This window comes from Bombina bombina, chromosome 12, assembly GCF_027579735.1.
Source record: "Bombina bombina isolate aBomBom1 chromosome 12, aBomBom1.pri, whole genome shotgun sequence".
NCBI classification, from domain to species: Eukaryota; Metazoa; Chordata; class Amphibia; order Anura; family Bombinatoridae; genus Bombina; species Bombina bombina.
This window is the reverse complement of record NC_069510.1, coordinates 57,810,076-58,375,392: the sequence shown is the minus strand read 5'-3', so window position 1 is coordinate 58,375,392 and position 565,317 is coordinate 57,810,076. Positions and strand designations below refer to the sequence as shown.

At 41.5% G+C, this 565,317-nt stretch overlaps 3 protein-coding genes across 3 annotated transcripts; 2 read left to right on the top strand and 1 right to left on the bottom strand.

The window, feature by feature from the left end:
* The first annotated feature begins 81,321 nt into the window (after positions 1-81,321).
* On the top strand, positions 81,322-419,360 carry LOC128642875 (histone deacetylase 6). The gene is made up of 30 exons (XM_053695741.1): positions 81,322-81,382; positions 81,486-81,578; positions 132,892-132,996; positions 188,793-188,909; positions 188,994-189,079; positions 195,881-195,965; positions 197,793-197,833; positions 202,490-202,586; positions 223,357-223,454; positions 224,727-224,831; positions 224,907-224,975; positions 254,471-254,597; positions 255,636-255,701; positions 256,168-256,227; positions 257,388-257,477; positions 264,198-264,304; positions 264,387-264,454; positions 308,699-308,987; positions 309,234-309,362; positions 309,597-309,765; positions 312,365-312,507; positions 344,018-344,086; positions 344,165-344,357; positions 344,436-344,585; positions 354,179-354,353; positions 354,430-355,409; positions 362,133-362,246; positions 373,296-373,442; positions 373,520-373,648; positions 418,907-419,360. The coding sequence occupies exons 3-30, from the start codon at positions 132,904-132,906 to the stop codon at positions 418,970-418,972; spliced, it is 4,062 nt and encodes a 1,353-aa protein (XP_053551716.1). The 5' UTR covers positions 81,322-81,382; positions 81,486-81,578; positions 132,892-132,903; the 3' UTR covers positions 418,973-419,360.
* A 3,019-nt stretch (positions 419,361-422,379) lies between these two features.
* On the top strand, positions 422,380-423,170 carry LOC128642934 (LHFPL tetraspan subfamily member 3 protein-like). The gene is made up of 2 exons (XM_053695826.1): positions 422,380-422,758; positions 422,843-423,170. Exons 1-2 carry the CDS (start codon positions 422,380-422,382, stop codon positions 423,106-423,108), a joined length of 645 nt encoding a protein of 214 aa, XP_053551801.1. The 3' UTR covers positions 423,109-423,170.
* Positions 423,171-476,361: 53,191 nt separating this feature from the next.
* Positions 476,362-546,767, bottom strand: LOC128642667 (uncharacterized). The gene is made up of 3 exons (XM_053695449.1): positions 546,648-546,767; positions 506,542-507,137; positions 476,362-476,653 (listed from the first exon to the last, which is right to left on the bottom strand). Exons 1-3 carry the CDS (start codon positions 546,714-546,716, stop codon positions 476,362-476,364), a joined length of 957 nt encoding a protein of 318 aa, XP_053551424.1. The 5' UTR covers positions 546,717-546,767.
* Between the last annotated feature and the right edge of the window lie 18,550 nt (positions 546,768-565,317).

The following is a 565,317-nucleotide window of genomic DNA, read 5'->3' as shown; positions in this document are numbered from 1 at the left end:
GACTCAAAAATTTAAATATAAAAAGACTGTGCACATTTTGTTAATGGAAGTAAATTGGAAAGTTATCTAAAATTGCTACTCTATCTGAATAATGAAAGTTTAATTTTGATTGAGTGTCCCTTTAACACTTGTTATACCTGCCATTTTTATACATACCCTTTATATATATCCTGCGATCAGATTTGTTACACCCAGGGGCTCTATTTTTTGGGTTAACCCTCCTGGGTTATTATTTATCATTTTAAAACATTTGATTTTTTAACTTAAAAAGTACCTTTGTGACTTCCGGTGGGCGGGCACGGCGAGAGGACGCAGGTTTGCTGAGCTCCGTGTATCTATGCTCGCAGACCTGTGTTTTTAGTCACCTAAAGTGCCAAAAAGCTGTAATCCTTGGCAGGACACTCAACAGACACCTGCCCGGACAAGACACAGAGAGGGGCGCCTTCGATCCGCTCCCCCGCCGGCAGCCGTACATACAAATAACTGAAGCACGATCGCGGCGGCGATCAGAGAGGCCAGACCTCCCGCACCATCGGAAGGGAGTAGGTGAGAAGCCGAACAGGCTGGGGCTTTACGGAGGAGGGCTAAATTCCGGTCTCTTAGAAATCAAAGACGGACAAGGTAATCTGCCCCAACACCCAGAGAGCTGCGTAATAAACTGACGGCGGCCATCTTGGATATCGGCCCTGCTATAACAGTGTTCAGAAACAGCATACACAGAAAAATAGTGAACTGCTTCTTACTTGGGAGCTCATTAGCCTTACTACCTCCCCTCTCCTCCCAGGCTTAGAAGGAGAGTAATCATTTTACAAGGAGACCTGTCTATCACTGGGTGGTTAGCGGCACAGAGCCCAAGAAGGCTGTTAGCGCCACACAGATAGAACCCACGTGGAGGGAAATAAACTTGCAGCACAACAGTGTCCGACTTGTGGGTGAAGCGGACAACTTGGGAGCAGCACACCTCAACCCAAGACTGACCATCGACAGCTCAATTGTTAATTCTACTCAGGAGACACCAATAGATATGACACACTAAACCGGAGCCAATGTACCCCCCTCCCCAAGCACAAACCTCCAGAAACAGAAAAGAAACTAATCCTCCTAGTCCTATGGAAAAAAGCCTAATCCTCCTACTAAGTTACAACTACAGTAGAACCTTTGCTGTGAACTGCCTGTATGCAAAAGTACTATACCCCATACAATAAAAAGACTGACAACATGGCAGGTAGACAGAAGCAAATGGAGAGACGCCAGAGAACCCAAACTGAGAACCAAGACCAGACTCAGTCACTGCTAGAAACATCCATTACCTCGACGCAAGACACACACCCTATTGTTTCTCAATTGTCTGCGCTCTTCTTGCCTAAAATAGAACAATTGCAAACAGGAATGGATAGCCTGTCCACAGACCTCAGAGCCTTCTCCACACGCCTAACCGCTGTGGAACAGAAAACAGCAGAGGGTGAAGAAAGACACAGGGACACGACCTCCTCCATCACTACTCTCCAAAGACACAATAAACTGCTCCAGGCCAAGGTAGAGGACTTGGAGAACCGTTCAAGACGGAACAATTTAAGAATAGTTGGAGTCTCAGAATCTGTCCCCTCGGGGGCCCTAATGAACTTTGTAGAAACCATTCTCCCAGGTATACTCAAACTCCCATCTACAAGCATACCTTGCATAGCAGAAAGAGCACACAGAGTGGGAGCTCCTCAGCAGGAAGGTGCGCCTAGACAGATAATGGTGCGCTACCTAAATTTCAAAGATAAAACGCTAATACTCAGAGCGTACAGACAAAAGACGCCTATTGAGTTTGAAGGGAGGAAAATCTTCATCTTCCAAGATTATTCCGCAGATGTCTCAAAGAAAAGGAGAGAATTCACGCCTTACTGCAGAGACCTCATAGCTCAAGGGGAAACCATAGCACTTCTCTACCCAGCCAGACTGCGACTTCAAACGCCACAGGGCCCAAAGATATTTGACTCTCCAAAACACCTTCAGCTGTTTCTGGATCAAATCAAGAGGCGAGCAGATCGGCCAAGGCAGGCCCAGCAAGAAGACGAAGAAGACACATGAAGTAGGAGAAAACCACACAAGATTTAGAATCCTCAACTCAGGACTTTTTAACTTACCAGAACTATCTGGAGGGACATAATGCACAGAAATTGGTGCTACAAGCTGCATATATATCCTTTTCCATAATGGGGAGGGGGGGAGGGCTTTTGGGATTTTGTGAAGTTTGACAGTTGAAAAGTTTACAAGTTTAGTTACTGTTTGAAATTTAAACGAATCAAGATTTGCTGATATCTATTGCCAACTGTAGACAGAGGGAAAATTATATATCTTTGTTTATACTTACTGTACTAATTTATAATTTATAATTTATAACTTATTATTTACCTCTGCAGAGAGCTGATCAGTAGTAACGCTGCTTTAAGTCATCTTGATATCCACATACGCTCTCCCCTGGGCAGTTGGCGGTAAGTAAGAGAGACAGACTTACTCTATTTTCCTCCTACCATACTCTCACATAACCATCACACACACCCCTTCAAGTTTCCCCATGAAACTAATTTCCTGGAACGTGGGGGGCATTACGTCCCCCATCAAAAGAAAAACCATTCTAAAATATTTGAGGAACCAACATGCAGACATAGCGATTTTGGAAGAAACTCACTTGACTAACGCAGAACATCAGAAACTAAGACAGGGATGGGTGGGAGAAGTTATCCACACCACGTATGAAGGGAAAAGAGCCAGAGGAGTAGCTATACTCTTTAGAAAAAATCTAGACTACACCATAGTTAAACAACTGACAGACCCCGAAGGTAGATACGTGTTAACAAAACTTAAACTCAATCATAAATACATTATCATAGGGGGAGTCTATGGCCCACACACTGATAAAAAGGACTTCTGGAGAAATTTCAGCACTGTTACTACAAAGTTTGCTGACTCCCCGATGATTCTGGGGGGAGACTATAATATAGCCCCTCAAACCCCAGCAGACAGATTCAGAGATCCAAATTCAGCAACAAGACATAACACAACCTATAGAAACGCGAGGAGAGATACCCTGATTCTGTCCAAACTCAAATACTCTTTAGCATTGACGGACATATGGCGAGATCAGCACCCGGAAGACAGAAACTACACTTGCACCACCCCAGCCAAAGACACCCTTTCCAGAATTGATCTATTCCTAACAACACATACCTTGGGACAACAGATCACTAACTCTACCATAGATGTTGCGACCATATCAGACCATGCCCCCATTAGCCTTAAAATCAATCTCACGCCAACTAGAGAGGGACCCCGTAGGTGGTTCTTTCCCACTTACTTATATGGGGACATAAACTTCAAGAGATTTCTAGAGGGAGAATGGAAAACTTACGTGACTCTAAATTCCGTGCACCGACATGACACCCTACTACTCTGGGAGGCGGGAAAAGCGGTGATGAGGGGTCTTATATCCTCTTACACAATCAGAAGGTCCAAACGCCTGAAACAAAAGAGCGAAAACCTACTGAGAAGGGTGATCAGTGCTAGAAATAAATACTTACGAAACCCAAACCTGACGACGAAACAACATTACACTGATGCAAAAACACTCAGAGACCTATCATTACACCAGAACACTGTCAGGGAGATGACAGCAACTCAAGCAAACTTTTACAGACATGGAAATAAGACAGGGAAGCTCCTAGCTAGACTCACTAAATTTGCTAAACCTAATAAATATATAGGGGCCATCAAAGTAGGAAACGCTACTCACACTACCACACCGCAGATACAAACTGCCTTCACGAACTATTATAAAACCCTATATAAAGAGGAGCCAATAGACAGAACACAGAAAACATCCTTCTGGGAAACCATTCACAACCCTACCATCTCAGAAGAACATCTAACTCTCCTCAACGCACCCATCTCAGAGACAGAAATAGTGAAGGCCATAAATACTCTGCCCCTTGACAAAACCCCGGGTCCGGATGGACTACCAGGGGAGTTTTACAAACTAGTCAAGGAAGAGGTGGTGGTAACACTCACCACTCTCTACAATAAAATCATGAAAGGTGAGGAAGGGATCTCTACCCGCTTCACTGAAGCTAACATCTGTGTGATTCCCAAGGAAGGCAGAGACAATTTACTTACCCAATCCTACCGCCCAATATCCCTGTTAAATCAGGACTATAAACTGCTAACCAAAATCCTGGCGGATAGACTCGCAATAGCCCTACCCACACTGATACACCGAGACCAGACGGGGTTTGTGAAGGGTAGATCCTCGGTATTAAACATTCGCAAGCTCCAATTTATATTGACACACTTCTGGAATCAGGCCGGAGAAGGTGGAGGCACAGGCATAGATGCCTGTGCTCTGCTTATAGACGCGGAGAAGGCCTTTGACATGGTCCTTTGGGATCATCTTTTTAACACCTTAGATAAATTCGGTATCAAGGGCCCTTTTGCATCCACGATCGAATCCCTATACGCGAATCCCCACGCCTCAGTTTTGATTAATGGCATTCCCTCACCTCCATTCCAACTGGGCAGGGGAACAAGACAAGGCTGCCCGCTGTCACCCCTCCTCTTTGACATCGCCATCGAACCCCTAGCCATCAAGATTAGGGCAGAGACAGAGGGACTGTGGGTGGGTAAAGTCCAATGCCATTTGTCTCTCTTTGCAGACGACATGATCCTATACCTACAAAATCCAAAAACAAACATCCCCCACGTCATGCAAATCATACACCAGTTTAGTCAGGTCTCAGGCTACAAAATAAACGCTGACAAGTCGGAGCTTGTCTGGCTACTCCCAGAGACACCCTGCGCCACTCTACCATACAACTTCAAACAAGTTACCCACTCCTTCAAATACCTAGGAGTCAAGCTATCTCACAACCCTGGAGAGTGGTACCATCTAAATTACCGCCCCCTGATAAAAGACCTCCAAGAGACAATGCTCAGATGGAGTAATCTGCCGGTAGCACTACCAGGTAGGATCGCCCTCGTTAAAATGATCATATTCCCGAAACTCCTGTATTTATTTCAGATGATACCTCACCACATCCATAAAGCAGACACACAAATATTAAACAAAGCGATGTTCTCTTTTATATGGGCAGGGAAAAAACATAAAATAAACTCTTCTAGACTGATGGCAGAGATCACTTCAGGGGGCTTAGCAGTCCCCAACATCGATGCATACTGTGAGGCAGCCCAGGTTAAATATGTACTGGACTGGTTGACAGAAAAAGGACACTTCACACTGCCAGAACTTGAAAAGCAAGCCGCGGCTCCATGGTCCCTGCAGGCGCTCCCACATATGACATCGACACGCACACTCAAGTCAATTAAAAATTACCCACTAATATCCCAGCCCCTCTCTGCTTGGTGGAGATTCTGCAAGAGATCCCGATTTGACCCTACCCACACAAAATACCTCCCTTTGAGAGGCAACCCAGGATTCCCCGCAGGGATTGATTCCCCGGTGTTCTCCACATGGGAAACTAAGGGGTTGACTGCCGTGTCCCAATTGATAAATGGGTTAGACATGAAGGTCAAGCCTTTTCAGGAACTGCAAACCCAATTTGACCTGCCCCGCACACACCATTTCGCATACCTGCAAGCAAGACACTATATCCAAGACTTACTAAGATGCACAGAACTCGCTGACCAAAACTCAGATGTAAACAGACTGCTACACATGACAATGCAAGGTAACACGTCTATCGCCCCAACTTACAGATTGCACATGAAACTGACGAATGTAGCTACGATCACGCATATCAGTGACACATGGACACGCACCCTAGACACTGAAATCACACCAGATGTAATACAGCGCAGCATACAATATACAAGAGGAGCAACTCTATCAGCGACCACTAGAGAATCACACACCAGACTGTTACAAGCAGCATACATATCACCCAAGACATTCAAAAAATGGAGGCCAGAAACAGAAGGTCACTGTAAGAAATGCAAAGCAGCAGATGCGGACCTGCCTCACTTGGTGTGGCAGTGCCCTATGATACGGAAATTTTGGGGCATGACAGCATATTGGATAAAGTCCACGTTTCACACTGAACTGATCATCTCCCCCAGACTGATAGTATTCCTGGAGATCCCAGCCTCTACACCCAACTCTCTTAAAAAACTGATCATAAATATTATCCTACAAGCTAGGAAACTCATATTTAAAAATTGGTTGAATCCAGGGACCCCTACACTATCACAACTCAAAACAAACATTCACAAACAGCTTACATATGAAGCAGCAGACACCCTTAGAGATGTACAGTTGAGAACCAGATCTTTTATGAAAAAATGGGAACCCTACATACACACTCTACATACTACAGTGCAAACACAGCTTTTATTCCCCCTTAGAAACACCGAAATCCTACTAGAACAACACCTGAAAGGCAAATGGGGTTTTCTATATGAACAGAAACATGAAAGATGAGTTAGTGGACATCTACCCACATATAATGAAGTCTGTCTTCTTGCTACTGCCCAGGGGAGAACCAGAGACCTAACAATGAGAGACGGTCAAGATCCCAACGGGATCAGTGTAGAGAGAGAATCGAATTCAGCTCTGATAGCTACTGTTATGATTATCCTTGTCCTTATCTAGATATTATTGTATGCTGTATTATTTGGAGGACTGGGGTGGGAGATGAGGGAGGGATGGGAGGAGACTGAGAGAGGAAAAAGGAAAAGAGGGATTTACCATGGACTATTGCTGCAAAACGACCAACTTTTGGGACACAGTTTGTAAATTTTCCTTTTTGCTTTAAAAGAAAAACTCGGGAAGTACCAGCAAAGAGACTGTACGCAAAAATATCACTCGCAACAATATAGACCCAGTTTTGTAATGTAAAACATCCAATTGTAACATGTTTTTGTTTCCCAATGCTCTGTGACCCATGAGAGAGACATCTCTACATGGTAACCCTTGTTATGATAAATAAAAGTTTAAAAAAAAAAAAAGTACCTTTGTTTTTCCTGGCGGCACATGTGTTTGCGGGTGGGCGTGCATGGGTAGGTGTGCACGGGTGCGCATGTTTGCTAGTTTTGACGTTTTTGTTACTTTTAAATTGCTGTTTGTTTGGGCACCTCAAGCTGTATTCCCCGGAGGGAGTATTGTATACTCATTCCCTAAGACCTCATTTCTGGGCCTCTGCTGCAATCTCGGGAGCGGGTGGGACTGCTACGCTACGGGGGGAAAAATTAGAGCGGCAGTAAGAGGAAAGGTGCGAGGGGGAAGGAGGGAGAGTGAGGGCTCCTATGATAGAAAGGGGTGGAAAGGGTGGGAAAGCGATCTGGGAGGGGCAGTAAGGTAATGAGGGGGGCAGCTACACTACAGAAAAAAAAATCATTTGTTTTAGAAAAAAACAAGAAAAAAAAGTAATAAGTATTGCAAACTGGGTACTGGCAGACAGCTGCCAGTACCCAAGATGGTGGCTAATAGGTAGAGGGGGAGGTTAGAGAGCTGTTTGGGGGGGAATCATACACTGCAGAAAATATATTTACATTTTTTTTTAAAAGCCCTTTATTTTTATACTTAAGATGGGGGTTACCATTGGGGGGTGGGGGAGGGAAGAGAGCTGTTTGAGAGGGGTCAGGGAGGGATCAGGGGGGTGAGATGTGTCAGGTGGGAGGGTAATCTATACACTAAAGTTAAAATTAGCCCTACAAGCTACCTAATTAACCCCTTCACTGCTGGGCATAATACAAGTGTGCTGCACAGCTGCAATTAGCAGCCTTCTAATTACCAAAAAGCAATGCCATATATGTCTGCTATTTCTGAACAAAGGGGATCCCAGAGAAGCATTTAAAACCATTTGTGCCATGATTGCACAAGCTGTTTGTAGTTAAAGGGATAGTCTAGACAAAAATAAACTTTCACGATTCAGATAATAATTTTCTTCATTCTCTTGGTATCTTTATTTTAAAAAGCTGTAAAGTAAGCGTATGAGCCAGCCCATTTTTGGTTCAGAACCTGGGTAGCACTTGCTGATTGGTGTCTAAATGTAGCCACCAAACAGCAAGTGCTACCCAGGTGCTAAACCAAAAATGGGCTGGCTCCTAAGCTTACATGCAAATAAAGATACCAAAAGAACAAAGAAAAATTGATAATAGGAGTAAATTAGAAAGTTGCTTAAAATTGCTTCTCTATCTGAATCACAAAGGTTTAATTTTGACTAGACTATTCCTTTAAGTTTATTGAATCAGTCTGAGTTATCCGCTCCTTTTTATTTATGTGATACCAGTCTTAGGGCCAGATTATGAGTGGAGCGCTAACAGTTATGCGCAAGCGATAAGGGGTTTATCGCGGGTGTTTGCTCAAGAGGTTTTTCGCTCGTATTACAAGTTGAAAGTAAACGCAATCGCTTGAGAGCAATTATGATTTACACTAGAATGACTTCTGTGTCTTCAGAGCTCTGGTCAACTGTTTTGCGAAACAAAGAAATGTCACAAAACACATAAAAAATGCAATACATGGTACAGTTACCCTCATAATAACACCATCTTATAAAAAATATTGCACAAAAATGTTATAAGGGCTCAAAGACATGAGGTCCCAGGTGAGGTCCCGGAGAAAAAAAGGCAGACAAAGGGCTTTAACATTGAGATACATAAATATACATCTCTACCAATTGATGATAAGAAAAGTTTTTCTAACTGTTGAACTAATGTACAGGCTATACACCTGGATTAAGTTTGATACAAACTGTGACTTTTTGGAGACAAGCTTTTTGTGTGTTTAGGAGTCTTTGATATCTGTAAAAAATACAGGTAGCCCTCAGTTTACGAGCCATGAGGGATTTTTTTTTAATTCTCTCTTTGGCAGAGACCAGTTGCTAATTTCAGCAGTCCACATCACAGGGGAGTTCAATTAGGAAGCTGATTTTCTCAGCTGTCAGTTCCTTTATCTAGGGGAATGGTCTCTTCATCTGGAACTGTTCAATCAGATTCTATATCTGTGGATCTTCCGGGAGTAGATCTGATGGCCTCTCAGTTGAACAACAAACTTCCCAGGTACTTTGAAAGGTCAAGTGATCTTCAGGTGGAGTTTGTTGAAGCTTTGATAGCTCCATGATCCTTTCAGGTGGCCTATGTGTTTCCTCCTCTGGTACTTCTTCCCAGAGTAGTTCCCATGATCAGGCAGGATAATTCATCAGTAATTCTGATTGATCCAGCCTAATCACGCACTGTTTGGTTTTCGGATCTAGTTCGGATGTCCCGTTGCCCTCCCTGGTCCTTTCCTCTAAGGCCAGATCTTCTTTTTGCCATGGCCCATTTTTCCATTAGGATCTGAAATCGCTTAACTTAATCGCATGGAGATTGAACGGTTAGTTCTTAGGCATATGGCTTTCTCTGAGTCTGTAATTGAAACCCTGATTAAGGCTCGAAAGTCAGTTACCAGGAAAATGTCATGTTCTTGTTCATGGTTTTTCTTGGCATTCTTTTATGATTCCTAGAATTTTGCAATATGGTTTGGATAAAGGTTTATTAACCAGTTCTTTGAAAGGTCAGATTTCTGCTCTCTCTGTTATGTTTCACAAGAAAATTGCTAATCTTCCTGATATTCATTGTTTTGTTCAGGTTATGGTGCCTATTAAGCCTATTAAACAAATTTCTGCAGGCTCCTTCATTTGAGCCTATGCATACGGTGGACAGTAAGTTCCTTTCATGGAAAGTCTTGTTTCTTCTGGCTATTTTCTTTGCCAGAAGAGTTTCTGCTCTTTCTTGTGATTCTCCTTATTTGATTTTTCATCAAGATAAGGCAGTTTTAACAACCAAATTTGATTTTCTTACTAAAGTTGAGTCTTCGGATAAACTAAGCAGGGAAATTGTAGTCTCTTCTTTGTGTCCTAATCCTAAGAATTCTTAAGAGAGGCTTCTTCACAATATGGATGAGGTTAGAGCCTTGAAGTATTATGTTGATTTCAAGTTTGTTCACTTTTTTGGTTCTAAGCAAGGTCAGAAAGCGTCTGCTGTATCTTTGACTTTTTGGTTTAAGCTTACAATTTGTGAATCTTACTTGAAGGTGGGTCAGACCGCTCCTAATCAGATTACTGCTCATTCTACTAGATCAGTAGCTACTTCTTGGGCTTTCAAAAATCAAGCTTCTGTTTGCAAGGCAGCTATTTGTTCTTCATTGCATACTTTCACAAAATTCTACCATTTTGATGTTTTCCCTTCTTCTGAGGTAGCTTTTGGTAGAAAGGCCCTTCATGCTGTTGTTTCTGTGTAACTTGCCTGTTGGTTGTTTTTAAGTGAATAATCAAAAATTAATTAATATATGTACTTTCTTTTAGGGTTGTGGAATTAGTTTCCTTATGGAAAAAAAGATTTTTCTTATTCTACTTTTTTTATTACTTGTGGACTCTACACAGCTTTTGTATTGGTTCCCAGGAGTAATGAATCGTGGACCCTTACCACCTTTATGAAAAAAAACATAATTTATCCTTCCCTGATAAATTACTTGATTAATTAATTTCTTTCATGGTGGTAAGAGTCCATGAGACCCCACCCTGTTTTTTGGGTAATGATTTTCTATGTTATGGCACATCTTTTTTCCTGTGTCGTATATTTGTTGCTCTTTATTTCTATTCCTAATTTATTTGCTTGGCTATATGTCAGACCAACTACCATAGAGGTAGGAGGTGTTATATAGAATTTTTGGGGTTTGGAAATCTTTGCCTCCTCCTAGTGGCAAGGAAGGTAATTAATTAAATTATGTTATATATATATATATATATATATATATATATATATATATATATATATATATATATATATATGTGTATATATATATATATAAATATATATGATCTCCCGATGTAGCTGCTAAAGTGTTACGCCTAGATTTAGAGTTTTGTCGGTAAAGACCCGCGTAGCTAACGCAACTTTTTTTCCCAACGCAACGTATTTAGAGTAGTCTGAGGGGCTGCGTTAGGCTCCAAAAAGGGTGCGTTGAGCCGTTGCTTACGGTAGCGGTAAGCTGGAAAAACGTGCTCATGCACGATTCCCCCATAGGAAACAATGGGGCAGTTTGGAATGAAAAAAAAACTAACACCTGCAAAAAAGCAGCGTTAAGCTCCCAACGCAGCCCCATTGTTTCTTATGGGGAAACACTCTCTCTAAGTCTGCACCTAACACCCTAACATGAACCCCGAGTCTAAACACCCCTAACCTTACACTTATTAACCCCTAATCTGCCGCCCCCGCTATCGCTGACACCTGCATTACACAATTAACCCCTAATCTGCCGCTCCGGACACCGCCGCCACCTACATTATACCTATGTACCCCTAATCTGCTGCCCCTAAAATCGCCGACCCCTATATTATATTTATTAACCCCTAATCTGCCCCCCCCCATGTCGCCGCTACCTTACCTACACTTATTAACCCCTAATCTGCCGACTGGACCTCGCCGCTACTCTAATAAAGTTATTAACCCCTAAACCGCAACACTCCCGCCTCGCAAACCCTATAATAAATAGTATTAACTAGGGTTGCACCGATACCATTTTTTTTAGACCGAGTACAAGTACCTATACTTGTTTTCAAATACTCGCCGATACCAATTACTGATACTTTTTTTTTAATGTCATGTGACAGTTTACCAAGCACAATACAGACTAATTATTTAAGATTCCTTCTTTATAATTATGAAGGACTGTAGCTCAAAAGACATTATGAAATAATAAAACAGGTTTTATTTGTCACATAGTTCACAGAACATGTTTAGAAATAAAAATATTACAATAAAATATATTAACAACAACAATAAATAACAAATATAAAATTGCAACCAACCAAAAGTGCCATACAGTAAAAAAATAGAACAGAATACTGTTTAATCATGGTGAACAACACTATGGGCTAAATTACATTTGACTGGTAAGCTTTACCAATGCTCTCATTACACGTCCTACTCCATTAAAAGCTATGGAGTTGGAAATGTGAACAGAGCATTGGTAAAGCTTACCAATCAAATGTAATCTAAATCTAGTCCTATAAGTAGAGTAGAGTACTCGTCCTGCAATTATATAAGCTAAGATGTTCCTCAGAGTACAGTATGTTTTGAGCATAATTGTACAAGATGAGAACTAGCAGTATAAAAGGCAATCTAGCAATTAAAATAATTTTTCAAAAGTTAGTGGCAAGTTCTTTTTAAGGAACAGAACAGAAGCATCTCTGCATGTTCAGCTATAAGTCTGTTTTTGCTATCAGTAAGGAGGTTCAACTTTCCACACCACTGCATGGGGCAGAAATATATTTTTGGGCCATTTTAGCCAGAGCTGGAAATCTCAATTTATTAACTGCCCAGTACTTCAGGGGTTTGTCTGAACGCAGTACAGTGATCTCTCCTACAATAATACAAATAAGAGCAATTTGTATTGGCAGAACAGTAGTAAACAATTTTTAGTTTAGTCTCCACTCCAGCTTTAAATGAAATGGAAACATGCAGTTTGAAAAAAACACCACAAGATAGCATATGGGTAGTAAGTGGAGGTATCGGTTTAAGTATCGGTGCATTTGCACGAGTACAAGTACTCATGCAAGTACTTGGTATCGGTACCGATACCGATACTAGTATCGGTATCGGTGCAACCCTAGTATTAACCCCTAATCTGCCCCCCCCCCCCCATGTCGCCGCCACCTAACTTCAAGTATTAACCCCTAATCTGCCGACCGGACCTCGCCGCTACTCTAATAAATGTATTAACCCCTAAAGCTAAGTCTAACCCTAACCCTAACACCCCCCTAAGTTAAATATAATTTCTTCTGTTAAGTGTGATCAGTCCACGGGTCATCATTACTTCTGGGATATTACTCCTCCCCAACAGGAAGTGCAAGAGGATTCACCCAGCAGAGCTGCATATAGCTCCTCCCCTCTACGTCACTCCCAGTCATTCTCTTGCACCCAACGACTAGATAGGATGTGTGAGAGGACTATGGTGATTATACTTAGTTTTATATCTTCAATCAAAAGTTTGTTATTTTAAAATAGCACCGGAGTGTGTTATTACCTCTCTGGCAGAGTTTGAAGAAGAATCTACCAGAGTTTTGCTATGATTTTAGCCGGAGTAGTTAAGATCATATTGCTGTTCTCGGCCATCTGAGGAGTGAGGTAAACTTCAGATCAGGGGACAGCGGGCAGATGAATCTGCATAGAGGTATGTAGCAGTTTTTATTTTCTGACAATGGAATTGATGAGAAAATCCTGCCATACCGATATAATGTCATGTATGTATACTTTACACTTCAGTATTCTGGGGAATGGTACTTCACTAGAATTACACTGTAAGAAATACATAAAGCTGTTTAATAACTAGAGATTATGTTTAACGTTTTTGCTGGAATGTAAAATCGTTTTCATTTGCTGAGGTACTGTGTGAATAAATGTTTGGGCACTATTTTTCCACTTGGCAGTTGCTTAATCTGTTTTTCTGACAGTTTCTGTTCTCCCTCACTGCTGTGTGTGAGGGGGAGGGGCCGTTTTTTGGCGCTTTTTCTATGCATCAAATATTTCAGTCAGCAACTCATTGTATTCCCTGCATGATCCGGTTCATCTCTACAGAGCTCAGGGGTCTTCAAAACTTATTTTGAGGGAGGTAATTTCTCTCAGCAGAGCTGTGAGAATTATAGTTTGACTGAGATAAAAAACGTTTATTCTGTAATTTGTTTCCTGCTTTCAGAATTTGTTATCTTTGCTAATGGGATTAAACCTTTGCTAAAGTTGTGTTGTTTACAAGGATTGAGGCTATAACTGTTTCAATTTATTAATTTTCAACTGTCATAGATCTTCTGTGCTTCTTAAAGGCACAGTACATTTTAATATTATTCTAATTGAATTGTATTTCCAAGTTGCAAGTTTATTTGCTAGTGTGTTAAACATGTCTGATTCAGAGGATGATACCTGTGTCATTTGTTGCAATGCCAAAGTGGAGCCCAATAGAAATTTATGTACTAACTGTATTGATGCTACTTTAAATAAAAGTCAATCTGTACAAATTGAACAAATTTCACCAAACAACGAGGGGAGAGTTATGCCGACTAACTCGCCTCACGTGTCAGTACCTACATCTCCCGCTCAGAGGGAGGTGCGTGATATTGTAGCGCCGAGTACATCTGGGCGGCCATTACAAATCACATTACAGGATATGGCTACTGTTATGACTGAGGTTTTGGCTAAATTACCAGAACTAAGAGGTAAGCGTGATCACTCTGGGGTGAGAACAGAGTGCGCTGATAATATTAGGGCCATGTCAGACACTGCGTCACAGGTGGCAGAACATGAGGACGGAGAACTTCATTCTGTGGGTGACGGTTCTGATCCAAACAGACTGGATTCAGATATTTCAAATTTTAAATTTAAACTGGAAAACCTCCGTGTATTACTAGGGGAGGTGTTAGCGGCTCTGAATGATTGTAACACAGTTGCAATACCAGAGAAAATGTGTAGGTTGGATAAATATTTTGCGGTACCGACGAGTACTGAGGTTTTTCCTATACCTAAGAGACTTACTGAAATTGTTACTAAGGAGTGGGATAGACCCGGTGTGCCGTTCTCACCCCCTCCGATATTTAGAAAAATGTTTCCAATAGACGCCACCACAAGGGACTTATGGCAAACGGTCCCTAAGGTGGAGGGAGCAGTTTCTACCTTAGCTAAGCGTACCACTATCCCGGTGGAGGATAGCTGTGCTTTTTCAGATCCAATGGATAAAAAGTTAGAGGGTTACCTTAAGAAAATGTTTGTTCAACAAGGTTTTATATTGCAACCCCTTGCATGCATTGCGCCGATCACGGCTGCAGCGGCATTCTGGATTGAGTCTCTGGAAGAGAACATTGGTTCAGCTACTCTGGACGACATTACGGACAGGCTTAGAGTCTTTAAACTAGCTAATTCATTCATTTCGGAGGCCGTAGTACATCTTACTAAACTTACGGCGAAGAATTCAGGATTCGCCATTCAGACACGCAGGGCGCTGTGGCTAAAATCCTGGTCAGCTGATGTTACTTCTAAGTCTAAATTGCTTAATATACCTTTCAAAGGGCAGACCTTATTCGGGCCCGGGTTGAAAGAGATTATCGCTGACATTACAGGAGGTAAAGGCCATGCCCTGCCTCAGGACAAAGCCAAAGCCAAGACTAGACAGTCTAATTTTCGTTCCTTTCGTAATTTCAAAGCAGGAGCAGCATCAACTTCCTCTGCACCAAAACAGGAAGGAGCTGTTGCTCGCTACAGACAAGGCTGGAAACCTAACCAGTCCTGGAACAAGGGCAAGCAGACTAGGAAACCTGCTGCTGCCCCTAAAACAGCATGAATTGAGGGCCCCCGATCCGGGATCGGATCTAGTGGGGGGCAGACTTTCTCTCTTCGCCCAGGCTTGGGCAAGAGATGTTCAGGATCCCTGGGCGCTAGAGATAATATCTCAGGGATACCTTCTGGACTTCAAATACTCTCCTCCAAGAGAGAGATTTCATCTGTCAAGATTGTCAACAATCCAGACAAAGAAAGAGGCGTTTCTACGCTGCGTACAAGAGCTCTTGTTAATGGGAGTAATCCATCCTGTTCCACGATCGGAACAGGAACAGGGGTTTTACTCAAATCTGTTTGTGGTTCCCAAAAAAGAGGGAACTTTCAGACCAATCCTGGACTTAAAGATCCTAAACAAATTCCTAAGAGTTCCATCGTTCAAGATGGAGACTATTCGGACAATTTTACCTATGATCCAAGAGGGTCAATACATGACCACTGTAGATTTAAAAGATGCTTACCTTCACATACCGATTCACAAAGATCATTATCGGTACCTAAGGTTTGCCTTCCTAGACAGGCATTACCAGTTTGTGGCTCTTCCATTCGGATTGGCTACAGCTCCAAGAATCTTCACAAAGGTTCTGGGTGCTCTTCTGGCGGTACTAAGACCGCGGGGAATCTCGGTAGCTCCATACCTAGACGACATTCTGATACAAGCTTCAAGCTTTCAAACTGCCAAGTCTCATACAGAGTTAGTGCTGGCATTTCTAAGGTCACATGGATGGAAGGTGAACGAAAAGAAAAGTTCACTCGTTCCACTCACAAGAGTTCCCTTCCTGGGGACTCTTATAGATTCTGTAGAAATGAAGATTTACCTGACAGAGGACAGGCTAACAAGACTTCAAAGTGCTTGCCGCACCCTTCATTCCATTCAACACCCGTCAGTGGCTCAATGCATGGAGGTAATCGGCTTAATGGTAGCGGCAATGGACATAGTACCCTTTGCACGCTTACACCTCAGACCACTGCAACTGTGCATGCTAAGTCAGTGGAATGGGGATTACTCAGACTTATCCCCTTCTCTGAATCTGGATCAAGAGACCAGAAATTCTCTTCTATGGTGGCTTTCTCGGCCACATCTGTCCAGGGGGATGCCATTCAGCAGACCAGACTGGACAATTGTAACAACAGACGCCAGCCTTCTAGGTTGGGGTGCCGTCTGGAATTCTCTGAAGGCTCAGGGACAATGGAGTCAGGAGGAGAGTCTCCTGCCAATAAACATTCTGGAATTGAGAGCAGTTCTCAATGCCCTCCTGGCTTGGCCCCAGTTGACAACTCGGGGGTTCATCAGGTTTCAGTCGGACAACATCACGACTGTAGCTTACATCAACCATCAGGGAGGGACAAGAAGCTCCCTAGCTATGATTGAAGTATCAAAGATAATTTGCTGGGCAGAGTCTCACTCTTGCCACCTGTCAGCAATCCACATCCCGGGAGTGGAGAACTGGGAGGCGGATTTCTTAAGTCGTCAGACTTTTCATCCGGGGGAGTGGGAACTTCATCCGGAGGTCTTTGCCCAAATACTTCGACGTTGGGGCAAACCAGAGATAGATCTCATGGCGTCTCGACAGAACGCCAAGCTTCCTCGTTACGGGTCCAGATCCAGGGATCCAGGAGCAGTCCTGATAGATGCTCTGACAGCACCTTGGGACTTCAGGATGGCTTACGTGTTTCCACCCTTCCCGTTGCTTCCTCGATTGATTGCCAGAATCAAACAAGAGAGAGCATCAGTGATTTGGTATGCAGACCTGGTGGACATGTCATCCTGTCCACCTTGGTCTCTACCTCTGAAACAGGACCTTCTGATACAGGGTCCCTTCAAACATCAAAATCTAACTTCTCTGAAGCTGACTGCTTGGAAATTGAACGCTTGATTTTATCAAGACGTGGATTTTCTGAGTCAGTTATTGATACCTTAATACAGGCTAGGAAACCTGTTACCAGAAAGATTTACCATAAGATATGGCGTAAATACCTATATTGGTGTGAATCCAAAGGTTACTCTTGGAGTAAGGTTAGGATTCCTAGGATATTGTCTTTTCTACAAGAAGGTTTAGAAAAGGGTTTATCTGCTAGTTCATTAAAGGGACAGATCTCAGCTCTGTCCATTCTGTTACACAAACGTCTGTCAGAAGTTCCTGACGTCCAGGCTTTTTGTCAGGCTTTGGCCAGAATTAAGCCTGTGTTTAAAACTGTTGCTCCACCATGGAGTTTAAACCTTGTTCTTAATGTTTTACAGGGCGTTCCGTTTGAACCCCTTCATTCCATTGATATAAAGTTGTTATCTTGGAAAGTTCTATTTTTAATGGCTATTTCCTCGGCTCGAAGAGTCTCTGAATTATCAGCCTTACATTGTGATTCTCCTTATTTGATTTTTCATTCGGATAAGGTAGTCCTGCGTACTAAACCTGGGTTCTTACCTAAGGTAGTTACTAACAGGAATATCAATCAAGAGATTGTTGTTCCTTCTTTATGCCCAAATCCTTCTTCAAAGAAGGAACATCTACTGCACAACCTGGATGTAGTCCGTGCTCTAAAATTTTACTTACAGGCAACTAAGGAATTTCGACAAACGTCTTCTCTGTTTGTCATTTACTCTGGGCAGAGGAGAGGTCAAAAAGCTTCCGCTACCTCTCTTTCTTTTTGGCTTCGTAGCATAATTCGTTTAGCTTATGAGACTGCTGGACAGCAGCCTCCTGAAAGAATTACAGCTCATTCTACTAGAGCTGTGGCTTCCACTTGGGCCTTCAAGAATGAGGCCTCTGTTGAACAGATTTGCAAGGCTGCAACTTGGTCTTCGCTTCATACTTTTTCCAAATTTTACAAATTTGACACTTTTGCTTCATCAGAGGCTATTTTTGGGAGAAAGGTTCTTCAGGCAGTGGTTCCTTCTGTATAAAGAGCCTGCCTATCCCTCCCGTCATCCGTGTACTTTTGCTTTGGTATTGGTATCCCAGAAGTAATGATGACCCGTGGACTGATCACACTTAACAGAAGAAAACATAATTTATGCTTACCTGATAAATTCCTTTCTTCTGTAGTGTGATCAGTCCACGGCCCGCCCTGTTTTTAAGGCAGGTAAATATTTTTTAATTTATACTCCAGTCACCACTTCACCCTTGGCTTTTCCTTTCTCGTTGGTCCTTGGTCGAATGACTGGGAGTGACGTAGAGGGGAGGAGCTATATGCAGCTCTGCTGGGTGAATCCTCTTGCACTTCCTGTTGGGGAGGAGTAATATCCCAGAAGTAATGATGACCCGTGGACTGATCACACTACAGAAGAAAGGAATTTATCAGGTAAGCATAAATTATGTTTTTAATCTAACGAAATAAATTAAATCTTATTAACTAAAGTATTCCTATTTAAAACTAAATACTTACCTGTAAAATAAACCCTAATATAGCTACAATATAATGAATAATTATATTGTAGCTATTTTAGGATTTATTGTTATTTTACAGGCAACTTTGTATTTATTTTAAATAGGTACAATAGCTATTAAATAGTTATTAACTATTTAATAGCTACCTAGTTAAAATAATTACAAAATTACCTGTAAAATAAATCCTAACCTAAGTTACAATTAAACTTAACACTACACTATCAATAAATTAATTAAATAAATTACCTACAATTACATACAATTAAATAAACTAAATTAAATTACAAAAAATAAAAAAGATTACAAGAATATAGATAGAATATGCCGCTTGAATGAAGATGTCTGCCGGTCCGGATGTCCTCTTCTGCCCGGATAGGATGAAGACTTCTGCCGCTCCGGATGTCCTCTTTTGGTCCATCGGTGCCCGGCTGGGTGAACACGACTCAAGGTAGGGAGATCTTCAGGGGGGTAGTGTTAGGTTTATTTAAGGGGGGGTTTGGGTTAGAGTAGGGGTATGTGGTGGGGGGGGTTGTATTTTTTTTTTACAGGCAAAAGAGCTGATTACTTAGGGGCATGCCCCACAAAAAGCCCTTTTAAGGGCTGGTAAAAGAGCTGGTTACTTTTAAATTTAGAATAGGGTAGGGACCTTTATTATTTTGGGGGGATTTTTTATTTTATTAGTGGGCTTAGAGTAGGTGTAATTAGCCTAATATTCTTGTAATCTTTTTTTATTTTTTGTAATTTAGTTTAGTTTATTTAATTGTATGTAATTGTAGGTAATTTATTTAATTAATTTATTGATAGTGTAGTGTTAAGTTTAATTGTAACTTAGGATTTATTTTACAGGTAATTTTGTAATTATTTTAACTAGGTAGCTATTAAATAGTTAATAACTATTTAATAGCTATTGTACCTAGTTAAAATAAATACAAAGTTGCCTGTAAAATAAATATAAATCCTAAAATAGCTACAATATAATTATTCGTTATATTGTAGCTATATTAGGGTTTATTTTACAGGTAAGTATTTAGTTTTAAATAGGAATACTTTAGTTAATAAGATTTAATTTATTTAGTTAGATTAAAATTATATTTAATTTAGGGGGGTGTTAGGGTTAGGGTTAGACTTAGCTTTAGGGGTTAATACATTTATTAGAGTAGCGGCGAGGTCCGGTCGGCAGATTAGGGGTTAATACTTGAAGTTAGGTGGTGGCGATGTTAGGGAGGGCAGATTAGGGGTTAATACTATTTATTATAGGGTTTGCGAGGCGGGAGTGCGGCGGTTTAGGGGTTAATACATTTATTATAGTGGCGGCAAGGTCCGGTCGGCAGATTAGGTTATAATAAGTGTAGTTAGGTAGCGGCGACGTTGGGGGGGCAGATTAGGGGTTAATAAATATTATGTAGGTGTCGGCGATGTTAGGGGCAGCAGATTAGGGGTTCATAGGGATAATGTAGGTGGCGGCAGTGTGCGGTCGGCAGATTAGGGGTTAAAAATATTTATTATAGTGGCGGCGATGTGGGGGGACCTCGGTTTAGGGGTACATAGGTAGTTTATGGGTGTTAGTGTACTTTAGAGCACAGTAGTTAAGAGCTTTATAAACTGGCGTTAGCCCATAAAGCTCTTAACTACTGACTTTTTTTTGCGGCTGGAGTCTTGTCGGTAGAGGCTCTACCGCTCACTTCAGCCAAGAAGATCCCATTGAAAAGATAGGATACGCAATTGGCGTAAGGGGATCTGCGGTATGGAAAAGTCGCGGCTTGAAAGTGAGCGTTAGACCCTTTCCTGCCTGACTCTAAATACCAGCGGGCGGCCAAAAGCAGCGTTAGGACCCCTTAATGCTGCTTTTGACGGCTAACGCAGAACTCTAAATCTAGGCATTAATTTTTTTGGCCTGTGTGCTAAAAACATTTTTTTTTTTAAAGAAATGTGTTCCTGTGTTTTTCCCTTAGATAAGCCAGTGTACTCATAAGTAGTTTGTAAGATCCACAAAAGAGAACTTTATGGCCTAGGGTGAGTTTATCGCCCCAACCTTTTAGCACAGAGAATGATGTAACAAAGTTCCTCTATCCAGGCACTAACCTGAGGTCATTGACAGGATAACCAGCCTTCCAAATAAATATAATTGTATAAGTCATAATGCCTCAGGACCATAAAGAATGCAAAATATATGGTGTTTGGTATCAAAATACCCCTCATGATATCACAAAGGGATTGCCTATCTGTGTATATGAACTAGATATACATAAAAGAAGATATAAGAGAGGGTGGATATTTCCCTGGCCCCTCAGGTTTGGTCAAGCAATTTCATATCAGATGAAAGGGTATAAAATTTTGTTTCTAATAATACAAGTTGTTAATTCTACATGGGAGCCTGTGTACCTACCAAGACAGTGACCATCTTTACTTGCCAATCTCCCTGGCACAGACATCTAAAATGGGTACAGTATTAGGTTCTGTTATTTCTCCTTTTTATTTTAAAAAAAGGTTTGCTTGTGTGTAATTCTATTTGTTATCATCTTTTTATTAATAATGCACTGTGCTTCATTTTTTGCATAATAAATATTCCTTTATTAAGTTGTTGCCTTTGTCTAATATTTGAACCACGTTACTGAAAGAGACTGATAGTATTAATACTGTGTTTTTAGATTATTTTTTTACTAAATTGTATTCTAGGATTTAATTTGTTAGTCTGGGTTTTCCTTAAGATTTCCCATATAATAAATCGTAAATGGTGGCAGTTTAGAGATAGTTTAGTGTGGGTGCCATTAAAGGGGAGTTTTGGGCATTTTTTCTAGGTCTAGAACAGACTAGAGATTGTTTGTTAAAGGGACAGTCTACTCCAGAATTGTTATTGTTTAAAAAGATAGATAATCCCTTTATTACCCATTCCCCAGTTTTTCATAACCAACACTGTTATATTAATAAACTTTCAACCTCTGTAATTACCTTGTATCTAAGCCTCTGCAGATTGCCCCTTATCTCAGTGCTTTTGACAGACATGCATTCTAGCCACTCAGTGCTGACTCCTAAATAGATAGATTTGAGCCTACCTAGGTTAAGCTTTCAAAAAAGAATATAAAAAGAACAAAGCAAATTTGATGATAAAGTTGTTTAAACTTGCATGCCCTATCTGAATCATGAAAGTTTAACTTTGACTAGACTGTTACTTTGACACTTGCACCATTGAACTAAGTCACAGGCTTTTGAAAGCAAGAATGGGTAAAAAAAAACACAAAAAAAGAATACACAAATAGCACTCTAGAATCACCAAACACTTGGTGTTGTATCTTTAACCCCTTGAGTGCTAATGACGGTTCTGAGCCATCACAGAGTTTGCCACTCTGGTGCTAATGACGGCTCAGAGCCGTCACTAGCACTCTCCCACCTTGAGGGAGATCTGGGGGCTCCCACCCGCTCCTACCCCGGGGATCGGGCCTGCATTGTGACAGGCATCGCCGGGGCTTCACGTTATGCATGGTGACGTCACACGCAATAACGTGATGACGTCACTGCGCAACTTTATTTATACTTAACAATGTTAAAGGGACACTGAACCCAAATTTTTTTTCTGTAATTCAGAAAGAGCATGCAATTTTAAGCAACTTTCTAATTTACTCCTATTATCAATTTTTCTTTGTTCTCTTGCTATCTTTATTTGAAAAAGAAGGCATCTATGCTTTTTTTGGGTTCAGTACTCTGGACAGCAATTTTTTATTGGTGGATGAATTTATCCACCAATCAGCAAGGACAACCCAGGTTGTTCACCAAAAATGGGCCGGCATCTAAACTTACATTCTTGCATTTTAAATAAAGATACCAAGAGAATGAAGAAAATTTGATAATAGGAGTAAATTAGAAAGTTGTTTAAAATTTCATGCTCAATCTGAATCATGAAACAAAAAATGTGGGTACAGTGTCCCTTTAAGTATAGGAGCAGGGGGCATGCTGCTTAGAAGCCTGTATCTCAGGCATCTAAGCAGCTACAGACCCCCAAGACCATTGGAAAAGTAATCGCCTAACCTTTCCAACAGTGTAAGTCTTGGGGATCTGGAAAAAAAATGTTGTTCAAAAAATAAAAAACCCTTAAAAAATCTTAGCACCCAGGTGGGAAAGTGCTTAGCACTCAAAGGGAATGCTATTTTGTGCTAATAACAGATTAACCCTGATTGTGGAGAGAGGGATAAAGATCCTCTTTAAAATTTAACTTTTAATATATTTGCTTAAAATATAAAGGGAAAAACAATTAAAGACACACACTTTAAATTAAATTTGCTTATTGGTGACTCCGATTATATGTCATAGCGAAAAAGAAAATATTGATTAGTTGGAATGTGACTGTGAGTATCAGTGTGTAACATTTAATACCCTTGGGTTACCACATTTTCTATACCACCATAGATGAATAAATGTGATATCTTGCTCTTAGGCAGAATATTTGTGTGTTAGATGTGGCTGTAGTTGTATCGTTATAACACTTAATTCAGTGAGTTTGTGATAAAGAAGTTACACCAATTGCGATTTTAGTTTTAGCACAGATTTGCAGCTATGTAAATATGCATTAGCAATATGCTGTCTACACACTTGAGTAAATCCTGCGTATACTTGAATTAGCTTATTTGTAACTCAGATTATATATCATGGCGAAAAAAGAAAATATAGTTAAGTTGGTATGTGACTGTATCGATGTATAACGTAGAATACCTTAGGCTCATTCAGTGAAGGTTACCACATTTTCAATACCAGCATACATTAATAAATGTGATATCTTGCTCTTAGGCAGAGTATTTAAGGGTTAAATGTGGCTATGGGTGTATCGTTATAGCACTTAGTTCAGTGAGCTTGTGATAGAGATGTTACAGTTGTCTTATTTTCAGTTTTAGCATAAATTAGCAGCTATGTAAATATGCATTAGTAATTATTATTATTTATTTATAAAGCGCCAACAGATTCAGCAGCGCTGTCCATGGGAAACAAAGATAAAAGTACAGTACGAAACAATATAAAAGACACCAAAGTTTAACAAATACAGGGGGAATTGAAGGAATATGCATCCTTCTAGTGTGAAGCGTGATAAAATTGTAAACAAGGTTTAATTACAGGACTAGTGGTTGTAAGTAGCAATAATAGGAGAACCTAATGTGCTCCCCTCCTATTGGCTAAAGTAAAATAGTGGACGTATTGCTTACAACTGGAGTAGGCTGATGATTATTACAGCATTTGTAATACAGTATCACTTCTACCGGAATAGTGCTTATGTAAAGCAGCGTGTGCGCAATCAATGAAGCGTTTATTATGTTAATACAAAAAACAAAATTAAAAATCTGGACCTGGTCTAATCCTCTGAGCCACTTAAGAGAAACCGTGATCTCTCCACATGGTAGCAGTGGTAATAGAACAAAAATTAAAGTTAAGTGGCGCTAATAAAAGCTGAGGAAATAATAGTTTGTATTATTTATTATTATATAAGGTAGAATAAAATACAATAATTAAGTTAAAAGGATTTATTAACCCTAAATATACAATCTTAGCAATAAAAAATAATAAAACAAATAATACAAATAATAAACATTGTGGCCACAACTTAAATAATATATATATAGCAGTCTTGAATGGCATATATAGCAGTCCTATATGACTGTCAATATAGCTTTACCGGTATTAAATAGTTAATTACAATATCTGATCTAAAAGAGTATTATATACTACACAAGTATGCTTTAAAATATGCCTTTTAGTACATATTGCAAATATGCTTAACTGGAGCTTTTTGTAAGTATTTTAGATTTGTATAGGTTGAACTTGATGGTCTTCAGTCTTTTTTCAACCTTATCTACTATGTTACTATGTGAATATAAAACAGTAACAAATATAGTAGTATTATCTAAAATATATCCTAGTAGTGCAAATCATATATCTGGCAGAAAAACGCTAGATATAAAGTTCATCAGGTATAAGTGAAACAATGTATATGATTCTCCGTGTAACACCTTTGTTATGTCCCAATGTATTAAACCAAGGGAAATATTGAAGTGAGTTAGTGATTCAGAGACTTTTGTCCCTATTAGCTTCCAAAAGATTTGAGAGAGAAAAAAAGTGTCTCTGTGTTATTGAAAAAGGCTAACTCTTAACCATATAAAATTGGTGCCAAGTGAGAAAGTTCTATGTTACGCATAATATCCCATATTATCGTAGGTTGAATGATATCTGACCGGTCAAATATGTTTTTTTTCGGATCTCTGTTTTGGTTCTGCTGTGTGGCAGACTTACCTGGCTGTGTTTCCTCGCTAACGGCGTTCTCCGTGTATGGCGGGATACTCACAGCGTCTTCACTGCCTCGATCTCACAGCTCAGTCATCTGACTCGGTGTAGCCTACCAAAGAGCCACATCCACGTCTTCTTCTTTGTATAATAACTTCGTAGTTTTCTCCTCCGCTGATGTTAGATCAAGGTATCCACTTAATCTTGTAAGTGTTGTAAAGCTCCACAAATCAACTTCTACGCGTTTCGGCACCAGAGTGCCTTTATCAAGATGATTTTTATGGAGTTGCTTCGTCCTCTTTATACAGTTCCCAACACCTGTATGTAAGTAATATCCAATAAAGGAACACAAAATACAGATATTATAATATGTTTGTATCACTGCTAGTAATGAGTACCCAATTTCTTTAAGGCAATCTGATACAGCAGTGAGTTAATCTAGAATGATTGTGTCATAAGAACCAAAACTAATGTGGTTCTGATAGAGTTTATTAAAAAAAAGAAATGGCAATTATATGTGGAATTCAGAGTATCAAATATCAGGAATGAAAGGTAATTTAACTTAGCTATCCTTTTTTGAAAAACAACTGAGATGAACAATTATAAGCAGATATATTGTTAGATTATCACAGAATATTATAAGTATAAAGGCTTAGTAGTCTTATTAAACAGTTCCACAATACATCGATAAAGCAGAGATGTTGAAATGCTTTCAGTTTCCCAGAAATGTATTAGGCAAAGATAGTTGTTAATGTCTCAATTTGATACCTTATTCCCCAGCAGAGAGTTATCCCTTTTACCTGTCAGCACACTGGTATTGAGCTGTGCTGTGAGACACTGGTTTGTGTTTAACAGGAAGTTCCGGTTTTAGTCCAGAGGCCTTCTGGGAAATGTAGTTCAATACTGCATGGAAGGCAATAAACAAAGTAAAATGTAAATACTTGCTGTTTAAGGATTAGGAGTAAAGTACAGCTTGCCAGGTCAAAATACTCAATCTCCAGTAAGTTGAAGGAAGGTAAGTGAGGAATCCTGTCCTGAAGTGGAGCTGGTAATGACACAGCTTAGTCGTGCAGAGATGAGAGATTCAGCTTACTGAACTTGGAAAAGAGGCTTGGCACTCAGGTGTTCGTAGAAACAAATTAGAATAACTAAGCAATGATGCTTAGTTGTTCTTGCTATTTAAAGGGGAATTACCCAATTAACAGGTAGAATGAATTAAAGGCACAGTATCCCTTACAGGACCCCCCACTCAAGGACGGTGTTCCACAGCGGTTGGACGAGGTCTGTCGGGGTGACGGCGATGAAAAGAAGAGATCAACCTGGGAGCATTGATATTAGAAGCAGGTTCCCAAGAATCCTCATCGGAAGAGAAATTCTTCCACCGAATAAGATATTGTAAGGTACCCTGACGCAATCTGGAGTCCAGAATGGATTGAACTTCGAACTCATCTGGGTCGAGGAGGAGTGGAGGAGGAGGTAGTAAAATGGTGGTATCCCTCTGCTCCATATAAGGCTTTAGAAGTGACACATGTACAGTTGGGTGAATACGAAGGCTATCAGGAAGTTCGAGAGTGACAGCATTTTGATTAACTATACCTTTAATGCGATATGGACCGATTAAAAGACTTGCCAATTTTTTACTGGGTAATTGTAGCTTCAGGTTTTTTGTGGACAACCAAACCTTCTCTCCGATGGAGTAATTTGGAGGGGATCTTCTGCGTAAATCATAAAACTTTTTTTGTGCAGCTTGCGAGTCCTCAATATTCCGGTGAATGAAGTTGAAATTATCAACTAGTGAATTGTGTAAGTCATCCACCAGAGGAAAATTTAAGTCGTCATTTGAGTCCAGTAGAAAGGTGGGATGATATCCATAGTTAGCAAAAAATGGTGTGAGTTTTGTTGATGAATTAATAGAGTTATTGTAAGCGAACTCAGCGGTAGATATGAAGTCAACCCAATTGTTTTGATGGAAGGAACAAAAGCATCTTATGTATTGTTCCAACCACTGATTCACGCATTCTGCCTGGCCATTTGTTTGTGGATGGAATGAGGTAGAAAATCTATGATCTATTTGAGTGAGATCACATAATTTTGACCAAAACCTAGAGGTGAACTGTGTATCTGTTGTGAGGATAGAAGGTATTCCGTGAAGTTTTACTATGTTGTCTAGGAACAATTGAGATGTTTCAGCGGATGTTGGCAATTTGTGGAAAGGTAGGAAATGGGCCATTTTTGTGAAAATGTCTACTACCACAAAAATCGTAGTTTGATTTTTTGATGGAGGTAAGTCAACGATAAAGTCCATCGATAGATGTTGCCATGGTTTGGTGGGTATAGGGAGTGACATGAGTAACCCATACGGAGGTTTTCTCTCTGGTTTGGATGTGTTGCATATAATGCAAGTTTGAATGTGTTGTTGAACGCTCTTTCTCATCTTTGGCCACCAAAAAGACCTTTTGAGTAACTCTAGAGTACGTTGGATTCCAGGGTGTCCCGAAAGGGGAGTATCGTGATGGATCTGTAGAAGTTTTGTTCTCAGTGAAACAGGTACATAGATCCTCCCTTTGTGATAGTAAATCCCAGACTTGATTTGATGTGTTGAGTGATCTTGTTCGGTCTCTTGACTGGTATGCCTTTTTAGTTCTGACATAAAGGTGTCAGTGAGACCAATGAAATGGTGTTTAGGAATAATCTCCGTTGGATAGTTTTGGGGTTCAGGTTTCTGAGGTAACCTTGAAAGCGCGTCCGCCTTCCCATTTCTATTCGCTGGTCTATAAATAATGTTAAAAGAGAATCTAGAAAAGTAGAGGCTCCAACGAACTTGTCTTGCGGATAATGTTTTGTTTGATTGTAAATATTGGAGGTTTTTATGGTCAGTGTAAATCTTGATAGGGTGTATTGTTCCTTCTAAAAGATGTCTCCAGTATTCAAGAGCCTGTTTTATAGCAAGAAGTTCTTTGTCTCCGATCGGATAATTCCTCTCTGCTGGTGTCATAACTTTGGAATAATAAGAGATGGGGTGTAAGGGACTAATGAGATCCTTTTGTTGGGATAATACAGCCCCAATTGCGAAGTCAGAGGAATCGACTTCTAAGATGTAGTAGAATGAAGGATTTGGAAATGTCAGAATAGGTGCTGTAGTAAAAAGGCTTTTTAAGGTGTTAAACGCTACATCAGCTTCTGAAGTCCATTGAAATGGAATAGATATACTAGTCAACTTTGTTAGAGGTTTAGCAACTTTTGAGAAATCTCTAATAAACTTCCTATAATAATTTGAGAAACCCAGGAATCTCTGAAGGTCTTTCCTGGTCTTAGGTATTTCCCAATTGGAAACAGCCTCAACCTTTTCTTGTTGCATTTCAATGCCTGTTGGGGATAAATTATATCCCAGGAAAGTTACTTTGTCAGTATGGAACAAACATTTTTCAGGTTTCGCATATAGTTTGTGTAATCTTAATCGTCGGAGTACTTCTGTTACATGATCTACGTGATCAGTATAATTCTCTGAATATATTAAAATGTCGTCCAAGTATATAACAACACTAGTATCCAAGAGATAGTGAAAAATATCATTAATAAAGTGCTGAAATGTGACAGGGGCGTTACACAACCCAAATGGCATAACGAGGTATTCATATAAGCCATATCGGGTTCTAAAAGCAGTTAGCCACTCATGCCCTTCTTTAATCCTGATGAGGTTGTAGGCTCCTCTTAAATCCAATTTGGTGTATATGGTGGCTTCTGACAGACGCTCAATGAGCTCTGGTATAAGCGGTAGCGGATAGCGATTTTTGATCGTTACTTTATTTAATTGTCGGTAATCGATGATAGGTCTGATAGATGAATCCTTATTGCGCACGAAGAAAATGCCAGCTCCTGCTGGGGAAGTAGAAGGTCTAATAAACCCTTTCCTGAGGTTTTCTTCCAGGTAAGCCTTGAGATGCTCAAGTTCCGGCTGACTGAGTGGATAAAGGTGTCCATATGGGATGGCTGCTCCGGGCTGTAAATCGATGGGACAGTCGTACTGTCTATGTGGTGGTAGGTTTTCAGCTTCAGTCTTGCTAAAAACATCCTTGAAGTTAGAATACTCCGTAGGAATTGGAGATTCTGATGACTCAATATTTAGACAAGTTTGGTTATTGGTGCAGTGTTCAATACAGAATTGTGAGTTAAACTTAATATGTGCAGGTAACCATTGTATAAGTGTATTGTGTTGTTGCAACCAGTTAATTCCTAATACTACAGGATAGTTTGGAGAGGGTAAAACATCAAATGAAATGAATTCGCTATGACCAAATGAGGACATGTGAATGGGTATGGTTTGATGTGTAACAGGACCTGTAGTTATGTGTGAACCATCAATCACACGGACACAGATAGGTTTTGTTTTGCGAATAAGGGGGATTTTATTAGATTTAACAATTTGCAAATCAATAAAGTTGCCGTAGGCTCCTGAATCTATAATCCCGTCAATCGTCAGATGTCTTTGATCCCACTGTAGAGAGAGGGATAGAGTGAAATAAGCTGGGTTATGTACAGTCAATATTGTAGTACAAGTATAACCAGACTTACTGCGTTTATTCTTTTGGAGGATAGGACAATCATGGACGGTATGTTGTGGGTTGGCACAGTACATACATAAGGATTTAATCCTACGTCGAAGTCTTTCTTCAGGTGTGAGCAGTCCTCGTGCTATACCTATCTCCATAGGTTGTTCAGCCGCTTTTGAGGTTGTAGGTAGGTCACGTGAGCTTTGTCCTGAATAAACTTTCGGACGAATATCAGAGTTAAATCGTTCAGCACGTCTTTCACGTAGTCTGCGATCTAACAGTGTGGCTGTTCTCATTAATGCTTCTAGAGATTTAGGTAATTCGACTCTGGCAAGCTCATCCTTGAGACTATCAGCAAGACCAAGTCTGAACTGGTTGCGAAGTGCAACTTGGCTCCATTGGGAGTCAGATGCATATAGCTTAAAGTCAGCGACATAGTCCTCGACTGGCCTCTTACCCTGTTTAAGATTCCTCATGGAGGATTCTGCAGTTAATTGTACATCTTTATCTTGATATAGGTTATCAAGAGCTTCAAAATATTCTTCTAGTGAACCCAATAGTGGATCTTCTGTCTCACATAGATTATCCGCCCAAGAGCGGGGTTCACCTTTCATGAATGAAATAATACTCAGAACCTTAACCCTCTCAGTTGGGTATGTTCTGGGTTTTAATTGAAACAAGAGTTGACAGGAATTTTTGAACTGTCTATAGAGTTTACGGTTTCCAGAAAAGGGTTCTGGTAACATAACCTGGGGTTCTGGGGTATTCTCCTGTTGTGTTGATCTAAGACTTATAGAATCCCTTAAAATAGCTTTTAAAGATTGATTCTCAATTTGCACATCATGGACTGCTTGTGCAAGTTGATCAACTTTCTGTGATAGGTTATAAACGATTTGTGGGATATCTGTTGGTTCCAGTTCCATCTTTTAGGCTTAGTTATTATGTAAGGAATATCCAATAAAGGAACACAAAATACAGATATTATAATATGTTTGTATCACTGCTAGTAATGAGTACCCAATTTCTTTAAGGCAATCTGATACAGCAGTGAGTTAATCTAGAATGATTGTGTCATAAGAACCAAAACTAATGTGGTTCTGATAGAGTTTATTAAAAAAAAGAAATGGCAATTATATGTGGAATTCAGAGTATCAAATATCAGAAATGAAAGGTAATTTAACTTAGCTATCCTTTTGTGAAAAACAACTGAGGTGAACAATTATAAGCAGATATATTGTTAGATTATCACAGAATATTATAAGTATAAAGGCTTAGTAGTCTTATTAAACAGTTCCACAATACATCGATAAAGCAGAGATGTTGAAATGCTTTCAGTTTCCCAGAAATGTATTAGGCAAAGATAGTTGTTAATGTCTCAATTTGATACCTTATTCCCCAGCAGAGAGTTATCCCTTTTACCTGTCAGCACACTGGTATTGAGCTGTGCTGTGAGACACTGGTTTGTGTTTAACAGGAAGTTCCGGTTTTAGTCCAGAGGCCTTCTGGGAAATGTAGTTCAATACTGCATGGAAGGCAATAAACAAAGTAAAATGTAAATACTTGCTGTTTAAGGATTAGGAGTAAAGTACTGCTTGCCAGGTCGAAATACTCAATCTCCAGTAAGTTGAAGGAAGGTAAGTGAGGAATCCTGTCCTGAAGTGGAGCTGGTAATGACACAGCTTAGTCGTGCAGAGATGAGAGATTCAGCTTACTGAACTTGGAAAAGAGGCTTGGCACTCAGGTGTTCGTAGAAACGAATTAGAATAACTAAGCAATGATGCTTAGTTGTTCTTGCTATTTAAAGGGGAATTACCCAATTAACAGGTAGAATGAATTAAAGGCACAGTATCCCTTACACTGTATGTGTTACCCGTATGTTGTATTCACTTTAATTGCCAATCTGGATTTTTTATTATTATGTAGAAGTGACAACATAACGTCTTGGCAAATAATTTTCTACAGTGATGTAATATATCCACATACATCTATTAAATTTCATATTTGCTAGAAATCTAAATATAGTGGTGTTACATGCAGTTATAATCACTTTTCCTAAATAGATACACTTTTACCTTTAAGATTTATATACTAGAATCTAATGGAAGATTCCATACAATTGTCCATAATTAATCCATTTAGGAATATAGTTATATCATTAATGAAATTAATTTAGCTCCCTTAACTGGTAGAACATATAGAATTTTTATATCTATAAAATTCTAAATAAGTAACAAGTGTAAAATAAATATGTATCCATCTGCAAAAACCTTATAAAACGTGTGTACTCTAAATAAACATTAATGTACACTAACTATTTGAATCTTTCGTATAGGAAAAGTGATTATAACTGTATGTAACACCACTATATTTAGATTTCTAGCAAATATGAAATTTAATAGATGTATGTGGATATATTACATCACTGTAGAAAATTATTTGCCAAGACGTTATGTTGTCACTTCTACATAATAAAAAAAAATCCAGATTGGCAATTGAAGTGAATACAACTTTAAGAACTGTTCAAACATACGGGTAACACATACATAAAGAGGACGAAGCAACTCCATAAAAATCAGCTTGATAAAGGCACTCTGGTGCCGAAACGCGTAGAAGTTGATTTGTGGAGCTTTACAACACTGAGCTGTGAGATCGAGGCAGTGAAGACGCTGTGAGTATCCCGCAATACACGGAGAACGCCGTTAGCGAGGAAACACAGCCAGGTAAGTCTGCCACACAGCAGAACCAAAACTGACAAGTCTGAAACAGAGATCAGAAAAAAAACATATTTGACCGGTCAGATATCATTCAACCTACGATAATATGGGATATTATGCGTAACATAGAACTTTCTCACTTGGCACCAATTTTATATGGTTAAGAGTTAGCCTTTTTCAATAACACAGAGACACTTTTTTTTTCTCTCTCAATTCTTTTGGAAGCTAATAGGGACAAAAGTCTCTGAATCACTAACTCACTTCAATATTTCCCTTGGTTTAATACATTGGGACATAACAAAGGTGTTACACGGAGAATAAGATACATTGTTTCACTTATACCTGATGAACTTTATATCTAGCGTTTTTCTGCCAGATATATGATTTGCACTACTAGGATATATTTTAGATAAATTTGTCACTGTTTTATATTCACATATTTTCAATATGTACTAAAAGGCATATTTTAAAGCATACTTGTGTAGTATCTAATACTCTTTTAGATCAGATATTGTAATGAACTATTTAATACCGGTAAAGCTATATTGACAGTCATATAGGACTGCTATATATGCCATTCAAGACTGCTATATATATTATTTAAGTTGTGGCCACAACGTTTATTATTTGTATTATTTGTTTTATTATTTTTTTATTGCTAAGATTGTATATTTAGGGTTAATAAATCCTTTTAACTTAATTATTGTATTTTATTCTACCTTATATAAATTTTTATACAAACTATTATATCCTCAGCTTTTATTAGCGCCACTTAACTTTAATTTTTGTTTATTATGTTAATACTTGTGACAGTTCATGGAGTTTTATTTATGTTTTTTCAAATGTTGCTTTTGATATGGCTATATATGATACTCATGGTAGTGTAGTTGGAATTGCTTTAACAATGAGATTATTGTGGTTGTAGAAGTGCCTGCCTGAATTATATCTAGCCTGTCCTGTTGCCTTAGACAACTAAATAGACAAGCTTGTACTTTGCAACTTTTGTTGCCTTTATCGATTGATTGCCAACTTTGTAGCAAATAAGCAAGGGTGATTGAAATTAGCAAAAACTGTCACTGAACTTAGGCAAGTACTATTGGTATCTGACGGTATCTGACTTCACTAAATGATGTGAATCAGTCAGTACTATTGGTATCTGACTTCACTAAATGATGTGAATCAGTCAGTACTATTGGTATCTGACTTCACTAAATGATGTGAATCAGTTATTACTATTGGTATCTGACTTCACTAAATTATGTGAATCAGTGAGTGCTATTGGTATCTGACTTCACTAAATGATGTGAATCAGTTATTACTATTGGTATCTGACTTCACTAAATGATGTGAATCAGTCAGTACTATTGGTATCTGACTTCACTAAATGATGTGAATCAGTCAATATTATTGGTATCTGACTTCACTAAATGATGTGAATCAGTTATTACTATTGGTATCTGACTTCACTAAATGATGTGAATCAGTCAGTACTATTGGTATCTGACTTCACTAAATGATGTGAATCAGTCAGTACTATTGGTATCTGACTTCACTAAATGATGTGAATCAGTCAGTATTATTGGTATCTGACTTCACTAAATGATGTGAATCAGTCAGTACTATTGGTCTCTGACTTCACTAAATTATGTGAATCAGTCAGTACTATTGGTATCTGACTTCACTAAATGATGTGAATCAGTCAGTACTATTGGTATCTGACTTCACTAAATTATGTGAATCAGTCAGTACTATTGGTATCTGACTTCCCTAAATGATGTGAATCAGTCAGTACTATTGGTATCTGACTTCACTAAATGATGTGAATCAGTCAGTACTATTGGTATCTGACCACTAAATTATGTGAATTAGTCAGTACTATTGGTATCTGACTTCACTAAATTATGTGAATCACTCAGTATTATTGGTATCTGACTTCACTAAATGATGTGAATCAGTCAGTACTATGGGTATCTGACTTCACTAAATTATGTGAATCAGTCATTACTATTGATATCTGACTTCACTAAATTATGTGAATCAGTCAGTACTATTGGTATCTGACTTCACTAAATTATGTGAATCAGTCAGTACTCTTGGTATATGACTTCACTAAATTATGTGAATCAGTTTCTGATCGGTTTGCACAGTTTATGCCTATAGTTACTAATGTTTTAGCGTAAATATACTCACAGTGAACATCCGGTTAAGTTCTATATTTTAACTTTCTTCTAGTTAGTATCTGAGTCAGCTTATAATATGAGCATTATTGGTATCGTAGCATTAGCAGTAATCTTAAAAGTGGCTATTAAAAACAGGAGTTCCCAATGCCTCCTCAACAGATCCCTAACATGTTTCACCATGTGAATGGCTTTCTGAAGAAGATCCAGAACGACATCTTTATCCTTAAACTTCTGAACTTTGTCCTGAATTATAATTTTTTAACCTTTGATCACAAATTCTACCTTCAAATTCGAGGCACAGCGATGGTTACATCCTGTGCACCCACCTATGCAAACCTCTTTTTAGGCTGCTGGAAACAAGATATAATTTTCTTTGATTCTAACACAGAATATATGAAATATATACGGTTATGGCTACGGTATATAGATGATGTGCTTTTCCTTTGGGAAGGTTTGAAAGAAAAACTAGACCAGTTCCTGAATCATCTTAACAACAACGAGTTGAATATAAAGCTAACATATGAGGCAGATCTAAATACAATAACATTCTTAGATCTTACAATTAACAAAAATAAAGGAGAACTCATCACAGATGTCTTCAGAAAAAAAGCCACTAAAAGCCTCTTACAAAGATCAAGTGCCCATGCTCCCAATACCATCAAATCATCACCAACTGGAGAATATCTACGTATGAGGCACAACTGCTCAACAGAACAGAATTAAAAACAAAGGGCCAAAGAACTGCAGGAAAGACTAATAGCAAGAGGTTACAGCAAAAGATCCATCAAAAAAACAGAATTTAGAGCTAGATTGACACCTAGGCAGGAACTCCTAGTTAATAAACCCAAAAAGACAGAAAACCAGATCACGTTTATCACTACATATAACCCAACTCCAGAGAAATTCTGGAAATTTTGAATGCGAACTGGCATATACTAAAATCTGAACCAATATTATCAATAATTCTGGGAGAAAAAGTCCAAGTGGATTACAGAAGAGCCAAAAATGTAAAAGGCATGGTAAGCCCAAGTCATTTTAAGGGCCAAAAACTAGAAGTACATTAACCCCTGGCTCAGTAAAATGTGGAACATGCAGTAAATGCAGCTCCATGGTAAAAATGAAAAGCATCACTGACAGATTTGGTAAATGCCATAAAATTAATGCTCATATAAACTGCCATACAGAAGGAGTAATCCATGCTCTAAAATGCAATTGTGAGAAAACAAGCAAAGTACATATTAACTATGATAGTTTAGATAACACTAGGAACATTTTATCCACAATAATACGGAGTAACATCTTAGGGTTCTAACATTGACGGAAACCTGAACTGTTAACTATACTGTTCCATAACTCAGCATTGAGATATATTTCCATTCTCTACTACTGTCCCTCTTTACACTACCTCAATATGTTTAATCATTGAAATTGAATAGAGTTTTGTATGTGAATTGGTTAAATAAGTGTCAATATCATAAGACACATCAATTAAATACTGAACCAGAACAATACAAAAATGTAAAAATACTAACAACTGAATTCGGGTAAAAAATCAATACGTTACAAGGATGACGTCACACTAGGAGGCAGGGCTTAAATCCAGACGTCATAAATAGAGGCCAAGTTTGCGCCGCCCATGTTACCTTTTCAGAAAGCTGTTCACTCGGCAAAACATGTTAGGGATCTGTTGAGGAGGCATTAGGAACTCCTGTTTTTAATAGTCACTTATAAGATTACTGCTAATGCTATGATACCAGTAATGCTCATATTATAAGCTGACTCCCATCAACGATCAGTTTTGTATACTGAACATTTCCACTATTATTTCGATCTTAAGAGATCTCTGTTTGCCATGTTTTTATATGTGTTTTAAAACTACACTATTATAGTATTACTATTGCTTTTATAATTGTATCCTTTTTTTAAAAGTGAAACTTTTTTATAAGTGTATCTTATTTTTATTTGTTGTGTGGCTGCATATGTATCTTTGTATCTAAAATTGTGAATTAAATACATTTTAACCTTTATGGGAGGATACATGTATTGACTACCCAGGTTGTCACAGATCACAGTCAAATTTAGTTTTGTAGAACTTCACTCATTATATATATTTCACTCATTTATATCACAAAATTTGTCCTTTTGCACATTGCTAGAGTTCATTATTTGAACATCTAAATCAGTCTTATTTGCAAGACTTTATTTATCACAAGACTTTATTTTTCATAAATGTAGTGTTTTAACACAAGTTTTTACACTGGATTTTTTTCACTAAATAGATCTCTATTATAAGATTATTATCGCTAAGGTTTTTTTATACCATTATTGACTTTTATTATTAGTCACTTTTATCCCCTCTCACCTTCAGCATTTTTTGCGCAATCAACTATCATTTTTTCACTATTGTACACTCCCACCATGTACTGGTTGGATAAATATCACTTTTAACAGCTATACAGTTCCAGAATGATCACTTCACTTGGCACTTACTAGATAAATATACACAACTGTGTATGTTTATTGTGGGCTACAACTCCCACCATACACTACTACTTAGGTAAATGTCACTTCCAGTTCCTAGTATATCCAGTTCCAGAGCGCTCACTCTGTTCAAGTGGCCCTCATTGGAGAAGCATACTTGGCCATTGGCCCCCCGATACAGTGAGCTTGAGACCCCTGGTCTAAAGCAACAGGCAGGCTAGATATAATTCGAGCAAGCACTTGTACAACCGCAATACTCTCATTGTTAAAGCAATTCTAACTACACTACCATACGATACCATGAGTATCATTACAGCGCTAAGTTAAAGGGATGGTACATTTTATCATGTATCTAATGTTGCAAATGCTGTATTACATATTTCAGTATTAAACCACATTTACCTTTTAATAAAATATTATTTACTTTTTTATATATATATATATTTTCTATCATCTAATTTTTTACTGTCAATCATTTTGCTGGCTCCGCCCCTCAAAGTATTCCTTCTCCACTATGCCCTCAGTACACCACACTATTAGTAAAGCGTTCATTTCATCTGAACTCTTTTTATTATGCTGTGTGTGAGTGTTCATCTGTGCATGCACAGTCCTATCTCCGCTACTCTTTACTGACTAGAGGTTGCCATGATTAGTTGAACAACATTTTTTTAAAATAAATTCTATATGTTTCAAATGTTTTTATTATCAATATAAAGTTGTTTTTTCCTTTCAATTTTTTTTTCTGTTTTTCTCCTCATGATTGTATTGACGTGAACAGCAGTCCCGCCCGCTGTGCACTTCACTTTTTGTAAAGCGTTAATTTTCTACTGAATTTGAATAGCCAATAGAATTTCACTTGCTCTCATCCTATTGGCTGATTTAAACAGCCAATAGTATTTGAGTAGCTCTCATCCTATTGGATGATTTGAATTGGACTAATCAAATCAGCCAATAGGAATTCAAGGGACGCCATCTTTAATCGCGTACCTTGAATTCACTATTCAGTGTACAGCGGAGATTGTACAAAGAGGATCCTCCACGCTCCATGGCTCCGCGGTCGACGGTCTGCAGTTCCAGGGTTGCCGGTCTTCAGTGCCGCGGTCTTCAGTCTTCAGCTCCGCTCCGCGCAGGATGTTCCTGAAAGAAGAAGAGGTTGCTCTTGGAAGAAGACTTCACCACCTGGAACAGGACCTTCTCTGCCGGACTTTTAGATTAGGAATGGGCAGTAAAAGAGCTAAATGCCCTTTTAAGGGCAATGCCCAAACAAATGCCCTTTTCAGGGAAATCGTTAGTTTAGGTTTTTTAGTGTTAGGTTCTTTTATTTTGGGGGGTGGGGGGTGTATACTGTTAGGTGGGACTTTGTGTTTTTTTTTGTAAAAGAGCTGATTATCTTGGGGCAATGCCCTGCAAAAAAGCCCTTTTAAGGGCTACTGGTAGTTTATTCTTAGAGTAGGGGGTGTTTTTATTTTAGGGGGCTTTTTTATTTTCATAGGGATTAGGGATTAATTTTGTTCAATTTGGTAATTAGATGTTTTTATTTTTTGTAAACTTAGTTATTTTTTTTGTAACTTTAGAATGTATTAGTTTAGGTAATTTGGGTTAATTTGGTTCATTTAAGGGGGTGTTAGGTTAGAGAAGAAATTTTGTATTTATTTAGGACAGTAGTTTGTCCAAATAGAGTGTGGCTATATCTGTAGTTTATTATATAGAAAATATTTTTGATATATTTAAGACAGTAGTCTATTATAATTATAGTATTGCTACACCTGTAGCTTAAATATTTATATAAAAGAAGAGTTACAAAAAAGGTTGTTTCTACATCTGTAGTTTAAAAAAATAATTAGACTGCCCTCTGGGCAGGCTTATCGACTAGTAATCTATAAGATAATAGATGAATAAAAAAAAAAATGTAATAGAAGTATTAAAAAAAAAGAAGAGATTTTTAGAAAAATTATGGCATGAATTTTTTTTTTTTAAGGTTATATTGAAGAGTTTACCATCCCTTTAATATATAGCCATATCAAAGGCAACATTTAAAAAAAACTTAAATAAAACTCTATGAACTGTCACAAGTATTTACATAATAAACGCTTCATTGATTGCGCACACACTGCTGTACATAAGCACTATTCTGGTAGAAGTGATACTGTATTACAAATGCTGTAATCATCATCAGCCTACTCCAGTTGTAAGCAATACATCCACTATTTTACTTTAGCCAATAGGATGGGAGCACATTAGGTTCTCCTATTTTTGCTACTTACAACCACTAGTCCTGTAATTAAACCTTGTTGACAATTTTATCACGCTTCACACTAGAAGGATGCATATTCCTTCAATTCCCCCTGTATTTGTTAAACTTTGATGTCTTTTATATTGTATCGTACTATACTTTTATCTTTGTATCCCATGGACAGTGCTCCGACGAGGAGCGGCTCCATCTTGAAGACCTCCGGCGCGGAGCATCCTTCCAGCATGACGGACTAACGACAAATGACGGTTCCTTTAAATGACGTCATCCAAGATGGCGTCCCTCGAATTCCGATTGGCTGAAGTTCAATCCGATTGGCTGATTGGATCAGCCAATAGAATGCGAGGTCAATTCTATTGGCTGATCCAATCAGCCAATCGGATTGAACTTCAATCCGATTGGCTGATTAAATCAACCAATCAGATTTTTCCTACCTTAATTCCGATTGGCTGATAAAATCCTATCAGCCAATCTGAATTCGAGGGACGTCATCTTGGATGACGTCATTTAAAGGAACCGTCATTCGCCGTTAGTCCGTCGTGCTGGAAGGATGCTCCGTGCCGGAGGTCTTCAAGATGGAGCCGCTCCTCGTCGGATGGATGAAGATAGAAGATGCCGCTTGGATGAAGACGTCTGCCGGTCCGGATGTCCTCTTCTGCCTGGATAGGATGAAGACTTCTGCCGGTCTGGATGTCCTCTTCTGCCCCATCAGATGAAGACTTCGGCCTGGCTGGGTGAAGATGGCTCAAGGTAGGGTGATCTTCAATGGGGTAGTGTTAGGTTTTTTTAAGAGGGGATCGGGTGGGTTTTAGAGTAGGGGTGTGTGGGTGGTGGGTTGTAATGTTGGGGGGGGATTGTTCTTTTTGTACAGGTAAAAGAGCTGATTACTTTGGGGCAATGCCCCGCAAAAGGCCCTTTTAAGGGCTATTTGTAATTTAGTATAGGGTAGGGCATTTTATTATTTTGGGGGGCTTTTTTATTTTATTAGGGGCCTTAGATTAGGTATAATTAGTTTAAACTTCTTGTAATTTTTTTACTTTTTTGTAATTTAGTCTTTTTTTTTGTACTATAGTTTAGTTTATTTAATTGTATTTAATTTTAGCTAATTGTAGTTAAAGGACCAGTAAACACAGCAGATTTGCATATTCAACAAATGCAAGATAACAAGACAATACAATAGCACTTAGTCTGAATTTCAAATGAGTAGTAGATTTTATTCTAACAAGTTTCAAAGTTATGTATATTTCCACTCCCCCTGTACCATGTGATAGCAATCAGCCAATCACAAATGCATATACGTATAGTCTGAGTTCTTGCACATGCTCAGTTGGAGCTGGTGACTCAAAAAAAGTGTAAATATAAAAGACTGTGCACATTTTTTTAATGGAAGTAAATTGGAAAGTTGTTTAAAATTACATGCTCTATCTGAATAATGAAAATTTAATAAAACCTGAGTGTCCCTTTAATTAATTTAATGATAGTGTAGTGTTAGGTGTAATTGTAACTTAGGTTAGGATTTATTTTACAGGTAATTTTGTAATTATTTTAACTAGGTAGCTATTAAATAGTTATTAACTATTTAATAGCTATTGCACCTAGTTAAAATAAATACAAAGTTGCCTGTAAAATTAAAATAAATCCTAAAATAGCTACAATGTAATTATTAATTATATTGTAGCTATCTTAGGGTTTATTTTATAGGTAAGTGTTTAGTTTTAAATAGGAATACTTTAGTTAATAATAGTAATATTATTTAGATTTATTTAAATAATAATTAAGTTAGGGGGTGTTAGGGTTAGACTTAGGTTTAGGGGTTAATCACTTTATTATAGTGGCGGCGACAGATTAGGGGTTAATAGATTTAATAGGCTATGTGGGCTATGGCGGTTTAGGGGTTAATACTTTAATAGGTGTATTGCATTGTGAGCTATGGCGGTTTAGGGGCTAATACTTTAATAGGTGTATTGCGCTGTGGGCTATGGCGGTTTAGGGGTTAATACTAGAATAGGTTTATTGCGGTGTGGGCTATGGCCGTTTAGGGGTTAATACATTTATTATTAGGAGTGAGAGGGGGGATTGCGGATATAGGGGTATACGTGTGGGGCTTATTTTTGGGAGGCGTATTAGACAGTTACGGGAGATTTAAAATTTTAGTTACTTTTATTAAGCGCCGTCAGTTTCTAAAGTGCCGTAAGTCACTGGCAACTCCAGAAATTTGTACTTACGCTTATTTCTGGACATCGCTAGTTTATCAGACTTACGGCACTTAGGAAATGCCGGCAAAATATATGTAATGTGCGAGGTGAAATTACAGGCGGCGCGGGTTTCCACGTTTGCGCCGAAACCTGCGCCATATATCGGATCGCGCCCAAGATAGCTGTAACATCTCTATCACAAGCTCACTGAACTAAGTGCTATAACGATACACCCATAGCCACATTTAACCTATAAATACTCTGCCTAAGAGCAAGATATCACATTTATTAATGTATTCTGGTATTGAAAATGTGGTAACATTCACTGAATGAGCCTAAGGTATTATACGTTATACATCGATACAGTCACATACCAACTTAACTATATTTTCTTTTTTCGCCATGATATATAATCTGAGTTACAAATAAGCGAATTCAAGTATGCGCATATTTACATAGCTGCAAATCTGTGCTAAAATTAAAATCGCAATTGGTGTAACTTCTTTATCACAAACTCACTGAATTAAGTGTTATAACGATACAACTACAGCCACATCTAACCCACAAATATTCTGCCTAAGAGCAAGATATCACATTTATTCATCTATGCTGGTATAGAAAATGTGGTAACTCTCACAAAATGAGCCAAGGGTATTAAATGTCAGCCAAAGGCTGTGGCGGACATTTTCCAAAGTACAGACCTTAGTGAAGGACACTAAGGTACATTTGAAATTGAAAACATTATTTTATAGTGTTTGGTGTAATTATACTGATGCAGATACCACTGATCCTATAACCAGCCCTCCTCTGGCTATACCCATGTGCCAGTGTCACTACTGTATCATTATATAGCGCTGGGTGTTATTATACTGATGCAGATACCACTGATCCTATAACAAGCCCTCCTCTGGCTATACCCATGTGCCAGTGTCACTAGTGTGTCTTTGTATAGAGCTGGGTGTTATTATACTGATGCAGATACCACTGATTCTATAACCAGCCCTCCTCTGGCTATACCCATGTGCCAGTGTCACTAGTGTGTCTTTGTATAGAGCTGGGTGTTATTATACTGATGTAGATACCACTGATTCTATAACAAGCCCTCCTCTGGCTATACCCATGTGCCAGTGTCACTACTGTGTCTTTGTATAGAGCTGGGTGTTATTATGCAGATGCACATCCAGTATTTCACTCAGGCTTTATTTATTCCATAACTTATCACCCAATATCGCTAGCAGTCTCTTGACAAGCCACTAACTTTATTGACACCACATATTTTTTTTTTATTCCTATTATTCAATCAGAAAGAAAATATATACTAAGGTTGTGGCGGACACTGCAAGGGCTAGTCACGGACACCAGTGTCCATGTACGGACACCTTGCCTATCCCTGTGTTATACACTGATACTCACAGTCACATTCCAACTAATCAATATTTTCTTTTTCGCTATGACATATAATAGGAGTCACCAATAAGCGAATTTAAGCATACGCAGGATCTTAAATAAGTGTGTGTCTTCAATTGTTTTTTCCCTTTATATTTTAAGCAAATAAATTAAAAGTTAAATTTTAATGAGGATCTTTATCCCTCTCTCCACATTAGGGTTTATCTGTTATTATTTTTTTTTATTTTTTTTTCAAAAGCTTTAATGAAAATAAAATGGTGCAATACAATGAAATCCAGCTAAACATAAATCGGAAATAAAAATTGATAAACAGAAGAAATCAAAATGAAACAAGGCTATGAATGGATTGTCACTCATGTTAATTACAGACATAATGTATATTCAGGGGAAATCCTATGGGGGCACATTCTTCAGCTCACTTTTTCCCTTGTCCCATATGTATCTCTTCACTACTGATAAATATGTGATCTAAACATCAGTTTAGCTTAAATATTATTTACCCCTCTCGTGGTGCAGTTTGTGGGTATTGTTTAGTATTCAAGTTATGAGTTATCAACTGGATAGTGTAGTGATATTAAGCTAGTTCTAGTGTAGCTATATATTCTTCCCAATAGAATACCATATGGTGGTAAAAATCTAATCGATTTGTTTTCTGGAAGTGATATCAATCTAGAGACATTTTGTCTCCATTCTGAAATTGTTGGGATTTGTGGTGTTTTCCAAAGTCTAGGGATCAGCTGTTTGGCTCCACTGATCATTATGTAAAGTAATGCTAATCTATAGTGGCATTTAAACTTTGGCGGCTTATTGAATATAAATATCATTGGATCTAGATCTATGTTCTGTGCTACTATCAGTGATATTTCTTTTACCACCTCTTCCCAGTATTTGACAATGTGTGGGCAACTCCACCAAACATGTTAGTGAACCCTCTTGCCCAAATCCCCTCCAGCATGATTTACTAGTTTTTGGGAACATTTTGCTTAACCTCCCTGGGTATAAATATCATCTGGTTAGTAGTTTCATGTTAGTTTCTGTAATGCTCATGGAAGAGGGTGATATTCCCATTTGTTTAAATATGATTTGCCAATCTTTAGAATGTATAGTTATTTTGAGCTCCTTTACCCAAGTTTTGGTATATTTTGGTAGGGGTTTAGAGTGGAGTTCTATCAATATTCTATAAGACAAGGACAAACCTTTTTTAGAGGGTCATGGGGTGTAATAAATCAGTACTAGGTAGGTGTGGATCACAACTGCAGAGTTATAAGAAAATAAATGATATGTATCACTTTGGCAAATGGACTATTGATCAGCATAGACCAAGCTGCTTGCAGTGAAATTTATTCTCTGTTAATTAATTTGCTGAGCAAAGATAAGCGTGGCAAAAATAAAGAGAGTCAAAGTTGCTGTTAAATGCCACAGCAACACATTAAACTTGAATAAAGGCTTGAGGCAAAATTATATATAGGACAATAGTTCTTGTTAGTTGAAAATATAAAAGTTCGTTTAGCACAATGTAAAGAAACAAAAGTAGCGTTGAGCCGGAGTCCAATTAAGCTGTCACTGTTGCTCTTATTATACAAGCTGGTGTGAATAAGTCTTTACTTAAAGCGTCCGTTTAATCACTGTGTAGTGTCTGCTTAAGTTAAGGCTGTCCAGATATCTTTGTCAGAGTTGTGGTTAGTGAAGCGTGAGTGTTAAGTATTGTCCAGCATAAACGTGTGCACAGCAGAGTTAACTTGATGCAGCGCTTACCCCCAGAGAGCCGTTTGTGTGAAACTGTAACAGAGCTGCTTCCTAGACGTCCTGCTGTTAGATCCGAGGGACGCAGTATGAGGAGAGGTTGTGCTCAGTTGCGGCTAATGGGGGGTGGAGTCTGGAATGCGAGTATCGCTTCAGAGGATCAGCGTTTGTGGAAATCACACGGAGAATGAAACAAACAGATTGCAGTGAGAGGTAGGCCGGTTGTATCTTAGGAGCTAGGATGCCAAAGTCTTTTAAGTAGAAGGTATTGAACAGCTGCAAGCGTGGTAACAGAGCTTGATAGGTGAGAATTCCCAAGTAGCAAACTGGCTCAGGTTTAGGTATGAACTGAGAAAGCTTGGAAACGAGAACAGCTTATTAGAATAGTCACAGACTTCAGAAGTCGTCTAGGAAATGTAATAATTAAGCACCTGTCTGCAGTCATGTGATGCTTTAAGTACAGGTAGGCCTGAAGTCAGGTGACAGAGGAAAAGGTAAAGGTAAAACAAGGAGTGGAATCCTTACATGGGGAGTGGTAGATAGTTTCAAAGGGTAATAGTGGTCTAATCAATTCTTGTTTGTTTGTGTACAACTTTTTTGTTGTGGGTGGAAGTTTATCTGTGATCTCTGATTCTGGTAGTAATTTCCCGTTATTTAGTAGTGCGCCAACTGGAATATGTGAGTAAATGGTTGCTATAGCTGCGTCAGGTATTGTCTGCAGTGTTGGTATGTCCGGGTTGGTGAGGAGGGGTGTTAACAGAGAAAGTAGGCTAGATAATCTCTGTTTCCCTTTGAGCAGTTTGTCCCATGTTTTAAGTGTTTCTAGAGTGATGTTCGGGGACAGTGGAGAAAGTTGTTGTTTTGTTTTATTAATCCAGCATGAGCTGCTGAGACTCTTGCATTCTGTTAAGATGTGTTCCAGCCCAACCCATTCTTTATTCTTTACAATCTATGTGTTTGCTCCAGTCTATTATTCGTGTCAGGTGGGTTGCTATCCTAAAGTAGGAGAGATTTGGTATCCCTAAGCCACTGTTTTCTCTATCCCTAAACATAATATATTTTGCTAGTCTAGGTTGTTTATTGTGCCATAGAACGCAGAAAAGAGGTTTTGAAGAGATGTAATATATGTCTCTGATAATTGGATGGGTAATGTCTGGAAGAGATAGAGAATTGTTGGCAGTATAGACATTTTAAGGGCATGGATGCGTCCGAGCCACGAAAGGGGTTTTGGACTCCAATTCCGTAAATCCATCTGGAGGTCTTTGAATTGTTTTTGATAGTTGAATATAAATCATTCTTGTGGGGTTCTTGCTATCTGGATCCCTAGGTACTTAAGTAATTTCTGCTGTATGGAGAAGTGATATGTGTTTTTAATCTATTGTATTTCTGTGTCTGGTATTGCTATGCTTAAGATATCTGATTTGGTAGTGTTTATTTTATCATATGATAGGGAACCATATAGGTCACATTCAGTTTTAAAGGGACAGTCTAGTCCAAAATAAACTTTCATGATTCAGATAGGGCATGTAATTTTAAATAATTTTCCAATTTACTTTTATCACCAATTTTGCTTTGTTCTCTTGGAATTCTTAGTTGAAAGCCTAACCTATGGAGGGTCATATGCTAATTTCTTAGACCTTGAAGGCCACCTCTTTTCAGAATGTATTTTAACAGTTTTTCATCACTAGAGGGTGTTAGTTCATGTTTTTCATATAGATAACACTGCGCTCATGCATGTGAAGTTATCTGGGAGCAGGCACTGATTGGCTAAACTGCAAGTCTGTCAAAAGAACTGAAATAAAGGGGCAGTTTGCAGAGGCTTAGATATAAGATAATCACAGAGGTTAAAAGTGATATCATACGCTCTTGTATCCGAGAAGAAATTGCTGAAATTAAGCAGGACCTCCATACCATTGGCAATAGGGTGGAATCTTTAGAGGAATATACAGACAATCTGCAAGAGGAAACAAATACTGTTCAAGATTCAACCATGCATCACACAACCATAATGGCCGAATTATACAACAAAATTGAAGACCTTGAAAATCGAATTTGTAGGAAGAATCTCAGTATTCAGGGTTTACAGGAGTCTGTTCTCCACAAGGACCTCCCGACATATCTACCATCCCTATTTGCCCATCTAAGGAGTACCGCAATATCCACAGATATCCCTTGGGTTAGGGCCCACAGAGCGCTAAGGCCAAGACCCCCAGATACAGCACCCCCGAGGGACATTATAACGAAATTTAAGGAATTCACTGAAAAATAAGAAATTCTAAACCTTTCACGTAAACACCAGCCAGTGAAATTTAGGGGGGTGGTGCTCCAATTTTTCCAGGACTTGTCTCAACGGACGCTGCAAAGGAGAAGAGAACTGGCACCCCTTACGTCCCCCATACGCTAAAAAAGAATTCTATACAGATTGGGATTCCCCTTCCATTTGTATGTTCTACATGGAAACAGGAAAATATCATGCAGATCCACAACTGACATGGGAGACTTCTGCTCAGCACTGGACATAGAGCTTCTGAAGATGCCCGATTCCGAGGACCCCCAACAGCCACCAAAGAAAAAGACAGCCCAAATGGATTCTAATAGATGGCAGCGAGTTAATCCCAAACTGGGGAGGGGATTACCCACCAGGCGGTCTACTTCTCCAGTAAAATACATTGTACAGTAAAACTTCCCACCAACTCTGTAGACCTATCCAGAGTGGTGAAAAACTGTTAAAATGCATTCTGAAAAGAGGTGGCCTTCAAGGTCTAAGAAATTAGCATATGAACCTCCTAGGTTAAGCTTTCAACTAAGAATATGAAGAGAACAAAGCAAATTTGGTGATAAAAGTAAATTGGAAAATTGTTCAAAATTACATGCTCTATCTGAATCATGAAAGTTTATTTTGGACTAGACTGTCCCTTTAAGTTCACATTTGGCTGTCTTTTGGTGGTATTTTGTAATGTTCTGAGGCAAGGTTTCTGGAGCCGGTATTCAGAGCTCCGGTGTTATGCAGCCATCTTAACTGCGGCCAGCTCCGCCCCCCAGGGTTTATCTGTTATTAACACAAAATAACATTCCTTAAATATACAAAACACAGCGTTTGGTGGCTCTAGACGAGTGCTATTTGTGTATTCTTTTTTTTTGTATTTTTTTACCCATTCTTGCTTTTAGATTTAATGAAAATACACAGCACCATCACTCCTTACAGCTTATTCCTCTAAATGGAAACTGCTAGATTGAGTTATTTAGAGTTTGTTTGCATGCCAAGTAGTGCCATTGGGTTCCCCTTCATTGATATAAGTCACAGGCTTGCCTGGAGTGGCTAGACTGTGACAGATTGGTTAAGGTGGAAAGGGTCTGTTAACCCTTTCTGTGCCAAACAAGTGACTGGTGCAGGGTTGGTTAACCCTGGTCGTCAAAATTATATATATATATATATATATATATATATATATATATATATATATACTGTATATATATAGTGCTGTGCAAAGGTCTTAGGCCACCATTAGATTTGTTGTTTTAGCGAAGTTTAAATGACCATCCATATTTATTTTTCGTTCTCTTTATTAAGATACAAACAGAAAATACAGGAAATATGTACACAAAATATATAAAAAAAACAATTTTCAGAACAAAATGGCTTCTTCAGTCAAAAGTCCATATTTAGTGTGACCTCCTATATTGATCTCTTTTAGGGAGACTGTCCTTAAGTTTTATGAAGTAATCTTCTGGTATATTATACTAGGCTTCTTTCAGCACTTGGGGGCATATGAAGCAGTGGTCTAAAGACTGCTGCTTCATAACTTGTCCGCCTGCTCTGAGGCGGCAGACAGAAATCAACCCGATCGAATACGATCGGGTTGATTGACACCTAGCGGCTGATTGGCCGCAAATCTGCAGGGGGCAGCTGGTGCAATGATAAATGTCGACAGCTTATGCTGTCGGCATTTATTGATGTGCAGCGGACATGATACACTATATCGGATCATGTCCACTCGCACCATAGTAAATAGGCCCCTTAGTATGAATCAAAAGATACAAAACAATAAGGAGCGCCCTATTCAGATTTTTTTTTGTTTTTAATTATAAAGTATTAAAAAGTGATAAAAGGATATATATGAATGAAGATTGATTCGAGATACGTGTCTTCCCAGGGTAGTAATGTCCCTTTTAAAGTACAAAGCTGTAGAGCAGTTGAAGCCCCTTAGAATGCAAGGTACTGGAAACCGAGTAGAGCTGTATAAAAACAAAAGAGGAAAAGGGCGCACACTCCTCTAAGCGTAGTAGGTTAAATATACGTGGAAATTTATTGATATGCCAACGAATGCAAACTCACACATTAGAACCTCAAACAATTATGAGGTATGATAAAACACACATATATATTTATATATATATACACATATGGAATCTCACGGCTCAACTGCAGTGTCCTAGGGGTCTCTCCACAAGTCAATTCTTCCAAGAAACGCCGCCACTTACAACAAACAGCCGCTCGAAAAGTTCAGCCGGCTTAGAGATCAGCTGCAGGTTAGTGACGTATAGACGGTGGGCGTGGCCTAATGTGTTTCGTGGGGGAATTCCCTACTTCATCAGAGGCTGCCCACTAAGTGTCAATACCGTCCTTAAAATGTTAGGGAAAAGTCTCGCATGATCGTGCTCCTCCTATGATTTATTTGATATCGGTAAGGCTCTACTTGATGGGTTAAGATGAAATACATGGAACTCATTCTTAAAACTGTTAAAAACAATACAAAACTCAAAATTTATTTTTGTATTGTTTTTAACGGTTTTAAGAATGAGTTCCATGTATTTCATCTTAACCTATCAAGCAGAGCCTTACCGGTATCAAAAATCATAGGAGGAGCATGATCCTTGGCTGTGCGCCCTTTCAAATGGCATGTGTGCAAGTGAAAAGGGTTTGTGCGTGCACACGAGTAGGGAAGAAGAGTTTTCCTTGTATGTGTAATGTATGTTATTTTAAATATAGTGGCATTAACATAGTAACTCAAGTGGGTTTTTATAATTAAATAAATGGAGCCAAATTTCAGTGCAGACATTTAGCCTCTCCTCCCTGTACTCACATGATCAAATAATATAATAACATTTCTAACCCCAGAGCCAGAACTTTTTTTCAATTTCTGCAAAGTTTTTTTATAGTGAAAATTTTTCTGCAGGTAATTTAAAATAAAATAACATTTAAATTAGGTACACTAAAGCAGTGATTTGCAACCTTTTTTTTGCCGTGGCACACTTTTTTACATTAAAAAAATCCTGTGGCACACCACCATCCCAAAATTTTACAAAATCACACATTGTAGCCTAATACAGGATATATATACAGTATATATATATTTATATATATATATATATACACACACTGTACTGTGCTGTCATGCCATGCCTCTTTCTAACTATACATGACATATTAACATTCATTCACAAACAATCATAATGATTGTCAGTCTGCCGCGGCACACCTGAGGATCTCTCACGGCACACTAGTGTTGAAAAACACTGCACTAAAGCACCAGCTCAATTGCAATGTGTTGATTAACTAGAGAATAAGGCATCAACCAATGTGCTGCTTTCTAGCGCTGCTCAGTATTTGACTGCTCTCTTTAAACAGCTCTTCACTCTGGCTGCACAGTGTTGAGGAAAACGTACACAGTGCAGCCAGAGCACAGTGCTGCCTGAAGTGAACAACCTGGGCCTAGATTTGGAGTTCGGCGGTAGCCGTCAAAACCAGCGTTAGAGGCTCCTAACGCTGGTTTTGGCCGCCCGCTGGTATTTGGAGTCAGTGATTAAAGGGTCTAACGCTCACTTTTCAGCCGCGACTTTTCCATACCGCAGATCCCCCTACGCCATTTGCGTATCCTATCTTTTCAATGGGATCTTTCTAACGCCGGTATTTAGAGTCGTTTCTGAAGTGAGCGTTAGAGCTCTAACGACAAAATTCCAGCCGCCTGAAAATAGCAGGAGTTAAGAGCTTTCTGGCTAACGCCGGTTCATAAAGCTCTTAACTACTGTACCCTAAAGTACACTAACACCCATAAACTACCTATGTACCCCTAAACCGAGCTCCCCCCACATCGCCGCCACTCGATTAAAATTTTTAACCCCTAATCTGCCGACCGCCACCTACGTTATACTTATGTACCCCTAATCTGCTGCCCCTAACCCCGCCGACCCCTGTATTACATTTATTAACCCCTAACCTGCCCCCCACAACGTCGCCGCCAGCTACTTAAAATAATTAACCCCTAATCTTCCGACCGCAAAGCGCCGCCACCTACGTTATCCCTATGTACCCCTAATCTGCTACCCCTAACACCGCCGACCCCTATATTATATTTATTAACCCCTAATCTGCCCCCCTCAACGTCGCCGACACCTGCCTACACTTATTAACCCCTAATCTGCCGAGCGGACCTGAGCGCTACTATAATAAAGTTATTAACCCCTAACCCGCCTCACTAACCCTATCATAAATAGTATTAACCCCTAATCTGCCCTCCCTAACATCGCCGACACCTAACTTCAATTATTAACCCCTAATGTGACGACCGGAGCTCACCGCTATTCTAATAAATTGATTAACCCCTAAAGCTAAGTCTAACCCTAACACTAACACCCCCCTAACTTAAATATAATTTACATCTAACGAAATAAATTAACTCTTATTAAATAAATGATTCCTATTTAAAGCTAAATACTTACCTGTAAAATAAATCCTAATATAGCTACAATATAAATTATAATTATATTGTAGCTATTTTAGGATTAATATTTATTTTACAGGCAACTTGGTATTTATTTTAACCAGGTACAATAGCTATTAAATAGTTAAGAACTATTTAATAGCTACCTAGTTAAAATAATAACAAATTTACCTGTAAAATAAATCCTAACCTAAGATATAATTAAACCTAACACTACCCTATCAATAAATTAATTAAATAAACTACCTACAATTACCTACAATTAACCTAACACTACACTATCAATAAATTAATTAAACACAATTGCTACAAATAAATACAATTAAATAAACTAGCTAAAGTACAAAAAATAAAAAAGAACTAAGTTACAAAAAATAATAAAATATTTACAAACATAAGAAAAATATTACAACAATTTTAAACTAATTACACCTACTCTAAGCCCCCTAATAAAATAACAAAGACCCCCAAAATAAAAAATTCCCTACCCTATTCTAAATTAAAAAAGTTACAAGCTCTTTTACCTTACCAGCCCTGAACAGGGCCCTTTGCGGGGCATGCCCCAAGGATTTCAGCTCTTTTGCCTGTAAAAAAAAACATACCATACCCCCCCCAACATTACAACCCACCACCCACATACCCCTAATCTAACCCAAACTCCCCTTAAATAAACCTAACACTAAGCCCCTGAAGATCTTCCTACCTTGTCTTCACCATACCAGGTTCACCGATCCGTCCTGGCTCCAACATCTTCATCCAACCCAAGCGGGGGTTGGCGATCCATCATCCGGTGCTGAAGAGGTCCAGAAGAGGCTCCAAAGTCTTCCTCCTATCTGGCAAGAAGAGGACATCCGGACCGGCAAACATCTTCTCCAAGCGGCATCTTCAATCTTCTTCCATCCGGTGCGGAGCGGGTCCATCTTGAAGCAGGCGACGCGGATCCATCCTCTTCTTCCGTTGTCTCCCGACGAATGACGGTTCCTTTACGGGACGTCATCCAAGATGGCGTCCCTCGAATTCCGATTGGCTGATAGGATTCTATCAGCCAATCGGAATTAAGGTAGGAATTTTCTGATTGGCTGATGGAATCAGCCAATCAGAATCAAGTTCAATCCGATTGGCTGATCCAATCAGCCAATCAGATTGAGCTCGCATTCTATTGGCTGTTCCGATCAGCCAATAGAATGCAAGCTCAATCTGATTGGCTGATTGGATCAGCCAATCGGATTGAACTTGATTCTGATTGGCTGATTCCATCAGCCAATCAGAAAATTCCTACCTTAATTCCGATTGGCTGATAGAATCCTATCAGCCAATCGGAATTCGAGGGACGCCATCTTGGATGACGTCCCTTAAAGGAACCGTCATTCGTCGGGAGACAACGGAAGAAGAGGATGGATCTGCATCGCCTGCTTCAAGATGGACCCGCTCCGCACCGGATGGAAGAAGATTGAAGATGCCGCTTGGAGAAGATGTTTGCCGGTCCGGATGTCCTCTTCTTGCCGGATAGGAGGAAGACTTTGGAGCCTCTTCTGGACCTCTTCAGCACCGGATGATGGATCGCCAACCCCCGCTTGGGTTGGATGAAGATGTTGGAGCCAGGACGGATCGGTGAACCTGGTATGGTGAAGACAAGGTAGGAAGATCTTCAGGGGCTTAGTGTTAGGTTTATTTAAGGGGGGTTTGGGTTAGATTAGGGGTATGTGGGTGGTGGGTTGTAATGTTGGGGGGGGGTATTGTATTTATTCTTTTACAGGCAAAAGAGCTGAAATTCTTGGGGCATGCCCCGCAAAGGGCCCTGTTCAGGGCTGGTAAGGTAAAAGAGCTTGTAACTTTTTTAATTTAGAATAGGGTAGGGAATTTTTTATTTTTGGGGGCTTTGTTATTTTATTAGGGGGCTTAGAGTAGGTGTAATTAGTTTAAAATTGTTGTAATATTTTTCTTATGTTTGTAAATATTTTTTTATTTTTTGTAACTTAGTTCTTTTTTATTTTTTGTACTTTAGCTAGTTTATTTAATTGTATTTATTTGTAGCAATTGTGTTTAATTAATTTATTGATAGTGTAGTGTTAGGTTAATTGTAGGTAATTGTAGGTAGTTTATTTAATTAATTTATTGATAGGGTAGTGTTAGGTTTAATTATATCTTAGGTTAGGATTTATTTTACAGGTAAATTTGTTATTATTTTAACTAGGTAACTATTAAATAGTTCTTAACTATTTAATAGCTATTGTACCTGGTTAAAATAATTACAAAGTTGCCTGTAAAATAAATATTAATCCTAAAATAGCTACAATATAATTATAATTTATATTGTAGCTATATTAGGATTTATTTTACAGGTAAGTATTTAGCTTTAAATAGGAATAAGTTATTTAATAAGAGTTAATTTATTTTGTTAGATGTAAATTATATTTAACTTAGGGGGGTGTTAGTATTAGGGTTAGACTTAGCTTTAGGGGTTAATACATTTATTATAGTAGCGGTGAGGTCCGCTCGGCAGATTAGGGGTTAATAATTGAAGGTAGGTGTCGGTGATGTTAGGGAGGGCAGATTAGGGGTTAATACTATTTATGATAGGGTTAGTGAGGCGGATTAGGGGTTAATAACTTTATTATAGTGGCGCTCAGGTCCGCTCGGCAGATTAGGGGTTAATAAGTGTAGGCAGGTGTCGGCGACGTTGAGGGGGGCAGATTAGGGGTTAATAAATAGAATATAGGGGTCGGCGATGTTAGGGCAGCAGATTAGGGGTACATAGGGATAACGTAGGTTGCGGCGGTTTACGGAGCGGCAGATTAGGGGTTAAAAAAAATATGCAGGTGTCAGCGATAGCGGGGGCGGCAGATTAGGGGTTAATAAGTGTAAGGTTAGGGGTGTTTAGACTCGGGGTACATGTTAGAGTGTTAGGTGCAGACGTAGGAAGTGTTTCCCCATAGGAAACAATGGGGCTGCGTTAGGAGCTGAACGCTGCTTTTTTGCAGGTGTTAGGTTTTTTTTCAGCTCAAACAGCCCCATTGTTTCCTATGGGAGAATCGTGCACGAGCACGTTTTTGAGGCCGGCCGCGTCCGTAAGCAACTCTGGTATCGAGAGTTGCATTTGCGGTAAAAATGCTCTACGCTCCTTTTTTGGAGCCTAACGCAGCATTTGTTTAAACTCTCGATACCAGAGTTAAATTTATGGTGCGGCCAGAAAAAAGCCTGCGGAGCGTTAACAGCCCTTTTACCGCCGAACTCCAAATCTAGGCCCTGGTGTTTAACACCACCGTAAAGCGCTAACATTTCCTGAATGTGTGCCATTACTTATGCAAACATGCTGCATTTTCTGCGATGACATCTCAGATCACAGCATGTTCTGCCTTGGGATTTCTAACTATCTGGCAAATGGACAAATCAAGTGCTGGTGATTATTGCTTTGTTAGGGATTGGATCAAGGGAACAGAGCTATGGCCTAGCACCTGCCAAAGTCTATAAGCTTTGAGATCTATCTGTCCCTAGTTCTCATTTATGATAAAATTTCTTTAGCTTAAAGGGACATTCTGGTCAAAATTGAAATGCACATAGATGAATATACATCCATTAATAAAAATGCTTCTAGTAAAGGTTATCACGGTTTTAGTGTTAACATTTTCCTCTGCAAGTGCATGTGAAGCATAGCTAGATAATCTCAGTGCACCAGCATTTAAAATACTGCGGCTTCTCAGAGCACGACTGGGGCTTGCATCATGTCCGCAATTAACAAATTGAGTCATTACCAGATGGTAGAATCATCTTAGGCTCTCTGAGTAAGTGCTGTGTTTAAAATGCTGGGGCACATGCATACTTAAATACACTTTTGAAACAGCTATTATTATTATACTTTATTTATTAAGCGCCAACATATTCTGCAGCGCTGTCCATGGATACAATTCACTTAAAGGGACACTGAACCCAATTTTTTTCTTTCGCGATTTAGATAGAGCAGGTAATTTTAAGCAACTTTCTAATTTACTCCTATTATCAATTTTTCTTCATTCTCTTGCTATATTTATTTGAAAAAGAAGGCATCTAGACTTTTTTGGGGGTTCAGAACTCTGGACAGCAGTTTTTGATTGGTGGATGAATTTATCCACCAATCTGCAAGGACAACCTAGGTTGTTCACCAAAAATGGTCCGGCATCTAAACTTACATTCTTGCATTTCAAATAAAGATACCAAGAGAATGAAGAAAAATTGATAATAGGCGTAAATTAGAAAGTTGCTTAAAATGTCATGCTCTATCTGAATCACAAAAGAAAAAAATTGGGTACAGTGTCCCTTTAAATAAAAAAATACAAAACTTGTAAGATACAGGACAAAATTTACAAACACATACAGGAGGGATTGAGGGCCCTATTCCCGTGGGCATTTACAATCTAGAAATAGCTTTAATTAGAAGCATTTTTACTAATACATATATATTACAAAAATATTTATATTCAAAACTGAAATGCATCCATGTGGATTCCAATTTTGGCTGGAATATCTCTAAGTTTAGAACACTTGTGTGTGTGTGTGGCGGGGGGTTAACCAAACGTATTGCTTTTAAACTTTGTGCACTTAGGAAGAAGAAACTATTTTATGGAGGAGGGTCTCTGTAGAGATATGGATGAATTTGACACACTTTGCATTGTTTAGAAAAGAATAATTTTATGTCTACCTAATGTATGTATCTGGGCCATAGAGCTATATCTAGCCTACTTCCTGTGTAATATTTCTTTACTTACGTTTATTCATTAACTCATATTTCTATCTATAGGCTGACACACTTACATTTTTAATTCATTCTTAAAATGTATAGTCTGGAGATATGGAGTTTATGTACAGTACAGATGACATTATATATCAGTATCAGCATGTGGATATATATCAGCTAGCCCATATAAAACATCTACTTTAATTTTAGTTTTTATATTAGAGGAAGAAAGAGCTAATTTTAGAAATACTGCCAGCTTATATAAATCGCTCTCTGCTGGAATGTTGTCAGAGAACACCTCAAGTTTACTTAAAGGGATACTAACCCCAATTTTTTTATTTCATGATTCAGATAAAGCATGCAATTTTAAGCAACTTTCTAATTTACTCCTATTATCAATTTTTCTTTGTTCTCATGTTATCTTGATTTGAAAAAGCAGTAATGAAAGGTTAGGAGCCGGACCATTTTTAGTTCAGCACCTGGGTAGCACTTGCTGATTTGTTTGCTACATTTAGCCACAAATCAGCAAGTGCTACCCAGGTGCTGAACAAAAAAATGGTGTGGCTCTAAAGCTTACAGTACTGCTTTTTCAAATGAAGATAGCATGAGAACAAAGAGAAATTGATAATAGGAGTAAATTAGAAAGGTGCTTTAAATCTTGTGCTCTATCTGAATCATGAAACAAAATGGGTTTAGTATCCCTTTAAAGGGACAGTCAAGTCCAAAAAAACTGTCATGATTTAAATAGGGCATGCAATTTTAAACAACTTCCCAATTTACTTTTATCACCAATTTTGCTTTGTTCTCTTGGTATTCTTAGTTGAAAGCTAAAACTAGGAGGTTCATATGCTAATTTCTTAGACCTTGCAGACTGCCTCTAATCTGAATACATTTTGACCACTAGAGGGCATTAGTTCACATGTTTCATATAGATAACATTGAGCTCATGCACGTAAAGTGACCTAGGACTGAGCACTGATTGGCTAAACTGCATGTCTGTCGAACTGAAATAAGGGGGCAGTCAGCAGAGGCTTAGATACAAGATAATTACAGAGGTAAAACGTGTATTATTATAACTGTGTTGGTTATGCAAAACTGGGGAACGGGTAAAAAAAAGGGATAATGTTTCTTTTTAAACAACAAAAATTCTGGTGTTGACTGTCCCTTTAAAGGGAAATGAAACCTAATTTTTTTTCTTTTATGGTTCAGACAGGACATGCATTTTAAATCACTTTTCAATATACTTCTATGATCAGCTTTGCATCATTCTCTTGGTATCTTTAATTGAAGGAGCAGTAATGCAGTGCAGGGAGCTAGCTGAGCACATTGGTAAGCCAATGACAATGTACAACCACCAATCAGCAGTTAGATCCCAGCTACTGAGGCTATCTAGGTATCCTTTTCAGCAAAGGATACCAAGAAAACTAAGCAAATTACATAAAGTACATTGGAAATTGTATGCTCTATCGGAATCATGAAAGAAACATGTTTGGTTTCTTCTCCTTTTAACTCTCATCATCTGTAACGTCTCACTTTAGGCTAATTCCACAATTTTGGTGACCAGTGTTTCCTCTAAGACCAGTTTTGTGAGTGGCCCAGCAGTGAAACAGTGAATAAGGGAACCACACCTTGCAGTCTGAATTGTGTAGTGTTTGCTAATTGCTCTAATTAACTGTTTTACTGCTGCGCTGCTCACAAAACTGGCCTTAGAGGGAAAACTGCCGGTCACTTCCTGATAGTTCTGTATTTAGGCGTAGGAAAAGGGTTAATCCCTCAGGCTGAAATGCATTTGGAAGCACTTTTCTGACACTTACAGGGTTAAAATGTTAAAAATAGTTTGTATCCTCAGTAAGCATATCCTCTGCTACATTTATAAGTAGAGAATATTGTCATAGTCCCATTATGCCCATAGCATCATTCCAGTGTTATAATTTCATACACAATATTGTCATTAAAGGGACACTAAACACATTTTTTTTTCTTTAATAATTCAGATAGACCATGCAATTTGAAGCAACTTTCTATTTTACTCCTATTATCAATTGTTCTTTGTTCTCTTGCTATTTTTAGTTAAAAGGCAGGAATGTAAAGCTTAAGAGCCGGCCCATTTTTGGTTGAGAACCTGGGTTACACTTGTTTATTAGTTTGCTAAATGTAGCCACCAATAAGTAAGCGCTAACCAGGGTGCTAAGCTTTAAATTCCTGCTTTTTAAATAAAGATAGCAAGAGAACAAAGAAAAATTGATAGTAGGAGTAAATTAAAAAGTTGCTTAAAATGACATGCTCTATCGGAATCATGAAAGAAAAAATTTGGTTTAGGGTCCCTTTAAAGGGACACTGAACCCATTTTTTTTCTTTTGTAATTCAGAAAGAGCATGCAATTTTAAGCAACTTTCTAATTTACTCCTATTATCAATTGTTCTTCGTTCTCTTGCTATCATTATTTGAAAAAGAAGGCATCTAAGCTTTTTTTTGGTTTCAGTACTCTGGACAGCACTTTTTTATTGGTGGATGAATTTATCCACCAATCAGCAAGGACAACCCAGGTTGTTCACCAAAAATGGGCCGGCATCTAAACTTACATTCTTGCATTTCAAATAAAGATACCAAGAGAATGAAGAAAATTTGATAATAGGAGTAAATTAGAAAGTTGCTTAAAATTTCATGCTCAATCTGAATCACGAAAGAAAAATTTTGGGTACAGTGTCCCTTTAAGGAAACGATTTTTTACCAATTTGCTGGTTAAAACAAGTTTCAGGGTCTCCTCCATAGCAACAGGTCACATTCATGTAGTTACAGGGATTGTACAGATCTGGGCAGACAAGCAAATACAAGCCCCTCCCAACTGTATGCCCTTACATCTCTATCAGTATAAAGTAAAGTCAAAATTTAAAAATGCACGATTCATAGCAGTGTGGTCAACTCAATTCTTTTTTTTTTTTTTTAAATTCTGTTTATTCAAAGAGATCAGGAACAGATACAAAGTTTCATAAGTTTCATAAGTTTACAAAGTACAAATCATATGTGACAAATGCAAGTTATCACTCAGTAAGAAGAACAAAGTCTTTACTAAAGTCTCGTGTCATTATCCTCATGCACATTATCATTTCTTAAAGTAACTGAATTGCTATCTGTATTCTGCCGTTCTCTTCACTCTTTGTTCGTTTTAAAATTTTATAACAACATATCTAACTATAACAATACCCAAAAGTGATTCAAATGTATTCAGGGGTCTGGTGGGCGTTACCCGAAGTTAGGGGAAAAAAAAAAGGGCTTCCTCGCCCCCCCCATCCCCCGCAAACCATTTGAATTTTACTTATCCCTCCTACAGGATCTGCGAGATTAGGATCTCGCCTCCTCCTCCATCCACCACCGGCGCCTCTCTATCATATAATGCTGTCCATTCTCCCCTTAAGGAGGCCGCAAGAAGAATTTCTGTCTGTGAGAACGGTCCGAGTATTTGTCTCTGTATTGTGGGATTTTGTATTTTCAGAAAGGGCCCCCATTTTGTCAGAAAAGGTCTTAGTCTGTGCGTAGTGTCAAGTTTAACGTCAAATTGTTCTATAAACAGCTGTTTGTGGAGTTTACGTTTGAACTGTCCTATGGTAGGTGGTTTCCTGCTCACCCACAAGCATAGTATACAGTTTCTGTATATCAGTATTACCAATGTCAATATGGCGTGGTATTTATGTTAAAATTGTTTTTATTGAGATAACATCAACATACACAACAAGTGTCTTATACAGTTGATTACATATTCGGTACATCAAGTGTTGGTATGCACTAGTTAGTACATACCGTGTTCAGATTATAATTTTATCTGCGTTATCTATCATAAGCAATACATTCTCAAAACCAATACATCACACCTGATGTTTTTCCTCGTGAGAGACTATTAACACATGTCTCATTTTTTGTTACTAAAAGAAATACAAAAAAACAAAAAAACATTTAACAAACTGTAATTGAACAAACAAATCAAACCATTGGTCGTTTAAAATCAATCAATTGTATATCACTGCAACTTTCTGCAAAGTAATCCTCTAGTGTTTTTTCCTCTTTCAGTAGTGGAGGGGGGCCTACGTTAACCTGTTTAGTTTCCCTACCTATTGTATTTCCTGTATTAGTTAACACTTTTCTCACCTCTGTGTTGGTTTCTTTTTGAGATGCTATTTCTTTCTGTGTTCACGGTGTGGAGTTGAATTGGCTAGATTGGATGTGTTATCCAATAAAACCAGATTTTATGAAACACATCAACCGTTCCTAATAGCATTGCTGCCATTTCATGTAAGGAGTATGTCATTTTAAATCTTTCTAGTATCTCATTCCATGTTGGTACTCCCTCCTTCCAGTACCTGGCAATGCTCGTGACTGTGCATAATATTCTAATGAAGGTATTGATATGTTTGTTGAAGTTTGGCAAAGGGGCATTTAACAATCCCTGAGAAACAGTTAACGAGATTCGCTCCTCTAGAAGAAAGCTAGTTGAGAGCTTAGCCCAAATGTGAGCTACTCTGGGGCATTCCCACCACATGTGCATGTAGGTTCCAATTGAGTTGCATCCCCTATAGCAATTTCTACTTCTGCTTTCTGTGTAATGTGAAGTTTTAATTGGCGTCAAATACCATCGAAAGATGGTCTTGAGGCTATTTTCTCGCAGGTCAGCACTAATTAGCCCCCTGCACGAGGAGTGGAATATGTCTTGCCATTCTGGCCCTTCCAATGTTATGTTTGTGTCTGTTTCCCATTTAAGCATTATAGGTGATTTAGTGCTGTCCTCTGAGTTTTGTATTGCCAAATATAATTGTGAGATGGCTTGTTTAGGTCTTTCCCTTGTGGTGCACAGTCTCTCCAGTGTGGTACTGGGTTGTGTGGCGATGTTTGGTATGAATTTGTTCAGGGCTGACATTATTTGTAAGTATAAGTACCATTTGAGGGGAAAAGGTGCTAGTCTATCTTGTATCTGAGTAAAAGTCAGTGGTTTCTTATTTATTAGCAGGTCTCCCACTCTGTAAAGTCCCTTGTTCTCCCATTTGTCTAGTTGTTTTCGGTATTCGGTTGGGATAAGATATTTGATAGGCATCTTGGAGGAAAACTCTGGTAACCCTCCCTTTCTATGTGCCATCGCCTTCCAGTGATCCAGTGAAAGTGTAGTAATAGGGGAGCATTTTTTGATCTGGTGCTGGGGCAGCAATCTATCCCAGATCAGATCGCCTGGGGAGTCAAGATTTCCTATCTCTGCCTCTATCTCCTTCCACACTAAATCTCTTACTGGAGAGCCCAACAGAGCATTTTGGGCCAGTCTAGCTGCCTCATAGTAATTTAGAAGATTTGGGGCCCCTACACCCCCCAGCTGCCTATGTTTGGTTAAAATTGTATGGGGAATTCTTGCCTGCTTCTTGCCATTGATAAAAAGGTTAAATTCTGATTGTAAAATTTTTAGATCAGGTTTTTGGATTGGGATGGGCAAAGTCCTAAACAGATATAGAATCCTTGGTAAGCAATTCATCTTTATGGCGGATATTCTGCCGTACCAAGAAAAGTTTAATAGTCTCCATTTTGCGATGTCAGAACGCAGTTCTTTGAACAGGGGAAGGTAATTAACCTTATACAAATCTGTGTATTGTGTCGTTAGCTTGATTCCCAGATATTTAATATGTGATCTAACCCAAGAGAATGAGAAATTTAGTTCAATTAGTTTTTTTGTGTGGGCTGGTAAAGCTATGGCCATTGCCTCACTTTTGTCCATGTTTATTTTATAGCCTAACACTAGAGAGAACCGTTGTAGAATATCATATAGGCCTGTAAGAGATGTCAGGGGTCTGGTCAGTGTTAGCAAGACATCGTCCGCGAATAGAGAAATCTTGTAGTCTGTATTTTTAACCTGAAGTCCAGTTATTTCGGGTGAATGTCTGATATTGGCTGCCAGCGGCTCCATGCATAAGGCAAACAATAAGGGAGAGAGCGGGCAGCCTTGTCTCGTACCATTTTTTATATGTATTAGTTTGGAGTGGTGACCCATGGCCTTTACTGTGGCAGTAGGTTTGGAGTATATACAGCGTAGGGCTTCCACAAAGGAACCTTTGAATCCCATTTTGTCCAGGACTGTGAACATATATGTCCAATCTACTCTGTCAAACGCCTTCTCCGCATCCAATGATAGGATCAGAGAAGGCGTTTTCATCCTGTCAAGCTGGGCTATGGTTGCTATAATTCGTCTAACGTTATCAGGGGCTTCCCTACCTGCCACAAACCCAACCTGATCCGGGTGTATTATACTCGGTAGGATATTCTTTAATCTGTTCGCTAAGATTTTAGTAAAGATTTTTAGATCCTGGTTTATAAGGGAGATGGGTCTGTAGCTAGCGCACTTCTGTGGGTCTTTACCTGGCTTGGGTATAACAACTATCTTGGCTCCTAGTAGGTCACATGGGATCTCATGCCCTTGCATGATATAATTCGAGAATTTGACTAAATGTGGTGTTAGGGAGGATTTAAATAATTTGTAATATTCTCCAGGTAGCCCGTCAGGACCTGGAGCTTTCCCTGGTTTTAGATCCTTAATGGCCCTGAGCACTTCATTTGCGGTTATCGCTTGGTTTAAACTCTCTCTGTCTGTTTCCTGTATAGAGGGCAAGTGAGCACTATCTAGAAATTTTGTTAATATGGATTCTGTGGTAGGGGATTGGGTGACATGAGTCCCCTCGTACAGTGTGCCGTAGTATTGGGCGAAGCAGTCTACAATTTCTTGTGGGTGGGTGGATATATTGCCTTCTTGTGTTTGGATCTGTGCTATAGAGGCAATTCTCGTCCGTTCACGAATCCTATTTGCTAGGTATCTATCTGGCTTGTTTGCATATATATAGTAATTGGTCTTAAGCCAAAAGGCTGCTTTGACTGCTTGATCATTTAGAATAGATGCCAATTCTGTTCGTTTACCTTGGAGCAGTTTCAATGTGGTCGTAGATAGTGTAAGTTTATGTTGTCTCTCTAAAGTGTCTATCTCTTTCTGTAAGTCTACTCTCCGTGTATGTCGTTTCTTGAGAAAGCTGGATTTTTCTTTTATAAGTAGTCCCCTCAGATAAGTCTTGTGTGCCGCCCATGTCATGATAGGGTTGGTCGTCGTCCCCGTGTTAATGTCCCAGTATTCTAACATACTACGTTCCACTGCAGCGTGGACCATGGGGTCTTTTAAACAGATGGGGTCGTATGTCCATGATCTGGTTCTATTCGGAACTCGGATATTACCTAGTGTGAGCTGCACTATAGAGTGGTCTGACCACACACATGGATGAATGTTTGATTTTATGAGGATGGATTGTAAAAACTGGCTAACAAATATGTAGTCCAGCTTACTGTATGTTTTGTGTGCCGCGGAATAAAAGGTAGAGTCATTTGTGTATCCATATAGTGTTTTCCAAGAGTCTATCAACAGGCCTGTAGTTAAATAATCTTGTATTGTCTTGATCATCTTGCGTTGTTTGTGTTGTTTATTGGTAAGTGGGGTGTTGCATTGTTTGGATTGTAATGTAAGGTCCACATTGAAGTCTCCCGCAAAAATTGTCCTAGTTTGGGACCACCCTGTCATAAGATGTGTGATATGTCTGAAGAAAGTGTCTTGTTTGTCATTAGGTGCGTAAATATTACAGAATAAAATGTCAGTCTCTTGAATTTGGCCTTTCACAATGAGGAATCTGCCCTCCTTGTCTTCAATTGTTTCCTGATGTGTAAAGGGTAGGGAAGAATGTATTAGTATAGACACCCCCCGTTTTTTAGAGTCAGATGTAGAGTGATAATGGTGTCGGAAATCTTTGGTCCAGTATCTAGGTATTTGAGATTTTAAAAAATGTGTTTCCTGGAGAAAGATTACATTTGCCTTCAGGGATTTATATTGTGTAATTGCCATCCTTCGCTTAATGTCTGAGTTCAGACCTCTAACATTATGTGAGAGTAAGTTAATAGTCCAAGATTCCATCTATCTCAGTGTCTGGGTATGTGCTAATGTGTCTAAAGTTCTTTTTGAATAACAAACAGGTGGAAGAGAGGACATTGTAATAGTAAAATCTATCTATTTGCAGATGTGTTATACAAGAAAATATATTGCTCCTCACCTCAATACTCCTTCCCTCTTCTCTGGATAACTTCAGGGAGGTTAAGTCGTTGCAGTGATATTGTGACCAAATGAATGTAACAGTTGTGTGACATGGGCTTTCCCATGTCAAACAGGTAACGATAACTAATAATAACAAAAAACAAAAAAAGATTTTAAAACAACAATAAAACCTGATAACATTAATGTGTAGGATATACACCGCATCTGTGTCCATACAGTTATTGCACAATGGGGTAGGTGTGCATTATTGAGCAGTGTACATCATAAAAAAAAAATAAACATTGCTAGTATAAGAGTATACAAGTTAATTTTGGCTAGTTGTAGGTTAATCATTTACTATGAAAACAAATTAAACCGTCCTTGGAGGGTCTTACCTCGACATTTGTGGCAGTATGCTTTCGAAAGGATTAATATTCTAGCTTCTGCCTCGATTCTTTCTCTTTTTGATCAGAGTCCTTGAGGCAGGGCTTAATGAGTTTACCTGTAAAAAAATGTTAATCAATTATATGTCTTAAATGATTGGAGAGTCTCCAGTTAAGCTGTCTTCTCAGCTTCTTTTAAGGCAGAGGGTCTTTAGTATTTGTGCAGGTTCAGGAATCCTTCAGGTTTTCTGCTTCTTTTTTGCTACCTTGGTCCACCTGTCTCTGGTGGGAAATGTTTGACGGGTAGATTGATGAGCTGTGTCTTGTTCTTGGGATGATGTCGGTAGATCTGGGCATTCGAGTTTCAGCAGTTTGCAAATAGTTGGTATCTCTGCCGGGTCTTTAAGTGACACAGTTTTTCCTTTGTGTAGAATGTTGAGAGAAAAAGGGAATCCCCATCTATAGGGTATTTGGGTTTTGCGTAAAAGCTGTGTAAGGGGTCGCATAGTACTACGCCTTTGAAGTGTTCTCAGGCACAAGTCTTGGTAAAATTGAATAACCGAGCCTTTAAACTTGAAGGTGGGGTTTTGTCTTGCAGCTGTTAGAATTTCTTCTTTGTTGCGGAACCGCAGCATCTTAATTATAATGTCTCTTGGTGGGTCCCCTTTTTTGGGTCTTGCTCTTAAGGCTCTGTGTGCTCTTTCCGTTTCAAATTTGCCGTCTTCCTTGTTGTCTGTGATAGCTTGAAATAGCTGTAGGAGAAATTCAGGGAGTTCTGATGTTGTTATTGTTTCGGGAACCCTTTTAGTCTAAGATTACACCTGCGGCTCCTGTTCTCCATGTCCTCCAGTTTATCTTGCATTTCTTCTATATCTTGTTGCTGAGAGGACATGTGTTGGGAGAGGGTATTTATATCCTCAGTGGTGGTTTCCTCTTTTTCTTCCAAAGATTCAATTCTAGTACCTAAGTCCAGAATATCTTGTTTGATATCTGTCAGGCTATTGGTGACCGTGGTCTGCAGTGTGTCCATTTTCTCCCACATCTTATTGAAAATATTATTGATGTCCTGTTTAGACATTAGATTTTTAAGGTCTGCTTTAGTCGCTGGAGTTTGATCCATTTTGGTGTGTTGAGAATCAGTGTCAGAATCCATTTCTTCCCCTATCGTTAATTCTTCTGCTTCTTGACCTTTGTCTCCTTTGGATGACTTAAAAAAGGGATGTTGTGCAGACATCTTTGCTCCTACTCCTGTTTTATTTTGTTTTCTGGCAGACATGTCTGTGTCAGTGCTATGGAAGCTTGATTGTTTGCAACCAAATCAAGCTGGCTGTTTTCTTCTAGCTACTGTTTGCAAAAGTAGAGCAATAAAGTGTATTTACAGCAGTTAACAGAGATATGATATGATTCTCAAGCTTTATATCAGCATTTGTAGTTAGCGCCCTTTTTACAGTATAGGGATTCCCATATCTAGCAACTCTCCAGCTATTAACTTTTACAGGTATTTTTACATCATTGGTGTATAATTATATTATGTTGCCTTCCTGCCTTCCAGGCTCATGTCTCCGCTGCAATTGTAATAATGGAGTCACCTTTTTTAGGGCATATTCTGATTAGCAGCTATGTCATTCCCTAGATCTCCAAAACGTTATGTAAGGTGAGGCAACTATGGTCGTTTCAATCCCTTATTTAGAGATAGAGCTTTTTGGATATGTGTGAGACAGGTTGTGCGAACTTATTTATATACCTTGCTTATCTAGGCCAGAGTTAGTATTCACCTCATAATCACTGCTGCGCTTGTAACTGCGTCAGCGTTGTGTAAAGATGGCCACTTCCATCACCATGTAGCTCCTCCCTCCTCCTCCCCGGGGAATGTGAGACATATGTCAGGCCGTTTCAACTTGCTCACCCGGTCTGATGATACAAGCGGTGAGTTGCTGCAGGAGTCTTTTCTCTTTATCTTTAGTGCCGTATTGTTCAGCTGACCCTCCGTACGGCTCTCCTTCTAGACCGCGGGCATGTCCCTCTCTGAGCCAGACAGAGACGCGCTGCTCCGTTTAACTCCGCTCAATTTTGTATGTTGTAGGTTCACCTTATTCCCTGTATCGCCAGAGAGTTGTCCCTCAGCTTTCAGCCAAATTGCTTCATATTCCGGTTATTTGCTACTCTTTCTTTGCTCAGCATGCACGGAGCTCGGTGAATTAAGCAGCCATCACCGTGCTCCTCCAGGCTCCGCCCCCCATGGTGTGGTATTTATGAGGGATGTCGTTCCATCTAAAAAAACAGATTTGATCTATATGTAGGTTAACGGAGATGCCTGTTGTGCATTTCAGCCAGTGCTGAATTCTGGCCCAAAACTGTCTCACTAAAGGGCAGAGGAAGAAGTAGTGTGGAACACCTGGTGCCGCAGCTCCACACTTGCCACACTTGTTTGGCAAATGCGGGTTCCGTATAGAGATTCTGTTGCGAGTAATGTAATCAAAATGTATCATTCTCACCTATGCCTCACGGAGAAGCATATTTAGCGTCACTTTTTTAGTTAATTCCAGGCTTTTTGAATGTCTACGGTAGTGATATCTCCTACTCCCCTCACCATCCATTTATCCACAGTCAGCTTCTGACAATCAGTCACCAACTTGTGCATCAAAGTCCTATATATGTTAGAGATTGAGAAGTTCCCGACTTTGAAGGACGTCTGTGATATAGAAAACACTGAGGCATCCCAGAAGTTTGGATCCTTTTGTGTGATATCGTCAATGTAATGGCGAACCTGAAGGTAAGCATAGAATTGTTTATTGGGAATGCCATATCTCGCACTTAGTGTCAGGGTTCCTGCCTTCTTCCTCCTGTTAGTTACACCCCTTTCTTCCTGATTGGCTGCAAGTCCTTTAAGACAGGTGTTCACCAATTACCCTGTGCTTAGTATTGTTGTTCATTCCTTGAGCCAGCATAGCAAGCTCATTCGCAAGCTGCTTTCAACTCTTATAAGATACTTTCTACAATCAAGGTTGCCAAATCTACTCAGCAAGCAATTTCCCTCCAGCAACTTGAATCTTTTGCTTCACCTAATTCCACTCATTCTCACTGGGGTAAAGTACTACGTTTTGTTACAGCACCTGGGAATCTTACCGTTTGTTGCAGCTCCTCTCTCTCCAGCTATTGCAAGTTGCCTGTCAGTTTCACACAGCTCCGCTGCTCCGTGACGTCACTTCCGGTCTCTCCGGCTTCAGCTCCACACATCACACCGGAGCTCTGGAACAAGACGCCTAGTACAGTCCCTCTGTGTCTCAGGTACCACCGCTTAACAAAGCACTTGTCTGACATTACTGTCCTGTATGTTTGAACTGCCTAAAACCATTTTTACCTGCTTCTCATTATTTTGATGCGTTATTGTCTCTGGACTTTCTACTTTGCTGCAACGTTTTTTGTGTTTTGGTGTTGTGTGTTTGCTTTGCAGGAGATTTTGGCCTTGATCTATTTCCACCTGGCATTATCTCCTTCCTTCACAATAACCTTAACTCTCTACAGCTCATACTGTGTGAGTTTGCCACGTAATCTGTAAACCCTAATTATAATCATTTGGTTGCATGAATCCTTTCTAGTAATAAAGGCTTTTAAGCAATCAGGTGTGACATATCAATATTTTCTCTAGGATCTGCAGTTGTGTTCCAAAGCCAAAGCTTGTCGATTCGTTATATAATACTAAGCCCCTACATAATGGAACCAGCAGACCTACGCCAGATTGTATACAACTTAACACAAAAAGTTGATCAATTGGCCCAGGGTTTACATGACATGCAAATTGAGAATGCTTCCTTAAGGAACATTATAAAAGAGTCTGTAGCATTAAAAGCTACTCTGTCTGAAGCAATACCGGAGCCACAGATTTCCCTCCCAGATTTGTTCTCTGGTAATCGAAAGACTTACAGGCAGTTTAAAAACGCCTGCTACCTTCTCTTCACTATGAGACCGAAAACCTACCCCACTGAGAGAGTGAAGGTCATGACAACAATCTCATTTCTCAGGGGGGACCCAAGAACTTGGGCTGATAAATTCCTAGAGACCCAGGATCCTATATTGGGCTCATTAGAGGATTTCATTGCTGCGATGGATGAAATGTACCAGGACACTGATATACAGCTTACTGCTGAGACTTGTTTGAGGAATCTCAAACAGGGAAAGAGACCAGTCGAAGAGTATATCACAGACTTTAAACAGTTCGCCACTGATTCCCTTTGGAATCCTGTTGCTCTCAGAAACCAATTCCGTCTGGGACTTTCTGAGCAGTTAAAAGATGAATTTGCCCGGATTGAATTGCCAAAAACACTTGACCTTTTCATGAAAATGGCTACACAGATCGACCGTCGCTTACGCGAAAGAAAAGCGGAGAAGTACGCCTCTGATTCCAAACCTAAGTCTACCTATGTTTCCACAACCCCCACCTCTACTACAAGTTCTAAGCTACAAGCTGAGCCTATGGAGATAGGTTTCCTGAGAGGACCTCTTTCTCAAGAGGAAAAACAACGTAGAAGGCTTAAAAACCTTTGCATGTACTGTGCAAGCAGCACACATAGTGTGCAGGATTGTTCACTTTTGTCCAAAAACAAGAAAAGTAAGTCCAGTTATCTGTTATCTTCTCTACAACAAGTTGTAAAACCTTCTTACTGCACTTTATCTCTCTCCCTACAGCTGGAACAAAGTCTTCTGAAGATTGATGATGCCATTATTGATTCAGGGGCTTCTGCAAATTATATGGATTATGCTTTCTGTGAAAAGAACAAAATCCCTCTGATCCAAAAGAAGATTCCTATACCCATCAAAGTTATAGATGGCTCCTTTATGTTTTCTGGCCCCATAACACATGAGACTGTTCCTTTGCTAATTAACATTTCTGGACATATAGAGAAATTGTCTTTTGATGTGTTGCCCTCTCCACATTTTTCTTTGGTTTTGGGTTTGAAGTGGTTGCAACTACATAACCCTACTATTCTTTGGTTTCCTTTTCAAATAAAGTTTGATTCTGTTTATTGCAATGACACATGTTTCCCTGTTTCCTTTGTATTACATTCTTCTTGTCATACTGACAGTTTACCTGTGCAGTACCAAGATTTTACCGACGTTTTCAGTAAAACTGTGGCTGAAAACCTGCCCCCTCACAGGGCTTATGATTGCCCTATCGACCTACAACCAGGCGCTCGGATTCCTTATGGACACCTGTATCCATTAAGTAATCCTGAACTAGAGTTCCTTAAACAATACTTGGACGAAAACCTTAAGAAAGGTTTCATTAGGCCCTCCTCATCCCCAGCTGGGGCAGGGTTTTTCTTTGTGCGTAATAAAGACTCTACTCTTAGACCGATTATTGACTACCGTGAACTTAATAAGTGCACTATAAAAAATCGTTATCCTCTACCTCTGATTCCAGAGATGATTGAAAGACTCTCTGAGGCGACGATTTTCACCAAACTGGATCTAAGAGGGGCATATAATCTTATCAGGATCAAACAGGGGCATGAGTGGCTGACGGCATTCAGGACCAGATATGGTCTGTTTGAATACCTCGTAATGCTGTTCGGCCTCTGCAATGCCCCTGCCACTTTCCAATTCTTCATCAATGATGTGTTCCGTGATCTGCTGGACGTGTGTTTAGTAATTTATCTCGATGATATACTTATATACTCTAAGACTTCACAAGAACATGTGAAACACGTCCGTCAAGTCCTCTCCAGACTCAGAGCACACAAACTCTACGCAAAACTTGAGAAATGTACTTTCCATACAAACCAGGTTTCCTTTCTGGGTTATGAAATTTCTCCTTCTGGAATTCAAATGCAAAAAGAAAAAGTTGAAGCTGTTGTCCTTTGGCCAAGACCTGCTACTAGAAAAGAGTTACAGCGCTTCCTAGGTTTCTCCAATTACTATAGGAAGTTTATCAAAGACTTCTCCAAAATCGTGAAACCTTTGACAGTCTTGACCGGTTCCTCAACATCATTTTCCTGGAATCCTGAAGCCGAAACAGCCTTCCAATACCTCAAATCTAGGTTCACTACAGCACCTATTCTACAATTTCCCAATCCTCTATATCAATATACGTTGGAGGTGGATTCCTCCGATTTTGCGATTGGTGCTGTGCTTTCCCAACAAAAAAGTTTGTCACAACCGTTACATCCTATATCTTATTTCTCTAAAGTTATGTCTCCTGCAGAAAGAAATTATGCTATCGGCGACAAAGAATTGCTAGCCATTCGCCGCTCTCTAGAACATTGGAGACATCTCCTAGAAGGCACTACCATACCAATTAACATTTACACAGATCACAAAAACCTTCAATATCTTCAATCCAACAAAACCCTCTCTGCCAGACAGGTTCGTTGGAGCCTGTATTTTGACCGTTTCAACTTCAATATTATTTATCGACCAGCACACAAAAATGCTAAAGCTGATGCCTTATCCCGGTTACCTGACAAACCAAACGAACCCCCTTTGAGAAAGGAGATTCTTCCCCCGGAATGTTTTATTGGACTCACCTCTACTATGCTCACTGAACTAAAAGATTACTGCAAAGAACAACCAATACCACCTCTACCAAACCTCCGAAAATCCTCTGGAATATACTACCATGGCGAAAAGATTTTTTTACCACCTCAATTGAGATCCCCCCTGATTAAGTCTTGTCATGACTCACCCTTAGCTGGTCACCCAGGGCTACGTCGGACTCTGGATTTAATTGGTAGAACCTTCTGGTGGCCAGATATGAAGGCTAATGTACACGAATATATAACCACTTGTAGAACTTGTGCTACCTCTAAACCTGAACGAAAACCACCCTATGGCTTGCTCATGCCTTTACCAGTCCCTGCTAAACCTTGGCATCACGTCTCCATGGACTTCATAGTCGACTTACCACCATCCAAGTCTCAAACGACTATTCTGGTTGTTATAGATCTCTTTACAAAGATGGCCCACTTTGTGCCCTTCCACAAACTTCCTACCTCTTCTGAAACAGCTACACTCTTTATCAATCATATCATTAAATTACACGGCATACCTCCTATTCTCACAACCGACAGAGGCACTCAATTCACCTCTAAGTTTTGGTCTAAACTCTGTGAATTGACTCAGATCAACCACCGGTTCACTACTGCATTTCACCCCCAAACGAATGGGCAAGCGGAGAGGTTGAACCAGTGGCTCGAACATTATCTGAGATGTTACTGCTCCTACCATCAGAATGACTGGGTCAATTACCTTTCCATGGCCGAATTTGCTTACAATAACTCAATCAATTCTTCTACCAAGATGACACCGTTTTTTGCTAACTACGCCTATCACCCAGATTTTACCCTTTCTTCTATTGTTTCCCTGGATTCTCCTTCACTCGATGAGTTACATGGTTCTCTCCAACAAAATTTTGATGTGCTCCAACAGAACATCCTCAAAGCTCAAGAGTCTCAGAAACACTACTATGATCTTAGGAGACGAAAACCTCCTCAGTACTCCATAGGAGATCTTGTTTGGCTCTCCACGAAGAATCTGAGACTACAAATTCCATCCAAGAAGATGGCCACTCTCTTTATCGGGCCTTTCCCTGTTCAAAAGGTCATCAACGACAATGCTATTAGACTGCAACTTCCACCTAGTCTCAAGATTCATCCGACATTTCATGTGTCGTTGTTGAAGCCTTACATCCGCACTAGGAATGATCAAGTCCTACTGCCGCCTGTTCCTGCTACTATAGCGGAGGATGAGTATGAGGTTGATTCCATCATCAACTCCAGATATTCGAATGGTGTTTTGCAATATCTTGTCCGATGGAAGAACTACTCATCTGATGACGATACTTGGGAACCGCTTTCTAATCTCAATTCCCCCCGACTCCTGTCTTTGTTTCATCGACGCCATCCTGACCGACCAGGACCTGTCGCTGTGGGACAGCTCCCTTGATGTGGGGGTACTGTCAGGGTTCCTGCCTTCTTCCTCCTGTTAGTTACACCCTTTTCTTCCTGATTGGCTGCAAGTCCTTTAAGACAGGTGTTCACCAATTACCCTGTGCTTAGTATTGTTGTTCATTCCTTGAGCCAGCATAGCAAGCTCATTCGCAAGCTGCTTTCAACTCTTATAAGATACTTTCTACAATCAAGGTTGCCAAATCTACTCAGCAAGCAATTTCCCTCCAGCAACTTGAATCTTTTGCTTCACCTAATTCCACTCATTCTCACTGGGGTAAAGTACTACGTTTTGTTACAGCACCTGGGAATCTTACCGTTTGTTGCAGCTCCTCTCTCTCCAGCTATTGCAAGTTGCCTGTCAGTTTCACACAGCTCCGCTGCTCCGTGACGTCACTTCCGGTCTCTCCGGCTTCAGCTCCACACATCACACCGGAGCTCTGGAACAAGACGCCTAGTACAGTCCCTCTGTGTCTCAGGTACCACCGCTTAACAAAGCACTTGTCTGACATTACTGTCCTGTATGTTTGAACTGCCTAAAACCATTTTTACCTGCTTCTCATTATTTTGATGCGTTATTGTCTCTGGACTTTCTACTTTGCTGCAACGTTTTTTGTGTTTTGGTGTTGTGTGTTTGCTTTGCAGGAGATTTTGGCCTTGATCTATTTCCACCTGGCATTATCTCCTTCCTTCACAATAACCTTAACTCTCTACAGCTCATACTGTGTGAGTTTGCCACGTAATCTGTAAACCCTAATTATAATCATTTGGTTGCATGAATCCTTTCTAGTAATAAAGGCTTTTAAGCAATCAGGTGTGACATATCAATATTTTCTCTAGGATCTGCAGTTGTGTTCCAAAGCCAAAGCTTGTCGATTCGTTATACTTAGGTCACTAAACGTCCGAACTGTGCATGACAGAGGGTCCAGTAAGTCTCCCACGGTACTTATTCCCTTTTCTCTCCATTGACGAAAAGGTAATGTATCTGTGCCTGCTGGGAAGTCTAAATTACCCACTATATGCGCCAGGCGGCTAGTGGACCTTTGTAAAGAACGGAAGATTTGATATGTGAAGGTGTCTCACTTGTCTTCAAGTATGGCAGGTATGATAGATCCAAGGGTCTCAGTGCCGCATTTTCTAAATCGAGATCACAGAAATGGGAAGTGCCCAGCTGCCAGTCCAGGACTAGCCTAATCAATGCCGCCCAGTTGTACATTTTGATGCTTGGGAGGCCGAGGCCACCATGGTTGTATGGTTGTTGCAAGAATTTCACTGCAATTCGAGGTTTGCCTCCCTGCCATACAAATGTTTTGATCGCCATATTCAAAGATCTCAGATCTCTTCTGTGTAATAAAAAGGGTAACATTAGCATTGGGTAAAGTAATCTTGGAAGTGTGACCATTTTTATAAGGCTGATTCGCCTCATGATGGACAAGGGCAGGGAGCTCCACTGCTGAAGTTGTCTACACACATCAGCGCATAGGCTCAAAAGATTAGAGTCATACATGCTTTGAGGGTTCCTATCTAGGTGGATACCTAAATATGTGAGTTTGTTCCCCACTGCCATGAAGGGGTAAGTCCTTTTACTATTGGGATGCTTATTCAGCCACAGTATCTCTGATTTCCCTCCATTGACCTTGTAGCCTGAGAAGGCTCCAAAGTCCTGAATAATGTTGAGAATTTTGGGAATATGTTTAGCAGGATCTTCCACAAATAACATCATATCATCGGCGTATAGGGCCAGATGTTGAGGCTTGCCGTGTACCGCAATGCCTGGGAAAGTTTGTCTAAGCCTAATGGCCAGTGGCTCCAGTGCCAGATCAAAGAGCAATGGAGACAGGGGACAACCCTGCCTCGTGCCCCTCTGTAGGACAAAGTCAGGTGAGAACAGGCCATTGGCAAGAACCCTGGCTATCGGTCGTGAGTATATGTTTCGGATAATCTGTGCAAACGGTCCAGTAATATTGAAACACATCAAGGTATTGCCCAAGTGGTCCCACTCCACTCTGTCGAAGGCCTTCTCCGCATCCAAGGATAGCAGGAAGACCCCCGACATATCCTCTCTGTGCTGTCCCTCACCTCTCCTCCAGCAGAAGTCGATGACCTGCAGAACCCGACGCAGATTGACCGCCGATGAACGCTTATATACAAATCCAGTCTTATCTGGGTGAAGAAGAGATGGCAAAAGTATCTTCAAACGTCCCGCTAACACTGCCATTAGAATCTTATAGTCAACGTTCAGCAGTAAGATGGGTCTGTAAGATTCCGGTAAAGAATGGTCTTTCCCAACTTTGGGAATGAGCGTTATATGGCTGCGGAGAAGGTCGAGGATGGTACGAGCCCATCCTGGAAGTATCTGTTGTACAGCTTCGATAACGTTTTGGATATATTAGGCCTCAATAAATGGTAGAATTCAGCAGGCAAACCATCATGGCCCGGTGCTTTACCCAGTGCCATGTTCATTATGGCCTTGTCCAACTCCTCATTCGTGATAGGAGAATTCAGTTGGTCTACTTGTTCACTGCTAAGCCGAGGCAGATTCAAGGAGGACCAAAATGCGTCACTGACAGCTGCCGGACATGTCGGTTGTTTAGTATATAGTGCAGTGTAATAATCTGCAAATCCCTTGATGATATCTATGGGAGTAGTATGCATCTGCCCTCCATGCTTTAAGGAGACAACGTCTCTTTTTGCTGTCCGGGATTTAATTATGGAGGCCAGCAGTTTCCGAATCTGTGAAATTTAGAGGCCGTTTTAATTAGACCCGACGCTGCCTGTTGAGATATGAATGCATCCAGATCGCTTTCTTTAGTAACAATGTAAGCGTTGTATAGCTCTCTAGTTTTAGTAGTACAGTATTCCCTGTATGCTACCACCAGGTTCTTTTCCAACTACACATATTTAAACTGAGTCTTACGGCGCAGATCTGCCAGATAAGAGATTATGTTGCCCGCTAGGACCACCTTGGCTGTTTCCCACAACAGTTGGGGATTCCCTGCATGGGACAGGTTATCCGTGTAAAAGTCATTCCAGGACTGAGCCAGGAATTGTTTGAAATGTGCCGAAGTGCTGAGATAGCTAGGGAATCTCAAAGTGTTTCTGTTGGCGGGGTGTCTGTTAGGGCGTAGCGTGAGTTCCACTGGTGCATGATCAGTGCATGATGATGTCATGAATCCTGACCTGCTGGATCAGCGAAATAATCGGATCAGAGATCATAAAGAGGTCTATCCTGGACAATGAAGCCTTAGATATGCAAGAGTAATCTCTAGCCTCTGGATGGCGCAACCGCCATATATCACATATCCCAAGTTCCTTTTCCAGGTTGCTGAAAATCTTTTTCTCAAACCGTCCCTTGTATTTAGGCCTATTGGCCTCTGCGGAGAACCCTGGAGTCCGCAGCCTATCACACATTGGGTCGGGTGCCAGATTAAATTCTCCCCCCAGTATAATCTTGGTGCCTAGGTGTTGTGTAAGGACTCTGGTGAGTTGGGTCCAAAATATGGTGCTCTTCTGATTGGGGGCGTACAAGTTACACAAGGTGTAGAGATGAGAGCCCAATTTGATCTGAACAATGAGGTAACAACCCTTAGGGTCTTTGTGCGTTTTAACAATGTCTATAGCCAGTTTTTTACCAAAGAGGATAATCAAGCCTCTGCTAGAGCTAGTGTGTGATACATAGACAACACTGCCCACCCAGTCTGCTTTCAGTTTCTCGTGTTCAGAGTCTGTCAGGTGCGTCTCCTGTAAAAGGGCAACATCAGTATGTAGTTTACGTAGGTGTGTGAGTATGGCCTTTCTTTTAATTGGTGAATGGATTCCTCCAACATTCCAGGTAATAAATTTAGTTATCATTTATTTAATCTTCCAGAACCAGTGAGCATAGTGCCCGCGGAGCGGAGGGGAGGAGGGGGAAGCGAGGAAGGGAGAGAGAAAAAAAAAAGGGGGACCAACATTAGTCCCACCAGTGGGGAGGGTCCCCTGCATGCATCCAGCCATTGGAGGGTTATCTCTATTCATATTTTGTAAAATTGAAAAAAAAAAGCTTAAGATGTTGATGCTGTGCATCAATTGTCCAATGGTCTTTGGTAAGGACATGAGACCTCATGTACTCCCACTGGTCTTCAGGGCGAAATTCCCCGGAGATAACTTTGTCCAAGAAAATTACATATCTATTAAGATGGCAAAAAAAAAAAGAAAAAAAAAACTACAGACATCTGAGATTGTAGTCCACCATTCCCCAAAGTGAAAAAAAATGTTATGAGCAGCAGCAAGTGATACAGACAAATTTTTTTTTAACATAGATATATATAAGATGAAATACATATCAGCGAGGTGTCCAGGTCGTCCCATTCTCCGGCCAGGTAAATAACCTTAGGGCACATGCGCGTCTATGAAACTACACCTTGTGTCATGGGTTACACGACGACCTGGGGCCCCACTTGAGCAAAAAAAACATCCCCCCTGCAAGGTCAGCAGGAAGAGCAGAAACAAAATTGTAATTAAGAGTTGTTTAAAAGTATTTGCAAATACTACCCTCAATCATTTCAACATTGTCAAATAACAGGAGCCTAGCAGATTCCAAATGGCTAAGCTAGATACCATCTTGATTCTGGTTCTCAACAGTTTTTTAAACAGGGCAATGAGCCCGACTTTTATAAGTGCATGATTAACCAACTTACCCCCCCTATGCCAATCACTGATTGCAGAATATTGCCGTGGGTGATGCATCAGATTATTATCAGAGGGTATAGCCCTCTCACCTTGTACAGTTTCTGTACATATCTGACTGACACCCAGTGCAATACACCAAGCAGCAACTGCAAGATAGCAGGTATTAATAACAAAACCCATCAGTATTTCACACAATGTTCTTAACTCTAATTAACTGTGTCACCTCTCAGTCAGGGTCAACTTGCATTGCTTCTCTGCGAGAGTTACCAGACTGTTCCCGAGTCTCCCCCAGAAAGGCTTGCGCCTCCGAGGGAGAGTCAAAGAACTTGGGGCAGTTGTCTGTTAGTAATTTCAGCCTTGCCGGGTATAGTAGGTATACCTTTCGGCCTTCCCTAATTCAGGGATGAGCATATCGCAGAAAACTCTCTCCTTTTCTTCATCAGTTCCGCAGAGTAGTCCTGAAAGAGCAGGAGTTTAGAATTTTCAAACATCAGGGAGGCAAAGTCTACGATACGCTCAGAGTACCTGCACCTTTACTTGAAAATGCAAAAATGTAATCATTACTTGCCTAGGAGGCTGCCCTTCTCTGGGATTCTGTCTTTCTGGGCCCACTCTATGCGCCCTTTCAACACTGCCCCTCAAAGTACCTGTTGCTATGCCTAGCAGAGATGATAGGTCATGCTCAATAAAGTGTATTATTTCAGATGGTTTAACAGATTCAGGTAAACCCACAAGGTGGACATTATTTCGCCTGGATCTATTTTCTAGATCTTCTAGGCGCTGATATAAAATTTGGTTCTGGTGTGTTCGGTCCTCAACCTTTCTTGTGTGTGAAACAAAGTTCTCTAGCTCTGAGATACTTTCCTCCACCTCATTAAAGCAAGCTGTTATCTGCTTAACCTCGCCTGCTAATGTATCTACACCTCTCTGAATGCTGTCCATCTTTGGCATAAAAAGCGAAATAAGCTGCTGTGCTATGGCATGGAATTCAGTGGTTTCAGGTATGGTGTCATTATTTTTCGGTGTGAGAGCAGATGTATTATCTGCAGTATTTTTCTGTCTTTTCTCACCTGTCTTACCCCTACCAGACATTTTAGAGGGTTCTAGAAATTTATCGATATAAGGTGTAAACGTATTTTTCCACGTGTCTGTGAGAAGGCGTTGAGTAGTTTAAGGGGGTGTGCTATCAAATTTGCCTGGTCCCAGCCAGTGGGAGAGCTGTTAAAGTTAGGCTCCCTGGGGAATAAAGATCGCAAGTGTCTAAATAAAATGCTATTGCTTCACATGTATCAATGAGCACCTCTATGAGACACCTCTTCAGTCCCCGATCCCCAGGAGAGCTATAGCATTAATATTATGACACAGGTGGTATTCAGGCCTATGCAGACCGTCCCTTGTACAAGTACCATCCACCCCAATCACTTCCAAGTCTACTTATAACAATATATTACCTTGCCCACAGTTATGTTCAAAATCAGCACATACAGATAAATGCGTTTCACAAAATGATTTCTATAGGAAGTTAGGGAACAATTCTACTATGTATGGTGGTGACACCCTATTTATGATTCATTTGCAGGTTATCAGTCACACAAAAGATATTGTAAAAGAGCATGGGGGGCAAAATAAGTGAAGCTCTTTAGTGTACGTGGTTTTAATTAAAAGAGCCTTATTCTGCACAGTTCCTCAGTGTCCATATGCTGTCGCTGTCCCTGGAGCCACCACAGCCCATAAACAGATTCTGCTCGGTCAGCAGAGGCCAAACAAAGGGCTCATGGCAGGTTCCCACAACTCTGTAATCCGCTGCTCTGATTATGGGAAGTGTCTGATTAAAAGCTATAGTCAGGCAGCGGCCTGGGTGAAAAAGAGTTTAGTTTCCCTCCAGTGGGTCTAGGTTGTCTGAGTGTGAGGAAAGTGCTGTTTAATTCAAGCAGGCTGTGTCTTACCAGTTTTGTTGGGGCCCGTGTAGGTGCTGGGGAGAGAATCTATGACTGCAATCTGCCTGTGTTATGTGTCTCCAGCTCCGTTCATTATAGCAGTTATGGCAGCTGCCAACCAAAATGGTGCCGTAGGCTTCACGGCTCCACTCTTTGCCGTTATTGCAGTAGGTCTTGGGGCTACTGCACACAAGTAAAGCTGGCCTGTGATAACACATTGAGTTCCCACACAAGCTATAATCCCTGGGTCTCACACACGTAGCCCTGCTAATTATGCGTGTGCTCACCTTCAGTCCAGGTCTCCAGACTCCGGTGTTGCAGCAAGATGTCCCAAAATGGGGGCGAGGGCGGCCCAAAGCTTATAGTTGTTACCAGTGAGGCCTCGATCCAGCCACAAAGATGGGTGCTGAAGAAATGAAGCGCCTAAGATTTCGCGCCCTTTCCTCTCCCCCACGGTGTCCAGAATGTGCATCACCGGCCCCAGCGGGTATTTCTCCTCGACTCAAACAACAGGGGCCACTGCTTACAAATAGTATAAGTCTCCAGGTGGCACGCTGAGTCTTTTCAGCTTCTGTCCCTGCCGCACAGTGTGATCTGCTCCACGTGGCTCTGAGGGGTATATGTATGGTCACTTCCGTCTTGAGCCGCCTATGCGATGCCTCTAGGTTACTCCAGACGGTAAGTAGGATGCCCAGCTATGGTCTGATTACTGTGAGCGAGCGCCTCACACACTGTTAGATTCCGGTTGCGGGAAAACAGTAAGGGGGAGGCCAAGACGGGAAAACAGTAAGGGGGAGGCCAAGATGGCCGCCGGAGGTTCAGCTCTATCACTCCGCACCTTCAGTGCCAAAATCAGGGCTTCGTCGGGGAATAAAGTTGTTGCAATTCTGCTCTTAAATTGCCCAGACACGATCCCTGTCAAGGGCTAAGGAGCACAGGTGTCAGTTTTTGATTTAAATAATTATAACTCGCGAGGGAGTCACGGAGCTCTGCAGCGATGCTGCTTCTGTATCGCCCGCGCACCGGAAGTCCCCCGCCAACTCCATTCTTAATGCACCATCAACAGTCCTGGTTTTATGATTATAGCTGCTAGTTAAACACTGCACAAGTGTCGATGCTTTATTTCCAGCAAAAATAATTGTAACACCAGGACTGTTTTCCAGTTTACTTTTATCATCAAATGTGCTTTGTTCTCTTTGGTATTCTTTGTTGAAGGCTATACCGAGGTAGGCTCATATGCTAATTTCTAAGACTTTGAAGGCCGTCTCTTATCTCAGTGCATTTTGACAGTTTTTACAGCTAGACAGCACTAGTTCATGTTTGCCACATAGATAACATTGTGCTCATGACGTTGGAGTTAACCATGAGTCAGCACTGATTGGCTAAAATGCAAGTCTGCAGAGGCTTAGATACAAGGTAATCAGAGGTAAAAAGTGTATTAATATAACAGTGTTGCTTATGCAAAAATGGGGAATGGGTAATAAAAGGATTATCTATCTTTTTTAAACAATAACAATTTTCAAGTACAATGTCCATTTAAATAGAGTGGATAGTTAGAACATGGGATTTAACACAACTGTCTAATTTACAGGTCTTTAACCATAATGCAGCAATGTTTGCAACAATGTTTATAGCAATGCTACACATTGTAGCAAATGCTGCTGCCATAGACTACTAAAAGACAAGTGCACACTCCTAAGCTATCCGCCTACATGAATTTACACTAAACAAAAGATACCAAGAGAACAACTTAATTTGGACAACAGAAATTGGAAAGTTGTTAAAAAAAAAATGCATGCTCCATCTGAATTATTATGAAGTTTTTTTTTTTTTACTTTGCTGTCTCTGTTATATAAGCGCATTACTATTTTGAATACTGTGATTTATATCTAGATATGCTCCAGGAACTAGCATTTTAAAATGTGCGCCTACTCAAGAGTTAATGGTGAGCTGCATTTTGATACAAAACAATGCTTGCTTTTTGAGCAGACACCCTGTTTAGAATGCGGGTGACATAAGCATGTCTAAATATGCTTCGCGTGCATGTGCACAATAAAAGCTTTCACTCAAAACAGATTTTACTTGACACATTTTCCTAATATACTGCACACCCTTCCTGTTATTCTATCACTGAAGCTCGCAGAGTGAGTTTTAGTGAATCAGATGAACAGAATAGCATTGACAGTATTGGTGAAGCCAGTGTCCCTCTATGTATCGCTAATCGCTAGCAGATTTGGGGATAGTTTTATGCTTAACATCAGCGCCATCTTGTGGCAGGTCGGTCGAATTACTAGCTTTGTGTGCCTGTTCCCTTGCTATATTTATACACTGTCTGAGAGGACTCGTGCTGCGCTTGTAAATCCGCCCTTCCCCGGTATCACGGGTCCTTAAATTACAGCGAGTAAGTGAAGCACCGGTCTGCAACTTTATCTCCACACTGAGCCCTCCTTCTAACAGCCCGGGTCCGGGACTTGTCACGTTTCTCCTCCTCTTTCCTATCACAGGGCCCGGCCTCTTTCTCCAGAGCTCAGCCTCTTACTGGGCCGCTTCCTGTCTCCGAGTTCCGAGCACTTTCGGCTTCCTCTTCTGCATGACCAGTAAGTCAAAGTTGTATGTTTGAGAAATTGGATAGATAGGAGCTCTGTGGGTTATTGCTGTAGACGGGCGGGGATAATTACATGTAACACAGGCGATAGAACAGTAGGGGAAAGTAATGTGGAAATGACTTGAAAAGTAAAAGGGAATTACTGGAAGAGACAGAGAACAGTCTGTGTAACCAGAAAGAGGAAAGGTGGGCAGTACACGTATTAGGAGTGAGGAGGGGTTGGCAGGAGCAGTTAGAGGAATGAGCAGGTGTGGCCAGGAGCAGTTAAAGGAATGAGCAGGTGTGGCCAGGAGCAGTTAGAGGAATGAGCAGGTGTGGCCAGGAGCAGTTAAAGGAATGAGCAGGTGTGGCCAGGAGCAGTTAGAGGAATGAGCAGGTGTGGCCAGGAGCAGTTAGAGGAAAGAGCAGGTGTGGCCAGGAGCAGTTAGAGGAATGAGCAGGTGTGGCCAGGAGCAGTTAGAGGAATGAGCAGGGGTGGCCAGGAGCAGTTAGAGGAATGAGCAGGGGTAGCCAGGGGCAGATAAAGGAATAAGCAGGTGTGATCAGGAGCAGTTAGAGGAATGAGAAGCTTGAGGAATAAACAAAAAGTGGGAAGTAGCAACTGACAAATTTGGAACTTGGACAGGATAACTATGAGAAAATTTAAAGGAATGAAGAGGGGTGGGCATAACTAACATAATGCATCAGAAAGGGGAGGACAGAAGCAGAGTGAGGAATGAGAAGCTGGTGGACTCAATACATATCACAAATGAGGTGTAAATCAGTGTCAGAATGTGAAGATGGGGATGCCAGGTATAGCATTATGAACGAGGAGGGTCTACAGACTCACTATTAAAAAAATCAGGATGGACTGCCTGGCTTAGCATGAGGAATAATTAAAGGGACATTAAACCCACATTTTTTCTTTCATGATTTAGAAAGAGAATGCAATTTTAAACATCTTTCTAATTTACTTCTGGTATCTAATTTGTTTTATTCTCTTGATATTCTTTGCTGAAAAGCATATCTAGATATGCTCAGTAGCTGCTGATTGGTTGCTGCACATAGAAGTCTTGTGTGATTGGCTCACCCATGTGCATTGCTTTTTCTTCAACTAAGGATATCTAAAAAAATGAAGCAAAATAAATAATAGAAGTAAATTGTAATGTTGTTTAAATTTGTATTCTCTATCTGAATCATGAAAGAAAGATTTTGGGTTTAGTGGCCCTTTAAGAGCTACAGGCTTAGCATGAGGAATGAAAAGGAGTTGCCAAGCCAAGCATGAGGAGGTTCTACAGGCTCAAAATGAGGAATAAAGAGAGCCTACAGGCTCAGCATTAGACATGAAGAGAGGTTGCCAGACCCAGCATGAGGAATAAGGAAGGTTATAGACCCAGCATGAGGATTATTTATGTAAGGCCTACAAACTCAGCATGAGAAAAGAGGAGGGGGTGCCAGCCTCAGCAGAAGAAGTAAGAAGGATTTGTCAGGACCAGTATAAGGAATGAGAAGGATTTGTGAGGACCAGTATAAGGAACAAGAAGGATTTGTCAGGACCAGTATAAGGAATGAGAAGGATTTGTCAGGACCAGTATAAGGAATGAGAAGGATTTGTCAGGACCAGTTTAAGGAATGGGAAGGATTTGTCAAGACTAGTATAAGGAATGAGAAGGATTTGTCAGGACTAGTATAAGGAATGAGGATTTGTCAGGACCAATATAAGGAATGAGAAGGATTTGTCAGGACCAGTATAAGGAATGAGAAGGATTTGTCAGGACCAGTATAAGGAATGGGAAGGATTTGTCAGGACCAGTATAAGGAATGGGAAGGATTTGTCAGGACTAGTATAAGGAATGGGAAGGATTTGTCGGGACCAGTATAAGGAATGAGAAGGATTTGTCAGGACCAGTATAAGGAATGAGGATTTGTCAGGATCAGTATAAGGAATGAGAAGGATTTGTCAGGACCAGTATATAGAATGAGGATTTGTCAGGACCAGTATAAGGAATGAGAAGGATTTGTCGGGACCAGTATAAGGAATGAGAAGGATTTGTCAGGAACAGTATAAGGAATGAGAAGGATTTGTCAGGACCTGTATAAGGAATTAGAAGGATTTGTCAGGACCTGTATAAGGAATTAGAAGGATTTGTCAGGAACAGTATAAGGAATGAGGAACATTTGTCAGGATCAGAATAAGGAATGAGAAGGATTTCTCAGGACCAGTATAAGGAATGAGAAGGATTTGTCAGGACCAGTATAAGGAATGAGAAGGATTTGTCAGGACCTGTATAAGGAATTAGAAGGATTTGTCAGGACCTGTATAAGGAATTAGAAGGATTTGTCAGGACCAGTATAAGGAATGAGGATTTCTCAGGACCAGTATAAGGAATGAGAAGGATTTGTCAGGACCAGTATAAGGAATGAGGATTTGTCGGGATCAGTATAAGGAATGAGGATTTGTCAGGATCAGTATAAGGAATGAGGAGCATTTATCAGGAACAGTATAAGGAATGAGGATTTGTCAGGATCAATATAAGGAATGAGGAACATTTGTCAGGATCAGAATAAGGAATGAGAAGGATTTGTCAGGACTAGTATAAGGAATGAGGATTTGTCGGGATCAGTATAAGGAATGAGGATTTGTCAGGATCAGTATAAGGAATGAGGAGCATGTGTCGGGATCAGTATAAGGAATGAGAATGATTTCTCAGGACCAGTATAAGAGAAAAGATCAAAGTGAGGGGAGCTAAATTGTGATATCAATTTTTATGATAGGGTTAAATAAATGATTACTGTCTCAATAGATATAGAAAAAGAAAGAAAAATTATGTATCTTATACTAATACAAATATTTGTTTTATAGAATGGTGTATACAATAAGGAATAAAATCACATTAAAACATTGGTATAGAGCTCTAATACCATATAAGTTGTATCGTTAATACAGATAATAGTGGTACAGTATTTTATGACAAATAGACTTTATCTTTTTTTAAAATATAATAGGTTTCATTTAAAAAATGAAAAATAGTAATACAACACAGGATAAAAGCATTTCTCTGAGTGGACATTTTACTCTCAATGTAAGCGTTCAATATGACCAATGTATTTTGGGAAAGTCTCGTATTTCACTTTAGTACCTTTAGAACAAAAGGACGTATATATTGCTCCGTTAGTTTGGAGGGTATTTAAGTATGTAATTAAAGTCACACTTTTTGGTTTTATCTTGCTAAAGTTGGGCTGGGCGTGTAAAGGTACTCACATTTAGGAGAGGTTTCCGGATTTGTCAATCTCTCAGGTTAGCTGACAGATGCCGAGATATGAGGTATCTGATTGGTTAAGAGCGCTCAGCCTTTATGTTAAATGAAAAATGATAAAAGGAAGGAAAAAGAATATCGCTTTGATGTTAGCGATATTTCAATATGAAGAAGTCTCTTTGAGAAAGTTTCAGTGTGGATTTTGTATGTGGATATTTTGTAGTAGATGAACTGAAACAATCTTTTTTTTTTTTTTCCTCCAAATTTTAAAATGATATACTGTAGTATTTTTCTTTGGCTGGAGCAATCTCACAGCCTGTGTGTGGGAGGAAATATCCGATGGTTACAATGTCCCTTTGGAGAGACTGAAACTATATACCTCTTTGAGGTTTGCTGGAGTTTCAGTTTTTGATGAACAATGTATCCGTCGATCGCTGAGACTGTTTACCCTTATAGATGATTGGAGCTTTTTTTTCTCCCGTAGGGTTTGCAGGAGTCTCTGGGTCTTTGATTTCAGATGCGGGATCTTCGCTGGATGTTTTCCAGCATTAGGTGTAGTCTGTGATACAGCAATTTACTGTGCAAATCCTGAAGCTTTGGAAGTGCTGAAAACTTTGTACCTTAGTAAGGTCTGCAGGCGTTTCAGATTGCCGTAATTACAGGTGAAGTCTGTTGCGCTAACTGGATCTGAGCGCTTTTAGGTTACAATGGCGTGTTACCAACTAAGAGCTTCTGAAAGGTTGGCTTGTATTAGTTCCCAAAATATTTTGTCCGCTGGGTTTTTGGTACACACTCAGGAGGGCAAATCTACGCGTTTCAGGACCAGTATAAGGAATGAGGATTTGTCAGGATCAGTATAAGGAATGAGGATTTGTCAAGATCAGTATAAGGAATGAGGAGCATTTGCCAGGACCAGTATAAGGAATGAGAAGGATTTGTCAGGACCAGTATAAGGAACAAGGATTTGTCAGGACCAGTATAAGGAATGAGGATTTGTCAGGATCAGTATAAGGAATGAGGATTTGTCAGGATCAGTATAAAGAACGAGGAGCATTTGTCAGGACCAGTATAAGGAATGAGAATGATTTGTCAGGACCAGTATAAGGAACGAGGATTTGTCAGGACCAGTATAAGGAATGAGGATTTGTCAGGATCAGTATAAAGAACGAGGAGCATTTGCCAGGACCAGTATAAGGAATGAGAAGGATTTGTCAGGACCAGTATAAGGAATGAGGATTTGTCAGGACCAGTATAAGGAATGAGGATTTGTCAGGACCAGTATAAGGAATGAGGATTTGTCAGGATCAGTATAAAGAACGAGGAGCATTTGCCAGGACCAGTATAAGGAATGAGAAGGATTTGTCAGGACCAGTATAAGGAATGAGGATTTGTCAGGACCAGTATAAGGAATGAGGATTTGTCAGGACCTACTGGTCCTGACAAATCCTTCTCATTCCTTATACTGGTCCTGGCAAATGCTCCTTGTTCTTTATACTTAAAGAACAAGGAGCATTTGCCAGGACCAGTATAAGGAATGAGAAGGATTTGTCAGGACCAGTATAAGGAATGAGAAGGATTTGTCAGGACCAGTATAAGGAATGAGAAGGATTTGTCAGGACCAGTATAAGGAATGAGGATTTGTCAGGACCAGTATGAGGAATGAGGATTTGTCAGGACCAGTATAAGGAATGAGGATTTGTCAGGATCAGTATAAGGAATGAGGATTTGTCAGGATCAGTATAAAGAACGAGGAGCATTTGTCAGGACCAGTATAAGGAACGAGGAGCATTTGTCAGGATCAGTATAAGGAACGAGGAGCATTTTGCCAGGACCAGTATAAAGAATGCGGAGGGGTGGGCAGGAGGAATATGATTAATAAAGAGGTTGTGGAAAGTCGCAGTAAATTGAATTATGCGGGTGCTTTATAAACAAATGCTGATATTACCCAGTACTATGACAGATATACAGGGAGTGCAGAATTATTAGGCAAATGAGTATTTTGACCACATCATCCTCTTTATGCATGTTGTCTTACTCCAAGCTGTATAGGCTCGAAAGCCTACTACCAATTAAGCATATTAGGTGATGTGCATCTCTGTAATGAGAAGGGGTGTGGTCTAATGACATCAACACCCTATATCAGGTGTGCATAATTATTAGGCAACTTCCTTTCCTTTGGCAAAATGGGTCAAAAGAAGGACTTGACAGGCTCAGAAAAGTAAAAAATAGTGAGATATCTTGCAGAGGGATGCAGCACTCTTAAAATTGCAAAGCTTCTGAAGCGCGATCATCGAACAATCAAGCGTTTCATTCAAAATAGTCAACAGGGTCGCAAGAAGCGTGTGGAAAAACCAAAGCGCAAAATAACTGCCCATGAACTGAGAAAAGTCAAGCGTGCAGCTGCCAAGATGCCACTTGCCACCAGTTTGGCCATATTTCAGAGCTGCAACATCACTGGAGTGCCCAAAAGCACAAGGTGTGCAATACTCAGAGACATGGCCAAGGTAAGAAAGGCTGAAAGACGACCACCACTGAACAAGACACACAAGCTGAAACGTCAAGACTGGGCCAAGAAATATCTCAAGACTGATTTTTCTAAGGTTTTATGGACTGATGAAATGAGAGTGAGTCTTGATGGGCCAGATGGATGGGACCGTGGCTGGATTGGTAAAGGGCAGAGAGCTCCAGTCCGACTCAGACGCCAGCAAGGTGGAGATGGAGTACTGGTTTGGGCTGGTATCATCAAAGATGAGCTTGTGGGGCCTTTTCGGGTTGAGGATGGAGTCAAGCTCAACTCCCAGTCCTACTGCCAGTTTCTGGAAGACACCTTCTTCAAGCAGTGGTACAGGAAGAAGTCTGCATCCTTCAAGAAAAACATGATTTTCATGCAGGACAATGCTCCATCACACGCGTCCAAGTACTCCACAGCGTGGCTGGCAAGAAAGGGTATAAAAGAAGAAAATCTAATGACATGGCCTCCTTGTTCACCTGATCTGAATCCCAATTGAGAACCTGTGGTCCATCATCAAATGTGAGATTTACAAGGAGGGAAAACAGTACACCTCTCTGAACAGTGTCTGGGAGGCTGTGGTTGCTGATGCACGCAATGTTGATGGTGAACAGATCAAAACACTGACAGAATCCATGGATGGCAGGCTTTTGAGTGTCCTTGCAAAGAAAGGTGGCTATATTGGTCACTGATTTGTTTTTGTTTTGTTTTTGAATGTCAGAAATGTATATTTGTGAATGTTGAGATGTTATATTGGTTTCACTGGTAAAAATAAATAATTGAAATGGGTATATATTTGTTTTTTGTTAAGTTGCCTAATAATTATGCACAGTAATAGTCACCTGCACACACAGATATCCCCCTAAAATAGCTATAACTAAAAACAAACTAAAAACTACTTCCAAAACTATTCAGCTTTGATATTAATGAGTTTTTTGGGTTCATTGAGAACATGGTTGTTGTTCAATAATAAAATTAATCCTCAAAAATACAACTTGCCTAATAATTCTGCACTCCCTGTAAAATAGCAACATGCAATAAATGATATTGTCATTAACAATGTGGGGTAGAGGGTGCTGCCTGGCACTTGCTGCTCGCCGTAAGCCACCTTTACATGAGATGATTGACAGGAAATGGACTTGTGAGCTTACATCCTAAAGAAATTAAAGCTAGAAGCAAGTCACAGAGCGAGGCATGGAGTTCAACTGAATAGATGCAGTGTGAGAAAAGTCTTGCAGACTGGTATGAGGAAGTAATTAGGGATAGATGAGAAGTAGGTCATGGGCAGAGGGGAGAGAGCAGGTAGGGTATTTTTTTTGCAGATAAGGGTGCAGTGTTAGAACTTTTTATGTTAGAATCAATCATTTATTCATAAAGGGACAGTCTACTTAGAATTACCAATTCCCTAGTTTTGCAAAACCAACACAGTTATATTAATATACTTTTTTCCACTGTGATTACCTTGTATCTAAACCTCTGCAGACTGCCCCCTTTTGACAGACTTGCATTTTAGCCAATCAGTGCTGACTCATGCATAACTCCACGAGAGTGAGCACACTGTTATCTACATGGCACACATGAGCTAGCACTGTCCAGCTGGGAAAAGCTAATAAGAAATAAGTATGAGGTCCGCCTTCAAAGGCTTGGAAATCATCATATGATCCTACCAACAAAGCCTTCAACAAAGAATAACAAAAGAACAAAGTCAATTTGATGATAAAAGTAAATTGGAAAGTTGTTTAAAATTGCATTGCCCTACCTGAATCATGAAAGTTTAATTTTGACTAGACTGTCTCGCAGAGACGTGCAGCAGTGCTTGAGGAAGAGGAGTCTGGCAGAGAAACTCATGTTGGGGACAAGCAGTAGCTTGGAAGGCACAAGAGAGTAAATTTGTAATAGTCAAAGCAGAATATGATTAGTGAATGGAATAGACTGTGATTTGTTGTGTCTTGGACGATGAAGTGATTTCATTTTTTTCAATGGTGTCTTGGGGACTCTAAACCAGGGTACTGGGGCCTAATTTTAAGGCACAAGTGGCTCCTGGGTTTGTCGAGCCCTACTTTAAACCTGGAACTCATTGTCAAACATCTCAACGTATAATGGCCCTTTCACCTCTGGAAGGTGCAACCTCTTTTTCATTTTTACTAACATTTGTAAAAATCTAAACTCCTGCTATTTAGGATATTCAGAACTTTGACAAGTGTATCAAACGCTGCTGCGAGACAAGTTAGGCCATGGTTAATGGTTATCTGTGAATAAACTGAGAGACTCATATGCACATGAACAAGTAGATCATTAACAGCCAAATTTAGAAAATACTTAGCTTGTCTGACAACTCAGCACTTTACATAATATCAGAAAGACATAAAACAGATTATTAATGAAACCCACATTTTCATTCATGATTCAGATAGAGAATACAATTGTAAACAACTTTCCAATTTACTTCTATTATTTAATTTGCTTCCTTCTCTTGTTAACCTTTGCTGAAAGGTTTATCCAGGAGAGCTCAGGAGCATCAAAGAACCTAGGTTCTAGCTGCTGATTGTTGGCTGCATATATATATATATATATATATATATATATATATATATATATATATATATATATATATATATATATATATATACAGGGAGTGCAGAATTATTAGGCAAATGAGTATTTTGACCACATCATCCTCTTTATGCATGTTGTCTTACTCCAAGCTGTATAGGCTCGAAAGCCTACTACCAATTAAGCATATTAGGTGATGTGCATCTCTGTAATGAGAAGGGGTGTGGTCTAATGACATCAACACCCTATATCAGGTGTGCATAATTATTAGGCAACTTCCTTTCCTTTGGCAAAATGGGTCAAAAGAAGGACTTGACAGGCTCAGAAAAGTCAAAAATAGTGAGATATCTTGCAGAGGGATGCAGCACTCTTAAAATAGCAAAGCTTCTGAAGCGTGATCATCGAACAATCAAGCGTTTCATTCAAAATAGTCAACAGGGTGGCAAGAAGCGTGTGGAAAAACCAAGACGCAAAATAACTGCCCATGAACTGAGAAAAGTCAAGCGTGCAGCTGCCAAGATGCCACTTGCCACCAGTTTGGCCATATTTCAGAGCTGCAACATCACTGGAGTGCCCAAAAGCACAAGGTGTGCAATACTCAGAGACATGGCCAAGGTAAGAAAGGCTGAAAGACGACCACCACTGAACAAGACACACAAGCTGAAACGTCAAGACTGGGCCAAGAAATATCTCAAGACTGATTTTTCTAAGGTTTTATGGACTGATGAAATGAGAGTGAGTCTTGATGGGCCAGATGGATGGGCCCGTGGCTGGATTGGTAAAGGGCAGAGAGCTCCAATCCGACTCAGACGCCAGCAAGGTGGAGGTGGAGTACTGGTTTGGGCTGGTATCATCAAAGATGAGCTTGTGGGGCCTTTTCGGGTTGAGGGTGGAGTCAAGCTCAACTCCCAGTCCTACTGCCAGTTTCTGGAAGACACCTTCTTCAAGCAGTGGTACAGGAAGAAGTCTGCATCCTTCAAGAAAAACATGATTTTCATGCAGGACAATGCTCCATCACACGCGTCCAAGTACTCCACAGCGTGGCTGGCAAGAAAAGGTATAAAAGAAGAAAATCTAATGACATGGCCTCCTTGTTCACCTGATCTGAACCCCATTGAGAACCTGTGGTCCATCATCAAATGTGAGATTTACAAGGAGGGAAAACAGTACACCTCTCTGAACAGTGTCTGGGAGGCTGTGGTTGCTGCTGCACGCAATGTTGATGGTGAACAGATCAAAACACTGACAGAATCCATGGATGGCAGGCTTTTGAGTGTCCTTGCAAAGAAAGGTGGCTATATTGGTCACTGATTTGTTTTTGTTTGGTTTTTGAATGTCAGAAATGTATATTTGTGAATGTTGAGATGTTATATTGGTTTCACTGGTAAAAATAAATAATTGAAATGGGTATATATTTGTTTTTTGTTAAGTTGCCTAATAATTATGCACAGTAATAGTCACCTGCACACACAGATATCCCCCTAAAATAGCTATACCTAAAAACAAACTAAAAACTACTTCCAAAACTATTCAGCTTTGATATTAATGAGTTTTTTGGGTTCATTGAGAACATGGTTGTTGTTCAATAATAAAATTAATCCTCAAAAATACAACTTGCCTAATAATTCTGCACTCCCTATATATATATATATATATATATATATATATATATATATATATATATATATATATATATATATATATATATATATATACTACAGTCCAGTTAGTTTAACTTCAGTAGTAGGGAAATTAATGGAAAGCCTCTTAAAAGAAAGAATTATGACTTACATAAAGACAAACAATTTAGAGGACCAAAATCAGCATGGTTTTACTTCAGGGAGATCATGTCAGACTAATCTAATTGACTTCTTTGATTATGTAACAAAAGTATTAGACAAGGGAGGAGCAGTTGATGTAGCATATCTAGATTTCAGCAAAGCATTTGACACCGTCCCACACTTTAAACTTATTCACGAACTATATCTCCTTGGTCTAGATTCAAAAATTGTGAACTGGGTGGAATGCTGGCTTAAGGACAGAAAACAAAGTGTCTTAGTAAATGGAGTTCATTCAGCAGAGGGGGCTGTTACTAGTGGTGTTCCTCAGGGGTCAGTTCTGGGGCCTGTTTTGTTTAACATATTTATCTGCGATATCAGCAAAGGGCTACAGGGGAAAGTATGTCTCTTTGCAAATGATACAAAAATTTGCAACAGAGTGGATGTTCCAGGGGGGGTAGACAAAATGAGAAGTGATATACAACAATTGGAGGATTGGACAAATGACTGGGATCTAAAGTTTAACACAGCAAAGTGTAAAATAATGCATTTAGGGAAGAAAAATCCAAATGTTAATTACAGACTCAATGACACTTTACTGACTGTTACAGACGAGGAACAGGACTTGGGAATTATTATTTCAGATGATTTAAAACTTAGTAAACAATGTAGTAATGCAGCGAGTAAGGCTAGCAGAATGCTTGGATGTATTGGTAGAGGTATTTGCAGCAGAAATAGTAAGGTTCTTATGCCACTTTATAGATCATTAGTTAGGCCTCATCTTGAGTATTGTGTGCAGTTCTGGAGGCCATATCTTCAGAAGGATATTAACAAACTTGAATCTGTGCAAAGGAGGGCTACCAAAATGGTACATGGTCTAAAAAATAAAACTTACCAGGATAGGCTCAATGACCTAAATATGTATAGCTTAGAGGAGAGAAGGGAAAGAGGTGATATGATAGCAACTTTCAAGTACATTAAAGGGTTTAGTAAAACTGAGGCTGTGGGTATTTTACATAAAATGGAAAATTCAAGAACAAGGGGTCATGAGCTCAAGCTAAAGGGTAGTAGATTCAGGAGTAATTTGAGGAAGCACTTCTTTACAGAAAGAGTGATTGATTTATGGAATACACTTCCTCAAGAGGTAGTAGCAACAAACACTGTGGGGGATTTTAAAAATGCATGGGACAAGCATAGGGCTATCCTACGAACTAGATAAGTTTATACTGTTAGGTAAGGTCGGGCAGACTTGCTGGGCCTATGGCTCTTATCTGCCGTCAATATCTATGTTTCTATGTTTCTATATATATATACCGATTGTCATTGGCTCACTTATATGTTTAGTTAGAAACCCGTAGTGCATTGCTGCTCCTTCAACAAAGCATACCAAGAGAATGAAGCATATTAGATAATAGAAGTAAATTAGAAGTTGTATTCTCTATCTGAATCATGAACATTTTGTGTTTCAAGTACCTTTAAATGGCCCTGACCATCTGGTGTTAAAGAGATATTGAAGTCTATATTATTTATATTATAGCAATTTAAAGTGAAGGTCAATTTCAATGAATTAGTGCCCGGTTTTTAATAATCCTATTAAAAAACAAGGGCACTTTAATTCATCAGAATTTACATTTCACTCCTTTTCTTCAAAAACTTACCTTTTAATCCTGACAGCCACTGCAGCGCTTTCTCCGCCTGTCGCAAGCCCTCTTTGCGGCTCCAAAATCCGGCTTCTTCCAATCACGGTGTTGCAACAGGCCATGATCCCCCCGGGGGTAAAGCCATGATTGGAGGAAATCGGATTCGTCATTTCTGATGTAAGAAGAGGCTTCCCGATCGCCAGGGGATTCGCTGGAGCGGCTTTCAGGATCAAAAGGTACGTTTTTGAAGAAAAGGAGTGAAATGTCAATTTTTTATGAATTAAAGTGCTTTTTAATAGGTTTATTAAAAACCGGGCTCTAATTCATCGAAATTGACCTTCACTTTAAGGATCACTAAATACAGTGGAATTGAAAAATTCACAATAAAAAGACAATGCAATACCACTTAATTTGAATTTGAAATAAGCAATAAAATTATTTCTGGCAAATTTCAAAGATAATCCAATTTCCCTCCCATCTGTATCATGTAACAGCCATCATCAAATCTCTAAATTCATATACTGTAACTGTACATATATACTGTAACTGTACATATATACTGTGAATTTGTGCACATGCTCAGAAGGAGTGGGAGCCTCAGAACGTGTGCATATAAAAATAATGTGCTCACTTTGAAATCCATCATTAGCTTAAGGAAGACTATGTATGTAGCGATTCAATGTGAGTGAGATACCCCTGACAAAAAAAAGAGCATTCAATTACTAAAGAGAAAAGTAAGTTAATAAAAATGGGTTCTTTCGCCTTGGGGTAGATGTGGTGCTACTATTAGCACTATAACAATATATGTCAGGGTTTTTCCCCTGTTTTGCTTGCCATGTGCTGCTGGCAGTCATTTTACTCACCTCTCTTGCTGACTCTGGTGCATACTGTGTGATGCTGCTCAATTCCTGCACTTCCTTTTATGGCCAGACTGGTGTACATCATCCGTGTGAGACAGGATGCAGTCTCAGAATTGTTATGTCATTATTATATAAAGGGCCTCTGTTCAGTATGCTTTGCCCTTGCATTTTCTCAGACCTGTTTGTGAGAGCTCCTGTGTATAACCTGGCTGTCTGACGTCCCTCCTGTTTCCTGATCCCTGGCTTGTTCCTGACTCTGCTGTTCTCCTTGTTCCTGATTCCGGCTCGTCTGACTACTCGCTTTGGCTCCTGACTCGGCTCGTCTGACTACCAGCTCTGGTTTTGATTCCTGGCTTGTTATTTGACTCGTGGACATTTTATTATTTTTTGCTATTAATAAAGGTGTGATTATTTTTGCACTTCTCGACTCAGTCTGATTCCTGGCATCCTGACATTACGCAAGGGCCATGAATCCTGATGGTGCTAATAATCCACCTTTACCTGCCATAATTTCCAGGATGGATGAACAGGATCACTGCTTGGATCAATTTGAACTAGCCCTGCAAACCCTGCTGACTCGCACTGCGCACTTGGACCAAAGTGTCCCGCAAGTTATGGCTGCTCCTGTTTCCGCTGCTGCACCTAATCCTACCAGGAGCATGTCCGGTTCTGCACCTCTACCTCAGCGTTATGGAGGCAATCCTAATCAGTGCAGAGGATTTTTGAACCAGGTGGGCATTTACTTTGAGATGTTACCTCAGGCGTTTCCCTCTGACAGAGCTAAGGTGGGATTTCTCATCTTGTTACTCTCTGACACAGCTCTTGCCTGGGCTAATCCCTTGTGGGAGACTAATGAACCTGTGATTTCAAATTACCCTGAATTTGTGGCCTCCTTTCGAAGGGTATTTGTTGTTCCAGCTCGCTCCTCCTCTGCTGCTAAACAAAATATGTGGATCCACCTAACAGTAAATAAATATAAATGAATATAAAATATGCTAAAATCACTGGTATTGGGCCATCTGAAAACAGGTGTGGACAATATGTGTTAAACACTTGTATGCAGTTGGGAAACTGGTTGGTATTTAGCCAAACAATGTTTGAGACCCCAGCGGGTAAGAATACTACACGTGCTAGCAGTACAAATTCAAAAAAACAAAAATATGTGAAAAAATTCCAAAATGAAAAAAGAAAAATGTGTAAAATATAAAAATAAATCCAATAAAATCCTGGTGATATCCTACGCTTAGTGAAAGTTCCAAAACCAATGGATTGTGGGTTGAAAAAATCCAAACTAAAAATCACAACCAAATGTAAACCATAAAGGACAAACTTGTTTCTTGGTGGTGAAAAGTGTCGTGGTGTAGCAAACTTGTTTCCTGATGGTGAGAAAGATTTGATGTGATGGTGATCCTGTTGGTCCTAATAGTCCCTTTCCCTTCCTCTGTAATACTGTCCTATAAAAACAAAATAACATGTGCAAAACGTCCAAAAAACTGTTAGGAAATAGGAAAAGAGCTTACCAGCTATGTGTCAACGCGTTTCGGCCCAGCTTGGGGGCCTTTATCAAGACTGGTATTGTATAGTGACTGGCAGCTTTATATACCCTCTCAAATAAATCTAATTGGGGCGTGTTGAAAAACCGGAAGTGAAAAACCGGAAGTACTCAAACTTTCATTTCGATATTACTTCTTATTTAGAATATGTACATTCATTTCGAAAAAATACTCATTTGGATGTATTTTATAGATTCATTAGTGTATGTCAGTGACAAAAAAGGCAGCTTATAAACTCATTTCTCTTTAGGTCTGGATTCGGCATAAGTGGCCTGTGATTGTTTCACATCATTTGGGTAGCTGGGATATGATTGGCCCTTGCTGTGTGTCTAGTAAATAAACCTCAGCTGATCGCAAGATGAGCCGAGCTGAATTTAAAAACTTCTAAATGAAAACCCAAAGATCGGGCTGCATAAATAAAAACCAGATGATGTCCTAATCTGACTCGTTTTTTGTGTAGATGAAAAAATATTTTATTTGTCCGTTTTTATCTGGGTCTGGTATCAGCTTGCATGGCCTGTTATTTAGAAAGACTAGAATCTGATTGGCTCATAACGCCTGGCTTGTGGACAAAACAAAACACAGCTGATCGTTGAATGTATCGGGCTGCGTTTAGAATGAAAATACGGGAGTGAAAGTGGATATGTGCTGCACTTTCCGTATGGGTCTATGGTCCTATGTTTTTAGTTTAGAGTATCAGAGATTGTTCATCGCTCGGAATTCATCTCCATAGACTTATCTTAGTCCGGTCTGATCACGGCTTAGTTTACTATAGCCTATATTTCATCGAAAGAACTTGGGAGCACTAGCTGTTCATAGTCCTTACACATATCAGCTAATCGTAGTCTAAGATGAGCTGTGAATCAGCTCAGGATGTGTCTCCCTACTGATTTGTCAGAACTGGGTTATATGTTAGAATTCAAGATCGGATTTGTTCAGTCTATATGTGAATACTATAGACATCTATAGCTATACGAATAGCGGAGACAGATGTGAGTTATGAATGTTGGGTCAAATGTAATGTTGATTACTGTAACCAATGATTGGTTGGAGGAACTCGTGGGGGCTGGCTTACTATTGGTTACATAGTCAATATACACAACAGCTTATCGTGATCAAAGACGAGCTGTTACCTGGTTATGCGTCAGCTTAACATGTATCTCCCTGCTGGTCTATCTAATTGGGTATATTTGTAACACTTCCTAATCAGAGTGGACTCTGTAAACATCTATAGTCATACAGGGGGCAAATGCTGATTAAAATAGAATGGATGTATTAAGTGAACATCTATAGTCATACAGGGGACAGATACTGGTTGAAATACAATGGATAAATTGAGTTGGGCATGTGAACTCAGTAGGGGAACAATGATTGAATCAAATCTGTATAAATCAAATATGATACATTAAAATTAGTTGTTTGGTAAAGATGTTCTCTACAATGTGACCAATGTTTGGTAAAGATGTTCTCTACAATGTGTCTGTTGCTACTGAATTCAGTTATTATTGGGACATTGAGTATCTCACTTTCATCATTTTGTTGTTTGTGACTTTTATATTTCAGGATTTCTTTCCTCTCTATTTTTCTCACTTCTTCCAAATTTCGATCTAAAAGGTCTTCACCATATCCCCTTTCGATGAATTTATTTCTAAGTTGTTTAGCTTGTTCCTCCCACTTCCCTAGATCAGAACAGTTTTTCCAGATCCTTAAGAACTGTCCTTTTGGGATGTTGTCTTTCCATCTTTGGTGGTGGCAGCTCAAATTATGAATATAATTGTTGCTGTCAACCTCTTTGAAGAATGTTGACGTCGCCCATTTACTGCCTTCCATTTCGATCCTCAAGTCTAGGAAGTTAATTCCTTTAAGGCTCCATTCGTGTGTAAATTTCAAGTTGTAGCTGTTCTTATTCATCACCTCTATCGTATATTCGAGATCTTCAATTGTTTCTCTCCATATAATGAGAATATCATCTATATATCTCTGAATATACCAACACACAGTTGTACACTAAATCTCTTATTGTAATACACTCAGATGGTCATACGCTTTTACCAAATCCTCAGATGGTCACACGCTTTGACCAAAGTGCACACTCCACCTACTTCTGTTCCTACTTTAAGACATCAGACGATCTGTAGTTATTTCACCAGTCTTTATATATATATATATATATATATATATATAATGTCCACAGAATATGTTTTTAAGATATTATAGATATCCCAGATTTGAATATATCCTCCTGTGTCCCTGCCCCCCCAATTTGCATTTATATGGATTTCCATACGCTTAGAGCTGTACAGATGTAGATCCTGTACAGATGCAGATTCTAGTATTATCCTCCCTAGATTCCACATGTCGAGAACAACTAATTTCAGTGTATCATATTTGGTTTATACAGATTTGATTCAATCATTGTTCCCCTACTGAGTTCACATGCCCAACTTAATTTATCCATTGTATTTTAACCAGTATCTGTCCCCTGTATGACTATAGATATTCACTTAATACATCCATTGTATTTTAATCAGCATCTGCCCCCTGTATGACTATAGATGTTTACAGAGTCGACTCCGATTAGGAAGTGCTACATATAACCCAATTAGAAAGACCAGCAGGGAGATGCATGTTAAGCAGACACATAACCAGGTAACAGCTCATCTTTGATCACGATAAGCTGTTGTTTATATTGACTATGTAACCAATAGTAAGCCAGCCCCCACGAATTCCTCCAACCAATCATTGGTTACAGTAATCAACAACATTACATTTGACCCAACATTCATAACTCACATCTGTCTCCGCTATTCGTATAGCTATAGATGTCTATAGTATTCACATATAGACTGAACAAATCCGATCTTGAATTATAACATATAACCCAGTTCTGACAGATCAGTAGGGAGACACATCCTGAGCTGATTCACAGCTCATCTTAGACTACGATCAGCTGTTATGTGTAAGGACTATGAACAGCTAGTGCTCCCAAGTTCTTTCGATGAAATATAGGCTATAGCAGTGATTTGCAACCTTTTTTTTGCCATGGCACACTTTTTTACATTAAAAATTCCTGCGGCACACCACCATCCCAAAATTTTACAAAATCACACATTGTAGCCTAATACAGGATATATATACAGTGTGTGTGTGTATATATATATATATATATATATATATATATATATATATATATATATACACACACACTGTACTGTGCTGTCATGCCATGCCTACAAACTATACATGACATATTGACATTCATTCACAAACAATCATAATCATTGTCTGTGAATGAATGTCAATGTCATGGTTGTAAATGATGCCTGATGAGCCTGTCACATACCTCCCAACATTTCAAAATTTGAGAGGGATACCCCTGCACTGTTAGTCTGCTGCCGCACACCTGAGGATCTCTCACGGCACACTAGTGTGTCACTGCACACTGGTTGAAAAACACTGGGCTATAGTAAACTAAGCCGTGATCAGACCGGACTAAGATAAGTCTATGGAGATGAATTCCGAGCGATGAACAATCTCTGATACTCTAAACTAAAAACATAGAACCATAGACCCACACGGAAAGTGCAGCACATATCCACTTTCACTCCCGTATTTTCATTCTAAACGCAGCCCGATACATTCAGCGATCAGCTGTGTTTTGTTTTGTCCACAAGCCAGGCGTTATGAGCCAATCAGATTCTAGTCTTTCTAAATAACAGGCCATGCAAGCTGATACCAGACCCAGATAAAAACGGAGAAATAAAATATTTTTTCATCTACACAAAAAACGAGTCAGATTAAGACATCATCTGGTTTTTATTTATGCAGCCCGATCTTCGGGTTTTCATTTAGAAGTTTTTAAATTCAGCTCGGCTCATCTTGCGATCAGCTGAGGTTTATTTACTAGACACACAGCAAGGGCCAATCATATCTCAGCTACCCAAATGATGTGAACCAATCACAGGCCACTTATGCCGAATCCAGACCTAAAGAGAAATGAGTTTATGAGCTGCCTTTTTTGTCACTGACATACACTAATAAATCTATAAAATACATCCAAATGAGTATTTTTTCGAAAGGAATGTACATATTCTAAATAAGAAGTTATATCGAAATGACAGTTTTAGTACTTCCGGTTTTTCAACACGCCCCAATAAGATTTATTTGAGAGGGTATATAAAGCTGCCAGTCACTATACAATACCAGTCTTGATAAAGGCCCACAAGCTGGGCCGAAATGCGTTGACACATAGCTGGTAAGCTCTTTTCCTATCTCCTAACAGTTTTTTGGACGTTTTGCACATGTTATTTTGTTTTTTTAGGACAGTATTACAGAGGAAGCGAAAGGGACTATTAGGACCAACAGGATCACATCACATCTTTCTCACCATCAGGAAACAAGTTTGCTACACCACGACACTTTTCACCACCAAGAAACAAGTTTGTCCTTTATGGTTTACATTTGGTTGTGATTTTTAGTTTGGATTTTTTCAACCCACAATCCATTGGTTTTGGAACTTTCACTAAGCTTAGGATTTCACCAGGATTTTATTGGATTTATTTTTATATTTTACACTTTGCACATTTTTCTTTTTTCATTTTTCTTTTTTCATTTTGGTATTTTTTCACATATTTTTGTTTTTTTTTGAATTTGCACTGCTAGCACGTGTAGTATTCTTCCGTACGCTTGCCGCAGAGGTAGGTTGGAACAATGAAGCCCTTGTTGCCGCCTTCTTTCATGGGCTCTCTGATGCGATTAAAGACGAAGTTGCTGCCAGAGATTTACCAGAAGATCTCGAGGCATTGGTGTCTTTCTTTTTTTTTTTTATCCTAATTGACATCAGACTAAGTGAGATGCCCTCTTTCAAGGAGCGATTGCCAAGCCTCCTGTTCCGTTGTCTCCTACGTGTTCGTTCCCACCCATGCCTCCCTCTCCTCCCATGCCTCCTGGTCCCGAGTCACCAGGTACTGCTGAGCCGATGCAGTTGGGATTCATGCGTCTCTCCGCGGTGGAGAGGGCCTTTAGGAGGAGGGAGGGGCTCTGCCTCTATTGTGGCTTACAGGGCCACATTTTGAAGTCTTGTCCTACACTGCCGGGAAACGCTCACACCTAAGGTCCTGTCGGGGGCAGACCTTGGGTGGTTTACCCTCGTCCCTGGAACCGCTAAAGGAGAAACCTTTGGTCACGGTTGTCCCTTCCTGGGTGGACTCCTCCATAATCACCCAGGCTCTTGTTGACTCCGGTGCTGCAGGCTATTTCATTGACAGTGCTTTTGTATCAAAGCACTCCATTCCTGTTTTGCCTCCGTCCGTTCCTCTTGCTATTGAGGCCATTGATGGCAGGCCCCTTCAGCCCGCACTTGTTACTCGCGAAACTGCTCCGTTATCCATGGCTGTTGGGGCTCTCCATTTTGAAACCCTCCAGTTCCAGGTGATAAACTCTCCGCATTTTACGGTTGTTCTGGGTTATCCCTGGCTCCAAAAGCACAATCCCAGTCTTGACTGGCGCAGGTCCGAAATTTTGTCGTGGTCTCCGCAATGTATTTCCACTTGTCTTCGGAAACCAGTCAAAGTCTTGTGCACTTCTTCGGTATCTCAATTGCCAGAGGAGTACCGAGAGTTCCTAGACGTTTTTAACAAGGTGCGTGCCGGTATGTTGTCTCCTCACCGGTCTTACGATTGTGCCATAGACCTGCAACCCGGAGCCATTCCTCCTCGGGGCCGGGTTTACCCTCTGTCTGTTGTGGAGAATTGTGCTATGGAGGAGTATGTTGCCGATGCTCTGTCGCGGGGATCATCCGCAAATCCTGCTCTCGTGCAGGGGCTGGCTTCTTCTTTGTGAAGAAAAAGGGTGGCGAGTTAAGACCATGCATCGATTATAGGGGTCTTAATCATCTTACCATTAAGAATGCTTACCCTATTCCGCTCATTACGGAACTCTTTGACCGCCTCAAGGGAGCTACGGTCTTTACTAAACTTGATTTGAGAGGAGCGTACAATCTCGTTAGGATCAAGGAGGGCCACAAATGGAAAACAGCATTTAACAACAGGAGCGGGTATTATTAGTATCTTGTAATGCCCTTTGGCCTATGTAATGCTCCTGCTGTTTTCCAGGAATGTATTAATGATGTCCTACCAAATATGTTGCAACAGTGTGTTGTGGTGTACTTGGACAACATCCTCATACACTCACCCACACTTGAGGCTCATCGTTCTGATGTTACACGGGTTCATTAGAGACTACGTGAGAACGGTCTGTTTTGTAAACTTGAGAAATGTGAGTTCCATCAGACTCAAGTAACCTTCCTAGGTTATGTTATCTCCGTTGCAGGGTTCTCTATGGATCCTGACAAGTTATCTGCAGTTCTGCAGTGGCCTCGCCCAGTTGGTCTTCGGTCTATTCAACGTTTGTTGGGGTTCGCCAATTACTATAGAAAGTTTATTAAAAACTTTTCTTCCTTGGTCAAACCTATCACAGACATGACCCGTAAAGAGAATGATCCACTCCATTGGTCACCTACTGCCATTAAGACATTTGATAGTCTTAAGACTGCCTTTGCTGCCGCTCCAGTTCTGTCTCATCCTAACCCTGTCCTGCCTTTTCGTTCTTGAGGTCGATGCGTCTGAGACTGGAGTAGGTGCCCTCTTGTCTCAACGTCCTACGCCTGACGGTGCCTTGCATCCATGTTGTTTCTTCTCTAAGATATTGTCTCCAGCGGAGTGCAATTATGGAATTGGCGACAGGGAATTACTGGCCATAATTTTGGCACTTAAGGAACGGAGGCATCTTTTCGAGGGTACTAGCGTGCCAGTGCTCATTCTTACTGACCACAAGAATTTAACTTATCTATCTGAGGCAAAACGTTTGTCGCCCCGACAGGCCAGATGGGCGCTATTTTTGTCTTGGTTTAATTATGTGGTCTCCTACCTGCCTGGTAGTAAGAAAGTTATGGCTGATGTCCTCTCTCTACAATTTTCCCCTCTGTCCAAGGAGGAGTCTGTATCTACTCCAGTTATACCTCCTGACCATATTTTGGCTACCATACGTACTAATTTGACTTCTCCCTTGGGGGAGGAGATACTGGCTGCACAAACCAATGCACCTCCTGAGAAACCTAGTGGTAAGTGTTTTGTTCCTGAGAATCTTCGAACTAAACTTTTGCACACTTACCACTATCCTAAAGCCGCAGGTCACCCAGGCAAGAACCAAATGATTTGGTCTGTCACTCGACAATTCTGGTTGCCAGGTGTTCATTCTGATTTTGCTGCGTATGTTGCCTCCTGCTCAGTTTGTGCACAGAATTAGACTCCTCAACGTCTTCCTGTGGGTGTTCTTCAACCTATTGCTAATGGTGAGCGTCCTTGGGCACATCTTTCCATGGACTTCATTGTCAAGCTCCCTGTTTCCAATAGCAATACTGTTATCCTTATGGTGGTTGACTGTTTTTCTAAAATGTCACATTGCATTCCCTTGAAGAAGTTGCCTACCGCTCAGGAGCTTGCTTCAATTTTTGCCCGGGAGGTCTTCCGTTTACAAGGGTTACCCAAGGAGATAGTGTCGGACCGGGGTAGCCAGTGTGTCTCTAGATTTTGGCGTTCCTTTTGTGCTCAAATGGGGATCGAGCTTTCCTTCTCCTCGGCATATCACCCTCAATCCAATGGGGCTGTGGAACATTCTAATCAAGCTCTGAAACAGTTCCTACGTTGCTATGTCTCAGATCACCACAATAATTGGTCTGAACTGTTACCTTGGGCAGAGTTTGCTCCTAATAGTGCTATTAATTCTTCCTCCAAGTTATCCCTGTTCATGGTGAATTATGGGTTTCAACCATCCTTGTTGCCCGATTCATTCATGTCTCAAGGTATTCCGGCTTTGGAGGAGCATCTCCGGCAACTCCGTTCCACGTGGGTGCAGATTAAGGATTGCCTTCATCGTTCTATGCAGCACCAAAAGTTCCAGGCTGATCGTAGACGTCTGCCTGCGCCTTCCTACCAGGTTGGTGACAGGGTTTGGCTGTCCTCCCACAACTTGAACCGTGTGCCTTCCAATAAACTGGCTCCCCATTATGTTGGTCCTTTTCGAATACTCCGACAGGTCAATCCCGAGGCCTACGCTTTTGACCTTCCTCCTGCAAAGCGCATCTCCAATGTTTTTCATGTCTCCCTCTTGAAACCATTGGTTTGTAATCGGTTTACCACTGTGTTGCCTCGTCCCATCTTTGTTGACAACCATGAGGAGTATGAGGTCAGCAGCATTATTGACTCTCGTATATCCAGGGGCCGTGTACAGTATTTGGTTCACTGGAGGGGCTACGGTCCGGAGGAGTGTTCATGGGTTCCCTCCTCTGATGTTCATGCTCCCGCCCTCCTCCGTGCCTTCCATGCCCGTTTCCCCAATAAGCCTTTTGTCCTCCCACGGGGGAGGGGTCATTGAGGGGAGGGTACTGTCAGGGTTTTTTCCCTGTTTTGGTTGCCATGTGCTGCTGGCAGCCATTTTACGCACCTCTCTTGCTGACTCTGGTGCATACTGTGTGATGCTGCTCTTTTCCTGCACTTCTTTTTATGGCCAGACTGGTGTACATCATCCGTGTGAGACAGGATGCAGTCTCAGAATTGTGATGTCATCACTTATTATTTAAAGGGCCTCTGTTTAGTATGCTTTGCCCTTGCGTTGTCTCAGACCTGTTTGTGAGAGCTCCTGTGTATAACCTGGCTGTCTGACATCCCTCCTGGTTCCTAATCCCTGGCTTGTTCCTGACTCTGCTGTTCTCCTTGTTCCTGTTTCTGGCTCGTCTGACTACTCGCTTTGGCTCCTGACTTGGCTCGTCTGACTACCAGCTCTGGTTTTGATTCCTGGCTTGTTATTTGACTTGTGGACTTTTTATTATTTTTTGCTATTAATAAAGGTGTGATTATTTTTGCACTTCTCGTCTCAGTCTGATTCCTGGCACCCTGACAATATATAAGTAAGCTTTTCAAAAAGACAATTTTTTATCTATCTATCTATCTATCTATCTATCTATCTATCTATCTATCTATCTATCTATCCTGGATTTCCAGCCGGTCCAGCCTCAAAGCTACAACGCAAGAACACCCTGCCAGAGAAATGCATAGGGCGTGTGATGCACCTCTTATTGGCCACATGACTGTCAAAAGGTAGAAAAAAAGGAGCTGACCTTGAGGCAGCCAGGGCACTGATAACAGGGAAAGGAGAAAATGCAAGTTTTGAAGTGAAAAAATACTGTGCTACATGCACTTAAAGGGATATTCCGGTCAAAATTTAAATGCACATAGATGAATTACATCTTTGAATAGAAACATATTTGTAATATAAACGTATTGGCAAAAATGCTTCTAGTAAAAGTTATCACTGTTTTAGTGTTCACATTTTTGTCTGCATGTGCATGTGAAGCAGAGCTAGATATTCTCAGTGCACCAGCATTTTAAATACTGCAGCTGTTCAGAGTGTCAATGGGGCTTCTATCATGTCAGCAATTAACAAATTGAGTCATTAACAGAGGGTACAAGCACTTTAGGCTCTCTGAGCAAGTGCTGTGTTTAAAATGCTGGTGCACGGTGCATACTTAAATACACTTTTGAAACGGCTATAGCTTTTATTAGAAGTTTTTTTGCTAATTCTTGTATATTGCAAAAAATGTTTCTATTCAAAACTGAAACGCACCCATGTATATTCCAATTTTGGCTGGAATGTCCCTTTGAGCGCTAATAACGGCTCTGAGCCGTCGCAGAGTTTCCCACTCTGGTGCTAACAACGGCTCAGAGCCGTCACTAGCACTCTCCCACCTTGAGGGAGATCTGGGGGCTCCCATCCGCTCCTACCTCAGCGATCGTGCCTGTATAGTGACAAGCATCGCTGGGGCTTCCCGTTTTGCGTGGTTACGTCATGCGCAATGATGTGATGACGTCACTGCGCAACTTTATTAACAAAATGACAATGTTAAGTATAGGAAAAGGGGGCATGCTGCTTTGAAGCCTGTATCTCAGGCATCTAAGCAGCTACAGACCTCCAAGACCCACCGTTGGAAAGGTTATCGCCTAAGCTTTCCAACAGTGTAAGTCTTGGTGAAAAAAATAAAAAAAACTCCTTAAAACAGCTTAGCACCCAGGTGGTATAGTGCTTAGCACTAAAAGGGTTACTATAAGCTTTCATGTAAATACATGTAACACAGTTTGATTTACCATCACTTAAAAGATACAAACTGTAGTTGGCACAACTAGAGTAGCACGTGTACCACTCACCATGTGGTTTACTTCTGTGGCTACAGCTCTAGTCAAATCTAATTTCCTATTTTAGTCCTTTAAAATTGCTGGTTACTGAAGTTCTGCATCTTTACACTGGACACCACCATCTTGGAATTAAAGTATTCTTGTACCCAGTGATATTGTTGTGTTCTTGACGAGCCATATTGGACACTGATACAGAGCAGGGGCTGTACATTATTTTGCAGTAGCTTCATTTCTCTATTATTTTTGAGGGCCTTTTATACAATTGCAATTAAACCTTTTAACTGTGTAAAAAAATATATCAACCTTCAAAAATGTAACTCTTCTGTTTTCTATTGTGTGAGCTAATTCAAAGTGCAAGGTACGGCTGTTAAAAAGCCAACACCACTGATATATAAGCTCATTAACTCAGTGAGCCTTGTTCTGGGAGGTTTGGTACATTCCGTTTCTCTAAGTATAGAGTTAGAGAACTAAGAGAGTGAGAGCAAATAAGGGATTGGAGTAACCAAGGGTAAATATAAATCTTTTATATTTTTAAGATAAATCTTTAAAGTAAGAACGTGTGAGAATCTCACTCAGTGTACAGCCGTATGTTTGCATCACTGGAGCAGCCACTTCAGGGATTATATGTTTGTGGCAAGTGTGAGTATATTGTCTCTTTAGAAGCTTCTTCCCTGCTATAGCTTTTTTGAGGGCTTATTAGATATTTTTAACCATAGCAGGAGAGAAGCAGGGAGAGCAATGAAACTATTGAAGAATATGATTAAATAAAGTAAGGTTATTTGGGACTTACACAAGAGTTGAACAAAAAAAGAGCCTTTTATCAGGTGTGAGTAATCCATACTAAGCAACTCGCTCAGTTTTAATAGCAGTCCTGAAAGCAAAATAAAGCCTCTAAATAACTATGCGCCTGCGAATGCACTGATGGATAGGGAGCATGTTTGATGTAAGATTACGAATGTTCATTAAAATATTTCTCTTATTTGCATATAACCAGATAAGCAAATTGATTGGTCATGGGGTGGGTTGATATATTGCTTTTATCAGGGCATCTCAGGATCGTCACGCACAACGGTTATGATAGAAGTAAAAATAAATAAAAATAATTTTACGTTATTTATGTTTATTCATCTACTTCTATTGTTAATACTATGTTATTGCTGCTAAGTAACCCCCTCCCCTGAGTAAACAGGCCCTTTAAATAGAACAGTTTGCTGTCTTCCAAGGGCTCGTGGTAGCACGCATAATGTGGAGCGTATCCCATGTGCGTATTAGTGGAGCGTATCGGACGCATAATGTGGAGCGTATTGGTAGATTGTAAGTGGGATCTGGGTCTGATCCGGCAGTCATGGTGCATATTGGCATTAATGAAGGAATCAGCAGGAGATGGAGAGTCCTAAAAAATTACTTCAGGGAGTTAGGTAGCCAGCTTAAAGCAAGGACCTCCAAGGTAATATTTTCTGAGATATTACCAGTACCAAGTGCTAACTCAGTAAGGCAGAAGGAGCTATGAGCAGTAAATTCCTGTTTAAAAACATGGTGTAAAAATGAGGGGTTTGACTTTTTAGAGCACTGGGCTGATTTTTCACTAGGGTACAAATTGTACAGTAAGGATGGATTGCACCGGAATGACATGGGTGCAGGTGCGTTGGGGAGAGGATGGTAGCACGTTTAGAGAATCTTTTAAACTAAGCAAAGGGAGGAAGGTCAGTCCAAACATGATATAACTGACAGATCAGTCTGTGAATATGTCACACCTATAACGGAAGGGATGACTTAGAAAATGTCACATTAGAAAGTTTGGAGGAAAGTGCACCAAGTAGCAGCAGAAAGCACATGAAAATTAAATGTATGACAGCAAATGCAAGAAGCATGATGGGTAAAATGGGGGAGCTGGAGCTCTTAGTTGCAGAAGACATAGTTGCCTCTAGTTGCATTTAAAGGGGCATTAAACCTACAAAATAATGTTATTTTTATATATATATATATATATAACATTAGCTTAGCGCCAAATTTATACAACAAAGTATTGCAGAGATATTTTATTAGGAAGTTAAATTTCCTCCTGGCTCTACTGAGCAGGTCTGTTGTTTTTCCCAAGCTTATCGGTCCTGCGAGCGGGAGCGAGCTACATTCAGTTTACTGCCCCTTTAACTTAGAGGGTACGGGGCTGATTTATCAAGGGCCAAATGGTCCCTGATGAAGGGCAGCGGTCTTAAGATCGCTGCACCTTAACTGGTCCGCCGCCTCTGAGGCTGCGAACATCAATCCGCCTGATCTCATACGATCGGGTTGATGGACATCCCCTGCTAGCGGTCGATTGGCCTCAAATCTGCTGGGGGCGGCATTGCACAAGCAGTTCACCAGAATCAGATCATGTCGGACAGACATTTGTTAAATCGGCCCCTTATACTTTATTTAGGAGGGACAGGAGTAATAAAATGTGTTGAGGAATCTGCATGTATATTAAACCTGACCTTAAACCTACAAAAAGGGAAGATATTTATGATGATACAGGTGACAATGTAGAGACCCTGTGGGTTGAAATAAAGAGTGGGGGAAAATTCCTAAAAAAATGTATTACTAGGAACATGCTACTGTGACATGGAGGAAACGCAACTACTAATGCAAATAGGAAAGACTGCTAATGACAGTGCTGTAATTATGGGAGATTTTAACTACCCTGATATAAACTGGGCCAATGAAACTAGTAATTCAGCTAAGGGGGACAGATTTTTAAATGTTCTCAGGGATAACTTCTTGTCACAATTAATAGAGGAGCCAACTAGGAGTAACGCTATATTGGATTTAGTGCTATCAAACAATACAGATATAGGGGACGAACGAACAAGCTTGATGCCCCCTGTTTCCGCCCGAGCCTTTAGGCTCCCCGGAAACAGCAGTGAGGACATCTATCTGCCCGATCCTATACAATCGGGCTGATTGACACCCCCTACTAGCGGCTGATTGGCCGAGAATCTGCATGGGGCGGCATTGCATAAGCAGTTCATAAGAACTGTTTGTGCAATGATAAATGCCGATAGCGTATGCTGTCAGCATTTATCGATGTGTGGCAGACATGATCGCTACATCGGATCATGTCCGCTTGCACATTAATAAATAGGCCCCATAATATCAAACATAGAAGTCAAAGAACATTCGGGTAACAGTGAACATAACATAGTCACTTTCCATAAGCAGCGTCATAAGGGTTCAAGTAAAACTTTTAATTTCAAGAAGGCAAAATTCAACGATTTAAGAAAATTTTTAAATAACATAAATTAGGACAAAGTATTCTCTAATAAAAATACAGAGGATACATTGATAACATTTAAAACTTTGTTAAACATACATATCAATACCACATGGTTATAAAAGTAAAAGAAATAAATCTGAGCCAATGTGGCTAAATAAAAATGTGTTAAAGGGAAGAAAGCATAATTCTGTCATTATATAAAGCCCTGGTAAGACCTCACCTTGAGTTTGGAGTGCAGTTCTGGGGACCGATTGCTAAAAAAGATATTGCAGAACTAGAAAAAGTTCAGAGAAGGGCCACAAAGCTAATAAGGGGATTGGAGAAATTAACCTATGAGGAGAGGCTAGCCAAACTGGGTCTGTTCTCTTTAGAAAAAAGGCGCTTGAGAGGTGACATGATTACTTTATATAAATATATTCAAGGCCCATATACAGAGATGGCAGAAGCTTTGTTTATTCCAAGAAAATTGTTTCTGACAAGAGGTCATAATTTAAGGTTGGAGGAAAGGAGATTTAATCTCCTGCAACGGAAACGTTTTTTCACTGTAAGAGCAATAAAATTGTGGAACTCATTACCAAAGGAGGTAGTGAATGCCAATACCATTGATACATTTAAAAATAGTCTGGATAAATTTCTGTATATAAACAAAATTCATGGATATGATTGCTAGTATTAAATGGGTCACATTTTAATGGGGTTATTTAAGCTTAACTGGAGCTTTTTGTAAGTATTTTAGATTTGTATAGGTTGAACTCGATGGACTTCAGTCTTTTTTCAACCTTATCTACTATGTTACTATGTAAACCCAAATATTTTCTTTCATGATTCATATAGAGCATGCAATTTTAAGCAACTTTCTAATTTACTGCTATTATCAATTTTTCTTAATTCTCTTGCTATCTTTATTTGAAAAAGCAGGAATAAAATCTTTGGAGCCGGCCCATTTTAGGTTGAGAACCTGGGTTGGGCTTGCTGATTGGATGGCTAAATGTAGGCACCAATCAGCAAGCCCTATCCAGGGTACTGACATATTGCGGATCATGTCCGCTGCACGTTGATAAATGCCAACAGCATACGCTCTCGGCATTTATCATTGCACCAGCAGTTCTTGTGAACTGCTGGTGCAATGCCGCCCCCTGCAGATTTGCGGCCAATTGGCTGCTAGCAAGGGGTGTCAATCAACCCGATCGTATTGGATCAGATTGATTTTTGGCGATGTCTGTCCACGGCCTCAGAGCAGACGGACAGGTTATAGAGCAACAGTCTTTAGACCGCTGCTTCATAACTTGTGTTTCTTGCAAGCCTGAAGGCTCGCTGGAAACACGGGGCGTAAATATGCCCCTAAGAGTTCAAATCAGCATTGTTTTATGAGAAATAGATCATGTCAAACGAATCTAATTCGATTCTACAAGGAAGTAAAAATATAGATAAACGGGAATCAGTTGATATACTTGGATTTTGCAAAGGCGTTTGATACAGTGCCACATGAGAGATTAATGTACAAAATTAAGGGACTGGGAATAGCTAAAGTATTAGCTGATGGATAAATAACTGGATACAAGTTATATGATTGTATTTGTCGGCCAAATAGTGGTATGAAAATATACTAAAATCAGCCTAGATCAATACCTTGGGTTGTCTTCTATAAAAAACAACAACAGAGTGATAGTAAAAATGCTAAAAATTCTCAGTTTTTCTCTGAAATTCTTCGTAGTGAAGGGGTTAAACCTTAGATGAGTTCAAGATTCATGTGAGCTCATTACCGTTAGTAGGAGTCACTTCACTTTTTGCTGGTTTTACTAAATCCCAGTAATGCATTGCTGCCCCTGAGTCTAAATTTAGATTTAAAGTTGCGCTGTCAGACTTTTCAATTTACTTCTCTTGGTATCCTTTGTTAAAGATTTTTTTTTTTTTTAATATATTTTTTATTTTATATTTTTTATTGAGGTATTGATTCAGCATACAAACGAGGGATTGAAGCAATATACAATAGAATTTTGAAATAGCTTATGGCAAGTTACATCATATGGGTTACATATTAGGGTTGCATATGTAATAAACATGAATTGCTATCTATATGGCATAAGACAAATAGTACATACAATTGCTGCAAGAAGAAAATAAAAAGAGAAACAATTCAGTAACATGCCAATGAAAAATATTAAACCTTCAAATCTTTCTAAGAGGCCACCCTTGGACCTCAAATCAACTGGAATACATAACGGTAACTGAAGGTTGCATCAATTTTAGGAGACCACTTGTGGGTCTCTTCATCTAGCCCTCGGTTTTTAGTTTTAATATAGGATCAGTAGTGAAGCCTTCAAACTGACACAATGGGTCTCTATTGAACCCTAATCTTAACCCTTTGGCTGCTAAGCCATTTTCCACCTGGGTGCTAATATTTTATTTCACTTTTTTTATTTTTGAAATTTTTGAAAATATTTTTTTTTTTTTACAGACCCCCAAGACGTACACTGAAAGGTTAGGCGATTACCTTCCCAACAATGGGTCTTAGGGGTCTGTAGCTGCTTAGATGCCTGAGATACAGGATTCTTAGCAGCATGCCCCCTCCTCCTATACTTAACATTGTTAAGTATAAATAAAGTTGTGCGGTGACGTCATCACTTAATTGTGCGTGACGTCACCGCGCATCACGTGAAGCCCCGGCAATGCCTGTCACTCTACAGGCACGATCGCCGGGGTAGGAGCAGTAAGGAGCCCCCAGATCTCCCTCAAGGTGGGAGAGTGCTCATGACGGCTCTGAGCCGTCATTAGCATCAGAGTGAGAAACTCTGTGACGGCTCAGAGCCGTCATTAGCACTCAAAGGGTTAAACTTCGTAGCTTCAAAGAAAGCAGTTGAAGAATATCTAACGATTATAGACTCGGCTGAAAAGTAATGTTGATCAGTCCTGCTGAACTAGGTAGAAACCGCATATGTAGTCCTCCTAATCTAGGAGGCTCATTATATGGAGGGGGGGTGGAGGAGATTTAAAGGGACATGAAAACCACATTTTTTTCTTTCATGATTTAGAAAGATAATGCAATTTTAAACATCTTTCTAATTTACTTTTACTATCTAATTTGTTTTATTCTCTTGATATTCTTTGCTGAAAAGCATATCTAGATATGCTTAGTAGCTGCTGATTGGTTGCTGCACATAGAAGCCTCATGTGCATTGCTTTTTCTTCAAATAAGGATATCTAAAAAATGAAGCAAAATAAATAATAGAAGCAAATTGTAATGCTGTTTAAATTTATATGTTCTATCTGAATCATGAAAGAAAGATTTAGGGTTTAGTGGCCCTTTTAAGTGCGTTGGGTAGCAGGTACTAAAAAAAAATTGTGCTCTTATACGTCTAGAGTAGAGAGGAATTACTAGAGAGGATGTACTGAAAGATGCTGACCAGACAATGTATCAGGTGTTACAGTATATAAAAAAATTACAGTCAGTCTACGCAACAAGATTACATGCTACAGAATACCGGTAATTTAAGGTACAGTATCACTAAGGCATATCAAAACAGAAGGACAATGGTACTTTAAAATGTTATGTTTTATGTACAATATAATCTTAGTACTCAATGTCCACCTCAGAATTTTTGTGAATTACATCTTTGAAACAAAATGGTATAGAGCCTAAACTCCTGAGATGATGTATAGTGCTGTGGTTAAGTGTGAGGTCTGTTGCTATAACCCTGTTGTGTATTTTAATATAACTGGTCCAAAGGACCTAGTTCTACCTGTGTGCATGAGATACCCCAAATATCACTGTACATAAGTATGCATGCATAGTCTCTACTAGGCTACCCCGGCCGTAGACAGCCCAGCTGTATAGACAAAGTTAAATGCGGTATCCTGAACCTGGCTCCAGTTGTTGCATACAGAAGAGTTACTGACATAACAGGCTTTGTCTACATTGAATATTGCAATATGACAGGTCTTAAAAAAAAAGAAAAAGAAAAAGACATACCATACCTACACACAATAAGCAATTAGAAACCATTATGAAAGTAATAACTTGGATAGTAATAATAGACACTTAACCGCTAACTCATATGTAAGTAATAGTGATCCACTAACACCAAACAGTAATCTAGTCTTAACCGGTAGCCATTATGTAAGTAGTAGTGAATCGCTAATCATGAAACAATATTCAAACAGTACAATGAAGCTGAATTAAAACATACAAATTAAACAATAGATCCTCTGGAGCTCTCCATATCAAGTTTCTAAGGAAAAAACAGATCCCCAGCAAAAACAACTTCCACACTAGCTGTATATTAATGGCATTCCTCATATACTGTGTGGAGTTACATAGCTGTAGCCATAAAAGGGACAATAAAATGCACACATTATCAAGGGACCTCCACAGCAAACACATAAACTGGAAACCCAATGCAGGAAACATATAACTCATCAATAGAAATATATATATGCTCAGTAAAAACAGTTAAATGTCCGAGCAACCTTGGGGCTAAAGGGGTTGTACCGTCTGCTTGGTACCTATCAGGCATAATCATGTAGCTGTGCAAGGGGGACTCAGATCTATAGTTTTTCATAAAAGGACAGCCAAAAAAGCTGAAATGACAAAGTTCTCAGATTTAAGCTTCTATCTGATTCCAATTGGCTAATTAAGGTGTAGCAAAATAGACTTTAAACGCATATATTGTCAGAATTAGGCATAGGACCATCATTATATAGAAAACAGTTATTCTGTGTCAAAATGATTATTAGTAGCAATACAGGGGCCATAGGGGTTTATCTTATGTGAATAAACACAGGAAATAAGATACCAGCAGTTAGCCCTATAAGAACAAGTTAGGGCTGCAACTAACGATTATTTTCATAATGATGATCTAAATCCATACTTATAAGATGTGATTATGGGTAGTCAATCTAGATTCCCAGGAGAGAGAGTCCTAAGGGAGAGAAGAGTATTATTCTGCAAGACCACATCAGTTTGCCGTGTAGATCAAGCTGTGACTAAACTTTGACTCCCCTCTAGTGGTAGTAATTGGTAATTACATCTTCCATTGTGAAATGTAATTATTAATCTAAACTCTACTATGTGGTATGTGTATGAGTATCTCAGGTAATATACGGCCAGAAGACACATGGAACAACATATGTTTACTGCAAATCTAAATATCCCTCCAGTATCTCTATTGCTTGATGTGGCAGTTTTATTAACTATAGTATAAAAATCACGTATACAGGCGGCTAAACCAAAATATGGCTGCAAAATAAAATGGACATCCATTATTCACATCCAGGCCAACTATAACAATTGAACCCAGTATTTTCCTGTAAACAAATATTAACTATAGTAAGGCAGAGGAATTGTTCTACATGGTTATTACTATGTCCTGTAATAAACGTAGCTGTATAACCATCTGGCAAGATGTAAACACAGCTGTCCCAAAATGTATACTCATGGCAGAGGCCCAGCCGGGAGAGTGTTCTCTAGCCAATACCGGACTTATAAAGATGTGATGCAGTCATTTTCAGCTCTAATTTCTGAGCCGAAGTGGCCATAGGCTTACCATAATTTTTAGAGGTGAAACTGGGACCACCTGGTGTGGTGCCCGTGGGGGTGTGGCCAAGGGGGCGTGGCTATTACCGGTCCTTTTAAAGTAGTAGCTTTTATATGCGTAATGTTTTGTGGATACTCTACCCTTCCTCAGTCAAACAAGTGAATCACACAGTTTAAATAGACCATAACACCACCCCCTAGTGAAAAAGGCACCATTACGTTGTCATGGCAACCCATACACAACATGAGCAAATAAATCATTCATCTAAATCTCAGATTCTAAATAATGCCAAACATCAAGCATAATTACCAATTTCATAAAATAATGAAAAGCGTATACATCACACAATTTAATATCTGCAGTGTAATATGTGCTTTATGTGTCTAATTAAGGAACAGAGTCAAATACTTATAAGGAATAAATGCAACATTGAATGAAATAAGTAAAAAAGAAACACGTACCTGCTAAACCTGTTTAAGAGGCTACTCTATACCATAATGCAGGAAGATTACAGCAAAAATGCTATTCTGCATGAAGTAAAGCAAGATCCACGCCAATCCTGCCTGTATGCACTTCCTGTTCATACTCATATGATTCCCCTAAAGGTGTATCACTGGTGATGTCACCAGGGGTCGAAGGGGGGGTGTTAAATTCTTAGAAAATAAACCAAGTAGCCCTACAAAATTAAAAAACCCTATGCTGCTCACTCAGCCTGTATTACTAAATGTAAACTTTGAAGGACACAGATTCTAAGCTAAGCAGGGCTGTATGTAACAAATTACCAGCATCCAACTATGCTAGAGAGTCATAGTCCAGTCATTTTGAATAATGTGTCTGGGTTTCAGGTGGTCTTAAACCCGGATACATGATTTGAAACCCAGAGGTGGCAACCCTACTGGGACAGAATGAACAACTGGGTGGGACACTGGGACAGCGCCTCCAAACCGGGACAATCCCAGTAAAAGTGGGACTTCTGGTAAGCCTACCCAGTCACATTTAGCACCAAATAGGGATTCAGCTTGTTGATCAGAGCGATCAAGAAATTCTCCTCAACTGCTCCCAACCAGTAAAAGGTATCGGTCCTGGAATCAGAGGCGTAGTTGCGTGTCTCCTCTTTATCTTCCGTGATGTCCTGACATTGAAGAGGGGTCACTACAGGAACTGTCTCAATGTACCCAATGTAGTTAGCATCTGTGGCCGGCAGCCATTCTCCACAATCTTCCGCCCTAGCAAGGTGGCACTGTGGAGCGGCCAAGAAAAAGGTATGTGCTGGGTGGACCACACGATCGTCTGTCTCTGGTTGTTCATCTGTACAGCTGTGTCCAGAGTGCAATGTTAGGGATGGCTTTGTCTCCAACTCGGAGGTGATTGCAAGTGACACCAGAGGCAAATGGAGTATTGCCCTGAGTTCATTTTCTAGTTGAAGAAAGTGTGGCATAGTTATTTCCCATGCTTCCCCTACCTCCATGACGTTCAGACCGTAGGTCCTGATGCTACATGTAAGGACTACCACTTAATAAATCTCAGCTCGTCCTCAGCATCTGCATTCTCCCATTATAGATGTGGTTTGCAGTATCAGTCCCTTGAAAGTTGTTTCATGCAGTCAATGCCGACATGCACCTTGGTTGCCGCGTGGATCCAAACATGGCCGCTCTTAAAGAGGCTAAGTGGTAAGCTTGAAGTCAGGAATGCAGAGTCTGGACGTCCGGAGGGAGTACCACTCTTTTATTTTGGCTATCTAGGTCTCCAGATCTCTCTTCGGGTTATCAGATTTGAAAAAATTCAGGAGTCTGAACGGCCATAAAGCTTGTTTTCTGTATAATATATTCAGAGCTGTTGTGGTGTGCGACCGCTCAGATCCAGAGCTAGCTCCGCCCCCCTTTGTTAAAGATTTAAATCTAGGTATACTGATAGGATCTTAGGAACTTGCATGTGTCTTTAAAATTCTATGGCAATAGTGTTTGCAACTATGTATAACATTGCTATAAACACTGCTGCCAGAAAGCTAAACACGTGCACACTGCTGAGCTCACTTAGGATTACTCTTTAACAAAGGATACCAAGTGAACTAGGCAAAATTTGTAACAGAAGTAAATTGTAAATTTGTTTAATCTCTTAAAGGGACACTGAACCCAATTTTTTTCTTTTGTAATTCAGAAAGAGCATGCAATTTTAAGCAACTTTCTAATTTACTCCTATTATCAATTTTTCTTCGTGCTCTTGCTATCATTATTTGAAAAAGAAGGCATCTAAGCTTTTTTTTGGTTTCAGTACTCTGGACAGCACTTTTTTATTGGTGGATGAATTTATCCACCAATCAGCAAGGACAACCCAGGTTGTTCACCAAAAATGGGCTGGCATCTAAACTTACATTCTTGCATTTCAAATAAAGATACCAAGAGAATGAAGAAAATTTGATAATAGGAGTAAATTAGAAAGTTGCTTAAAATTTCATGCTCAATCTGAATCACAAAAGAAAAATTTTGGGTACAGTGTCCCTTTAACGTACCCAGTAAGTCCCTGGTCATTCTTTGGTGCCTGTTTTTTCAATAGCGCAGTTTCACTGCCAGCGGATGCCTGCCGGTGGAAGGGAGACTTTAATAGCGCTATTATAGGCAGAAAAACCCTTAACGATCAGCGACGTACAGGGTAGGTTATGGTCATTAAGGGGTTAATGCATTTCTATTCCTGTGTGTGTAGGCTATTTTTACCACAGTGATCACCTGGCTATAAAAACCTTTATAGGGGCTTTATTTTCAAGGGCTTCTGGGCTTTAAAACAATGGGATATGGGGTTCTCTAGGCCTTAGAGGCCCCTTTCATAGAAAATGCGTTTTTGTATTTACTTATTTATTGTAAAAAAAGTATAACCCCTAAAACATACATCATTTGAAAGGTCAGGCAAATCCAACGGTGTACACAAAACGAGATAAGCGCTCAACCTGTGAACGAACAATAGCATAATAGCTTGTTCTATGGCTGGTTATCACCCCAGAAGCAGACTCTTTTTGCTCATCATGTGCCTTTCACAGAGAAGAACTTTCCTTTGTTTATCAGTCGAATCCTGACAGTACAGTCCATCCCCGAAATTCCTACAGTGTGCCTTGGGAGCTTGCAGGAGTTAAGGGAGCCGAGATTGAGGTATTATATATATATATATATTACACACCACCAATCCAGCTTCCTTCTTCTGCTTTACTGTCCCTGCCACTTCTGGGTCTAAATGATTTAACCACGCCCCCACACATAGCAACATCACGTACATTACTGAATTCCCCCAACTGAGGCCTGACCCTACTCAATCCTCTTAGTAAGTCACCTAACACTGCAGTGGGGCTGCATCAGTTCTGGAAAGCACCCCCCTTCCGGATGACGACCACGTGCACAGTTAAGAGGTTAGAATATCATACAGTATCTAATCCATTTAAATTTAATTGTGACTTTACTGCCCCTTAAAATAAAACCAATTTAAAGTAACTCTGCAGTATTGTTTTTGTACTTCTGGCTGATAAGGTCAACATCTTCTGCTTTACTGGTGGATACTGGCATGAGTCTGCAAGTGAGACAAGCACATTTATTGCGGACAAGAACATGATTTTTTTTTAAATTCGCTTTAACATGAACTTGCTACCACAGTTTCTGCACAAGAAAGGCAAAACTGAATAAGGCTAATTAGGAAAGTGTTTAAAAATCAGACCTAAGTCCTCATTTATTTTTCCTCTCTGACCATCTTTTAAGATAATTCACCCCCCACATTTGTCACCATTTTGTCATTTTTAATATAATAGTGTTTTCCTATAATTCTAGAAATTCAGAAACCCTCGTAATCCGCATTAATAAATGAGGAGCATCTGTTCTCTTCCAATTTTGGGTAGTTAAGAAATTTACACTTTCGTCATTTATATAAAGCTATTTTAGTTACGATTTGTACTTTTTTTTTTCTTAGGGGATTATTTAGTAGCTAAATAAGCGGGTCTAAGACACATTGTATCTCAAATATGTTTTCTACCTTTGTGATAACTTCTCTCCAGAAATCTTGAATAGTCGAACACCACCACCGCATATGGGCCATACCTCTTCCGACATGACCACATCGCCAAGCATGTGGTCTTTTTATTGTGAAAGGGGCTATGTCATCTTTGTGGTGTTCGATACCATCTATGCATCTTTAGATTCATTTCTATCAATATCTTTAGATTCATTTCTAGTAATTATGAAGATGTAAAGGACTTCAACCTAACTTGGAAGATCATATGCCCTGTATGTGGTAATCTGAGAACACCTAGACCCCTTCCCCAACTTTCCAAATAAGGTGGGATTATATCCTGCAGAGGTACATACTAATATATATTACATGGCTAATGGCTAATTGGTGGGATCCTAATGCATAGATGTTGAAATAAGTCAATGGTCTAGCTTGATTTACTAATAAGTTAGTAAAGCACTAACTGGAAGAGTGTGCCTACTAATATATTAATGCACTCCAACCCAAGTACATTTAGTCTATAAAACTATTATATTATTGGGCATTCTCATACATATAAGTGTAGTCCCATTGCACTCTACTCTAGAATATTTATAGCTTGAGCTTGTTGTGTAATAAAAATATAGACTTGTCTGTAAGTAAACCATTGTTTTAAGCAGTCATATCCCTGATTAACTTGTTCTATCTCTATTAACAAATATACTGGTAAATCCATTTTCTACCAATGACGTAAGTGGTGAGGGCTTAGATGATATGAAAGGAAAATGTATTGACATTTTTCCCCAGACTTGTAGGAACATTTTAAATCACTTCTTGTAGATAAAACAAAGAAAAACAAGTTGTTGATGATCTCCCTTTAATATGTGAAGGCAAGAGAAATGATGTGAAGGGAGGAAGCTAATCGTATTGGGGTAGGGTGCTGACAAAGCGAACAAGGTCTTAGTTCCTGTGATTTAGATAACGTTTTGGCACATGCTCTGTTCCTCAGGATTATACCCAATGCCAGCCTGTCTTTTCTAGTCAGGAGTACAACGCAGATATATGAGGAGCAGGGAAACGTTGAATTGTTTAGGAAAGGAAAACAAGTTTTTCAAAAATTATACATTTTTAAATGTCCTCTTTTTGATGAAACAAAGAAAAAAGTTCCCTTTAATTCTTATATAGCCAGTCCAATTAAAAACTAATTAATGACCATTGACGCACTTTAAACATACTCTGGTTAATTCAGTTTTATTTTAAAGTATGTTATATTTGCTGATTTTATTACCATTCTGCTGTACTCTTGGGTAACCATAGCAACGGCACAATTTAGAGCTGTAAAACGCACAGCATGTATGACACCATCCTCTAGGGACTCTGCACCAAAGAGACAGCAACAAATTAATATCTAGGGTGTACTCCTGATTCATTAGTCTAGTCCCTACTCAGATTGCTGTATTATTGCCCATATCTCATTATTTTCTCATTTTCTTGCTGCGTTTGGCTTTCCTTGAACTAGTTTCTAGGCGCGACTTGTTGCTACCCAGTAGCCGGAGGTGGTTGCAGTTTAGAATGTATAGCTTCCTTTAATCTGTGCTAGTAATGAGTTCATTAATTTGCAGTTTAATTCTGTAACTATCAAATATTAATGTGACAAGTTGAAGGGATATGTGGCTTTTACGAAACGTGTTTTTACTTTAGCTGACACCAACTAATGAACCAGTACAATGCTACCTATCAGTATTTCTATTTATTACATAGTAATGCTTTTAGACACATATTCCCTCATGGCCAATTATTTTTTTGCAGAAGATAATTTTATTTTAGCTCACAGTATGTGTGCAGCAGATGTTATGCCTCTCCTGTATAGCCATACAAGATTGATTGTACGTCTCTGTTATTGAGAAGATACCGCACTGCAATGCCGAAGACTTCATTTATTTTTTAAGATCTAATTTAATTGTGTTCAGGGTCACAATTTTTCTTTTCAGCAGAGCTATATTTCTCTGGTATTACTGTACAGACCTTCTAGCTATAGTGTAATATAAATGTGTGTTGTGTCCCTGTAATCATTTTAGATAAAAAAGCAAACAAACACGTTGATTAAACAGTTATTTAGTGAGATAGATAATCTATTTTTCTATGCTTTACTCGAAAACATTTTTTGCCTACATTAAAGGGACATAAAAAAATGCAATCATATAAAAGAGAAACATTACAACATTATTTGTGAAGAGCTGTTTAAAGGGATAGTTAAATCCAGATTAAACTTTCATGATTCAGATAGAACGTGCAATAACACAAATAAATCTAGTTTACTTCTGTTATCAAATTTGCTTCATTCTCTTGATATCCCTCATTGAAGAGTAAACCTAGATAGGCTCTGGAGCGTGCATGTGTCTTTAGTACTGTATGGGAGCAGTGTTTAACACAATGTATGCTACAATCATTTTTGCATTCATGGAGTGCTGCAATCAACAATGCAATAAACTTACTTTTAAACAAGCAGTAGTCTTTTACTGAAACATGTCAACGTTTCCTTTAATTTCCCTGTCCTCTGGCAGTTGTCAGCCAATCAGACTCTCTTATGCATCTGAACTGTAAACTTGCTTAAGACACTCCTCCAAGAATGAGCAGCTGTCTTTTTATATTTGTCTATTTGTACCAGGTCTTTTACAGACAAATGCTTTTGTCAGACTCCCACAACTAAACAGCTTCTCCAAGGGATAACTCCCTGCTCTACCCTCTAAAACTCTATGCTCCCTCCTGTAAAACTCCCTCCTCTACCCTCTAAAACTCTATGCTCCCTCCTGTAAAACTCCCTCCTCTACCCTCTAAAACTTCATAGTCTCTCCTGTAAAACTCCCTCCTCTACCCTGTAAAACTCCCTCCTCTACCCTCTAAAACTTCATACTCTCTCCTGTAAAACTCCCTCCTCTACCCTCTAAAACTCCATACTCTCTCCTGTAAAATTCCCTCCTCTACGCTCTAAAACTCCATACTCTCTCCTGTAAAACTCCCTCCTATACCCTCTAAAACTCCATACTCTCTACTGTAAAACTTCATACTCTTTCCTGTAAAACTCCTGTAAAACTCCCTCCTCTACCCTCTAAAACTCCATACTCTCTCCTGTAAAGCTCCCTCCTCTACCCTCTAAAACTCCATACTCTCTCCTGTAAAACTCCTTTCTCTACCCTCTAAAACTCCATACTCTCTCCTGTAAAACTCCATACTCTCTCCTGTAAAACTCCATACTCTCTCCTGTAAAACTCCATACTCTCTCCTGTAAAACTTCATACTCTACCCTCTAAAACTCCATACTCTCTCCTGTAAAACTTCATACTCTACCCTCTAAAACTCCATACTCTCTCCTGTAAAACTCCATACTCTCTCCTGTAAAACTCCCTCCTCTACCCTCTAAAACTTCATACTCTCTCCTGTAAAACTCCCTCCTCTACCCTGTAAAACTCCATCCATCCCCCTCACTCCTGTAAAGAAGCCTCCTTTATGCTTACTTGCTGCCTCCTTCTTCCTCCCTGCTGTCCACCATATACCTATACCTAGGTTTACTCTTCAACAAAGGATACCAAGGGTACAAAGTACATTTGATAATATACGCAAATTGTAAAGTTGTTTTAAATGGCATGTGAATTATGAAAGTTTATATTTTACTTTATTGGCCCAGTGAGGAATATTATGAAAATCAGCCAATAATCATGACCAATATGTGTTCTTAAATGTTTATGTAAAATATGTCAACATATATGCTGTAAGTGTTCTCCATGGAAAATGTTGCCAAATGGGGGGTATTATGAAGTATCAGGGTGGGGGCAGTGTAGTGCCGTGCAATATTATTACATTTTCTGTTTTTTATATATGTGACATATAGGGACAGTAAGGGCTAGATTTTGAGTGGAGCGCTAAATTATTAGCGCTCCAATGAGTAATACCAGCGCACGCTAATGTGCACTGGTATTATAGCTCAATGCGTATGCAAGCTCACGTTCACATTGCTAGGAAGAATTGTGCTCATGCACGCTTGCATAGGATCCAATGGCCGCCTTGTTCAGATGCCGTCAGGGAAGGGGTAAGTAGTGCAGCGATGGCAGCATTATATTTAAAAAAATATATATGTATATGATTATATACATATATATTTATGTGTTAATATGTGTGTATATATACACATACTAACACATAAATATACAGTAGCTCACAAAAGTGAGTACACCCCTCACATTTTTGTAAATATTTTATTATATCATTTCATGTGACAACACTGAAGAAATGACGCTTTGCTATCAAGTAAAGTAGTGAGTGTACAGCCTGTATAACAACAGTCACCCCCTCTACCACCCTCTCTATCCAGCCACTAAGAATGAAGTTTGTTCTTTACTATCTTCCTCACGCCTCACCACCTGCCCGCTTGACCCTATCCCTTCACATCTAATACCCTCTCTGTCTTCCACCCTCACTCCTGCTCTTACTTACATCTTCCACCTATCTCTCTCTATCGGTTCATTCCCATCTTCTTTCAAATATGGAAACCCTAATTCTCTTGAAAACTACCGCCCCATATCACTGCAACATCAAAACTCCTGGAAAAACTAGTTTACAACTGCCAAACCCACTTCCTGTCCTCTAACTCGTTGGTTGATCCCCTGCAATCTGGCTTCCACCCCAAACACTCAACTGAGACTGCCCTTACCAAGGTTACTAACGATCTTCTTTCTGCTAAAAGTAATGGCCACTACTCTATACTTGTCTTACTTGACCTGTCAACTGCCTTCAACACATTTGACCACCCCCTCCTCCTACAGCTCTCTTGGCCTTTAAGACACTGTTCTTTCTTGGATCCACTCTTATCTTTTTCAAAGGTCCTTTTATGTGCCATTTGCTGGTGACTCCTCCTCTCCAATGCCTCTGTATGTTAAAGTACCTCAAGGGTCTGTTCTGGGTCCTCTACTCTTCTCTATTTACACTTCTTCACTGGGTAAACTTATCAACAGTTATGGCTTCACATATCACCTCTATGCTGATGGCACCCAGATCCACCTTCCCACCCCTGCTAACTCTCCCTCTTTTCTTTTTTCATGTCAGTGACTGCTTATTTAAGATTTCTTCCTGGTTGTCCTCTCACCACCTAAAGACTAACATGTCCAAGACTGAGCTCCTTCTAATCCGCCCTCTAGCTCTACGCCGACCTCTGACTTTTTTCTATTCCTGTCGATGGCATTTCCATTGACTCAAATTTATCCTTCATCCCCCACATCTAATCGCTTTCTTCTTCCTGCAGCAACCACCTATGCAATATTTCAAAGATTCTCTCTTTTCTGAGCGCTAACACCACAAAGCAAATAATCAACTCCCTTGTAATTTCCCGACTTGACTACCGCAATAACCTACTTACTGACCTTCCTCTTTCCCACCTCTCCCCCATTCAATCCATCCTAAATGCCTCTGCCAGGCTAATTCACCTTTCCCGTCGCTCTGTATCTGCTGCACCTCTCTGCGAGTCCCTTCATTGGCTCCCCATTCACAGCAGAATTCATTTCAAAATTCTCACCCTTACATAGAAAGCTCTCACCAGTGCCTCTCCCCACTACCTATCCTCTCTAATCAACAAGTATACTCCAGCCCGCCCACTAAGATCAAACAATGACCTGCTCCTTGCATCTTTGACTATCACCTCTTCCCATGCTAGACTGCAGGACTTCTGTTGTGCAGCACCTACCCTCTGAAAACGCTCTCCCTAGTGCTGTCAGATTTTCCCCGAATCTTTCTTCTTTTAAATGCGCCCTGAAGACATTTTTGTTCAGGGAGGCCTACCACCCAACTCAGTGATAAATGAATTCCACTTACCTAATATTTCCCCAATCTTACTCTATACTAACATCATTCTCACCCTTGCAGTCTTCACCTCCTGTTTCTCAACCTCCTACCCTTTTAGATTGCAAATTCTCATGGGAATAGGACCCTCAATTCCTCCTGTATTTGTTTGTCAAATTTTGTCTTGTTCCATATAAGTTTTATATCATTGCTTTATTTAAATAAATTTTACCCATGGACAGCGCTGCAGAATATGTTGGCCTTTCATAAATAAATATAATAATAATAATAATATTGGATCTCTTGTTAATTTTCTGAGCGCTAATTGCTACCACAAGCTTGCGGTAGCAATAACCAGCGACTTGTAATGGCTGGTTAATTATTGCGTGCCCGCAAACAGGTACATTTGCCCGTTTGCGGGGTAGCATTCATTTAGTGCTCCACTTGTAATCTGACCCTTAAAGGGACATGAAACCCAATTTTTTTTCTTTCATGATTCAGATAGAGAATACAATTTTTAACAACTTTCTAATTTACTTCTATTATGTAATTAGTTTCATTCTCTTGATATCATTTGTTTGAGGAGCAGAAATGCACTAAAGGTTTCTAAGTGAACTCATGGGTGCGCCCAAGCTTTGCTAGATAAAGCTTTCAGCAAAGGATAACAAGAGAAGGAAGCAAGTTAAATAATAGAAGTAAATTGGAAAGTTGTTTAAAATTGTATTCTCTATCTGAATCATGAAAGAAAAATATTGGGTTTCATGTCCCTTTAATGTTTAAAACGATTGCGCCATTCTACTTAATGTATAGCTTTATCCAGCCCTGCAGAGGACACTGGCTGTTATTTTTTCTGGATGGTAGGGCATTTTTCTAATACCTATTTTAATCAATGATTTTTTTTGTATAGTGTTTCTATAATTTTAATTATTGCAAAATGAGAATACATTGGCCTCTAGATCATATTCTCAGCGAATGCTGCAAAGTAATCATGGCCGCGATCATCTTGTCACAAACATCTGCCTTGGAATACACAGCACTTCTGCCAACTCTGTCCTTGAAATTTAATCATATCACCTCTTAACCCTTTGGCTGCTAAGTCATTTCCCACCTGGGTGCTAATATTTTTTTTATTATTATTATTTTTGCAATTTTTGAAAACTTTTTTTTTTTTTACTTTTTAATTTTTTTTTACAGACCCCCAATACTTACACTGTTGGAAAGGTTAGGCGATTACCTTTCCAACAATGGGTCTTGTGGGTCTGTAGCTGCTTAGATGCCTGAGATACAGGCTTCTAAGCAGCATGCCCCCTCCTCCAATACTTAAAGGGACACTGTACCCAAATTTTTTCTTTTGTGATTCAGATAGAGCATGCAATTTTAAGCAACTTTCTAATTTACTTCTATTATCAATTTTTCTTCGTTTTCTTGATATCTTTATTTGAAAAATAAGGCATCTAAGCTGAGGAGCCAGCAAATTTGTGGTTCAGAACCATGGACAGCAATTGTTTATTGGTGCTGCCCAATCAGCAAGGACAACCCAGGTTGTTCACCAAAAGGCATCTAAACTTAAATTCTTGCTTTTTAAATAAACATACCAAGAGAATGAAGAAAATTTGATAATAGGAGTACATTAGAAAGTTGCTTCAAATTGCATGCTCTCTCTGAATCACAAAAGAAAAATTTGGGTACAGTGTCCCTTTAACATTGTGAAGTATAAATAAAGTTGCGCGATGACGTCATCACGTAATTGCGCGTGACATCACTGCGCATCACGTGAAGCCCCGGCGATGCCTGTCACTCTACAGGCACGATCGCCGGGGTAGGAGCAGCAAGGAGCCCCCAGATCTCCCTCAAGGTGGGAGAGTGCTCATGGCGGCTCTGAGCCGTCATTAGCACCAGAGTGAGAAACTCTGTGATGGCTCAGAGCCGTCATTAGCACCCAAAGGGTTAAAGGGACATAAAACACAATTTTTTTTCTTTCATGATTCAGATAGAACATACAATTTTAAACAACTTTCCAATATATTTCAGTTATCATTTTTTTGTTTGTTTTCTAGTTATCCTATGTTGAAAAGCAGTAAAGTAAGCTTATGAGTGTGCACTTAACTGAAGCTCTATATGGCAGCAGTTTTGCAGCAATGTTATGCATTAGCAGGAGCACTAGATGGCAGCACTATTTCCTGTCATGTAATGCTTTAGGCATGTGCACGCTACCTACCTAGGTATCCCTTTAACAAAGAATAACATGAGAACAAAGCAAATTTGATAGTAGAAGTAAATTGGAAACTTTTTGAAAATTGTATTCTCTATCTGAATAATTTAAACATTTTTGGGGTTTAATATCCCTTTAAGTACCTTCTATAGGAAAAAAAAACTCAATTTGGCTCTCTTGATAGTTTAAATCCTCCATTCTCTTAACTTTTTCTTATTCTGCAAATTGGTCCCCAGAACTGCACTCTATAATAAAGGTGAGGTCTTATAAGGGACTTATACAGCAACAGAATTAGGTTTTCTTCCTTTGGATCTGTCTCTTGCCTTACATTTCATTCTCATTTGTATCTTGTATTCTATAATTATGCCTAAATCCTTTTCCTCCTCTTTTTTGCTAGACCCATTTAAATAATCGTAAGCCTTCATAGTTTTACTTCCAAAATGTAGAACCTTAAACATTTACCAATATTAGATCTCATTTGTCATTTAAGAGCCCTGTACTCAGATATATATAAATCCCCCTGCAAAGCAATTACATCCTGCACTGACCTAATCACCTTACACAACTTTCTTTCATATTCAAAAGTAGAGCTGTTGCTATTTAATCCTTCCACCAAGTCATTGATGAAAGTATTAAAAAGGAAAGGGCTCACGCACAGATCCTTGGGGAACCCCACTAATTCCCTTGTCCAATCTGAGTATGATCCATTTAGTACAACATGTTGCTCCCTTTCTTTTATCCAGTTATTTATCCATGAGCTAACAGTTAAAGCTATTTCCAGTTCCTTAATTGTGTACAATAATCTGTGGCACTGTATCAAAAGCCTTTGCACAATCCAAGTAAACCACATCAATTCTTTAATCTTTATATTTTGATTACCTCCTAATAGAATCTAATTAGATTTGTTTAACATAATTTATTACTTAACTTTCCTGAATATAATCTTGAATGTAATCCTGTTCCAGTATCTTCCCCACTACTGTCAGGCTTACTGGTCTGTAACTTCCTGGATAAGCCCTGCTTCCCTTCTAAAAAGTGTCACAATATCAGCTTTACGCCAGTCCTGGGGTATTATGCCTGAGGAAAAATTAAGAGCAGAGGTTTGACTATGATAGTGTTAAGTTCCCTTAGATTCCTTGGGTGTATTTCATCTGGACCTGGAGCTTTATTTATCTTGATATTACGCAGTTTTTTCCCTGATGACCCAGTTAATGGTATGAACTTGTATGTTCTAGTTTGTTTCAGTGTCTCTCCCATTGTGTGTACTGAAGAAAATAAATGGTTTAGCACTTCAGCCTTCTCCCTGTCACTGTTAATCATGCCACCCTTCTCACATTTTAATGTACCTATATTTTCCTTCTTAGATTTTTTTTGCCATTTATAATTAAGTATATATACTTAAAAAATCTTTTTTGGGTTTGTCTTAACATTTTACAATAATTCTTTCATTTTCAAATATGGCTAATTTGATTGTTTGCATGCTTTGTTACATTCCTTATATGTTTGGGATGTTGAGTCTGTACTCAAGGTATGCTCATATGCTAATTTCTAAGCCCTTGAAGGCCGCTTTTTATCGGAATGCATTTGGCAGTTTTTCACCGCTAGAGGGTGTTATTTCATGTGTGTCATATAAATAACATTGTGCTCACGCCCGTGGAGTTATTTAAATTGATATTCCAGCCAAAATTGGAATCCACATGGATACATTCCAGTTTTGAATATAAGCATTTTTTGTAATATACATGTATTACCAAAAGTGCTTCTAATAAAAGCTATAGCTGTTTCAAAAGTGTATTTAAGTATGCACCAGCATTTTAAACACATCACTTGCTCAGAGAACCTAAGGTGCTTGTACCATCTGGTAATGAATACATTTGTTACTTTTTGACATGATTACAAGCCCCACTGACACTCTGATCAGCTGCAGTGTTAAAAGTGAGAATATCTAGCCGTGCTTCACATACACGTGCAGACATAAATGCTAACACTAAAACAGCAATATCTTTTACTAGAAGCATTTTTGCCTATACATGTATATTGCAAATATATATTTATTTATAGATGTAATTCATCTATGTGCATTTAAATTTTGACTGGAATGGCCCTTTAACACCTTAGTGACCAGACCATTTTTTAATTTTCTTACCCTTAAGGACCGGGGCTATTTGTACATTTCTGCTTTGTTTGTGTTTAGCTGTAATTTTCCTCTTACTCATTTACTGTACCCACGCATATTATATACAGTTTTTTCTCTCCATTAAATGGACTCTCTAAAGATACCATTATTTTAATCATATCATATAATTTACTATAATTTTTTTTATAAAATATGAGGATAAAATGGAAAAAACAAAACACACTTTTTCTAACTTTGACCCCCAAAATCTGTTACACATCTACAACCACCAAAAAAACACCCATGCTAAATAGTTTCTAAATCGTTCACTTTTCACAAACTTTAGCGTTCTCACTGAAATTATTTACAAACCGCTTGTGCAATTATAGCACAAATGTTTGTAAATGCTTCTCTGGGATCCCCTTTGTTCAGAAATAGCAGACATATATGGCTTAGGCATTGCTTTTTGGTACTTAGAAGGCCGCTAAATGCTGCTGCGCACCACACTTTTATAATGCCCAGCAGTGCATGGGTTAATTAGGTAGCTTATAGGATTAATTTTAGCTTTAGTGTAGAGATCAGCCTCCCACCTGACACATCGCACCCCCTGATCCCTCCCTGACCCCTTCTCAAACAGCTCAGTTCCCTCTTTCACCTCACAATTGTCACCGCCATTTTAAAGTAAATGTAAATTTTGATGCTAAAGTTTCCGGTTTTTAAAAATTTGATTAAAAACAGGGGCACTTTAATTCATCAAAATTTACATTTCACTCCTGTTGTGAAAAAAAACTTACCTTTTAATCTTGACAGCAGCTCCAGCTTCCTCCACCCGTCGCAAAGCCTCTTCCTGGGTCTAAAATGAGGAATCTGGCTTCCACCAATCACGGCATTGAATCAGACACTGATTCCCCCGGGGGGAAGCTGTGATTGGAGGAAGACCTATCCATCATTTCTGACATCAGAAATGGCTTGCGACGACCGGAAGAAGCTGGAGCAGCTGTCAAGTTTAAAAGGTAAGTATTTCTTCACAACAGGAGTGAAATGTTAATTTTGATGAATTAAAGTGCCCCTGTTTTTAATCAAATTTTTAAAAACCGGGCACTTTAGCATCAAAATTTACATTCACTTTAAGTACTAGCAGAAAGTCTGCCAGTATAAAAATAAAGGTGATTTTTTAAGATTTTATCTTAAGTGTAGGATCCCCCAACCTCCCTGATCCCCCCCCAAACAGCTCTCTAAGCTAATCAAAGGGTGCTTCAACAAAGTATTAGTTTAAGGGTGTGCACACTTATGCAACCATATTATTTTATTTTTTTTTATTTTTACTTCCCTCCACCTAAAAGTTTCAGTTTGTTTTTCAATCAAATTGTACAGTTTATAGGTCACATTAAAGGTGTAAAAAGTTCTGAAATGATTTATTTTTATCTAATTTTTTTTACATCACAGAAACTTGACATTTTAACAGGGGTGTGTAGACTTTTTATATCCACTGTGTATGTATGTATGTATGTGTGTATATATATATATATATATATATATATATATATATATATATATATATATATATATATATCTATATATATATACAGGGAGTGCAGAATTATTAGGCAAGTTGTATTTTTGAGGATTAATTTTATTATTGAACAACAACCATGTTCTCAATGAACCCAAAAAACTCATTAATATCAAAGCTGAATATTTTTGGAAGTAGTTTTTAGTTTGTTTTTAGTTTTAGCTATTTTAGGGGGATATCTGTGTGTGCAGGTGACTATTACTGTGCATAATTATTAGGCAACTTAACAAAAAACAAATATATACCCATTTCAATTATTTATTTTTACCCGTGAAACCAATATAACATCTCAACATTCACAAATATACATTTCTGACATTCAAAAACAAAACAAAAACAAATCAGTGACCAATATAGCCACCTTTCTTTGCAAGGACACTCAAAAGCCTGCCATCCATGGATTCTGTCAGTGTTTTGATCTGTTCACCATCAACATTGCGTGCAGCAGCAACCACAGCCTCCCAGACACTGTTCAGAGAGGTGTACTGTTTTCCCTCCTTGTAAATCTCACATTTGATGATGGACCACAGGTTCTCAATGGGGTTCAGATCAGGTGAACAAGGAGGCCATGTCATTAGATTTTCTTCTTTTATACCCTTTCTTGCCAGCCACGCTGTGGAGTACTTGGACGCGTGTGATGGAGCATTGTCCTGCATGAAAATCATGTTTTTCTTGAAGGATGCAGACTTCTTCCTGTACCACTGCTTGAAGAAGGTGTCTTCCAGAAACTGGCAGTAGGACTGGGAGTTGAGCTTGACTCCATCCTCAACCCGAAAAGGCCCCACAAGCTCATCTTTGATGATACCAGCCCAAACCAGTACTCCACCTCCACCTTGCTGGCGTCTGAGTCGGACTGGAGCTCTCTGCCCTTTACCAATCCAGCCACGGGCCCATCCATCTGGCCCATCAAGACTCACTCTCATTTCATCAGTCCATAAAACCTTAGAAAAATCAGTCTTGAGATATTTCTTGGCCCAGTCTTGACGTTTCAGCTTGTGTGTCTTGTTCAGTGGTGGTCATCTTTCAGCCTTTCTTACCTTGGCCATGTCTCTGAGTATTGCACACCTTGTGCTTTTGGGCACTCCAGTGATGTTGCAGCTCTGAAATATGGCCAAACTGGTGGCAAGTGGCATCTTGGCAGCTGCACGCTTGACTTTTCTCAGTTCATGGGCAGTTATTTTGCGCCTTGGTTTTTCCACACGCTTCTTGCGACCCTGTTGACTATTTTGAATAAAACGCTTGATTGTTTGATGATCACGCTTCAGAAGCTTTGCCATTTTAAGAGTGCTGCATCCCTCTGCAAGATATCTCACTATTTTTTACTTTTCTTAGCCTGTCAAGTCCTTCTTTTGACCCATTTTGCCAAAGGAAAGGAAGTTGCCTAATAATTATGCACACCTGATATAGGGTGTTGATGTCATTAGACCACACCCCTTCTCATTACAGAGATGCACATCACCTAATATGCTTAATTGGTAGTAGGCTTTTGAGCCTATACAGCTTGGAGTAAGACAACATGCATAAAGAGGATGATGTGGTCCAAATACTCATTTGCCTAATAATTCTGCACTCCCTGTATATATATATATGTATATAGTATGGCAACAATTCACTGTATTTGTGCGCTCCTCCCAAAGGTCCGGTATGTAGATGTAGACCCGGCACAATGGAGAGTGGGTGGGGGACACACCCCCTGTAGGATCCAGAGTTTTGTCCTTTTTATCAATTTGGAATAAAGTCGTTTATTTTTATATTTTGTTGCCTGGAGAATCATTATTTTTCTACCCTGTTGCTCTCAGCACTACTGAGCGACTATCCAGCATTTCAGAGCGCTACTTGAATTTTTTGTATTCGATATATATGTATGTATATATATATATATATATATATATATATATAAATATAAATAAGAATTTACTGTAACTGAAGAACATTATAATGTAAAATATTAATAGCTCCTTTTTTCTTCTTCATTGAAGTCTATGTAGAGAATATGGTAACACGGTCGCAATATCACAAAGTCCTTTGGTTAGCATGCGTCAGGTTTCACTTGCTTTTTACTTTCAGCTTGTAATACATGCACTACCTGACGCGTGCAAAAACGTACTTCTAGGGAAGTTTATGCTTGAGCGAAAGTGCTAAATAGCGTGCCACTTGTAATCTGGCCTTTAGAGTTGACAGTATAAAGTGTTGGAGGCAGCCAGGCATTCAAATAACCCCTTGATTAACATAATGTATTCTGGACAACCAAGGGGTTAAATTACTGCTGCAAGTGATTTATAGTTCCTAGATTTACAATGTACAGTATGTATGTTGTTAGTATTATTTTTCTAATACTCTCTCTGTTGTTTTTACAGGCGGAATTGTCTTAACCAAGTGTCCAGTGTGTACTTCATGCTCACAAGTTTTGCTAACCTTTGTACAATCTTATGTTCTCTTTCTCTTCCAGGTCACGCAGACAATGGCGTCTCCACAGCAAAGTAAACCGAATAATCCTAGAGGTGCCAGAGGAAGCTCCCGTTCCCCAGTGCTTCCACCTAGCACAGCCCCCACAGTACGTGTGACTTTGTTACAAACATGGGTTTCTGTGTATAAAAATCTATAAATCATTTGTCAATTGTTTTTATGTCTAAATTCCCATTTATACTGCAAAATGCATAGAGCAACCATTTTATAAAATATGAGTAGTATCTGTTATATAAATATGTAATGCAAAGACCAGTTGCAAAAGTCATTAGACTTCAAAGACCAGACAAACTGAAAAGTTTGTTGATTCGGTTGGTGGAAAATTAATTAGTTCTTTGAAAACCTTTTATGAAAAATCTCAAGAAAAAAATGGGATGTTCACCCCTGGTGCGTATGGGATGTTCACCCCTGGTGCGTATGGGATGTTCACCCCTGGTGCGTATGGGATGTCCACCCCTGGTGCGTATGGGATGTCCAACCCTGGTGCGTATGGGATGTTCACCCCTGGTGCGTATGGGATGTTCACCCCTGGTGCGTATGGGATGTTCACCCCTGGTGCGTATGGGATGTTCACCCCTTGTGCGCATGGGATGTCCACCCCTGGTGCGCATGGGATGTCCAACCCTGGTGCGTATGTTCACCCCTGGTGCGTATGTTCACCCCTGGTGCGTATGGGATGTTCACCCCTGGTGCGTATGGGATGTCCACTAATGGCGCGCATGGGATGTCCACTACTGGCGCGCATTAGATGTCCACCCCTGGCGCGCATGGGATGTCCACCCCTGGCGCGCATGGGATGTCCACCCCTGACGCGCATGGGATGTTCAGCTACCAAGAGAACAATAGAAATTTGATGATAAAAGTAAATTGGATAGTTGTTTAAAATTGCATGCCCCATCTTTATCGAATCATAAAAGTTTCTACTAGACTGTCCCTTTTAAGTGTTTGTATGTAAACACATAGGCCTAGATTTAGAGTTTGGCGGTAGCCGTGAAAACCAGCGTTAGAGGCTCCTAACGCTGGTTTTAGGCTACCGCCGGTATTTGGAGTCACTGAAAAAAGGGTCTAACGCTCACTTTTCAGCCGCGACTTTTCCATACCGCAGATCCCCTTACGTAAATTGCGTATTCTATCTTTCTTCTGTTAAGTGTGATCAGTCCACGGGTCATCATTACTTCTGGGATATTACTCCTCCCCAACAGGAAGTGCAAGAGGATTCACCCAGCAGAGCTGCATATAGCTCCTCCCCTCTACGTCACCCCCAGTCATTCTCTTGCACCCAACGACTAGATAGGATGTGTGAGAGGACTATGGTGATTTTATTTAGTTTTATTTCTTCAATCAAAAGTTTGTTATTTTTTAATAGCACCGGAGTGTGTTATTCCTTCTCTGGTAGAGTTTGAAGAAGAATCTACCAGAGTTTTTACTATGATTTTAGCCGGAGTTGTTAAGATCATATTGCTGTTTCTCGGCCATCTGAGGAGAGGTAAACTTCAGATCAGGGGACAGCGGGCAGTCTAATCTGCAAAGAGGTATGTAGCAGTTTTTATTTTCTGACAATGGAATTGATGAGAAAATCCTGCCATACCGACATAATATCATGTATGTATATCTTACATTGTGTATTTAAGACTTTAGCCTAATTGCAAAGCAACAGGCTTTTTAATAACTCTTAATTTATGTTAAACGTTTTTGCTGGAATGTAAAATCGTTTTCATTTTCTGAGGTACTGGGTGAATAAAATGTTTGGGCACTATTTTTCCACTTGGCAGTTGCTTAATCTAATTATGACAGTTGCTGATCTCTCTCACTGTTGTGTGTGAGGGGGAGGGACCTTGTTTTGGCGCTTTTTGCTACGCATCAAAAATTTCAGTCAGAAGCTCATTGCTTTTTCCTGCATGTTCCGGTTTATCTCTACAGAACTCAGGGGTCTTCAAAACTTGTTTGAGGGAAGTAATCTAACAGAGCTGTGAGATTGTAGTTGACTGTGATAAAAAAACGTTTATTCTTTAACTTTTTTATGCCATCAGGGTTAGTTATTCTTTGCTAATGGGAACAAGCCTTTGCTAAATTGTGTTTGTTTTACAAAGTTTATTGATTTCAACTGTTATATATCTTTCACTGCTTCTTAAGCACTGTACGTTTTTTCATTGTATTTTACTTGATTATTATTTCCAAGTTGCAAGTTTATTGCTAGTGTGTTAAACATGTCTGATTCAGAGGATGAGACCTGTACTATTTGTAATAACGCCAAAGTGGAGCCCAATAGAAATTTATGTACTAACTGTATTGATGCTACTTTAAATAAAAGTCAATCTGTACAAATTGAACAAATTTCACCAAACAACGAGGGGAGAGTTATGCCGACTAACTCACCTCACGTGACAGTACCTGCATCTCCCGCTCGGGAGGTGCGTGATATGGTGGCGCCCAGCACATCTGGGCGGCCATTACAAATAACATTACAAGATATGGCTACTGTTATGACTGAGGTTTTGGCTAAATTACCAGAACTAAGAGGCAAGCGTGATCACTCTGGGGTGAGAACAGAGTGCGCTGATAATGCTAGGGCCATGTCAGATACTGCGTCACAACTTGCAGAACATGAGGACGGAGAGCTTCATTCTGCGGCTGACGTTTCTGATCCAAACAGATTGGATTCAGATATTTCAAATTTTAAATTTAAGCTGGAAAACCTCTGCGTATTACTAGGGGAGGTGTTAGCGGCCCTGAATGATTGTAACACAGTTGCAATACCAGAGAAATTGTGTAGGTTGGATAAATATTTTGCTGTACCAACAAGTACTGACGTTTTTCCTATACCTAAGAGACTAACTGAAATTATTACTAAGGAGTGGGATAGACCTGGTGTGCCGTTCTCACCCCCTCCGATATTTAGAAAGATGTTTCCAATAGACACCACCACACGGGACTTATGGCAAACGGTCCCTAAGGTGGAGGGAGCAGTTTCTACTTTAGCTAAACGTACCACTATCCCGGTAGAGGATAGCTGTGCCTTTTCAGATCCAATGGATAAAAAATTAGAGGGTTACCTTAAGAAAATGTTTGTTCAACAAGGTTTTATATTGCAACCCCTTGCATGCATTGCGCCGATCTCGGCTGCAGCAGCATTCTGGATTGAGTCTCTAGAAGAGAACCTTAGTTCAGCTACGCTGGACGACATTTCAGACAGGCTTAGAATACTTAAGCTAGCTAATTCATTTATTTCGGAAGCCGTAGTACATTTAACTAAGCTTACGGCTAAGAATTCCGGATTCGCCATCCAGGCGCGCAGAGCACTGTGGCTAAAATCCTGGTCAGCTGATGTAACTTCTAAGTCTAAATTGCTTAATATACCTTTCAAGGGGCAGACCTTATTTGGGCCTGGTTTGAAAGAAATTATCGCTGACATTACAGGAGGTAAGGGCCACGCCCTACCTCAAGACAAAGCCAAACCTAAGGCTAGACAGTCTAATTTTCGTTCCTTTCGGAATTTCAAAGCAGGAGCAGCATCAACTTCCACTGCTCCAAAACAAGAAGGATCTGGTGCTCGCTACAGACAAGGCTGGAGACCTAACCAGTCCTGGAACAAGGGCAAGCAGGCCAGGAAACCTGCTGCTGCCACTAAAACAGCATGAATTGAGGGCCCCCGATCCGGCATCGGATCTAGTGGGGGGCAGACTTTCTCTCTTTGCCCAGGCTTGGGCAAGAGATGTCCAGGATCCCTGGGCGCTAGAGATAATATCTCAGGGATACCTTCTGGACTTCAAATACTCTCCTCCAAGAGAGAGATTTCATCTGTCAAGGTTGTCAACAAACCAAACAAAGAAAGAAGCGTTTCTACGCTGCATACAAGAACTATTGTTAATGGGAGTAATCCATCCAGTTCCACGATCGGAACAGGGACAAGGGTTTTACTCAAATCTGTTTGTGGTTCCCAAAAAAGAGGGAACTTTCAGACCAATCCTGGATTTAAAGATCCTAAACAAATTCCTAAGAGTTCCATCTTTCAAAATGGAGACTATTCGAACAATTTTACCCATGATCCAAGAAGGTCAGTACATGACCACAGTGGATTTAAAGGATGCTTATCTTCACATACCGATTCACAAAGATCATTACCGGTATCTAAGGTTTGCCTTTCTAGACAGGCATTACCAGTTTGTAGCTCTTCCATTCGGATTGGCTACAGCTCCAAGAATCTTCACAAAGGTTCTAGGTGCTCTTCTAGCGGTACTAAGACCGCGGGGAATTTCGGTAGCCCCGTACCTAGACGACATTCTGATACAAGCTTCAAGCTTTCAAACTGCCAAGTCTCATACAGTTAGTACTGGCTTTTCTAAGGTCACATGGATGGAAGGTGAACGAAAAGAAAAGTTCACTCGTTCCACTCACAAGAGTTCCCTTCCTGGGGACTCTTATAGATTCTGTAGAAATGAAGATTTACCTGACAGAGGACAGGTTAACAAGACTTCAAAGTGCTTGCCGCACCCTTCATTCCATTCAACACCCGTCGGTGGCTCAATGCATGGAGGTGATCGGCTTAATGGTAGCGGCAATGGACATAGTGCCATTTGCTCGCTTACACCTCAGACCACTGCAACTATGCATGCTAAGTCAGTGGAATGGGGATTACTCAGACTTGTCCCCTTCTCTGAATCTGGATCAAGAGACCAGAAATTCTCTTCTATGGTGGCTTTCTCGGCCACATCTGTCCAGGGGGATGCCATTCAGCAGACCAGACTGGACAATTGTAACAACAGACGCCAGCCTTCTAGGTTGGGGTGCCGTCTGGAATTCTCTGAAGGCTCAGGGACAATGGAGTCAGGAGGAGAGTCTCCTGCCAATAAACATTCTGGAATTGAGAGCAGTTCTTAATGCCCTCCTGGCTTGGCCCCAGTTGACAACTCGGGGGTTCATCAGGTTTCAGTCGGACAACATCACGACTGTAGCTTACATCAACCATCAGGGAGGGACAAGAAGCTCCCTAGCAATGATGAAAGTATCAAAGATAATTCGCTGGGCAGAGTCTCACTCTTGCCACCTGTCAGCAATCCACATCCCGGGAGTGGAGAATTGGGAGGCGGATTTCTTAAGTCGTCAGACTTTTCATCCGGGGGAGTGGGAACTTCATCCGGAGGTCTTTGCCCAAATACTTCGACGTTGGGGCAAACCAGAGATAGATCTCATGGCGTCTCGACAGAACGCCAAGCTTCCTCGTTACGGGTCCAGATCCAGGGATCCAGGAGCAGTCCTAATAGATGCCCTGACAGCACCTTGGGACTTCAGGATGGCTTATGTTTTTCCACCCTTCCCGATGCTTCCTCGATTGATTGCCAGAATCAAACAGGAGAGAGCTTCAGTGATTCTAATAGCACCTGCATGGCCACGCAGGACTTGGTATGCAGACCTGGTGGACATGTCATCCTGTCCACCTTGGTCTCTACCTCTGAGACAGGACCTCCTGATACAGGGTCCTTTCAAACATCAAAATCTAACTTCTCTGAAGCTGACTGCTTGGAAATTGAACGTTTGATTTTATCAAGACGTGGGTTTTCTGAGTCAGTTATTGACACCTTAATACAGGCTAGGAAGCCTGTTACCAGAAAGATTTACCATAAAATATGGCGTAAATACCTATATTGGTGTGAATCCAAAGGTTACTCTTGGAGTAAGGTTAGGATTCCTAGGATATTGTCTTTTCTACAAGAAGGTTTAGAAAAGGGTTTATCTGCTAGTTCATTAAAGGGACAGATCTCAGCTCTGTCTATTCTATTACACAAACGTCTGTCAGAAGTGCCAGACGTTCAGGCTTTTTGTCAGGCTTTGGCGAGGATTAAGCCTGTGTTTAAAACTGTTGCTCCGCCATGGAGTTTAAACCTTGTTCTTAACGTTTTACAGGGCGTTCCGTTTGAACCCCTCCATTCCATTGATATAAAGTTGTTATCTTGGAAAGTTCTATTTTTAATGGCTATTTCCTCGGCTCGAAGAGTCTCTGAGTTATCAGCCTTACATTGTGATTCTCCTTATTTGATTTTTCATTCGGATAAGGTAGTTCTGCGTACTAAACCTGGGTTCTTACCTAAGGTAGTCACTAACAGGAATATCAATCAAGAGATTGTTGTTCCTTCTTTGTGTCCAAATCCTTCTTCGAAGAAGGAACGTCTACTACACAATCTGGACGTAGTTCGTGCCCTAAAATTTTACTTACAGGCAACTGAGGAATTTCGACAAACGTCTTCTCTGTTTGTCGTGTACTCTGGTCAGAGAAGAGGTCAAAAGGCTTCTGCTACCTCTCTTTCCTTTTGGCTTCGTAGTATAATACGTTTAGCTTATGAGACTGCTGGACAGCAGCCTCCTGAAAGAATTACAGCCCATTCTACTAGAGCTGTGGCTTCCACTTGGGCCTTCAAGAATGAGGCCTCTGTTGAACAGATTTGCAAGGCTGCAACTTGGTCTTCGCTCCATACTTTTTCCAAATTTTACAAATTTGACACTTTTGCTTCCTCGGAGGCTATTTTTGGGAGAAAGGTTCTTCAGGCAGTGGTTCATTCTGTATAAAGAGCCTGCCTATCCCTCCCGTCATCCGTGTACTTTTGCTTTGGTATTGGTATCCCAGAAGTAATGATGACCCGTGGACTGATCACACTTAACAGAAGAAAACATAATTTATGCTTACCTGATAAATTCCTTTCTTCTGTAGTGTGATCAGTCCACGGCCCGCCCTGTTTTTTATGGCAGGTAATTATTTTTTAAATTATACTCCAGTCACCACTACACCCTTGGTTTCCCCTTTCTCGTTGGTCCTTGGTCGAATGACTGGGGGTGACGTAGAGGGGAGGAGCTATATGCAGCTCTGCTGGGTGAATCCTCTTGCACTTCCTGTTGGGGAGGAGTAATATCCCAGAAGTAATGATGACCCGTGGACTGATCACACTACAGAAGAAAGGAATTTATCAGGTAAGCATAAATTATGTTTTTCAATGGGATCTTTCTAACTCCGGTATTTAGAGTCGTGGCTGAAGTGAGCGTTAGTAATCTAACGACAAAACTCCAGCCGCAGAAAAAAGTCAGGAGTTAAGAGCTTTTTGGGCTAACGCCGGTTCATAAAGCTCTTAACTACTGTGCCCTAAAGTACACTAACACCCATAAACTACCTATGTACCCCTAAACCGAGGTCCCCCCACATCGCCGCCTCTCGATTAATTTTTTTTAACCCCTAATCTGCCGACCGCCACCTACGTTATACTTATGTACCCCTAATCTGCTGCCCCTAACACCGCCGACCCCTGTATTATATTTATTAACCCCTAACCTGCCCCCCACAACGTCGCCGCCAACTACTTACAATAATTAACCCCTAATCTGCCGACCGCAAAGCGCCGCCACCTACATTATAGCTATGTACCCCTAATCTGCTGCCCCTAACACCGCCGACCCCTATATTATATTTATTAACCCCTAATCTGCCCCCCTCAACGTCGCCTCCACCTGCCTACACTTATTAACCCCTAATCTGCCGACCGGAGCTCACCGCTACTATAATAAATGTATTAACCCCTAAAGCTAAGTCTAACCCTAACACTAACACCCCCCTAAGTTAAATATAATTTTTATCTAACGAAATTAATTAACTCTTATTAAATAAATTATTCCTATTTAAAGCTAAATACTTACCTGTAAAATAAACCCTAATATAGCTACAATATAAATTATAATTACATTGTAGCTATTTTAGGATTAATATTTATTTTACAGGCAACTTTGTAATTATTTTAACCAGGTACAATAGCTATTAAATAGTTAATAACTATTTAATAGTTACCTAGTTAAAATAATAACAAAATCACCTGTAAAATAAGTCCTAACCTAAGTTCTAATTAAACCTAACACTACACTATCAATAAATTAATTAAATAAAATACCTACAATTGCCTACAATTAAACCTAACACTACACTAGCAATACATTAATTAAATACAATAGCTACAAATAACTAAAATGAAATAAACTAACTAAAGTACAAAAAATAAAAAAGAACTAAGTTACAAAAAATAAAAAAATATTTACAAACATAAGAAAAATATTACAACAATTTTAAACTAATTACACCTACTGTAAGCCCCCTAATAAAATAACAAAGATCCCCAAAATAAAAAATGCCCTACCCTATTCTAAATTAATAAAGTTAAATGCTCTTTTACCTTACCAGCCCTGAACAGGGCCCTTTGCGGGGCATGCCCCAAGAAGTTCAGCTCTTTTGCCTGTAAAAAAAAACATACAATACCCCCCCCAACATTACAACCCACCACCCACATACCCCTAATTTAACCCAAACCCCCCTTAAATAAACCTAACACTAAGCCCCTGAAGATCTTCCTACCTTGTCTTCACCTCACCAGGTATCACTGATCCGTCCTGGCTCCAAAATCTTCATCCAACCCAAGCGGGGGCTGGCGATCCATCATCCGGTGGCTGAAGAGGTCCAGAAGAGGCTCCAAAGTCTTCATCCTATCCGGGAAAAAGAGTAGATCCGGACCGGCAACCATCATCTTCCAAGCGGCATCTTCTATCTTCATCCGATGAGGACCGGCTCCATCCTGAAGACCTCCAGCGCGGATCCGTCCTCTTTTTCCGACGACTTCCCGACGAATGACGGTTCCTTTAAGGGACGTCATCCAAGATGGCGTCCCTCGAATTCCGAAATTAAGGTAGGAATCAGCCAATCAGTATCAAGTTCAATCCGATTGGCTGATCCAATCAGCCAATCAGATTGAGCTTGCATTCTATTGGCTGTTCCGATCAGCCAATAGAATGCGAGCTCAATCTGATTGGCTGATTGGATCAGCCAATCGGATTGAACTTGATTCTGATTGGCTGATTCCATCAGCCAATCAGAATATTCCTACCTTAATTCCGATTGGCTGATAGAATCCTATCAGCCAATCGGAATTCGAGGGACGCCATCTTGGATGATGTCATTTAAAGGAACCGTCATTCGTCGGGAAGTCGTCGGGCAGGATGGATGTTCCGCGTCGGAGGTCTTCAGGATGGAGCCGGTCGTCATCGGATGAAGATAGAAGATGCCGCTTGGATCAAGATGGTTGCTGGTCTGGATCGCCTCTTCTTCCCGGATAGGATGAAGACTTTGGAGCCTCTTCTGGACCTCTTCAGCCACCGGATGATGGATCGCCAGCCCCCGCTTGGGTTGGATGAAGATTTTGGAGCCAGGACGGATCGGTGATACCTGGTGAGGTGAAGACAAGGTAGGAAGATCTTCAGGGGCTTAGTGTTAGGTTTATTTAAGGGGGGTTTGGGTTAGATTAGGGGTATGTGGGTGGTGGGTTGTAATGTTGGGGGGGGGGTATTGTATGTTTTTTTTTACAGGCAAAAGAGCTGAACTTCTTGGGGCATGCCCCGCAAAGGGCCCTGTTCAGGGCTGGTAAGGTAAAAGAGCTTTTAACTTTATTAATTTAGAATAGGGTAGGGCATTTTTTATTTTGGGGGTCTTTGTTATTTTATTGGGGGGCTTAGAGTAGGTGTAATTAGTTTAAAATTGTAAGATTTTTCTTATGTTTGTAAATATTTTTTTATTTTTTGTAACTTAGTTCTTTTTTATTTTTTGTACCTTAGTTAGTTTATTTCATTGTAGTTATTTGTAGGTATTTTATTTAATTAATGTATTGATAGTTTAGTGTTAGGTTTAATTGTAGATAATTGTAGGTATTTTATTTAATTAATTTATTGATAGTGTAGTGTTAGGTTTAATTAGAACTTAGGTTAGGATTTATTTTACAGGTGATTTTGTTATTATTTTAACTAGGTAACTATTAAATAGTTCTTAACTATTTAATAGCTATTGTACCTGGTTAAAATAATTACAAAGTTGCCTGTAAAATAAATATTAATCCTAAAATAGCTACAATATAATTATAATTTATATTGTAGCTATATTAGGATTTATTTTACAGGTAAGTATTTAGCTTTAAATAGGAATAAGTTATTTAATAAGAGTTAATTAATTTCGTTAGATTTAAATTATATTTAAGTTAGGGGGGTGTTAGTGTTAGGGTTAGACTTAGCTTTAGGGGTTAATACATTTATTATAGTAGCGGTGAGCTCCGGTCGGCAGATTAGGGGTTAATAAGTGTAGGTAGGTGGCGGCGACGTTGGGGGCGGAAGATTAGGGGTTAATAAATATAATATAGGGGTCGGCGGTGTTAGGGGCAGCAGATTAGGGGTACATAAGGATAATGTAAGTAGCAGCGGTTTACGGAGCGGCAGATTAGGGGTTAATAATAATATGCAGGGGTCAGCGATAGCGGGGGCGGCAGATTAGGGGTTAATAAGTGTAAGGATAGGGGTGTTTAGACTCGGGGTACATGTTAGAGTGTTAGGTGCAGACGTAGGAAGTGTTTCCCCATAGGAAACAATGGGGCTGCGTTAGGAGCTGAACGCGGCTTTTTTGCAGGTGTTAGGTTTTTTTTCAGCTCAAACAGCCCCATTGTTTCCTATGGGGGAATCGTGCACGAGCACGTTTTTGAGGCTGGCCGCGTCCGTAAGCAACTCTGGTATCGAGAGTTGAAGCTGCGTTAAATATGCTCTACGCTCCTTTTTTGGAGCCTAACGCAGCCTTTATGTGGACTCTCAATACCAGAGTTATTTTTATGGTGCGGCCAGAAAAAAGCCGGCGTTAGCTACGCGGATCGTTACCGACAAAACTCTAAATCTAGCCGATAGATTTGTTGGGTCAATAAGGATTAAACACACCCATAAATCTATTACCCCTTCCTACTCCCTTATCCAAAACCTTTTTTCCCACTTTTAACCTTTTTGTTTTACATTTATTATGCCTTAATTCACCTTCATTCATTTAGTTTAACATATAACAATTTAATGTGGGTTTGAATTTATAAATGAAGTGATAACAGTTAATTCCTTTTTTTTAATTATTTTTGAGAGAGTGGTATTTTGGATTGCACATTATAGGGTTATTATATATATATATATATATATATATATATATATATATATATATATATATATATATATACATATATATATATACATATATATATATATATATATATATATATATATATATATATATATATATATATATATATATATATATATACATACATATATATATATACATATATATTTCTTTCATGTAATTAGCAAGAGTCCATGAGCTAGTGACGTATGGGATATACATTCCTACCAGAGGGGCAAAGTTTCCCAAACCTTAAAATGCCTATAAATACACCCCTCACCACACCCACAATTCAGTTTTACAAACTTTGCCTCCTATGGAGGTGGTGAAGTAAGTTTGTGCTAGATTCTACGTTGATATGCGCTCCGCAGCAAGTTGGGGCCCGGTTTTCCTCTCAGTGTGCAGTGAATGTCAGAGGGATGTGAGGAGAGTATTGCCTATTTGAATGCAGTGATCTCCTTCTACGGGGTCTATTTCATAAGGTTCTCTGTTTTCGGTCGTAGAGATTCATCTCTTACCTCCCTTTTCAGATCGACGATATACTCTTATATATACCATTACCTCTACTGATTCTCGTTTCAGTACTGGTTTGGCTTTCTACTACTTGTAGATGAGTGTCCTGGGGTAAGTAAGTCTTATTTTCTGTGACACTCTAAGCTATGGTTGGGCACTTTTGTATAAAGTTCTAAATATATGTATTCAAACATTTATTTGCCTTGACTCAGGATGTTCAACATTTCTTTTTTTCAGACAGTCAGTTTCATATTTGGGATAATGCATTTGAATCAATCATTTTTTCTTACCTTAAAAAATTTGACTTTTTCCCTGTGGGCTGTTAGGCTCGCGGGGGCTGAAAATGCTTCATTTTATTGCGTCATTCTTGGCGCGGACTTTTTTGGCGCAAAAAATCTTTTCTGTTTCCGGCGTCATACGTGTCGCCGGAAGTTGCGTCATTTTTTTGACGTTCTTTTGCGCCAAAAATGTCGGCGTTCCTGATGTGGCGTCATTTTTGGCGCCAAAAGTATTTAGGCGCCAAATAATGTGGGCGTCTTATTTGGCGCTAAAAAAATATGGGCGTCGCTTTTGTCTCCACATTATTTAAGTCTCATTATTTATTGCTTCTGGTTGCTAGAAGCTTGTTCACTGGCATTTTTTTCTCATTTCTGAAACTGTCATTTAAGGAATTTGATCAATTTTGCTTTATATGTTGTTTTTTCTATTACATATTGCAAGATGTTCCACGTTGCAACTGAGTCAGAAGATACTTCAGGAAAATCACTGCCCGGTGCTGGAGCTACCAAGCTCAGTGTATCTGCTATAAATTTTTGGTATCTGTTTCTCCAGCTGTTGTTTGTATTGCATGTCATGACAAACTTATTAATGCAGATAAAATTTCCTTTAGTACTGTTACATTACCTGTTGCTGTTCCGTCAACATCTAATTTTCAGAGTGTTCCTGATAACATAAGAGATTTTATTTTTTAAATCAATTAAGAAGGCTATGTCTGTTATTTCTCCTTCTAGTTTATATAAAAGTCTTTTAAAACTTCTCTTTTTTCAGATGAATTTTTAAATGAATATCATAATTCTGATACTGATAAATGGTTCTTCTGGTTCAGAGGTTTCTGTCTCAGAGGTTGATGCTGATAAATCTTTGTATTTGTTCAAGATGGAATTTATTCGTTCTTTATTTAAAGAAGTATTAAGTGCATTAGAAATAGAGGATTCTGGTCCTCTTGATACTAAATCTAAACGTTTAAATAAGGTTTTTAAATCTCCTGTAGTTATTCCAGAAGTGTTTAATCTCCCTGATGCTATTTCTGAAGTAATTTCCAGGGAATGGAATAATTTCGGTAATTCTTTTACTCCTTCTAAACGTTTAAGCAATTATATCCTGTGCCATCTGACAGATTAGAGTTTTTTGGGACAAAATCCCTAAGGTTATGGGGCTGTCTCTACTCCTGCTAAATATACTACTATTCCTACGGCAGATAGTACTTCATTTAAGGATCCTTTAGATAGGAAAATTGAATCCTTTCTAAGAAAAGCTTACTTATGTTCAGGTAATCTTCTTAGACCTGCTATATTTTTAGCGGATGTTGCTGCAGCTTCAACTTTTTGGTTAGAAGCTTTAGCGCAACAAGTAACAGATCATAATTTTATAGCATTATTATTATTCTATAACATGCTAATAATTTTATTGGTGATACCATCTTTTGATATCATTAGAGTTGATGTCAGGTATATGTCTCTAGCTATTTTAGCTAGAAAAGCTTTATGGATTAAACTTGGAATGCTGATATGTCTTCTAAGTCAACTTTGCTTTCCCTTTCTTTCCAGGGTAATAAATTATTATCTCAACTGTTTCTGGAAGGAAGGGAACTTTTTTTCCAAAGGATAAAAAATCTAAGGTAAATTTAGGTCTAATAATCATTTTCGTTCCTTTCCTCACAACAAGGAACAAAAGCCTGATCCTTCATCCTCAGGAGCGGTATCAGTTTGGAATCTATTTCCAGTTTGGAATATATCCAAGCCTTATAGAAACCTATAGCCAGCTCCTAAGTACCCATGAAGGTGCGGCCCTTATTCCAGCTCAGCTGGTATGGGGCAGATTACGTTTTCTTCAAAGAAATTTGGATCAATTCCGTTCTCAATCTCTGGTTTCAGAACATTGTTTCAGAAAGGTACAGAATTGGCTTCAAGTTAAGGCCTCCTGCTAAGAGATTTTTTTCTTTCCCGTGTCCCAGTTAACACAGCAAAGGCTCAGCATTTCTGAAATGTGTTTCAGATCTAGAGTTGGCTGGAGTAATTATGCCAGTTCCAGTTCTGGAACAGGGGCTGGGGTTTTATTTTATCTCTTCATTGTACCAAAGAAGGTCAATTCCTTCAGACCAGTTCCGGATCTATCAATATTGAATCGTTATGTAAGGATACCAACATTCAAGATGGTAACTGTAGGACTATCCTGCCTTTTGTTTAGCAAGGGCATTATATGTCTACAATAGATTTACAGGATGCGTATCTGCATATTCCGATTCATCCAGATCACTTTTAGTGTCTGAGATTCTCTTTTTAGACAAGCATTACCAGTTTTGTGGCTCTACCGTTTGGCCTAGCCTCAGTTCCAAGAATTTTTTTCAAAGGTTCTCGGTGCCCTTCTTTCTGTAATCAGAGAACAGGGTTTTGGTATTTCCTTTTTTGGACGATATCTTGGTACTTGCTCAGTCTTCTCATTTTCGAAGAATCTCATACGAATCGACTTGTGTTGTTTCTTCAAGTTCATGGTTGGAGGCTCAATTTACCAATCAGTTCATTGATTCCTCAGACAAGGGTAACCTTTTTAGGTTTCTAGATAGATTCAGTGTCAATGACTCTGTCCTTGTCAGACAAGAGAAGTTTAACATTGATCAGCTTGTCAAAACCTTCAGTCACAATCATTCCCTTTGGTAGCCTTATGCATGGAAATTTTAGGTCTTAGGACTGCCGCATCAGATGCGATCTCCTTTGCTCGTTTTCACATGCGACCTCTTCAGCTCTGTATGCTGAACCAATGGTGCAGGGATTACACAAAGATATCTCAATTAATATCTTTAAAACCGATTGTACGACACTCTCTAACGTGGTGGACAGATCACCATCGTTTAATTCAGGGGGCTTCTTTTGTGCTTCCGACCTGGACTGTAATTTCAACAGATGCAAGTCTCACAGGTTGGGGAGCTGTGTGGGGATCTCTGACGGCACAAGGAGTTTGGGAATCTCAGGAGGTGAGATTACCGATCAATATTTTGGAACTCTGTGCAATTTTCAGAGCTCTTCAGTCTTGGCCTCTTCTAAAGAGAGAATCGTTCATTTGTTTTCAGACAGACAATGTCACAACTGTGGCATACATCAATCATCAACTGTGGCATACATCAATCATCAAGGAGGGACTCACAGTCCTCTGGCTATGAAAGTAGTATCTAGAATTTTGGTTTGGGCGGAATCCAGCTCCTGTCTAATCTCTGCGGTTCATATCCCAGGTATAGACAATTGGGAAGCGGATTATCTCAGTCGCCAAACGTTGCATCCGGGCGAATGGTCTCTTCACCCAGAGGTATTTCTTCAGATTGTTCAAATGTGGGAGCTTCCAGAGATAGATCTGATGGCGTCTCATCTAAACAAGAAACTTCCCAGGTATCTGTCCAGATCCCGGGATCCTCAGGCGGAAGCAGTGGATGCATTATCACTTCCTTGGAAGTATCATCCTGCCTATATCTTTCCGCCTCTAGTTCTTCTTCCAAGAGTAATCTCCAAGATTCTGAAGGAATGCTCGTTTGTTCTGCTGGTAGCTCCGGCATGGCCTCACAGGTTTTGGTATGCGGATCTTGTCCGGATGGCCTCTTGCCATCCGTGGACTCTTCCGCTACGACCAGACCTTCTGTCGCAAGGTCCTTTTTTCCATCAGGATCTCAAATCCTTAAATTTAAAGGTATGGAGATTGAACGCTTGATTCTTGGTCAAAGAGGTTTCTCTGACTCTGTGATTAATACTATGTTACAGGCTCGTAAATCTGTATCCAGAGAGATATATTATAGAGTCTGGAAGACTTATATTTCTTGGTGTCTTTCTCATCATTTTTCTTGGCATTCTTTTAGAATTCCGAGAATTTTACAGTTTCTTCAGGATGGTTTAGATAAAGGTTTATCCGCAAGTTCTTTGAAAGGACAAATCTCTGCTCTTTCTGTTCTTTTTCACAGAAAGATTGCTAATCTTCCTGATATTCATTGTTTTGTACAAGCTTTGGTTCGTATAAAACCTGTCATTAAGTCAATTTCTCCTCCTTGGAGTTTGAATTTGGTTCTGGGGGCTCTTCAAGCTCCTCCGTTTGAACCTATGCATTCTTTGGACATTAACTTACTTTCTTGGAAAGTTTTGTTCCTTTTGGCGATCTCTTCTGCCAGAAGAGTCTCTGAACTATCTGCTCTTTCTTGTGAGTCTCCTTTTCTGATTTTTCATCAGGATAAGGCGGTGTTGCGAACTTCTTTTGAATTTTTACCTAAAGTTGTGAATTCAAACAACATTAGTAGAGAAATTGTGGTTCCTTCATTATGTCCTAATCCTAAGAATTCTAAGGAGAAATCGTTGCATTCTTTGGATGTTGTTAGAGCTTTAAAATATTATGTTGAAGCTACTAAGTCTTTCCGAAAGACTTCTAGTTTATTTGTTATCTTTTCCGGTTCTAGAAAAGGCCAGAAAGCTTCTGCCATTTCTTTGGCATCTTGGTTGAAATCTTTAATTCATCTTGCCTATGTTGAGTCGGGTAAAACTCCGCCTCAAAGGATTACAGCTCATTCTACTAGGTCAGTTTCTACTTCCTGGGCGTTTAGGAATGAGGCTTCGGTTGATCAGATTTGCAAAGCAGCAACTTGGTCCTCTTTGCATACTTTTACTAAATTCTACCATTTTGATGTATTTTCTTCTTCTGAAGCAGTTTTTGGTAGAAAAGTACTTCAGGCAGCGGTTTCAGTTTGAATCTTCTGCTTATGTTTTTCATTAAACTTTATTTTGGGTGTGGATTATTTTCAGCAGGAATTGGCTGTCTTTATTTTATCCCTCCCTCTCTAGTGACTCTTGCGTGGAAAGATCCACATCTTGGGTAATCATTATCCCATACGTCACTAGCTCATGGACTCTTGCTAATTACATGAAAGAAAACATAATTTATGTAAGAACTTACCTGATAAATTCATTTCTTTCATATTAGCAAGAGTCCATGAGGCCCGCCCTTTTTTTGTGGTGGTTTTGATTTTTTTGTATAAAGCACAATTATTCCAATTCCTTATTTTATATGCTTTCGCACTTTTTTCTTATCACCCCACTTCTTGGCTATTCGTTAAACTGAATTGTGGGTGTGGTGAGGGGTGTATTTATAGGCATTTTAAGGTTTGGGAAACTTTGCCCCTCCTGGTAGGAATGTATATCCCATACGTCACTAGCTCATGGACTCTTGCTAATATGAAAGAAATGAATTTATCAGGTAAGTTCTTACATAAATTATGTTATATATATATATACATATATATATATATATATATATATATATATATATATATATATATATATATATACAGTATATATGTGTGTGTATATATATATATATATATATATATATAAGTATAGAGTGCATAAAAATATTTCCTTCCATAAGGCAGGGAGAGTCCACAACTTCATTTCTTACTGTTGGGAAATACAACACCTGGCCACCAGGAGGAGGCAAAGACACCCCAGCCAAAGGCTTAAATATCCCTTCCACTTCCCCTATCAATGGACCAGTTCATAGCTCTTTCGTTTGGCCTAGCTACTGCTCCAAGGATATTTACAAAGGTTCTCAGGGCTCTTCTAGCCGTTGCGAGAACACAAGGTATTGCAGTAGCGCCTTACCTTGACGATATCTTGGTAAAGGCACCATATTTTCGTCTAGCACCGGTATATTTCCCTCATCTCTGAAACATGCACTGGTCACACCTATCCTCAGTGCTGCGGAATCTGTTGGCGCTCTACAAATAACCGATAATAAATAAATAAAATAAATAAAAAAAAACTTCCCTTGATCCAACCTCCCCATCCAACTACCGCCCTATTTCCCTCCTTCCTCTTGCCTCAAAGCTTCTTGAAAAAAAACTAGTATATGCATGCCTACCCCATTTCCTTACATTAAACTCCCTCCTTGACCCACTGCAATCTGGATTTCGTCCCCATCACTCCACAGAGACAGCAATCATTAAGGTTACCAACAACCTACTTACAGCAAAATCAAAAGGCCACTTCTCTCTGCTTATCCTCCTTGATCTGTCCGCAGCCTTTGATACCCTTGTTGACCACCCTCTTTTGCTCCAAACCCTCCAATCCTTCGGCATCTGTGACACAGCCCTCTCGTGGCTCTCTTCCTACCTGTCAAACCGTACCTTTAGTGTAGCCTTCTCTGGGGCCTCCTCTGCCCCGTCATCACTTTCTGTCGGGGTACCGCAAGGCTCTGTCCTCGGTCCCTTACTCCTCTCAATCTACATGTCATCATTTGGTTCCCTAATAAAGTCCCACGGTTTCCAATATCATTTGTATGCCGACAACACCCAAATCTACAGACCTATCTCCTTCCTTGCTAACCTGTGTCACAAACTGTCTTTCTCACATCTCTTCCTGGATGTCCTCTCACTACCTCAAGCTAAATCTCTCCAAAACTAAGCTCCTTATTTTCCCCCCTTCTTCCAAAATCTCCACCCCCAATCTCTCTATAACTGTCGACAACTCCATCATTGCCCCTACCCCACATGCTCGATGTCTTGGGGTCACATTTGACTCAGATCTTTCTTTCACTCCTCACATTCAGTCCTTGGCTAAAGCCTGCCGCTCCCACCTTAAAAACATCTCTAAAATTAGACATTTCCTTACACAAGACACAACTAAGATTTTAATCCACTCTCTCATCCTTTCCCACCTTGATTACTGCAATTCTGTCCTCTCTGGTCTCCCCAGCTGCCGCCTAGTTCCTTTACAATCCATAATGAATGCCTCTGCCAGGCTCCTCTTCCTTACACGTCACTCTTCATCTGCTGCACCTCTCTGCCAATCCCTTCTCTAGCTTCCTCTTGCCTCTAGGATTAAACACAAAATTCTCACTCTGACATACAAAGCCCTCAACTGCACTGATCCCCCCTATATATCTGACTTTGTCTCCAGATACTCTCCCTCCCGTCCCCTTTGCTCTGCTCATGACCTCCTACTCTCCTCCTCTCTTGTTACCTCATCACACTCCCGTTTACAGGACTTCTCTAGACTGGCTCCCATCTTGTTGAACTCTCTGCCTCCCTCCAAAAGACTCTCCCCTAGTTTTGAAAGCTTCAAGCGCTCCCTAAAGACTCTACTATTCAGGGATGCATACAACCTACACTAACCTTTCTTTATACCAGTTCCTCTCCTCCATTGCTATCCCCTGAACCCCCTTAGCATGTATGCCTAAAAGTCCAGTTGTTTGCAGATCACTTTCTTAAGAGCTGACTACAACAGTGCAACTTTTGGCAGGGCCCTCTACTCATTTGAACCCTATAATTGTTTTGTTGTACTCTGCCTTTGTTTATAGCACTGCGAAATCTGTTGGCGCTTGACAAATAACCGATGATAATAATAATAATAATAGCGGAAGAATATTTGGAGTCCCCTCTCAGTCTTCTTCGATCACATGGATGGAAGATAAACTTGGAAAAGAGTTATCTTACTCCAAGTACAAGGGTGAATTTCCTGGGAATTATAATAGACTCCATATCAATGAGAATATTCCTCCCAGATCAGAGACGTTGCAAGCTAACTTATGCATGTCTTGCACTCCAGGCCTCGTCGAGACCTTCAGTGGCTCAGTGTATAGTCTGACTAATGGAGGCATATTTATCAAGCTCCGTATGGAGCTTGATGCCCCTTGTTTCCGGCGAGCCTTCAGGCTTGCCGGAAACAGAAGTTATGAAGCAGCGGTCTAAAGACCGCTGCTCCATAATTTGTCCGTCTGCTCTGAGGCCACGGACAGAAATCAACCCGATCGAATACTATCGGGTTGATTGACACCTCCTGCTAGCGGCTGATTGGGCGCAAATCTGTAGGGGCGGCATTAGCAATGATAAATGCTGACGTGTGGCGGACATAATACGCTACTTCGTATCATGTCCGCTCGCACATTGATAAATATGCCCCATGGTGTCCTGCATGGACATCATTCCTTTTGCCAGATTCCATCTCAGACCCTTACGACTATGCATGCTGAGGCAATGGAACGGTGACCATTCTGATCTGTCTCAACATATTGTGCTGGACAGCCTGTCGAGAAACTCGCTATTCTGGTGGCTCTGTCCAGATAATCTGTCCCAAGGCACGTGCTTTTTAAGACCGCCCTGGGAGATTGTGACTACGGACACAAGCCTTTCCGGCTAGGGAGCCGTTTGGGGTGCCAAGAAGGCACAAGGTCTGTGGACTCAGGAGGAGTCCTCCCTTCCGATCAATATTTTGGAACTCTGGGCAATCTTCAAGGCCTTGAAGGCTTGGCCCCCTCTGGGTTCGTCCCAGTTTATCAAATTCCAATCAGACAATATAACCTTGGTTGCCTATATCAACCATCAAGGGCGAATGAGGAGTTCCTTGGCGATGAGAGAAGTATCTCAGATACTAGAGTGGGCGGAGACTCATAAATTTACGCTGTCAGCGATCCACATTCTGGGTGTGGACAAAGGCAGTCCTTTCACCCAGGGGAATGGTATCTTCTCCCCGAGGTGTTTGCAGAGATATGCAGTGAGTGGGGGACGCCGGAAATAAAACTCATGGCATCCCGCCTCAATACCAAGCTACCCAGGTAAGGGTCAAGAGATCCTCAGGCGGAATTGATAGATGCCCTATCAGTACCATGGAGGTTCAGTCTCATATCTTTTTCCTTCATTACCGCTTCTCCCTCATGTGGTGGCTTGCATCAAGCAGGAGTGAGCATCTGTGATTCTGATTGCTCCGTCGTGGCCGCAAAGGACGTGGTTTGTGGATATGGTGGGGATGTCCTCAGTGGAGGTTACCTTGTTGCAGAGATCTGCTGATACAGGGTCCTTTCATTTATCAAAATCTATATTCTCTGAGGCTGACTGCGTGGAGATTGAATGCTTAGTCTTAGCCAAAAGAGGGTTCTCTGAGAGTGTTATCGACACTCTGGTTCAAGCTTGTAAGCCAGTTACTAGTCGTATGTACCATAAAGTTTGGAGGACTTACTTGTACTGGTGTGAAGAGTGTGGCTTTTCCTGGCATAAGGTTAAGGTTGCCAGAATTTTAGTTTTTCTCCAGGATGGACTGGAGAAGAGCCTATTTGCTAGTTCCCTAAAGGGACAGATATCGGCCCTGTCGGTGTTACTGCACAAAAGATTGGCTGATCTTCCGGATGTGCAGTCCTTTGTTAAGGCTCTGGCTAGGATCAGACCCGTGTTTAAATTTGGGGCTCCGCCTTAGAGCCTCAATCTTGTTCTTAGTGTTTTGCAGCAGTCTCCATTTGAGCCTATGCATACTGTTGACATTAAATTGTTATCTTGGAAGCTTTGGGAACGTTTGCTTCATAATCTAGATGTGGTTCGTGCCTTGAAGTTCTATCTTCAGGCTACTAAGGAATTCAGACAATCTTCCTCTTTGTTTGTCATCCTTACGGGGAGCGTAAGGGGCAGAAGGCTACTACAACTTCTCTATCTTTCTCGTTGAGGAGTGTCATCCGCTTAGCTTATGAGACAGCGGGACGACAGCCTCCTGAGAGGATAACGGCTCATTCCACTAGAGCAGTGGCTCCCTCTTGGGCTTTTAAGAACAAAGCTTCAATGGATCAGATTTGTAAGGCGGCTACCTCGTCGTCCTTACACACTTTTTCAAAATTTTACAAGTTTGATATGTTTTCTTTGGCTGAAGCAGCTTTCGGGAGAAAAGTTTTGCAGGCTGTGGTGCCCACAGAATAGGGTCTGCCTCTTTTTTTCTGTTCCCTCCCGTTGTTCATTCAGTGTCCTCTGGAGCTTGGGTATAGTTTTCCCAACAGTAAAGAATTAAGTCTTGAACTCTCCCTGCCTTATGGAAGGAAAACATAATTTATGCTTACCAGATAAATTCCTTTCCTTCCTGGCAGAGAGAGTCCATGACACCTCCCGTAATTTATTTTTTTGATGGGTGGCTCCCTTTTTACATTAATTCTTCTGGCACCTTTAATACCCTGATGTTTCTCCTACTTTTCCTTGTTCCCTAGGCAGAATGATATTTAAGCCTTTTGCTGGGGTGTCTTTGCCTCCTCCTGGTGGCCAGATGTTGTATTTCCCAACAGTAAGGAATGAAGTTGTGAACTCTCCCTGCCAGGAAGGAAATAGATAATCCCTTTATTACCCATTCCCCAGTTTTGCATAACAAACACAGTTAGATTAATGTACTTTTTAACTCTGTGATTACCTTGTATCTAGGAATCTTCTGCCAGGCCCCTGATCACATGACTTTTTATTTATTATCTATTGACTTGCATTTTAGCCAATTAGTGCTGTGTTGTGCTGACTCTTAAATAACTCCCCGAGCGTGAACACAATGTTATCAATATTGCCCACAAGAAGTAGCAGTCTACAAATAAAAAAATCATGTGATAAAAAGCTGTCTGTAGTGGCTTAGAAACAGGCAGAACTTTAGAGGTTTAAATGTTATAAAGTATATTAATGTAACACCCTTTCCTGACCTTCCCTGAAGTAGGTGATAGTGTAATGCTGTGTACCTGTTTTTATATATGAGACCTAAGCCTCCGCAGAGTGGGAGTAGGGGGGGGGGGTTGAAATCAGGTATAGAAGGGATGCCTGTATGACGCAGTGCCTCCACCTATAGGGGACACCCTAGAGTAATAAGGTGTGGGGTCCTATAAGATTTTAGTACGGAAACATGTAATAACCACACAAAAATCTTGAAATAAAATGTTGCTTTGATTATTATAACATTATTCACAATAACTTCTTAAGACATCAGTATACCTATTTACTCAGAAGTCCTTCATGAGCTCATAAAATAATAAACATAACTGTTGTTGCAAAATACTTTGAGGTGGCACTGTACAATGCAGTTTCCTATACTTAATAGAGTTTAGCTGAAGTAATAATCAGTTGCTGCTTGTGAACGAAGTTAGAGAGCCCTGCTTGTGATCGATGCAATGCTCAAAAGCTTCTCAGAAATACTGAATAACAGTCTCTACCTTGTTACTGAATTTCAGCTATCCACTTGTCTCATAATGCAAAGCCAGTCACTTTTTTCTTTCCTAAGACATGGAGAGTCCACAGCGTCATTCCAATTACTAGTGGGATATTCACTCCTGGCCAGCAGGAGACTGCTACTTTTTGTGGGCAATATTGATAACATTGTGTTCATGCCCGGGGAGTTATTTAAGAGTCAGCACAACACAGCACTAATTAGCTAAAATGCAAGTCAATAGATAATAAATAAAAAATCATGTGATCAGGGGCCTGTCAGAAGATTCTTAGATACAAGGTAATTACAGAGGTAAAAAGTACATTAATATAACTGTGTTGGTTATGCAAAACTGGGGAATGTGTAATAAAGGGATTATCTATCTTTTAAAACAATAAAAATTATATTGTAGACTGTCCCTTTAACCAAAAACATAATTTATGCTTACCAGATAAATTCCTTTCCTTCCTGGCAGGGAGAGTCCACGACTTCATTCCTTACTGTTGGGAAATACAACACCTGGCCACCAGGAGGAGGCAAAGAGCACCCCAGCAAAGCTGTTAGGTGTCACTTCCCTTACACATAACCCCCCAGTCATTCTCTTTGCCTCTGTCAATGGAGGACATGAAGTTGGTGTCTGAAGATTTTATTCCTTTTTTGGGTACTTTTCCCTACAAGCAAGGATTTGGGTTTAGCTGTGTTCACATTAATCTCTTGAGTAAGAGTAGTGATGGCTTTTAAGCAGTTAGAAAGTGGCGACGTGGTCCTTGCTTTGTTTTCTAACATATTTGCTGCCCTCAGTATAGCAAGCCAGAGTTGGTTACTCTGTTCTTTCTTTTTCTACAGGTCTCTGTAAAGAGTATGTGTTCTTTCACGCCTTGTGTGCTGTCTTCCTGTCCGACTGCTAGATCTGCAGGTAAGTGCTTTTGTCTTCTAGGTACTAGAGACTTGCACTATTGAATTTTTTTTTTTTTTTAATCAATATTTTATTTGGTTTTCAAGTAAAGTAAACAAATACAACAACTGTACGACTAAAGCATACGAATTCTTCAGAGACACAAATATATGATAAGAAACAAATACATCATAACAAAAACAGTGGTATCGAAGAAAATGTGTCTAACAATCATGCTCTCCTACTTTCTCCTATAAGAGGGACTTTCAAAGTTGTTCACATTAATCTGATATGGATGGGAGAGGGGGGGGAGGAGGGGAGGGGGACACAGGAAAAGGAGGAAGGGGAACAGGGCCAAGAGTGGAAGTCAGGGCCCTAGTAATGTCTTCAGGCTTAACGGATTAGGTGCGGGACAGCGGACGCTTCCAATAGGAAAGAGAGAGGTTATCCTAGGTCTCAAAAACTGGGAAGCCACAGTGTGTCAAATCTATTCTTCCATTCTGACCAAATTAATTGAAAGAAGTCAGCTCTACCCATAGTGTAAAAAATGTTTTTCTCCATAGAGTAGATATAGGCCATAGTTAAAATAATGTCAGACCATGCAGGGGGACTAGCTCTCTTCCATGCTCTGGCAATGTTAAGTTTGACAGCCGAAAAAAGGTATATACATAGTGAGGCATAGTGTTTGGTCAATTTGCAAGTACCCATATGGAATAAGGCTATTTCTGGAGCTCTGGGGAGGGAGATACCCATGTTCGCAAGTGTGGTAAAACATTTATCCCAGAGGGGCCCCAATTTGGAACAGTTCCACCAAATGTGGGTCATGTCACCTACCCTTGCGCAGTCTCTCCAGCAAAGAGGAGATGCCCCAGGGAAGATTGCAGCGAGCCGAGCTGGAACATAGTACCATTGTGTGAGCAATTTAATGTAATTCTCGTACATAGTAACGCAATGAAGGGCTTTTTTTGTTAGGAGTAATGTACCATGCCATTCTTTGGCAGGTGCAGTAAACTCAAGCTTCTGTTCCCACTTACGGATATGCATTGCTTTGTCTACCGAGCCGCTCCTTCCATAATGGAGTAATGAAGAGATAAGGGTTTTCCCAGTCTAAGTCCCTGCTGCCATCTAGACTCCCAGATGGTTAACTGACTGGAGAGTGACGGCTTAAATCCCCAACTCGTCAAGAGGCTGATGACCCTGACATATTCAAATTGCATGCACGGTGGGATGGGCAAGGAGCTCTCTAATTGATTGAAAGGGACAAATGTATCTCGAGAGGACGACGACCAGAGATCAGCCACTCTCGAGACGCCCAGTCTTAACCAGACGGTTGGGTGTGAGTCAGGAAGGCCAGACAGAATACCAGACATGGCAGTGATAGGGGATGGATGAGGGGCCACTTGAGTGTAATGTCTCAGATGCTCCCAAATCGCTAAGCATTCGCGAACCAGCTGGTTCTCTATTGCGAGAGATCTCCTGCAATGCGGAGGAGTCCAAATCAAATTCCTTAGGGTAAGGTCGAAAGGCAGGGATGCCTGTTCGATCGACCTCCATTTACTATCAGATTCTTTTACCCCCCACTGGGAAATGTGCGTGAGCATGGCAGCCTCGTAGTGCCTGGATATAGATGGAGAGGCTACTCCACCATGCATTCTGGGGTACTGTAAGAGTTTATGGGCAACTCGAGGAGGTTTATTCTGCCAGATATATTTGGTGCAAGCACTTTGAAACTGGGTGAGGCGGGATCTAGGCACCCTGACGGGTAAGCACCTCATAACGTATGTTAATTTGGGGAGATAGCTCATTTTAAGGGCTGCTATGCGGCCCAGCCAGGGGATGCATCTGAAGTTCCACTGCTTAGTCAAAGCGTGCAACTCAGCCAAAAGGGGCTTGTAGTTATCAGCTATTAATTGGGGAACTGAATTGGACAACTTGACCCCTAAGTGGGAGATATATGTATTATTAATAACAAAATGATATTTGTCTTGTAGGATCGTAGAAATGTTCTCTGGGACACCATACGTATAGATTTCTGATTTGTTTTGATTTAATTTATAGTAGGAGAGGGCACTAAAAGTGTCTAGAAGAGATAAGAGCCTAGGAATCTCTCGTAGGGGGTTGGAAGAGAATATAGTGGTGTCATCGGCAAACAAAGCCACCTTATGTACCGTACCATGGACAGTAACTCCTGCAATATCTCTATCCGCTCTAATTGCAGCAGCTAGGGGTTCAATGGCGGGTGTGAAAAGGATGGGAGAGATTGGGCAACCTTGCCGGGTGCCGTTTGATATAGCAAAAGGGGCGGAGTGAAACCCCAATCCCCTGACCGAGGCCGTAGGGGCCGAATAAAGAGTGCGCACAGCTTGTATGATGTGTGTCGGGAAGTGGAAGGTCTCCAGTACCCCCCACAAGTATTCCCACCGAACCCTGTCGAACACTTTCTCAGCATCTAGAGAAAGCACCGCCATTGGTCCATTAAGTCTTTTAGCTTCAAAGAGAATATTGAGGAGTCTCCTAGTGTTGTTGAGACCCTCTCTTCCCGGGATAAAGCCCACTTGATCAGGATTAATGAGGACGGGGAAAAAGTTTTGCGAGTCTATTGGCCAGAATCTTTGAATAAATTTTAACGCCGGTGTTAATCAGCGAGATGGGTCTGTAACTAGTACAGAGGGCTGGATCCTTGTTAGGTTTGAGGATTGTGATGATGGAGGCCTCAAGGAACTCCTTCCGAAATTTACCCTTATTCATAGCCAAATTAAAAAATCTGGTTAAGATGGGTGCAATCTCCTTAATAATAGTGGGTTGCTGCTGCGCTACTTTCTCCTATGTACTTCGTTTTTCTCCCCCCTATCTCTATATCAATGTCTGAGAATGTTATATTGTACTAGACGTTCTAGGTTGCCCTCAGATACTCTTCCCATAAAAATACTATAGAGTGATAGTCTTCAATTCGATTAGTTTGCTGGTAATGATATGTTTCCAGTGATAACACCTTAGACACCTGCTCTCTCCATTCTTGTACCTTGGGTACCCTTGTACTTTTCCAGAGCCTAGGTATCAATTGCCTAGCGCTATTTAACATAATATAGAGCAATGTGGCTCTCAATTTACATTTTATTTTAGGTACCTTATTTAGTAATAATACAAACGTGCTACATTCCAGTTGGATTGTTATTGCCTTCCCTATTTCTAATTGTATAGCGGTACAGTATGGTGTTATTAAGGGGCACCCCCACCAGATATGTGATAGGTTTCCCTCTTGTTCACATCCCCTCCAGCATAGCTTGCTAGTGCTTGGGTAAATTCCAGCCAATCTTTTGGGGGTTAAGTACCATCTGGTAAGCAATTTTATATTAGTTTCTGTGGCATTCATGGAGGATGGGGCTTTTCCCATTTGCTGGAAAACTGTCTGCCACTCACTTGGTGTTAAGGCCATCTGTAGTTCCCTCTCCCATATTTTAGTATATGCAGGCAGTTGTTTTGAGTGCATCGCTACTAGTAGTTTATATGAATGTGATAACCCTTTCTTCGATGTGCCCGAAGAGTAGCAAATTGACTCGAATGGGGTGAGTGGTCTGAGGAAGTCTATTTTTTTCTTGCTGTGACCTATATAATGTGATAGTTGTAAATATTCATACCAGTTCTGGTCTTTGAGTATATTTTTATCTGATAGTTCTGTCCTGGTCAGTAGTCTACCATTTCCTAGGCTTGAGTGTATTGGCACACAGCAATGTATGTTCATGGTTTTATCCCCTATCTTGTTATGCCCTATCGGGGATTCAATGTTTGTGAACCACCAAGCTTCCTCTGTGGTTTATTGAGCCAGCAAAGGCTGCCCAGGCTAATTGTGTTAGTTATGTTGTGTTCTAGCTTTATCCATTCCTTGTTGTCTGAGTGTTTACACCAGTCTATAATTCTAGTTAACATGGACGCTTGCTTATAACACATTAGATTGGGCACTCCCAGGCCCCCGTTACATCTATCCCTATATAGGATTTTCTTTGAGACCCTCTGCATTTTGTTCTGCCAGATAAATGAGTTTAGATGAGCTTGGATTCTATTCAGGTATATTTTCGGTAACGTGATAGGCACAGTTTGAAAAATATATAATATTCGTGGTAAAAATGACATCTTAAAGGCATGTATTCTGCCGAGCCAAGAGAGGTATTTATTCTTCCACCCATTAATCTCCACCTGAAGCTCTTTTAGCAGTTTCATATAATTTAATGTGTAGAGTTCCTCTTTGGTTTTTGCAACTTGTATACCTAAGTATGTCAAGGAATTTTTCTGGATAGAGAATTGGAAATGGTTACTAATGTATTGTAGCAGGGCGTCAGATACTGCCACCCCCAGGACCTCAGATTTAGTCGTGTTGATTTTAAAATATGAGTGGGAGCTATATAAGTCGAATTCCAGTTGTAATGCTTTAAGGGATGATATTGGGTTAGTCAATGTCAATAAAATATCATCTGCATAAAGTGATAATTTATAATGTGTGTCTTGGATTTTGAGACCCTCTATAGCAGGGTTTTGACGTATTTTGGAAGCCAATACCTCCATAGCCAATACAAATAATAGGGGGGATAGGGGGCATCCCTGCCTGGTTCCATTTCTAATATTAATGACATTTGAGAGGGAATCGTTTAACCTGACCCTAGCTGAGGGGCTATCATATAATGCAAAAATCTTATCAAGCATATGCGGTCCTATTCCGAATCTAATAAGAGTTTGTCGCAGGAACACCCAATTCAGCCTGTCAAAGGCTTTCTCCGCGTCAATACCCAGAAATATCGTAGGTATCTTTTCTTTGTGTACATATTCCATAAGGTCAATGGTTTTCACCGTATTATCTTGTGCCTCGCGGCATGGTACAAAGCCGGCTTGGTTTAAATGTATCAGCTCAGTCAGGTATCTGTTAAGTCTCGTGGCTAGAATCTTTGCGTATACCTTCACGCCTACATTTAGTAAAGATATAGGCCGAAAGTTTGAAGGGGTGATAGCTGGCTTCCCAGGTTTGGGTAGCACGGTAATGTGTGCCTCCAGCATAGTGGGTGGGAATGTAGCGTCAGGTGATATTTGATTAAAGATCTTCTGTAAATGCGGCAACAGAATAGGGGAGAATTTTTTATAGTATTGTACTGAATAGCCATCTGTGCCTGGGCTTTTCCTTGAGTTTAGGTTTTTAATGGCCAACGCTATCTCTCCTGCCGTTATTGGGCTTTCTAGGTCTTTGGTTTGGTCTGCTGATAGTTGGGGCAATTGGCATTCTTCTAAGTAGGATTGCATGTCAGGTATTGTGATGTTATGTGTTTCCTCATTCTCTATATTATATAGCTTCGAATAGTATGCCTCAAATTGAGATAAGATGCCTGGTGTGGTTTTTACTTTTTGGTTATTGGATGTGTTAATTTCATTTATATATGTCTTAAGCTTTTTGAGTTTTAAAGCTCTCGCTAGCAATTTCCCACTCCTGTTGCTTTCATAGTGGTACCATTGTTTAAGTTTTAATGTCATCAAATTATATTCTTTAGCTAATAGATCTCTCAGGGCTTCTCTGGCTTTTAGTAATTCTCCCAGTAGTTTTTCATTTTGTGGGTCCTGTTTATGTTTAAATTCTATTTGGGATAGTGTGTTCGATAGGTCTTTATAGTGTTGTCTAGATGTTTGTTTCATATGTGATTTGTATTTAATGAACTCTCCCCTCATGAAGCATTTATGTGCTTCCCATACCATGAATGGGTTGCTATCTGCCTGTGTGTTTATTGTGAAGTATTCTTTCATTGAGCTAGTCAGTTTTTCTACGTACATGGGGATGTTTAGTAGGGAATCATCTAGCCTCCAGTTAAAGGGTTGGGTTGGTGTATTGGGCCAATTGAGTTGGGTTATCACTGCAGAGTGGTCTGACCATGTTGTATGTGAGATCCTTGAGTTGCATATAGTCGTTAGACCTTTTTGATTAGTCAGGATGTAGTCTATTCGACTGTAAGTGGTGTGGTGATGAGAAAAAAGTGTAATCTTTTTTTGGAGGGGTTTACAAACCTCCAAACGTCATATCAATTGTGATCTCTCATCAATTTCCCCAAGTATTTGGTCATATAGTTTGAGGTTCTTTTTATAGCGTGTGAACTATCCATGTAGGGGTCTATTGTAGTATTCAGGTCCCAGCCTATGAATGTCACTCCTCTCGAGAAGTCAATTATTTTATTAAAGGTCTTTTTAAGGAATGGGAGTTGTCGCACATTAGGTGCATATATGTTTATGAGGGTTACTGGGCTTCCAAAAAGGAGCCCAAATACTCCAAGGAATCTACCTTCTGTATCTGATGTGGTCTGTATATGTTTAAAGGGAGTATCTTTGTGTATTAGAATGCTAACCCCACATCTCTTAGTTTCTGCAGAGCTGTGATAGTGCTGAGTGTTACGTGTCCCGAAATACCTAGGTTCATTCCTTTTCCTAAAATGGGTCTCTTGAAGGAATATTATATCCCCTTTCTTCTTATACATATCTAATAGAGCTATTGACCTCTTCTGCTGGGAATTTAGTCCCTTTGCGTTTTGGGAGATGATATTAATCGGTTTACTCATGTTAATCTTCCTGAGGTATAGGCTATATTAAGACCAGTGTAGCTGTTGTATCCCTTATGGGTAGTACTAAGTTCTGACTATATTTGGTAGCACAGCAGCTAGAGCACAAATCAAGGTCAAAAAAGGAAAAAACAAAAAAAAGGATGCTCAAATAACAATAAAAACAATTTAAAAACAATAACAATAGCTTCTTTCGTCTTGTGTCTGTTGCAGAAAACTAGTTAAATGCAATCTACACCTTACTAAAAGTTGTGGTGCTTATTGTATTACCTATATACCTATATATCTAGCAATAGATCTTATATTTAACTGTTATTCAACAAAGAGGTGTAAACCAACAGTAAACATGTATCATTAATAGCATACATTATTATTAAGTATATATATATTTATGGAGCCGGTAACGTGACTTTAATTGTAACATATTTTCAACTTTTATACCTAGTACTTTTATGAACAGTTAAGATAGTATCTATCAGGTATAGCCAATAGCCACACCAGAGAGTTCATATTCATTTTAAAATTCAAAGTCTGTGTGTGTATTCATATTTTACCCATCCAGACGTATATCGGCACATTCATCCTTCGTCTGAGGTGGCCTCTCTGGGAGTTTGAGCCATTCTTTTTGTTTGCGTTGGTTGGAGTCTCACAGGGGAACTATTCTCGTTGGAATAGGGCTCTTTATGCCCTTTGTTGATATCTTTAGGGCGTTTCTTCCTTTGCGGCAACGGTTGCGGATCTCTGCTTTCTGGATCCGTAGGGGGATCTAGAGCGGCACAAAAGTCTGGGACCTCCAAAGTCTTGGTACAGGAGAGTTTCCTGTTTCCGTGCAGGACATATAAATGGAATGGGAAGCCCCATCTATATAATATTTTTTGCTCCTTAGCAAGGTTGTTAATGGCGCTAATTCCTTCCTTCTTTGCAATGTCCGCTGTGACAGATCGGTGTAGAATTGGAGAACGGTACCCCTGAATTTAACAGGTTGGTTTCTATGGGACAGATTGAGAATTTCTTCTTTCTCCATAAATTGTTTGAACTTTATTATTATGTCTCTAGGTGGAGCTTTATCTGATGGTCTGGGCCTCAGGGCCCTGTGCGCTCTGTCCCAATTTATTTCCCTGGACGATGTTTCTCCTCTCAGGTTGGCGAACAGTGCTAGAAGGTAAGTGGGTAGGTCCTTTGGTAGTACCAACTCTGGGACACCTCTGATGCGTAGATTTTTCCTACGTCCCCTATTCTCAAGATCTTCTAATGTATCATGAAGACTCTCTATTAGGTCTGCTTGTGTAGTTGAGGTTTCCTGTAGTTGATTCACTTCTTCCTGTATATTATTTGTGTAATCTTCAAGGGTATCTACCCGAAACCCTATGGTGTGCATTTCCTGCTTCAATTCCGCCATCTCTTCTCTCATACATGTCCGGACTATCTCTGCTATGTCTTGTTTTGAGGCCAGTGAGGACAAAACAGATGTAGGTATCTGTGAGAGGGTTTCTGGCGTTTTCTGGGCCCTGATAGGCAATTGTGAGGTTGGTGATATCTCTCCTATTTTGCTTGCTCCATAGAAGTGGAGTGCTGACTTGCAGGGTTAAAAAAGGATTCCACACTGGGGCCTTTCATATGTGTAAGCTTTGCAGCTTTTAAAGGTTTCATTAATCTCTTAGACGCCATTTTGGGGCCCTCCTTCAACAAATTCTGTGGGGGTTTTTTATGCCTTTATTAGGATTAGTATTTCTGTTTAGTATTAATGCGTAGGCAGTCTATGTTTCTAAGCTTGAAGCTTTAACGTGTGCCCCCTTCGCCCATATACCTGTTGCTGACTGTAGGGTGTTTGATCAAACTATGGGCTTATCTCCAAAAGCAGTGTCCTCTCCTCAGTTGTACTTTGTGGTTTATTCTGTAAATAGTCACTTGAGGTAGATTGGAGCTTCTTTTATTATTATTTTTTTATTTTATTTATTTTTTGTAAACTGTCCCTGCTGTTAAGCGTGGGTTAGTGTGATCCCCGCTGTTTTACTTTTGCTATTAGGCCTAGTTTCCTGCTGCTGCTGATGTTATGGGCTTGCTATCACTGCAGCAACTGGCCCCCGCAATCAAGAGTTTTTTTTCAAGTGTCCGGTAAGTGTGGGGCCACTACCTCTCCTGCCTGACCTGCCCGGATCCTATACTGGCTTTTTTTTTTTATCGCACTTATGTGCGCACCGTGTTCTGGCCGCCGTTCTGTATGCTGATCGCCCGCTCTCGCGGCACTGATTAGACTCACCCGGTGCTTCCGGTTCAGACCCCGGACCCCTCCGTGTCTATAGGGCAGGTTATTAGTGGCTACAGCCGCAGCTTTGATACAGGGTTCCGATCCGCTCTCCTGCCGCTTCTGCTGATGGCGGCCTCTCTGTATTCGCCGGGATAATAGAGATTCTACCTTGGAGTGTCCCCGGTGTAGGCTCAGTGCTCCACAGTTGCTGTTCTCTGGCTCCAATTTAATTAACTTGTAAGCTCATATGCTATTTTTTTACTTAATTGTGCATGTTGGTTTACGGAGCTAAGGAGTTATGCTGCCATTTTAGCAGCGGCCAGCTCCGCCCTCGGATTTTAGGTTTTTAATAACATGTTTGACCTCTTGATAGGTAATCGGAACGTCTATGCTTTCTATATTGGACTCATCAAGGGTGGGTAATTTTAAGGAACACAATATATTTAGAACGTTTCAGCACTTACAGGCTTAGTGTTGCACGCCACCCAAGGACCACTGCCTAGGTCCCAAGTTCATGAATCAAAGGAAAAGCAGGCAGGTGACAGCAAATATTATTACCATTTATTGAGGAGGTAAAAAAGGGCAACGTTTCGGGATCAGTCTCCCTTATTTGCTGTCACCTGCCTGCTTTTCCTTTAATTTTAAGGAACGTAAGAATGGGCTTATAGCTTCTGACGGGGTCGACCGAACCGCTGCGTTTTTTTGAATGTTATAAAGAGCAGAGTAATACTCATTGAACTGCTGACCTATAAGGGATGGGAGTCGAAAAAACTGAGAACCTTGCCTAATCTCATGGATGCGAGATGCACTGGTACGGTGTCTCAGTTTGTTGGCGAGAAGTGTATCCGCTTTATTGCCCTTAGAATACATAAGTTGCTTCAACCTAAGTAGGTTAGTCTGAGTCTTAACATATTCCAAGTGGCATATGTGCCTTCTGAGGTCTCTGACCTCTGACTCAGCTTTTGAGTTGTCCGAGGTGCGCCTTTGCCACTCGAGCCCCCTTAGTCTACAGTGGACCTGGGATAGGGAGAGACCCGCTTGCTTCCTCAAGTGTACTTGTTTTCGAATAAAGAGACCTCTCATGGTGGCCTTAAAGGCCCCTGACACCACATCATCGTGAATCTCAGGAGTGTCATTAATGTGGAGAGTAAAGTTTATTTCCTTTCTAATTTCCTCTCTGAAGGGAATGTCTGATAGAATAGTATGGGTTAGCCTCCAGTTATGTCTGGTTCTGACAGTATTCTTGGACTCGAGATCCATTATGACCAGGTCATGGTCTGACCATGGACAAGTACAAATCTTAGAAGAGTGTACAAGGTCTAAGGTGTCGGGATGGCAAAAAAAATAGTCTAGTCTGGAAAATGTAAAATGGGGGTTAGAAAAATGGGTGAAATCCCTGTCTAGGGGGTGTAAGCATCTCCAAATATCAAAAAAATTGAACTGGGACATAAGTTCCCGGAATCTACGGCTTATTATGTCATGACCAGTGAGTCCCCTCCTAGGCGATCTCGTCTTTCTATCCAGTCTGCTGTCACACACCATGTTTAAATCGCCTGCCAAAATCACCCTACCCTGTCTAGTCTGCTCCACTTTACGTAGAATTTTCTTTAAATATCTAGGTTGGAGGGTATTGAGCAAGCAGACGGAAACTAATGTGTAGGTGACGTGGTCGAGGTTACACAAAAGGATAAGGAATCTCGCCTGTGGATCCCTAATCACCTTGAGGGGCTCATAGGCCACTCTTTTATGAACTAGAATTGCTACACCTCTAGCCTTCTTGGAGTAAGAAGCAGCCTCTACAACGGGAAAGTCTCTGAATATTGGCCCAGGGGGGGATTCCGCAAGCAAATTTGTTTCCTGGAGGAAAGCCACATCCGCCTTATGGAAGCGTACATTTCTAGAGAGTAGGCTCTGTTTACCAAAGGTGTTTAGGCCCCTAACATTGTGTGTTATGAACCTAAGGGAGGTAATTTGTGGACCTAAGTTCAATTAGGAGCTAAGGATGGAGGAGAGTCAGCGAAGGGGGGGTTGGGTACAAGGGAAAGGGTCAAGGGAGGGAACTGGCGTAATTAGTCCACCTATGTAGGACCCAAACGTGGGTTCCAAAATCTGGGGGGGAGCTAAGCCGAACTAGCAAAAGGGGACTAGTGGGTGTACAGCCCCGCTCTCTAGAGGTATATGAGGTAAATAATAACCCTGCTAGATCATTGAGCATACTATATTAAGTACACCAAATAGATATAGACATTTACTGTATACGGCAGTCCAGCTGGGATCTAAAAAAACTATATTATACACAACATATTAAACAGAAACATTTTCAAACGGGTACATTATACCAAGATGAACCAATGGACAAATAATTGGATACAACATAAAAATATCAGGTAGGCAAGGCTTGAGGCCTCAAAGTGTGGTCAGGGGGGTTGGGTTTTTGGCGCTTAGGCCTCTGCTCCTTTAGTGACCATACTGGGGCCGTAACCCGCAGCTTAGAGTGTGCAGCCGCCTGGGGTTCTGCTTCAGCTTGAAGGCCCCAATTAGCTAACAGAGTAGTGCCCAAGGTAGGAGAAGAAACTACATAAGTCTGATTGTCCTTTGTCACTATTAGTTTAGTGGGGAACCCCCATCTATATTTAATGTTAGCATTTCTAAGTTGGGTGGTGATAGGAGCATAAAGTCTACGTTGCTGCAGCGTGTGCAATGAAAGATCCGGGAGAAGCTGAATACCTTTAAAGTTGTCAGGCAAGGCAGGTTTGCTGAATGACGCCTGCATCAAACGATCTTTGAAGGTAAAATTGTGGAAGCAGACCACCACATCTCTTGGCTTGTCAGATGACATCGACCTCGGCCTGAGCGCCCTGTGGGCTCGTTCCATGGCATGTTTGTTGCCCTCCAGGGGGCCTACTAAAGCAGTTAAAAGAGATGTGATGAATTCTTGTAAGTCTCCAGGCGTTACAGACTCGGGGGTGCCTCTAAACCGGACATTGTTCCTCCTGGCTCTATCCTCCACATCGGCCAGGTTCAAGCTGGGAGATCTGTTCTGCCAAATTCTCGGCGTATGATAAAAGATTTGAGTGATCTGTAGCTAGGTCGTCATGCTGCCTCTCCAGGGTGTCTACTCTGTCGCCAATTTCGGCTATATCTTTCCGGAGTTCTGCTGAACTATGCTGGATCTCAGCTGTGATGGATTTAGTCTGAGCCGCAAGCATCTTCTGTAAAGTGCTTTCCGTAATGTAGTGGTTTAGATGGGCCCCTGATTGGGAACCTGATTGAGAACCCTCATCCTGCGACTCAGGGTCACTTGCTTCCTTTCTCAGAGGGTGCGGTTCCTTGTGGGTTTGGGAGAAATGATCAAGTACCGTCTTCTTAATTGCAGCTGGAGTTCTGGGGTTCCTTCTAGAGGAATGCGGCATGTTTAATACCTTTAGGAAGCTCTGTCAAATTTATGGGGTGACCCACCCTGACCACTTGGGAACCTGAAAAGAACTGTTAGACCAACAAAGCTGACATCCAAATTATTACAACATCTAAGGCAGATTAATTTAATAAAATAAGGAAAGAGAGAGCGGGGCCATATACAACTTGTCTGTACTGGCTACATCTAGAACATAGTGGCCTATTGCTGAGCAATCGGCTCAGAGGTATTTGACTTGCGGATCAACCTACTCATGAAAATGAGGAAAAGGAAACGCTGGGTCTTTCAGTGAGTATAAATAGTTTATTAGGAGCAGGCTTCCATACAAGACATCAGGTAAGCTCCTATCTCAAGATAGATCAACCTACTCAGTTGGATGGGACCCAAGGACCCCCACGCACCTCAGGGAGGGGGATACGACCAATAGGAAGGGAAAAGGGGCAGAGATAGTGACCAGCCCAGACAAGCTGGGCCGGAAAGGAGGAGGCACAGGGGGGACCCAGGGGAGCCAGTCACCCACCACAGGACACACAATTGATACCACCTAAAGAATAGGCCTACTCAGGTGTACAAAATATGAGTTAGTATAATGCAGATGCAGGTTAGTAGATTGTGTGTAAGGGGCATAACAGCAATAACTACAAGCTAGGACACAACTTTAGACTTCCAGAGAAGTGCAAACCTCCAAAGTGTGGTATCTTAGAAAATAATATAGGTAGGTCACGGTAAGGCGACTTTACAGAGGGCAAACATAGCATAGGATATATGGAGTGGTGGCACACAGCTTAATATTGTCAACCTGCAAAGGAAAAATGTTAAGATAAGCAGAATAATAACACTACACTTGGGTAAGGTGGCCCAAGAACACTTTTGCTGACGCAGCAGCTCCTATATTGCAGTAATAAGTGATAAGTCCCGGATTATGCAAGAGCTTAGCTAGATGTGGGTAGCTGTCCTGAGAATAAATAGCAAAAGTATAAGTAAATGTAAGGCAAATCTTCCAAATGCTGAGTAATTCTGTCTCTGCCACCCAACTTAGAAAATGTTTCCTCTTTTCCCAGAGACTCGGTTGGCAAGCTTATATTGTAGGATATGGAAAATCCACCTTGTCTTAGGGATTGTGACCCAAATGTGGAGCCAGAGCAAGCCTGTATCTATTGGGGTAGTCCTCAGTAATACTGATGGTCTTAAAAGAACAAAACAAAAAAAAAAAATCATCCAGGATATGAGGCTTGGTTGGTGAGCAGTGGGCCAGTAGATTTGCCTCTAATTACCATGTATACAGGCCCCTGGTGTGGTCACATACTTTGGGGGGGAAGGGGGCACATTCAGATCAGGATAAACATAAAGTGAGGTCTTACCCCTGTGTGGCTAGGCCTCAGGCGCTCTGGTAAAGTAGCAGGCCTCACTTCTAGGTTAGGCCCCAGGACCCCTCTGACCTGACAGAGAGAACACCCACGTGGCCTCTGGAGTGCACCCAGAGAGGATGTGGCCCGTGGAGTGAGATGTAGGCCCGAACCGGCCTAAGGAGTGAGCAGATGACTGGCCTCCTGGATGAGGTGGATGAACCCAGTGCCGACCGCTCACAGATGCAGTGTCTTCCTGTATGCCACCGGGCCTGGGGGAGGAAGAAGCATGATGCCGTAAAGTAAAAATGGCGGTCGTTTAAGGGCTTCCCTCACAGGCTGAACCGTACCCCACGGCTTACCCCCGACCTCACTCTTCTAACAGATTGGGATCCGGACCGCTAATTCTAAAGGTCCGCTTCAGAGATGGCCCTCATGCAGCCCCCCCGCTGGCAGGGGTGTAGAGAGAACGCTGCGTACCTTGTTGATAGCGGCTTTTCGCGCCGCTCCTGCAACTCGAGAGTCGCACCAGCTCTGTCACTCCAGGCGTAGCAGGTGAGTAAGGACAATCACAGGGGAGCTCCCCCAAGGCCCGGCAAACAGGAACAGTTAGAACACGGCCGTAGGCCGGATGCAGAGAGAGCTGGCCCGTAGCCGGATTGCGGCAGTGTGGCCCGATGTCGGCCTTTGGTAGTAGCTAGTATCTTCCTCCAAGCAAGAAGAGATATGTCCGGCCCCGACTCTCCGGTGTCTTAGAAAAGCCCCTGGTGTACGTTGGTGCGATAGTGCCTGCTGGCTCAGAGTAAGTGTTCCCTTATGGTATGGACACCAGTTGGTCAGTGTCAGTCTGTAGGGATGGTCTGGATAGGAAGACCCTGGATAAATTGATAAAAAAAACTTCTGTTTTCCACTAAATGTTTGCAGAGCTCTTCACCTCTGCGACCGTTCGGCTTGGTAGTTAGCTCCGCCCCCTGCACTATTGAATTTAATCCTGCATTAATTGTTATGGGACATTTATAATCCTTTAGGGAGGATTCATTTGGGGCAGTATGCAGGCACTATTTGTATGTGAGGAGACTAGGAGTTAACAACTTCCATTAGTTTTATGGGATGGCTAATGACCCTATGGCTATGTGTATTTATCGTAAAGGTCTTTTTTTGAAGGAATGTGTAAATGGCTACTTTTCGTTTTTTTTGGCTTCAAAGTAGAATCGTGGGCTTTTTCTTTAATGTGCAGTTTCTTTTGATGCCGCTCACGTGACCTCCCGCTCTTCCGCTTGTAGCTTTGAGCGGAGCAGCGTAATTTTTGTGAGTTTCTCTAAAAGTTGTGGCTGTGGGGTTATCGTCTGGCCGATTTGAGAGTCTTAAATTTGTGCAGCTTCTGCAGGTTACGTTAGGCCACCTTAGCTTCTGAAGTGTAGAGGTGTATTTCATTTTCAATTTGTTTAACTCTTTAAAGGACTATCCTTCTTAAAGCATATTCCAGTGAGGGCCAGCACTCCTGTAATAAAGTGCACGAGAAGACAGGGGTAAAACTGCCAAACCCCACATATAATCTGTAGTATGTGAAATGTCCACAGCACTATAAATTTTCAAAAGGCTTTATTCAGACATAAAAACAGCAACGTTTCGTGACCATATGTCACTTAATCATGCTATCACATGATAGCATGATTAAGTGACATATGGTCACGAAACGTTGCTGTTTTTATGTCTGAATAAAGCCTTTTGAAAATTTATAGTGCTGTGGACATTTCACATACTACAGATTATCCTTCTTAAAGCGACATTCCTTACTTTTTGGGTACTTTATCAGCTACGGATAATGAACAGGTGTCTGTTTCTTTTGATAAATACATATTATGTTTGGAGACTCAAATTGTCTTGCCTATGCAATTTTGTTCCACATGTTTAGAAAAGACCTTAAAATGTAAAGATAAATTACTTGTTTCCCAGCCTAATGTCTCTCAGGATGATGCTGTTCAGGCAATGCCACATCTTTCTCCCCAAACGTCCCAAGCCTCAATGTCTTCACATACAGTGCCCTGCAGTTCCTCTCAGACTCCTGGAGGAGTGTATTTGCCAATAGATTTTGCTGAACAGATATCTTCTGCGGTATCTGTAGCTTTATCTGCTTTTCCCATGATGGGGAAGCGCAAGAGGAAATCAAAACTTTTTTCTGACAGTAAGGTGTTTGTTCCATCTGCTGCTGTGAAGGTTCCCTCCCCCCATAAGTCTGATGAGGAGGATACCTCCACGTGTCCACATACATCATCACCCATCTGACGCCCTGTCAGAGACGAGTATCCAAGTGGATATTTAATATAATATATTATATTATTATAATATTATTATATATAATATATAATATATGGATATATAGTGTATCAAAATACCATTTATATATATATATATAATTCATTAAAATTATGGTGGAGATAAAAATCTGAGATTAAAATCCTCCATGTCTCAAAAGTAAATAAAAATTTGCTTAGGAAATTAGCACATCCAGGCAAGTTACAATATAAAAATAAATTTCATGTCGGGCTAGCACACGTGAGAAAACGCAATCAGGTTTGCGTGCGAGTAAGGATGTTAGTTTTTTCCCATCACTTTTCACGCTTCATTGAAGTCTGGGGGAAAACATTATAAAGTGGTCACGGTATTCACACTTTTGGCTTTTTGTGCACATTAGGTTAGTGCTCGTGCGAAAATGTTTTACTTTTAACTTGTAACATGCATGCTACCCGACGTGCGCAAAAAGCTTACTTCTAGCGAAATTAACACATGAGCGCAAACTATCGTTACACTCATAATCTAAACCTGTGTGTTATTCATGGCATAAGGTGCAATATAGCACATTGTATCTTATGACTTGCATTCCACTTGCAATATAGGCCTAAATTATTTGACAGTCTATACTTAGTAAATAGAAACAATTATACGCTGTATAGAATGTTTATCTTCTTAAATGGAAAGAGTCCACAGCTGCATTCATTACTTTTGGGAAATACTCCTCCCACTCCCCTCATCCCCAAGTAGTCCTGTCAGTCTCTCAGTGAGGGCTTGGATGAAAGTTAGAGTCCGGAGATGCAGGGAGATTCTTTCTGCGAAACCATCCTGACTCATATTAACAGCTCCTCAAGCAATCAGCGTTGTCGAACTTCGCTTTGCTGCCTGCTTTCTTCTCTCAAGTCCATGGCGGAGGCGATGCTACTATCCGTCACACTTGAAAGGCCGTGTTCCTGTTCTGGTAAGATTGTTTCATTTTACTTTATTCATCAATGTACTGTAATGTGAATGTTTCCCGAGAGGCTACCACCTTGTGGGTCTAACTTATCATAAGGGTCTCAGTGAGTCTCTTGTAGTATCTTGGAATCAAGGGTTAATATCTCCTGAGGGGGTTATTGAACAGGGGGGTTTATAATCATGTTTGTTATGTGATTCAACCTGCTTATGTGTGATGTTTATGGGCTTGTGGTTTGGAACATTGAGGCCTTTGGAAGTGCTTTTTTTGGACTGTACGGTTCATCTTGTGTTCGGGCGTGGTTACGTTCCATTTTCCACTTCCGCATTCCCGACCGTGTGGCAAAAGAGAATTTCTAGTCCGCAGGGGTCTGGTCATAAGAGGTGTTGAGTGCCCCAGCCATTGGTGGTGTCAGGTGCTGTTTTTGTTTTTACTTCTTCAGTCCATATTAATATATCCTCTATCCAGTTATGGAGGATTCTGATGCTGAGACTGTGCTAATTTCTGATTCAGTTACGGAGGATTCCGATACTGAGACTATTTTGATTTCAGATTCAGATTCTGTGTCCGGTGACAAATCCGGATTGGCCTAGTTAACACATGTCAACCAGTTTTGTTCATTATGCCAAATGAGAGCGCCTTGTTCCTCGGGCTCGGGGAATCAAGGGACTGCTGAGCCATCCGCCTCTGGTGGCCCCGTCCTCCGAGAGGCGAGTTCCCTACCAAATCATACTTCTACACATGCAGGTAACCCAGTTTATGATTCCTCCATGCGGGGTGGTGTGTTTCCCCCGGAGGTTGCAGCATGTTTTCGCTTCCACATAATGTTGGCGACTGTTCGTCTGCAGAGTCCAGACGTTTGAGAATGTGCTTGTGCCCTATTGTCCCGGGCCTTCCGCCTTGGAGAGGGCCTTTACAGTTCCCCACGGTTATAACTGTCCCTGAGTGTTGTGCCTTTCATTATAGGATTGAGCACCTTCGCGTATTGCTCAGACATGTTTTCCAGTTATTGAATGACCCTATCGTTACCAGATATGGGGATTTTCAGTCTGCTAATTGGAATGGTGCACCTCATTAGACATGTGGGGATGAGGTAATCTCCTGATTGTCATTTTTTTTAGATCTTTCCCAGTTTTTGAAAGCTAGGGCTCCGTTTGCTGGTCCTGCGGGTAGGCCTGTGTCTTTTTGGGTGTTAACCTCCGGGTTGCCTTATATTTTATTTGTTTTTGTTTCCTTCGGGAACCTTCTGGGATTGATACCCTTTATTACTTCTTCGGAAGATTGTTTTGGACATGTTAGTCCTATGTTAAGAATGTCTGTTTCTTTTTTTTTTTTTTCCCCTATGAGGTAGAATTTATGCAGATTGTGGGTTAGGGCCTTAAGCGCTGGCTGGTCCTGTAGGGTTCGTTAGGTCTTGCAGCTGTGCAGACACATGGCGCTGTTCTGCTTGACTAGTTTGGTAGAAGCGCCGAGTGCTCCGGTTATCTTTGTTTTTCATGTTCAACTAAGCATTCGAGAGGACCTGTGGGTTTGTGAGGTGGGAAGGATTGTTTCAGTCCTTACAGCCTTCAGTCATAGATGACCGGGCAGGTGAGTGTTCCGCTGCGTCACTCTATCGGACATCTGATTCCTTCAGAACCTAGAGCTCCCCCAGGTGGTGGAGACATGGAGGGCTCAGCGCCCCTTTTCCGCAGTTGAGCGGTTTGGCCTTCCGTTTAAGGCCTCTGGATTTGTCCTTTTGGGCTCGATCCAACAGCTTGTACAGGATAGCTGTTTAGCATGCGGAAGGTTTGCAGTTTACAACCTGTTGCAGCTCTTGATACCTTGCAGGTGTACGCGTATGCTTTTTATAGTATAGCTAGATGCAGCTCCTACTCTTGGACGTGTACTGTCTGTCTGATTTATAAGAGACCTTTGGGTCTTCGTCTTTTGTCTCTGGGCAAGTTGGATCTCCTTTTCGGGATCTGTGTTTCCGGATGATGGTTGCTCCCTGTGGGGACTTGGTTTAGCTTGGGGTTTCCCAGAGCTGGGAAGGCTTAGTGCCTTTATCTTCCTTGTGTCCTCTGCTTACACGGAGGTAATGGGGAGTCTAGCCCTGCTAGTAGGGTTTTTTTACTTTGAGGTCTCCCTTGGTCGTTCTGAGGCTCTGAGAAGTCTCTTTATATGACTTCTAGCCTTGCTTCTTGGAACGTTGGGCTTAGCTAGGGGTGGTTCCTTCCTTTGGTCGGGGCTCTCGAGTTCTTCTCGCTATCTGGATTCTCTGGATATGCATCTATTTCCCTTGTGTCTGGCCTTTTGGCTAGTCTGGGGTTTAGTTCTAGGGTAAGGTTTGCCTGAACTATTAGCTACCCTGACCTACCTTTCTCCCTGAGACTTCCGGTTGCTGAGGCTTGTCCTTTTTCCTGACCCAGTCTTGGGTTGTTTTGGAATCTTGGATCTCAGGGCTGGTCGGGATGTTCTACGGTAGTGGCTATGTCCTTATCCCATCTGCCTGACCTGGTCATGGTTGGCCAGGTTTTCAGAGTATTTATTACTCTTTGCAACAGTGTATCCCTTGTCATCTAGTGGGTAGCTGTGTGGCTTGCGCCTCAAGGCTTGTTGGTTTATTCCCAGCTGCTGGCACTGGAGGTCCAATTTCTGGTGTGCTTTAGGCTTGCATTCTCCTGGTCAGCTTGCCAGTTGTCAGGGTTTTTCCCTTTTGTGTTTGCCATGTGCTGCTGGCAGCCATTTTACTCACCTCTCTTCCTGACTTGGTGCATTGTGGGGGATGCTGCTCACTTCCTGCACTTCCATTTATTGCCAGACTGGTGTGCATCATCCATGTGAGACAGGATGCAGTCTCAGAATTGTGATGTCATCACTTATTATTTAAAGGGCCTCTGTTCAGTATGCTTTGCCTTTGCGTTGTCTCAGACCTGTTTGTGAGAGTTCCTGTGTATTACCTGGCTGCCTGACGTCCTTCCTGGTTCCTGATCCCTGGCTTGTTCCTGACTCTGCTGTTTTCCTTGTTCCTGATTCCGGCTCGTCTGACTATTCGCTTTGGCTCCTGACTCGGCTCGTCTGACCACCAGCTCTGGTTTTGACTCCTGGCTTGTTATTTGACTTGTGGACTTTTTATTATTTTTTGCTATTAATAAAGGTGTGATTATTTTTGCACTTCTTGTCTGTCTGATTCCTGGCACCCTGACATTACACAAAGGCCATGAATCTTGATGGTGCTAATAATCCACCTTTACCTGCCATCATTTCCAGAATTAATGTACAGGATCAGCCATTTGGATCAATTTGCACTAGCCCTGCTGACTCGCACTGCACATTTGGACCAAAGTGTCCCGCAAGTAATGGCTGCTCCTGTTTCCGCTGCTGCACCTATGCCTACCAGGAGCATGTCCGGTTCTGCACCTCTACCTCAGAGATATTGAGGCGATCCTATTCAGTGCAGAGGGTTTTTGAACCAGGTGGGCATTTACTTTGAGATGTTATCTCAGGCGTTTCCCTCTGACAGAGCTAAGGTGGGATTTCTCATCTCGTTACTCTCTGACACAGCTCTTGCCTGGGCTAATCCCTTGTGGGAGACTAATAAACCTGTGATTTCAAATTACCCTGAATTTGTGGCCTCCTTTCAAAGGGTATTTGATGTTCCGGCTCGCTCCTTCTCTGCTGCTAAACGACTCATGTCCATTCAGCAAGGTACAAGATCTGTTGCTCAGTATGCTATTGAGTTCCGTACGCTTGCCGCAGAGGTAGGTTGGAACAATGAAGCCCTTGTTGCCGCCTTCTTTCATGGGCTCTCTGATGCGATTAAAGACGAAGTTGCTGCCAGAGATTTACCAGAGGATCTCGAGGCATTGATGTCTTTTTTGATCCTAATTGACATCAGACTCAGAGAGAGGCCCTATTTCAAGGAGAGCTTGTGGAAGCCTCCTATTCTGTTGTCTCCTACGTGTTCGTTCCCACCCATGCCTCCCTCTCCTCCCATGCCTCCTGGTCCCGAGTCACCAGGTACTGCTGAGCCGATGCAGTTGGGATTCACGCGTCTCTCCGCGGCGGAGAGGGCCTTTAGGAGGTGGGAGGGGCTCTGCCTCTGTTGTGGGTTACAGGGCCACCTTTTGAAGTCTTGTCCTACACGGCCGGGAAACACTCACACCTAAGGTCCTGTTGGGGGCAGACCTTGGGTGGTTTATCCTCGTCCCCGGAACCGCTTAAGGAGAAACCTTTGGTCATGGTTGTCCTTTCCTGGGTGGACTCCTCCATAGTCACTCAGGCTCTTGTTGACTCCGGTGCTGCGGGCTATTCCTGTTTTGCCTCGGTCCATTCCGCTTGCTATTAAGGCCATTGATGGCAGGCCCCTTCAGCCCGCACTCGTTCCTTACGAAACTGCTCCATTGTCCATGGCTGTTGGGGCTCTCCATTTTGACACCCTCCAGTTCCAGGTGATAAACTCTCCGCATTTTCCGGTTGTTCTGGGTTATCCCTGGCTCCAAAAGCACAATCCCAGTCTCAACTGGTGCAGGTCCGAAATTTTGTCGTGGTCCCCGCAATGTATTTCCACTTGTCTTCGGAAACCAGCTAAAGTCTTGTGCACGTCTTCGGTATCTCAATTGCCAGTGGAGTACCGAGAGTTCCTAGACGTGTTTGACAAGGTGCGTGCCGGTACGTTGCCTCCTCACCGGTCTTACGATTGTGCCATAGACCTGCAACCCGGAGCCATTCCTCCTCGGGGCCGGGTGTACCCTCTGTCTGTTGCAGAGAATTGTGCTATGGAGGAGTATGTTGTCGATGCTCTGTCACGGGGAATCATCTGCAAATCCTGCTCTCCTGCAGGGGCTGGCTTCTTCTTTGTGAAGAAAAAGGGTGGCGAGTTAAGACCATGTATCGATTATAGGGGTCTTAATCGTCTTACCATTAAGAATGCTTACCCTATTCCGCTCATTACGGAACTTAATGACCGCCTCAAGGGAGCTATAGTCTTTACTAAACTTGATTTGGGAGGAGCGTACAATCTCGTTAGGATTAAGGAGGGCCACGAATGGAAAACAGCATTTAACACCAGGAGTGGGCATTATGAGTATCTTGTAATGCCCTTTGGCCTATGTAATGCTCCTGCTGTTTTTCAGGAATTTATTAATGATCTCCTACGAGATATGTTGCAACAGTGTGTTGTTGTGTACTTAGAACACATCCTCATACACTCACCCACACTTGAGGCTCATCGTTCTGATGTTACACGGGTTCTTCATAGACTACGTGAGAACGGCCTGTTTTGTAAACTCTAGAAATGTGAGTTCCATCAGACTCAAGTAACCTTCCTAGGTTATGTTATCTCCGTTGCAGGGTTCTCTATGGATCCTGACAAGTTATCTGCAGTTCTGCAGTTGGCCCAGTTGGTCTATTCAACGTTTTTTGGGCTTCGCCAATTACTATAGAAAGTTTATTAAAAACTTTTCTTCCTTGGTCAAACCTATCACAGACATGACCCGTAAAGAGCATGATCCACTTCATTGGTCACCTATTGCCATTAAGGCCTTTGATAGTCTTAAGACTGCCTTTGCTGCCGCTCCAGTTCTGGCTCATCCTAACCCTGTCCTGCCTTTCGTTCTTGAGGTCGAGGCGTCTGAGACTGGAGTAGGTGCCCTCTTGTCTCAACGTCCTACGCCTGATGGTTCCTTGCAACCGTGTGGTTTCTTCTCTAAGAAATTGTCTCCAGCGGAGTGCAATTATGAAATTGGCGACAGGGAATTACTGGCCATAATTTTGGCACTTAAGGAATGGAGGCATCTTCTCGAGGGTACTAGTGTGCCAGTGCTCATTCTTACTGATCACAAGAATTTAACTTATCTATTTGAAGCAAAACGTTTGTCGCCCCGACAGGCCAGATGGGCGCTATTTTTGTCTCGGTTTAATTATGTGGTCTCCTACCTGCCTGGTAGTAAGAATGTTAGGGCTGATGCCCTCTCTGGACAATTTTTGCCTCTGTCCAAGGAGGAGTCTGTACCTACTCCTGTTATACCTCCTGACCATATTTTGGCTACCATACGTACTAATTTGACTTCTCCCTTGGGGGAGGAGAGCCTGGCTGCACAAACCAATGCACCTCCTGAGAAACCTAGTGGTAAGTGTTTTGTTCCTGAGAATCTTCAAACTAAACGTTTGCACACTTACCACTATCCTAAAGCCGTAGGTCACCCAGGCAAGAACCAAATGATTTGGTCTGTCACTCGACAATTCTGGGGGCCAGGTCTTCGTTCTAATGTTGCTGCGTATGTTGCCTCCTGCTCAGTTTGTGCACAGAATAAGACTCCTCTACGTCTTCCTGTGGGTCTTCTTCAACACATTGCTAATGGTGAGCATCCTTGGACACATCTTTCCATGGACTTCATTGTCAAGCTCCCTGTTTCCAATGGCAATACTGTTATCCTTATGGTGGTTGACCATTTTTCTAAAATGTCACATTGCATTCCCTTGATGAAGCTGCCTACCGCTCAGGAGCTTGCTTCAATTTTTGCCCGGGAGGTCTTCCGTTTACATGGGTTACCCAAGGAGATAGTGTCGGACCGGGGTAGCTAGTTTGTCTCCAGATTTTGGCGTTCTTTTTGTGCTCTAATGGGTAGCTTTCCTTCTCCTCGGCATATCACCCTCAATCCAATGGGGCTGCGGAACGGTCTAATCAAGCTCTGGAACAGTTCCTCCGTTGCTATGTCTCAGATCACCACAATAATTGGTCTGAACTGTTACCTTGGGCAGACTTTGCTCGAAATAGTGCTATTAATGCTTCCTCCAAGTTATCCCCGTTCATGGCGAATTATGGGTTTCAACCATCCTTGTTGCCTGATTCATTCATGTCTCAGGGTATTCCGGCTTTGGAGGAGCATCTTCGGCAACTCCGTTCCACGTGGGTGCAGATTCAGGATTGCCTTCATCGTTCTATGCAGCGCCAAAAGGACAGTTGTTGCCCTTCCAGCATCATCCCTTTCCTTTAGGGGATATTCTCCTCCCTATGGAGATGGAGTCCTTACTTTGGGCTTCTCCTGGGTGGGAGGCGGAAAGGGGGATTGGTTTCCCCTGGGGTATTGCTGACCCAGACTTGTTGGGCCATTATTTTGAAAGATCCTTAGGTCTATGGCCTTGTTGTCTGTTTTCAGAGTCGGGTTGTACTTGTACTCTGTGGGGATGGCTGTGCTATCCTTTTGCTCGTTCCTGTACCAGTTTCGGGATTCTTTTGTTTACCTGTCTTGGATCCCTGAGTTTGGGTTGGGCCAGCTGCGTGTGGGTCTGCAGGTGAGGATGACCGAGCGGTCTACGCGCTGCGTTCAGATCGCAGTCTCCTCTGGATGTGTGAGCTTGTTGAGTCTATCCTGTTAGCTCAGTCTACTAAGGTATAGATTTTCCTTTCAAATTGCTCTATTGATTTCAGAAGAGGGTTTACTCTTCCTTCGGGTTCTGAGGGTATACTCTTCTACTCAGGGGCCTCGATTGAGGTTTGTGTCCCCTTTTTAGGGACCTGTGTGTAGGTCCGGCGGCTTAGGTCGCCTGGAGTGTGTCCTCTGTCTGGGGGTTGTTTTGTGGTCTGTTTCTTGCTTTACTGCTTCTTTCGTCGCAAGTACCCTCTGTTCGTCCTGTTATGAACTCCGTGTTATCAACCTTGGGGTTTTTCTCCGGGGGGTATTACACACTTGTCATGGTCGAATACTTTGGTATTCTATGTTCAGACACTGGGAGGACTTTGCCTCTTCAGTTGCTTTCCATGCTTGCAGGATGTTGGAGATGTTTGTTCTGTCTCTGTGCCCGGTTTTATACCAGGTTTTTCGCTTGGTATAGGCGTTGCCTCCTTTCCCTGTTTGGGCCCCTTTGGGTATCTGTGAATTGGTCTTGGAGGTGTTCTTTTTTGTATTAGTGGACCTTTCGCTCTCCTCGGTTCTCCTTGCCTTGTCCCCTCTGGTTTTTTTTAGCTGGTGTCCCCTTCATTTGTGGAGGGTGTGCGGTGGTGGACCGTCTGTCGGACGATGGTGTATTCTGGAGGACTATTGGCTCAGTTGAGTCAGTTTTGCAGTCTCTAGTTTGGCTCTGGACTAGCTGCGAGTCAGTGTCCTTGGGGTTTTTCTTTTAAATATTTTCTCTGCCTCGGACGAAGCGTTTTTTTTTGGGTTTTTTATTGGGTAGAGGTTCAGGCCTGGTGCTCTCAGTATGGGCCGCCTATTGTACCCTCCCGTCTTGGCATTCAGTGTCCTCTATAGCTTGGGTATTGTTTTCCCAAAAGTAATGAATGCAGCTGTGGACTCTTTCCTTTTTTAGATGAAAAACATAAATTATGCTTACCTGATAATTTTCTTTTCTTCTGATGGAAAGAGTCCACAGCTCCCCACCCGTAGTTTTATGTGGGGCGTCCTTATTATTCTTTTGGCACCTTTCACCCTGATATTTCTTCTACTGTTCCTTGTTCCTCGGTAGAATGACTGGGGGATGAGGGGAGTGGGAGGAGTATTTAAGCCTTTGGCTGGGGTGTCTTTGCCTCCTTCTGGTGGCCATGTTCTTTTTTCCCAAACGTAATGAATGCAGCTGTGGACTCTTTCCAACAGAAGAAAAGGAAATTATCAGGTAAGCATAATTTATGTTTTTCTGCTCTTCAAGCTTTTTCAACGGGAAATGATACTGGAATACCTCCATTCTTCTCCAGATGAGAATATGGCCAGCATAGAAGCATACACATGTATTCTTGCTTCTTATTGGCTCACTGTCTGTATCCTCTGTTGGCGTGACACAGTAGCACAACATCAAAGGGACAAGAAACCCACATTTTTTTTCTTTCATGATTCAGATAAAGAATACAATTTTACAAAATGTTCCAATGTATTTATTTTTTTAATCAGATTTGCTTTGTTCTAATGTTATTCTTTGTTCAAGAAATATCTAGATAGGTGTGCATAAGTCTGGAAATAGTGTTGCCATATAGTGCTCTTGCTAATGCATAACATTGTTGCAAAACCACTGCCATATAGTGCTGCACGTGCACACTCCTGAACTTATCTTTCTGCTTTTCAACAAACTATAAGAAAATGAACAACATTTGATAATAGAAGTAAATTGGAAAGTTGTTTAAAATTGTATTGTATTGGGTTTTATGTCCCTTTAAAGTTCCTTTAAAGTCCCTTTTAAACTTTATGATTTAATTTATGAATGCTATTTAAACAACTTTCTAGTTTACTTATGTTATGAATTTCCTTCTTAATATGAGGAGAGTCCACGGCATTGTTCCTTACTGTTGGGAAATACTGAACCTGGCCACCAGAAGGAGGCAAAGACACCCCAGCCTAAGGCTTAAATACTCCCCCTACTTCCCTCATATCCCAGTCATTCTTTGCCTTTCGTCAAAGGAGGTTGGCAGAGAAGTGTCAGAAGATTCGGAGTAGTTCCTTATGAAGGGTATCTACCCTTTGAAATGGGACTGGAGTTTTAAGTAGTCTTGTCAGCATCTCAGTGAGAGCATTGACGAATGTTAGAGTCTGGAGATGCAGAGAGAGTCTTTCTGCGAACCCATCCAGACTCGTATTAACAGCTCCTAAGCATTCAGTGTTGACGAGTTTCACTGCCTGCTTCCATCACTCAAGTCCATGTCAGGAGAGATGCTACAAGACTGTCAAACTTGAGAGGCTGTGTTTCTGTTCCACGGCATAGTTTCCGGTAAGATAGTTTCATTTTTTAGACACATAATGCAAGAAGACAGGTTCACAGTGTGGCTCCTTTTATCTGTTTAGAATCAAGGGTTAATATCTCTGGAGGCGGATTATTGAACAGGGGGGAATTAATCGCATAATTTTATTTTATTATGATTATGATGCAACATGTGTGAGATGTGGCTCAGGCAGATGTTGGAACGTACAGGTTTTACTTTCATTTTTGGAAGCTGCGCAGCCTGAAAGGCTTGGCGCTTTTTTTTCCTATAGCAGGGGCGGTTCCTGCATTGCGCACCATGTGACCGGGTGTGGTTACACTGATTTCCTCTTTCCTGACCGTGCAGTTTACCGGAGAAGAAGCTGTTTTCTCTGTTTGGCCTGGGTCATAGGTTGTGGTGAGTGCCCCAGCCATTTGGGGTATAAAGGTGCCGTTTTATCTTATAATCTAATACCTGTCTATATTGTGAGGAGGCCGCGGTATACTCGCCTGCTCAAATGTGTTTCACATGACTTGATAAAGTAATCATGTCAAAGAAAGTTAATATGTTTGATACCACTGAGCCGTCTACCTCTGAGGGGTCTCTGTCCCGTGAGGTGCGCAACTTACAGTCATCTCCTAATACACATGCAGCTTTCCATAGCACTCCTAATCCTCCATCTGGAGCGGCCCTTTTACCGCCAGACTTTACTGAGAAATTGCAAACGGCAGTGTCTGCGGCCTTTAGTGCTTTACCTCACCCTGCTAAGCGCAAGCGAAAGGTTAAATATTGCTATCCTTCCCAGGGGTCATCTACTAACTTCTTTATTATACGATGATGAAGGCGCCTCTGATACTTCAGAGGGTGCTCTTTCTGGGTCGGAATCTGCTGCCTCTAGGCCTCCAGCTGCGGAGGAACCAGTCTTTAGATTTAGGATTGAGCATTTACACTTTCTGTTGAAGGAAGTTTAGGCTACGTTAGAGGTTCCAGAGCCAAAATTATCTGAGGAACCTTTGATTCCTAAATTAGATAAGGTCTACGAGGACAGGGTTGTACCACAAACTTTCCCGGTTCCCATAAAGATGGCGAACATTATTAAGAATGAATGGGAAAGAATTGGTTCTTCATTTTCCCCTTCTTCGTCCTTTAAAAAATTGTTCCTGGTCCCGGACTCTCAATTAGAGTTATGGGGCTCCATCCCTAAGGTGGATGGCGCTATCTCCATGCTTGCTAAACCCACTACTATCCCGCTTGAGGATAGTAAGTCTTTTAAAGAGCCCATGAATAAGAAAATAGAAACTCTGTTAAGAAAGATGTTTCAACATACAGGATATTTGTTTCAACCGGCAGCGGCTGTTGCTGCGGTTGCTGGGGCGGCTACCTACTGGTGCGACTCCTTATCTGAGTTGTTAGAGGTGGAGGGTCCCCTCAATGTGATCCAGGAAACAATTAAGGCCTTAAGGGTGGCTAATTCTTTTATTTGTGATGCAAATATGCAAATTATTTGCCTGAATGCCAAGGCTTCAGGTCTTTCTGTTCAAGCCCGTAGGGCATTCTGGCCCAAGTCCTGGTCTGCGGACATGACTTTGAAGTCAAGACTTCTTTCCCTCCCGTTTAAGGGAAAGATTCTATTTGGTCCAGGCCTGGACTCGATTATCTCCACGGTTAGTGGAGGCAAAGGTGCCTTTTTACCGCAGGATAAGAAGAACAAACCTAAAGGATAAGGTCCTAATTTTTGTTCCTTTCATTCAGATAAATACCAACGTCACCATCCCTATGCAAAGCCCGAACAATCCAAGGGGACTTGGAAGCCGGCTCAGTCTTGGACTAAATCCAGGCAGAACAAAAAGCCCACCGAGACAAAGTCAGCATGAAGGGGCGGCCCCGGATCCGACTCTGGATGGCATAGGGGGCAGACTGTCGCTCTTTTCGGACGCTTGGTTTAGGGACGTACAAGACCCATGGGTCCTGGAGGTCATCTCTCAGGGATACAGGATAGGTTTCAAGTCTCATCCACCCAGGGGCAGATTCCTCTTGTCAAACCTGCTTTCAAGGCCAGAAAAGAGAGAAGCCTTTCTGAGGTGCGTGAAGGATCTCTCCTCCCTTGGAGTCACCTCTTGTAGAAAATGGTCTGGGATACTATTCAAACCTTTTTGTGGTCCCAAAGAAGGAGGGAACTTTCCGCCTGATTCTGGACCTAAAGTGCTTAAACAAATTCCTATCTGTCCCCTCATTCAAGATGGAGACAATAAGGTCCATCCTTCCCTTAGTTAAGGAAGGACAGTTCATGACCATGATAGATCTGAAGGATGCTTACCTTCATGTTCCAATACACAAGGAACACTTCAAGTTCCTAAGATTTGCGTTCCTGGACCAGCACTTCCAGTTTATTGCACTTCTGTTTGGTCTAGCTACTGCTCCAAGAGTTTTTAGGAAAGTTCTGGGGGCTTTGCTTGCAGTGGCCAGAACCAGAGGTATAGCAGTAGAGCCATACTTGGACGATATTCTGGTTCAAGCACCATTCTGTCGTCTGGCAGAGGACCATTCGAAAGCCCTTCTATCTCTTCTTCGATCTCATGGATGGAAGATAAACTTAGAAAATAGTTCTCTTATTCCCAGTACCAGGGTTGAATTCCTGGGTACTATAATAGACTCCATATCCATGAGGATATTTCTTACAGACCAGAGACGTTACAAGCTAACTTCTGCTTGTCTTGCCCTCCAGACCTCCTTAAGGCCCTCTGTGGCTTGGTGTATGGAGGTGATTGGTCTCATGGTGTCCAGTATGGATGGACATCATTCCTTTTGCCAGATTCTATCTCAGACCACTTCAGCTATGCATGCTGAGACAGTGAAATGGCAAACATTCGGATCTGTCTCAACAGATTTCTCTGGACAACCGGTCGAGAGAATCATTCTCCTGGTTGCTCTGTCCAGATCACCTGTCCTAAGGGACATCCTTCTTGAGACCATCCTGGGAGATTGTAACTATGGACGCAAGTCTCTCAGGATGGGGAGCTGTTTGGGGTGCCAGGAAGGCACAGGGCCTGTGGACTCGAGAGGAATCCCTCCTCCCGATCAACATTTTGGAACTTTGAGTGATCGTCAATGCTCTGAAGGCTTGGCCTCTTATGGGTTCATCCCAGTTTATCAGATTCCATTCATACAACATAACCTCGGTGGCTTACATCAACCATCAGGGGGAGCGAGGAGCTCCCTTGCAATGAGGAAATTCTGGAGTGGGCAGAGGCCCACAACTGCTCGCTGTCAGCAATCCACATTCTGGGTGTGGACAACTGGTAAGCGTATTTCCTCAGCAGACAATCCTTTCATCCGGGGGAATGGTCTCTTCATCCCGAGGTGTTTGCGGAGATTTGCAACAGATGGGGGACACCGGAGATAGATCTCATGGCGTCCCGGCTCAATTCCAAGCTGCCCAGATATGGGTCGCGGTCCAGAGATCCTCAGGCGGATCTAACAGATGCATTAGCAGTGCCTTGGAGGTTCAATCCAATTTACATTTTTCCACCGTTACCACTTCTCCCTCGTGTAGTGGCCCGCATCAAGCAGGAGCAAGCATTTGTGATACTGATTGCTCCATCGTGGCTGCGAAAGATGTGGTTCGCGGATCTGGTGGGGATGTCCTCATCTCCTCCGTGGAAGTTACCTTGTCGCAGGGATCTGCTGAAACAGGGTCCTTTTGTTCATAATAATATAGATTCTCTGAGGCTGACTGTGTGGAGATTGAACGCTTAGTCTTAGCCAAAAGAGGTTTTTCTGAGAGGGTTTCTAACACTCTCATTCAGGCTCGTAAGCCTGTTACTCGTTGCATCTATCATAAGGTGTGGAGAGCTTACTTATTCTGGTGTGAAAAGCGTGGTTTCGCCTGGCATAGGGTCAAGGCTACCAGGATTCTTTCCTTTCTCCACGAGGGTCTGGAGAAGAACCTTTCTGCCAGTTCTTTGAGGGGACAGATTTCGGCCCTTTCTGTTTTGCTGCACAAGAGGCTCACTGAGCTCCCTGACGTGCAATCCTTCATTAGGATCAGACATGTGTTTAGATCTAACGCTCCACCTTGGAGTTTGAATCTTGTTCTAAAATTTTTGCAACGGGCTCCGTGTGAGCCTATGCATTTGGTTGACATTAAGTTGTTGTCCTGGAAGGTTATTTTTCTATTGGCTATTGCGTTGGCATGCAGAGTTTCTGAAATGGCTGCCTTGCAATGTGTGCCTCCTTATCTGGTGTTCCACACTGATAAGGCTATTTTACGTACCCACTTGGGTTTTCTTCCTAAGGTGGTGTCTGATCGTAACATCAATCAGGAGATTGTGGTTCCTTCCTTATGTCCTAATCCATTTTCTTCGAAGGAACTTTTACTTCATAACCTGGATGAGGTTTGAGCTTTGAAGTTTTATCTTCAAGCTACTAAGGATTTTAGACAAACTTCTTCCTTGTTTGTTATCTACTCTGGGAAGCATAAGGGTCTGAAGGGCTCTTCGACTTCCTTATCTTTTTGGTTGAGGAGTGTTATTCCCTTAGCTTACGAGTCAGTCAGTCAGTATCATTCAGTGTCCTCTAGAGATCTTGGGTATAGTTTTCCCAACAGTAAGGAATGATGCCGTGGACTCTGCTCATATTAAGAAGGAAAACTGATCATTTCATTTCCTTCTGTATGAGGAGAGCCCTTATACTCTGATGGACGGACCAAAATTTGTTTCTCTTCTGGCACCATTTATTCCCTGATATTTCTCCTACTGTTCCTTGTTCCCTTGGCAGAATTACTGGGATATGAGGAAAGTAGGGGGAGTATTTAAGCCTTCGGCTGGGGTGTCTTTGCCTCCTCCTGGTGGCCAGGTTCAGTATTTTGCAACAGTAAGGAATGATGCCGTGGACTCTCCTCATACAGAAGGAAATTAAATTATCAGGTAAGCATAATTTATGTTTTTCTTTATATCCTTTGTTGAAAAGCAGGGATATAAGCTCAGGAGCCTGCCCATTTTTGGAGCACTATGTGACAGCAGTTTTGCAAAAATGTAATCCATTTGTAAGAGCACTAGATGGCAGCACTATTTCCTGCCATGTTGTGCTCCAGATGAATACCTAGGTATCTCTTCAACAAAGAATATCATGGGAACAAAACAAATTTTATAATAGAGGTAAATTGGAATTTTTTTTAAAATTGTGTTCTCTATCTGAATCACAAAATATTTTTTTGGGGTTTCATATCCCTTTAACTCCTTGCTTAAAAATGAAATGCTTAAAAAATAGGGCAGTTTAATTTTACACAAGAATGTGCTACAGAAGACTGGTTATAATTAAGGAACACCAGTGACCGTACAAAGTGCTGACATTGTGCGTGTCAGACGTAAGGAAGAACGTGGTAGCCTTTTGCCACACTGATATTTCTTTTAGTGCTCTTGGTCTGTTTGGTAGCAGAAATCAAGATGCAATATGCTATATCTCTTGTGATCCAAACGTTGAAATGCTTACAGTTTTACAGTATAACTTTGTATCCTACTTTATAGTGGACCAATTCCTTTGCCTAGGCTAGTTCCTGTTTCACCAGAATGAATCTCTTCCCTATGTATTTTACAGTTATGGTTCTATCCAGCTTTTGTGTTGATGTCAATTAAATACTTTAATAACAGGGGAGAGAAGACCTTATGCTACATTCTTCTTATAAACAAGGCCTAACATACCATGAGAATAGAGTTACATAGCTTGGAGATATTTGCTACTATTATGTGTATGTTATTTCAGCGGAAACCGGTAAAGAAGGGCCCCCACTCCTCACCTCAGAGTCTACAGGAAGTGAAGAAGGCTAACCGATTAAGGCGGACCCCCGAGAGAGAACTTTGTGATCAGTTACAGGGTCTGGTAAGGTCTTCCCATTTTTGTTTAAAGTGTTTAACTCCAAAGTATGTGTTCCATTACCTGTATATCTCTTTTATGCCTGTGCAGGACCTAGGTAGGGAGCAGACTGTAGAAGGAACAGGACTGGTGTATGATGAGCATATGACTCTGCCCTACTGTCTCTGGGATAGCAAGTAAGTGTCTTATAACAATGTCAGAAAGTGCAGAGCAAGATGGGGGAGAGGGGGGTCATAATGTTTTTTATTTAATAGTTCTGTATAAGTTATTAGGGGAAACACTCTTTATTAGACTCAATTTTGATTTATGATTTAGCACTTAAAGGGATACTACATTTAGCCACCAATCAGCAAGCTCTACCCAGGTGCTGAGCCAAAAATGGGCCGGCTCCTAACCTTACATTCTTGCTTTTTCAAATAAAGATAACAGGAGAAGGAAGAAAAATTGATAATACGAGTAAATTAGAAAGTTGCTTAAAATTGCATGCTCTATCTGAATCATGAAAGAAAAAAACCGTGGGTTTAGTATCACTTTAAAGAGACACTGAACACTAAATAGATTTCATGCACCTCCCTCTAATCATGGGCGCTGCCATTTTGGAACCTATGTTATACTGCAAGTATCTGAAGGTGAGTTACTGCACATGTGCAAACAGGTCAGCATTAGAAAGTAGCAAATTTACGATTTTAGCATGGCGGCACCCATGACTAGAGGGAGGTGGTAGGGAATAACCTCCCTCAATACTATGCTTATACAATGTATTTAGTGTTCAATGTCCCTTTAAGCTTTATAAGCGCTCTCTGTTTTGTTTTTTGGGGGGTATCTGTATAAGACCATTGCTTGGCTATTTGTACAGATGTGTTATTTTTTAGCATTTTTTTGTTTGTGCAGTGAAAATCAGGTCTTTGTGTAAACTGGTTTCACGAGCTGTTATTACATATGGATGTGACAGAAAGCAAGATTTCTCCAACATAGGTGTGTCCGGTCCACGGCGTCATCCTTACTTGTGGGATATTCTCTTCCCCAACAGGAAATGGCAAAGAGCCCAGCAAAGCTGGTCACATGATCCCTCCTAGGCTCCGCCTACCCCAGTCATTCTCTTTGCCGTTGTACAGGCAACATCTCCACGGAGATGGCTTAGAGTTTTTTAGTGTTTAACTGTAGTTTTTATTATTCAATCAAGAGTTTGTTATTTTGAAATAGTGCTGGTATGTACTATTTACTCAGAAACAGAAAAGAGATGAAGATTTCTGTTTGTATGAGGAAAATGATTTTAGCAACCGTCACTAAAATCCATGGCTGTTCCACACAGGACTGTTGAGAGCAATTAACTTCAGTTGGGGGAACAGTGAGCAGTCTCTTGCTGCTTGAGGTATGACACATTCTAACAAGACGATGTAATGCTGGAAGCTGTCATTTTCCCTATGGGATCCGGTAAGCCATGTTTATTACGATCGTAAATAAGGGCTTCACAAGGGCTTATTAAGACTGTAGACTTTTTCTGGGCTAAATCGATTCATTATTAACACATATTTAGCCTTGAGGAATCATTTTATCTGGGTATTTTGATATAATAATATCGGCAGGCACTGTTTTAGACACCTTATTCTTTAGGGGCTTTCCCAAAGCATAGGCAGAGCCTCATTTTCGCGCCGGTGTTGCGCACTTGTTTTTGAGAGGCATGGCATGCAGTCGCATGTGAGAGGAGCTCTGATACTTAGAAAAGACTTTCTGAAGGCGTCATTTGGTATCGTATTCCCCTTTGGGCTTGGTTGGGTCTCAGCAAAGCAGATACCAGGGACTGTAAAGGGGTTAAAGTTCAAAACGGCTCCGGTTCCGTTATTTTAAGGGTTAAAGCTTCCAAATTTGGTGTGCAATACTTTTAAGGCTTTAAGACACTGTGGTGAAAATTTGGTGAATTTTGAACAATTCCTTCATGTTTTTTCGCAATTGCAGTAATAAAGTGTGTTCAGTTTAAAATTTAAAGTGACAGTAACGGTTTTATTTTAAAACGTTTTTTGTACTTTGTTATCAAGTTTATGCCTGTTTAACATGTCTGAACTACCAGATAGACTGTGTTCTGAATGTGGGGAAGCCAGAATTCCCATTCATTTAAATAAATGTGATTTATGTGACAATGACAATGATGCCCAAGATGATTCCTCAAGTGAGGGGAGTAAGCATGGTACTGCATCATTCCCTCCTTCGTCTACACGAGTCTTGCCCACTCAGGAGGCCCCTAGTACATCTAGCGCGCCAATACTCCTTACTATGCAACAATTAACGGCTGTAATGGATAATTCTGTCAAAAACATTTTAGCCAAAATGAACACTTATCAGCGTAAGCGCGACTGCTCTGTTTTAGATACTGAAGAGCATGACGACGCTGATAATAATATTTCTGAAGGGCCCCTAACCCAGTCTGATGGGGCCAGGGAGGTTTTGTCTGAGGTAGAAATTACTGATTCAGGGAACATTTCTCAACAAGCTGAACCTGATGTGATTACATTTAAATTTAAGTTGGAACATCTCCGCATTCTGCTTAAGGAGGTATTATCCACTCTGGATGATTGTGACAAGTTGGTCATCCCAGAGAAACTATGTAAAATGGACAAGTTCCTAGAGGTGCCGGGGCTCCCAGAAGCTTTTCCTATACCCAAGCGGGTGGCGGACATTGTTAATAAAGAATGGGAAAGGCCCGGTATTCCTTTCGTCCCTCCCCCCATATTTAAAAAATTGTTTCCTATGGTCGACCCCAGAAAGGACTTATGGCAGACAGTCCCCAAGGTCGAGGGAGCGGTTTCCACTTTAAACAGACGCACTACTATACCCATAGAGGATAGTTGTGCTTTCAAAGATCCTATGGATAAAAAATTAGAAGGTTTGCTTAAAAAGATGTTTGTTCAGCAGGGTTACCTTCTACAGCCAATTTCATGCATTGTCCCTGTCGCTACAGCCGCATGTTTCTGGTTCGATGAGCTGATAAAGGCGGTCGATAGTGATTCTCCTCCTTATGAGGAGATTATGGACAGAATCAATGCTCTCAAATTGGCTAATTCTTTCACCCTAGACGCCACTTTGCAATTGGCTAGGTTAGCGGCTAAGAATTCTGGGTTTGCTATTGTGGCGCGCAGAGCGCTTTGGTTGAAAACTTGGTCGGCTGATGCGTCTTCCAAGAACAAGCTACTTAACATTCCTTTCAAGGGGAAAACGCTGTTTGGCCCTGACTTGAAAGAGATTATCTCTGATATCACTGGGGGTAAGGGCCACGCCCTTCCTCAGGATCGGCCTTTCAAGGCAAAAAATAAACCTAATTTTCGTCCCTTTCGTAGAAACGGACCAGCCCAAAGTGCTACGTCCTCTAAGCAAGAGGGTAATACTTCTCAAGCCAAGCCAGCTTGGAGACCAATGCAAGGCTGGAACAAGGGAAAGCAGGCCAAGAAACCTGCCACTGCTACCAAGACAGCATGAAATGTTGGCCCCCGATCCGGGACCGGATCTGGTGGGGGGCAGACTCTCTCTCTTCGCTCAGGCTTGGGCAAGAGATGTTCTGGATCCTTGGGCGCTAGAAATAGTCTCCCAAGGTTATCTTCTGGAGTTCAAGGGACTTCCCCCAAGGGGGAGGTTCCACAGGTCTCAGTTGTCTTCAGACCACATAAAAAGACAGGCATTCTTACATTGTGTAGAAGACCTGTTAAAAATGGGAGTGATTCATCCTGTTCCATTAAGAGAACAAGGGATGGGGTTCTACTCCAATCTGTTCATAGTTCCCAAAAAAGAGGGAACGTTCAGACCAATCTTAGATCTCAAGATCTTAAACAAGTTTCTCAAGGTTCCATCGTTCAAGATGGAAACCATTCGAACTATTCTTCCTTCCATCCAGGAAGGTCAATTCATGACCACGGTGGATTTAAAGGATGCGTATCTACATATTCCTATCCACAAGGAACATCATCGGTTCCTAAGGTTCGCATTCCTGGACAAGCATTACCAGTTCGTGGCGCTTCCTTTCGGATTAGCCACTGCTCCAAGGATTTTCACAAAGGTACTAGGGTCCCTTCTAGCTGTGCTAAGACCAAGGGGCATTGCTGTAGTACCTTACTTGGACGACATTCTGATTCAAGCGTCGTCCCTTCCTCAAGCAAAGGCTCACACGGACATTGTCCTGGCCTTTCTCAGATCTCACGGATGGAAAGTGAACGTGGAAAAGAGTTCTCTATCTCCGTCAACAAGGGTTCCCTTCTTGGGAACAATAATAGACTCCTTAGAAATGAGGATTTTTCTGACAGAGGCCAGAAAAACAAAACTTCTAGACTCTTGTCGGATACTTCATTCCGTTCCTCTTCCTTCCATAGCTCAGTGCATGGAAGTGATCGGGTTGATGGTAGCGGCAATGGACATAGTTCCTTTTGCGCGCATTCATCTAAGACCATTACAACTGTGCATGCTCAGTTCAGTGGAATGGGGACTATACAGACTTGTCTCCGAAGATACAAGTAAATCAGAGGACCAGAGACTCACTCCGTTGGTGGCTGTCCCTGGACAACCTGTCACAAGGGATGACATTCCGCAGACCAGAGTGGGTCATTGTCACGACCGACGCCAGTCTGATGGGCTGGGGCGCGGTCTGGGGATCCCTGAAAGCTCAGGGTCTTTGGTCTCGGGAAGAATCTCTTCTACCGATAAATATTCTGGAACTGAGAGCGATATTCAATGCTCTCAAGGCTTGGCCTCAGCTAGCGAGGGCCAAGTTCATACGGTTTCAATCAGACAACATGACAACTGTTGCGTACATCAACCATCAGGGGGGAACAAGGAGTTCCCTAGCGATGGAAGAAGTGACCAAAATCATTCTATGGGCGGAGTCTCACTCCTGCCACCTGTCTGCTATCCACATCCCAGGAGTGGAAAATTGGGAAGCGGATTTTCTGAGTCGTCAGACATTGCATCCGGGGGAGTGGGAACTCCATCCGGAAATCTTTGCCCAAGTCACTCAGCTGTGGGGCATTCCAGACATGGATCTGATGGCCTCTCGTCAGAACTTCAAAGTTCCTTGCTACGGGTCCAGATCCAGGGATCCCAAGGCGGCTCTAGTGGATGCACTAGTAGCACCTTGGACCTTCAAACTAGTTTATGTGTTCCCGCCGTTTCCTCTCATCCCCAGGCTGGTAGCCAGGATCAATCAGGAGAGGGCGTCGGTGATCTTGATAGCTCCTGCGTGGCCACGCAGGACTTGGTATGCAGATCTGGTGAATATGTCATCGGCTCCACCTTGGAAGCTACCTTTGAGACGAGACCTTCTTGTTCAGGGTCCGTTCGAACATCCGAATCTGGTTTCACTCCAGCTGACTGCTTGGAGATTGAACGCTTGATCTTATCGAAGCGAGGGTTCTCAGATTCTGTTATCGATACTCTTGTTCAGGCCAGAAAGCCTGTAACTAGAAAGATTTACCACAAAATTTGGAAAAAATATATCTGTTGGTGTGAATCTAAAGGATTCCCTTGGGACAAGGTTAAGATTCCTAAGATTCTATCCTTCCTTCAAGAAGGATTGGAAAAAGGATTATCTGCAAGTTCCCTGAAGGGACAGATTTCTGCCTTGTCTGTGTTACTTCACAAAAAGCTGGCAGCTGTGCCAGATGTTCAAGCCTTTGTTCAGGCTCTGGTTAGAATTAAGCCTGTTTACAAACCTTTGACTCCTCCTTGGAGTCTCAATTTAGTTCTTTCAGTTCTTCAGGGGGTTCCGTTTGAACCCTTACATTCCGTTGATATTAAGTTATTATCTTGGAAAGTTTTGTTTTTAGTTGCAATTTCTTCTGCTAGAAGAGTTTCAGAATTATCTGCTCTGCAGTGTTCTCCTCCTTATCTGGTGTTCCATGCAGATAAGGTGGTTTTACGTACTAAACCTGGTTTTCTTCCAAAAGTTGTTTCTAACAAAAACATTAACCAGGAGATTATCGTACCTTCTCTGTGTCCGAAACCAGTTTCAAAGAAGGAACGTTTGTTGCACAATTTGGATGTTGTTCGCGCTCTAAAATTCTATTTAGATGCTACAAAGGATTTTAGACAAACATCTTCCTTGTTTGTTGTTTATTCCGGTAAAAGGAGAGGTCAAAAAGCAACTTCTACCTCTCTCTCTTTTTGGATTAAAAGCATCATCAGATTGGCTTACGAGACTGCCGGAAGGCAGCCTCCCGAAAGAATCACAGCTCATTCCACTAGGGCTGTGGCTTCCACATGGGCCTTCAAGAACGAGGCTTCTGTTGATCAGATATGTAGGGCAGCGACTTGGTCTTCACTGCACACTTTTACCAAATTTTACAAGTTTGATACTTTTGCTTCTTCTGAGGCTATTTTTGGGAGAAAGGTTTTGCAAGCCGTGGTGCCTTCCATTTAGGTGACCTGATTTGCTCCCTCCCTTCATCCGTGTCCTAAAGCTTTGGTATTGGTTCCCACAAGTAAGGATGACGCCGTGGACCGGACACACCTATGTTGGAGAAAACAGAATTTATGTTTACCTGATAAATTACTTTCTCCAACGGTGTGTCCGGTCCACGGCCCGCCCTGGTTTTTTTAATCAGGTCTGATAATTTATTTTCTTTAACTACAGTCACCACGGTACCATATGGTTTCTCCTATGCAAATATTCCTCCTTAACGTCGGTCGAATGACTGGGGTAGGCGGAGCCTAGGAGGGATCATGTGACCAGCTTTGCTGGGCTCTTTGCCATTTCCTGTTGGGGAAGAGAATATCCCACAAGTAAGGATGACGCCGTGGACCGGACACACCGTTGGAGAAAGTAATTTATCAGGTAAACATAAATTCTGTTTTTTACTTACTGATGAATCTTTTTCTTTATATTCAGTGTAACATGATATGAGATCCTCTTTGTGTTGCTCTTTCTGCTGCTATATAGCGGAGCTAACAGTAGGCGAGGGGTGACTCAGATTGTACAGCTTCTATCTTTTCTTCTACAGTTTTCCTGAGTGCCCAGCTCGCCTACTTGCTGTAAATGAAAAGCTGAAGGAGTACAAGTTGATAGAAAGATGTGTGCCAGTGCCTGTGAGTATCAAAAAGGGAATGTGAATCAAGTGATGGAAAAAAATCTTACAGTGAAAATGGAAGTTAATGAGGGACAGACTGCTGAGAGAGAACGGAAAGTAGTCAGATGGTTTGCATATATATATATATATATATATATATATATATATATATATATATATATATATATATATATATATAGATATATATATGTACAAAGAAATAGGTATCAATTGAGATACCAGCATTTCCTGATGGGATCCAGATTCTTCCATATATCATGTTATATACCTATCCCTGAACATGCGCTTCTGCCCTCCAGCCAATGGTTGGACTTCAAGAGAATGTGGTGTGTTAGGAGCATGGGGTAAGTGGGCACCACAGGTAGCTGCCCACAGCTGATATCACCCTTGGATATTGCCTATTGCTTGACTCTGTTCTCCAATAAAAACACTTGCTAAACAGACGTACAGTGCTGCAAGAAAATGCTCAAATGTGTTAGACCAGACTAAAAAATATTACTCAGAACAAGAACAGCAGTAAAGGACATGGGTAGAAAAGGCATAAATATATAAAGTCTTAAATTAAAAAGCATAGTCTAAGCTTAAAGGGACACTGAATCCAATTTTTTTCTTTTGTGATTCAGATAGAGCGTGCAATTTTAAGCAACTTTCTAATTTACTCCTATTATCATTTTTTCTTCATTCTCTTGCTATCTTTATTTGAAAAAGAAGGCATCTAAGCTTTTTTTTAATTCAGCTCTGGACAGCACTTTTTTATTGGTGGATCAATTTATCCACCAATCAGCAAGAACAACCCAGGTTGTTCACAATGGGTCGGCATCTAAACTTACATTCTTGCATTTCAAATAAAGATACCAAGAGAATGAAGAAAATTTGATAATAGGAGTAAATTAGAAAGTTGCTTAAAATTTAATGCTCTATCTGAATCACGAAAGAAAAAAATTGGGTTCAGTGTTTCTTTAAAGTCATAATTAGACATTCTTGATTTAGACAGGGCATACATTTTTAAACCACTTTCCAATTGACTTCTATTATTTAATTTGCCTCCTTCTCTTGTTTCCTTTGCTGAAAGGTTTATCTAGGTAATCTCAGGAGCACACCATGAGGACAGGCACACTATAGGAGTGTGTTGTAGTCTGATACAGTGAGGGCAGGCACACTAGGTTCTAACTGCTGATTGGTGGCTGCATATATAAACCGATTGTCATTGGCTCATCCATGTGATTAGCTAGAAACCAGTAGTGCATTGCTGCTCCTTCAACAAATAATACCAAGAGAATGAAGGAAATCATATAATAGAAGTAAATTATAAAGTTGTTTAAAATGATATGTTCTACCTAAATCAAGAAAGACATTTTTTGGGTTTCATGTCCCTTTAACTCTCAGTAATCTAAATAGGTTAGTCCCATAAAAAGCAGTCATCACCCATCTACAGCTGATTACTACAGAAATATCCTTGTATGTTCCCTTGAAGGTGACGCTGTTTGTACCCGGTGGTGTCCTAAGCCTGTCAGTTAGTAACTGTGAGCCCAATGTAATGAAAATTGTATACACTTTTACAGGACAAACAGCATAAGAGTCGCTTCATGTTCCCTCCAGGTAACGATCTCATCTCAACTGCTATAGCAAGTAATTAGAAATAAGGGGAGAACAATTTTACAGTATGCTGTCCCTTTAACTGCTTTGCAGAAGTTAAACACAAATGTTAGCAACAGTACAATGATAAATGCTCTAATACATAAGAGCGTTTTCTTCTTGCACTTTTACAATTATTTTCACTTGCTAAAGATTTGGTGGCTGATATTGACTGTTTACCTTCTTTTAGGCACGAGAAGCTACCGATAAGGAGATCCTGCTTGTTCACAGGTAGTGAAACAACTGTAACTCCTGTGTGAAGGGATTCAAACATTATTGTGAATAAGTTGGAAAGTATAACCTAGTTGTGTGCCTTGTAGCTGGAAGGTGCTGTCTGTTTAGGGGGACACACTATAGATGTGTGTTGTAGTCTGATACAGTGAGGGCAGGCACACTATAGGCGTGTGTTGTAGTCTGATACAGTGAGGGCAGGCACACTATAGATGTGTGTTGTAGTCTGATACAGTGAGGGCAGGCACACTATAAGCATGTGTTGTAGTCTGATACAGTGAGGGCAGGCACACTATAGATGTGTGTTGTAGTCTGATACAGTGAGGGCAGGCACACTATAGGCATGTGTTGTAGTCTGATACAGTGAGGGCAGGCACACTATAGGCGTGTGTTGTAGTCTGATAGAGTGAGGGCAGGCACACTATAGATGTGTGTTGTAGTCTGATACAGTGAGGGCAGGCACACTATAGGCATGTGTTGTAGTCTGATACAGTGAGGGCAGGCACACTATAGGCGTGTGTTGTAGTCTGATACAGTGAGGGCAGGCACACTATAGGCATGTGTTGTAGTCTGATAGAGTCAGGGCAGGCACACTATAGATGTGTGTTGTAGTCTGATACAGTGAGGGCAGGCACACTATAGGCGTGTGTTGTAGTCTGATACAGTGAGGGCAGGCACACTATAGGTGTGTGTTGTAGTCTGATACAGTGAGGGCAGGCACACTATAGATGTGTGTTGTAGTCTGATACAGTGAGGGCAGGCACACTATACTAGGTGTGTGTTGTCTGATACAGTGAGGGCAGGCACACTATAGGCATGTGTTGTAGTCTGATACAGTGAGGGCAGGCACACTATAGGCGTGTGTTGTCTGATACAGTGAGGGCAGGCACACTATAGGCATGTGTTGTAGTCTGATACAGTGAGGGCAGGCAAACTATAGGCGTGTGTTGTCTGATACAGTGAGGGCAGGCACACTATAGGCGTGTGTTGTAGTCTGATACAGTGAGGGCAGGCGCACTATAGGCATGTGTTGTAGTCTGATACAGTGAGGGCAGGCACACTATAGGCATGTGTTGTAGTCTGATACAGTGAGGGCAGGAACACTATAGGCGTGTGTTGTAGTCTGATACAGTGAGAGCAGGCACACTAGATGTGTGTTGTAGTCTGATACAGTGAGGGCAGGCACACTATAGGCGTGTGTTGTCTGATACAGTGAGGGCAGGCACACTATAGGTGTGTGTTGTAGTCTGATTCAGTGAGGGCAGGCACACTATAGGCATGTTTTGAAGTCTGATACAGTGAGGGCAGGCAAACTATAGGCGTGTGTTGTCTGATACAGTGAGGGCAGGCACACTATAGGCATGTGTTGTAGTCTGATACAGTGAGGGCAGGCACACTATAGGCGTGTGTTGTCTGATACAGTGAGGGCAGGCACACTATAGGTGTGTGTTGTAGTCTGATACAGTGAGGGCAGGCACACTATAGGCATGTTTTGAAGTCTGATACAGTGAGGGCAGGCAAACTATAGGCGTGTGTTGTCTGATACAGTGAGGGCAGGCACACTATAGGCATGTGTTGTAGTCTGATACAGTGAGGGCAGGCACACTATAGGCGTGTGTTGTCTGATACAGTGAGGGCAGGCACACTATAGGTGTGTGTTGTAGTCTGATTCAGTGAGGGCAGGCACACTATAGGCATGTTTTGAAGTCTGATACAGTGAGGGCAGGCAAACTATAGGCGTGTGTTGTAGTCTGATACAGTGAGGGTAGGAACACTATAGATGTGTGTTGTAGTCTGATACAGTGAGGGCAGGCACACTATAGGCGTGTGTTGTCTGATACAGTGAGGGCAGGCACACTATAGGTGTGTGTTGTAGTCTGATTCAGTGAGGGCAGGCACACTATAGGCATGTTTTGAAGTCTGATACAGTGAGGGCAGGCAAACTATAGGCGTGTGTTGTCTGATACAGTGAGGGCAGGCACACTATAGGCATGTGTTGTAGTCTGATACAGTGAGGGCAGGCACACTATAGGCGTGTGTTGTCTGATACAGTGAGGGCAGGCACACTATAGGTGTGTGTTGTAGTCTGATTCAGTGAGGGCAGGCACACTATAGGCATGTTTTGAAGTCTGATACAGTGAGGGCAGGCAAACTATAGGCGTGTGTTGTCTGATACAGTGAGGGCAGGCACACTATAGGCATGTGTTGTAGTCTGATACAGTGAGGGCAGGCACACTATAGGCGTGTGTTGTCTGATACAGTGAGGGCAGGCACACTATAGGTGTGTGTTGTAGTCTGATTCAGTGAGGGCAGGCACACTATAGGCATGTTTTGAAGTCTGATACAGTGAGGGCAGGCAAACTATAGGCGTGTGTTGTAGTCTGATACAGTGAGGGTAGGAACACTATAGATGTGTGTTGTAGTCTGATACAGTGAGGGCAGGCACACTATAGGCGTGTGTTGTCTGATACAGTGAGGGCAGGCACACTATAGGTGTGTGTTGTAGTCTGATTCAGTGAGGGCAGGCACACTATAGGCATGTTTTGAAGTCTGATACAGTGAGGGCAGGCAAACTATAGGCGTGTGTTGTCTGATACAGTGAGGGCAGGCACACTATAGGCATGTGTTGTAGTCTGATACAGTGAGGGCAGGCACACTATAGGCGTGTGTTGTCTGATACAGTGAGGGCAGGCACACTATAGGTGTGTGTTGTAGTCGGATACAGTGAGGGCAGGCACACTATAGGTGTGTGTTGTAGTCTGATACAGTGAGGGCAGGCACACTATAGGCGTGTGTTGTCTGATACAGTGAGGGCAGGCAGACTATAGGTGTGTGTTGTAGACTGATTCAGTGAGGGCAGGCAAACTATAGGCATGTGTTGAAGTCTGATACAGTGAGGGCAGGCACACTATAGGCATGTGTTGAAGTCTGATACAGTGAGGGCAGGCAAACTATAGGCGTGTGTTGTCTGATACAGTGAGGGCAGGCACACTATAGGCATGTGTTGTAGTCTGATTCAGTGAGGGCAGGAACACTATAGGCGTGTGTTGTCTGATACAGTGAGGGCAGGAACACTATAGGCGTGTGTAGTCTGATACAGTGAGGGCAGGCACACTATAGGCATGTGTTGTAGTCTGATACAGTGAGGGCAGGAACACTATAGGTTTGTGTTGTAGTCTGATACAGTGAGGGCAGGTACACTATAGGCGTATGATTTAGTCTGATACAATGAGGGCAGGCACACTATAGGCGTGGGATTTAGTCTGATACAGTGAGGGCAGGCACACTATAGGTTTGTGTGATAGTGTGATACAATGAGGGCAGGCACACTATAGGCGTGGGATTTAGTCTGATACAGTGAGGGCAGGCACACTATAGGTTTGTGTGATAGTCTGATAGAGTGAGGGCAGGCACACTATAGGTTTGTGTTGTAGTCTGATACAGTGAGGGCAGGCACACTATAGGTGTGTGATTTAGTCTGATACAGTGAGGGCAGGCACACTATAGGTGTGTGATTTAGTCTGATACAGTGAGGGCAGGCACACTATAGGTGTGTGATTTAGTCTGATACAGTGAGGGCAGGCACACTATAGGTGTGTGATTTAGTCTGATACAGTGAGGGCAGGCACACTATAGGTGTGTGATTTAGTCTGATACAGTGAGGGCAGGCACACTATAGGTGTGTGATTTAGTCTGATACAGTGAGGGCAGGCACACTATAGGTGTGTGATTTAGTCTGATACAGTGAGGGCAGGCACACTATAGGCGTGTGTTGTCTGATACAGTGAGGGCAGGAACACTATAGGCGTGTGTAGTCTGATACAGTGAGGGCAGGCACACTATAGGCATGTGTTGTAGTCTGATACAGTGAGGGCAGGAACACTATAGGTTTGTGTTGTAGTCTGATACAGTGAGGGCAGGTACACTATAGGCGTATGATTTAGTCTGATACAATGAGGGCAGGCACACTATAGGCGTGGGATTTAGTCTGATACAGTGAGGGCAGGCACACTATAGGTTTGTGTGATAGTGTGATACAATGAGGGCAGGCACACTATAGGCGTGGGATTTAGTCTGATACAGTGAGGGCAGGCACACTATAGGTTTGTGTGATAGTCTGATAGAGTGAGGGCAGGCACACTATAGGTTTGTGTTGTAGTCTGATACAGTGAGGGCAGGCACACTATAGGTGTGTGATTTAGTCTGATACAGTGAGGGCAGGCACACTATAGGTGTGTGATTTAGTCTGATACAGTGAGGGCAGGCACACTATAGGTGTGTGATTTAGTCTGATACAGTGAGGGCAGGCACACTATAGGTGTGTGATTTAGTCTGATACAGTGAGGGCAGGCACACTATAGGTGTGTGATTTAGTCTGATACAGTGAGGGCAGGCACACTATAGGTGTGTGATTTAGTCTGATACAGTGAGGGCAGGCACACTATAGGTGTGTGATTTAGTCTGATACAGTGAGGGCAGGCACACTATAGGTGTGTGATTTAGTCTGATACAGTGAGGGCAGGCACACTATAGGTGTGTGATTTAGTCTGATACAGTGAGGGCAGGTCCTGTTTTACATTAGTTGTTGGTATAGTAGAATTCTGGGTAGGTCACCGTGATATTGAATATGTTGCTTCAGTTTCCCTTTGTTTTTAGTCCACAGTTCCTAGAGCTAATGAAATCTACACAGAATATGAATGAGGAGCAGCTCCATACTCTGTCTGATCTTTATGACTCAGTTTACCTGCACCCAGTAAGTATCTCGTCACCTACCTTAATGATGTATTGGCCAAATTCCTTTCCCCTGTCTCTGTACTTCTCTCTCCCTCTTTTTCATACCTCCCTCTCTTCCAACCAAAGAATGGTTGTTCCTATATGTTTACTGTCATGTTTCTGGGGTTATGCTACTATACAGCATATACATTTTCATTAAGTATATTTTATCTTTACATATGTGACAATCGCATGTTGTACAATTTTATTTTAATATAATAGACTTGTATTTGTTCTCAGTCATTTATTTGCAATATTTCAGGGACTGATGCATTTGCTACACTTTTATTACTTACTCAGTCCGTTCCTAACTTGGCATTAGCATGTACCACAGCTATTTAACAGTCCTTTAAAACATGTAAAACACAGCTGGTTAGTTCAGTGATCCTTGTCAAAAGCTTATCAATCAGAAACGTTTGTTAATGTATAACTAGCCTGAAAAAATGTTTTATATTTAGTCTAAAGGTACATTTAAATGGACAGAAAAGTCAAATTTAAAATGCAGGTTTTGTTTTAACTCTTACTCTGCACTCAGCCTACTGAGCGTATAGCGGTAGATCACATCCAGTCTTATTCCCAGCTTGTGCATGCTCTGAGCAGCGGTGACATCACACCATGCAGTACCGTTTGTATTTGAAGCACGTAAGAAAACACCAGAGGATTTTGTTTATTTTATATCTATCTCATCCTCACACACACACACACACACACACACACACACACACACATATATATATATATATATATATATATATATATCACTTCCCAAACAGTGGTCATCAACCAGGGTGCCAGATCAGAGATGTATAATAAAAAGAACAAAAGGACTGCACTCACTGGGTTTATACAATGTTAGCAATAGCAAATTTATTGCATAATAGTGACGTTTTGGGGTCAGCAGCAATCTTTGTAATCTGATATTTCCTAAGTGTTCCCATTCACGTAAAATGCAGGTCCCGCAAAAAAACGGTCCCGTAGTAGGATTTCTATCATTTGTTCCAACCACTTTTTTTGCTAGAAGTCTCAAATTGATTATATGAGTCCATTGGGGCTTTTCTTTTATTGTATCACCAGTTGGGGAGATGTTGTGCTCTCAGGGTAGCAGTAACTCCCCTTTGGTCTAGTATTTCTGCTTTCAGATGGGAGTTATTAGCCACAGCTTCTTTCTAAAGGTGATAATAGGCTTTCCAAGCTTCTCCCAGAAGTAAAGGAGCAATGATTGCTGCCCATTATTCTAGGGGCCAGTCCTCCCTAGTTGCAGTGTGCTTCCATGCCATTTTCTGGAGGCAGCTGCTGGCCAGTGTCCTGTCTGGACTTCTAGCTTGCACATGAATTCCACTGACATGTTGCTGGCCTATCTCCTTAAGAATTTCTCAGTCACCTCTTTGTGCCTCCAACAGTGCCACAAGCTGTGTAGCCAGCAACCAATTGCATTACTGCTGTGCCTAATTAGTCTTCTGCTGGACTGTTGTAGCATATAGGAGGACTTTTACAATATATTCCATGTTCACAAACTCTTTGATAACAGTGGGTTCTACAACTTTTAAGTTTTTTTATTTTTATTAATTTTTTGTTGCAATGCACTCTTAGTCACCCAAATCCCACTTCTGACACCTCATGTGACAAGGCAGCAGTCAGTGCACTTAGGTTACCACTCAAGACAGCCATTTGTTTTTTACAATCTCAGTCTTTATTGTAACTTAAATTATGGGTGCAACAAAAGCAAACCAAAGAAGGCAAACACCAAAATAAAAACCTACACCCTTTTAGGAGGCTAGCTAAGCAGTTAATTTGTGCTAACTAGAAGTACTCTGCCAGCTACCCTGCATTAGAGTAAACATTTTTCAAGCAATGAATACACTTTTTTCTCCAAATCTCTTATATAAATATATCTCTCCCCTTACCAGGTCACTGTGGTTTGGTAAACTGCAGTATTCTCCCAATCCTGTCTCTCTGGTCTTCAGCTGCTCACTGAGGGCATGGAGGGAAATCTTGCAAAATCTTTGGAGGCTTCTTTTGTGCATAATATTGCAGTGTAGGTGTCTAAAATCTGCCTTTATAAAATTCTCAGAGGGACATCACAGTACTGTTGACACTTGTTAGATAAACCCTATTCTGTTAACCCCTAAAGCGGCATTAGGTCCACCGCAACCTAACCCCACAACACTATTAACCACTAAAGCACCATTAGGTCCACCACAACCTAATCCAACTCCACTATTATCCCTTAAAGCGCCATTATGCAAACCACAACCTAACCCCACTGTGATGAGAGTGGGAGGTGACGTCACCGGATGGGGGCGTGGCTTATCACTGTTATTGTCTATGTCACAGTTACTATGTTAGATGTGTTATGCAAACTGTATACTTCTATGTACCTTCTTTGCTGTGTCCTGCAACTCATGACATGGTGTTAGAAGTACTTGCTGCGCTTCTGTTTCCTGATTAATGACGATGTTGAAGTTTACCCCACCTGAGCCTTTTGATTTCTCTCAGCCTGCAGCTTGGCCCACATGGCGTCAACGGTTTCAACGTTTCAGGATTGCTTCCAAGCTGGACAAGGAGAGTGGTGAAGTACAAGTTAATTCTCTTTCATACTCTATGGGGAAAGATGTGGAGCCAGTATGCCTTTAATTTCCAAAAAGGGGAAGAATTTGACTTTGAAATAGATATGAACAAACTCGGTGCTCACTTTGTGCCCAAAAGAAATGTGATTCATTAGAGGGCTTGTTTTCACAAACGTGCTCAGCGTGTGGGAGAATCTGTGGAATAGGAATTTCAGATGGCGAGATCTCACTGAAGCTACAGTTGGAGGCTGAATTAACATTAGATGGGGCTATTAAGATAGCCAACTAGAGTGAACTGGTGAAAAAGCAAAGTGCTGATCTAAGGTCTGAGAGTATTGTGGATGAAGTGCAGTTCAAGAGAGCTGCAGATGAAAGGTACAGTGTGAGCGGTAGACCAAGGGTAACAGATAGGCTCAGAAGCGGATGGGCACAGCAGGCTCGCTGCACGCAGTATAACTGTACCCATGATCAGAATGCCGTATACCCTGCTAAAGATTAAAGATGTAGAAAGTTTAACCGAATGGTCATTTTGAAGTAGCGTGTAAAAATGAATACATTAAGGAGATGCAGGTGGATAGTGACCAGGAGGGTCAAGAAGTGTCCTTTGTAGGGTCTGTTGTTGAACGGTCTGGTTCAGACGAAGATTGTCGGGTTACCCTTACTGTAATGGGAGCCAAGGTTGCCTTCAAGATTGGCACGGGAGCAGACATCACTGTTTATGTCCCTTGCAGCATTCATAAAGCTGCCTCGACAGCCTCACCTGGTGAAAGTTACAACAAAAGTTCATAGTCCTGGTGGCCGCATCGATTATGCGGGGAAATTTCTTGCCAGCTGTGAGTACAAGCAGAGGAAATCACCATGTGGGCACATGTAATTAGGGCTCAGTGTGTTAACAACCTATTGAGCAGAAAAGCGGCCTGTGGTTTGGGCCTTGTGAATGATATTTTGGAAGACATGTTTGGTGAATTGGGCCTACTGAATTGCATCCCAGTCCGTATATCACATAAAACTGATGCAGTCCCATACAGCATTACCACTCCTCATAGAATTCCGTTCCCGCTCATGCCTCAAGTGGAGAAGGAACTTCTGCGTATGAAGAATTTGAGAGTTATTGAAGAGGTTGTTGAAGCAACTGACTGGTGTGACCCCATTGTGCCTGTTGCAAAGAAAAACAGGAAGGTACGCATCTGCATAGACTTGAAAAGGCTGAATGAGGCGGTGAAGAGAGAGAGAGAGATATGTGCTGCAGACACTTGAAGACATAGCTCCGAAATTAGCTGGGGGGAAGTTCTTCTCTATACTGGATGCTTCCAGCAGCTTCTGGCAGATACCTCTAGATCCACAGTGCTGCAAACTGACTACCATCATTACCGGTAGGTCGGTTTTGCTTCTGCAGACTCCCCTTCGAGATATCCTCTGCTCCTGAAATCTTTCAAACAGAGATCAGTTCCCTCCTAACTGACCACAAGGGCATGGCAGTCATCATGGACAACATTTTAGTGTATGGGTCTACATTGGAAGAACATGACCAGCGATTGAGTTGTGTGCCGCAGACCATTCGAGAGTCTGGGATGAAATTAAATAAAGAGAAATGCCATTTTAGAAAATCTGAGTTATGTTACTTTGGGCATATTATCAATGGAGATGGCATCAAGCTGGACCCTGATAAAATCCTTGCTATTGAACAGATAAAAAGTCCTTCTGATGTACACGAGCTGAGACAAATATACTACAAACTACAGCCCATTGCCTACTGTTCCTGTACACTGACGGCTGCTGAGTCAAAATACGCCCAAATTGAAAAAGAGTGCCTGGCTGCAGTTTGGGCCTGTGACCACTTCCAGCGTTACTTAGTGGGTTTAGAGAAATTTAGTCTGGAGACTGACCATAAACCGCTAGTCCCTCTAATCAACTCCTATGAGATTGACAAAACACCCCTAAAATGCCAGAGACTTCTGATGAGGCTGCTCAGGTTCAACATTCAGGCAGTGCATGTGCTGGGGAAACAACTGGTAGTGGCAGATACACTTTCCAGGCTCCCGCTGGCTGCTGCTGAATAATCTTCAACGGAATCAGATGTGAAAGTGTATGTAGATTCAGTTCTGGCCTCCAAATCTATTTAATCAGGGAAGCTAGAGCAAATAAGAAAGGAGACACGTTTAGATACAGACCTTCAAGAAGTTATTAAGTACATAAAAGAAGGTAAGCCTGCCTGGATATCTTTAAGTTCTTACCAGTCAGAGAGGTTGCAGCTCACTGAGCTGGATGGGTTGGTGCTGTTCCAGGACCGCATTGTTATTCCTGTTAGCATGCGGCAGGAGATGTTAAGCAGAATTCATTATGGCCACTTGGGCATTACAAAGTGCAGAGAAAGGGCAGCTACAGCAGTATGGTGGCCTTTGCCAGGAATGCCGGCCTACTCAGAGAAGTGAGCCCTTGATTTCTACTCCGCTGCCTGCAGGCCCATGGCAGAAAATAGCTGCTGATTTGTGTTAACTGCATGGGAAAAAGTACCTAGTCGTGATTGACTCCTATTCCAGGTATTTGGAGATTGCACCGTTAACATAGTAGATGAGGTTGAAAAAAGACCGAAGTCCATCGAGTTCAACCTATACAAATCTAAAATACTTACAAAAAGCTCCAGTTAATCTTAAATAATCCCACTAAAAGGTGACCCATTTAATACTAGCAATCATATCCATGAATTTTGTTTCTAGACAGAAATGTATCCAAACAATTTTTAAATGTATCTAGGGTATTGGCATTCACTACCTCCTTTGGTAATGAGTTCCACAATTGTATTGCTCTTACAATGAAAAAACGTTTCTGTTGCAGGAGATTAAATCTCCTTTCCTCCAACCTTAAATTGTGACCTCTTGTCACAAACAATTTTCTTGGAATAAACAGAGCTTCTGCCATCTCTGTATATGGGCCTTGAATATATTTATATAAAGTAATCATGTCACCTCTCAAGTGCCTTTTTTTCTAAAGAAAACAGACCCAATTTGGCTAGTCTCTCATAGCTTAAAGGGACATTAAACCACAACATTTTCTTTTATGATTCAGATAGAAAATACAATTTTAAACAACATTCCTATTTACTTCTGTTATCTATTTTGCTTCATTCTTTAGATATCTTTTGTTAAAGAAATAGCAATACACATGGGTGAGCCAATCACATGAGGCATCTAAGTGCAGCCACCAATCAGAAGCTACTGAGCCTATATAGATATGCTTTTCAGGAAAGAATATCAAGAGAATGAAGCAAATTTGATAATAAAAGTAAATTAGAAAGTTGTTTAAAATGGTATTCTCCATCTGAATCATGAAAGAAAAAAATTGGGTTTAATGTTCCTTTAAATTCTCCATTCCCCTTATTAACTTTGTGGCCCTTCTCTGAACTTTTTCTAGTTCTGCAATATATTTTTTGCGAGCTACACTCCATACTCAAGGTGAGAACTTACCAGGGATTTATATAGTGACAGAATTATGCTTTCCTCCCTTGAATCAATGCCTCTTTTAATACATGCTAGTATCTTATTAGCCTTTGTAGCCGCTGCTCTTCATTGTGCACCCATCTTTAGCTTGTTATCTATTACTACTCCCAAATCCCTTTCCTCCTCTGTTTGGCTAAGTCTTGTCCCATTTAAATAATACGTTGCCTGCTTATTTTTACTTCCAAAATGTAGAACCTTGCATTTTCCCATATTAAATCTCATTTTCCATTTACCTGCCCATACTTCTAACTTTTGCAGATCCCATTTGTAACAAAAGTTCACCCTGCTCTGGCCTAATGACCTTACTTAGCTTTGTATCATCTGCAAAAATAGAGATGTTGCTATTTAATCCTTGCTCCAAGTCATTTATAAAAATATTAAATAGAACAGGGCCCAGTACTGATCCCTTGAATGAGATCAATAGTCAAGCCGTTATCACTCGTCTCAAGAGCTTGTTCGCCTGGTGGGGCATACTAGTGGAGTTAGTGAGTGATAACAGAATGCAGTTTGCTTCCATGGAGTTCAGTTCTTTCAGCAGTGAATATGATTTTGTCCATTCTACGTCAAGTCCACATTAGCCGCAGGCCAATGAAATGGCCGAAAGGGCAGTTTAAAAACAAAGTTCATTTTGAAGCAATCTGAGCCGTACCAAGCTCTCTTGGCCTATAGGGCGACTCCCATCCAAGCCACGGGTTTTAGCCCATCACAGCTGTTGCTAGGACGTCATATTCGCACCACTTTACCCTTTGTGGGTCTCTTCCAGCCGACCAGCTCTGTTCCTCGGGATGAGGTCCTTAGGAGGGATGAAGAGGCTAAAAGGGGTTATCGATTATTCTGTGACAGAAAACAATCTGTGAGGCCCTTGTAGGAGCTGAATGTGGGGCAAAGTGTGTCAGAGTTAAACTGGATGATGAGAAAAAATGGAAGATGCCTGCTATGGTAATTGGACGCTCTCCAGAACCAAGGTCTTATGTAGTCCTTACGGATGGAGGGACAGTCACACGTTGAAATAGAAGACATTTTCAGCCAGTACCTGAGAGTTTAGGACTGGATGCCTCAGAGCCACCGCCGGTGGGATCACCTGTTTTAAGAGAGGGGCCTTCGCCTCAGCAAGATCACAGCGGGGATACTTCTTTGCTTCCAGCAGACTCTCAATCACCTTCTTCTGTATCAGAGGACAGTTCATGTAAAATGACGTCAAGTGGAAGAGTGGTGAAACTTCCAGCCCGATATCGGGATTAGCACTAGTTAGAGCAGTGACCAGAAGAATGGACAGATTAATCCCATGGTCACTGTGGACTAGGGTAGTCTACCCCGATGTTCAAGTCAGGATTGCCCTTTTCATAGCAAGAAAAAGAGCTGAATGCCCTTTTAAGGATAATGCCCATACAAATGCCCTTTTCAGGGCAATGGGTATATTAGGTTTTTTTATTTTGTGGGTTGGGGGTTTGTAATGTTAGGGGGTGTTTGTTTTTATTTTTTAGAAAAAGAGCTGATTTCTTTAGGGCAATGCCCTACAAAATGCCCTTTTAAGGGCTATTGGTAGTTTATTATAGATTAGCGTTCTTTTTTTTTTTTTTTTTTAAATGGGGTATTAGAATAGGAATAATTTTTATTATTTTGAATAATTCGTTTGTTATTTTGTGTTTTTTTTTTTTCTTTTTGGGGTGTTTTTTTTTTAATTTTTATAATAGCCATTTTTTATTTTTAATGGGGAGCAAAAGAGCTGAATGCCCTTTTAAAGGCAATGCCCATACAAATGCCCTTTTCAGGGCAATAGGTAGATTATGTTTAACTTTATTTTTATTTTGTACTGTTAGGGGGTGTGTGTTTTTATTTCTTAGAAAAAGAGCTGATTTCTTTAGGGCAATGCCCTTACAAAAGGCCCTTTGAAGGGCCCTTGGTAGTTTATTATAGATTATGGCTTTTTATTTTGGGTGTTTTTTTTTTTGTTTTAAACAGGTTATTAGAATAGGAATAATTTTTATTGTTTTGGATAATTTAGTTTATTTTTTGTAATGGTAGTTTTTTTATTTTTTGTAATTTTAGTGTTTTTTATTTTGTAATGTTAGGTTTTAGTGTAAGGCAGCTTAGGTTTTACTTTTATTTCACAGGTAAGTTTGTATTTATTTTAACTAGGTAGTTAGTAAATAGTTAATAACTATTTACTAACTAGTCTACCTAGTTAAAATAAATACAAACTTACCTGTGAAATAAAAATAAAACCTAAGCTAGCTACAATTGAACTATTAGTTATATTGTAGCTAGCTTAGGTTTTAGTTTTATTTCATATTTGTATTCAGTTTTAAATAGGTATTATTTAGTTAATAATTGTATCTTTAATTTAGGTCTATTTTAATTATGTTAAAGTTAGGGGGTGTTAGGTTTAGGGGTTAACAGTTTAATTTAGGTTGTTGCGATATGGGGGGCTGGCGGTTTAGGGGTTAATAGGTTTATTTAGTTGTAGTGATGTGGGAGGCCAAAGGTTTAGGGGTTAATAACTTTATTTAGTGTTGGTGATGTTGGGGTGCAGGGGAATATGGGTTTATAACTTTATTATAGTGGCGGCGATATCGGGAGTGGCAAATTAGGGGTTAACAGATTTATTTCGGTGGCAGATTAGGGGTTAATAACTTTATGTAGGTGTCGGGGGCAGCAGATTAGGGGTGTTTAGACGTGGGGTTTATGTTAGGGTTTTAGGTTTAAACGTAACTTTTTTTCCCCCATAGACATCAATAGGGCTGCGTTACGGAGCTTTTCATTCCGCGATCGCAGGTGTTAGGTTTTTTCTAACACTCTCTCACCATTGATGTCTATGGGGAAAGTGTGCAAGAGCATATCAAAGCAGCGCCTGTATTTTGTGTGGTATGGAGCTCAACGCAACCATATCGCACGCACAAGCTGGCTTTTCAAAAACTCGTAATGGCAGCGCTATGGAGGGTAAAATAACGCAACTTTTGTTGCGTTCGTTTCACACCCTCTATAGCGCAAAACTTGTAATCTAGGTGTAAGTTAGATGTGTTGTGCAGGCTGTATACTTCTATGCTCTGCCATAAAATAGCGTTGTACCTTCTATGCTGTGTCCTGCATCTAATGACACCCACTACACTATTAACCCCTAAAGCACTATTAGGCCCACCACAACCTAATCCAACTACACAATTAAGCCCTAATGTGCCATAACCCCCACCTCAACCTAAACCCATTACTCGATTAATCCCTAAAATGTCATTAAACCACCACAACCTAATCCAGTTGGATTAGGTTGTGGTGGCTTAAAAGGACACTGAACCCAAACATTTTCTTTCATGATTCAGATTGAGCATGAAATTTTAAGCAACTTTCTAATTTACTCCTATTATCAAATTTTCTTCATTCTCTTGGTATCTTTATTTGAAATGCAAGAACATAAGTTTAAATGCCGGCCCATTTTTGTTGAACAACCTGGGTTGTCCTTGCTGATTGGTGGACAAATTCATCCACTAATAAAAAAAGTTCTGTCCAGAGTCCTGAACCAAAATAAAAAGCTTAGATGCCTTCTTTTTCAAATAAAGATAGCAAGAGAACGAAGAAAAATTGATAATAGCAGTAAATTAGAAAGTTGCTTAAAATGTCATGCTCTATCTGAATCACTAAAGAACAAATTTGGGGGTCAGTGTCCCTTTAGTGACATTTTAGGGATTAATCGAGTTATAACCTCCACCGCAACACAACTACACTATTAACCCCCTCGCTGCTGTTAAATAGAACTGTATTGTAAAGATATAAAACATTAAAAAGCGCCCCCCTAAAAAATACATATCCTATAAATACAATGCAAAATAAAAAAACACATATACTAAAGACAAAGGCAACGTAATAAAATACAGAAACAAAAACCCCCATAACAGTAAACAAAAACAAAGCAAACATCAACCAAAACCTAACAGTAAACAACAAAGCAAACAATACATAAACAAAAACCTAACATCAGTAAACATCAACAACAAATATTTATTACTCAGCAATCAGTCTTCTTTTCTTCATCAGATTTAAACCGCAAGGAGAGAAAAATCAAGGAAAAAAAACACCATACAAAATCTGATATAAAAAAAATTACAATCCAGCAGCACACTCATTTTTGCTGTTTGTTCCCCCCCTTTATAGTGTTTTCCTAGCAATATAAATCAGCCAATAGGAAAAAAAAAGCAAATTTTGGTCAAGAGAAGAAGAGAACCCCTTAGATTTTTTTTATGGTTTTATATTTTTCCTGGAATTTTTTCTTGTTGTGGATTACGTCTGATGAAAAAAAGAAGACTGATAGCTGAGTAATAAATATTTGTTGTTGATGTTTACTGATGTTAGGTTTTTTGTTTATGTATTGTTTGCTTAGTTTGTCTTTGCTATCTCACTGGTTTCTCATCTCTCTCCTCTACTTCCTCTGTCCCTGCTATCTCACTGGTTTCTCATCTCTCTCCTCTACTTCCTCTGTCCCTGCTGTCTCACTGGTTTCTCATCTCTCTCCTCTACTTCCTCTGTCCCTGCTGTCTCACAGGTTTCTCATCTCTCTCCTCTACTTCCTCTGTCCCTGCTGTCTCACTGGTTTCTCATCTCTCTCCTCTACTTCCTCTGTCTCTACTGTCTCACTGGTTTCTCATCTCTCTCCTCTACTTCCTCTGTCCCTGCTGTCTCACAGGTTTCTCATCTCTCTCATCTACTTCATCTGTCTCTACTGTCTCACAGGTTTATCATCTCTCTCATCTACTTCCTCTGTCCCTACTGTCTCACAGGTTTCTCATCTCTCTCCTCTACTTCCTCTGTCCCTGCTGTCTCACTGGTTTCTCATCTCTCTCCTTTACTTCCTCTATCTCTTCTGTCTCACAGGTTTCTCATCTCTCTCCTCTACTTCCTCTCCCCCTGCTGTCTCACAGGTTTCTCATCTCTCTCCTCTACTTCCTCTGTCTCTTCTGTCTCACAGGTTTCTCATCTCTCTCCTCTACTTCCTCTCCCCCTGCTGTCTCACAGGTTTCTCATCTCTCTCCTCTACTTCCTCTGTCCCTGCTGTCTCACAGGTTTTTCATCTCTCTCCTCTTCTTCCCCTGCCCCTGCTGTCTCACTGGTTTCTCATCTCTCTCCTCTACTTCCTCTTTCCCTGCTGTCTCACAGGTTTCTCATCTCTCCCCTCTACTTCCTCTGTCCCTGCTGTCTCACTGGTCTCTCATCTCTCTCCTCTACTTCCTCTGTCCCTGCTGCCTCACTGGTTTCTCATCTCTCTCCTCTACTTCCTCTGTCCCTGCTGTCTCACTGGTTTCTCATCTCTCTCCTCTACTTCCTCTTTCCCTGCTGTCTCACAGGTTTCTCATCTCTCCCCTCTACTTCCTCTGTCCCTGCTGTCTCACTGGTCTCTCATCTCTCTCCTCTACTTCCTCTGTCCCTGCTGCCTCACTGGTTTCTCATCTCTCTCCTCTACTTCCTCTGTCTCTGCTGTCTCACAGGTTTCTCATCTCTCTCCTCTACTTCCTCTGTCTCTTCTGTCTCACAGGTTTCTCATCTCTCCCCTCTACTTCCTCTGTCCCTGCTGTCTCACTGGTCTCTCATCTCTCTCCTCTACTTCCTCTGTCCCTGCTGCCTCACTGGTTTCTCATCTCTCTCCTCTACTTCCTCTGTCCTGCTGTCTCACTGGTTTCTCATCTCTCTCCTCTACTTCCTCTGTCTCTGCTGTCTCACAGGTTTCTCATCTCTCTCCTCTACTTCCTCTGTCTCTTCTGTCTCACAGGTTTCTCATCTCTCTCCTCTACTTCCTCTGTCTCTTCTGTCTCACAGGTTTCTCATCTCTCTCCTCTACTTCCTCTGTCTCTGCTGTCTCACAGGTTTCTCATCTCTCTCCTCTACTTCCTCTGTCCCTGCTGTCTCACAGGTTTCTCATCTCTCTCCTCTACTTCCTCTGTCCCTGCTGTCTCACAGGTTTCTCATCTCTCTCATCTACTTCCTCTGTCCCTGCTGCCTCACAGGTTTCTCATCTCTCTCCTCTACTTCCTCTGTCCCTGCTGTCTCACTGGTTTCTTATATCTCTCCTCTACTTCCTCCGTCCCTTCTGTCTCACTGGTTTCTCATCTCTCTCCTCTACTTCCTCTGTCCCTGCTGTCTCACTGGTTTCTTATATCTCTCCTCTACTTCCTCTGTCCCTGCTGTCTCACTGGTTTCTCATCTCTCTCCTCTACTTCCTCTGTCCCTGCTGTCTCACAGGTTTCTCATCTCTCTCCTCTACTTCCTCTGTCCCTGCTGTCTCACTGGTTTCTTATATCTCTCCTCTACTTCCTCTGTCCCTTCTGTCTCACTGGTTTCTCATCTCTCTCCTCTACTTCCTCTGTCTCTGCTGTCTCACAGGTTTCTCATCTCTCTCCTCTACTTCCTCTGTCCCTGCTGTCTCACAGGTTTCTCATCTCTCTCCTCTACTTCCTCTGTCCCTGCTGTCTCACTGGTTTCTCATCTCTCTCATCTACTTCCTCTGTCCCTGCTGCCTCACAGGTTTTTCATCTTTCTCCTCTAATTCCTCTGTCCATGCTGCCTCACAGGTTTCTCATCTCTCTCCTCTACTTCCTCTGTCTCTGCTGTCTCACAGGTTTCTCATCTCTCTCCTCTACTTCCTCTGTCCCTGCTGTCTCACAGGTTTCCCATCTCTCTCCTCTACTTCCTCTGTCTCTGCTGTCTCACAGGTTTCTCATCTCTCTCCTCTACTTCCTCTGTCCCTACTGTCTCACAGGTTTCTCATCTCTTTCCTCTACTTCCTCTGTCTCTGCTGTCTCACAGGTTTCTCATCTCTCCCCTCTACTTCCTCTGTCCCTTCTGTCTCACTGGTTTCTCATCTCTCTCCTCTACTTCCTCTGTCTCTGCTGTCTCACAGGTTTCTCATCTCTCTCCTCTACTTCCTCTGTCCCTGCTGTCTCACAGGTTTCCCATCTCTCTCCTCTACTTCCTCTGTCTCTGCTGTCTCACAGGTTTCTCATCTCTCTCCTCTACTTCCTCTGTCCCTGCTGTCTCACTGGTTTCTCATCTCTCTCCTCTACTTCCTCTGTCCCTGCTGTCTCACAGGTTTTTCATCTCTCTCCTCTACTTCCTCTGTCCCTGCTGCCTCACAGGTTTCTCATCTCTCTCCTCTACTTCCTCTGTCCCTGCTGTCTCACAGGTTTCTCATCTCTCTCCTCTACTTCCTCTGTCCCTGCTGTCTCACAGGTTTCTCATCTCTCTCCTCTACTTCCTCTGTCCCTGCTGTCTCACAGGTTTCTCATCTCTCTCCTCTACTTCCTCTGTCCCTGCTGCCTCACAGGTTTTTCATCTTTCTCCTCTACTTCCTCTGTCCCTGCTGCCTCACAGGTTTCTCATCTCTCTCCTCTACTTCCTCTGTCCCTGCTGTCTCACTGGTTTCTCATCTCTCTCCTCTACTTCACTGTCCCTGCTGTCTCACAGGTTTCTCATCTCTCTCATCTACTTCATCTGTCTCTACTGTCTCACATGTTTCTCATCTCTCTCATCTACTTCCTCTGTCCCTACTGTCTCACAGGTTTCTCATCTCTCTCCTCTACTTCCTCTGTCCCTGCTGTCTCACAGGTTTCTCATCTCTCTCCTCTACTTCCTCTCTCCCTGCTGTCTCACAGGTTTCTCATCTCTCTCCTCTACTTCCTCTGTCCCTGCTGCCTCACAGGTTTTTCATCTCTCTCCTCTACTTCCTCTGTCCCTGCTGCCTCACAGGTTTCTCATCTCTCTCCTCTACTTCCTCTGTCCCTGCTGTCTCACTGGTTTCTCATCTCTCTCCTCTACTTCCTCTGTCTCTGCTGTCTCACAGGTTTCTCATCTCTCTCCTCTACTTCCTCTGTCCCTGCTGTCTCACAGGTTTCCCATCTCTCTTCTCTACTTCCTCTGTCTCTGCTGTCTCACAGGTTTCTCATCTCTCTCATCTACTTCCTCTGTCCCTACTGTCTCACAGGTTTCTCATCTCTCTCCTCTACTTCCTCTGTCCCTACTGTCTCACAGGTTTCTCATCTCTCTCCTCTACTTCCTCTGTCCCTGCTGTCTCACAGGTTTCTCATCTCTCTCCTCTACTTCCTCTGTCCCTGCTGTCTCACAGGTTTCTCATCTCTCTCCTCTACTTCCTCTCCCCCTGCTGTCTCACAGGTTTCTCATCTCTCTCCTCTACTTCCTCTCCCCCTGCTGTCTCACAGGTTTCTCATCTCTCTCCTCTACTTCCTCTGTCCCTGCTGCCTCACAGGTTTTTCATCTTTCTCCTCTACTTCCTCTGTCCATGCTGCCTCACAGGTTTCTCATCTCTCTCCTCTACTTCCTCTGTCCCTGCTGTCTCACTGGTTTCTCATCTCTCTCCTCTACTTCCTCTGTCCCTGCTGTCTCACAGGTTTCTCATCTCTCTCATCTACTTCATCTGTCTCTACTGTCTCACAGGTTTCTCATCTCTCTCATCTACTTCCTCTGTCCCTACTGTCTCACAGGTTTCTCATCTCTCTCCTCTACTTCCTCTGTCCCTGCTGTCTCACAGGTTTCTCATCTCTCCCCTCTACTTCCTCTGTCCCTTCTGTCTCACTGGTTTCTCATCTCTCTCCTCTACTTCCTCTGTCTCTGCTGTCTCACAGGTTTCTCATCTCTCTCCTCTACTTCCTTTGTCCCTGCTGTCTCACAGGTTTCCCATCTCTCTCCTCTACTTCCTCTGTCTCTGCTGTCTCACAGGTTTCTCATCTCTCTCATCTACTTCCTCTATCCCTACTGTCTCACAGGTTTTTCATCTCTCTCCTCTACTTCCTCTGTCTCTGCTGTCTCACAGGTTTCTCATCTCTCCCCTCTACTTCCTCTGTCCCTTCTGTCTCACTGGTTTCTCATCTCTCTCCTCTACTTCCTCTGTCTCTGCTGTCTCACAGGTTTCTCATCTCTCTCCTCTACTTCCTCTGTCCCTGCTGTCTCACAGGTTTCCCATCTCTCTCCTCTACTTCCTCTGTCTCTGCTGTCTCACAGGTTTCTCATCTCTCTCCTCTACTTCCTCTGTCCCTGCTGTCTCACTGGTTTCTCATCTCTCTCCTCTACTTCCTCTGTCCCTGCTGTCTCACAGGTTTTTCATCTCTCTTCTCTACTTCCTCTGTCCCTGCTGCCTCACAGGTTTCTCATCTCTCTCCTCTACTTCCTCTGTCCCTGCTGTCTCACAGGTTTCTCATCTCTCTCCTCTACTTCCTCTGTCCCTGCTGTCTCACAGGTTTCTCATCTCTCTCCTCTACTTCCTCTGTCCCTGCTGTCTCACAGGTTTCTCATCTCTCTCCTCTACTTCCTCTGTCCCTGCTGCCTCACAGGTTTTTCATCTTTCTCCTCTACTTCCTCTGTCCCTGCTGCCTCACAGGTTTCTCATCTCTCTCCTCTACTTCCTCTGTCCCTGCTGTCTCACAGGTTTCTCATCTCTCTCATCTACTTCATCTGTCTCTACTGTCTCACAGGTTTCTCATCTCTCTCATCTACTTCCTCTGTCCCTACTGTCTCACAGGTTTCTCATCTCTCTCCTCTACTTCCTCTGTCCCTGCTGTCTCACAGGTTTCTCATCTCTCCCCTCTACTTCCTCTGTCCCTTCTGTCTCACTGGTTTCTCATCTCTCTCCTCTACTTCCTCTGTCTCTGCTGTCTCACAGGTTTCTCATCTCTCTCCTCTACTTCCTTTGTCCCTGCTGTCTCACAGGTTTCCCATCTCTCTCCTCTACTTCCTCTGTCTCTGCTGTCTCACAGGTTTCTCATCTCTCTCATCTACTTCCTCTATCCCTACTGTCTCACAGGTTTCTCATCTCTCTCCTCTACTTCCTCTGTCTCTGCTGTCTCACAGGTTTCTCATCTCTCCCCTCTACTTCCTCTGTCCCTTCTGTCTCACTGGTTTCTCATCTCTCTCCTCTACTTCCTCTGTCTCTGCTGTCTCACAGGTTTCTCATCTCTCTCCTCTACTTCCTCTGTCCCTGCTGTCTCACAGGTTTCCCATCTCTCTCCTCTACTTCCTCTGTCTCTGCTGTCTCACAGGTTTCTCATCTCTCTCCTCTACTTCCTCTGTCCCTGCTGTCTCACTGGTTTCTCATCTCTCTCCTCTACTTCCTCTGTCCCTGCTGTCTCACAGGTTTTTCATCTCTCTCCTCTACTTCCTCTGTCCCTGCTGCCTCACAGGTTTCTCATCTCTCTCCTCTACTTCCTCTGTCCCTGCTGTCTCACAGGTTTCTCATCTCTCTCCTCTACTTCCTCTGTCCCTGCTGTCTCACAGGTTTCTCATCTCTCTCCTCTACTTCCTCTGTCCCTGCTGTCTCACAGGTTTCTCATCTCTCTCCTCTACTTCCTCTGTCCCTGCTGCCTCACAGGTTTTTCATCTTTCTCCTCTACTTCCTCTGTCCCTGCTGCCTCACAGGTTTCTCATCTCTCTCCTCTACTTCCTCTGTCCCTGCTGTCTCACTGGTTTCTCATCTCTCTCCTCTACTTCCTCTGTCCCTGCTGTCTCACAGGTTTCTCATCTCTCTCATCTACTTCATCTGTCTCTACTGTCTCACATGTTTCTCATCTCTCTCATCTACTTCCTCTGTCCCTACTGTCTCACAGGTTTCTCATCTCTCTCCTCTACTTCCTCTGTCCCTGCTGTCTCACAGGTTTCTCATCTCCTCTACTTCCTGTCCCCCTGCTGTCTCACAGGTTTCTCATCTCTCTCCTCTACTTCCTCTGTCCCTGCTGTCTCACTGGTTTCTCATCTCTCTCCTCTTCTTCCCCTGTCCCTGCTGTCTCACTGGTTTCTCATCTCTCTCCTCTACTTCCTCTGTCCCTGCTGTCTCACAGGTTTCTCATCTCTCCCCTCTACTTCCTCTGTCCCTGCTGTCTCACAGGTTTCTCATCTCTCTCCTCTACTTCCACTGCCCCCGCTGTCTCACTGGTTTCTCATCTCTCTCCTCTACTTCCTCTGTCCCTGCTGCCTCACTGGTTTCTTATCTCTCTCCTCTACTTCCTCTGTCTCTTCTGTCTCACAGGTTTCTCATCTCTCTCCTCTACTTCCTCTGTCCCTGCTGTCTCACTGGTTTCTCATCTCTCTCCTCTACTTCCTCTGTCCCTGCTGCCTCACAGGTTTCTCATCTCTCTCCTCTACTTCCTCTGTCCCTGCTGTCTCACTGGTTTCTCATCTCTCTCCTCTACTTCCTCTGTCCCTGCTGTCTCACAGGTTTCTCATCTCTCTCATCTACTTCATCTGTCTCTACTGTCTCACAGGTTTCTCATCTCTCTCATCTACTTCCTCTGTCCCTACTGTCTCACAGGTTTCTCATCTCTCTCCTCTACTTCCTCTGTCCCTGCTGTCTCACAGGTTTCTCATCTCTCTCCTCTACTTCCTCTGTCCCTGCTGTCTCACAGGTTTCTCATCTCTCTCCTCTACTTCCTCTATCTCTGCTGTCTCACAGGTTTTTCATCTCTCTCCTCTTCTTCCCCTGTCCCTGCTGTCTCACATGTTTCTCATCTCTCTCCTCTACTTCCTCTGTCCCTGCTGTCTCACAGGTTTCTCATCTCTCTCCTCTACTTCCTCTGTCCCTGCTGTCTCACAGTTTCTCATCTCTCCCCTCTACTTCCTCTGTCCCTGCTGTCTCACAGGTTTCTCATCTCTCTCCTCTACTTCCTCTGTCCCTGCTGTCTCACAGGTTTCTCATCTCTCTCCTTTACTTCCTCTGTCTCTTCTGTCTCACAGGTTTCTCATCTCTCTCCTCTACTTCCTCTGTCTCTGCTGTCTCACAGGTTTCTCATCTCTCTCCTCTACTTCCTCTGTCCCTGCTGTCTCACAGGTTTCTCATCTCTCTCCTCTACTTCCTCTCCCCCTGCTGTCTCACAGGTTTCTAATCTCTCTCCTCTACTTCCTCTCCCCCTGCTGTCTCACAGGTTTCTCATCTCTCTCCTCTACTTCCTCTGTCCATGCTGTCTCACAGGTTTCTCATCTCTCTCCTTTACTTCCTCTGTCTCTTCTGTCTCACAGGTTTCTCATCTCTCTCCTCTACTTCCTCTCCCCCTGCTGTCTCACAGGTTTCTCATCTCTCTCCTCTACTTCCTCTGTCCCTGCTGCCTCACTGGTTTCTCATCTCTCTCCTCTACTTCCTCCGTCCCTGCTGTCTCACTAGTTTCTCATCTCTCTCCTCTACTTCCTCTGTCCCTGCTGTCTCACTGGTTTCTCATCTCTCTCCTCTACTTCCTCTGTCCCTGCTGTCTCACAGGTTTCTCATCTCTCTCCTTTACTTCCTCTGTCTCTTCTGTCTCACAGGTTTCTCATCTCTCTCCTCTACTTCCTCTGTCCCTGCTGTCTCACTGGTTTCTCATCTCTCTCCTCTACTTCCTCTGTCCCTGCTGCCTCACAGGTTTTTCATCTTTCTCCTCTACTTCCTCTGTCCCTGCTGTCTCACTGGTTTCTCATCTCTCTCCTCTACTTCCTCTGTCCGTGCTGTCTCACTGGTTTCTCATCTCTCTCCTCTTCTTCCCCTGTCCCTGCTGTCTCACTGGTTTCTCATCTCTCTCCTCTTCTTCCCCTGTCCCTGCTGTCTCACTGGTTTCTCATCTCTCTCCTCTACTTCCTCTGTCCCTGCTGTCTCACTGGTTTCTCATCTCTCTCATCTACTTCCTCTGTCCCTGCTGTCTCACAGGTTTCTCATCTCTCTCCTCTACTTCCTCTGTCCCTGCTGTCTCACAGGTTTCTCATCTCTCTCATCTACTTCCTCTGTCCCTGCTGTCTCACAGGTTTCTCATCTCTCTCCTCTACTTCCTCTGTCCCTGCTGTCTCACTGGTTTCTCATCTCTCTCCTCTTCTTCCCCTGTCCCTGCTGTCTCACTGGTTTCTCATCTCTCTCCTCTTCTTCCCCTGTCCCTGCTGTCTCACTGGTTTCTCATCTCTCTCCTCTACTTCCTCTGTCCCTGCTGTCTCACTGGTTTCTCATCTCTCTCCTCTACTTCCTCTGTCCCTGCTGTCTCACTGGTTTCTCATCTCTCTCCTCTACTTCCTCTGTCCCTGCTGTCTCACTAGTTTCTCATCTCTCTCCTCTACTTCCTCTGTCCCTGCTGTCTCACAGGTTTCTCATCTCTCTCCTCTACTTCCTCTGTCCCTGCTGTCTCACTGGTTTCTCATCTCTCTCCTCTACTTCCTCTGTCCCTGCTGTCTCACAGGTTTCTCATCTCTCTCATCTACTTCCTCTCCCCCTGCTGTCTCACAGGTTTCTCATCTCTCTCCTCTACTTCCTCTGTCCCTGCTGTCTCACTGGTCTCTCATCTCTCTCCTCTACTTCCTCTGTCCCTGCTGTCTCACTGGTTTCTCATCTCTCTCCTCTACTTCCTCTGTCCCTGCTGCCTCACAGGTTTTTCATCTCTCTCCTCTTCTTCCCCTGTCCCTGCTGTCTCACAGGTTTCTCATCTCTCTCCTCTACTTCCTCTGTCTCTTCTGCCTCACAGGTTTCTCATCTCTCTCCTCTACTTCCTCTGTCTCTGCTGTCTCACAGGTTTCTCATCTCTCTCCTCTACTTCCTCTGTCCCTGCTGTCTCACTGGTTTCTCATCTCTCTCCTCTACTTCCTCTGTCTCTGCTGTCTCACAGGTTTCTCATCTCTCTCCTCTACTTCCTCTGTCCCTGCTGTCTCACTGGTTTCTCATCTCTCTCCTCTTCTTCCCCTGTCCCTGCTGTCTCACAGGTTTCTCATCTCTCTCCTCTACTTCCTCTGTCTCTTCTGTCTCACAGGTTTCTCATCTCTCTCCTCTACTTCCTCTGTCTCTGCTGTCTCACAGGTTTCTCATCTCTCTCCTCTACTTCCTCTGTCCCTGCTGTCTCACAGGTTTCTCATCTCTCTCCTCTACTTCCTCTGTCCCTGCTGTCTCACTGGTTTCTCATCTCTCTCCTCTACTTCCTCTGTCCCTGCTGTCTCACAGGTTTCTCATCTCTCTCAACTACTTCCTCTGTCCCTGCTGTCTCACAGGTTTCTCATCTCTCCCCTCTTCTTCCTCTGTCCCTGCTGTCTCACTGGTTTCTCATCTCTCTCCTCTACTTCCTCTGTCCCTGCTGTCTCACTGGTTTTTCATCTCTCTCCTCTACTTCCTCTGTCCCTGCTGTCTCACTGGTTTCTCATCTCTCTCCTCTACTTCCTCTGTCCCTGCTGTCTCACTGGTTTCTCATCTCTCTCCTCTACTTCCTCTTTCTCTGCTGTCTCACTGGTTTCTCATCTCTCTCCTCTACTTCCTCTCCCCCTGCTGTCTCACTGGTTTCTCATCTCTCTCCTCTACTTCCTCTGTCTCTGCTGTCTCACAGGTTTCTCATCTCTCTCCTCTACTTCCTCTGTCCCTGCTGTCTCACTGGTTTCTCATCTCTCTCCTCTACTTCCTCTGTCTCTGCTGTCTCACAGGTTTCTCATCTCTCTCCTCTACTTTCTCTGTCCCTGCTGTCTCACAGTTTTCTCATCTCTCTCCTCTACTTCCACTGTCCCTGCTGTCTCACAGGTTTCTCATCTCTCTCCTCTTCTTCCCCTGTCCCTGCGGTCTCACTGGTTTCTCATCTCTCTCCTCTTCTTCCCCTGTCCCTGCGGTCTCACTGGTTTCTCATCTCTCTACTCTAATCTCTCTGTCTCTTCTGTCTCAGTTGTTCACCTTCTACCTCTCTCCACTAAGTCCTCTGTGCCTGCTTCTTTTATACAGAGTTCGTTTGCTGCTTCCTGTTTAGCTGCTGGCTCAGTGCTGCAGCTGGTAGATAACATTTTGAGTGGGAAGATACGCAATGGAATGGCAGTTATAAGGTGCGTGCCTTGGTTGGATTTAAAGCTTTAGGGTGTTTAAATGATCACAGGAATTGTCTGGTTGACGGACTTCACTGCAGCAGACAGTAGTTTGATCTAATTCACAGAGTGCACTGCATGGATCAGTAACTGGGGTGAAGTTCACAGACTACCCGGCAGGGGGCAGTGGCTGGTTGTAATTCACAGACTTCAGTGCTTGGATCAGCAATTAGGTGTAGTTCACAGAGTGCACTGCAGTGGACAGTAGCTGGGTGTAATTCACAGAATGCACTACAGGGGGCAGTAGTTGGATAGAATTCAGAGTGTACTGCTAGAGGCAGCAGCTAGATCACACTACAGTAGGTATAAACTATGTATGTGTATTACTCATCGTATACCGGGTTTTGGTTAGTAGATTGGTGTAATACACCAGTGCAGTCAGAATGCAATGGCAGTGCCATAATTAGGTGTAACACAGTTGCCAAGGCTGTAGTAATGCACTGATCACGCTTTATGAGACAAAATCCTTGTGTAATACATAGATTACACTGCCTTGATCTTACACTGAGGTGGACTGTATGATTATGATTGCCAAAATGCTTCAGATATGTTGTCGCCAGTATGGGCCAAAATGTCGTAGATAGCATTGCTGCCAGATGAAGGCTCATTAATGTCTCCCAGAGAGAGAAGCATCCAAAAATTGAGTCGTAACCCCAAATCTAACCATAACCCTAACCTTTAATTCCGATCACTAACTGTAATCCCTACCTTACCTGACATTAATGTATTTGGCAACAATTTTGTTGCAGTTGGTTCTCATGAATGCAATAACATTTAGGATCTTGCAACCATGATGTAGCAGCTGAATACCCATTTAGCCATCACTATACAGAAAGCAGGAAATATAAGGATATAAGCAAACTGTAATCTATTCATTGGAGGGATGAGAGATATGTGATATTATAGAAACATTTAAGTAGATTTAGGGAATTAATAAAGCTGAGAGAATTTTAAAAAAAAACAACAAATAGGAGGACCAAAGTTCATAATGTCAACTCGAAGGCGTAATTTGTGGAATCAGTTCTTCAAAGAAAGGATGGTTAATGCATGTAATAAACTTCCATTAGAAGTGGTAAAGACAAACACTGTGGGGGCTTCAAGGATACCTAGGACTAAAAAAGCTTAAACAACATATGGGCACATTGAATGGACCTACAGTTAACTGCTGTCAAAATATATGCTTCTATGTTATGTGAGGCTACTGGCCTACTTCTTACTGTACTTTTTTTGCAGGCCCCCTGGACATCACGCCCATATTGACCAGATGAATGGCTACTGTATGTTTAACCAGCTGGCTATTGCTGCCAGATATGCCCAGTTCACCCATGGGATAAGGAGGTAATATAGACAAGGGCAATAAGTAAGGAAAAGCAATGAAGATTGATGGCTTATGATGCACATTTCCTTCCTCAGGGTACTGATTGTAGACTGGGATGTTCACCATGGGCAGGGGACACAATTCATTTTCGAAAGTGACCCAAGGTCAGTAACAATCAGCAAATAAAAACAATGTTATTATTACAAGGGAGCATATAAAACTCTTGTTATTGTAGGGGACATGACTATTATTTATTAGATTGGCTCTTGTTATTGTAGGGGACATGACTATTATTTATTAGGTTGACTCTTGTTATTGTAGGGGACATGACTATTATTTATTAGTTTGACTCTTGTTATTGTAGGGGACATGACTATTATGTATTAGGTTGACTCTTGTTATTGTAGGGTACATGACTATTATTTATTAGGTTGACTCTTGTTATTGTAGGGTACATGACTATTATTTATTAGGTTGACTCTTGTTATTATAGGGGACATGACTATTATTTATTAGGTTGACTCATGTTATTGTAGGGGACATGACTATTATTTATTAGGTTGACTCATGTTATTGTAGGGGACATGACTATTATTTATTAGGTTGACTCTTGTTATTGTAGGGGACATGACTATTATTTATTAGGTTGACTCATGTTATTGTAGGGGACATGACTATTATTTATTAGGTTGACTCTTGTTATTGTAGGGGACATGACTATTATTTATTAAGTTGACTCTTGTTATTGTAGGGGAAATGACTATTATTTATTAGGTTGACTCTTGTTATTGTAGGGGACATGACTATAATTTATTAGGTTGACTCTTGTTATTGTAGGGGACATGACTATTATTTATTAGGTTGACTCTTGTTATTGCAGGGGACATGACTATTATTTATTAGGTTGAATCTTGTTATTGTAGGGGACATGACTATTATTTATTAGGTTGACTCTTGTTATTGTAGGGGACATGACTATTATTTATTAGGTTGACTCTTGTTATTGTAGGGGACATGACTATTATTTATTAGGTTGACTCGTGTTATTGTAGGGTACATGACTATTATTTATTAGGTTGACTCTTGTTATTGTAGGGGACATGACTATTATTAGGTTGACTCTTGTTATTGTAGGGGACATGACTATTATTAGGTTGACTCTTGTTATTGCAGGGGACATGACTATTATTTATTAGGTTGACTCTTGTTATTATACAGGACATGACTATTATTTATTAGGTTGACTCATGTTATTGTAGGGGACATGACTATTATTTATTAGGTTGACTCTTGTTATTGTAGGGGACATAACTATTATTTATTAGGTTGACTCTTGTTATTGTAGGGGACATGACTATTATTTCTTCTGTTAAGTGTGATCAGTCCACGGGTCATCATTACTTGTGGGATATTAACTGCTCCCCTACAGGAAGTGCAAGAGGATTCACCCAGCAGAGTTGCTATATAGCTCCTCCCCTCTACGTCACCCCCAGTCATTCTCTTGCACCCAACGACTAGATAGGATGTGTGAGAGGACTATGGTGATATATTTAGTTTTTATATCTTCAATCAAAAGTTTGTTATTTTATAATAGCACCGGAGTGTGTTATTCCTTCTCTGGTAGAATTTGAAGAAGAATCTACCTGAGTTTTTCTATGATTTTAGCCGGAGTAGTTAAGATCATATTGCTGTTTCTCGGCCATCTGAGGAGAGGTAAACTTCAGATCAGGGGACAGCAGGCAGATTAATCTGCAAAGAGGTATGTAGCAGTTTATTATTTTCTGACATGGAATTGATGAGAAAATCCTGCCATACCGTTATAATGTAAACTCAGCCTTGAATGCAGTAGATGTAGCTGATATCAGGCTGTCATGTATGTATATTTTACACTTCAGTTTTCTGGGAAATGGTACTTCTCTGGCTTTTAAACTGTATACATAGACTTAACCTATTTTGCAGGGACTTGCAATAGGTTTTAAATGACAATTAATTATTGAGGTAAAACGTTTTTTTGCTGGCATGTAAAAACGTTTTTTTCTCTGAGGTACTGGGTGAAAAAATGTTTTGGGCAATTTTTTTCCACTTGGCAATAGTTTTGATTTAAATTAGAGCAGTTCACTGATCCCTCTCACTGTTATGTGTGTGGGGGAGGGGCCATTTTGGTGCTTTCACTATGCATCAGAAAAACTCAGTCAGAGGTTCATTTTCTTCCTGCATGATCCGGTTCATCTCTACAGAGTTCAGGGATCTCAAGAGTCTTTTTTGAGGGAAGTAATCATTCACAGCAGAGCTGTGCTGATTGTATTGACTGTGATATAAAAAACGTTTATTTGTGTATTTTTTTCTGCTGCCTGGGTTAGTTATCATTTGCTGAGGGGAACAATCCTTTGCTAAAACTGTATATTCTGACAAAGATTGATGCTATAACTTAATTATTTTATCTGTTATAATATTTTCTGTGCTTCTTAAAGGCACAGTTCGTTTTCATATTATTTGTAAATTACTTTGAAAAGTATTTCCAAGTTGCTGTTTATTTGCTAGTGTGTTAAACATGTCTGATTCAGAGGAATATCTCTGTGCTATATGTGTTAATGCCAAAGTGGAGCCCAATAGAAATTTATGTACTAAATGTATTGATGCTACTTTAAAAAATAGTCAATCTGTACAAATTGAACATATTTCACCAAACAACGAGGGGAGAGTTATGCCGACTAACTCGCCTCACGTGTCAGTACCTGCATCTCCCGCTCAGGAGGTGCGTGATATTGTAGCGCCGAGTGCATCTGGGCGGCCATTACAAATCACATTACAAGATATGGCTACTGTTATGACTGAAGTTTTGGCTAAACTACCAGAACTAAGAGGTAAACGTGATCACTCTGGGATGAGAACAGAGTGCGCTGATAATGCAAGGGCCATGTCTGATACTGCGTCACAGTTTGCAGAACGTGAAGACGGAGAGCTTCATTCTGTGGGTGACGGTTCTGATCCAAATAAACTGGACTCAGACATTTCAAATTTTAAATTTAAGCTTGAGAACCTCCGTGTGTTACTAGGGGAGGTATTAGCGGCTCTGAATGATTGTAACACAGTTGCAATCCCAGAAAAAATGTGTAGGTTGGATAAATATTTTGCGGTACCGACGAGTACTGACGTTTTTCCTATACCTAAGAGACTTACTGACATTGTTACTAAGGAGTGGGATAGACCTGGTGTGCCTTTCTCACCCCCTCCTATATTCAGAAAAATGTTTCCAATAGACGCCGCCACACGGGACTTATGGCAAATGGTCCCTAAGGTGGAGGGAGCAGTTTCTACTTTAGCTAAGCGTACCACTATCCCAGTGGAGGATAGCTGTGCTTTTTCAGATCCAATGGATAAAAAATTAGAGGGTTACCTTAAGAAAATGTTTGTTCAACAAGGGTTTATATTGCAACCTCTTGCATGTATTGCGCCTGTCACGGCTGCAGCAGCATTTTGGTTTGAGTCTCTGGAAGAGACACTTCAATCATCCACACTAGATGACATCACACACAAACTTAAATTCCTTAAGTTAGCTAATTCATTTATTTCAGATGCCGTAGTACATTTAACTAAACTTGCGGCTAAAAATTCAGGATTCGCCATTCAGGCACGCAGAGCTCTGTGGCTAAAATCCTGGTCAGCTGATGTTACGTCTAAATCTAAATTGCTTAATATTCCTTTCAAAGGGCAGACCTTATTCGGGCCCGGCTTGAAAGAGATTATTGATGACATTACAGGAGGTAAAGGTCATGCCCTGCCTCAGGACAAGGCCAAAGTCAAGGCTAGACAGTCCAATTTTCGTTCCTTTCGTAATTTCAAAGCAGGAGCAGCATCAACTTCCTCTGCACCAAAACAGGAAGGAGCTGTTGCTCGCTACAGACAAGGCTGGAAACCTAACCAGTCCTAGAACAGGGGCAAACAGGCCAGAAAACCTGCTGCTGCCCCTAAGACAGCATGAATTGAGGGCCCCCGATCCGGGACCGGATCTAGTGGGGGGCAGACTTTCCCTCTTCGCCCAGGCTTGGGCAAGAGATGTTCAGGATCCCTGGGCGTTAGAGATCATATCTCAGGGATACCTTCTGGACTTCAAATCCTCTCCCCCAAGAGGGAGATTTCATCTGTCAAGGTTGTCAACAAACCTAACAAAGAAGGAAGCGTTTCTACACTGCGTACAAGATCTTTTATTAATGGGAGTGATCCATCCAGTTCCGCGGTTGGAACAAGGACAAGGGTTTTACTCAAATCTGTTTGTAGTTCCCAAAAAGAGGGAACCTTCAGGCCAATCTTGGATTTAAAGATCCTAAACAAATTCCTAAGAGTTCCATCGTTCAAGATGGAAACTATTCGAACAATTTTGCCCATGATCCAAGAGGGTCAGTACTTGACCACAGTGGATTTAAAGGATGCTTACCTTCACATACCGATTCACAGAAGTCATTACCGGTATCTAAGGTTTGCCTTTTTAGACAGGCATTACCAGTTTGTAGCTCTTCCATTCGGACTGGCTACGGCTCCAAGAATCTTCACAAAGGTTCTGGGCACTCTTCTGGCGGTACTAAGACCGCGAGGAATTTCAGTAGCTCCGTACTTAGACGACATACTGATACAAGCTTCAAGCTTTCAAACTGCCAAATCTCATACAGAGATAGTACTGGCATTTCTAAGGTCGCATGGATGGAAAGTGAACGAAGAGAAAAGTTCTCTCTTTCCACTCACAAGAGTTCCCTTCCTGGGGACTCTGATAGATTCTGTAGAAATGAAGATTTACCTGACAGAGGACAGGTTAACAAAACTTCAAAATGCATGCCGTGTCCTTCATTCCATTCAAGAGACCAGAAATTCTCTTCTATGGTGGCTTTATCGGCCACATCTGTCCAGGGGAATGCCATTCAGCAGGCCAGACTGGTCAATTGTAACAACAGACGCCAGCCTACTAGGTTGGGGCGCTGTCTGGAATTCTCTGAAGGCTCAGGGACTATGGAATCAGGAGGAGAGTCTTCTTCCAATAAACATTCTGGAATTGAGAGCAGTCCTCAATGCTCTTCTGGCTTGGCCCCAGTTAGCAACTCGGGGGTTCATCAGGTTCCAGTCGGACAACATCACGACTGTAGCTTATATCAACCATCAGGGAGGGACAAGAAGCTCCCTAGCAATGATGGAAGTATCGAAGATAATTCGCTGGGCAGAGTCTCACTCTTGCCACCTGTCTGCAATCCACATCCCGGGAGTGGAGAACTGGGAGGCGGATTTCTTAAGTCGTCAGACTTTTCATCCGGGGGAGTGGGAACTTCATCCAGAGGTCTTTGCCCAAATACTTCCACGTTGGGGCAAACCAGAGATAGATCTCATGGCGTCTCGACAGAACGCCAAGCTTCCGCGCTACGGGTCCAGATCCAGGGATCCGGGAGCGGTCCTGATAGATGCCTTGACAGCACCATGGACCTTCAGGATGGCTTATGTGTTTCCACCTTTCCCGATGCTTCCTCGATTGATTGCCAGAATCAAACAGGAGAAAGCATCAGTGATTCTAATAGCGCCTGCATGGCCACGCAGGACTTGGTATACAGATCTGGTGGACATGTCATTCTGTCCACCTTGGTCGTTACCTCTGAAACAGGACCTTCTGATTCAGGGTCCTTTCAAACATCAAAATCTAACTTCTCTGAAGCTGACTGCTTGGAAATTGAACGCTTGATCTTATCAAAGCGTGGTTTTTCTGAGTCAGTTATTGATACCTTAATACAGGCTAGGAAGCCTGTCACCAGAAAGATTTACCATAAAATATGGCGTAAATACCTATATTGGTGCGAATCCAAAGGTTACTCTTGGAGTAAGGTTAGGATTCCTAGGATATTGTCTTTTCTACAAGAAGGTTTAGAAAAGGGGTTATCCGCTAGTTCCTTAAAGGGACAGATCTCAGCTCTGTCCATTCTGTTACACAAGCGTCTGTCAGAAGTTCCAGACGTTCAGGCTTTTTGTCAGGCTTTGGCCAGGATTAAACCTGTGTTTAAAGCTGTGGCTCCACCATGGAGTTTAAACCTTGTTCTTAACGTTTTACAGGGTGTTCCGTTTGAACCCCTTCATTCCATTGATATAAAGTTGTTATCTTGGAAAGTTCTATTTTTAATGGCTATTTCCTCGGCTCGAAGAGTCTCTGAGTTATCAGCCTTACATTGTGATTCTCCTTATTTGATTTTTCACTCGGATAAGGTAGTTCTGCGTACTAAGCCTGGGTTCTTACCTAAGGTAGTCACTAACAGGAATATCAATCAGGAGATTGTTGTTCCATCCTTGTGCCCAAATCCTTCTTCGAGGAAGGAACGTCTTTTGCACAATCTGGATGTAGTTCGTGCCCTTAAATTTTATTTACAGGCAACTAAAGATTTTCGACAAACGTCTTCCCTGTTTGTCGTTTACTCTGGTCAGAGGAGAGGTCAAAAAGCTTCTGCTACCTCTCTCTCTTTTTGGCTTCGTAGCATAATTCGTTTAGCTTATGAGACTGCTGGACAGCAGCCTCCTGAAAGAATTACAGCTCATTCCACTAGAGCTGTGGCTTCCACTTGGGCCTTTAAGAATGAGGCCTCTGTTGAACAGATTTGCAAGGCTGCAACTTGGTCTTCGCTTCATACTTTTTCCAAATTTTACAAATTTGACACTTTTGCTTCCTCGGAGGCTATTTTTGGGAGAAAGGTTCTTCAGGCAGTGGTTCCTTCTGTATAAAGAGCCTGCCTATCCCTCCCGTCATCCGTGTACTTTTGCTTTGGTATTGGTATCCCACAAGTAATGATGACCCGTGGACTGATCACACTTAACAGAAGAAAACATAATTTATGCTTACCTGATAAATTCCTTTCTTCTGTAGTGTGATCAGTCCACGGCCCGCCCTGTTTTTTAAGGCAGGTAAATATTTTTTAAATTATACTCCAGTCACCACTACACCCTTGGCTTCTCCTTTCTCGTTGGTCCTTGGTCGAATGACTGGAGGTGACGTAGAGGGGAGGAGCTATATAGCAACTCTGCTGGGTGAATCCTCTTGCACTTCCTGTAGGGGAGCAGTTAATATCCCACAAGTAATGATGACCCGTGGACTGATCACACTACAGAAGAAAGGAATTTATCAGGTAAGCATAAATTATGTTTTATTAGGTTGACTCATGTTATTGTAGGGGACATGACTATTATTTATTAGGTTGACTCTTGTTATTGTAGGGGACATGACTATTATTTATTAGGTTGACTCATGTTATTGTAGGGGACATGACTATTATTTATTAGGTTGATTCATGTTATTGTAGGGGACATGACTTATTTATTAGGGTGACTCTTGTTATTGTAGGGGACATAACTATTATTTATTAGGTTGACTCTTGTTATTGTAGGGGACATGACTATTATTTATTAGGTTGACTCTTGTTATTGTAGGGGACATGACTATTATTAGGTTGACTCTTGTTATTGTAGGGTACATGACTATTATTTATTAGGTTGACTCTTGTTATTGTAGGGGACATGACTATTATTTATTAGGTTGACTCTTGTTATTGTAGGGTACATGACTATTATTTATTAGGTTGACTCTTGTTATTGTAGGGGACATGACTATTATTTATTAGGTTGACTTGTTATTGTAGGGTACATGACTATTATTTATTAGGTTGACTCTTGTTATTGTAGGGGACATGACTATTATTTATTAGGTTGACTCTTGTTATTGTAGGGTACATGACTATTATTTATTAGGTTGACTCTTGTTATTGTAGGGGACATGACTATTATTAGGTTGACTCTTGTTATTGTAGGGGACATGACTATTATTAGGTTGACTCTTGTTATTGCAGGGGACATGACTATTATTTATTAGGTTGACTCTTGTTATTATACAGGACATGACTATTATTTATCAGGTTGACTCATGTTATTGTAGGGGACATGACTATTATTTATTAGGTTGACTCTTGTTATTGTAGGGGACATGACTATTATTTATTAGGTTGACTCTTGTTATTGTAGGGGACATGACTATTATTTATTAGGTTGACTCATGTTATTGTAGGGGACATGACTATTATTTATTAGGTTGACTCTTGTTATTGTAGGGGACATGACTATTATTTATTAGGTTGATTCATGTTATTGTAGGGGACATGACTATTATTTATTAGGTTGACTCTTGTTATTGTAGGGGACATGACTATTATTTATTAGGTTGATTCATGTTATTGTAGGGGACATGACTTATTTATTAGGGTGACTCTTGTTATTGTAGGGGACATAACTATTATTTCTTCTGTTATGTGTGATCAGTCCACGGGTCATCATTACTTCTGGGATATTATCTGCTCCCCTACAGGAAGTGCAAGAGGATTCACCCAGCAGAGTTGCTATATAGCTCCTCCCCTCTACGTCACCTCCAGTCATTCTCTTGCACCCAAAGACTAGATAGGAGGTGTGAGAGGACTATGGTGATTATACTTAGTTTTTATAACTTCAATCAAAAGTTTGTTATTTTACAATAGCACCGGAGCGTGTTATTACTTCTCTGGCAGAGTTTGAAGAAGAATCTACCAGAGTTTTTCTTATGATTTTAACCGGAGTAGTTAAGATCATATTGCTGTTTCTCGGCCATCTGAGGGAGGTAAAAGCTTCAGATCAGGGGACAGCGGGCAGTTGAATCTGCATTGAGGTATGTAGCAGTTTTTATTTTCTGAATGGAATTGATGAGAAAATCCTGCTATACCGTTATAATGACATGTACGTATACTCTACACTTCAGTATTCTGGGGATGGTATTTCACCGGAATTACTCTGTAAAAGTACATTAAACCTTTTAATAGGTATTTAATTCATGTTAAACGTTTTTGCTGGAATGTAGAATCGTTTGCATTTCTGAGGTACTGAGTGAATAAATATTTGGGCATTATTTCTCCAACATAGGTGTGTCCGGTCCACGGCGTCATCCTTACTTGTGGGATATTCTCTTCCCCAACAGGAAATGGCAAAGAGCCCAGCAAAGCTGGTCACATGATCCCTCCTAGGCTCCGCCTACCCCAGTCATTCTCTTTGCCGTTGTACAGGCAACATCTCCACGGAGATGGCTTAGAGTTTTTTAGTGTTTAACTGTAGTTTTTCATTATTCAATCAAGAGTTTGTTATTTTCAAATAGTGCTGGTACGTACTATTTACTCAGAAACAGAAAAGAGATGAAGAATTCTGTTTGTATGAGGAAAATGATTTTAGCAACCGTAACTAAAATCCATGGCTGTTCCACACAGGACTGTTGAGAGCAATTAACTTCAGTTGGGGGAACAGTTTGCAGTCCTTTGCTGCTTGAGGTATGACACATTCTAACAAGACGATGTAATGCTGGAAGCTGTCATTTTCCCTATGGGATCCGGTAAGCCATGTTTATTTCGATTGTAAATAAGGGCTTCACAAGGGCTTATTTAAACTGTAGACCTTTTTTTGGGCTAAATCGATTGATATTAACACTTATTTAGCCTTGAGGAATCATTATTCTGGGTATTTTGATATAATAATATCGGCAGGCACTGTTTTAGACACCTTATTCTTTAGGGGCTTTCCCAAAGCATAGGCAGAGTCTCATTTTCGCGCCGGTGTTGCGCACTTGTTTTTGAGAGGCATGGCATGCAGTCGCATGTGAGAGGAGCTCTGATACTTATAAAAGACTTCTGAAGGCGTCATTTGGTATCGTATTCCCCTTTGGGTTTGGTTGGGTCTCAGCAAAGCAGATACCAGGGACTGTAAAGGGGTTAAAGCTTAAAACGGCTCCGGTTCCGTTATTTTAAGGGTTAAAGCTTCCAAAATTGGTGTGCAATATTTTCAAAGCTTTAAGACACTGTGGTGAAAGTTTGGTGAATTTTGAACAATTCCTTCATGTTTTTTCGCAATTGCAGTAATAAAGTGTGTTCAGTTTAAAATTTAAAGTGACAGTAACGGTTTTATTTCAAAACGTTTTTTGTACTTTCTTATCAAGTTTATGCCTGTTTAACATGTCTGAACTACCAGATAGACTGTGTTCTGAATGTGGGGAAGCCAGAATTCCTATTCATTTAAATAAATGTGATTTATGTGATAATGACAATGATGCCCAAGATGATTCCTCAAGTGAGGGGAGTAAGCATGGTACTGCATCATTCCCTCCTTCGTCTACACGAGTCTTGCCCACTCAGGAGGCCCCTAGTACATCTAGCGCGCCAATACTCCTTACTATGCAACAATTAACGGCTGTAATGGATAATTCTGTCAAAAACATTTTAGCCAAAATGAACCCTTGTCAGCGTAAGCGTGGATGCTCTGTTTTAGTTACTGAAGAGCATGACGACGCTGATATTAATATCTCTGAAGGGCCCCTAACCCAATCTGAGGGGGCCAGGGAGGTTTTGTCTGAGGGAGAAATTACTGATTTAGGGAACATTTCTCAGCAGGCTGAATCTGATGTGATTACTTTTAAATTTAAATTGGAACATCTCCGCATTTTGCTTAAGGAGGTATTATCCACTCTGGATGATTGTGAAAATTTGGTCATCCCAGAGAAACTATGTAAAATGGACAAGTTCCTAGAGGTGCCGGGGCTCCCAGAAGCTTTTCCTATACCCAAGCGGGTGGCGGACATTGTTAATAAAGAATGGGAAAGGCCCGGTATTCCTTTCGTCCCTCCCCCCATATTTAAAAAATTGTTTCCTATGGTCGACCCCAGAAAGGACTTATGGCAGTCAGTCCCAAAGGTCGAGGGAGCGGTTTCTACTTTAAACAAACGCACCACTATTCCCATAGAGGATAGTTGTGCTTTCAAAGATCCTATGGATAAAAAATTAGAAGGTTTGCTTAAAAAGATGTTTGTTCAGCAGGGTTACCTTCTACAACCCATTTCATGCATTGTCCCTGTCACTACAGCCGCATATTTCTGGTTTGATGAACTGATTAAGGTGCTCGATAGTGACTCTCCTCCTTATGAGGAGATTATGGACAGAGTCAATGCTCTCAAATTGGCTAATTCTTTCACTCTAGACGCCTCTTTGCAATTGGCTAAGTTAGCGGCTAAGAATTCTGGGTTTGCTATTGTGGCGCGCAGAGCGCTTTGGTTGAAATCTTGGTCGGCTGATGCGTCTTCCAAGAACAAGCTACTAAACATTCCTTTCAAGGGGAAAACGCTGTTTGGTCCTGACTTGAAAGAGATTATCTCTGATATCACTGGGGGTAAGGGCCATGCCCTTCCTCAGGATCGGCCTTTCAAGGCAAAAAATAGACCTAATTTTCGTCCCTTTCGTAAAAACGGACCAGCCCAAGGTGCTACGTCCTCTAAGCAAGAGGGTAATACTTCTCAGGCCAAGCCAGCTTGGAGACCAATGCAAGGCTGGAACAAGGGAAAGCAGGCCAAGAAACCTGCCACTGCTACCAAGACAGCATGAAATATTGGCCCCCGATCCGGGACCGGATCTGGTGGGGGGCAGACTCTCTCTCTTCGCTCAGGCTTGGGCAAGAGATGTTCTGGATCCTTGGGCGCTAGAAATAGTCTCCCAGGGTTATCTTCTGGAATTCAAGGGACTTCCCCCAAGGGGGAGGTTCCACAGGTCTCAGTTGTCTTCAGACCACATAAAAAGACAGGCGTTCTTACATTGTGTAGAAGACCTGTTAAAAATGGGAGTGATTCATCCTGTTCCATTGAGAGAACAAGGGATGGGGTTCTACTCCAATCTGTTCATAGTTCCCAAAAAAGAGGGAACGTTCAGACCAATCCTAGATCTCAAGATCTTAAACAAATTTCTCAAGGTCCCATCGTTCAAGGTGGAAACCATTCGAACTATCCTTCCTTCCATCCAGGAAGGTCAATTCATGTCCACGGTGGATTTAAAGGATGCGTATCTACATATTCCTATCCACAAGGAACATCATCGGTTCCTAAGGTTTGCATTCCTAGACAAACATTACCAGTTCGTGGCGCTTCCTTTCGGATTAGCCACTGCTCCAAGGATTTTCACAAAGGTACTAGGGTCCCTTCTAGCGGTGCTAAGACCAAGGGGCATTGCGGTAGTACCTTACCTGGACGACATTCTGATTCAAGCGTCGTCCCTCCCTCGAGCAAAGGCTCACACGGACATCGTCCTGGCCTTTCTCAGATCTCACGGCTGGAAAGTGAACGTGGAAAAGAGTTCTCTATCCCCGTCAACAAGGGTTCCCTTCTTGGGAACAATTATAGACTCCTCAGAAATGAGGATTTTTCTAACAGAGGCCAGAAAGACAAAACTTCTGGACTCTTGTCGAATTCTTCATTCCGTTCCTCTTCCTTCCGTAGCTCAGTGCATGGAAGTGATCGGGTTGATGGTAGCGGCAATGGACATAGTTCCTTTTGCGCGCATTCATCTAAGACCATTACAACTGTGCATGCTCAGTCAGTGGAATGGGGACTATACAGACTTATCTCCAAAGATACAAGTAAATCAGAGGACCAGAGACTCACTCCGTTGGTGGCTGTCCCTGGACAACCTGTCACGAGGGATGACATTCCGCAGACCAGAGTGGGTCATTGTCACGACCGACGCCAGTCTGATGGGCTGGGGCGCGGTCTGGGGATCCCTGAAAGCTCAGGGTCTTTGGTCTCGGGAAGAATCTCTTCTACCGATAAATATTCTGGAACTGAGAGCGATATTCAATGCTCTCAAGGCTTGGCCTCAGCTAGCGAGGACCAAGTTTATACGGTTTCAATCAGACAACATGACGACTGTTGCGTACATCAACCATCAGGGGGGAACAAGGAGTTCCCTAGCGATGGAAGAAGTGACCAAGATCATTCTATGGGCGGAGTCTCACTCCTGCCACCTGTCTGCTATCCACATCCCGGGAGTGGAAAATTGGGAAGCGGATTTTCTGAGTCGTCAGACATTGCATCCGGGGGAGTGGGAACTCCATCCGGAAATCTTTGCCCAAGTCACTCAACTATGGGGCATTCCAGACATGGATCTGATGGCCTCTCGTCAGAACTTCAAAGTTCCTTGCTACGGGTCCAGATCCAGGGATCCCAAGGCGGCTCTAGTGGATGCACTAGTAGCACCTTGGACCTTCAAACTAGCTTATGTGTTCCCGCCGTTCCCTCTCATCCCCAGGCTGGTAGCCAGGATCAATCAGGAGAGGGCGTCGGTGATCTTGATAGCTCCTGCGTGGCCACGCAGGACTTGGTATGCAGATCTGGTGAATATGTCATCGGCTCCACCTTGGAAGCTACCTTTGAGACGAGACCTTCTTGTTCAGGGTCCGTTCGAACATCCGAATCTGGTGTCACTCCAGCTGACTGCTTGGAGATTGAACGCTTGATTTTATCGAAGCGAGGTTTCTCAGATTCTGTTATCGATACTCTTGTTCAGGCCAGAAAGCCTGTAACTAGAAAGATTTACCACAAAATTTGGAAAAAATATATCTGTTGGTGTGAATCTAAGGGATTCCCTTGGGACAAGGTTAAGATTCCTAGGATTCTATCCTTCCTTCAAGAAGGATTGGAAAAAGGATTATCGGCAAGTTCCCTGAAGGGACAGATTTCTGCCTTGTCGGTGTTACTTCACAAAAAACTGGCAGCTGTGCCAGATGTTCAAGCCTTTGTTCAGGCTCTGGTTAGAATCAAGCCTGTTTACAAACCTTTGACTCCTCCTTGGAGTCTCAATTTAGTTCTTTCAGTTCTTCAGGGGGTTCCGTTTGAACCCTTACATTCCGTTGATATTAAGTTATTATCTTGGAAAGTTTTGTTTTTAGTTGCAATTTCTTCTGCTAGAAGAGTTTCAGAATTATCTGCTCTGCAGTGTTCTCCTCCTTATCTGGTGTTCCATGCAGATAAGGTGGTTTTACGTACTAAACCTGGTTTTCTTCCAAAAGTTGTTTCTAACAAAAACATTAACCAGGAGATTATCGTACCTTCTCTGTGTCCGAAACCAGTTTCAAAGAAGGAACGCTTGTTACACAATTTGGATGTTGTTCGCGCTCTAAAATTCTATTTAGATGCTACAAAGGATTTTAGACAAACATCTTCCTTGTTTGTTGTTTATTCAGGTAAAAGGAGAGGTCAAAAAGCAACTTCTACCTCTCTCTCTTTTTGGATTAAAAGCATCATCAGATTGGCTTACGAGACTGCCGGACGGCAGCCTCCCGAAAGAATCACAGCTCATTCCACTAGGGCTGTGGCTTCCACATGGGCCTTCAAGAACGAGGCTTCTGTTGATCAGATATGTAGGGCAGCGACTTGGTCTTCACTGCACACTTTTACCAAATTTTACAAGTTTGATACTTTTGCTTCTTCTGAGGCTATTTTTGGGAGAAAGGTTTTGCAAGCCGTGGTGCCTTCCATTTAGGTGACCTGATTTGCTCCCTCCCTTCATCCGTGTCCTAAAGCTTTGGTATTGGTTCCCACAAGTAAGGATGACGCCGTGGACCGGACACACCTATGTTGGAGAAAACAGAATTTATGTTTACCTGATAAATTTCTTTCTCCAACGGTGTGTCCGGTCCACGGCCCGCCCTGGTTTTTTAATCAGGTCTGATAATTTATTTTCTTTAACTACAGTCACCACGGTACCATATGGTTTCTCCTATGCTATTATTCCTCCTTAACGTCGGTCGAATGACTGGGGTAGGCGGAGCCTAGGAGGGATCATGTGACCAGCTTTGCTGGGCTCTTTGCCATTTCCTGTTGGGGAAGAGAATATCCCACAAGTAAGGATGACGCCGTGGACCGGACACACCGTTGGAGAAAGAAATTTATCAGGTAAACATAAATTCTGTTTTTTCCACTTGGCAGTTTGCTTGTTTTGCTTATGACAGTTTCGTTTCTCTCTCACTGCTGTGTGTGAGGGGGAGGGGCCGTTTTTGGCGCTCTTTGCTACGCATCAAAAAATTTTCAGTCAGTTACACTTGTATTTTCTGCATGATCCGGTTCATCTCTAACAGAACTCAGGGGTCTTCAAACTTCTTTGAAGGGAGGTAGATTCTCTCAGCAGAGCTGTGAGATTTATGTAGTGACTGTGTTTTAAAACGTTGCTCTGTAATTTTTATGTTTAAAATTTAATTAGTGTTGCTTTACTAATGGGAACAAACCTTTGCTAACAAGTTGTGTTGTTTTTAAAGAGTGATGCTATAACTGTTTTTCAGTTCATTATTTCAACTGTCATTTAATCGTTTAGTGCTTCTTTGAGGCACAGTACGTTTTTGTTAAATAAGATTGTAACCAAGTTGCATGTTTATTGCTAGTGTGTTAAACATGTCTGATTCAGAGGAAGATACCTGTGTCATTTGTTCCAATGCCAAGGTGGAGCCCAATAGAAATTTATGTACTAACTGTATTGATGCTACTTTAAATAAAAGCCAATCTGTACAAATTGAACAAATTTCACCAAACAGCGAGGGGAGAGTTATGCCGTCTAACTCGCCTCACGTGTCAGTACCTGCGTCTCCCGCCCGGGAGGTGCGTGATATTATGGCGCCTAGTACATCTGGGCAGCCATTACAGATAACATTACAAGATATGGCTACTGTTATGACTGAAGTTTTGGCTAAGTTACCAGAACTAAGAGGCAAGCGTGATCACTCTGGGGTGAGAACAGAGTGCGCTGATAATTCTAGGGCCATGTCTGATACTGCGTCACAGCTTGCAGAGCATGAGGACGGAGAGCTTCATTCTGTAGGTGACGGTTCTGATCCAAGCAGATTGGATTCAGATATTTCAAATTTTAAATTTAAATTGGAAAACCTCCGTGTATTACTAGGGGAGGTCTTAGCGGCTCTTAACGATTGTAACACTGTTGCAATACCAGAGAAAATGTGTAGGTTGGATAAATACTTTGCGGTACCGGCGAGTACTGACGTTTTTCCTATACCTAAGAGATTAACTGAAATTGTTACTAAGGAGTGGGATAGACCCGGTGTGCCGTTCTCACCCCCTCCAATATTTAGAAAGATGTTTCCAATAGACGCCACCACACGGGACTTATGGCAAACGGTCCCTAAGGTGGAGGGAGCAGTTTCTACTTTAGCTAAGCGCACCACTATCCCGGTGGAGGATAGCTGTGCTTTTTCAGATCCTATGGATAAAAAATTAGAGGGTTACCTTAAGAAAATGTTTGTTCAACAAGGTTTTATATTGCAACCCCTTGCATGCATCGCGCCGATTACGGCTGCGGCAGCATTTTGGATTGAGCCTCTGGAAGAGAACCTTAGTTCCGCTACGCTGGACGACATTACGGACAGGCTTAGAGTCCTTAAACTAGCTAATTCATTCATTTCGGAGGCCGTAGTACATTTAACCAAACTTACGGCTAAGAATTCAGGATTCGCCATTCAGGCACGTAGGGCGCTGTGGCTAAAATCCTGGTCGGCTGATGTAACTTCTAAGTCCAAATTACTTAATATACCTTTCAAGGGGCAAACTTTATTTGGGCCCGGTTTGAAAGATATTATCGCTGACATTACAGGAGGTAAGGGCCACGCTCTACCTCAAGACAAAGCCAAAGCTAAGGCTAGACAGTCTAATTTTCGTCCCTTTCGGAATTTCAAAGCAGGTGCAGCATCAACTTCCACTGCACCAAAACAGGAAGGAGCTGTTGCTCGTTACAGACAAGGCTGGAAACCTAACCAGTCCTGGAATAAGGGCAAGCAGGCCAGAAAACCTGCTGCTGCCCCTAAGACAGCATGAACCGAGGGCCCCCGATCCGGGACCGGATCTAGTGGGGGGCAGACTCTCTCTCTTCGCCCAGGCTTGGGCAAGAGATGTCCAGGATCCCTGGGCGCTAGAGATCATATCTCAGGGATACCTTCTAGACTTCAAATTATCTCCCCCACGAGGGAGATTTCATCTGTCAAGGTTGTCAACAAACCAAATAAAGAAAGACGCGTTTCTACGCTGTGTACAAGATCTATTATTAATGGGAGTGATCCATCCGGTTCCGCGGTCGGAACAAGGACAAGGGTTTTACTCAAACCTGTTTGTGGTTCCCAAAAAAGAGGGAACTTTCAGGCCAATCTTGGATTTAAAGATCCTAAACAAATTCCTAAGAGTTCCATCGTTCAAGATGGAAACTATTCGGACAATCTTACCCATGATCCAAAAGGGTCAGTACATGACCACAGTGGATTTAAAGGATGCTTACCTTCACATACCGATTCACAAAGATCATTACCGATATCTAAGGTTTGCCTTCTTAGACAGGCATTACCAGTTTGTAGCCCTTCCATTCGGATTGGCCACGGCTCCAAGAATTTTCACAAAGGTTCTGGGTGCCCTTCTAGCGGTTCTGAGACCGCGAGGAATTTCGGTAGCTCCGTACCTAGACGACATTCTGATACAAGCTTCAAGCTTTCAAACTGCCAAGTCTCATACAGAGTTAGTTCTGGCATTTCTAAGGTCGCATGGATGGAAAGTGAACGAAAAGAAGAGTTCTCTCTTGCCTCTCACAAGGGTTCCATTCTTGGGGACTCTTATAGATTCTGTAGAAATGAAGATTTATCTGACAGAAGACAGATTAACAAAGCTTCTAAATGCATGCCGTGTCCTTCATTCCATTCAACTCCCGTCAGTAGCTCAATGCATGGAGGTGATCGGCTTAATGGTAGCAGCAATGGACATAGTACCCTTTGCACGCCTACATCTCAGACCGCTGCAATTGTGCATGCTGAGTCAGTGGAATGGGGATTACTCAGATTTGTCCCCCACTCTGAATCTGGATCAAGAGTCCAGAAACTCTCTTCTATGGTGGCTTTCTCGGCCACATCTGTCCAGGGGGATGCCTTTCAGCAGGCCGGACTGGACAATTGTAACAACAGACGCCAGCCTTCTAGGTTGGGGCGCTGTCTGGAATTCTCTGAAGGCTCAGGGACAATGGAGTCAGGAGGAAAGTCTCCTGCCAATAAACATTCTGGAATTGAGAGCAGTTCTCAATGCCCTTCTAGCTTGGCCCCAGTTAAAAGCTCGGGGGTTCATCAGGTTTCAGTCGGACAACATCACGACTGTAGCTTACATCAACCATCAGGGAGGGACAAGAAGCTCCCTAGCAATGATAGAAGTATCAAAGATAATTCGCTGGGCAGAGTCTCACTCTTGCCATCTGTCAGCAATCCACATCCCGGGAGTGGAGAACTGGGAGGCGGATTTCTTGAGTCGCCAGACTCTTCATCCGGGGGAGTGGGAACTTCATCCGGAGGTCTTTGCCCAAATACTTCGACGTTGGGGCAAACCAGAGATAGATCTCATGGCGTCTCGCCAGAACGCCAAACTTCCTCGCTACGGATCCAGATCCAGGGATCCGGGAGCGGTCCTGATAGATGCTTTGACAGCACCTTGGAACTTCAGGATGGCTTATGTGTTTCCACCCTTCCCGCTGCTTCCTCGATTGATTGCCAAAATCAAACAGGAGAGAGCATCAGTGATTCTAATAGCGCCTGCATGGCCGCGCAGGACTTGGTATGCAGATCTAGTGGACATGTCATCCTGTCCGCCGTGGTCTCTACCTCTACGACAGGACCTTCTGATTCAGGGTCCATTCAAACATCAAAGTCTAACTTCTCTGAAGCTGACTGCTTGGAAATTGAACGCTTGATTTTATCAAAACGTGGGTTTTCTGAGTCGGTTATTGATACCCTGATACAGGCTAGGAAGCCTGTTACCAGAAAGATTTACCATAAAATATGGCGTAAATACCTATACTGGTGTGAATCCAAAGATTACTCCTGGAGTAAGGTTAGGATTCCTAGGATATTGTCTTTTCTACAAGAAGGTTTAGAAAAGGGTTTATCGGCTAGTTCATTAAAGGGACAGATCTCAGCTCTGTCCATCTTGTTACACAGGCGTCTGTCAGAAGATTCAGACATCCAGGCCTTTTGTCAGGCTTTAGCTAGGATCAAGCCTGTGTTTAAAACTGTTGCTCCGCCATGGAGTTTAAACTTAGTTCTTAACGTTTTACAGGGTGTTCCGTTTGAACCCCTTCATTCCATTGATATAAGATTGTTATCTTGGAAAGTTCTATTTTTAATGGCTATTTCCTCGGCTCGAAGAGTCTCTGAGTTATCAGCCCTACATTGTGATTCTCCTTATCTGATCTTTCACTCAGACAAGGTAGTTCTGCGTACTAAACCTGGGTTCTTACCTAAGGTTGTCTCTAACAGGAATATCAATCAAGAGATTGTTGTTCCCTCCTTGTGTCCAAATCCTTCTTCAAAGAAGGAACGTCTTCTACACAATCTGGATGTAGTTCGTGCCCTCAAGTTCTACTTGCAGGCAACTAAAGATTTTCGTCAAACTTCTTCCCTGTTTGTCGTTTATTCAGGACAGAGGAGAGGTCAAAAAGCTTCTGCTACCTCTCTCTCTTTTTGGCTTCGTAGCATAATACGTTTAGCCTATGAGACTGCTGGACAGCAGCCTCCTGAAAGAATTACAGCTCATTCCACTAGAGCTGTGGCTTCCACTTGGGCCTTTAAGAATGAGGCCTCTGTTGAACAGATTTGCAAGGCTGCAACTTGGTCTTCGCTTCATACTTTTTCCAAATTTTACAAATTTGACACTTTTGCTTCTTCGGAGGCTATTTTTGGGAGAAAGGTTCTTCAGGCAGTGGTTCCTTCTGTATAATGAGCCTGCCTATCCCTCCCGTCATCCGTGTACTTTTGCTTTGGTATTGGTATCCCAGAAGTAATGATGACCCGTGGACTGATCACACATAACAGAAGAAAACATAATTTATGCTTACCTGATAAATTCCTTTCTTCTGTTGTGTGATCAGTCCACGGCCCGCCCTGTTTTTTAAGGCAGGTACATATTTTTTAAATTATAATTCAGTCACCACTACACCCTTGGCTTCTCCTTTCTCGTTGGTCTTTGGTCGAATGACTGGAGGTGACGTAGAGGGGAGGAGCTATATAGCAACTCTGCTGGGTGAATCCTCTTGCACTTCCTGTAGGGGAGCAGATAATATCCCAGAAGTAATGATGACCCGTGGACTGATCACACAACAGAAGAAAGGAATTTATCAGGTAAGCATAAATTATGTTTTATTAGGTTGACTCTTGTTATTGTAGGGGACATGACTATTATTTATTAGGTTGACTCTTGTTATTGTAGGGGACATGACTATTATTAGGTTGACTCTTGTTATTGTAGGGTACATGACTATTATTTATTAGGTTGACTCTTGTTATTGTAGGGAATATGACTATTATTTATTAGGTTGATTCATGTTATTGTAGGGGACATGACTTATTTATTAGGGTGACTCTTGTTATTGTAGGGGACATAACTATTATTTATTAGGTTGACTCTTGTTATTGTAGGGGACATGACTAATATTTATTAGGTTGACTCTTGTTATTGTAGGGGACATGACTATTATTAGGTTGACTCTTGTTATTGTAGGGTACATGACTATTATTTATTAGGTTGACTCTTGTTATTGTAGGGGACATGACTATTATTTATTAGGTTGACTCTTGTTATTGTAGGGTACATCACTATTATTTATTAGGTTGACTCTTGTTATTGTAGGGGACATGACTATTATTTATTAGGTTGACTTGTTATTGTAGGGTACATGACTATTATTTATTAGGTTGACTCTTGTTATTGTAGGGGACATGACTATTATTTATTAGGTTGACTCTTGTTATTGTAGGGTACATGACTATTATTTACTAGGTTGACTCTTGTTATTGCAGGGGACATGACTATTATTTATTAGATTGACTCTTGTTATTGTAGGGGACATGACTATTATTTATTAGGTTGACTCGTGTTATTGTAGGGTACATGACTATTATTTATTAGGTTGACTCTTGTTATTGTAGGGGACATGACTATTATTAGGTTGACTCTTGTTATTGTAGGGGACATGACTATTATTAGGTTGACTCTTGTTATTGCAGGGGACATGACTATTATTTATTAGGTTGACTCTTGTTATTGTAGGGGACATGACTATTATTTATTAGGTTGACTCTTGTTATTGTAGGGGACATGACTATTATTTATTAGGTTGACTCTTGTTATTGTAGGGGACATGACTATTATTAGGTTGACTCTTGTTATTGTAGGGTACATGACTATTATTTATTAGGTTGACTCTTGTTATTGTAGGGTACATGACTATTATTTATTAGGTTGACTCTTGTTATTGTAGGGGACATGACTATTATTTATTAGGTTGACTTGTTATTGTAGGGTACATGACTATTATTTATTAGGTTGACTCTTGTTATTGTAGGGGACATGACTATTATTTATTAGGTTGACTCTTGTTATTGTAGGGTACATGACTATTATTTACTAGGTTGACTCTTGTTATTGCAGGGGACATGACTATTATTTATTAGATTGACTCTTGTTATTGTAGGGGACATGACTATTATTTATTAGGTTGACTCTTGTTATTGTAGGGGACATGACTATTATTTATTAGGTTGACTCTTGTTATTGTAGGGGACATGACTATTATTAGGTTGACTCTTGTTATTGCAGGGGACATGACTATTATTTATTAGGTTGACTCTTGTTATTATACAGGACATGACTATTATTTATTAGGTTGACTCATGTTATTGTAGGGGACATGACTATTATTTATTAGGTTGACTCTTGTTATTGTAGGGGACATGACTATTATTTATTAGGTTGACTCTTGTTATTGTAGGGGACATGACTATTATTTATTAGGTTGATTCATGTTATTGTAGGGGACATGACTTATTTATTAGGGTGACTCTTGTTATTGTAGGGGACATAACTATTATTTATTAGGTTGACTCTTGTTATTGTAGGGGACATGACTATTATTTATTAGGTTGACTCTTGTTATTGTAGGGGACATGACTATTATTAGGTTGACTCTTGTTATTGTAGGGTACATGACTATTATTTATTAGGTTGACTCTTGTTATTGTAGGGGACATGACTATTATTTATTAGGTTGACTCTTGTTATTGTAGGGTACATGACTATTATTTATTAGGTTGACTCTTGTTATTGTAGGGGACATGACTATTATTTATTAGGTTGACTTGTTATTGTAGGGTACATGACTATTATTTATTAGGTTGACTCTTGTTATTGTAGGGGACATGACTATTATTTATTAGGTTGACTCTTGTTATTGTAGGGTACATGACTATTATTTACTAGGTTGACTCTTGTTATTGCAGGGGACATGACTATTATTTATTAGATTGACTCTTGTTATTGTAGGGGACATGACTATTATTTATTAGGTTGACTCTTGTTATTGTAGGGGACATGACTATTATTTATTAGGTTGACTCTTGTTATTGTAGGGTACATGACTATTATTTATTAGGTTGACTCTTGTTATTGTAGGGTACATGACTATTATTTATTAGGTTGACTCATGTTATTGTAGGGGACATGACTATTATTTATTAGGTTGACTCTTGTTATTGTAGGGGACATGACTATTATTTCTCCTACATTGGTGTGTCTGGTCCACGGCTTCATCCTTACTTGTGGGAATATTCTCTTCCCCAACAGGAAATGGCAAAGAGAGCACAGCAAAAGCTGCCCATATAGCCCCCCCTCTGGCTCCGCCACCCAGTCATTCTCTTTGCCGCTCTGAACAAGTAGCATCTCCACGGGGATGGTAAAGAGTATGTGGTGTTAGTTGTAGTTTTATTTCTTCTATCAAGATTTTGTGATTTTAAAATAGTGCCGGTTTGTACTATTTACTCTATAACAGAAAGTGATGAAGAGTTCTGTTAAAAGAGGAGTATGATTTTAACAACAGTAACTAAAATCCATTGCTGTTCCCACGCAGGACTGTTGAGCCCAGAGAACTTCAGTTGGGGGGAACAGTTTGCAGACTTTTCTGCTCCAGGTATGACTAGACTCTTTTCTAACAAGACATAGTAATGCTAGAAGACTGTCATTTCCCTTTTGGGATCGGTAAGCCATTTTCTTAGACTCATAACAGAATGAAGGCTTATAAATGGGCTATATACTGGTTGACACTATTGTGGGCTAAATCGATTGATTTATATAATATTTATATGATTTTTGGAGTGTTTTGAGACTTGGAAACACTTTTGGGAACGTTTTATTACGCCTGGCAGTTTGTTAGACACCTAATCTAGTCAGGAAGGCTCCTTCACTCTGGTATGCAGAGGGAGGAAGCCTCATTTTCGCGCCTTAATTGCGCAGTTACTTCTGGAAGCAGTGCATGCAGCTTCATGTGAGAGGGTCCTGTGGCCACAAAAACGATTCTAAGAGGCTTATTTCTGTGGTGAATATAACCCCCAAGGAAGGTAAAGCTGCAACAAAAGGCTGTGGCAGGGACTGTAGTGGGTTTAAACTGCTAAATTGAACAATTAGCTCTGGTTTGCTCATTTAAGGGGTTAAAGACTTGAAATTTGGTGTGCAATACTTTCAAAGCATTAAGACACTAGGGTGCAAATTTCGTGAAAATCGGATAATTCCTTCATAGTTTTTCAAACATTCAGAAATAAAGTGTACTCTGTTTATTATTTAAAGAGACAGTAACGGTTTTGTTTAAAAACGTTTTTTTTTGCATTAATAGCCTGACTAAGTCTGTCTAACATGTCTGTACCTTCAGATAGATTATGTTCTGTGTGTATGGAGGCCAAGGTGATTCCCCCTTTAAATGTATGTGAAAATTGTGCCATGGGGTCCAAACAAAGTAAGGACAGTAATGTCACATTTAATACGGTTGCCCAAGATGATTCTTCAAATGAAGGTAGTGGGGATAGTTCATCATCCTCTCCTTCTGTGTCAACACCAGTTATGCCCGCGCAGGCGACACCTAGTACATCTAGCGCGCCAATGCTTGTTACTATGCAACAATTAACTGCAGTAATGGATAATTCTATAGCAAATCTTTTATCCAAACTGCCAACACTTCCCAGAAAGTGTGATTGCTCAGTTTTGAATACAGAGGATGAGCAAGTGGGCGCTGATGATAGTTTATCTGTAATACCCTCACACCAGTCTGAATTGGCAGTGAGGGAGGGGCTGTCTGAGGGAGAAATTTCTGATTCAGGAAAAGTTTCTCAGCAGGCAGAACCTGATATCGTGACGTTTAAATTTAAGTTAGAACATCTCCGCGCCCTGCTTAAGGAGGTGCTAACTACTCTTGACGATTGCGACTCTTTGGTAATTCCAGAGAAATTGTGCAAAATGGACAAATTCCTTGAGGTCCCTGTGCACGCTGATGCCTTTCCGATACCCAAGAGGGTGGCGGACATAGTGAACAAGGAGTGGGAGAAGCCAGGTATACCTTTTGTCCCACCTCTTATATTTAAGAAAATGTTCCCCATTGTCGACCCCAGAAGGGACGCATGGCAAACAGTCCCTAAGGTTGAAGGAGCAGTTTCTACGTTGGCCAAGCGCACGACTATTCCCATTGAGGACAGTTGTGCTTTCAAGATCCTATGGATAAAAAATTGGAAGGATTGCTTAAAAAGATATTTGTTCAGCAAGGTTTCCTTCTTCAGCCAATTTCGTGCATTATTCCTGTCACCACGGCGGCGTCTTTTTGGTTCGAGGAACTAGAAAATTCGCTCAATAAGGAGACTCCATATGAGGAAGTCATGGACAGAATTCACGCACTAAAGTTGGCTAATTCCTTTATTTTAGATGCCGCTTTGCAATTGGCGAAATTAGCGGCGAAAAATTCAGGTTTTGCAATTGTAGCGCGCAGAGCGCTTTGGCTAAAATCTTGGTCGGCGGATGTGTCATCCAAGACAAAATTGCTTAATATTCCTTTCAAAGGTAAGACCCTTTTTGGGCCAGAATTGAAGGAGATTATTTCAGACATCACTGGGGGAAAGGGCCATGCCCTCCCACAGGATAGGCCTTTCAAGGCTAAGAACAAATCTAATTTTCGTTCCTTTCACAACTTCAGGAACGGACCGTCTCCTAACTCTGCAGCCTCTAGACAAGAGGGTAACGCTTCCCAGGCTAAGCCAGCATGGAAACCAATGCAAGGCTGGAACAAGGGTAAACAGGCCAAAAAGCCTGCTGCTGCTACCAAGACAGCATGAAGGGGTAGCCCCCGATCCGGGACCGGATCTAGTAGGGGGCAGACTTTCTCTCTTTGCTCAGGCTTGGGCAAGAGATGTTCAGGATCCATGGGCACTAGAAATAGTCTCTCAGGGTTATCTTCTAGAATTCAAGGAACTTCCTCCAAGGGGAAGGTTCCACATGTCTCGCTTATCTTCAGACCAGATAAAGAGACAGGCATTCTTACATTGCGTAGGAGATCTATTAAAGATGGGAGTGATACACCCAGTTCCAACAGTGGAACAAGGTCAGGGGTTTTACTCAAACCTGTTTGTAGTTCCCAAAAAAGAGGGAACTTTCAGACCAATTCTGGATTTAAAAATTCTAAACAAATTCCTCAGAGTTCCATCGTTCAAAATGGAAACCATTCGAACGATTTTACCAACAATCCAGGAGGGTCAATACATAACTACCGTGGATTTAAAGGATGCGTACCTACATATTCCTATCCACAAAGATCATCATCAGTTCCTAAGGTTCGCCTTTCTGGACAGACATTACCAGTTCGTGGCTCTTCCGTTCGGTTTAGCCACTGCTCCCAGAATTTTCACAAAGGTGCTAGGGTCCCTTCTAGCGGTTCTAAGACCGAGGGGCATTGCAGTGGCACCTTACCTAGACGACATCCTAATCCAAGCGTAGTCCCTTTCCAGATCAAGGGCTCATACAGACATTGTATTAGCCTTTCTCAGGTCTCACGGGTGGAAGGTGAACATGGAAAAGAGTTCCCTGTCCCCGTCTACAAGAGTTCCTTTTCTGGGAACAATAATAGATTCTGTAGAAATGAAGATTTTTCTGACAGAGGTCAGAAAATTAAAGCTTCTAAAGGCTTGTCAAGTTCTTCAATCTATTCCTCAGCCTTCCATAGCTCAGTGCATGGAAGTAATAGGTTTAATGGTTGCAGCAATGGACGTGGTTCCTTTTGCTCGAATTCATCTAATACCATTGCAACTGTGCATGCTCAGACAGTGGAATGGGGATTATGCAGACTTGTCTCCCCAGATTCAAGTAGACCAGTTAACCAGAGACTCACTCCGTTGGTGGTTGACTCAGGATCACCTATCTCAGGGAATGAGTTTCTGCAGACCAGAGTGGGTCATTGTCACGACCGACGCCAGTCTATTAGGCTGGGGCGCGGTCTGGGTCTCCCTGAAAGCTCAGGGTCTATGGTCTCGGGAAGAGTCTCTTCTCCCGATAAACATCCTGGAACTGAGAGCGATATTCAATGCGCTCCGGGCTTGGCCTCAACTAGCGAAGGCCGGATTCATAAGATTTCAGTCGGACAACATGACGACTGTAGCTTACATCAATCATCAGGGAGTAACAAAGAGTTCCTTGGCGATGAGAGAGGTATCCAAGATCATCAAATGGGCGGAGGATCACTCCTGTCATCTATCTGCAATTCACATCCCAGGAGTAGACAACTGGGGGGCGGATTATTTGAGTCATCAGACTTTCCATCCGGGGGAGTGGGAACTCCACCCGGAGGTCTTTGCCCAGTTAACTCAATTATGGGGCATTCCAGACATGGATCTGATGGCGTCTCGTCAGAACTTCAAGGTTCCTCACTACGGGTCCAGATCCAGGGATCCCAAGGCGACACTGGTGGATGCATTAGTGGCGCCTTGGTCGTTCAACCTAGCTTATGTGTTTCCACCGTTTCCTCTCTTTCCCAGGCTCGTAGCCAGGATCAAACAGGAGAAGGCCTCAGTGATTCTGATAGCTCCTGCGTGGCCACGCAGGACTTGGTATGCAGACCTGGTGAATATGTCATCGGCTCCACCATGGAAGCTACCTTTGAGACAGGATCTTCTAGTACAAGGTCCATTCGAACATCCAAATCTAGTCTCTCTGCAGCTGACTGCTTGGAAATTAAACGCTTGATTTTATCTAAGCGTGGGTTTTCAGATTCAGTTATAGATACTCTGGTCCAAGCCAGAAGACCTGTGACTAGGAAAATTTACCATAAAATATGGAAAAAATATATCTGTTGGTGTGAATCCAAGGGATTCTCTTGGAGTAAAATTAAAATTCCTAAGATTCTTTCCTTTCTCCAAGAGGGTTTGTCAGCGAGTTCTCTAAAAGGACAGATATCTGCTTTGTCTGTTTTGTTACACAAACGCCTGGCAGCTGTGCCAGATGTACAAGCTTTTGTACAGGCCTTAGTCAGAATCAAGCCTGTTTACAGACCCATGACTCCTCCATGGAGTTTAAATTTAGTTCTTTCAGTTCTTCAAGGGGTTCCGTTTGAACCTCTACATTCCATAGATCTTAAGTTACTATCTTGGAAAGTTCTGTTTTTGGTTGCTATTTCTTCTGCTAGAAGAGTTTCTGAATTGTCTGCTTTGCAATGTGATCCACCCTATCTGGTATTCCATGCAGATAAGGTTGTTTTGCGTACCAAACCTGGTTTTCTTCCAAAAGTGGTTTCCAACAGGAATATTAACCAGGAAATAGTTGTTCCTTCTTTGTGTCCGAATCCAGTTTCGAAGAAGGAAAGTTTGTTACACAATTTAGATGTGGTCCGTGCTTTAAAATTCTATTTAGATGCAACAAAGGATTTCAGACAGACTTCATCTTTGTTTGTTGTTTATTCTGGTAAGAGGAGAGGACAGAAAGCTACTGCTACCTCTCTTTCTTTTTGGCTGAAAAGCATCATCCGATTGGCTTATGAGACTGCCGGACGGCAGCCTCCTGAACGAATTACAGCTCACTCTACTAGAGCTGTGGCTTCTACATGGGCCTTCAAGAACGAGGCTTCTGTTGATCAGATATGTAAGGCAGGGGCTTGGTCTTCTCTGCACACTTTTGCCAAATTTTACAAATTCGATACTTATGCTTCTTCGGAGGCTATTTTTGGGAGAAAGGTTTTGCAAGCCGTGGTGCCTTCCGTTTAGGTAACCTGACTTGTTCCCTCCCTTCATCCGTGTCCTAAAGCTTTGGTATTGGTTCCCACAAGTAAGGATGAAGCCGTGGACCGGACACACCAATGTAGGAGAAAACAGAATTTATGCTTACCTGATAAATTTCTTTCTCCTACGGTGTGTCCGGTCCACGGCCCGCCCTGGCTTTTAGTCAGGTTTCAAATTTTTTCTTTCTATACACTACAGTCACCACGGCACCCTATGGTTTCTCTTTTTTCTCTTAACCGTCGGTCGAATGACTGGGGGGCGGAGCCAGAGGGGGGGCTATATGGGCAGCTTTTGCTGTGCTCTCTTTGCCATTTCCTGCTGGGAAAGAGAATATTCCCACAAGTAAGGATGAAGCCGTGGACCGGACACACCGTAGGAGAAAGAAATTTATCAGGTAAGCATAAATTCTGTTTTATTAGGTTGACTCTTGTTATTGTAGGGGACATGGCTATTATTTATTAGGTTGACTCTTGTTATTGTAGGGGACATGACTATTATTTATTTAGGTTGACTCTTGTTATTGTAGGGGACATGACTATTATTTATTAGGTTGACTCTTGTTATTGTAGGGGACATGACTATTATTTATTAGGTTGACTCTTGTTATTGTAGGGGACATAACTATTATTTATTAGGTTGACTCTTGTTATTGCAGGGGAGATGACTATTATTTATTAGATTGACTCTTGTTATTGCAGGGGACATGACTAGTATTTATTAGGTTGACTCTTGTTATTGTAGGGGACATGACTATTATTTATTAGGTTGACTCTTGTTATTGTAGGGAACATGACTATTATTTATTAGGTTGACTCTTGTTATTGTAGGGGACATGACTATTATTTTTTAGGTTGACTCTTGTTATTGTAGGGAACATGACTATTATTTTTTAGGTTGACTCTTGTTATTGTAGGGAACATGACTATTATTTATTAGGTTGACTCTTGTTATTGTAGGGGACATGACTATTATTTTTTAGGTTGACTCTTGTTATTGTAGGGAACATGACTATTATTTTTTAGGTTGACTCTTGTTATTGTAGGGAACATGACTATTATTTATTAGGTTGACTCTTGTTATTGTAGGGGACATGACTATTATTTATTAGGTTGACTCTTGTTATTGTAGGGAACATGACTATTATTTTTTAGGTTGACTCTTGTTATTGTAGGGAACATGACTATTATTTATTAGGTTGACTCTTGTTATTGTAGGGGACATGACTATTATTTTTTAGGTTGACTCTTGTTATTGTAAGGAACATGACTATTATTTTTTAGGTTGACTCTTGTTATTGTAGGGGACATGACTATTATTTATTAGATTGACTCTTGTTATTGTAGGGAACATGACTATTATTTTTTAGGTTGACTCTTGTTATTGTAGGGAACATGACTATTATTTATTAGGTTGACTCTTGTTATTGTAGGGGACATGACTATTATTTATTAGATTGACTCATGTTATTGTAGGGGACATGACTATTATTTATTAGGTTGACTCATGTTATTGTAGGGGACATGACTATTATTTATTAGATTGACCTGTTCTTGTTCCTTAATCTGTTGTTTGTCAAAATGATATTTTTATAGGCTGAAGCTTACCATGTGGCTGATTTCTGCTATTTGGATTCTTTTAACTCCTGCTCTTCCCTTTGTCCCTTCAGTGTCCTGTATTTCTCACTTCACCGTTATGAGGATGGCAGGTTCTGGCCTCATCTTGCTGAGTCATCCAGCTCCTCTGTTGGGAAGGAGCAGGGTTCCGGGTTCACCATCAATGTGCCCTGGAACAAGGTACAATTCATTTATTAATTTAATGTATGTCCTTCCAAATTTGTTCAAAGCAATAAAATGTTACATTAAGCCAGCATATATATTTTTGATAATTCACATGTGAAGGAAATGTACCCCCGTCTTTCTTTCTTGTTTTTCTGCTTTTATATCTCATCCCCTCTGAAACTCTCTATCATTTCTATTTCTTGTTAATAATTTCAGATGCATAATAGATGTTTGTTGACTTTTATGCCCCTTTAAGAGAGTCCATTAGTACAAGCTTAGGATATTTTAGTACTAGTTGCCTCCTTGAGAGAATGTAATGGAGAAAGATCAATGCTTACCTAATAAATTAATTTCCTTCAGGGTGGTGAGAGTCCACATGATCATTACATGTGGACTATTCATTCCCTGGCCATCAGGAGTAGACAAATCAACCCACACACTAGATCTTCGATCCTCCTTTCTATGCCCTCTCTTACCAAAAATACTGTTTCCCATATGGCAACGTAGAGATGGAAAAGAATTACAGGAAAGGGCCAAAGTGGGGCAAAAGTCCTGCTGCTAGCTGTATGAAATCAAAGATTGTGCTTCTCTTCTCACCTGGGCACCCCTGATACTGTGAAGAAAAACAAAATATGGGTTAGCAAGGGATGTCATGTCCTGCAGTTTTTACTGGAAGGGATAGTGGGAGACCCCCAACCTAGCTATCAAATTTTAGATTTTGTCCTGTGTTAAAATGTTAACATGTTCAGCCTTTTGTCAGATATTTTAGACCACCTATCTCTCTTTGGCATTTTAACCGGGTATTGCTAGTATTAGGTTCTCCCTTGGAGCCCAGATACAAGGTGACTGCACAGATACAACCACTAAACCTATATGGCATGGACAAAAGTTAACGTTTTATTAGTGGTTCTTCAGCATTACAAATCTACTCCTATATATTTATCTGTTGTTACTAATGACTATAAGCTTTAGTTATTAAACAGAATGCTACCTTTTTATTACACTCATTGGTGGTTTTCTTTTTTTTCTTCCTGTTTTTTTTTTTGCTCACAGACTGGAATGACAGATGCAGATTATATTGTGGCGTTCCTACAGCTTCTGTTACCAGTCTGCTATGAGGTAAAATGTTCTCTAATCAGGCTGCTTTTCTGTTTATTTCACCCTCTTACCGGTGTTCTCTGACTGATATTACTTTACGGGACATTAAAGTCCAAATTAAACCTTTATGATTCAGACAGAGCTTACAATTAAAAAAACACTTTCCAATTCACCTCCATTATCAAAATGTGCGCAGTCGTTTTACATGCATGCTTTCTGAGGCACCACTTCTGATTAAGCATGTGCAAGAGTGCGCAGTCTTTTTACATGCACGCTTTCTGATGCACCAGTTCTGATTCAGCATGTGCAAGAGTGAGTGCACAGTATAAAGTATATGAATTTTGTGATTGTCTGATGGCTGTCACATGATACTTGGGGGGATGTAATACATTTTGAAAAGTAAGTGCTGTTGTGTTTTCTTTTTATTATTTATTTGTCAGTTATACAATTCTAATGTATTTAAAGGCTCCTTTCATCTTATCTTTAGTTCAACCCTCAGTTGGTGTTGGTGGCAGCTGGATTTGATTCTGTAATGGGAGACCCTAAGGTAATATAACAATTGCACTGCATTACTGGGCAATAGCTGGGACAGGCTCTGAGTGTTTTCATATGGTAACTGGTAAAGCCATTGTGTATTTAGTTGAAAGGGTACTGGGTTGTTGTGCACTCAAAAGGAGTGTACAAGCTGCAGGGGGAGAAGTGTACAAGCTGCAGGGGGAGGAGTGTACAAGCTGCAGGGGGAGGAGTGTACAAGCTGCAGGGGAAGGAGTGTACAAGCTGCAGGGGAAGGAGTGTACAAGCTGCAGGGGAAGGAGTGTACAAGCTGCAGGGGGAGGAGTGTACAAGCTGCAGGGGGAGGAGTGTACAAGGTGCAGGGGGAGGAGTGTACAAGCTGCAGGGAGAGAAGTGTACAAGCTGCAGGGAGAGAAGTGTACAAGCTGCAGGGGGAGGAGTGTACAAGCTGCAGGGGGAGGAGTGTACAAGCTGCAGGGGGAGGAGTGTACAAGCTGCAAGGGGAGGAGTGTACAAGCTGCAGGGGGAGGAGTGTACAAGCTGCAGGGGGAGGAGTGTACATGCTGCAGGGGGAGGAGTGTACATGCTGCAGGGGGAGGAGTGTACAAGCTGCAGGGGGAGGAGTGTACAAGCTGCAGGGGAAGGAGTTTACAAGCTGCAGGGGAAGGAGTGTACAAGCTGCAGGGGGAGGAGTGTACATGCTGCAGGGGGAGGAGAGTACAAGCTGCAGGGGAAGGAGTGTACAAGCTGCAGGGGAAGGAGTGTACAAGCTGCAGGGGGAGGAGTGTACAAGCTGCAGGGGGAGGAGTGTACAAGCTGCAGGGGGAGGAGTGTACAAGCTGCAGGGGGAGGAGTGTACAAGCTGCAGGGGAAGGAGTGTACAAGCTTCAGGGGAAGGAGTGTACAAGCTGCAGGGGGAGGAGTGTACAAGCTGCAGGGGGAGGAGTGTACAAGCTGCAGGGGGAGGAGTGTACAAGCTGCAGGGGGAGGAGTGTACAAGCTGCAGGGGAAGGAGTGTACAAGCTGCAGGGGGGGGAGTGTACAAGTTGCAGGGGAGGGTGAGTGCATATATGATGAGATTAGGATGCTCTTTGTATCCAGGAACGACAGGCTGCTTGTGTGTGAATGCATCATGTGTACCTATCTATGCAGTGCCTATATGAGAGAGTTATGAAACTGATTTGTTTTCCTTAGGGAGAAATGTCTGCTACTCCTGCATGTTTCGCACATCTCACACACCTGCTCATGTCATTGGCTCAAGGAAGACTCATACTGTCTCTTGAGGTAGGTTTAAGAATCAAGTTTTAAATTTGTTCCATGGTTAGTTAAATGTTATGGGGGATTTAAGTAGGTTTCTCTTGCAAGGTGTATCCAGTCTATGGATTCATCCTTTACTTGTGGGATATTCTCATTCCCTACAGGAAGTGGCAAAGAGAGCACACAGTAGAGCTGTCCATATAGCTCCCCCTCTAGCTCCACCCCCCAGTCATTCTCTTTGCCGGCTCTAAGCACTAGGGTCTCTCTCGGGAGGGTAAAGTGAATGTGGTGTTAGAATTGTAGTTTTATTATCTTCAATCAAAAGTTTGTTATTTTAAATGGTACCGGTTTGTACTATTTACTCTCTAGCAGAAAAGTGATGAAGATTTCTGCTGAGAGGAAAATGATTTTAGCATGTTGTAACTAAAATCCACTGCTGTTCCCACACAGGACTGAGGAGTACCAGAAAACTTCAGTTGGGGGGAACAGTTTGCAGGGTGATCTGCAATAAGGTATGTTCAGTCATTTATTTCTAGACAAGACTGAGATAATGCTAGAAGAGACTGACAATATCCCCATGAGGGGAGGGTAAGCTATGTTCACAGACTTAGTAAGGAATTGAATGCTTACATAATAGGGCTAATATACTGGTTGACACTTATTAAGGGCAATCGATTGTTTAGCTAAGGAAAAATCGTTTTGCAAGACACTTTGAAAGCCCTTATGGATTCTTTCTGGGGTTATTACCCACATGGCTGTTTTTTATTCACTTAGGAGTGATTTAGTAGGCCTCACAGCTCCGGAGTAGAGTGGGAGGGGCCTAATTTCGCGCCTCAGATGCGCACTTAGAATTGCAGAGAAGTTCATGCTGCTTCACATGGAGGGTCCTGCTGCTGTTTGAGGGCCTTAAAGAAGCTATATTCCCCCAAATCTGATCCCTAAGGGCAGATAGGGCCACAGCAATGCTGTGGCAAGGTGCTGTAGTAATTTTACCCGGATGTTGGCTTTAGGCTGCTCCGGTTTGGGCATTAAGGGGTTAATCGTTCTGCAACTTGTGGTGCAATCTTATTAAGGCTTTAGGTATATACTGTGAAAATTTCAAAAGGATTGCTACATTTTTCACTGTTTTGTAAAATTGTGTGCTCTTTTTATCTCTTAAAAGGCACAGTAACGTTTTTTCAAATTGTCTTTTTTATTTGATTAAAGTGATTTCCAAGCCTGTTTGTGTATACTACTAGTCTGTTAAACATGTCTGACACTAAGGAAAATCCTTGTTCAATGTGTTTAGAAGCCATGGAATGTGTCCCACTTGTACTGATATGTCTATACACTTTAAAGATCATATTGTTGCACTTAAGAATGTGGCCCAAGATGATTCTCAGACTGAAGGTAACGAGGGTAGCCGTCTGCCTCTCCCCAAGTGTCACAACCAGTTACGCCCGCGCAAGCAACGCCTAGTACCTCTAGTGCGTCTAACCCTTTTACATTACAAGACTTAGCGGCAGTCATGGATAATTCTCTTACAGCCTTCTTATCTAAACTGCCCGTGTTACCTGCAAAGCGTGATAGCTCCGTTTTAAGAACAGATTATGAGCATTCTGACGCTTTGGTAGCCGTATACGATATACCCTCACAACGCTCTGAAGTGGGAGCGAGGGATTTGATGTCTGAGGGAGAAGTCTCTGATTCAGGAAGGGTTCCTCATCAGACAGATTCAGATACATTGGCTTTTAAATTTAAACTAGAACACCTCCGCGTTTTGCTTAGGGAGGTATAAGCTACTCAGGATGACTGCGACCCTTTGGTGATCCCAGAGAAATTGTGTAAAATGGACAAGTACCTCGAGGTCCCTGTTTACACGGATGCGTTTCCGGTCCCTAAGTGGATTGCGGATATCGTTACTAGGGAGTGGGATTGACCAGGTGTTCCCTTTGTTCTCCCTCCTGTTTTTAAGAAAATGTTCCCCATATCTGACCCTGTGCGGGACTCTAGGGGGCTGTTTCTTCACTTGCTAAACGCACAACCATACCAATTGAAGACAGTTGTGCTTTCAAAGACCCTATGGATAAGAAGTTAGAGGGTTTACTTAAGAAAAATTTTGTTCAACAAGGTTTTCTTCTCCAGCCTATCGCCTGCATTATTCCTGTAACTACTGCAGCCACTTTCTGGTTTGAGGCGCTGGAAGACTCGCTCCAGACGGAGACCTCATATGAGGAAATTATGGATAGAATTAAGGCTCTAAAGCTAGCTAATTCTTTTATCACTGACACCGCTTTCCAAATAGCTAAGTTAGCGGCAAAAAATTCAGGTTTCGCCTGAATTGAAAGAGATTATTTCAGAAATCACCGGGGGAAAAGGCCATGCTCTCCCTCAGGCCAAGTCCTTTAAGACAAAGAACAAAGCTAATTTTCGTTCCTTTCGTAATTTCAGGAACGGCCAAGCTTCATCCTCTCCGGCTGCAAAGCAAGAGGGTAACGCTTCACAGCCCAAGGCAACTTGGAAACCTTACCAGGGCTGGAATAAGGGAAACAGGCCAAAAAGCCTGCAGCTGCCACCAAGACAGCATGAAGGGGTAGCCCCCGATCTGGGACCGGATCTAGTAGGGGGCAGACTCTCTCTCTTCGCTCAGGCCTGGGCAAGAGATGTACACGATCCTTGGGCGTTAGATATTGTATCCCAGGGATATCTTCTAGAATTCAAGGGTTCTCCTCCAAGGGGGAGGTTCCACATTTCTCGTCTGGCTACAGATCAGACAAAGAAAGAGGTGTTTTTACGCTGTGTAGAAGATCTACATAGAATGGGAGTGATCCACCCAGTTCCAATCGTGGAACAAGGGCTGGGTTTTTACTCAAACCTGTTTGTGGTTCCCAAAAAAGAGGGAACTTTCAGACCCATCCTGGATCTAAAAATTCTAAACAGATTCCTCAGAGTCCCATCATTCAAAATGGAGACCATTCGGACAATCTTACCAATTATCCAGGAAGGTCAATATATTACTACCGTGGATCTAAAGGATGCATACCTACACATTCCTATCCACAAAGATCATCACCAGTTTCTCAGGTTCGCCTTTCTGGACAAGCATTACCAGTTTGTGGCTCTTCCTTTCGGCTTAGCCACTGCTCCCAGAATTTTCACAAAGGTGCTAGGGTCCCTTCTGGCGATGCTAAGACCGTGGGGCATAGCAGTGGCGCCTTACCTAGACGACATTTTAATTCAGGCGCCGTCTTTCCAAAGAGCCAAATCTCACACAGAGATTGTATTGGCCTTTCTGAGGTCTCACGGGTGGAAGGTGAACATCAAACAGAGTTCTCTTTCCCCTCTCAGAAGGGTTCCCGTCCTAGGGACTCTAATAGACTCGGTAGAAATGAAAATATTTCTGACGGAGGTCAGAAAATTAAAACTCTTAACTACTTGCCGAGTTCTTCATTCCATTCCCTGGCCATCTGTGGCTCAGTGCATGGAGACAATCGGATTAATGGTAGCGGCAATGGACATAGTCCCTTTTTGCTCGGATACACCTTAGACCACTGCAACTATGCATGCTCAAACAGTGGAATGGGGATTATGCAGATTTGTCTCCTCAAATTCAGTTGGACCAGGAGACCAGAGATTCTCTGGTGGTTATCTCAGGTGGGCGGAGGACCACTCCTGCCATCTCTCAGCAATTCACATCCCAGGAGTAGACAACTGGGAGTCGGATTTTCTAAGTCGTCAGACTTTTCACCCGGGGGAGTGGGAACTCCACCCGGAGGTATTTGCTCAGCTGACTCAGCTATGGGGCACTCCAGAATTGGATCTGATGGCGTCCCGTTAGAACGCCAAACTTCCTCTCTACGGGTCCAGGTCCCGGGACCCCAAGGCGGTATTGATAGATGCTCTAGCAGCGCCTTGGTCCTTCAATCTGGCTTATGTTTTTCCACCGTTTCCTCTCCTCCCGCGTCTGGTCGCCAGAATCAAGCAGGAGAAGGCTTCGGTGATTCTGATAGCGCCTGCGTGGCCACGCAGGACTTGGTATGCAGACCTAGTGGACATGTCATCTGTCCCATCATGGACACTGCCAATGAGGCAGGATCTTCTAATACAGGGTCCGTTCAAGCATCCAAATTTAGTTTCTCTACGTCTGACTGCTTGGAGGTTGAATGCTTAATTCTATCAAAGCGTGGGTTCTCTGAGTCAGTTATAGATACTCTGATTCAGGCTAGAAAGCCTGTCACCAGGAAAATCTACCATAAGATATGGCGGAAATATCTTTGTTGGTGTGAATCCAAGGGTTACTCATGGAGTAAGATTAGGATTCCCAGGATATTGTCCTTTCTCCAAGAAGGATTGGAGAAAGGATTGTCAGCTAGTTCCTTAAAAGGACAAATATCTGCTTTGTCTATCCTGTTACACAAGCGTCTGGCAGAAGTACCAGACGTTCAAGCGTTTGCTCAGGCTTTAGTCAGAATCAAGCCTGTCTATAAACCTGTGGCTCCGCCATGGAGTTTGAATCTAGTTCTTTCAGTTCTTCAAGGGGTTCCGTTTGAACCTTTACATTCCATAGACATTAAGTTGTTATCTTGGAAAGTTTTGTTTTTGGTAGCTATCTCTTCTGCTCGAAGAGTTTCAGAATTATCTGCCTTACAGTGTCATTCACCTTACCTGGTGTTCCACGCAGATAAGGTAGTTTTGCGTACCAAACCTGGTTTTCTTCCTAAAGTTGTTTCTAACAAGAATATTAACCAGGAAATAGTTGTTCTTTCTCTGTGTCCTAATCCATCTTCGAAGAAGGAACGTCTTTTACACAATCTTGATGTAGTTTGTGCTTTAAAGTTCTATTTACAAGCAACTAAGGATTTCAGATAAACATCTTCCTTGTTTGTTATCTATTCTGGTAAGAGGAGAGGTCAGAAAGCGACTGCTACCTCTCTTTCCTTTTGGCTGAAAAGCATTATCCGTTTGGCCTATGAGACTGCTGGCCAGCAGCCTCCTGAAAGAATTACTGCTCATTCTACCAGAGCAGTGGCTTCCACATGGACTTTCAAAAATGAGGCTTCTGTTGAACAGATTTGTAAGGCAGCGACTTGATCTTCACTGCATACTTTTGCCAAATTTTACAAATTCGATACTTTTGCTTCTTCGGAGGCTATTTTTGGGAGAAAGGTTTTGCAAGCAGTGGTGCCGTCTGTTTAAGGTACCTGTCTTGTTCCCTCCCTTCATCCGTGTCCTAAAGCTTTGGTATTGGTATCCCACAAGTAAAGGATGAATCCGTGGACTGGATACACCTTGCAAGAGAAAACAGAATTTATGCTTCCCTGATAAATTACTTTCTCTTGCGGTGTATCCAGTCCACGGCCCGCCCTGGCATTTAAGTCAGGTAAAAATGTTTTGCTAAAACTACAGTCACCACTGCACCCTATGGTTTCTCCTTTTTCTTCCTAACCTTTGGTCGAATGACTGGGGGGTGGAGCTAGAGGGGGAGCTATATGGACAGCTCTGCTGTGTGCTCTCTTTGCCACTTCCTGTAGGGAATGAGAATATCCCACAAGTAAAGGATGAATCCGTGGACTGGATACACCGCAAGATAAAGTAATTTATCAGGTAAGCATAAATTCTGTTTTATCTGTTTATGGACAATCTACAATAGAACAAAATGTGGTAATTCTGCTGTATATGTTAAAGTAAATTCTCATAAAGAGCCTACAATTATAAAATAAAAATAACAATTCAATAAATTATTATAAAGTGATTAAAAAAACTATCAAAATATTTTAAATATTGCAAGAATGTTGCAGCACATAACATTCTGTAAGACAGCACATAAATTGTGCTGAAATCCGTGCCGGACTTCTCAGTGTCAATCAGTATCTTAATCGTCCTTGGGATACAAAATTGTATAAAGGTTCACACAGGTTCCTTGTTGTGAAAAGGATCTACCTATGTGCTCTCTTAAATTGAGCTTTCTTCTCTCGGCTGGAAAACCATCTAGCACATAGGGAGAAAAAAACAGAGCGCAAAACCAATTCAAGTGTGGTTTATTAAAAAATAACAGTGCGCAAATACAAATTGCATTTACTACGATTGTTGGATCAGCGAGCTTAAAAAGTGCTGACTTTGGTGTTGTCTGAAATTAAAGTAGTTGTTGTTAAACACGGCCGCAGGCTTCAATCAGTCTCTGGAGACAGTCATAGCATGGACCACGTGATCTTTGGATACAGCACACAGTCAAGAAATGTCATTAAAGGCTCTACGCTTTCACCCGGTCCACGATCAGGCTTTCTCAAAAGGATCAATATGGCATACATGGGAGTTCGTCCAATCCGATATTTAAAGTTTAAGTCTAGTTCAACCCCTCACTGGAGGTGTATGTATAATGTGCAATGGTTAAAAGGTTACATTGAAACAACAATAAGACAGCAATATAAAGGACATTAAAAAAACAACATAGTATAAAACAATTTTGAATAAAAAATATCCCAGTAAAAAACAGTTGCCTTAAGCCTTCTGTGTATCACACAATTAGTCTGATCCAAGAATCATAGTAAGCGCAATTTGTATTGGCGCACTGTTATTTTTTAATAAACCATACTTGAATCGGTTTTGCGCTCTGTTTTTTCCTCCCTATGTTCTCTGGTTATGAGGTGATGAAGAGTTGTGAAGGAGGACAAATCCTATTTGCAAAATAATCCTTAGGGTTGAGAAGGAACATTTGCAGTGATTGGGTAATTGGAGGTTGGATTGACCAAATGTTTTTTTCCCCCGTAGGGTGGCTACAACCAACGCTCTTTGGCAGAAGGAGTCTGTGCATCACTGAAGATCCTGCTTGGTGACCCCTGTCCAAACCTTTCCTTGCCTTGCAGCCCCTGCCAAAGGTGAGAGGTCAGCTCCGGTGTAGTAATATCTTCTGTCATTTGTGACCACTGTATTAATCTATTCCCTTTGTCTTCCCCGTAGTGCTCTGAATTCTGTCTCTGAAGCCATTGTTGCTCACAGCAAGTTCTGGAAGTATCTACAGGATTGGGGTAAGGGTATAAGCTGGTCTTGGGAGTAGGCTAAAGTAGACAGTGGTAAAGGGAAAATTTATCAAGCTGCATTTGCAGCTTCTGAGACCTTTTGGTGCAGGCTAGCAACCACAAATTAGGAAGCAGTACCTCCTGAGATAGTAGTGATAAGTTACCCCAAAATCATGCAGAGAGATTTACAGGCCATGCTCTTGTGCAATCTTAAAGGAACATTAAAACACATAGATCCAGATTAATAGTAGCGCACTAAATTATTTTCTCGCTCGCACACTAACTGCCCTCAAAGTAAAAAAATATTGTTTCTGCATTAGCACTGGTATTACAAGTTGAAAGTAAAAAGTTAGCGAGCGTCGGGTAGTGTGCATATTCTCAGTAGAAAGTCATTTTCTTTTGCTTGCGTTCTAACCCAACGCATGCAAAGAGAAGAAGTTACAATATTGCGACCGTGTTAACACACTCTTCCATAGACTTCGATGGAGAGAGAAAAGGAAACACCCATACTTGCTCGCTCGCTAACCCGAATTACCATAAGCCCCCTACTCTAATAACCCTAACCTGCCACAACACCCACCGCAAAGTCCCCACTACACTATTAACCCCTAAACTGCCACATAGCCCACCGCAAAGTCCCCACTATACTATTAACCCCTAAACCGCTACATAGCCCACTGCAAAGTTCCCACTACACTATTAACCCCTAAACCGCTGCGTAGACCATCGCAAAGTCCCCACTACACTACTAAACCATAAAAACAAAAAAGTAGTTAGCACAATAAAAACAGTGAATGAGTGGTTCAAAAAACAAAAGTGAACAAACAAACACCTTTAAATCCCTTAATTGAAAATACTATATATTGGTGGAAGCAAGTCCAGAATTTTTTTTTTTATTATTTATTTATTTTATTTTTTTTAAAGATTTTATTGAGGTTGTGCGAAAACAATACAACTTATGTAAGATGTGTCAATAAAGCAAACATGAATGGTACATTTCAATATGACAGTTGATATATAGATAGAAGACAGACGTCTCAATAGGAATACATTTATGGAACTTCTTTTTCTATTTTGCATGAGCTAAGGTTAACATATTGAGTGGTCATTTTAAAACTTACAAGATTAGAATAGCTCAACGAATAGTACAATAAATGGTAGCGAAAGAAAAAAGAAAAATGAATTAGGTAGGATTAAAGGAAAGTATGTAGGTATTTGCATCTAATGGGATATGTGGTATCGATAGTAATTGTAATGCAGAATGGTATATAAGTGCGGTAGAATAGGTGGTCCTTAATTTGCAGTAAATTAACAGGATATGTTTCAAGCCATAATGACAAGTGCCGTTACTGGCTAAGTAATGTGTTTTAATATGTAAGTATAATGAATTACTTAATGTGGTAGAACTGGCAAAATTAGTATGGCAAAATAGGTATCTAGGATAAACAGGATACGACATAGGCAAGATGAGTCGTGTAGTCAGATCTCCCAAGTTAGGAGGTATATTTTTATGGGGTGGGGGGGGGAGGTGGGTAATGAAGTATGAGAGAGATGATATGAGAAACCCTACAATTTTTTTTAAGTAATAGATACGGACAGGCAAAAATAAGGATAAGTGACTCCAATTATAACAGAAACCCAGGGACAGTAACTATAGGCTGGGACAAACTGTGTTTCAGGGACAAGTAACCTAGTAAGATAAGGGAGATAATTTGTAATACAGAAATAGCACTCCCTAATCGGGGCAAGTTATGCTTACTTAGATGAATGGGAGACGTCAATATTTGTTGGGATTTCCAGTATGGAAAGAGTAGGTGAGTCAGTCATATGTAGCAGCTCAGGTTATGCGGCGATTATCAAGTATTAATGGTAGAATGTATTTAGCACTAAAATTCTTCCATAAAGCCCCACACCTGCAATAAACAGGCTCCCGCTGCTTCGGCCGCTAGCAGAGGAGTGACTAGATTGAAGGCTGCACATAGCGCTAGGAGTGTATCTGTTGCAGTATAAATCTCCCTAACATTGAAGGATACATGTAGAGGCAAAGGACCAGCCTTAGCCAAACAAGCATGGGAGTGAAGTAAATTTATCGCCATGTGGCAGTGCTATTTCACCGACAAAGTGTGTGACCAAAATGAAAGGAACCTGAGAGTGCAAATTAATAAACATATGGAGTGAGTACAATAAGACCTGACTTATCCCAACAATCATTTCTTTACACTGAGGGGAGCATCCCCTATTTATATAACAATTAACCATTAGAGTTTAAGGCAATTAGACATAGTAGCTGGGGCCTCTACAAATTAAAGGCATAGTAGGTAGTTGATTAACACAGTGGAACAAGTGACATTCTAGGTCATTATTATTTGGAGCAGAGATTTCATCTTTAGCTGGATACACCTGTAGGAGCAAAAGCATAGGGAACCGCATATAGCTTGATAGAGAAAGGAAGGCATTGTTTAAGCATCGAATAAACGCACACATAGCAACAGCCCCTAACTGCAGAGGTGAATACAACTGTCATAAGCAACAATACTATTGGCAAGAGATATAATTATAGATAACTTCTTAAAGCTATTTGAATATTAACAAGTGTCCTTTATATAGAGCAATATAGAATTGTGGTAATAGGAGATCAGCCCACACCAGTTGTTACAATATGGACTAGGGCTGTCAGTCCGCAATTTTGAGGGAGAGTTCAATCAACCGTGCTTAGCCTTTTTCATATTGGTCTAAGGTCTCTGAGATGCGCTGTTGTGGGTCTCCGGGCAGGCCCTCCTGCGGAAACCTGCTGGGACCCTGATCTTTAAGGTGCGGGTAGTGCTGCAAGGGGCTACCCGGGCGAGGGACCAGTACCGGACAAGTAGAAAACAAGATCCTCCAGACTGCGACTTCGTTGAGCGGTATTGCTCGGGACTGATCTCCAGGGTCGCAACCAAGCGCAGCAGAAGGTGATTGTCGAGTTTCAGACAACATGCGGACTTCTGCATCAGATGGTGTTTAGGTTAGACCGACACCGGGTGGGAGCCGTGAGCGGTCAGCTTTATAGGTTATGTCCCCTTCTTTCTCTTCTTCCATGTGGGAAGCTGCCGCCCCCTGATTTCCTCTGTCAGAGAATAGTGCCCGATGCCAGGTAAGCGGTGAGCTCGGCGAGCTTGTGATATCACCATTCTGTGAGATATCAGGGGTAAATGGGTAAGTAGCGTGAAGAGTGGGCCTTGCCGCTGCCTGCTTAGACTCCGATGGCATATGAGGGCCGAACACAGCCCTACAACTATCTAGGAAGAAATATATTTGTCCCATAACACAGTCTGCATCCTCCATGTTTAGGTAATGGTGCCCTAGGTTGATGATTACAGAGATCCAAACTTTGGTTAGATTTAGGGCGCAGCTAGAGGTGTTGATCAGGCCGCAAGATGGCTGCTGCAGGCCTTGTATGCGATGCTAAACGCACCAAGGTTTTAGGAGTCTGTTACCGTAGTGCTGTTCTCTTCTAGAAGAAAAGGGTTGGTAGGGACGGCTAAGATCTCAGGTCCTCAATGATGATTAAATAGTTGAGTATTAGGGCACAGACAGCCGCAAATGTAGTTTTTAGTGCACGGTATGGGTAGAGCTGTTAAGAAGTGCGACCGCCTGGCTCCAAGGTTGGCTCCGCCCCCCAAATCCAGAATTTAAATTTCAAATGGTGAGAGAGTCCCAAATTAATCTTTAAATGAATATCCTCAAAAGAAAAGAGATGCATTTCATAGCTTAATACTGCACAGATAGGGGATTTCTTTATTAGTAGCGCTATAATACTCCCATACTACAGAGTTTAAATCGATCTCTGAGATTTCTGCGCGTTTTTAGTAACCCAGTGCCACCACAGTATCACGTTCTAAACAATCTTCTTTAATTAAAAGTAATGTGTACAGCAACGCAATGTATAGACGTCTTAAAACAATTCAAAATAAAATAACAAGGCTTTTTTTAAAGTCACTCTGGATTAAGCACTAGTGAGGGAGATTTAGGGACCCAAAATGGACAGCCAAGTCCTTAACTGTTATACAGTTCCACTCTCCACTTCTTCTTGTGTCGCTAGGTTACCTCACCCTTCTCTGTGACAAGCCCCAACTTGTATAACAAGAGGACATTACCACTCAACGTCGCCCAGAGAAAATATGAGGAGTGTAAATTACAGCAAATATGGATTAGAGCGTAAAGAACACCACAATCTCGCGCTAACACTCCCCCTGAATCTGGCCCTTTATGGGTTGTTCAATTTTTAATTTAATGGTCCTTTGCCAAATGATTCTGCACGGCAAGTGCCAATTCGGGCCGGGCAGGGTCTCAGCTTGAGAACTTGTCTGTCTGCAGCTTGATAAATTTTCCTGTAAGAGCCGGAAAAGAGAGATTGGTCTAGTTCTGTATTGTGTAAATCTTTGGCCAGAATTTTACAATTTCTCTGCTTTAGAACAGCAAAATTAGTTTCACTTATTCTTTTGCAATTAGTTTTTTTTTATTAGTAGCTAACAATAAACCACAAGTATTATCATAAATGTTAACTTACATCAGACAAAGGATTGAGTGTTGCTTACATCGAATCCAGCAAGTGCAGCAGACCAGAAAACATATAAGAAGATTTTGACAGCAGATAAAGTACACAGCATACATATAAACATGCGCGCACACACTACACATCGTACGCATATACATAAGCACGCTGCAAACAAACGCCATACTGAAACATATTACACACACTGCTCACTAATAGAGACACACGCACACTGCATGCACACCATTCCAGAGCACAGTGCCAGCTACTTACACAATTTCTTCACTTACTACACACTATTACAAACAGAAAAGTAATTGGACGTACTAGCAGAAACCATAAATCCAGTCCCAGTTTCCTATTACCAGTGAGAGCAGCTAGTAGAAGATATGACATACTGCCCTATTCACTGAGCACAAACTACCATTATATAACTTAAAGGGATAGGAAATTATGTAATCATGTAATTAGCAAGAGTCCATGAGCTAGTGACGTATGGGATATACATTCCTACCAGGAGGGGCAAAGTTTCCCAAACCTTAAAATGCCTATAAATACACCCCTCACCACACCCACAATTCAGTTTTACAAACTTTGCCTCCCGTGGAGGTGGTGAAGTAAGTTTGTACTTAAGATTCTTCGTTGATATGCGCTTCGCAACAGGTTGAAGCCCGGTTTTCCTCTCAAAGTGCAGCGAATGTCAGAGAGATGTGAAGAGAGTATTGCCTATTTGAATACAATGGTCTACCTCTAGGGGATCTATTTCATAGGTTCTCTGTTATCGGTCGTAGAGATTTCTTCTCCTACCTCCCTTTTCAGATCGACGATATACTCTTATATACCATTACCTCTACTGATTCTTGTTTCAGTACTGGTTTGGCTATCTGCTATATGTAGAGGAGTGTCCTGGGGTAAGTAAGTCTTATTTTTTGTGACACTCTACGCTATGGTTGGGCACTTTATATGTAAAGTTCTAAATATATGTCTATAAACTTATATTTGCCTTGTTTCAGGATAATCAGTATTCCTTTTTAAATACAGACTGTCAGTTTCATTATTGGGATAATGCATTTAATTATTTTTTCTTACCTTGAAAAATTTCATTTGACCATTTTTTCCTGCATGCTGTTAGGCTCGCGGGAGCAGAAAATGTTTCTTTTTATTACGTCATTTTTGGCGCAAACTTTTTTGGCGCTAAAAATGTTGTCATTTCCGGTGACGTAATTTACGCCGGAAGTTGTATTCTGTTACGCATGCGTATTCAGACATTTTTTTGCGCCAAAAAAATGTGGGCGTCTTTTTTACTCACATTATTTAAACATTTCTTTTTCTTTGCTTCTGGTTCTAGAAGCTTATTTTTTGCATTCTTTCCCATTCCTGAAACTGTCATTTAAGGAATTTGATAATTTTGCTTTATATGTTGTTTTTTCTATTACATATTGCAAGATGTCTCACCCTGACCCTGGATCTAAATCCACTAATGGACAGACGCTGCCTGATGCTGGTTCTACCAAAGTTAAGTGTATATGTTGTAAACTTGTGGTAACTGTTCCTCCAGCTGTAGTTTGTGAAAGCTGTCATGATAAACTTTCCAATGCAGATTGTGTTTCCATTAGTAATAATCCTTTACCTGTTGTTGTTCCTTCAACATCTATTGTTCAGGATGTTCCTGTTAATGTTAAAGAATTTGTTTCTAATTCTATTAGGAAGGCTCTGTCTGTTATTCCTCCTTCCAGTAAACGTAAAAGGTCTTTCAAAACTTCTCACACTTCAGATGAATTTTTAGGTGACCGCCATCATTCTGACTTATCTGTTTCTGATGAGGTTTTTTCCGGTTCAGAAGATTCTACTTCAGATATTGATACTGATAAATCTTCATATATATTTAAGATGGAGTTTATTCGTTCATTTCTTAAAAAAGTTTTGATTGCTTTAGATATGGAGGAGTCTAGTCCTCTTCATACTAAAACTGCTAAACGTTTAAATTCGGTTTATAAACCTCATGTGTTAATTCCGGAAGTTTTTCCAGTTCCTGATGCTATCTCAGATGTGATTGCTAGGGAATGGGATAGTCTGGGTACTTCATTTACTCCTTCTCCAAGGTTTAAGAAATTGTACCCTGTGCCATCTGATAGATTGGAGTTTTGGGATAAAATCCCTAAAGTCGATGGGGCTATCTCTACTCTTGCCAAACGTACTGCTATTCCTACGGCAGATAGCACTTCGTTTAAAGATCCTTTAGATAGGAAAATTTAATCTTTTTTAAGAAAAGCTTATTTATGTTCAGGTAATCTACTAAGACCTGCTATCTCTTTGGCTGATATTGCAGCAGCTTCAACTTTCTGGTTGGAGGCTTTAGCGCAACAAGTGACAGATCATAATACATATAGCATTGTTAAACTTCTTCAACACGCTAATAACTTTGTCTGTGATGCCATTTTTGATATCATTAGAGTTGATGTCCGGTATATGTCTTTAGCTATTTTAGCTAGACGAGCTTTATGGCTTGAATCCTGGAATGTAGATATGACTTCTAAGTCAACTTTGCTTTCTCTCTCTTTCCAAGGTAATAAGTTGTTTGGTTCTCAGTTGGATTCTATAATTTCATCTGTTACTGGAGGGAAGGGTGCCTTTTTGCCTCAGGGCAAAAAATCTAAAGGTAATTACAGGGCTGCTAATCGTTTTCGTTCCTTTCGTCAGAATAAGGAGCAGAAGTCCGATCCTTCCCCTAAAGGAACAGTTTCCGGTTGGAAACCTAATCCAGTCTGGAATAAATCCAAGCCTTCTAGAAAGTAAAAACCAGCTCCTAAATCCGCATGAAGGTGCGGCCCTCATTCCAGCGCAGCTGGTAGGGGGCAGGTTACGATTTTTCAAAGAGGTTTGGATCAATTCGGTTCACAATCTTTGGATTCAGAACATTGTTTCGCAAGGGTACAGAATAGGTTTCAAAGTTAGACCGCCTGTGAGAAGATTCTTTCTCTCACGCATTCCAGTCAATCCAGTGAAGGCTCAGGCGTTTCTGAAATGTGTTTCAGACCTAGAGTTAGCTGGGGTAATTATACCAGTTCCAGTTCTGGAACAAGGTCTGGGGTTTTATTCGAATCTATTCATCATACCAAAGAAAGAGAATTCTTTCAGACCAGTTCTGGACCTAAAGATATTGAATCGTTATGTAAGGATACCAACATTCAAAATGGTGACTATAAGAACTATTATGCCTTTTGTTCAGCAAGGGCATTATATGTCTACAATAGATTCACAGGATGCATACCTGCATATTCCAATTCATCCAAACCACTATCAGTTTCTGAGATTCTCTTTTCTAGACAAGCATTACCAGTTTATTGCTCTTCCATTTGGTCTAGCAACAGCGCCAAGGATCTTTTTGAAGGCTCTCGGTGCCCTTCTCTCTGTAATCAGAGAACAGGGTATTGCGGTATTTCCTTATTTGGACGATATCTTGGTACTTGCTCAGTCTTCACATTCTGCAGAATCTCATACGAATCAACTTGTGTTGTTTCTTCAAAATCATGGTTGGAGGATCAATTTGCCAAAGAGTTCCTTGATTCCTCAGAGAAGGGTAACCTTTTTAGGTTTCCAAATAGATTCAGTGTCCATGACTTTGTCTCTGACAGAAAAGAGACGTCTGAAATTGGTTTCAGCCTGTCGAAGCCTTCAGTCTCAATCGTTCCCTTCGGTAGCATTATGCATGGAGATTTTAGGTCTCATGACTGCTGCATCGGACGCGATCCCTTTTGCTCGTTTCCCCACGAGACCACTCCAGCTTTGTATGCTGAACCAGTGGTGCAGGGATTATACAAGGATATCACAAATAATTTCCTTAAATCCCAATGTTCGATCATCTCTAACTTGGTGGTTGGATCACCATCGTTTAATTCAAGGGGCCTCTTTTGTTCGTCCAACCTGGACTGTGATCTAAACAGATGCAAGTCTATCAGGTTGGGGAGCTGTATGGGGATCTCTGACAGCGCAAGGGGTTTGGGAATCTCAGGAGGCGAGATTACCAATCAACATTTTGGAACTCCATGCGATTTTCAGAGCTCTTCAATTTTGGCCTCTTCTGAAGAGAGAATCGTTTATTTGTTTTCAAACAGACAATGTCACGACCGTGGCATATGTCAATCATCAAGGTGGGACTCACAGTCCTCAAGCTATGAAAGAAGTATCTCGGATACTTGTATGGGCGGAATCCAGCTCCTGTCTAATTTCTGCGGTTCACATCCCAGGTGTAGACAATTGGGAAGCGGATTATCTCAGTCGCCAGACGTTACATCCGGGCGAATGGTCTCTTCATCCAGAGATTTTTCTTCAGATTGTTCGAATCTGGGATCTTCCAGAAATAGATCTGATGGCCTCTCATCTGAACAAGAAACTTCCCAGGTATCTGTCCAGATCCCGGGATCCTCAGGCGGAAGCAGTGGATGCGTTACCAATTCCTTGGAATTATCATCCTGCTTATATCTTTCCGCCTCTAGTTCTTCTTCCGAAAGTAATCTCCAAAATTCTAATGGAGCGCTCACTTGTACTGCTGGTGGCTCCAGCATGGCCGCACAGGTTTTGGTTTGCAGATCTCGTTCGGATGGCCAGTTGCCAACCTTGGACACATCCGTTAAGGCCAGACCTTCTATCTCAAGGCCCTTTTTTCCATCAGGATCTGAAATTATTAAATTTGAAGGTATGGAGATTGAACGCTTGATACGTAGTCATAGAGGTTTCTCTGACTCAGTGATTAATACTATGTTACAGGCTCGTAAATCTGTATCTAGGAAAATGTATTATCGAGTTTGGAAGACTTACATCTCTTGGTGTTCCTCTCATAAATTCTCCTGGCATTCTTTCAGAATTCCTAGAATTTTACAATTTCTTCAGGATGGTTTGGATAAAGGTTTTTCTGCAAGTTCTTTCAAAGGACAAATATCTGCTCTTTCTGTTCTTTTTCACAGAAAGATTGCTAATCTTCCTGATATTCATTGTTTTGTACAGGCTTTGGTCCCTATCAAACCCATCATTAAGACAATCTCTCCTCCTTGGAGTCTTAATTTGGTTTTGTCAGCTTTACAGGCTCCTCCGTTTGAGCCTATGCATTCTCTGGACATTAAATTACTTTCTTGGAAAGTACTGTTCCTTTTGGCTATCTCATCAGGATAAGGCGGTGTTGCGGACTTCATTTCAATTTTTATCTAAGGTTGTGAATTCTAACAACATTAGTAGAGAAATTGTTGTCCCTTCATTATGTCCTAATCCTAAGAATTTTAAGGACAGATCGTTACATTCTTTGGATGTAGTTAGAGCTTTGAAATATTATGTTGAAGCTACTAAAGATTTTAGAAAGACTTCTAGTCTGTTTGTTATCTTTTCTGGTTCCAGGAAAGGTCAAAAGGCTTCTGCCATTTCTTTGGCGTCTTGGTTAAAGTCTTTGATTCATCATGCTTATGTAGAGTCGGGTAAGTCCCCGCCTCAAAGAATTATGGCTCATTCTACTAGGTCAGTTTCTACTTCCTGGGCTTTTAGGAATGAAGCTTCTGTTGATCAGATTTGCAAAGCAGCAACTTGGTCTTCTTTGCATACTTTTACTAAATTATACCATTTTGATGTATTTTCTTCTTCTGAAGCAGTTTTTGGTAGAAAAGTACTTCAGGCAGCTGTTTCTGTTTGATTCGTCTGCTTATAATTTCAGTTTTTTTCATTATAAAGATTGAAACTTTTGTTTTGGGTTGTGGATTATTTTTTTCAGCGGAATTGGCTGTCTGTTTTATCCCTCCCTCTCTAGTGACTCTTGCGTGGAAGTTCCACATCTTGGGTATCTGCTATCCCATACGTCACTAGCTCATGGACTCTTGCTAATTACATGAAAGAAAACATAATTTATGTAAGAACTTACCTGATAAATTAATTTATTTCATATTAGCAAGAGTCCATGAGGCCCACCCTTTTTTGTGGTGGTTATGATTTTTTTTGTATAAAGCACAATTATTCCAATTCCTTATTTTTTTGATGCTTTCGCTCCTTTATAACCCCACTTCTTGGCTATTCGTTAAACTGAATTGTGGGTGTGATGAGGGGTGTATTTATAGGCATTTTAAGGTTTGGGAAACTTTGCCCCTCCTGGTAGGAATGTATATCCCATACGTCATTAGCTCATGGACTCTTGCTAATATGAAATAAATGAATTTATCAGGTAAGTTCTTACATAAATTATGTTTTTTTTGTTTTGGATAGAACATACAATTTTAAACAACTTTCCAATTTACTTCTATTATCAAATTTGTTTCATTATCTTGTTATCCTTTGCTGAAGGAACAGCATTGCACTACTAGCAGCAAGATGAACACGTCTAGTTAGCCAATCACAAGACACAAATGTAGGTAGGCACCAATCAGCAGCTAGTTCCCACTAGTGTAAGATATGTGTGTATTCTTTTTCAACAAGGAATACCAAGCGAACAAAGCACATTTGAAAATAGAAGTGCATTTAACCCTTTGGCTGCTAAGTCATTTCCCACCTGGGTGCTAATATTTTCTTTTTATTTTTTTTTATTTTTGAAATTAGTTTTTCAACTTTATTTTTTTTTTACAGATCTGAGCCGTCATTAGCACCAGAGTGAGACACTCTGTGACGGCTCAGAGCCGTCATTAGCACTCAAAGGGTTAAAAGTGTCTTAAAATGACCTGCTCTATCTGAATCATGCAAGTTTAATTTTGACTTTCCTGTCCTTTTAAATGTACGTGCGCAGCCTAAAAAAGCGTTGTTATATAGATTTTAAAGCAAATGCCTGGCTACAAATTTAGGCACATCCTCAAAAACTTGCAGATAAAATCCTAGCAGTAAACAATGTATTCTTCTCAAATACAACTGCTGTGAACGTTTTGAGGAATACAACAGAAAACCATGAAATACTGCTGTAATATACATTAAGATTGCTTAGATAAAGGTTCTAGCAAAGCTAAATCAGTACAAGCTGCACACTGCTACCTTTTTATTCACCAGATGGTGAGAGTCCATGAGTCATCATGTGTAGAAATTCCCCTCCTGACCACTTGGAGGTGGCAAAAGATACCCCCAACACCAAAGCTTTAAATCCCTCCCACTTCCCTTGATAGTCATTTTCTTTTGCCTCCTTGGTGAGTGAGGTGAAAATTGATGTACAGAACGACTCAAACATTAAGAAGGTTTCTCATTTGGCCCTTGCATTACCCTATTTGTCAAAGGGGTAGTGAAAGAACGTTTCTCAAAGAGAAATATTACAGGCCACCCAGGTAAATGTTGACTTGTCCACCAATCCCCTGGTCTACAGTGAGCTGCTCTTTGATGGTGATGACATGCAAGTACTTTGCACCTTCATTGTCCACTGGCTAGTATGAACATGTATACATGCTTCACATAGTCTGGGGACACCGATCTCAAAAAAAGACATTGAAAGAGGTTTGCCAAGCTGGGTCTGTTTCATTTGGGAAAAAGGCGCTTAAGTTGACATGATTACTTTATATAAATATATTCAAGGCCCATATACAGAGATGACAAAAGCTTTGTTTTTTCCAATAAAAATATTTGTGACAAGAGGTGACAATTTAAGGCTAGAGGAAAGGAGATTTAATCTCCTGCAACGTAAAAGTTTTTCACTGTAAGAGCAATCACATTTTTAAACTCATTACCTGGTGTAGAATCTTTATTTGAAAAGCAGGAATGTAAAGCTTAGGAGCCGGCCCATTTTTTGTTCAGCACCTGGGTTGCACTTGCTGATTGGTGCCCACCAATCAGCAAGCGCTATCCAGGGTGCTGAACCTAAAATGGGCTGGCTCCTAAGCTTTACATTCCCGTTTTTCAAATAAAGATAGGAAGAGAACAAAGACAAATTGATAATAGGAGTAAATTAGAAAGTTGCTTAAAATTGCATGCTCGATCTGAAACATGAAAAAAATGGGTTTCTATCCCTTTAAGGATGTTATGAAGGCTGATTTGAAATGTTGGCAGTCATTCCACCTTCAAGTAAACGTAAAAGGTTAGTACAAGATATGCCTTCTACTAGTAGTAATATTCCTTTATCTTATGAGGCTAATGAGGGTTCTGCGGGTGAGGTTTTTAATAAATGATCAAGGGCCTGTCTCTGATTCAGAGCCTGTTTCTTTCTCCTTTTCTTTCCTAAGATATGGAGAGTCCACAACGTCAATTACTAGTGGAAATATCACTCCTGGCCAGCAGGAGGAAGTGCCTCCTGCTGGCCAGGAGTGATATTCCCACTAGTAATTGATGATGTCGTGGACTCTCCATATCCAGGAAAGAAATACATTCATCAGGTTAAGAATAAATTTTGTTTTCTTTTCTAAGATATGGAGAGTCCACAACGTCCACCTCCTCCTGCTGGCCAAGAGCGATATTACCACTAGTAATTGATGACGTTGTGGACTCTCCATATCCGGAAAGAAATAAATTTATCATCTAAACATAAATGTTGTTTTTATTTAAGATCACCTTCATTCTTTATTAAAGGATGTTTTGCTTTAGAAATTAAGGAAGTTTTCTAGTCGTTTAAATTCTTATTTTAAACTTGCTAAGGATTCTTCTGATGTTTTTCCAGTGACTTATGCTGTTTCTGGAATTATTTATAAAGAATGGGATAAACCTAGTAATTCATTTAATCATTCTTGAAGGTTTAAAATAAAGTATCCTATTCTTTCTTCTAATATTGAGCTTTAGGAAACTGTTCCTAAGGTGGATGGTGCCAATTCTACTTTGGCCAGACTTGCTACAATCCCTCTAGAGGATAGTTTTTCTTTTAAAGACCTTTTGGATAGGAAACGTGAATCATTTCATGGTAGGCCTTTTCTGCATACAGGTTATCTTTTCAGACTAGCTATTACTATGGCTAATGTTTCGGTTGCTGCTTTGATTGGTTAGATAGTCTTTCTGATCAGGTTTCTGAGGATTCTGATAGAGAAGATTTTCTTAACCTTTTGGGTTTGCTTAAATGTGCTAATTAATTTATGGCGATGCTATATTGGAAATCATTAGGATTAAAGAGTCAGTAAATATAGTGCAGAATTATATAACATTATATTAGCCTTATCTTTATAAAACCTAATATTCCCTTTGATTTTTTTTTTTAAAAATGACTGTTTCTACTGTTAAGTGTAGTCAGTCCACGGGTCATCCATTACTTATGGGATATTAACTCCTCCCCAACAGGAAGTGCAAGAGGATCACCCAAGCAGAGCTGCTATATAGCTCCTCCCCTCTACGTCACACCCAGTCATTCTCTTGCACCCAACTAATAGATAGGATGTGTGAGAGGACTGTGGTGATTAAACTTAGTTTTTATATCTTCAATCAAAAGTTTGTTATTTTAAACGGCACCGGAGTGTGTTGTTTTCTTCTCAGGCAGAATTTGAAGAAGAATCTACCTGAGTTTTGTGTATGATCTTAGCGGACGTAACTAAGATCCATTTGCTGTTCTCGGCCATTCTGAGGAGTAAGGTAACTTCAGATCAGGGGACAGCGGGCAGGTTCACCTGCAAAGAGGTATGTTGCAGTATATTATTTTCTAAGGAATGGAATTGACTGAGAAAATACTGCTAATACCGATATAATGTAAGTACAGCCTTAAATGCAGTAGTAGCAACTGGTATCAGGCTGATATGTATGTATGTTTACACTTAAGTATTTCTGGGGAATGGCACTTCACTGGGAAAATACTGTATGCATATAACTTTTAGCCTAACTTGCAGTGTGAGCGACTAGCAGCAGGCTTTTAATGACATTTCATAAATTAGATTTTAAACGTTTGCTGGCATGTTAAATCGTTTAATTATCTGAGGTACTTGGTGAAAAATTGTTTTGGGCGTTATTTTCCACATGGCTGTCGTTTGTTTTAAATTAAAACCGTTTACTGAGCTTCCCTCACTGTTGTATTGTGAGTGGGAGGGGCCTATTTTGGTGCTTTTACTACGCATCAGAAATTCAGTCACAGTCTGCCTTTTTCTCCCTGCATGATCCAGGACGTCTCCACAGAGCTCAGGGGTCTTCAAAACTAGTTTTGAGGGAGGTAATCACTCACAGCAGACCTGTGAGACTGTGCTTTGACTGTGATAAAAACGCTTATATTTTCAATTGTTATCCGTTTTTTCTGATATTAAGGGTTAATCATCCATTGCTAATGAGTGCAATCCTTTGCTAAATTTATGCTTTTTACTGTGAAAATTTGGTTTCTATAACTAATCCGGTTCATTGTTATTCAACTGTGACAGTTTTTGTGTGCTTCTTAAAGGCACAGTAACGTTTTGCATATTGCTTGTAAATTTAGTTGAAAAGTATTTCCAATCTTGCTAGTCTAATTGCTAGTTTGTTTAAACATGTCTGACACAGAGGAATCTCTTTGTGCAATATGTTCAAAAGCCAAGGTGGAGCCCAATAGAAATTTATGTACTAATTGCATTGATGCTACTTTAAATAAAAGTCAATCTGTACATGTTAAGCAACATTCACCAGACAACGAGGGGGAAGTTATGCCGACTAACTTGCCTCACGTGTCAGTACCTGCATCTCCCGCTCAGGAGGTGCGTGATATTGTAACGCCAAGTACATCAGGGCGGCCATTACAAATCACTTTACAAGACATGGCTAATGTTATGACTGAAGTTTTGTCTAAATTGCCAGAACTTAGGGGTAAATGAGATCACTCTGGGGTGAGAACAGAGTGCGCTGATAATGCTAGGGCCATGTCTGATACTGCGTCACAATTTGCAGAGCATGAGGACGGAGAGCTTCATTCTGCGGGTGGCGGATCTGATCCAAATAAACTGGATTCAGACATTTCAAATTTTAAGTTTAAGCTGGAAAACCTCCGTGTATTACTAGGGGAGGTGTTAGCGGCTCTGAATGATTGTAACACAGTTGCAATCCCAGAGAAAATGTGTAGGTTGGATAAATATTTTGCGGTACCGACGAGTACTGACGTTTTTCCTATACCTAAGAGACTTACTGAAATTGTTACTAAGGAGTGGGATAGACCCGGTGTGCCTTTCTCACCCCCTCCTATATTCAGAAAAATGTTTCCAATAGACGCCACCACACGGGACTTATGGCAAACGGTCCCTAAGGTGGAGGGAGCAGTTTCTACTTTAGCTAAGCGTACCACTATCCCGGTGGAGGATAGTTGTGCCTTTTCAGATCCAATGGATAAAAAGTTAGAGGGTTACCTTAAGAAAATGTTTGTTCAACAAGGTTTTATATTGCAACCCCTTGCATGCATTGCGCCTGTCACGGCTGCGGCAGCATTTTGGTTTGAGTCTCTGGAAGAGACCCTTGACTCAGCGCCATTAGATGAGATTACACACAAGCTTAAAACCCTTAAGCTAGCTAATTCATTTATTTCTGATGCCGTAGTACATTTAACTAAACTTACGGCTAAGAATTCCGGATTCGCCATTCAGGCACGCAGAGCGCTGTGGCTAAAATCCTGGTCAGCTGATGTAACTTCTAAATCTAAATTACTTAACATACCTTTCAAGGGGCAGACTTTATTCGGGCCCGGTTTGAAAGAAATTATCGCTGATATTACGGTAGGTAAAGGCCATGCCCTGCCTCAAGACAGAGCCAAACCTAGGGCTAGACAGTCTAATTTTCGTGCCTTTCGTAACTTCAAGGCAGGAGCAGCATCAACTTCCTCTGCTCCAAAACAGGAAGGAGCTGTTGCTCGCTACAGACAAGGCTGGAAACCTAACCAGACCTGGAACAAGGGCAAGCAGGCCAGAAAACCTGCTGCTGCCCCTAAGACAGCATGAAGTGAGGGCCCCCGATCCGGAAATGGATCTAGTGGGGGCAGACTCTCTCTCTTCGCCCAGGCTTGGGCAAGAGATGTCCAGGATCCCTGGGCGTTGGAGATCATATCTTAGGGATATCTTCTGGACTTCAAAGCTTCTCCTCCACAAGGGAGATTTCACCTTTCAAGGTTGTCAACAAACCAGATAAAGAAAGAGGCGTTTCTACGCTGTGTACAAGACCTTTTACTAATGGGAGTGATCCACCCAGTTCCGCGGTCGGAACACGGACAAGGGTTTTACTCAAATCTGTTTGTGGTTCCCAAAAAAGAGGGAACCTTCAGACCAATATTGGATTTAAAGATCCTAAACAAATTCCTAAGAGTTCCATCGTTCAAAATGGAAACTATTCGGAAAATCTTACCCATGATCCAAAGAGGTCAGTACATGACCACAGTGGATTTAAAGGATGCTTACCTTCACATACCAATTCACAAGGAACATTACCGGTATCTAAGGTTTGCCTTCCTAGACAGGCATTACCAGTTTGTAGCTCTTCCCTTCGGGTTGGCTACGGCTCCAAGAATCTTTACAAACTGGGCTCTCTTCTGGCGGTACTAAGACCGCGAGGAATTTCGGTAGCTCCGTACCTAGACGACATTCTGATACAAGCGTCAAGCTTCCAAACTGCCAAGTCTCATACAGAGTTAGTACTGGCATTTCTAAGGTCGCATGGGTGGAAAGTGAACGAGGAGAAGAGTTCTCTCTTACCACTCACAAGAGTTCCCTTCTTGGGGACTCTTATAGATTCTGTAGAAATGAAAATTTACCTGACAGAGGACAGGTTAACAAAGCTTCTAAATGCTTGCCGTGTCCTTCATTCCATTCAACACCCGTCAGTGGCTCAATGCATGGAGGTAATCGGCTTAATGGTAGCGGCAATGGACATAGTTCCTTTTGCACGCCTGCACCTCAGACCGCTGCAATTGTGCATGCTAAGTCAGTGGAATGGGGATTACTCAGATTTGTCCCCTACGCTGAATCTGGATCAAGAGACCAGAGATTCTCTTCTATGGTGGCTTTCTCGGCCACATCTGTCCAGGGGGATGCCCTTCAGCAGGCCAGACTGGACAATTGTAACAACAGACGCCAGCCTACTAGGTTGGGGCGCTGTCTGGAATTCCCTGAAGGCTCAGGGATCATGGACTCAAGAGGAGAGTCTCCTTCCAATAAACATTCTGGAATTGAGAGCAGTTCTCAATGCCCTTCTGGCTTGGCCTCAGTTAGCAACTCTGAGGTTCATCAGGTTTCAGTCGGACAACATCACGACTGTGGCTTACATCAACCATCAGGGAGGGACAAGGAGTTCCCTAGCGATGATGGAAGTATCAAAGATAATTCGCTGGGCAGAGTCTCACTCTTGCCACCTGTCAGCGATCCACATCCCAGGAGTGGAGAACTGGGAGGCGGATTTCCTAAGTCGCCAGACTTTTCATCCGGGGGAGTGGGAACTTCATCCGGAGGTCTTTGCCCAAATACTTCGACGTTGGGGCAAACCAGATATGGATCTCATGGCGTCTCGCCAGAACGCCAAGCTTCCTTGTTACGGGTCCAGGTCCAGGGACCCGGGAGCGGTCCTGATAGATGCCTTGACAGCACCTTGGACCTTCAGGATGGCTTATGTGTTTCCACCCTTCCCGATGCTTCCTCGTTTGATTGCCAGGATCAAACAGGAGAAAGCATCTGTGATTCTAATAGCGCCTGCGTGGCCACGCAGGACCTGGTATGCAGATCTAGTGGACATGTCATCCTGTCCACCTTGGTCTCTGCCTCTGAGACAGGACCTTCTAATTCAGGGTCCTTTCAAACATCAAAATCTAATTTCTCTGAAGCTGACTGCATGGAAATTGAACGCTTGATTTTATCAAAGCGTGGATTTTCGGAGTCAGTAATTGATACCTTAATACAGGCTAGGAAACCTGTTACCAGGAAAATTTACCATAAGATATGGCGTAAATACTTACACTGGTGCGAATCCAAGAGTTACTCATGGAGTAAGGTTAGGATTCCTAGGATATTGTCTTTTCTACAAGAAGGTTTAGAAAAGGGTTTATCTGCAAGTTCTTTAAAGGGACAGATCTCAGCTCTGTCCATCCTTTTACACAAACGTCTGTCAGAAGTTCCAGACGTTCAGGCTTTTTGTCAGGCTTTGGCTAGGATTAAGCCTGTGTTTAAGACTGTAGCTCCACCGTGGAGCTTAAATTTAGTTCTTAACGTTTTACAGGGTGTTCCGTTTGAACCCCTTCATTCCATTGATATCAAGCTGTTATCTTGGAAAGTTCTGTTTTTAATGGCTATTTCCTCGGCTCGTAGAGTCTCTGAGTTATCAGCCTTACATTGTGATTCTCCTTATCTGATTTTTCATTCAGATAAGGTAGTTCTGCGTACTAAACCTGGGTTCTTACCTAAGGTAGTCACTAACAAGAATATCAATCAAGAGATTGTTGTTCCATCATTGTGCCCTAACCCTTCTTCAAAGAAGGAACGACTTCTGCACAATCTAGACGTAGTCCGTGCCCTGAAATTTTATTTACAGGCAACTAAAGATTTTCGCCAAACTTCTTCCCTGTTTGTCGTTTATTCTGGACAGAGGAGAGGTCAAAAAGCATCTGCTACCTCTCTATCCTTTTGGCTTCGTAGCATAATACATTTAGCCTATGAGACTGCTGGCCAGCAACCTCCTGAAAGGATTACAGCTCATTCTACTAGAGCTGTGGCTTCCACTTGGGCCTTTAAGAATGAGACCTCTGTTGAACAGATTTGCAAGGCTGCAACTTGGTCTTCTCTTCATACTTTTTCCAAATTTTACAAATTTGACACTTTTGCTTCTTCGGAGGCTGTTTTTGGGAGAAAGGTTCTTCAGGCAGTGGTTCCTTCCGTATAAAGATCCTGCCTGTCCCTCCCGTCATCCGTGTACTTTAGCTTTGGTATTGGTATCCCATAAGTAATGGATGACCCGTGGACTGACTACACTTAACAGGAGAAAACATAATTTATGCTTACCTGATAAATTCCTTTCTCCTGTAGTGTAGTCAGTCCACGGCCCGCCCTGTTTTTTATGGCAGGTCTAAATTTTAAATTATACTCCAGTCACCACTGCACCCTATAGTTTCTCCTTTCTCGTTTGGTTTTCGGTCGAATGACTGGGTGTGACGTAGAGGGGAGGAGCTATATAGCAGCTCTGCTTGGGTGATCCTCTTGCACTTCCTGTTGGGGAGGAGTTAATATCCCATAAGTAATGGATGACCCGTGGACTGACTACACTACAGGAGAAAGGAATTTATCAGGTAAGCATAAATTATGTTTTTTCAGACCCGCTCTCTGTGCTCTTCTGAGCGGGTCTGTTTTTATCACACAGCGCATCGGGCCAGCTGTATAGTCACAGCCCGGCCCGACCGTGCCATTATACCCAGTGCAGCTCGCTCCTGCTGTCAGATTTTATTCAAATCTCTTTGTTGTTCCCAAGTAAGAATGAACTTACTGACCTGTGTTAGATCTAAAAGCTTTGAACAAGTTTGTCAGAGTCCTAACCTTCAAGATGGAGACTATTTGGTCCATTTTGCCCTTCATTCAGCAAGGACAGTTTATGTCCACAGTAGATTTAAAGAATGCTTACATGCATATTCCAATGCACAAAGATCATTTTCAGTTTCTAAACTTTGCTTTTCTAGGGGGCTTTGTTGTCGGTCATCAGAAACCAGGGAATTGCTGTGTCTCCTTACCTGGACAATATCTTGTTACTATCTCCACCTTTTCATTTAGTGGAATCTCACACCAACAGACTGTTGTTTCTTCAACATCGTGGTTGGAGGATCAATTTGTTAAAGAGTTCTTTTGTTCCTCAGACAAGGGTTACTTTTCTGGGGTTCCAGATAGACTCAGTCACCATGAGATTGTCTCTAACAGATCAAATAAGACTGAAAATTGGCTTCAGCCTGTCAAAACCTTCAGTCTCTCTAATTTCCCACTGTTTCTCTGTGTATGGAGGTTCTAGGTCTTATGAATGCACCATTGGATGCTATTCTATTTGCTCGTTGTCATATGAGACCACTTCAGCCTTTTATGCTTCAACAGTGGTGCAGGGATCATACTCTGTTTTCTAAGAAAAATGTTCTGGATTTTAAGACAAGGCAGTCTTGGTAGCTTATTTTGCTCATCTTATTTGGTCTGTGGTCACTACAGATGCAAGTCTTTCAGGATGGGGAGCTGTTTGGGGGTCTTTCCTGGTGTATTGATCATGGTTTTTTCTAGCATTCTTTTATGATTCCTAGAATGTTGTAATTTTTACAAGATGGTTTGGATAAAGGCTTATTGGCCAGTTCTTTGAAAGGCCAGATTTCTGCTCTTTCTGTTTTGTTTCACAAGAAGATTGCTAATCTTCCTGATAGTCATGTTTTTGTTCAGACTTTGTTGCCTATTAAGCCTGTTATAAAACCCATTTTCTCTTGTAAAGGTGTATCCAGTCCACGGGTTCATCCATTACTTGTGGCATATTCTCCTTCCCAACAGGAAGCTGCAAGAGGACACCCACAGCAGAGCTGTCTATATAGCTCCTCCCCTAACTGCCACCCCCAGTCATTCTCTTGCAGCTCTCGTTAAGAAAGGAAGTATCAAGAGAGATGTGGTGACTTAGTGTAGTTTTTACCTTCAATCAAAAGTTTGTTATTTTTAAACGGTACTGGCGTTGTACTGTTTTTACTCTCAGGCAGAAATTGGAAGAAGACTTCTGCCTGGAGGTTTGATGATCTTGATGACGGTCTGCAGATTGCCTGCTTTGAGGTATGTTCAGTATATTTTTTTCTAGAGCGATGATAAGGTCTAGAAAATGCTGACAGTGCCTGGTATATTTAAGGTAAGCCTGATACAGTGATTTAACAACGACTGGGATCATGCTTGCAAAAAAGGGTAATATTTATGTTAATACTCATATTACTTAGTGTAAAAACGTTTGCATGGTTTATAGAAAAAACGTTTTTTTCTCTGAGGGTGATAAATCTATATTTGGGGCCTAGTTTTCCACATGGCTAGCAAGATTACTCTTAGGAGTACTTTTTTAAGGCCCTCTGACTTTGAGTGCATGGTGGGAGGGGCCTATTTTCGTTTTCAGTCTGAGACATCCAGCTTCCCTGAAGGAATCCTCTGGCTTATAGGACCTCTATAGAGGGTTTTGTTCCTGCAAAAATCGTTTTTAAGGGCAGGTAGGAGCCACAGCAGAGATGTGGAAGTGTGTTTGACTGTTTAACAGGTTTAATGTTTTTCTAATTCGTTTTTGGGCCTGAGGGGTTAATCATCCATTTGCAAGTGGGTGCAATGCTGCTTTAGTCCCTTATACACACTGTAAAAATTTCGTAGAGTTTACTAATTTTTTTCACTGTTTTGCAGTTTATGTTGTAGTTTTTTTCTCTTAAAGGCACAGTACCGTTTTTTATTATTGTTTTTTTTCACATTTATTAAAGTGTTTTCCAAGCTTGGTGGTCTCATTACTAGTCTGTTAAACATGTCTGACATAGAGGAAACTCATTGTTCATTATGTTTAGAAGCCATTGTGGAACCCCCTCTTAGAATGTGTACCAAATGCACTGACCTTTCTATAAGTTATAAAGACCATATTATGGCTTTTAAAGATTTATCACCTGAGGTTTCTGAGACTGACAAAAGGGAGTTTATGCCATCCCCACGTGTCAGAACCTATAACTCCCGCTCAAGGGACACTAAGTACATCTAGCGCGTCCAATGCGTTTACTTTACAAGACATGGCGGCAGTTATGAATCATACACTCACAGAGGTATTGTCCAAACTGCCAGGGTTACAAGAAAAGCGAGACAGCTCTGGGGCTAGAACAAATACAGAGCTCTCTGACGCTTTAGTAGCTATGTCTGATATACCCTCACAATGTGCAGAAGTTGAAGCAGGAGAGCTTCTATTTGTGGGTGACTTCTCTGATTCAGGGAAGGCGTTACTTCAGTCTGACTCTGAAATGACAGCATTTAAATTTAAGCTTGAACACCTCCGCGTATTGCTCAGGGAGGTTTTAGCGACTGTGACTGTGACACCATTGTAGTCCCAGAGAAATTGTGTAAAATGGACAAATACTTTGCAGTGCCTGTTTACACTGATGTTTTTCCAATCCCTAAGAGGTTTTCAGAAATTATTACTAAGGAATGGGATAGACCAGGTGTGCCATTCTCTCCCCCTCCTGCTTTTAAGAAAATGTTTCCTATAGATGCCGCTACACGGGACTTGTGGCAGACGGTCCCTAAGGTGGAGGGAGCAGTCTCTACCCTAGCTAAGTGTACAACTATTCCTGTCGAGGGCAGTTGTGCTTTCCTAGATCCTATGGATAAGAAATTAGAGGGTTTCCTTAAGAAAATCTTTATACAACAAGGTTTTATTCTCCAGCCTCTTGCATGCATTGCTGATTACTGGAGGAAAAGGCCACACCCTTCCCCAGGATAGGTCCAACAAGTTAAGGACCAAACAGACTAATTTTCGTTCCTTTCAAAACTTCAAGAGTGGCGCAGCTTCATCTTCTTCTTCTACAAAACAAGAGGGACATTTTGCCCAGTCCAAGCCAGTCTGGAGACCTAACCAGGTTTGGAACAAGGGGAAACAGGCCAAAAAGCCTGCTGCTGCCTCTAAGACAGCATGAAGCAGTAGCCTCCGATCCGGGACTGGATCTAGTGGGGGGCAGACTTTCTCTCTTTGCCCAGGCTTGGGCAAGAGACGTCCAGGATCCCTGGGCTCTGGAGATTGTTTCCCAGGGATATCTTCCGGATTTCAAAGCTTCATCTCCAAGGGGAGATTTCATCTCTCACAATTATCTGCAAACCAGATAAAGAGAGAGGCATTCTTACATTGCGTTCAAGACCTACTAGTTATGGGAGTGATCCACCCAGTTCCAAAGGAGGAACAGGGGCAGGGCTTCTATTCAAATCTGTTTATAGTTCCCAAGAAAGAGGGAACTTTCAGACCAATCTTGGATCTCAAGATCCTAAACAAATTTCTCAGGGTCCCATCCTTCAAGATGGAGACTATTCGAACCATCCTACCTATGATCCAGGAGGGTCAATATATGACTACCGTGGATTTAAAGGATGCTTATCTACATATTCCGATACACAGGGATCATCATCAGTTTCTCAGGTTCGCCTTCCTAGACAGGCATTACCAGTTTGTGGCTCTTCCCTTCGGGTTAGCCACGGCACCAAGAATCTTTACGAAGATTCTAGGGTCCCTTCTGGCGGTTCTAAGACCGCGGGGTATAGCAGTAGCCCCTTACCTAGACGACATCCGGATACAGGCGTCAACTTTTCAAATCGCCAGGTCCCATACGGACATTGTTCTGGCATTCCTAAGGTTTCACGGGTGGAAGGTGAACGAAGGAAAGAGTTCTCTCTCACCTCTCACAAGAGTTTCCTTCCTAGGAACTCTGATAAATTCAGTAGAAATGAAGATTTATCTGACAGAGGTCAGGTTGTCAAAACTTCTAACTCCCTGCCGTGCTCTTTATTCCATTTCTCGTCCGTCAGTGGCTCAGTGTATGGAGGTAATCGGATTAATGGTAGCGGCAATGGACATAGTTCCGTTTGCCCGCCTACATCTCAGACCACTGCAACTTTGCATGCTCAATCAGTGGAATGGGGATTACACAGATTTGTCCCCTCTACTAAATCTGGATCAAGAGACCAGGGATTATCTTCTCTGGTGGCTATCTCGGGTCCATCTGTCCAAGGGAATGAGTTTCTGCAGGCCAGAATGGACTATAGTAACGACAGATGCCAGCCTTCTGGGCTGGGGTGCAGTCTGGAACTCCCTGAAGGCTCAGGGTTCGTGGACTCAGGAGGAGGCCCTCCTTCCGATAAACATTCTGGAACTAAGAGCGATATTCAATGCTCTTCAGGCTTGGCCTCAGCTAGCTGCGGTCAGGTTCATCAGATTTCAGTCGGACAACATCACGACTGTAGCCTATATCAACCATCAGGCGGGAACAAGGAGCCCCCTGGCAATGTTGGAGGTTTCAAAGATAATTCTATGGGCAGAGGTTCACTCTTGCCATCTCTCAGCTATAGTAGTGTTACGTACCAAACCTGGGGTTCTTCCTAAGGTGGTATCTAATAAGAATATCAATCAGGAGATTGTTGTTCCTTCACTATGTCCTAATCCTTCTTCAAAGAAGGAACGTCTATTACACAATCTTGATGTGGTTCGTGCTTTAAAAGTTTTATTTACAAGCTACGAAGGATTTTCGTCAAACATCTGCTTTGTTTGTTGTCTACTCTGGACAGAGGAGAGGCCAAAAGGCTTCGGCAACTTCTCTTTCTTTTTGGCTAAGAAGTATAATACGCTTAGCTTATGAGACTGCTGGCCAGCAGCCTCCTGAAAGAATTACAGCTCATTCTACTAGAGCAGTAGCTTCCACATGGGCTTTTAAACATGAGGCCTCTGTTGAACAGATTTGTAAGACGGCGACTTGGTCTTCGCTTCATACCTTTTATAAATTCTATAAATTTGATACTTTTGCTTCTTCGGAGGCTATTTTTGGGAGAAAGGTCTTACAGGCAGTGGTGCCTTCCGTTTAAGTTCCTGCCTTGTCCCTCCCTTCATCCGTGTCCTAAAGCTTTGGTATTGGTATCCCACAAGTAATGGATGAACCCGTGGACTGGATACACCTTTACAAGAGAAAACAAAATTTATGCTTACCTGATAAATTTATTTCTCTTGTGGTGTATCCAGTCCACGGCCCGCCCTGTCATTTTAAGGCAGGTGTTTTTTATTTTTAAACTACAGTCACCACTGCACCCTATAGTTTCTCCTTTTTTTCTTGTTTGTCTTCGGTCGAATGACTGGGGGTGGCAGTTAGGGGAGGAGCTATATAGACAGCTCTGCTGTGGGTGTCCTCTTGCAGCTTCCTGTTGGGAAGGAGAATATCCCACAAGTAATGGATGAACCCTTGGACTGGATACACCACAAGAGAAATAAATTTATCAGGTAAGCATACATTTTGTTTCTTCTCCTTGGAATTTGAATTTGGTACTGAAGGTTTTGCAGGCTCCACCATTTGAGCCTATGCATAAGGTGGACATTACGTTTCTTTCCTGAAAAGTCCTTTTCTCCAACATAGGTGTGTCCGGTCCACGGCGTCATCCTTACTTGTGGGATATTCTCTTCCCCAACAGGAAATGGCAAAGAGCCCAGCAAAGCTGGTCACATGATCCCTCCTAGGCTCCGCCTTCCCCAGTCATTCTCTTTGCCGTCGTACAGGCAACATCTCCACGGAGATGGCTTAGAGTTTTTTGGTGTTTAACTGTAGTTTTTATTATTCAATCAAGAGTTTGTTATTTTAAAATAGTGCTGGTATGTACTATTTACTCTGAAACAGAAAAGAGATGAAGATTTCTGTTTGTAAGAGGAAAATGATTTTAGCAACCGTTACTAAAATCGATGGCTGTTTCCACACAGGACTGTTGAGAGGAATTAACTTCAGTTGGGGGAAACAGTGAGCAGACTTTTGCTGCTTGAGGTATGACACATTTCTAACAAGACGATGTAATGCTGGAAGCTGTCATTTTCCCTATGGGATCCGGTAAGCCATTTTTATTACATAAGAAAAAAAGGGCTTCACAAGGGCTTTTAAGACTGTAGACATTTTCTGGGCTAAAACGATTGATATATAAGCATATTTTATACTTCATAGCTTTGAGGAATTATTTTATTCTTGGGAATTATGTAAAATAACCGGCAGGCACTGTATTGGACACCTTATTCTCTAGGGGCTTTCCCTAATCATAGGCAGAGCCTCATTTTCGCGCCTCTATTGCGCACTTGTTTTTGGGAAGCATGACATGCAGATGCATGTGTGAGGAGCTCTGATACATAGAAAAGACTTTCTGAAGGCGTCATTTGGTATCGTATTCCCCTTTGGGCTTGGTTGGGTCTCAGCAAAGCAGATACCAGGGACTGTAAAGGGGTTAAATATAAAAACGGCTCCGGTTCCGTTATTTTAAGAGTTAAAGCTTTCAAATTTGGTGTGCAATACTTTTAAGGCTTTAAGACACTGTGGTGAAATTTTGGTGAATTTTGAACAATTCCTTCATACTTTTTCACATTTGCAGTAATAAAGTGTGTTCAGTTTAAAATTTAAAGTGACAGTAACGGTTTTTTTTTTTAAAACGTTTTTTGTACTTTGTTATAAAGTTTATGCCTGTTTAACATGTCTGAACTACCAGATAGACTGTGTTCTGTATGTGGGGAAGCCAAGGTTCCTTCTCATTTAAATAGATGTGATTTATGTGACACAAAATTTAGAGAAAATGATGCCCAAGATGATTCCTCAAGTGAGGGGAGTAAGCATGGTACTGCATCATCCCCTCCTTCGTCTACACCAGTCTTGCCCACACAGGAGGCCCCTAGTACATCTAGTGCGCCAATACTCCTTACTATGCAACAATTAACGGCTGTAATGGATAATTCTATCAAAAACATTTTAGCCAAAATGCCCACTTATCAGCGAAAGCGCGACTGCTCTGTTTTAGACAATACTGAAGAGCATGAGGACGCTGATGATATTGGTTCTGAAGTGCCCCTACATCAGTCTGAGGGGGCCAGGGAGGTTTTGTCTGAGGGAGAAATTTCAGATTCAGGGAAAATTTCTCAACAAGCTGAACCTGATGTGATTACATTCAAATTTAAATTGGAACATCTCCGCGCCCTGCTTAAGGAGGTGTTATCTACTCTAGATGATTGTGAGAATTTGGTCATTCCAGAGAAATTATGTAAAATGGACAAGTTCCTAGAGGTCCCGGGGCCCCCCGAAGCTTTTCCTATACCCAAGCGGGTGGCGGACATTGTAAACAAAGAATGGGAAAGGCCCGGCATACCTTTCGTCCCTCCCCCTATATTTAAGAAATTGTTTCCTATGGTCGACCCCAGAAAGGACTTATGGCAGACAGTCCCCAAGGTCGAGGGGGCGGTTTCTACTCTAAACAAACGCACCACTATACCCATAGAAGATAGTTGTGCTTTCAAAGATCCTATGGATAAAAAATTAGAGGGTTTGCTTAAAAAGATGTTTGTTCAGCAAGGTTACCTTCTACAACCAATTTCATGCATTGTTCCTGTCACTACAGCAGCGTGTTTCTGGTTCGATGAACTAGAAAAGGCGCTCAATAAAGATTCTTCTTATGAGGAGATTTTGGACAGAATTCATGCTCTCAAATTGGCTAACTCTTTCACCCTAGACGCCACTTTGCAATTGGCTAGATTAGCAGCGAAAAATTCTGGGTTTGCTATTGTGGCGCGCAGAGCGCTTTGGCTAAAATCTTGGTCAGCGGATGCGTCTTCCAAGAACAAATTGCTTAACATTCCTTTCAAGGGGAAAACGCTGTTTGGCCCTGACTTGAAAGAGATTATTTCTGATATCACTGGGGGCAAGGGCCACGCCCTTCCTCAGGATAGGTCTTTCAAGGCCAAAAATAAACCTAATTTTCGTCCCTTTCGCAGAAACGGACCAGCCCCAAGTGCTACGTCCTCTAAGCAAGAGGGTAATACTTCTCAAGCCAAGCCAGCCTGGAGGCCAATGCAAGGCTGGAACAAAGGTAAGCAGGCCAAGAAACCTGCCACTGCTACCAAGACAGCATGAGATGTTGGCCCCCGATCCGGGACCGGATCTGGTGGGGGGCAGACTCTCTCTCTTCGCTCAGGCTTGGGCAAGAGATGTTCTGGATCCTTGGGCGCTAGAAATAGTCTCCCAAGGTTATCTTCTGGAATTCAAGGGGCTTCCCCCAAGGGGGAGGTTCCACAGGTCTCAATTGTCTTCAGACCACATAAAAAAACAGGCATTCTTACATTGTGTAGAAGACCTGTTAAAAATGGGAGTGATTCATCCTGTTCCATTAGGAGAACAAGGGATGGGGTTCTACTCCAATCTGTTCGTAGTTCCCAAAAAAGAGGGAACATTCAGACCAATCTTAGATCTCAAGATCCTAAACAAGTTTCTCAAGGTTCCATCGTTCAAAATGGAAACCATTCGAACAATTCTTCCTTCCATCCAGGAAGGTCAATTCATGACCACGGTGGATTTAAAGGATGCGTATCTACATATTCCTATCCACAAGGAACATCATCGGTTCCTAAGGTTCGCATTTCTGGACAAGCATTACCAGTTTGTGGCACTTCCGTTCGGATTAGCCACTGCTCCAAGAATTTTCACAAAGGTACTAGGGTCCCTTCTAGCGGTGCTAAGACCAAGGGGCATTGCAGTAGTACCTTACTTGGACGACATACTGATTCAAGCGTCGTCCCTTCCACAAGCAAAGGCTCACACGGACATTGTCCTGGCCTTTCTCAGATCTCACGGGTGGAAAGTGAACGTAGAAAAAAGTTCTCTATCTCCGTCAACAAGGGTTCCCTTCTTGGGAACAATAATAGACTCCTTAGAAATGAGGATTTTTCTGACAGAGGCCAGAAAATCAAAACTTCTAAACTCTTGTCAAATACTTCATTCTGTTCCTCTTCCTTCCATAGCGCAGTGCATGGAAGTAATAGGTTTGATGGTAGCGGCAATGGACATAGTTCCTTTTGCGCGAATTCATCTAAGACCATTACAACTGTGCATGCTCAGTCAGTGGAATGGGGATTATACAGACTTGTCTCCGACGATACAAGTAGATCAGAGGACCAGAGATTCACTCCGTTGGTGGCTGTCCCTGGACAACCTGTCTCAGGGGATGAGCTTCCGCAGACCAGAGTGGGTCATTGTCACGACCGACGCCAGTCTGGTGGGCTGGGGCGCGGTCTGGGGACCCCTGAAAGCTCAGGGTCTTTGGTCTCAGGAAGAATCTCTTCTCCCGATAAATATTCTGGAACTGAGAGCGATATTCAATGCTCTCAAGGCTTGGCCTCAGCTAGCAAAGGCCAAATTCATACGGTTTCAATCAGACAACATGACGACTGTTGCGTACATCAACCATCAGGGGGGAACAAGGAGTTCCCTGGCGATGGAAGAAGTGACCAAAATCATTCAATGGGCGGAGACTCACTCCTGCCACTTGTCTGCAATCCACATCCCAGGAGTGGAAAATTGGGAAGCGGATTTTCTGAGTCGTCAGACATTTCATCCGGGGGAGTGGGAACTCCATCCGGAAATCTTTGCCCAAATTACTCAATTATGGGGCATTCCAGACATGGATCTGATGGCCTCTCGTCAGAACTTCAAGGTTCCTTGCTACGGGTCCAGATCCAGGGATCCCAAGGCGACTCTAGTAGATGCACTAGTAGCACCTTGGACCTTCAAACTAGCTTATGTTTTCCCGCCGTTTCCTCTCATCCCCAGGCTGGTAGCCAGGATCAATCAGGAGAGGGCATCGGTGATCTTGATAGCTCCTGCGTGGCCACGCAGGACTTGGTATGCAGACCTGGTGAATATGTCATCGGCTCCACCATGGAAGCTACCTTTGAGACGAGACCTTCTTGTTCAAGGTCCGTTCGGACATCCGAATCTGGTCTCACTCCAACTGACTGCTTGGAGATTGAACGCTTGATCTTATCAAAGCGAGGGTTCTCAGATTCTGTCATTGATACTCTTGTTCAGGCCAGAAAGCCTGTAACTAGAAAAATCTACCACAAAATATGGAAAAAATATATCTGTTGGTGTGAATCTAAAGGATTCCCTTGGGACAAGATAAAAATTCCTAAGATTCTATCCTTTCTTCAAGAAGGTTTGGAGAAAGGATTATCTGCAAGTTCTTTGAAGGGACAGATTTCTGCCTTGTCTGTGTTACTTCACAAAAGGCTGGCAGCTGTGCCAGATGTTCAAGCCTTTGTTCAGGCTCTGGTTAGAATCAAGCCTGTTTACAAACCTTTGACTCCTCCTTGGAGTCTCAATTTAGTTCTTTCAGTTCTTCAGGGGGTTCCGTTTGAACCCTTACATTCCGTTGATATTAAGTTATTATCTTGGAAAGTTTTGTTTTTGGTTGCAATTTCTTCTGCTAGAAGAGTTTCAGAATTATCTGCTCTGCAGTGTTCTCCTCCTTATCTGGTGTTCCATGCAGATAAGGTGGTTTTGCGTACTAAACCTGGTTTTCTTCCGAAAGTTGTTTCTAACAAAAACATTAACCAGGAGATAGTCGTGCCTTCTTTGTGTCCGAATCCAGTTTCAAAGAAGGAACGTTTGTTGCACAATTTGGATGTAGTTCGTGCTCTAAAATTCTATTTAGATGCTACAAAGGATTTTAGACAAACATCTTCCTTGTTTGTTGTTTATTCTGGTAAAAGGAGAGGTCAAAAAGCAACTTCTACCTCTCTCTCTTTTTGGCTTAAAAGCATCATCAGATTGGCTTACGAGACTGCCGGACGGCAGCCTCCTGAAAGAATCACAGCTCATTCCACTAGGGCTGTGGCTTCCACATGGGCCTTCAAGAACGAGGCTTCTGTTGATCAGATATGTAAGGCAGTGACTTGGTCTTCACTGCACACTTTTACTAAATTTTACAAATTTGATACTTTTGCTTCTTCTGAGGCTATTTTTGGGAGAAAGGTTTTGCAAGCCGTGGTGCCTTCCATCTAGGTGACCTGATTTGCTCCCTCCCTTCATCCGTGTCCTAAAGCTTTGGTATTGGTTCCCACAAGTAAGGATGACGCCGTGGACCGGACACACCTATGTTGGAGAAAACAGAATTTATGTTTACCTGATAAATTACTTTCTCCAACGGTGTGTCCGGTCCACGGCCCGCCCTGGTTTTTTAATCAGGTCTGATAATTTATTTTCTTTAACTACAGTCACCACGGTATCATATGATTTCTCCTATGCAAATATTCCTCCTTTACGTCGGTCGAATGACTGGGGAAGGCGGAGCCTAGGAGGGATCATGTGACCAGCTTTGCTGGGCTCTTTGCCATTTCCTGTTGGGGAAGAGAATATCCCACAAGTAAGGATGACGCCGTGGACCGGACACACCGTTGGAGAAAGTAATTTATCAGGTAAACATAAATTCTGTTTTTCTTCTGGCTATCTCCTCTGTTAGACAGGTTTCTGAACTTTCTGCTCTTTCTTGTGATTCTCCTTATTTGGTTTTTATCACGATAAGGCAGTTTTAAGAACCAATTTTAATGTTCTTTTAAGCAGGGAAATTGTTGTCCCTTCTTTGTGTCCTAATCCTAAGAATTCTTCAGAAAGGCTTCTTCATTAAAGGGCCACTAAACCCAAAATTTTTCTTTCATGATTCAGATAGAGAATAGAAATTTAAACAACATTACAATTCACTTCCATTATTTATTTTGCTTATTTTTTTAAATATCCTTAGTTGAAAAAAAAGCAATGCACATGGTGAGCCAATCACACGATGCTTCTATGTGCAGCAACCAATCAGGAGCTAGTGAGCATATCTAGATATGCTTTTCATCAAAGAATATCTAGAGAATAAAACAAATTAGATAATATAAGTAAATTAGAAAGATGTTTAAAATTGCATTCTCTTTCTAAATCATAAAAGAAAAAATGTGGCTGGCATGTCCCTTTAATCGGTACTCCCTTACCATATGAAACCAGATGCCTTCTGCCCCCAGCTGCAGTCTCCGCTACCAATATAGTTAATCCTTATTGAACAAATTTATGGAAAAAACAATATATTAATTGGTTTTCTAAATTTGTTTAATAAAGAATGCTCGTCTATTAAACATTTTTGCACATTTTTTAGTGCGCCTTTTCTGAGATAAATGTTTTCCTCTTCCTGTGTTGCTGACCTCTTCAGCATGTGAGAAATGCTCTCAGGACCGGCGGAGGTTGTAATGTACTCTGATCAACAGAGCTTAGGTTCAAATTTTATTTAACCTTTTATGTGCTGTGTTATTCGCTATGTAAGTTTTTACCGTTTTCACAGTTGTTCAACATTTCTTTGAGAGTACTGTATTATTGTTACTGTCTCCCTCTTAAGAGTAAACCAGTTTTACACTGTGCTTTTTCTTCCCTTCTGGATTATTTATCTGTGTACTTTGTACTTGTATTTGCTTTAGTCTATCTCTGATACTTAACCTATTTCCTACTGTTACTATAGTGCAAATTAGTGGAGCTCAGACCTCTGGTCCGTCAGCTTTTGGAAGGGAGGACCTCTGATACTTTAACCACTTCCAGTTTGTGTTTATCTTTATAAGGATTCTCAGGTGTGTCTACCTGCTCAGCTATGTACCTCATGTGCTGAGTCTATTTCTAACTCTAAACAGGGAATTGCTGCGCTTCACAATATGCAAGGGATTTTGCCTTATCAAGGTTGCCCCCTGGAGGGTTCATCTGAACTTTCTCTAAAACAGTATATACTGTTATATATATATATATTTGTTATGTTTAGCGCAGATGTTTGCAAGAATCTGAAGTGGCCTTTCTAAGTTACCATTGACTATAGGGGTGTTTAGGACTGTTCTAGTGGCTTGAAGGGTTTTTGAGCTTTCAGCTTTGTCGAGCAAGGATGTTCTTGGCACTAGCTATTCCTTTCTTTGTAAGTGGTTGCTTCTTTCTGCTCAGCTCCTAAGAACTCTAAGGAGTGTCCTCTTCACAATCTGGATGTCGTAAGAGCTCTCAAATATTACGTGGAAACCACAGAACATTTCAGAATTTCTTCTCCTTTTGTTCATTTTTCTGGTCCTCACAGGGGTCTGAAAACTATGGCTGTTAGACACGTGCAACACAAAAGGTCTGGATTTGCACAGATCTTTGTGTGTTGCACTATTTTGTTGCACTAGATTACGAGTTGTGCGGTAGGCTGAAAAAGCAGCGTTAACAGGTCCTAACGCTGCTTTTTCACTACCGCTGGTATTAAGAGTCTTGCAGGTTTAGGGGCACCGCACACTTTTTTGGCTTTACCGCAAACCGTCTTACGTAAACTTTGTAAAGTCTTTTTTCTATGGGACTTCCATAGCGCCGGTATTACGAGTCTGTCCTGGGAGGCCAAAAAGTGAGGGGTACACCCTCTACCTCCAAGATTCCTAACGCATTTTAAAGTCAGTAGTTATGAGTTTTACACTACAATGCCATAACATAAAACTCATAACTAAAGTGCTAAAAAGTACACTAACACCCATAAACTAACTATTAACCCCTAAACCGAGGCCCTCCCGCATCGCAAACGCTATAATAAAAATTGTAACCCCTAATCTGCAGCTCCGGACATCTCTGCCACTATAATAAACATATTAACCCCTAAACCGCTGCACTCCCGCCTTGCAAACACTAGTTAAATATTATTAACCCCTAATCTGCCGTCCCTAACATCGCCGCCACCTACATTATACTTATTAACCCCTAATCTTCCGCTCCGGACATCGCCGCCACCTACATTGTATTTATTAACCCCTAATCTTCCGTTCCGGACATTGTCGCCACCTACATTATATTTATTAACCCCTAATCTGTGGCCCCCAACATCGCCGCCACCTACCTACATTTATTAACCTCTAATCTGCCGCCCCCAACGTCGCCGCCACTATATTAAATATATTAAAAAGTCTAACAACTGCAAAAAAGCAGCGTCAAACTCAGTAACGCAGCCCATTGATTCCTATGGGGAAACACATTTTATGTTTACACCTAACACCCTAACATGAACCCCGAGTCTAAACACCCCTAATCTTACACTTATTAACCCCTAATCTGCCGCCCCCGACATCGCAGACACCTGCATTATATTTATTAACTCCTAATCTGCCGCCCCTAATGTCGCCACAACCTACCTACACTTATTAACCCCTAATCTGCCGCCCCCAACGTCGCCGCCACTATATTAAATTTATTAACCCCTAAGTCTAACCCTAACACCCCCTAACTTAAATATCATTTAAATAAATCTAAATAAAATTACTATCATTAACTAAATTATTCCTATTTAAAACTAAATACTTAACTATAAAATAAACCCTAAGCTAGCTGCAATATAACTAATAGTGACATTGTAGCTAGCTTAGGGTTTATTTTACAGGCAAGTTTGTATTTATTTTAACTAGGTAGAATAGTTATTAAATAGTTATTAACTATTTAATAACTACCTAGCTAAAATAAATACAAATTTACCTGTAAAATAAAACCTAACCTAAGTTACAGTAACACCTAACACCACACTATAATTAAATAAATTCCCTACATTAAATACAATTAAATAAATTAAATTAGCTAAATCACAAAAAAACACTAAATTACAGAAAATAAAAAACAAATTACAGATCTTTAAACTAATTACACCTAATCTAATAGCCCTATCAAAATTAAAAAAAGCCCTCCCCAAAATAAAAAAAAAACCCTAGCCTAAACTAAACTACCAATAGCCCTTAAAAGGGCTTTTGCAGGGCATTGCCCCAAACAAATCAGCTCTTTTTCCTGTAAAAAAAAATAATACAAACACCCACACAACCAACCCCCCAAATAAAATACTAACTAAAAAAACCTAAGCTCCCCATTGCTCTGAAAAGGGCATTTGTATGGGCATTGCTCTTAAAAGGGTATTTAGCTCTATTGTGGCCCAAAATCCCTAATCTAAAAAATAAACCCACCCAATACACCCTAAAAAAAATCCTAACACTAACCCCCGAAGATTCACTTACTGGGAGAAGTCTTCATCCAAGCGGCAAGATGTCCTCAACGAAGTCGCAGAAGTGGTCCTCCAGACAGGCAGAAGTCTTCATCCAGACGGCATCTTCTATCTTCATCCTTCCGACGCGGAGCAGGTCCATCTTCAAGACATCCGACGCGGAGCATCCTCTTCTTCTAACTGCTTCTTTGTAATGAATATCACTTTAAGTGACGTCATCCTAGATGGTGTCCCTTAGATCAGCCAATCGGAATTAAGGTAGAAAAAATCCTATTGGCTGATGCAATCAGCCAATAGGATTGAACTTCAATCCTATTGGCTGATCCAATCAGCCAATAGGATTGACCTTGCATTCTATTGGCTGATTGGAACAGCCAATAGAATGCCAGCTCAATCCTATTGGCTGATTGCATCAGCCAATAGGATTTTTGCTACCTTAATTCTGATTGGCTGATAGAATTCTATCAGCCAATCGGAATCTAAGGGACGCCATCTTGGATGACGTCATTTAAAGGAACCTTCATTCAGTAAGAAGACTCCGGATGAAGAGGATGCTCTGCGTCGGATGTCTTGAAGATGGAGCCGCTCCGCATCTGATGGATGAAGATAGAAGATGCCGTCTGGATGAAGACTTCTGCCCGTCTGGAGGACCACTTCTGTCGGCTTCGTTGAGGACATCTTGCCGCTCGGATGAAGACTTCTCCCGGTAAGTGAATCTTCGGGGGTTAGTGTTAGGATTTTTTTAAAGGTGTATTGGGTGGGTTTATTTTTTAGATTAGGGACTTTGGGCCGCAATAGAGCTAAATACCCTTTTAAGGGCAATGCCCATACAAATGCCCTTTTCAGGGCAATGGGGAGCTTAGGTTTTTTTAGTTAGTATTTTATTTGGGGGTTGGTTGTGTGGGTGGTGGTTTTTACTGTTGGGGGGGGGGGTTTACAGGAGAAAGAGCTGATTTCTTTGGGGCAATGCCCAGCAAAAGACCCTTTTAAGGGCTATTGGTAGTTTAGGCTAGGGTTTTTTTTATTTGGGGGGGGGGGGTTTATTTTGATAGGGCTATTAGATTAGGTGTAATTAGTTTAAAGATCTGTAATTTGTTTTTTATTTTCTGTAATTTAGTGGGGTTTTTTTTGTGATTTAGCTAATTTAATTTATTTAATTGCATTTAATGTAGGGAATTTAATTATAGTGTAAGGTTAGGTGTTATTGTAACTTAGGTTAGGTTTTATTTTACAGGTAAATGTGTATTTATTTTAGCTAGGTAGTTATTAAATAGTTAATAACTATTTAATAACTATTCTACCTAGTTAAAATAAATACAAACTTGACTGTAAAATAAAAATAAACCCTAAGCTAGCTACAATGTAACTATCAGTTATATTGTAGCTAGCTTAGGGTTTATTTTATAGGTAAGTATTTATTTTTAAATAGGAATAATGTAGTCAATGATAGTAATTTTATTTAGATTTATTTAAATTATATTTAAGTTAGGGGGTGTTAGGGTTAGGGTTAGACTTAGTTTTAGGGGTTTATAAATTTAATATAGTGGCGGCAACGTTGGGGGAGGCCGGGTTTCTGAGATCCTGTAATACCAGCGCTGCAGGTAAGTGAGCGGTGAGAAAAAACTGCTCGTTAGCACCGCATAGCTCGTAATCTCGCTGATTGCATTGTTTGGCTATTTCTGGAGCTGGATTATTTAGTCTAATATATGGCATCCATCGCCATATTTCTATAAGTGCACATGCTAATGGCTGTGACTTTAGCTGCTAGGCTTAAACCTATCATTTTTTAAGGCATGTTTTGTTGCTAGGAAAGCTTCTTCTGAGCACATTACTGTTCATTGTACTACAGCTATTGCTACTTCTTGGGCCTTTCACAATGAGGCTTCTTATGATCAGATTGGTCTCCTTTGCACACATTTTTGTAAGTTTATCACTTAGATGTGTATGCCTCTTCTGAGGCTGTATTAAAGGGACACTAAACCCAAAAAAATTCTCTCATGATTCAAGTAGAGAATACAATTTTAAACAACATTCCAATTTACTTGTATTATCTAATTTGCTTCATTCCTTAGATATTGTTTGCTGAAGAAATAGCAATTCACATGTGTGAGCCAATCACATGAGGCATCTATGTGCAGCAACCAATCAGCAGCCACTGGGCCTATCTAGATATGCTTTTCAGCAAAGTATATCAAGAGAATTAAGCAAATTAGATAATAGAAGTAAATTAGAAAGTTGTTTAAAATTGTACTCTCTTTCTGAATCTTGAAAGAAAAAATGTGGGTTTCATGTCCCTTTAACTGTTAGTCCCACCCTATTTAATAATGATCTCATGGTTTTCTTTTCTTGGGTATAGATTCCCACACATAACTCTCACCATCTGATAAAAGAAAACAAAATCTATGCTCATCTGATACCTTCATTTCTTTAATAGAAGTGAGAGACTCGCTGTGGCATCAGTACTTCTTTTGTCCTCATCTACTTGACTATATGTATTACTGAGGATCATGGTAAGTGGGAAGGATTTAAATCTCGGGTGTGTTGGGATATCTTTTGCCTCCTCCTAGCGGTCAGGAGGGGATTTCCCAAACGTGATGACTTGTGGACTCTCACCATTAGGAGAGATATGAATTTATTAGGTAAGCATAAAATGTGTTTTCTCCAACATTGGTGTGTCCGGTCCACGGCGTCATCCTTACTTGTGGGAATATCTCTTCCCCAACAGGAAATGGCAAAGAGCCCAGCAAAAGCTGTCCATATAGTCCCTCCTAGGCTCCGCCCACCCCAGTCATTCTTTTTGCCGTTGCACAGGCAACATCTCCACGGAGATGGTTAAGAGTATGTGGTGTTTAGTTGTAGTTTTTTTTATTCTACTATCAAGAGTTTGTTATTTTAAAATAGTGCTGGTATGTACTATTTACTCTGAAACAGAAAAAGATGAAGAGTTCTGTTTGTGAGAGGAAGATGATTTTAGCAGCAGTAACTAAAATCGATTGCTGTTTCCACATAGGACTGTTGAGATGAAGTAACTTCAGTTGGGGGAAACAGTTAGCAGACTTTTTCTGCTTAAGGTATGACTAGCCATATTTCTAACAAGACTGTGTAATGCTGGAAGGCTGTCATTTCCCCTCATGGGGACCGGTAAGCCATTTTCTTAGTCTCAAACAGAATAAAGGGCTTAATATGGGCTATAAAACTGGTAGACACTTTTATGGGCAAAATCGATTGCTTTATTTGGGCATTTTATACATCTTTATGTTTGAAATTCACACTTACAAACTCTGGGGAACGTTTTTTAACGTCAGGCACTGAGTTAGACACCTTTCCAGTCAGGAAGGGCCTTCCCAGTTGTAGGCTGAGCCTCATTTTCGCGCCATTACTGCGCAGTTACTTTTGAGAGCAAGACATGCAGATGCATGTGTGTGGATCTGAAAGTGGTTGGAAAAGTTCCTAGAAGGCTTCATTTGGTATCGTATTCCCCCCTGGGTTTGGTAAAGTCGCAGCAAAGGCTGTAGCTGGGACTGTAGAGGGGTTAAAACTGTAACAGGCTCCGGTTTCTTTATTTTAAGGGTTAATGCTCTGAAAATTGGTGTGCAATACTTTTAATGCTTTAAGACACTGTGGTGAAAATTTGGTAAATTTTGAACAATTCCTTCATACTTTTTCACATATTCAGTAATAAAGTGTGCACTGTTTAAAATTTAAAGAGACAGTAACGGTTTTGTTTTAAAACGGTTTTTGTACTTTCTTGACAAGTTTAAGCCTGTTTAACATGTCTGCACCTTCAGATAAGCTATGTTCTATATGTTTGAAGATCAATGTGTTCTATATGTTTGAAGATCAAAATTGTGTGATAATTGTGCCATAGCGTCCAAACAAAGTAAGGACAGTACTGCCACAGATAGTAAAGTTGCCCAAGATGATTCATCAGATGAAGGGAGTAGACATAGTTCTACATCATCTCCTTCTGTGTCTACACCAGTTTTGCCCATGCAGGAGGCCCCTAGTACTTCTAGCGCGCCAATGCTTATTACTATGCAACAATTAACGGCAGTAATGGATAACTCCATAGCAAATATTTTATCCAAAATGCCTGCATATCAGAGAAAGCGTGATTGCTCTGTTTTAAACACTGTAGAGCAGGAGGGCGCTGATGATAATTGCTCTGTCATACCCTCACACCAATCTGAAGGGGTCATGAGGGAGGTTTTGTCGGATGGGGAAATTTCAGATTCAGGTAAAATTTCTCAACAGGCAGAACCTGATGTTGTGACATTTAAATTTAAATTAGAGCATCTCCGCGCACTGCTTCAGGAGGTGTTATCTACTCTGGATGATTGTGACAACCTGGTCATTCCAGAAAAATTATGCAAGATGGACAAGTTCCTAGAGGTTCCGGTGCACCCTGATGCTTTTCCTATACCCAAGCGGGTGGCGGATATAGTGAATAACTAGTGGGAGAAGCCCGGCATACCTTTTCTCCCCCCTCCTATATTTAAGAAATTATTTCCTATGGTCGACCCCAGAAAGGACTTATGGCAGACAGTCCCTAAGGTCGAGGGGGCAGTTTCTACTTTAAACAAGCGCACTACTATTCCTATAGAGGATAATTGTGCTTTCAAAGATCCTGTGGATAAAAAATTGGAGGGTTTGCTTAAAAAGATTTTTGTACAGCAAGGTTACCTCCTGCAACCCGTTTCATGCATTGTTCCTGCCACTACAGCAGCGTGGTTCTGGTTCGAGGAACTAGAAAAGTCACTCAGTAGAGAGACTCCGTATGAGGAGGTTATGGACAGAGTTCACGCACTCAAGTTGGCTAATTCTTTTATTTTAGATGCCGCTTTGCAAATAGCTAGATTAGCGGCGAAAAATTCAGGGTTTGCAATTGTGGCGCGCAGAGCGCTTTGGTTAAAATCTTGGTCAGCGGATGTATCTTCCAAGACAAAATTGCTCAATATCCCCTTTAAGGGTAAAACTCTCTTTGGGCCAGAATTGAAAGAGATTATCTCAGACATCACTGGGGGAAAGGGCCATGCCCTCCCACAAGATAGGCCTTTCAAAGCCAAGAACAAGTCTAATTTTCGTTCCTTTCGCAATTTCAGGAACGGACCAGCTTCCAACTCCGCATCCTCTAAACAAGAGGGTAATGCTTCATAAACCAAACCAGCCTGGAAACCGATGCAGGGCTGGAACAAGGGTAAGCAGGCCAAGAAGCCTGCTGCTGCTAATAAAACAGCATGAAGGAGTAGCCCCCGATCCGGGACCGGATCTAGTAGGGGGCAGACTCTCTCTCTTTGCTCAGGCTTGGGCAAGAGATGTTCAGGATCCCTGGGCACTAGAAATAGTTTCTCAGGGTTATCTTCTGGAATTCAAGGAACTACCCCCAAGGGGAGGTTCCACATGTCTCACTTATCCTCAAACCAAATAAAGAGACAGGCATTCTTACATTGTGTAGAAGACCTGTTAAAGATGGGAGTGATACACCCAGTTCCAACGGCGGAACAAGGAAAGGGATTTTACTCAAATCTGTTCATAGTTCCCAAATCAGACCAATTCTGGATTTAAAAATCCTAAACAAATTTCTCAGAGTACCATCGTTCAAAATGGAAACCATTCGAACGATTCTACCTACAATCCAGGAGGGTCAATTTATGACTACCGTGGATCTAAAGGATGCGTATCTACATATTCCTATCCACAAAGATCATCATCAGTTCCTAAGGTTTGCCTTTCTGGACAAACATTACCAGTTTGTGGCACTCCCATTCGGATTAGCCACTGCTCCAAGGATTTTCACAAAGGTACTCGGGTCCCTTCTAGCGGTTCTAAGACCAAGGGGCATTGCAGTAGTACCTTACTTGGACGACATTCTAATACAGGCGTCGTCTCTTTCAAAGGCAAAGGCTCACACAGACATTGTTCTAGCCTTTCTCAGATCTCACGGTTGGAAGGTGAACATAGAAAAAAGTTCCCTGTCTCCGTCGACAAGAGTTCCTTTCTTGGGAACAATAATAGATTCTTTAGAAATGAGGATTTTTCTGACAGAAGTCAGAAAGTCAAAAATTCTAAACGCGTGTCAAGTTCTTCATTCTATTCCACGTCCTTCCGTAGCTCAGTGCATGGAAGTGGTAGGATTGATGGTTGCAGCAATGGACATAGTTCCTTTAGCGCGAATTCATCTAAGACCATTACAACTGTGCATGCTGAAACAGTGGAATGGGGACTATACAGACTTGTCTCCAGTGATTCAAGTAGATCAGAAGACCAGAGACTCACTCCGTTGGTGGCTAACCCAGGATCACCTGTCCCAGGGAATGAGCTTCCGCAGACCAGAGTGGGTCATCGTCACGACCGACGCCAGTCTAGTGGGCTGGGGCGCGGTCTGGGACTCCCTGAAAGCTCAGGGGCTATGGTCTCGGGAAGAGTCTCTTCTCCCGATAAACTTTCTGGAACTGAGAGCGATATTCAATACTCTCAGGGCTTGGCCTCAACTAGCAAAGGCCAGATTCATAAGATTCCAATCAGACAACATGACGACTGTTGCTTACATCAACCATCAGGGGGGAACAAGGAGTTCCCTGGCGATGGGAGAAGTGACCATAATCATAAAATGGGCAGAGGATCACTCCTGCCACCTATCTGCGATCCACATCCCAGGAGTGGAAAACTGGGAGGCGGATTATCTGAGTCGTCAGACATTCCATCCGGGGGAGTGGGAGCTCCACCCGGAGATATTTGCCCAATTAACTCAATTATGGGGCATTCCAGACATGGATCTGATGGCGTCTCGTCAGAACTTCAAGGTTCCTTGCTACGGGTCCAGATCCAGGGATCCCAAGGCGACTCTAGTGGATGCATTAGTAGCGCCTTGGACCTTCAACCTAGCTTATGTGTTTCCACCGTTTCCTTTCATTCCCAGGCTGGTAGCCAGGATCAAGCAGGAGAGGGCCTCGGTGATCTTGATAGCTCCTGCGTGGTCACGCAGGACTTGATATGCAGACCTGGTGAATATGTCATCGGCTCCACCATGGAAGCTACCTTTGAGACAGGATCTTCTAGTACAAGGTCCATTCGAACATCCAAATCTAGTTTCCCTCCAGCTGACGGCTTGGAAATTGAACGCTTGATTTTATCTAAGCGTGGGTTTTCGGATTCTGTAATAGATACTCTGGTACAAGCCAGAAAACCTGTAACTAGAAAAATTTACCATAAGATATGGAAAAGATATATCTGTTGGTGTGAATCCAAGGGATTCTCATGGAGCAAGATCAAAATTCCTAGGATCCTTTCCTTTCTCCAAGAAGGTTTGGATAAGGGATTATCAGCGAGTTCTTTAAAGGGACAGATTTCTGCTTTATCTGTCTTGTTATACAAACGACTGGCAGCTGTGCCAGATGTTCAAGCATTTGTTCAGGCTCTGGTTAGGATCAAGCCTGTTTACAGACCTTTGACTCCTCCCTGGAGTCTAAATCTAGTTCTTTCAGTTCTCCAAGGGGTTCCGTTTGAACCTTTACATTCCATAGATATTAAGTTGTTATCTTGGAAAGTTTTGTTTTTGGTTGCTATTTCTTCTGCTAGAAGAGTTTCTGAGTTATCTGCTCTGCAGTGTACTCCGCCCTATCTGGTGTTCCATTCAGATAAGGTTGTTTTGCGTACTAAGCCTGGTTTTCTTCCAAAGGTTGTTTCCAACAAAAATATTAACCAGGAGATAGTTGTACCTTCTTTGTGTCCGAATCCAGTTTCAAAGAAGGAACGTTTGTTACACAATTTAGATGTAGTCCGTGCTCTAAAATTCCATTTAGATGCTACAAAAGAGTTCAGACAAACATCTTCTGTTTGTCGTCTATTCTGGTAAAAGGAGAGGTCAAAAAGCGACTTCTACCTCTCTTTCCTTTTGGCTTAAAAGCATCATCCGATTGGCTTACGAGACTGCCGGACGGCAGCCTCCTGAAAGAATCACAGCTCACTCTACTAGGGCTGTGGCTTCCACATGGGCCTTCAAGAACGAGGCTTCTGTTGATCAGATATGTAAGGCAGCGACTTGGTCTTCCCTGCACACTTTTGCCAAATTTTACAAATTTGATACTTTTGCTTCTTCGGAGGCTATTTTTGGGAGAAAGGTTTTGCAAGCCGTGGTGCCTTCTGTTTAGGTAACCTGATTTGCTCCCTCCCTTCATCCGTGTCCTAAAGCTTTGGTATTGGTTCCCACAAGTAAGGATGACGCCGTGGACCGGACACACCAAAGTTGGAGAAAACAGAATTTATGCTTACCTGATAAATTACTTTCTCCAACGGTGTGTCCGGTCCACGGCCCGCCCTGGTTTTTTGAATCAGGTTTGATGAATTATTTTCTCTAACTACAGTCACCACGGCACCCTATAGTTTCTCCTGTTTTTTTCCTCCTGTCCGTCGGTCGAATGACTGGGGTGGGCGGAGCCTAGGAGGGACTATATGGACAGCTTTTGCTGGGCTCTTTGCCATTTCCTGTTGGGGAAGAGATATTCCCACAATTAAGGATGACGCCGTGGACCGGACACACCGTTGGAGAAAGTAATTTATCAGGTAAGCATAAATTCTGTTTTTCAATAACAGTGTACATAGTAGGTAGTTTCAGTGTGCCTATTATGGTTATATTTAGCTATTAGACTGAGGTTGGAAAGATTTACAGTGTGTATATATATATATATATATATATATATATATATATATATATATATATATATATATGTGTGTGTGTGTGTGTGTATGTGTATATATACTGTGTGTGTATGTGTATATATACTGTGTGTGTGTATGTATATATATATATATATGTGTGTGTGTGTATGTGTATATATATATATATATATATATATATATATATATATATATATATATATATATATGTCTGTTTCTTTAAATACCTGTTTTATAAATACTTTTATTGGCTAAGCTGAATCATTGCTAAACCACTTTAAGGTGAGATAAGAGAGCAAGGCTACTCCAGTCTCTTTCTTTAACATATGTGCAAACAAAAATTCATGGTCAAATCCTATATATGTGTAATAATCTGTGATTGGTTAATAAGGGTGCATTTGTTCTGGAGCACAGGGAAAGCAGTGGAAAGAAAAAACATAAGCAATATACTTATTGGACAAAATAAAGCTGCATTCTTAATTGCAGAATTCTTCTTATATATGAAGGCTCATTATGCACTTTACAGTTTGTGTTTAATGTTGTAAAATTAGGAAGGGTGGGAATAGGACAAAATTGGACGTATGTGTAAGTCTGAAAATATTCGGTAGATTAATGTATATCCTTTTTTTTTGGTATCAGAGAAAAAAGATGAACCTACAGAGTTGGGAAGAGCTGAAGGTCAACCCAGAGACGGGATGATTGGTGTAGACTTGCCCAACTTCCCCACAGAGTTAGATGGATCGCCCAATAAGGTAGAGAGCAGGACAGATACTCCAGCTGTTCCAAGAAAAGACGACAATCAAGCCTCAAGTAATTTCGATAATTTGATGGACACCGTAATGCGTGACGTGATGCGCGTCTTGCCAGTGAAACGCACTGGGCTTGTGTATGATCAGCGCATGATGGAGCATTATAACTTGTGGGACAGGTGAGACAGCGAAATTATTCATATTTCCTGTACATATAGAAGCAGTGGAGTATACACACTACCTATCCACATCGGATTATAGTCACACATTATCTCTGCACACACAGTAGGTGCATAAATGGGAAGAAAGCAATGTATGCACTACCTGCGCACCTAGGAAGCAAAAACAATGTTGTTACACAAAGAAAGAGCAGCCCCATCACCTATACAAACCAAATACACTTCCTTTCATTTTTATTCTTACAGTCATCACCCTGAATTGCCTCAGCGTATATCTCGCATATATAATCGCCACAAAGAATTGGGGCTATTGAAGCGCTGCATTCATCTCCCCTCCCGATTGGCTTCACAGAAAGAGCTGCAGATGTGCCACAAGTGGGTACCGTAATAACTGGGCTACTGATGTATCATGGGGAAATGTATGGGAAGCAATGCTCTGCTGTTTTAGGATATGATTATGGGTTTAAATAATGAGAGATCTTTTTATTAATTTGTGTCTAATTCATTGGTATCAGACTGTGACACCTGGGGATATAAGGAGGGGTCTGTTGCAATAAGCAGGTATTCTCCTTATGAGAAGAGATATAAGCACATTAATCTTTCCCGCAGTTTTACATATATTCAGAAGATGGAGAAGACTGCGCATATGAAACCGCGAGATCTGCATAGGTTGGGCTCTGAGTACAACTCCATTTACATTAATGACAAATCTTACAACAGTGCTTGCCTGGCTGCTGGATCTGTGTTTAGTGCAGTTGAAGCAGTGATCAATGGAGAGGTAGGTGGTCTAAGATGGACAGTGTTTTTAACCTCTCTGTACCTTTTAATTTATCTTTGCTTCCCAGCTGTCTTACCTCTTGTTTCTGTCTCTGTTGTCTTCGTTATCTTTCACTATAATATAGTAATGTCCTGTCTCCGGCACCTCTCTGCCTCGTGCCTCATGTTCCCTTTTGTCACTCTCTGTAATTAATCCCTACTTCATATGGTATCCAATGTTTTTTGTATCGCCTCTGGTTTGCCAATTAGGACAGGACAGAAATGAGCTTCCTGAATTGCCTTAAAGGGGATAGTCTACATCGTAGTCATCTTAAAGTCTTACCTTAGATTAAGCTGGAAATAGCCTCCTGCATCCTCTCTATATCATGCAGCAGTAACAGTAAAAAAGTTATTTTAAAATGAATATTGTTTCTGGCCAATTTGAAATGGCTGCCAAGCTCCGCCCATTGATGACATCACAATCTATTATTATTTTGGAAGGAAATTGACAGTCGTTATTTAGCATACAACCACTTCTTGGCTAATAATTGAGCACCTAGATTGTATTCACATCTTTGTATGGTGGTAGCCCAGAGAGTGCCAGCAAATTTCTTTTAAGTGCCATAGATTCGCCACCCCCTATTCTAGTGTATACATCATCTGACCTAATTAGCTGGTCATGATTCATTACCTAGTTTATATATTGGTTACATTATTCTATTACGTTAAAAGAATTAGTTTACTATATGTGAACAGCCTGCATGGTGTAAACTAATTGAATCCATCTTTGCTATAATTTTTATGATAAACTATGTTCAAATTCATTTGACTTTTCTTTAAAGGGACAAAGAAACAATGCATTGCCATAAATCCTACATCCTATATAATAAAAGGCCAAGTGTGTTTGTCCGAAGGTGTCATGCGCAGTAGAGACAGCACGAGGACAAACACACCTGGCCTTTGAGTCCCTAGCTGATCTGAGCTTCTGCGGCAGAAGTGGGCGTGACCGGGTGTGAGTGGGGGCGTGTCCAACAGGGAGGGGCGTGACCGTGCGTGAATGGTTGTTAAGGGGGCGTGGCCAGGCGATAGAGGGTAGAGAGATAGAGAGGGGAGGGAGATAGAGAGGGGAGGGAGATAGAGAGGGGAGAGAGATAGAGAGGGGAGAGAGATAGAGAGGGGAGAGAGATAGAGAGGGGAGAGAGATAGAGAGGGGAGAGAGATAGAGAGGGGAGAGAGAGAGAGGGGAGAGAGATAGAGAGGGGAGAGAGATAGAGAGGGGAGAGAGATAGAGAGGGGAGAGAGATAGAGAGGGGAGAGAGATAGAGAGGGGAGAGAGAGAGAGGGGGGGAGAGAGAGAAAGAGGGGGAGAGAGAGAGGGGGGAGAGAGAGAGAGAAAGAGGGGGGGAGAGAGAGCACAAAAGAGAGGGGGGAGAGAGAGCGCAAAAGAGAGGGGGGAGAGAGCGCAAAAGAGAGGGGGGGAGAGAGAGCAAAAGAGAGGGGGGAGGAGAGCGCAAAAGAGAGGGGGAAGAGAGAGCGCAAAAGAGAGGGGGAAGAGAGAGCGCAAAAGAGGGGGGAAGAGAGAGCGCAAAAGAGAGGGGGGAAGAGCGCAAAAGAGAGGGGGGAAGAGCGCAAAAGAGAGGGGGGAGAGAGAGCGCAAAAGAGAGGGGGGGAGAGAGCGCAAAAGAGAGGGGGAGAGAGAGCACAAAAGAGAGGGGGGAGAAAGAGAGCGCAAAAGAGGGGGGGAGAGAGCGCAAAAGAGAGGGGGAGAGAGAGAGCGCAAAAGAGAGGGGGGGAGAGAGGGAGGAGAGAGAACATAAGAGGGTGAATAGAGGGAGAGAGAGACGGCAAAAGAGAGGGGGGGAGAGAGCGCAAAAGAGAGGGGGGAGAGAGAGCGCAAAAGAGGGGTGAGAGAGAGCGCAAAAGAGAGGGGAGAGAGAGAGAGCACAAAAGAGAGGAGGAGAGAAAGAGAGCGCAAAAGAGAGGGGGAGAGAGAGCGCAAAAGAGAGGGGGAGAAGAGCGCAAAAGAGAGGGGGGAGAGAGAGCGCAAAAGAGAGGGGGAGAGCGCAAAAGAGATGGGGGAGAGAGAGTGCGCAAAAGAGAGGGGGAGAGAGAGCGCAAAAGAGAGGGGGAGAGAGCACAAAAGAGAGGGGGAGAGAGAGAGCGCAAAAGAGGGGGGAGAGAGAGAGCTCAAAAGAGAGGGGGAGAGAGAGAGCGCAAAAGAGAGGGGGGAGAGAGAGCGCAAAAGAGAGGGGGGAGAGAGCGCGCGCAAAAGAGAGGGGGAGGGAGAAAGCTCAAAAGAGAGGGGAAGAGAGAGAGAGAGCAAAAGAGAGGGGGAGGGAGAGAGCGCAAGGGGTTGGACCGCTGTACTGCAAAAAATGGCCCGTGTGAACGGCCTTTAGGACTAGTTTTTAATAAATACACAAACTTACCTTAGCTGAGTGTGCTACCTCTTTTGCACAATGTTTTTCATTTGCACAGTCCTGTCTAAGACTGTATAGTCTGAAAACAGGACTGCATTGCTCAGCTGATGTAGCTTCTGACAGGCTCAATTCTTACATCGTTATTCTTGTTTATTACTTTCTGACCTACTTTCCTTTTCTCTGTGCTCATGTTGTTTACAGGTACAAAATGCAGTGTGTATAGTGCGCCCCCCCGGTCACCACGCAGAAAAGGCTTTTGCCTGCGGATTTTGCTTCTTTAACACTGTGGCACTCGCAGCTCGTTATGCACAAAGTCTTCAAAGCCCCTCTGATCCCCCACTAAGGTAAATCTGATTGTATAGACAAGGTGCTGGTTTCATTTGTAATCTACATTGTATGTATGTGCAGTAATTTGACATGTAAATATAATCAACAGGAAATTGTAGGGGACCGGTAAAAAATTGTTTTTCTTTTTAAAGACACGATGATTCCACGGATTTCATCCTTACTTGTGGGATTACGCCTCCTGGTCAGCAGGAGGATGCAAAGAGCACCACAGCAGAGCTGTATGTATAGCTCCTGCCTTCCCTCCCACTCCAGTCATTCTCTTTGCCTACGTTAGTGATAGGAAGAGGTAAAGTGAGGTGTTAGAAAAGATTCTTCAATCAAGTGTTTATTATTTTAAAGTAGTGCCAGAGTGTGCTGCTTTGTTCTAGGGTGTAGCCGTAGTCCATATCAGTCTCTGTAGTAGAGCTATTGGTGGCTTTAGAGCAATAGGAACTGGTGGGACATAATTCTCACTGCGCCTCCTATACATTTATGCTGCCCTAATCTGGATAGTCTAAGCACATTTAACTCAGGCTTATCTTATTCCACAGGGCTATGGGAGGGAGAGGACCTCTTACACCTGCTGGACTGCCATGCTGTCGCATAGCATTCAAGGTAAGTGCTAACTTTATTATTTCTGGGGACATCATTCCCAGAAGCTCTACATTACATACAATCACATATCAAGGGCTAAGATAAAGATTGGGCTCTTTATTGTGATGGGACTGTGATCTCTTATTTAGGTGAGGTCTATGGCAGCCAATTTATTCAGGAACTGGGGCTGAATAGGAGACAATGTTGTTTACTCCCGGCGGCTTTAACATAAAATATACCGACTGGGAGATGGTTCCGTTTTTTTTTTTTACACGCCCACGATGGGCGGATATTACAGCTGCGCACCACTTTCTCTGCGCTTGTTTTTTGTCTCTCTCGGCCCCATCTTGATTAGTTCCAGCTGCGCATTTGGCCCTAATATGGCAGGTACTTAGTGGCGGGACAGGGACATGCACTGGGCTTAGCCATTAATAACAGCCATTATACACAAACAGATTTATGTGCTAAAGGTAGGGAGATAAGGCAAATCCTGCCATGCACAATGGAATGACAGTATGGCCACATGAAACCAATCTCTTTTCGGAACAGCAGACAAATCAGTTCAGAGGACACAATTAGGATCTTAGTGTTACCATGCCTGTAAGGCTCTGAGGGGTTCTCCCGGCGGTTTTAACAATGAAATATACCGACCGGGAGATGGCTCCGTTTTGGGTAAAGCCCACGATGTGCGGATTTTATTGCTTCGTGCTAATTTCCTCCTGCTACGTTCCAGATGGTTGCTGCACAGTAAGGGCTAAATATTCCGGTGCAGAGTTACAGTTTAAATTATACACACATATTTAGAATTATTTATTTGTTCCCATCAGTCTCCCCTTTGCAGCGACTGCAATATAACAATAATTCTAATACGTTCTGCTGCTATATTATACATCTAACTCACAGACATATATATTAGGAGGGCAGATGGGACCTCAGCATAGTTTAGCTGAGGTGTAGTTTACATATACATTGTGTACTTCAGATTACACTATTGTGTAATCAGTACTGTGGAATGGACGGTCTGACTTCTCAGATGGGTCAGGTGAAGGTGTAAAGGGGGGTTATCTATGTTTGAAATCCTCACATTCTTATCCTGAGTTTTCTGTCATTAAATAAAATGAATAAGTTATACTTTTACATTTAAATAGACAGTACCGGTGGTTTTGTGTGGAATATGGACCACTTGTTAATAAAATTTAAGTATCTGACTTATATGTGTCAGATTGATTGTGGAGGTGTTCAAAAGATTTTATAACACACATGCCCAGCCTGCGTTTCCTCACAAGCTCCATCTGGAGTTGCTACGCAAAACATCGCTTCTTTATGTCATGGCGATACCGTTTAATAAAGTAACGTTTACTTATCAGTTTCTTTCAGAAGCTGATAATAAAAAAAAAAAGGTTACCTTTTAAAATTTAAATTTGAGAGATCTTTCTTTTGACAAAGATTGTCTTGTCCTTTCTAAGGAGTATGCTGTCTAGTAAGCATAGTGACGCTGATCAAGATATGCTACGAATTTCTATAAATTTATAGTCCACAGGCAGTGCCCTGCGTTTCCTCTTTTACTCCTTTTGGAGTTATTTTGTATTTTGACAGCCGACTGTGTGCGTTGCCATCGTTATTAGTGCAGGTGGCATGTTGGTTTTCTGCGCTATCTGTGACGCTCAGGATGAGATCCAAGATACAGGCTCTCAAACTTGCAAATGCCTTTATTTCAGGCGCTTCCCTTCAAGTTATCAAATTGGGAGCGAAGATATTGAGTTTTTTCTACCTTGGGCCGCAGATCCTTATGGGTAAAGCCCTGGTCTGTGGATGTGTCTTCTAAGTATACAGTGGACAGCCTTGTTAGAACCCGATCTGAAGGAGATTATTTGTGATTTCGCGGGAGGTAAGGGTCTCCTTCTTCCGCAAGACAAGAGAAATAAACAAAAAGGATGACAAAACAATTTTCGTTCCTTTCGTAATTTCAAGGGAAACTCTCCCTCTTCCTTCACTAAGCAGGAATAGTCCAACCCTACACAGAGACCCAGCCAGTTTTGGAGCAAGGGATAGCAGTCCAAGAAGCCGGCTTGCGATTCTAAGATAGCATGAAGGTATACCCCTGATCCGGGACCGGATCTTGTATGGGGCAAGATCCCCTACAAAGCATGGGTTCGGGAGAAATTGTGTCTCAGGTATTCAAACTGGAGTTCTAGGTTTTTTACTCCAAGAGGCAGATCCCTAATTTTGAGATTATCTGCAGATCAGACGGAAAGAGAGGCGTTCTTACATTGTGTAACAGACCTCTCCGCTCTGAGAGTGATATTTCCCGTTCCATTTCTGGAACAGGGACTGGGTTTTTATTTAAATTTATTTATGATTCCCAAAAAGTAGGGAACCTTCAGACCACTTTTAGATCTCAAGAGCTTAAACAAGTTTCTCAGGGTACCGTCCTTCTAGATGGAAACTATTCTTCCATTTTACCATTGATCCAACAGAGTCAATTTATGACGACAGTGGTTTTAAAGGATGCATATCTATATGTTCTTATCCACAGCGATCATCACAAGTTCCTGACGCCTTATCTGGACGATATTCTACTCCAGGCGTCATCTTATCAACAGACACGGTCCCATACCGACATTGTGCTATCCTTCCTGAGAACTCACGGGTGGAAGGTAAATCTGGAAAAGAGTTTGTTGATTCCGCAGACAAGGGTACCCTTCTTAGGAACTCTAATCGACTCTATATCCATGAGAATTTTTCTGACAGAGGTCAGAAAATCAAAGATTCTGAATACATGTCGAGCCCTTCAGTCCACTCCTCAGCCGTCAGTGGTTCAGTGCATGGAGGTAATCGGATTGATGGTGGCGGCAATGGACGTCATACCGTTTGCTCGGTTTCACCTCAGGCCTCTGCAGCTAAGCATGCTCAGGTAGTAGAATGGAGATTATACAGATGTGTCTCCTTGAATAACCCTAGAACAGGAGACGAGGGACTCTCTTCAATGGTGGTTGTCTCTGGATCATCTATCCCAGGGGACATGCTTTCGCAGACCTTCTTGGGTGATTGTGACAATGGACGCCAGCCTTTTAGCATGGGGAGCAGTCTGGGGCTCAGGGGGTATGGACTCTGGCGGAGTCTCTCCTTTCCATCAACATTCTAGAGCTGAGGGCGATCTTCTATACGATTCGGGTCTGGCCTCAGTTGGCTTCGGCCCAATTCATCAGATTCCAGTCGGACAACATAACGACGGTGGCTTACATCCATCTTCAAGGAGGAACTAGGAGTTCCTTAGTGCTGCCTGAGGTAGCCAAGATAATCCAGTGGGCAGAGGCCCATTCTTGACATCTGTCGGCGTTCCACATCCCAGGGGTAGAACTGGGAGGCAGTTTTTCTGAACAGGCAAACCTTTCATCCAGGAGAGTGGTAACTCCATCCAGAAGTATTCTCCAACCTCAAATTCTCAAATGGGGTCGGCAGGAGTTGGATCTCGTGGCATCTCGTCAGAATGCCAAGCTTCCAAGATACGGGTCCAGGACCCCCGGGCCGAGCTGATAGATGCCTTGGCTGTTCCTTGGTCTTTCAGCCTAGCATATCTATTTCCCCCGTTTGCGCTTCTTCCCTGGGGTTATTGCACGATTCAAACGGGAGAAGGCATCAGTGATCCTCATCGCTCCTGCGTGGCCTCGCAGGATTTGGTATGCCGATCTGGTGGCCATGTTATCCCTGCCACCTTGGAAGATTCCATTGAGGAAGGACCTTCTCATTCAGGGACCCTTCCTTCACCCGAATCTAGTTTCTCTGCAAACTGACTGCTTGGAGAATGAACGCTTAATTTTATCCAAGCGGGGTTTCTCTGATTCGATCATATATACCTTAAAGGGATACTGTACCTAAATTTTTTCTTTTGTGATTCAGATAGAGCATAAAATTTTAAGCAACTTTCTAATTTACTCCTATTATCAAATGTTCTTTATTCTCTTGGTATCTTTATTTGAAATGCAAAAATGTAAGTTTAGATGCCGGCCCATTTTTGGTGAACAACCTGGGTTGTCTTTGCTGATTGGTGGATACATTCATCCACCAATAAAAAAGTGCTGTCCAGAGTTCTGAACGAAGAAAAAAGCTTAGATGCCTTCTTTTTCAAATATAGATAGCAAGAGAACAAAGAAAAATTGATAATCGGAGTAAATTAGAAAGTTGCTTAAAATTTTATGCTCTATCTGAATCACGAAAGAAAAAATTGGGGTACAGTGTCCCTTTAATTCCGGCACGTAAGCCTGCATCTAGGAAGGTTTACCATAAGATATGGCACAAATATCTTTATTGGTGTGAATCCAAGGGCTACTCATAGAGTAGAGTTAGGATTCCCAGGATTTTGTCTTTTCTCCATGAAGGATTGGAGAAGGGTTTATAAGCGAGTTCCCTAAAGGGTCAGATCTCTGCCTTATTTATTTTGTTGCACAAGTGTTTGGCAGATGTACCAGATATTCAATCTTTTTGTCAGGCTTTGATTAGAATCAGGCCTGTGTTTAAACCAATTGCTCCTCCATGGAGTTTGCATTTAGTTTTTAAGGTTCTTCAGGGGGTTCCATTTGAACCTATGCTTTCCATAGATCTTGAGTTGTTATCTTGGAAAGTTTTATTTCTTGTTGCCATTTCTTCTGCTAGAAGAGTGTCTGAGCTTTCGACATAACAATATTATTCACCTTGCCTTATTTTTCATTCGGATAAGGTGGTTTTATGTACTAACTGGTTTTCTTCCTAAGGTTGTTTCAAACAAGAACATTAAGCAGGAGATTGTTGTTCTTTCCTTGTGTTCTAATCCTTCTTATTAGAAGGAACGTCTTCTGCACAATTTGGACGTAGTCCGTGCTTTAAAATTTTATTTGCAAGCTACTAAGGACTTTCGTCACTCGTCTTTTTTCTATTTGTTGTTTTTTTCTGGAAAACGTAAGGGTCAGTAAGCTATGGCTTCCTCTCTTTCTTTTTGGCTTAAGAGTATCATCCATTTTGCATCCGAGATTGCTGGACAGCAGCCTCCTGAAAGAGTTACGGCTCATTCCACCAGGGCTGTTGATTCCTCATGGGCATTCAAAAGTGATGCTTCTGTTGAACGGATTTGCAAGGCTGCAAATTGATCCTCTCTTCACACTTTTTCTAAATTTTTACAAATTTGATACCTTTGCTTCGGCTGAGGCTGTTTTTGGGAGAAAGGTTCTTCAAGCAGTCGTGCCTTCTGTTTAGGTTCCCTGTCTTGTCCCTCCCTTTTCATCCGTGTACTCTAGCTTTGGTATTGTATCCCACAAGTAAGGATGAAATCCGTGGACTCATCATGTCTTTAAAAAGAAAAGAAAATTTATGCTTACCTGATAAATATGTTTATTTTTAGACACGATGAGTCCACGGCCCGCCCTGTGCTATGAGACAGGTTATTAATTTTGTAAACTTCAGACATCTGTGCACCTTGGCTTTTCCTTTCTCTTCCTAACTTCGGTCGAATGACTGGAGTGGGAGGGAAGGGAGGAGCTATATATACAGCTCTGCTGTGGTGCTCTTTGCCTCCTCCTGCTGACCAGGAGGCGTAATCCCACAAGTAAGGATTAAATCTGTGGACTCATCATGTCTAAACAGACACACATTTATCAGGTAAGCATAAATTTTCTTTTTTTACCTTTTATTAATTGAATTGATCTAGTAGCTTTTTTCTTCCCCTTCTTAACACCTCGTTGACTCTTTTATATCTGTCTGTCTTACTGAAATGTAACAAAAGAAGCAGCCTAACACAGAAGATATGTGTTCCATTTCTTCTAAAGCAACCTCTTCAGCAGTGGTTACTGGAGTGCAGTATCTTCTGAGGTCTACCATTTACAATTCCCCTAATGAATAACAGCAAGTTTGGTTGGCAGGCTACTTACCAAGGCCATTGTGTCCAAGTGGGCTGGAATCAGAAAAGTCTCTTTTTCCATCCATTTTATTTTAATTTACAATATCAAGTAACACAATTCTCAAGACCTTCTTCAGGTCATTTAAAAAACACACAACTAAAATGCAATGTCTTGTATACATTTTCAGGAAGGAACAAAAAGTTTCTTTGTTCTCATATAAGTGAAGCCCTTGTTTTTGTGGTCTAAGAGATGCCCACAATCTCCTAACAGCAGTCCATCTTCCAACATACATGGCTTACGGGTTATTTTGTTCAGATTCCAGAAGTGTCAGCTTCACAAGGAAATCTTCCACAGAATAACTGAGAAATTGAGTTGGCTGCATCTAACAACTATCAAGCTAGGTTTCTGCATTACTTTTTCAGCTTATTATTTCAATCCTTCCACCAGTAGTCTAAGCCACCAGATTCCTTGGCACGTAAGAATGGAACAGGCAAAGTGCATTGCAATATTTCTGTGTTTTCCCTAAAGACTAGACAGTAGAACCCCCCATAGATGATTCCAATATTTTCATGGGCTCTATATCAGGGACTACTCCCATATCCAAATCCTCAGAGAACAAAGCTGGCAGCCTGGTTGCTAAGTGGTCAAGATTGCAACACTTGGACATTCCAGTGCCAGTAAGCAAAAACTTTCCTGCAGCCTTGAAAAAGTTAACTACTTCAACTTGTTACTGAATATGGGATGTTTTCTCCTGTTAAGTGTAGTCAGTCCACGGGTCATCCATCACTTATGGGATTATAACTCCTCCCTAACAGGAAGTGCAAGAGGATCACCCAAGCAGAGCTGCTATATAGCTCCTCCCCTCTACGTCATACCCAGTCATTCTCTTGCACCTAACTAATAGATAGGATGTGTGAGAGGACTGTGGTTATTAAACTTAGTTTTTATTTCTTCAATCAAAAGTTTGTTATTTTAAACGGCACCGGAGTGTGTTGTTGTTTCTCAGGCAGTATTAGAAGAAGAATCTACCTGAGTTTGTGTATGATCTTAGCGGACGTAACTAAGATCCATTTGCTGTTCTCGGCCATTCTGAGGAGCGAGGTAACTTCAGAACAGGGGACAGCGGGCAGGGTTCACCTGCAAAGAGGTATGTTGCAGTTTATTATTTTCTAAGGAATGGAATTGACTGAGAAAATACTGCTAATACCGATATAATGTAAGTACAGCCTTAAATGCAGTAGTAGCAACTGGTATCAGGCTGATATGTATGTATGTTGGCACTGAAGTATTTCTGGGGAATGGCACTTCACTAAGAAAATACTGTATACATATAACTTATAGCCTTTCTGCAGTGAAAGCGACTAGCAACAGGCTTTTTAATAACATTTCATATATTTATATTTAAAACGTTTACTGGCTTGTTAATCGTTTTAGCTCTGAGGTACTTGGTGAAAAATTTTATGGGCATTATTTTCCACTTGGCTGTCGTTTGTTTTGAATAAAATCAGTTTACTGAGCTTCCCCACTGTTGTATTATGAGTGGGAGGGGCCTATTTTGGCGCTTTACTACGCAGTAGAAATTCAGTCACAAGTCTTCCTTGTTCTCCCTGCATGATCCAGGACGTCTCTACAGAGCTCAGGGGTCTCCAAAACTAGTTTGAGGGAGGTAATCACTCACAGCAGACCTGTGAGACTGTGCTTTGACTGTGATAAAAACGTATATATTTTATTGTTATCCGTTTTTTTTGGTATTAAGGGGTTAATCATCCATTTGCTAGTGGGTGCAATCCTTTGCTAAATTAATGCATTTCATGTGAAATTTTGGTTGCTATAACTAATCCGGTTCATTGTTATCTCAACTGTGACAGTTTTTGTGTGCTTCTTAAAGGCACAGTAACGTTTTTTTTTTATATTGCTTGTAAATTCATTTGAAAAGTGTTTTCCAAGCTTGCTAGTCTAATTGCTAGTTTGTTTAAACATGTCTGACACAGAGGAATCTCTTTGTGCAATATGTTCAAAGGTCAATGTGGAGCCCAATAGAAATTTATGTACTAATTGTATTGATGCTACTTTAAATAAAAGCCAATCTGTACATGTTAAGAAAAATTCACCAGACGACGAGGGGGAAGTTATGCCGACTAACTTTCCTCACGTGTCAGTACCTGCATCTCCCGCTCAGGAGGTGCGTGATATTGTGGCGCCAAGTACATCAGGGCGGCCATTACAAATCACTTTGCAAGACATGGCTAATGTTATGACTGAAGTTTTATCTAAATTACCAGAGCTTAGGGGTAAACGCGACCACTCTGGGGTGAGAACAGAGTGCGCTGATAATACTAGGGCCATGTCTGATACTGCGTCACAATTTGCAGAACATGAAGACGGAGAGCTTCATTCTGTGGGTGACGGATCTGATCCAAATAAACTGGATTCAGACATTTCAAATTTTAAATTTAAGCTTGAGAACCTCCGTGTGTTACTAGGGGAGGTGTTAGCGGCTCTGAATGATTGTAACACGGTTGCAATCCCAGAAAAAATATGTAGGCTGGATAAATATTTTGCGGTACCAACGTGTACTGACGTTTTTCCTATACCTAAAAGACTTACAGAAATTGTTAACAAGGAGTGGGATAGACCCGGTGTGCCTTTCTCACCCCCTCCTATATTTAGAAAAATGTTTCTTTCATGTAATTAGCAAGAGTCCATGAGCTAGTGACGTATGGGATATACATTCCTACCAGGAGGGGCAAAGTTTCCCAAACCTCAAAATGCCTATAAATACACCCCTCACCACACCCACAATTCAGTTTTACAAACTTTGCCTCCGATGGAGGTGGTGAAGTAAGTTTGTGCTAGATTCTACGTTGATATGCGCTCCGCAGCAAGTTGGAGCCCGGTTTTCCTCTCAGCGTGCAGTGAATGTCAGAGGGATGTGAGGAGAGTATTGCCTATTTGAATGCAGTGATCTCCTTCTACGGGGTCTATTTCATAGGTTCTCTGTTATCGGTCGTAGAGATTCATCTCTTACCTCCCTTTTCAGATCGACGATATACTCTTATATATACCATTACCTCTACTGATTCTCGTTTCAGTACTGGTTTGGCTATCTGCTATATGTAGATGAGTGTCCTGGGGTAAGTAAGTCTTATTTTCTGTGACACTCCAAGCTATGGTTGGGCACTTTGTTTATAAAGTTCTAAATATATGTATTCAAACATTTATTTGCCTTGACTCAGAATGTTCAACTTTCCTTATTTTCAGACAGTCAGTTTCATATTTGGGATAATGCATTTGATTTAATAAATTTTTTCTTACCTTCAAAAAATTTGACTCTTCCCTGTGGGCTGTTAGGCTCGCGGGGGCTGAAAATGCTTCATTTTATTGCGTCATTCTTGGCGCGGATTTTTTTGGCGCAAAAATTCTATTTCCGTTTCCGGCGTCATACGTGTCGCCGGAAGTTGCGTCATTTTTTTGACGTTATTTTGCGCCAAAAATGTCGGCGTTCCGGATGTGGCGTCATTTTTGGCGCCAAAAGCATTTAGGCGCCAAATAATGTGGGCGTCTTATTTGGCGCGAAAAAATATGGGCGTCACTTTTGTCTCCACATTATTTTAGTCTCATTTTTTATTGCTTCTGGTTGCTAGAAGCTTGTTCTTTGGCATTTTTTCCCATTCCTGAAACTGTCTTTTAAGGAATTTGATCAATTTTGCTTTATATATGTTGTTTTTTCTCTTACATATTGCAAGATGTCCCACGTTGCATCTGAGTCAGAAGATACTACAGGAAAATCGCTGTCAAGTGCTGAATCTACCAAAGCTAAGTGCATCTGCTGTAAACTTTTGGTAGCTATTCCTCCAGCTGTTGTTTGTATTGATTGTCATGACAAAACTTGTTAAAGCAGATAATATTTCCTTTAGTAAAGTACCATTGCCTGTTGCAGTTCCTTCAACATCTAAGGTGCAGAATGTTCCTGATAATATAAGAGATTTTGTTTCAGAATCCATTAAGAAGGCTATGTCTGTTATTTCTCCTTCTAGTAAACGTAAAAAATCTTTTAAAACTTCTCTCCCTACAGATGAATTTTTAAATGAAGATCATCATTCTGTTTCTGATGATTCCTCTGGTTCAGAGGATTCTGTCTCAGAGGTTGATGCTGATAAATCTTCATATTTATTTAAAATGGAATTTATTCGTTCTTTACTTAAAGAAGTACTAATTGCTTTAGAAATAGAGGATTCTGGTCCTCTTGATGTTAATTCTAAACGTTTGGATAAGGTTTTTAAAGCTCCTGTGGTTTTTCCAGAAGTTTTTCCTGTTCCTAATGCTATTTCTGCAGTAATTTCCAAGGAATGGGATAAATTGGGTAATTCATTTACTCCTTCTAAACGTTTTAAGCATTTATATCCTGTGCCGTCTGACAGATTAGAATTTTGGGACAAGATCCCTAAAGTTGATGGGGCTATTTCTACCCTTGCTAAACGTACTACTATTCCTACGTCAGATGGTACTTCGTTTAAAGATCCTCTAGATAGGAAAATTGAATCCTTTCTAAGAAAAGCTTATCTGTGTTCAGGTAATCTTCTTAGACCTGCTATATCTTTGGCTGATGTTGCTGCAGCTTCAACTTTTTGGTTGGAAACTTTAGCGCAACAAGTAACACATCGTGATTCTCATGATATTATTATTCTTCTTCAGCATGCTAATAATTTTATATGTGATGCTATTTTTGATATTATCAGAGTTGATGTCAGGTTTATGTCTCTAGCTATCTTAGCTAGAAGAGCTTTATGGCTTAAAACTTGGAATGCTGATATGGCTTCTAAATCAACTTTGCTTTCCATTTCTTTCCAGGGTAACAAATTATTTGGTTCTCAGTTGGATTCCATTATTTCAACTGTTACTGGTGGGAAAGGAACTTTTTTACCACAGGATAAAAAATCTAAAGGTAAAAACAGGGCTAATAATCGTTTTCGTTCCTTTCGTTTCAACAAAGAACAAAAACCTGATCCTTCATCCTCAGGAGCAGTTTCGGTTTGGAAACCATCTCCAGTCTGGAATAAATCCAAGCCAGCTAGAAAGGCAAAGCCTGCTTCTAAGTCCACATGAAGGTGCGGCCCTCGTTCCAGCTCAGCTGGTAGGGGGCAGGTTACGTTTTTTCAAGGAAATTTGGATCAATTCTGTTCACAATCTTTGGATTCAGAGCATTGTTTTAGAAGGGTACAGAATTGGTTTCAAGATGAGACCTCCTGCAAAGAGATTTTTTCTTTCCCGTGTCCCAGTAAATCCAGTAAAAGCTCAAGCATTTCTGAAATGTGTTTCAGATCTAGAGTTGTCTGGAGTAATTATGCCAGTTCCAGTTCCGGAACAGGGGATGGGGTTTTATTCAAATCTCTTCATTGTACCAAAGAAGGAGAATTCCTTCAGACCAGTTCTGGATCTAAAAATATTGAATCGTTATGTAAGGATACCAACGTTCAAGATGGTAACTGTAAGGACTATATTGCCTTTTGTTCAGCAAGGGAATTATATGTCCACAATAGATTTACAGGATGCATATCTGCATATTCCGATTCATCCAGATCATTATCAGTTCCTGAGATTCTCTTTTCTGGACAAGCATTACCAGTTTGTGGCTCTGCCGTTTGGCCTAGCTACAGCTCCAAGAATTTTTACAAAGGTTCTCGGTGCCCTTCTGTCTGTAATCAGAGAACAGGGTATTGTGGTATTTCCTTATTTGGACGATATCTTGGTACTTGCTCAGTCTTTACATTTAGCAGAATCTCATACGAATCGACTTGTGTTGTTTCTTCAAGATCATGGTTGGAGGATCAATTTACCAAAAAGTTCTTTGATTCCTCAGACAAGAGTAACCTTTCTGGGTTTCCAGATGGATTCAGTGTCCATGACTCTGTCTTTAACAGACAAGAGACGTCTAAAATTGATTGCAGCTTGTCGAAACCTTCAGTCACAATCATTCCCTTCGGTAGCCTTATGCATGGAAATTCTAGGTCTTATGACTGCTGCATCGGACGCGATCCCCTTTGCTCGTTTTCACATGCGACCTCTTCAGCTCTGTATGCTGAAGCAATGGTGCAAGGATTACACGAAGATTTCTCAAATAATATCTTTAAAACCGATTGTTCGACACTCTCTAACATGGTGGACAGACCACCATCGTTTAATTCAGGGGGCTTCTTTTGTGCTTCCGACCTGGACTGTAATTTCAACAGATGCAAGTCTTTCAGGTTGGGGAGCTGTGTGGGGATCTCTGACAGCACAAGGAGTTTGGGAATCTCAGGAGGTGAGATTACCGATCAATATTTTGGAACTCCGTGCAATTTTCAGAGCTCTTCAGTTTTGGCCTCTTCTGAAGAGAGAATCGTTCATTTGTTTTCAGACGGACAATGTCACAACTGTGGCATACATCAATCATCAAGGAGGGACTCACAGTCCTCTGGCTATGAGAGAAGTATCTCGAATTTTGGTTTGGGCGGAATCCAGCTCCTGTCTAATCTCTGCGGTTCATATCCCAGGTATAGACAATTGGGAAGCGGATTATCTCAGTCGCCAAACGTTACATCCGGGCGAATGGTCTCTTCACCCAGAGGTATTTCTTCAGATTGTTCAAATGTGGGAACTTCCAGAAATAGATCTGATGGCGTCCCATCTAAACAAGAAACTTCCCAGGTATCTGTCCAGATCCCGGGATCCTCAGGCGGAGGCAGTGGATGCATTATCACTTCCTTGGAAGTATCATCCTGCCTATATCTTTCCGCCTCTAGTTCTTCTTCCAAGAGTAATATCCAAGATTCTGAAGGAATGCTCGTTTGTTCTGCTGGTAGCTCCGGCATGGCCTCACAGATTTTGGTATGCGGATCTTGTCCGGATGGCCTCTTGCCAACCGTGGACTCTTCCGTTAAGACCAGACCTTCTGTCACAAGGTCCTTTTTTCCATCAGGATCTGAAATCCTTAAATTTAAAGGTATGGAGATTGAACGCTTGATTCTTGGTCAAAGAGGTTTCTCTGACTCTGTCATTAATACTATGTTACAGGCTCGTAAGTCTGTATCTCGAGAGATATATTATAGAGTCTGGAAGACTTATATTTCTTGGTGTCTTTCTCATCATTTTTCTTGGCATTCTTTTAGAATACCGAGAATTTTACAGTTTCTTCAGGATGGTTTAGATAAGGGTTTGTCCGCAAGTTCTTTGAAAGGACAAATCTCTGCTCTTTCTGTTCTTTTTCACAGAAAGATTGCTATTCTTCCTGATATTCATTGTTTTGTACAAGCTTTGGTTCGTATAAAACCTGTCATTAAGTCAATCTCTCCTCCTTGGAGTTTGAATCTGGTTCTGGGAGCTCTTCAAGCTCCTCCGTTTGAACCTATGCATTCATTGGACATTAAATTGCTTTCTTGGAAAGTTTTGTTCCTTTTGGCCATCTCTTCTGCTAGAAGAGTTTCTGAATTATCTGCTCTTTCTTGTGAGTCTCCTTTTCTGATTTTTCACCAGGATAAGGCGGTGTTGCGAACTTCTTTTGAATTTTTACCTAAAGTTGTGAATTCCAACAACATTAGTAGAGAAATTGTGGTTCCTTCATTATGTCCTAATCCTAAGAATTCTAAGGAGAAATCGTTGCATTCTTTGGATGTTGTTAGAGCTTTGAAATATTATGTTGAAGCTACGAAATCTTTCCGTAAGACTTCTAGTCTATTTGTTATCTTTTCCGGTTCTAGAAAAGGCCAGAAAGCTTCTGCCATTTCTTTGGCATCTTGGTTAAAATCTTTAATTCATCTTGCTTATGTTGAGTCGGGTAAAACTCCGCCTCAGAGAATTACAGCTCATTCTACTAGGTCAGTTTCTACTTCCTGGGCGTTTAGGAATGAAGCTTCGGTTGACCAGATTTGCAAAGCAGCAACTTGGTCCTCTTTGCATACTTTTACTAAATTCTACCATTTTGATGTATTTTCTTCTTCTGAAGCAGTTTTTGGTAGAAAAGTACTTCAGGCAGCGGTTTCAGTTTGAATCTTCTGCTTATGTTTTTCGTTAAACTTTTATTTTGGGTGTGGATTATTTTCAGCAGGAATTGGCTGTCTTTATTTTATCCCTCCCTCTCTAGTGACTCTTGCGTGGAAAGATCCACATCTTGGGTAGTCATTATCCCATACGTCACTAGCTCATGGACTCTTGCTAATTACATGAAAGAAAACATAATTTATGTAAGAACTTACCTGATAAATTCATTTCTTTCATATTAGCAAGAGTCCATGAGGCCCACCCTTTTTTGTGGTGGTTATGATTTTGTATAAAGCACAATTTATTCCAATTCCTTATTTTATATGCTTTCGCACTTTTTTATCACCCCACTTCTTGGCTATTCGTTAAACTGAATTGTGGGTGTGGTGAGGGGTGTATTTATAGGCATTTTGAGGTTTGGGAAACTTTGCCCCTCCTGGTAGGAATGTATATCCCATACGTCACTAGCTCATGGACTCTTGCTAATATGAAAGAAATGAATTTATCAGGTAAGATCTTACATAAATTATGTTTTCCAATAGACGCCACCACACGGGACTTATGGCAGACGGTCCCTAAGGTGGAGGGAGCAGTTTCTACTTTAGCTAAGCGTACCACTATCCCGGTGGAGGATAGCTGTGCCTTTTCAGATCCAATGGATAAAAAGTTAGAGGGTTACCTTAAGAAAATGTTTGTTCAACAAGGTTTTATATTGCAACCCCTTGCATGCATTGCGCCTGTCACGGCTGCGGCGGCATTCTGGTTTGAGTCTCTGGAAGAGACCATTAGTTCATCTACGCTGGATGAGATTACAGACAAGCTTAGAGTCCTTAAGCTAGCTAATTCATTTATTTCGGATGCCGTAGTACATTTAACTAAACTTACGGCTAAGAACTCCGGATTCGCCATTCAGGCGCGCAGAGCGCTGTGGCTTAAATCATGGTCAGCTGATGTGACTTCTAAATCTAAATTGCTTAACATACCTTTCAAGGGGCAGACACTATTCGGGCCCGGTTTGAAAGAGATTATCGCTGACATTACTGGAGGTAAGGGCCATGCCCTGCCTCAAGACAGAGCCAAACCAAGGGCTAGACAGTCTAATTTTCGTGCCTTTCGTAACTTCAAGGCAGGAGCAGCATCAACTTCCTCCGCTCCAAAACAGGAAGGAACCGTTGCTCGCTACAGACAGGGCTGGAAGCCTAACCAGACCTGGAACAAGGGCAAGCAGGCCAGAAAACCTGCTGCTGCCCCTAAGACAGCATGAAATAAGGGCCCCCTATCCGGAAGCGGATCTAGTGGGGGGCAGACTTTCTCTCTTCGCCCAGGCTTGGGCAAGAGATGTCCAGGATCCCTGGGCGTTAGAGATCATATCTCAGGGATATCTTCTGGACTTCAAAGCTTCTCCCCCAAGAGGGAGATTTCATCTTTCAAGGTTGTCAACAAACCAGATAAAGAAAGAGGCGTTTCTACGCTGTGTACAAGATCTTTTACTAATGGGAGTGATCCACCCGGTTCCGCGGTCGGAACACGGACAAGGGTTTTACTCAAATCTGTTTGTGGTTCCCAAGAAAGAGGGAACCTTCAGACCAATCTTGGATTTAAAGATCCTAAACAAATTCCTAAGAGTTCCATCGTTCAAAATGGAAACTATTCGGACAATATTACCCATGATCCAAAAGGGTCAGTACATGACCACAGTGGATTTAAAGGATGCCTACCTTCACATACCGATTCACAAAGATCATTACCGGTACCTAAGGTTTGCCTTCCTGGACAGGCATTACCAGTTTGTAGCTCTTCCCTTCGGGTTAGCTACTGCTCCAAGAATCTTCACAAAGGTTCTGGGTTCTCTTCTGGCGGTACTAAGACCGCGAGGAATATCGGTAGCTCCGTACCTAGACGACATTCTGATACAAGCGTCAAGTTTCCAAACTGCCAAGTCTCATACAGAGTTAGTACTGGCATTTCTAAGGTCACATGGGTGGAAGGTGAACGAAGAAAAGAGTTCTCTTTTGCCACTCACAAGAGTTCCCTTCTTAGGGACTCTTATAGATTCTGTAGAAATGAAAATTTACCTGACAGAGGACAGGTTAACAAAACTCCTAAATGCTTGCCGTGTCCTTCATTCCATTCCACACCCGTCAGTGGCTCAATGCATGGAGGTAATCGGCTTAATGGTAGCGGCAATGGACATAGTTCCCTTTGCACGCCTGCATCTCAGACCACTGCAATTGTGCATGCTAAGTCAGTGGAATGGGGATTACTCAGATTTGTCCCCTATGCTGAATCTGGATCAAGAGACCAGAAATTCTCTTCTATGGTGGCTCTCTCGGCCACATCTGTCCAAGGGGATGCCCTTCAGCAGACCAGATTGGACAATTGTAACAACAGACGCCAGCCTGCTAGGTTGGGGCGCTGTCTGGAATTCCCTGAAGACTCAGGGATCATGGACTCAGGAGGAGAGTCTCCTTCCCATAAACATTCTGGAATTAAGAGCAGTTTTCAATGCCCTTCTGGCTTGGCCTCAGTTAGCAACTCTGAGGTTCATCAGGTTTCAGTCGGACAACATCACGACCGTGGCTTACATCAACCACCAGGGAGGGACAAGGAGTTCCCTAGCGATGATGGAAGTCTCAAAGATAATTCACTGGGCAGAGTCTCACTCTTGCCACCTATCAGCGATCCACATCCCAGGCGTGGAGAACTGGGAGGCGGATTTTCTAAGTCGCCAGACTTTTCATCCGGGGTAGTGGGAACTTCATCCGGAGGTCTTTGCCCAAATACTTCAGCGTTGGGGCAAACCAGATCTGGATCTCATGGCGTCTCGCCAGAACGCCAAGCTTCCTTGTTACGGGTCCAGGTCCAGGGACCCGGGAGCGGTTCTGATAGATGCTCTGACAGCACCTTGGGCCTTCAACATGGCTTATGTGTTTCCACCCTTCCCGATGCTTCCTCGATTGATTGCCAGGATCAAACAGGAGAGAGCATTGGTGATTCTAATAGCGCCTGCGTGGCCGCGCAGGACCTGGTATGCAGATCTAGTGGACATGTCATCCTGTCCACCTTGGTCTCTGCCTCTGAGACAGGACCTTCTGATTCAGGGTCCTTTCAAACATCAAAATCTAATTTCTCTGAAGCTGACTGCATGGAGATTAAACGCTTGATTTTATCAAAGCGTGGATTTTCGGAGTCAGTAATTGATACCTTAATACAGGCTAGGAAACCTGTTACCAGGAAAATTTACCATAAAATATGGCGTAAATACTTACATTGGTGAGAATCCAAGAGTTACTCATGGAGTAAGGTTAGGATTCCTAGGATATTGTCTTTTCTACAAGAAGGTTTAGAAAAGGGTTTATCTGCTAGTTCCTTAAAGGGACAGATCTCAGCTCTGTCCATCCTTTTACACAAACGTCTGTCAGAGGTTCCAGACGTTCAGGCTTTTTGTCAGGCTTTGGCCAGGATTAAGCCTGTGTTTAAAACTGTTGCTCCGCCATGGAGCTTAAACTTAGTTCTTAACGTTTTACAGGGTGTTCCGTTTGAACCCCTTCATTCCATTGATATCAAGCTGTTATCTTGGAAAGTTCTGTTTTTAATGGCTATTTCCTCGGCTCGAAGAGTCTCTGAGTTATCGGCCTTACATTGTGATTCTCCTTATCTGATTTTTCATTCAGACAAGGTAGTTCTGCGTACTAAACCTGGGTTCTTACCTAAGGTAGTCACTAACAGGAATATCAATCAAGAGATTGTTGTTCCATCATTGTGCCCTAACCCTTCTTCAAAGAAGGAACGACTTCTGCACAATCTGGACGTAGTCCGTGCCCTGAAATTTTATTTACAGGCAACTAAAGATTTTCGCCAAACTTCTTCCCTGTTTGTCGTTTATTCTGGACAGAGGAGAGGTCAAAAAGCTTCTGCTACGGGGGCGGAGCGTGCGGGCATACTGAATGGCCGCACCACACTAGAGCTCCGGAATCGGCAACGGCTAAGCCCTCTCCCAGGGTTGATTAGCGCAGCTTGGGCAACTGATCTTGGAAGGGGAAGTGCCCCGGACAGCCGCCGGCCTTTTATTCACTGTGCCTATGAATGTTAAGGCACTCTCTGACCCCAATGTGACCGGAGGAGTGGGCCGCAAACCAGGCACTCCTAAAGTTATAACCTCGCACTGCGGGGAACGTCAGCTTCTTCCCATGGAGCTGTAGAGCTCACAGGATCCCTTAGGAGCACACTCCAGCAATTTCTGGCAAACCGGGTAACAGCCTGGAACTCACTGGTTATGAGGGAACTGTGACGCACTCCTATCTTGGGACGCCATTACAGGGGTGAGCAGAAGATAAAAACTTTATTTTTCCCTGTATGCAGCCCCAAGCAACTTCTGTTATTTAACACAATATGTTATGCCTCCAGAATAGCAAATAACAATACAGTTTTGTACTAAACAGAGCTTTGGGTGTAAACTCTTTTTCCTTGAATGCTGCTGAGCCTACTCTTTCACTGGCAGATATGCCCCAAGTCTTGCAGTGGCCCCTAACATTGAACTTTCTATGAGATTACAGCATATGAGGCCAGCAGTCTAACTGCATGTCACTTACACTCTAATCTATCCCAGGCAGCTATACCTATTCCCCCATAATAAAGACTGCAAACGAAAGGGGAAAGAGATAATAAAAGAGGTTGATCATCCCTATCCTGTGGGTTATACACTACTATAGTAAACCACCATACTGTCAGACGTCCCAGTTAGAGCCCACTGCTCTCCAGGCCTCATAATGGCGCTTCGGAGGAATACTAAACTAGACAAAGGCCTGAAGCCTGGCACTACTACTCCCACTGTCAACACCTTTTTTAAAAGCGCAGAACGCCTGAAAAAACCTGAAGTCTTACATGAGGGTAGTGATGATGACTCCCTATCAGATAATTTAGATATCTCTCAACCGTGCGCTACCCTACCTACTACACAGGGACAAAAAGCAGAAGAGCCTGTAACCTTGAAGGCAATTGAAGCCCTTATAAATCAAGTAAAGTCCTGCATTAAATCCGAATGCGCAGACTTGAAGAAAGAGATAAACGATCTGGGTCACCGAGTGGAGGCCCTGGAGGAGAATAAGGAGGAGTTGACCAAAGAAATGTCTGATATGTCCCGTTCCATAGACACACAGCATGCCTCAATCACAGAACTTGAGAATAAGTTAGATGACATAGAAAATAGAACGCGGCGCAACAATCTCCGATTCCGGGGTATACCTGAATCCGTGGGAAGAGAAGATATACACGACCACCTCCAAAACCTATTTCAAGCTTTGGCTATTGCTAATCAAAGGGTCATTGAGGAGATCCCCCTTGAAAGAGCCCACCGCGCCCTGCGCCCTAAGCCCAAAGATAATCAACCTCCTAGAGACATTATTGTGTGCTTTCAAAGCTACAGAGACAGAGAAAAGATATTTCAACTAGCCAGAGCTCAACCGTCCTTTTCTTTCTTAGGTGCTCAAACTCAAATATATCAAGACCTTTCAACAAGAACATTGCTACTTAGGAGAGACTTTGCTTTCTTCACTAACCACCTACGCTCACTGAAGATACCTTACAGATGGGGCTTTCCGGTGTCTCTACAGGTCATAAAAGATGGCAGGCGCCATGAATGTCATACCCCAGCTGATATACCCGATTTCTGCAAGCAACTTGCTATTCAGCTCCCCGAGACGCCGGGGCCCCCACCGTCAAAAGCTTCATTGCAGCCGGCTAAACCACAGAGAAGGCTCTGGTCTGAGATAGCCAGCAAACCAGCCAGGAAGAGACAAAGTCCCGACCCCAACTGCCTCCAAGATACTTCCTGACAGGTTGAACTTTCCGGATTCTGTGAGTATGGCAAATAGGGGATCTTCACCCTACAAGTTATACAGCTTACATTGAAAATTGACTCTCATACAAAGAGACTGCTGTTTAAGCTGGCTTAATGACTCTGGGACACAAACATTTTGGTCAATATGACCAATCTGAAATTGATAAGCACTTAAAGTTTTTCTATATGTTAACATGTTCTAACCCTTTTTTCCTTTTTCAGGTCATCTGCCCTTAATAGTGGTTATTATAACATGCACTTATAAATGATACCCTGTATTATATTATTTAGACCCTTTACCTTTAATTATTGCTTTTTTTTTAGTTGACCCTGGCCAGTAATACTGGTAAAGTATGAGAGCCAAAAGCTACTATCCGTGGTCTATTATTTATCAATATAGAGAGCTTGAAGTTCAGCTTAGCTCATAAACTCTTGGTCCTATCTACCCTGATCAGTATGACCACCCCGTGAACTGCAGGTAATTCTTCCCTGGTTACTAATGTTGAAAAATATGTTGGGTTATGTTAAACCATAGTGTGTTATTTTTCACATTTACACCGTTAGATAATTCTAGTTAGTACTGTTGTATTTCTCCCTCCCCCCGAACAGGGGGCCCCGGTCTGCTATATCCTCATGAGTAATGAATCAAGAAGGGTTATGTTACTTTTTCCCCAAAAATGCATATGTGTCTAATACAGTTACAATGCCCTTTGTTAAACAAATACACACGTTAAATGGGGAGGGCTCCGCCGAGCCGTACTTCCCCCCTCTGTTGTTCTATTCCTTTTTATTCCTAAACTATTCTCATCTCCCCCTGCCGGATTAATACCCGTCAGGCCCTCACTCCCTTTCCCCCTTTTCCCCAAGCTTTCTTTTCTACCTATCCTCCCATTACTTCTTAAAGTTTAGTGTTCGTTTGAATTTTTTAACTTTAGATTAGTTAGCTCCTTATACAGAGTACACCTATCAGGCAGAGGTGACACTTCCTTTTTCACACACTCACAAAAACACCTAGTGAATACTCTCTCATCCAAGAATACATGGCACAACATCCAGCAGTAAGCCACTTCAAAATCGCCTCACAAAATGTTAAGGGTTTGCTATCCCCACAGAAACGCTCCATAGCATTTCATGATTTTTATAAGAAAAACTTAGACATAATAATGGTTCAGGAGACACATTTCAAAAAAAATAACGAGCCAAATCTTTCACACCTATATTACGATCAACATTTCCTAAGCTCAGGTCCGTCTAAACATAATGGAGTTAGTATCTCTTTTAAGAGGGGCTCCTCTTTCGCTCTCTTACAAAAATACCAAGACCAAGAAGGTAGGATATTAATACTTGTAGGACTCTACTATGGCAGGCCCCTAACCTTGGCTAATTTGTATGCCCCTAATCGCCCTTCCCCCTCCTTTTTTCGCTCAGTTATCAATAAACTAGTAGATATCTCCAAAGGCCCAATAATTATGGGAGGTGACTTCAACTTTCCAATAAACCCAGCTCTTGATACATCTACAGGTAAAACCTACATGCGATATAGCCAGATTAGGGCTAATTGGTCAGCTCTCAGAGCGATTCCCTTTTTCGACACCTGGCGAATTATGCATCCCTCCACGAAGGACTTTACATTTTTCTCCCACCCGCAGCGTTCTTACTCCCGCTTAGATTATATCCTTTGCGACCAAGACACTTTAACTGCTCTAGTGGACTCTAGGCTTCATCACACCTCTTGGTCTGATCATAGTATGACATGCTCCACCTTCACGTGGTCCTCTAGACCTCACTACCAACAACATTGGAGACTGAACGAACACATACTCTCAGACCCTCTTATAATCACTGACATAATAGAAAAAACATCTGAATATTTCAACTTCAACGACCCTTCTTCCACTTCCGCAACTAACAACTGGGAGGCCTATAAGTGTTATATCAGAGGAATAATCCTTAACCACACACACAAAATTCGCAAACAAAGAGCAGCACAATATCTGTCCTTAGTAAATAACTTTCACAACAGCGAAAAAGCACTAAAACAAAATCCCCTCTCCCCTCAACTTCTTTTGCAGTCACAACAGGATAGGGAGGCTCTTAATCAGCATTTAATTAAAAATGCTCACCTACGAGCACTTACATCTAAATCTAAATTCTATATTGAAAGCAATAAAACTGGGAGACTATTGGCCAGATCCCTAAAAAAGAAGAGATATAAAACCTTTATCTCAAAACTCACAACCTCTTCCGGAACCTCACTCTCAAAAAACACTGAAATTGTCAATCAATTTGCAGACTACTACTCCTCATTATATAACCTCCCAACCTCACAAACTGACTCCAAACTAATCACGATTACCAACTATCTTTCACAAATCCAACTTCCAACCCTAACTGTAGAAGATAAAGAGGCCCTAGATTCACACTTTACTCTACAGGAAATCCTCTTAGCCATCAAAACCCTTCCTCAGGGTAAAGCCCCTGGCCCAGATGGGTTCACTCCCAAATTCTACCATATGTTTAAGGATCTCCTAAGTCCTCACCTCTTGACCATGTACAACTCACTAGACCAGGACTGTCATCTATCCCAATCTTTATTGGAAGCTACTATAACCGTTATCCCAAAGCCAGGCAAAGATACGGAACAGGTCCCCAACTACCGTCCCATTTCTTTAATTAATATTGACGTTAAGCTGTATGCCAAATTGTTAGCCACTAGAATAAATAACATCCTCCCCTCGCTCATTCACACTGATCAAGTGGGTTTTATCCCTGGGCGTGAGGCAAAAGATAACACTATCCGAGTTCTCCAAACTATACACACAGCCAACGCCACCAAAACACCAGTTATCTTACTCTCTACGGATGCGGAGAAAGCTTTCGACAGGGTGGACTGGGATTTTCTCTGGGCCGCCCTGTCGAAATTCGGATTCTCAAAAACACTGATTTCGCGAGTTCAGGCTCTCTATCGGGGTCCAACCGCCAGCATAAGTGCTAATAACACATTATCCCGAAGAATCTCAATTAATAATGGTACGAGACAGGGATGTCCCCTTTCTCCGCTATTATTTGCCTTGGCGGTGGAGGTGTTGGCTACTAAGATTAGGGAAAATGACCACATTGAAGGTATAACTTTTGGGAAGTCGCAACAAAAGTGTCTCCTCTACGCGGACGACATAATATTTTCAATTTGCTCCCCACCCACTTCCTTACCTGCCTTACTTCTTGAACTGGATAATTATAGAGAGGTCTCAAACTTTTCGATTAATATGGAAAAGTCCAAACTAATGCCCCTTAATCTATTAGAAGAAGACATTAGGTTCATTGCATCACACACCCCCTTTCAGATCACAAATAAGATACGTTATTTGGGTATAGATATTACTCCATCTCAGTCAGACTTGTTCGACCTGAATTATATCCCTCTCCAAAAGGAATCCCAGGCCTCCCTTGAGATGTGGCATAAGCAGGGCCATCTCTCTTGGATGGGCCGAGTTAATGCACTCAAAATGAATCTTCTCCCCAAGTTTCTATACCTATTCCAGGTCCTCCCACTAGACGTTCCCCCCTCATACCTAACACAAATACAAAAACTGTTTGATTCTTTTATATGGGCACATAAACGAAGCAGAGTGACTAAGAATACGTTGTATCTTGATAGAGAGCACGGAGGTCTGGGCGCTCCAAACCTCGCTGCATATTATAGAGCAGCTCATTTGGCCCGAATTGTGGCGTGGAAGCACTCACATCCTCAGAAGCCATGGGTACAATTAGAATCCTCATTAATTGGTGGCAATAGTCTCGGCGACCTGTGTTGGACCCTTCCCAGGCATAGACCTCCCGAAGCCCTCACAAATTACTATGTTTCTGCTACTCTGAAAGTATGGGACAAAACTTTAGCCTCAGACAACCCCGTCTCGTCCATACCCTCACCCTTAACTCCACTCCTTAACAATCCTCTTTTTTTACAACCCCATTCCTTGCGGACCCCAGTCATTGCTGACTCACCCTCAAATGTTCCTGCACATCTGGTGCTTAGCAAGGGCCAGATTCGCCTGCAACACGAACTCTCCCAACTACTAGGCCCTCCCTTCCATCTCTGGTACCCCTACCTACAGCTAAGGCATGCCATCGCAAATAGCCCCTACACTACTGACTTAACCAGGCCCCTAAAACCTTTTGAGACACTTTGCACGACTCCAGAATTGGTAAGATCCCATATCTCCATCATATACAAACTGCTCAGAGGTTCATACCCTGCTAAACAACCCTCTTATATAGCTAAATGGGAGAAAGAGCTTAATACCACATTAGCTGAAACCCAATGGACACACATTTTTCTAGAAACCAAAAAATCCTCCCCCTCATTAGTGTTCGCAGAAATGAACTATAAGCTATTATCTAGATGGTATTTAACCCCCCATCGCCTACATAGCATCTATCCAAACTCCTCCTCTTTATGTTGGAGGCATTGCGGTGGAACAGGAACCCTCTCCCATATCTGGTGGGACTGTCCCCTTCTACACACGTATTGGAAAGATATCACCAGAAATATTAACAATATATTAGGTCTTAATATCACACTCTCTCCCAGTGCTGTCCTCTTACATAACACCCCTCCTATATCTTGTATCTATCGAAGACAACTATTTAAGTGTATGCTTAACTGTGCCAAACGCCTTATACCCAGGTTCTGGAAATCCACTCAAATCCCCACTCTCGCCATGTGGCAGAGAGAAGTAGACAATATCTTATCGCTAGAAAAAATACATTACACTTTTTTAGGCAAGCAAGATTTTTTTGCTGATATTTTATTCATATGGGAGCAAAGGAAGCAGTAAAGTAAAGGAAGCAGTTACTTAGGAATTGTATTGTATTACTGTCCCAAAAGAAAAGACCAAAGGTTGCCCCCGCTGCATGTGAGGAGATAACTTACTGCCTTGTATAGTTGTAATCTTCTACATGATGAATACCACGCATTTTTCTTGGTTATGACAAATAATTTGCAAATATAGCTACCTGTCATGATTTTGTACCACCTCAATAGCCTTACACTGTTTTTCTGCTCAGATGTAAAATATATGTACTACTGTATTATGTTTCTTTCTTTGTACCTTTGTTTCAAAAATCTAATAAAAACAGTTAAATTTAAAAAAAAAAAAGCTTCTGCTACCTCTCTCTCTTTCTGGCTTCGTAGCATAATACGTTTAGCCTATGAGACTGCTGGACAGCAGCCTCCTGAAAGAATTACAGCCCATTCTACTAGAGCTGTGGCTTCCACTTGGGCCTTTAAGAATGAGGCCTCTGTTGAACAGATTTGCAAGGCTGCAACTTGGTCTTCACTTCACACTTTTTCCAAATTTTACAAATTTGACACTTTTGCTTCTTCGGAGGCTGTTTTTGGGAGAAAGGTTCTTCAGGCAGTGGTTCCTTCCGTGTAAAGATCCTGCCTGTCCCTCCCGTCATCCGTGTACTTTTAGCTTTGGTATTGGTATCCCATAAGTAATGGATGACCCGTGGACTGACTACACTTAACAGGAGAAAACAAAATTTATGCTTACCTGATAAATTCCTTTCTCCTGTAGTGTAGTCAGTCCACGGCCCGCCCTGTTTTTTATGGCAGGTCTAAATTTTTAAATTAAACTCCAGTCACCACTGCACCCTATAGTTTCTCCTTTCTCGTTTGGTTTCGGTCGAATGACTGGGTATGACGTAGAGGGGAGGAGCTATATAGCAGCTCTGCTTGGGTGATCCTCTTGCACTTCCTGTTAGGGAGGAGTTATAATCCCATAAGTAATGGATGACCCGTGGACTGACTACACTACAGGAGAAAGGAATTTATCAGGTAAGCATAAATTTTGTTTTTTCCACTGGATGCTTCTGCATAATGTACCTACATTTATCAAGTCTATTTAATCTGTTTGCGTTTTTGCATCATGGCTTTCTGCAAGGTTTGAGTTCTGCTATCTTGAAAGTTCAAGTCTCTCCAGTTCCAACCATTCAGGAATAAATTGGACACAATTTTTTAAAAAGTGGCACCACATCAGCTTTACACCAGTCCTAGGGTATTATGCCTGAGGATAATGCGTCTTGAAACATTAAAGGGACAGTCTAGTCAAAATTAAACTTTCCTTAATCAGATAGGGCATGACATTTTAAACAACTTTTCAATTTACTTTTATCATCAACTTTACTTTGTTCTCTTGGTATTCTTTGTTGAAAGCTGAACCTAGTTAGGCTCATATGCTAATTTCTAAGCCCTTGAAGACGCCTCTTATTTTAAAGCATTTGACAGTTTTACATAGCTAGAGGGTGTTAGTTCATGTGTGCCATATAAATAAAATTGTGCTCAAGTCTGTCAAAAGAACTGAAATAAGGGGGCAGTCTGCAAAGGCTTAGATATAAGGTAGTCACAGAGGTAAAAAAGTATATTAATATAACCGTGATGGTTATATAAAACTGGGGAATGGGTAATAAAGGGATTATATTTTTAAACAATAAGAATTATGGAGTAGACTGTCCCTTTAAGAGTAGAGGTTTGTCTATAACAGTGCTAAGTTCCTGTAAAACCCTTGGGTGTAATTCCATCTGGGCCTGGAGTTTTATTAACCTTCATATTATCCATTTTTTTCCTGATATCTTGTAGAGATAACCCAGTTAATGGTATGGGCTTGTATGTTCTAGTTTGTTTCAATGTATTTCACATTGGTTCCTCTCTTGAGTATACTGAAGAAAAGAACTGGTTTAGCACCTCAGCTTTGTCACTGTTAATCAGGCTACCCTTCACAAATGTTAATGTACCTAAATTGTCCTCCTTAGATTTTTTGCCATTTGTATACTTAACCCCTTAACGACCAGCGCCGTACCCTGTACAACGTTGGTCGTTATGCCCTTAAGGACCAGCGACATACCCTGTACGTCCCTTCATTCCTGGGCTTCTCTCTGCCGTGATTTCGCTCAAAATTGTGAGATTGCGCTATTTCTGCATGCCCCACAATAGATTTGCAGAGTTACCAATGCAACTCTGTGGCCCTCTCTGCATCGGACAACGGTGGTGCTGATCGTTGGTGGGTGGGAGGGTAAGGAGGAAGGTGCGTGGGCGACTCATCGCTGTAGGATGCGGGAGGAGGGCGGGTGCAGGTGGGACCACTACGTCACGCTACCTCACCCCCCAAAAAAAATAATACCTGCGTCATTGAGGGGAAAGAAGGGAGGTAGTGGCAATGAGGAGGATTTCTATGTAGTATCCGTTGCCCTAAAGGGATCTGGGAGGGGGAGGGTGGTAGGGTATTGAGGGGGGCAGCTACACTACAGAAAAAATGAGAATTTTAAATTAATAATTGCAGCAAACTGTGTACTGCCAGTACCTAAGATGCCGGCAAATAGGCAGAGGGGGGAGGTTTAGAGACTTGTTTGAGGGGGGATACTATCCTGCAGAAAATATTTTAAAAAGAAAGTCAGTGAGTATAAAAATAAAAGGTTTTTTTTGTTTGTTTTTTTATAATTAAATAAAACCTTTGGGGGGGGGGCAGGGAAGACAGCTGTTTGAGAGGGGTCAGAGAGGGATCAGGGGGTAGGATGTGTCAGGTGGGAGGCTGATCTCTACATTAAAGCTAAAATGAACCCTACAAGGTACCTAATTAAAGTGAATGTCAATTTTGATGCTAAAGTGCCCGGTTTTTAAAAATTCGATTAAAAACAGGGGCACTTTAATTCATCAAAATTTACATTTCACTCCTTTTGTGAAAAAAACGTACCTTTTAAACTTGACAGCAGCTCCATAATACAAGTGTGATGCACAGCAGCATTTAGCGGCCTTCTAATTACCAAAAAGCAATGCCAAAGCCATATTTGTCTGCTATTTCTGAACAAAGGGAATCTCAGAGAACCATTAACAACCATTTGTGCCATGATTGCACAAGCTGTTTGTAAATAATTTCAGTGAGAAACCTAAAATTGGGGAAAAAAAATACGATTTTTTAAATTTGATCACATTTGGCGGTGAAATGGTGGCATGAAATATACCAAAATGGGCCTAAACCAATACTTTGGGTTGTCTACTTAAAAAAATATATATAGTTTTGATAGGTAAATATAAAAAAGGCTATATTTCTGTTTAAATGTAGTGATGGCAAAAATGCTAAAAATGCTCTGGTCTTATGGGGAAGTTTTTGTCTAAAATGCCCAGGCCTTAAGGGGTTAAAGGCATACTATAAACCCCCACAAAAATATTTCATGATTCAGTAAGAGCATGCAATTTTAAGCAACTTTCTAATTTATTCCTATTATCATTTTTTCTTTGTTCTCTTGCTATCTTTATTTGAAAAAGAAGGCATCTAAGTTAAGGAGCCAGACAATTTTTGGCTTAGACCTTGGACAGCACTTGTTTATTGGTGGGTGCATTTAGACACCAATCGGCAAGCACAACCCAGGTTGTGAACCAAAGATGGGCCGGCATCTAAACTTACATTCTTGCTTTTCAAATGAAGCTAGCAAGATAATGAAGAAAAATTGATAATAGGAGTAAATAAGAAAGTTGCTTAAAATTGCATGCCTTATCTAAATCATGAAAAAAAAAAACGTGGGTTCAGTGTCCCTTTAAATAAAAAAACCTTTTATGGTTTACAATTGATCTTTCATTTTCTGTTTTCACTAATTTGATTGCTTTTTTTGCATGCTTTGTTACATTCCTTATGTATTTGGTATGTTGAGTCTGTACTATTTTCTGAATACTTTAAATGCCCTTTGTTTTTTCCTAATTTCTCCTAACACATTTTTATTTAGCCTCATTGGCTTGGATTTATTTTCTTTTACTTTTATAATCATGTGGTATGTGTATTTATTTAACAGAGTTTTAAATGTTATCCATTTATCCTATGTATTTTTATTAGAGAATACATTGTATTAGTTGTATTACTAGTTTCATTGGCCCAGTTTATATCAGGGTAGTTTAAATCTCCCATAATTACAGCACTGTTATTAGCAGCCTTACCTATTTGCATTAGTAGTTGAGTTTCCTCCATGTCATTAATGTTAGGGGGCTTGTAGCATTTTCCAAGTAATATTTTTTTTTTTTTTAAGGATTTTTTTCCTCACTCTTTATTTCAACCCACAGAGTCTCTACATTGTTGCCTGTATTATCATAAATATCTTCCTTTGTTGTAGGTTTAAGGTCAGGTCTAATATACATGCAGATTCCTTCACCCCTTTTATTACTCCTGTCCCTCCTAAATAAAGTATAACCCTCTAACTTAACTGCCCAGTCATGTGAATCATCCCACCAAGTTTCAGTTACACAGATAACATCATAGTCCTCTTCTGCAACTAAGGGCTCCAGCTCCCCCATTTTACCCATCATGCTTCTTGCATTTGCTGTCATACATTTCATTTTCATGTTTTTTTTTTGCTGCTACTTAGTGCACTTTCCTCCAAACTTTCTCACTGTTAAGTATTGCCTGGGAGGGCAAAAATAACTAGAAATTATAAACCAAATACAAGAAATTTCTATACTTAGTCCAATGTCCCTGATTAAAACTTACCAGCTTCCCTCCCTCTTGCTCCTGTCTACTTTTTATGATGGACATATCTAGGAGTAGGAGGGGTTAGAGGTTAAGAAAGATTCTAATAGGGTTAAAATGTGGGCGTGGTCTGTTCTGTTTACGCCTCTCAAAGAGGGGGTTCTCACTGGTAAGTATTACTCAGGGATATGGTTGAAGATGTAGAAATTTCTCGTATTTGGTTTCTGGCTTGTATCCATGACAACATGCACCAAACTGTGTCCTCATTTTAAGTTTTTTCTAACTATTTACTGGAGTGTTCTCCCCAGAACCTATTTAGGGCCAGATTACAAGTGGAGTGCTATTACTCTGCTAGAAGTAAACTTTTTGCGCGTGTCGGGTTGCGCTCGTATTATGAGTTGAACGGAAACTGTTTTAGCTTGTGCGCTAAACCGCCACGCATAAGAAATCAGAACTCAGAATATCGCACTTGCGATAACCTAATCCCCCATAGAAGTCAGTAGAGCAAATTTATATACATCTATTTATATACATGACTATTTATAAGGATATCTATACATGTTTTCATCTACTTAAAAGGACACTGAACCCACATTTTTTCTTTTGTGATTCAGATAGAGCATGCAACTTTAAGCAACTTTCTGATTTACTCCTATTATCAATTTTTCTTCTTTCTCTTGCTATCTTTATTTGAAAAAGAAAGTCCAGAATGCTTTACAGCACTTGTTTATTAGTGGATTAATGTATTCACCAATTAGCAAGAACAACCCAGGTTGTTCAACAAAAATGGGCTGGCATCTAATCTTACATTCTTGCTTTTCAAATAAAGATACCAAGAGAATGAAGAACATTTGCTAATAAGAGTAAATTATAAAGTTGCTCTATCTGAATCACAAAATCAGTGTCCCTTTAACTGAAAACGGCCCCAATGGACTTATATATATGTCTGTATGTGAGTACATATGTATTTGTGTTTTTAAGTGTTTATATATCTTTAAATACATATATGCACATATAAATATATATATATATATACACACACACATACATCTTTTTTTTGCTAACACCTGAGACCTCATATCATTAATCCCTTATAACTTTTTTGTCCAATTTTTTTTTTAAATAATTCTTGGTTTAGCACCTAGGTAGCTCTTGCTGATTGGTGGCTAAGAGTAGTAACCAATCAGCAAGTGCTACCCAGGTTCGGATCCAAAAATGGGCCAGCTACTTATCTTATATTTCTGCTTTTCAAATAAAGATAGGTAGAGAACAAAGTAAAATTTATTATAGGAGTTAGAAAGTTGCTTAAAATTGCATGCTCTATCTGAATCATGAAATTAAAAAAAATTGATTTTTATATACCTTGAAGTGCCATAATTAAATGACAGAAAATGTTATAATATTGCAAAGTATTACACAGCCCTACCTGGCTACTTCATAATACCACCCATCTGGCAAAAATTTCTGTGGAGAACACTATTGTAAAATCTAAGATGGAAGTCATGTAAGATTAACTTTTCTCTTTTTTTTTCCTTTTTATGTCCCTCTGATTGCTTTTTGCCTGGCATCCTGTCCTGCATTAATGATTCTTTTACAAATTATCTTTAAAAAGGTCTTATTTTAAACTTTAACAAAGATGGTATCTATCCAAGGTCTATACTTTGGCTCAATATAATATTTGCTTTCATCTTAGGGTGATGATTCTCGATTGGGACGTTCACCATGGAAACGGCACACAACATATCTTCCAGGAAGATGCAAGGTCATTATGTATGAGATTATTTATATGAGCATGCATGTCTTTATTTGTGAGTACACTAACATTATGTGTCTTTGTTAGTGTGCTATACGTGTCCATCCATCGATATGATCACGGTCTCTTTTTCCCATGTTCTGAGGATGCTGCACATGATAAGGTCGGTACTGGTCAGGGAGAGGGATTCAATGTGAACATCCCCTGGAATGGTGCAAAGATGGGCGACCCAGAGTATCTAATGGCTTTTCACAGAGTAGTGATGCCCATTGCCTATGAGGTGAGGAGATAAAAAAACTAGACATATATAACTGAGTAATCAGAGATCTCGGTTGACAACATCATTGTTTTTCCTCAGTTTAACCCACAGCTGGTTCTGGTATCTGCTGGTTTTGATGCTGCCCGCGGAGATCCTCTTGGAGGTTGCCAGGTAACCCCTGAAGGTTACGCCCACATGACGCACCTCCTGATGGGGTTAGCAGGGGGTAGAGTGGTGGTGGTACTTGAGGTAAGAACTAATCGCAGTATATTACTACTCATTACCATAATGTTGGCTTTGTTTGCTCATTTAAAACAAATATTGAAGATTTGCTGGACCTTGAATATTAAAGGGACATTTTAATGCAAAAAATAAAAGACTCTAATTTGTGATACCATGTTATTTTTACTGTAATGTCCCTTGCTATTTAGGGGCCCAGTTACCTAATGAATGAAATCTTGCTAGTGCTATAAAGCTCTTGGTTGAATTTTCTAATGGAAGTTTTTACCTTGCAAGAGATAATTTGCTGTATTTTAAGTGTGTGAAAGAGATGCATAACATTGCAGTAGGACTCACAAATCATATGAAAGCAATAGATGATTTATTGAAATAAAAATATAAAATTATTGCTAAATCCCATTTGAGACATATCAAAATGTTCTCCAAAAAGCATACTTTCCTTCGTAAGATAGGGAGAGTGCACGGCTTCATTCCTTACTTTTGGGTAATTGTCAGGGTTTTTTCCCTGCTTTGTTTGCCATGTGCTGCTGGCAGCCATTTTGCTTACCTTTTCTTGCTGAATCTGGTGCAGAGTGTGTGATGCTGCTCATTTCCTGCACGCCCTCTTATGGCCAGACTGTTGTACATCATCCGTGTGAGACAGGTTGCGGTCTCAGAATTGTGAGTTCCTGTTCCTGTGTTTTACCTGGCTGCCTGACGTCCCTCTTGGTTCCTGACTCGGCTCATCTGACTACTCGCTTTGGCTCCTGACTCGGCTCGTCTGACTACCAGCTCTGGCTTTGACTCCTGGCTTGTTATTTGACTTGTGGACTTTTTATTATTTCTTTGTTATTAATAAAGGTGTGATTATTTTTGCACTTCTCGTCTGTCTGATTCCTGGCACACTGACATTATGCAAGGGCCATGGATCCTGATGGTGCTAATAATCCACCGTTACCTACCATCATTTCCAGGATGGATGAACAGGATCACCGCTTGGATAAATTTGCACTAGCCCTGCAAACCTTGCTGACTCGCACTGCACATTTGGACCAGAGTGTTCCACAAGTTATGGCTGCTCCTGTTTCCGCTGCTGCACCTAGTCCTACCAGGAGCATGTCCGGTTCTGCACCTCTACCTCAGCGATATAGAGGCGATCCTATTCAGTGCAGAGGGTTTTTGAACCAGGTTGGCATTTACCTTGAGATGTTACCTCAGGCGTTTCCCTCTGACAGAACTAAGGTGGGATTTCTCATCTCGTTACTCTCTGATACAGCTCTTGCCTGGGCTAATCCCTTGTGGGAGACTAATAAACCTGTGATTTCAAATTACCCTGAATTTGTGGCCTCCTTTCGAAGGGTATTTGATGTTCCGGCTCACTCCTCCTCTGCTGCTAAATGACTCATGTCCATTCAGCAAGATAGGAGAACTGTTGCTCAGTACACCATTGAGTTCCGTACGCTTGCCGCAGAGGTAGGTTGGAACAATGAAGCCCTTATTGCTGCCTTTCATGGGCTCTCTGATGCGATTAAAGACGAAGTTGCTGCCAGAGATTTACCAGAGGATCTCAAGGAATTGGTGTCTTTTTTTATCCTAATTGACATCAGACTCAGAGAGAGGCCCTCTTTCAAGGAGCACTTGCGGAAGCCTCCTGTTCCGTTGTCTGCCTACCGCTCAGGAGCTTGCTTCAATTTTTGCCCGGGAGGTCTTCCGTTTACATGGGTTACCCAAGGAGATAGTGTCGGGCTGGGGTAGCCAGTTTGTCTCCAGATTTTGGCGTTCCTTTTGTGCTCAAATGGGGATCCAGCTTTCCTTCTCCTCGGCATATCACCCTCAATCTAATGGGGCTGCAGAACGGTCTAATCAAGCTCTGGAACAGTTCCTCCGTTGCTATGTCTCAGATCACCACAATAATTGGTCTGAACTGTTACCTTGAGCAGAGTTCGTTCGTAATAGTGCTATTAATGCTTCCTCCCAGTTATCCCCGTTCATAGTTCTTGTTGCCCGATTCATTCATGTCTCAGGGTATTCCTGCTTTGGAGGAGCAAATCCGTTCCACGTGGGTGCAGATTCAGGATTGCCTTCATCGTTCTATGCAGCGCCAAAAGTTCCAGGCTGATCGTAGGCGTCTGCCTGCAGTTTCCTACCAGGTTGGTGAGAGGGTTTGGCTGTCCTCTCGAAACTTGAACCTTCGTGTGCTTTCCAATAAACTGGCTCCTCGTTATGTTGGTCCTTTTCGAATACTCATACGGGTCAATCCTGTGGCTTAAACTCTTGACCTTCCTCCTGCACTGCACATCTCCAATGTTTTTCATGTCTCCTCCTTGAAACCATTGGTTTGTAATCGGTTTAGCACTGTGTTGCCTCATCCCCGTCCTATCTTTGTTGACAACCATGAGCAGTATGAGGTCAGCAGCATTATTGACTCTTGTATGTCCAGGGGCCGTGTACAGTATTTGGTTCACTGGAGGGGCTACGGTCCTGAGGAGCGTTCATGGGTTCCCTCCTCTGATGTTCATGCTCCCTCCCTCCTCCATGCCTTCCATGCCCATTTCCCCAATAAGCCTTTTGTCCTTCCGCGGGGGAGGGGTCGTTGAGGGGAGGGTACTGTCAGGGTTTTTTCCCTGCTTTGTTTGCCATGTGCTGCTGGCAGCCATGTTGCTTACCTTTTCTTGCTAAATCTGGTGCAGAGTGTGTGATGCTGCTCATTTCCTGCACGCCCTCTTATGGCCAGACTGTTGTACATCATCCGTGTGAGACAGGTTGCAGTCTCAGAATTGTGATGTCATCACTTATTATTTAAAGGGCTTCTGTTCAGTATGCTTTGCCCTTGAGTTTTCTCAGACCTGTTTGTGAGTTCCTGTTTCTGTGTATTACCTGGCTGTCTGATGTCCTTACTGGTTCCTGACGCGGCTCGTCTCACTACTCGCTTTGGCTCCTGACTCGGCTCGTCTGACTACCAGCTCTGGCTTTGACTCCTGGCTTGTTATTTGACTTTTGGACTTTTTATTATTTCTTTGTTATTAATAAAGGTGTACTTATTTTTGCACTTCTTATTTCAGTCTCATTCCTGGCACCCTGACAGAAATACAACACCTGGCCACCAGGAGGAGGCTAAGACACCCCAGCCAAGGGCTTAAATATCCCTCCCACTTCCTCATTACCCCAGTCATTCTTTGCCTTTCGACATAGGAGCAGTGCGTTCGGAACCTATCCTCCTTTTCGTGGTCCCAAAGAAGGAGGGAACTTTCCGCCCAATTCTGGACCTAAAGTGCTTAAACAAATTTCTCAGAGTCCCTTCCTTCAAGATGGAGACGATAAGGTCCATCCTTCCTTTAGTTCAGGAAGGCCAGTTTATGACCACTATAGATCTGGACGCTTACCTTCATGCTCCAATCCACAGGGAACACTTTCAATTCCTGAGGTTTGATTACCTAGATCAGCACTTCCAGTTCATTGCCCTTCCGTTTGGCCTAGCTACTGCTTCAAGAATCCTTACAAAGGTTCTGGGGGGTCTTCTAGCTCTTGTCAGAACTCAGGGTATTACAGTAGCCCCATACTTGGATGATATTCTGGTGCAAGCACCATCTTTTTGTCTTACTGAAGAATACTCTGAGTCCTTCTCAGTCTTCTTCAATCACATGGATGGAAGATAAACTTAAAAGAAAGAGTTCTCTTACCCCAAGTACCAGGGTGGAATTCCTGGGTACTATAATAGACTCCATATCCATGAGGATATTTCTAACAGACCAGAGACATTGCAAGCTAACTTCAGCATGTCTTGCCCTCTGGACCTCCTTGAGTCCCTCTGTGGCTTAGTGTATGGAGGTGATTGGTCTCATCGTGTCCTGCATGGACATCATTCCTTTTGCCAGGTTCCGTCTCAGACCTTTACAACTGTGCATGCTGAGACAGTGGAACGGCGATCATTCTGATCTGTCTCTACAGATTGTATTAGACAGCCGGTCGAGAGAATCTCTCTTGGTGGCTCTGTCCAGATCACCTGCACGAGGGATGTGCTTCTTAAGACCATCCTGGGAGATTGTGACTACGAACACAAGCCTATCCGGATGGGGAGCTGTTTGGGGTGACAGGAAGGCACAGGGGTCGTGGACTCAAGAGGATTCCTCCCTCCCTATCAATTTTGGAACGACAGGCAATCTTCAATGCCTTAAAGGCTTGGCAACTTCTGGGTTTGTCCCAGTTTATCAGATTCTAATCAGACAATATATCCTCAGTGGCTTACATCAACCATCAGGGGGGAACGAGAAGTTCCTTGGCGATGAAGGAATTATCTCAGATTCTGGAGTGGGCAGAGGCCCACAGCTGTTTGCTGTCAGCGATTCATATTCTGGGTGTGGACAACTGGGAGGCATATTTTCTCAGCAGGCAATCCTTCCACCCAGGGGAATGGTCTCTCCATCCCAAGGTGTTTGCAGAGATATGCAGCAAGAGGGGGAAGCCGGAGATAGATCTCATGGCGTCCCATCTCAATACCGAGCTACCCTGGTACGTGTCGAGGTCGAGGGATCCCACAGGGATCTAATAGATGCACTAGCAGTGCCCTGGAGGTTCAAACTCATATATCTTTTTCCTCCATTACCGCTTCTTTCTCGAGTGGTGGCCCTCATCAAGCAGGAGCAGGTATCAGTAATCCTGATTGCTCCATTGTGACCGCGAAGGAAGTGGTTTGCGGATCTAGTGGGGATGTCCTCATCTCCTCAGTGGAAGCTACCTTGTCGCAGAGACCTGCTGTTACAAGGTCCATTTGTTCATCAAAATCTAGATTCTCTGAGGCTGACTGCGTGGAGATTGAACACTTAGTCTTAGCTAAGAGAGGTTTATCTGAGAGTGTCATTGATACTCTTATTCAAGCTTGTAAACCAGTTACTCTGCGTATCTGTGGTTATTAATTAATTTAAAATATAATTCTAATTTAGTAAACCAATACAGGTAAGTTGTGAAATAAACTCTATGAGAGGGTCTCCATTGTTTCCAAACAGTTTATTTGGAATCAATATATGTTAATAATAAGATAAATATTTACAGGTATACAGTATATACACATCTATTTTACAGCAAAACAGTCCACATATTTAATACAGGACAACTTTACTACAATAACCCCAGTTTGTCCAACACTACTAAAATAATCATAGGAATATACTTAGCCGCATTCTTCAGTGTGTCCACCATCAGCCATCTTTTCAGCATGCACAAGATAAGAAGAAAAAGAGAGAGAGATAGAGTGTTCCAGTTCTTTATATCCTAATTCAATAGGGAGTGGTTTATCAAATGCCAGTCAAAGGCTATTGGGAGTGTCTTTAGTTCAGAGAGAAAGGTGTACCTGGGGGAAGGGATTTTAAGAACAGCTAGGTGAATATTCCAGTGATAAAATGTCACTACATTCCCTCACTTTTTCTTCTCCTATGTTGCCCCGTTTTCTAGTTATACCCACTAGTACAGAAGAACACAGGGAAAATTCTCCCACCATCCCTTAGGAATATCATTCCCTCGGCGATATGAGCTCTTCTGTACTTTCCTAGGACTGTCAATTCCTAGTCTATCTTTATACAATTCATTAAAAAAAATAATTTAAAATTATACATAGAAACACAAAATCCGCTAAACCCCATTAGCAACATTTATACAATGGTCTTAAAATTGGGAAAGATTAAAAGTTCATGTATGAGTGTGTGAGTGTGGGTACACTAGATGGGCATGTGTGTAGTAAAATCTTTATTAATAAAGTGTGAATTGTGCCTGTAAAACAAAAGTTATAATGGTTCACTGAAGTTCTTTGTTGTCATCTTTTGGCATCTGGTCCTTGCTTTTAGCATCTGGTCTTTGCTTTTGCTTTACCAAATCTCTCTCTTTGAACCACTTTGTTTTTTTCCAAGACCCTCAAAGGAATGAAAAGAGATTAAAACCAGGCATATATTTACTTCACACTACAACACTCCATCTGCAGTAGAAACCACATTCACAGTTATTAACTTCAAGTTGGGATGTGCCTCTATCATTGCATCATCCCACTCGCCCCCTTACTTAAACTTATGTTGCTTGCCCTATATTTTTATTTACCCCTTTATGATATATATATTATTTTGGCCTAATGCCCAATTTTACATCTCTATTGTGATACATTTTATACTTATTTCATTTGTCCAACGCCACCATCATAGATTCTTGGTTAGATCAGTCCTGATGACACCTGAAAAACAACAATCTATAATATGTGTTATTGGGGAAAAGCTGGAAGGAAAGGTGAGAAGCCTTCTATCTTCATTGGTTTTCATCCTGCAAGATAAGACTTCAGACAGTTTACATAGAAATTTTATTGCATGTGGCCTCCCAAAACTAATCACAATGGAGGTATCTGTTATTTGTTTTTGGGGGGTTTTTAGAAAGAAAATGCATCAATTAACTATGCATTCTAAACTTAATGAAAAGACACTTAAAATTATTAATTGAACTTAAAAATAAAGTACACATTACACGATACAAATGTACTGCAAACAAATATGCTTATAAACAAAAATGAATGATTTCATTTGAGCACTCCAACTCTGTCAGCTGTTTCTTTAGAAACCCAATTTCATTTCTCATTCTCCTGTTTTTTTTGTTTGAGTTACCAATAACTTAAGTTGGCCTTATTGCTTATCTCATTTGGCCTCAACCTCCAATTTTTACACTTGTTTTCTCCTCTATTAATGTCTCCATTTAAATTCCTGTCTCTCCAGTTTACTGTATTTGATGCTCTACTATTCTGATATCCCCAAACACGTCTCCTGTTGCCCCTCTCTGATTCCTGCCTGTGAATGTTCAGATTGTTCTCCAGTGACTGCTTCACTGCAGAAATTGCCTTAATGGTGTATGGGTGATAATTCCACCACTTCTCAGCTCTAGTGAGCATCATATCTAATTTTGTGGAGTTTGGATCATACAGCTTTACAAACTCCTGACATTTTCTGGGGAGAGCTTCAAGTACCCTCTGTATGTGAGCTGGTGACCCCCAGACAATTTGGGTCTGTGGCTGGCGCAGCACACACCAGAATAAAACTCTAGACTAGTAAAATTGAAAACGGTTTTAACTATTCTCCCAGCCTGATCAGCTATGCTTGAGTTGAATCCTAATAACCTGTTGGCATAGGGGCCCATGGCATCTTGAAGCAATTCTGTCCATTCCTGCATGCTCATACCTAATTCTATGGCTTTTTCAGATCCCTTGTGAAACCAATGTGAAAAGTTATTAAAGCTGTTTGTGGGGATTGTGCCCCACCATTTCTGAAAAATGTTTTTATCTGCTACAGTCATTGGCCTAGCCTGATTTGAGAAACCTGTGGGAACTTTCGGGGTGTTAAAATGCTCAGATATTATGACAGGGGCAATTGGAACAGAACTTGGATTTTTAGTGGCGCCCATTTGCATTTTATCTTGTTTTATTACTTGTTTTGGCTCTTTCCTTTGTGGCAGTAAGTGATCACTATCTGCATTGTTCCCAGAAATATCACTAATTATTTTTTCTTCTTGTTTTATTTTAATTTGTAACTCAGTAATTTTGTTTGAGTATTCGTTTCTGCTGTATCTACCACAAAGGTTGGAGGACCTACTTATTCTGGTGTGAAGAGCGTGGTTTTTCCTGGCACAGAGTTAAGGTTGCCAGGATCTTATCTTTTCTCCAGGATGGACTGGAGAAGGGCCTTTCTGCTAGTTCCCTGAAAGGACAGATTTCGGCCCTGTCAGTTTTATTGCACAACAGTCTGGCTGAGCTTCCAGACGTGCAAGTCCTTTGTTAAGGCTCTGATTAGGATCAAAACTGGGTTTAGATCTGGGGCTCCTCATTGGAGCCTTAATCTTGTTCTTCGTGTTTTGCAACAGGCTCCGTTTGAGCCTCTGCATTCTGTTGACATTAAATTGTTGTCTTGGAAGGTTCTCTTTTTATTGGCTATTGCCTCTGCGCACAGAGTTTCTGAGATCTCTGCTTTGCAATGTGAGTTCCCTTATCTGATTTTTCACGCAGATAAGGCAGTTTTACATACTAAATTAGGTTTTCTTCCTAAGGTTGTGTCAGATAGCAACATCAATCAAGATATTGTGATTCCTTCCTTGGGTCCTAATCCTTCTTCATTGAAGGAACGTTTACTTCACCATTTGGATGTGGTTCGCACCTTGAAGTTCTATCTTCAGGCTACTAAGGAGTTTAGACAATCTTCCTTCTTTGTTTGTTGTCTATTCGGGGAAGCATCCTTACGCTTCCCGAATAAACAACGAACAAAGAAGGCTACTTCGACTTTCTTATATTTTTGGTTAAGGTGTGTCATCCGCTTAGCTTACGAGACAGCGGGACATCATCCTCCTGAGAGGATAATGTCTCATTCCACTAAAGCAGTGGCTTCCTCTTGGGCCTTTAAGAACGAGGCTTCTATGGATCAGATTTGTAAGGTGGCTACCTGGTCCTCCTTACATACTTTTTCTAATTTTTACAAGAAAAGGTTTGTAGGCTGTGGTGCCCTCAGAATAGGGTCCGCCTCTTCCTTTTTGTTCCCTCCCGTTATTCAGTTCAGTGTCCTCTGGAGTTTGGGTATAGTTTTCCCAACAGTAAGGAATGAATCCTTGGACTCTCCCTATCTTAGGAAGGAAAACATAATTTATGCTTACCAGATAAATGCCTTTCTTTCCGGATAGGGAGAGTCCACGACCCCCATCCGTTTTTTCTCGTCTAAGGGCAGCCCCCTATTATTTGTCTTATTCTTCTGGCACCATTTATACCCTGATATTTCTCCTACTTTTCCTTGTTCCCTCTGTAGAATGACTGGACTAACGAGGAAGTGGGAGGGATATTTAAAAAAAGTTGAGTCTTCCATTATTTTTAAAGGGACAGTCTACAATAGAATTTTTTTTGTTTTAAAAGATAATCCCTTTATTACCCATTCCCCAGTTTTGCATAACCAACACAGTTATATTAATATACTTTTTACCTCTGTGATTACCTTGTATCTAAGAATCTTCTGACAGCCCCCTGATCACATGACTGTGACTATTTAAAATCTATTGAGTTGCATTTAGTACTGTGTTGTGCTAACTCTTAAATAACTTCCTGGATGTGAACACATTGTTATCTATATGGCCCACATGAACTATCAGTCTCCTGTTATGAAAAGCAAATACAAAAGCATGTGATTAAGATGCTGTGAAAAGAGCCTTTGAAACAGGCAGAAATTTAGAAGTTGAAATGTTATAAAGTATATTAATCTAACAATGTTGGTTGTGCAAAGCTGGGGAATGGGTAGCAAAAGCATTATCTTTTTAAACAATAACAATTTTTGTGTAGACTGTCCCTTTAAGTCTCTCATAACAGGCAGGAACAGCCCTCTTTTTATAGAATTTCCTTTGGGCGACCGCTGCGAGGGTTTTTGCATCCCATCCAGCTAATTTTAGATAATCAGGCCCTATGTGTGAATTTAGGTAAATTAAAATTGACATGTACTTTTGATGTTAACAGAACAAATGTTAAAGGAAGCCGTCATTCTGCCATTCAAATGTCATCATTCATTGATTTTTTCCGCCTCTAGGTCTGAGTTTTGCCCTTTTCTAACACTCTGAAATCTGCTACCTTGCAGGGAGGATATAATCTCACTTCCATCTCTGAGTCTATGGTCATGTGCACCCAAACCCTTCTCGGTGACCCTCCTGCCTTCATATTAGAAAGGCGCCCCCTTCGGGTGTCAGCCCTGCGTTCATTCCACAATGTGCTGAATGTGCAACGTCAATACTGGCATGGCTTGCGCCTTAATGGTAAGTTCTTTCTGTAAATTGGTGGGAAGTAAGTTTGGGTGTGATCCTTTCTATAATGTTTCTTTCTCTTTGTCAGTTACAGTAAAGTCCTCCCATCTTGAAAGTACAGAAGATCAAACAACCCCAAGCAAAAACATTCGTAGAAAGAGTAGGACAGTAGAAAGTACTGGGCCGTCACCCCACAAACCTGTAACTACAGCAGATATGGGCAACACAGGTGCTGTGGCACTGACATCTAAGCATGTGGAACCAGAACACAGTTTTGATGCCCCACCATCTGTGACACCGGAAAAGGATAACTCAGCATCTCTTTGTCTACAGAATAATGTAGCCAATGAGCTAGTGAGGAAAGTTGAGACTCCTGAGAGAATTCCACTTGAGGGGCTTGAAAGGGAGGGAGAGACTCTAAAGAATGTTCTACATGAGGATATTGAGAGGGAGAATCCTGAATGCATGTCACAAAAAAAGCCAGACAATGATGACGAGATTCTTCAAGGCAACTTACATGAGATATGTGCAAGTGATACACCCAGACATCTCCATCACCATGAGAAGCAGAGCCCTAGAAGCCCTTCACATCAGAGGCTCTCAGAACATTACCAACATGAAGAACTTAGAGAGGGAGAGACTACCTTACATGATCTCATGAGAAAGTGCCCTATTCATAATCCATATGTACAAATTGTGAGCAAGGATTGTGTGTGTCAGTCACATCAGGATACTGTAACAAATAGGGAGACTCTTGAGGTTTCACAACATGCACTGATCAGCTTGACAGATAAGGAAGCTCACAAGCACTTGGTGTATGAAAGGACTGAGGTGAAGGGTGAGACAGCTGAGCAGGACCTGCCCAGAGCAGCAAGTCCCTCAGAACAACTTTTAGATTTCAAACATTTGCAACTGGGTGATGAGATGGACAACAGCTCCTTAGTCATCTCACTAGAGGACACGTCACCTTGGGAGGGAGCTAGAAGAGAAGCCGTTCTCTGTAAGGGAGGTGAAACGAGAGACAAAGTTGCCAATAGATGTGAAAAAACAAGTGAGGAGACACAGATGGTGAGAATGGAATAAGGTGGAGGGGTCAATATATGGGAGGGGGGCTGCTGTTTGATGGGAAATAGAGATATGTACAAGAAGTGGAAAAAAATGTGAAGTATATACATGCCAGAGAAGTGTGTGCAGGGTGTAAAGGTTGTGTGAAGTGTGATAGATATAGTAAGTGGCCTGTATGTGATGAGGGGGTTACAGAGACTTTGCTAGTGTGTAAGAAAGATGAGTTATAGGTACAGTGAAGTGTATTTGCTGGGGATGGTCGGAGACAGATAAATATACATTTCTTTCATGTAATTAGCAAGAGTCCATGAGCTAGTGACGTATGGGATATACATTCCTACCAGGAGGGGCAAAGTTTCCTAAACCTCAAATGCCTATAAATACACCCCTCACCACACCCACAAATCAGTTTTACAAACTTTGCCTCCTATGGAGGTGGTGAAGTAAGTTTGTGCTAGATTCTACGTTGATATGCGCTCTGCAGCAGGTTGGAGCCCGGTTTTCCTCTCAGCGTGCAGTGAATGTCAGAGGGATATGAGGAGAGTATTGCCTGTTTGAATTCAATGATCTCCTTCTACGGGGTCTATTTCATAGGTTCTCTGTTATCGGTCGTAGAGATTCATCTCTTACCTCCCTTTTCAGATCGACGATATACTCTTATATATATCATTACCTCTACTGATTCTTGTTTCAGTACTGGTTTGGCTTTCTACTACTTGTAGATGAGTGTCCTGGGGTAAGTAAGTCTTATTTTCTGTGACACTCTAAGCTATGGTTGGGCACTTTTATATAAAGTTCTAAATATATGTGTTCAAACATTTATTTGCCTTGACTCAGGATGTTCAACGTTCCTTATTTCAGACAGTCAGTTTCATATTTGGGATAATGCATATGAATCAATCAATTTTTTTCTTACCTTAAAATTTGACTTTTTCCCTGTGGGCTATTAGGCTCGCGGGGGCTGAAAATGCTTTATTTTATTGCGTCATTCTTGGCGCGGACTTTTTTGGCGCAAATTTTTTTTCTGTTTCCGGCGTCATACGTGTCGCCGGAAGTTGCGTCATTTTTTTGACGTTTTTTTGCGCCAAAAGTGTCGGCGTTCCGTATGTGGCATCATTTTTGGCGCCAAAAGCATTTAGGCGCCAAATAATGTGGGTGTCTTTTTTGGCGCTAAAAAATATGGGCGTCACTATTGTCTCCACATTATTTAAGTCTCATTAATTATTGCTTCTGGTTGCTAGAAGCTTGTTCACTAGCATTTTTTCCCATTCCTGAAACTGTCATTTAAGGAATTTGATCGATTTTGCTTTATATATTGTTTTTTCTATTACATATTGCAAGATGTCTACGAGTGACCCTGAGTCAGAAGCCACTTCTGGAAAAATGCTTAACTGAGTTTCAGTTCTACCAAAGCTAAGTTCATTTATTTTAAATGTTATAAATGTTTATCTTTAGCTATGGTTTGTAATAAGTTATTATGATATACTTTTACATGCAGATTCCATTAGTATTTATGCTTTATACATTTCCATTCTTAAGTACAAGAAATGTTTAGAAGATTTATAAGAAATATTTTTTCTGATTAAGGCTTTGTCTGACTTCGTGCCTTCTAATACAATTTTTTAGGTCTTTTTCACTTCTTTTTTAATTATTGAAGTTTCAAATGACCAACAACATACTGATTTATCCTTCTCTGATGATGTTTTTTTCTCTTTCAGAAATTCTCTTCATCAGATATTGACACTAACAAATCTACTTTTTTATAATTTTTTTATTAAAGTACATTTGTTCTTTGTTGAAGAGGTGTTGATTATTTTGGATATTAAGGTAACTAGTTCTTTAAGACTAGCTGACACTATTTCTGCCTTTTTTCTTCTGTGATTTCAGAGGTTTTCTTTCCAATTCCCCATACTAGGGAATGGAATAGGCTGAGAATTCTCTTTTATTCCTTCTTCAAGGTTTTAAACTATATTCTTTGCCAGCAGTTAAATTCAATTTGGAGGGTTCTCCAATTTATTGGGGCTATCTCTACTCCTACTAATTATGCCATTGTTTCTATAGCAAAATAATATTTATTTTCCTTTATATAGTTGTATCTTATTTATGGAAAATTATTTAGTTTCAGGTACTTTTCTTGGTCCTGTGATATTGCAATTGCTTCATTTTTTCTGTTTACTTTAAGATCAAGTATCAGATTATGATTTATTTTAGCATTGTTAAAGGGACAACATTTACTAGACTAGGTACTGTTGCATTTGTCTTGTTGTTTTGCATTTTGCAAGTCCTCTGTTTTGACTGGTCCTTTAAACTGGACTATCATGCTAATGATTTCATTTGTGTCTTCATTTTATTGAATATATTCGCAAATGAGGGTTAATCTATGTCTTTAGCTATTTTAGCTAGAAGAATTTTGTGATTTTTTTTTTTAAAAAAATCCATATTTCTTTTGTTCTAAGATAATCAATTATTTGTTTTATAATTGGATTCAATTCTTAACTGTTACTATGGGCTTCAAGATTGAGTTCTAAGACTAAAACTTTAAGCTTATACTAGTTTGGTTGTTCTTATTAAGGAACGAATTCCTGAGTTCTTTCCCAAGTAACATGTTTATAATTGGGGTTCGAAATCAGCTCCCTAATATTGCGATGTACGTGCCGTATTCCAGCTTGGCTGGTAAGGGGCAGGTTAAGACTTCTTTGAAATTTATTTGGTTCTATTTTGTCCAAATTTCTTTGATTTTATTCCAGTAAGGCTAACACTTTCTTTAAGTGTGTTTCTGTCATATATATTTTGGATACTGTTGTAGCATGGCTGGGCACCCATGGGGTTCAAGCGCTGCTCAGACCTGGAATCTTCTGGGGTTTTTCTTCCAGTTCCTTTTTTAGGAACTGGGTTTTGGAGTTTTATTCAAACTATTCTGCCTTTTTATGGTCACTGATAGCATTATTTGTTTTCATTAGATACAATAAATGCATATTTTTCATTTTTCTGTTTTCATTCAGATTATTTCCTGAGGATGCGGACTCTCATATGATTCACTTGCTCTTCAGGACATAGTTAGAGGATCTTTTTTTCAAAAGTTCTTGATTCCTCACGTAAGGGTCACCTTTTTTAGGTTTCCAGATGGTTAATGTCACTGTCTTTGTCTCTATCGGACAAGGGACAATTTGTATTGGGTTCCGTCTGTCGGTACCTTTAGTCTCTATTTTTCCTTCAGTTGCTATATATGCATAGAAGTTTTAACAGCATTGGATTCAATTCCCTTTGCTCATTTTCAATGGAAAGATCCTTTCCAGCTTTTTATGAGTGTTGTTTCTTCAAGAACATGGTTGGAGGATCAATTAACCAATCAGTTTGTTGATCCCTCAGACAAGAGTAACCTTTTTTAGGTTTCCAGATAGATTCAGTGTCCATGACTCTGTCTCTGTCGGACAAGAGACGTCTGAATTTGGTTTCAGCTTATCGAAACCTTCAGTCTCAATCATTCCCTTCGGTAGCCTTATGCATGGAAATTCTAGGTTCTTATGACTGCTGCATTGGACGTGTTTCCCTTTGCTCATTTTCACATGCGACCTCTTCAGCTCTGTATGCTGAACCAGTGGTGCAAGGATTATATAAAGATATCTCATTTAATATCTTTAAAAACGATTGTTCGACACCCTCTGACGTGGTACAGACCACCATCGTTTAGTTCAGGGGGCTTCTTTTGTTCTTCCAACCTGGACTGTGATCTCAACAGATGCAAGTCTGACAGGTTGGGGAGCTGTATGGGGGTTTCTGACAGCACAAGGGGTTTGGGAATCTCAGGAGGTGAGATTTCCAATCAACATTTTGGAACTCCGTGCAATTTTCAGAGCTCTTCAGTCGTGGCCTCTTCTAAAGAGAGAGTCGTTCATTTGTTTACAGACGGACAATGTCACAAATGTGGCATATGTCAATCATCAAGAGGGACTCACAGTCCTCTGGCTATAAAGGAAGTATCTCGAATACTTGTATGGGCGAAATCCAGCCCCTGTCTAATTTCTGCGGTTCATATCCCAGGTATAGACAATTGGGAAGCGGATTATCTCAGTCGCCAAATGCTACATCCGGGCGAATGGTCTCTTCACCCAGAGGTATTTCTTCAGATTGTTCAAATATGGGGACTTCCAGAAATAGATCTGATGGCTTCTCATCTAAACAAGAAGCTTCCCAGGTATCTGTCCAGATCCAGGGATCCTCAGGCGGAAGCAGTGGATGCATTGTCACTTCCTTGGAAATATCATCCTGCTATATCTTTCCGCCTCTAGTTCTTCTTTCAAGAGTGATTTCCAAAATTCTAAAGGAGCGTTCGTTTATTCTGCTGGTGGCTCCAGCATGGCCTCACAGGTTTTGGTATGCGGATCTTGTCCGGATGGCTCCTTGCCATCCATGGACTCTTCCGTTAAGACAAGACCTTCTATCACAAGGTCCTTTTTTTCCATCAGGATCTCAAATCCTTAAATTGAAAGTATGGAGATTGAACGCTTGATTCTCAGTCATAGAGGTTTTCTCTGACTCCGTAATTAATACTATGTTGCAGGCTCGTAAATCTGTATCTAGGATGATATATTATCGAGTCTGGAAGACTTGCATTTTTTGGTGTTTTTCTCATCATTTTTCTTGGCATTCTTTTAGAATTCCTAGAATTTTACAGTTTCTTCAGGATGGTTTGGATAAGTTTTGTCTGCAAGTTCCTTAAAAGGACAAATCTTTGCTCTAGCAATCTTTCTGTGAAAAAGAACAGAAAGTTTTCCTGATTTTTATTGTTTTGTACAAGCTTTGGTTCGTATAAAACTTGTTATTTCTCCTCCTTGGAGTTTGAATTTGGTTCTGGGGGCTCTTCAAGCTCCTCCGTTTGAACCTATGCATTCTCTGGACATTAAATTACTTTCTTGGAAAGTTTTGTTTCTTTTTGCCATCTCTTCTGCTAGAAGAGTTTCTGAATTATCTGCTCTTTCTTGTGAGTCTCCTTTTCTGATTTTTCATCAGGATAAGGCGGTGTTGCAAACTTCTTTTAAATTTTTACCTAAGGTTGTGAATTCTAACAACATTAGTAGAGAAATTGTAGTTCCTTCATTTTGTCCTAATCCTAAGAATTCTAAGGAGATTTCACTGCATTCTTTGGATGTAGTTAGAGCTTTGAAATGTTATGTTGAAGCTACTAAGATTTTCCGAAAGACTTCTAGTCTTTTTGTTATCTTTTCCAGTTCTAGGAAAGGTCAGAAGGCCTCTGCCATTTCTTTGGCATCTTGGTTGAAATCTTTAACTCATCATGCTTATGTCGAGTCGGGTAAACTCTGCCTCAAAGGATTACAGCTCATTCTACTAGGTCAGTTTCTACTTCCTGGGCGTTTAGGAATGAAGCTTCGGTTGATCAGATTTGCAAAGCAGCAACTTGATCTTCTTTGCATATTTTTACTAAATTCTACCATTTTGATGTGTTTTCTTCTTCTGAAGCAGTTTTTGGTAGAAAAATACTTCAGGCAGCTGTTTCAGTTTGATTCTTCTGCTTATAATTTCAGTTTTTTTCATTATAAGATTTAAACTTTGTTTTGGGTGTCGATTATTTTCAGCGGAATTGGCTGTCTTTATTTTATCCCTCCCTCTCTAGTGACTCTTGCGTGGAAGATCCACATCTTGGGTAGTCATTATCCCATACGTCACTAGCTCATGGACTCTTGCTAATTACATGAAAGAAAACATAATTTATGTAAGAACTTACCTGATAAATTCATTTCTTTCATATTAGCAAGAGTCCATGAGGCCCACCCTTTTTATGGTGGTTATGATTTTTTTGTATAAAGCACAATTATTCCAATTCCTTATTTTTTATGCTTTCGCACTTTTTTCTTATCACCCCACTTCTTGGCTATTCGTTAAACTGATTTGTGGGTGTGGTGAGGGGTGTATTTATAGGCATTTGAGGTTTGGGAAACTTTGCCCCTCCTGGTAGGAATGTATATCCCATACGTCACTAGCTCATGGACTCTTGCTAATATGAAAGAAATGAATTTATCAGGTAAGTTCTTACATAAATTATGTTATTCCGTGGTCTCCACAGAAATGTTTGCCATGTGGGGGCAGTGTAATACAATCTAATATTATACATTTATCTGCTATTTAAAGTTTAAAGTAATTGCATAATTTAACATATATTTATTTAAAGGGATACTAAACCCATTTTTTTTTTCTTTCAGGTAGAACATGCAATTTTAAGAAACTTTCTAATTTATTCCTATTATTATTTTTTTCTTCGTTTTCTTGGTATCTTTATTTGAAAAGCAGGAATGTAAGCTTAGGAGCCAGCCCATTTTTGGTTCAGCACCTGGGTAGCACTAAATGTAGCCACCAATCAGCAAGCGCTATCCAGTGGAACCGAAAAAAGGGCTGGCTCCTAAGCTTATACATTCCTGGTATTCAAGAACAAAGAAAAATTAATAATAGGAGTAAATTAGATAATTTCTTAAAATTGCATGCTCTATCTGAATCATAAGAGAAACCATCTGGGTTTATTATCCCTTTAATGATAACTTGTGCTATATACAGTGAAATAATAATGGTAATATTAGCTAATTATAGCTTAATATTGGCTAACATTTTAGCGGGGTGGTCAGTAAAATCAGCCGGGCGGGGTAACCCACTAAAACATCCTGGGGAGATCACTGCATATTGCAAGGACTCAGTAGAATACTCTTCTTTCCTTAGAGACTAGACCTCCAAAATGATGACAAACTATTGTCAGAAGCAGCTGGCGGTTGTGACACTACGTTGCCCAGTACACTGTGCCAAATCTTTGTGGATCCATTGCTGGGGGATTCTGTAAGTGAAACCGCTCTGTGTATGTTCCGTCCAAATGTGTGTGCGGTTTGTTTCATGTTGTGCTGGTCAAATTATTTTAAGCGGATTTCACTGTGCCTTTCTTTCTAACACCTAATGGTACAGGATAAATCTCTAAGGGCCAGATTACGAGTGCGCCCAAGCAATAAGGGGTTTATTGCAAGTGTTTGCGATCCTCTGGCTTATCGCTCGTATTGCGAGTTGAAAGTAAACATGATCGATTGAGCGCAAACGCAATTTATGCTAGAATGATTACCGTTACTTCAGAGCTCTGGTTAACTTTTTTGCGAAACTAAAAAGTTGCACAAAACGCATCAAAAATACATTACAAAGTACAGTTACACTTATAATAACAATATGTAATACAAATTAAGAAAAAATATTGCACAAAAAAGGTGTTAGAAAAAAAAGGAAGGCAAAGTGCTTTAAAATATACGTCTAAAGATGTATATGTTATGCAATATTCATATTTAAAGGGACACTGAACCCAATTTTTTTCTTTTGTGATTCAGATAGAGCATTCAATTTCAAGTAACTTTCTAATTTACTCCTATTATCAATTGCTATCTTTATTTGAAAACAAAGGCATCTAAGCTGCTTTTTTGGTTAAGAACTCTGGACAGCGCTTTTTTATTGTAAAAATAATAATAATATACAGTATATATACATACAGTCACGGCCAAACAATTTTAGGAACCCCTGCATTTCTGTCAGATAATGAACCCCTTCGCCCAGAATATTGTTGCAATTACAAATTTGACACATTCCACGCAAAACTCCAAAAATGGACTGGACAAAATTATTGGCACCTTCTCAAAATTGTAACAAATAATTGCATTCCAAGTTTGTGATGCTCCTGTAATTTGTAATTAAACTCACCTGTATCAATTAACAGGTGCTGACAATATAGAAATCACACTGGCAACCAGTTAAAATGGTGAAAAATTTACTCAACTTTTCTGTTGTGTGCCACACTGAGCATGGAGAGAGAGCAGCAAAGTTGTCTGAGGATTTGAGAACAAAAATTGTGAAAAAGCATGGATAATCTCAAGGTTACAAGTCTATCCTGTGTCCACTGTGCGCAACATTGTCACAAAGTTTACAGCCCATGGCAGTGTAGCTAATCTCCCTGGAGGTGGATGAAAGAGAAAAATTGATCAAAGATTGTAACAAAGGATTGTTTGAATGATGGATATAGAACCTCAATCAAGTTCCAGACAAATTCAAGCTGACCTTCAGGCACATGGTACAAATGTGTCAGCTCGCACTATACGTTGCCATCTGAATGAAAAGGGACGCTATGGTAGTACCCAGGTGGACCCCACTGCTGACACAGAAACATAAAAAAGCCATATTGGAGTTTGCCAAAACGTAACTGAGGAAGCCAAAATCCTTTTGGGAGAATGTGCTGTGGACAGACGAAACAAAATTACAGCTTTTTGGTAAAGCCCATCATTCTACTGTTTTTCAGAAAAAGAAATTAGGCTTTTAAAGAAAACAATACAGTCCCTACAGTCAAATTTGGTGGAGGTTCACTGATGTTTTAGGGTTGCTTTGCTGCTTCAGGCACTGTATGTCTTGACTGTGTGCATGGCATTATGAAATCTGAAGATTACCAAAGAATTATGTGGTGCAATGTAGAGCCCAGTGTCAGAAAGTTGGGCAAAGTATGTATATATATGTCAGAAAGTTGGGAAAGTATGTGTCACGGATACCAGACAGCTAAGGCTACCGCCCACCCCCTACAACCTCACCCCTGTTGTTTCTCAGTTGTTTTGGGCTCCTCAGAGCAACCACAATCTCTGGAAGCTTTTGTTTGCATGGTTTTGTGTTCCAAACTTGTTTAGAGAAGAGCTGGTGTATGACCAGGAAAACCCTTCTAGGCTGGATGGGCTCCTGGAACTCCCGGTCGGCCGCCTCACAACGGACACCCATCTAACCCCTCTCAGGCTGGCCAGGCTCCTGGAACTCCCAGTCGGCCACAGGACAGCAGGACACCAGCTATCTTTACCCCTGGTCGCTCCAGCAGCCCTTTGCCCCAGAGCTCCGCTCTTTTGGGGATTAGTAGCCCCTAGGGAGGACAAGAGCTGGGGGAATTATCGGAGGGGAGCTCCTTTGGGAACCGTTGGTTTTGGACACCTCTAACCCATAACTTCAACGGACTGTAACTCCGGTCCCCAGTAACGAATCATGCTGGACTGTGGCATCTGGGGACCGAGAGCTTTAAAATGACACCCTGGAAGTGCCACCGGGATCAACCTGAAACTGCCACCCCTGTGTCCTGGGACTGTGGCTGCTATGGAGGTGCCTCCGTCTGGAGGGGCGGGAATGGCGGGAAAATTGTGGGATTGTCCAGGGTCTTATCAAGATGAGCTGTGTGTATAAAAGGAGTGTGTGTTTTCAATAAAATCAGTTCCTGTTTTACCTGAATGCTAGTATGTCTAGTTATTTGGGTGGGCTCCAGCTAAAATCACTTTCCTGGGCTACATAGCAGCCTGTTCTAGGCAGAGGAAGGACCCTCTGGTGCTGTCGGGCATCAGGGGTGGCTACAGGCTGTGGTCACTTGCCAGCTACATAGCTGCAGTCACCAGGGAGGAAGCAGGACCCGTTTGGCGGAGCTACCCAGTCGGGGTAGCCGGGGTATCCGTCACATTGACTGGCAGCGATGGGATCTGCTTCTTTCACATGATTCCTGCTGACAGAAGAGAAGGGCCACAGTAGCCGGTAACTATGGAAGTTGAATTTCTAAGGAGAGTACAGGAGGCGCTGGCCCAGCTGGATGGTCCTATTTACCAACAGGATGTGCTGGAACAGAGGGACCTGATCTGCCGGAATCTCTGGTGGCAGGCTCTTCAACAGGAGCAGGACAATGGAAAGGTCCTTCCCACAAATGACACAAGGTTCCGGGTTCGGCGGAGTGTGAGAGTACCTTTCCTGGGAAAAGAGCCAAAGAAGCAATGGCAATCTGTTCTGCATAGTCTGGTCCAGCAAGAGATGTGGGTGGAGGATGGCTATCGGGCCCTCCAATGGCTCGCTATGCAAGAGCAGCCATGGCTGGAGGATTGCTCCCCCACAGAGGGCTTTGGCTTCGGTGGCCCTGGATTGCTATTTACAAAAAGGACAGAGGACCCACAGTTTGGGAGCGAGACGGACCAGGGTCTGGAGGATATCTCTGGGCTCCAAGAGGAACTGCTGGATCTCTTGGAAGAGACCTGGCTGCTAGACGATCTGGATTTTATAATTGACCAGGAAGAGGCACTAGTAGAGGAATACAAGAGGCTGCTAGATCTCATTAAGCAGCGTGCCAAGGGTATACAGATCTGGGGTGCAGCCCTCTGGGATTCATGGAGCTTGACCATGGAGGGGTGGCAACAAAGAAAAAGGGAACCAGGGCTGCTGGATGCGGATCAGCAGTCTGGCTCCGAGCTTATGGTCTTGTACCAGGGGGCCACCCTAGCAGAAGCGATGACAACAGGGCAGAGAGCCGCCGGCCTCTGCCCAGCCCTTGCAGCAGCTCTGGTAAACAAGGGAGAGGATGTAGTTGTCCTCCCTCCCCTAACGCAGAACCACTTCCCGGGAGAGGAGACAGTCGGTCTCTCTCCCCAGGGGCAGAGCCAGGTACAGGGAGAGGAGACAGTCGGTCTTTCTCCCCAGCGGCAGATCCATCCCTTGGGATTGGAGGTAGTCGTCCTCCCTCCCCTTACACAGAACCCCTTGCAGGGAGAGATGGATGTCGATAACTCTCCCCAGCGGCAGAACCCCGTCCCGGGAGAGGCAGACAGTTGGTCTCTCTCCCCAGGGGCAGAGCCAGGTACAGGGAGAGGAGACAGTCAGTCTTTCTCCCCAGTGGCAGATCCATCCCCTGGGATTGGAGGTAGTCGTCCTCCCTTCCCTTACACAGAACCCCTTTCAGGGAGAGATGGATGTCGATAACTCTCCCCAGCGGCAGAACCCCTTCCCGGGAGAGGCAGACAGTTGGTCTCTCTCCCCAGCGGCAGAGCCAGGTACAAGGAGAGGAGACAACCAGTCTCTCTCCACAGCGGCAGAGCCATCTCCAGGGAGAGGAGGTAGTCGTCCTCCCTCCCCTTACGCAGAACCCCTTCATGGGAGAGGAGACAGACGGCCTCTCTCCACAGCGGCAGAGTCAGGAGCCGGGAGAGGAGACAGTTGGTCTCTCTCCCCAGTGGCAGAGCCATACCCTGTGAGCGGAGGTAGTCGTCCTCCTTCCCCTTACACAGAACCCCTTCCTGGGAGAGGAGACAGTCGGTCTCTCTCCCCAGCATCAGAGCCAGGTACAGGGAGAGGAGACAGTCGGTCTCTCTCCCCAGTGGCAGAGCCATTCCCTGGGAGTGGAGGTAGTCATCCTCCCTCCCCTTGCACAGAACCCCTTGCAGGGAGAGATGGATGTCGATAGCTCTTCCCAGCAGTAGAACCCCTTCCCGGGGGAGGAGACAGTCGGTCTCCCTGCCCAGCAGCAGAGCAGAGGTTGCAGACCTCCCTCCCCAGTGGTAGATCTTCTCGGGAGAAGAGACAGACGGTCTCTCCCCTCAGTAGCTTGGCAGGGTCTCTACCCTTTTTTCGTCCCGGAGTATTTCTCACCGGGGGGTTCCCGCTCATGCATTTGGTGCCACAAGTTTGGGCACCCGAGTCTTGCCTGCCCCACCAAGGAGCAACCTCAACCTACAGTCTGGGGTGGGGATATAGCCGGGAAACCGGCACTGGCTTTGATTGTGGGTGGGCCAGCCGGTACTAAACAGAGTATCACAGAGAGAGGCAATGTGGCCATGGAACATTGCATTGTTTGACTACCCCCCACCCCCCTACAACCTCACCCCTGTTGTTTCTCAGTGGTTTTGAGCTCCTCAGAGCAACCCGCCTAACCCCTCTCAGGCTGGCCGGGCTCCTGGAACTCCTGGTCGGCCACAGGACAGCAGGACACCCGCTAACTTTACCCCTGGTCGATCCAGCAGCCCTTTGCCCCAGAGCTCCGCTCTTTTGGGGATTGGTAGCCCCTAGGGAGGACAAGAGCTGGGGGAATTATAGGAGGGGAGCTCCTTTGGGAACCGGGGGTTTTGGACACCTCTAACCCCATAACTTCAACGGACTGTAACTCCGGTCCCCAGTAGCGAATCATGCTGATTTTTGGACTGTGGCATCTGGATACCGAATGCTTTAAAATAACACCGGGATCACCCCTAAACTGCCACCCCTGTGTCCTGGGACTGTGGCTGCTATGGAGGTGCCGGTCCGTCTGGAGGGGCGGGAATGGCGGGAAAATTGTGGGATTGTCCAGGGTCTTATCAAGATGCCAAATCACAAAAGTTATTACAGGAGCACCAGAGTAGTTGGTAAAATTTCAAAACTTTATTTAAGTTCAATAGGGTATCATTACCTCTGGGTAAAAAGTACAAAAATATACGAACAGATGAGGAAAGGTTGACCGGTTTCGGCTTCTGCCTTACTCCTAGCCTCTGAGGCTAGGAGTAAGGCAGTAGCCGAAACCAGTCAGCCTTTTTTCATCTGTTCATATATTTTTGTACTTTTTACCCAGGGGTAATGATACCCTAGTGAAGGTTGACCGGTTTCGGCTTCTGAGGCTAAGAGTAAGGCAGTAGCCGAAACCGGTCAGCCTTTTTTCATCTGTTCATATATTTTTGTACTTTTTACCCAGGTGTAATGATACCCTAGTGAACCTAAATAAAGTTTTGAAATTTTACCCACTACTCTGGTGCTCCTGTAATAACTTTTGTGATTTGGACTTTTCATGGCCAACAGTGAGCACAGGTACTGGGTATAAACTGTGAAGGAAGAGTTTTATACTGCATCTGACTGATCTCTCTCAAGGGGTAATTGGGAGCACTGCGAATCACCGGCAAGTGGTGCCAGGAAAGGACAGAGGATACCCAGGCACCAATCAGAAGGAGTTGATTATACAGATAGAAGGACACCATTGCACAGGTTTACAGCATCTGAGTTTGGAAGGTATTGCACCCAGAAACCAGGAAGTGGTGAGTCCAATTTTTCTTCGGTTTCACAGATGTCTGTCTGTGCTATCCCTGGGAACTAAATTGTGGGGGTGTTTGGGGCAGCTCCCTCATTATTCACAGTTGTCAGTCATTTTAATGCAGTATGCAGCAAAGACTTGTTAATAATTGAATACAGATTAAAGTGCACACACCCGACCTGTTTCTTTTCCTCTTATCAAGATGAGCTGTGTGTATAAAAGGAGTGTGTGTTTTCAATAAAATCAGTTCCTGTTTCACCTGAATGCTAGTCTGTCTAGTTATTTGGGTGGGCTTCAGCTAAAATCACTTTCCTGGGCTACGTAGCAGCCTGTTCCAGACAGAGGAAGGGCCCTCTGGCAGAGCTACCCAGTCTGGGTAGCTGGAGTCTGCCACAGTGTGGGACCCTGAATACTGGTGCTGTCGGGCATCAGGGGTGGTTACAGGCTGTGGTCACTTGCCAGCTACATAGCTGCAGTCACCAGGGAGGAAGCAGGACCTGTTTGGCGGAGCTACCCAGTCGAGGTAGCCGGGGTATCCGTCACAGTATGTGTGTGTGTGTGTGTGTGTGTGTGTATGTATATATATATATATATATATAAATATATATATATATATATATTAGGGCTAGGCAATATGGGGGGGGATCGCAATCAGAGGTCATGGGTCTTACAGCAGGACAATGACCCAAAAGCACACTTCAAAAAGTACCCAAAAATGGTTTAAGACAGAGCGCTAGAGAGTACTAAACTGGCCAGCAATGAGTCCAGATCTCAATCCCATAGCACACCTTGGGAGAGATCTCAAAACAGCAGTTGGGAAAAGGAACCCTTCCAAATCTGAGAGACAGAGACCTGGAGCAGTTTGTGAAAGAAGAGTGGTCCAAATGGAGTTTTGCATGGAATGTGTCAGATTTGGCTTTTTTTCCTAAACTTTTTTTGTGTCATACCAATACAAACAAAAGAAATAAACATGAGAATGCCTGAACATTTGTAATTGTAACAATTTTCTGGGCAAAGTGGTGCATTATCTTACAGAAATGCAGGGGTGCCAATATTTTTGGCCATGACTGTACACCTATATATCTATATGAATATATACATTATTTTATTTGAAAATACAAGAAGTGCAGAACATAGGAGTTTCAAGTATTTACAAATACATAAAAACAAATTAAAATTGATATCTATTGGGGGGCGGAGCCTTGCAGCCGCCATGATCAGTCGCAAAAAAGAGAAGCTCCTCACAATCTTGAGATATCTGGATATTTACCGTGGCATATATCTACCTTTCCTTGCCAAAACAACGTTTTATGAAAGTGGAAATTAAGCTGAACCGTTTACTACTAAATAATGCCATCATTCCTACTACTAGTGTTATAACAATCTCCAAGAGGTGCGTCACAAGCATGGCGGCATAGACTGAAGAAACATCTACATCACCCCCCCCCCCCCGGTTTCCCGGGGTTAGCAGGCTAAGGCAGCCGGACTAAGCTAACTACAGTCTGGGCTCACACTAGGGGCTATTCGGAAACAGACTCGCATAGCAGCTTCAATTTGCGGAGTACATAGGGGGACATCCTAGCACACAACATGGAGGTACTAGCAGATGTGGACACTTGGGAGCGCAATATCAGTAACGCGATTACACAAAGCTACGACCAGCTAAAGAAGGATCTTTGCTCAATAATTCTGGGCATCTCGGACCTGTGTTCCGCTCCTACCCCGAAGCCCTCGGAGGGTTGCCTCAGAGCTGATAGGAACTTTACTTACCCGGAGCTACAGGCAAAGTCTGGCTGGCCTCCCGCTTCCTTCTACAAGGCCCGAGGGGCTGCTGCGTCACAGAGCTCTATCCCTGGCCCTGCGGCCACTGAGGCTAAAGGAGCAGGTCTATCTCACATAAGGGTATCGTCGACCTTTTTCAAGCAGAAATCTGGTGCACACCGCAACTGTGGGGGACAAAATGATCTGTCAACCAGCATTTCTGATTGCAACAAGCCTGGTTTATCACCCCAGAGAAACTCTCTCTCCATCTTGCAGCGTGAGGACATTGATATCCCGAGAGAGCCTGATCTTGCAGGTAACCCTCCACAACAAACCGGTTGCAGTGCCGCGACAAGCCTGGCCTCTCAGATGAACACTGTCGTTGATTATATAAGGATGGGTATCGGATAAAGTAAATAACGGACATGGAGCTCAGGTCTTTTGGCTTGTGACAAGATGGACGCTAGTAACTATTTCTAGCTTATACTAAGTCAAGAGTTCTATTATACGTTAGCTACTGCTTCTCTACTATGATATAGATACACATTGTTTGATATATTTCTTAATAGTTTCTATATACAATATCAATGTATAGCACTAGACTAGTGATAGTGTGGTTTAATGCTCACCCTGTTTTTGTTTTGGTCTCTTGATTATTTATATGACTTTTGGAGGTGAATGGAAGACTTATGTATTTCATATTATTTTCTATCAAAGCTTAGGTATACAGGTATGCATATACTCATTTTGCTTGGATCATGTCTAACACATATCTTTAAACTGTCGTAGTACTGAGGTTCATGTTAAGGAGGGTTTTACATATTTTGCTAACTATCCCTATCATCTAAGCTCAAGAGACTGTCCACAGTGAGCTCACAAGGTTCAGTATTGATGTACTTCTATGGAAATGACTCGGCATCCCCCCGCACTGCCAGCGGCCGAGGTAGTGTGACATGCTGAGAAATTTTACATATTTCAAAACAGTAATACATCAGTTTAAATTCCGGTCTCTCTGTGGTTTTAAGTTCAGGGTACTAGATACATAGCTAGCAGCTATTATTACAGATTCAGTATAATATGATCCTACCCATCAGAAAACATAATTAGTTATCAGAGTTCCTTTATCCCTGAAGTAACCCTTGAAACCTAACCATATTTAAGCATTTTAACCCTTTTATTTTTATCTTCTTTTTGCTTTCCACTTCCATACTATTATCACCATTAGTATTTCCATCCTCCCGGACCTAAATAGCCTTTGTAAACTAAGGTACATAGGGTAATTCTGGTGTGTGTAGGATATAGTGCTAATAAGATCTCTTGAGACATTATATTTAAACCATTAATTATATAGCATGCTGTTGTTATTACAGAACTAGTTTAGCAGAAGCTTACATGTCAGGTAATATAATTAGCTAATTAAGCTCTTTTATTCCCACAAAAATTCCTAGGACCCAACCATGTTTAAGCACCCCTCCCAGTTTTAATCTCCTAATATAGAAGCTTCAACTCCAAGCTTTTGACATTCCAGTACTCACACTATACCAGTTATGAATGGCCCCTATAAATCTATAAACCTGCAAACCTATCTTATGCCTACTATTAGGAGGATATAGTGTTCAGATATTATAGACTCATCAACACCTAGTTACCTATATTCTCTATATGCTGTTTAGCCTGCTATACTTTTTCCTCTATTCTCTTGGTTTATCTTTTATCTTTCCTTTATCTATATATTTTCCAAGGTCCAAGAGTGACCGTGTTGAACATTAATGTACCTCCCCGAGTTTTTCAGTTTGCATAGGTCCAAGAGTGGCCTGTTTTAGCAATTGAGGTGCAAGCATTGCTTATATAAATTAAAAAAGCAGGTTCCATTCACTCAGTTGGGTACAAACCTGTTGTAATTGAGATGACCTGTCCTTCTATATCCTGTTAATTTTGCAGTATAGTCATGTTTAATTTCAGGTCTAAGTGACATTGCCAGTAACTAAAGATATGTCTGCTATATTATTCATTGTACCTTTTACTGTTGTTATTGTTTTGTACAACCTCAATAAAAAATATTAAAAAACAAAAAAAAAATAATTGATATCTATTGAAAGTATAGGGCACACTAAAGGGATGTTGGCTGCGCTAAGCTTCTTAGGAAAATCTGTTTTACCCTGGACTTGTAAAATCAATTTGTGCACCAATTTAGCACAGTCCAGCAATACTGATATCACATCTCATGCCATTATTAGCGCTTCACTTGGAGTCTGGGCCATAATGTGTTGATTGCCATTTTTCTGCTGGAGCCCTCTTGTTATCTGTGCTGATTTTGTCCACTTTTGACAATGTTACTAAAGTCAATGTTTCAAAGGAACGGTAAAATATTTTTATATAAATTGTTTAGTTATAAGTAGTGGAACAAATTAGCAATAGACTTCCATTATTTTGTCCACTTAATGTAATGTTTCTCATTCTCAGAACTTGCACTAGCTGTAAAACAATTGACTTTATACTAACATTATGGCTATAGCTATGGCTAGATTTGTTGCCTGCAGACTGATGTGTTATTCTCTAGCAACACAACAGAAATGTGTTGTAAGTACAAGGCGTTTACTGTGCTTTTAACAGTTTTAGAAAACGTGTGCCGGTCATTATATGTATGCATTTTTATCCCAAGCTGTGCTTACAGTTATCTCACTCAGTTTTGATATGAAGTTATGAAGCCAATGCTAATTCGCTAGTGTGTTGTGCAAACACTGCTGCTTTGTTCTTTTGATTACACTGGTTAAACACTCTGACACTTAGGGCTCAATTTATCAATCAAGGGCGGACATATTCATCCCCGTCAGCCCCAGCTCTCGCCTGGCGGGCAGTAATTTGCTGCCAGAATTTAACATTGCACACGAGCACTATTTTGCGTCCAATCCCGTCCCCTGCCCGCGTACAGCCAATCACGCCTGGGCAGGAGCTTTCAATCTCCCCCAGTCAGAGAAGACTGGGGAGATTTAAATTCTCCACCTAAGAAGTGGAGAAGAGAGTAGGGAAACAGCGGTCTGATGACTGCTGCTTGATAAATCGCGACTGCAGGTTATCTTGTAAGAACCGGCAGTCATAGCGAGGAGAAGGGCTTGAATCGAGCCCATAGCTTTTATTGGTTGTTGCCTACATACTGTGCTGTTGATTGATATCTGCTTGCTTATCTGTAATTGGTTGATATCTGTTTATTGAGCTCTTTTTGGTTGATATCTCTTGTTTAGAATATTGGTGTTCTGTTCTTTTAGGAGACAGGATTTGCAGTGTTGCCATTGTCCTGGTGTCCCCACTTGACATCTGTGCGTGAAGTGCCAACCGGCGGTCTCAATGTATCACAGCCATGTGCTGAGTGCAATACCCAGCTGGAAAATTGGGTCTGTCTCACTTGTTATCAGGTAAATTAAATAATATTCCGTCAGAAGGTAGGAGTTCAGTTTTTCAGTCTAATGTATTAATTATTTATCTGTTCTAGGTGCTGTGCGGGCGATATGTCTCTAAACATATGCTCTTACATGGTGTCACATCTGGACACAACCTTGTCCTCAGCTTTTCAGACATTTCAGTTTGGTGCTATGGCTGTGAGTCCTATGTACATCATGAGGTATGTGTATTTAACAATCTCTCAGTGTCTGTATGTGTGTGTATATATGTTTAAGTGTATGTATATATATATATATATTAGGGCTAGGCGATATGGGGGGGGGGGTCGCGATTTTTTTTTAAAAAACACATTGCGATTTAATCGCGATTTTATAAAAAAATACTATAATACCTTAATTTTTCAATAAAACGTTTATTTAACACTACAGAATCTTACTGTACATATTTTTCAATGTCTAATACACTCTTGGAGCATACAAATACAAACCACAAAATAGTTCAAATAAAATTAGCTACCTGTGCTGTGGTTACATAGTAGAAACGTTTATTTAACACTACAGAATCTTACTCTACATGTTTCTCAATGCCCAGTACACTCTTGGAGCATAAAAATTAACACTTATAATTAGAGGAGAAATATTAAAAAGAAAACTTGTTGTGCACTGCACCACTGTGTACTGCTACTGATGATTGATGGTCTATCTTCTGGGAGTCTACACTTGACTCAACTAAATTATATATTAAATAAATATAAATAATAAATATAATTTTACATTTATCATCTATCTATCTAGTAAGTAACTCTATATATCATTCATCCTCTATAATCTATCTACTAGATAGATGATAGAGCAGTACGTAGTAGATATTATTTATATAGATTTTGGTAACATCATGTTGAATATATTATATTTTACATTTACACTTCACAATACATCCTACATTTACACTTCACAATACATCCTACATTTACACTTCACAATACATCCTACATTTACACTTCACAATACATCCTACATTTACACTTCACAATATATCCTACATTTACACTTCACAATACATCCTACATTTACACTTCACAATACATCCTACATTTACACTTCACAATATATCCTACATTTACACTTCACAATACATCCTACATTTACACTTCACAATACATCCTACATTTACACTTCACAATACATCCTACATTTACACTTCACAATACATCCTACATTTACACTTCACAATACATCCTACATTTACACTTCACAATACATCCTACATTTACACTTCACAATACATCCTACATTTACAATTCACAATATATCCTACATTTACACTTCACAATATATCCTACATTTACACTTCACAATATATCCTACATTTACACTTCACAATACATCCTACATTTACACTTCACAATACATCCTACATTTACACTTCACAATACATCCTACATTTACACTTCACAATACATCCTACATTTACACTTCACAATACATCCTACATTTACACTTCACAATACAGCCTACATTTACACTTCACAATACATCCTACATTTACACTTCACAATATATACTACATTTACACTTCACAATACATCCTACATTTACACTTCACAATACATCCTACATTTACACTTCACAATACATCCTACATTTACACTTCACAATACATCCTACATTTACACTTCACAATACATCCTACATTTACACTTCACAATACATCCTACATTTACACTTCACAATACATCCTACATTTACACTTCACAATACATCCTACATTTACACTTCACAATATATCCTACATTTACACTTCACAATACATCCTACATTTACACTTCACAATACATCCTACATTTACACTTCACAATACAGCCTACATTTACACTTCACAATATATCCTACATTTACACTTCACAATACATCCTACATTTACACTTCACAATACATCCTACATTTACACTTCACAATATATCCTACATTTACACTTCACAATACATCCTACATTTACACTTCACAATACATCCTACATTTACACTTCACAATACATCCTACATTTACACTTCACAATACATCCTACATTTACACTTCACAATACATCCTACATTTACACTTCACAATACATCCTACATTAACACTTCACAATATATCCTACATTTACACTTCACAATACATCCTACATTTACACTTCACAATACATCCTACATTTACACTTCACAATACAGCCTACATTTACACTTCACAATACATCCTACATTTACACTTCACAATATATCCTACATTTACACTTCACAATACATCCTACATTTACACTTCACAATACATCCTACATTTACACTTCACAATATATACTACATTTACACTTCACAATACATCCTACATTTACACTTCACAATACATCCTACATTTACACTTCACAATACATCCTACATTTACACTTCACAATATATCCTACATTTACACTTCACAATACATCCTACATTTACACTTCACAATACATCCTACATTTACACTTCACAATACATCCTACATTTACACTTCACAATACATCCTACAAGCAATCCTTATTGAACATTTATAAATAAAATATGTTATATTATTGTAATATGTAATCAAACTCAATGTTATGCGTCACAGAAGTAAAAAAAATAAAAAAAATCAGTAAGGCACTTTAAAGTTTTCTCTTGTTAAGTGTATCCAGTCCACGGATCATCCATTACTTATGGGATATATTCCCTTCCCAACAGGAAGTTGCAAGAGGATCACCCAAAGCAGAGCTGCTATATAGCTCCTCCCCTCACATGTCATACTCAGTCATTCTCTTGCAACCCTCAACATAGATGGAGGTCGTGAGAGGAGTGCAGTGTTTTATACTTAATTAATTCTTCAATCAAAAGTTTGTTATTTTTAAATGGCACCGGAGTGTGCTGTTTTTTCTCAGGCAGTATTTGGAAGAAGATTCTGCCTGCGTTTTCTATGATCTTAGCAGAAGTAACTAAGATCCACTGGCTGTTCTCGCGCATTCTGAGGAGTGAGGTAACTTCAGAAAGGGAATGGCGTGCGGGGTCTCCTGCAACTAAGGTATGTGCAGTAAAATATTTTTCTAAGGAATGGAATTGACTAAGAAAATACTGCTGATACCGAAGTAATGTAAGTAAAGCCTTAAATGCAGTAAAAGTGACTGGTATCAGGCATATTAATGTATGTGCAGTAAAATAATTTTCTAAGGAATGGAATTTGACTAAGAAAATGCTGCTAATACTGAAGTAATGTAGTAAAGCCTTAAATGCAGTAGAAGCGACTGGTATCAGGCTTATCAATAAGAGATACATACTCTTTAAAAAAGGATGTTTAAAACGTTTGCTGGCATGTTTAATCGTTTTTTTGAGGTACATTGGTGATAAAACTTATTGGGGCATAATTTTTTCCACATGGCTGACTTATTTTCTGCATAGAAACAGTTAACTGAGGCTTCCCACTGTTGTAATAAGAGTGGGAGGGGCCTATTTTAGCGCTTTTTTGCTCAGTAAAAATTCAGACTCAGTCTTCCTGCTTCTTCCTGCATGATCTAGGAAGTCTCTAGAGAGCTCAAGGGACTTCAAAAGTCATTTTGAGGGAGGTAATCAGTCACAGCAGACCTGTGACAGTGTGTTTGACTGTGTTAAAAATGTTTTTTTTCTCTATTGATTATCCGTTTTGGGTATTAAGGGGTTAATCATCCATTTGCAAGTGGGTGCAATGCTCTGCTAGCTTAATACATTTACTGTGAAAATTTGGTTGCTATAACTGATTTGGTTCATTGTTATTTCAACTTGAGACAGGTTTTGTGCTTCTTAAAGGCGCAGTAGCGTTTTTTATATTGCTTGTAAACTTATTTTAAAGTGTTTTCCAAGCTTGCTAGTCTCATTGCTAGTCTGTTTAAACATGTCTGACACAGATGAATCTGTTTGTTCAGGAGGCGCGTGCTAATATGGCGCCAAGTACATCAGAGACGCCCATAGCAATCACTTTACAGGACATGGCTACAATCATGAATAATACTCTGACAGAAGTATTATCTAGGTTGCCAGAATTAAGAGGCAAGCGCGATAGCTCTGGGATTAGGACAGAGCGCGCTGGTGCTGTGAGAGTCATGTCCGATACTGCGTCACAGTTTGCAGAACATGAGGACGGAGAGCTTTATTCTGTGGGTGACGGATCTGATCCAGGTAAACCGGATTCAGAGATCTCTAATTTTAAATTTAAGCTTGAGAACCTCCGTGTATTGCTAGGAGAGGTTTTAGCTGCTCTAAATGACTGTAACACAGTTGCAATTCCAGAGAAATTGTGTAGGCTGGATAGATACTATGCGGTGCCGGTGTGTACTGACGTTTTTCCTATACCTAAAAGGCTTACAGAAATTATTAGCAAGGAGTGGGATAGACCCGGTGTGCCCTTTTCCCCACCTCCTATATTTAGGAAAATGTTTCCAATAGACGCCACTACTCGGGACTTATGGCAGACGGTCCCTAAGGTGGAGGGAGCAGTTTCTACTTTAGCTAAGCGTACCACTATCCCGGTGGAGGATAGTTGTGCTTTTTCGGATCCAATGGATAAAAAATTAGAAGGTTACCTTAAGAAAATGTTTGTTCAACAAGGTTTTATCTTGCAGCCTCTTGCATGCATTGCACCTGTCACTGCTGCTGCGGCATTCTGGTTTGAGTCTCTGGAAGAGGCCATTCACACAGCTCCATTGGATGAAATTATGGACAAGCTTAAAGCACTTAAGCTAGCTAATGCATTTGTTTCTGATGCCATTGTACATTTAACTAAACTAACGGCTAAGAACTCCGGATTCGCGCGATATGGCTTAAATCCTGGTCAGCTGACGTGACTTCTAAATCTAAATTACTTAATATTCCTTTCAAGGGGCAGACCTTATTCGGGCCCGGCTTGAAAGAAATTATTGCTGACATTACTGGAGGTAAGGGTCATACCCTTCCTCAGGACAGGGCCAAATCAAAGGCCAAACAGTCTAATTTTCGAAAATTTCGAGGCAGGAGCAGCATCAACTTCCTCCGCTCCAAAACAGGAAGGAACTGTTGCTCGTTACAGACAGGCCTGGAAAACTAACCAGTCCTGGAACAAGGGCAAGAAGGCCAGAAAACCTACTACTGCCCCTAAGACAGCATGAAGGAACGGCCCCCTATCCGGAAACGGATCTAGTGGGGGGCAGACTTTCTCTCTTCGCCCAGGCGTGGGCAAGAGATGTCCAGGATCCCTGGGCGTTGGAGATCATATCTCAGGGATATCTTCTGGACTTCAAGGCTTCTCCTCCTCGAGGGAGATTCCATCTATCAAGGTTATCAGAAAACCAGTTAAAGAAAGAGGCATTCCTACGCTGTGTACAAGACCTCCTAGTAATGGGGGTGATCCACCCTGTTCCGCGGACGGAACAAGGGCAGGGATTTTACTCAAATCTGTTTGTGGTTCCCAAGAAAGAGGGAACCTTCAGACCAATCTTGGACCTAAAGATCTTAAACAAATTCCTAAGAGTTCCATCATTCAAAATGGAAACTATTCGAACCATCCTACCCATGATCCAAGAGGGTCAGTACATGACCACAGTGGACTTAAAGGATGCCTACCTTCACATACCGATTCACAAAGATCATTATCGGTACCTAAGATTTGCCTTTCTAGACAGGCATTACCAGTTTGTGGCTCTTCCCTTCGGGTTAGCTACGGCCCCGAGAATCTTTACAAAGGTCCTGGGCTCACTTCTGGCGGTTCTAAGACCGCAAGGCATAGCGGTGGCTCCGTATCTAGACGACATCCTGATACAGGCGTCAAGGTTTCAAATTGCCAAGTCTCATACAGAGATAGTTCTGGCATTTCTGAGGTCGCATGGGTGGAAAGTGAACGTGGAAAAGAGTTCTCTATCACCACTCACAAGAGTCTCCTTCCAAGGGACTCTTATAGATTCTGTAGAGATGAAAATTTACCTGACGGAGTCCAGGTTATCAAAACTCCTAAATGCTTGCCGTGTCCTTCATTCCATTCCACGCCCGTCAGTGGCTCAGTGCATGGAAGTAATCGGCTTAATGGTAGTGGCAATGGACATAGTGCCATTTGCACGCCTGCATCTCAGACCGCTGCAATTATGCATGCTAAGTCAGTGGAATGGGGATTACTCAGATTTGTCCCCTCTATTAAATCTGGATCGAGAGACCAGAGATTCTCTTCTCTGGTGGCTTTCTCGGGTCCATCTGTCCAAGGGCATGACCTTTCGCAGGCCAGATTGGACGATTGTAACAACAGATGCCAGCCTTCTAGGTTGGGGCGCAGTCTGGAACTCCCTGAAGGCTCAGGGATCGTGGACTCAGGAGGAGAAACTCCTCCCAATAAATATTCTGGAGTTAAGAGCAATATTCAATGCTCTTCTAGCTTGGCCTCAGTTAGCAACACTGAGGTTCATCAGATTTCAGTCGGACAACATCACGACTGTGGCTTACATCAACCATCACGGGGGAACCAGGAGTTCCCTAGCGATGTTAGAAGTCTCAAAGATAATTCGCTGGGCAGAGTCTCACTCTTGCCACCTGTCAGCGATCCACATCCCAGGCGTGGAGAACTGGGAGGCGGACTTTCTAAGTCGCCAGACTTTTCATCCGGGGGAGTGGGAACTTCATCCGGAGGTGTTCGCTCAACTGATTCATCGTTGGATCTCATGGCGTCTCGCCAGAACGCCAAGCTTCCTCTTTATGGATCCAGGTCCAGAGACCCGGAAGCGGCGCTGATAGATGCCCCTTGGGTTTTCAACATGGCTTATGTGTTTCCACCGTTTCCGCTGCTGCCTCGACTGATTGCCAAGATCAAACAGGAGAGAGCATCGGTGATTCTGATAGCGCCTGCGTGGCCACGCAGGACCTGGTATGCAGACCTAGTGGACATGTCGTCCTGTCCACCATGGTCTCTACCCCTGAGGCAGGACCTTCTAATACAAGGTCCTTTCAACCATCCAAATCTAATTTCTCTGAAGCTGACTGCATGGAGATTGAACGCTTGATCCTATCAAAGCGTGGCTTCTCAGAGTCAGTTATTGATACCTTAATACAGGCACGGAAGCCTGTTACCAGAAAAATCAACCTTAAGATATGGCGTAAATACTTATATTGGTGCGAATCCAACAGTTACTCATGGAGTAAAGTTAGGATTCCTAGGATATTGTCTTTTCTACAAGAGGGTTTAGAAAAGGGCTTATCTGCTAGTTCGTTAAAGGGACAGATTTCTGCTCTGTCTATTCTTTTGCACAAGCGTCTGGCAGAAGTTCCAGACGTCCAGGCTTTTTGTCAGGCTTTAGCTAGGATTAAGCCTGTGTTTAAAACTGTTGCTCCTCCGTGGAGCTTAAACTTGGTTCTTAAAGTTCTTCAAGGTGTTCCGTTTGAACCCCTTCATTCCATTGATATTAAGCTTTTATCTTGGAAAGTTTTGTTTTGATGGCTATTTCCTCGGCTCGAAGAGTCTCTGAGTTATCTGCCTTACATTGTGATTCTCCTTATCTGATTTTCCATTCAGACAAGGTAGTTCTGCGTACTAAACCTGGGTTTTTACCTAAGGTAGTTTCTAACAGGAATATCAATCAAGAGATTGTTGTCCCATCATTGTGCCCTAACCCTTCTTCAAAGAAGGAACGTCTTTTGCATAATCTGGACGTAGTCCGTGCCCTGAAGTTCTATTTACAGGCAACTAAAGATTTTCGTCAAACTTCTTCCCTGTTTGTCGTTTATTCTGGACAGAGGAGAGGTCAAAAAGCTTCGGCAACCTCTCTCTCTTTTTGGCTTCGTAGCATAATACGCTTAGCCTATGAGACTGCTGGACAGCAGCCCCCTGAAAGAATTACAGCTCATTCTACTAGAGCTGTGGCTTCCACCTGGGCCTTTAAGAATGAGGCCTCTGTTGAACAGATTTGCAAGGCTGCGACTTGGTCTTCGCTTCACACCTTTTCAAAATTTTACAAATTTGACACTTTTGCTTCTTCGGAGGCTGTTTTTGGGAGAAAGGTTCTACAGGCAGGGGTTCCTTCCGTTTAAGTTCCTGCCTTGTCCCTCCCATCATCCGTGTACTTTAGCTTTGGTATTGGTATCCCATAAGTAATGGATGATCCGTGGACTGGATACACTTAACAAGAGAAAACATAATTTATGCTTACCTGATAAATTTATTTCTCTTGTAGTGTATTCAGTCCACGGCCCGCCCTGTCTTTTCAAGGCAGATCTAAATTTTAATTAAAACTCCAGTCACCACTGCACCCTATAGTTTCTCCTTTCTTGTTGACTGGATATGACATGTGAGGGGAGGAGCTATATAGCAGCTCTGCTTTGGGTGATCCTCTTGCAACTTCCTGTTGGGAAGGGAATATATCCCATAAGTAATGGATGATCCGTGGACTGTATACACTACAAGAGAAATACATTTATCAGGTAAGCATAAATTATGTTTTTTTTTACAATATTCACTTTATTGCTCACAACTTTGAGCTGTCCCACCGCCACACCACAGCTTGACCACCGCCACAACACTCCTAGATGACTCCCTACACACTCTTTAATCTCTTCCACAATGGCCGTTTCGCAGGCATTCTCAGGTCTGCCCAATGGCCCCACACTGGTCCGCCTCTCATCCTCCCTCTCCACCTCCATTTTCATGACAATCTGAAGATTTTTTTATTTATTTTTTAAATTGCGTACTCTCTCGGTTTTAAAACCGCAGAGATTAATCGCGGTTTAAAACCCATCTGCGATTAATCGTGCAGCCCTAATATATATATATATATGTGAATGTATGTTGTAAAAGTTGCCCAAGAGCTAGAGGTCCCATGAAATTTCTTAGTGGTCCCATTTTTTAACTTCATATTTTTGCATTGCTGAATGTGTAAAATTGAAATTTCATGATACACGCTTTTATTACACATTTCTCTATATATTCTTTTTTTGAAAAACAGTGCTCCTTAAATAAATACAATAAACCTGAATAACCTTAAACTTAATGCCCCTTCAAAGAATTGGAATCCTTCACATATTTTATTGTCCCAATTTTGAGAAAAAAATAGAGAGAAATGAGAGAAAAGGAGAGACAGAAAGAAGAAAGAGAGAGAGAGACATACATAGAGGGAGAGAGAAAGAAAGGAGAGAGAGAGGGAGAGACGGAGGGAGGGAGACACACAGATGGAGGAAGGGAGAGAGAGAGAAAAAGAGAGCAAGATAAATAGATTGAAAAAGAGAGAGGGTGAGAGAAAAAGAAAGGAGAGAGAGAAAGAAATAAAACAAGAGAGAAATACAGAGGAGAGAGAGGCAGAGGGAGGGGAGAGAGAGACGGAGAGGGCAGAGAGAGAGAGGGGAGAGAGAGAGACGGAGAGGGCAGAGAGAGAGAGACGGAGGGGGAGTGAGACAGAGGGAGGAGAGAGACGGGGGACAGAGAAGGCAGAGAGAATCAGACATAGAGGGGAGAGAGAGACAGAGAGGGGAGATAGAGAAGAGAGTGTCTCTCTCACTCTCCCCTCTGTCTCTCTCACTCTTCTCTCTCTCCGCCCCTCTGTGCCTCTGTTTCTCTCCCCTCTGCATCTCTCTCTCTGTTTCTCTCTCTCGCCCTTCTCTGTCTGTCTCTCTCCCCCCTCTGTCTCTCCCCCCGTCTGTCTCTCCCTCCTCCGTCTTTCTTCCCATCTGTCTCTACGGCTATACCGCTGAAAAAATTGGCCATTGTGCACGGAATATGCAGGTCTCCCGTATCACAAGTAGCGGCGTTACAGCTATACTGCTAGCATTTTAGCCTTTATGCAACTCTCCGTTTCGCACTCAAAAAGTGGCTTTTGTGTGCAGGATTTTAATTGCGCCTGTATTACAGGTTGTGCGGTCCGGATATAACACTAGCGTTACAGCTTATACCGCCAAGATCCATTCCGCTGTCTGAGACCAGTAGTCATCGATTTTGTGAAACAAAAATGTTTCACAAAACTCATAAAAAAAATATAACAAAGTACCCTAACACCCATAAACTACCTATTAACCCCCAGCATCGCAAATCTGCCATCCACATCACCAACACTAAAATAAAATATTATCCCCTAAACCGTCATCCCCCCGCATCGCAAATACTGTAATAAACCTACTAACCCCTAAACCACCGGCCCCCACATCGCAACACACAAAATTAAACTATTAACCCCTAAACCTAACACCCCCTAACTTTAAATTAAACTTACAATATAACTACCTTCAAATAAATAAACCTGTGAAATAAAAAAAACTAAGATTAAACTATAAATAAACCTAAAAAAATTACAATATTAAAAAACCCTAACTTTACAAAAAAAACACACTAAAACTATGAAAAATAAAAAACACTAAGATTACAAAAAAATAATAAACTAAATTATCAAACGGCTAGAATACGAGTTTTGCGGTAAGAGCGGCTCGGTACTAACTTGCAAGTTTTTTCCACCGCTCACCTCCCTATAGCGCTGCTATTACAGGTTTTCATAAACTCGGCATTAGCAGGCAATAAGTGAGCGTTGAGCAAAATTGAGCTCCATACCGCACTCCAATACCAGCGCTGCTTTGAGCTGGTTTTGCATGCTCGAGCACGATTTCCCCATAGACATCAATGGGGAGAGCTGGCTAAAAAAAAGCCTAACACCTGCAATAAAGGAGCGTAAAGCTCCGTAACGCTGCCCCATTGATTCCTATGGGGAAAGAAAAGTTATGTTTATACCTAACACCCTAACATAAACCCAGAGTCTAAACACCCCTAATCTTCCGCCCGACATCGCCGACACCTACCTACACTTATTATCCCCTAATCTGCCGCCCCCAATGTCGCCACCATCTACATTACACTTATTAACCCCTAATTTGCCGCCCCCGACATCGCCGCCACCTACCTATATTTATTAACCCCTAATTTGCTGCCCCCAACGTCGGCGTCACTATACAGTACTAAAGTTATTAAACCCTAACCCTAAGTCTAACCCTAACACTCCCTAACTTTAATATAATTAAAAGAAATCTAAATAAATATTACTATCATTAACTAAATAATTCCGTCGGCGTCACTATACAGTACTAAAGTTATTAAACCCTAACCCTAACACCCCCTAACTTTAATATAATTAAAATAAATTTAAATAAATATTACTATCATTAACTAAATAATTCCTATTTAAAACTAAATACTTACCTGTAAAATAAACCCTAAGCTAGCTACAATATAACTGTTATATTGTATCTAGCTTAGGTTTTATTTTTATTTCACAGGCAAGTTTGTATTTATTTTAACTAGGTAGACTAGTTAGTAAATAGTTATTAACTAGCTACCTAGTTAAAATAAAACCTAACCTGAGTTACACTAACACCCAACCTTACACTACAATTAAATAAATTACATTAATTAAATACAATTAACTAAATTACAAAAACAAACAAACACTAAATTACATTAAATTATTAAGGGCCTTTTGCGGGGCATTGCCCCAAAGAAATCAGCTCTTTTACCTGTAAAAAAAAAAATACAAAGAACCCACCACCCACACAACCAACCCCCCAAATAAAATCCTATCTAAAAAACCTAAGCTTCCCATTGCCCTGAAAAGGGCATTTGGATGGGCATTGCCCTTAAAAGAGCATTTAGCTATTTTTCTGCCCAAACCCTAATCTAAAAATAAAACCCACCCAATAAACCCTTAAAAAAACCTAACACTAACCCCCGAAGATCCACTTACAGTTGATGAAGACCGGACATCCATCTTCAACGAAGTGGCAGAAGTCTTTATCCAAGTGGGCAGAAGTCCTCAACGAAGCCGGGAGTAGTCTTCATCCAAACGGCATCTTTTATCTTCATCCATCCGACGCGGTGCGGCTCCATCTTCAAGACATGCGGCGAGGAGCATACTCTTCTTTCCACGGCTAACGAAGATTGAAGGTTCCTTTAAGTGACATCATCCAAGATGGCTTCCCTTGAATTACGATTGGCTGATAGAATTCTATCAGCCAATCGGAATTAAAGGTAAAAAAATCCTATTGGCTGATGCAATCAGCCAATAGGATTGAGCTTCAATCCTATTGGCTGATCCAATCAGCCAATAGGATTGAGCTCACATTCTATTGGTTGTTCCAATCAGCCAATAGAATGCAAGCTCAATCCTATTGGCTGATTGGATCCGCTAATAGGATTGAAGCTCAATCCTATTGGCTGATTGCATCAGCCAATAGGATTTTTTCACCTTTAATTCCGATTGACTGATAGAATTCTATCAGCCAAACGGAATTTAAGGGCCGCCATCTTGGATGACGTCCCTTAAAGGAACCTTCATTCTTCTTTAGCCGTGGAAAGAAGAGGATGTTCCACGCCGGATGTCTTGAAGATGGAGCCACACTGCGCCGGAAGGATGAAGATAGAAGATGCCGTCTGGATGAAGACTTCTGCCGGCTTGGATGAAGACTTCGACCCGCTTGGATGAGGATGGATGTCCGGTCTTCAAAAACTGTAAGTGGACTTTCGGGGGTTTTTTTAAGGGTTTATTGGGTGGGTTTTATTTTTAGATTAGGGTTTGGGCAGAAAAAGAGCTAAATGCCCTTTTAAGGGCAATGCCCATCCAAATGCCCTTTTCAGGGCAATGGGGAGCTTAGTTTTTTTGGATAGGATTTTTGATAATTTCTTTTTTATTTTGTGTAATTTAGTGTTTTTTTTGTTGTAATTTAGTTAATTGTATTTAATTAATGCAATTTATTTAATTGTAGTGTAAGGTTAGGTGTTAGTGTAGCTCAGGTTAAGTTTTATTTTACAGGTAAATTTGTATTTATTTTAACTAGGTAGCTAGTAAATAGTTAATAACTATTTACTTACTAGTCTATCTAGTTAAAATAAATACAAACTTGCCTGTGAAATAAAAATAAAACCTAAGCTAGATACAATATATCTATTAGTTATATTGTAGCTAGCTTAGGGTTTATTTTACAGGTAAGTATTTAGTTTTAAATAAGAATTATTTAGTTAATGATAGTAATATTTATTTAGATTTCTTTTAATTATATTAAAGTTAGGGGTGTTAGGGTTAGATTTAGGGTTAGGTTTAGGGGTTTATAACTTTAGTATAGTGGCGGCAGTGACGTTGGGGGCAGCAGATTAGGGGTTAATAATATTTAACTAGTGTTTATGATGCAGAAGTGTAGCGATTTAGGGGTTAATATGTTTATTATAGTGGTGGCGATGTCCGGAGCGGCAGATTAGGGGTTTATAATTTTATTTTAATGTTTGCGATGCGGAGGGCCTCGGTTTAGGGATTAATAGGTAGTTTATGGGTGTTAGTGTACTTTGTAACACTTTAGTTATGAGTTTTATGTTACAGCGTTGTAGCATAAAACTCATAACTACTGACTTTCAGATGGCGGTACAGATCTTGTAGTTATGGGCTGTACCGCTCACTTTTTGGCCGGACAGGCAAACTCGTAATACCGGCGCTATGGAAGTCCCATTGAAAAAGGACTTTAAATACAATTAATTAAATGCGGTAGTTACGTTGCGTTACGGCCAAAAAAGTGTGCGGTGCACCTATACCTGCAAGACTCGTAATACCAGCAGTAGTGAAAAAGAGCCTTAACTCTGCTTTTTGACTCATACCGCAAAACTCGTAGTCTAGCCGATTGATAATAAAAATTAAACCTAATCTTATACCCCTATAAAAACAAAAAAGCCACTCCAAAATAAAAGCACCTCCCAAGTTAACAATAAACTACCAATAGCCCTTAAAAGAACCTTTTGTAGGGCATTGCCCTGAAGCAATCAGCTCTTGTGCCTAAAAAATTACAAAGTCCCCCATTACAGTAAACCCCCCCACCCAACCAACCAACCCCCCAAAATAAAAAAACCTAAGTCTAAAAAAACCTAAGCTACCCTTTGCCCCTAAAGGGGCATTTGTATGGGCATTGCCCTTTAAAGGGCAATCAGCTCTTTTACGCCCATAAAAGTAAAAAAGCCCTAATCTAAAAAAAAAACGCCCAAAAAAATAAAAATAAAAAATCTTACCCCAGAGAATGTGCTTACCGTTCCTGAAGTCCGAATGTCCAGTCTTCATCCAGGCAGCGAAGATCTTCTTCCAGGGTGGCACCACCTTCTATCTTCTTCCCGAATGTGCGGAGTGGTCTTCGGGGATGCACGGATCCGGAGCGCTGGTCTTCATCTGGAGCGCTGGTCCTCTTCAGCAAAGTAGATCCTCTTCATGCGATCGTCCACCGCACACTGAAGCTTAAATGCAAGGTACCCCTTTTATATTAGGGTACCGTTGCATTTCCATTCAAATCAGTCAATAGGATGAGAGCTGCTTAAATCCTATTGGCTGATTTGAACAGCCAATAAGGGCTATTGGTAGTTTATTGTTAGGTTAGGGGGTGTTTTTTTTGGGGTTGCTTTTTTGTTTTTATAGGACTATTAGATTAGGTTACATTTATATTATTTTGGATAATTTTGTTTATTTTTTTTTAATTTTGTAAATTAGTTTATTTTATTTTCTTAAAATAGTTATGTTAGGTTTATTTATAGTTTAATCTTAATTTTCTTATTTCAGAGGTAAGTTTAAAAAAAAAAAAATATTTTAAGTATAGGGGATAGTTAGGTTTAGGGGTTAATAGTTTAATTTAGTGTGTTGCGATGTGGGAGGCCGGCGGTTTAGGGGTTAATAACTTTATTTAGTGTTGGGGGGCAGCGGATTAGTGGTATTTAGACTAGGGGTTTAGGTTTTTACATAACTTTTCCCCATAGACATATATGGGGATTGCGTTCCCGTGATCAACATTCCACGATTCCAGGTGGGTTTTTTTTCTAACACTTTCTCTCCATTGATGTCTATGGGGGAAAACAAGCGGTATGCAGTTTAACGCACCATACCGCACAACAAAAGAAGGTTTGTCAGTAACTTGTAATGCCATTTTTTTTGCGTTATTTACGCACCCGGTTTAGCGCACAACTTGTAATCTTGGTGAAAGTTACCACACATACAATATATATATATATATAAATAATAGGAAACACAAGAATTCCAAGGAGCACCGTGTGGAGATAAAATCAGCTTTTATTTAGACACTTTAAAAGTAGGGGTATCAACTCATTCCCCAGGGTAAAACTGAGGTTAAAGGGACACTGAACCCAATTTTTTTCTTTTGTGATTCAGATAGAGCATGACATTTTAAGCAACTTTCTAATTTACTCCTATGATCAAATTTTCTTTATTCTCTTGGTATCTTTATTTGAAATGCAAGAATGTAAGTTTAGATGCCGGCCCATTTTTGGTGAACAACCTGGGTTGTCCTTGCTGATTGGTCGATAAATTCAACCAATAAAAAAAAGTGCTGTCCAGAGGTCTAAACCCAAAAATATCTTAGATGCCTTCTTTTTCAAATAAAGATAGCAAGAGAACGAAGAAAATTTGATAATAGGAGTAAATTAGAAAGTTGCTTAAAATTGCATGCTCTATCTGAATCATGAAAGAAAAAATTTGGGTTCAGTGTCCCTTTAAATTAGCAGATATTAAAGCAAAACAGACTGACGCGTTTCGGCTTACGCTGTACTCCTAGCCTCCTGATAAAATATTTTGCACTGAGCAAACTTAAGAAGCACTATCTGCACACCCATTGGATATCTGGTACTCACCTTCCTGAAAATTTACCAATGCTGCAATCACAATTTGTACTGTCCTGCCCTCCTATTTCCACAGCGAACCTGCTATTTTGCAATAAACTGGGGGTTATGTGTGGGTAATTGTAAGTGTAACCTAATACGGAAAAATGTAATATTAAAGTATACACACAAGGTCTTCCCTCTAGTCAATAGTATGGCACTGTTGCCCTGACTAGAGATACCTAGACCCTGGTTCAGACCCCCCATCTTTCCATTCCCCTGGACATTTAAAACCTTAGATCCTTATGTACAGAGACAGTTGTACTTCTATGTAATATTGATATGTGATTTGATTATATACTAAATGACGTTACAAGTAAGGTTCCCTATGTTAAGGGCATGTCCGAGATTCAAAGTAAGGCAAAAATGAACCCTGGTTCTTTGATAGTTATCATATTTCACTGACCAAAACCATTTTAATTGAAAAAGAGTGCCTAGTATCTATTAGACAGGTCCTGGGATAGTTATAATTTCTTTCTTAAGACACGGTGAATCCACTGAATCATCAATTACTGTTGGGAATATCACTCCTGGCCAGCAGGAGGGGTCAAAGAGCACCACAGCAAAGCTGTTAAGTATTGCTTCCCTTCCCACAAGCCCCAGTCATTCTCTTTGCCTTTGGTGCAAGGAGGAGGTGACATTTTTGGTGTCAGTAATTCTGATAGCTCCTGCGTGACCTCGCAGGATTGGGTAGGCAGACCTAGCGGAGATATCCTCTATCCCACCTTAGAGATTACTTCTGAGGAAGTACCTTTTAATTCAGGGTCTTTTCCTTCTCCCAAGTATCATTTCCCGGAAGCTTCTTAAAGTTCTGCAGCAAGCTATGTTTGAGCAATTACATACATTGATTGGGAATCAATACATGGGTATTGATTCCCAACAGTAATTGATTATTCCGTGGACTCACCGTGTCTTAAGAAAGAGAAAACAAAATTCATGCTTACGTGATAAGTTTATTTATGTCTTGACACTGTGAGTCCACGACCCTCCCTGTTTTTCAGACAGTTTTTTTAAATAAACCTCAGGCACCTCTGCACCTTGTGTTATTTATTTTCTCTCTTTTTCCTTCGGTCGAATGACTGGGGGTTGTGGGAAGGGAAGTGATACTTAACAGCTTTGCTGTGGTGCTCTTTGCCTCCTCCTGCTGGCCAGGAGTGATATTCTCAACAGTAATTGATGATTCCGTGGACTCACCATTTCAAGAAATAAATACATTTATCAGGTAAGCATAAATTTAGTTTTTCTGGGATAGTTATCATTTTTCACTGACTAAAACCATTATTACTTTAAGTACTCCACCATACCACATGAGAAGGGCTTGGAGGCACTGCAATATTTTTTTAAAACAAAGTATGGTATGGACAAGTGTTTCACTGAATATGTGGTTAGGGTTACCAAATTCTTGCTTACCCATAACTATTTTGAATTTGGGGGTGAGTTCTTCCTTCAGAGACGTGGGACAGCAGTGGGGGCCAAGTATGCCCCCTCCTAAGCCTACCTGTTCATGGGTTGGTGGGAGCTGTCCCACGTCTATGGTGAGAAAAATGTGTTCAAGAAATAGTATGGTATAGGCGGTTTATAGACGATCTCCTATTTATTTGGAGACGCACCAAGAGAGAATTAGAGGAATTTGCCTTGGGCTTAAAAGGGAACTCAGTAGGCATCAGTTTTACAACTGAATCACACAGGGTGGAGATCAACTTCCTGGAGCTAACTTAAAGGGGAGTCCCTAACGCGTTTATAGAGGTCTACAGAAAGCCCATTTCAGGGAATTCTCTACTCCATGCCTCCAGTTGCCATCCCCAGAGTTTTTAAGGGTGTGGCCAGGGGCCAATTTATTCGCCTTTAAAGGAACTGCGCCAATGAGGTGAACTATAAGAGACAAGCTGATGGCTTGGCGGAGAGATTAAGAGAAAGAGGCTACAAAGAAACTGTAATTTCTAGCGCCGGAAAATCAGTCAAGCCACTGAACAGAGGTAGTCTTTTGGGAAAAGCTAGAAAGCATTCTGGAGTACCAGAAGGGTCTCCAGAGAATAAGGTGGTATTTATGACAGATTATTCTCAGCAGTACACCCAAATTTGCCAAACCATCAATAAACATTTCCCACTATTATCAGCTGGTGATGGGCTACAGAACACGGTGGAAAGGGGAATTAAATTTGCCTACAAGAGGGGTAAAATTATAGGCAATCTGGTGGCCCCTGCAAGACTAAAGTCAAAAGTAAGGAATAATTCATTTTGGCTAAGATTTAATGGGATGTTCTATTGCCACTTTATAGCCTGTGTAGCCTGTGCAAAAGTAGTGATAGGGGAGAGTTTCAGCTCTTCGGTCACAGGAGAAAGAATTCAGATACGTCTCTGTTTGAACTGTCATTCCACATACATTGTATATTTGATTACATGCACACAATGTGACCTCCAGTATGTGGGACTCACTACCAGAGAGGCCAGGGTCAGAATCAAAGAACAGCTTTCAGACATTAGAGCAGGGACACTAACCACGCCACTCATCAATCATTTTGCTCAGTACCATGGTAAAGACACGAGTATTCTCAGCTGGACAATCATTGAGCAGGTTTTGCCCCTAAAGAGGATAGGGGAAAGAGCCATAAAACTGGGTGAGAGGGAAGCCTTCTGGATATTCAGGCTAAAAAACAGGATTCCAGGAGGCCTGAAATCTGAGTTTGACTTAATCAACTTTTGGTGATCAGGAGAGCCTAGCCCCTTGATCAAATACTGATTAGATGTGTGGATAGGCCAGGACCTGTCTAATAGATACTAGGTACTCTTTTATTACTTAAAGTCATAATGGTTTTAGTCAGTGAAAAATGATAACTATCCCAGAAAATAACTATCCCAGGACCTGTCTAGTAGATACTAGGCATTTTTTTTCTCAATTAAAATGGTTTTGGTCAGTAAAATATGATAACTATCCCAGAACCAGGGTTTGTTTTTGCCTTACTTTGAATCCTGGACATGCCCTTTAAGATAGGGACCCTTACTTGTAACGTCATTTAGTATATAATTAAATCACATATCAATATTACATAGAAGTACAACTGTTTCGGTACATAAGGATCTAAGGTTTTAAATGTCCAGGGGAATTGAAAGATGGGGGGTCTGAACCAGGGTCTAGGCATCTCTAGTCAGGGCAACAGTGCCATACTATTGACTAGAGGGAAGACCTTGTGTGTATACTTTAATATTACATTTTTACGTATTAGGTTACACTTACAATTACCCACACATAACCCCCAGTTTATTGCAAAATAGCAGGTTCGCTGTGGAAATAGGAGGGCAGGACAGTACAAATTGTGATTGCCGCATTGATTAATTTTTAGGAAGGTGAGTACCAGATATCCAATGGGTGTGCAGATAGTGCTTCTTAAGTTTGCTCAGTGCAAAATATTTTATCAGGAGGCTAGGAGTACGGCGTAAGCCAAAACGCATCAACCTGTTTTGCTTTAATATCTGCTAATTTAACCTTAGTTTTTCCCCAGGAAATGTGTTGATTCCCCTACTTTTAAGATGTCTAAACAAAAGCTGATTTAATCTCCACACGGTGCTCCTTTGAGTTTTTGTGTTTCCTATTGCATCCATTGGCCGCAAGTGCACACGTGTTCAGGAGAATACCTGCAGGGGGATTGGTCGGGCACGTCTGTCAGAGAATCGGAAGCAGCGGTCGGTTATTAGAGGCTGAGGTGAGCGTTCAGAAGCATCCCACCAGAGAGGACAGAGGCTAGTTCACTGGAGGGCTTAGCGTGACCGAGGACTTCACGAAAAGCTGGATAAGAGGAGCAATGCTCCGGATCGCCAATTGTAAGTTTGTTTTTACACTTACTATTGAGACTTTATATTCTATTTGCATTATTGGCACTAGGGAGGTGCTAACATTGCGATTTAGGGAGACAGTAAGTGTGCATAGTGCATCGCTCTGGATAGAGCCACAAATCACTTAAATTGCCCTGGTTGTACAGGGGTGTAATAGACCTGAGAAATTCCCTATTGTTACGTTATTTTTATATATATATATATATATATATATATACAACACACAGAGAAAACCCAGCACTCACTTACAAGCTCTCAGCTAAGATTTAAAAGCAAAAATGGAAAGGTTAGTAACCACATCTGTCCAAATGGGACAAGCTCAGGTACCACGTCAAGGTCCTTTCCAATACCTGAGACCCTAAAACAGCCACACAATGCAAGCTTTCAAATCCAAACAAACTGAAAACAAGGGAAGGGTGCACAGGAATATGTAACCACCCTAGACATATACAAAACACGGAAGGGAACTGCACTCTCATACCGGACTGGGTACACATCCCATGACCCTGCAACATGCTCAGCCCTGGGTGCCACTGGCACTCACAGGAAGCTGTGCTGTCCCCAGAGCCACAAGCAGTTAACCCCAGACAGGTCTGGGTGCAAGAACCATAGGGAAAATTACAAAACAAATTAATACAACACACAGAGAAAACCCAGCACTCACTTACAAGCTCTCAGCTAAGATTTAAAAGCAAAAATGGAAAGGTTAGTCACCGCATCTGGCCAAATGGGACAAGCTCAGGTACCACGTCAAGGTCCTTTCCAATACCTGAGACCCTAAAACAGCCACACAATGCAAGCTTTCAAATCCAAACAAACTGAAAACAAGGGAAGGGTGCACAGGAATATGTAACCACCCTAGACATATACAAAACACGGAAGGGAACTGCACTCTCATACCGGACCGGGTACACATCCCATGACCCTGCAACATGCTCAGCCCTGGGTGCCACTGGCACTCACAGGAAGCTGTGCTGTCCCCAGAGCCACAAGCAGTTAACCCCAGACAGGTCTGGGTGCAAGAACCATAGGGAAAATTACAAAACAAATTAATACAACACACAGAGAAAACCCAGCACTCACTTACAAGCTCTCAGCTAAGATTTAAAAGCAAAAATGGAAAGGTTAGTCACCGCATCTGGCCAAATGGGACAAGCTCAGGTACCACGTCAAGGTCCTTTCCAATACCTGAGACCCTAAAACAGCCACACAATGCAAGCTTTCAAATCCAAACAAACTGAAAACAAGGGAAGGGTGCACAGGAATATGTAACCACCCTAGACATATACAAAACACTGAAGGGAACTGCACTCTCATACCGGACCGGGTACACATCCAATGACCCTGCAACATGCTCAGCCCTGGGTGCCACTGGCACTCACAGGAAGCTGTGCTGTCCCCAGAGCCACAAGCAGTTAACCCCAGACAGGTCTGGGTGCAAGAACCATAGGGAAAATTACAAAACAAATTAATACAACACACAGAGAAAACCCAGCACTCACTTACAAGCTCTCAGCTAAGATTTAAAAGCAAAAATGGAAAGGTTAGTCACCACATCTGGCCAAATGGGACAAGCTCAGGTACCACGTCAAGGTCCTTTCCAATACCTGAGACCCTAAAACAGCCACACAATGCAAGCTTTCAAATCCAAACAAACTGAAAACAAGGGAAGGGTGCACAGGAATATGTAATCACCCTAGACATATACAAAACACGGAAGGGAACTGCACTCTCATACCGGACCGGGTACACATCCAATGACCCTGCAACATGCTCAGCCCTGGGTGCCACTGGCACTCACAGGAAGCTGTGCTGTCCCCAGAGCCACAAGCAGTTAACCCCAGACAGGTCTGGGTGCAAGAACCATAGGGAAAATTACAAAACAAATTAATACAACACACAGAGAAAACCCAGCACTCACTTACAAGCTCTCAGCTAAGATTTAATAGCAAAAATGGAAAGGTTAGTCACCGCATCTGGCCAAATGGGACAAGCTCAGGTACCACGTCAAGGTCCTTTCCAATACCTGAGACCCTAAAACAGCCACACAATGCAAGCTTTCAAATCCAAACAAACTGAAAACAAGGGAAGGGTGCACAGGAATATGTAATCACCCTAGACATATACAAAACACGGAAGGGAACTGCACTCTCATACCGGACCGGGTACACATCCCATGACCCTGCAACATGCTCAGCCCTGGGTGCCACTGGCACTCACAGGAAGCTGTGCTGTCCCCAGAGCCACAAGCAGTTAACCCCAGACAGGTCTGGGTGCAAGAACCATAGGGAAAATTACAAAACAAATTAATACAACACACATAGAAAACCCAGCACTCACTTACAAGCTCTCAGCTAAGATTTAAAAGCAAAAATGGAAAGGTTAGTCACCGCATCTGGCCAAATGGGACAAGCTCAGGTACCACGTCAAGGTCCTTTACAATACCTGAGACCCTAAAACAGCCACACAATGCAAGCTTTCAAATCCAAACAAACTGAAAACAAGGGAAGGGTGCACAGGAATATGTAACCACCCTAGACATATACAAAACACGGAAGGGAACTGCACTCTCATACCGGACCGGGTACACATCCCATGACCCTGCAACATGCTCAGCCCTGGGTGCCACTAGCACTCACAGGAAGCTGTGCTGTCCCCAGAGCCACAAGCAGTTAACCCCAGACAGGTCTGGGTGCAAGAACCATAGGGAAAATTACAAAACAAATTAATACAACACACAGAGAAAACCCAGCACTCACTTACAAGCTCTCAGCTAAGATTTAAAAGCAAAAATGGAAAGGTTAGTCACCGCATCTGGCCAAATGGGACAAGCTCAGGTACCACGTCAAGGTCCTTTCCAATACCTGAGACCCTAAAACAGCCACACAATGCAAGCTTTCAAATCCAAACAAACTGAAAACAAGGGAAGGGTGCACAGGAATATGTAACGACCCTAGACATATACAAAACACGGAAGGGAACTGCACTCTCATACCGGACCGGGTACACATCCCATGTCCCTGCAACATGCTCAGCCCTGGGTGCCACTGGCACTCACAGGAAGCTGTGCTGTCCCCAGAGCCACAAGCAGTTAACCCCAGACAGGTCTGGGTGCAAGAACCATAGGGAAAATTACAAAACAAATTAATACAACACACAGAGAAAACCCAGCACTCACTTACAAGCTCTCAGCTAAGATTTAAAAGCAAAAATGGAAAGGTTAGTCACCGCATCTGGCCAAATGGGACAAGCTCAGGTACCACGTCAAGGTCCTTTCCAATACCTGAGACCCTAAAACAGCCACACAATGCAAGCTTTCAAATCCAAACAAACTGAAAACAAGGGAAGGGTGCACAGGAATATGTAACCACCCTAGACATATACAAAACACGGAAGGGAACTGCACTCTCATACCGGACCGGGTACACATCCCATGACCCTGCAACATGCTCAGCCCTGGGTGCCACTGGCACTCACAGGAAGCTGTGCTGTCCCCAGAGCCACAAGCAGATAACCCCAGACAGGTCTGGGTGCAAGAACCATAGGGAAAATTACAAAACAAATTAATACAACACACAGAGAAAACCCAGCACTCACTTACAAGCTCTCAGCTAAGATTTAAAAGCAAAAATGGAAAGGTTAGTCACCGCATCTGGCCAAATGGGACAAGCTCAGGTACCACGTCAAGGTCCTTTCCAATACCTGAGACCCTAAAACAGCCACACAATGCAAGCTTTCAAATCCAAACAAACTGAAAACAAGGGAAGGGTGCACAGGAATATGTAACCACCCTAGACATATACAAAACACGGAAGGGAACTGCACTCTCATACCGGACCGAGTTCACATCCCATGACCCTGCAACATGCTCAGCCCTGGGTGCCACTGGCACTCACAGGAAGCTGTGCTGTCCCCAGAGCCACAAGCAGTTAACCCCAGACAGGTCTGGGTGCAAGAACCATAGGGAAAATTACAAAACAAATTAATACAACACACAGAGAAAACCCAGCACTCACTTACAAGCTCCCAGCTAAGATTTAAAAGCAAAAATGGAAAGGTTAGTCACCGCATCTGGCCAAATGGGACAAGCTCAGGTACCACGTCAAGGTCCTTTTCCAATCTTAGCTGAGAGCTTGTAAGTGAGTGCTGGGTTTTCTCTGTGTGTTGTATTAATTTGTTTTGTAATGTTTTGCAATGTTTGTCTGAGGGATGTAAAGGGAGTATTGCCCGATGACACCATGTTTTCACCTATAGCAAATCTATTCATAAGGCTCTCTGTAAATTCGGTCACAGGGATTCATCTGCTGCTTCCGTTTACAGATCTACATTATACTCCGCTATCATTACCTCTGCTGATATGTTGTCGTACTGGTTTGGCTGTCTGCTATATTTGGATGGGTGTCTTATGATATATATATATATATATATATATATTAGCCATGAGACAGGTTGTTTTTCCTTAAAAGTTTCATGTATACATCATCAGTATTAGCAAATGTTGCTTAAGCGTTTGGGGGCTTATTTTTTTACATTTATCATAACGCTTACCTTGGACCTTGTTACCTGCGTAAACGGAGATTCTGTTATTTTCAAAGTGGGTTTTTAAACTATACAAAAGGTGCGAAAATTTTAGAACCAAAAACCAGAGCAGAATGATGATGCATCAGGATGATGTAAATTGAGTCATCGCGCGTGTGATTATGCACACGATGACGCTATTTACATCATCATGACGCATTATCATTTGCTCAGTTTTTGGCGCTAACATTTTTGCACCTTTTGTATAGTTTAAAAACCCACTCCAATTTTCACTCAGTGCTCTCATAAATTTTGGAGAGCTGTAACGCTTGTTTTTACGTATCTAAGATATTGATTAAAACTTGGTGGTTAAACCACCACTTTATTCTTCAAGGGGCCTCCTTTGTTTAGCCTACCTGGTCTGTGATCACAACAGATGCAAGTCTTACAGGTTGGGGAGCTGGGGATCTCTGACAGCACAAGAAGTTTGGAATCTTTGAGAGGCGAGGTTACCAATCAACATCCTTGAACTTGTGCTCTATTTAGAGCTCTTTAGGCTTGGTCTCTATTAAAGAACCTTGCATTTGTTTTCAGACGGAAAATATCACAACAGTGGCATATGTCAATCATAAAGGGGGGGGACTTGCAGTCCCCTAACTATGAAGGAAGTATCCTGAATACTTTCTTGGGGGGAATCCAATTCCTGTGTAATCACTGCGATTTAAATACCAGGTGTAGACATTTTGGAAGCGCATTATCTCAGCCGTCAATCTCTACATCCGAGGGAGTGTTCTCCACTCAAATGTGTTCTATCGAATTGTACAAATGTGGGGCCTTCCAGAGATAGATCTGATGACCTCTTGTCTGAACAAGAAACTTCCCAGGTACCTCTCAAGGTCCAGGGATCCTTAGGCGGAAATGTTAGACACTTAAGTCAAAATTAAACTTTCATGATTCGGATAGAGCATGCAATTTTAAGCAACTTTCTAATTGACTCCTATTATCAATGTTTCTTCTTTCTCTTGGTATCTTTATTTGAAAAGCAGGTATGTATGTATAAGAGCCGGATCATTTTTGGTTCAGAACCTGGGTTGCACTTGCTTATTGGTGGCTAAATGTAGCCACCAATCAGCAAGCACTAGCCAGGGTGCTGAGCCAAAAATGGTCCAGCTCCTTAGCTTTCAATACTACTTTTTCAAATAAAGATAGCAAAAGAATGAGGACAAATTAATAATATGAGTTAATTAGAAAGTTGCTTAAAATTGCATGCTCTATCTGAATTATGAAAGAAAAAAAATTAGGTTTACTATCCCTTTAAGTTAAAAATCCTGAATGTCTATGTATATATTTAGACCTTTAGGGGCTGATTTATCAATCCCTGTATCGGCCCCAATGCCTCTGTTTCCTCGCGAGCCTTTAGGCTCGCTGGAAACAGGAGTTAAGAAGCAGCGGTCTTAAGACCGCTGCTCCTTAGCTCGTCCACTGCCTCTGAGGCGACAAACAGCAATCCGCCAGATCGCATTCAATCGGGTTGATTGAAACCCCCTGCTAGCAGGCGATTGGCCGCAAATGTGCAGGGGGCGGCATTACACAAGCATTTCTAGTGAAATGCTTGTGCAATGATAAATGCTGACATTGTTTGCTGTCTGCATTTATCGATGTGCGGCGGACATGATCCACTACAGCAGATCATGTCCGCTCGCACTTTAATAAATTGGCCCATAGGATGTAAATAGTTAAAAAAAACTTCATCCAGAACGTCTCCTGCTTAATTTCATTAACCTATTGGTGCCCCACTTGTTGAGAGCTACCCATTCTATCATTTTTATCTCTAGGTCTTTTGGGTCCTGATTATGAACTGATTTGAAATGAGACGATAAACTATGTGTTTCCAATCCTATTGTAATATTGTTGAGATGTTCCCTAAACCTATATTTTATTTTGCGTTTCGTCCTACCCACGTAGATTAGATTACATGAGCAAATAAGATACTAAATCACATATGTGGTAATGCAAGTACATCTGTTTTAACATTTAATATATGGAAAAAAAAAAAAAAAAAAAAACAACACTAACCAAAGTGTGTTTTTAGGAAAAGAGAGGTGCGCCTATTCAATGCTATTCTTAAAGTGAAAGTTATAATTATGATATTTTCTATTATTTCCTGTAAAGAATATAGAACAAAAATACAACACTAAAATTATATATATATATATAAAAAATGATCAACAAATGAAATATAATAAATACTTATTGGATTCCTCGGTATTGATATACAGAAAAAGAAAAGTCCATGTATATTCAGTGTACTGAAAAGTCCCACAATTCTTAAGAAATTATATAGTGTAGATAGCCCCAGGAATCAGCAGCTCTCTCCAAAGTATACGTAGAAATGAAGCTTGGTCCTGGGAATGACAAAAGAGGGAAGAGGCGCTCTGGTGCAGATAAACCCAATAATGAGTGAGATTTCCAATAAAAGAGAAATACTAATACTCACAAAGGTGATTGCACTTCCAGTGCAATAATCCACAAGCCGAAACTTCTGAGCCGTTCGGCTGACTCTTTCTCTCCCGGTATGCTCCCGGCAACAATCAGGCCCCGGTATGCTCCCGGCGACAATCTGGCCCCTAAGAGAAATAAAGCATAGAACACCTTTGGTGCAGATAACCCTGACCAATATGGAACTACTATCAGAGGGTAGATGTGAATACTCACAAACGTGTGTGCACAATCAGTGCAATATCGAGCGGACCGAAACTTTATAAAGCCGTTCGGCTGACTTCCGAAAGAAATATGGCTATTGCTCTCACAAGTCCAGTGGAAAAGAACAGTTCAAAGCAAGGTAGAACAATATAAAAACTTTTATTAAAATACTTAAAACTTCGCTACGCGTTTCTCGGCAGCTCGCCGTTTCATCAGGCTCATAAATTTAGTGAACTACCTTGCTGTCTTAAAAAGGCTGGATTAACCAATGGGGATAGTTTGTGTATTACACACCCACCGTAACTCCCCCACCAATGGAGATGGTTTAAATGTTGCACACCCACCATAACATGTGCATTGATTGATTAGGTGCTACACCTCTTGCAAAAACTTTATAACTAACAAAGTTGTATCTCAGCTGTCGATAACATACTATTACAGATATCAATATATGCATATTCGTGACAACATCGAACAACATATTGCGGGTATAGGACATTTATTTGTACATATTATGTATAAAATTTAGATCATTGCGCACACGTTGTGCATCAGATATAAGTTGAGTCTTTATGTTTACCCGCAATATGTTGTTCGATGTTGTCACGAATATGCATATATTGATATCTGTAATAGTATGTTATCGACAGCTGAGATACAACTTTGTTAGTTATAAAGTTTTTGCAAGAGGTGTAGCACCTAATCAATCAATGCACATGTTATGGTGGGTGTGCAACATTTAAACCATCTCCATTGGTGGGGGAGTTACGGTGGGTGTGTAATACACAAACTATCCCCATTGGTTAATCCAGCCTTTTTAAGACAGCAAGGTAGTTCACTAAATTTATGAGCCTGATGAAACGGCGAGCTGCCGAGAAACGCGTAGCGAAGTTTTAAGTATTTTAATAAAAGTTTTTATATTGTTCTACCTTGCTTTGAACTGTTCTTTTCCACTGGACTTGTGAGAGCAATAGCCATATTTCTTTCGGAAGTCAGCCGAACGGCTTTATAAAGTTTCGGTCCGCTCGATATTGCACTGATTGTGCACACACGTTTGTGAGTATTCACATCTACCCTCTGATAGTAGTTCCATATTGGTCAGGGTTATCTGCACCAAAGGTGTTCTATGCTTTATTTCTCTTAGGGGCCAGATTGTCGCCGGGAGCATACCGGGGCCTGATTGTTGCCGGGAGCATACCGGGAGAGAAAGAGTCAGCCGAACGGCTCAGAAGTTTCGGCTTGTGGATTATTGCACTGGAAGTGCAATCACCTTTGTGAGTATTAGTATTTCTCTTTTATTGGAAATCTCACTCATTATTGGGTTTATCTGCACCAGAGCGCCTCTTCCCTCTTTTGTCATTCCCAGGACCAAGCTTCATTTGTTTTAACATTTAGATGTGTTGGTTGCATCTGCATTGCTACAATCCTTGTGGTCTTTGCTAATATGGGGACACATCACACAGTTATTTACCTTACATTTGTACAGACCAGAGGCTCCCCATCACTGAACAGGGTCATTAAATCCCTTGTTCCTCAATTTGGTAGGTGCTATAAAGTTTGTAATATTTTAGAACATACAGGGATTGGGGGTAGCGGAATTATATAATAGCAGGTAATATCTTAGTATAGCTATGCTTATATAGTAAGTACGTAACTTTAAAGTGCCATTAGAATTATTACCTGTCGTGGAGACTAATCAAACAGAACAGAACAACTAGCTAAACTAATTGTAAAGAAGGAGTTAGCTCCATGAAATAAAATATCTCTTAACTCAGCAAAAATTAGTTTGGATAAGTAGAAAAATATTATTCCATAGTGGTTTCATTTAATTTTATTTGTAATCTTTATTAAAAAAATCTCAGTCACAACTAGGAATAGTCAGTCATACAATAGCTAGGGCTAAATTAGTTAAAAACACTTCAACTAGGTTAATCTTAAATATAAATGTGTCGTGAAAATATTCTGGAATAATACCTATCAGCCAGCAGTTAACAATGATATTAAATGAACTAAGCTCTTACAATCTGAGGGCTAAATTACACTTATAATTGTATTAGTATTATAACTGCTAGGCTGAAATAAAAGGTAAGAGTATATCAACAACTATTATTTTAACCATAGTAAATGTGCTAACGAGCCTTTTTTTCTCACCGCTCACTTAAGACAACACTGGTATTATGAGTTTTCTGCAAGCCGGCGTTAGCCTCAGAAAAGTGAGCGTTGAGCAAAATTTAGCTCCACATCTCACTGTAATACCAGCAATGCTTACGGTAGCGGTAAGCTGGCTGAACGTGCTTGTGCACGATTTCCCCATAGGAAACAATGGGGCTGAGCTGGCTGAAAAAAAAACCTAACACCTGCAAAAAAGCAGCGTTCAGCTCCTAACGCAGCCCCATTGTTTCCTATGGGGAATTAAAAGTTATGTCTACACCTAACACCCTAACATGAACCCCGAGTCTAAACACCCCTAATCTTACACTTATTAACCCCTAATCTGCCGTCCCCGACATTGTCGCCACCTGCATAATATTATTAACCCCTAATCTGCCGCTCCGGACACCGCCACCACCTACATTATACTAATGAACCCCTAATCTACTGCCCCAAACATCGCCGAACCCTACATTATATTTATTAACCCCTAGTCTGACCCCCCCAACGTCGCTGCAACTATATTAAATTTATTAACCCCTAATCTGCCGCCGCCACTATAATAAATGTATTAACCCCTAAACCTAAGTCTAACCCTAACCCCCCCTAACTTAAATATAATTTAACTACATCTAAATAAATTATTCCTATTTAAAACTAAATACTTACCTATAAAATAAACCCTAAGCTAGCTACAATGTAACTAATAGTTACAGTGTAGTTATCTCAGTGTTTATTTTTATTTTACAGGCAAGTTTGTATTTATTTTAACTAGGTACAATAGTTATTAAATAGTTATTAACTATTTAATAACTACCTAGCTAAAATAAGTACAAATTTACCTGTAAAATAAATCCTAATCTAAGTTACAATTACACCTAACACTACACTATCATTAAATTAATTACATAAAATACCTGCAATTAATTACAATTAAATTAAATAAACTAAATTACGAAAAACAACAAACACTAAATTACAGAAAATAAAAAAGAAATTACAGATATTTTAAACTAATTACACCTAATCTAATCCCCCTAACAAAATAAAAAAGCCCTCCAAAATAATAAAATTCCCTACCCTAAACTAAATTACAAATAGCCCTTAAAAGGGCCTTTTGCGGGGCATTGCCCCAAAGTAATCAGCTCTTTTACCTGTAAAAAAAAAATACATTACCCCCCCCCAACATTAAAACCCACCACCCACACACCCAACCCTACTCTAAAACCCACCCAATCCCCCCTTAATAAAACCTAACACTAACCCCCTGAAGATCACACTACCTTGAGACGTCTTCACCCAGCCGGGCACAAGTGGTCCTCCAGAGGGGCAGAAGTCTTCATCCGATCCGGCCAGAAGAGGACATCCAGACCGGCAGAAGTCTTCATCCAGGCGGCATCTTCTATCTTCTTCCATCCGGAGTGGAGCGGGTCCATCTTGAAGACATCCGACGCGGAGCATCCTCTTCCATCCCACGGCGACTAAAGAATGAAGGTTCCTTTAAGTGACGTCATCCAAGATGGCGTCTCTTCAGTTCCAATTGGCTGATAGAATCCTATCAGCCAATCAGAATTAAGGTAGTAAAAATCCTATTGACTGATGCAATCAGCCAATAGAATTGAAGTTCAATCCTATTGGCTGATCCAATCAGCCAATAGGATTGAGCTTGCATTCTATTGGCTGTTCCAATCAGCCAATAGAATGCAAGCTCAATTCTTTTTTTTTTTCTTTTTTTTTTTAGTTTTTAAAGCTTTATTGATAAGAAAGCTGAAAATACAAATAAATTCCCATACGCAGTGGGAAATATAAAGTCAGTCATGGAACATCATGTTACAAATACAAGAAAATCCGATTTACACTAGTACCTTTTTCACAAAATCAGGTGGTACCGTGAGAGATACGGATTAGCTGAGAACAAGAAGGAGTTGTAAGCAGGAAATGAAGATAAAGTGAGAAAAGAAGAATGGGAGAGAGGGAAAGAAAGAGAAGGAGAAAGGGAGAGAGAGGAAAGGAAGAAAGACTCTTGTATAAAAGATGTGCAAGTAGGGTAGACATGGGTGAGCCACCTAAAAACCTGAGCTAGGGAGCCAATTGGGTCTATATAATTTAGTCCATTCTTCCCAAATCATCTCGATGAGATCAATCTTATCTAGAGTATAAAATACATTTCGTTCCATAGAATTGATATAGGCCATAATGTCTGAGACAGAAGACCAGCTCGGAGGATATTGGCTCTTCCATTCTCTAGTAATTGCCAGTCTGGCGACTGAGAAAAGATACACACATAAGTAGCTCTGGTACTTAGGAAGGGAGTGTAGGCCTACATGTAATAAAGCTGTTTCTGGGGATTTTGGGATGTGTATATTTAATTTGGTTAATAGGGTATACACCTTGTGCCATAGAGGTTTAAGCTTGGGACAGGTCCACCATATGTGGAGGGAGTCTTCCGGTTTCCCACAAAGTCTCCAACACTGGGGTGTGGAGATCAGGTTTAGTTTAAAGAGTCTCATTGGAGTAAAGTACCAGTGGGAGAGCAATTTATAGTAGGATTCAAAGAGGGTCGTACAATGTATGGCTTTTGTTGTGAGATCAAAGGCCCTAGTCCAAAGGAGCTGAGGATAATGTGCGTGTAGGATGTCCAATTTGATGATATGTGAAGCCTTGCCATCTGAGGTTGCCCCCTCCAAGAGCCAGTAAAAATGGGTCAAGGGTCTACAGATTCTTCCGCCCCTTTTCCACATAGTTTCCCAGGTGGTCAATGGGCGGGGAATTGATTGTGTAAAACCCCAGGATCTCAATATACTTTTAATTTGGGTATATTCAAATCGGAGCCTGGGAGGAGCGACCTGCGAGCCGGAGAGTTGGGTCAAGGGTAAGTAAGTGTCTGAAGGGTGGGGTGACCTTAGGTCGGAGACCAGAGAGAGGCCCATATTGGACCACGCATTAGGGCGCACATCGGGGAGACCTAACAACAGGCCAGCAAGGGAATGAATAGGAGAGGGATGGGGGGAGACTCCTGGATAGTGTCTCAATTTATCCCAAGAACTAAGGCAGTCTTTTATTATACTGTTGTCAATATTGAGGGCGCGTCTACAGTGAGGGGGGGATCCAAATTAAGTCATGTAAGTGGATATGGTTAGGTAAAGATGCCTGCTCAAGAGCCCGCCACCTACTGTAACAGCAGACATTGTGGGAGTCTAATGGGCAAGCACCTAAAAAGGTAGGTTAGTTTTGGTAAAAACGACATCTTAAGGGCCGTAATCCTCCCCAACCATGAAATTGACTTATAGTCCCATTTGGTAGTTAGGGATCTTAATTCAGAGAGGAGGGGGTATAATTGTCTCAAATCAGTTGTGCTTTGTCGGGTGAGATAAAGATTCCTAAGTGTTTATTATTGTCAGACTTATAGGTGAACCCATAGGTTTGCATAAGAGTCTGGGTGTAGTCTATCAGGAAGCCTTGGTATAGTACTCAGTCTTTGAGGTGTTAAGCTTGTAATAGGACATGTTTCCGACTCATTTCAACAGAGATAAGAGGGCTGGGATAGTGGTTTGAGGGGCAGAAGTAAATATTGTGATGTCATCAGCGAAGAGAGCAATTTTATGAGTGATACCATGTAAAGTAATCCCTGAAATAGAGGAGTCTTGCCGTGTGAGCTCGGCAAGGGGTTCTATAGCAAGGGCAAAAAGTAGGGGAGACAGAGGGCACCCCTGTATTGTCCCATTGGTCAAGGGGAAAAACTCTGAGCAAAATCCCATGCCCCTTACCCTAGCCGTTGGGCACGAGTATAAGGCCTTTATGCAGGATTGGGTTTCTGTCGGGAACTTGAAGACATCCAGAACCTCCCACAGATACTTCCAGCGAACCCGGTCGAATGCCTTTTCGGAGTCTAAAGAGACAACCGAGAAGGGCTTCCCCATTCTAGTGACTTCCATCACAATGTTAGGCGCCTAGTATTATCAGGGCCTTCATGATTGTGGATAAAACCTACCTGGTCCTCATTAATTAAGCTAGGTAAAAGAGTCGCCATACGATTCGCTTAAATCTTTGAATACATTTTTATATCAGTATTTATTAGAGATATAGGCTGGTAGCTGAGGCATAGAGAGGGATCCTTTCCGGGTTTAGGGATTGTGATAATGGCTGCTTCGAGGAACTCTTTTTTTAAAGGAACCTCGGGAACCAGAGTATTGAAAAAATCTATGAAGGATGGGAATAAGCTCTGTTTTATAAGTTTTATAAAATAACGCAGGGAATCCGTCTGGGCCGGGGGCCTTAAGCGGTTTTAATGAGTTGATTACTCGTTTAATTTCAAGCATAGATATTGGTACTTTAAGAGAGTCCCGTTGTTCATCTGACAGAGTGGGGAGCTTAAGGTTTTTGAGGGTCTGCTGGATAGAGGATAGTGCGGTGGCGGTAGGGGATTCTGAGGACCGGATGTTGTAAAGCTCCTCATAATAAGAGGCAATCATAGACCCTATCTGATTGGGCTGAGTGGAGGATCATCCGTTATGTTTTAGGAATTGTATTCGGGAGGCGCTTTCTATATGTCTGAGCTTATTAGCTAGCATAGTGTCTGCTTTATTTCCTTTATAATAAAATAATTGTCTGAGTTTCAGCAGCTGCTGTTGTGTCCGTTTTAATTCTAGGGTACAAATATAAGCTTTTAGGTCCTTTTATTGCAGTGGAGTGTGCTGGGGAAGTGTTTAGGCGGTTGAGTTTCTCCAATTCAGTGAGTTTGCTAAAGGCTTGTGAAAGGGGCAACCCCTGGGCCTTCCTAAGTATGGCCTGCTTTCTTATTAATAATCCTCTAATTGAGGCTTTGATAGCCCCCCAGAGGGAATCATCCGCTACAGCTTGAGTATCATTTAATGTAATTAGCTCTCTTAAATCTTTCCCTAGTTCCTGTCGGAAGGGGATATCAGCTAGTATGGTGTGTGGCATTGACCATGTTGGTGGGTAAGGTGAAGCAATGGAATTATAGACTGTGAGCGGCACTTGGTCATGATCAGACCATGGACATGCATGAATATTAGTGTCCTTAACATTATCTAGGGTTTTTGATTGGCTAACAATGTAGTCTAGTCTAATGTAGGTTAGATGAGGGGCAGAAAAGTGTGTGAAATCCCTGTCCGTTATATGAAACGCTCGCCACAAATCGAAGTATCTGAATGCAGACATGAGGGACCTGAATTTGTGTGAAAGAGTATCCAACCTATGGACTTTAGGATTTGTTTTGTTAGTTTTTTTTATCTATCAGGGGATCCCAAAGAAGGTTAAAGTCCGTCCCCCCATGATGACTCTACCTTGCTTGTACTTATCAACTGTCTTTAAAATTTTATGTAGGTATTTATATTGGCCTGAATTAGGGAGGTAAACCGAGACTAGCGTGTGCATACATTGATTGAGTCTACAGTTAAGAATAATGTATCTAGCTTGGGGATCAATTTCTTGAGAGGTGATTTCGCATGCCAGACATTTGTGTATGAGGATGGCGACACCTCTGGCTTTAGTAGTGTAAGGAGCGAGGATTAGGGTAGTGTATTGTTTAGAAAAAAGTGAGGGAATGTCACCAACCTTCCAGTATGTCTCCTGAAGGAAGACAACATCAGGGTTTAAATGCTTGAGGGATCTGAGGAAGACACTACGCTTACGAGGAAAATGTAATCCTCTCACATTATGTGTAATAAACTTTAAAGTGTCTCTGTTAGCCATTTGGGTGAAATGGTGAGAACCATTGTGCCAAGAGCCTGAAAAAGGGAGTAGGGAGAGAGGGGAAAAGAAAGAATAAGTACAAGTAAGATGAAATGTAGGTTTTACATAATAAGTTAATAGTTAATGTGGTGGAAATAGTCCACCAAGGTAAGCCCACCATAAGGGCTAAGTGGGGGGGGGGGGGGAGTTTACCCGGACCTAATAGAAAGACTGGGGCGGTTTGACCCAAAAACATGGATAACATTAAACAGTTGAAAAATACAATTAGCAGTATTTAAATAAAAATAAAATAACCTGAAACTTAACTTCTAATACCTTTTACCACTAATGCAGTACCAAATCTGAACAATCAGGATTAACAGCATCCAATATAACATAAATAGGAAGAGATAGGTACTCATCTTATATCTGAGGACCCAGTTCAAATAATCTCAGAATCCGTAAGCATGGACATTTAGTGAACCCCTTCCTGAGGGGGGGTCAGATGTTTTTACCGTTTGGGTCTCTGCTCTTTAACTTGCCACTCAGGAGCTGAAGCTCTAAGCCTTGACTGAGAGGAGGAAGGTTGGGGGTTATTTGTAGGTGGGCGCAGACCCCAGGACTCAAGAAGTGTGAAGCATTGATTGAGATTTGCCACTGTATGTGAGTGGTTATCTTTTGTGATGAGAATTCTGGTTGGGAAGCCGCATCTATATTTTATGTTCTCCCGTCGTAGGACCTCTGTAATTGGAGAAAGCAGTCTCCTTTGTTGAAGTGTGTGTTGAGACAAGTCCTGTAATAATTGGATGTTCTTAAACTTTTCAGGCAGGGAAGGCTTACGGAAGGCTGCTTGCATAATTTGATCTTTAAGGCTGTAGTTGTGGAAACAGACAACAACGTCTCTAGGCTTATCAGATGCGAGTGATCTGGGCCTTAGGGCTCTGTGGCAGCGCTCTAGAGTGTTGGGAGTCATGGTAAATGTTCCCAGTAGTTCCCGAAACAGCTCTGATAGGAATATCTGTAAGTCAGCAGGTAAGATAGCCTCTGGGATACCTCGAAAGCGAATATTGCTGCGGCGTGATCTATCTTCCAGATCCGCTAATTTGTATTCCATTTGTGTGATCTGATCAGCCAAGGATTCAGAGTACGCCAGGGGATTAGTATGGTCAGTGGTTAGGTCGTCTTGCTTGCGTTCCAAAGTGTCAACCCGATCCCCAATCTCAGAAATGTCCTTCCGAAGCTCAGCCGAGCTGCAATGAATTTCTTGGGTGATTGATAAGGTTTGTGCAGCTAGCAGTTTCTGCACAGTTGTCACCGTAATATATTTAGGAGAGGTCACACAGGAATTGACACTAGATTTCGAATCGCCGTCCTGGGAGTCCTGGTCAGCATGGCTAGAAACCGATTGAGTGCTCTGGAAGTTGGAAGAGAAAAGTGGTCTAGGACTGTCTTCTTAGCTTTGTTCTAAGGTTTAGACTGTCTCCTAGCAGTGTGCGGCATTTTTAACCTTTAATAAAGCTGATACCTCAAGACAGAGAATAACAACATACACTTTCAAAATAAACAGATAAGGGCCCCCAGAATCCTATGAAATAATCAGATAAGCATTAGATTACAGGTTAGGACATTTAGTAAAGCATGAGCTAAGCACCATTATGTATAAATTGCTAAGATGGGTCAACTGCCCCAGCCATATCATCTTTCCCACTTACCACATCAGAGAGGAGAAAAAAAAACTCCTCATAGGATGCCCAGGAAGGGCCAATTGGATGAAACGGCTGATGTGGTAGCAAGAAAGATCCGGACTCATAAGTTAAGAATAACACTGTGTCTAGTGATATGCACACAAGAGGGTAGGCAATGAGGTCAAAGCAGCACTAACGCCCTAGAACCAAACCCCCACCTTAGGGAACATGGGGATGCGACCCGAAGGAAGGGAGATGGGAATGGGAAGTGACCCACCCAGACAAGCTGGGCGGGAGCGGGAAGGTGAGGGTTAAACACACAGATTATATACTTATAATATTACTTGTTACAGAGAATAACTTGGGTTAGCTTAAAATGGGAGTCTTATGCCCGTGAGGGCTGACTGAATTAAGTTAACATACAATAAGTGCACTCCACTCTGTGTCTAGGCAGCAGAGATACATAAGCTGATGCAGCAGCAAAAAAGAAAATAAACAAGCTGGACGGGAGCGGGAAGGTGAGGGGTAACCGCACAGATGTTACACCTATAGGCCCACAATCACAATGCAGAAATACAGTTTTCAATACATACCATAACAAAAACAAGCTATCAAGGCCCTATACAGATATGTAAGTTATGTACTAGGTACCCTGTGAAAGCAAGAACAATGTTAGGATAAGAACATCTAAGAACAATTTAGCTGACGCAGCAGCACTCACAATGCAGAGGTTATTTATATGATTAAACCTTCTCAGTCCAGATTTGCTTGGAAAAAAGCTTGGCAAAAAATAAAATAAGGGGCTGTCCTGCAAAGATATTACAGATACACATGACTTATTCTATATTGCTTAGTAAATCTGTGGTTTGCACTCTAGAACAGTGGAAAGTCCACTTCACTCAGGGGAGGAATTGGCAGATTTACAATAGGGATCAGTTAATCATGGACATTGACTGAAGGGACGTGGTCCTAAGTTGGGCCCAGAAGGACCTTGCAGCAAATAAGCCTGTGTTCAGAGATGTATGTGAGCCTGAGATGGCACAAATTCGTCCAGGGCACAGGGCTGGGTATTTATTATTTTTTTGTGGGTATAACTTAAAAAAGGATTAGGCCTCAGAGTGACACGAATGTAGGCCCCAATTGTTGTTCCAGAGCCCAAAGTTGCCAGATCAGGAGAAGGGGTTGTGACCCAACTTTTCTCCCAGAAGAACTTAGTCTCAAACAGAGTGTAAGGTTATAAAGTGTGTGGGCCCCTTACTGCCCCTCTAATGTGCATACTGTGCAAGATTGGTGTCTCACCAAATCCAGGGGGGTAATCAGGCGACTCGCTCCTCAGCCGGATCCACTCACCCTTGAAAAGAGTCCTCGGCTCAATCCCAGGAGCAGGAAGAAGGAGCATCTGGAGCAGGCCGGGTGAAAGGATGTTGATCCCTCTCAGGGGCCAGTTAACCTCCCAGGCTACCAGTGCAGTTCTCTGACAGCTCCGTGATGGGCCAAGGGCAGATGGAGGGGATTGCCGGAACTTCTTTATCGCCGCTTAGTAGAAAACTTCAGTGCCGAGGAAGCCGGTATGGGAGAGAGGCAAGTAGGCCCAAAATGGCGACCGTTCACGCCTTTTTAAATATTCCTTTGGAGCAAGTTAATATTCAGCGGCACATAGAGCAGGGCTGGACTCTCAATGCCCCAGATAGCTCCCAATGTCTTTTTTTCAGCACAGACAGGCCTTTAAATATCCACAGGTCTCTAGAAGAGCCGTCAATCCTGGTGCGGTAATCTCTTCTTCCCACGTGGGGTGCCGGTAAGGGGACCGCCGTGTGATACGCCTGTATGAGCCAGATACCTAATGACCACCCAGTTGGTAAGTGCTCCGGAGCGGATACCCGGCCCTCCGGAGCAGGATGTGGGATACGGGTACGGGTAGCCGTGGGGCAAAGTTATAAGGGGCGGAGTACTATGATGTTCGCCTGCAGGGCCAGATTGTCTCCACTGGCTATCTTAGAGATGATGCCTCCAGGGTATTTCTGCTTAGGAGGTAGTGCTGTTAGGTCTCCGGAGCGGGGCTCCGACCCTCCGGAGAGCAGGAACCTCCACTGCTACAATTAGTCACAGACAGCTAGTGAAGGTGGTATAAAAATTACAGGTATAAGGTCCAATAACCCTCTCAGAAGGGTCTTAAACGCTCAAAACTGTAGGTGAGAGCAAAAGTAAATAGAAATTTCCGAGTTTAGTTGCAAATTATTAAGAACATTATATCCTCTAGAACAGAGCTGCTAGCAAACACGTCCTAACTCTTCAGCGACTAGCTCCGCTCCCCAATGTGAGCTCAATTCTATTGGCTGATTGCATCAGCCAATAGGATTTTTCCTACCTTAATTCCGATTGGCTGATAGGATTTTATCAGCCAATCGGAAGTGAAGGGACGCCATCTTGGATGACGTCACTTAAAGGAAACTTCATTCTTCAGTTGCCGTCAGATGGAAGAGGATGCTCCGTGTCGGATTTCTTCAAGATGGACCCCCTCCGCTCCGGATGGAAGAAGATAGAAGATGCCGCCTGGATGAAGACTTTTGCCAGTCTGGATGTCCTCTTCTGGCCGGATCGGATGAAGACTTCTGCCCCTCTGGAGGTCCACTTGTGCCGGGCTGGGTGAAGACGGCTCAAGGTAGGGTGATCTTCAGGGGGTTAGTTTTAGGTTTTATTAAGGGGGGATTGGGTGGGTTTTAGAGTAGGGTTGGGTGTGTGGGTGGTGGGTTTTAATGTTGGGGGGGTATTGTATTTTTTTACAGGTAAAAGAGTTAATTACTTTGGGGCAATGCCCCGCAAAAGACCCTTTTAAGGGCTATTTGTAATTTAGTATAGGGTAGGGATTTATTTTTTTGGGGGGGGGGGGGGCTTTTTATTTTATTAGGGGGATTAGATTAGGTGTAATTAGTTTAAAAATTTGTAATTTCTTTTTTATTTTATTCTGTAATTTAGTGTTTGTTGTTTTTCGTAATTTAGTTTATTTAATTTAATTGTAATTAATTGTAGGTATTTCTCTTGCAAGGTGTATCCAGTCCACGGATTCATCCTTTACTTGTGGGATATTCTCATTCCCTACAGGAAGTGGCAAAGAGAGCACACAGCAGAGCTGTCCATATAGCTCCCCCTCTAGCTCCACCCCCCAGTCATTCTCTTTGCCGGCTCTAAGCACTAGGGTCTCTCTCTGGAGGGTAAAGTGAATGTGGTGTTAGAGAACAAAGCTAATTTTCGTTCCTTTCGTAATTTCAGGAACGGCCCCGCTTCATCCTCTCCGGCTGCAAAGCAAGAGGGTAACGCTTCACAGCCCAAGACAACCTGGAAAACTTACCAGGGCTGGAATAAGGGTAAACAGGCCAAGAAGCCTGCAGCTGCCAACAAGACAGCATGAAGGGGTAACCCCCGATCCGAGACCGGATCTAGCAGGGCGCAGACTCTCTCTCTTCGCTCAGGCCTGGGTAAGAGATGTACACGATCCTTGGGCATTAGATATTGTATCCCAGGGATATCTTCTAGAATTCAAGGATTCTCCTCCAAGGGGGAGGTTCCACATTTCTCGTCTGTCTACAGATCAGACAAAGAAAGAGGCGTTTTTACGCTGTGTAGAAGATCTACATACAATGGGAGTGATCCACCCAGTTCCAATCATGGAACAAGGGCTGGGTTTTTACTCAAACCTGTTTGTGGTTCCCAAAAAAGAGGGAACTTTCAGACCCATCCTGGATCTAAAAATTCTAAACAGATTCCTAAGAGTCCCATCATTCAAAATGGAGACCATTCGGACAATCTTACCAATGATCCAGGAAGGTCAATATATGACTACCGTGGATCTAAAAAATGCATACCTACACATTCCTATCCACAAAAATCATCACCAGTTTCTCAGGTTCACTTTTCTGGACAAGCATTACCAGTTTGTGGCTCTCCCTTTCGGCTTAGCCACTGCTCCCAGAATTTTCACAAAGGTGCTAGGGTCCCTCCTGGCGGTTCTAAGGCCGCGGGGCATAGCAGTGGCGCCTTACCTAGACGACATCTTAATTCAGGCGCCGTTTTTCCAAAGAGCCAAGTCTCACACGGAGATTGTATTGGCCTTTCTGGGGTCTCATGGGTGGAAGGTGAACATCAAAAAGAATTCCCTTTCCCCTCTCACAAGGGTTCCCTTCCTAGGGACTCTAATAGACTCTGTAGAAATGAAAATATTTCTGACGGAGGTCAGAAAATTAAAACTCTTAACTACTTGCCGAGTTCTTCAGTCCATTCCCCGGCTATCTGTGGCTCAGTGCATGGAGACAATCGGATTAATGGTAGCGGCAATGGACATAGTCCCTTTTGCTCGGATACACCTCAGGCCACTGCAACTATGCATGCTCAAACAGTGGAATGAGGATTATGCAGATTTGTCTCCTCAAATTCAGTTGGACCAGGAGACCAGAGATTCTCTTCTCTGGTGGTTGTCTCAGGATCACCTGTCTCAGGGAATATGTTTCCGCAGACCAGAGTGGATCATTGTAACGACCGACGCCAGTCTGTTAGGCTGGGGGCGGTCTGGGACTCCCTGAAAGCTCAGGGCTTATGGTCTCGGGAAGAAAAGCTTCTCCCGATAAACATTCTGGAACTGAGGGCAATATTCAACGCTCTTCAGGCATGGCCTCAACTAGCTGCGGCCAAATTCATCAGATTTCAGTCGGACAACATCACGACTCTAGCTTATGTCAATCATCAGGGGGGAACAAAGAGTTCCCTAGCAATGACAGAAGTAACCAAAATAATCAGGTGGGTGGAAGATCACTCCTGCCATCTCTCAGCAATTCACATCCCAGGAGTAGACAACTGGGAGGCGGATTTTCTAAGTCGTCAGACTTTTCACCCGGGGGAGTGGGAACTCCACCCGGAGGTATTTGCCCAGCTGACTTAGCTATGGGGCACTCCAGAATTGGATCTGATGGCGTCCCGTCAGAACGCCAAACTTCCTCTCTATGGGTCCAGGTCTCGGGACCCCAAAGCGGTATTGATAGATGCTCTAGCAGCGCCTTGGTCCTTCAATCCGGTTTATGTTTTTCCACCGTTTCCTCTCCTCCCGCGTCTGGTCGCCAGAATCAAGCAGGAGAAGGCTTCGGTGATTCTGATAGCGCCTGCGTGGCCATGCAGGACTTGGTATGCAGACCTAGTGGACATGTCATCTGTCCCACCATGGACACTGCCAATGAGGCAGGATGTTCTAATACAGGGTCCGTTCAAGCATCCAAATTTAGTTTCTCTACGTCTGACTGCTTGGAGATTGAACGCTTAATTCTATCAAAGCGTGGGTTCTCTGAGTCAGTTATAGATACTCTGATTCAGGCTAGAAAGCCTGTCACCAGGAAAATCTACCATAAGATATGGCGGAAATATCTTTGTTGGTGTGAATCCAAAGGTTACTCATGGAGTAAGATTAGGATTCCCAGGATATTGTCCTTTCTCCAAGAAGGATTGGAGAAAGGATTGTCAGCTAGTTCCTTAAATGGACAAATATCTGCTTTGTCTATCCTGTTACACAAGCGTCTGGCAGAGGTACCAGACGTTCAAGCGTTTGCTCAGGCTTTAGTCAGAATCAAGCCTGTCTATAAACCTGTGGCTCCGCCATGGAGTTTGAATCTAGTTCTTTCAGTTCTTCAAGGGGTTCCGTTTGAAACTTTACATTCCATAGACATTAAGTTGTTATCTTGGAAAGTTTTGTTTTTGGTAGCTATCTCTTCTGCCCGAAGAGTTTCAGAATTATCTGCCTTACAGTGTGATTCACCTTACATGTTGTTTCACGCAGATAAGGTAGTTTTGCGTACCAAGCCTGGTTTTCTTCCTAAAGTTGTTTCTAACAAGAATATTAACCAGGAAATAGTTGTTCCTTCTCTGTGTCCTAATCCATCTTCGAAGAAGGAACGTCTTTTACACAATCTTGATGTAATTCGTACTCTAAAGTTCTATTTACAAGCAACTAAGGATTTTAGACAAACATCTTCCTTGTTTGTTATCTATTCTGGTAAGAGGAGAGGTCAGAAAGCGACTGCTACCTCTCTTTCCTTTTGGCTGAAAAGCATCATTCGTTTGGCCTATGAGACTGCTGGCCAGCAGCCTCCTGAAAGAATTACTGCTCATTCTACCAGAGCAGTGGCTTCCACATGGGCTTTCAAAAATGAGGCTTCTGTTGAACAGATTTGTAAGGCAGCGACTTGGTCTTCACTGCATACTTTTGCCAAATTTTACAAATTCAATACTTTTGCTTCTTCGGAGGCTATTTTTGGGAGAAAGGTTTTACAAGCAGTGGTGCCTTCCGTTTAAGGTACCTGTCTGGTTCCCTCCCTTCATCCGTGTCCTAAAGCTTTGGTATTGGTATCCCACAAGTAAAGGATAAATCCGTGGACTGGATACACCTTGCAAGAGAAAACAGAATTGATGCTTACCTGATAAATTACTTTCTCTTGCGGTTTATCCAGTCCACGGCCCGCCCTGGCATTTAAGTCAGGAACAATTTTTTTGTTTAAACTACAGTCCCCACTGCACCCTATGGTTTCTCCTTTTTCTTCCTAACCTTTGGTCGAATGACTGGGGGGTGGAGCTAGAGGGGGAGCTATATGGACAGCTCTGCTGTGTGCTCTCTTTGCCACTTCCTGTAGGGAATGAGAATATCCCACAAGTAAAGGATGAATCCGTGGACTGGATACACCGCAAGAGAAAGTAATTTATCAGGTAAGCATAAATTCTGTTTTTATGTAATTCATTTAATTATAGTGTAGTGTTAGGTGTAATTGTAACTTAGGTTAGGGTTTATTTTACAGGTAAATTTGTACTTATTTTAGCTAGGTTGTTATTAAATAGTTAATAACTATTTAATAACTATTGTACCTAGTTAAAATAAATACAAAGTTGCCTGTAAAATAAAAATAAACCCTGAGATAGCTACAATATAACTATTAGTTATATTGTAGCTGTCTTAGGGTTTATTTTATAGGTAAGTATTTAGTTTTAAATAGGAATAATTTATTTAGATGTATTTAATTTATATTTAAGTAGGGGGGGTTAGGGTTAGGTTTAGACTTAGGTTTAGGGGTTAATACATTTAATATAGTAGCGGCGATGTTGGGGGCGGCAGATTAGGGGTTAATAAATGTAGTTAGGTGTCAGTGATGTTAGGGACACGGCACATTAGAGGTTAATAAAATTTAACTAGTGTTTGCGAGGCGGGAGTGCAGCGGTTTAGGGGTTAATACATTTATTACAGTGGCGGCGATGTCCTGTCGGCAGATTAGGGGTTAAATAATTTTATTATAGTGTTTGCAATGTGGGGGGGGCTCGGTTTAGGGGTTATTAGGTAGTTTATGGGTGTTAGTGTACTTTTTAGCACTTTAGTTAAGAGTTTTATGTTACAGCATTAGCCCATAAAACTCTTAACTACTGACTTTAAAATGCGGTAGGAGTCTTGGAGGTAGAGGGTGTACCGCTAACTTTTTCAAGCGATCGTAATACCGGCGTTAGGAAAATCCCATTAAAAAGATAGGATACGCAATTGACGTAAGGGGATTTGCGGTATGCTAAAATCGCTGAAAAAAAGTGAGCGGTACACCTGTACCTGCCAGACTTGTAATACCAGCGGGCGTTAAAAAGCACCGTTGGGACCTCTCAACGCTGCTTTTTAAGGCTAACAGAAGACTCGTAATCTATGCGTTTGTGTTTAACAATTATCAATCCAGACACAGGAAACCCATAAGTCATTAGTCTGATAACATTCCCCAAGGGACCCCAAAGACGGATTACATTGTATTATATTATATAATATAAAAATGGGTGTGAACAATATTATACTTTTGCTAACAAAGCACTTATTTCAAACAGAAAAGTAAACCAGTACAAAGCTTTATCTTGCCCCAGATCTATACAACTATTGTGCCTTTACAGCTGTCAACACAATATATCTCATGTCTACAGCTTTTCCTGCTAGTCAGCGCCAAGAATGAAATGTTAACCCTTAAATATAGTGTGAATATAGACCAATATCTTAACATTTACAAAAGCCAACCAGAAGTAACCTCTCCCACACTCTCAGTAACCACAGCACCTGAAAGCAGTAATATAAACCTAAATACAGATGCTTAAAGGGACACTGTACCCAAAAAATTTCTTTTGTGATTCAGATTGAGCATGAAATTTTAAGCAACTTTCTAATTTACTCCTATTATCATATTTTCTTCATTCTCTTAGTATCTTTATTTGAAATGCAAGAATGTAAGTTTAGATGCCGGCCCATTTTTGGTGAACAACCTGGGTTGTCCTTGCTGATTGGTGGATAAATTCATCCACCAATAAAAAAGTGCTGTCCAGAGTTCTGATCCCCAAAAAAGCTTAGATGCCTTCTTTTTCAAATAAAGACAGCAAGAGAACGAATAAAAATTGATAATAGGAGTAAATTAGAAAGTTGCTTAAAATTGCACACTCTATCTGAATTACAAAAGAAAATTTTTGGGTTCAGTGTCCCTTTAAGGGGGATACTAAATATCAATAATTGAAGTGAGAATTATATGAGAATACTAAAGACACTCAATCCCCCCCCAAACACGCCAGACCACCTATTCCACTCACACAAATAACACAGCTCCCCCTTCTAACGCCTTCGTTTTTTTTATTGACCTACATATTCCAACCACCACCAAAGCATCCACAGGATATAAAATAGCAAAAATAAAATGTGCTAATATGTAGAGTATTATTTTATTTCACTATTGCTTGTATATAACTGTGTTTAACCACTACAAATGGGTTAAACACACAGATAAAGTCAGATCCAGAGCACCAGTGCACTACTGGAATATAGCTGAACACATCTGGTTAGCCAATGACAAGAGGCATGTGTGTGTAGTCCCAACAATCACCAGCTAGCTCCCAATAGTTCATTACTGCTCCTGAGCCTACCTAGATATGCTTTTCAGCAAAGGATACAAAGAGAACAATGTACGTTTTGCTAATAGAAGTACACATGTGCTATCTGAACAATGAAAGTGTATTTTTTACTTTAATGTCCCTTTAACTATATATCGTCTGTGTTCTTTTCTGTCTTCTCTTGATGAATATTTCACTAAATCCTTTATTTCCTGCCTCTTGCCTTCTGTCTATTGTCCTATTGTCATAGCATCTTATATCATTTGTGTCTCCTCTCAGGTGTTGCTCCCAGCTAAATGTTCTGCCTATTATGACAAATTTGGTGAAGAAATGACAATTATATGATGTCCCATCCAGAATCCTTTGCTTCAGCCTGATTAACTGCAAAGCTCTTTAATTAAGACTGCAAAAACGTCTATGGATGAAAAACTGACCATCTCTATAGAAACGGAACAAACACATCTAGTGATCATGAGATACTGACAACCTCTGATGCTCAGACTATAACAATCAAACATTGTACCGTCCAGCTCTAAATGTGTCTCTGTTAACCCTTTAATCAAATATTTAAACATTCAAAATATTTAAACATTCAAAATATTTAAACATTCAAAATATTTAAACATTCAAAATATTTAAACATTCAAAATATTTAAGCATTCAAAATATTTAAACATTCAAAATATTTAAGCATTGTCTTTCATTTTGTATAATACAAAACGTTTTACCAAAATTGCTGTGAGTGGTGATTTTTGTACAGCCTGGCAGAGGTGGGTTTATGGGATTTACAAAGGGGGAGGATTATATGAGCCTCTGCAGAAGGGGAGGGACTGGTGTCAGAAGGGGGGGGGGGAGCCTGCGTTTGTTACTGACACATTGTATAGAGGCACAGTGCTGTCTGCTGGACATATGCTTCAAGCTGGGTAAGCTGCAGAAAAAGATGTATGGTGTTGGTTGTACTGTGAATGCAGAGCTTGTGTATGTGCGGTGACTACAGTGAATATTCTGTTTGCACAGACTGGAGGTGAAAGTATATGAGTGAATGTAGTGACTGTACGCAATAGGCTGTGTGTGTAATGACCTGAGTTGTCAGGCTGTGTGTAGTGACTGTACGCAATAGGCTGTGTGTGTAATGACCTGAGTGGTCTAGCTGTGTGTAGTGACTGTACGCAATAGGCTGTGTGTGTAATGACCTGAGTGGTCTAGCTGTGTGTAGTGACTACGCAATAGGCTGTGTGTGTAATGACCTGAGTGGTCTAGCTGTGTGTAGTGACTGTACACAATAGGCTGTGTGTGTAATGACCTGAGTGGTCTAGCTGTGTGTAGTGACTGTACGGAATAGGCTGTGTGTAATGACCTGAGTGGTCTAGCTGTGTGTAGTGACTGTACGGAATAGGCTGTGTGTAATGACCTGAGTGGTCTAGCTGTGTGTAGTGACTGTACGGAATAGGCTGTGTGTAATGACCTGAGTGGTCTAGCTGTGTGTAGTGACTGTACGGAATAGGCTGTGTGTAATGACCTGATTGGTCTAGCTGTGTGTAGTGACTACGCAATAGGCTGTGTGTGTAATGACCTGAATAGTCAAGCTGTGTGTAGTGACTGTACGGAATAGGCTGTGTGTGTGTAATGACCTGAGTGGTCAAGCTGTGTGTAGTGACTGTACAGAATAGGCTGTGTGTGTAATGACCTGAGTGGTCTAGCTGTGTGTAGTGACTGTACGGAATAGGCTGTGTGTAATGACCTGAGTGGTCTAGCTGTGTGTAGTGACTACGCAATAGGCTGTGTGTGTAATGACCTGAGTGGTCAAGCTGTGTGTAGTGACTGTACACAATAGGCTGTGTGTGTAATGACCTGAGTGGTCTAGCTGTGTGTAGTGACTGTACGGAATAGGCTGTGTGTAATGACCTGAGTGGTCTAGCTGTGTGTAGTGACTGTACGGAATAGGCTGTGTGTAATGACCTGAGTGGTCTAGCTGTGTGTAGTGACTGTACGGAATAGGCTGTGTGTAATGACCTGAGTGGTCTAGCTGTGTGTAGTGACTACGCAATAGGCTGTGTGTGTAATGACCTGAATAGTCAAGCTGTGTGTAGTGACTGTACGGAATAGGCTGTGTGTGTGTAATGACCTGAGTGGTCAAGCTGTGTGTAGTGACTGTACAGAATAGGCTGTGTGTGTAATGACCTGAGTGGTCTAGCTGTGTGTAGTGACTGTACGGAATAGGCTGTGTGTAATGACCTGAGTGGTCTAGCTGTGTGTAGTGACTGTACGGAATAGGCTGTGTGTAATGACCTGAGTGGTCTAGCTGTGTGTAGTGACTGTACGGAATAGGCTGTGTGTAATGACCTGAGTGGTCTAGCTGTGTGTAGTGACTGTACGGAATAGGCTGTGTGTAATGACCTGAGTGGTCTAGCTGTGTGTAGTGACTGTACGGAATAGGCTGTGTGTGTAATGACCTGAGTGGTCTAGCTGTGTGTAGTGACTGTACGGAATAGGCTGTGTGTAATGACCTGAGTGGTCTAGCTGTGTGTAGTGACTGTACGGAATAGGCTGTGTGTAATGACCTGAGTGGTCTAGCTGTGTGTAGTGACTGTACGGAATAGGCTGTGTGTAATGACCTGAGTGGTCTAGCTGTGTGTAGTGACTGTACGGAATAGGCTGTGTGTAATGACCTGAGTGGTCTAGCTGTGTGTAGTGACTACGCAATAGGCTGTGTGTGTAATGACCTGAGTGGTCAAGCTGTGTGTAGTGACTGTACGGAATAGGCTGTGTGTAATGACCTGAGTGGTCTAGCTGTGTGTAGTGACTGTACGGAATAGGCTGTGTGTAATGACCTGAATGGTCAAGCTGTGTGTAGTGACTGTACGGAATAGGCTGTGTGTAATGACCTGAGTGGTCTAGCTGTGTGTAGTGACTGTACGGAATAGGCTGTGTGTAATGACCTGAGTGGTCTAGCTGTGTGTAGTGACTGTACGGAATAGGCTGTGTGTAATGACCTGAGTGGTCTAGCTGTGTGTAGTGACTACGCAATAGGCTGTGTGTGTAATGACCTGAGTGGTCAAGCTGTGTGTAGTGACTGTACGGAATAGGCTGTGTGTAATGACCTGAGTGGTCTAGCTGTGTGTAGTGACTGTACGGAATAGGCTGTGTGTAATGACCTGAGTGGTCAAGCTGTGTGTAGTGACTACGCAATAGGCTGTGTGTGTAATGACCTGAATAGTCAAGCTGTGTGTAGTGACTGTACGGAATAGGCTGTGTGTGTGTAATGACCTGAGTGGTCAAGCTGTGTGTAGTGACTGTACAGAATAGGCTGTGTGTGTAATGACCTGAGTGGTCAAGCTGTGTGTGTGTAGTGACTGGAGCAGACAGGGTGTGTGTGTGTGACAGTATACCATAGGATGTGTGTGCAGTGATTAGAAAAACACTGTGTGTGTTTGGTCTATTAGAAGAGGCACAGTATTGTGTGCAGTGACAGGAGGGTATAGGGGCAGGCTATATGTATTTGTGTAATGACTTGATGTCATAGATGTCATGTGTGTTCAGTGTTTGCATGGATGTGTGTAGTGTGTGTGTGCATGTGTGTTCAGTGTGCACGTGTGTTAAGTGATTGCTACAGCAGTGTTTTTTGTTGTTGACAGTAGCCTGCAAGGCTGTATGTATGTGTGCAGTGATTAAAATGGACAGTATATAAATATGTATGGTGACTTTGTCAACAAGCTGCAGTATAATGTGTTGTTGTCCTTCTAGGTGACCCTATGGAGACTCCTGCTCATGCTTCATTGTACAACACAGACTTTGTCCAGAATGGTCGAGCAATCACAGCCCTTTGGGGTTCCTGCACTCTGTTCCTTGGAGTCTTAGAGTTTGTGGTTCTGCTGCAGCCAGCCTGGATTTTAGGTGGCGAGGGCAAAGGACAGTTTGGCCTCTATGAGGTGTGTGAGGAGTCAGAATGGGGCCCAGAATGTAGGGGGCCATCTGAGCCACTGCAGGCTCTCCCCCCATTCCAGGCTGCGGCTGGATTTATTGTATGTGCCTTGCTGCTGGTCCTGCTTAGCCTGGGCTGTCTTGCTCTCCTTTGGTTCTGTCACTCTGGGACTGTTTTCAAGCTGTGTGCCTGGCTGCAGCTGAGTGCTGGTAAATTAAAAGCCAATGATTGGTAGGGAGGAGGGTAAGGAAGGGTGTTTGTGATGTGTATTTCAGCTTAATTCTCTATCTCAGCCTCCTGTCAGGCCCTCGGCTGCCTCCTGTTCCCTGATGGGTGGGATTCCCCTGCTATCCGTCCCCTGTGTGGTTATCGCTCAGACAGGTACCAGCTGGGGGGCTGCTCTGTTCACTGGGCCTTCATTCTGGCCATACTAGGAATCTTTGATGCTCTGGTTCTGTCCATATTGGGGTTTACCCTTGGAAAACGTCAGGACGCTCTTCAGCCTGATGAAGCTCACTTGAAACCCAATAAAAAAGGTGAGCAGGATCCATTCTTCTGATAATTAAGCTAAGGCCCTAAATGTTCCCCATAGACACAGATCTGTGCCTGCTCACTGCTATTTTATTGACACCTCACACCTTCCATTTGTTGGTCAATATTTTAGCACCTTGGACAGTGACTCTCCTTAACAGTCAACATAAAAGGACCTTGTCAGGCTTGTAGTAAGATTTAGGGTAACTTTTGGACAGCAGTATTAGTGGGTCTTGTGCTGAACAGTGAAGTGATTACTTCATTAGCTCATTTTTTGGTTTTTCCTGATTCACTGTTTTTCTTGTTTCTCTTTCTAGATTTGTCCTTGGTCATTTGACTTCTGATATGAACTATTCAGCTCTTAAAGCATCCTGCTTCTTCTTCACCCAGTCCTGCGTCATGTGCACACTGCTCTCTGTGCCGTTCTGCTCCTGCATCCTGGTCTTGTTTTCTCTGTACTCTCCTCTGTATATGATTGTCTTGCTGTATTTCTTTCTCTCTCTGCATCCTGTATTTTTATCTCTATGAGACTCTCCTTCCTGGAACCCCTCTCATTCTCTGTATACACTGAGCTATCTATCTGTGCCATGCTCAATATGAGCTCCTCTCTGTACCGTACTCTCCTCCCTGTTCCTCTCCCTCTTTACTGTCCCCTCTGTCCCTCCCTCTCCCTCTGTACACTGCCCTCCCTGCCCCTCTCCCTCTGTACACTGCCCCTCTCCCTCTGTACACTGCCCTCCCTCTGTACACTGCTCTCCCTCTCCCTATGTACACTGTCCTCCCTCTGTACACTGCTCTCCCTCTCCCTATGTACACTGTCCTCCCTCTCCCTCTGTACACTGCCCTCCCTCTCCCTCTGTACACTGCCCTCCCTCTCCCTCTGTACACTGCCCTCCCTCTCCCTCTGTACACTGCTCTTCCTCTCCCTCTGTACACTGCCCTCCCTCTGTACACTGCCCTCCCCCTCCCTCTGTACACTGCCCTCCCTCTGTACACTGCCCTTCCTCTCCCTCTGTACATTTCCCTCCGTCTCCCTCTATACACTGCCTTCCCTGCCCCTCTCCCTCTGTACACTGCCCTCCCTGCCCCTCTGTACACTGCCCTCCCTGCCCCTCTGTACACTGCCCTCCCTGTCCCTCTGTACACTGCCCTCCCTGTCCCTCTGTACACTGCCCTCCCTGTCCCTCTGTACACTGTCCTCCCTGTCCCTCTGTACACTGTCCTCCCTGTCCCTCTGTACACTGTCCTCCCTGTCCCTCTGTACACTGTCCTCCCTGTCCCTCTGTACACTGTCCCCCCTGTCCCTCTGTACACTGTCCCCCCTGTCCCTCTGTACACTGCCCTCCCTGTCCCTCTGTACACTGCCCTCCCTCTCCCTCTGTACAATGCCCTCCCTCTCCCTCTGTACACTACCTCCCTCTGTACACTGCCCTCCCTCTCCCTTTGTACACTGCCCTCCCTCTCCCTTTGTACACTGCCCTCCCTCTCCCTCTGTACACTGCCCTCCCTCTCCCTCTGTACACTGCCCTCCCTCTCCCTTTGTACACTGCCCTCCCTCTCCCTCTGTACACTGCCCTCCCTCTCCCTTTATACACTGTCCTCCCTCTGTACACTGCCCTCCCTCTCCCTCTGTACACTGCCCTCCCTCTCCCTTTGTACACTGCCCTCCCTGCCCCTCTGTAAACTGCCCTCCCTGCCCCTCTGTACACTGCCCTCCCTGCCCCTCTGTACACTGCCCTCCCTCTGTAAGCTGCCCTCCCTGACCCTCTCCCTCTGCCCTCCCTGTCACTCTCCCTCTGTACGCTGTCCTCCCTGTCCCTCTCCCTCTGCCCTCCCTGTCCCTCTCCCTCTGCCCTTCCTGTCCCTCTCCCTCTGTAAGCTGCCCTCCCTGTTCCTCTCCCTCTGCACGCTGCCCTCCTTGACCCTCTCCCTCTGTACGCTGCCCTCCCTGTCCCTCTGTACACTGCCCTCCCTGTCCCTCTCCCTCTGTACACTGCCCTCCCTGTCCCTCTCCCTCTGTACGCTGCCCTCCCTGTCCCTCTCCCTCTGTACGCTGCCCTCCCTGTCCCCCTCCCTCTGTACGCTGCCCTCCCTGTCCCTCTCCCTCTGTACGCTGCCCTCCCTGTCCCTCTCCCTCTGTACGCTGCCCTCCCTGTCCCTCTCCCTCTGTACGCTGCCCTCCCTGTCCCTCTCCCTCTGTACGCTGCCCTCCCTGTCCCTCTCCCTCTGTACGCTGCCCTCCCTGTCCCTCTCCCTCTGTACGCTGCCCTCCCTGTCCCTCTCCCTCTGTACGCTGCCCTCCCTGTCCCTCTCCCTCTGTACGCTGCCCTCCCTGTCCCTCTCCCTCTGTACGCTGCCCTCCCTGTCCCTCTCCCTCTGTACGCTGCCCTCCCTGTCCCTCTCCCTCTGTACGCTGCCCTCCCTGTCCCTCTCCCTCTGTACGCTGCCCTCCCTGTCCCTCTCCCTCTGTACACTGCCCTCCCTGTCCCTCTCCCTCTGTACACTGCCCTCCCTGTATCTCTCCCTCTGTACACTGCCCTCCCTCTCCCTCTGTACACTGCCCTCCCTGTCCCTCTCCCTCTGTACACTGCCCTCCCTGTCCCTCTGTACACTGCCCTCCCTGTCCCTCTGTACACTGCCCTCCCTCTCCCTCTGTACACTGCCCTCCCTCTCCCTCTGTACACTGCCCTCCCTATCCCTCTCCCTCTGTACACTGCCCTCCCTCTCCCTCTGTACACTGCCCTCCCTCTCCCTCTGTACACTGCCCTCCCTCTCCCTCTGTACACTGCCCTCCTTCTCCCTTTGTACACTGCCCTCCCTCTCCCTCTGTACACTGCCCTCCCTATCCCTCTCCCTCTGTACACTGCCCTCCCTGTCCCTCTGTACACTGCCCTCCCTCTCCCTCTGTACAGTGCCCTCCCTCTCCCTCTGTACACTGCCTCCCTCTGTACACTGCCCTCCCTCTCCCTTTGTACACTGCCCTCCCTCTCCCTCTGTACACTGCCCTCCCTCTCCCTCTGTACACTGCCGTCCCTCTCCCTCTGTACACTGCCCTCCCTCTCCCTCTGTACACTGCCCTCCCTCTCCCTCTGTACACTGCCCTCCCTCTCCCTCTGTACACTGCCCTCCCTGCCCCTCTGTACACTGCCCTCCTTCTGTAAGCTGCCCTCCCTGACCCTCTCCCTCTGCCCTCCCTGTCACTCTCCCTCTGTACGCTGTCCTCCCTGTCCCTCTCCCTCTGCCCTCCCTGTCCCTCTCCCTCTGCCCTTCCTGTCCCTCTCCCTCTGTAAGCTGCCCTCCCTGTTCCTCTCCCTCTGCACGCTGCCCTCCTTGACCCTCTCCCTCTGTACGCTGCCCTCTCTGTCCCTCTGTACACTGCCCTCCCTGTCCCTCTCCCTCTGTACACTGCCCTCCCTGTCCCTCTCCCTCTGTATCTGCCCTCCCTGTCCCTCTCCCTCTGTACGCTGCCCTCCCTGTCCCTCTCCCTCTGTACACTGCCCTCCCTATCCCTCTCCCTCTGTACACTGCCCTCCCTGTCCCTCTGTACACTGCCCTCCCTCTCCCTCTGTACACTGCCCTCCCTCTCCCTCTGTACACTGCTCTCCCTCTGTACACTGCCCTCCCTATCCCTCTCCCTCTGTACACTGCCCTCCCTGTCCCTCTGTACACTGCCCTCCCTCTCCCTCTGTACACTGCCCTCCCTCTCTCTCTATACACTGCCTGCTTCATATCCCTGGGTTCTGTCTTCTGCTCTATGATTTGCTTATTCTGGGGTGCCGTCTTCCTGCTGATGCTGTTTTCTGAAATTTTCAGTGTACCCTTTTTAATAAAAGTTTTGTTTTTATTTACTCAAAAGATTGTTTAATTATCAGTATCTAAAATGTGTTTGTGTTTTACAAACATATGCACTGGCTTTGGCTCTACGACCCTTTTAACTGCTTGTCAGCCTTGTCTGCTCAGTTTCTATTCCTCTCTATAACTCTCTGTGCTCTTGCCCTCTGCTAATTCTGATCTGTTCAAAATCCCTGCACGCAAATGTAATAATGGTGATTACACGTATGTATTGCCTTACTTTTATCACACTCCTGCAACCTATCCCTTGATCTTGCTACAGACTCACACACACAAGATTGTCCCCCCAGTCATAGCACACATATAGCGTATTCCCTCCGCTGACTACACTCAAAGGGCCAGTCCTCAGAGTTACTGCGCACATGCAATCTGGGCCTATATATGTCCATAAACATATACTCACATCCCCCTTTTCACTGGACTCACCTAGCCTTTTACTAGACTTTGTGTGCACACATACACAGTCTGCTTCTCCTTCCCTGTCCCTCTGTACACTGTGCCCCTGTCCCTCTGTACACTGCCCTCCCTCTTCCTCTGTACACTGCCCTCCCTCTGTACACTGCCCTCCCTCTCCCTCTGTACACTGCCCTCCCTCTCCCTCTGTACACTGCCCTCCCTCTCCCTCTGTACACTGCCCTCCCTGTCCCTCTCCCTCTGTACGCTGCCCTCCCTGTCCCTCTCCCTGTGTACACTGCCCTCGCTGTCCCTCTCCCTCTGTACACTGCCCTCCCTCTCCCTCTGTACACTGCCCTCCCTCTCCCTCTGTACACTGCCCTCCCTGTCCCTCTCCCTCTGTACGCTGCCCTCCCTGTCCCTCTCCCTGTGTACACTGCCCTCGCTGTCCCTCTCCCTCTGTACACTGCCCTCCCTGTCCCTCTGTACACTGCCCTCCCTCTCCCTCTGTACACTGCCCTCCCTCTGTACACTGCCCTCCCTCTCCCTCTGTACACTGCCTCCCTCTCCCTCTGTACACTGCCCTCCCTGTCCCTCTGTACACTGCCCTCCCTGTCCCTCTGTACACTGCCCTCCCTGTCCCTCTGTACACTGCCCTCCCTGTCCCTCTGTACACTGCCCTCCCTGTCCCTCTCCCTCTGTACACTGCCCTCCCTGTCCCTCTGTAAACTGCCCTCCCTCTCCCTCTGTACACTGCCCTCCCTCTCCCTCTGTACACTGCCCTCCCTGTCCCTCTCCCTCTGTACACTGCCCTCCCTCTCCCTCTGTACACTGCCCTCCCTCTCCCTCTGTACACTGCCCTCCCTGTCCCTCTGTACACTGCCCTCCCTGTCCCTCTGTACACTGCCCTCCCTGTCCCTCTGTACACTGCCCTCCCTCTCCCTCTGTACACTGCCCTCCCTCTGTACACTGCCTCCCTGTCCCTCTGTACACTGCCCTCCCTGTCCCTCTCCCTCTGTACGCTGCCCTCCCTGTCCCTGTCCCTGTGTACACTGCCCTCCCTGTCCCTCTCCCTCTGTACACTGCCCTCCCTGTCCCTCTGTACACTGCCCTCGCTGTCCCTCTGTACACTGCCCTCCCTGTCCCTCTGTACACTGCCCTCCCTCTGTACACTGCCCTCCCTCTCCCTCTGTACACTGCCCTCCCTCTGTACACTGCCTCCCTGTCCCTCTGTACACTGCCCTCCCTGTCCCTCTGTACACTGCCCTCCCTGTCCCTCTCCCTCTGTACACTGCCCTCCCTGTCCCTCTGTAAACTGCCCTCCCTCTCCCTCTGTACACTGCCTCCCTGTCCCTCTGTACACTGCCCTCCCTTTCCCTCTGTACACTGCCCTCCCTGTCCCTCTGTACACTGCCCTCCCTGTCCCTCTGTACACTGCCCTCCCTGTCCCTCTGTACACTGCCCTCCCTGTCCCTCTGTAAACTGCCCTCCCTCTCCCTCTGTACACTGCCCTCCCTCTGTACACTGCCCTCCCTCTCCCTCTGTACACTGCCTCCCTCTCCCTCTGTACACTGCCTCCCTGTCCCTCTGTACACTGCCCTCCCTGTCCCTCTGTACACTGCCCTCCCTGTCCCTCTGTACACTGCCCTCCCTGTCCCTCTGTACACTGCCCTCCCTGTCCCTCTGTAAACTGCCCTCCCTGTCCCTCTGTACACTGCCCTCCCTGTCCCTCTGTATACTGCCCTCCCTCTCCCTCTGTACACTGCCCTCCCTGTCCCTCTCTCTCTGTACACTGCCCTCCCTGTCCCTGTCCCTCTGTACACTGCCCTCCCTGTATCTCTCCCTCTGTGCACTGCCCTCCCTGTCCCTCTCCCTCTGTACACTGCCCTCCCTGTCCCTCTCCCTCTGTACACTGCCCTCCCTGTCCCTCTCCCTCTGTACACTGCCCTCCCTGTCCCTCTCCCTCTGTACACTGCCCTCCCTGTCCCTCTCCCTCTGTACACTGCCCTCCCTGTATCTCTCCCTCTGTGCACTGCCCTCCCTGTCCCTCTGTGCACTGCCCTCCCTGTCCCTCTGTACGCTGCCCTCCCTGTCCCTCTCCCTCTGTACACTGCCCTCCCTGTCCCTCTCCCTCTGTACACTGCCCTCCCTGTCCCTCTCCCTCTGTACACTGCCCTCCCTGTCCCTCTCCCTCTGTACATTGCCCTCCATGTCCCTCTCCCTCTGTACACTACCCTCCCTGTCCCTCTCCCTCTGTACATTGCCCTCCCTGTCCCTCTCCCTCTGTACACTGCCCTCCCTGTCCCTCTCCTTCTGTACATTGCCCTCCCTGTCCCTCTCCCTCTGTACACTGCCCTCCCTGTCCCTCTGTACACTGCCCTCCCTGTCCCTCTGTACACTGCCCTCCCTCTCCCTCTGTACACTGCCCTCCCTGTCCCTCTCCCTCTGTACACTGCCCTCCCTGTCCCTCTCCCTCTGTACATTGGCCTCCATGTCCCTCTCCCTCTGTACACTGCCCTCCCTGTCCCTCTCCCTCTGTACATTGCCCTCCATGTCCCTCTCCCTCTGTACACTGCCCTCCCTGTCCCTCTCCCTCTGTACACTGCCCTCCCTGTCCCTCTCCCTCTGTACACTGCCCTCCCTGTCCCTCTCCCTCTGTACACTACCCTCCCTGTCCCTCTCCCTCTGTACACTGCCCTCCCTGTCCCTCTCCCTCTGTACACTGCCCTCCCTGTCCCTCTCCCTCTGTACACTGCCCTCCCTCTCCCTCTGTACACTGCCCTCCCTGTATCTCTCCCTCTGTGCACTGCCCTCCCTCTCCCTCTGTGCACTGCCCTCCCTGTCCCTCTCCCTCTGTACACTGCCCTCCCTGTCCCTCTCCCTCTGTACACTTGCCCTCCCTGTCCCTCTGTACACTGCCCTCCCTGTCCCTCTCCCTCTGTACACTGCCCTCCCTGTCCCTCTCCCTCTGTACACTGCCCTCCCTGTCCCTCTCCCTCTGTACACTGCCCTCCCTGTCCCTCTCCCTCTGTACACTGCCCTCCCTGTATCTCTCCCTCTGTAATCATCTCACATTTTTAGTCACCCCAGTCACACACACAGATTGTTCCATGTAATTCTATAAACACGTGCACAGTCTGCCGACCATAAGTTGGGTATGTATGATATTGACCCCAGGAAAGTGGAATTGTTCTGCGTGTGGCTGACAGGGGTGTGGCATTCAGTGGATACCCATGGTTAGCAAGGGATACAGTGGTGTCTGAATCTCAAGGGGGAGCCAACCATATTACACCAATATCCAGTGATACAGAATGGTGCATTCCAAATAATGATAATAACAATATCACGCCATGAAGAACCAACTGATGACCAAGGACAGAAGCTTAGCTGCACCGCATAACCATAAAAGCCTTGTCTGATGACCAAGGAAAGAAGCTTAGCTGCACCACATAACCATAAAAGCCTTGTCTGATGACCAAGGAAAGAAGCTTAGCTGCACCACATAACCATAAAAGCCTTGTCTGATGACCAAGGAAAGAAGCTTAGCTGCACCGCATAACCATAAAAGCCTTGTCTGATGACCAAGGAAAGAAGCTTAGCTGCACCGCATAACCATAAAAGCCTTGTCTGATGACCAAGGAAAGAAGCTTAGCTGCACCACATAACCATAAAAGCCTTGTCTGATGACCAAGGAAAGAAGCTTAGCTGCACCACATAACCATAAAAGCCTTGTCTGATGACCAAGGAAAGAAGCTTAGCTGCACCACATAACCATAAAAGCCTTGTCTGATGACCAAGGAAAGAACCTTAGCTGCACCGCATAACCATAAAAGCCTTGTCTGATGACCAAGGAAAGAAGCTTAGCTGCACCGCATAACCATAAAAGCCTTGTCTGATGACCAAGGAAAGAAGCGTAGCTGCACCGCATAACCATAAAACAGCCTTGTCTGATGACCAAGGAAAGAAGCTTAGCTGCACCGCATAACCATAAAACAGCCTTGTCTGATGACCAAGGAAAGAAGCGTAGCTGCACCGCATAACCATAAAACAGCCTTGTCTGATGACCAAGGAAAGAAGCTTAGCTGCACCGCATAACCATAAAACAGCCTTGTCTGATGACCAAGGAAAGAAGCGTAGCTGCACCGCATAACCATAAAACAGCCTTGTCTGATGACCAAGGAAAGAAGCGTAGCTGCACCGCATAACCATAAAACAGCCTTGTCTGATGACCAAGGAAAGAAGCTTAGCTGCACCGCATAACCATAAAACAGCCTTGTCTGATGACCAAGGAAAGAAGCTTAGCTGCACCGCATAACCAAAAAAGCCTTGTCTGATGACCAAGGAAAGAAGCTTAGCTGCACCGCATAACCAAAAAACAGCTTTGTCTGATGGCCAAGGAAAGAAGCTTAGCTGCACCGCATAACCATAAAACAGCCTTGTCTGATGGCCAAGGAAAGAAGCTTAGCTGCACCGCATAACCATAAAACAGCCTTGTCTGATGACCAAGGAAAGAAGCTTAGCTACACCGCATAACCATAAAACAGCCTTGTCTGATGACCAAGGAAAGAAGCTTAGCTGCACCGCATAACCATAAAACAGCCTTGTCTGATGACCAAGGAAAGAAGCTTAGCTGCACCACATAACCATAAAAGCCTTGTCTGATGACCAAGGAAAGAAGCTTAGCTGCACCACATAACCATAAAAGCCTTGTCTGATGACCAAGGAAAGAACCTTAGCTGCACCGCATAACCATAAAAGCCTTGTCTGATGACCAAGGAAAGAAGCTTAGCTGCACCGCATAACCATAAAAGCCTTGTCTGATGACCAAGGAAAGAAGCTTAGCTGCACCGCATAACCATAAAAGCCTTGTCTGATGACCAAGGAAAGAAGCTTAGCTGCACCGCATAACCATAAAACAGCCTTGTCTGATGGCCAAGGAAAGAAGCTTAGCTGCACCGCATAACCATAAAACAGCCTTGTCTGATGGCCAAGGAAAGAAGCTTAGCTGCACCACATAACCATAAAACAGCCTTGTCTGATGACCAAGGAAAGAAGCTTAGCTGCACCGCATAACCATAAAACAGCCTTGTCTGATGACCAAGGAAAGAAGCTTAGCTGCACCGCATAACCATAAAACAGCCTTGTCTGATGACCAAGGAAAGAAGCTTAGCTGCACCGCATAACCATAAAACAGCCTTGTCTGATGACCAAGGAAAGAAGCTTAGCTGCACCACATAACCATAAAAGCCTTGTCTGATGACCAAGGAAAGAAGCTTAGCTGCACCACATAACCATAAAAGCCTTGTCTGATGACCAAGGAAAGAAGCTTAGCTGCACCACATAACCATAAAAGCCTTGTCTGATGACCAAGGAAAGAAGCTTAGCTGCACCACATAACCATAAAAGCCTTGTCTGATGACCAAGGAAAGAAGCTTAGCTGCACCACATAACCATAAAACAGCCTTGTCTGATGACCAAGGAAAGAAGCTTAGCTGCACCACATAACCATAAAACAGCCTTGTCTGATGACCAAGGAAAGAAGCTTAGCTGCACCACATAACCATAAAACAGCCTTGTCTGATGACCAAGGAAAGAAGCGTAGCTGCACCACATAACCATAAAACAGCCTTGTCTGATGACCAAGGAAAGAAGCTTAGCTGCACCACATAACCATAAAAGCCTTGTCTGATGACAAAGGAAAGAAGCTTAGCTGCACCACATAACCATAAAAGCCTTGTCTGATGACCAAGGAAAGAAGCTTAGCTGCACCGCATAACCATAAAAGCCTTGTCTGATGACCAAGGAAAGAAGCTTAGCTGCACCGCATAACCATAAAAGCCTTGTCTGATGACCAAGGAAAGAAGCGTAGCTGCACCGCATAACCATAAAACAGCCTTGTCTGATGACCAAGGAAAGAAGCTTAGCTGCACCGCATAACCATAAAACAGCCTTGTCTGATGACCAAGGAAAGAAGCTTAGCTGCACCGCATAACTATAAAACAGCCTTGTCTGATGACCAAGGAAAGAAGCGTAGCTGCACCGCATAACCATAAAACAGCCTTGTCTGATGACCAAGGAAAGAAGCGTAGCTGCACCGCATAACCATAAAACAGCCTTGTCTGATGACCAAGGAAAGAAGCTTAGCTGCACCGCATAACCATAAAACAGCCTTGTCTGATGACCAAGGAAAGAAGCTTAGCTGCACCGCATAACCATAAAACAGCCTTGTCTGATGACCAAGGAAAGAAGCTTAGCTGCACCGCATAACCATAAAAGCCTTGTCTGATGACCAAGGAAAGAAGCTTAGCTGCACCACATAACCATAAAACAGCCTTGTCTGATGACCAAGGAAAGAAGCTTAGCTGCACCGCATAACCATAAAACAGCCTTGTCTGATGACCAAGGAAAGAAGCTTAGCTGCACCGCATAACCATAAAACAGCCTTGTCTGATGTCCAAGGAAAGAAGCTTAGCTGCACCGCATAACCATAAAACAGCCTTGTCTGATGACCAAGGAAAGAAGCTTAGCTGCACCACATAACCATAAAAGCCTTGTCTGATGACCAAGGAAAGAAGCTTAGCTGCACCACATAACCATAAAAGCCTTGTCTGATGACCAAGGAAAGAAGCTTAGCTGCACCGCATAACCATAAAAGCCTTGTCTGATGACCAAGGAAAGAAGCTTAGCTGCACCGCATAACCATAAAAGCCTTGTCTGATGACCAAGGAAAGAAGCTTAGCTGCACCGCATAACCATAAAAGCCTTGTCTGATGACCAAGGAAAGAAGCTTAGCTGCACCGCATAACCATAAAACAGCCTTGTCTGATGGCCAAGGAGGGAAGCTTAGCTGCACCACATAACCATAAAACAGCCTTGTCTGATGGCCAAGGAAAGAAGCTTAGCTGCACCACATAACCATAAAACAGCCTTGTCTGATGACCAAGGAAAGAAGCTTAGCTGCACCGCATAACCATAAAACAGCCTTGTCTGATGACCAAGGAAAGAAGCTTAGCTGCACCGCATAACCATAAAACAGCCTTGTCTGATGACCAAGGAAAGAAGCTTAGCTGCACCACATAACCATAAAAGCCTTGTCTGATGACCAAGGAAAGAAGCTTAGCTGCACCACATAACCATAAAAGCCTTGTCTGATGACCAAGGAAAGAAGCTTAGCTGCACCACATAACCATAAAAGCCTTGTCTGATGACCAAGGAAAGAAGCTTAGCTGCACCACATAACCATAAAAGCCTTGTCTGATGACCAAGGAAAGAAGCTTAGCTGCACCACATAACCATAAAACAGCCTTGTCTGATGACCAAGGAAAGAAGCTTAGCTGCACCACATAACCATAAAACAGCCTTGTCTGATGACCAAGGAAAGAAGCTTAGCTGCGCCACATAACCATAAAAGCCTTGTCTGATGACCAAGGAAAGAAACTTAGCTGCACCACATAACCATAAAACAGCCTTGTCTGATGACCAAGGAAAGAAGCTTAGCTGCACCGCATAACCATAAAACAGCCTTGTCTGATGACCAAGGAAAGAAGCTTAGCTGCACCGCATAACCATAAAACAGCCTTGTCTGATGACCAAGGAAAGAAGCTTAGCTGCGCCACATAACCATAAAACAGCCTTGTCTGATGACCAAGGAAAGAAGCTTAGCTGCACCGCATAACCATAAAAGCCTTGTCTGATGACCAAGGAAAGAAGCTTAGCTGCACCGCATAACCATAAAAGCCTTGTCTGATGACCAAGGAAAGAAGCTTAGCTGCACCGCATAACCATAAAAGCCTTGTCTGATGACCAAGGAAAGAAGCTTAGCTGCACCGCATAACCATAAAAGCCTTGTCTGATGACCAAGGAAAGAAGCTTAGCTGCACCACATAACCATAAAAGCCTTGTCTGATGACCAAGGAAAGAAGCTTAGCTGCACCACATAACCAAAAAAGCATTGTCTGATGACCAAGGAAAGAACCTTAGCTGCACCACATAACCATAAAAGCCTTGTCTGATGACCAAGGAAAGAAGCTTAGCTGCACCGCATAACCATAAAACAGCCTTGTCTGATGACCAAGGAAAGAAGCTTAGCTGCACCACATAACCATAAAAGCCTTGTCTGATGACCAAGGAAAGAAGCTTAGCTGCACCACATAACCATAAAAGCCTTGTCTGATGACCAAGGAAAGAAGCTTAGCTGCACCACATAACCATAAAACAGCCTTGTCTGATGACCAAGGAAAGAAGCTTAGCTGCACCGCATAACCATAAAACAGCCTTGTCTGATGACCAAGGAAAGAAGCTTAGCTGCACCACATAACCATAAAACAGCCTTGACAACAAAATGATGCCTCCCCAGTCAAAAAGCTGGTCACCACATTCTCTAAACTACAACCTACATCTTAACAAGGACAAGCAGCAAGAAGTTGCATCACATGCCTCAGTTTTAAAGAAGACTCCTATAGCAATGTGCTGCAAGGAGTGACAACTTGGTGGCACCAGAGTCTTACTACTAGACTATGCTGGAAATGCCACCCTAAGTCACACCAGAAAGTCACAGGTGGTTAATGCCACCCTAAGTCACACCAGAAAGTTACAGCTACCAGCAACCAATTGGGAGTAAGTGGGTCTAAACTGTTTTAAAGGCACAGTTTAAAGGCATAGTTTAAATAATACAACAGCTGTGTGGGGGATTCATAGTGGATCATAAACGTGAAATGCAGATAAAAGAGCAAAACCAGCCCAGCAACTTTCCAATATAGTTGTATTATTAAAAATGCTAAAGATAACATAATAAAATTTGATTTTAATTACATTAATTCAGTTACAAATTATATATCAAATGAGTTACTATGTGTGAACACATAATTTAACAGCATATGCTACAGCCACATAAGTCCCTTAAGTTTTTGTGGCCTCTGTTAGTACTTAAAATAAAAGGCAAATGGATTTTGTACATTTGAGTAGCACCTGCTATTAAAATACTAACTTTGGACTGTTTTGGCTGTGGGCTGTAACAAACTAGAACTAACTATGATGTATTTATTTAATTAACAAAGTTTAGGCCTCAGCAAGATGCCTCCAACTCCCTTGCTGCTATTGCTAATAAATCGTTAATCAGCCAGGCCAAAATATGGCTTTATTTTCTGATTACTGTGCTAGTTAGTATGCAGAACTGTATCATGTTCAGCTCATGTTCCCAAGATGCACTTGAAGGATTTGCAGGCACCTTCATCTGGGACAATGTGCAATGGCCTTCGAAAGATGACCTACAAGTATTTGTTTATCTAGTTGTATCAACTGCAATCTACACTCAACTCGTAAGGTAACAGAGGCATTGTGTGGAGCAGAAGGGGGTATTCAGATTAGCAACCAAATCAAATGATGTGTCAGATGTATTTCACATACTTCTATAGCAGGGCTGGGCAGACCTTTGTAAGGCAAGATGACAATGGCACTACTTATATTTGTTGTGCTTTGGACAGTCAGATATGTATAAATCTTCACTAAATAGTGATGTAATGTTTCATGAGTTACAAAAAGGTGCTATGTATCAACAGAACATATTTATTTACAATTCCAACATAAAGCTGGACAGGATACACACAGCAGCACTCATCCCTTCAGATGTAGAGAAGTTGTGAGATGAATTGTTAAGAAATAAAAATATTCTTTATTGGTACATAAATGAAAATGGGTAAAAACACACAATTAAAAAGTCAGCGGATGCTATGTCACGGAGACCAGTATGAAATAACAGTTAGGCTAAAGGTACTGACAGTCTCAATATATGAGATTAGATTGACAGTGTAATATATACAGGAGTTAGGTCAGCCGTGGCTATTGCACAAATACTGTATGTGTTGAGTCTATTGGCATTCATAAGTCCCTAACATTGAAAGGACAAATATCAAAGCCACATGGTATCTGCATGAGAGACTATGATATCTCATTCACATAATACTGTATAAACCTCTAATGAATTATAATATAGTCTGGAGTCAGTAAATATATATATATACTGCAGTTAATTAGTGATCAGGGTACCCCCAGTGTATCATATTATCAAGATGGATCATTTATATACCATATAAAGTTACGTGTATTAGCCTTATAGGATTCCAAATACTTGTACGACTTAATATTCTTGAGTAAGATAGATATAGATTCCTAGAAAATATAGGCTAGTGTATATTCTGGGAAGAGTATTATCGGAATAATGAGGAATATATAGATAACAGTAGTATCTTTTGGGAAGCAGCAAAGGTCACTTTAAAAGCCGATATTAATCACTTTGTGAAATAGGTGAAAATATCCCAATAAAGGGATATAAAAGAGCGCTGATATTATAAAGGAAAACAAAAAACAATTTAAAACTAGTTATTGTACTTTGAATATAGTAGATCAGGTCTACCGTATTAGTCCTGTTTAATGTCCATATATTAGTGGTAAATAAGGGGTACAGATGTCCTCTTGAAAGAGATGATGATGAATCAGGCTGCTCCTCTTGATCCCAGAGAGTATGGAACAACTGTTGAAGAAGAATAGAAAGAGGGCGCCACAATAGCGTGATATCGTCTGGAATGCAGGTATAGATAAAGGTAGATATTTATGCTTACCAGATGGTGTGGCACTGTACTGTGACCAGTGCAAGAGAGCAGGCTAGCACTTAACAGTGGCTAGTACACTGTAGGAGTCAGGCTCCAAAGGCACTTGCTCTGGTTGCAACTTGGTGTTTGTCTCCTGATGTCTGGACTTCAGGTGCTGCAAAGGAGTGATCTTATGTGTGTTGTTCAGTGGATATATATGAACCACAACACAGACAACTTCAAATAAAAAAGACTTTTAATATTTTATGACGCGTTTCTCAACCTACAAGGGTTGTTTCATCAGATAAAAAAGTCACTTTTTTATCTGATGAAACAACCCTTGTAGGTTGAGAAACGCGTCATAAAATATTAAAAGTCTTTTTTATTTGAAGTTGTCTGTGTTGTGGTTCATATATATCCACTGAACAACACACATAAGATCACTCCTTTGCAGCACCTGAAGTCCAGACATCAGGAGACAAACACCAAGTTGCAACCAGAGCAAGTGCCTTTGGAGCCTGACTCCTACAGTGTACTAGCCACTGTTAAGTGCTAGCCTGCTCTCTTGCACTGGTCACAGTACAGTGCCACACCATCTGGTAAGCATAAATATCTACCTTTATCTATACCTGCATTCCAGACGATATCACGCTATTGTGGCGCCCTCTTTCTATTCTTCTTCAACACTTTGTGAAATGTTTTAAGAAAGAACAACAGAAAAAGGATAAAGACTTAGCTTGTAAATTATCTATAGCATATTCAAACTATAGAAAGAAACCAAATAGAATAAATAAAGATAAGTACTTTGCTTGCAAAAAAGAGAGGGAATTATTTATTTTAGACTCAGCACAAGTAGATATCTATAAAGGCACAACCCAATTTAGGAGGTTCGGTAACAAAGTGGGCAATTACTTGTCGAGATTATTTAAAAATACCAATAAAAAGAAGCTAATTAAAATCTTAAGAGACGGGGGTAGGATTGTTAACAAAGTCGAGGAAATATTGGATTTATTCCAACAATATTATAGTAATTTGTATAAATCCCAGTCCCCTGATAGATCTGAAATGGGGGAATTCTTTAAAGACTTGAATCTGCCTCACATTACGGAGGCAGAGCTGGATTTTTTGAATGGACCTATCTCAGACCAGGAGATAAGTAAAACAATTAAATTAATGTCTAAGGGTAAGGCTCCTGGACCAGACGGTCTACCTATAGAATTTTATGATATTCTTAAGGAAAAAATTATACCTATATTAAATTCACTCTATAATAACTATTTTTGTCATAATGCTAAAATTACAGAGCAGTTTAAGACTGCAAACATAATATTAATTCCGAAAGAAGGGAAAGACCCAGAGGAGGTCACCTCTTATAGGCCAATTTCATTATTGGGAGTGGACTATAAGATCTTAATGAAGATAATAGCAGAGAGATTAAAGGATATCCTTCCAAACCTAATTCATAGGGACCAAGTGGGGTTTGTTAAGGGGAGAACCTCTGAAATGAATATTAGAAGAATTCAACATGTTATTTGTCAATATGCTGAAGAGGATGCTGGGGGGGGGGGGGCGACGCACTGCCGGGGGCCTTTCTCCTGTCATTAGACACGGAGAAGGCCTTCGACAGGGTTGAATGGGTCTTTCTCCAGCAGACACTGTTGAATTTTGGCCTTAGAAGTAATTTTTTAAACTTAATATCTAACGTATACTCTGACGCCAGGGCCACTCTTTTGGTAAACGGTGATATCTCTGCTCCCTTTTCCCTATCTAGAGGAACAAGACAGGGGTGCCCTATGTCACCACTGCTTTTTGACTTGGTACTTGAACCCCTGGCTATGAAACTCAGGAGGAAAGTGCTAGGCTGCAGATTGGACGAGGAGATATTTCAGTTATCTATCTTTGCGGATGACCTTCTAATATGTGTATCAGATCCAAACTCTCAAACTAATGAAGTGATCTCTCAATTAGAGATATACGGAAAGATCTCAGGATATAAAATAAACTTTTCCAAGTCTAGTATTTTATGGCTTAAAAAACCAAAAACAAATGTGGTTCACCCATTTGTAGAAACAGATACATTAAAGTATCTAGGTATATAGCTATCCCCTTCCCCTCAAAATTGGTATAGGGATAACACAGTATATGTTTTAAATCACTGTATAGAGAAACTTAAAAACTGGGTAAACCTGCCACTCTCCCTTTCAGGAAGAGTGGCAGCGTATAAGATGTTTATCCTCCTAAAGATACTTTATACCTTGCGTATGTTTCCTTTATTAATTAAACAACATGATCTAAATAATTTCACGAAAGCCCTTCGATATGTTATCTGGAGAGGTAGGAGACCCAGAATTAAGATGGATAAACTATATTTACCCTTTATTAGCGGGGGCTTAGCATTGCCCAATTTGTTACTATATAACTATGCCACTCTACTGCGGTTCCCATTGGATTGGATTTTCTACTCTAATACCTATACAAATTGTTCATTAGATAGAAGACTATGCAAATCATTGGCATTAGAATTTGTTTTGTATGCATCTAACAAAGAAAGAGGGAGGGAAATATATCAACACCCTATGTTGAAAGACATTCTGGCCGCTTGGACTGCAGCTATGAAAATTATATCAATAAAAAAGAAAGCGTATTCCAGATGGGTACCATTAGTGGGGAACTCCCAATTTATTCCGGGCCTAAACTATTCAACATTTCAGCGTTGGGGAGACTGTGGAGTATCCAACTTAGGACATTTATGTAACTGGAAGACTAAGCAAATACTTAAATTTGAGGAAATTCAAAGGCTCTATCAAATTCCTGGTAAGGATAGATTTTATTTTATACAAGCAAAACATTATTTAAGGTCATTTCTTTACCAGGACTCTGATCTATTCTTCCAGTCTCATCCTCTTTTGGATCATCCAAAAATCAGGCAGAGGCCACTCTCAGTTATCTATGAAATACTTCTAAATGGTTTTAAGTCAAGGCAACTAGAAGATCTTTATAATAAATGGGAAAATAGTAAACCTATCTGTAGAGAAGATAAAACCATACAAACTAGTTTTGGGACAATATATAAACTGGAGAACTCAATGGCAGGAAGGGAATCGCATTTTAGACTTATGCACCAAGATTATTTAACTCCGAATAGAGTTTGTAAGTGGAATAAAGAGGTGGAGAATAAGTGCATTAAATGCTCAAAAACTAATCCAGATTTACTCCACTTGGTATATGAGTGCCCTAAACAACTTCAACTGTGGTCGAAAGTGGGTTTCTGGCTCTCTAACATACTAAAATTAGATATTAAACTATCAGCAGTAAATGTTTTCTTCCTTACACATTCTCCTTTATGGGAGGGAAATAATAGATTTGTACATAAAGTGATAATAAAAACAAGATCATTGATCTTTTCCTGCTGGATCGATAGGTACTCTCCAAATGTTAGTCAGCTTAAGAAAGCAATGTTGAAAGAAGGCATTCTTGAAGCATATGACTATAAAAAGTTTTGCCCTTTCAAGGCAGATAAATTCTTTAATGTTTGGGGTCCATTTATTAAATCTATGGGCAATGACTATACGAACCATATTAATGGAATTATTAGTATCCCCCAACCATCTGGAGAGGGGGAGAGAGGGAATTGAGAGGAGTTGTGAGGAAGTGAGAGGAAATCTACTAATATGGGGAGGGGGGAGAGAAACCTCTGCCCTCCTCCCCCCCCCTTTTTTCTTCTCCCCTTTTTTTTTTTTTTCTTTTCCCTTCTCCCAAAGCACCTCCCTAGACACAGTGATAAATAACTTATTCAAGAAATACCTCCTTGGTCAATGCTAGGGCTAAGGATAAATGTATCTTTTTTTTCTGGGAAAGAAATGAATGTGCGGTTCAAATGTTTCTTTCTTGTAAAAGGTCTTCCCTTTCTTGTTCTTCCTTTTATATACGAGATGTAAAGCAACTTTGTATCTGAACTTTGTATTTTTGATATAAGAAAATAATAAAAATTAAAAAAAAAAAAAAAACGATCGGTCATGTGTGTATGCTGAGAGCCACAGATTGGCAGATATATACTTGTGAGTAATGCGGTTCTATATTGTCAATAGCGCATTAGTAGAAATATTGGTGGAAATTGACAGCGATTGTCTTGCTGTCACAACAAACTAAGTCTATAATGTTTTCTTGGCTGAACTAGAGTAAAAATACTCGTAGATAAGTACCGCTATACATACAAAACACCTATTAGGTCAATGGTCACTGTCAGACCATTTGTTTGCTAGCGTGAGAGATGCCTAATGCGGTATATAGACAATTAAGCTTTTAATAACGCTCCAACATAGGCAACCAGAGTTATTTAAAAAATGTATATATGTATGTATGTGGTACTTGTAAAGAGCGGCTAATCACTCGTAAGGGTCTCAAGGCACTGCTCATTTTATGAACCTCGGAAGGATGAAAGGCTGAGTCGACCTCGCCGGGGATCGAACCTGCAACCCTTAGGTTGCTACAGAGCTCAGCCACAGTACATTAGCATGCTGAGCTATCTGTCCGGAAAAAGGGCACCAAATTACCCTCTTCACATGTTTCGCCATATTGGCTTTCTCAAAAGTGGAGTCGCCATGGCTTTCGCAACCTTTTAACAGAAATTCATGTCAGCCAACTCCTCCTCTTATGACATTATCAGGGAGTATCTCCAATCCTTGTCGCTGACTTCACAAATGTTCTAAACTTCAAAGGATGGAATGCTACATTGTTCTTCAATGCGATATATTGGAAGCTGACAAATTTGATTCAAAGTTATAATATAAGGAAAAAGAATAGTGTCAGGGTGCCAGGAATCAGACTGAGACGAGAAGTGCAAAAATAATCACACCTTTATTCATAGCAAAAAATAATAAAAAGTCCACAAGTCAAATAACAAGCCAGGAGTCAAAACCAGAGCTGGTAGTCAGACGAGCTGAGTCAGGAGCCAAAGCGAATAGTCAGACGAGCCGGAATCAGGAACAAGGAAAACAGCAGAGTCAGGAACAAGCCAGGTATCAGGAACCAGGAAGGACGTCAGGCAGCCAGGTAATACACAGGAACTCTCACAAACAGGTCTGAGACAGCGCAAAGGCAAAGCATACTGAACAGAGGCCCTTTAAATAATAAGTGATGACATCACAATTCTGAGACTGCATTCTGTCTCACGTGGATGATGCACACCAGTCTGGCCATAAAAGGAAGTGTAGGAAATGAGCAGCATCCCCCACAATGTACCATAGTCAGGAAGAGAAGTGAGTAAAATGGCTGCCAGCAGCACATGGCAAACAACAGGGAAAAAACCCTGACAAATAGGAATATAAAGTTATGTTTATACCGGGTTGTACTGAAAACACAGATATCTTATAATACGATATAAAATTGTATAGAAATATAATATACGTGGCGTCCAAAATTAATCTGCAGTGGCAGTTTGCTGATATATGAGAAGGATATAATGTAGCATATTACCAAGATATTCATCTGGCAATGGAGAAAATAATTAAAGGGTCAATATATTGCTATTTGGCAAATAAAATGTGAACGTGCAAATATCAGATTAGGAGATTCCCGTTGTGAGCTGATAATAAAATTTAAAATATGAATATGTTAATTGATAAAAACATACGGCTAGATTTAGAGTTTGGCGTTAGCCGTCAAAAGCAGCGTTAAGGGGTCCTAACGCTGCTTTTTACCGCCCGTTGGTATTTAGAGTCAGGCAGAAAAGGGTCTACCGCTCACTTCCTTTCCGTGACTCCAGGCTACCGCAGATCCCCTTACGTCAATTGCGTATCCTATCTTTTCTATGGAATTTGCCTAACGCTGGTATTTGGAGTCTTAGAAGAAGTGAGTGGTAGAGCCTCTACCGACGAGACTCCTACCGCCAAAAAAAGTCAGTAGTTAAGAGCTTTATGGGCTAACGCCGGAATATAAAGCTCCTAACTACTGTGCTATAAAGTACACTAACATCCATAAACTACCTATGAACCCCTAAACCGAGCCCCCCACATCGCCACCCCTCTAATAAAACTTTTTAACCCCTAATCTGCCGACCGGACACCGCCGCCACCTACATTATCCCTATGAACCCCTTATCTGCTGCCCCTAACATCGCCGACACCTACATTATACCCCTAATCTCCCGCCCAAAACGTCGCCGATACTATAATAAAGTTATTAACCCCTAAACCGAAGTCTAACCCTAACCCTAACACCCCCTAACTTAAATATAATTTAAATTAAACAAAATAATATTCCTATAATTAAATAAATTATTCCTATTTAAAACTAAATACTTACCTATAAAATAAACTCTAATATAGCTACAATATAACTAATATAACTAATAACATTGTAGCTATTTTAGGATTTATATTTATTTTACAGGCAACTTTGTATTTATTTTAACTAGGTACAATAGCTATTAAATAGCTAATAACTATTTAATAGCTACCTAGTTAAAATAAGTACAAAATTACCTGTAAAATAAATCCTAACCTAAGTTACAAATACACCTAACACTACACTATCATTAAATTAATTAAATAAATTAAGCACAATTAACTAAACTAAAATACAATTAAATAAACTATTCTATAATACAAAAAAAAAACTAAATAAAATAAAAAATCCCCCAAAATAAAAAAATGCCCTACCCTATTCTAAATGACAAAAGTAATCAGCTCTTTTACCAGCCCTTAAAAGGGCTTTTTGTGGGGCATTGCCCCAAAGTAATCAGCTCTTTTACCTGTGAAAAAAAAATACAACCCCCCAACATTAAAACCCACCCTCCACATACCCCTACTCTAACCCACCCAAACCCCCTTTAAAAAACCCTAACGCTAACCCCCTGAAGATCCTCCCTACCTTGAGTCGTCTTCACCAACCGGGCCGAAATCTTCATCCAAGGTGCGCAGAGGTGGTCCGTCATCCGGTACAAGTCTTCATCCAGGCGGCGTCTTCAATCTTCATCCATCCAGAGCGGAGCCATCTTCAAAGGAGCCGACGCGGAGCCATCCTCTTCAACCGACGACTGAACGACGAATGGTTCCTTTAAGGGACGTCATCCAAGATGGCGTCCCATCAATTCCGATTGGCTGATAGGATTCTATCAGCCAATCGGAATTAAGGTAGGAAAAATCTGATTGGCGGATCCAATCAGCCAATCAGATTGAAGTTCAATCCGATTGGCTGATCCAATCAGCCAATCGTATTGAGCTTGCATTCTATTGGCTGTTCCAATCAGCTACTGTAATTCTATTGGCTGATTAGAATAGCCAATAGAATTACAGTAGCTCTTATTCTATTGGCTATGCAAATCAGCCAATAGAATTAAAGTAGCTTTTATCCGATTGGCTGGTTTGAATTTGAAGGCTCAAATCAGCCAACAGGAATTCAAGGGACGCCGTTTTTAATCGCGTACCTTGAATTCCGATTCAGTGTACGGCGGCGATCGTATGAAGAGGATCCTCCACGCTTCATGGCTCCGGTCTTCAGTTCCAGCGTAGCCAATCTTCAGTTCCAGAGAGGATGGTCTTCAGCTCCGCGGTCATCGGTCTTCAACTCCTCCGCTCCGCGCCAGCTGGTTCCTGGAAGAAGAAGAGGTCGCCGCCTGGAAGAAGACTTCTCCGCCTGGAACAGGACCTTCTCCGCCGGTCTTCAGGACAGGTAAGGAGCACTTGGGGGTTGGACTTAGGTATTTTTAAGGGGGGGTAGGGTGGGTTTTAGAGTAGGGGTGTGTGGGTGGTGGGTTGTAATGGGGGGGGTTGTTCTTTTTTTTCACAGGTAAAAGAGCTGATTACTTTGGGGCAATGCCCCACAAAAGGCCCTTTTAAGGGCTGGTAATAGAGCTGATTACTTTTTGTAATTTAGTTTAGAGTAGGGACATTTTTTATTTTTGGGGGCTTTGTTATTTTATTAGGTGGCTTAGATTAGGTGTAATTAGCTTAAAATTCTTGTAATCTTTATTTTTTGTAATTTAGTGTTTGTTTGTTTTTGTAATTTAGTTTAGTGTATTTAATTATATTTTAGTTTAGATAATTGCACTTTATTTAATTTATTGATAGTATAGGTGTATTTGTAACTTAGGTTAGGATTTATTTTACAGGTAAATTGGTAATTATTTTAACTAGGTAGCTATTAAATAGTTATTAACTATTTAATAGCTATTGTACCTAGTTAAAATAAATAACAAGTTACCTGTAAAATAACTATAAACCCTAAAATTGCTACAATGTAATTATTAATTATATTGTAGCTATCTTAAGGTTTATTTTATAGGTAAGTATTTAGTTTTAAATAGGAATATTTTAGTTAATAAGATTAATATTATTTAGATTTATTGCAATAATAATTAAGTTAGGGGTGTTAGAGTTAGATAGGGTTAATATAGTTAATATATATAATATAATAACTATATTAATTATTAACTATATTAATAATATATATAATATAATAACTATATTAACCCTAATATAATTAGGGTTAATATAGTTAATATAGGTGGCGGTGGTGTAGGGGAGTCAGATTAGGGGTTAATATATTTAATATAGGCGGCGGCAGTGTAGGGGGGTCAGATTAGGGGTTAAGATATTTAATATAGGTGGCGGCGGTGTAGGGTATTAGATTACAGGTAAAAGAGCTGATTACTTTGTGACAATGCCCCGCAAAAGGCCCTTTTAAGGGCTGGTAATAGAGCTGGTTACTTTGGGCCAATGCCCCGCAAAAGGCCCTTTTAAGGGCTGGTAATAGAGCTGGTTACTTTGGGGCAATGCCACGTAAAAGGCCCTTTTCAGGGCTATTTGTAATTTAGTTTAGGGTAGGGACATTTTAGTATTTTAGGGGGTAATACATTTATTATAGGTGGCGGCCGTGTAGGGGGATTAGATTAGGGGTTAATACATTTAATATAGGTGGCGGCGGTGTAGGGGGATTAGATTAGGGGGTAATATAGTTAAAATAGGTGGCGGCGGTGTAGGGGGATTAGATTAGGGGGTAATATAGTTAAAATAGGTGGCGGCGGTGTAGGGGGCTCACATTAGGGGTTAATTTTAATATAGATGGCGGCGGTGTAGGGGGATTACATTAGGGGTTAATAATTTTAATGTAGGTGGCGGCGGTGTAGGGGGATCACATTAGGGGGTTAGACATTTAATGTAGGTGGCGGCGGGGTCCGGGAGCGGTGGTTTAAGGGATTGCAGCGGGGGATTGCGGTTGACAGGTAGATAGACATTGCGCATGCGTTAGGTGTTAGGTTTTATTTTGCAGGTAGTTTAGGGAGCTACGGGGCTCCAATAGTCAGCGTAAGGCTTACTACGCCTGCAATTTGTGGCGAGGTGAAAATGGAGTAAGATTTCTCCATTTTCACCACGTAAGTCCTTACGCTGTATATTGGATACCAAACTAAGCTGGTTTGATATACCTGTCTATGGGACAAAAAACTACGGCCGAAGGCAGAAATATATGAGCGTAACTTCTAGGTTAGGCCGTATATAGGATACCAAACCAGTGCAAAATTTGGCGTCGCCAGCTTTTGCGGGCGACGCTGCATATCGGATCGGGCCCCTACTCGTTGAGAGGGTTCTCTAACCGATTATCAGTCAGACAGTGAAAGGTCTTTTCTGAGTGAGTAATGTCACAGACCTCACAGGTGAAATGTAGACTTGTCCACCAGTCCCCCTGGGTTGTAGATGCTATTTCTGATTTAGATCCTTGGCATCTTGCTAGCCCTGCCTAGCATTGGATCTGCTACTGGAAGCAAGTTGCTGAAGCTGAGGTAAGCACAGTGGACAAAGGTTGTTTTATAAGTTCTTTGCAACTTCATAGCCCACTAGCTATTAGTATGACAATGTTCACATGCTTCACATATATTTGTACATCATACACCTTTTTATAGCAGTTTATAGCACTTTAGGGAACTTTTAAAAATGTTACTATTGCTTTAAATTTATTGTGGTTGGTTAGTTACTTCAAAATTGTACACTGTGTTTTTCCTTCACCTGTGCTAAATTTCCTCTTCTTTCCGTTTGGTTCTTGGCTTTAGACTCAATGGTACGGCAGGTGCTCTAAAGGTTAAAGTGAAATCAACCCTAGCGTTGTACATAAGCTAGGATTGACTAGTGAAACAATTAAAGGGGACTTTCATTCATGAAGTATAAGATACTTCATGTAGAAAGCTCCTTTATTTGTTTCAACTGATCGCCGCTCTTAGCGCCTACAGTAGCCCAAGGCTAAAAAATATTTTGCTAAGAGGTTACGTTTTCACCTCTTAGCCAATAGCTGTGCGGAAATCTGGCTCCCATGGGCGCCAAGCCGGATTTACCGCATGGCTATTGGCTAAGAGGTGAAAATGTCACCTCTTACCAAAAACATTTTTTTGCCGTGGGCTGCTGTAGCAGCTAAGAATGGCGATCGGTTGAAACAAATAAAGGAGCTTTCTACATGAAGTATCTTATACTTCATGAATGAAAGTCCCCTTTATTTGTTTCAATAGTCAATCCTAGCGTTTGTACAATGCTAGGATTGACTTTCACTGTAACTGTTTTAGCTCTCCTTTTTTCGCATGCCTTACCTGAGATAAATCCTTTCCTGTTCCTCTGTGGCTGTAACCTATTCAGCATGTGAGTCATGCTCTCAGGATTGATGGAGGTGGTAGGGTACGCATGCTCTCAGGATTGGTGGAGGTGGTAGGGTACGCATGCTCTCCGGATTGTTGGAGGTGGTAGGGTACGCATGCTCTCAGGATTGGTGGAGGTGGTAGGGTACGCTTATCAACAAAGCTTGGCTTCAAATTTGGGGTTCAAATTTTATTTAAACCATTACAGTGGATATAAAAAGTCTAAACATCTTCTTGAAATTGCAGTTTTTTTTAAAAAAAATAAAAAATTAAAGACAGAAAAAACAGCAATGTAAATGTCAGACTTTTTCCATCTGTAATGTGATCTTCCAACAAACAAAAATCCAGAGAAAAACAGAACAAATAGTTAATTATTAGGAACATTTTAAATAAATAAACACATTTAAAAAAAAACTACCCGGATTGCAAAATTCTGCATACCCTGTGGGGTTCTAGCTGCGTTCACAGTTAACCAATCACATTCTAAATCATGTCTGTAGGTAAATAGCATACACCTGCCATCAATTAAAGTGATTTATTAAACACAGATTAAAGGGATACTAAACCCACATTGTGTATTTAATAATTCAGATAGAGCACGCAATTTTAAGCAACTGTCTAATTTACTCCTATTATCAATTTTTATTTGTTCTTTTGCAATCTTTATCTAAAAAGCAGGAATGTAAAGCTTAGCAGCCGGCCCATTTTTGGTTCAGAACCTGGGTTGCGCTTGCAGGTGGCTATATTTAGCAAGTGCTATCCAGGGTGCGCTTTTGGGAGGCTTGAGAGAGATCTGTTCAGGATCCCAATAGGTAATAATTTCCCAGTGGTATTGAATAAGCTTTTGTTCAAGGCCTCCTTGGGGAAAATTCCTTCTGCCTTGAGTGTCTCAAAATCTTTTAACGGCCAAAGTTTGTTTAGCTTGTGTAAAAGATCCGGAATTAATGGGAGTCATTGCTTCAGATCCAACTTCAGAATTAAAGGCGTAGTAAAGTCAAAATGTCATGATTCAGATAGAGTATGCAATTCTAAACAACTTTCCAATTTTACTTCTGTTATCAAATGTTCTTTGTTCTCTTGGTATCTTTTATTGAAGAGTAAATTTAGGTAGGCTCAGGAGTGTGCATGTGTCTTTAGTACTCTATGGCAGCAGTGTTTTTCAACATTATTTGTAGCTTTGTATTACAATGTTGCAAAAACACCGCTGCCATAGGGGCCTATTTATTAATGTGCGAGCGGACACGATACAATGTAGCATATCATGTCCGCCACACATCGACATCTTGTGAACTGCTTGTGCAATGCTGCCCCCTGCAGATTTGCGGCCAATTGGCCGCTAGCAGGGAGTGTCAATCAGCACAATCGTATAGAATCAGGCGGTTTGATGTCCGCAACCTCAGAGCAGATGGACCAGTTATGGTGCAGTAGTCTTTAGAAGGCTGAAGGCTCACGCGGAAACAAGGTCATCAAACTCCATTGGGAGCTTGATAATTCCGGCCCTATAGAGTACTAAAGACGTGCACACTCCTGAGCTCTTATGAGCCTACCTAGTTTTACTCTTCAATAAAAGATACTAAGAGAACAAAGCAAATTTGATAACAGAAGTAAACTGGAAAGTTGTTTAAGATTGCATAATCTATTTGAAACTTGAAAGTTTAATTTTGACTGTACTGTCCCTTTAAAGCAGGGTTTTTATTAAAATGTATTTATAGTATCAAAAAAAAAAAAGGTACCTTTATGCCTGTTTGGATCTCAAAATATTGAACACATTTCTGAAAGTTTCTTTTTTAACAATGGAGACAATTCACACTTTAGTGCAGAAGGGTCAGTTTAAAGGGACACTCAAGTAAAAATTAAACTTCATGATTCAGATAGAGCAGCAATTTTAAACAACTTTCCAATATACTCTAATCAACAAAATTTGCACAGTCTTTTTATATTTACACTTTTTTGAGTCACCAACTCCTACTGAGCATGTGCAAGAATTCACAGCATATACGTATATGCATTTGTGATTGGCTGATGGCTGTCACATGATACAGGGGAAGTGGAAAGAGACATAACTTTCCAATTTATTTAACAAAAATCTACTACTCATTTGAGTTCAGACTAAGTGCTATTGCATTGTCTTCTTATCATGCACTTGTTGATTATGCAAATCTACTGTATTGACTGGTCCTTTAAGCCTACAATATGCTTATTTGCATATTCCTATTCATATGGATCATGTCAAGTTACTAAGATTTGCTTTTCTGTTGTCTGTAGTTCACACTCAAGGAATCTCTGTAGTTCCATACTTGGATGACCTTCTGGTTCAGGCGCCCTCTTTTCATCTAGCTGTATCTCATGCTCAGATGGAACTTCAGTTGCTTTAGAGTCACAGTTGGAAAAATAAATCTTCCAAAAAGCTCCTTAACTCCTCAGACCTGTGTGTCTTTTCTGGGGATCATAATTGATTCAGTGACTATACATTTGTCTCTAAAAGATAAGCGCAGACTAAAGCTGCAATCTTCCTTTGGCCAGTGCATGAAAGTTGTGGGTTTTATTGTCTCTGCCTTAGTAGAAGCTGCATTTTATAGATTTTATCTTCAGACCTACCAGTTCCAGATGGTGCATCAATGGAATTGGAACCACTAGGATTTGTTTTTTAAATCACCAGACAAGATTGTCTCTAACTTGGTGTCAGATTCACCATTCCTTGGTTCAGGGGGCTTACTTTTTCAGCTAGTGTAGTTAGTCATTTTTATAGATGCTAGTTTGTTAGGGGTCTCGGAGAGTACAGGTAGTTTGGTTTTTCTCAGAAGGCAAGGTTGTTCATAAATAAAATGGAACTCAATGCAATCTTCAAAGCTCTCCAGAGTTGGTCCGACCCAGTGGCTTGTGTCATCAGATCAGGGAGAAATTTGCAGTTCCTTAGCAATGAGGGAAGCGTCCCCACTTGTAACGTCACATCCCTCCCAACTAATCTCCCTCCTTCTACCCCTCACAGAAGCATTAAAGGGACACTGTACCCAAAAATGTTCTTTCGTGATTCAGATTGAGCATGAAATTTTATGCAACTTTCTAATTTACTCCTACTATCAAATTTTCTTCGTTCTCTTGCTATTATTATTTGAAAAAGAAGGCATCTAAGCTTTTTTTGGTTTCAGTACTCTGGACAGCACTTTTTTTATTGGTGGATGAATTTATCCACCAATCAGCAAGGACAACCCAGGTTGTTCACCAAAAATGGGCCGGCATCTAAACTTACATTCTTGCATTTCAAATAAAGATACTAAGGCCTAGATTTAGAGTTCGGCGGTAGCCGTCAAAACCAGCGTTAGAGGCTCCTAACGCTGGTTTTGGGCGCCCGCTGGTATTTGGAGTCAGTGATTAAAGGGTCTAACGCTCACTTTACAGCCGCGACTTTTCCATACCGCAGATCCCCCTACGCCATTTGCGTAGCCTATCTTTTCAATGGGATCTTCCTAACGCCGGTATTTAGAGTCGTTTCTGCAGTGAGCGTTAGAGCTCTAACGACAAGATTCCAGCCGCCTGAAAATAGCAGGAGTTAAGAGCTTTCTGGCTAACGCCGGTTTATAAAGCTCTTAACTACTGTACCCTAAAGTACACTAACACCCATAAACTACCTATGTACCCCTAAACCGAGGTCCCCCCACATCGCCGCCACTCGATTAAAATTTTTAACCCCTAATCTGCCGACCGCCACCTACGTTATACTTATGTACCCCTAATCTGCTGCCCCTAACACCGCCGACCCCTGTATTATATCTATTAACCCCTAACTTGCCCCCCACAACGTCGCCGCAAGCTACTTAAAATAATTAACCCCTAATCTTCCGACCGCAAATCGCCGCCACCTACGTTATCCCTATGTACCCCTAATCTGCTACCCCTAACATCGCCGACCCCTATGTTATATTTATTAACCCCTAATCTGCCCCCCTCAACGTCGCCGACACCTACCTACACTTATTAACCCCTAATCTGCCGAGCGGACCTGAGCGCTACTATAATAAATGTATTAACCCCTAATCCGCCTCACTAACCCTATCATAAATAGTATTAACCCCTAATCTGCCCTCCCTAACATCGCCGACACCTACCTTCAATTATTAACCCCTAATCTGCCGACCGGAGCTCACCGCTATTCTAATAAATGTATTAACCCCTAAAGCTAAGTCTAACCCTAACACTAACACCCCCCTAAGTTAAATATAATTTTTATCTAACGAAATAAATTAACTCTTATTAAATAAATAATTCCTATTTAAAGCTAAATACTTACCTGTAAAATAAATCCTAATATAGCTACAATATAAATTATAATTATATTATAGCTATTTTAGGATTAATATTTATTTTACAGGCAACTTTGTAATTATTTTAACCAGGTACAATAGCTATTAAATAGTTAAGAACTATTTAATAGTTACCTAGTTAAAATAATAACAAATTTACCTGTAAAATAAATCCTAACCTAAGATATAATTAAACCTAACACTACCCTATCAATAAAATAATTAAATAAACTACCTACAATTACCTACAATTAACCTAACACTACACTATCAATAAATTAATTAAACACAATTGCTACAAATAAATAAAATTAAATAAACTATCTAAAGTACAAAAAATAAAAAAGAACTAAGTTACAGAAAATAATAAAATATTTACAAACATAAGAAAAATATTACAACAATTTTAAACTAATTACACCTACTCTAAGCCCCCTAATAAAATAACAAAGCCCCCCAAAATAAAAAATTCCCTACCCTATTCTAAAATACAAATATTACAAGCTCTTTTACCTTACCAGCCCTGAACAGGGCCCTTTGCGGGGCATGCCCCAAGAATTTCAGCTCTTTTGCCTGTAAAAAAAAACATACAATACCCCCCCCCCAACATTACAACCCACCACCCACATACCCCTAATCTAACCCAAACCCCCCTTAAATAAACCTAACACTACCCCCCTGATGATCTTCCTACCTTGTCTTCACCATGCCAGGTTCACCGATCCGTCCTGGCTCCAAGATCTTCATCCAACCCAAGCGGGGGCTAGACATCCACTGAAGAAGTCCAGAAGAGGGTCCAAAGTCTTCCTCCTATCCGGCAAGAAGAGGACATCCGGACCGGCAAACATCTTCTCCAAGCGGCATCTTCTATCTTCTTCCATCCGATGACGACCGGCTCCATCTTGAAGACCTCCAGCGCGGATCCATCCTCTTCTTCCGACGACTAGACGACGAATGACGGTTCCTTTAAGGGACGTCATCCAAGATGGCGTCCCTCGAATTCCGATTGGCTGATAGGATTCTATCAGCCAATCGGAATTAAGGTAGGAATTTTCTGATTGGCTGATGGAATCAGCCAATCAGAATATAGTTCAATCCGATTGGCTGATCCAATCAGCCAATCAGATTGAGCTCGCATTCTATTGGCTGATCGGAACAGCCAATAGAATGCGAGCTCAATCTGATTGGCTGATTGGATCAGCCAATCGGATTGAACTATATTCTGATTGGCTGATTCCATCAGCCAATCAGAAAATTCCTACCTTAATTCCGATTGGCTGATAGAATCCTATCAGCCAATCGGAATTCGAGGGACGCCATCTTGGATGACGTCCCTTAAAGGAACCGTCATTCGTCGTCTAGTCGTCGGAAGAAGAGGATGGATCCGCGCTGGAGGTCTTCAAGATGGAGCCGGTCGTCATCGGATGGAAGAAGATAGAAGATGCCGCTTGGAGAAGATGTTTGCCGGTCCGGATGTCCTCTTCTTGCCGGATAGGAGAAAGACTTTGGACCCTCTTCTGGACTTCTTCAGTGGATGTCTAGCCCCCGCTTGGGTTGGATGAAGATCTTGGAGCCAGGACGGATCGGTGAACCTGGCATGGTGAAGACAAGGTAGGAAGATCATCAGGGGGGTAGTGTTAGGTTTATTTAAGGGGGGTTTGGGTTAGATTAGGGGTATGTGGGTGGTGGGTTGTAATGTTGGGGGGGGGGTATTGTATGTTTTTTTTTACAGGCAAAAGAGCTGAACTTCTTGGGGCATGCCCCGCAAAGGGCCCTGTTCAGGGCTGGTAAGGTAAAAGAGCTTGTAATATTTGTATTTTAGAATAGGGTAGGGAATTTTTTATTTTGGGGGGCTTTGTTATTTTATTAGGGGGCTTAGAGTAGGTGTAATTAGTTTAAAATTGTTGTAATATTTTTCTTATGTTTGTAAATATTTTATTATTTTCTGTAACTTAGTTCTTTTTTATTTTTTGTACTTTAGATAGTTTATTTAATTTTATTTATTTGTAGCAATTGTGTTTAATTAATTTATTGATAGTGTAGTGTTAGGTTAATTGTAGGTAATTGTAGGTAGTTTATTTAATTATTTTATTGATAGGGTAGTGTTAGGTTTAATTATATCTTAGGTTAGGATTTATTTTACAGGTAAATTTGTTATTATTTTAACTAGGTAACTATTAAATAGTTATTAACTATTTAATAGCTATTGTACCTGGTTAAAATAATTACAAAGTTGCCTGTAAAATAAATATTAATCCTAAAATAGCTATAATATAATTATAATTTATATTGTAGCTATATTAGGGTTTATTTTACAGGTAAGTATTTAGCTTTAAATAGGAATCATTTATTTAATAAGAGTTAATGTATTTCGTTAGATAAAAATTATATTTAACTTAGGGGGGTGTTAGTGTTAGGGTTAGACTTAGCTTTAGGGGTTAATACATTTATTAGAATAGCGGTGAGCTCCGGTCGGCAGATTAGGGGTTAATAATTGAAGGTAGGTGTCGGCGATGTTAGGGAGGGCAGATTAGGGGTTAATACTATTTATGATAGGGTTAGTGAGGCGGATTAGGGGTTAATAACTTTATTATAGTAGCGCTCAGGTCCGCTCGGCAGATTAGGGGTTAATAAGTGTAGGCAGGTGTCGGCGACGTTGTGGGGGGCAGATTAGGGGTTAATAAATATAACATAGGGGTCGGCGATGTTAGGGCAGCAGATTAGGGGTACATAGGGATAACGTAGGTGGCGGCGGTTTACGGAGCGGCAGATTAGGGGTTAAAAGTGTAATGCAGGGGTCAGCGATAGCGGGGGCGGCAGATTAGGGGTTAATAAGTGTAAGGTTAGGGGTGTTTAGACTCGGGGTACATGTTAGAGTGTTAGGTGCAGACGTAGGAAGTGTTTCCCCATAGGAAACAATGGGGCTGCGTTAAGAGCTGAACGCTGCTTTTTTGCAGGTGTTAGGTTTTTTTTCAGCTCAAACAGCCCCATTGTTTCCTATGGGAGAATCGTGCACGAGCACGTTTTTGATGCCGGCCGCGTCCGTAAGCAACTCTGGTATCGAGAGTTGTATTTGCGGTAAAAATGCTCTACGCTCCTTTTTTGGAGCCTAACGCAGCATTTGTTTGAACTCTCGATACCAGAGTTAAATTTATGGTGCGGCCAGAAAAAAACCCGCGGAGCGTTAACAGCCCTTTTACCGCCGAACTCCAAATCTAGGCCTAAGAGAATGAAGAACATTTGATATTAGGAGTAAATTAGAAAGTTGCTTAAAATGTCATGCTCTATCAGAATCAGAAAAGATTTTTTTTGGGTACAGTGTCCCTTTAAGTCATTCGATCAGCAACAGCTTGTTAGCTTTCTTGAACCTCTCCTCTCTTCAATCTCCTCCTTTTCCTGCCCTGACCAATCTGTCTGCCACTATAATTCAACCCTTACATCGGTCCTTGACAATCTGGCCCCTCCTTCCAAAGTTCGGAAATCACACACTCATCCTCAGCCTTGGCATACTCCTCTGACACGGTACCTACGCCGGTGTTCCCATACTGCTGAGCGACACTGGAGAAAATTTTGGAGTTCAGCTGACTTTCTTCACTACAAGTTCATCTTGAACACCTACTATTCTGCCCTTAAGCTTTATAAGCAACATTACTTCTCTACTCTTATCTCTACTCTTTCTTCAAACCGAAAACGTCTGTTCACCACTTTCAATACTCTTCTTGGCCCACCCCACCTTCTAATACAACTTCTCTTTCAGCTCAAGATTTTGTCAGCCACTTCAATAACAAAATCGACTCCATCAGAAAGGAAATCATTTCTCATCATACTACCAGTCTCCCACCTCCTCAAAAGCTTGCACTCATCCAAAACCAACATAGCCATAAATTTAGCTCTTTCACCCCTATTACTGAGGAATAAGTTTCTGCCCTTATACTGTCCTCTCCCCTCACAACCTGTCTCCTCGATCCCATCCCCTCATACTCACACACATTTTCAACCTTTTCTCAGCACTGGTATATTTCCCTCATCTCTAAAACATGCACTGGTCACACCTATCCTCAAAAAACCTCTCGACCCAACCTCCTCATCGCTATTTCCCTACTCCTTCTTGCCTCAGAGCTTCTTGAAAAGCGAGTATATGCACATCTATCCCATTTCCTTACATTAAACTCCCTCCTTGACCCACTGCAATCTGGATTTTGACAGAGATTTTGCACAAAGACAGCAATCGTTAAGGTTACCAATGACCTACTTACAGCAAAATTTAAAAGGCCACTTCTCTCTGCTAATCCTCCTTGATCTGTCTGCAGCCTTTGATACTGTTAACCACCCTCTTTTGCTCCAAACCCTCCAATCCTTTGGCATTTGCGACACAGCTCTCTTCCTACCTGTCTAACTGTACCTTTAGTGTAGCCTTCTCTGGGGCATCCTCTGCTGTTGGGGTACCACAAGGCTCTGTCCCTGATTCCCTTCTCTACTCAATCTCACGTCATCATTAGGTTCCTTAATAAAGACCCATGGGTTTCAATATCATTTGTATGTCGAGTCCTTCCTTGCTAACCGGTGTCACTAACTGTCTTACTCATATATCATCCTGGATGTCCTCTCACTAACTTAAAGTGAAGGTCAGTTTTATGCTATTGGACTGCATCAATTTACACCTTAACCTAATCTGCATTAAAGTCGCTAACTTTATTTTTCAATAAATATTTTTAGTATAAAATAATATATTCTTCCTCCGTTTTACATTGTTGCTCCTCCCCTCCGCCTCTTCCTTATTCAGCACTAGTGACATAGCAAGCGGTCCCAGACGCTCACTGCGTCACTCAAAAGCTTGTGCAGAATAGCTCTAAGAAACTGAGCATGCGTACGGTCACCGCAATTGCAAATGCGCAGCATTCCGTGGCATATAACATACCCGTAATTATGATTATAGCGGAGAGCATCCTTAGCTAACAAGCTTGTAGCGCGATCGATCATAGTGAGTGCAAAAATGTATCCAAATAACAATGGAGCGGAATACACATGCGCATCTCATGCACAAGCATGACAAGTATGACGCGAGTTACTGCTTAGCGCATGCGCAGAAGTTAATAGTGGCGTTGCTAAAAAGGGGCTGAACGCCCCGGGGGGGAAACGGCGATTTTCGATTTGTTCTGAAAAATCTGTCAATCAATATTGACAATGCCAATAATTAGGCGAAATCATGAATGAACATGAAGTTTTTTTTCCATGAACTGCAGAACGTAGTGAGCGACTAAGCCAGACTTGACCTTCACTTTAAGTTAAATCTCTCCAAAACAGAGCTCCTTATTTTCCTCCCTTCTTCAAAAATCTCCACCCTCTATTTCTTTATAACTGTTAATAACTCCATCATTACCCCTACCCCACATGCCCAATGTCTTGGGGCCACACACTGGGGGACTCAGATCTTTCTTTTACTCCCCACATTCAGTCCTTGGCTAAAGCCTGCCCCTTTCAGCTTAAAAAAAATCTCTAAAATTAGACCTTTTCTTACACAAGACACAACTAAGATTTGAATCCACTCTCTTATCCTTTCCCGCCTTGACTACTGCAACTCCATCCTTTCTGGTCTCCCTAGCTGCCATCTAGTTACTTTACAATCCATAGTGAATGCCTCTGCCAGGCTCATCTTCCTTATACATCCTTCTTCATCTGCTGCACCTCTCTGTCACTCCCTTCACTAGCTTCCTCTTGCCTCCAGAATTGAACACAAAATTCTGACTCTGACATACAAAGTCCTCAACTGCACTGCTCCCCTCTATATCTCAGAACTTGTCTACAGATACTCTCCCTCCCATCCCCTTCGCTCTGCTCACAGCCTCCAACTCTCCTCCTCTCTTGTTACCTCCTCACATTCTCGTTAACAGGACTTCTCCAGACTGGCCCCCATCTTGTGGAACTCTGCCTCGTTCCACAAGACTCTCTCCTAGTTGTGAAAAGGATGCATACAACCTACACTAACCTTTCCTAACTCCATTGCTATCCCCTTCCCCTTAAACCTCCTTAGTGTGTAAGCCTATGAGCACAGCTGTTTGTAGATCACCTTCATAAGAGCTGACTACAACAGTGCAACTCTTGGCAGGGCCCTCTACCCATTTGATCCCTATAAATGTTATCTTGTATACCGCCTATGTTTATAATCTGTTGGTGCTCGACAAATACCTGATAATAATAATAATCCACATTCCAGGTGTGGATAATTGGGAGGCAGACTTTCTCAGTCACCAGTCTCTTCCCCCCCGGGGAATGGTCTCTGAACCAGGAAGTTTTCAACCAGATTGTGAAATGTTGGTGTCTTCAAGAGATAGACCTCATGGTCTCTTGCTTGAATCGCAAAGGTCTCTATGTATGACTGAGGATCATGGGAAGTGGAAGCATTTAAAGTTGTGGTGTTTTGGGTATCTTTTGCCTTTTTCTAGTAGTCAGGAGGGGAATTTTTACATGTGATGACTCGTAGACTCTCACCATCATGAAAGAAATTAATTTATCAGGTAAGCTTAATTTATTTATTGTTTGTTCCATGATTGAGCACCTTTCTTGTTTATGTATTGCATGTATTACCATATTGTCCCAAGCACATGCATTGGCTTAAGTTCACTGATTTGTTTTGTCTTCTTTTCATGAAATCAATATCAGAACATTGGTTTTGTTCTGTTTTATATATAATACTGTTAATCTCAAACTGTTCATGGCAAATGGAAAAAAAAACTTGAGGCTTTTCAAGGGTTCTTTTCTGCAAATCAATTCAAATTGATTATTAAACATTTGTATGCAGTTCTTTTTCAATCCATTGCTTAATTATTGGTGTACACTATATACAAATTAATTTACATTCCTGAAACAATGGAGTGGTCAGTATAGTTACTGTATATTTGTGCTGTGGCACCAAATATACTATAAGGTAAAAAGGTAGTTACCTTAAATGGAACCAATTTTGCATGAGATGTGTTGCAATCCCAGGTAATCAGCAAACACATTACAGGATAGTAAGAGAGGGTCAGGATCAGGAAAACAGGCCAAAAAAAAAAGGAACGCTAGGACTTCCATAAAGAAGGTCTTTTAACCCCTTAACTACCATCCCGTCAGAGAAGAACTTACCAGAGAATTTTTAGCATTTTTGCTATTACTCCTTTTAAACATTAAGAGCCTTGTTTTTTTTATATACCTGTCAAAACCCAATAATGTATTGATCTAGGCCCATTTTGGTATATTTCATGCCACCTTTTCTCTGCCAAATGCGATTATATAGAAAAAAATCTCACTGAAATTATTTACATACCGCTTGTGCAATCATGGCATAAATGATTGTAAAAGCTTCTCTGGGATCCCTTTATTCAGAAATAGCAAACATATATGGCTTTGCCATTGCTTTTTGGTAATTAGAAAGGAGCTAATTGCAGCTGCGCACCACACTTCTATTATTTCCAGTAGTGAAGGGATTAATCAGATAGCCACCACCCTGATCCCTCCCTAACAGCTCTCTTCCCACCCTCACCCCCCCCAATGGTCATCACCATCTTAAGTACAGACAGACAGTCTGCCAGTATGAAGAGTTAAGACAATTTTTTTATTAAATAATGTTTTCTGGAGTGTAGGATCCCCCCTTACCCTCCAACCTCCCTGATCCCTCCCAAAACAGCTCTCTAACCCTCCCCCTCTTACTACTGTCTGCCATATTTTTTTTTAAATTTCATTAGGTGTAGTCGTCCCCCACCTCCCCCCTTCGGCGATAGTTAGTTAGGGAGCACCCACTCCTCCTTTTCTGTAGTGTAGCTCCCCATCCCTCCCAGCGTCACCGTCTGTTCATGGTTTGGAAAGAGAAAGGACTCACGGTGGTAGGTGACATCCTGGATCAAGTATCACATGAAATATAATTTATTGCAGTTAAGACACTATATAGACAGCCTTGGATGAGATGATCCTGAATTCTGAAACACTTCACCATATGCCAGACCGCATGTTTAGGCAGTTTCTCCTCCACTCAATTTTATCTGATACTGCTTCGTAAAGAAGCTACATGAATACATGTAGCGCTGGATAGCTGGAGGGCAAACATTGTAGAACACCTTGCTTTACCAGATAAGTACAGCTTAGAAAGGACAAAAAGGCCACTTAAATGCAAGAGTCTCAGATAAGAATAATACACAGAGACTACATTATCCCACATCACCTTACTAAATGGAAGCACTAATGCATGAATAAGTGCATTAAGTGTAGCATGGAAGCACCTAACTTTGTCTCTATTTATTTTTAACTGTCCCGTGATAAAGCTTTTATGGGGTCAAAAGCAATTATGGATTAAGAAAACATTTTATTTTGAAATTCAGCTTGACATCATGCAAATATGCCTCCTTAATGGGAAAAAGTCCATAACTAAATGACACAATATTCTAATGTTGATTGTTCTTCTAGCTAGAGGTTGTATTTTATGTTTTTGGACAGTGAAATAAGCTACTTCCATTTTCTCAATTCAAGCGAGAGCTATTTAAACAGCTCTTTCTGGAACAATGTGTTCCAGAATGTCGTAGAAGTGTCAAGAGTTTATTAAGAAGCTAAGCGCCTCCCTTCAGAAGCAAATATTACTGCCCTTCTCACAATCATATATTTTACTCTCAGCCTCACAGTTTTATTTGAAGGGCGGAGTAGATGCTATAGATAAAAGTGGGTTACTTATTTAGAGCCTGTTTTAAAGTACTTGAGCACTTTTGAGTGCTAGTGACATGAGAAGAGGAAAGGGAGGGCGGTACCCCCTTGTACCCCACCATTTTCCCCCAGATGCTGAAAGCTATGGACTAACTACTAAGATTACTGAAATCAGTGTATACATCATGGGAACAGTCCCACATTTTTTTACTCATATGTTCTGGTTAGAATGTTGACTTTCTGGTTAGAATGTTGACTTTCTTCCTTTTAATCTATATATATTATATTGTTAAAAGTTTTAGAACATATTAAAATGTCACAGATATAGGGGGCCGAATTATGCCCCTGTTTCCGCGCGAGCCTTCCGGCTATAAAGCAGCGGTCTTAAGACTGCTGCTCCATAACTTGTCTGCCTGCTCTGAGGCTTTGGACATCAATCCGCACGATCCTATACGATCGGGCTGATTGACACCCCTGCTAGCGGCCGATTGACCGCAAATTTGCAGGAGGCGGCATTGCACAAGCAGTTCACAAGAACTGCTTGTGCAATGATAAATGCCGACAGCATACGCTGAGCGGATCATGTCGGACAGACCAATGATTAATCAGCCCCATGGAATGTATTGCTTCTGTTTCTTAATAAAAAGGATAGATACTCAGAAATACTCATGGTGGAGATAAAGCGCTATGGTAGAGAGAAAACCATGAGATTAAAATTCTCCATTACACTAAAGTAAGAGATTTAGGGGCATATTTACCATAGTGCTAGCGGACATGATACGATGTAGCGTATGATATCCGCTGCACATCGAAAATGTCAACAGCATACGCTGTCGGCATTTATCATTGCACAAGCAGTTCACCAGAACTGCTTGTGGAATACCGCCCCCTGCAGATTTGCGGCCACCAGCAGGGGGTGTCAATCAACCCGATCGGGTTGATTTCTGTTCGCCGCCTCAGTGCCGGCGGACAAGTTACGGGGCAGCGGTCTTTTGGAGCTTAATAATTCGGCCCCTTAGGGGTAGATTTATCACAGGTTGAGTGGACATGATTCGCTGTAGCAAATCATGTCCGTTCAACCTCGCTAAATGCCTACAGCATACACTGTGGGCATTGAACATTGCACAAGCCGCTACTAGGGGTGTCAATCATCCTGATCGGACCGGAATGATTTCAATCCGCCACCTTACAACCGCTGCTTCTTAACTTCCGTTTTTGGAGGACCACAAACGATGGGCGTAGAAAGCAGCATCCACTGCTTAATAAATCTACCCCACAGAATTATTGTTTAGAAAATTAGCAAATCTATGCAAGTATCTCCGCTTGCTTTCCCCCAGAAGCACTCTGTATATATTATTACCAATATACAAAAGAACTACTCTTATGCAAATCAGATACACAATATCTCACGGCTTTTGCTTCCAAGTACTGTTTAAAACACAGAAATCCCCTTTGTGGGGTAGGATGCAGTAAAAGAAACCATTTTTGGACAGCCATTTTGTGTTTTTGACTCTCATCAGCAGAAGGTAGGTTTAACTTGCTGCTTGGTGATGCTCTGAGTTATTGTGGAGATACGCATGAGATTAAAATCCTCCATTACTAAAAAGTAAGAGATATAGAATGATGCATAGGTAACGATGTATACAGAGTACTTCTGGGGGGAAAGCAAGCTGGGATACTGGCCTAGATTTGCTCATTTGCTATACAATACATTATATATATATATAAATATCTTCTTAAAATTCACTTTTATTTTCAACACAACAAGAAAAACTTAACTTTAAAGTGAAGGTCAATTTTCATGTGACAGTGCCTGTTTAAAAAAACTATTAAAAACAAGGGCACTTTCATTCATGAAAATTAACATTTCAGCTGTTTTTTTTTTAAATATACTTACCTTTTCGTCTTGAAGAAGCTCCAGTATTTCACCAGCCCGTTGTAAGCCTCTTCATACGTCAGCAATGACGATTCCGGCATCATCCAATCATGGCTCCCCCCCCCCCCCCGGGTTAATCATTGCCTGAGGCAACAACGTGATTGGAGGAAGCCGGTTTCATCATTGCTGAGTAAGTAAACCAGGAAGAAGCAGGCAGGGTTAGTTTTATCATTGATTTTAAGTTTGGGTTCAATGTTACATCTGCAAGGTGATGTGTAAATACATTTGTGCAGGCTCTAGATATTGTCTGAAATGTGTCTGTATTGCAGACAACTGTGTATAATGTGAGAAAGAGATGTGTGTTTGTATTACACAGAACTATATGTGTATGGTATTGAGAGATGTGTGTGTACTAGAGAGAGAGTGTTGGATGAGATATTTGTATTTTTTAATTGTAAAATACTGTAGTGACGACAGCGGGAAGTGTGTGTGCCAAGGTATAGAGAAGAGTGTATGTTACATGAGATGTGTGTATTGCAACTGTAGTGAGGAGAGGTGTTATGTGTATTGAATTGAGAGATGTGTGTGAATTTGAGATGAGAGTTTGGTGAGTGAGATGTGTGTATTGCAAACAGTGTATAATACTGTAGTGAGGAGGGAGGTGTGTGTGGATTGAATTAAAGGGACACTAAACCCAATTTTTTTCTTTCATGATTCAGATAGAGCAGGCAATTTTCTAATTTACTCCTATTATCAATTTATCTTCGTTCTCTTGCTATCTTTATTTAAAAAGCAGGAATGTGATGCATAGGAGCCGGACCATTTTTGGTTGAGAAACTGGGTTATGTTTGCTTATTGGTGGGTAAATGTTAGCCTCCAATACGCAAGCGCTATCCATGGTGCTGAACCTAAAATTGGCTGGCTGCTAAGCTTTACATTCCTGCTTTTAAAATAAAGATAACAAGAGAACGAAGAAAAATTGATAATAGAGCATGAAATTTTAAGCAATTTACTCCTATCTGAATCATGAAAGAAAATAAATTGGGTTTAGTGTCCCTTTAGGGTGCATGTGCACTTGAGATAGAGGGCTAAATTTATTAAGCAGCAAATGCTGCTTTGGTGCCCCATCGTTTCAGGCTCGCCATGAAAGACCGCTGCTCTTTAAACAGTCTGGCACCTTCTAAGTGGCGGATTGAAATCTTCCTGATCCCATATGATCAGGATGATTGACAGCCTCTACTAGCAGTCAACTGGACAAGCATTTCACCAGAAATGCTTGTGCAAGGTTAAATGTCGACAGCGTTTTGTTTTGATAGATGTGTGTGTACTGGGGAGAGAGAAGGTGTGGAGTGTTGCTTGAGTATTGCAGATAACTGTGTGTATTACTATAGTAAAATATAGAGGTGCCTGTGTGTGTATTGCATTAAGAGATGTGTGTCAGTACAGAGAGAGAGAGAGAGAGAGTTGCCTAAGATAACTGCATTGTAGAGAACTTTGTAGTTCTATACTGTTTTCTACAATATTATACAGTGAGGGGGAGAAGTGTGTGTGTTATATATGTGTCTGGCACTGAAAGGTGTCTGTGTACTGGGGAGAAAGAGGTGTGTGTGTTATATATGTGTCTGGCACTAAAAGGTGTCTGTGTACTGGGGAGAAAGAGGTGTGTGTGTGTGTTATATATGTGTCTGGCACTGAAAGGTGTCTGTGTACTGGGGAGAAAGAGGTGTGTGTGTGTGTTATATATGTGTCTGGCACTGAAAGGTGTCCGTGTACTGGGGAGAAAGAGGTGTGTGTGTGTGTTATATATGTGTCTGGCACTGAAAGGTGTCTGTGTACTGGGGAGAAAGAGGTGTGTGTGTTATATATATGTCTGGCACTGAAAGGTGTCTGTGTACTGGGGAGAAAGAGGTGTGTGTTATATATGTGTCTGGCACTGAAAGGTGTCTGTGTACTGGGGAGAAAGAGGTGTGTGTTATATATATGTCTGGCACTGAAAGGTGTCTGTGTACTGGGGAGAAAGAGGTGTGTGTGTGTGTGTTATATATGTGTCTGGCACTGAAAGGTGTCTGTGTACTGGGGAGAAAGAGGTGTGTGTGTTAAATATGTGTCTGGCACTGAAAGGTGTCTGTGTACTGGGGAGAAAGAGGTGTGTGTTATATATGTGTCTGGCACTGAAAGGTGTCTGGGTACTGGGGAGAAAGAGGTGTGTGTTATATATGTGTCTGGCACTGAAAGGTATCTGTGTACTGGGGAGAAAGAGGTGTGTGTGTGTGTTATATATGTGTCTGGCACTGAAAGGTGTCTGTGTACTGGGGAGAAAGAGGTGTGTGTTATATATGTGTCTGGCACTGAAAGGTGTCTGTGTACTGGGGAGAAAGAGGTTTGTGTTATATATGTGTCTGACACTGAAAGGTGTCCGTGTACTGGGGAGGAAGAGGTGTGTGTGTGTGTTATATATGTGTCTGGCACTGAAAGGTGTCTGTGTACTGGGGAGAAAGAGGTGTGTGTTATATATGTGTCTGGCACTGAAAGGTGTCTGTGTACTGGGGAGAAAGGTGTGTGTGTGTTATATATGTGTCTGGCACTGAAAGGTGTCTGTGTACTGGGGAGAAAGAGGTGTGTGTTATATATGTGTCTATAAAAAAAAAATTGAACCTCTCCGGAAGAGCACAGGGCAGCTGTGTCTGTGTACTGGGGAGAAAGAGGTGTGTGTTATATATGTGTCTGGCACTGAAAGGTGTCTGTGTACTGGGGAGAAAGAGGTGTGTGTGTGTGTGTGTTATATATGTGTCTGGCACTGAAAGGTGTCTGTGTACTGGGAAGAAAGAGGTGTGTGTGTTATATATGTGTCTGGCACTGAAAGGTGTCTGTGTACTGGGGAGAAATAGGTGTGTGTTATATATGTGTCTGGCACTGAAAGGTGTCCGTGTACTGGGGAGAAAGAGGTGTGTGTGTTATATATGTGTCTGGCACTGAAAGGTGTCTGTGTACTGGGGAGAAATAGGTGTGTGTTATATATGTGTCTGGCACTGAAAGGTGTCCGTGTACTGGGGAGAAAGAGGTGTGTGTGTTATATATGTGTCTGGCACTGAAAGGTGTCCGTGTACTGGGGAGAAAGAGGTGTGTGTGTTATATATGTGTCTGGCACTGAAAGGTGTCCGTGTACTGGGGAGAAAGAGGTGTGTGTTATATATGTGTCTGGCACTGAAAGGTGTCTGTGTACTGGGGAGAAAGAGGTGTGTGTTATATATGTGTCTGGCACTGAAAGGTGTCTGTGTACTGGGGAGAAAGAGGTTTGTGTTATATATGTGTCTGACACTGAAAGTTGTCAGTGTACTGGGGAGGAAGAGGTGTGTGTGTGTGTTATATATGTGTCTGGCACTGAAAGGTGTCTGTGTACTGGGGAGAAAGAGGTGTGTGTGTGTGTTATATATGTGTCTGGCACTGAAAGGTGTCCGTGTACTGGGGAGAAAGAGGTGTGTGTGTGTGTTATATATGTGTCTGGCACTGAAAGGTGTCTGTGTACTGGGGAGAAAGAGGTGTGTGTGTTAAATATGTGTCTGGCACTGAAAGGTGTCTGTGTACTGGGGAGAAAGAGGTGTGTGTTATATATGTGTCTGGCACTGAAAGGTGTCTGGGTACTGGGGAGAAAGAGGTGTGTGTGTGTTATATATGTGTCTGGCACTGAAAGGTGTCTGTGTACTGGGGAGAAAGAGGTGTGTGTGTGTGTGTTATATATGTGTCTGGCACTGAAAGGTGTCTGTGTACTGGGGAGAAAGAGGTGTGTGTTATATATGTGTCTGGCACTGAAAGGTGTCTGTGTACTGGGGAGAAAGAGGTTTGTGTTATATATATGTCTGACACTTAAAGGTGTCCGTGTACTGGGGAGGAAGAGGTGTGTGTGTGTGTTATATATGTGTCTGGCACTGAAAGGTGTCTGTGTACTGGGGAGAAAGAGGTGTGTGTTATATATGTGTCTGGCACTGAAAGGTGTCTGTGTACTGGGGAGAAAGGTGTGTGTGTGTTATATATGTGTCTGGCACTGAAAGGTGTCTGTGTACTGGGGAGAAAGAGGTGTGTGTTATATATGTGTCTATAAAAAAAAAATTGAACCTCTCCGGAAGAGCACAGGGCAGCTGTGTCTGTGTACTGGGGAGAAAGAGGTGTGTGTTATATATGTGTCTGGCACTGAAAGGTGTCCGTGTACTGGGGAGAAAGAGGTGTGTGTGTGTGTGTGTTATATATGTGTCTGGCACTGAAAGGTGTCTGTGTACTGGGAAGAAAGAGGTGTGTGTGTTATATATGTGTCTGGCACTGAAAGGTGTCTGTGTACTGGGGAGAAATAGGTGTGTGTTATATATGTGTCTGGCACTGAAAGGTGTCCGTGTACTGGGGAGAAAGAGGTGTGTGTGTTATATATGTGTCTGGCACTGAAAGGTGTCTGTGTACTGGGGAGAAATAGGTGTGTGTTATATATGTGTCTGGCACTGAAAGGTGTCCGTGTACTGGGGAGAAAGAGGTGTGTGTGTTATATATGTGTCTGGCACTGAAAGGTGTCCGTGTACTGGGGAGAAAGAGGTGTGTGTTATATATGTGTCTGGCACTGAAAGGTATCTGTGTACTGGGGAGAAAGAGGTGTGTGTTATATATGTGTCTGGCACTGAAAGGTGTCTGTGTACTGGGGAGAAAGAGGTGTGTGTTATATATGTGTCTGGCACTGAAAGGTGTCTGTGTACTGGGGAGAAAGAGGTTTGTGTTATATATGTGTCTGACACTGAAAGGTGTCCGTGTACTGGGGAGGAAGAGGTGTGTGTGTGTGTTATATATGTGTCTGGCACTGAAAGGTGTCTGTGTACTGGGGAGAAAGAGGTGTGTGTGTGTTATATATGTGTCTGGCCCTGAAAGGTGTCTGTGTACTGGGGAGAAAGAGGTGTGTGTGTGTTATATATGTGTCTGGCACTGAAAGGTGTCTGTGTACTGGGGAGAAAGAGGTGTGTGTTATATATGTGTCTGGTACTGAAAGGTGTCTGTGTACTGGGGAGAAAGAGGTGTGTGTTATATATGTGTCTGGCACTGAAAGGTGTCCGTGTACTGGGGAGAAAGAGGTGTGTGTGTGTGTGTGTTATATATGTGTCTGGCACTGAAAGGTGTCTGTGTACTGGGAAGAAAGAGGTGTGTGTGTTATATATGTGTCTGGCACTGAAAGGTGTCTGTGTACTGGGGAGAAATAGGTGTGTGTTATATATGTGTCTGGCACTGAAAGGTGTCTGTGTACTGGGGAGAAATAGGTGTGTGTTATATATGTGTCTGGCATTGAAAGGTGTCCGTGTACTGGGGAGAAAGAGGTGTGTGTGTTATATATGTGTCTGGCACTGAAAGGTGTCTGTGTACTGGGGAGAAATAGGTGTGTGTTATATATGTGTCTGGCACTGAAAGGTGTCCGTGTACTGGGGAGAAAGAGGTGTGTGTGTTATATATGTGTCTGGCACTGAAAGGTGTCCGTGTACTGGGGAGAAAGAGGTGTGTGTGTTATATATGTGTCTGGCTGTGTGTTATATATGTGTCTGGCACTGAAAGTTGTCCGTGTACTGGGGAGAAAGAGGTGTGTGTGTTATATATGTGTCTGGCACTGAAAGGTGTCTGTGTACTGGGGAGAAAGAGGTGTGTGTGTTATATATGTGTCTGGCACTGAAAGGTGTCTGTGTACTGGGGAGAAAGAGGTGTGTGTTATATATGTGTCTGGCACTGAATGGTGTCTGTGTACTGGGGAGAAAGAGGTGTGTGTTATATATGTGTCTGGCACTGAAAGGTGTCTGTGTACTGGGGAGAAAGAGGTGTGTGTTATATATGTGTCTGGCACTGAAAGGTGTCCGTGTACTGGGGAGAAAGAGGTGTGTGTGTGTGTGTGTGTGTTATATATGTGTCTGGCACTGAAAGGTGTCTGTGTACTGGGGAGAAAGAGGTGTGTGTGTTATATATGTCTCTGGCACTGAAAGGTGTCTGTGTACTGGGGAGAAAGAGGTGTGTGTGTGTTATATATGTGTCTGGCACTGAAAGGTGTCTGTGTACTGGGGAGAAAGAGATGTGTGTTATATATGTGTCTGGCACTGAAAGGTGTCTGTGTACTGGGGAGATAGAGGTGTGTGTTATATATGTGTCTGGCATTGAAAGGTGTCTGTGTACTGGGGAGAAAGAGGTGTGTGTGTTATATATGTGTCTGGCACTGAAAGGTGTCCGTGTACTGGGGAGAAAGAGGTGTGTGTGTTATATATGTGTCTGGCACTGAAAGGTGTCCGTGTACTGGGGAGAAAGAGGTGTGTGTGTGTGTGTTATATATGTGTCTGGCACTGAAAGGTGTCTGTGTACTGGGGAGAAAGAGGTGTGTGTTATATATGTGTCTGGCACTGAAAGGTGTCAGTGTACTGGGGAGAAAGAGGTGTGTGTTATATATGTGTCTGGCACTGAAAGGTGTCCGTGTACTGGGGAGAAAGAGGTGTGTGTGTGTGTGTTATATATGTGTCTGGCACTGAAAGGTGTCTGTGTACTGGGGAGAAAGAGGTGTGTGTGTTATATATGTGTCTGGCACTGAAAGGTGTCTGTGTACTGGGGAGAAAGAGGTGTGTGTGTTATATATGTGTCTGGCACTGAAAGGTGTCCGTGTACTGGGGAGAAAGAGGTGTGTGTGTTATATATGTGTCTGGCACTGAAAGGTGTCCGTGTACTGGGGAGAAAGAGGTGTGTGTGTGTGTTATATATGTGTCTGGCACTGAAAGGTGTCTGTGTACTGGGGAGAAAGAGGTGTGTGTTATATATGTGTCTGGCACTGAAAGGTGTCTGTGTACTGGGGAGAAAGAGGTGTGTGTTATATATGTGTCTGGCACTGAAAGGTGTCTGTGTACTGGGGAGAAAGAGGTGTGTGTTATATATGTGTCTGGCACTGAAAGGTGTCTGTGTACTGGGGAGAAAGAGGTGTGTGTTATATATGTCTGGCACTGAAAGGTGTCCGTGTACTGGGGAGAAAGAGGTGTGTGTGTGTTATATATGTGTCTGGCACTGAAAGGTGTCTGTGTACTGGGGAGAAAGAGGTGTGTGTGTGTTATATATGTGTCTGGCACTGAAAGGTGTCTGTGTACTGGGGAGAAAGAGGTGTGTGTTATATATGTGTCTGGCACTGAAAGGTGTCTGTGTACTGGGGAGAAAGAGGTGTGTGTTATATATGTGTCTGGCATTGAAAGGTGTCTGTGTACTGGGGAGAAAGAGGTGTGTGTGTTATATATGTGTCTGGCACTGAAAGGTGTCCGTGTACTGGGGAGAAAGAGGTGTGTGTGTTATATATGTGTCTGGCACTGAAAGGTGTCTGTGTACTGGGGAGAAAGAGGTGTGTGTGTTATATATGTGTCTGGCACTGAAAGGTGTCCGTGTACTGGGGAGAAAGAGGTGTGTGTGTTATATATGTGTCTGGCACTGAAAGGTGTCCGTGTACTGGGGAGAAAGAGGTGTGTGTGTGTGTGTTATATATGTGTCTGGCACTGAAAGGTGTCTGTGTACTGGGGAGAAAGAGGTGTGTGTTATATATGTGTCTGGCACTGAAAGGTGTCTGTGTACTGGGGAGAAATAGGTGTGTGTTATATATGTGTCTGGCACTGAAAGGTGTCCGTGTACTGGGGAGAAAGAGGTGTGTGTGTTATATATGTGTCTGGCACTGAAAGGTGTCCGTGTACTGGGGAGAAAGAGGTGTGTGTGTTATATATGTGTCTGGCACTGAAAGGTGTCCGTGTACTGGGGAGAAAGAGGTGTGTGTTATATATGTGTCTGGCACTGAAAGGTATCTGTGTACTGGGGAGAAAGAGGTGTGTGTTATATATGTGTCTGGCACTGAAAGGTGTCTGTGTACTGGGGAGAAAGAGGTGTGTGTTATATATGTGTCTGGCACTGAAAGGTGTCTGTGTACTGGGGAGAAAGAGGTTTGTGTTATATATGTGTCTGACACTGAAAGGTGTCCGTGTACTGGGGAGGAAGAGGTGTGTGTGTGTGTTATATATGTGTCTGGCACTGAAAGGTGTCTGTGTACTGGGGAGAAAGAGGTGTGTGTGTGTTATATATGTGTCTGGCCCTGAAAGGTGTCTGTGTACTGGGGAGAAAGAGGTGTGTGTGTGTTATATATGTGTCTGGCACTGAAAGGTGTCTGTGTACTGGGGAGAAAGAGGTGTGTGTTATATATGTGTCTGGTACTGAAAGGTGTCTGTGTACTGGGGAGAAAGAGGTGTGTGTTAAATATGTGTCTGGCACTGAAAGGTGTCCGTGTACTGGGGAGAAAGAGGTGTGTGTGTGTGTGTGTGTTATATATGTGTCTGGCACTGAAAGGTGTCTGTGTACTGGGAAGAAAGAGGTGTGTGTGTTATATATGTGTCTGGCACTGAAAGGTGTCTGTGTACTGGGGAGAAATAGGTGTGTGTTATATATGTGTCTGGCATTGAAAGGTGTCCGTGTACTGGGGAGAAAGAGGTGTGTGTGTTATATATGTGTCTGGCACTGAAAGGTGTCTGTGTACTGGGGAGAAATAGGTGTGTGTTATATATGTGTCTGGCACTGAAAGGTGTCCGTGTACTGGGGAGAAAGAGGTGTGTGTGTTATATATGTGTCTGGCACTGAAAGGTGTCCGTGTACTGGGGAGAAAGAGGTGTGTGTGTTATATATGTGTCTGGCACTGAAAGGTGTCTGTGTACTGGGGAGAAAGAGGTGTGTGTGTTATATATGTGTCTGGCACTGAAAGGTGTCTGTGTACTGGGGAGAAAGAGGTGTGTGTTATATATGTGTCTGGCACTGAAAGGTGTCTGTGTACTGGGGAGAAAGAGGTGTGTGTTATATATGTGTCTGGCACTGAAAGGTGTCTGTGTACTGGGGAGAAAGAGGTGTGTGTTATATATGTGTCTGGCACTGAAAGGTGTCCGTGTACTGGGGAGAAAGAGGTGTGTGTGTGTGTGTGTGTTATATATGTGTCTGGCACTGAAAGGTGTCTGTGTACTGGGGAGAAAGAGGTGTGTGTGTTATATATGTGTCTGGCACTGAAAGGTGTCTGTGTACTGGGGAGAAAGAGGTGTGTGTGTGTTATATATGTGTCTGGCACTGAAAGGTGTCTGTGTACTGGGGAGAAAGAGGTGTGTGTTATATATGTGTCTGGCACTGAAAGGTGTCTGTGTACTGGGGAGAAAGAGGTGTGTGTTATATATGTGTCTGGCATTGAAAGGTGTCTGTGTACTGGGGAGAAAGAGGTGTGTGTGTTATATATGTGTCTGGCACTGAAAGGTGTCCGTGTACTGGGGAGAAAGAGGTGTGTGTGTTATATATGTGTCTGGCACTGAAAGGTGTCCGTGTACTGGGGAGAAAGAGGTGTGTGTGTGTTATATATGTGTCTGGCACTGAAAGGTGTCTGTGTACTGGGGAGAAAGAGGTGTGTGTTATATATGTGTCTGGCACTGAAAGGTGTCAGTGTACTGGGGAGAAAGAGGTGTGTGTTATATATGTGTCTGGCACTGAAAGGTGTCGTGTGTACTGGGGAGAAAGAGGTGTGTGTGTTATAAATGTGTCTGGCACTGAAAGGTGTCCGTGTACTGGGAAGAAAGAGGTGTGTGTGTTATATATGTGTCTGGTACTGGTAGGTGTCTGTGTACTGGGAAGAAAGAGGTGTGTGTGTTATATATGTGTCTGGCACTGAAAGGTGTCCGTGTACTGTGGAGAAAGAGGTGTGTGTGTGTGTTATAAATGTGTCTGGCACTGAAAGGTGTCCGTGTACTGTGGAGAAAGAGGTGTGTGTGTTATAAATGTGTCTGGCACTGAAAGGTGTCCGTGTACTGTGGAGAAAGAGGTGTGTGTGTGTTATAAATGTGTCTGGCACTGAAAGGTGTCCGTGTACTGGGGAGAAAGAGGTGTGTGTGTGTGTTATATATGTGTCTGGCACTGAAAGGTGTCTGTGTACTGGGAAGAAAGAGGTGTGTGTGTTATATATGTGTCTGGCACTGAAAGGTGTCTGTGTACTGGGGAGAAATAGGTGTTTGTTATATATGTGTCTGGCACTGAAAGGTGTCCGTGTACTGGGGAGAAAGAGGTGTGTGTGTGTGTGTGTGTTATATATGTGTCTGGTACTGATAGGTGTCTGTGTACTGGGGAGAAAGAGGTGTGTGTGTTATATATGTGTCTGGCACTGAAAGGTGTCCGTGTACTGGGGAGAAAGAGGTGTGTGTGTTATATATGTGTCTGGCACTGAAAGGTATCCGTGTACTGGGGAGAAAGAGGTGTGTGTGTTATACATGTGTCTGGCACTGAAAGGTGTCTGTGTACTGGGGAGAGAGTCTGGAGAACAGAAACAGAACGAAAGAGGCAAGAATAGCAGAGTAATGCAGCGATGAATGTGTGTAACTTGCTGAGAGAGTGACAGACACAGCTATATGCACAGAAGTGACACTATTGCAGACACAAATGTTTATATTGTAGAGACAACTTTGTGTTTTGCAGAGATTTTTATTTCTGGCATAAAGTTTTGGTGCTATAAATACTTTATTTGAAGTTGATCAGACAATGTGAGTGTTACAGTTATATTAGTACACATGTACAGTGTTTACTTGTATTCTACATTTTATTTTCACTTAAAGGGATATAGAATTCAAAATCAAACTTTTATGGTTCAGATAGAACTAATAAAAAAAAGAAAAATCTAATTTACTTCTGTTATTAAAATGTACCTTTTGGTGTGCTGTGTTGAAACTTATCCCCTTTCCAAAAGAGAATGCTGAGGTAGGCAAGAGTGTGTATGTGTCTTGAACACTATATATATATTTATTTATAATATGCTCCGTGCATCTTATACCATCACCTCCTCCCATGCTAGACTGCAGGACTTCTCTCATGCGGCACCAACCCTCTAGAATGTACTTCCTCGCGCTGTCAGACTTTCCCCTAGTCTGTCCTACTTTAAACGCTCCCTAAAGAGATTTTTGTTCAAGGAAGCCTATAACACAACTCAGTAACAAATGAATTACACTTACCTAATAATTGCCCTCCTCTAACTCCACACTAACATTTTTCTCACCTTTGCAGTCCCCACTTCCTATTTTTTTTCGATTGTAAGTTCCCATGGGAATAGGGCCCTCAATTCCTCCTGTATTTGTTTGATAAATTGTTTCATGGGTCTTAAAAATATTGTATCATTGTTCAACGTTAGTAATTTGTACCCATGGACAGCGCTGCGGAATTTGTTTTGGCGCTTTATAAATAAAGAATAATAATATATATAAAATCAATATGCTCTTATGGAAGGTAACGTTTGAAGGGCCCTTAAAGTCTAAAGAATTAGAGCCTGTCATTTTAAAACTAACAAACCCGCACCCCTATGGGTTAGATTTATGAAGCTGATTTACAGGTTTTTGGCTACGTGGAGCAGGCTCACATCAGCAAGAGGAATTGCTTCTTTTTCCTCTCCTCCACCTTAGAGGTGGCAAGTTGAATCTCATTAGTTGGAGGCAGCATTGCATAAGACACCTCTTGTACAATGTTACATTTTGCAATGGGATGCAGCGCAAGTGGTGACTGCAAGCAGACAGGTTCACTACTTGCAAACCTTTCCGTCTGCAATGATGATAAATCTACTCCTATGTGTTTGACCCTTGCAAAGAGGTTAAACACATAGAGGCCCATGTACTAAACCAGGTGCGGACAAGGTTCCCAACTTGGTAACCTGTCCACCCAGCTTCAAGGCAAACAGACAGCAAACACTGTACATCCACTGCCCGGATGTAATCATTACACACATTACACACACACTTGCGTTTGTAATGCCAACCTGATTGGTTGTACAAGAAAAGGCCCTGTCAATCACACCAAATGAATATATTCGGGGTGATTTATATTTGCAAATTCAAAAGTGTCTGAGAGGGTACGAAGCATTAGTCTGGTGACTGTTGCTTCTTACTTTGCGGAAAGCAGACTCACACAAGCCTGACCTGCAAGGGCTCAAAAGCTTAGTACATTGAGGCCACACTAGATGTGTCCAGTGCAGTACTTCTATGTGTTTTAACCACTTTGCAGGAGTTAAAGAGACAGTCAAGTCCAAAAAAAACCTTTCATGTTTCAAATAGGGCTTTTCATTTTAAACAACTTTCCAATTTACTTTTATCACCAATTTTTCTTTGTTCTCTTGGTATTCTTAGTTGAAAGATAAACCTAGGAGGTTCATATGCTAATTTCTTAGACCTTGAAGGCCGCCTATAATCTAAATGCATTTTGATAGTTTTTCACCACTAGAGGGCGTTAGTTCATGTGTTTCATATAGATAACATTGAGCTCATGCACGTGAATTTACCATGGAGACAGATCTGATCGGCTAAAATGCAAGTCTGTCAAAAGAACTGAACTAAGGGGGCAGTCTGCTGAGGCTTAGATACAAGGTAATTACAGAGGTAAAACGTGTATAATTATAACTGTGTTGGTTATGCAAAACTGGGGAATTGGTAATTAAGGGATTATCTATCTTTTAAAACAACAAAAATTCTGGTGTTGACTGTCCCTTTAATTACATAGGAGTACAGGGTCAGTAGTCTTAAATGTAGATGCTCTAACAATTTAATGCATCTCATATTTCAACTATAATGACCCTCAAAACAAAGGATACAGAGAGAAATAATTCAATTTGATAATATATGGTATTTTTTTTAAATTATATTTTGTGTCTAAATCATAAACATTTACTTTTGAATTCCGTGTCCCTTTACATATTGTCGTTTTGATTATGGTGACATAATTTTTTACAGTCACAGCTTCTACCCATTGTATATAATAAGCATGATTTAGATTTTGTATTCCACCATTTGTTTCTCTCTCTGCATACGCATAATGTATTTGATACATATATGTATACAGGTGTGTGTGTATAATGTATAATTGTAGGTCTTGTTACGTATATATGTGTATGTCTATATACATATTTTTATACAAGTTATTCAGGGAGGTATTTCAGGAGCTGCTCAGCAACTCTATGTTCAGTTAAGCGTTTGTTTCGACTCTGAATCTCTGGCCCATCCTCAATCCTCTTCCTGCGGAGCAGCATTCCTGGGGGGTAGTCAGGTTCTGTATTGTCATCTAGCCTCTTCACACGTAGGAGGTTGGGTGTGGAATCGCCTACATGCTCGTCGTCAAGAGAGCGACGCAGGCGGCGAGTAGATGGCGGCGGGAGACGTTGGGGCATCTCAGTTTCACTCATTGCAGAAAGCACCCGTGTCACGAGGTACCTGTGGGAACATGATACATATAGAACACTATGGATGAGGGTGCACAGTTATATTTCTGTTTTACATGTTGCTACTGTTTGTTACAAATATAACAAACTTATACTATTTAAAAGTACAGAAATGGAAAACAAAAAAAAGATTATTATTAATAAACTGAAAACATTTTATCATGCAAAAAAAGAAAATTGTTATTTTTGTGCATGAAGAAAGCTAAAATTGTTTTTTTTAAAAGGGACCGTAAAGTCATAATTAGACATTCATGATTTAGACAGAGCATACAATTTTAAACAACTTTCCAATTTACTTCTATTATTTAATTTGCTTCCTTCTCTTGTTATCCTTTTTTTGAAAGGTTTATCTAGGAAAGCTCAGGAGCAGCAAATAACTTAGGTTCTAGCTGCTGATTTTGCTGATATTGTTTGAACTGCACTATGCAACCCACATATTCCTTACATAATGTCAGCCGGTGCCGGCGGGAGGCGGGTGCGGGTGAGCGGCCCAGCAGGGGAGGCGGGAGGGAATGGTAGGGCCCTCCGCTACAGAATAAAATAAAGGGACAGGGAGGGATGGGGCAACTACACTAGAGAAAAAAGGGGATAAGGATTGTGTGGGGGCCCTAACTAAGGATCAAGGGGGAGGAGGGTACCTAAGATGGGGGTGGGGGAGGGAAAAGGGCTGTTTGGGAGGGATCAGGTAGGGATCAGGGGGTGGTAAGTGTCAGATGGGAGGCTAATCCCTACACTAAGGGGCCGATTTATGAAAGTGTGAGCGGACATGATATGACAGCATACACTGTCTGCATTTATCATTGCACAAGCAGTTCCTGTGAACTGCGTGTGCAATGCCGCCACCTGCAGATTCGCGGCTGCTAGCAGGGGGTGTCAATCAGCTCAATCGTATAGGATCAAGCAGATTGAAGACCGCAGCCTCAGAGCAGGCGGACAAGTTATAGAGCTGTTTCCGGCGAGCCTAAAGGCTCGCGCGGAAACAGGGGCATCAAGCTCCTTTCGGAGCTTGATAAGTCGGCCCCTATAGCTAAAGTTAACCTTTTAAACTACCTAATAAACCCTTTCACTGCCGGGAATAATAGAAGTGTGGTGCACAGCTGCAATTAGCGGCCTTCTAATTACCAAAAAGAGAATCCTAGAAAAACTTTTACAAACATTTGTGCCATGATTGCACAAGCTGTATGTAAATAATTTCTGTGAGAAACCCAAAGTTTGTGAAAAAAGTAAAACTTTTTTTATTTGATTGCATTTGGCGGTGAAATGATGGCATGAAATATATCAAATGGGCCTAGATCAATACCTTGGTTACTTAAAAAATAGATAAAGGGATTATCTTTCTTTTTAAACAACAAAAATTCTGGTGTTAACTGTCCCTTTAAATGGAGTGATAGCAAAAATGCTAAAAATTCTCTGGTATTTTGGGCAAGTTTTTGTCTAAAAGTTCCGGTAGTGAAGCGGTTAATTAGACATTAAAACTAAAGAGGCAGTGTACATTTGGGCACAAGTCATCTCTGGGGACAGATTCCTCATTAGCTTATAAGGACAGTTCTCATAGATCGTTTAATGGACAAGGACATGTCTCTGTCAGCATGAAAACATAAAGCATTTTTATTTATGACTTGACCATACAAATATTTATTAAAGGGATATGAAACACACAATTTTTCTTTCACGATTCAGATAGAGCATACAGTTTTCCAATTTGCTTCTATGATCAATTTTACTTCCTTCTCTTGGTATCCTTTCTTGAAGGAGCAGCAATGCACTACTGGGAACACATCGGTAAGCCAATGACAAGAGGCATATATGTACAGCCACCAATCAGCAGCTAGCTCCCAAGCCTACCTAGGTATGCTTTTCAACAAAGGATGCCAAAAGAACAAATAAAAATAGATCATAGAAGTTGTTTAAAACAGTACTGTCTATCTGGATCACAAAAGAAAAAAATTGGGTTTCATTTCGCTTTAAAGTCAAAATGATTAAACTTTCATGGGTCACACAGAGCATGCAATTTTTAAGACTTTTCAATTTACTTTATTAAATTAATTGAGTTATTTGTGGGGTCTTTTAATGAAAAGGTAGGATTAGGAGCAATAATTCACTACTAGGGACTAGCTAGTAATTTGTGGGCACAAACATGTCTCTTGTCATTGGCTCACCTGATGTGTTCAGCTAGATCCTAATTCTGCATTGTTTAACCCATTTGTAGGGGCTTAAAGACATATTTATATGAAAGCAATAATACAATGAGAAAATACTTAAACACATTAGAACATGTTCTTTTTGCCTCCCTTTAATACTTTTTATGTCCCTATAATAATACATTTTAAAATACCTTCTTTTTGATGCAAAAGAAGCGGCTGATACAGCTGTCCTTGGTACTACACAAAATGATGTTACTATATACAGTATATATCTAGATAAGAAAAAATAGAGAGCTCCACTGATACTATATACAATAACTGTGTATAATTTGTGTACATTTGTGTATGAGCAGCTGTTCTAAAGGATAAACAAAAAGTAAACAAGTGGTAACAGCGCGGCAAATAACTGTGCAAAACAACCTTATAGTGTAGATACTATTGTTTATTTAAATATATAAAACACAGTAGAGTGAATGATCACAGTTTTAGTAGCAATTTAATGTTTTACAGGTGAATTGTATCTTAATACATCAGTGCCTGCTGGCAGTATAGTGATAACTATCAGTACAGTGCAAAGGAACTGTTCATAGAGTTAAAATGTTACACAATAATAAAAACAAGTACATACAAAATAAAAATATCTCAATAAAAATGAGTAAAAGTTAACAGCAAGTCGCAACCTATTGGTCTGGCCAGACAACTCAAACAATATACTCACAACGTGTTTCTGGGTCCCACCCCTTCATCAGGTGTAGGATATATATATCTAGGCCCACTGGAGCCAACATTTACCAGGCGAGACCCCCCTAGTGTGAGGCACGGACAACAAATAAACTATACACATTTACCTAAAAAAGCAACTCCGGCATTTTCTACCCTCCACTACTAGTTCTGTCTAGCAGGGCCAGACTTCGAATAAAAAGCAGCCCAGGAAAAATTGAAGATTAGCCCTATTTCTCATTGAGTCAGTAAAAACCCAATTTTCTCAAAGGGATACTTGTTCCCATTTTTTCAAAATTACGTTATATTAGTTTGTATTAATAAAGTGCCAGATTGTTGTTATATAGGCACAAAACAACCTAATTGCATCCAATAACTTGAAAATGATTATCCATAGTGTGATCTGAAGAAGACACTCAAAACAGTGGTTCTCACAATGTGACATGACTAGTCAACTAAAAACCATTCATAGGAGGTGTAGAAAATAACTTATGACTGTAATATGTATAGATAAGAGGAGAAAACAAGAGAGAGGCAATACGGCAGCACTACCCCCTTAAATTATTGCTGGCCAGACCCAGCTGCTGCAGCCGACTGGGAAATCTCCTGGTGCCCTGCTAGGCCAATATGACCTTGCTGTCCAGTACAGCATGGAAATCCTGGGGTCCCTCTCGGGCCGTACATGAGTTAATGTATAGGTGAGGTCTCATCCAGCATTGGCAGAGAAGGGCCACAAAGCTAATAACTGGGTCTGTTTTCTTTAGAAAAAAGATGCTTGAGAGGTGACAGGTAAGAGATGGCAGAAGCTCTGTTTATTCCAAGAAAATTGTTTGTGACAAGAGGTCACAATTTAAGGCTGGAAGAAAGGAGATTTAATCTCCTGCAACGGAAACGTTTTTTCACTGTAAGAGCAATAACATTGTGGAACTCATTACCAAAGGAGGTAGTGAATGCCAATACCCTAGATACATTTAAAAATAGTCTGGATACATTTCTGTATGTAAACAAAATTCATAGATATGATTCCTAGTATTAAATAGGTCACCATTTTAGTGGGATTATTACATTTTAACTGGAGCTTTTTGTAAGTATTTTATATTTGTATAGGTTGAACTCGGTGGACTTCAGTCTGTTTTCAACCTCATCTACTATGTTACATGTTACAAAGACAAGTGTGTCTTGCTTACAATGGGGGTGTCATGGTCTGGGCCAGCATGAGTGCTGCCAGCACTGGGGAGCTACAGTTCATTGAGGGAACCATGAATGCCAACATGTACTGTAACATACTAAAGCAGAGCATGATTTTCTTGGTGTAAACAGAGCTTCTGCCATCTCTGTATAGGCCTTGAATATATAAAGTAATCATGTCACCTCTCAAGTGCCTTTTTTCTAGAGAAAACAGACCCAGTTTGGCTAACCTCTCCTCATAGCTTTAATTCTCCATTCCCCTTATTAGCTTTGTGGCCCTTCTCTGAACTTTTTCCAGTTCTGCAATATCTTTTTTGAGATCGGTCTCCAGAACTGCACTCCTTACTCAAGGTCTTACCAGGGCTTTATATAGTGACATAATTATGCTTTCCTCTCTTGGTTCAATGCCTCTTTTAATACATGCTAGTATCTTATTAGCCTTTGAAGCCGCTGCCCTGCATTGTGCATCCATCTTTAGATTGTTATCTATTACTACTCCCAAATCCCTTTCCTCCTCTGTTTGGCTAAGTCTTGTTCCATTTAAATAATACGTTGCCTGCTTATTTTTACTTCCAAAATGTAGAACCTTGCATGTTCCAGTATTAAATCTAATTTTCCATTTACCTGCCCATACTTCTAATTTTTGCAGATCCCCTTGTAACGCAAGTTCATCCTACTCTGACCTAATGACCTTACACAACTTTGTATCATCTGCAAAAATAGAGATGTTGCTATTTAATCCTTGCTTAGATGATGACAATATCCATGTTACTGGATTAAATAGCTATGAAATAACAGCAGAATTGTCTAGAATATTTTAATTTTGACCACTTTATATCATGTCTGTGCACTATGTTACTAAGTTACACTTTATTATAGTAACACAAATAGGTTTAACTACATTACTATAATTACATAGTGTAGCCATAGCAACAGCTCACACAGAGGCTAGTTACCATGTGTACTTGATACCGCCCACTTGTATTTACAGAAGGAATGTTTGTTTGTTTCACACACTACTAATTAATTGAGTTATGTTGACAGTTGTAGGTTATCTGAAGAAGGGTTTAAAATTCTCAGAAATGTCACATTAAAAGTTCATGGCGCAAACACCATGACATATTCACAATAGCGCTAACCCAACATGAAAATATGATTGTTTCATATTCCAATGTTCAATGTTTGTGGATGGTAAAGATTTTTTTCTAATAATCGTAATTCCCTTCTCATAATTGGAGTAGGACCATTGAGAGTGCTCGTTTTATTTTATTATATTATTCCCCCCCTCCCCTTTGGCCTGACAATTATTTCCTCCCAACCTACAAGAGGAAAAAAGGTGGAGACGATAAGAAGTAAAGGGAGGGAATAGCAGAGGGTTGTTTTAGGAATTCTTATCAAGAGATCCACAGAGGAGGGAGCAACGAAGGGAAGTAGTGATTTATTTTTGGCAAAAGAAGACATTCTCTTTGAGGTTGTGTGCATTATTTAATACTACGTTAGATGGAATTATTGGAAACTTTGGAATTAAATACAACGGAATAAAAAAAGGTAGAGACCTTATTTTATAAATATAAGAATATGATAGATGTTAATTTTTGAGATTTTTGTGAAAAATATAAAGTAATTTTATTTTGTATATAGTTATTTTATTTTGTATATAAAGTCATTTTATTTTGCATATAGCTATTTAATTTTTGTATATAAAGTCATTTTATTTTGTATATAAAGTTTATTTTATTTGTATATATAGTTATTTTATTTTGTATATAAAGTAATTTTATTTTGCATATAGTTATGTATTTAGTTTAGTATATAAAATGACTTTATTTTGTATATGGCTATTTTGTATATAAAGTAATTTTATTTTGCATATAACGTTTATTTTGTGTGTGTGTATTTATATATATATATATTTATATATATATATATATATATATACGTATATATATACGTATATATATATATATATACGTATATATATATATACACATATATATATATATACGTATATATATATATATACACATATATATATATATATATATACACACACTCACATTTTTGTAAATATTTTATTATTATATATTTTCATGTGACAACACTGAAGAAATGGCACTTTGCTACAATGTAAAGTAGTGAGTGTGTGTACAGCCTGTATAACAGTGTAAATTTGCTGTCCCCTCAAAATAACTCAACACATAGCCATTAATGTCTAAACCATTGGCAACCAAAGTGAGTACACCCCTAAGTGGAAATGTCCAAATTAGCCATTTTCCCTTCCCTGGTGTCATGTGACTCAGTGTTACAAGGTCTCAGGTGGTCTCAGGTGTGAATGTGGAGCAGGTGTGTTACATTTGGTGTTATCGCTCTCACATGCTCTCATACTGGTCAATGGAAGTTCAACATGGCACCTCATGGCAAAGAACTCTCTGAGGATCTGAAAAAATAATTGTTGCTCTACATAAAGATAGCCTAGGCTATAAGAAGATTGCCAAGACCCTGAAACTGAACTGCAGCACAGTGGGCAAGACCATACAGTGGTTTCACAGGACAGGTCCCATTCAGAACAGGCCTCACCACGGTCGACCAAAGAAGTTGACTGCACATGCTCAGGGTCATATCCAGAGGTTGTCTTTGGGAAATAGATGTATGAACACTGCCAGCATTGCTGCAGAAATTCAAGGGGTGGGGGGTCATCCTGTCCGTGCTCAGACCATACGCCGCACACTGCATCAAATTGGTCTGCATGGCTGTCGTCCCAAAAGGGAGCCTCTTCTAAAGATGATGCACAAGAAAACCTGCAAACAGTTTACTGAAGACAAGCTATTAAGGACATGGATTACTGGTACCATGTCCTGTGGTCCGATGAGACCAAGATAAACTTATTTGATTCAGATGGTGTCAAGCGTGTGTGGCAGCAACCAGGTGAGGAGATATTGTAGAACTAGAAAAAATTCAGAGAAGGGCCACAAAGCTAATAAGGGGATTGGAGAATTTAAGCTATGAGGAGAGGCTAGCCAAACTGGATCTGTTTTCTTTAGAAAAAAGGTGCTTGAGAGGTGACATGATTACTTTATATAAATATATTCAAGGCCGTTATACAGAGATGGCAGAAGCTCTGTTTATTCCAAGAAAATTGTTTGTGACAAGAGGTCACAATTTAAGGTAGGAGGAAAGGAGATTTAATCTCCTGTAATGGAAACATTTTTTCACTGTAAGAGCAATAAAATTGTGGAACTCATTACCAAAGGAGGTAGTGAATGCCAATACCCTAGATACATTTAAAACTTGTTTGGATACATTTCTGTCTAGAAACAAAGTGGGATTATTTAAGTTTAACTGGAGCTTTTTGTAAGTATTTTAGATTTGTATAGGTTGAACTCGATGAACTTCAGTCTTTTTTCAACCTCATCTACTATGTTACAAAGACAAGTGTGTCTTGCTTACAGTGGGAGTGTCATGGTCTGGGCCTGCATGAGTCCTGCTGGCACTGGGGAGCTACAGTTAGTTGAGGGAACCATGAATGCCAACATGTACTGTGATATACTACAGCAGAGCATGATCCCTTCCCTTTGGAGACTGGGCCGCAGGGCAGTATTCCAACATGATAATGACCCCAAACACACCTCCAAGATGACCACTGCCTTGCTATAGAAGCTGAGGGTAAAGGTGATGGACTGGCCAAGGATGTCTCCAGACCTAAACCATATTGATCATTTGTGGGGCATCCTCAACTGGAAGGTGGGGGAGTGCAAGGTCTCTAACATCCACCAGCACTGTGATGTCGTCATGAAGGAGTGGAAGAGGACTCTAGTGGCAACCTGTAAAGCTCTGGTGAACTCCATGCCCAAGAGGGTTAAGGCAGTGCTGGAAAATAATGGTGGCCACACAAAATATTGACACTTTGGTCCCAATTTGGACATTTCCAGTTAGGGGTGTACTCACTTTTGTTGCCAATGGTTTAGACATTAATGGATGTGTGTTGTTATTTTGAGGGGACAGCAAATTTACACTGTTATACAGGCTGTACACTCACTACTTTACATTGTAGCAAAGTGTCATTTCTTCAGTGTTGTCACATGAAAAGATATAATAAAATATTTACAAAAATGTAAGGGGTGTTCTCAGTTTTATGAGATACTGTTTGTGTATATATATGTATGTATGTATGTGTGTGTGTGTATATATATATACCTGTATGTGTGTATATATATATATATATATATATATATATATATATATTTTTTTTTTATTTTGTATATAAAGTCATTTTATTTTGTATATAGTTATTTTATTCTGTATATAAAGTTATGTTTGTCGTAAAGGTTGATGTTTGTTGGAAATATTAGCATATATTTAAAGCGGGTTAGGAACATTAATGAAGTCTTAATGAGCAGTGTCTCTAAATGAGATAAGTTTTAAATACTTCATGTATTAGAAATTATCTGCATATAGTTCAGGTACTTGAATATCAACAGCAATCTGTTTCCTAAACACCTCATGTGGCAGGTATCAGTTAAGGAAAAACATTGAAGCCTCAGGATCTTCTGCGCTGCCACAAGTCTGCAGTGTTAGGACTGACCAAGGCCTACATAAAGGTGCTGTTTGATAGAGTGCTCCATTGCTTCACACCGATATTCCGCTATTGGCTCTCTAAGCAGTGCACTTGCTTGACTTCCCATGAAGCTGAGGTGTTGCTGAATGGATCATGGATGGGATTCTACTTCATTCAAAGGTTAACGAAAAAACTGCTTGGAAGACTAGAAATATATAGAACAATCCTAAATCCAACACAAACATTTTGATCTCGACAAAGAGATGGTCTGCCTAGGACTCTTGCTCAAATGTGAAGAGAAACCTCATAAGGACTGATTTGTTTATGAAAACATTGTAACCATAAGTAGCTTGCAATGTACTGTACTGTGCCTTGTTGGATTTTGAAATGTGAAATTGAAATAAATAAAAAAAGCAATATAAATAATAAATAAATATATAGAACAATCCTCATAGGCCAAGAATATGCACAGCTTCACGATTGGATACAAGGAGTGTCAATCAAAGGATCGTTAACACAAGAAGAGTGAGCTATTTATAAACGCAGGTGAGCATCTTGATAAAGGCAGGCAACACTGCCGAGCAGATTTGCTCATATCACCTGAAGGTTTTTGTGGGCACAGTAAGCGGAACGGGTGCTTCTGTCACTTTGTGCAACCTACGAGTGATCTGATTTTGCACTATACCATTGTGGCGTTCATTAGTATCTGTCATAATTTTCAACTTACAGATATCTCCTTGGAAGTGATAGTGAGCAGGACATAGTGCAGAATTATATAACATTATCTTAGCCAAACTTTATGCAACATAATATTGCCTCTGAAATTTGATTTTTTTTTTTAAAAAAAGAGGGTTTTTCAGACCGCCGCTCTTGCTCTACTGAGCAGGTCTGGTTTTCCCCTTGAGCGCATCTGGGTAGCTGTCTAGTCACAGCCCGGCCCGATCGCGCCATTACACTCAGAGCGGTGGTCTGAAAAACCCTCTTTTTTTAATCAAATTTCACAGGCAATATTATGTTGCATAAAGTTTGGCTAAGATAATGTTATATAATTCTGCACTATGTGCAGAATTACTGTATATAACATTATTTTCTAGGTTTACTGCCCCTTTAAGTAGCTTATTGGAGTTTTATTGTTATCATTTTTATGTATATGGGTGCCGGCATCTTATATATTATTTTTCTGAGTGTATTAAATCATTAACTATATCCTGTTTTTTACATTGTAAATTATTGAATATTTTTATCCATCAGCAGTTAGCTCCTTTTTAGAGTGCTTTTCCCATTATGGTTTTGAATTGGTTTAGTACCATCACATGTTGAGGGATTTGTGTGATTCTTTGGGTTTAGCATCTGCCTGTTATTTAGGAGAGCTATCACACTACCTATTCTTTTACCATGGACATGTTAGCATGTACTTTGTATTGAACTTATGTTGTATACGCAAAAACCTCAATAAAAAAAGAGAACTCCCCACTGCCTTATTTGATTGATTATTGACACCTCACAATCATAAAAACTATGTTTATATTGCTGTTTTGTGAGGGGCCTGGAACCCCTAACTCATTTACTTCCCATTAAAGTAAAATGCGTTATATAACTAGTCCTTCAGCTGCCTGCACTTTCCTTTTATATCTGTAGAGCTTTGCTAATTATCAAGTCTTTATGTAATACTTGATGGAATCACATGACAGGCAGAGGTCCCCTAAAAGATTAAAAATAATAAATAGGTCAACTTAAACTGTAACATGATCAAGCATGTTAAATAAATATATTCTAATTACAATTCATATCATTTTATATAATAATCCTAGAATTGTTCATCATAATACTGAACGCCCACATTAGTCATCACCCCATACAGATTAGTCATCTTCTCAATTAATTGTGTTAATTAATTGTCAGTTATCTCCCCCGTCCTGTGACACTCAGCTGGGTGTCCCTTAGGAGGAGAATTGCTGTGACTAATCAGGTTTTTCTTTTCTTTGGCTATGATTAATCTCCTGATAATGAATTGTTATGATTGAATAGGGAATTCTGAAATAGTTTTGCTCTATCAATGTTTGTTTATTAAAGGGACACTGAACTCAAATTTTTTCTTTTGTGATTCAGATAGAGCATGAAATTTTAAGCATCTTTCTAATTTACTCCTGTTATCAAATGTTCTTCATTCTCTTGGAATCTTTATTTGAAATGCAAGAATGTAAGTCTATCCACCAATTAAAAAGTGCTGTCCAGAGTCCTGAACCTAAAAGAAAAGCTTAGATGCCTTTTTCAAATAAAGATAGCAAGAGAACGAAGAAAAATTGATAATAGGAGTAAATTAGAAAGTTGCTTAAAATTGCATGCTCTATCTGAATCACGAAAGAAAAAATTTGGGTTCAGTGTCCCTTTAATCATATCTCTTCTAGTTTTCCCCTTCAAATAAGTTAAACACATAGTTAAAGCAATGTTCCAAGTGCCACTCCTGAACAGGACTCAACTGGTGAGCCACATACACGTAACAGCCAATCAATAGCCCAGTCCTCATCTTGAGTGAAAGATCAACTGCATGCTTGAATCATTTACAGGGAATAAATAAAATTTTTGAAATATGCATTTGTGTTATATTAACTTGCTCTAACAAACTGACACCTAGATTACAAGTTTTGCGCTATAGAGGGTGCGAAACGAATGTAACAAAAGTTGCATTTTCACCCTCCATAGCGCTGCCATTACGAGTTTTTGAAAAGCCGCTTTGTGCGTGCGACATGGTTGCGTTAAGCTCCATACCTCACAAAATACAAGCGCTGCTTTGACGTGCTCGTGTACGCTTTCCAAATAGACATTAATGGGGAGAGAGTGTTAGAAAAAAAACTAACACCTGCGATCGTGGAATGTATAGTTCCATAACGCAACCCCATTGATGTATATGGGAAAAAAAAAAAGTTAGGTTTAAACCTAACATAAACCCCACGTTTAAACACCCCTAATCTGCTGCTCCCGACATCGTCGACACCTACATAAAGTTATTAACCCCTAATCTGCTGCCCCCGACATCGCCGACACCTACATAAAGTTATTAACCCCTAATCTGCCGCTCCCGACATCGCCACCACCGAAATAAAGTTATTAACCCCTAATCTGCCACTCCCGATATCGCCGACACTATAATAGTTATTAACCCCTATTACCCCGCACCCCAACATCGCCCACACTATAATAAAGATATTAACCCCTATTCCGCCGCTCCCCGACATTGCTGCCACTAAATAAAAGTTATTAACCCCTAAACCTCTGGCCTCCCACATCACCGCCACTAATTAAACCTATTAACCCCTAAACCGCCAGCCCTTCACATCACAAAACAACCCCTTAACTTTAAACTACAAGATCCCTATCTTAAAATAAATAAAAACTTACGTGTGAAATTAAAAAAAACTAAGTTTCAACTATATATTAAACTAACATTACTATTATACTAAAATTAAAACAACTATCAATTAAATACATGAAAATACAAATTAAAAAACCTAACCCCATTAAAAAAAATTAAATCTACAATTACAAAAAATATTAAATTACAAAAAATAAAAAAATACTAAAGTACAAAAAATAACAAACACAAAATTACAAAAAATAAACGAAATTATCCAAAATAAAAACAATTGCACCTAATCTAATAGCCCTATAAAAATAAAAAAGCCCCCCCAAAAAATAAAAACCCCTAGCCTACAATAAACTACCAATAGCCCTTAAAAGGGCCTTTTGTAGGACATTACCCTAAAGAAATCAGCTATTTTACCTGTAAAAAAATACAAAGACCCCCCAACAGTAAAACCCACCACCCAACCAACCCCCCAAAATAAAAAACCTAACTCTAAAAAAACCTAAGCTACCCATTGCCCTGAAAAGGGCATATGTATGGGCATTGCCCTTAAAAGTATATTCAGCTCCTTTTCATTGCCCTTAAAAGGGCATTTAGCTCTTTTAAGAAAGCCCAAAACCCTAATCTAAAAAAAAAATCCACCCAAAAAAAGTTTAAAAAACCTAACACTAACCCCCGACGATCCACTTACAGTTTTTGAAGTCTAGGCGGCGAGAAGTCTTCATCCAGGTGGCGAGGTCTTCATCCATCCAGGCGGCGTCTTCTATCTTTATCCCAGCGGCGTGGATCGACTCCATCCTGAAGACATCCCAGCGGAACATCCTCTTCATACGGCCGCCGCCATATACTGAATCTTGAATGCAAGGTAGCCTTTTCAAAATGGCGTCCCTTGCATTCTTATTGGCTGATTTAATTTTGGAAATTCAAATCAGCCAATAGGATGAGAGCTACTGTAATCCTATTGGCTGTTAAATTCAGCCAATAGGATAAGAGCTACTGAAATTCTATTGGCTGATTTGAATAGCCAGTAGAATTTCAGTAGCTCTCATCCAATTGGCTGATTTGAATTTACAAAATCAAATCAGCCAATAGGAATGCAAGGGACGTCATTTTGAAAAGGCTCCCTTGCATTGAATATTCATTATATGGCGGCGACCGTATGAAGAGGATGCTCTGTGCCGGAAGTCTTCAGGATGGAGCTGCTCCACGCCGCTGGGATGAAGATAGAAGATGCCGCCTGGATGACGATAGAAGACGCCGTCTGGATGGATGAAGACCTCGCCGCCTGGATGAAGACTTGTCGCCGCCTGGATGTCCGGACTGCAAAAACTGTAAGTGGATCGTCGTGGATTAGTGTTAGGTTTTTTAATTTTTTTTGGGGTGGGTTTTTTTGGGGGTTTTTAGGCTTTCTTAAAAGAGCTAAATGCCCTTTTAAGGGCAATGAAAAAGAGCTGAATGCCCTTTTCAGGGCAATGGGTAGCTTAGGTTTTTTTATTTTGGGGGGTTGGTTGGGTGGTGGGTTTGTACTGTTGGCGGGGTCTTTGTATTTTTTTACAGGGAAAAGAGCTGATTTCTTTAGGGCAATGCCCTACAAAAGGCCCTATTGGTAGTTTATTGTAGGCTAGGAGTTTTTTTATTTTGTGGGGGCTTTTTTATTTTTATAGGGTTATTAGATTAGGTGTAATTGTTTTTATTTTGGATAATTTCCGCCTAGATTTAGAGTTTTGCGGCCAAAGGGGTGCGTTAGCTACGCGTGCTTTTTTCTGGCCGCACCTTTTAAATACCACTGGTATTTAGAGTTCACAGAAGGGCTGCGTTAGGCTCCAAAAAAGGAGCGTATAGCATATTTACAGCAACTGCAACTCTCAATACCAGCGGTGCTTACAGACGCGGCCAGCTTCAAAAACATGCTCGTGCACGATTCCCCCATAGGAAACAATGGGACAGTTTGAGCTGAAAAAAAACCTAACACCTGCAAAAAAGCAGCGTTCAGCTCCTAACGCAGCCCCATTGTTTCCTATGGGGAAACTCTTCCTAAGTCTGCACCTAACACCCTAACATGTACCCCGAGTCTAAACACCCCTAACCTTACACTTATTAACCCCTAATCTGCTGACCCCGCTATCGCTGACCCCTGCATATTATTTTTAACCCCTAATCTGCCGCTCCGTACACCGCCGCAACCTACGTTATCCCTATGTACCCCTAATCTGCTGCCCCTAACACCGCCGACCCCTATATTATATTTATTAACCCCTAATCTGCCGCCCCCAACGTCGCTGCTACCTACCTACACTTATTAACCCCTAATCTGCCGACCGCACCTCACCGCTACTATAATAAAGTTATTAACCCCTAATCCGCCTCACTCCCGCCTCAATAACCCTATAAGAAATAGTATTAACCCCTAATCTGCCCTCCCTAACATCGCCGACACCTAACTTCAATTATTAACCCCTAATCTGCCGACCGGATCTCACCGCTACTCTAATAAATGGATTAACCCCTAAAGCTAAGTCTAACCCTAACACTAACACCCCCCTAAATTAAATATAATTTAAATCTAACGAAATAAATTAACTCTTATTAAATAAATTATTCCTATTTAAAGCTAAATACTTACCTGTAAAATAAACCCTAATATAGCTACAATATAACGAATAATTATATTGTAGCTATTTTAGGATTAATATTTATTTTACAGGCAACTTTGTATTTATTTTAACCAGGTACAATAGCTATTAAATAGTTAAGAACTATTAAATAGCTAAAATAGTTAAAATAATTACAAAATTACCTGTAAAATAAATCCTAACCTAAGTTACAATTAAACCTAACACTACACTATCAATAAATTAATTAAATACAATACCTACAAATAACTACAATTAAATAAACTAACTAAAGTACAAAAAATAAAAAAGAACTAAGTTACAAAAAATAAAAAAATATTTACAAACATTAGAAAAATATTACAACAATTTTAAACTAATTACACCTACTCTAAGCCCCCTAATAAAATAACAAAGACCCCCAAAATAAAAAAATGCACTACCCTATTCTAAATTAAAAAAGTTCAAAGCTCTTTTACCTTACCAGCCCTGAAAAGGGCCATTTGCGGGGCATGCCCCAAATAATTCAGCTCTTTTGCCTGTAAAAAAAAACATACAATACCCCCCCCAACATTACAACCCACCACCCACATACCCCTAATCTAACCCAAACCCCCCTTAAATAAACCTAACACTAAGCCCCTGAAGATCATCCTACCTTATCTTCACCATGCCAGGTTCACCGATCCGTCCTCCGAAGTCTTCATCCAAGCCCAAGCGGGGGCTGGCGATCCATAATCCGGCTGAAGTCTTCTATCAAGCGGCGGCTGAAGAGGTCCAGAAGAGGCTCCAAAGTCTTCATCCTATCCGGGAAGAAGAGGAGATCCGGACCGGCAACCATCTTGATCCAAGCGGCATCTTCTATCTTCATCCGATGACGAACGGCTCCATCTTGAAGACCTCCAGCGCGGATCCATCCTGTTCTTCCGACGTCCAACTGAAGAATGAAGGTTCCTTTAAGGGACGTCATCCAAGATGGCGTCCCTCGAATTCCGATTGGCTGATAGGATTCTATCAGCCAATCGGAATTAAGGTAGGAAAATTCTGATTGGCTGATGGAATCAGCCAATCAGATTCAAGTTCAATCCAATCGGAATTAAGGTAGGAAAATTCTGATTGGCTGATGGAATCAGCCAATCAGATTCATTTTTCCTACCTTAATTCCGATTGGCTCATAGAATCCTATCAGCCAATCGGAATTCGAGGGACGCCATCTTGGATGACGTCCCTTAAAGGAACCTTCATTCTTCAGTTGGACGTCGGAAGAACAGGATGGATCCGCGCTGGAGGTCTTCAAGATGGAGCCGTTCGTCATCGGATGAAGATACCGCTTGGATCAAGATGGTTGCCGGTCTGGATCTCCTCTTCTTCCCGGATAGGATGAAGACTTTGGAGCCTCTTCTGGACCTCTTCAGCCGCCGCTTGATAGAAGACTTCAGCCGGATTATGGATCACCAGCCCCCGCTTGGGCTTGGATGAAGACTTCGGAGGACGGATCGGTGAACCTGGCATGGTGAAGATAAGGTAGGATGATCTTCAGGGGCTTAGTGTTAGGTTTATTTAAGGGGGGTTTGGGTTAGATTAGGGGTATGTGGGTGGTGGGTTGTAATGTTGGGGGGGGGGTATTGTATGTTTTTTTTTACAGGCAAAAGAGCTGAATTATTTGGGGCATGCCCCGCAAATGGCCCTTTTCAGGGCTGGTAAGGTAAAAGAGCTTTGAACTTTTTTAATTTAGAATAGGGTAGGGCATTTTTTTATTTTGGGGGTCTTTGTTATTTTATTAGGGGGCTTAGAGTAGGTGTAATTAGTTTAAAATTGTTGTAATATTTTTCTAATGTTTGTAAATATTTTTTTATTTTTTGTAACTTAGTTCTTTTTTATTTTTTGTACTTTAGTTAGTTTATTTAATTGTAGTTATTTGTAGGTATTGTATTTAATTAATTTATTGATAGTGTAGTGTTAGGTTTAATTGTAACTTAGGTTAGGATTTATTTTACAGGTAATTTTGTAATTATTTTAGCTATTAAATAGTTCTTAACTATTTAATAGCTATTGTACCTGGTTAAAATAAATACAAAGTTGCCTGTAAAATAAATAATAATCCTAAAATAGCTACAATATAATTATTATTTATATTGTAGCTAGTTTAGGGTTTATTTTACAGGTAAGTATTTAGCTTTAAATAGGAATAATTTATTTAATAAGAGTTAATTTATTTAGTTAGATTTAAATTATATTTAATTTAGGGGGGTGTTAGTGTTAGGGTTAGACTTAGCTTTAGGGGTTAATCCATTTATTAGAGTAGCGGCGAGATCCGGTCGGCAGATTAGGGGTTAATAATTGAAGTTAGGTGTCGGCGATGTTAGGAAGGGCAGATTAGGGGTTAATACTATTTTTTATAGGGTTATTGAGGCGGGAGTGAGGCAGATTAGGGGTTAATAACTTTATTATAGTAGCGGTGAGGTGCGGTCGGCAGATTAGGGGTTAATTATTGTAGGTAGCTGGCGGCGACGTTGTGGGGGGCAGATTAGGGGTTAATAAATATAATATAGGGGTCGGCGGTGTTATGGGCAGCAGATTAGGGGTTCATAGGGATAACGTAGGTGGCGGCGGTGTGCGGGTGGCAGATTAGGGGTTAAAAAAATTTAATCGAGTGGCGGCGATGTGGGGGGACCTCGGTTTAGACCTCGGTTTAGGGGTACATAGGTGTTACTGTACTGTAGAGCACAGTAGTTAAGAGCTTTATGAACCGGCGTTAGCCCAAAAAGCTCTTAACTACTGACTTTTTTCTGCGGCTGGAGTCTTGTCGGTAGAGGGTCTAACGCTCACTCCAGCCAAGACTCTAAATACCGGCGTTAGAAAGATCCCATTGAAAAGATAGGATACGCAAATGGCGTAGGGGGATCTGCGGTATGGAAAAGTCGCGGCTGCAAAGTGAGCGTTAGACCCTTTCCTGACTGACTCCAAATACCAGCGGGCGGTAAAAACCAGCGTTAGGAGCCTCTAACGCTGGTTTTGACGGCTAACGCAGAACTCTAAATCTAGGCCTTCGTTTGTTATTTTTTGTAATTTAGTGTTTGTTATTTTTCATACTTTAGTATTTTTAATTTTTTTAATTGTAGATTTAATTTATTTAATTTTTAGTTATTTTAATTTTAGTATAATAGTAATGTTAGTTTAATTTATAGTTTAAATTAAATTTTTTTGAATTTCCCAGGTAAGTTTTTATTTATTTTAAGATAGGGATCTTGTAATTTTAATTTAAAGTTAGGGGGTTGTTAGGTTTAGGGGTTAATAGTTTAATTTAGTTTTTGCCGATGTGGGGGACTGGCGGGGTAATAGGTTTATTTAGTGGTAGTGATGCGGGAGGCCATAGGTTTAGTGATTAATAACTTTATTTAGTGGCGGCGATGTCGGAGAGCGGCGGAATAGGGGTTAACATCTTTATTATAGTGTGGGCAATGTTGGGGTGCAGGGGAATAGGGGTTAATAACTTTAGTATAGTGGCAACGATGTCAGGGAGTGGCAGTATAGAGGTTAATACATTTTATTAGTGGCAGCGATGTCGGGAGCGGCAGATTAGGGGTTAATGACTTTAAAATAGTGTTTGCGATACGGGAGGTCCCCGGTTTAAGGGTTAATAGGTAGTTTATGGGTGTTAGTGTACTTTGTAACAGTTTAGTTATGAGTTTTGTGTAACAGTTTTGTTGCGTAAAACTCATAACTACTGATATCAGATTGCGAAACGGATTGTGTCGGTAACGGCTGTAACGCAAACATTTTAGCCTCACCGCAAAACTCGTAATGGCAGCGCTATGGAAATCCCGTGCAAAAACGTCATTTTTTCGAGTGTGGGAATGACGTTGCGTTACAGGCTAAAAGGCTTGTGGTACAGCTATACCGACAAGACTCATAATGGCTGTGTTGATATTTTAATGCTAAAATGGCCATTTTTTAGCAATAAAACACAAATGCAAAACTCGTAATCTAGGTGTGAATTTGGAATCACATATCTGAGGAATGGATGTCTTTAGGACAGGATATAATTCTATAATGGTATGTTTAATTTCCCATCTGGCAACTGGGGTTAAGGGACAGTCTATTCCAGAATTCTTATTGTTTAAAAATATATATAATCCCTTTATTACCCATTCCCTAGTTTTGCATAACCAACACAGTTATATTAATACACGTTTTACCTCTGTAATTATCTTGTATCTAAACCTCTGCAGACTGCCCACTTATCTCAGCTCTTTTAACAGACATGCATTTTAGCCAATCAGTGTTCACTCTTAAATAACTCCACGGGAGTGAGCGCAATGTTATCTATATGGGAACTAGTACTGTCTAACTGTCAAAAACTGTCAAAATGCCCTGAGATAACGTACAAAGGAACATATGGCTGTCCTAGAATGCAGTAACTTACAAAGGAACAATGGGGCCCCTAGAGGCGGACGCAGTGTAGACGGAAGGGGCCTTTGACCTGCGGAGGAATTAGGCCATGTGCGATGAGGAAGGGGTGGAGCAAGGAAGCCACTACTTATGGGGCCGGAGCAGGAAAATTTACCAGTTTCTTAAAAGAATTTGTAGCAGAAGGATCTTTTCAGCTGGTCTGGTTTTTCCGCCCTGGCCTTTTTTGGTGATGGCTTCCTTGGAGGAGCTGTTGGGCCACATCCGGGAGGCTGCTGTGGAGAGAGGACCTACCTGGCTGGAGCAGAAGTTCAAGTCAATCCGCGGTGCTCCGGTTCCGGTTGTGGAGGCTGCGTTGGTGAGGCCCAGGTCATCTAGGAAGCCTCGCCCTCCTGTTCGATTGAGTCTGGAGCCTTCTGGTCGGCCGTCTAGTGTGAAGAAAGGAGTTGCTGTTCCTGGTCATCAGAGTTCTTCTTCAGCTGGGTCCCCGGAAGCGATGTGTCTTCTGGCGTCAGTGGAGGCGGGGTCTAGCAATTTGGTGTGTACGTCAGTGATCCGGACCAGTGCGCTCCTCCAGATGCTTCCGGTAAGTCTCCATGGGGGTCAGGCGCTCACGGCCAAGTTGGGCCTGGTGTGGCTAAGGTGGTCCAGAATTTCCAGGAGCGGCATGACGGTCCGGCTGGGCCTGTTGGTGGGGGTGGGTCTTGGGAAGTAAGTGGGGTGGCTGAGGGGTGTGTGGCCTGTGAGGGGATTCAGGGGAGCCCTGCTGATTATACGGCCACGGCTTGGGGCCAGATTTCTGCTGCGGGATCCAGGGCTGAAAGGGGGCAAATTTGGGATAAGGCTCATGGGGGGAATCAGGGCCGTAATGTTTCTTTGGCCACACATGAGGGCCTAGTGTATGTTGTGGGATCCAGTGGGGAGGGGGAACAGGCATCAGACAAGGCCTCTGGGGGTAATCCTGGTCACCTGGGTTTATCTTCAGACGCCGATGTGGGCTTGTTTTCTGTTGTGGGATCTGGTGGGAAGCAGGGCCAGGCTGCAGGTTTTTGGGGGGAGGATGAAGAAATTTATTCTGAGGGTGAGCTAGAAGAAATGTTCAAGGATGTACAGGAGGAGTCCTGGGTGGCATGGCCTTATGTCTGTCTCCCTCTTCTGGTGATGATTATGTTCCTCCCTCTTCTGAGGCCCATAGTTCTAGGTCCCTCATTCACTCCTCTGGCCTGGGGTCTGCAGGTTTTTCTGCACGCAAGGACGGGGCAGCTCCTGATACTTCAGGCAAGAGGGTCCATGGTCCTGGAGGTGGGAAAGGGGGGGGTCATTTGTCACATGCATCTGTTTCTTTTGCAGAATATGAGCAGAGGTGTGAATGGCCTGTGGCTCCTGCTGGCCTTTCTCAGGGTGTTCCGGATGTCGTTGACAGCCGGGAGGATGAATCCTTCAGCCTGCAAGGTTCGTGGACTGAATCCATTTGCCTGGAGCCGGATGACGGAGTCCCTTGTTCTGGGGGTCCTGATCAGGTGGGTTCAAGAGGTGGAGGTACCGAGGGGCCTGTGTATGGGGGAGGGTCGACATCTACGGCCACCTCTAGAGGTGCCTGGTCACTTGGTGAATGGCCACGTAGGCCTGGGGTCATTTTGGGGCGGGAAGGGGAAGAACATGTAGGAGGCCAGGATCTGATGTTCTGGGGATCTTGGGGTGACGGCCCCAAAAAGAGGTAGAAGGATTGCTACGGCTGGCAGGGTTAGCCAATCTAGGGGAAGAAGGGGTAGTGGTGGTTATTTGCCCCTGAACATGGTTTCACGTGTTCCTGTTTTGCAGAATGTAATACGGTGACCGCCCCAGTTGGAGTCGGATGTACGGGGTGTGGTTGCCGGGATATCGGTGGCGGACAGCACAGCTACGGAGCAGCACAGGAGCGGGCTCCAGTCGAGGCTGCTGGGTGAAAGCGTTGTCGTCAGTGTCCGGTCGTCAGCAGAGGCCAGTTCAGGTGAGATGGAGGTTAGGTCTGCTGGGGGTGGGAAGTATGTATGGGATTGTGTGGGAGTGTCTAGCGGTGTGTCTGTGTCAGGGTCTTTGTTGGCTGGGTTTCGGGAATTGTTGTCACGTTTAGAGGGGAATTGAGAGCCTGAGGGAACGGCTGTAGTGAAGGTGTGGGTCCCTCCGGAGGGATCGCCCTTGGAACCCTCTTTAGCAAAGGAGGCGGCAGTTAGTACTCCGGTGGGTGAGTCTGCTGGTAGACAGGTTCCTGGTCCGGTGGTTTCAGCGGGTGGGGTCGTCGAGAAAGTGACTAGCGGAACTGAGCTTAAGGTGGCAGATATGGCAATGTCCAGATCCTGCCTTTGCTCGATCGGGCCAATAGGTATACACTTGACGACTGAGCTTCGGGATAAGATCATTAAGCGGGAATTTCTCAAGCTTTTCTCACTTCTCCCTCTGGACCAGTCTTTTGAAATCCCTGAGGATTCTAAGAAAGATTTGGTCAAGAAGGAAGAGGAGGAGCGTAAAAGATGTTATCGGAAGTTACCGAAAACATTTACTAATTGGTTCCAGGCATCCATGATTTATGCCAGTGTCATGTCGGGGAAGTTTTCCGAACAGGGTGCGGCATTGTTTTGTTACCTGGATGAAATAGCGGCTGCTCAGAGAACGTATGGGGGCATGGCCTGGTGGGCTTATGATGAACAGTTTCTGCAACGTTTATCAGTTAAGCCCTCTATGCGTTGGGATGATCGGGATATGGCGTTGTGGTTGAAGATCATGACTCCGCTGAGGGCTGCTCAGCCCATTTGAGCTGGAACCGGCGGTCCACCTTTAGGTGGACCACCGGTTAGCGGAAAAAAGGGCTATTGTTTTGCCTTTAATGAGAAGTTTTGTAAGTGGGGGGCGTCGTGTAAATTCCGGCACGAGTGCTCAGGATGTGGGGGTTCCCACCCCTTTTTCAAGTGTTTCCGAAAAGGAAAGTCAGGGGGAAGTCTTGAGCCGGCTGAAAAAGGGGGTATCCCCAGTGAGGGTCGGCGCTATGGTGCCGTGGCTTGTTAAGTACGCTAGGAAAAGGGGTTGTAGGGAGAAGGCAGCATTGTTGCTACATGGTTTTAGCTTTGGTTTTGTTATCACTTCTCAAGGGGGGCAGTGTGTTTTTTGGGGTAATTTGAAGTCGGCCCGTCAGTGGCCGGAGGTGGTAACTGAAAAAATTGGTAAGGAGGTTGCACTGGGCCGCATGGCCGGCCCCTTTACAGTGCCTCCTTTGCCTGATTTGCGGATTTCTCCTTTGGGAGTTGTTCCAAAGCGGGAGCAGGGGAAGTTCCGCTTGATCCATCATCTATCTTTCCCTAAAGGGTGTTCTGTTAATGATGGTATTCCGGATGACTTGGCCTCGGTTAAGTACACCTCTTTCAATCAGGCTGTTAGCCTGGTTAGGGTGGCGGGTAGGTCTGCGTTGCTAGCTAAAATTGATATTGAGGCAGCATTTCGGTTATTGCCTGTTCATCCTTCATCTCATCATTTGCTTGTTTGTTGTGTTAATGGTTCTTATTTTGTGGATCTTTGCCTGCCTATGGGCTGCTCCATTTCCTGCTCCCTCTTTGAGTGTTTCAGCACTTTTCTGGAATGAGTAGTTTGTGTCTGTTCGGGATGTGGTGTGGTCGTGCATTATCTTGACGACTTCCTGTTTGTCGGCCCGGCTGGGTCTCAAGCATGTGGGCATATGCGTGATGTTTGTTATCTTGTGGCAGAAGATTTTGGTGTTCCCATAGCTCGGGAGAAGTCTGAGGGTCCGGTAACGGTGCTCAATTTTCTTGGCATTACCATTGACTCGGAGCGCATGGAGTGCAGGCTCCCAATTGATAAAGTTCAAGATTTGCTATTGTTGAATGGTCGGTTTTTGCTTTTAAAAAAGGTGACTTTGAGGGATCTCCAGTCCTTGCTGGCAAATTGAATTTTGCCTGTCGCATTATACCGATTGGTAGAGTTTTCTGCAGACGGCTATCTTTGGCCACAGCTGGGGTTAGGCAACCGCATCACTTTGTGCGTTTGTCTCGGGACCTAAAAGATGACTTGGTAGTCTGGGAGCTTTTTCTTTTTAGATTTTAACGGGTCTAGCTTGATCCAGGGGATTAGAGTTTCTAATGATGAATTGGGTTTGGTGACTGATGCTGCTGGGGGGCATGGTTTTGGTGCTTATTTCCAGGGACACTGGTGTGCGGCTGCATGGCCGGGTGCGTGGTTTGACAGTGAGCTTGTTCGTAATCTAGTTTTTCTGTAATTGTTCCTGATTGTGGTGTCTCTGTTTGTGTGGGAGGAATCTCTGGTTAACAGGTCTGTGGTGTTTTTACGGATGAAATGGGTGTTGTTTCTGCGCTGAATACCTTGTCTTCTTCATCACGTCCTGTGTTGTGACTGTTGCGTTTATTGGTGTTAAAATGTCTGAGGATGAATGTTTTTGTAAGGGCAAAACATTTTCCTGGTGTCGATAATTCTATATCCGATTCTCTCTCTCGTTTTCAGTGGCACAGGTTTCGAGAGTTGGCTCCAGGGGCAGATCAGTTTGGGTGCCAGTTCCCACACATCTGTGGAAGCTTGGAACGGAGGACTGGCCCGAGTTGTTATTAATTCTTTGGCTCCAGGTACTTGGGCATCTTATGAGAGAGTTTGGCGGGAGTGGGTGGTCCTGTTGTCAGAGTGTGGAGCTCGGGAGGGCTCTCCGGAGGTCCTTGACTGTTTGATGGAGTGGATGTGGTCTTGGAGGTGTTCTGGCGTTTCCCCTTCTGGGATGGACAGGCTGTTAGCGGCTTTGGCTTTTCACTTTAAGTTATTAGGCCTGGCGGATGTTAAGGAAGAATTTTGTGTTTGACAGGTTTTGAAGGGTTTCAAAAGAGGTGGTAGGAGTTTTGATCGTAGGAGACCTATATTACTTTTGTTGCGTATTTGTGGGGTTTTGCCGGAGGTTTGTTCCTCTGTTTTTGAGGTATGCCTTTTTCGTTTAGCGTTTGTGTTGGCTTTTTTCTGGGCTTTCCGTATTTCGGAATTGGTGAGTAGGAGTAGGTGGTCTTCTGGTGGTTTGGGTGTTTCCAATGTTGTTCGGTCGGAGTCTCGAGTAGAACTTTTCCTAAGACGGAGTAAGACTGATCAGGTGGATAAGGGCAGGTTAATTGTTTTATTTCCAAGTGGGTTGGCGGTATGCCCTTGGGTTTGTTTGGGGGAATACTTTTGCTGTCGTCCTTTGCTTGAGGGCTCATTGTTGTTGCATTTGGATGGCAGTTCTTTGTCTCATTTTCAGTTTTGGGCAGTCTTATCAAAGGCATTGGGGCGTTTGGGTTTGTTTCCTATGGATTTTGGGTCTCATTCCTTTTGGATTGGGGCGGCTACTGAGGCATCGGTTTTGGGTCTTCATGAGAGTGTGGTTCAGAACATTGGTAGGTGGGGGTAATGTTGTTATCAATTGTATGTTCGTCCCGACCTGAGGGTTTGAAGTGTTAATATGTTTTCTTGTTCTTGTATTGTAGGTTTCAAAACAAAAAGGATGTGGATTTTTGGCCACTCATTCATTTACTGGGCCTGGAGGGCAGCTTCGCAGAGGGTTGATGGTCTGCAGTTAGGTCTTTCCAGATCTGATTGGGATGTGCGGTGGTTCGAGGTGCGTGGTCTTTGTTGGGATCGGTTGCTGTTGATGATTGTGGATTACTGTAAAAGGTATCCACATCCTGATGTGTTGGTGGTCCATGCTGGGGGCAACAACTTGGGTTTTATGCTGCAGAGGGATTTGGTGCGGATAATTAAACGGGATCTTGGGAGGTTGTCGGATTTACATCCGTCCCTAAAAGTGTTGTGGTCTGATATGGTGCCACATCTCGTGTAGCGGGCGGCTTGGGATCCTGTCAAGCTTGATAATAATAAATTGATTGGCGCCTTTGTTCGGAGGCTTGGGGGATCGGTGTCAGGGTGCCAGGAATCAGACTGAGACGAGAAGTGCAAAAAATAATCACACCTTTATTAATATCAAAAATAATAAAAAGTCTGCAAGTCAAAAAGCAAGCAAGGAGTCAAAACCAGAGCTGGTAGTCAGACGAGCTGAGTCAGGAGCCAAATCGAAAAGTCAGACGAGCCAGAATCAGGAACAAGGAAAACAGCAGAGTCAGGAACAAGCCAGGGATCAGGAACCAGGAAGGACGTCAGGCAGCCAGGTAATACACAGGAACTCTCACAAACAGGTCTGAGACAACGAAAAGGCAAAGCATACTGAACAGAGGCCCTTTAAATAATAAGTGATGACATCACAATTCTGAGACTTCATCCTGTCTCACACGGATCATGCACACCAGTCTGGCCATAAAAGGAAGTGCAGGAAATGAGCAGCATCCCCCACAATGCACCATAGTCAGCAAGAGAGGTGAGTAAAATGGCTGCCAGCAGCACATGGCAAACAAAGCAGGGAAAAAACCCTGACAATCGATTGTTCATCATCATGATGGTGTGCACCTTAACGAGTTCGGCCTGCAGCTCTTTATCCTTGATTTCAAGGAGGTTTTAAGTACTGTCATGGTTTTGGCGGAACTGGGCTGAACAGGTTCAGACCAGTCGTTGGCGGGGGTGCTAGTTCGCTGAAAGTCAGCGGGTTATGGCCAATTGGAAATGGAAGCTGTTAACTACATTTGTATTCCCACGGGGTGGAATGCTTGTGATAAACGTCTCAAGGGACAAGGGGTTCTCTTAGAGTCAGGTTTTAAAGAAGGTAACGGACTCAATCCTTAATAAGGTTGTGTCCAGGGATCTTACGTTTACAGATGTTATTGTTATTTCAATATGCTATTTGCACTTATTTAAAATGGTTATTTAATATTAAAAGGTTTTATTTATATATTTAATAAAGGAGCTGTGGCCATTTTTTTATACCCAGGATGTTGTCTTGTGTTTTATTTGCAATGTATAATAATTGAGGTTTGGGTTAGGTGGACATTTAAAGTTAGGCCGGTTATTGATGACTCAAGAGGTCATATGACTGTCCTAGAATGCAGTAACTTACAAAGGAACATATGACTGTCCTAGAATGCAGTAACTTACAAAGGAACATATGAATGCCCTAGAATGCAGAAACTTACAAAGAAACATATGACTGCCCTAGAATGCAGTAACTTACAAAGGAACATATGACTGCCCTAGAATGCAGTAACTTACAAAGGAACATATGACTGCCCTAGAATGCAGTAACTTACAAAGGAACATATGACTGCCCTAGAATGCAATAACTTACAAAGGAACATATGACTGTTCTAGAATACAGTAACTTACAAAGGAACATATGACTGCACTAGAATGCAGTAACTTACAAAGGAACATATGACTGCCCTAGAATGCAATAACTTACAAAGGAACTGCCCTAGAATGCAGTAACTTACAAAGGAACAACATATGACTGCCCTAGAATGCAGTAACTTACAAAGAAACATATGACTGCCCTAGAATGCAGTAACTTACAAAGGAACATATGACTGCCCTAGAATGCAATAACTTACAAAGAAACATATGACTGCCCTAGAATGCAGTAACTTACAAAGGAACATATGACTGCCCTAGAATGCAGTAACTTACAAAGGAACATATGACTGCCCTAGAATGCAATAACTTACAAAGGAACATATGACTGCCCTAGAATGCAGTAACTTACAAAGGAACATATGACTGCCCTAGAATGCAATAACTTACAAAGGAACATATGACTGTTCTAGAATGCAATAACTTACAAAGGAACATATGACTGCCCTAGAATTCAGTAACTTACAAAGGAACAACATATGACTGCAAAATCGATTTACATAGATAACATTTGAGCATCACCAATGCCATTTACATTAAATTCTATTTTGATGTGGTGACTTTATTAAAATAATTATCTGGTGGTCAGGTTTGAGACCTTTTTATTTGTCTGGGAGAATATTCTATGCAATATATAGGCCTCTTCCAAAATCTCTGTAGAGACTTGATCATCAGATGTCTTGGTCAAAATGTGCACAAACAAGCAGGAATAGTTTAAAGGAAAATATGTTATCCGACATATGCATTTATTGTGTTAATGACTAGATTCTATCAGTGGCATATTTTGTTTTATTTCTAGGTCAACTAGATCTGTGCCTAGGGCATCAGGATTTAGAAAGGCAGAAAAGTTTGAGTGGTAGTTATGACACAATAACTTACGCTCCTATGCTCTCTAAATTATTATTTTTTAACAAATCAGTGATCCCAGGCCTCCAGCTGTTATAAATGTATGAGGCAAATGAGTTTGGTAGAGTTTGGAGGTAGCAGATTTCCCAGTGCCAAGGTGCAGCATTTATACTATTTCTTGTGTTAAATTGGCAAATATTTTCACTTTGATATCTATAGACCGGTATGAGCACTGAGTCACTTTTCTAAAGCACATGACATTCCAAGGTCTTCTCTAAATGCGTATGACTCTTTGATTATCAAGGATAATATTGTGTAACACAGTCTTAGAGACTGGAGTTATCCCATTTCATTATTAATTTGAAGCTTAGCTTAAAGGGATAGTAAAGTCCAAATTAAACTTTCCTGATTCAGATAGGGCATGTAATCTTAAACAACTTTCTAATTTACTTTTATGATAACATTTGCTTTGTTCTCTTGTTATTCTTAGTTGAAAGCTAAACTATAGGATAATTTCTAATCCTTTGAAGGCTACCCCTCATCTGAATGCATTTGACAGTTTTTCACAGCTAGAGGGCGTTAGTTCATGTGTTTCATAGTCTGTCAAAAGATCTGAGATAATGAGGCTGTCTGCAGAAGCTTAGATACAAGGTTATTACAGAGGTAAAAAGTATATTTCTATAACAGTGTTGGCTGTGCAAAACTGGGGAATGGTAAATAAAAGGATTATCTATCTTTTTAAACAATAACATTTTGGTGTTTACTATCCCTTAATACTTAAAATGTAATTCCGCATAATGGGCCAGATTACAAAGTGTAATTAGCTATTTAGCAATTTCGTTTGAGTGTAACCTTTCTGTAAATGTCGGGTAGCGTGCGTATTACAAGTTGAACGTAAAACGTTTGCTTGCAAGTGAAACCCAATGATCGCTAACGTACTCTCCTCATAGAAGTCAATGGAGAGCACAGAAGAAAAAAACCCTGTGTTTGCTAACCCGACAGGAGTATATATATATATATATATATACTGTATATACTGTATATATATATATTAATATATATTTACTCCTGTCGGGTTAGCAAACGCAGGTTTTTTTCTTCTATGATAGGCATCTATTTTACATTAACATTATCACATATACATAGAAATATGTATTAATACAAATGTAAAAAAATTCTATGTGAAGAACATAAGAAAGGAAAATATGCATAACACGGGTTAGCTCACATTAAAAATGACTAATCTTACATCGTGTTATTGAAATATTACATATAGCATATTAAAATATACATATAATTAGATACTGTAAAATATTATTAATAATCCATAGAATATATATATTTTTTTAGAGTATCTAATAATTTTTAATAATATTTTTTTTAATATTTTATATGTAATATTTCAATAATGAAATGTAAGATTCTTCACATAGAATTGTTTTAATAATAAAAAACATTTCTGTATATCTGATAATGTTAAATTGATATCTATACCTATATATCTATAGGAATAGGTATATAGAGATATACTGTATATAGAAATATATATTTACAATAAAAATGTACATTATACATACAAAACACATAAATACATCCGTACACACATCTATACATGTATATGTACAATATAGCCCTTTGCAGCAGTCAAACACATTGTCATATATCATATACCTTTGAATCTTAATAACTTTTTTTTTTTATATATTTATATGAATAATTTTAATTAGATAATATTTAGTATGAGTATAACTGTATTTATGTTGTGTCTTACGTAACTTTTTTTAATGCGAGGCTTTCAGTTCTGCTAACCCGACAAGCATAACATGAGATTGTGTTCTTGTGATCGTGCTTACTTTTATCTTGTAATACAGGTGCTCTTTCCGACGTGCACGAAAAGACGATATCGCCAGTATGGAACGGTTAGCGCGCCACTTGTAATCTATCCCAAAATGTTTCATTTTAAAAATAAAATTAATAATTCAATTTCACTATTTTTGTCCACCTTTTCTGTCATTAAAAATTGAAAAAGTCTGTTGTTTTTTTTCACTTTTCCAGAGAGGCCGTAGTGCAAACTTCAGAACATTGACCCTGCAATATTCTACACTGTGATCCCTTCATCTGTGCAGAAGCTAATTTATATTTCTCTACAACCACAGTAAACATATTTGAGAACTGAAAATAGTGCAAAGTTTGCTAAAACAATTACAGTTTTTAAATGCTTTTGAAACTTGTATCACGTATGCAGAGATTTTGTATTGCACATATGTACTTATGGCCGTATCAACAGGGGTCTCATAGATCTTAATCAAGACTGAGCTCACACATCTAGGGGACCCATCTGGCTATTTAATTATAATGAAGTTGCTACAGAGGAAACTGGTGGGGCCTGGTCTTAACCTGGATCATAACCATGTGTTCCCCCTTCTCGTACAAATCAGAGCTCACAGTGTACAAAAAGTGTATGGATTTGCCTTTACAAATATGCTGGTAGCATTACCAAGATGGCCGGCACAGGGCTGGTGTAGAGATGGCTACACAAGTGCATATTCCCTGGTGTGGTCAGAGAAGCAGCTCCTCTTGCTCCTACCTAGCTGCCAGCTTTGCCCTTGTTAATTGTAAACCTCTAGAAATAAAGCTATTGAAATAAAGGGATCCTTTGGCCTGGGGCCAGAGAGGTCTAGTTTACCACTGTATGTACTGTATATGCAAGATGTTAACGTCTTCCCTTACCTCAGCATCTCTTCATCCATTGTTTTCCCATTACCACTGTGATCATCCAGTTGCAAACGAGGAGCAGGGCCTTCATATCCCCCATTCTGCCTGTAACGACTCTGCAATACTTGTGCCATTTGGTTCCTTAGAACTTGTGGATTGATAGGGACTGAAGATACACTTGTTTCATCATAGTCTGGGTAGGCTCCCTGGAATCCGTCATCAGCCATCAGTGGACCTTTTAGACTCTGCAGTTGTTGTTCTGCGTAGCCTTGTCCCTGATTAATCTGGTTCCACATCTGGAGAAGATTTGCCAGGTACATGGCTTCCTTATCTCTTCTCTGCCCTTCTTCTACCAGTTGCTGGAGGGAAATATTATCCTGAGTGGGCTCCACTCTGTGGCCTGGACCCATCCTCTCCAAAGCTTGGGCCAAGAGCTCTTCATTTAAATAGCTGGCAAGATGAGCTGCCATAGCTTGGCTGATTTCAGGATACAGTGGCTCAATAGGTTCTGGGGGTAAGTAGGACATAATGTCGGCTTCATAGGGATTGCTCACCGGGATGCTCCTTCGAAATCTTCGTGGGATGCCATCTTGAGACGAACTTCTAAATGGCTGAACAGGAAATGAAAATATTAAGCAAGTGAAGATATTGGCATATACATCATACACTTTATGAAAATATTTTATGGCCCAATCTGTATAGCTGTCTGTGACACAGTTTGAAACACCAAATAAACATAAACATTAACATAGAAGACAATATAAGGGGCAAATACTTCAATATGGAAATTTTAATCTTTCTTCCAGTCAATAGTCAATTGTCCAGCCACTTCTTTAAAGGAACACTACTCAAAAATAGTCTTCACGTTTTTACCTGATGGAGGGCTAGAATACAAGTGATGCACTAACTTTAGCGCGCACGTGATATAATAATTTTGTGTGTGCGTTAATTTGCGCTTGTATTACAAGTTGAAAATAAATGTGAAAGCAAGATTAGGTTAGTGCAACTGAAAGCCTTGTATAAAAGGTTAGGGATTAAAAAAAAGTTGCACCAACCACAATGTAAAAACTTTTAAATATACAGTTACACTTATATAAACACTGATAAAGATTATTCATAAAATTATTATTAAAATATATTTATAAGGGTTCAAATATATATGGTATATGGCCATGTAATTGACTGCAAAGGGCTATAATGTATGTGCATATATATGTGTGTGTGTATATCTCTCTCTATATATATAGATTCAGTTAAGTGCACTCTCACTCCATTCCAAACAACCATTGTATTTAATATAATATATATATATATATATGTGTGTGTGTGTATGTGTGTCTAAATAATAATTCCATAATATTTAATAATGTGTTTAACTGTGTATTTACTGTATATATTTAACATTCCAATCCAGGGCCCCCAGTAGTCCATCTCCACGTCCCATGTGTAGAGATGCAGAGACCAGTCTGACTAGCAGCTGCGGCTCTCTAGGTGCCCGTTGCCTAGATTTAAAGGGCCAGCCTCTGATTACTAGGACTCCCACCTGGAAGGCACAGGTGTGGGAGTCCCTATAAAAGGCTGCTCAGTGCATCACTCTGTACAGAGTTATTGCCTAAGAAGGTCCTTGTTAGCTGGTTCCTGTTCCTTATCTGAAGGTCCCTGCTTCTAAAGCTATTATCCTTGGCTGTGATAATTGTGTATGCTTATCCTACTGCTGAGACCAAAGACCTCTGCTGTGATACTTGGGTATGCGTATCCTACTGCTGAGACCAAATACCTCTGCTGTGATACTTGGGTATGCTTATCTTATTGCTGAGACTTGTGTATGCTTATTCTACTGTTGAGACCAAAGACCTCTGCTGTGAGACTTGTGTATGCTTATCCGACTGCTGAGACCAAAGACCTCTGCTGTGATACTTGTGTATGCTTATACTAATGCTGAAACCAAAGACCTCTAATGTGATACTTGGGTATGCTTATCTTTTTGCGGAGACTAAATGTTATTGCGGAGACTTGTGTATACTTATCCTACTGCTGAGAACAAAGACCTCTGCTGTGATACTTGGGTATGCTTATCTTATTGCTGAGACCAAAGACCTCTGCTGTGATACTTATGTATGCTTATCCCACTGTTGAGACCAAAAACCTCTGCTGTGATACTTGGGTATGCTTATCTTATTGCTGAGACCAAAGACCTCTGCTGTGATACCTGCTTATCTCACCACTGAGACCAAAGACCTCTGCTGTGATACCTGTGTATGCTTATCCTAATGCTGTGACGAAAGATCTCTGCTGTGAAACCTGTGTAGGCTTACTTTACTGCTGAGATCAAAGACCTCTGCTGTGATACCTGTGTATGTTTTCTTGTTCCTGGACATTTTACAAAATTCCTCACCAACAGTACCCGCTTGGTTCTGTGCTTGCTGAGAGACTTGTGCTTAAACCCTTAATGACCAGACCATTTTTTCAATTTTCTTACCCTTAAGGACAAAGGCTATTTTTACATTTCTGCTGTGTTTGTGTTTAGCTGTAATTTTCCTCTTACTCATTTACTGTACCCACACATATTATATACCGTTTTTCTCACCATTAAATGGACTTTCTAAAGATAACATTATTTTCATCATATCTTATAATTTACTATAAAAAATTATAAAATATGAGGACAAAATGGGAAAAAACACACTTTTTCTAAATTTGACCCCCAAAATCTGTTACACATCTACAATCACCAAAAAACACCCATGCTAAATAGTTTCTAAATTTTGTCCTGAGTTTAGAAATACCCAATGTTTACATGTTCTTTGCTTTTTTTTTTTTGCAAGTTATAGGGCAATAAATACAAGTAGCACTTTGCTATTTCCAAACCACATTTTTTCAAAATTAGCGCTAGTTACATTGGAACCCTGATATCTGTCAGGAATACCTGAATATCCCTTGACATGTATATATATTTTTTTAGAAGACATCCCAAAGTATTGATCTAGGTCCATTTTGGTATATTTCATGCCATCATTTCACCACCAAATGCGATCAAATAAAAAAAAAAAGTTAACTTTTTGACAAATTTTGTCACAAACTTTAGGTTTCCCACTGAAATTATTTACAAACAGTTTCTGCAATTATGGCACAAATGGTTGTAAATGCTTCTCTGGGATCCCCTTTGTTCAGAAATAGCAGACTTATATGGCTTTGGGGTTGCTTTTTGGTAATTAGAAGGCCACTAAATGCCACTGCGCACCACACATGTTTTATGCCCAGCAGTGAAGGGGTTAATTAGGGAGCTTGTAGTGTAGTAGACAACCCCAAGTATTGATCTAGGCCAATTTTGGTATATTTCATGCCAACATTTCACCGCCAAATGCGAGCAAATAAAACATTTTTTTTTACATTTTTCACAATTTTAGGTTTCTCACTGAAATTATTTACAAACAGCTTGTGCTATTATGGCACAAATTGTTGTAAAAGCTTATCTGGGATCCCCTTTGTTTAGAAATAGCAGACTTATATGGCGTTGGCGTTGCTTTTTGGCAATTAGAAGGCCGCTAAATGCTGCTGTGCACCACATGTGAATTATGCCCAGCAGTGAAGGGGTTAATTAGGTAGCTTATAGGGAGCTTTCAGGGTTAATTTTAGCTTTAGGGTAGAGATCAGCCTCCTACCTGACACAACTCACCTCCTGATCCCTCCCAAACAGCTCTCTTCCCTCCCCCACCCCACAATTGTCCCGCCATCTTAAGTACTGGAAGAAAGTCTGACAGTACTAAATAAAAGGAGTTTTTAAAAAAAAAAAATATTTTAGCTGTGATGGACCCCTGCCTTAGCCCCCAACCTCCCTGATCCCCCCCAGCTCTCTAACCCTCTCTCCTACCTAATTGCCGCCATCTTGGGTACTGGCACTTTAAACTTTTTCTGTAGTGTAGCAGCCCCCCCACAATACCCCCATCTCCCTCCCCCTCCCAGATCCTTTTATATTTAAATTTTTTTAATCTTTTTTCCCCCCTCTCCCTCCTTATTGGTGTCAGTGGCTAATGCGCGCGCGCGTGTGTGTGCGCTCCCCGCAACTGGCGTGCACATTGCACTCACAGGAACCGGATGCCGGGTACCGATGGGCCACCCACCCGCCTCCCTGCTACACTCCCACCCACCAACGAACGGCACCATTGCTACCGGTGCAGAGAGGGCCACAGAGTGTCTCTCTCTGCATCGGAGTCTTCTAAAAAGGTATTGCAGGATGCCTCCATATCGAGGCATCACTGCAATACCCTGAGAGCTGCTGGAAGTGATTGTGATCGCTTCCAGCACTCTGTTAGACAACTGACGTACCAGGTACGTCTTTTGTCATTAGCTGGTCATTTTTGTATGACGTACGTGGTACGTCAGTTGTCATTAAGGGGTTAAAGGGACATAAAACCCATTTTTTTTCATTCACATTTTAAACAACTTTCTAATTTACTTCTATTATCATATTTTCTTCATTTTTTTTGTTATCCGTATTTGAAAAGCAGAAATGTAACCTCAAGAGTGTGCACGTGTCTGCAGCACTATATAGCAGCAGTTTTGCAACAATGTTATACATTAGCAGTAGCACTAGCTAACATACGGCTAGATTTGGAGTTTTGTCGGTAACGACCCGAAAAACTAACGCCGGCTTTTTTCTGGCCGCACCATAAAAATAACTCTGGTATTGAGAGTCCACAGAATGGCTGCGTTAGGCTCCAAAAAAGGAGCGTAGAGCATTTTTAACGCAGCTTCAACTCTCGATACCAGAGTTGCTTACGCAAGCGGCCAGCCTCAAAAACGTGCTCGTGCACGATTCCCCCATAGGAAACAATGGAGCTGTTTGAGCTGAAAAAAAACCTAACACCTGCAAAAAAGCCGCGTTCAGCTCCTAACGCAGCCCCATTGTTTGCTATGCGGTAACCCTTCCTACGTCTGCACTTAACACTCTAACATGTACCCCGAGTCTAAACACCCCTAACCTTACACTTATTAACCTCTAATCTGCCGCCCCCGCTATCGCTGACCCCTGCATATTATTATTAACCCCTAATCTGCCGCTCCGTAAACCGCCGCTACTTACATTATCCCTATGTACCCCTAATCTGCTGCCCCTAACACCGCCGACCCCTATATTATATTTATTAACCCCTAATCTGCCCCCCACAATGTCGTCTCCACCTGCCTACACTTATTAACCCCTAATCTGCCGAGCGGACCTGAGCGCTACTATAATAAAGTTATTAACCCCTAATCCGCCTCACTAACCCTATAATAAATAGTATTAACCCCTAATCTGCCCTCCCTAACATCGCCGACACCTAACTTCAATTATTAACCCCTAATCTGCCGACCGGAGCTCACCGCTATTCTAATAAATGTATTAACCCCTAAAGCTAAGTCTAACCCTAACACTAACACCCCCCTAAATTAAATATAATTTTAATCTAACGAAATTAATTAACTCTTATTAAATAAATTATTCCTATTTAAAGCTAAATACTTACCTGTAAAATAAACCCTAATATAGCTACAATATAAATTATAATTACATTGTAGCTATTTTAGGATTAATATTTATTTTACAGGCAACTTTGTAATTATTTTAACCAGGTACAATAGCTATTAAATAGTTAAGAACTATTTAATAGTTACCTAGTTAAAATAATTACAAAATTACCTGTAAAATAAATCCTAACCTAAGTTACAATTAAACCTAACACTATACTATCATTAAATTAATTAAATAAAATACCTACAATTACCTACAATTAAACCTAACACTACACTATCAATACATTAATTAAATACAATATGTACAAATAACTACAATGAAATAAACTAACTAAAGTACAAAAAATAAAAAAGAACTAAGTTACAAAAAATAAAAAAATATTTACAAACATAAGAAAAATATTACAACAATTTTAAACTAATTACACCTACTCTAAGCCCCCTAATAAAATAACAAAGCCCCCCAAAATAAAAAATGCCCTACTATTCTAAATTACTAAAGTTCAAAGCTCTTTTACCTTACCAGCCCTGAACAGGGCCCTTTGCGGGGCATGCCCCAAAAAGTTCAGCTCTTTTTCCTGTAAAAAAAAACATACAATACCCCCCCAACATTACAACCCACCACCCACATACCCCTAATCTAACCCAAACCCCCCTTAAATAAACCTAACACTAAGCCCCTGAAGATCATCCTACCTTGTCTTCACCTCACCAGGTATCACCGATCCGTCCTGGCTCCAAAATCTTCATCCAACCCAAGCGGGGGTTGGCGATCCATCATCCGATGGCTGAAGAGGTCCAGAAGAGGCTCCAAAGTCTTCATCCTATCCGGGAAGAAGAGGCGATCCGGTCCGGCAACCATCTTGATCCAAGCGGCATCTTCTATCTTCATCCGATGACGACCGGCTCCATCCTGAAGACCTCCACCGCGGACCCATCTTCTTCCGGCGACGTCCAACTGAAGAATGACGGTTCCTTTAAGGGACGTCATCCAAGATGGCGTCCCTCGAATTCCGATTGGCTGATAGGATTCTATCAGCCAATCGGAATTAAGGTAGGAATATTCTGATTGGCTGATGGAATCAGCCAATCAGAATCAAGTTTAATCCGATTGGCTGATCCAATCAGCCAATCAGATTGAGCTTGCATTCTATTGGCTGTTCCGATCAGCCAATAGAATGCGAGCTCAATCTGATTGGCTGATTGGATCAGCCAATCGGATTGAACTTGATTCTGATTGGCTGATTCCATCAGCCAATCAGAATATTCCTACCTTAATTCCGATTGGCTGATAGAATCCTATCAGCCAATCGGAATTCGAGGGACGCCATCTTGGATGACGTCCCTTAAAGGAACCGTCATTCTTCAGTTGGACGTCGCCGGAAGAAGATGGGTCCGCGGTGGAGGTCTTCAGGATGGAGCCGGTCGTCATCGGATGAAGATAGAAGATGACGCTTGGATCAAGATGGTTGCCGGACCAGATCGCCTCTTCTTCCCGGATAGGATGAAGACTTTGGAGCCTCTTCTGGACCTCTTCAGCCATCAGATGATGGATCGCCAACCCCCGCTTGGGTTGGATGAAGATTTTGGAGCCAGGACGGATCGGTGATACCTGGTGAGGTGAAGACAAGGTAGGATGATCTTCAGGGGCTTAGTGTTAGGTTTATTTAAGGGGGGTTTGGGTTAGATTAGGGGTATGTGGGTGGTGGGTTGTAATGTTGGGGGGGGGGTTATTGTATGTTTTTTTTTACAGGAAAAAGAGCTGAACTTTTTGGGGCATGCCCCGCAAAGGGCCCTGTTCAGGGCTGGTAAGGTAAAAGAGCTTTGAACTTTAGTAATTTAGAATAGGGTAGGGCATTTTTTATTTTGGGGGGCTTTGTTATTTTATTAGGGGGCTTAGAGTAGGTGTAATTAGTTTAAAATTGTTGTAATATTTTTCTTATGTTTGTAAATATTTTTTTATTTTTTGTAACTTAGTTCTTTTTTATTTTTTGTACTTTAGTTAGTTTATTTCATTGTAGTTATTTGTACATATTGTATTTAATTAATTTATTGATAGTGTAGTGTTAGGTTTAATTGTAGGTAATTGTAGGTATTTTATTTAATTAATTTAATGATAGTATAGTGTTAGGTTTAATTGTAACTTAGGTTAGGATTTATTTTACAGGTAATTTTGTAATTATTTTAACTAGGTAACTATTAAATAGTTCTTAACTATTTAATAGCTATTGTACCTGGTTAAAATAATTACAAAGTTGCCTGTAAAATAAATATTAATCCTAAAATAGCTACAATGTAATTATAATTTATATTGTAGCTATATTAGGGTTTATTTTACAGGTAAGTATTTAGCTTTAAATCGGAATAATTTATTTAATAAGAGTTAATTTATTTCGTTAGAATAAAATTATATTTAAGTTAGGGGGGTGTTAGTGTTAGGGTTAGACTTAGCTTTAGGGGTTAATACATTTATTAGAATAGCGGTGAGCTCCGGTCGGCAGATTAGAGGTTAATAATTGAAGTTAGGTGTCGGCGATGTTAGGGAGGGCAGATTAGGGGTTAGTACTATTTATTATAGGGTTAGTGAGGCGGATTAGGGGTTAATAACTTTATTATAGTAGCGCTCAGGTCCGCTCGGCAGATTAGGGGTTAATAAGTGTAGGCAGGTGGAGGCGACGTTGAGGGGGGCAGATTAGGGGTTAATAAATATAATACAGGGGTCGGCGGTGTTAGGGGGAGCAGATTAGGGGTACATAAGGATAACGTAGGTGGCGGTCGGCAGATTAGGGGTTAAAAATTTTTATTCGAGTGTCGGCGATGTGGGGGGACCTCGGTTTAGGGGTACATAGGTAGTTTATGGGTGTTAGAGTACTTTAGAGTACAGTAGTTAAGAGCTTTAGAAACCGGCGTTAGCCCAGAAAGCTCTTAACTACTGACTTTTTTTCCTGCGGCTGGAGTTTTGTCGTTAGATGTCTAACGCTCACTTCAGAAACGACTCTAAATACCGGAGTTAGAAAAATCCCATTGAAAAGATAGGATACGCAATTGACGTAAGGGGATCTGCGGTATGGAAAAGTCGCGGCTGAAAAGTGAGCGTTAGACCCTATTTTGAGTGACTCTAAATACCGGCGGTAGCCTAAAACCAGCGTTAGGAGCCTCTAACGCTGGTTTTCACGGCTAACGCCAAACTCCAAATCTAGGTCATAATTTATGCAAGGACTTACCTGATTCATTTCTTTAATGGTGGCAAGAGTCCACAAGCTTGTTACTGATGGGATATACATTCCTACCAGGAGGAGTCAAAGTTTGCCAAACCTCAAATGCCTATAAATACCCCGCTTAGCTCACTCATACCTCAGTTTAACGTATAGCCAAGAAGTGAGGTGATTAAGGAGTAAAAGCACAAAAAAGAGGAACAGAAAAAAAGATGTGCTTATTAAACAATGAACCCAAAAATAAAGAAAACATTTTTGTGGGCCTCGTGGACTCTCGCCACCATGAAAGAAATTAATTTATCAGGTAAATTCTTACATAAATTATGTTTTCTTTTATATAGGTGGCAAGAGTCCACAAGCTTGTTACGGATGGGATATAATACTCAAGATGTGGAAGTACACGAGTAACAAAAATAAAGGGAGGGATAAAATAAAAACAGCTATTTTCGCTGAGAAATTAAATCCAAAAGTTATGTCTTTTTTTTTTCTAATTTAAAAAAAAAACCTTAAATCATAGGCAGTAGAATCAAACTGAGACCGCTGCCTTTTCTACCAAAAGCAGCTTCTGAAGAAGTAAAAACATAAAAATAATAGAATTTAGTAAAGGTATGCAAGGAATTGAAGCTTTATTCTTGAAAGCCCAAGATGTGGCAACTGATCTTGTAGAATTAGCTGTAATTCTCTTTTTAACCAAGATGCTAATGAAATGGCAGATGCTTTCTGACCTTTTTTAGAACCAGAAAAAAGAACAAAGAGACTAGAAGACTGTCTAAAATCCTTAGTAGCATATAGTATTTCAAAGCTCTCCAAAGAGTGCAAAGATCTTTCAAGAGAAGATTTAGGATTAGGACTCAAAGAAGGAACAATAATTTCCCTATTAATGTTGTTAGAATTCACAACTTTAGGTAAACATTTGAAAGAAGTCGGCAAAACTGCTTTATCTTGATGGAAAATCAGATAAGGGGACTCACAAGGGAGGGCAGACAATTCAGAAACTCTTCTAACAGAAGCAGATAGCCAAGAGAAATAACACTTTCCAAGAAAGACATTTAATAGCCAAAGAATACATAGGTTCAAAAGGAGGAGTCTGAAGTATCTTTAATACCAGATTTAGACTCCAAGGAGGAGAGATAGATTTAATGACAGGTTTAATATGAATTAAAGCCTGAACAAAACAGTGAATATCAGAAAGATTAGCAATCTTTCTGTAAAATAAAACAGAAAGAGCAGATATTTGTCCGTTCAAGGTATTGGCAGACAATACCTTATCCAAACCATCCTGAAGAAACAGTAGAATCCTAGGAATTTGAAAATAACGACAAAAATAAATATTGAGAAGAGCACCATGAAATTTAAGTTTTCCAAACCTTATGGTAAATCTTCCTTGAAACTGGCTTGTGAGCCTGAATAACATAATTTATGCTTACCTGATAAATTCCTTTCTTCTGTAGTGTGATCAGTCCACGGGTCATCATTACTTCTGGGATATTAACTCCTCCCCAACAGGAAGTGCAAGAGGATTCACCCAGCAGAGCTGCATATAGCTCCTCCCCTCTACGTCACTCCCAGTCATTCGACCAAGGACCAACGAGAAAGGAAAAGCCAAGGGTGAAGTGGTGACTGGAGTATAAATTAAAAAATATTACCTGCCTTAAAACAGGGCGGGCCGTGGACTGATCACACTACAGAAGAAAGGAATTTATCAGGTAAGCATAAATTATGTTTTCTTCTGTTAAGTGTGATCAGTCCACGGGTCATCATTACTTCTGGGATACCTATACCAAAGCAAAAGTACACGGATGACGGGAGGGATAGGCAGGCTCTTTATACAGAAGGAACCACTGCCTGAAGAACCTTTCTCCCAAAAATAGCCTCCGATGAAGCAAAAGTGTCAAATTTGTAAAATTTGGAAAAAGTATGAAGCGAAGACCAAGTTGCAGCCTTGCAAATCTGTTCAACAGAGGCCTCATTCTTAAAGGCCCAAGTAGAAGCCACAGCTCTAGTGGAATGAGCTGTAATCCTTTCAGGAGGCTGCTGTCCAGCAGTCTCATAAGCTAAACGAATTATGCTACGAAGCCAAAAAGAAAGAGAGGTAGCAGAAGCTTTTTGACCTCTCCTCTGCCCAGAGTAAACGACAAACAGAGAAGACGTTTGTCGAAATTCCTTAGTTGCCTGTAAGTAAAATTTTAGAGCACGGACTACATCCAGGTTGTGCAGTAGACGTTCCTTCTTCGAAGAAGGATTTGGGCATAAAGAAGGAACAACAATCTCTTGATTGATATTCCTGTTAGTAACTACCTTAGGTAAGAACCCAGGTTTAGTACGCAGAACTACCTTATCCGAATGAAAAATCAAATAAGGAGAATCACAATGTAAGGCTGATAACTCAGAGACTCTTCGAGCCGAGGAAATAGCCATTAAAAATAGAACTTTCCAAGATAACAACTTTATATCAATGGAATGAAGGGGTTCAAATGGAACGCCCTGTAAAACATTAAGAACAAGGTTTAAACTCCATGGTGGAGCAACCGTTTTAAACACAGGCTTAATCCTGGCCAAAGCCTGACAAAAAGCCTGGACGTCAGGAATTTCTGACAGACGTTTGTGTAACAGAATGGACAGAGCTGAGATCTGTCCCTTTAATGAACTAGCGGATAAACCCTTTTCTAAACCTTCTTGTAGAAAAGACAATATCCTAGGAATCCTAACCTTACTCCAAGAGTAACCTTTGGATTCACACCAATATAGGTATTTACGCCATATCTTATGGTAAATCTTTCTGGTAACAGGTTTCCTAGCCTGTATTAAGGTATCAATAACTGACTCAGAAAACCCACGTCTTGATAAAATCAAGCGTTCAATTTCCAAGCAGTCAGCTTCAGAGAAGTTAGACTTTGATGTTTGAAGGGACCCTGAATCAGAAGGTCCTGTTTCAGAGGTAGAGACCAAGGTGGACAGGATGACATGTCCACCAGATCTGCATACCAAGTCCTGCGTGGCCACGCAGGTGCTATTAGAATCACTGATGCTCTCTCTTGTTTGATTCTGGCAATCAATCGAGGAAGCATCGGGAAGGGTGGAAACACGTAAGCCATCCTGAAGTCCCAAGGTGCTGTCAGGGCATCTATCAGGACTGCTTCTGGATCCCTGGATCTGGACCCGTAACGAGGAAGCTTGGCGTTCTGTCGAGACGCCATGAGATCTATCTCCGGTTTGCCCCAACGTCGAAGTATTTGGGCAAAGACCTCCGGATGAAGTTCCCACTCCCCTGGATGAAAAGTCTGACGACTTAAGAAATCCGCCTCCCAGTTCTCCACTCCCGGGATGTGGATTGCTGACAGGTGGCAAGAGTGAGACTCTGCCCAGCGAATTATCTTTGATACTTCCATCATAGCTAGGGAGCTTCGTGTCCCTCCCTGATGGTTGATGTAAGCTACAGTCGTGATGTTGTCCGACTGAAACCTGATGAAACCCCGCGTTGTCAACTGGGGCCAAGCCAGGAGGGCATTGAGAACTGCTCTCAATTCCAGAATGTTTATTGGCAGGAGACTCTCCTCCTGACTCCATTGTCCCTGAGCTTTCAGAGAATTCCAGACGGCACCCCAACCTAGAAGGCTGGCGTCTGTTGTTACAATTGTCCAGTCTGGTCTGCTGAATGGCATCCCCCTGGACAGATGTGGCCGAGAAAGCCACCAAAGAAGAGAATTTCTGGTCTCTTGATCCAGATTCAGAGAAGGGGATAAGTCTGAGTAATCCCCATTCCACTGACTTAGCATGCACAGTTGCAGTGGTCTGAGGTGTAGGCGAGCAAAGGGTACTATGTCCATTGCCGCTACCATTAAGCCAATTACCTCCATGCATTGAGCCACTGACGGGTGTTGAATGGAATGAAGGGTGCGGCAAGCACTTTGAAGTCTTGTTAACCTGTCCTCTGTCAGGTAAATCTTCATTTTTACAGAATCTATAAGAGTCCCCAGGAAGGGAACTCTTGTGAGTGGAACGAGTGAACTTTTCTTTTCGTTCACCTTCCATCCATGTGACCTTAGAAATGCCAGTACTAACTCTGTATGAGATTTGGCAGTTTGAAAGCTTGAAGCTTGTATCAGTATGTCGTCTAGGTACGGAGCTACTGAAATTCCTCGCGGTCTTAGTACCGCCAGAAGAGTGCCCAGAACCTTTGTGAAGATTCTTGGAGCCGTAGCCAATCCGAATGGAAGAGCTACAAATTGGTAATGCCTGTCTAGAAAGGCAAACCTTAGATACCGGTAATGATTTCTGTGAATCGGTATGTGAAGGTAAGCATCCTTTAAATCCACTGTGGTCATGTACTGACCCTCTTGGATCATGGGCAAAATTGTTCGAATAGTTTCCATCTTGAACGATGGAACTCTTAGAAATTTGTTTAGGATCTTTAAGTCCAGGATTGGTCTGAAAGTTCCCTCTTTTTTGGGAACCAGAAACAGATTTGAGTAAAACCCCTGTCCCTGTTCCGATCGTGGAACTGGGTGGATTACTCCCATTAACAAGAGCTCTTGTACGCAGCGTAGAAACGCCTCTTTCTTTGTCTGGATTGTTGACAACCTTGACAGATGAAATCTCTCTCTTGGAGGAGAGGATTTGAAGTCCAGAAGGTATCCCTGAGATATTATTTCTAGCGCCCAGGGATCCTGGACATCTCTTGCCCAAGCCTGGGCGAAGAGAGAAAGCCTGCCCCCCACTAGATCCGATCCCGGATCGGGGGCCCTCAATTCATGACGTTTTAGGGGCAGCAGTAGGTTTCCTGGTCTGCTTGCCCTTGTTCCAGGACTGGTTAGGTTTCCAGCCTTGTCTGTAGCGAGCAACAGCTCCTTCCTGTTTTGGTGCAGAGGAAGCTGATGCTGCTCCTGCTTTGAAATTACGAAAGGAACGAAAATTAGACTGTCTAGTCTTAGTTTTGGCTTTGTCCTGAGGCAGGGCATGGCCTTTACCTCCTGTAATGTCAGCGATAATCTCTTTCAACCCGGGCCCGAATAAGGTCTGCCCTTTGAAAAGGTATATTAAGCAATTTAGACTTAGAAGTAACATCAGCTGACCAGGATTTTAGCCACAGCGCCCTGCGTGCCTGAATGGCGAATCCTGAATTCTTCGCCGTAAGTTTAGTTAGATGTACTACGGCCTCCGAAATGAATGAATTAGCTAGTTTAAGGACTCTAAGCCTGTCCGTAATGTCGTCCAGAGTAGCTGAACTAATGTTCTCTTCCAGAGACTCAATCCAGAACGCCGCTGCAGCCGTGATCGGCGCAATGCATGCAAGGGGTTGCAATATAAAACCTTGTTGAACAAACATTTTCTTAAGGTAACCCTCTAATTTTTTATCCATTGGATCTGAAAAGGCACAGCTATCCTCCACCGGGATAGTGGTACGCTTAGCTAAAGTAGAAACTGCTCCCTCTACCTTAGGGACCGTTTGCCATAAGTCCCGTGTGGTGGCGTCTATTGGAAACATTTTTCTAAATATCGGAGGGGGTGAGAACGGCACACCGGGTCTATCCCACTCCTTAGAAACAATTTCAGTAATTCTCTTAGGTATAGGAAAAACCTCAGTACTCGTCGGTACCGCAAAATATTTATCCAACCTACACATTTTCTCTGGTATTGCAACTGTGTTACAATCATTCAGAGCCGCTAACACCTCCCCTAGTAATACACGGAGGTTTTCCAGTTTAAATTTAAAATTTGAAATATCTGAATCCAGTCTGTTTGGATCAGAACCGTCACCCACAGAATGAAGTTCTCCGTCCTCATGTTCTGCAACCTGTGACGCAGTATCTGACATGGCCCTAATATTATCAGCGCACTCTGTTCTCACCCCAGAGTGATCACGCTTACCCCTTAGTTCTGGTAATTTAGCCAAAACTTCAGTCATAACAGAAGCCATATCCTGTAATGTGATTTGTAATGGCCGGCCAGATGTACTCGGCGCTACAATATCACGCACCTCCCGAGCGGGAGATGCAGGTACTGGCACGTGAGGCGAGTTAGTCGGCATAACTCTCCCCTCGTTGTTTGGTGAAATTTGTTCAATTTGTACAGATTGACTTTTATTTAAAGTAGCATCAATACAGTTAGTACATAAATTTCTATTGGGCTCCACTTTGGCATTGCAACAAATGACACAGGTATCATCCTCTGAATCAGACATGTTTAACACACTAGCAAATAAACTTGCAACTTGGAATACAATTCAATTAAAAACGTACTGTGCCTTTAAGAAGCACAGAAAATCTATGACAGTTGAAAATTAATAAATTGAAACAGTTATAGCCTCAATCCTTGTAAACAACACAACTTTAGCAAAGGTTTATCCCAATAGCAAAGATAACAAATTCTGAAAGCAGGAAACAATTACAGAATAAACGTTTTTTTATCACAGTCAACTATAATTCTCACAGCTCTGCTGAGAGAAATTACCTCCCTCAAAATAAGTTTGAAGACCCCTGAGTTCTGTAGAGATGAACCGGATCATGCAGGAAATACAATGAGCTGCTGACTGAAAAAACTGATGCATAGAAAAGGCGCCAAAACCGCCCCTCCCCCTCACACACAGCAGTGAGGGAGAACAGAAACTGACAGAAAAAAACAGATTTAAGCAACTGCCAAGTGGAAAAATGGTGCCCAAACATTTATTCACTCAGTACCTCAGCAAATGAAAACGATTTTACATTCCAGCAAAAACGTTAAACATAATTTCTAGTTATTAAACAGCTTTATGTACTTCTTACAGTGTAATTCTCTGAAGTGTAAAGTATACATACATGACATTATATCGGTATGGCAGGATTTTCTCATCAATTCCATTGTCAGAAAATAAAAGCTGCTACATACCTCTATGCAGATTCATCTGCCCGCTGTCCCCTGATCTGAAGATTACCTCTCCTCAGATGGCCGAGAAACAGCAATATGATCTTAACTACTCCGGCTAAAATCATAGCAAAAACTCTGGTAGATTCTTCTTCAAACTCTGCCAGAGAGGTAATAACACACTCCGGTGCTATTTTAAAATAACAAACTTTTGATTGAAGATATAAAACTAAGTATAATCACCATAGCCCTCTCACACCTCCTATCTAGTCGTTGGGTGCAAGAGAATGACTGGGAGTGACGTAGAGGGGAGGAGCTATATGCAGCTCTGCTGGGTGAATCCTCTTGCACTTCCTGTTGGGGAGGAGTTAATATCCCAGAAGTAATGATGACCCGTGGACTGATCACACTTAACAGAAGAAAATAGTGTTAATCACAGAGTCAGACTAAACGTTCATTTTCCATGCCATTAAGTTGAGAGATTTAAGATCTGAATGAAAGAACGGACCTTGAGATAGAAGCTCTCGCCTTAGAGGAAGAGGCCAAGGCAGGCAACTAAACATGTGGATAAGTTCCGCATAACAAATCCTGTGAGGCCAAGTTGGGCCTATCAGGAACACAAAAGATTATTCCTTTATGATCTTTGAGATCACTCTTGGAGGTAGAAACAGAGGGGGGGAAATGTAAGCAGGTTGGTAAGACCAAGGTACAGCTAGAGAATCTAACATTTCCGCCTGAGGATCCCTGGAACTTGAGAGGTATCTGGGAAGTTTCTTGCACAGACGAGAGGCCATCAGATCTATTTCTGAAAGGGCCCACATCTGTACAATTTGATAGAACCCAAAAATAATAAACCCAGATGTGGATGGAGAGACCACTCCCCTGGATGTAGAGATTGACGGCTGAGATATTCCGCTTCCCAGTTGTCTACACCTGGGATATGAATTCCAGTGATTAGACAAGAGTTGGATTCCACCCAAGAAAGCATTCAAGTTATTTCTTTCATAGCTAGGGGACTGCAAGTCCCCCCTTGATGATTGACATATGCCACTTTTATGATATTGGCTGTCTGAAAATGAGTGTAAGGTTCTCTCTTTAATAGAGGCCAAGCCTCTGAATAGAGCGCGGAGTTCCAGGATATTGATTGGTAACCTTGCCTCTCGAGGATTTCAAACTCTTTGTGCTATCAGAGACCCCCAGACCGCTCCCCAACCTGTAAGACTTGCATCTGTTGTGATCACAGACCAGGTAGGACAAACAAAGGAGGCCCCTTGAAGAATAAAGTTGTGGTTTAACCACCAAGTCAGAGAAAGTTGTGCATTGGGATTAAGAATATCATCTGTGATATCCGAGTGTAATCCTTGCACCATTGGTGTAACATGCAAAGTTGAGGAGGTCTCATATAAAAGGAGCAAAGGGGATTGCGTCCAATGCTGCAATCATGAGACCTAAAACTTCCATACACATGGCCACTGAAGGGAATAATTGGGACTGAAGGTTTGGACAAGCTGAAACCAATTTCAATCATCTCTTTTCCGTTAGGGATAAAGTCATGGGTACTGAATCTATCTGGAAACCAAAAAAGGTGACCATTTTCTGAGGAATCAAGAAACTCTTTGGTAAATTGATCCTCTAACCCAGTGATTTTTAACCTTTTTTTTGCCGTGGCACACTTTTTTTACATTAAAAAATCCTGTGGCACACCACCATCCCAAAATTTTAAAAAAATCACACATTGTAGCCTAATACAGCATATATATATACACATACACACAAACACACACATACTGTATGTATTGTGCTGTTATGCCATGCCTCCTACAAACTACCCCTGCACTGGGAGTAAAAAACAAGCAAAGTTTAAAAAATATGTCACACTGTTGTCAGTCTGCCGTGGCACACCTGAGGATCTCTCACGGCACACTAGTGTGCCACGGCACACTGGTTGAAAAACACTGCTCTAACCATGTCTTTAAAGAAACGACAATAGTTGTTTCATGTGAGATTCTGCTAAATGAAAAGATTGAGCTAGTACAAAGATATTGTCCAAATAAGGAAACGCTGCAATACCCTGCTCTCTGATTACAGATAGCCGGCCACGAGAAACTTTGAGAATATTCTCAGAGCTGTTGCTAGGCCAAATAGAAGAGTGTTAAATTGGTAATGTTTGTCTAGAAAGGAGAATCTCAGAAATCAACAGTGATCTGGGTGGATTGGGATGTGAAGGTAAACATCCTGTAAATCTATTGTGGACATAAAGTGACCTTGCTGAACAAAAGGCAGAATAGTCCTTATAGTCACTATCTTGAAAGTTGTGACTCTTACAAATCGATTTAAAGTTTTCAGATCCAAAATTGGTCTGAAAGAATTTTCCTTCTTTGGGACAATGAAAAGATTTGAATAAAAACCCAACCCCTGTTCTTGAAGAGGAACTCTGACAATTACCCCAAGAGTTCTAGATCTAAAAACACATTTCAGAAATGCTTGGGCTTTTACTGGGTTTTTGGGTACATGGGTGAGAGAGAATCTTCCCATGGGAGGTCTTATTCTAAATCCAATTTGATACCCTTAAGAAATAATATTCTGAATCCACTGATTTTGGACAGATTCTGCCTTAAATTCTTGAAATAGCTTTAGTCTTGCCCCCACCAGAAGAACTTGATTGGTGGCCACACCTTCATGCAGGCTTAGGGGCGGATTTGGTTTCATATTATATCTTTCATGTGACAACACTGAAGAAATGACACTTTGCTATGATGTAAAGTAGTGTATATTTGCTGTCCCCTCAAAATAACTCAACAAACAGCCATTAATGTCTAAACCGTTGGCAACAAAAGTGAGTACACCCCAATTAGCCATTTTCCCTCCCCGGTGTCATGTGACTCGTTAGTGTTACAAGGTCTCAGGTGTTAATGGGGAGCAGGTGTGTTAAATTTGGTGTTATCGCTCTCACACTCTCTCATACTGGTAACTGGAAGTTCAACATTGCAGCTCATGGCAAATAACTCTGAGGCTCTGAAAAAAAGAATTGATGCTCTACATAAAGATGGCCTAGGCTATAAGAAAATTGCCAAGACCCTGAAACTGAGCTGCAGTTCTATGCAAGACCATACAGCGGTTTCACAGGACAGGTTCCACTAAGAACAGGCCTTGCCATGGTCGACCAAAGAAGTTGAGTGCACGTGCTCAGCGTCATATAAAATTGGTCTGCATGGCTGTCGTCCCAGAAGGAAGCCTTTTCTAAAGATGATGCACAAGAAAGCCTGCAAACAGTTTGCTGAAGACAAGCAGACTAAGGACATGGATTACTGGAATCATGTTCTGTGGTCCGATGAGACCAAGATAAACTTATTTGGTTCAGATGGTGTCAAGTGTATGTGGCTGCAACCAGGTGAGGAGTACAAACACAAGTGTGTGTCTTGCCTACAGTCAAGCATGGTGGTGAGAGTGTCATGGTCTTGGCCTGCATGAGTGCTGCCGGCACTGGGGAGCTACAGTTCATTGAGGAAACCATGAATGCCAACATATACTGTGACATACTTCAGAGACTGGGCCGCAGGGCAGTATTCCCACATAACCCCAAACACACCTCCAAGATGACCACTGCCTTGATAAAGAAGCTGAGGGTAAAGGTGATGGACTGGCCAAGCATGTCTCCAGACCTAAAGCCTATTGAGCATCTGTGGGTCATCCTCAAATGGTAGTTGGGGGAGCGCAAGGTCTCTAACATCCCCCAGCTCAGTGATGTCATCATGGAGGAGTGGAAGAGGATTCCAGTGTCAAACTGTGAAGCTCTTGTGAACTCCATGCCCAAGAGGGTTAAGGCAGTGCTGGAAAATAATGGTGGCCACACAAAATATTTGCTGGCCCAATTTGGACATTTCCACTTAGGGGTGTAATCACTTTTGTTGCCAATGGTTTAGACATTAATGGCTGTGTGTTGAGTTATTTTGAGGGGACAGCAAATTTACACTGTTATACAGGCTGTACACTCACTACTTTACATTATAGCAAAGTGTCATTTCTTCAGTGTTCTCACATGAAAATATATAATAAAATATTTAAAAAAAATGTGAGGGTGTACTCACTTTTGTGAGATACTGTATATATCTATAGGAATAGATATACAGGTATAGGTATATACAGATATATATAGGAATATGCATTTACAATAAAAATAACATTCCTGTATGTGAAGAACATAACTCCTGTCCCTTTAGTGCATGAGCAATACGTTCTAGGTTTTTTATTTTACGTTCTTCATTGAATAAGGTGAATGCGTTAGCACGGTCGTGATATTCGAAGTCCTCAAGTTAACTCTCGCCGAGTTTTGCTCGCATGCAAACTTTTTACTTTCAACTTATAATAAGCATTCTACCCGATGCGTGCAAAAAGCTTACTTTTTTGATCAAATCAGCCAATAGGATGTAAGCAGCTCTCAACCTATTGGCTGATTTGAATGTTTAAGCCAATAGGAATGCAAGGGTACCCCAATATAAAAGGGGTACCTTGCATTCAATCTTCAGTGTGATGTGGACAATCGCATGAAGAGGACCCTCCACGTTGCTGATGACTGCCGCAGAGGACCACCGATCCCGATCCGCGCCTCAGAAGACCGCTCCGCGCCTCCGGCAAGATAGAAGATGGATCCACCCAGATAAAGACTTTTTGCCGCCTGGAAGAAGATTCATCGCCAGACTTCAGTAATGGTGAGTACCTATTTTGGGATTTGTGTTAGTTTATTTTAATTTATTTTTGGGGTGTTTTTTTTTTAGATAAGGGTTTGTTTTTGTTTTTTTGTAGTTTAAGCTTAGGTTTTATTTTTTTCACAGGTAAGTTCTTATTTATTTAAAGGTAGTTAGTATATTGTAACTTCAATTTAAAGTTAGGGGTTATTAGGTTTAGGGGTTAATAGATTAATTTAGGTAGTCGCGATGTGGGGGGATGGCGGTTTAGGGGTTAAAAGTTTTTTTTAGCTGTAGCAATGTGGGGGACGGCGGTTTAGGGGTTAATTGGTTAATTTAGCAGTAGTAGAGATGTGGGGGGATGGAGGTTGAGGGGTTAATAAGTTTATTTTAGTAGTAGCAATGCTGGGGGGTGGCGGTTTAGGGGTTAATAGTGTAGTTTATGGGTGTTAGTGTACTGTGTAACTTATTTTTTATGGGTTTTGTGAAACTTTTTTTGTTTCTCAAAATCCTTAACTACAGGTCTTTAAATGCAGAATGGATCGTTGCGGTATAGGCCATAATGATCGCGGTAAAGCCATCCCGTGCGACTTGTAACTGACCATTCTGCACTCAAAGGCCATTTTTTTGGTGGTAAAGCCATACCGAACAAATTGTTATCTTGGTTAGTTTCAACCTTTGATATTTAGCCTTAATGCAATTTTTGTTACAGGGACATATAAGTGCAAAAAGGAAATGAACAACTGTGTTTAATTTGATTATTTCTTTATCATTAAACCTCATATCTTTGAGCCCTTAAAACTTTTTTACTTTTTACATTTTTATTAGACGGTGTTATTATGAAGTGTAACTGTACTTTTAAATGTATTTTATGACACTTTTTTGGTTTGCGTAACAGTCAACTAGAGCTCTGAGGTTGTGGTAATCATTCTAGCATAAATTGCGATTGCGCTAAAGTGTTCGCATTTACTTTCAACTTGTAATACGAGCACTCCTTCCGGCACATGCAAACAGCCGCAATAAACTTGATATCGCTTGCGCGAAACAGCTAGTGTGCCACACGTAATCTGGCCTTTTTTTTTACTCTTACAATAAATATAGAATTACACTATTTGTGTATTTTCACTTCTTTTCCTCACGAACCTGGAGCTGAACAGAAGGCTACAAGGAGCAGCAAAGCCAGAACCCTTCAGTGCTTTCCGTCTTAAAGGGACATGAAACCCAAATTGTTTATTTCATGATTTAGAAAGAGCATGCACTTTTAAACAGCTTCTAATTTACTTCTATTATCTCATTTGCTTCATTCTTTTGATATCCTCTGCTGAAAAGCATATCTAGGTAGGCTCAGTAGCTGCTGATTGGTGGCTGCACAGATGCTTCGTGTGATTGGCTCACCCATGTGCATTTCTATTTCTTCAACAAAGGATATCTAAAGAATGAAGCAAATTAGATAATAGAAGTAAATTGAAATAATGTTTAAAATTCTATTCTCTACCTAAATCATTAAAGAAAAAATGTGGGTTTAGTGTCCCTTTAAGGTAATAAATTGTAAGTAGAAACCCCAATGGGATGTTTACCACCTACAGGGAGTGCAGAATTATTAGGCAAATGAGTATTTTGACCACATCATCTTCTTTATGCATGTTGTCTTACTCCAAGCTGTATAGGCTCGAAAGCCTACTACCAATTAAGCATATTAGGTGATGTGCATCTCTGTAATGAGAAGGGGTGTGGTCTAATGACATCAACACCCTATATCAGGTGTGCATAATTATTAGGCAACTTCCTTTCCTTTGGCAAAATGGGTCAAAAGAAGGACTTGACAGGCTCAGAAAAGTCAAAAATAATGAGATATCTTGCAGAGGGATGCAGCACTCTTAAAATTGCAAAGCTTCTGAAGCGTGATCATCGAACAATCAAGCGTTTCATTCAAAATAGTCAACAGGGTCGCAAGAAGCGTGTGGAAAAACCAAGGCGCAAAATAACTGCCCATGAACTGAGAAAAGTCAAGCGTGCAGCTGCCAAGATGCCACTTGCCACCAGTTTGGCCATATTTCAGAGCTGCAACATCACTGGAGTGCCCAAAAGCACAAGGTGTGCAATACTCAGAGACATGGCCAAGGTAAGAAAGGCTGAAAGACGACCACCACTGAACAAGACACACAAGCTGAAACGTCAAGACTGGGCCAAGAAATATCTCAAGACTGATTTTTCTAAGGTTTTATGGACTGATGAAATGAGAGTGAGTCTTGATGGGCCAGATGGATGGGCCCGTGGCTGGATTGGTAAAGGGCAGAGAGCTCCAGTCCGACTCAGATGCCAGCAAGGTGGAGGTGGAGTACTGGTTTGGGCTGGTATCATCAAAGATGAGCTTGTGGGGCCTTTTCGGGTTGAGGATGGAGTCAAGCTCAACTCCCAGTCCTACTGCCAGTTTCTGGAAGACACCTTCTTCAAGCAGTGGTACAGGAAGAAGTCTGCATCCTTCAAGAAAAACATGATTTTCATGCAGGACAATGCTCCATCACACGCGTCCAAGTACTCCACAGCGTGGCTGGCAAGAAAGGGTATAAAAGAAGAAAATCTAATGACATGGCCTCCTTTTTCACCTGATCTGAACCCCATTGAGAACCTGTGGTCCATCATCAAATGTGAGATTTACAAGGAGGGAAAACAGTACACCTCTCTGAACAGTGTCTGGGAGGCTGTGGTTGCTGCTGCACGCAATGTTGATGGTGAACAGATCAAAACACTGACAGAATCCATGGATGGCAGGCTTTTGAGTGTCCTTGCAAAGAAAGGTGGCTATATTGGTCACTGATTTGTTTTTGTTTTGTTTTTGAATGTCAGAAATGTATATTTGTGAATGTTGAGATGTTATATTGGTTTCACTGGTAAAAATAAATAATTGAAATGGGTATATATTTGTTTTTTGTTAAGTTGCCTAATAATTATGCACAGTAATAGTCACCTGCACACACAGATATCCCCCTAAAATAGCTAAAACTAAAAACAAACTAAAAACTACTTCCAAAAATATTCAGCTTTGATATTAATGAGTTTTTTGGGTTCATTGAGAACATGGTTGTTGTTCAATAATAAAATTAATCCTCAAAAATACAACTTGCCTAATAATTCTGCACTCCCTGTAATTACACAAGAAACCATTTTGCTGTACTCCTTTATGTGTAAAAGAACAGTTAACTTATACAAGAGACGTGGTTGTTGCGCGTTAACCCATCTCTTGTTTATTTATCTATCTATAAATATTTACATTGTTTAAAAAAATGCTGCTGCCATATAGTGCTCAGGACCTGTGCACACCCCAGAGATTACTTAGGTATTCTGTCACACACAGGGTCTTTATTCTCCTATCTTTAAATTCCTGTTTTTGGATTGTTTACTATAAATAGTTGTGATACCCAGTGCTGCAGAATATGGGTACAATTTATACATAAATTAGAATAACAAATACATAATTTCCCTATACTTTCATTTGCGCTAGTTATAACAATGGTCATTATACCTGAAAATGTAATGCCAATCATTTTATCCCAAGTCCCATATGTGCTTCATTTATGTTAATTGACATGGCTTTAACTTATTTAAAGGATTATTTTCCGTTATAATTTTTAAGCTAAACAACTAACATATTAAAGTTAATAAACATTAATTAAAACCTACTGACCTATATTTTCTCCAAAACGAAGTTTCATAACGTTATAAAAGTTATATCTTTTATTTGCCGATGATGTCACGTTATCCTGCCCACTATTTTCAGCACTGCATGTTCAAAATACTTAAACCAATGAAATTGTGTTTAAAGCGCCATTTTGAAACCTAGGTATTGTAAACGGATTGGTACAGAGCAAAGGATACCCGCGGAGTGGGTTTGGAAAACAATTAAATTTGCAGACAAGATTTCTGATATACGGTAGAGATATGTTAATGAAATGCTATTGATAAAAAGCGTATTTGGGGTAGTTAGTTAGTAACAGGCATAGAAAATATTTACTTACAGTGGCCCTTTAATGTACTTAAAGGGACAGTCAGCACCAGAATTTTTCTTGTTTAAAAAGATAGATAATCCCCTTATTACCCATTCCCCAGTTTTGCATAACCTACACAGTTATAATAATTACAGGGACATAAAACTCAAAAATGTTCTTTCATGAATTAGATAAAGCATATCATTTTAAACAACTTTCCAATTTACTTCTATTATCACATTTTCTTAGTTTTCTTGTTATTCTCTGTTGAAAAACAGGAAGGTATGCTCATGAGTGTGCACGTGTCTGCAGCACTATATAGCAGCAGTTTTGCAACAATGTTATACATTAGCAAGAACACTAGATGGCAGCAGTTTTGCAACAATGTTATACATTAGCAAGAGCACTAGATGGCAGCAGTTTTGCAACAATGTTACACATTAGCAAGAACACTAGATGGCAGCAGTTTTGCAACAATGTTACACATTAGCAAGAGCACTAGATGGCAGCAGTTTTGCAACAATGTTACACATTAGCAAGAACACTAGATGGCAGCAGTTTTGCAACAATGTTACACATTAGCAAGAACACTAGATGGCAGCAGTTTTGCAACAATGTTACACATTAGCAAGAGCACTAGATGGCAGCAGTTTTGCAACAATGTTACACATTAGCAAGAACACTACAGGGAGTGCAGAATTATTAGGCAAGTTGTATTTTTGAGGATTAATTTTATTATTGAACAACAACCATGTTCTCAATGAACCCAAAAAACTCATTAATATCAAAGCTGAATAGTTTTGGAAGTAGTTTTTAGTTTGTTTTTAGTTATAGCTATTTTAGGGGGATATCTGTGTGTGCAGGTGACTATTACTGTGCATAATTATTAGGCAACTTAACAAAAAACAAATATATACCCATTTCAATTATTTATTTTTACCAGTGAAACCAATATAACATCTCAACATTCACAAATATACATTTCTGACATTCAAAAACAAAACAAAAACAAATCAGTGACCAATATAGCCACCTTTCTTTGCAAGGACACTCAAAAGCCTGCCATCCATGTATTCTGTCAGTGTTTTGATCTGTTTACCATCAACATTGCGTGCAGCAGCAACCACAGCCTCCCAGACACTGTTCAGAGAGGTGTACTGTTTTCCCTCCTTGTAAATCTCACATTTGATGATGGACCACAGGTTCTCAATGGGGTTCAGATCAGGTGAACAAGGAGGCCATGTCATTAGATTTTCTTCTTTTATACCTTTTCTTGCCAGCCACGCTGTGGAGTACTTGGACGCGTGTGATGGAGCATTGTCCTGCATGAAAATCATGTTTTTCTTGAAGGATGCAGACTTCTTCCTGTACCACTGCTTGAAGAAGGTGTCTTCCAGAAACTGGCAGTAGGACTGGGAGTTGAGCTTGACTCCATCCTCAACCCGAAAAGGCCCCACAAGCTCATCTTTGATGATACCAGCCCAAACCAGTACTCCACTTCCACCTTGTTGGCATCTGAGTCGGACTGGAGCTCTCTGCCCTTTACCAATCCAGCCACAGGCCCATCCATCTGGCCCATCAAGACTCACTCTCATTTCATCAGTCCATAAAACCTTAGAAAAATCAGTCTTGAGATATTTCTTGGCCCAGTCTTGACGTTTCAGCTTGTGTGTCTTGTTCAGTGTTGGTCGTCTTTCAGCCTTTCTTACCTTGGCCATGTCTCTGAGTATTGCACACCTTGTGCTTTTGGGCACTCCAGTGATGTTGCAGCTCTGAAATATGGCCAAACTGGTGGCAAGTGGCATCTTGGCAGCTGCACGCTTGACTTTTCTCAGTTCATGGGCAGTTATTTTGCGCCTTGGTTTTTCCACACGCTTCTTGCGACCCTGTTGACTATTTTGAATGAAACGCTTGATTGTTCGATGATCACGCTTCAGAAGCTTTGCAATTTTAAGAGTGCTGCATCCCTCTGCAAGATATCTCACTATTTTTTACTTTTCTGAGCCTGTCAAGTCCTTCTTTTGACCCATTTTGCCAAAGGAAAGGAAGTTGCCTAATAATTATGCACACCTGATATAGGGTGTTGATGTCATTAGACCACACCCCTTCTCATTACAGAGATGCACATCACCTAATATGCTTAATTGTTAGTAGGCTTTCGAGCCTATACAGCTTGGAGTAAGACAACATGCATAAAGAGGATGATGTGGTCAAAATACTCATTTGCCTAATAATTCTGCACTCCCTGTAGATGGCAGCAGTTTTGCAACAATGTTACACATTAGCAAGAACACTAGATGGCAGCAGTTTTGCAACAATGTTATACATTAGCAAGAACACTAGATGGCAGCAGTTTTGCAACAATGTTACACATTAGCAAGAACACTAGATGGCAGCAGTTTTGCAACAATGTTACACATTAGCAAGAGCACTAGATGGCAGCAGTTTTGCAACAATGTTACACATTAGCAAGAACACTAGATGGCAGCAGTTTTGCAACAATGTTACACATTAGCAAGAACACTAGATGGCAGCAGTTTTGCAACAATGTTATACATTAGCAAGAGCACTAGATGGCAGCAGTTTTGCAACAATGTTATACATTAGCAAGAGCACTAGATGGCAGCAGTTTTGCAACAATGTTATACATTAGCAAGAACACTAGATGGCAGCAGTTTTGCAACAATGTTATACATTAGCAAGAACACTAGATGGCAGCAGTTTTGCAACAATGTTATACATTAGCAAGAGCACTAGATGGCAGCAGTTTTGTAACAATGTTATACATTAGCAAGAACACTAGTTGGCAGCACTATTTCCTGTCTTGTAGTGTCTCCAGCATGTGCAAAATTAAAATTAATTAAATTAAAATTAGACGAAATAAAGGATCAAAGTAATAAAATTTATTAAAGGAACAGTAAATACTTTGACATTATAGGTCATACAGTTGTGTTGCTATAGAATAAAATATAAGCCAAGTCTAATTGTTTTTAAATCAAATTAACATCTTGTTTGTTGCAATTTTTTTATCAATAGCCAAACTCCAGCCACCATGTGCCTTATGTGAAGGAGCTAATCTGGACTTCGGTCTGCAGTCAGCATGGCTAGTCACGGTCATAATGTAAGTATAAAGTGAGTTGTTTTGCAGTTGTTATAAAGTAAAAATGAATAGGGAAAGTTAAGTAGCAGGGTTAGCCTGAAAAAAACAGCACGGTGCGTTTCAAGTTCTGAGAATTGTGGTTTTTATCATTTTCAGAGCTAAATTACATGAAAAGGTGGCAAAATAAATAAAAGTTTATTGCAAAAGTTGTTTTAAAAAAAATCTAAAGGTGTTTAATGTCCCTTTAAAAGTGAAAATTTAAAGGTACATGGAACCCAAAAATACTCACGGTTCAGGTAGAGAATACAATTTTAAACAACTTTCCAACTTCTATTATCTAATTTGCTTCATTCTTTAGTTATCTTTTGTTGAATAAATAGCAATGTACATGGGTGAGCCAATCACACAAGGCATCTATGTGCAGCTAATGAGCCTATTTAGATATGCATTTCAACAAAGAGTATCAAGAGAATGAAGCAAATTAGAAAGTTGTTTCAAATTGCATGCTCTTTCTAAATCATGAAAGACAAAATGTGGGTTTCATGTCCATTTAAGACAGAAGTCTTGACTTGTTAAAAATTGACAAAATAAGAATCAAATAAGTGCTCTAATTACATCAATGTTCTTTGCTAAAGGGGTTAACCTTTTAATGCCGTTATGCCATTGTATGCCGTCACAACGGCACTGGGCTTTAAAGCCGTTATGACGGAATACAACGTCATAGCAAACGGCTAACCTGAAGCCTACTAGGCTTGCAGGATTTGATCGCGGTCTGGAGGGCATTCCTAACGTCTTAGGGACGCCCCCCAGACCCGATCCCATAATTGAAATCCCGCAATCTTTTGCACGATCGCGTGATTTCAATCTGTCTACATCGGAACGCTGTTCTGATGTAGACTTTTTATCCCGGTCATGAAAGGGTTAAACAAATAGTGGAAATCTTGCTTTGGAACCACAATGCATTGCCGTTGCTGGACACTGCCAGTAAGCCAATCAAAATCAACACATAGAACTGCCAATCACCTGTTATGTCCTGCAAAGAACACCTGTGAACAAATGCTTTTTTTTGCATCCTGCAACTGGTCCCACATCTATAAGCTTGGAAGAAGTACATGCAACATTTAAATCATTGTTTGTTAGGAGTCGACAAGCTCCACCCACCTGGGTATATTTTGGAATGTTAAGCTTCTCAAATCTCGATCGACTTGTGAATAAGTTTTCCTACTTGCACACAATGATTTGTACAAGTGCAATGTGAAATAGATCACTAAAAAATATTAAACGTGCACTGCTAAACGGTCAAACAAGAAAACAGAGAGCTGGACAAGAAGAAAGTTGTGGGCGGAGCTTGGCAGCCATTTTCAGCTGCTAACATAATAATTATTTAAACGTTTCATGTACTTTTTGAAAGCTTAGGCGTGGAACCCGTTGCAAGATGCTTGTCTGGTATGTAACAATAATTAATAAAAAATAAGTATTGGGTCTAGACTGTCTCTTTAACTATGTATTTAACTCCTATTTACAGAGGTTAATTCCTACAATAATACATTTCTCTAATAAGTCACAGCATTTTATTGTTGCATTAACATGTCTAGTGTTTAAGCCTTCTTGGGTAGTCGGTGGTTTCACATTTCTTATGCATATACCTGCCCTCTGTATGTAAAATGACAATATAACGTGGGTTTAGATTCTGTGTGACTGATCTCATTACATAATAATAGAAACAACCAGTTACCTAAGATGCTGTGTATGAACAATAATGAAGCGAGTACCAATTATGATGTTCTGTTGAGTGTCCCAGAGTTTTTTCTAGGGGTATACTCCCATTTATGTATTTTTTGTTTACTTTTCAATGTCAAAAACTTTTAATGAAAGTTCAAACTTTCATTAAAAAAGGTAGAAACACTGACATGTACACTTTCAACAAAGATAACCTATTTCATTATATTTTTCCCTTCTAAACAGAGGTGAGTATCTGCAGGGTAGGTGTTCTAGAGGATTCTAAAGTCATCAGGTGTGTAAATCATTGTAATTTAACCCCTACCAAATAGGACGTAAATATATGTCCTGCGGTACTTGGTTCCTGAGCTTTAGGCATCTGCCTGCATATGGAACTGGAGCCACCAATCAGCAAGCGCTACCCAGGTTCTGAAAAAAAAAACGGGCGACTCCTATGCTTACATTTCTGCTTTTTTTTTCTAAAAGAATGAAGAAAAATTAATATTTGGAGTAAATTAGAAAGTTGCTTAAAATCGCCTGCTCTATCCGAATCATGAAATAAAAAATAATGGTTTTGTATTGCTTTACGCTAAAACTTCTCAAAATTCCTTGCTCCCTCAAGGTAAAAGTGAACTAATCCAACAAACAGAAGAAGCGCTAAAAGAAGCAATTGAAGCACTAACACACTCTGATGCATATTAAATAATACATAAATAGTGATGTCGCAAATAGTTCCCGGCGAACATAGCTTGTTCGCGTTTGCCGCGGCGGGCGAACATATGAGATGTTCGGTCCACCCCCTATTCATCATTATTGAGTAAACTTTGACCCTGTACCTCACAGTCAGCAGACACATTCCAGCCAATCAGCAGCAAACCCTCCCTCCCAGACCCTCCCACCTCCTGGACAGCATCCATTTTAGATTCATTCGGAAGCTGCATTCTTAGTGAGAGGAGGGACAGTGTAGCTGCTGCTGATTTAATAGGGAAATCGATAGCTAGGCTAGTGTATTCAGTGTCCACTACAGTCCTGAAGGACTCATCTGATCTCTGCTGTAAGGACAGCACCCCAAAAAGCCCTTTTTAGGGCTAGAACATCAGTCTGCTTTTTTTTTTTTCCCTGTGTAATCTAATTGCAGTTGCCTGCCTGCCAGCGTGTGTGTCAGGCTCACAGCGTATACTGTGCCCACTTGCCCAGTGCCACCACTCATATCTGGTGTAACAGTAGTGTACATTTAAAAAAAAAAACTTTTTTGACTGTGAAATAATAGCAGTCAGTTTCCTTCACACGTGTGCGTTTCAGTGCCTGCCAGGGCACAGTGTCACCCCAGTGCAACTCATATCTGGTGTAACAGTAGTGTACATTAACCCCTTAATGACCAAATGACCACAGCACTTTTCCATTTTCTGTCCGTTTGGGACCAGGGCTATTTTTACATTTCTGCGGTGTTTGTGTTTAGCTGTAATTTTCCTCTTACTCGTTTACTGTACCCACACATATTATATACTGTTTTTTTTGTAAACTATAGGGCCATAAATACAAGTAGCACTTTGCTATTTTCAAACCATTTTTTTTCAAAATTAGCGCTAGTTACATTGGAACACTGATATCTGTCAGGAATCCCTGAATAGCCGTTGACATGTATATATTTTTTTTTAGAAGACATCCCAAAGTATTGATCTAGGCCCATTTTGGTATATTTCATGCCACCATTTCACCACCAAATGCGATCAAATAAAAAAATTGTTCACTTTTTCACAAACTTTAGGTTTCTCACTGAAATTATTTACAAATAGCTTGTGCAATTATGGCACAAATAGTTGTACATTTTTCTCTGGGATCCCCTTTGTTCAGAAATAGCAGACATATATGGCTTTGACTTTGATTTTTGATAATTAGAAGGACGCTAAATGCCACTGCGCAGCACACGTGTATTATGTCCAGCAGTGAAGGGGTTAATTAGGGAGCTTTTTGGGGTAATTTTAGCTTTAGTGTAGTAGACAACCCAAAGTATTGATCTAGGCCCATCTTGTTATATTTCATGCCACCATTTCACCGCCAAATGCGATCAAATAAAAAAAAACGTTACATTTCTCCAAATTTTAGGTTTCTCACTGAAATCATTTACAAACATTTTGTGCAATTATGGCACAAATGGTTGTAAATGCTTCTCTGGGATCCCCTTTTTTCATAAATAGCAGACATATATGGCTTTGGCATTGCTTTTTGGTAATTAGAAGGCCGCTAAATGCCGCTGCGCACCACACGTGTATTATGCTCAGCAGTGCAGGGGTTAATTAGGGAGCTTGTAGGGTTAATTTTAGCTTTAGTGTAGTGTAGTAGACAACCCCAAGTATTGATCTAGGCCCATTTTGGTATATTTCATGCCACCATTTCACCGCCAAATGCGATCAAATAAAAACAAATAGTCAACTTTTTCACAAACTTTAGGTTTCTCACTGAAATTATTTACAAACAGCTTGTGCAATTATGGCACAAATGGTTGTAAATGCTTCTCTAGGATCCCCTTTGTTCAGAAATAGCAGACATATATGGCTTTGGCGTTGCTTTTTGGTAGTTAGAAGGCCACTAAATGCAACTGCGCACAACACATGAATTATGCCCAGCAGTGAAGGGGTTAATTAGGTGGCTTGTAGGGAGCTTGCAGGGTTCATTTTAGCTTTAGTGTAGAGATCAGCTTCCCACCTGACACACCAGACCCCCTGATCCCTCCCAAAGAGCTCTCTTCCCTCCCCCACCCCACAATTGTCCCCGCCATCTTAAGTACTGGCAGAAAGTCTGCCAGTACTAAAATAAAAGGTATCTTTTTTTTTAATATATTTTTTTTAGCATATTTACATATGCTGTTGTGTAGGATCCCCCCCTTAGCCCCCAACCTCCATGATCCCCCCCAAAACAGCTTCCTAACCCTCCCCCTCTGCCTTATTGGGGGCCATATTGGGTACTGGCAGCTGTCTGCCAGTACCCAGTTTGAAAATAAAATGTTTTTTTTTTAACTTTTATTTCATTTTTCTGTAGTGTAGCTTCCCCCCCCAAGACCAATCCCCCACCCGCTCCCAGATCACTTAGATTTCCAAGTACTAAATATTTTGCACCCCTTTCTCCCACTTATAAAAACATTTTTTCTGTAGTGTATCGGTTCCCACCCGCTCCCTCCCCGTGCACGCGCCCGCCCGCCTCCTCCCGTGCGCGCCTCCGGCGATCCCGCCCCCGATCCCGCCCCCTCTCTGACAAGGACCGCATCGATGGCCGCCCACCCGCCTCCCACTTCAGCTCCCACCCACCAACGAATGCGGCCATCGATACCCGGTGCAGAGAGGGCCACAGAGTGGCTCTCTCTGCACCGGAGGGGTAAAATTTGTTATTGTTATATCGAGGCATCCTGCAATAATCAGGATCGCTTCCAGCTGCTTTCCAAACCGAGGACGTACGCCATACGTCCTCAGGCGTTAACTGTATTTTTTCTGAGGACGTATGGCGTACGTCCTCGGTCATTAAGGGGTTAAAAAAAAAACTAGAAATTTGACTGTGAAATAATAGCAGTCAGTTTCCTTCACACGTGTGCGTTTCAGGGCCTGCCAGGGCACAGTGTCACACCAGTGCAACTCATATCTGGTGTAACAGTAGTGTACATTTAAAAACAAAAAAAAATTTTTTTGACTGTAATAGATTGAATAGCAGTTAGTTGTCTGCAAGCGTGTGTGTCAGGCCTACAGCGTCTACTCTGCCAACTTCTGCCAGTGCACAGTGCCACTCATATCTGTTGTCACAGTAGCTTGCACGCATAGTACAACTAATCGAAAAAAAAAAATGACAGGCAGAGGCAGGCCACCCCGCAGGGGCCGTCATGGTCGTGGTGCTGTGATTCCCTTTGGCCCTAGAATAATGCAGTGCGGTGCGTTAAACGGGGAGTTTGGTCTGTCACTGTCAAGCGGCCGTAACCCTTACACTACCTGATCGATACAACATCATACCTGATGTTTTAAAGCACGTTATTCCAAACAATTTAGGAATGTTAGGTGATTTATGCCCTTTATGGATTTAAACCAGACTCTGCATCAACTATGTAATTTTCCATGGGAGTTTTGCCATGGATCCCCCTCCGGCATGCCACAGTCCAGGTGTTAGTCCCCTTGAAACAACTTTTCCATCACTATTGCGGCCAGAAAGAGTCCCTGTTGGTTTTAAAATTCGCCTGCCTATTGAAGTCTATGGCGGTTCGCCCGTTCGCGAACATTTGTGGAAGTTTGCATTCGCCGTTCGCGAACCCAAATTTTTATGTTCGCGACATCACTATAAATAAATAATTTATTCAGAAACAAAATAGTTAAGGGTATGTTGGCAATAACAATATTTTCCTTAAAACTCTACAAAATTGAATATGTATCTGTGCAAATTACTGTTAAAAAGGCATTACAATGAATCCCTGAATATCAAACACTTAACAAAATGATACAGTGACAATAATACAATGACAATTTCTCCAAATTCATCAGACATTTTAAAAATATATAAACAAGGCCATTGGCACTGAAAAAGAGTTTTCTTTGATTAAGATCCTAAATATTTTCTTTAATAGGGAATTTTTTAATTTATGTGATATGTTTGATAATCCAGCAATGTGTAAAGAGGGCATACGTTTTTAAATGTACCTTAAAGTTCTCCAGCCTTCATAGGCTTAAGGTATCTTGTGTTGTCCAAAATACCAGAGTGTTGGATTTGCCTATAGGTCACAACGTATTCGCCGATGTGGATCTCAGTGTATTAGCCCCTCTCGATCTGCCGTTATATGATCTCACTGGATGCTTAGCTTTTAGGAACCCAGCTTCATCTGCAACCTGTGCACTTCATCCGATACCACCGGAGCTCTGTGAGTCGCAGTGCCTGGTATCCAGGAATCTCGCTGTGTCCTTTCATCTGCAACCCTCTCTCCTTTCAACAGGTGCAGTGTATTTCAAATGGAGACAAGCCCAGCGTTTAGAATATCCGCTCTGCCGTCTCAACTGCATATCGGATGCTAATCAGGGTATGTCTTCATGCGTTCCGGCTCCGTTAGCCTTTGTCATTCCACTGATACAACATGGCTCCTGTTATGCACTGATACAACATGGCTCCTCGGTTATGCACCGATATAACATGGCTCCTCTGTTATGCACCGATATAACATGGCTCCTCTGTTATGCACCGATATAACATGGCTCCTCTGTTATGCACTGATACAACATGGCTCCTCTGTTATGCACCGATATAACATGGCTCCTCTGTTATGTACCGATATAACATGGCTCCTCTGTTATGCACTGATATAACATGGCTCCTCTGTTATGCACCGATATAACATGGCTCCTCTGTTATGCACTGATATAACATGGCTCCTCTGTTATGCACCGATACAACATGGCTCCTCGGTTATGCACCGATATAACATGGCTCCTCTGTTATGCACCGATATAACATGGCTCCTCTGTTATGCACTGATATAACATGGCTCCTCTGTTATGCTCCGATACAACATGGCTCCTCTGTTATGCTCCGATACAACATGGCTCCTCGGTTATGCACCGATATAACATGGCTCCTCTGTTATGCACTGATCTAACATGGCTCCTGTTATGCACTGATATAACATGGCTCCTCTGTTATGCACTGATCTAACATGGCTCCTGTTATGCACTGATATAACATGGTTCCTCTGTTATGCACTGATCTAACATGGTTCCTCTGTTATGCACTGATCTAACATGGCTCCTCTGTTATGCACTGATATAACATGGCTCCTCTGTTATGCACTGATACAACATGGCTCCTCTATTATGCACTGATACAACATGGTTTCTCTGTTATGCACTGATATAACATGGTTCCTCTGTTATGCACTGATCTAACATGGCTCCTCTGATATAACATGGTTCCTCTGTTATGCACTGATCTAACATGGTTCCTCTGTTATGCACTGATCTAACATGGTTCCTCTGTTATGCACTGATCTAACATGGCTCCTCTGTTATGCACTGATATAACATGGCTCCTCTGTTATGCACTGATACAACATGGCTCCTCTATTATGCACTGATACAACATGGTTTCTCTGTTATGCACTGATATAACATGGTTCCTCTGTTATGCACCGATATAACATGGTTTCTCTGTTATGCACTGATATAACATGGTTCCTCTGTTATGCACTGATATAACATGGTTCCTCTGTTATGCACCGATATAACATGGTTCCTCTGTTATGCACTGATCTAACATGGCTCCTGTTATGCACCGATATAACATGGCTCCTCTGTTATGCACTGATCTAACATGGCTCCTGTTATGCACTGATATAACATGGCTCCTCTGTTATGCACTGATCTAACATGGCTCCTGTTATGCACTGATCTAACATGGCTCCTCTGATATAACATGGTTCCTCTGTTATGCACTGATATAACATGGTTCCTCTGTTATGCACTGATCTAACATGGCTCCTCTGTTATGCACTGATATAACATGGCTCCTCTGTTATGCACTGATACAACATGGCTCCTCTATTATGCACTGATACAACATGGTTCCTCTGTTATGCACTGATATAACATGGTTCCTCTGTTATGCACCAATATAACATGGTTCCTCTGTTATGCACTGATCTAACATGGCTCCTGTTATGCACTGATATAACATGGCTCCTCTGTTATGCACCGATATAACATGGTTCCTCTGTTATGCACTGATATAACATGGTTCCTCTGTTATGCACTGATATAACATGGCTCCTCTGTTATGCACTGATATAACATGGCTCCTCTGTTATGCACTGATATAACATGGCTCCTCTGTTATGCACTGATCTAACATGGCTCCTCTGATATAACATGGCTCCTCTGTTATGCACTGATATAACATGGCTCCTCTGTTATGCACTGATACAACATGGCTCCTCTGTTATGCACTGATATAACATGGCTCCTCTGTTATGCACTGATCTAACATGGCTCCTCTGATATAACATGGCTCCTCTGTTATGCACTGATATAACATGGCTCCTCTGATCTAACATGGCTCCTCTGATATAACATGGCTCCTCTGTTATGCACTGATATAACATGGCTCCTCTGAAATAACATGGCTCCTCTGATATAACATGGCTCCTCTGTTATGCACTGATATAAAATGGCTCTGTCATGCATATAATACACCATGGCTCTATCCTGCCCCTGATATAACATGGCTCTGTCTTGCACTGATATAACATGGCTCTGTCTTGCACTGATATAACATGGCTCTGTCATTTCACTGACATGGAATAGTATATTGTAGCTCATAAAAGTTGTAAAAGTCGGTCGCATGTGTTTTGTTTATGTCACGTGAAGGCCCAGCTGGGAGATAGGTAAAATGCCTATAGGCTAAGTGTTCATATGTGACCAGGTTCACGAAATAAGATTGGGTACCAAAATTTATAATAACTGTATTAGTAAACGTAGTGACAAGTGAATGATGATGCAAACTAACACATACATTTGATAGGACAATTACCAAATAAGGGTGGAACCCTGGGATGATTGAAATTACCAACTGGGTAAAGAGCTCGCTAATCATAGCTTCCTTTTGAGAAAGTCCAAATTAGTATGGACAAAACGCGTAAGAGTAAATTAAGCTACGGACTGGTTTTAATGTGCTTTATGGTGGCGTCCTAGTGCAGAGGGGATTTAGACATGGGTCTGTCATGCCTCTGATACAACATGGCTCTGTCATGCCTCTAATGCAACATGGCTCTGTCATGCTTCAGATACAACATGGCTCTGTCATGCCTCTAATACAACATGGCTCTGTCATGCATCTGATAAAACATGGTTCTGTCATGCCTCTGATACAACATGGCTCTGTCATGCTTCAGATACAACATGGCTCTGTCATGCCTCTGATACAACATGGCTCTGTCATGCTTCAGATACAACATGGCTCTGTCATGCCTGTGATACAACATGGCTCTGTCATGCTTCAGATACAACATGGCTCTGTCATGCTTCAGATACAACATGGCTCTGTCATGCCTCTGATACAACATGGCTCTGTCATGCTTCAGGTACAACATGGCTCTGTCATGCTTCTGATACAACATGGCTCTGTCATGCCTCTGATACAACATGGCTCTGTCATGCCTCTGATGCAACATGGCTCTGTCATGCTTCAGATACAACATGGCTCTGTCATGCTTCAGATACAACATGGCTCTGTCATGCCTCTAATACAACATGGCTCTGTCATGCTTCAGATACAACATGGCTCTGTCATGCCTCTAATACAATATGGCTCTGTCATGCTTCTGATACAACATGGTTCTGTCATGCCTCTGATACAACATGGCTCTGTCATGCCTCTGATACAACATGGCTCTGTCATGCCTCTGTACAACATGGTTCTGTTATGCCTCTGATATAACATGGCTCTGTCATTCTTCAGATACAACATGGCTCTGTCATGCCTCTGATACAACATGGCTCTGTCATGCCTCTGATACAACACGGCTCTATCATGCCTCTGATACAACACGGCTCTGTCATGCTTCAGATACAACATGGCTCTGTCATGCTTCAGATACAACATGGCTCTGTCATGCCTCTGATACAACATGGCTCTGTCATGCTTCAGATACAACATGGCTCTGTCATGCCTCTAATGCAACATGGCTGTCATGCTTCGGATACAACATGGCTCTGTCATGCATCTGATACAACATGGTTCTGTCATGACTCTGATACAACATGGCTCTGTCATGCCTCTGATACAACATGGCTCTGTCATGCTTCAGATACAACATGGCTCTGTCATGCTTCAGATACAACATGGCTCTGTCATGCTTCAGATACAACATGGCTCTGTCATGCCTCTGATACAACATGGCTCTGTCATGCTTCAGATACAACATGGCTCTGTCATGCCTGTGATACAACATGGCTCTGTCATGCTTCAGATACAACATGGCTCTGTTATGCTTCAGATACAACATGGCTCTGTCATGCCTCTGATACAACATGGCTCTGTCATGCTTCAGATACAACATGGCTCTGTCATGCTTCAGATACAACATGGCTCTGTCATGCCTCTGATGCAACATGGCTCTGTCATGCTTCAGATACAACATGGCTCTGTCATGCCTCTGATGCAACATGGCTCTGTCATGCTTCAGATACAACATGGCTCTGTCATGCTTCAGATACAACATGGCTCTGTCATGCTTCAGATACAACATGGCTCATTCATGCCTCTAATACAACATGGCTCTGTCATGCTTCTGATACAACATGGCTCTGTCATGCCTCTGATGCAACATGGCTCTGTCATGCTTCAGATACAACATGGCTCTGTCATGCTTCAGATACAACATGGCTCTGTCATGCTTCAGATACAACATGGCTCTGCCATGCCTCTAATACAACATGACTCTGTCATGCTTCTGATACAACATGGTTCTGTCATGCCTCTGATACAACATGGCTCTGTCATGCCTCTGATACAACATGGCTCTGTCATGCCTCTGATATAACACGGCTTTGTCATGCCTCTGATACAACATGGCTCTGTCATGCCTCTGATACAACATGGTTCTGTCATGCTTCAGATACAACATGGCTCTGTCATGCCTCTGATACAACACGGCTCTGTCATGCCTCTGATATAACATGGCTCTGTCATGCCTCTGATACAACATGGCTCTGTCATGCCTCTGATACAACATGGCTCTGTCATGCCTCTGATACAACATGGCTCTGTCATGCCTCTGATACAACATGGCTCTGTCATGCCTCTGATACAACATGGCTCTGTCATGCCTCTGATACAACATGGCTCTGTCATGCTTCAGATACAACATGGCTCTGTCATGCCTCTGATACAACACGGCTCTGTCATGCCTCTGATATAACATGGTTCTGTCATGCCTCTGATACAACATGGCTCTGTCATGCCTCTGATACAACACGGCTCTGTCATGCCTCTGATATAACATGGTTCTGTCATGCCTCTGATACAACATGGCTCTGTCATGCCTCTGATACAACATGGCTCTGTTATGCCTCTGATACAACACGGCTCTGTCATGCCTCTGATACAACATGGCTCTGTCATGCCTCTGATACAACACGGCTCTGTCATGCCTCTGATACAACATGGCTCTGTCATGCCTCTCAGATAACATGCTTCTGTTGCTAACCTGCTTTTTCCAGTTACTAATACCTAAAACATCAGTAAGTAATTTATACAACTGCCCAGTTATCCTTCTGATTTCTCTTTATGGAATGCTCTGCCTTTAGTGTGTGCTACTAGATACTGATCCTAGAATTAGTCTGCATCCAATAGTATAAAACACCACAACTCTATATTTATTTTGTTTAACATTACATTATCACACTTTTATTAGACAGAAATGTCATGAAAATATGTTGTATTATTAACAAATGTTTATTTTGCTAAAATAGCTCTGCTGCATCACCAACATCTAAAGCTTCTGTTATGTTTATACATTTTCCAATAGAAAATAAACATTATTGTTTTGCAGCAATCTCAAATCAGCTAAAATCCTCTATGTAGCTGTCCTCTCTGATGGTTGGTGCAAGTATAAATAATTACAAATAGACAGGAGAGATACAGATTGTATTGATCAAACAGGCGGAATACAAAGTGAATGGGTAAAGGGTCAGTGTTACCAGAAAACTGGTTGTCTAATGTCTTACTCCTGTAATACACAGGAACACATGACAACCCTGAACAGTAATGATCTACGATTATACAGAGACAGGTGGGCACTGGAACGGTCTTTGATGATGCAGGGACAGACAGACAAACAGGAACAACGTTCTGTGATGATTTAGGGACAGACAAACAGGAAAGGAATGGTCAGTGATGATGCAGGGACAGATAAGGTCTGTGATGATATACGGGCAGACAGGAATGATTTATGATGACTTAAATTATGTGAGATACAGACAGAAAAGAATACACATGCAGAGACAGAAAAACAGACAGACAGATAAACAGTGTTGTGCGTACTGACCTTCCCAGATGTCTCCAGGACAGAAAGACAGACAGTAACAGCCATCAGCAACACAAAAGGGCCCATCATCCTGAGGGAGTGACGCTGCCACACAAGGAGGTTGCTCTGCTGCTACTGAGGAGAGAGACCAACAGTGATAGAGAGGCAGAGCACCTCCCCCGTACTGCACCTACCCAGAGAGGGAGGAGAGGCCACTGCTTTACACTTCTGCCACTGTTCTAATACACAGGATAGCCATGATGGCTCTAATGTACAGAACTGATAATCCAATAATGCACAGGACTATCCCCGTTCTAATACACAGGATAGTCATATCTCTAATACACAATGCTACCCATGCTCAGATATATATTATGGCTATAACTGTAATGCACATAACTATCTGTGCTCTAATACACAAGATAGTTACAGCTCTAATGTACAGAACTGATAATCCAATAATGCACAGGACTATCCCCGTTCTAATACACAGGATAGTCATATCTCTAATACACAATGCTACCCATGCTCAGATATATATTATGGCTATAACTGTAATGCACATAACTATCTGTGCTCTAATACACAAGATAGTTACAGCTCTAATGTACAGAACTGATAATCCAATAATGTACAGGACTATCCCCGTTCTAATACACAGGATAGTCATATCTCTAATACACAATGCTACCCATGCTCAGATATATATTATGGCTATAACTGTAATGCACATAACTATCTGTGCTCTAATACACAAGATAGTTACAGCTCTAATGTACAGAACTGGCATTTCTCTAATGCATATAACTATCAATGCTCTAATATACGGGATAGTTATATCTCTAATGTACAGAACTGACACTTCTCTAGTGCACATGAATAGCTTTACTCTAATACACAGGATACCTATAAATCTAATGCAGACATCCCAACTCTCCCTGAAGTTCAGGGAGTCTCCCTGATTGTAATAGCGGCTCCCTGATGCCATCAAATGGAATGCAATCTCCCTCTCCAAGTACCATGATCCAATGGGGCCCAAATCTGGAAAAGTGTTTCTTTAAGGCTGCCTTTATTTGCTGGGACGTTATAGAACCCTTAAAGCATTCATCAGTAACCAAAAAGCCCCCACTGATTTTAATAAAATAAAACACAAATACTATCTTATTTACTGCACGTAATTAAATTTCATATTCTAAAATATTTATGCATTCAACAAGCGATCACTGAAAAATAGGTTTATTGTATGTGGTTGTGCAATAAAGCTACTTTTTTTAATGTGACTTTAGTGGGAAGCTACTTTAATAAGTCTCTATCTTATTTAGGGTTTCAAGGTGTCCAATATATAACTGGGAGGGGGGGGGGGGGGGGGGGCGCAGTAGCAGGTGAGGCCACCTCCCTAAAATTAGTTTTTGCAGGTTGGGATGTCTGCTAATGTACAGAATTAAAGGGACAGTCAAGTCCCAAAAAATACATGGATGATTCAAATAGGGCATCTCATCTTAAATACCCTTCCAATTTATGTTTATCACCAATTTTGCTTTGTTCTCTTGGTATTCTTAGTTGAAAGCTAAATCTAGGAGGTTCATATGCTAATTTCTTAGTCCTTGAAGGCCACCTCTAATCTGAAATCATTTTGACAGTTTTTCACCACTAGAGGGCATTAGTTCATGTGTTTCATATAGATAATGATGAGCTTGCGCACGTGAAGTTACCTAGGAGTGAGCACTGATTGGCTAAAATGCAAGTCTGTCAAAAGAACTAAAATAAGGGGGCAGTTTGCAGAGGCTTAGATACAAGGTAATCACAGAGGTAAAACGTGTATTATCATAACTGTGTTGGTGATGCAAAACTGGGGAATGGGTAATAAAGGGATTATATCTATCTTTTTAAACAATAAAAATTCTGGTGTTGACTGTCCCTTTAACATTAATATATAGGAGAGCCAAATAGTGCACAGGACTAAGATAGTCATAGCTCTAATGTACATAACTGGCACTTATCTAGTGTACAGGACTATCCATGCTCCATGTATTAACACAGGCTATCCTGTATGGCTATCATCTCTAATGTATAGAAATGACACTTCCTTAATGCACAAGACTAGCTGTGTTCTAATACACAGGGTAGCCATATCTCTAATGTACATAACTGGCACTTCTCTAGTGTACAGGACTATCCATGCTCTAATACAGTGTTTTTCAACCAGTGTGCCGTGAGAGATCCTCAGGTGTGCCACGGCAGACTGACAACAGTGTGACATATTTTTTAAACTTTGCTTGTTTTTTACTCCCAGTGCAGGGGTAGTTTGTAGGAGGCATGGCATAACAGCACAATACATACAGTATGTGTGTGTTTGTGTGTATGTATATATATATATGCTGTATTAGGCTACAATGTGTGATTTTTTTTAAATTTTGGGATGGTGGTGTGCCACAGGATTTTTTAATGTAAAAAAGTGTGCCACGGCAAAAAAAGGTTAAAAATCACTGCTCTAATACACAGGATAGCCATATCTCTAATGTACAGAACTGCACTTATCTAGTGTACAGGACTATCCATGCTCTAATACACAGGATAGCCATAGCTCTAATGTACAGAACTGCACTTATCTAGTGCACAGGACTATCCATGCTCTAATACACAGGATAGCCATAGCTCTAATGTACAGAACTGCACTTATCTAGTGCACAGGACTATCCATGCTCTAATACACAGGATAGCCATATCTCTAATGTACATAACTGCACTTCTCTAGTGTACAGGACTATCCATGCTCCATGTATTAACACAGGCTATCCTGTATGACTATCATCTCTAATGTACAGAAATTACACTTCCTTAATGCACAAGACTAGCTGTGCTCTAATACACAGGATAGCCATATATCTAGTGTACAAAACTGACACTGCTCTAGTGCACAATAATATCCTTACTCTAATACACAGGATAGCTATATATCTAGTGTACAGAACTGACACTTCTCTAATAGACAAGACTAGTCATGCTCTAATACACTAGGTAGCCTTATATTTAGCAAACAGAACTGGCCCTTCACTAATGCACAAGACTATCTGTGAGAGCCATAGTGACTATACATGCTCTAATACACAGGACAGTTACAGCTCTAATGTACAAAACTGGCACTTATTTAGTGCACAGGACTATCCATGCTCTAATATGCAGGATAGCCAAAGCTTTAATGTCGAGAACTGGTGCTTCTCTAATGCACAGGACTATCCATGCTCTAATACACAGGGTAGCCATATCTCTAATGTACAAAACTGGCACTTATTTAGTGCACAGGACTATCCATGCTCTAATACATAGGATAGCCTTAGCTCTAATTTACAGAACTAGCACTTCTCTAATGCACAAGACTATAAATGAGTTCCTACATGGGATAGTTATAGCACTAATGTACAGAACTGGCACGTATCTAGTGCATATTACTATCCTTACTCTAATACACAGGTTAGCCATATATCTAATGTACTAAGACTTCCTTAATGCACAAGACTAGGCGTATACACAGGATAGCTGATGTGGTGCCACGTTTTAAAAAGGGAATCAGGGCTGATCCAAAAGCTATAGACAAGTAAGCAGTAGGGAAGATACTGGAAGGGAATTTATTCAAGAGTATATTTGGAAAAACGAGATTATGGGGAAGATTTACCAAAGGTCGAGCGGACATGATTCTTAGGGGCCCATTTATCAAGCTCCATATGGAGCTTGAGGGCCCGTGTTTCGGCTTGCTCTGAGGAGGCGGACAGACATCGCCGCAATTCAATAGATCAAATATGATCGGGTTGATTAACACGCCCATGCTGGCCGCGAATCTGCAGGGGGCAGCGTTGCACCAGCAGTTCACAAGAGCTGCTGGTGCAATGCTGAATGCGGAGAGCGTATTGCTCTCCGCATTCAGCGATGTCTGTCGGACATGATCCGCTGATCGGATCATGTCGGACAGACACATAATAAATAGGCCCCTTAGTCTTAGGACCGCTGCTTCTTAACTTCAGTTTCTGGTGGAACAGAAACAATGGGGCGTCGATGCAGCATCCGCTGCTTAATACATTGACCCCAAATAACTGGATAAAAGATAGGGAGCAACATGTTTTAGTAAACGGATCATTCTCAGATTGGACAAAGGTAATCAGTGGAGTCCCCCAGGGATCAGTACTGGGTCCTGTTCTTTTTAATATTTTTATTAATGACTTAGAGCAAAGATTAAATAGCAACATCTCTATTTTTGCAGATAATAAAAAGTTCTATAAGGTGATTAGGTCAGTGCAGAATGCAATTTTTATTTAAAAAAATGGAGGACTAGGCTGGTAAATGGCAAATAAAGAATTAATATTGGCAAATGTAAGGTTCTATTTTTTGAACAAAGTGTGCAGGTGGCCTATTATTTAAATGGTACTAGTGTTCGCAATACAGAGGGAAAATGATTCAGCCGTACTTAAAGATAACAAGCTAAAAATGAGTGTGTAATGCAAGGCTGCAGCTTCTATGACTAATAAGATACTAGCATGCATTAAAAGAGGCACAGAAGCAAGGGAGGAAAGCATAATTCTGTTGCTGTATAAATCCCTGGTAAGACCTCACCTTGAGTATGACTATGGAGTGCAGTTCTGGGGGACCGATTTTGAAAAGGGAACATTAGAAAAAGAATTAGAAAATGTTCAGAGAAGGAAAACAAAACTAATAAGGGGAATGGATGATTTAAACTATGAATAGAGAGGTTAGCTAAATTGGATCTGTTTACTCTATAAAAAGGCGCTTGGGAGGTGACATCATTACTTGATATAAATGTATTGAAGGCCAATATAAAGAGATGGCAGAAGAGCTGTTTATTTCAAGGCATTTGTTTGTTACACAAGGTGTGAATGTTTTTTCCGGTAAGAGCAATCAAATTGTGGAACATCTAAGGACATAGTGACTACCAATACCTTAGAATCGTCCCTGATCTAATGCATAGATTATCTCTGAATGTACAGATCTGTCATTCCTCTAAAGCATAGGACTGCCACAACTTTTTACCACTTTAATATACAAGACTTTCATCTCTCGGATACAGAAGTATTTAACCTCTTTACTACACAGCTTTCATGCTAGTCATCCAATACGCAACATACTCACAATGAAAAGAATGAACTATTAGGCTAGGTTTTGGGTCTAGCATTTCAAACCATTTATTTTAAATAAAATAATGAATGACAATAATAGCTGCCACTATTTTCACTAGTTTTAATCAACAACTTCACATGCAGCATTACTTAGAATATGCAGATAAGAAAATATCACCTAGATTACGAGTCTTGCGTTAGCCTTAAAAAGCAGCGTTGAGAGGTCCCAACGCTGCTTTTTAATGCCCGCTGGTATTACGAGTCTTGAAATGACAGGTGTACCGCTCACTTTTTTGGTCAGACTCGAAAATACCACAAATCCACTTACATCAATTGCGTGTCCTATATTTTCAATGGGATTTGCCTAACCCCGGTATTACGAGTCTTCCAAAAAGTGAGCGGTACAGCCTCTCCTGTCAAACTGCATTTAAAAGTCAGTAGTTAAGAGTTTTATGGGCTAACACCGTAGTATAAAACTCTTAACTAAAGTGCTACAAAGTACACTAACACCCATAAACTACCTATTAACCCCTAAACCGAGCCCCCCCCCCACATTGCAAACACTTAAAAAAAAAATTAACCCCTAATCTGACGAACCAGACATCGCCACCACTATAAAAATATATTAACCCCTAAATTGCCGCACTCCCGCATCGCAAACACTAGTTAAATTTTATTAACCCCTAATCTGCCGTCCCTAACATCGCCGACACCTACCTACATTATTAACCTCTAATCTGCCGCCCCCAACGTCGCTGCAACTATATTAAATGTATTAACCCCTAAATCTAAGTCTAACCCTAACACCCCCTAACTTAAATATAATTTAAATAAATATAAATAAAATAACCATCATTAACTAAATTATTCCTATTCAAAACTAAATACTTACCTGTAAAACCCTAAGCTAGCTACAATATAACTAATATTTACATTGTAGCTATCTTAGGGTTTATTTTTATATTACAGGCAACTTTGTATTTATTTTAACTAAGTACAATAGTTAGTAACATAGTAGATAAGGTTGAAAAAAGACTGAAGTCCATCAAGTTCAACCTATACAAATCTAAAATACTTACAAAAAGCTCCAGTTAAGCTTAAATAACCCCATTAAAATGTGACCCATTTAATACTAGCAATCATATCCATGAATTTTGTTTATATACAGAAATTTATCCAGACTATTTTTAAATGTATCTATGGTATTGGCATTCACTACCTCCTTTGGTAATGAGTTCCACAATTTTATTGCTCTTACAGTGAAAAAACGTTTCCGTTGCAGGAGATTAAATCTCCTTTTCTAAAGAAAACAGACCCAGTTTGGCTAGCCTCTCCTCATAGGTTAATTTCTCCAATCCCCTTATTAGCTTTGTGGCCCTTCTCTGAACTTTTTCTAGTTCTGCAATATCTTTTTTAGCAATTGGTCCCCAGAACTGCACTCCAAACTCAAGGTGAGGTCTTACCAGGGCTTTATATAATGACAGAATTATGCTTTCCTCCCTTGAATCAATGCCTGTTTTAATACATGCTAGTATCTTATTAGCCTTTGAAGCTGCTGCCCTGCTTTGTGCACCCATCTTTAGCTTGTTATCTATTACTACTCCCAAATCCCTTTCCTCCTGTGTTTGGCTAAGTCTTGTCCCATTTAAAAAATATGTAGCCTGCTTATTTTTACTTCCAAAATGTAGAACCTTGCATTTTTCCGTATTAAATCTCATTTTCCATTCACTTGCCCATAGTTCTAATTTTAGCAAATCCCTTTGTAAAGAGAGTTCGTCCTGCTCTGACCTTATGACCTTACTTAACTTAGTATCATCTGCAAAAATAGAGATGTCGCTATTTAATCCTTGCTCCAAGTCATTTATAAAAATATTAAAAAGAACAGGGCCCAGTACTGATCCCTGGGGGACGCCACTGATTACCTTTGTCCAATCTGAGTATGATCCATTTACTACTACTCGTTGCTCCCTATCTTTTATCCAGTTATTTATCCATGAGCTAACATTTTCAGCTATTCCCAGTCCCTTAATTTTGTGCATTAATCTCTCATGTGGCACTGTATCAAATGCCTTTGCAAAATCTAAGTATATCACATCAACTGAATCCCCTTTATCTATATTTTTACTTACTTCCTCGTAGAATAGTTTGACATGATCTATTTCTCCTAAAGCCATGCTGATTAGAACTCATAATCTTGTTTACATGAATATGCTCATCAATATAATCCCTTATAATCCCTTCAAATATCTTCCCCACTATTGATGTCAGACTAACTGGTCTATAGCTTCCTGGATCATCCCTGCTTCCCTTTTTGAAGAGTGGCACCACATCAGCTTTACGCCAATCCTGGGGTACCATGCCTGAGGATAATGAGTCTTGAAAAATTAAGAGTAAAGGTTTGTCTATAACAGCGCTAAGTTACCTTAACACCCTTGGGTGTATTCCATCTGGGCCTGGAGTTTTATTTACCTTAATATTTTCCAGTTTTTTCCTGATATCCTCTAAACAAAACCCAGTTAGTGGTATGGACTGGCATGTTCTATTCTGTTCCAAAGTATGATCCAATGGTTCCTCTCTTGTGTATACTGAAGAAAAAAACTGCTTTAGTACCTCAGCCTTCTCCCTGTCATTATTTATCATGCTACCCTCCATGCATTTTAATGTACCTATATTATCCTTCTTAGTTTTTTTGCTATTTATGTACTTAAAGAACCTTTTAGGGTTAGACTTAGAATCCTTGGCAATTCATTTTTCATTTTCAATTTTGGCTAATCTGATTGCTTTTTTGCATGCTTTGTTACATTCCTTATAAATATTGTATGCTGAGTCTGTACTATTTTCTTTTAATAATTTAAATGCCCTACGTTTTTTCCTAATTTCTCTTAACACATTTTTATTTAGCCATAACGGCTTTGTTTTATTTTTATTTTTATAACCATATGGTATGTGTTGATATGTATATTTATTTAACACATTTTTAAATATTATCCATTTATTCTCTGTATTTTTATTAGAAAATACATTGTCCCAATTTATATTATTTAATGATTTCCTTAAATCGTTGAATTTTGCTTTCTTGAAATTAAAAGTCTTAGTTAAGCCTTTAAAACACTGCATTTGAAAATAGATTTAGACCATGTTATGATCACTGTTACCCAAATGTTCTTTAACTTCTATGTTTGATATTATATCTGTATTGTTTGATAGCACTACATCCAATATAGCTTTACTCCTAGTTGGCTCCTCTATTAATTGTGACAAGAAGTTATCCCTGAGAACATTTAAAAATCTATCCCCCTTAGCTGAATTACTAGTTTCATTGGCCCAGTTTATATCAGGGTAGTTAAAATCTCCCATAATTACAGCACTGTTATTAGCAGCCTTACCTATTTGGATAAGTAGTTGAGTTTCCTCCGGGTCACTAATGTTGGGAGGCTTGTAGCATGTTCCTAGTAATAATTTTTTAGGATTTTTCCCCCCACTCTTTATTTCAACCCACAGGGTCTCTACATTGTCAATTGTATCATAAATATCTTCCCTTATTGTAGGTTGCAGGTTAGGTTTAATATACATGCAGATTCCTCCACCCCTTTTATTATTCCTGTCCCTCCTAAACAATGTATACCCCTCTAAGTTAACTGCCCAGTCATGTGAATCATCCCACCAAGTTTCAGTTATACTGATAACATCATAGTCCTCTTCTGCAACTAAGAGCGTCAGCTCCCCCATTTTACCTGTCATGCTTCTTGCATTTGTTGTCATACATTTAATTTTCATGTGCTTTCTGCTGCTACTTGGTGTGCTTTCCTCTATATTTTCTAATGTAATGTGACATTTCTTAAGTCATCCCTTCCTTGAGATATTAAGGGATTGTCATATTCACAGACTGATCTCTCTGTTCTATTTTGTTCTAACTGACCCTCCCCCCCTTTGCCTAGTTTAAAAGGTTCTCTAAACGTGCTACCATCCTTTCCCCCAACACACCTGCACCCATGTCATTCAGGTGCAATCCATCCTTACTGTACAAATTGTACCCTAGTGAAAAATCAGCCCAGTGTTCTAAAAAGTCAAACCCCTCATTTTTACACCATGTTTTTAGCCATGAATTAACAGACCTTAGCTCCTTCTGCCTTACTGAGTTAACACACGGCACTGGTAATATTTCAGAAAATATTACTTTGGAGGTCCTTGCGGCTTGCTACCTAACTCCCTGAAGTCATTTTTTAGGACTCTCCATCTCCCACCGATTCCTTCATTAGTACCAATATGCACCATGACTGCAGGATCAGACCCACATCCCTCTAACAATCTATCAATACGCTCCACAATATGCCTAACACGAGCCCCTGGAAGACAGCAAACTGTTCTATGTAAAGGAAACGAACAAAAATGAACAGTGGCACTACTTAGGACTTTTCCTCTAATGATAATTTAAGTCAGGAGGTATGAGTATATTCTTATCAACTATATACTAGAGGAAATGGTGCTTGTGCACAATTATACATATAAACACCAAAGAAGAATGGTATAAAAGATACCAAACTTCCCAAAGTATGCACTTACAGCACTCTAGGCCTGAACTAAGGGATGGGATTCCCCAACAGGATATTTAAAATATAACTTTTATTAGTGTTAATATTAAAAAACCAAAAGGTTTGGTTAATACACACACAATTAAAATGTTTACCAGTATCCTAATCAGTGAATTAAATATACCTTAGATCACAGAAAGTAATGATTCGGCCTTAATGAATTTACTAATATTGGTGATCTAGATAGTCACATCAATAAACTGGGTAGAGGTTACAGCAGTAGTTATAACTGGAGTTAAAGAACTTGTGTAAAAGTTCCGATCTAGGTAGTGCGATTTCTACTCAATGTGATTCAGATAACACTATTAAGTATGTAATATAGTAAATAAGATCCAACTTAAGAATATTTCACATCGATGATAATAATAAAAAAATAGGGGTAATAATAAATTACAGACTCACAGAATAAAAAACTTGATCAATTGTAGCCTGAACTACAGTTGTAGCCAGTGTATTTATATGAATGACTCACAATGTGTGCGTGATTGGTGCTACTTTATTTTCAGTATCGTGTTAAGCGCCTATACATGAAAATTGAGATACAATCAATGTTTTATTAGACGAACAACAAGGGGTGGGATGGATATAATTTTGTATTTCCTAGACTTCAAATATAGCCTATTTCATAAATAAATGGTTTCACCCTTATTAATAATGTATTTCCATCTGTTACAGTCCAGATTCAATACTCAAAATTGCTGGGTTAAGCACATATAGCAAATGCTGCCAGAATGATATGGCTAATGTTTATCAGTCTACCTGATCTTAGGCATAGAACCTTAGAACAACTTGGTAAGTGATTACTCAGGATCCACCCTAGTTGTATAGATAGCACCTAAATTAAATTCAATTTTCTGTAAGTTCAGGGTATATGCATTCATTCATATCCTAAGTGAGTAATCAAGGTTGAGTCTGTTACACTCGGCACAGCCCTGCTTTTATAAGAGAGTTTGTAAATATCATTCAGTTTATAGTTTAGTTTCCATAACGTCACATATAAATATTTCAAATATTATATTAAATAGTTAAGTAAATAAAGTCTGGCGTACCCCAGACTAAGTAAATGGTAATTGTTCTGCGGCTTTATAGAAAATAAGCAACAGGGTTGTGAGTAAATATGGAAGTTCTCAATATAGTGCCTTTTAGTACAGCGAATACTATGATTATAAATTGTTACAGCTCCTGTTCATTTGTTTGTAAGATCTTGTGATGCACACTCTTGCATATGCTAGGTTTATAAATTAAATTAAATCTGGCACAATCCAGAATTGATGAATGCTTGCTATCCTTTAGTTTGTATCAGTGTGAACGGCATAGCGTCAAATCATTCAGAGAGCCCCTTGAAACACATTTCTAAGTTTCCATTGGTTTTTTAATAGTATCACCAGCGTAACAAACATTCATTCTTCACACTCAATTATTATTTAGATAAATAAAGTCTGGCACAACCCAGATTGTTAAATAATAATTATCATACGGTGTATAGTAAATGCGCAACTATGTTGCCAATTGTTCAGCAAATTTCTGTAATGTACCGTATGGTACAACGAATGTTGTGGTTATAAAGTAGTCTCACTCGCACGCATTGGTCTGTGAAGTCATGTGATACACTCTCATTCATACAATAGTTTTGTGGTTCAAGTTAAGGCTGACGTAACTCTGTTTCTCTAACCGCTCACTATTTTACGGTTTACTATAACTGTCACCGGCGTAACAACATAATATTTGAGTAAATAAATAGCTATCAGTAAAGTAAATAAAGTCTGGCACAACCCAGGCTGTATGAGTCTAAATTAGTTTTTACTTAATATAGAAGGTCCCTATTCAGACCGCACTACGTGGATGGGACAAATGCCGATAATTAGCTCTGCTTCTGCTGTAACTATCTGCCCCACATGATTGAGAGATACTAGGTTTGTTTAAAAAACATATAAGAAAATAGAGTGTGAACTCGTTCACCACTCTCCCCTGACACCACTCTCCCCTGATGCGTTTCGCCCGATTGGGCTTTATCAAAGCTTTGTCCCATCCACGTAGTGCGGTCTGAATAGGGACCTTCTATATTAAGTAAAAACTAATTTAGACTCATACAGCCTGGGTTGTGCCAGACTTTATTTACTTTACTGATAGCTATTTATTTACTCAAATATTATGTTGTTACGCCGGTGACAGTTATAGTAAACCGTAAAATAGTGAGCGGTTAGAGAAACAGAGTTACGTCAGCCTTAACTTGAACCACAAAACTATTGTATGAATGAGAGTGTATCACATGACTTCACAGACCAATGCGTGCGAGTGAGACTACTTTATAACCACAACATTCGTTGTACCATACGGTACATTACAGAAATTTGCTGAACAATTGGCAACATAGTTGCGCATTTACTATACACCGTATGATAATTATTATTTAACAATCTGGGTTGTGCCAGACTTTATTTATCTAAATAATAATTGAGTGTGAAGAATGAATGTTTGTTACGCTGGTGATACTATTAAAAAACCAATGGAAACTTAGAAATGTGTTTCAAGGGGCTCTCTGAATGATTTGACGCTATGCCGTTCACACTGATACAAACTAAAGGATAGCAAGCATTCATCAATTCTGGATTGTGCCAGATTTAATTTAATTTATAAACCTAGCATATGCAAGAGTGTGCATCACAAGATCTTACAAACAAATGAACAGGAGCTGTAACAATTTATAATCATAGTATTCACTGTACTAAAAGGCACTATATTGAGAACTTCCATATTTACTCACAACCCTGTTGCTTATTTTCTATAAAGCCGCAGAACAACTACCATTTACTTAGTCTGGGGTACGCCAGACTTTATTTACTTAACTATTTAATATAATATTTGAAATATTTATATGTGACGTTATGGAAACTAAACTATAAACTGAATGATACTTACAAACTCTCTTATAAAAGCAGGGCTGTGCCGAGTGTAACAGACTCAACCTTGATTACTCACTTAGGATATGAATGAATGCATATACCCTGAACTTACAGAAAATTGAATTTAATTTAGGTGCTATCTATACAACTAGGGTGGATCCTGAGTAATCACTTACCAAGTTGTTCTAAGGTTCTATGCCTAAGATCAGGTAGACTGATAAACATTAGCCATATCATTCTGGCAGCATTTGCTATATGTGCTTAACCCAGCAATTTTGAGTATTGAATCTGGACTGTAACAGATGGAAATACATTATTAATAAGGGTGAAACCATTTATTTATGAAATAGGCTATATTTGAAGTCTAGGAAATACAAAATTATATCCATCCCACCCCTTGTTGTTCGTCTAATAAAACATTGATTGTATCTCAATTTTCATGTATAGGCGCTTAACACGATACTGAAAATAAAGTAGCACCAATCACGCACACATTGTGAGTCATTCATATAAATACACTGGCTACAACTGTAGTTCAGGCTACAATTGATCAAGTTTTTTATTCTGTGAGTCTGTAATTTATTATTACCCCTATTTTTTTATTATTATCATCGATGTGAAATATTCTTAAATTGGATCTTATTTACTATATTACATACTTAATAGTGTTATCTGAATCACATTGAGTAGAAATCACACTACCTAGATCGGAACTTTTACACAAGTTCTTTAACTCCAGTTATAACTACTGCTGTAACCTCTACCCAGTTTATTGATGTGACTATCTAGATCACCAATATTAGTAAATTCATTAAGGCCGAATCATTACTTTCTGTGATCTAAGGTATATTTAATTCACTGATTAGGATACTGGTAAACATTTTAATTGTGTGTGTATTAACCAAACCTTTTGGTTTTTTAATATTAACACTAATAAAAGTTATATTTTAAATATCCTGTTGGGGAATCCCATCCCTTAGTTCAGGCCTAGAGTGCTGTAAGTGCATACTTTGGGAAGTTTGGTATCCTTTATACCATTCTTCTTTGGTGTTTATATGTTCTATGTAAAGGGTCTGGATGACAAATTACCCTATCAACCTTCCTAATAATAAAGTCTCCTACCACCAACATCTGCCTCTGGCCCTGACTTGTATGCCCCTCTTCCATGACTGAAGGACTGCCCACCATAGTATGCTCCTCTTCCACAGCTAAAGGACTGTTCACTATACTAGGCAACACAGCCCTCTCTGACACTGCCACCCCTGAACTGATATCCCCCACATCTTCACTTAATCTGGCAAATCTATTGGGGTGTACCAGCTCAGAACTGGCCCGTCTCTTCCGCTTACCTTTACTTCGCCCTCTGACTGTGACCCAGCTACATCCTGGAGTCTCCTATTTAATAACTACCTAGTTAAAATAAATTCAAATTTACCTGTAAAATAAATCCTAATCTAAGTTACAATTACACCTAACACTACACTATAATTAAATTAATTACCTAAATTAACTACAATTAAATACAATTTAAAAAAAATTATCTAAAGTACGACCCCCCCACTAAATTACAGAAAATAATAAAATAATTACATAACATAGTAGATAAGGTTGAAAAAAGACTGCAGTCCATCAAGTTCAACCTATACAAATCTAAAATACTTACAAAAAGCTCCAGTTAAGCTTAAATAACCCCACTAAAAGGTAACTCATTCCTTAGAAATATTGTATGTTGAGTCTGTACTATTTTCTTTGAATAATTTAAATGTCCTACGTTTTTTCCTAATTTCTCTTAACACAAGTTTTTTAAACTAATTACACCTAATCTAATCCTAATAAAATAAAAAAGCCCCCCAAAATAATAAAAAACCCTACCCTATACTAAATTACGAATAGCCCTTAAAAGGGCCTTTTGTGGGCCATTGCCCCAAAGTAATCAGCTCTATTACCTGTAAAAAAAAGTACAATACCCCCCCAACATTAAAACCCACCACCCACACACCCAACCCTACTCTAAAACCCACCAAATACCTACCCCTTTAATAAAACCTAACACTAACCCCTTGAAGATCACCCTACCTTGAGAAGTCTTCACCCAGCCGGGCCGAAGTCCTCAGCCGGGCAAAGTGGTCCTCCAGATGGGCAGAAGTCTTCATCGAAGCCGGGAAGAAGAGGTCCTCCAGACGGGCAGAAGTCTTCATCCAGACGGCATCTTCTATCTTCATCCATCCGGCACAGAGCGGCTCCATCTTCAAGACATCCGACGCGGAGCATCCTCTTCAAACGAAGTCCAACTGAAGAATGAGGGTTCCTTTAAATGATGTCATCCAAGATGGCGTCCCTTGAATTCCGATTGGCTGATAGAATTCTATCAGCCAATCGGAATTAAGGTAGAAAAAAAATCCTATTGGCTGATGCAATCAGCCAATAGGATTGAAGTTCAATCCTATTGGCTGATCCAATCAGCCAATAGGATTGAGCTGGCATTCTATTGGCTGATTGGATCAGCCAATAGAATGCAAGTTCAATCCTATTGGCTGATCCAATCAGCCAATAGGATTGAGCTGGCATTCTATTGGCTGATTGGATCAGCCAATAGAATGCAAGCTCAATCCTATTGGCTGATTGCATCAGTCAATAGGATTTTTTCTACCTTAATTCCGATTGGCTGATAGAATTCTATCAGCCAATCGGAATTCAAGGGACGTCATCTTGGATGACGTCATTTAAAGGAACCTTCATTCTTCAGTTGGACTTCGTTTGAAGAGGATGCTCTGCGTCGGATGTCTTGAAGATGGAGCCGCTCCGCGCCGGATGGATGAAGATAGAAGATGCCGCCTGGATGAAGACTTCTGCCCGTCTGTAGGACCTCTTCTTCCCGGCTTCGATGAAGATTTCTGCCCGTCTGGAGGACCACTTCGCCTGGCTACGTTGAGGACTTCGGCCCGGCTGGGTGAAGACTTCTCAAGGTAGGGTGATCTTCAAGGGGTTAGTGTTAGGTTTTATTAAGGGGGTATTGGGTGGGTTTTAGAGTAGGGTTGGGTGTGTGGGTGGTGGGTTTTAATGTTGGGGGGGGTATTGTACTTTTTTTTTTTTTACAGGTAATAAAGCTGATTACTTTGGGGCAATGCCCCGCAAAAGGCCCTTTAAAGAGCTATTCGTAATTTAGTATAGGGTACGGCTTTTTATTATTTTGGGGGGCTTTTTTATTTTATTAGGGGGATTAGATTGGGTGTAATTAGTTTAAAAAACTTGTGTTAAGAGAAATTAGGAAAAAATGTAGGACATTTAAATTATTCAAAGAAAATAGTACAGACTCAACATACAATATTTCTAAGGAATGTAACAATGCATGCAAAAAAGCAATCAAATTAGCAAAAATTTAGCACTGTTATAGACAAACCTTTACTCTTAATTTTTCAAGACTCATTATCCTCAGGCATGGTACCCCAGGATTGGCGTAAAGCTGATGTGGTGCCACTCTTCAAAAAGGGAAGCAGGGATGATCCAGGAAGCTATAGACCAGTAAGTCTGACATCAATAGTGGGGAAGATATTTGAAGGGATTATAAGGGATTATATTGATGAGCATATTCGTGTAAACAAGATTATGAGTTCTAATCAGCATGGCTTTAGGAGAAATAGATCATGTCAAACTAATCTAATTAGATTCTACGAGGAAGTAAGTAAAAATATAGATAAAGGGGAATCAGTTGATGTGATATACTTAGATTTTGCAAAGGCATTTGATACAGTGCCACATGAGAGATTAATGCACAAAATTAAGGGACTGGGAATAGCTGAAAAATGTTAGCTCATGGATAAATAACTGGATAAAAGATAGGGAGCAACGAGTAGCAGTAAATGGATCATACTCAGATTGGACAAAGGTAATCAGTGGCGTCCCCCAGGGATCAGTACTGGGCCCTGTTCTTTTTAATATTTTTATAAATGACTTGGAGCAAGGATTAAATAGCGACATCTCTATTTTTGCAGATGATACTAAGTTAAGTAAGGTCATTAGGTCAGAGCAGGATGAACTCTCTTTGCAAAGGGATTTGCTAAAATTAGAACTATGGGCAAGTGAATGGAAAATGAGATTTAATACGGAAAAATGTAAGGTTCTACATTTTGGAAGTAAAAATAAGCAGGCTATGTATTTTTTAAATGGGACAAGACTTAGCCAAACACAGGAGGAAAGGGATTTGGGAGTAGTAATAGATAACAAGCTAAAGATGAGTGCACAATGCAGGGCAGCGGCTTCAAAGGCTAATAAGATACTAGCATGTATTAAAAGAGGCATTGATTCAAGGGAGGAAAGCATAATTCTGTCATTATATAAAGCCCTGGTAAGACCTCACCTTGAGTTTGGAGTGCAGTTCTGGGGACCGATTGCTAAAAAAGATATTGCAGAACTAGAAAAGGTTCAGAGAAGGGCCACAAAGCTAATAAGGGGATTGGAGAAATTAACCTATGAGGAGAGGCTAGCCAAACTGGGTCTGTTCTCTTTAGAAAAAAGGCGCTTGAGAGGTGACATGATTACTTTATATAAATATATTCAAGGCCCATATACAGAGATGGCAGAAGCTCTTTTTATTCCAAGAAAATTGGTTCTGACAAGAGGTCATAATTTAAGGTTGGAGGAAAGGAGATTTAATCTCCTGCAACGGAAACGTTTTTTCACTGTAAGAGCAATAAAATTGTGGAACTCATTACCAAAGGAGGTAGTGAATGCCAATACCATAGATACATTTAAAAATAGTCTGGATAAATTTCTGTATATAAACAAAATTCATGGATATGATTGCTAGTATTAAATGGGTCACATTTTAATGGGGTTATTTAAGCTTAACTGGAGCTTTTTGTAAGTATTTTAGATTTGTATAGGTTGAACTCGATGGACTTCAGTCTTTTTTCAACCTTATCTACTATGTTACTATGTTACTATGTAAAATTGAAAATTAAAAATTAATTGCAAAGTCTAACCCTAAAAGGTTCTTTAAGTACATAAATAGCAAAAAATCTAAGAAGGATAATACAGGTAGCCCTCAGTTTACGCCAAGGTTAGGTTCCAGAAGGAATGGTTGTAAATCGAAACTGTTGTAAATTGAAACCCAGTTTATAATGTAAGTCAATGGGAAGTGAGGGAGATAGGTTCCAGGCCCCTCTCAAAATTGTCATAAGTAACATCTAATACATTATTTTTAAAGCTTTGAAATTAAGACTTTAAATGCTAAACAGCATTATAAACCTAATAAAATAATCACGCAACACAGAATATATAATTAAACTAAGTTAAATGAACAAAAACATTTGCTAAACAGCATTATAAACCTAATACAATAATCACACAGCACAGACTTCACTTGCATTTTTCTGCAAACAGTTCTTTCTATGCATTCCAATCTGGACTTATTTATAGACAGGAAGATCTTGTTCCTTTGAAATCTGCTTGATAGCTCAGGTCTGGTTAAACTGATTAATTTCAGCTTGCGTGACTTTGCTGCAACACAAGCGGACAGCACCACCTATTGGCTATTTTAATAAATGCACTGCTTCTCAATGCTTTTCAATAGCAGTCACATGACTGGAAAGAAAGGTTGTTATTCTGAAACGGTGTAAATTGAACCGTTGTAAAACGAGGGCCACCTGTATAGGTACATTAAAATGCGTGGAGGGTAGCATGATAAATAATGACAGGGAGAAGGCTGAGGTACTAAACCAGTTTTTCTTCAGTATACACAAGAGAGGAACCATTGGATGATACTTTGGAACAAAATAGAACATGCCAGTCTATACCATTAACTGGGTTATGTTTAGATGATATCAGGAAAAAACTGGATAATATTAAGGTAAATAAAACTCCAGGAATACATCCAAGGGTGTTAAAGGGACAGTCTAGGCCAAAATAAACTTTCATGATTCAGATAGATCATGTAATTTTAAACAATTTTCCAATTTACTTTTATCACCAATTTTGCTTTGTTCTCTTGGTATTCTTAGTTGAAAGCTTAATCTAGGAGGTTCATATGCTAATTTCTTAGACCTTGAAGGCCACCTCTTTTCAGAATGCA

What these genes read in the sequence shown, in the direction of transcription:
- LOC128642875 (XM_053695741.1), top strand. Translation starts at nt 132,904, where the DNA reads ATGGCGTCTCCACAGCAAAGTAAACCGAATAATCCTAGAGGTGCCAGA. An exon ending in GAGATCCTGCTTGTTCACAG is followed by an intron (nt 197,834 to 202,489) that starts GTAGTGAAACAA and finishes CTTTGTTTTTAG; the next exon opens with TCCACAGTTCCTAGAGCTAA. An exon ending in TGTTACCAGTCTGCTATGAG is followed by an intron (nt 255,702 to 256,167) that starts GTAAAATGTTCT and finishes TCTTATCTTTAG; the next exon opens with TTCAACCCTCAGTTGGTGTT.
- LOC128642934 (XM_053695826.1), top strand. Translation starts at nt 422,380, where the DNA reads ATGGAGACTCCTGCTCATGCTTCATTGTACAACACAGACTTTGTCCAG. An exon ending in CTGGCTGCAGCTGAGTGCTG is followed by an intron (nt 422,759 to 422,842) that starts GTAAATTAAAAG and finishes TCTCTATCTCAG; the next exon opens with CCTCCTGTCAGGCCCTCGGC.
- LOC128642667 (XM_053695449.1), bottom strand. Translation starts at nt 546,716, where the DNA reads ATGATGGGCCCTTTTGTGTTGCTGATGGCTGTTACTGTCTGTCTTTCT. An exon ending in TCCTGGAGACATCTGGGAAG is followed by an intron (nt 507,138 to 546,647) that starts GTCAGTACGCAC and finishes TTTCCTGTTCAG; the next exon opens with CCATTTAGAAGTTCGTCTCA. An exon ending in ATGGATGAAGAGATGCTGAG is followed by an intron (nt 476,654 to 506,541) that starts GTAAGGGAAGAC and finishes ATGTTCCCACAG; the next exon opens with GTACCTCGTGACACGGGTGC.